The 467,641-nt window shown below is 48.2% G+C and overlaps 3 protein-coding genes across 7 annotated transcripts; 2 read left to right on the top strand and 1 right to left on the bottom strand.

The window, feature by feature from the left end:
• Positions 1 to 10,855: 10,855 nt before the first annotated feature.
• LOC119955252 (transmembrane protein 213-like) lies at positions 10,856 to 26,065 on the bottom strand. Its single transcript, XM_038781288.1, has 3 exons — positions 25,298 to 26,065; positions 25,113 to 25,190; positions 10,856 to 11,840 (listed from the first exon to the last, which is right to left on the bottom strand). Exons 1-3 carry the CDS (start codon positions 25,380 to 25,382, stop codon positions 11,656 to 11,658), a joined length of 348 nt encoding a protein of 115 aa, XP_038637216.1. The 5' UTR covers positions 25,383 to 26,065; the 3' UTR covers positions 10,856 to 11,655.
• A 10,894-nt stretch (positions 26,066 to 36,959) lies between these two features.
• Positions 36,960 to 259,658, top strand: LOC119955113 (V-type proton ATPase 116 kDa subunit a-like). 3 transcript variants are annotated; one of them, XM_038781000.1, is made up of 22 exons: positions 36,960 to 37,020; positions 125,822 to 126,016; positions 150,033 to 150,164; positions 151,661 to 151,739; positions 163,808 to 163,905; positions 185,498 to 185,623; positions 197,489 to 197,586; positions 204,197 to 204,323; positions 205,812 to 205,894; positions 212,131 to 212,224; positions 216,065 to 216,277; positions 219,799 to 219,949; positions 221,107 to 221,246; positions 223,364 to 223,521; positions 226,137 to 226,230; positions 227,075 to 227,193; positions 236,735 to 236,951; positions 238,734 to 238,841; positions 251,148 to 251,255; positions 252,301 to 252,418; positions 257,381 to 257,552; positions 258,650 to 259,658. In XM_038781000.1, exons 3-22 carry the CDS (start codon positions 150,048 to 150,050, stop codon positions 258,741 to 258,743), a joined length of 2,514 nt encoding a protein of 837 aa, XP_038636928.1. In that variant the 5' UTR covers positions 36,960 to 37,020; positions 125,822 to 126,016; positions 150,033 to 150,047; the 3' UTR covers positions 258,744 to 259,658. The 3 variants fall into 3 exon arrangements, with proteins under 3 accessions (XP_038636928.1, XP_038636929.1, XP_038636930.1); XM_038781001.1 differs by lacking the exon at positions 36,960 to 37,020 and having other exon boundaries at positions 125,727 to 126,016; XM_038781002.1 differs by lacking the exons at positions 36,960 to 37,020; positions 125,822 to 126,016 and adding an exon at positions 148,431 to 148,565.
• An 11,652-nt stretch (positions 259,659 to 271,310) lies between these two features.
• Positions 271,311 to 415,265, top strand: svopl (SVOP-like). 3 transcript variants are annotated; one of them, XM_038780875.1, is made up of 16 exons: positions 271,311 to 271,436; positions 292,142 to 292,283; positions 336,388 to 336,482; positions 339,850 to 339,948; positions 347,071 to 347,142; positions 351,014 to 351,138; positions 362,527 to 362,590; positions 364,354 to 364,479; positions 368,654 to 368,782; positions 371,329 to 371,402; positions 380,864 to 381,051; positions 390,197 to 390,308; positions 398,907 to 398,988; positions 405,141 to 405,230; positions 411,533 to 411,646; positions 413,265 to 415,265. In XM_038780875.1, the coding sequence occupies exons 2-16, from the start codon at positions 292,214 to 292,216 to the stop codon at positions 413,292 to 413,294; spliced, it is 1,470 nt and encodes a 489-aa protein (XP_038636803.1). In that variant the 5' UTR covers positions 271,311 to 271,436; positions 292,142 to 292,213; the 3' UTR covers positions 413,295 to 415,265. The 3 variants fall into 3 exon arrangements, with proteins under 3 accessions (XP_038636803.1, XP_038636804.1, XP_038636805.1); XM_038780876.1 differs by lacking the exons at positions 271,311 to 271,436; positions 292,142 to 292,283 and adding an exon at positions 314,595 to 314,843; XM_038780877.1 differs by lacking the exons at positions 271,311 to 271,436; positions 292,142 to 292,283 and adding an exon at positions 315,998 to 316,131.
• The last annotated feature ends 52,376 nt before the right edge of the window (positions 415,266 to 467,641 follow it).

Below are 467,641 nucleotides of genomic sequence, written 5' to 3'. Positions count from 1 at the left end.
ATTTGGTGAGATGCTATTCAAGGTTGTGGGAGGGAGCTTTCGGTATTTGGGTATGCAGGTGGCGCAGGAGTGGGAGCAGCTGCATAAGCTGAATTTGGGTCAGTTGGTCGATCAGATGGGGGTGAACATTCGGAGGTGGGATGAAATGAAAATCAAATGAAAATCGCTTATTGTCACGAGTAGGCTTCAATGAAGTTACTGTGAAAAGCCCCTAGTCGCCACATTCCGGCGCCTGTTTGGGGAGGCTGGTACAGGAATTGAACCGTGCTGCTGGCCTGCCTTGGTCTGTTTTAGAAGCCAGCGATTTAGCCCAGTGTGCTAAACCAGCCCCAGTATGCACTCCCGTTGTCATTGGCAGGGTGAGTTCAGACAGTTAAAATGACAGTCCTCCCGACGTTTTTGTTTGTTTTTTCAAGCCTTCTAAATTTTATCCCCAAGGTGTTCTTCAAAAAAGTGAATGCAGAGATATCGGGATTTGTTTGGGCGGGCAAGACTCTGAGGGTGAAAAAGGTGCTGCTGAAGCTGGGGAAGGGTGGTGGGGAGGAAGGAGGGGATAGTGCTGGCTCTTCCGAATTTCATTAATTACCACTGGGCGGCGAATATTGCGATGGTCAGGAAGTAGACACCGGGGGCTACAGGATAAGGTGGTGCCGAGAACAGGAGTAGGAGAGGGGAAGATTTCAGGGATCTATAAGGAACTGATGGAGTGGGAGGGAGCCCCAATAGGGGAGATGAACAGAAAGTGGGAAGAAGAGCTGGGTGGGGAGTTGGAGGCCGGGTTATGGGAGGAGGCCCTGAGGAAAGTTAACGCATCCTTGTTGTGTACCAGGCTCAGCCTGATACAGTTTAAGGTGGTCCACAGGGAGCACATAACTGGCCTGGATGAGTAGGTTCTTTGAGAGAGTGGAGGACAGGTGTGGGCGCTGTGTGTGGGGTCCTGCGAACCACCCAGTGGTGATGTGCCTATGGGCTATTTCATAGTTGGATGGTGTGAGACCTCCAACCAACAGGTGGCGGTACAGACACACCGTGCGGTCTCCAGACCATGGTCATGTGACCTGAGACCTGGCTATAAAGAGAGGAACATCCGGCCATCTTCAGAACAAGATTGAGATGGTAATAAGACGTAGATGTAATTGGTCATGTATATCTTTGAGAGGAGTAGCAAGACTCCATGATAGCGTGCTGTGTATCAGATTGCCACCCCACCGCACGAGACACAATAACAGGATCTTGGTTTGGACAGATCAAAGTGTTTGGTGAGTTCATCATAAAGTACAAGGGACCGAGCACAAGACGTCCTTGTAGACTTTAGCAGTTTAAATAGAAGTATAAACACTTACACAAACTCAGCAAGTGCCAATGAGAGTAGTTGAACCCTTTAAATAATGGTGGTGCATGATCTCTTCTGCCGCTGAATGTGAGTTTATCTGTGTAAGTTAAGAAAGCGCTTTATCTGGAACTAGTTTAAATCCTCCCCACATCATTAATCAACCTCCACTTGAGGACATTGGGCCCAGCTCTGATGAGATGCTACCTATTCATTTTGAATAGCTGCCTCTTGTCACAAAACTAGACCCCAGGAACCTGAATTCTCTTCCCTGCACCATTTCTTCAGCCACACATTTATGTTTTATTCTAGTATTCCTATATTCACTAGCTTATGGAACTGGAAGTAATCCAGAGATTTCCTACTCTGACATACTTTTTATCTTCCTCCCTATCTGTTGAAACTCCGGTTACCAGAACTTGATCTTTTCCTCCCTTTGTTATTTGATCCCACATTGACACATTGTAAATTGAAACAATTAATTTTATTAATAACAACTGTAATGAAATATGCAGCAAATAGAACTAGCTAACTGTTATCTAATTCCTAACCTCCCACTTTAACTTGTCCCTATCTTCTACAAACATACACACAAGATGTACTAACAAACACAGAGGGGTGTAAAATAAATGGCTAATAGTCTTTGTTTTTGATGGTTGTCCCTCCCTTCCTTCAATCTAGGCTTTCAATTCTAGGTTTCTGCTTTCAGCCTGTAATGGCTTTCACTGTAGATTAATTTGGCTCTCCGTAGTTTCAGAAACACCGCAGCTTTTCTGGAGAATACAGGAGCGAAAGGGGCAGCACGGTAGCATTGTGGTTAGCACAATTGCTTCACGGGTCCCAGGTTCGATTCCGGCTTGGGTCACTGTCTGTGCGGAGTCTGCACGTTCTCCCCATGTGCGCGTGGGTTTCCTTCGGGTGCTCCGGTTTCCTCCCACAGTCCAAAGATGTGCAGGTTAGGTGGATTGGCCATGATAAATTGCCCTTAGTGTTGGGTGGGATTACTGGGTAATGGGGATAGGGTGGAGGTGTGGGCTTGGGTAGGGTGCTCTTTCCAAGAGCCAGTGCAGACTCGATGGGCTGAATGGCCTCCTCCTGCACTGTAAATTTTATGATAATTCTATGATAATAGCTTCTTTCCTCTGGGCATCCAGGATCTGACTGTCCTTTCCCTGGCTCCCTGAAAATCATCCCATTCATATAGGACCCAATTACTTCCTGTTGCCAGGTGATTCATTGTCCTCAAGTCCTCCAATCGAACCAAGTCCCACCGATCTCTCGGGTGCCAAAATGCCTGCATTCTGCTGTTCAGAAGCTTAGCACAGTCTTTGGTAACTTTGAGTTCCCCATTTCCTCTGCCCCACTTCAAGATATATATCCAGTAAGCATCCACGGATAAAAATGATAAACACAAAGTAAAAGAAATGCGAAATAAGGGAATCAACATGAATGGCCCTTACAATGTGCTTTGCGCAAGGCTTCCAATACATTGGTGGGGTCCCATCATCAGTCATGCCTGTTTCTCGTATGGAATGAGGGTGTCTCCCACAATTGAAGGGGCTAGCTTCACTCATTCCAGTCATTGCCAATGTGTGCACTCTGCTTATCAAAGGCAGTGGAGTTTCTAAGAGATAATGGCAGGAGAGGGAGGACATTAGAGCAGCACGTGGATAGTAGAGTGGCTTCACAGCGCCAGGGTCCCAGGTTCAATTCTCTGCTGGATCACTGTCTGTGCCTAGTCTGCACGTTCTCTGTGTGTCCAGGTGCTCCGCTTTCCTCCCACAGTCCAAAGACGTGCAGGTCAGATGGATTGGCCATGATGAATTGCCCTTAGTGACCAAAAAGGTTAGGAGGGGTTATTGGGTTACGGGGATAGGGTAGATATGAGGGCTAGTGGGTTGGTGCAGACTCGATGGGCCGAATGGACTCCATCTGCACTCTATGTTCTACGTGGAGGAAATGTGAGGACATGTTCGTTCTTCTGCCTTTTCTTTTTTTATTGCCTTTTATTTGTTGTTTATGAGAGAACTTCTCTCCTTTGAGCTGTTTTGTTGGGATCTGTGGTGGGATATTTGGGGAACGTGGAGGGTAAGTGCACCTTTTTTTATTCTTATTCCATTAGTTGTTTGAGCTCTGGAGGTGTGCGAGCAGGGTGGGGAGTGGAATCAGTGGGGTGTGTAAGGTTTAGACGCCATGGGTGGGGGCTGCCAGGCTAGCTGGGTTGGCTAGCTAATAGGAGCGCAGTGGGGGGTGGTCAGGTGATTAGTGTAGCAGTGGGGGATGGGATTGTTGTTTTATTTAGGGGAGGGGGAAGAGCGGGGTCGCTGACACAGGTGTGATTGCTGCAGCGCAGCAAGAAAGGAAGTGGTGACATGGGCTAGGGACTGGCCCAAGAAGGGATATGGTTGATCGGGAGGGGAGGGGTGCTGCCTGACCAGGTTGGTCACATGGAGGGTTGAATGGGCCAGTCAAACAGCCACGTGTGTTCGCGCACTTGAGTTTGAAGGCGGACATGGCGGAAAGGGTGGATGGGGCAAGTCTTTCATTCAGGATTAGATATGAAGATACGGGGGGGGGGGGGGTGCTGATAAACAAGCGGGTGGCACTTGAGGTGGGGAAGTGTGTGGCAGATTTGGGAGGGAGTTTTGGTGATTGGGAAGCTGGAGGGTTTGCCCGTGGTCTTGGTGGATGTCTATGCCCCAAACTGAGACGATGTTGAGTTCATGAGGCAGGTGCTGGAGAAGATCCCGGACTTGGACTCGCACTGATTGATTATGGGGGGAGGGACTTTAACACAGTCATTGAACCAGGTTTGGACCGGTCAAGCTCGAGTTGGAGAGGATGTCGGCGGTGGCGACGGAGCTGAAGGGGTTCGTGGAACGCATGCATGGGGGGCGGATCCGTGGAGGTTTGGGAAGCCCAGGGTGAAGGAGTTCTCATACTTCTCCCATGTGTACAGGATGTATTTGCGGATCGATTATTTTGTGGTAAACAAGATGCTGCTGGTGGGGGTAGTCGACTCGGCGTATTCGGTGATTACAGTCTCAGACCACGGGCCGCACAGGTTTGACTGGTGGGGGAGGGGCAGGGGGGTGTGGGGCAGCACCCGCAGTGGAGGCTAGATGTGGGGTTGTTAGCAGATAAGGAGATGTGCGAGTGGAAGAGGACCACCATTCGAGGGTTTGTAGAGTTGAATGACATGGGTGAGGTTTCCAGCGCCATGCTATAGAAGGTGCTCAAGGCAGTGGTCAGGGGGAGTTCATTATCATAGAATTTACAGTGCAGAAGGTGGCCATTCGGCCCATCGAGTCGGCTCCTGGAAAGAGCACCCTACCCAAGGTCAACATCTCCACCCTATCCCCATAACCCAGTAACCCCACCCAACACTAAGGGCAATTTTGGACACTAAGGGCAATTTATCATGGCCAATCCACCTAACCTGCACATCTTTGGACAGTGGGAGGAAACCGGAGCACCGGGAGGAAACCCACGCACACACGGGGAGGATGTGCAGACTCCGCACAGACAGTGACCCAAGCCGGAATCGAACCTGGGACTCTGGAGCTGTGAAGCAATTGTGCTATCCACAATGCTACCGTTCTGCCCCATATCGGGCACAAAGGCAGAGCGAGCAGAGATGACAAGGCTGGGGGACGTGATCCTGCAGGTGGATAGGAGATACTCTGAGACCCCAGAGGCGGGATTGTTGAAGGAGATCAGAAGCTTCAGATGGAGTTCAGGTTGGCGTCCACTGGGAAGGCAGTGGGGAAGTTGCGGAGGGCCAGAGGGGCATTGTATGAGTGCGGGGAGAAGGCAGGTAGGATGCTGGCCCACCAATCAGGAAGCAGGAGGCGGCAAGGGAGATAGGAAGGGTGAAGGATGGGAGGGGAAGAGCAGTGCTGGACCAGGTGGGGGTGAATGGGGTTTATGAGGAGTGGCGATTCCTGGACAGGCTGGAGTTCCCCAAGGTGGAGGAGAACCTGGTGGAGTGGCTGGGGACCCCCATTGGACTGGTGGAGGGCATGGGGGGGATGCAGGCAGGGAAGGCCCCGGGCCCGGATGGGTTCCCTGTAGAATTTTATAAGACGTTTTCTGGGAATCTTAGGCCCTACTGGTACGAGAATATAATGAGGCGAGGGATAAGGGGGAACTCCCTCCTACATTATCGCAGGCTTCCATATCCCTAATATTAAAGGAGGATAAAGACCCGGTGCAATGTGGGTCCTATCACCAGATATTGGTGCTAAATGTGGACGCCAAATTGCTGGCAAAGATCTTGGCCTTGTGAATTGATGACTATGTGCCGGGTGGCGATAGGGGAATGTCAGAAGGGTTTTTAAAGGGGAGGCATGTGTCAGCGAAGGTCAGATTACTTAATGTGATAATGGTGCCCCCAGAGGGACAGGATGCGGAGGTGGCGGTTGTGATGGATGCAGAGGAGGCATTCTATCGGGTGGAGTGGAAGTATTTGAAGTGTTAGGACAGTTTGGGTTCGGGCAGGGGTTTGGGGACTAGGTCAGATTGTTGCATAGGGCGCCGGTGGCGAACGGACATACGGATCGGGTGATACTTCAGAATACACCGTGGGACAAGGGTGCCCACTCTCCCCGTTGCTTTTTGCCTTGGCAACAGAGCCACTGGCAATGGCACTTAGAGCATCAAAGAATTGATCAAAGAGCATCAAAGGGGATTGTGCGGGGGAGGGGGTTGCTATTGAGCACAGGGTCTCGCTATATGTGGACGACCTGTTGCTTTATATCTCGGACCCACTAGGTGGCATTGGGGGAATTATGAATATTCTAGAAGAGTTTGGCCGGTTTCCCGGAAATAAGCTAAACAGAGTGAAAGAGTGAAGTCTTCCTGATCGAGGCCAGGGGCAGGAGAGGAGGTTGGATGAGCTGCCATTTAAGGTGGTGAGGGTGAGCTTCAGGTATCTGGGCACCCAGGTGGCACGGGGATGGCAACAACTACACACATTGAATCTGGCGTGGTTGGTGGGACAGATGAGGGGTGGGTGCAGACAGTGAAAATGACAGTGCTCTTGAGGCTTTTGTTTTTCAGAAGCTCCCGATCTTCATCCCAAAATCATTCTTTCTGAAAGGTAATGCTTTGATGTCCTGAGTTTGAGTTGGCGGGGAAATTCCCGAGTTGCTGTTAGAACGGGGTGCGGCCGGGGCAGGCTGGTCTTGTCAAACGTAGTGAATTATTATTGGGCAGTGAATATTGTTATGGTAAGGAGGTGGGTAGTAGGGGAGGGGTCGGGACGGGAGCAGATGTAGGGAGCCTTTTGCAGTGGTACGTGTTTGGGGTACAGTGGTACGTTGTCGAAGGCGCCTCTGGCGTTCTCGTCAGCCAAGTACTCCACAGCCCGGTGATGGTAGCGGCCTGAGGGTGTAGGGACAGTGGCAGCAGCACAGGAGGTTGGAGGGTGTCTCAATGTGGACACTGATTTGCAGTAATCATAGATTTGCATCGGGGTGGGGGGAGGAGGTCGGATACGGGGTTTCGGGCCTGGCGATGGGGACCTGTCTGTGGGGGCAACTTTTTGAATTTCGAGAAATTGGAGGAGGATTATGAGCTGCCCAGTGGGACCAGGTTCTGATACTACAGGTGCGGGACTATGTGAGGTAGCAGTGACGTCCTTGCCTGATCTGCTGCCTCCGGGGCTATAGGATGAGGTTCTGGCAATATTTGGTGTGTCGGAAGATCTGGGAATCCAGGGGGTGAGAAAGGCTGACATTTTGGCCTTTGCCTCCCTGGTAGCCAAGAGATGGATTTTGCTGGAGTGGAATGACTCTGAGCCACTGTTATGGGCCAGGGTTTAGAGAACCCCAAAGTGTGTCATGGAGTTCACCTGACCCACAACTTTTAAGAGATTGTGGTATGGGGAGCACACGACCCACTCTACAGGTGTGGTAAAGCAGAAATAGAAATATATGAACTCAAGTTAACCTTTTTAAAACATACAGTGAACATCTTAGCAACCATTAATTCCAATACAACCCCCAAAGAATACACTAAGTAATCCTCAAGCTGTCCTTTTAACATCCATAAGACATAAAAAACGAAATGTTTAACAGAAGCACATCAGGTTAAAGTCACTACTGAGAGCAGTTTTTAGTTTTAAATCACCAAAGGATTGATTTACAGTCTTTAGAGTACAGAGAGAGAGATTAATACCCCTTCTGGCTGTGACTGCAGCTATCCAGCTCTGAAAAGGAACTAAAACACACCCTGCAGCAAACAGCCTAAAATGAAAGTAAAAAAGCTGACAGACAGCCTAGCTCCACCCACTCTCGGACATCACCAGTAGTAAACACCCATTTCTTAAAGGTACTCTCACATGACACCATCAAAGCCGGGGTGAGAGTGAGCGACCTGGTGGAGTTCCTAAGGTTGAAGAAAATTAGGTTCGCCTTAAGAGGGTCAGTTGATGGGTTTGCCCAGAGATGGAATCCGTTCATCAACTTTTTCAAGGAAAATTGAGGTGCCAGGACTGACAGCACCATGGACCAGATCCGCTGATACTGCCAACCCAGGGTGCAGCTGGTGGGAGGCTCCAAGAGGGGTGGGGGTGCTGGGCTGGGGGGAATGGAGCGCAAGGGGAAGCATGAGTGGAGGAGTAGGGGAGATGGGGGGTTTGTTGTGGTGGAAAGGGACGGTTCAGCTGATGCTGGCCAGGCCCATTAGTTGGTAAACCTGGAGGCAATCGCGTTGTCCCATGCATGACGGCCTCAATGTGCACACCATGCAGTCTCCATGCCTAGCCGGGCCTCATCCTAGCCAAATCTGCGCCCCTCTGCAGTGTAATGTTATGGAGGATGCAGCAGGTCACCGGGATGTGGGACACCCTCCCAGGGCTTTATTGGAGGGCCCCCCAGAGTGGTCCAGGTATCTGAAGCGTATCTTGAAGACACCGATGCCGCTCCCAATGACGGTGCATGGGCATTGTTCTAGCGGTTCTCCACATCGGTCTGTGGCCTCCAGATAGGCATTATCAGCCAATAGCAGTTTCCTCAGCCACTCTGGTCCTGACAGAACACCTCAAGCCTCCACCCACCCGGCCCTGGCAGATGCCTCCCCAGCCAGTGGCACAACTGGCAGTCTAGGGTTAACGGTAGGGTTATTGGCAATGTGGAGAAGCAGATCTTGGGGTCTATGTTCATAGATCTTTGAAAGTTGCCACTCAAGTGGATAGAGCTGTTCAGAAGGCCTATGGTGTGCTAGCGTTCGTTAGCAGAGGAATTGAATTTAAGAGCCGTAAGGTGATGATGCAGCTGTACAAAACCTTGGTACGGCCACATTTGGAGTACTGTGTGCAGTTCTGGTCACCACATTTTAGAAAGGATATGGAAGCTTTGGAAAAGGTGCAGAGGAGATTTACCAGGATGTTGCCTGGAATGGAGAGTAGGTCTTACGAGGAAAGGTTGAGGGTGCTAGGCCTTTTCTCATTAGAATGGAGAAGGATGAGGGAGACTTGATAGAGGTTTATAAGATGATCACGGGAATAGATAGAGTAGACAATCAGAGACTTTTTCCCCAGGTAGAACAAACCATTACAAGGGAACATAAATTTAAGGCGAATGGTGGAAGATATAGGGGGGATGTGTAGGTTTATTACCCAGAGAGTAGTGGGGGCATGGAATGCACTGCCTGTGGAAGTAGTTGAGTCGGAAACATTACTGACCTTCAAGCGGCTACTGGATAGGTACATGGATTACGGTAGAATGATGGGGTGTAGATTAATTTGTTCGTATTCTAGGACAAACGTTCGGGACAACATCGTGGGCTGAAGGGCCTGTTCTGTGCTGTATTTTCTATGTTCTACTGTTGCGCCTTTGAAAACCTTCCTTACCTCCTCTCAGTCCCTCGGCAGACACGGCACCCAATGTCCATTTTTAAATACCACAAGTGAACCTCACCATTGTCACGTCCGTCTGGTGGAGGCGGAGCATCACGGGAAGCCGGAGCTACCGAGTTTGGCCCATTAATCTGATGCCGACTGTTTTTACTGTACTATTTGCATGCCCACGGCGGCGCAGGGCATGGAACACATTCACGCTGCTAGCGAGGCACCGGAGCATGACATTCTGCTGAGCGCATGGGGCTCACCTCGATTTTCAGCAAATGCCGTATTCTCTGCCCGATCACGGTTCGTGATTCCGCAATCGGCCGGCTGAGAATCCAGCTCAATGTTTTTGATTCCAAGGTCCATATTATTAATGTAAATTGTTTACAGCAGTGGTTTCTGCACATGTAAAGTGGCATGGTAACACAGTGGTTAGCACCGCTGCCTCACAGCTCCAGGGTCCCAGGTTCGATTCCTGGCTTGGGTCACGATCTGTGCGGAGGCTGCACGTTTTCCCTGTGTCTGCGTGGGTTTCCTCCGGGTGCTCCGGTTTCCTCCCACAGTCCAAAGATGTGCAGGTTAGGTGGGTTGGTCATGCTAAAATTGCCCCTTCATGCCCAAAGGTTCGGTGAGGTTACTGGGCTACAGGGATAGGGTGGAGGCATGGGCTTGTATCGGGTGCTCTTTCAGGGGCCGGTGTAGACTCGATGGGCCAAATGGCTTCCTTCTGCACTGTAGATTCTATGATTCTAAAGTGATTAAGAAAAGTAACCTCATACTGTACTAGGAGTATGTAGTTCAAACTGGTTCATCACCTGACAGGACTGTTGAGCTTTTATTAATGATACAAATTTGATCAATGTTTGGCTGTTAAATAAAGCTTGTAAGACTTCCAGATGTTTGTGACAGAGCATGCAGTATAACTCAGCGTTCTGTGGCTACCAGTTACTGTAAGGCAGTGTTGTTCTTAATTGGTTATTTACAAAGAGCAAAGAAAAATACAGCACAGGAACAGGCCCTTTGGCCCTCAGCCTGTGCTGACCATGCTGCCCGTCTAACCTAAAACCTTCTGCACTTCCAGGGTCCGTATCCCTCTATTCCCACCCTATTCATGTATTTGTCAAGATGCCCCTTAAATGTCACTATCGTCCCTGCTTCCACCACATCCTCTGGTAGCGAGTTCCAGCCACCCACTACCCTCTGTGTAAAAAAAAAAAACCTCCCTCTCACATCTCTAAACTTTGCCCCTTGCACCTTGAACCTATGTGCCCTAGTATTTGACTCTTCCACCCTGGGAAAAAAACTTTGACTATTTGAGGTATAATAGCACCATTTGAATGCAAAAAACTTGTTCAACAGGTTCATGCATTTTATTACCAAGCTTAAATCATACAGATCCTGTGGCGTGTAAGGTAAGAAAATGTCACGGATGAGAAAAGTCCGTTTGTTCCCTTAAACCCATTCCTCTGTCTGGTAGACTTTATAGCGATTTGTATGATGGTCTTTGGGAACAAGGATAGATGAATGAAGCAGCTGTTGGAAGCATCAAAGTAACCCTAATATTGATTCCTCAAATGAGTGAAGCACCTTTGATGTAGGCCTATTGCATGCATCAATCAAATGATAATTATTAGAAATGATTTTCTTTTACTATTTCAGCAATAAATTTCAAGTCCAAAGTATTAGATATTTTTAATGAAAGATATTACATTTTATAGCAAAATTGGAGCTAACATTATTTAGTAAACCCTATGCCTCGAACATATTGGATCTTAGGTCAAACCTGATTGTCGCCTGGTTGAGTTGAAGTGAGCAATTATTGTAATAAGACCCTTACTCGTTTGAAGGGAGACCTGGGTGAAGGATCAGACCCAAACGTGTCACCAAAATTGGAAAGAGTGGAAGAAAAGACAAGGTAAGTCAAGAATTTAAAGACAAACTTCAGTTTTTAAAAACCCACAAGAGGAAGAAAAGATCACAGGGATGTAAGGAATCTGAGTAACAATCTTGATTTTAGCATAGTGGTGACGGTAGGAAGGAGAATGAGTATTAAGCACAGTGGACTGACAGGAAAAGTATGTTAAAATAGCTACGAAAAAGATTACAGAGAAAGGAATTTGGTATCAGGTGATCAGTTTCCCTTTGTATTCTGTTCTGGGGTATAAGACATATTTACATTGATAAGAAAATATTTAATTTTTGAAAATGCTTGACTGAGTTCTTCTCAGCCCAGTTCAATCGTCTAACAGCTGGTGTTAATTCCATTTCTGAAAGAGATTCTTGCTTCGGTTTCATCCCATTTGTTTGCTGCGGTGTGCCGATGGCAATATAAATCCACAGAAAAGCCAGCGTGCCAAAGAACGCAAACCAGATTTGAAACGTTGTCCGTGCATCCTGATTGGATGAGAGCTGGTCGCCACTCTCTTTCCCCCCTTTGGTCCTTTCCAATTTTGTGGTTGGCTTTGCTTCCCGTGTTTCAGGGTGCAGGGTATTTTTCTGACTCCTCAGGCCTCAGTTTTCCTACTTTATTGACGCAAATAAGGATGATGGTGAGGAACCAGAGACTCCAGCCCACAGCAGCAGCAATCCAGCCGTATTCATCCACCCCAAGCTGGCAACACGCCTTTGCTATGGCGCAAATATCCTGACCATTCCGGTAATCTGTAAAGGGATAAAAGCTCTTTTTAATTAAAAGAATTCCCTTTTAAAAATTAAAATTTGGGAAACTGATCCACGACGCAGTAACTTCTGGTTTCAATGGACCTATGTCACCATAGTCACAAATCTGCTCTCGAGATTATCTTTAAGATATTTTAATGTCCTCAATTTTTTTTTTAAGGAGGATATATGCGCTTCCATTTTGAATTGAGATTTACTTTTAACACCTTGGGAAACCTAGCAGCTGAAGGGAGGGGTGAAGGACCGAATAGAACAGGTAAGTTTCTTTACAGCACTACTTGCCAGCCTTGAAAAGTGGCAGTGCTTCACTCCGGCTGCATTGGTAAACCCAGAAGAGCCCAGCCCAGTCTCTTGTTCAACATCCGCAATCTGTCCAGTGTCGCTGTAATCTGTTAAATCCCCCTATGATATGCCCCCGGTTCCCCACAACCAGCAATCTGTCCAATCGCCCTGTAGTCGGTCAGCCCCACTCCCCAACTTTCGAAGAGAAATCCAGTTATTATTTCCCCATTTCCTGGCAATTATTGTTTCAGGTATTTCTCCACATCCCTTTTGAAGGCTACTCTTCAATCTGTTTCCACCTCCCTATCAGGTATCATATTCCAAAACCTAATCACTTGCTGTTTTCCTCATGGCTACATTTGGTTATTTTGCCAAACAAGTTAAAGTGCCTCTGAGCCCTTCCGGTGGTGACATGTAGGTGGAGGTCACACGTAGGGTGGCTCCCACTAGAGCTTTCGATTTTTGGCCCATTTCACAGTTTTGGGGGGAAATTTTAAATGAATTGTCTCCAGTAAAGTTGTGGTAATTATAGGATGTTGAAAACCCAACGGAAGAAACGAAAACCCATAAAAAGGATCGAGCGCTAGTCCTCTTGAGAGCTTGGGTTTTGTGCGGGGTTCTATGGGAGGAAAGATGGCATGGGCAAGCTCACCGGGTGGGGCTGCGCCCATTATGGTGGACCATGCTGGCCGAGGTGATGGCGGTGAAGTTTGAGGGACATGGGAAGAAGATGATGGGAACGCTCAAACAGTTAGTGGACAATAAGTTGGCCCCAATAAAGGAGGCTCTGGGAAGGATGTCGATGGCAGTGCAGGAGCAAGGAAAGGTGTTGAAGAGGGTGGAGGAGGCATTGTCGCGGCATAGCGACTAGTTCACCTCGATGGGAGAGGAACTGCGGGAGGTGGAGGAAAGTAACAAAGGGCTGAGAGCCAGAGAGGACCTGGAGAGCAGGTCATGGCGGCAGAATCTTCGGATTGTGGGACTGCCTCAGGGGCTGGAGGGCCGGAGACCAACCGAGTACTTTTCCGAGATGTTCACCAAATTGTTGGGAGAGGAGGAGAACACCTCCCTCTTTGAACTAGATAGGGCCCATCGATCGCTCCAGCCAAAGGCGAATGATCGACCAAGAGCTGTGGTAGTCTGTTTTCACTGCTATCAAATGATGAAGGTGGTCTTCAGGTAGGCGAAGCAGATTCGGCAGGTGAGATGAAAGGCAGTGGTATTCATATATACAAGGATGTCACGGTGTAGCTGGTAAAATGGTGGCCGACCTTTAACAGGGCGAGGGCAGGGCTTTATAACAGTAATTTGAGGTTCGGGGTCGTGGTCATTGCTAATAGGAGGGGGAGGGGTGTGAGAGGCCCTCAGTCCGAATGGTAACATGGAACGTGCAGGGGTTGGGTGGACTGAAGCAGACGAGAGTCTTCCCGCATTTGAAGAGCTTCAGAGCCAATGTGGTGATGTCGCAGGAGACCCATTGGAGGGTGAAGGACCAGGTTAGGCTTTGGAAGGGTTGGGTGAATCGGGTGTTCCACTCGGGATTTGATAATAAGGCCTGTGGCATCGGGTACTAGTGGATAAGAGAGTTAGGTTTCCGATGGAGAAGGTGGTGGCGTATCAGGGGACAGATAGCATTACAGTAGCGGGTGCTTTAGACGGGAGGTTGGTGGTGTTGGTGAGCGTATATGCCCTGAAATGGGATGATGTAGTGTTTATGAAGAGAATGGCGGCGGCCATACCAAGTCTGGACACGCATCAGTAAATTTTAGGTGGGGTTTAAATACAGTTTTGCATCCAAAGATGGATCGATGTAAGCCCTGCCCGTTGACCCCTTAGCGAGGGGGTTGACGTGTTGGCAGCATTTATGAAGGAGGTAGGCGGAGTGAACCTGTGATGGTTCTTCCATCCAGAGGGAAGAGAGTATTCCTTTCTTTCGCCAGTGCATAATGTATACTTGAGGATTGACTGCTTTATAATGGGAAAGTCGTTGTCGGGTGTGAGGAAAGCCAAATACTCAGCGATAGTCATTTCGGATCATGCTCTGCATTTGGTGGATGTGGTCCTGGGGAGGAGGCTGGCACAGAGACCGGGGTGGAGGTTGGATGTGGGGCTGCTTGCAGATCCAAGGCTTTGTGTGAGGATGGTAAAGGTGATTGATGATTATGTGGGTTTAATAAGAATGTGGAGGTCTCGCTGTCGGTGGTTTGGGAGATGCTGAAGGTGGTGGTAAGGAGCGAGATCATCTCATATGAGGTGCAGCTGGCGAGGCAGGCAAGAGAGGAGTGGCAGCGGCTGGGAGATGACGTCTGGAATGTTGAGGGGAAGTATGTAGATGATGCCGTTCCGGAGGTTTTGGTCAGTAGAAAGGAACTGTCGACGCAGTTTCACCTTTTGTCTACAAGAAAAGCGGGACGTCAGTTGAGGCGGGTGAAGGGTGTGGTGTTCAGGTACGGAGAGAATGCCAGTCGTTTGCTGGCGGGAGAGCTCTGCCAGCAGGCGATCTCATGAGAGATTGTTCAGGTCCGGGATGGGGTAAGGGGGCTGGTGGTGGCGTCGGAGCTGGTGAACAGGGCATTTGAAGAGTTTTAGAAGAGGTTGTATAGGTCGGAGCCTCCAGGGGATCAATTGGATATGAGGGAATTCTTGGAGGGGATGGAGTGTCGGGGCTGGAGTGTCCTAAAGTAGGAGAGGAGGAGAGGGTGGGGATTGAGGAGCCAGTGAGGATTGAGAAGTTTCAGACAGCGATAGGGAAGATGCAAATGGGTAAAACGCCGGGGCCGGATGGGTTCCCAGTGGAATTCTGTAAGATGTTTTTGGTGGAGATGTGTGAGGATGCGGTGGCTAAGGGGGCATTCCTGGAGACGATGGGACAGGCACCTATTTCACTGTTGTTAAAAAAGGATGAGGACCTGGTGGAGTGTGGGTAGTATTGGACAATATCCCTATTAAACTGGATGCCAAGATTCTTTCCATAGTGTTGGCACTTAGATTGAAGGAGTACCTTCCACAGGTGATTGGGAAAGATCAGACGGGGTTTGTAAAGGTTAGGCAGTTGTCCTCGAATGTGGGGTGCTTGTTAAACATGGTGCTCTCCCCATCAGAAGGGGTGGAGCTGGAGGTGGTGCTGGCGTTGGATGGGGAAAAGGCATTTGAGCGAATCGAGTGAAGTTATTTGTTTGCAGAGTTGGAGCGGTTTGGAATTGGACCTAAGTTTGTGGTGTGGGTCAAACTGCTATATAAGGAACTGAAGGCGATTGTTTGTACAAATGAGGTGAACTCGGGATATTTTCAGCCTCAGGGAACGGAGATAGGGGTGTCCAATGTCCCCCCCACCCCCTTTTGTGTGCCCTTGGCCATTGCACTGAGGTGCTTGGATAAGTGGAGGAGGATAGTGAGGGGCAGGAGAGGTGGAGCATAAGGTGGCCCTGTATGCTGACGACCTTCTGTTGTATATTTCTAACTCGAGTCACACGATGGGGGATACAATGGGGCTGCTCAGGAGATTTGGGATTTTTTTCGGGATAGAAATTGAATTTGGCGAAGAGCGAGTGCTTTTTCATTTCCTCTCGGGTGGGGGGGTGGGAGCTGGTTTGGGGGGATTGCCGTTTCGTGTGGCAACTACTCACTTCAGGTGCCTGGGGATGCAGGTGGCTCGGGATTGGGCCCGGCTCGGTAAATTGAATTTTACGAGCCCGGTGGATGGGGTCAAGGCAGATTTGTTGAGGTGGAACAAACTCCTTCTATCAATGGCAGGCTGGGTGCAGGCGGCAAAGATTTGCAGGGGTTATCATTTTTATTCCAGTGCTTACCGGTCTTTTTGCTGAAGGCATTTTTATGGGGATGGAACTGTTGATTTTATCATTTGTATGGGCCGGTAAGGTGGCGAGGATTTGGAAGATGGGGGGGGGGGTTTGGCTCTTCCGAATCTGATGTATTACTATTGGGCGATGAGCGTTGAGAAGGGGCGGGAGTGGGGTAGGGAGCTGGAAGTGGTGTTGGGGAGGATGGAGGTGGGCTCTTTGTGGGTTTCGGGCGCTGCTGTCATTTGCTCCAGGGAAACACTCGAGTAGTCCAGTGATGGCAAACACGCTGAAGATATGGAAGCAGTTCTAGCAGCATTTTAATTTGGGGGTGGGGTCAGCTCGAGAGCATCATGTGTTTGAGCTGGCGAGACGGGATGCTAAGTTCCAGAGATGGGAGGAGCGAGGCGTGAGGAAATGAAGGACTTATTTTTAGAAGGGCGGTTTGCGAGTTTGGAAGAGTTGACTGAGAAGTTTGAGATTCCAATGGCAGAGGCCATTCGGTATATGCAGGTGTTGTAAGGAAGGGTTTCCCCACGTTTCCGGTGACACATCCCTCCCCTTGTTGGACGGATTGTTGTCGGTGATGGGGTTGGCGGGGGGGGGGGGGGGGGGGGGGGGGGGTCACCTTTGTGATTTATGGGAAAATTTTGGAAGAGGATATGGCGCTGCTGAAGGAGGTTAAGGTCAAGTGGGAGGAGGATCTGGGTGCGGCATTGGAGAAGAGGTTGTGGTGTGAGGTGTTGCCTCGGAGGATGAATGCCTCAACTTTGTGTGCGAGGCTGGGGTTAGTATAATTAATGGTGGTGCACAGGGCACATGTGACGGGATCGAGGATGGGCTGGTTGTTTGATGGGGTTGGAGCACACTTACAAGCAGTGTGGGAGAGGCCCGGTCAAACATGTACATACTTCTGGTCCTGCCCAAAGTTGGAGAAATTTGGAGGGTCGTTTTTCAGCACCACACCAGTGATCTTGCACTTGGATTTGGAGCCCAGTCCCCTGGTGCCATATTTGGTCCCCTGGGTGTCGGACTTGCCAGAGCTGCAGATGGGAGTGAGGGCAGACATTTTAGCTTCGCCTTGCTGATTGCTCACAGTCAGGTCCTGTTGGGTTGGAGGTCAGCCTTTCCGCCCAGTGTCTCAGTGTGGCTGTATTGGGACAAGGTCAAGTTTACCTTGAGGGGGACGATGGAAGGGTTCCACAAGAGATTGGGGTCTGCTTTTTCTATACTTTAAAGAGTTGGTTACCTTCAGCTGCGAGGGGATGTTAAATGGCGGGGGTTTGGGATGGAGGGCCATTCTTTGAGTGTTTGGGGTGTTGGTTGGTAGAGTTGGAGGGTTCTGTTGTTCTTGTTGTTTTGCTTTTATGTATAAAAATGTTAAAAAACAAATAAAAATATTTTTTACGAAATATGGACTCCTTGGCAATTGACATTTCAGTCATGGAAACAATTTCTCTTTATTTACTCTAACTAAAACTTTAAGATTTTACAAATTTTTATCAAATTTCTTAGCCGTCTCTACTCTAAGGAGAACAACGCCAGCTTCTCGCATTTCTATACATAACTGATATCACTCTTTGGAATCATTTTACTGCCACAGTGGTTAGCACAGCTGCCTCACAGCAGCAAGGTCCGGGGTTCGATTCCAGCTTTGGGTGACTGAATGGAATTTGCACGTTCGCCCTGTTCTGCGTGGGTTTCCTCCGGGTGCTCCTGTTTCCTCCCACAGTCCAAAGATGTATAGGTTAGGTGGATAGGCCATGCTAAATTGCCCCTTAGTGTTCAAAGAAGGGCAGGTTGAGTGGATCGGCCATGATCAATTCACGGGGTTATGGGGATAAGGGAGGGGAGTGGGCCTAGGTATAGTTCTTTTTCGGAGGGTCGGTGCGGTCTCAATGGTCCAAATGGCCTCCTTTCGCACAGCAGGATTTCTATGAATTCTATGGTAAATGTCTTCTGTACACCCCAGAACGGAACATGATATTCCAACTTGGTGTCTGGCCAGGAAACTAATGTTTTACATAGGTTTAGCATTACTTCCAGCATCAATTTATAAAATCAAAGTTTCTGTAAGTTTTATTAACAGAGAAAGACAAAATGAAGGAAATTCTCATCAGGTTTGGCAGTATCTGCAGAGTGAGAAATAGGGTTGACATTTCAGATTGATAATCCTTTGTCAAAGATTTCTCCTTACTGTTAGTACAATTCTACAATTGTTTGCTTTTCATAGTTGTTTCATGTTGCTAAAGTTTAAACAAAGTGGCTGAAGGACTTGTTCTCGACTGAGATTTCGACACAAATCAGTTGCTCCTAAACATGGTTATCATATTGGCATTTCCCTTGGAATACAGCATGTTTGGCAGAATGAACAGAGGGTACACAGCAGGACAAGCTGTTCAAAGAAGGAGTGGTAAAAGGGCTCTCAGCAGGAGGTCATATCCACCCAGTATGTTCAGGAACAAATTCTTCTAACTGCGTCAGAGACATCTTCGCTTCACTAAGGATCTCCTCACTGAAATCTGCTATAGCCACAACAACAACCTCTGAGCAGGACATGGGCTGGTGTGCTGATGGCTGCTGTAAAGGTCACTGTGGCCATGAACTTTTCATTTTGGACTTGTTCCAGGTGGTAGCTGGAGGGATTTGCAACATCGCACATTGCTGTCTAGCCAGACACCTGACTGTTGGTGCAATTTAACAGCATTGTATCGCCTGCCGCGAATCCCTGCAAGCATCTGGAGGGTCTCCCAGGCCCCTGGGTGGTCAGGGACCGGGCAGGGTGGCATTCTGGCACCTTTGCGTTACCACCCTACCACTTCCAAGGTCCCAGAGTGGCACTGCCAAGCTGGAAGGAGCACTGCCAGGATGACAGTGTATGGGTGCCTGGGTTCCAGGGTGGCACTGTCATGGGTCAGGGCCTGAGGGGAGCGATGCCTATGAAAGGAGAGATGGGGAGGTAAGAGTGGGGGAAGGGGGAGGGGAAGGGCAGGTATGAAAAGGTCTCCAGAGGTTTTGGGGGGGAGCGAAAGAATGTATGAGATGGCCTGAAGATTGGGGGGCCTCAGCGACCCCATAACAGAGTGTCCTCACTTGGGGTGATGTGGGATAGTGTCCATGTGTGTAGGGGATGTTGTTTTTCAGATGCAGCAAAACAGCATGACTGAAAGGGACTCCTTCCCTCAGAATCCTGGCAGTAATCATGATGCCTTTATCCTGTGACAGTGTGCTGTACCATTTACTCTTAATGTGCCAAGCCAAAGACAAGTTAATGACTAGTTAAGGGCTGGCTAATAATGCATAGTATGGAAGATCCAGTGCCACAAAAATATGAGAGTCTATGTTAGCAGTGAAACAATGCTTCTGCTGGAACCACTTTAGATGACGTTTTCAGCAGTCAACAGTACCCTCAAGTGTTTGGTTTCATGGAGGCCTAATGTATACTGCACAACCACACGCCATCATGAAGGCACAGCAGGAAGATAAATGGAAGAGAAAACCTTGGCAGGGTCATTTTAGTGAGTGCCATTCATCAGTGGCCAATGGATTCCCCTCATTTACTGGGTGCAAATGGAAGGTCACTGGCACGCCACTTTCAAGAATGGAGCACAGAACTACTTTGCTTTAATAATTACATTCACAACTCCAACCCCCACCCCCTTTTCCGCAGGGGCTTCAGATGTCACATCTGTGGAATAGAATGTTGCTCATCTGTATGTGTGTGTGTGTGACTTCAGGGCTAAACTACATCAGGCACAATGCAAACAAGACACCCAAAGTTGTGGAGCCCACATGTCCAATAGGTGTCTCAATCAATGCTTCCCTTTCTGCACCCTTCAGCTATTTTTGTCGTTGATATTTAATTTCAGAACAAAGGCACAAGGACTAATGGATCCAGGGTTCAATGCTGCATTTCTCAGAGGGCGTGAGCCAATGACCACGGTGCGCCTGTCGCCACGGTGCAGATTGGCGATGAAAGCCAGGAGACCCCACTCCCCACGCAATCCTGCAGGACATTGCGATGTAAATCCTGCCCATTGTGGATCGGCTTCACAGCATCTCGGGCTTCCCAAGAGTGGAGGGTGCAATAGACTTCAGCCATGTGGTTATACAGGCTCCATGGTATGAGCCCCAAATGTTTCTTATCACAAGTGTGCCCATTCCCTCAACGTAAAACTGGCGTGTGACCATCACAAGCACATCCTGCATGTATCCCCATGGTACCCTGGGAGTTGCTGAGACTCTTCCATCCTGGGATTTGAGGGGCTGAGAATTCTGCATGGATTGTTGCTGGGAGATAAGGGCTAACCACTTAAACACTGGCTGTTGACTCAACTGCATTGCCCTCAAACTTGTGCTGAGGAGGGATCACAGCTCCACCCGCTCCCTCATAGAGCAGACCATCAGGCTTCTGAAGATGCGCTTCTGATGTCTGGACCGCTCCTGTGGCTCTCTGCACTACACCCCGGAGGGGTTTTCCACATGATTGCTGTGTGCTGTGCTGTGGCACTGCCTTCTTCTTTTGGTTCTGACTTCCAGACATCGTCAACAGTCTCCTGGAGACAGATGGGCTGGAGAGAGTGAGGCGCACGTGTTGGACTGGTGTTTAGATATGGTGCTGGAACCTTCAAACACCCCAGTTGAAGGCAGGCAGGCAAACTGCTTCCAGCCCGCCAGGTGACTCAGTGATATTTGCCTGTACATAATTAATTAGGCAGCAAGCATGGAATTGGCTGTGAGTTCACACCATTCCAGCCAGCAGGAACTGAACCACTAGAACTGCCTCTCCCTGCATTTAGACAAAAAAATGGAGAATTCTGCCCTTTCTCTTCCCTTTGTCACAATCACACCATCCGTTTTCCCATAATGAATAAACAAAATCCGACACAAACTGGAAATTCCAAACTCAGTTTAGAAATCAGAACGTGCCATAGTCAATACAAATATAAGCTAATCACCCTGTGCATTCCCTTTGCAACTACATTCCCAACATTTTTGTCTGACCAAGTGCTGCGTGGTGCTATCCCGTTGGAGGAAATTTTAGATGGCCTGGGAGGAAAGCCTTGGGCTGCTCTTGCCTGAGAAGGCTCAGTTTCAGCTTCCACCTGTTGCCCTCAGACTGCACCATCTTGTCATAGCACAGGTTGGCTGGCCAAGAGACAGCAGCAAGAGCACTGGCAGAGTGCTGCTGGTGAGAGCAGCAATGCTGAGGTTCAGCAATAAATTCATGATTCATAACCTAATGTTCAGATGGTGCTCGTATTCTGCTGGAGGACAGATTGCTGAACTGCTGTCCCCTTTCAACGCAGGTATCTGCAGTGGCAGCAGTGAAAACTTCCATTGCAGCAAAGTGACCTTGCATTAAACAAGTCTGGGCTGACACTCCAACATCTAGACATTGGGTGGCTTCTGCTTGTGCTACAATGAAAGTTGAGACGTTAGCCACCACTCTCATGCTGAAAAGGGCTCCAAGATCTGCACAAAACTGTGCAAAGTTGATGTCAAACTCCTCCACGCTCTTTGACATTGCAAGTAGACTTTCTTGTAGGCCTATCAGTGCACCAAGCATTTCCTTATGAGTCCCCATCAGCTTCTTCTGTAGCTTGTCCATCAAAGTGCTCATCAAAGTATTCTGCAGCAGAAAACGTATGCCTTGGTGTCCAGTGACCAGGCACCTACCCTTGGTCCCTGCCCTATAGCAGGCTACTCATACCCGTGTTCTCACTACATGCACATCCCATTTCTATGCTACGTAAAGTGCATGCTGCATAATGATCTGATCTTGTGGCAATGAGATCGTTGTTTGCTCTTCCTCCATTGCCTGGCCAGGTGGTGTATCTCGGATATCTGAATGTAGAAAGGCACAAGGGTAGGGTTATGCTGAAGGAAGGGGGAAAGCAAGAAGGGTGCATGCTTAAGACCGTCTACCATTTCTAAATCAGAAGAGATTATGGTATGAAGAGGAAGTGTGATGTGAGAAGGAGAATTAGAAATCATTATGCTGTTTTTTTTATTGTTTCAGCCTAGTCCCTGCCTTGGCCTCAGCAATGGCTGTTCAGGGCAGCATAGTAGTTAGCACAATTGCTTCACAGTTGCAGGGTCCCAGGTTCGATTCCCGGCTTGGGTCACTGTCTGTGCGGAGTCTGCACGTTCTCCCTGTGTGTGCGTGGGTTTCCTCCGGGTGCTCCGGTTTCCTCCCACAGTCCAAAGATGTGCAGATTAGGTGAATTGGCCATGCTAAATTGCCCTGAATGTTCAAAATTGCCCTTAGTTTTGGGTGGGGTTACTGGGTTATGGGGATAGGGTGGGGGTGTGGGCTTGGGTAGGGTGCTCTTTCCAAGAGCTGGTGCAGACTTGATGGGCCGAATGGCCTCCTTCTGCACTGTAAATTCTATGATTCTAAATGATGGCATGGATCTCCCCCATGGAGTAAGGAGCTACGCCAGTCTCGCATTCTAGATCACTTTGCCTTGCAAGAGAGAAGGAAATATGTTGGTGAATGTGGCTATCATAGCTTGCAGTATGTGCAGACAGCAAGGTATAGATGTGAGACTTGCAGCAGCGTTAAGTGTCTGAGGGAGAGGTGGAGCTATGAAGGTTAAGTATAAGTTGCATTGATGAGGGGTCTGAGGCTGGTGATACTGTTGGTGGGACATGGCATTTGAAGATGCATCCACTGATCTTGATCAATCACTAGCTCACTGAGCTTCTTGCAGCATTGCATCTAGATACTCAACTCTTATTTTTGACCACAATCATGTCTTATTGCCTCCGGATAGCTCCCCACTTCCTTCTGAGAGTTTGTGTGGAGGGCCTCCTGGCCCCCTGTGGACAGAGCACGACTCTTCACCTCTCTACTTCCTGCATCAAGGCCACCATCAAACATCAAAAAATCATGAGTCTGCTCTCCCCCTTATGTGCAATTCTTCAATGGGCGGCACGGTGGCACAGTGATGGGCACTGCTGCCTCACATCTCCAGGGTCCCGGGTTCAATTCTGGTCTTGGGTGACTGTGTGGTGTTTGCACTTCCTCCCTGTGTCTGGGTGGTTTTTTCTGGTTTCCTCCCACAGTCCAAAGATGTGCAGGTTAGGTGAATTGGCCATGCTAAATTGTCCCTTACTGTCCAACGGTTAGGTGGGGTTACGGGGATCGGGTGGAGCTGTGAGCTTAAGTAGGGTGCTCTTTCCGAGGGCTAGTGCAGACTCGATGGGCCGAATGGCCTCCTGCACGTAAATTCTATGATTTTATGATTTCCGAGCAAAATCAGTTGCAGAATGATTGCTCCAGTCACTTTGCATTGCAGAGATGCACTGTGGCTTTTAGGAGTGTAGGCTTATTCATGAGCGAGAAAGGGATAGAAGGATGTTTTGAGCAGGTTAAACTAACTTCCAAGTTGGTTAAGTCTGCATCAGGAGGTAATTTTGTAACCAGGTACAACAACTGACCTCGAGGTTAACAAAATCTGTAGTTAACCCTACCTCATTCCGATTAACCCCCCACCCCCACAACAACACACCACTCTTCCCACCAAATAGAAGCCAGCTGAGTTAGGAGCTGGTCATTCTAAACGTACTTAGCTACTATTTAAACCAATGGACCTGGGAGCAAAAGCAGGGGGCGTGTCTGTTCTCTTGCATGACGAAAACTCGCACTCGCGTGCCAATCGCAACCACAACTTATATTTAAATCGAGCCTTTTACTTCACAAAACGTCCTAAGGAACATTGTAAAATAAAATGTGACAGGACTGCAGTGTTTGGTGCCGTTCGTTCCTAGCTTGGTTACACCAGGAATGCAGCTAACCAAGAGAGACTCGCGTGTCTGCAATTCGTGCTATAACAATGTCTGTACAATTACTTCAGGATGAAACCTTGCTGCCAAAGATATTCGAACCAGTTAATACTACTGCCATGCCATCCATTCTACCAGATAAACACCTCTAGATACCAAGAGGCTCGTATTACCAGCAGATATAAAACATGCCAAGAACATAATGTTATAGGAGTGGCTGGAACATTATTTCACTCTTGGTGACAAATGTTAACATTTCCAATAATCAATTTAAAATTAGGATATTTAAAAGTTGCCATGCCCATTTTTAAAAAAGTCATATTTGTGACTTTGTAAAAAAAAGACCTGTATTGATTTAGCACCGTCCAATGCTGAATCAATACTTTGACAGGTACTTTGCTGTAACTGGCCTTTAAACAACATTCTATTACCCAGTGGAGTAATGTATGAAAGGTCAACCTAACATGAGATGTATGCTCTATTTTAAGATGCAGTTAATGGAACAGGAAAACGTCATGATGTTTCTTTACAATTTTGCTGTTGCATTGACCGTCTCATGTACACCCTGCAAGATCAGCCACCAGTTATACACCCTGTCTGATATCCCTTCCCACTGACCTCAGCTGAGTTGTTTCTGCCAGCTGCCCACCTCTGCCAAAGTAAAAATTGCTCCTATTGGATTCATAAACATTTTAAAAATTGTTTAATGGTTTCATAAGGACAGGAGTAAACCATTCAGCCCCTCAAGCCTATATTCTGCACCTCAACCAACATCACTCAAATACATTATCTGGCCATTATCACTTTGTGGGACTCTATTGTGGCAAATTATCAGTTGCATTTCCTATATTACAACAGCTAATACACATCAGAAGCAGTTAATTAGCCATTGAGGGATTTTATAACACCATGAAGTTATGAAAGGTCCCTGTATAAATCCAAGTCCTTATTTCTAACTTCCAAGTTACTATGCCACATATGCAACAGTGTACGTCCCGAAACAACTTTGAATTGACATAACTGTACTCCAAGACCAGCTTGTCAAGTAATATCTGTCAAGCTATATAGGATCAATAATTGAGATACAGTTATAGTCCTTGCCTTTACATAATCCTTTAGGATGTGCTAACACGCCGACTGATATTTCAGAGCATTAGTCATTTGGCATACTCCAGCATAGATTTTTAAATGCAAATTGGCCAATTTGCTTCACCAGGTGAGGTGCTGTGTGCAGGAGAAAGGGGTTGTAATTGCCTCGAAATTCGAAATCTGTTCATGGTGAACAAGTTTACAAATTTGTTCCTGTTAATGTGTGCAGGAATTGTTTTGGTCAACATTTTTTGTTCAAACTTGTGTTGCATTGTGGCCCAGTCCTACTCACATTGTTCACATTGATCCGCGCTGTGTTTCCTGGACTCTGTTAATGTGACGTTGCTGTCGAGTGACGTTGCCACTTGTTCTGAAAAGAAGAAAACAGTACTCTTTCAGTTTCTTCAAAATGTATTAGAAGCTGTTGACAAAACGACATTAGGAAGCCTTTCAGTTTAACAGCATCTAAGCACTTACCAACTGTAGCAGAAGCCCAGTCTACACCGACCAGAACCAAACAAACAGCGATAGGAATGCAGCAGCTCACAGATTTGAGATCCATGATTTAGCAGAGGCGACAAGTCAGCTACTGTCTTTCTCGAGTCAATCCTTTGCCTTGCTATATGCTCAACAATGCCTCCTTAAAAGCCTCAGTGGAAAAAAACTTAACGTTCAACCTGAAGTTTAACCACACCCCCATTCTGTCAAAGTAACCTTTCCCTATTTAGCACTAACTGGAAAAGTGCAATTGATTGCAGTCAAGCGAAACAGTAATGTCGTCAGAGATTTCACAATTGGGGAATGAGTTAAGGTGATTAACAGAGACCATTGAAAGAACTTTCTGGCTAGCTTTTTATTCTCCTTCCATGCTCTGCTTTATTTCTTTAGTACCACACATTGCCTCCACCTAGACCGCCATTATTTTAGTTATCAGTTTAAAAAGAAACTTGCATCTCAAAATGCCCAATGTCTGTTACAGCGAACAAAGTACTTTTTGCCAGTTGTCGCTATTGCAATGGAGAGAACGCTCAGCCAATATGCTCACAGCAGGTTCCTATAAACTGCAATACAGTAATAACTGGGCAAACCCTTTTTACTGATGTTGTCTGAGGGTTATGCATTGGTCTAGGACACTGGGGAGAACCCCTGTGCTATTCTCTGAATTGCAGTGGGATTTTTGTTCTTGTCCACTGAAGAGGGCAGGAACACGTCATCAGAGTACTAGAATCTTGAAAGTGCAGCACTCTTAAGTACCGCACTTTATTCCCAGACCTTTGGAATGTGATTTGTGCTCACAACTCTTCACTCTGCGGTGGACGTGCTACTACTTAAACCATGGCTGACACCAAAAGCAGGACATTTTTTCTACAATCAAAACAGATTGCTGGAAATACTCAGCAGACCTGGCAGCAACTGTGGAGAGAGAAGTGGAATTAACGGCCAGAATTTTCCAGCTGTTCCCGTCTTCCAGTCCCACTGACGGCGAACACAGGCCGCAGGTTTCCCAGCGTCGGAGGGTGCACACAGTGTTGACAGAGGCAGGACCAGCAGAGCCTGCTGCTGGCCAATGGCGGGCTGCCTCTGCTGCTGCAAAACAGACCGGGGGGGCCGGGGGGGGGGGGGGGGGGGGGGGGGGGGGGGGCAGAAAATCGCACAATATTTCAGATCTGTGTCCTTTCATCAGAACTCCGAGGAATCTTTAGACTTTGAGCAAGTGAAATTGAAGGGGATGGTTGTTGATGGGAAGCTGAACAAAAGGGAAGAATTGTGATGGGGTGGAAGGCAAGATCTAACAACAAAACATTTTACGGTGCAAGACAAAGGGAGTGATAATGGAACAAAAGAAGATGGTGTTTCCCGACACTGGTTTCGTATTTGGCGATCGGGCGGAGAATCCAGTTTTACGATGGAGTCAGGGGCGGTGCCTGTTTCGCACGGATTTTGCATGCTCCGCCCCCTCTGAAATGGCTTCATCGCCACGTGGCGCATGCCGCACATCTTGGGAAGGCCTCAGGACGTCACCTGAAGGCCCTCCCCCGTGCTCCGTCCCCGATGGGCCGAGTTCAGGACGGCGTGGTTGACGTGTGGTCCCAGCCGTGCGGAAACCCGATGTGGCTGCTGCTGACTGTCCAGCGCCGCCACGCGGTGGGGGGACTTCAGCGAGGGCTGGGGAGTAGTCAGGGGGTGTCCAAGGGGGCACTATCTGGCAGGTCAGGCCGCGCACGGCCAGTGCCATGTTGTACGATGCGACCACTCCAGGTTCCCGCCGTGCGCATGCGCGGCTACAGACCTGCCATTTTCTCCGGCTGCTTATTTTGTGGAGACCAGGTGTTTTAAGTGGCACGGCTGCGAGCCCTTCACTGGTCGCAGCATCGCTGACCTTTTCCACATAAAACGCCACGGTTCCACTTAGCCTCAGAATCTGAGAATATGGCCCGATATTCCTCAGAAGATCTGTACAGGGCAGGTTCCTGAAGAGGTGTGACCTGAAAGCAAAGAAAATTAAATAAGAGGATAACAAATGATAACAAACGAGTAAAGGAAACAAAATAGGGGAGAGGTTACGATCGGAAATTGTTGAACTCAATGTTAAGTCCAGTTGAAAGGTGAGGTGCTGATTCTCAAGATTGCACTGAGCTTCATTGCAGCTCTATAACAGGCAAAGGGCAGCAAGAGGAGAACAAAAATAATAACAGACTGGATGTTCAGGTTGCACTTGTGGATTGAACAGAGGTGTTCTGTAAAGCTGCCACCCATTCTGTGTTTGGTCCACCAATGTAGTGGATCCTACATTGTGAACAGCAAATACGGTCTATCTAACTGAAAGTAAATTAATGCTTCACCATGGTTGATAATGATTGATCTTCTGCTTCAACATAATTTTCCTGCACTGCCCCCATATCCTTTGAGATTTTTAATATGTAGAAATCTTTCAACCACAGTCTTGAACATGCTCAATGACTGAGGCTCCACAGTCCCCTGGGGTAGAGAATTCCAAATATTCACCAAGCCTTTGAAGAAGTTCCTCCTCATCTCAGCCCTAAATGGCCTTCCCCTCTGCCCTATTCTGAGATTGTGTCGCCTGGTTCTAGACCTTGCACAGCCAAGGGGAAAGTCCTTCTTGCATTTACCCTGCCGTGCCTGTAAGAATTTTGAATGCCTGAATGGGATCACATCTCATTCTTCTAAGCTCCAGAGAAAAAAGGCCCAGTCTAATTAACCTTTCCTCATAGGACAATCCCACTTTCCCAGGAATGAGTTTACTGAACATTTGTTACAGCCCCTCTATGGCAAGAATATCTTTCCTAACTACTCCAGGTGTGGTCTCATCAAGGCTCTATATAATTGCAGTAAGACTCGGCAATCCAATTCCCTTGTAATAAAATGAAAAAGCCAAGAGAGAGAATAAATAGGAGAATAGCGCAGATGAATGTGTGGCTTAAGAGCTGGTGCAGGAGGGAGCGTTTTAGATTTGTGGATCTCTGGGACCATTTCTGGGGAAGGTGAGACCTGTACAAGTGGGACAATCTACATCTGGACCAGAGCGAGACTGACATCCATGCCGGCAGGTTTGCTGGTGCTGTTGGGAGGAATTTAAACTAATTTGGCACGTGGAGGGGACACAGACTGTTAGCACAATAGGGGCAAAGCAGAGGGAATAGAGGATGGACATGTGAAATTGTGATATAGTAACCGACATGGAGACGTGGTTGAGAGAAGGGCAGGATTGCCAGCTCAACATCCCGGGATATAGAATCTTCAGGTGAGAGAGTAGAGGGGTAAAAGAGCGGCAAGGGAGCACAGTGGTTAGCATTGTTGCTTCACAGCTCCAGGGTCCCAGGTTCGATTCCCGGCTTGAGTCACTGTCTGTGCGGAGTCTGCGCATTCTCCCCGTGTCTGCGTGGGTGCTCCGGTTTCCTCCCACAGTCCAAAGATGTGTAGGTTAGGTGGATCGGCCATGCTAAATTGCCCTTAGTGTCCCAAAATAAGGGTAGGTGGGGTTATGGGGTGGCGGTGTGGGCTTAGCTGGGGTGCTCTTGCCGAGGGCCAGTGCTGACTCGATGGGCCGAATGGCCTCCTGCCACTGTAAATTCTATGAAGAGGAGGAGACAATGCATTATTAATTAAGGAGTCAGTTACTCAGGTAAGGAGCGATGATATCTTGGAGGGGGAATCAAATGAAGATTTGTGGGTAGAGCTTAGGAATAAAAAAGAGGCTGCCGCATTGCTACGTGTTTATTATAGACCCCCAGATAGTCTGCGGGAAATTGAGGAGCAAATATGTGCGCAAGTTTCAAAGGTGTGCCAAAATAATAATATGGTAATAATATTAGGTGATTTCAACTTTCCTAATATTAGTTGGGATATACATTATGTTAAGGCTTTGAAGGAGTGGAGTTATTAAAATGTATACAGGAGAACCTTCTAGGTCAATATGTAGAGTGTCCAACAAGGGATGGTGCAGTGCTGGACCTAATTCCGGGGAATGATGCTGGACAGGTGGTTGAGGTGTTGGTGAGGGAGCATTTTAGTGATAGCAATCACAACATGGTGCAATTTAAGCTCATTATGGACAAAGAAATAGACAAGTTACACAAAAAAAGTTTTGATTCTAAGGTAGACTGGGAAGAATTACTTGTGGGCAAATCTATAGAAGAGCAGTGGCATGTTGTCCATAGATTTCTAAAGGTGGCAGGGCAGGTTAATAGAGTGGTGAAAAAGCCATATGGCACACTTGCCTTTATCAATTGAGGCATAGATTACAAAAGCAGGGAGGTCATGAAGGAGTTGTATAGAACTTTGGTGAGACCACAGCTAGAGTAATGTGTGCAATACTGGTCACCACATTATAGGAAGGTTGTGGTTGCACTGGAGGGGGTGCAGAGGAGATTCACCAGGACTTTGCCTGGGATGGAACATTTAAATTATGAGGAGAGGTTGGATAGGATTGGCTTGTTTTCTTGGGAGCAGGGCCGACCTGATTGAGGTGTACAAGATTATGAGGGGCATGAACAGGGTGAATAGGGAGCATCTGTTCCCCTTAGTTGAAATGAAATGAAAATGAAAATCACTTATTGTCACGAGTAGGCTTCAATGAAGTTACTGTGAAAAGCCCCTAGTCGCCATATTCCGGCGCCTGTTCAGGGAGGCTGGTAAGGGAATCGAACCGTGCTGCTGGCCTGCTTGGTCTGCTTTAAAAGCCAGTGATTTAGCCCAGTGAGCTAAACCAGCTCCTGGTTGAAGGGTCAGTTACGATGGGAGTTCAAGGTGAGGGGCAAGAGGTTTCGGGGGGATGAGATTAAATTCTTTTTATGCAGAGCGTGGTGACGGTCTGGAATCCACTGCCTGGGAGGGTGGTAGAGGCGGGTTGCCTCACATCCTTTAAAAAGTACCTGGTTGAGAACTTGGTACATTCAAGGCTCTGGGCCAAGTGCTGGCAAATGGGATTAGGGAGGTAGGTCAGGTGTTTTTCATTTGTCATCTGTCATGGACCCAAAAGCCTCTTCACTATATTTTCTATGATTCTGTGAAATAGAGAGAGAGGTCCGGGTGGCGGTAGAATACTGGAGACAAGTAAAAGGGTCTTCTTTGTGGGGTGGAGAGACCATTCCTGTGGGCAGGGAAGCCAAAACAACTGATGAATAACACAAAATAAAAGATTGTGGCAAGAGATGACCTTTACTGAGATGACTTCAAGAAATGAGCAGAGAACAGCAGAAGCCACTGTATGTTGCTTTGTAGACCTGACCAAAGCTTCAAGCCGGTTAACCAAAATGGGTTGTTCTCCCTTCAAAAATTTGTTTCCTAGCATAACTACACCAGACCGTGAAATCTTTTACTGTGAAATGAAAGGAAGAATCATCTGAAATAAAATGCTATCTAACTCGGTCCAGGACTGAGTGGAATAAAACAGGGTTACGTTTCTGCATCATTGCATTTTGGCATCTTCTTCTCCTCCTTCCTCTTGTTCCGGGGATTAAGATTTTGGAGAATGGGTTTTACTGCACATCAGATCAGATTGAAGGCTGTTCAACCTGCCCAGATTGAGAGCAGAGACCAAAGTGAGTCTTGTTCTGAGACATGAACTCCTGTTTGCTGATGATGCAGTTTGTGTGGCACATTCAACTATCGGCCTGCAGTCAATCCTAGACACCTTCTCAATCACTGCAGATAAATTTGAGATCACAATCAGCCTAAAAAGACAGTGACAATGACTCAAGATAGTCAGTCCAAAGCAGCAGAACAACTAAACAACACCAAACTGAAAATTGCAGACAAATTCTGCTTGACAGTACCAGTAGATATGTTGGGCAGTCAAAATAACTGATGAACAACATGAAGTTGCTGTACACACCTTGTAAGTAAGTATGATGTTTGCCTGAACAAATTTGGACTTGTCGATTTCTATGCAAGTAAAATTTTAATGGCATGCTTACCATTAATTTTCACTAAACAACCTCTCTGGAGTCTTTATCCTTCAGATTTTAATTATAATTTTTTAAACATTTCTTTTGTCTCTCATTCCCTTCGCCCTTAATCCAATCTTTTAAAAAAATGTTTTGATTGCAAAAAAATAATTTTCTGTTATTACAAAATACATCTGCACTAACCAACAAATACATACAAGTTGATACATAAGTATTAACTTCATGAAATAAATTATTAACCCCACTAACCCCCCCACCTCACCACAAACTAATAAATAACCCCCACTATAATAATATAATCTTTATTGTCACAAGTAGGCTTACATTAACACTGCAATGAAGTTACTGTGGAAAGCCCCTAGTCTCCACATTCCGGTGCCTGTTCAGGTACACAGAGGGTGAATTCAGAATGTCCAATTCACCTAACAGCTCGTCTTTTGGGACTTGTGGGAGGAAACTGGAGCACCCGGAGGAAACCCATGCAGACATGGGGAGAACATACCGACTCTGCACAGACAGCGATCCATGCCGGGAATTGAACCTGGGATCCTGCAGCTGTAAAGCAACAGTGCTACCCATTGTGCTACCTTGCTGCCCTAACAGCTTATGGCGACCAACTCTCTGAAAAAGGAAGGAATTGGTTGCCAGCTCGAGTAGACCCTTCGAACGACCCTCTACTGGTGTACTTGACCTGCTCTACGTATAGGAGTTCACGCAAAGGCACTGGGTGGAGAATTAGAATTACACCCCAGCAGGCTCACCTCCAGGTTATCAATGAGGCAAAGGCGAGGACATCCACCGTTACCCCCCCCCCCCCCCATTCTGCAGCGCCAGCGAGTCTGAAACCCCAAAAATAGCCACCAGCGGGCAAAGCCCCATCTCGATATCAAGAATCCTGGAATGCCTAGAATAGTGCTAAAGAAGGAGATCTAGGAGCTTCCAGGTTTAGGACATGACCAGAACATATGATTCTCCCGAGCACAACTTTCGCCCCAATCCTCCACCCCGAGAAAAAACACTCACCTCGCCCTGGTCAGGCGTGCCCTGTGCACCACCTACAAGCTGAGCCCAGGAGGTTGAGTTGACTCTGTGAAGAGCTCCACTCCACACCCTTCCCTCCAAAGTTAGACCCAGCTCTCCCTCCCACTTCCTCCAACAGCGCCTGCTCTGCTGACAGGATCTGGCCATAAATTTCCAAAATCTTTCCTTCACTCACCACGGTGAGAGACAAAAGTCTATTCAGGAGGGCACCACGGTGAGAGATAAAACTCCGTTCAGGAGGGAAGGCAAAAAGGGCCAAGGGAAACGACGATATCTCCTTCCGCAGCAAATTGCACACTTGAAAATACCTAAATAAATTAGGCCTCGGAAGTTGGAATTTATCCATCAGCTCCTCAAAACCAACAAACCTACCCCCGCAAACAGATTCCCAAACCTCTCCAGCCACTCCCTGCCCCAGGACCTGAACATCGAGTCCAAAGCTGCCAGCACAAAAAGATAATCCTTACATATAGGGGCTGACAACGAAATTACGGCATTGCAATGAGCTTAAAATGTTGCCCAAAACTGTCTCCAAATCCTCTGCGAGGCGCCACTATTGGACTTGAAGTATATTTTGCAGGGGGAAAATGGAAGTGAGGTAGTTACCAAGGCCCTAGCTAGAACCACTACTAGAGCCATATACAATCCTTGAGCCATCCCAGTACCTTTTCAATATTAGCTGCCCAGTCATAAAATAGGCAATGAGGTAAGGCTAAGCCACTCGACTGTCTCTCGCTGAAAAAAACACGCCTGAAAACCCATCCAGTCTCAGAGCCTTGCCCAACAGCATTGAAGCAATACACTTCATAGCCACCTTGGGGTCTCTAACTTTTCTCCCTCCTCCATCTCCACCATGGGCTCCGATCTGTACAGACTATAATAAAAAGTTTCAAACGCTGCATTACCTTTGATGGGGCGGCAACAAACCTGCCACCAGTCCCTGTACAATCTCCCGGGAGACAGCCTATTGCCTCAGATGGTGCGCTAAAAGGTGGCTGGTCTCCTCGCTGTGCTTGTAAAGTCTCTCTCGAGCATCACAGCTGGTTTAGCGCCTTACCCATTGAGAGCAGATCAAATTGCACCTGCAAATCTTTCCTACTCGCCAACATTTCCAGTGTAGGGGCAAATGAGTATTGGCGGTCCCCTCGCCTCCCCTCCCTCCCAATCTTGTCCTTGTGTGACTTATAGGAAGTGATCTCTCCCCTGATGATCACATTAAGTACCTCCCACAATGTGGAAGGAGGGAGAGACTCACTTTTGTTAAACATAATGTACTCCCTCCCCAATAGTGGAGGATGTACATTCACAAAACCCTTTATCCGCCAACAACACCCTATCCAATCACTACAGCGGGCATTGAGAAGGACTTGGCTTCAATACCACATCCACAAAGTGTAGGGCATGATCTGGGATAACAATTGCCAGGTACCCCGCCTCTCCACCCCCAGGAAGGAGAGACTTACTCTACAAAAAAGTCAATCCGAGAGAAAACCTGATGGATAAAAGAGAAAAAAGAGAAGTCCTCATCGCTCAATTGCAAAAACCGCAGCGGCTCAGCACCTCGCCCCAGTCCCATTACTCCTGATGGAATCAGAGACTTCGGCCTAGATCGGTTTATTCAAGGGTCTAAAGAACAAGTCAATTTCCCCCCCCCCCTCCTAAAAATTAGAGTCCAAGTCAGGATTAGAGGCCAGTAGCTTATTAATAATAATCTTCATTATTGTCACATATAGGCTTACATTAACACTGCAATTAAGTCACTGTGAAAAGCCCCTAGTCACCACACTCTGGCACGCCTGTTCGAGTACATTGAGGGAGAATTCAGAATGTCTAATTCATCTAACGAGCACGTCTTTCGGGACTTGTGGGAGTAAACCGGATTCCTCAGAAGAAACTCACGCAGACACGGGGAGAACGTGTGGACTCCAAAGCCATATCTTCGCAATTTGGAGCGTACACATTAATGAGGACCATCGACGTGGCTGCCAAAGACCCACTGACCATTACTTGTCTCGTGCTTGGGTCCGCCATAATCTTAGCAGCCAAGAAAGAAACCCTTTTATTAATCAGAATCTCCCCCCCCCCGCCCCCGATGAGAGACGTTCTGTGGCCGCCCCCTTCTCTTGTACCTCCTGGAGCGCTAGCTTAGCCGCTAAACTGGTGACCCCCCCCCCCTCCTGAGGCTAATCTAGACCCCCCCCGATCATAGCATTTCTTTATCCCCTCACCTCCTTTCCACCCCCTCCTGCTCCCTGCTGCTCTTGCCCCCTCCTCTCAGAGTCTTAGTCATAACATTCAAAGTGAGGCGGTACAGTCCCGTGTAAACAGCTTCTTATTGTCCCAGTCTGTTGGGGCGTCTGGCTCAGCGAGGGTTTTGTTGCTGTCTTCCCAGCCCATGTTTGTGGACAGTTCTGAAATAGCATCCCTGCCCTGGAAAGTCTGCCAGAGCTTGGCTGGGTACAGCATTCAAATTTTACACTATTCTTAAAAACGGTTGCCTTGGCCCTGTTGAACTCTGTCCAGCGCTTGGCCAGGTCTGCCCCAATATCTTCGTGCACCCAGATTGGGTGTCCCTCTCAATTGCAGGTTTGTGTCTGCCTGGCCCTGTTCAAGATTCTTTCCCGGTCCTGGTATCCTTGTAGCTTTGCAATGGTGGCCCTCGGCTGTTCCCCGGCTTTGGGCTTTGGCCGGAGTGATGGGCTCTGTCTATTTCTGGGGGTTTTGGGAAGCTGTCTCGTCCCACCAGGTTACCCAGCATTTCGGCCATGTCCTCCATAGGGTTCCTCAGTCCCTTCTGGTAGGCCCACTATGTGGAGGTTCTGGCATCGTGACCAAATTTTCTAGTCCTCAACCTTTCCTTTTAGTGTCCCTTGTGCTGCCACCAACCTCGTCTTGTTGGTGTTAGTGGAGATCAGGGGGGGATTCACCCTCATCCATGCTTCCTCACAAAAGCATCATCTTCCTTCATCAAAATAACAGTCTTTCCAGTCAAAAGTCCTCGGAGGCCAGCAGGGTATACCACCCCAAACCGCCACTTTACTCCTGTACAATGTGGCCTTGGCCTGCTTTTTAGCCAGCTTCATTCCCACGTCCTGAATGATCCTGATGGCGTGGTCCTCCCATTTGTAGTCCCTATCTCAGGACGCGTCTCCTGGTAGCTGTGGAACCTGACGATGATTGCTCACCTAAACGGGACTTCTGACCGGTGGGCTCGATCCAACCCGGAAGGGGACGACGATCCACCCTCACCCACCATCTTCTCAAGCATCTTCCACACAGTCAGATTTGGGGCCTTTACTCTCTCCAGCCGCCCCACGATTCCAAGGTTCTACCTACTGGAGCGATTCTCCAGATCATCAACACTGGCACACAGTGTGATATTATCACCGGTCATCTCAGCCTCCAGCGAGACAATTTTGTCACTCTGGTTCGAAAGAGCTACCTCCACCCTTTAGCACTGCACCACACGCCTTTACCGTTTTATCCACTCTCGCCAGCTCCGAACGAATTTGAACCTCTATTGAATTGTGGATATCTCAGATAGCTTGTTGCTGAGATTCTGATGCTAAGATGTCTGTAAGCATCTCGATCATCAACGAGGTGATCACGGACAGAGCCTCCACCATTGTCTTCTCGACAGATGTGATGAACGGTATTAATAACTGCCGTAAACGGTACCTGACCTTTAATACCTTGCCCCTTTAAGAGGCTTGGAACCCTGGGGGACTCCGCCTCTGACTACGCCCCCAGGAAATGGTATATAAGGATAAGGCTCCACGTGGTGAGCACACTTCTCTTGGATGCTGTTCAGTTCTCTGTAGATTAAAGGTTATTGATTACCGACCTCGCTCTCGCGTCGTAATGAAGGTGCCTCAACAGATGAGCCTTGAGTGGCTTCCGAATCAGATGACGATTCTTTAGTCACTGGCTTCTTGGACCTAGAGCTCCTGGGCATTTTGTCTCGTGTAGAACCCTTATCCCATCAAAATATTCAAGCTTCACCCCTGACAGCCCTCAGAAAATGGACAAAAAGGGCCTAAAAACAAGGTCCCGGGACAGGAGCTGTCTCGAGTGTGGAGACTCCCTCGTGTCGCGACTGGAAGTCATCCAATCCAATCCAATCCCGGATTTAACTTCCTGTATCTGATTTGATAATGAATTCAATATTCTAACTGGCACTTCCAAGTTTAGACTGCACTGCTTATTAAGGATTTTTCAATCTGATCAGCTAAGGAGGCACTCAGTTGTTTGCCCTGCTCACACAAGTCTCACATGTGCGTCAGAGCTGTACTACCTTTTAATTGTATGACAGGAACATCTAGTATAAAATCCCATTGTCAGGGCAAGTGCAAGGGTAACAAAATCCAGCCCAACTGACGATAATGCATTTTCCCCGTAATTGCACTTTATTTATTGACTGACACTGATTTCTAATCTGTCAACTCCAGCTCTTTTATGTTGTCAAGAAACCAATTAATCTTAGTGCCCCCTGGATTTTAAATCCGCAGTCTGTGGAGATTGTTACATTTCAGGTACAGGATGTTCTAAAGCTTATTACATTGGCTCCTGCCTCATGACAAAGGTGGGACTGGCTGGGAGTGTTTTGATAAGTCATCAGACACTCGGTTCAAGGGTCAGTGAACAGCTCTTCTTGAGGCAGTCAGTTGGAGGCAGTCTGCCAGCCAACCAGTGGCACAAAGGCAAAAGACACAAAAACAGGTCCCAATTAAGGTAAAGAAAGAAGTGTAGGGAGCAGAGGGTTTGGGGGTTGGCGGGGAGGGGAGGGGGTGTGGGGAGGGGCTCTGGAGCAGTGGGTGTTCTGCTTTGCGATGGCACAGATCTGAAAGTGTAAGCTTGTAAGCTAGTATTTGAGTGTACTCTGAAATCCAGCAAGAAGGAAACTCGGAAGGCGAGATTGAAACCCCGCAAAGTGGGCCGTTGTTAAAGCCATCTTGGATGGGAGCAATGTTTGGAGAGAACTCCGAGGAGCGATCTTCAAAGTTGAAGTTGGGGGGCTAGTGCGACAAGATAGTTTAACTTGACGTCTGACAAGGATCTTGAGAAATCCATGGACTCGCTGATTCACCCGCCCTGCCATTACCTCATGGGGTTGAAGGTCATGCCACCATGTTATGCATCAGTGAGTTGGGTACTGTTGCCAAGTAACTGAAGCAGATTGTGATTCCCATGTTCAATTGGTAGTCTATATTTTGTTGATCTCAGCCAGGATGGAAGTTAATGAGCTACATTTGGTGCTCATGCCTTTCATCAAGGAGAACACAAGTATTCCCCCCCCCCACAAATATTTTTCCCCCACAATTATTTCCCCCCACAGATTTTATTCCGCCACCCAAGTATTTTTCCCAAATATAATCCCCCCCCACATTATTCCCCCGCGAAACTATCCCACCCACAAATATTTTTTCTCCAAATTTAATCCACCCACCCCCCCCCCCAAATAGATAAGCTTTCTATTCACAATGCCTACCTACTAACCCTTGCTGAAAAGAAAAACAAATGCACCCTTCAAAACCACAGGAAAACCCAAATGGCTTTTCAACCAATTCAGTACTTTTGAAGCATGGGGCGTAATTTTCCATTTAGGACTCTCGGGGTGGGTTTCTCCAGCCCGCAGCCCAGTTTTCCTGGGTGGTGCGCTCTCGTCGGTATCGGGACTCTGCGTTCCCGCCACCTTCCAATAGAACTTCCCATTGTGGCCGCCACCCCATGCCGCCGGGAGACCTTCGGGCGCGGGTGTGCGCTGCCGACACAACAGAGAACCCTGCCAGCGGAGACTCCGGCCCCAGGTCTGGTGGCAGGCAGGAAAGTCGGTGTCGTTCCTACAGGGCACGTGTAATCTTCTGCTTTTCAGCTCGTTGATCATGCATCAATGAGGGGCTTGGGAAATCACGGTGGGTCGGGCAGCGATTCACCCACCCTGGTCCTGGCGTCATGTTTAAACGGCACTCAGATGATATTCACTCACTTCAGGCTCGGTTTTGCGGTGAATAGGAAAATGGCAGCATCCAAGCAAAGCAAATCCTCTGCACCCGTAAGTCAACAAAACCTCCCAGGGGGATTCCCCTCCAGGGCATCCAGGGAACAGAAGAGGTCATCTTTCCGAGGGATGAGCGCAGGATATTCTCCCACCTGACCTCGCCAGCTACGTCCTCAGGTTGTGGGGAGGGGGATTATCGTCCATGGCACACAAGAGAAGGACAGCCCTGCAGTGCCGCAAACAGACCAATAATCTTCTCTGCTCTGCCAGGGTAGGTAGAACTTCTACTCACACTCCCATAAGGGCATCAGGCCGTCTGAAGTGTTGAGAGTCCACAAGGTTGTCACACATGACCAGCAGATGGGACATCAGTACTGAATGTCTGGCAACCACCTTTAAGCTTACCATCCTGTGCAAGTTCTGGCACAAAAGGCATTTCAAACCCTTACTGGAGGAGGCCCGGCAGATATAACAGACAGGCACGCTTCTTAACGATTCTTTCATCCATTGTGTTTACAGTCAACCATCAGCCTTTCTACAGAACAAAAGGGAGAGAGTGATGGACGACGGTTGAGGACCCGGGGTTCCGGACACCCCAGGTTTGAAGTTCAGGCTGCAGAGCTTGATTGAGGGGATCATTCCTGAATGGAAGGTGAGATTGATCTCCCCCAACAGGTCAGCGAGGGTGCTTCCAATATACACCAAGAACATGCGGACAACGGCTATGGGTGATCGTGCATGATTCTGCTTAGTCAATTGTGGCGCTAACAATTATACTCAAAGCCGAGAGACTAGTACAATAGAGGCTTTATTGCTGTACGATGTTGTCCCTCCATCTGCAACAGTAGACTAAGGGTCTGAGCAGCTCTCATACATTTATACATAAGCTCCCTGTGGGCGGAGCTAGCCGGCAGGGGCTGACCGGAGGAACCTTTATTACAGGTACAGGCATACATCCCCCTACTGCAGTACACATAACTACAGTGGTTATCTCACCACATTCACCCCCTGTAAAAAATGAGTCCGGCGGGGGTGACATGTAACTCTAATACAAAGGATGCTATTTACAAGAGGGTCCAACAAGGAAAATCAAGAGTCCATCCGGTTAGCAGGTTACAGGTTGAGCCGAATCGGTGGTCGGACGTTCCGCTGTGATCGGCGTAGCTGTGGTGGTGACGTCGGCACAGGCAGTGATGGCCCCGATGGTGCAGGTGCTGGCGGTGTTGGTGCTGGCTGCTGGCGGGATGACTCCGAGAGCAAGCCGAAATCTTCCGTGTCCTCCAGGGTGGGCAGGGGGATGAGGGATGGACCTGATGGGGACGAATAGGGGGGCGCTGGGGTTGGCGCAGGAAGGGGTGTGGGCATGGGATTGGCACCTGAGGGAGCCAGGTCCCGGAGCGAGACTGTGTCCTGGCGGCCGTCGGGGAACTCCACGTAGGCATACTGAGGGTTGGCGTGGAGAAGGCGTACTTTGTCCACCAGGGGTTCCGCCTTGTGGTGCCGTACATGCCTACGGAGAAGGACTGGGCCCGGAGTCGTGAGCCAAGTCGGGAGCGACACTCCGGATGTGGACTTCCTAGGGAAGGCAAAAACACGTTCATGGGGTGTACTGTTAGTTGCGGTGCACAGTAGCGACCGAATGGAATGGAGCGCGTCAGGGAGGACCTGCTGCCAGCGAGCGGCTGGGAGGTTCCTGGACCGTAGGGCCAGCTGGACGGCCCTCCATACCATCCCGTTCTCCCTCTCTACCTGCCCGTTTCCCCGGGGGTTGTAGCTGGTCGTCCTGCTGGAAGCGATACCCCTGCTGAGCAGGAACTGACGCAGCTCATCGCTCATGAATGAGGATCCCCTGTCACTGTGGATATAGTTGGGGAAACCGAACAGGGCGAAAATGGAATCCAGGGCCTTGATGACGGTGGCAGACGTCATATCTGGGCATGGGATGGCAAAGGGGAACCTAGAAAATTCATCGACCACACTAAGGATGTAGGTTTTGCAGTCGGTGGAGGGAAGGGGCCCTTTGAAGTCCACGCTGAGGCGTTCAAAGGGGCGGGATGCTTTCACGAGGCGCGCGCGATCTGGCCGGTAGAAGTCGGCTTGCACTCCGCACAGATCTGGCAGTCTCTGGTGACTGTCCGCACTTCCTCGACGGAGTAGGGCAGATTGCGGGCTTTGATCAGATGGTACAAGCGAGTGACCCCCCGATGGCAAAGGCTGTCGTGCAAGGCACGGAGCTGGTTCACTTGTGCACTGGCACATGTACCTCGGGAGAGGGCGTCTGGGGGCTCGTTGAGCTTGCCGGGGCGATACAAGATCTCGTAGTTAAAGGTGGAGAGCTCGATTCTCCACCGCAAGATTTTGTCATTCTTGATCTTGCCCCGCTGCGTGTTGTTGAACATGAAGGCTACCGACCGTTGGTCAGTGAGGAGAGTGAATCTCCTGCCGGCCAGGTAATGCCTCCAGTGCCGCACCGCTTCAACGATTGCCTGGGCTTCCTTTTCGACAGAGGAATGCCGAATTTCGGAGGCGTGGAGGGTGCGTGAAAAGAATGCCACGGGTCTGCCGGCCTGATTCAGCGTGGCGGCAAGGGCGACATCTGAAGCGTCGCTCTCTACTTGGAAAGGCAGAGTCTCGTCTACGGCGTGCATCCCCGCCCTGGCTATGTCAGATCGAATGCAGGCGAAGGCCTGTTGTGCCTCGGCCGAGAGGGGAAAATGTGTGGACTGGATAAGTGGCTGGGCCTTGTCTGCGTATTGCGGGACCCACTGGGCGTAATAAGAGAAAAACCTAAGGCAGCGTTTGAGGGCCTTGGGGCAGTGGGGAATTGGGAGCTCCATGAGGGGGCGCATGCGGTCGGGATCGGGCCCCAGTAGTCCGTTTTGGACTACGTAGCCAAGGATGGCTAAGCGGTCTGTGCGGAACACGCATTTCTCCTTGTTGTACGTGAGATTAAGGAGAGATGCGGTGTGGAGGAATTTATAAAGGTTGGCATCATGGTCCTGCTGGTCATGGCCGCAGATGGTGACATTGTCGAGGTACGGGAAGGTGGCCTGCAATCCGTACCGGTCAACCATTCGGTCCATTTCTCGCTGAAAGACCGAGACCCCACTCGTGACGCCGAAGGGAACCCTCAGAAATTGGTACAGACGACCGTCCGCCTCGAAGGCAGTGTAGGGACGGTCCGATTTACGGATAGGGAGCTGGTGGTAGGCGGATTTCAGGTCAATAGTAGAGAAGACCCGGTACTGTGCAATCTGATTGACCATATCAGAAATGCGGGGGAGGGGGTACGCGTCGAGCTGCGTGTACCGGTTGATGGTCTGGCTGTAGTCCACAACCATCCTGTGCTTCTCCCCGGTCTTAACCACTACCACCTGGGCTCTCCAAGGGCTGTTGCTGGCCTTGATGATACCCTCCCGAAGCAGCCGCTGGACTTCGGACCTGATGAAGGCCTTGTCCTGGGTGCTGTACCGTCTGCTCCTGGTGGCGACGGGCTTGCAATCCACAGTCAGATTAGCAAAGAGGGAGGGGGGCTCGACCTTGAGGGTCGCGAGGCCGCAAACGGTGAGGGAAGGTAGGGGTCCACCGAATTTGAGGGTGAGGTTCTGGAGATTGCACTGGAAATCCAGGCCTAGTAAGAGTGAAGTGCAGAGGTCAGGGAGAATGTACAGACGGAAACGGTCGAATTCCACACCCTGTACGGTGAGTTTAACCAGGCAGAAACCCCGGATCGGGACAGAGTGGGAACCGGAGGCAAGGGAGATCTGCCGGTCGGCGGGATGGACCTCAAGGGAATAGCGCCTTACCGTGTCCGGGTGGACAAAGCTCTCGGTGCTCCCGGAGTCGATGAGGCAGGAGGTCACATGGCCGTTGACCAGCACCGATGTGGAAGACGGTGCCAGGTTGCGAGGACGGGACTGGTCGAGCGTAACGGAGGCGAGCAGTGGTTGGTCGGCGGTTGAGTCAGATGAGTCCGACGAGGAGCGGTAGCGACCCGTGTCCCGTTATGGCGGCCCTTGGAGACGAGATGGCGGCATCCGCAGTACCTGTGGGTAAAATGGCGGCGTCCATGGAGCACACGTTGTGGGGTCGGGACAAAATGGCGGCGCCCATGGAACGCACATGGCTGTGGTGGATGAAGATGGCGGCGCCCATGGGGCGCACGTGGCGGGGGCGGCAAAAGGTGGCGGCGCCCACTGATCGCACGTGGGGTCGGGGGAAGCGGACGGCGGGGCCCATTGAGGGAGCGGCTGAGGCGTGGGGACCGGCGGCGCGATAGCGGCGACCGTCCGGGACTGATACACCGCTGCAAAGTGGCCTTTCTTGCCACAAGCTTTGCAGGTCGCTGTGCGGGCCGGGCAGCGTTGGCGAGGGTGCTTCTGTTGGCCGCAGAAGTAACAGTGGGGACCCCCAGGGGGTGCGGTGCGGAGGGCAGCGCAGGCATAGTGCGCGGGGGCGGCTGCTAGGGGGGCCGTTTGCGGGGTCCACGAGGGGTAGGACGGATGGGCCTGGGGAGCCGTTTGCGGGGTCCACGAGGGGTAGGACGGGTGGGCCGAGTGGCTAGCGGAGTAAGTTTGCGCACTACGGGAGGCGGCCGTCATGGAGAGCGCCAGTGCCTTTGCGACCGCGAGGTCGGGGGCGACCCCTTCCAGCAGTCGTTGCCGGATGGGGTCCGATGCAATGCCTGTAACGAAGGCATCGCACATGAGTAAATCAGAGTGTTCCGTGGCTGTGATGGCCCGGCAGTCGCAGTCTCGTACCAGAGGTATAAGGGCCCACCAGAAGTCCTCAATCGACTCACCCTGCTGCTGGACGCGAGTAGAAAGTTGATGCCTCGCAAACAGGGTGTTCGCCGATGGTGCATAGTTCTCCTTGAGCAGTTCCATAGCTGCGGTGTAGTCGGTCGCATCTCGAATGAGCGGAAAGACGCTGGAGCTAAGTCTGGAGTACAGGAGTTGCTTTTTCTGAGCCTCCGTCGGGGGAGGGTCTGCTGAAGAGATGTAGGCCTCGAAGACTGCGAGCCAGTGATCAAAGTCTTTTCTGGCGTGAGGCGAATGCGGATCCAGCTGCAGACGGTCAGGCTTGACTCTGATGTCCATGGTGACTGGGAAATCGTACAGCAATAAATTGTGGCGCTAACAATTATACTCAAAGCCGAGAGACTAGTACAATAGAGGCTTTATTGCTGTACGATGTTGTCCCTCCATCTGCAACAGTAGACTAAGGGTCTGAGCAGCTCTCATACATTTATACATAAGCTCCCTGTGGGCGGAGCTAGCCGGCAGGGGCTGACCAGAGGAACCTGTATTACAGGTACAGGCATACATCCCCCTACTGCAGTACACATAACTACAGTGGTTATCTCACCACATCAATCATCAGTTACCTCCTCTCTATTCCAGGTACCAGGAAAGGGGGAGGTTGTCCTCAAAAGAAGACTGAATCTCAGCTCCCAGAGCACCTCTGATGTAAAGAACCGTCACTGGGTTCACCTGCATCATCCACCAGCAGATACACACACTTCGATGGGACCTACCTGTAGACTCAGGTTCACAATATGGTGATTACCTCATGAGCATGGGTCCGCAGCAGGTGGAGGCAGTGACAGCTGAGATCACTGACACTTGGGGGATAGCTGGAGACCGGGCTCCTGCTGAGTCTGAGTCCAATGACGGGCCTCCAGAATCGGCCCTGAGTGATGCAAAGACAGACAGAGTGGTCAGAGGTGGTCAGCAGACTGGATTGAAGGATCTGCGACGTCAGGGAATACAGAACATACAGACCTACTGATGGAGAGCCAATATACCTGTCAGTTTACATCTTAGGCAAACATACTTTGCTCTCTGGAGATGTTCATCAAAATTAGCCATTATAAGAACTAAGAGCGTAAGAAGTAGGAGCTGTGGTCCATTCAAGTCCTATCCAATGAGATTATGGCTGATCTTATCCCTCAACCCAATTTTCCTGAACAACCCCCATATCCCTTGATATTTTTAACATGTAGAAATCTATTGATTTCTGTCTTGAACATGCTCTCTGGGTAGAGAATTCGAAAGATTAACCACCCTCTAAGTGAAGAAATTCATCCTCATCTCAGTCTTTAATGGCCTACCTCTTATAAATCTGCCTTAAATAAATGATTACCCTGCTCATGTTGCAATGGTGTGTGGATGGCACAAGTATTGCGACTAACGTGTTTCTCCAATGTATAGTTTGAATGGTATTTATGAAAGGGAATTCATGAAACAAGTAGTATCAAACATGAACGCCATAGATTTCCATGGCTCTCTGCAGGTAGCCCGTCTCCATGTTTGAGGCTGAAAGTCATTCCGTGCTTCGTTCTCTCTCTCCCCAAGCATGACACTGAACTCAGGAAGCAAGATCGATTAGGAAATTTACAAATGTCTGCAAGGTGGATACGAGTGTGGTGTCAGAGGGGTAGGTTCATCTTGTGGTGAAGCCTTCTCCTTGCCCTGAATGATCTTACTTTGCCCCTGGATAGTCACTTTGTGGTGCTTCATGTTATCCTTGTGTAAAGGCACAGAACTCAACTAAATCTGGAATTCACTGCGCAAGAGTGCACTCATTAACTTAGAGTATATAGAAAGGATTGGCCTTTGTGAGCAGGGCTATGTTGAGGACGGTCATGCTCTGAAAGCAATGCATTTGCCAATTTCCAAAGACCTCAGCAGAGTCTATGAAGGTGTTGTCATTGGCTGTTGTGTCAATTCTGACTGGACCAGACATCTATCTAATGCAAAGATCATCCACGGCAAAAACTTGTTGGGTTTCCGGCGATTGCATGGTCCTGAGTTTGTAATTAGTCAAACCATTGTCCTGCTGATGTACTGTCTGTGACCTTGCAGCTTTGCAAGTAGTCGAGTCACTGCACCCTGATTGAATGATGTCCAGTAACAAGGTGATGCCTCAGCATCATAGAGTGCTGAGAGCTGGCAATGGGATAAAGGGAGCTCTCTGGATGCCCAAGCTGTCCAAGCATTGAAGAATGGTATATGTGTCTTACTAAGCTGGTGTCCTATTGACATAAATGCATCCCTATATGATTTAGCTTTTCAGCCACTTGAAAGCTGCCACGTCCACTGTCTTGGTGAGACCATGGGTGATAGAACTTTACTATGTGGAGTTGCTTAAAGATGTGCCCGAACGAACTGCTAATCACATTCCACTGTGGCAACATGTTGCCATTGCCTCTGTCCCTTCCAATGATGACCCCAACATTAGGGCAGGAGATAACTAATCCTTGACCATTGTGAGATTTCTGACCTTTCATGAGATTTTCAAGCTGGAAATGAAGGTGTTGGTGCACCCCATGCAGCGAAGGATGAACAAAACTTTGATGATGAAAATTTCTCTTCAGCTTAATCCTCCTGGAATCTTGTGGCATTTCACTGGAATGCCCACCATTTGGTGCCCATACAATGGCAATCTCATGTGGTCCATCTGAATCCTTGCCCCCTTCAGAGCCAACCCGAGTTCCTCAGTCAGGCAGCACATCTCCCACTTAGCAGGGGAAGATAACGCAAACAACGCTAATGTAGGATACTCTCTGCAGTGAGTATTGACAAGCCCTGCCTGACCAGTCCAAATATCGGAAACACATCCTTCACATCCGAAACAAAAGATGGTGTAAGATTACTGAGATAGGGTAGGGAATTGGAACTAGGTAGAATGCTCTTTTATAGAGCCAGTACAAATGGAATGACCTTCTCTGATCTGTAAAGAGCCTGTAATCCTATGTAGTCTCTGGAGTGGGACCTGAACCCACAACTTTCTGCCCACAACCTTCTGCTTCATAAACCACATGACTGTTGCTGAGCTGTGGCGGACACCAAAAGCAAGATTCTCCTCACACCTTGGTGCAGCGAATTTATTATTATTAAGTAGATGAGTCATACAGATGGAAACACCAACAATTGGTGTCGGAAGAAAATTAAGAAGAACAAAAACCCAGAGGAATCTTTTAATTATGTCAAGACTGGTTTAGTTTATAGAATCTGCAGGATTTCGCGATCATCTGCTGCAATGGTCTTTCAGATTGGACATTAAACGAAGAAGAGCGGAGTAGTGATCCTAGTGTTCTAGGGGCTGGTTTAGCTCACAAGGCTAAATCGCTGGCTTTTAAAGCAGACCAAGCAGGCCAGCAGCACGGTTCGATTCCCGTACCAGCCTCCCCGGACAGGCGCCGGAATGTGGCGACTAGGGGCTTTTCACAGTAACTTCATTGAAGCCTACTCGTGACAATAAGCGATTTTCATTTTCATTTTTCATTTTCATTTTCATTTTCAATATGTATCCCTTAACATCGTAAAAAAACAATTATCTGATCATTATCACATTGCTGCATGTGGGAGTTTAATGTGTGACAATTAGTTGCCAGGCTATAAACTGCTTTTGGAAATTCCGTGATTGTGAAATGCACGATAGAAATGCAATTTTGCCCATCCCACCTACCTGATTGTGATCATGAGGTTCATGTTTAGAACCTATTTGCTAATAGTGAGCTCCAGTTCATAATAGTCATGGGACTTAGAAAAGCAAAACTGCAAAACCTGAACATTAGAAAGAACAGAAAGAGTGCCATGTACAGTATGTCCATCAGTATCTATAAAGAGAAAGGATAGATTAATGATCTATCACGGTAGCACGGTGATTAGTGATCTATCACGGCAGCACGGTAGCATTGTGGATAGCACAATGGCTTCACAGCTCCAGGGTCCCAGGTTCGATTCCGGCTTGGGTCACTGTCTGTGCGGAGTCTGCACATCCTCCCCGTGTGTACGTGGGTTTCCTCCGGGTGCTCCGGTTTCCTCCCACAGTCCAAAGATGTGCAGGTTAGGTGGATTGGCCATGATAAATTGCCCTTAGTGTCCAAAATTGCCCTTAGTGTTGGGTGGGGTTATTGGGATAGGGTGGAGGTGTTGAACTTGGGCAGGGTGCTCTTTCCAAGAGCCGGTGCAGACTCGATGGGCCGATTGGCCTCCTTCTGCACTGTAAATTCTATGATCTATGATCCAGGGGCATGCTTTGTCAGGAACCTAGCTGCTAAGATTAAACCTCATTTTATAAACGCAGAGATGGAAATGCTGTCCACAGCTGGAAATCCATTGTTATAAATATCGCATAACTCAAGCCACTATACGTCTAGTAAACTACTTTGAGGCACAGAGTGCTGTATAAACGCAATTTGTTCATCCCACTCCATGTACAAATGGGATGCCACGGATGAAAATACAATTTTCATATAGTAAAAGATTTTAGACTTCAGACAATGAATCACAAGCATTCATGGACTAATGCTTTTCTTTCGATTGTAGGCCATGTTTGTACTTCAGCACACCTCTGCAGTATTTTTGGAACTATTGGGATCAATTCTGAGAGACGAATATTCTAATTATAATCGAAGGCAGGTTTGTTGGGGGTGGACAGTAAACACTCCCTCCCCCTAAGGAATATCAGGCCCCTCAGGACGTATTTTAAGACTGTAAATTTGTCTCTCATCTGAAGTTGTCAGGAATGACATCTGAGTCGGCGGGCAGGAGCAGGAATTTGGGAAGGAAACCTAATCATGGAATTTGCAGTGCTGAAGGAGGCCATTTGGCCCATCGAGTCAGCACTGGCGCTTGGAAAGAGCACCCTACCTAAGCCCACACATCCACCCCATCCCTGTAACCCAGCAACCGCACCTAACCTTTTTGGACACAAAGGGCAATTTATCATGGCCAAACCACCTAACCTGCACATCTTTAGACTCTGGGAAGAAACCGGAGCACCCGGAGGAAACCCACGTACACACGGGGAGAACGTGCAGACTCCCACAGACAGTGACCCAAGCCGGAATCGAACCTGGGACCCTGGAGCTGCTAACCACTGTGCTACTGTGCCATTGGGGACTCAAGGCAAGGTCACTTGGATGATAAAGGCTAAAAGTGCTTGTAGTGCCAACATCAATCAGCTGAGGCAGAGGTGAGTTCGGGGAAAGGAGTCCCAAATATTCCTTGCGGGCCATGGAAGTGCACTCTGCTGTTTCTGGGTGCCTGAGGAACCTTTCCGAAAATTAACCGGTTTCACTTACTTTGGTATCCTTTTTCACATATTTCACTTTGGAACTATGTGGGCTTTCAGATCTGATGTTAAATTCAAGGCACTGGTGATGCCATGAAGTCACAACTATTTTAATTAGGCTCTGGCACTAAAACAGAGGAAGGTTGCTATGCATTGGTTTCCATGTGGCTGCCATTTTAATTTGAGCCTCCCTGCATGCAGTCTGTGTCAAAATGTGGGCTACACATTCTCACATCGTCTATCCAAATTAAGTTACTGATGCGAACTTGCAATGCAAAGAAATAATAGCTTCCTCCCTCAATGCTGGATGTTTGAAGGCAACACTTGATGTGACAGTGAGTCAAACGCAACACAATCTCCTGGTCAAGTTCCCAGTCTCTCTTAGTTTAGCTGTTCTCAGCAAGAAAGGCATTGGGACACAGCAGTTAGCCTTGCTGTGTATAGATAAAGAAGGTCCCCGTTGGATGTCCAATGACTTATCTTGAAGCATTGGGTGACAATGTGATCACATTCCCTTCCTACCCAATCGCCCATCCCCGTCTGGACTTGCATGAAGAATGACTACCAACTAACAACTAAACCGTATGTCTGCAAACGACAGTGCTTCAGAAACAACATGGAAAAAGAGTAGACATCTTCTGTTTTTCAGTTTCTTGCATTTAAGTGCAAGTAACTTTCTGTACAGCTGGTGAAAGAAACCACTTTATGGGTTGTCCTTATCTTTTGTAACAAAACTTTCCAAGTAACTGAACTCTTGGAAATTCCTCTGATATTTTATTTGACAGATTGTAAGGTAAGTACTTGAAAGATTTACTCCTATCAAGAACTTTTGCACATTCATTGTGACTATTACAATCAGGTAAATGTTTCTGCATACTGAGAAATTCCACAATTTCTCCCAGTCGGAGATATCCAGAATGGTGAAGGTATTTGAGAACTATTACTATAGTCAGGTAAAAGTTAATACACACTGAAAGAATTGTAGGAAATTCCGTAATTGCTCCAAGTTGGTAAAGGTATTTGACAACTATTATATACTGGGGGAGGTCTGGTTTCATAGCTGAGAGTACTGGATTGAGCGTTGACAGGTGTTGACATTCCAGTTGCCCCAGCAGAGATGTAATTTTTTTCTTTTTTTTGGCTTAGTGATCCAAAGAATGAGAAGATCCGCCATTGCAGGTTGTAGTATATTGAAATACTGGTAACCACGAAGTAGATTAGGAAATAAATGATTTATTAAGGCAAATATCTGTTTGCAGAGAGCAAGATAAAGGCTACCGTACTCCACAACTCTTAACTAACAGTTAAAACCCGTGCTCAGTCCCTGGATCCGTGCACTCCAGCCCAATTGACCATACTAGTCACCTGATCCTCCGCACCACTCCCCCTTTAAGTCCCTAATAAACACATTACAACAACAATGGAACTATTTACAATATTATATAACAAATGGATCTCAGCACAGTCCCTTCTGTCATTGGGCCAGGGACTTCCTGAACTTTTGAGAGTGTCATTATTCATTAGTGTGGTGTTCTCTGTGTTGCTAAATTCAGGATGGTTGGCATGGTGTTTAAAAAGACCACAAGATCGCTTGAACTTGAACAAAGCTATAAATGTATTAACAGTTCTAATTTGGATAAGACATAATATTTGGATCCTAAATAATACAGTTAATTATTAACATATAAACTACACTCATCTACAACTAATCTCTATACTGTTATAAACTATAATCTGCTCTTACTCACACTATCTTTACTTCTGTCTGTTTCCAGCTAACTCCTGCACTACTTCCCCTCCACCACACGGCTTAGCATCAATGCCTTGTATACTTGTAACTGTAGCTCCCTCAAGTGGCTATTCTAGACATTTCATTAACACTTGCAGTTCTTACATTTATGATAATACCACAACTAGCGGCTGCTCCCACAGCAGAGGTAACAATATCACTGACAGGCATTCTAGGGGCAGGCTGCCCCATTATTCTAGGAGTTTCTGCATCCCTTTTCCTTGGACATCTATCTCGAACGACACTGGATCTGTTCCGGCCACGACTGTTTCAGGGATCCAATTTGAACCAGCACCAAGATTCTTCCCATATACCAAGTCATCCACCTCAAATGTTCTCTCAGGTTTTGTCACGTCGTGATGTTTCTTCTGCGTTCTGTTTTACCTCCACCCTCGGCCAAATTCGGAAATCTCAGATCCAACCATGTGCTAATGCGTCTGTCCATTCACCTGTAATGCTGTGAGGTGCTGTTCTATAGGTGAGCAGGAAACGGGCCAGTTTGGTTTGTAGAGAGGCTGATGACTTTCTTCATGGCAGCTTGAATGTTTGGACAGCCCATTTGAAGTAGGGTGGTAAGGAATGGTTTGAATATGTTGAAGGCCATTGGCCCTCATGAATTGTTGGAACTCTTCATGAGGAAAAGCACACACGTTATCTGAGACTAGCACCTCGGCAACCCATGGATGGCGAATGTCTGTCGCAATTTTTGCTGATGAAGTTGTGAACTTCATTGTGTGTTTGTCTAACCACTTGGAGTGAGCATCTATGGTGATCAAGAACGTGGAGCCCATGAATAAGCCTGCAAAATCAACATGTCGCACCCATGGTCGACCTGGCCATTCCCAAGGGTGCATTAAGGTGGCACGTTTTGCTGCATTTGACACTGGTCACATTGTTTGACCAGATTCTCTATGTTGATATCCAATCCCAGGCCATAACTGCATTCGAGCATTTTCATCTTCGTCATCCTAAGATGGCCACAGTGTAGCTCCTGTAATAATAAGGGTGGCACAGTGGTTAGCATTGCTGCATCACAGTGCCTTAAGGGTTATGGTGTTCGGGCCAGAAAGTGAAGCTGAGTCCACAAAAGATCAGTCATGATTGCATTGAATGATGGAGCAGACTCGAGGGGCCAGATGGCCTACTCCTGCTCCTGGTTCTTATGTTTCTATGTGCCAGAGATCCGGGTTCAATTCCGGCCTTGTGTGGAGTTTGCATGTTCTCCCGTGTCTGCCTGGGTTTCTTTCGGGTGCTCCAGTTTCCTCCCACAGTCCTAAGGTGTGCAGAATAGGTGGATTGGCCCAAATGCTCCTTTGTGTCCAAAGATGTGCAGGTTAGCTGGGGTTATTGGGTTGCGGGGATAGGGAGGGGAAGCAGGCCTAGCTAGGGTGCTCCTTCCAGAGGGTTGGGGCAGAATTGGTGGGCTGAATGGCCTCCTTCTGCACTGTAGGAATTCTATGATTCTATAGCTGTCGAGCTGAAATGAGAACGACTGCCCTTGTTCCCCATAAAAAAACCACCTTCACAACTTAACTCGTCTTTCCTTATCTGAAAGGGTTGCAGCTGCTCAGACCTGATGCCAGCCATGGAGGACCATATTTGATCCAAGACACGGTAGCACAGTGGGTTCGATTCCCAGCTCGGATCATTGTGTGGAGTCTGCATGTTCTCCCCATGTCTGCGTGGGTTTCCTCCGGGTGCTCTGGTTTCCTCCCACAAGCCCTGAAAGACGTGCTTGGTAGGTTAATTGGACATTTTGAATTCTCCCGAACAGGCGCCATAGTGTGGCAACTGGGAGCTTTTCACAGTAACCTCATGGCAGTGTTTTTTTTTAAATAAACATTTTATTGAGGTATTTTTTAGTATTATAACAACAATACTAAACAATGTACATGAAACTATAAACATAGTGCACAAGCCGTCTCCCTCCCTCACAGGACCCACCTTTATTAACCCCCTACTCTAAGTTAAACTAACCCCCCCCCTTCTGCTGACGGTTAACTTTCCCTAAAGAATTCGACGAACGGTTGCCACCTCCGGGTGAACCCGAACATTGACCCTCTCAAGGCGAACTTGATTTTCTCCAAACAGAGAAAGCTAGCCATGTCAGTTAGCCAGGTCTCCAACTTCGGGGGCTTAGACTTCCTCCAAGCTAATAATATCCATCTCCGGGTTACCAGAGAAGCAAAGGCCAGAATGTCTGCTTCTTTCTCCTCAGGATTCCCGGGTCTTCCGACACCCCAAAAATCTCCACCTCTGGACTTAGCCACCCTTGTTTTTAACACCGTTAAAACCCCTGCCAAAATCCCCTAAGCTTCGGACATGCCCAGAACATGTGGAGATGGTTCGCTGGTCCTCCGGCACATTTTGTACACCTGTCTTCCACCCCAAAGAAGCTGCTGATCCGGGCCACTGTCATGTGAGCCCGGTGAACAACCTTAAATTGTATCAGGCTGAGTCTGGCACATGTTGCAGACGCGTTGACCGCATTCAACGCGTCCGCCCATAGACCATCCTCTATCTCTCCTCCCAGCTCCTCCTCCCACTTGCGCTTCATCTCCTTGGTCTGCATCTCCTCTGACCCCATAAGTTCCTTGGAAATATCCGAGACGCTCCCTTCTCCTACCCACCCTCTGGAAACTACCCTGTCCTGAATCCCCCTTAGTGGTAGGAATGGGAAGGTTGACACCTGTTTACGTAGGAAGTCCCACACCTGCAGATACCTGAATTTGTTTCCCCTCGCCAAGCCAAACTTCTCCTCCAGCGCCCTCATACTCAGAAAGCTCCCCTCTATAAACATATCCCCCATCCTCTCAATCTGTGCTCTCCGCCGTATTCGGAACCCCCCATCCATACTTCCTGAGGCAAACCGTTGATTATTACGGATTGGGGACCAGACCGATGCTCCCTCTGCTCCCACATGTCTCCTCCATTGCTCCCAGATTCTCAGGGCCGCCACCACCACGGGGCTGGTGGAGTATCGTGCCGGCGGGAATGGCAGAGGTGCAGTTACCAATACCCCCAGACTGGTGCCCTTGCATGAAGCCGCCTCCATACGCTCCCATGCCAACCCCTCTCCCACCACCCACTTCCTGATCATGGCTATATTCGCAGCCCGGCTAAAATTTGGCAGCGCCAGCCCGCCCTCTCCCCGACTCCACTCAATCATTACCGCCCAAACAAAGCCAGAGATCACTTTGATGATCCCTTTTAAAAAAGGACCGCGGAATAAAGATGGGGAGACATTGAAACACGAACAGGAATCTCGGGAGGACCGTCATCTTCACTGTCTGCACCCTCCCAGCTAATGACAACGGGAGTGAGTCCCATCTCCACAAATCGTCCTTCATTTGGCCAACTAGCCGGGCCAGATTTAATTTATGCAGCTGGTCCCATTCCCGCGCCACATGAATGCCTCGGTACCTAAAGCTTACCCCTACTAACCTAAACGGCAGCTCCCCCAATCGCCTCTTCTGTCCCCTCGCCTGGAGCGCAAACATCTCACTTTTCCCCATATTTAGCTCATACCCCAAAAACCGGCCAAATTCCCCGAGGATCCTCATGATTTCATCCATCCCCTCTAATGGGTCCGATATGGGTCCGATACATACAGAAGCAGGTCGTCTACATTGAGCAACACTCTGTGCTCCAACCCCACCTTGGACCAGCCCCTTCCAGCCCCTTGAGGCTCTCAGAGCAATTGCCAACGGCTCTATAGCTAGTGCAAAAAACAGTGGGGAGAGGGGGCATCCCTGTCTCATCCCCCAGTGCAGTTTAAAATAGTCTGATGTCCTATTCGTCCGTACACTTGCCACAGGAGCTTGATACAGCAACCTGATCCAGTCAATAAAGCCCCGCCCAAATCTGAACCGTCCCAGTACCTCCCACAGATAATCCCATTCTACCCGATCAAAAGCCTTTTCTGCATTCTGTAGCGATCACTACCTCCACCTCCCTACCTTCTGGGGGCATTATGATGACATTTAACAGCCTTCTTACATTGGCCACCAACTGCCTACCCTTAACAAACCCTGTCTGGTCCTCCCCAATAACATCCAGAACACAATCCTCAATCCTGGAGGACAACATTTTTCCAGCAGTTTGGCGTCCACATTCAACAGGGATATCGGCCTGTAGAACCCACACAGCTCTGGGTTCTTGTCCCACTTCAGAATCAGCGAGATCGTTGCCTGTGACATTGTCGGGACAGCACCCCTCTTTCCCTTGCCTCATCCGGTGACATTAACACCGGCCCCGTTATCCCAGAGAACCTTTTATAAAACTCCACTGGGTACCCGTCCGGTCCCGGGGCTTTACCCGCCTGCATGGCCTTCAGACCCTCCACTATCTCTTCCAACCCGATTGGGGCCCCCAGCCCTTCTACCAGCTCCCCGTCCACCTTTGGGAAATTCAGTCCCCCAAGAAGTGCCTCTAGGGGGTTCCGATCTATACAGCCTACTGTAGAAATCCCTAAATGCCTTATTCACCCCGGTTGAATCTCCAAACAGGTTCCCATCTCCGTCATTTACTTTCCCTTTCTCCCTGGCTGCCTCCCTCTTTCTCAGCTGATGTGCAAGCATTCTGCTGGCCTTCTCTCCATACTCATAAAATGCCCCCCTCGCCTTTCTCAGCTGCTCCACCGCCCTCCCTGTGGTTAACAAGCCGAACTCCGCCTGTAGCCTCTGCCGTTTCCTTAAAAGCCCTGCCTCTGGGGTCTCCGCATACCTCCTATCGATCTGTAGTATCTCCTTAACCAGTTGGTCCGTCTCTGCCCTGTCCACCTTCTCCCAATGGGCCTGTATCGAGATCAGCTCCCCTCTGACCACCGCCTTCAGGCTTCCCAGACCATCGCTGCTGAAATTTCCCCCGTGTCGTTGACCTGCAGGTAGTTCTGAATACATTTCCTCAGCCGCTCGCACACCCCTTCTTCAGCCAAAAGTCCCACATCTAACCTCCAGTGCGGGCGCTGGTTACTGTCTTTACTAACCTGCAGGTCAACCCAATGCGGAGCATGGTCTGAGATTGTGGTCGCTGAGTACCCCATGTCCACCACCCCTGCCAGTAAGGCCCTGCTCAAAATGAAGAAATTGATCCGGGAGTACACTTTATGCACGCGTGAGTAGAAGGAGAACTCCTTCACCCTCGGCTGCCCAAATCTCCATGGATCTCCCCCTCCCCCCGCTCCATGAACCATTTTAGTTCCTTTGCCGTTGCTGGCACCCTGCCCGTTTTCGAGCTTGACCGGTCCAACCATGACCAACCTGTGCGAGTCCAGGTCCGGTACCTTCCCCAGCACCCTCTTTATAAACTCCACATCATGCCAATTTGGCGCATACACATTTACTAATACCCCCTCCAGTTTCCCACTGACCATGATGTACCGACCTCCCACATCTGAAACTATTCTACCGCCTCAAATACCACCCGCTTATTGATCAGGATCACGACCCCGCTAGTCTCTGAATCCAGTCCCGAGTGAAAGACCTGATTGACCCAGCCTTTCCTCAATCTAATCTGGTCAGTTACTGTAAGGTGTGTCTTCTCCAACATTACCACGTCCGCCGTCAGTTCCCTAAGATGCACGAACGGCCCACTTGACCGGCCCATTTACCCCCCTCCCATTCGCCGATCAGCCATCCCCTTTTTTGGGCTGCCTCCAGCCCATGCTCCGCGCCTCCACCGGTCCGCCCCCAGGCAGCCTCCGCCCCCAACCTCCTCTCTGTCCCTTAGCCCAAGTCCCTCCCTTGTCAGCAGAACGTTTTCCCCCTCTCCCCCACCAGTAACAACACTCTGTAATCCAACCCCTTTGATAAACCGAATATATGCACACCTCACACTGCGCGTCCGTGAGCTAGCCCGCCCAGCTAGCTTGGTGGCCCCATCCCTAGCGCCAGATAGTCTCCCACCTATTGTTCCTCCCCACCTGCTCATACAAACGTACTCCGACATCAAACAATCCCCACACAATTGCCCGTCAGAAAAACACCAAAATCTAAACAAGCACACCTCCGTCCCCCAAGAGTGCAATTGAAAACCTTCACTCACTCAGCTCTGCCACTTGTCCCAAATGAATACAGAAGGCATTACAAACAGCTTCCACAAAAAGAAACCTTTTTTTGAAAGAACAGAGAAACAAAAAGAAAAAAAAACATGAACGCTGCAGCAAAGTTCAAAAGTTCTCAGTCCACCACCAGTCCTTTCCTTTTCGCGAAGTCCAGCGCATCCTCAGGTAACTTGAAATAAAAGTGCTGTTCCTCGTGCGTGATCCAGAGACAGTCGGTACAACAGTCCGAACTTCACCTTTTTCGTAAAAGGGATTGATCTAATCTGGTCGAAGCCTGCTCTTCTCCTGGCCACCTCCATTAAGGTCTTGGTAGACCTGCAGGATAGTATTGTCCCACTTACAGCTCCGTGTCTGCTTGGCCCACTGTAGAATGCGCTCCTTATCCAAGTACCTGTGGAATCTCACCATCATTTCCCTCGGGGGTTTCCTGGTGAGTGCTCTGTGAGCCTGTGGAAACTCACTACCATTGTCCTCGATGGGGTCTCCCATTCGCGGCTTTCTCCATCTCCAAGGGCCAGGAGAATCCCCCAGCAGCTTCTCAAACATATCTGTGATGTATGCCCCAGCATCCGCTCCTTCAGACCCCTCCGGGAGCCCAATGATTCTCAAGTACTGCCAGTGGGACCTATTCTCCAGGTCCTCCACCTTCTCCAGGAGCTTCTTCTGCTGGTCTCTCAGCATCCCCACCTCCAACTCCACCGCAGTTTGATGTTCCTCCTGCTCAGCCAGCACTTTCTCCACCCTCTGGATCGCCCGATCTTGGGCGTCCAATCTAAGCTCCAGCCACGCAATCGACTCTTTTATCGGGTCCAAGCAGCCCCATTTCTGCTTAGCAAAGCCTTCCTGAATAACTTGCATCAGCTGCTCCGTTGACCACTGGGTCGACAAATCAGAGATCCGGTCCTCCGCCATTTTGTCTCCCGCTGCAGCTTCAGCCCAAGCCTTCTCTGTCTTTCTGTTTCTGCCTTTACGAGCACTTGTAGTCCTTCTCTCCATGCACCGATGTGGGAATTTAGTAACAATTGCCTCTGTCCTCAGCTTTACAGTTCAACTCCGGTAGTAAATCGGGGGATAGAGTCCAAAAGTTCGACCCGAGCTGGAGCCACCAAATGTGCGACTTACTCCTTCATAGCCGCCACCGGAAGTCCTCATGGCAGTGTTAATGTATGCCTACTTGTGACAATAAAGATTATTATTACACGATAATAAGGGGCATTTGGGGGTCCACAATCTGACTTGTCACGCCGACATTGGTAATGTATCGAGAAAGTTTAAAACAAGAACGATTGCCTGTTGCACTGGCGGAGGTGGTATACATTTGGGTAGGGGTAGGTGTCTTAAAGCATCCGGACTGGAAATGTGTGTGTCCGGCCTATGTTGAAATTTATACTCTTCGGCTGCAAACAATAGAGCCCAATGTTGGACCCTAGCTGAAGCTATGTGGGGAATGGCCTTATCCTCCCTAAATAAGCCCAACGGAGGTTTGTGGTCGGTAACTGCTATGAAATGTCGTCCATAGACGTATTAATGGAACTTTTCCACTCAAAAATTATGGTTAGTCCCCCTTTCGATTTATGAGTAAGCTTGTTCAATATCGATCAGAGTCCTTGAGGCATAGGCCATAGGCCTTTCTCCACCATCTTTCATTCTGTGTGCTAAAACTGCTCCTATTCCTTCGGAGGCACTTTGCAGGTAAGAATGAAATGAAATGAAAATCGCTTATTGTCACGAGTAGGCTTCAAATGAAGTTACTGTGAAAAGCCCCTAGTCGCCACATTCCGGCGCCTGTTCGGGGAGGCTGTTACGGGAATCGAACCGTGCTGCTGGCCTGCTTTCAAAGCCAGCGATTTAGCCCAGTGAGCTAAACAGCCCCTTGATCTATTTGAGAATTCAAAACGAAGCACTGGGTGACTGAAAATAGTTTGACCTGTTGCGAAGGAATCTTTCGGACTCTCCAATATCACCTCTGGTGATTCTTTAACAGTGGTGGCAACATTGTAGAAAGATTAGGAATACATCTGCTGTAACAATTCACCATTCCTAAAAAGGATTTCAATTCTGATGTATTTTTGGAGGACACTGCTTCCTTAATCACTTTGGTCTTCTCCTCCATAGGGTGCAGCCCTTTGGTGTCCACACCAGTGTTCTTCAAAGTCGGGGGCGCGACCCGCGGGTGGGTCACGGGCGGGTGTCGGGAGGGTCGCGGAGCCACGTTTAAAAAAAAAATCCGGCAAATTGCACGTGCGCGCATGATGATCGGCACGCATGCGCATTCCACAAGCATGTAAAAAAAAGTTTGGCCACATTGCGCATGCGCTTCGATAATCGGGCACGCATTAAACGGTTGCAGCTTTTTGTTTCACAAGTTCTGTAGTGGTTTTTATTCATTTATTTTGTTCATTTGATTTTCATTTTTTTCATTTATTTTATTCATTTTATTTGTTTTACAAGTTCCGGGAGGGGGGGGGGGGGGTTTATTCATTTTTCTCATTTATTTTACTCATTTAAAAAACATTTTTTCCAAGTTCGGGGGAGGGGGGTTTACTTGATAAAATTTTACAGGAGAAAAATTCAGAACTTTGGACAGATGGAGACGCCATACGTTCCGACACCGGAAGGCTTCACCTTCATCCAACAGGTTCCATTGGAGGAGCGTGTACGAGGGCCAAAGGGACCCAAAACCATTTCCTCCATTTTTGGCAGCAGCAAACAAGGTAAGAGAAAATGGTGGGTCGCGCAGGTCGGCCGGCATGGGTCGCGAAGGTCGGCTGGCGTGGATCCCGAAGGTTGGCCGGTTGGTAAAAATGGGTCCCCGGAAAAAAAGTTTGAAGAACACTGATCTACACTAAAGTACATAATTACCTGAGCTTGGAATGTACTTTTTTCCCTTTTCAGCCTTACAACTTAAAACTTCTTTGAGATTTGCTAAGTGCTCCTCTTCATACACTCCTGCTATCAATACCTCATTTAGATAGATAACCACCTTGATAGTAAATTTTCCATTGTGCGCTGGAAAGTGCACACACTAATGAGACTTCAAAGGGTAGCCGAGTATACTGGTATGGCCTTTGTTGGTATTTAAAGTAACAAATTCTCTTGAAGCCTCGCTTAATTCCAACCGCCGGTACCATGGCTCAAGTCAAGTTTAGCATAAGTTAAACCTCCTGTTAAATTAGCGTATAAATCTTCAATTCTTGGTATGTATTGGCCCAATTTTGCCGTGTGATTCACAGTTAATTTGTAGTCTCCACATATCCTAATGGTTCCATCGGACTTAACCACTGGCACAATGGGAGCTGGCCATTCTAAAAACTGTACAGGCTTGATGATGTCTAATTCTCCTAGTCTCTTAAGGGTGATCTCAGGATCCATGTAAATCTTTGCTTTCAGGCCCTGTATCTTGCCTAACTCGTCTTGGTGAACCTCCCAGCATTTGTTTTAAGATGTCTTCGTTAATGTTGAAAGTTTCTTGCCAATCTCGGCCCATTAGACTTGACCCTTGGGCCCTACTACTATTAGAGGCAGTTGAGCTGACTGGTGCTGGTAGCTCATGGCCGTTTTGGTTGTTCCCACGATCCTTAAAGCTTCCCCAGTTTATGTGGACAGAATGGTGGCACAGTGGTTAGCACTGCTGCCTCACAGCACCAGGGACCCGGGTTCGATTCTAGCCTTGGGTCACTGTCTGTGTGGAGTTTGCACTTTCACCCCGTCTCTGCGTGGATTTCCTCCGGGGGCTCTGGTTTCCTCCCACAGTCCAAAGATGTGCAGGATAGGTGGATTGGCCGTGATTAATGCGCGGGGTGTGAGGAGAGGACGGGGGAGTGTTCTTTCGGAGGGTTGGTGCAGACTCAATGGGCACTGTCAGGATTCTATGTGGCTAACCCGGCCATTGAAGCTTCTTAACTTCAGGGGCTGGACCCCACCTTGTAAATAATGAGAGTTTACTTACCGACAGTGGAAGCGGAGACACTCGTGACCACCTCCATTCGAAGTGGGCTGACCGTTTGCCATTAACACAATTGTAATTAGGGCAATCTTGCCCATCTTAATGTTGTTTAAACTATGTACTTCAGATCCGTTTTCAGGGTTATTCTCAAACTGTGAACTGGAGTCGATGTTTTTTTGTTGGTCCCTTGTAGGTTCTGCCTAGCCTTACTCTTCCTCCTTCTCTGCCCCTTTCTATTGCAGGCAGAACATGTAGCTTTCTTGAATTTACATCTCTCCTGCGACTGATCACCCCCACACCGGTAGCATTCTTCGTGGTTCCTGGTCTGTGGATCAAATTCCCTGTATCTCTGCACTCCCATTTGCTCCGAGCCCCTCTGCTCGTTACTTCCTGCGCCTTCATCTCTGGCGCAGCGACTGCCAGCAGCTTCCTGCCAAACTTAGTGGGCCTCACCTGCTTGCATGCTCTGCAGTTCCATCTCCCTCTTTCGGTACTTTCCATAGCCGAGGTGACCTCTAATACTTTCTTTAATCTCTGCCTCTGCTGACAATTTATTTTCTGAGAACGTGTTGTTAACACTGCACACCAGCCTGTCTCTCAACATAGAATCATAGAATTTACAGTGCAGAAGGAGGCCACTCGGCCCATCGTGTCTGCACTGGCCCTTACAAAGAGCACCCTACTCAAGCCCAAGTATCTACCCTATCCTTAACCTTTTTGGACACTAAGGAAAATTTAGCATGGCCAATCCACCTAACCCGCACATCTTTGGACTGTGGGAGGAAACCAGAGCACCCGGAGGAAACCCACGCAGATACGCGAAGAATGTGCAGACTCCGCACAGACAGTGACCCAGCCAGGAATTGAACCTGGGACCCTGGAGCTGCGAAGCAACCGTGCTAACCACTATGCTACCGTGCTGCCCAAACAGACATGTTGTTGAGTGCAGTCCCGAACTCTCAATGCTCAGCCGTTTGTTTTAGGCGTGCAACGAACGCTATTGTCTTCCCTGCGGCTCATGTCATTAAGATTGTATCATTGCTTTATCATCGAAGGCTGAGACCTTTGGGTGATAATGTCCCTTGAGAAATGCCACAAGCTCCTCAAAAGGTTTGGAGTCAGGGGCAGCTGGAAAACTCAGATTCTTAATCATGTAGTAGGTCAGGGCCCTGAAGGCTGTTAATAGGATTACCCGCTGCTTCTCTTCCCTTCCCCACCCCAATTTCATTGGCCTGAAATAAATAGTGCAGACGTTTGACATAGAGCACCCACTGCTCCATGTAAGGATAAAATAGCTCGTTTCCAAAAAAAAAAGGCCGTTTTGACACTCAGACCGCTGAACGCATTTGCTTCAAAGGAAAGCCTTCTACACGAGTTTTGCTCTCCCGATTTCTGTAGCAGTAGGAAGGTATGGCGATTGTCACCAAATATAGTTATTGTGTAAGACTGGCAACCACCAAGGCGATTAATAAATAAACGGTTTATTAAGGCAAATAACATGTGGTAGTATGACTAGAGGTACTACGGAACCTGGGAGTGTGAGCTACCATTGGTGGAGAAGGCTCGCTGCTCATTGGTCCAAGTGTATGTATTTCATTGGTCGGGATGTAAGGTAGCTCCGCCCAATGAGGCGGGGTATAAGAACCCGTGTCTCCCAGCAGCCAACCTTCTTTTTGTACTCGAGCTGCTGGGGAAACATCTTGTTGATTAAAGCCTTCAATTCGGACTACTCCTTCGTTTCAGTAGTTATTGATCGCGCATCAATTTAATGAACAAGCTTTTAAAAGATGGAGCTCCGCATCCAGCCTGAGTGTCTACGACTCAGCCCCCACGTGGCTAACGTGGCAGCTACGTTCAAGAATTCGCTGGCTTGTTTTAATAGCTACCTCAGTATGGCGGAAAACGTACCGACGAGGGAGCAGAAGCTACACATCTTCCACTCGTGGGTCGACACGGCCATCTCCACACTCATCGAGGACACGTCTGACTACGACTCTGCCATGGACCTGCTTAAAGGACACTTCATCCGGCCGGTAAATCAAATTTACGCTCGGCACGTGCTGGCTACGAGGCAACAGATCCCTGGTGAGTCGTTAGACGATTTTTACCGTGCGCTCTTTGTACTGGGGAGGAACTGCTGCTACCCGCAAGTTTCGGCTAGCGAGCACACCGAACTCTTAATCTGTGACGCCTTTGTTGCGAGTATGCTGTCCCCACAAATCCGCCAGAGACTGTTAGAGAAGGAAACTTTGAGTTTGACGAAGGCACGGGCCCTCGCAAACTCTCTAGATGTTGCGAACAGAAACGCCCGTTCATACGCCCCCAACCACGCGGCGGCCCCCTGGGCAGCATGGAATTCATCTTCCCCTTCCCCTATGGACTCTGAATCGCCTCAGGCCTGTGCTGCGAGACGCCCTGGAAACCCCACTGGGCCCCGTTGCTACTTTTGTGGCCAGGCAAAACACCCCCGGCAGCATTGCCCAGCCCAATCGGCAACGTGCAAGGGCTGCGGTAAGAAGGGATATTTTCTGTCTGTTTGACAGGCCAAGACGGTTGCTGCGGTCCCGGGGCAGCGACTGCGGGACATCATCCCGTCTCTCTCCAGGGGCCCCGTGCGGCCCGCGAACTTCTCTGTCCCCATCCCCCAACGCCACGTGCGGCCTCCGGGCGCCGCCATCTTGTGTTTCCGATGCCACGTGCGGGGAATGGGCGCCGCCATTTTGTCCATCCCCGCCATGTGCAATCAGTGGGCGCCGCCATCTTGGATTGGCTCCGAGGACCCCGGCGCGGGTGACTACGCACCGCCCGATGACGACTCCGATCTTCTGCCACGACTCGCTTCAGTCACCTTGGACCAGTCTCAGTCCCACACCCTCTCTATGGCGACAACGAAGGTCTTGATCAACGGGCACAAAATGACCTGCCTGCTGGACTCCGGGAGCACGGAGAGTTTCGTACACCCTGCCACGGTAAGACGCTGCGCTCTTCCTGTCTATCCCGTAAAGCAAAAAATCTCCCTGGCCTCTGACTCCCATTCGGTTCAGGTCACGGGGTATTGTATAGCGGAACTCATGGTCCAGGGGAGGGAGTTTAAAAATTACAGACTCTACAACCTCCCGGACCTCTGCGCGGCCGCACTCCTGGGGTTAGACTTCCAGTGTAACCTCCAGAACCTAACATTTACATTCGGCGGCCCTATACCTCCCCTCACTGTCTGCAGCCTCGTGACCCTCAAGGTCGATCCCCCGTCCTTGTTTGCAAACCTCACCCCGGATTGCAAACCTGTCACCACCAGGAGCACACGATACAGTGTCCAGGACCGGGTCTTCATCAGGTCCGAGGTCCAACGGCTTATGAAGGAAGGGGTCATCGAGGCTTGTAACAGCCCCTGGCGAGCACAAGTTCTGGTGGTAAAGACCGGGGAGAATAGAATGGTCATAGACTATAGTCAGACCATCAACAGGTTTACGTAACTGGACGCGTACCCTCTTCCCCGTATATCAGACCTGGTCAACAGGATCGCACAGTACAGGGTCTTCTCCACGGTAGACCTGAAGTCGGTCTACCACCAGCTCCCCATCCGCGTGAGCGATCGCAAGTACTCTGCATTCGAGACAGACGGGTGGCTCTACCACTTTTTAAGGGTTCCCTTCGGTGTCACAAATGGGAACTCGGTCTTCCAAAGAGAGATGGACCGAATGGTCGACCGATATGGTTTACAGGCAACCTTCCCGTATCTCGATAATGTCCCCATCTGCGGCCACGATCAGCAGGACCACGACACCAATCTCCGCAAATTCCTCCAAACCGCAAAACCCCTGAATTTGACCTATAACAAAGAAAAATGCGTGTTCAGCACCGACTGCCTAGCCATCCTTGGCTACGTAGTGTGAAATGGAGGGATAGGCTCCGACCCGGAACGCATGTGCCCCCTGATGGAGCTCCCCCTCCCCCACTGCTCCAAGGCCCTGAAGCGCTGCCTCGGGTTTTTCTCTTATTACGCTCAGCGGATCCCCAACTATGCCAACAAAGCCCATCCTCTCATCCAAACAACCACTTTCCCCCTGTCGACGGAGGTCCGCCAGGCCTTCAGTTGCATCAAAGCGGATATCGCAAAGGCCACGATGCGTGCCATCGACGTGTCCCTCCCCTTCCAGGTCGGGAGCGACCCATCTGACGTAGCTCTGGCAACCACCCTCAACCAAGCGGGCAGACCCGTGGCCTTCTTCTCGCGCACACTCCATGCTTCCGAAATCCGCCACTCCTCGGTCGAGAAGGAAGCACAGGTCATAGTAGAAGCTGTGCGACATTGGAGGCATTACCAGCAGGAGGTTTACCCTCCTCACAGACCAATGGTCGGTGGCCTTCATGTTTGACAATGCACAGCGGGGCAAGATAAAAATGACAAGATCTTGCGGTGGAGGATCGAGTTATCCACCTACAACTACGACATATCGTCCCGGGAAGCTAAACAAGCCTCCTGATGCCGTGTCCTGATGTGCCAACGCACAAGTGGACCGCCTCCGAGCCCTTCACAAGGACCTCTGCCACCCGGGGATCACCTGCTTCTTCCATTTCGTGAAGACCCGTAACCTGCCCGACTCCATCGAAGAGGTCATGACAGTCACCAGGAACTGCCACATCTGCGCGGAGTGCAAGCCGCACTTCTACCGCCCCAAAACAGCGCATCAGATAAAGACTTCCCGTCCCTTTGAACGCCTCAGCATGGACTTCAAAGGTTCCGTCCCCTCTACCAACCGCAACACGTACTTCCTCAGCGTGATTGACGAGTACTCCCGCTTCCCGTTCGCCATCCCCTGCCCCGTCATGACCACAACCACCATCATTAAAGCCCTGCACCCCATTTTCTCCCTGTTCAGATTCCCCGCCTATTTACACAGCACTAGGGGGTCATCCTTCATGAGTGACGAACTGCGTCAATTCCTGCTCAGCAAGGGCATTGCCTCAAGCGAGACGGCCAGTTATAACCCCCGGGGTAATGGACAGGTCGATAGGGAGAATGGTACAGTCTGGAAAACCGTTCTACTGGCCCTACGGTCCAGAAATCTCCCAGTCTCGCGCTGGCAGGAGGTCCTCCCAGACGCCCTCCACTCCATCAGTCCCTACTCTGCACTTCTACAAATCAAACCCTCAGGGACCCCGCTACCGACCTGGCTGGCAGCCCACGGGCCCATCCTGCTCCGGAAACACGGAGCTACCTTACATCCCGGCCAATGAAATGCATACACTTGGGCCAATGAGCAGTGAGCCTTCTCCACCAATGGTAGCTCACACTCCCAGGTACCGTAGTATCTCGAGTCATACTACCACATTCACCCCTTGTTGAGAAAGGAACCGGGGTGGGGGGTGCTTGGGTGTCCAGCCATGACTTGTAGTCCGGCGCGGGTGGGACAATTTACTGGTAGTATGACTAGTGATATGGGACTATACCTCTCTCCAACGACGGCTGCCCACTGGCCCGTAACTATGTACAGCGTGTTGTGTTATCAATCCTTTAAGAGTTCACATCGACTCGATCAGACGATCGGGTGCCTTGGACGTCCTCTGCGACCGACAAAGCTTCTGCGGAGATGTTGATGGAAATGCGGGCGTCCATGACACCGAGAGCGATGATCCGGTCCTTGTGGAGGTTTCAACACCCCTAGACGACGCTGGTGAGGGCCAGGCCGGGGAAGGGGGCGTCTAGTCCTCCATGCGGCGCAGGTGAGGGGGTTGGCGGGCCAGGGAGGGGAGCGCCTGCAGGGAGCAGTTGAGGTCGGGGGGGGTCCCGCCATAGTCTGTGGGGAGGGGGGGGGGGGGGAGGGGGTGGGACGGGTGACGAGGGCGATGGCGGGGATCCGGCGGGCGCCAGGTCCCGTAGAGAGACCGTGTCTTGTCGGCCATCGGGGTACCACATACGCATATTGCGGGTAGCGTGGAGCAGCTGGACCCTCTCGACCAACGGGTCCGATTGTGCGCCCGCACGTGTTTCCGGAGCAGGATGGGCCCGTGGGCTGCCAGCCAGGTCGGTAGCGGGGTCCCTAAGGGTTTCATTTGTAGAAGTGCAGAGTAGGGACCGATGGAGTGGAGGGCGTCTGGGAGGACCTCCTGCCTGCGGAAACATTTTGTTGATTAAAGACTTCAATTCGGACTACTCCTTCGTTTCAGTAGTTATTGATCGCGCATCATAACAATTTACAGAGAGTGAGATAAAAGCTACTGTACGCCACATCTCCAAACTCCTAGAATTTATAGTGCAGAAGGAGGTCATTCAGCCCATTGTGCCTGCACCGGTCCTTGGAAAGTCCACCCTACCTAAGCCGATGCCTCCACCCTATTCCTATAACCCAGTGACCCAACCTAACCTTTTGGACGCTAAGGGACAATTTAGAATGACCAATCCACCTAACCGGCACATTTTGAACTGTGGGAGGAAACCGGAGCATCCAGACGAAACGCACGTAGACACGAGGAGAAAGTGAAAACTCCACACAGACAGTCACCCGAGGCCGGAATTGAACCCGGGACCCTGGAGCTTTAAGGCAGCAGTGCTAACCACTGTGCCACGATGCTGTCCCCAACTAACAGTAAACCATATGCTTATACCCCAGGATTCAGCCCTTTTGGACCTACAGGTCCCATGTCCCTCAGCTACCTCCCCTCCTCCTCCTTCTAAAGGGGCAGGCCACCATAGAGGTGAAGAATTCCAAGCTCTTTCCAGGAGCCGATGCAGACTCGATGGGCCGAATGGCCTCCTTCTGCACTGTAAATTCTATGAAATTGTCCCTCCCCAGCCTTAAAGGGGAGAATGGGGTCTAAAGGAGTAATGACAGTACCAAATAACATGAGGTTGGACTCCTGTAGTTCTGAGCTGTAGTGACAATATAGCTGTCAAAATCAATTTGAGGGACTACATAGAGAAGGTAATAAAAATAAGAAGAAATCTTAGGGCTTTGATTGAGACTATAACACAGGCACTATATTTTACTACATTGTTTGTTGATTCTTTCCAGTCATTTCCTCATTAAAAAGTTTGAGATAAAGATCAGTAATCAGATAGAGTTGATAGTTCCACATGTCGGTGTACAAATTGCTCAGTTGCTATCATCTGGGGAAAGTAAGTAATTAAAACATCAGTCTAATATGATCACCAAACAGATCGGGATAATCTGATCTCTCCCTCCCATAATATCAGCTCTAATGCCGCTGCATTATAGTAACCAACCGTTTCCCAAAAGAAGTCCTGGGATTAGCCACCTTTCCTGGTATCCCAGATACTGAGCAACATTGATAATAATACCGTGGCTAACACTTTTCCCTTGACATCATGAATTCATTGGTACAAGAGCCCCACTCCAGAGTGATGTGTTGGGTAAGCTGGGTCTGCGAGGACTGCGTTTACTGCAATAGTGAGAGAGACAGGCTTCCAACACTTGAAGAAATGCAACTCGATTTTATTGAACTCTTAACTATCATACATACTTTAACTGTGGGTTGACACTATGCTGAGTTGACTGGAGACCTGAGGCTAACCTGACCAGACTATTTTACTACCACATGGTGTATGTTCTAGTTGCTGCTCACGAGCTCTGACTGTCTCAGAGGCTGGATCCCAAGAGAGCGGGAAAAATAGTGCCCTCTGGCTTTATAGTGGCCGTGTCCTGTCTGGTGATTGGCTGCTGTGTTCTGTGTGTTCACTGTTCATCCTGTGTGTCAATCACTGCCTGTCTGTGCACCATCATATACCTGTGTGTATATTGTGACACAGAGGTGTCATCATTTGTTTGAGATGTTAAAAACTGAGGCCTCTTCTGCCCTTGTGGATGGACACCAAACACCCCGTGGCACTATTCAAAGAGGAGTAAGCGCTCTTGGCCGAATATTCCTCCCTCAACCAACACCACATAAAAAACAGATTGTCCAAACACTCCAAATGTGCACGAATGTAGTGCACAGGGATCAGGCTTGGGCTGCGCTTGGATCTCATTTTAACAATTCAGATGCGCGACCTGTTTTGAGGCACTGGAAATTTAGTATCCTCATCAGACAACCCCCTCATTCTAGGTATGAATTATTTGTTCATTTCATCCCCCATTTCCTTGTTATCTATTATTAACTCCCCATTCTCACTCTCAAGGACCAGCACTCACTTTACTTACCCGTTTCCTTTGAGGCACTTGTAGAAACTCTTGCTATTTATTTTACATTTCTCGCTCATACTCTAATTTACTTCTCCCGATTAAATTTTTAGTCATTCTCTGCCATTCTTTAGAGTCTGACCAATTATCTGGGGCTGGATTCTCTGATGGCGGGATGCTCCATTTCTCCGGCGGAGCACTCATCCCGACGGCGTGGGGCTGCCCACAATGGGAAATCCCATCGTCTGGCTGCTGGGACAGAGGATCCCACTGCTAGCTGGGCCGCGCTGCACACGGAAACGGGTGCAGCAGGGTGGAGAATCCCACCCCTGATCTTCCACTCATTGCACTGTTTTATGCTTTCTCCTTAAGTTTGATGCTTTCGCTAACTTCTCTAGTTAATCATGGATAGTGGGTCCTCCCTTTAGAGTTTTCCTTAATGGTACGAATATACTTATTCCGAATATTCTAAAATATTCTTGTAAATGTCTGTCTCTGCTTCTCTATTGATCTATCCCCCAGCCTAGTATCCCAATTCACTTCATGCCCACGTATTTAAGTTTAAATACGATCTTAGACCTGCTCCTCCCCCTCCATTGCAAGTTCTTCTCTAGCCCTAAGCAGGTGTTCCAAACCATGGCACCGGGCAGGCAACACAGCCATCTGGACTCTTTGCTGCGGAGAGCACTGTCAATCCCTCCCTCCCTGTCTTCTACTTCCACTACTTTCCATTTTGCTCCCCCCACTTGAATGGCTTTCTGTGCTATGGTGCCAAGGCCGGTCAAAAGACCATGGGCTGCATTCTCTGCCCCGCCACATTTTTGCCCTGACTCGCCGGGGGAGCCGTGACACCGGCCGGTCCAATGTGGGGCAGCCCCACGCCGTCGGGAAACCCCTGGATGCCGGCAAAATGGAGAATAACGCCCCGTATCATAAGGGGTGTGAGTGCCTCATGGTACAAAACATCCAGGTCACTTCACCTCTTCCTGAAGTGCCGCAGTGCCTGCAGCTCAGTGTCCAGCTCGGTGACTCTGAGACAAAGCTTCTTGACCTACAAACACTTACTGAAAAATGAAATGAAAATGAAATGAAAACCGCTTATTGTCACGAGTAGGCTTCAATGAAGTTACTGTGAAAAGCCCCTAGTCGCCACATTCTGGCGCCTGTTCGGGGAGGCTGTTACGGGAATTGAACCGTGCTGCTGGCCTGCTTGGTCTGCTTTCAAAGCCAGCGATTTAGCCCTGAGCTAAACAGCCCCTAAACTGCCGACATAGTTCGCAATGGATCACAAGGATATCAAGGAGCTCCCACATGCTACCACCTTGACACATCATCTGCCCTGCCATCCTTACGTTTTAATTAATTAAACAATTTTATTATTTGCTTATTTATGTTGCTTTTTAAAATATATTTTATTAACTTTACCACCAATTTGTATTATACTTTAAACCTTAGGAATAGAATAAACTTTGTTTTGAAATAAATTTGGAGTACCCAATTATTTTTTTTTCCCAATTAAGGGGCAATTCAGAGTGGCCAATCTATCTATCCTGCACATCTTTGGGTTGTGGGGGTGAAACCCACACAGACACAGGGAGAATGTGCAAACTCCACACGGATAGTGACCCAGAGCCAGTATTCAAACCTGGGTCCTCAGCGCCGTGAGGCAGCAGTGCTAACCACTGTGCCATGTGCCGCCCTTGGGAATAGAATAAACTTTAACCATTTACCAGATACTCACCAAACAGCCATCCCTGTAGTACAGTAAGAACCAGACATACACGGTGAGAAAGGTGGAAAAGCAAAAGAAAATGAACACCTTCTGCCCCTTCACTGAACTTCTCCACTCACCAAACTCCCAAGTATGCACTCAGTTCCTCAGCTGCACTCGTTTCCCCTAATCGGGTCCTTGACCCCAAATTTTCACAACTTGGGTAAGGACCTTGAACCATTTTGGAATGGAATCATGGGTTGACAGGCAAATGTGTAATAGAACAATGGGCGGTCTCGAAAGACAATATTTTTCAGGTGCAGTTGAGGTACATTCCTGTGAAGGGTAAAGATGAGCATTGCCAGTGCTCTTTGAAGATAAGAGACAGACAGTACGATGACCAAAAACTGAGTGAATAAGGCAGATAATCATGATAACATAAGTGAAAATCAAGGGGCGGGATTCTCCGTTTTAGTGGCAGAATGTTGACGCCGTCGTAAACGCCGGAGCGTTTTAGGACGGTGCCACCTAGCCGCTAGGAGTAGCGATCCCTCAACCCACAGGGGGCCAGCATGGTGCTGGAGCGCCTCCTACAGCTCCAGCTGCTGATACGGGCCCTAGCACTTAGACCGCTGGTTCGCGCATGCGCGCCACGGGATTCTCTGTGCTGGCCCCCACGCAACATGGTGGACCCCTACAGGGGCCCAGAGCGGAGGAACATAGACCCCCCCCCCCGGAATGAGCCTGCCCGCCGATCAGTAGCCCCCAATAGTGGGCCTGGCCACCGTGGAGGCCCCCCCTGGAGTCCCCCTCTCCCCCAACCAGGACGGCCCCCGCAGCCAGAATGCTGAGGTCCCGCCGGGTAGGACCACACGCGAACGACGCCGGCGGGACTCTGTGGGCACTTGGCCCGTCGAGTGTGGAGAATCGCCGGGGGGGGGGGGGGGGGGGGGGGGGGGGCGGGGGGTGGCTCCTGACCGACGCCGTGGTGACCGTGCCGCGCGATTAGAATAGAATAGAATAGAATAGAACAGTACAGCACAGAACAGGCCCCTCGGCCCTCGATGTTGTGCCGAACAATGATCACCCTACTCAAACCCACGTATCTACCCTATACCCGTAACCCAACAACCCCACCCTTAACCTTACTTTTATTAGGACACTACGGGCAATTTATCATGGCCAATCCACCTAACCTGCACATCTTTGGACTGTGGGAGGAAACCGGAGCACCCGGAGGAAACCCACGCACACACGGGGAGGACGTGCAGACTCCACACAGACAGTGACCCAGCCGGGAACCGAACCTGGGACCCTGGAGCTGTGAAGCATTTATGCTAACCACCATGCTACCGTGCTGCCCCTTTATTGCCACCAATTCTCCCCCCTGCCGATTTTCTGACCCGGCGTGGGGTCGGAGAATCCCGCCCAAGTTGACTATAGAAGTTTCAGAGGGAAGTGAAAAAGGAAATAAGAGAGCCAAAGAGAAATTATAAGGAGAGACTGGCATCTAACATAACAGGGGAATCCAAAATTCTTCCATTGGCATATAAATTGTAATAAGACGAAGGATGGGGTCTAGAAAAGACCATAAGACAAATCTATGCATGGAGTGAGAGGGCATGACTGAAGTTGAGTGGAAGTCTGGAAACGGTGTTTAAGATTGTGAGTTGCCGAGAGAGAATAGATGGGAGGAACTGTTGTTGGTGATGCAAGGGTTAAGCACGAGAAGGCACAGATTTGAAGTGATTTGCACAAGAATCAAAAGCAACTTGAGAACAGATTTTTCTGCAGCAAGTGGTTACTCTGGAATGCACAATCTGTGACTGTGGTGGAGACACATTCAATCTTTCAAAAGGCAATTGGACAAATACCACAGCAGAGAGAGTTTACACAGCTAGGGGGAAAAGGTGAGGAAGTGGGACTAGCGGAGTTCTTACAGAGAGCCGGTGTAGGCCCAGTGGGCCTTGTGTGCATGAACAATTCTGATTCATTAACTTGCGTATAGTGGATCATCCCTTTAAGCTGATGGCTTCCAAAAACTGCTGGATAAGTTTATCATGCTGCAAGTGAGGTGCAGGGCTGAAGCAACCCCACAACATAAAGTGCTTAACCCTTATTTGACCATTTTAATCAGCAGTTTAAATAGTCCTCATGTGGCTTCGATGCCGACTGAGAAACCTCATCCAATATGGAGAGTGACGCACTTTCAGCGGTGAATGGTGCCCCTTGCCTGCCATAGTGGACACTTACACTTCTGTTTGATGTCTTTAAGACGGTGTGCACGGTGCCATTAAATTTCCCATCCCATTATCTGATCACTTGTTTTAATGCTATTTGTGGGAATTTGCAAATTAACTGGTGAGTTTCCTTTATTACAACAGGGGCAAAGGTACTTCACTAATAATGGGTATCGTCAATGTTATGGCTTCTTTGGGGACCAAGGACTGTGTACTACACGATTCCCCCCCCCCTTACACAGTTGGGTATGAACTCCCCCGGTAATTGGGGGCTGGCTTTAACAAAGGGGGAACCACTCAGTGCAAAAACCCTGACCTGGGTTCAGGTCAGGGAGGGTGGTACTTTGGAGAAAGGAGTTATAGTTTTGTTATTTGCTTATATCGTAATAAACCTGTTGCCATTTCTACCCTACCGTCTCTCCCATAGGATTCTCCAGTCATTAAAATAAATTGGGAATTGTTTTAAAAAGTTGACAGTGTGCCCTCTTGTCCTACTTCCCTGGCATTATTGTTCCAGGTTTACTTTCTCCGTATCTTCCATTTTGAGTATTTTATATCATTCGAAGGGAACCTCCATAATATAAAGCCCAAGGTTCTCTTGTCATTTTTTTACATCTCAATGTCCCACCATCTGGGACTAGCCTCTATTTGTTCCCTTGACCCTGGGTGGGTCTGTTAAATCACGGCCAGTTCTCTACGCATTCCAGGTGTGGCTTGACAACAGAACTGGATTTGTATCCTTGGATATTGAACAATAAACTGCAGATTGTTCTCGAAGAATCTTCTACCCATTGATCAGAGTCATGCTTTGCTAGGCTGAACGTTGATTTATTTTCAGCAGAAAAGAACTGCCAGTAGCTCTTTATTCATGTGCTAAATTCTAGGAATGATGACTTCACATTGTGAAAACTCTGCACTATGCTGTAAAATAAATTAGCTCGATTTTCTTTGCTTAAAAATACAACTGGTCCACTTGTCTTACAACATAAGCTTTGGTACAATACAACCAGGAGAGTTTGCTGCATTGATGGAGGTGCCATCCTTTCAATGAGGGTCGATGCCAATATCCACTCTGATTGTTACAGATTCAATAGAACCATTTGATGAATACCACAAAGCCCTCGCAGTCTTCAGGATCATATTATTCCCTCAACCCAGTAAAGATAGATTCACTGGTCCTCCATCTCGTTCCCGTTAGAGGGATCTCAGTTTTTTAAAAAAAAAAGAATGGTTGCCGACCGAACAATTGTCACTGTATCGCAAAGCAAGTGATCATGTGTAAAGGACTTTGAGCCATGGAAATGTCACCCTCTTTCAGCTGGTACAGCACCCTGGGCAAGTACACGGTCAATTCCAGCCCCACTCATCCTGTTGTCCCAACACAACTAAACTGACCAATAATTCTGATAAAAATTCCCAAAGTCTTTGGCCGTTGGCTGGCCAATAATTACAGTCACCAGGTTTGTAAGTAGAAACACAATATAACATGAATAATGATGAAGAACGTAATAAATGCAACTGCATAACAACAAGTTAACCTATTATCCCTTTTACTGTCAGACCCTCTACCCACACCCAAAAGACAGAGAAGCACAGAGTGGGGGGAAAGGGGTGAAAATAATAAGATTGAACATCAAAAGATATGGGGCAGTATTCTTTATCCAGCGATGCAGAATTGTGATTGGGCGGAGGATTGCGCATCAGCTGAAAATCGATGCTTGCGCTGGGTGCCCAATGAAATGCCAGCTCCAGTGCCTCGACAGCGGCATTAATGTGTTCCACGCCAGCGTGGCATGCAAACTGAGTAAATGTCATTGGCATATCATTAACGGCACGACCCGGCATTCTCTGGGCTTCCCGTGATGGTGCGCCCCGCCATTAGAATTACCGAGAGCGAGGATTGCGTGTGGGATTTAAAATTGGGAACGGGTGCCATGGCTGCTGAGGGAGAGAGAGAAGGTAAGTCAGAATCCCAAAGGTGCAGCAGTAGGCTGACAGTCCAGCCGCTGGTTGGGGGAGGGCGTCTGACAGGGCCAGGGGGAGTAGTGGGGGGTGACCGGGGATGGGCCGTGGGATCAGGGTCCCCGTCGAGGCACGGATGACATCCACAGGTCACAGCCTCCTCCCCACCCTGGGAACAGAATATGCCGCCTCCCCTCCATGGCATCCAACAGTGTCCCGGCTCTGCATCAGCAAACCTCGCTGCCGCTCTTTGGGGTGACATCTTCTTGGCTGGAATAGGAGTGTGGGGGGGAGTGGAGTGCTTACATGCAGCTGCAAGTTGTCAGGCTCCTGAGCGCCAATCTTGATCCCAGTGAATCACACGCTAGCGTTCATTGGAATTACACTAGTTCCACGTGGCGCCGGTGCTAGCCCATTACGATGTCCTGAATGGCTCTGGAACTGGAGCTGCTTTCGGGGTCGCAGAACTCTCTCGATTCAGTCCTGGCATCAGCATTTAGTCTCTCAAACGGAGAATCCCAAGAATCCTTTCTTCAAATGGTGATTCTTTAGCACGCTTTCCACGCAACACATTTGCTGATTAAAATCACTGGATTACGGCCTTCCTTGCGGAGTTATTCATTCAGGTTGGAGAATTTAATACTCATTGGAAGCAGGCTTTCTGGAGAGATGGTTTATTTTGTATCAACTTGATGCCTTCAGCCTGAGCGCCACCTCCAGGCCTATATCTCTCTGTATAGATACTTTATTCCACATCAAACCTTGCTCTCAGCTCGTGGTCTCGAGAGAATGACACCCCTTCTGCTGGACAGAGAATCATCCGTCACAGTGGCCTTATGGAGAGGATTAGCCAGATCTTTTGGGAGAGAATTAATTAGAACCCTCCATCCAAGGCTGCAGAATCAAAATTAAAACTAAAAACTCAATCCTTGAAACTCTGAAACACTCCAGTGAAATCCGATCCAATCACCACCTGCTACCCAGCAGAGCGCAGCCTTTTAGGCCCAGTTATTGGCCACCAGCAAAATCAATCAAACCGAGTCATCACTGACACTGACCAATCACCAGTCTAAGTCAGCACAGCCTTCTGGATCCTGCTGGTTGAATTAAAGGTACAGGCTGCTTTGCCTTAAAGTCACAGATCCATTAAACTTCCATGGTTCAAAAATGTAACGGAAAAAATAAAAGAAAAGGGAAAATAAGGGAATAAACAGGAACTAACAAGAGCAGCCCTTACACAGCTGCACAGACATTGTTGAGGAAGGGATTTGGTTTGATTTGTGCTCTCTGTGACCTTGAAAGTGTTCATAAATCAGCTGAGTGAAGAGATTTTGATCATTTGTCTCCCCGTGATTGCTGGTTTCTGCAGTTACTGTAATGACTGTTTGTGCGCTGCTGTTTACAGAACCCAAACCTGCCCCTACATCATGTTAATCCACATTAACTTCAGTCCCAGTAAGAGAGGGCGGCCAGTCAGCCAGTTGGTAAAGGACAAAGGAAATTTGAACAAGCAAATATCGGAAAATTAATAAATCATAAATATTAAAGTAAAAACAAAGCACGGGAAAAATTCAGCAGGTCTGGCTGCACCTGCAGTGAGAGGATTGGACCATGACTTCTTCAAAACCGGAATTATTACTATCTTGTATTTTTCTGCAGTTACTAAATTAATATGTGGATTTGTATATATGGGGCGTGATTCAGTGGACTTAAAGTCTGCTGAATGACGTGTTTAGTGGGGCGTTTTCCGCTCTTCGATGGCACTTAGACATTTTATTCGGCCTTGGTCAGGACCTCCCCATCGAGGCCACTCTTTAAGTCATTTCCTTCTCACCATGCAGGTGGAACAACTGCGGATTAGGGGGTTATTTTTAAAAGGCAGCCCCCAATCTTTAATCCCCCCCCACCTCAGTATCCCGACTGTGGCTTCAGCACTCCCCCCCCCCCCCCCCCCCCCCATAACCCAACTTATCTCTTCTGGAGTCCACGGGCCTCTCCTTACACCATCTCTTGTGGGCAAGGACCCCCCTTGCCAGGCCCGATCCCTGGCACTGCCAACCTGGCACCGTGGTATTGCCCCTCCCAGGCTGGCAGTGCCCCCAGGCTAGCGGTGTCAGGGTGTGTGCCAGGGTTCCAGACTGCCTAGTGCCCAACCGCTTGTGGGGCCTCAACTCCCCAGCGAGACTCTGCCCCTCACCCCCTCAGGTGCCATCACGACTGGTTCACGGCTGAACCGGTATAAAATGGCGCTCGGTTGAGGCCTTGCTGGCGAGGCCGGTGAAGTCCAGACCCCAGGTGAATTGGGCGAGCGCATATTTAAATTAGCCTAATGAGCCATTTAAATATGCGCGCCTGGATTTCGCCCAGCAGCAGCGACTCCCACGAGATTCCATTGAACCTCACAAGATGTTTTGAGTGTCACAGTTTCCAATGGAGGCCTCGCGTGAGATTCAAAGGCCACGTCCTGACACCAAATGGGGCATGATGAGGCCGCTGAATCGCGCCCATGGTCTTAACATCAACACTTCAAAGTAATTTGTTTGTGATGCAAGCCAACCAGCTGCTATTGTGCGTAGCAAGATCCCACAAGCTGCACAGAGATGAAGGACTGATCAATCTGCTCGACATAGTATTAGCTGTGGAGAATTTGGACCGATTACTGGGAGAACCTGCTGCTTCTCCTCAGCTGTACCACTGCAACGGGGAAATCGAACCCTTGGTTCAACATGCCTCATCTGAACTCTCACAGAATACCAGTCAAGATGATAATGTTGCCCTGCCTCCTGACCCCTGTCCCTCTGTGTGTGCTTCACAGGTGGGATTGTGACATTGAGGTATTAAATCATCATGCCTGACACATTACAACCTTGATCAATCCACTGTCAATCACTCGCCATTGTCAGTTCCTAAGCCTGAAAGTGAAGGACAATCTTAAGACACCTTTATCAATGACTAACCACCTGCTTTAACACCGTTTCCAGTCACTCTGCCTTCACATCACTTGGGCATAAGTGCAAGGATTAATTCTTCATCTCCAAGATTGTGATTGCCTGCTGAACTTGCAGTCTGCCATTCTTCCCCTTCTTCCATCAAACCCCTCGCCCCCCACCTAGCCATTCCGCCAACCACGCGGCTTCTTCCCAATCATCAACAAACTCGCTGCTTCATAATTGCCATCAGTTCAATTCTTACTTAGCCGGACAACTGAAGGTTCGCCAAACTGATCTTGCATGGGCACCATTCCCAACGGTGATTTGAATTTTCATCATCACTTCTATCCTCAGTAGGTGAACCTTTGACCTCCACCACCACATTCTATCCAACATACCTGCTTTGGAAGGTGATAGGCCATATTGCAGCAAGGAAGAGCAGCATGCTGTACTTCTACTTAAAAGCAAGTTTATTTGTGCTATTTACAGTATGTACCTAGTGAGCTATCAGGAAGGTGCAGCATTCCGCTGGGTTACCCATTGCTCCTCCGTACAGTGCCTAGTGTACGACTACCTGATGTCAGTGTGACATTACCGTGTGTCTCATAGATTAGCACAGGATTTCCCAAATCTTTATTGCCACGGGACCTTTTTGACCTCTCGCGAGCACTGACGGAACCCACAAGAATTAAACCACACAAAAAAAGACTGTTATTGCGCAATAGGTACGAACACGCAAAACAACTTCTCAAAGTATTTTCTAATTCTTGTGCATACTTTATAATTAAAAAGTTCTCTTATTCGACAAATACTTTAATGGGAGGTGTGATGCTGATCTTGTGCTCAGGAATTCTTTACTATGGGGAGTGCTACTGGATAGCTGGTTTCTCATTTCACACGGCACCCATACGGACGACTCACCACTCACACACCTACGCACACATCTCTCACACTCCCGCCTATCTCTCAAACACACATACACACTAACATATCTCTGTTCCTCCGAGTCGGCCTCTCTCGACCCCTCGTCCCTTCAACAACTGCCCCCTGCCCGCCCCCGGCCCACCTCCCTACTCCGCTAGCCTGGCCTCTCCCACTCTGTGGATGCTACCTTGCTCCACCGTCTGGTCTCCTTCACTCTTGATGTGGCCTGTGAGTTTAAATTGACTTTGCTGGTATTTCCAAACCGAGGCCGGTTTCTCAGTGCATTGACTGCTGATAGGCTGGTTAGTGCGCCTTTCAAAGGCCAATGCAGTGTGAAAATTGCCTCCAATTGGACGAGCTGGAAAGACAGCATTTGTTTCAAATTTAAAACTGCTGGGCCAATTGCGGAACCCAGATTTTCTGCTGTGGCATCAAAGGTGGCAAAGCTTTTGCTCTGCGTGTGATATTGTACCATTGGCATTGTTTCTCCTGAAGGTTTGACGTGCCTCTCAGTGAAATATAGTCAGTGGTGGTGAAATGTGACTGAATGTTTGCAAACAACAGGGAAATTTGTGTTTTTGAATGTCGGTCTGTAAGGAGCTCAGGTGGGGAGCATTTGTTGAACAGTGGAGTAACCCGGAACTGCATGAGAGCTGAAGCCCAAAGCAAATTCTTAGACAACAGGCCCTGACTAGCGCGGACTCCTCTCTCAGCCTCCCTGTTGGCTTGTGGGTGAAGAAGGGTGACATGGCTGATGGCAAATTAGGGCCCATTGTCTGAAATAATTTCATCTTGTAACCCATGGTAGCACAGTGGTTAGCACTGTTGCCTCAACTCCAGGGACCCAGATTCAATTCCTGGCTTGGGTCACTGTCTGTGTGGAGTCTGCACGTTCTCCCCGTGTCTGCGTGGGTTTCCTCCGGGTGCTCCGGTTTCCTCCCAAAAGTCCCGAAAGATGTGTTTGTTAGGTGAATTGGACATTCTGAATTCTCCCTCAATGTACCCGAACAGGTGCCGGAGTGTGGCGTTTAGGGGATTTTCACAGTAACTTCATTACAGTGTTAATGTAAACCTACTTGTGACACTAATAAAGATTACTATTATTATAAAAGATGCCAGTAACATTTTGATGATGAACTCTGCTGTCATTGCATGAAGCATGATTATCTCTAAAAATCAAGTGCAATATTGAATCACACTGCACGTCTTGCAATGGAAGCCGAAGAGGTTTAGGCCTAACTTCTGCCAAGGGCGATGAGGAAAAACAGACAGTATCAGGTGTTCCACTGCCATCCAAGTGTGAACGCAGCAGGCATGCACGATAGGACAGTTTCTGAATGGCTTGTGGGATACCCGGCCACAACACCCATTATTTGGCTCTTGACCTGCATTTAGCCTTGCTGAGGTGACCTCGGTGGAGACGATGAAGAATATCTTGTGGAATGACCAAACAATGGTCATAAACTAGGAGGCCACCCACAATGGTCACATTGTTCATACCATTTACAGTTAAGACGATCAATAGGATTGTACTTGGACCACTCCTGGAGATTGAACTAGCACATTTTAATGCATTCAATATCCTTTTTTGGGCACGTCAAGCATGAGGAGCATCATGGCAGATATGGGCAGGAGGCTCATGATGGTGGTTTACCATCACCACAAAACAATGAGTCCCACAGGGAGATCAATTAGGGTATCCCCATGGGGGTTATTACAGAAGATAGTCTGATAATGGTGCTAGATGAATGCAAATTCTGTTATCACATAAAACTTCTCACATTGCATAGTTGATAGATTTAGTATTAGGGGGAAAAATTGGGTTTAGTAGCAACTGACTTTAGGTGCTCGAAAAGCCTTTAAGGCATGACTGTGTGGGTTTCCAAGTGCTCTGTTTCCACACACACGTTGGGTGGATTTGCAAGGCTAAATTGCCCTAGTGTCCAGGTATGTGCATGTTAGGTGGGGTCATAGGGATAGGGCGGGAGGCAGGGTGCTCTTTCAGGGGATCAGTGCAGCTCGAAAGGGCCGAATGGCCTCCTTCTACACTGTAGGGATTCTATTGTTCCAAACAGGCAGCAGGGTAGCATGGTGGTTAGCATAAATGCTTCACAGCTCCAGGGTCCCAGGTTCGATTCCCGGCTGGGTCACTGTCTTTGTGGAGTCTGCACGTCCTCCCCCTGTGTGCGTGGGTTTCCTCCGGGTGCTCCGGTTTCCTCCCACAGTCCAAAGATGTGCGGGTCAGGTGGATTGGCCATGCTAAATTGCCCGTAGTGTCCTAATAAAAGTAAGGTTAAGGAGGGGGGGTTGTTGGGTTACGGGTATAGGGTGGATACGTGGGTTTGAGTAGGGTGATCATAGCTCGGCACAACATTGAGGGCCGAAGGGCCTGTTCTGTGCTGTACTGTTCTATGTTCTAAAATGGCATCCAAATGCATGCACAATGCTAATGTGAAGTGCACTGGATACCATACAGGTAAAAGGGTGAGCACAAATACATACAAACGAGCATACAAATTAGGATCAGGGGTAGGCCACTCCACCCCTCGAGTCTGCTTCGCCATTAAACAAGATCATGGCTGATCCGATTGTCACCTCAACCCAGGGCCGGCTCAAGGTACCGGCAACTCGGGCAGTCGCCCGGGGCGCCATGTGATAGGGGGCGCCATCAGTACTGAGGTTGTAAGATTCTAAGGACGGTCTGCGCATTTGCAACATGTTGCCTCCGCTTGATGGCAGCTACGCATGCTCAGTAGCTGCCCACGCGCAGCCCGGAGTCACGTGGGATGCTCCTTCAGCCCCGGCCCCGCCCCCTGTGCGGCCGCCATGTTGATTGGCCTCAGCTGCCTGCCGGTCTGGTTCAGCCGCTGGCGGCTGCTCAGTGTCTGTGTGAGGCAGTAGCTGCACGGAGGGTCCTCGGCGGGAGGAGGGTCGCCGAGGGGAGCAGGAAAAGGCTATCCGCAGTGGGGAAAGGTGATGGATCGCAGCGCTGGAGGCCTTTAAAATTGGCACTTGTAAGGGCTGTTATGTAGGATCACTACAAGGGTGCCGAAGTTCAGCTTGCCCGGGGCGCCAGCAACCCTAGGGCCGCTGCTTCCTCAACCCACATTCCCACTGACCCCTGATAGCATTTCACCCCTGTACTTATCAATAAGCTATCTACCTCTGTCTTAAAAATATTCAGATTTTGCCTCAAGTCTACCTTTTAAGACTTTCAAAGACTCACGATCCTCTGAGAGAAGAAAATTCTATTAATCTGTCTCAAATGGACGATCCCTTATTTTTAAATAGTGACCGCTATTTTCCCACTGGAGAAAGCATCCTTTCAACATCCATCCTGTCAAGACCTCTCAGGATCTTGCAATCCTCTTACTCTTTTAAACTTCAGTGAATACAAGCCTGCCTTGTCCAGCCTTTCCTCATAAGACAACCTGCCCATTCTAGTATTCTCTGACCGGCTGCAGGGCGGGGCACAGACAGATCATGATGTCATCTGATTTGACACCTGCACTGTGATATTAGCGTGCCAACCCTCTTAACCTCAAAGAACTGAACATGTGATCAACAACATGCAGCCCCCCCCCCCCCACTCGCCCCCATGCAGCCCCCCCCCCCCACTCGCTCCCATCAAACCCACCCCACCAGCACTGCTTAAAATTCCCATCAACAACCTTCAGGCTACGGCAACACGGTGGCGCAGTGGTTAACACTGCTGCCTCACGGCGCCCAGGACCCGGGTTCGGTCTCGGCCCCTGGTCACTGTCCATTGAGGAGTTTGCACACTCCCTGTGTCTGCGTGGGTCTCCCCCCCCCCCCCCCCCCCCACCGATGTGCAGGGTAAGTGGATTGGCCACATTAAATTGCCCCTTAATTGGAAAAAAGAGAATTGGATTCTCTGAATTTATTTTTTAAAAAACAACCTTCAGGCTAAGTGGGGGATTATTTCTTCTGTTGCTGTAATTCCACACGTCAGTGGCTTAGAGGAAATGGTCTGGTTGGTACTGAAGTGATTTTTAGTGACCATTGAAGGTTTCTGCACAAACCAGTTGCTTCCAGACATCAGGGCGACCTGATCGAGCATCCACTTGGCACTGAGCAAGCTGGAGGAGGAGTGGAGAAAAAGTGTCTCAGCAGGAGACATCGAGTGCGATTCAACGAACTGAAGTTGAATTCCGCTGTTAGGTACGTTTAACGGGGTGACTATCCAGAGGGTGGTGAATCTGTGGAACTCTTTGCCGCAGAAGGCTGTGGACACCAAATCAGTGAGTGTCTTTAAGACAGAGGTTTTTGATCAATAAGAGGAATTAGGGGTTATGGAGAGACGGCAGGAGAATGGGGATGAGAAACTTACCAGCAATGATTGAATGGCGGAGCAGACTGGATGGGCCGAGTAGCCGTATGCTGCTCTTTTTCTTATGGTCTTATGGAAAATTGGCGGCTGCGGTACTGAGTAACATCCTGCTTTCTAACGGCACTGAGCAACATCCCGCTATCTAACGGCACTTAGTTACATCCCGCTATCTCACTGAGTAACATCCCGCTTTCTAACGGCACTGAGCAACATCCCGTTATCTCACTGATTAACATCCCGCTATCTAACGGCACTGAGTAACATCCCGCTATCTCACTGAGTAACATCCCGCTATCTGACTGGGTAACATCCCGCTATCTCACTGAGTAACATCCCGCTATCTCACTGAGTAACATCCCGCTATCTCACTGAGTAACATCCCGCTATCCCACTGAGTAACATGCCGCTATCTCACTGAGTACCATCCCGCTATCTCACTGAGTAACATCCCGCTATCTCACTGAGTAACATCCCGCTATCTCACTGAGTAACATCCCGCTATCTAACGGCACTGAGTAACATCCCGCTATCTAACGGCACTGAGTAACATCCCGCTATCTAACGGCACTGAGTAACATCCTGCTATCTCTGAGTAACATCCCGCTATCTCACTGAGTAACATCCCGCTATCTCACTGAGTAACATCCCGCTATCTCACTGAGTAACATCCCGCTATCTAACGGCACTGAGTAACATCCCGCTATCTCTGAGTAACATCCCGCTATCTCACTGAGTAACATCCCGCTATCTCACTGAGTAACATGCCGCTATCTCACTGAGTAACATCCCGCTATCTCACTGAGTAACATCCCGCTATCTCACTGAGTAACATCCCGCTATCTAACGGCACTGAGTAACATCCTGCTATCTAACAGCACTGAGTAACATCCCGCTATCTAACGGCACTGAGTAACATCCCGCTATCTCACTGAGTAACATCCCGCTATCTCTGAGTAACATCCCGCTATCTCACTGAGTAACATCCCGCTATCTCACTGAGTAACATCCCGCTATCTCACTGAGTAACATCCCGCTATCCCACTGAGTAACATGCCGCTATCTCACTGAGTAACATCCCGCTATCTCACTGAGTAACATCCCGCTATCTCACTGAGTAACATCCCGCTATCTAACGGCACTGAGTAACATCCCGCTATCTAACGGCACTGAGTAACATCCTGCTATCTAACAGCACTGAGTAACATCCCGCTATCTCACTGAGTAACATCCCGCTATCTCACTGAGTAACATCCCGCTATCTCACTGAGTAACATCCCGCTATCTCACTGAGTAACATCCCACTATCTCACTGAGTAACATCCCGCTATCCCACTGAGTAACATCCCGCTATCTCACTGAGTAACATCCCGCTATCTCACTGAGTAACATCCCGCTATCCCACTGAGGAACATGCCGCTATCTCACTGAGTAACATCCCGCTATCTCACTGAGTAACATCCGGCTATCTCACTGAGTAACATCCCGCTATCTCACTGAGTAACATCCCGCTATCTCACTGAGTAACATCCCGCTATCTCACTGAGTAACATCCCGCTATCTCACTGAGTAACATCCCGCTATCTCACTGAGTAACATGCCGCTATCTCACTGAGTAACATCCCGCTATCCCACTGAGTATCATCCCGCTATCTCACTGAGTAACATCCCGCTATCTCACTGAGTAACATCCCGCTATCCCACTGAGTAACATCCCGCTATCTCACTGAGTAACATCCCGCTATCGAACGGCGCTGAGTAACATCCCGCTATCTCTGAGTAACATCCCGCTATCTCACTGAGTAACATCCCGCTATCTCACTGAGTAACATGCCGCTATCTCACTGAGTAACATCCCGCTATCTCACTGAATAACATCCCGCTATCTCACTGAGTAAGATCCCGCTATCTAACGGCACTGAGTAACATCCTGCTATCTAACAGCACTGAGTAACATCCCGCTATCTAACGGCACTGAGTAACATCCCGCTATCTAACAGCACTGAGTAACATCCCGCTATCTCTGAGTAACATCCCGCTATCTCACTGAGTAACATCCCGCTATCTCACTGAGTAACATCCCGCTATCTCACTGAGTAACATGCCGCTATCTCATTGAGTAACATCCCGCTATCCCACTGAGTAACATGCCGCTATCTCACTGAGTAACATGCCGCTATCTCACTGAGTAACATCCCGCTATCTCACTGAGTAACATCCCGCTATCTAACGGCACTGAGTAACATCCCGCTATCTAACGGCACTGAGTAACATCCCGCTATCTAACGGCACTGAGTAACATCCTGCTATCTAACAGCACTGAGTAACATCCCGCTATCTCACTGAGTAACATCCCGCTATCTCACTGAGTAACATCCCGCTATCTCACTGAGTAACATCCCGCTATCCCACTGAGGAACATGCCGCTATCTCACTGAGTAACATCCCGCTATCTCACTGAGTAACATCCCGCTATCCCACTGAGGAACATGCCGCTATCTCACTGAGTAACATCCCGCTATCTCACGGAGTGACATCCCGCTATCTAACGGCACTGAGTAACATCCCGCTATCTAACGGCACTGAGTAACATCCCGCTATCTAACGGCACTGAGTAACATCCCGCTATCTCACTGAGTAACATCCCGCTATCTAACGGCACTGAGTAACATCCTGCTATCTAACAGCACTGAGTAACATCCCGCTATCTCACTGAGTAACATCCCGCTATCTCACTGAGTAACATCCCGCTATCTCACTGAGTAACATCCCGCTATCGAATGGCATTGAGTAACATCCCGCTATCGAACAGCACTGAGTAACATCCCGCTATCTCACTGAGTAACATCACGCTATCTCACTGAGTAACATCCCGCTATCCCACTGAGTAACATCCCGCTATCTCACTGAATAACATCCTGCTATCTCACTGAGTAACATCCCGCTATCTCACTGAGTAACATCCCGCTATCTCACTGAGTAACATCCTGCTATCTCACTGAGTAACATCCCGCTATCTCAGAGTAACATCCCGCTATCTAATGGCACTGAGTAACATCCCGCTATCTCACTGAGTAACATCCCGTTATCTCACTGAGTAACATCCCGCTATCTCACTGAGAAACATCCCGCTATCTCACTGAGTAACATCCCGCTATCTCACTGAGTAACATCCCGCTATCTCACTGAGTAACATCCCGCTATCTCACTGAGTAACATCCCGCTATCTCACTGAGTAACATCCCGCTATCTCACTGAGTAACATGCCGCTATCTCACTGAGAAACATCCCGCTATCTCACTGAGTAACATCCCGCTATCTCACTGAGTAACATCCCGCTATCTCACTGAGTAACATGCCGCTATCTCACTGAGTAACATCCCGCTATCTCACTGAGTAACATCCCGTTATCTCACTGAGTAACATCCCGCTATCTCACTGAGTAACATCCCGCTATCTCACTGAGTAACATCCCGCTATCTCACTGAGTAACATCCCGCTATCTCACTGAGTAACATCCCGCTATCTCACTGAGTAACATCCCACTATCTCACTGAGTAACATCCCGCTATCCCACTGAGTAACATGCCGCTATCTCACTGAGTAACATCCCGCTATCCCACTGAGTAACATCCCGTTATCCCACTGAGTAACATCCCGCTATCCCACTGAGTAACATCCCGCTATCTCACTGAGTAACATCCCACTATCTCACTGAGTAACATCCCGCTATCTCACTGAGTAACATCCCGCTATCCCACTGAGTAACATCCCGTTATCCCACTGAGTAACATCCCGCTATCTCACTGAGTAACATCCCGTTATCCCACTGAGTAACATCCCGCTATCTCACTGAGTAACATCCCACTATCTCACTGAGTAACATCCCGCTATCTCACTGAGTAACATCCCGCTATCTCACTGAGTAACATCCCGCTATCTCACTGAGTAACATCCCGCTATCTCACTGAGTAACATCCCGCTAACTCACTGAGTAACATCCCGCTATCTCACTGAGTAACATCCCGCTATCTCACTGAGTAACATCCCACTATCTCACTGAGTAACATCCCGCTATCTCACTGAGTAACATCCCGCTATCCCACTGAGTAACATCCCGCTATCTCACTGAGTAACATCCCGCTATCTCACTGAGTAACATCCCGCTATCTCACTGAGTAACGTACGCTTTCTAACGGCACTGAGTAACATCCCGCTATCTCACTGATTAACATCCCGCTATCTCACTGAGTAACATCCCGCTATCTCACTGAGTAACGTACGCTTTCTAACGGCACTGAGTAACATCCAGCTATCTCACTGAGTAACATCCCGCTATCTCACTGAGTAACGTACGCTTTCTAACGGCACTGAGTAACATCCCGCTATCTCACTGAGTAACATCCCGCTATCTAACAGCACTAACATCCCGCTATCTAACGGCACTGAGTAACATCCCGCTATCTAACGGAACTGAGTAACATCCCGCTATCTCACTGAGTAACATCCCGCTATCTAACGGCACTGAGTAACATCCCGCTATCTCACTGAGAAACATCCCGCTATCTAACGGCACTGAGTAACATCCCGCTATCCCACTGAGTAACATCCCGCTATCTCACGGAGTAACATCCCGCTATCTCACTGAGTAACATCCCGCTATCTCACTGAGTAACATCCCGCTATCTAACGGCACTGAGCAACATCCCACTATCTCACTGAGTAACATCCCGCAATCTCACTGAGTAACATCCCGCTATCTCACTGAGTAACATCCCGCAATCTCACTGAGTAACATCCCGCTATCTCACTGAGTAACATCCCGCTATCTAATGGCATTGAGTAACATCCCGCTATCTCACTGAATAACATCCCGCTATCTCACTGAGTAACATCCCGCTATCCCACTGAGTAACATCCCACTATCTCACTGAGTAACATCCCGCTATCTAACGGCACTGAGCAACATCCCGCTATCTCACTGAGAAACATCCCGCTATCTCACTGAGTAACATCCCGCTATCTAATGGCATTGAGTAACATCCCGCTATCTCACTGAATAACATCCCGCTATCTCACTGAGTAACATCCCGCTATCCCACTGAGTAACATCCCACTATCTCACTGAGTAACATCCCGCTATCTAACGGCACTGAGCAACATCCCGCTATCTCACTGAGTAACATCCCGCTATCGAATGGCACTGAGTAACATCCCGCTATCTCACTGAGTAACATCCCACTATCTCACAGAGTAACATCCCGCTATCTCTCTGAGTAACATCCCGCTATCTCACTGAGTAACATCCCGCTATCTAACGGCACTGAGTAACATCCCACTATCTCACTGAGTAACATCCCACTATCTCACTGAGTAACATCCCGCTATCTCACTGAGTAACATCCCGCTATCTCACTGAGTAACATCCTGCTATCTCACTGAGTAACATCCCGCTATCTCACTGAGTAACATCCCGCTATCCCACTGAGTAACATGCCGCTATCTCACTGAGTAACATCCCGCTATCTCACTGAGTAACATCCCGCTATCTCACTGAGTAACATCCCGCTATCTCACTGAGTAACATCCCGCTATCCCACTGAGTAACATGCCGCTATCTCACTGAGTAACATCCCGCTATCTCACTGAGTAACATCCCGCTATCTCACTGAGTAACATCCCGCTATCTAACGGCACTGAGTAACATCCCGCTATCTAACGGCACTGAGTAACATCCTGCTATCTAACAGCACTGAGTAACATCCCGCTATCTCACTGAGTAACATCCCGCTATCTCACTGAGTAACATCCCGCTATCTCACTGAGTAACATCCCGCTATCTCACTGAGTAACATCCCACTATCTCACTGAGTAACATCCCGCTATCCCACTGAGGAACATGCTGCTATCTCACTGAGTAACATCCCGCTATCTCACTGAGTAACATCCCGCTATCCCACTGAGGAACATGCCGCTATCTCACTGAGTAACATCCCGCTATCTCACTGAGTAACATCCCGCTATCTCACGGAGTGACATCCCGCTATCTCACTGAGTAACATCCCGCTATCTCACTGAGTAACATCCCGCTATCTCACTGAGTAACATCCCGCTATCTCACTGAGTAACATCCCGCTATCTCACTGAGTAACATCCCGCTATCTAACGGCACTGAGTAACATCCGGCTATCTCACTGAGTAACATCCCGCTATCTCACTGAGTAACATCCCGCTATCTCACTGAGTAACATCCCGCTATCTCACTGAGTAACATCCCGCTATCTCACTGAGTAACATCCCGCTATCTCACTGAGTAACATGCCGCTATCTCACTGAGTAACATCCCGCTATCCCACTGAGTATCATCCCGCTATCTCACTGAGTAACATCCCGCTATCTCACTGAGTAACATCCCGCTATCCCACTGAGTAACATCCCGCTATCTCACTGAGTAACATCCCGCTATCGAACGGCGCTGAGTAACATCCCGCTATCTCTGAGTAACATCCCGCTATCTCACTGAGTAACATCCCGCTATCTCACTGAGTAACATGCCGCTATCTCACTGAGTAACATCCCGCTATCTCACTGAATAACATCCCGCTATCTCACTGAGTAACATCCCGCTATCTAACGGCACTGAGTAACATCCTGCTATCTAACAGCACTGAGTAACATCCCGCTATCTAACGGCACTGAGTAACATCCCGCTATCTAACAGCACTGAGTAACATCCCGCTATCTCTGAGTAACATCCCGCTATCTCACTGAGTAACATCCCGCTATCTCACTGAGTAACATCCCGCTATCTCACTGAGTAACATGCCGCTATCTCATTGAGTAACATCCCGCTATCCCACTGAGTAACATGCCGCTATCTCACTGAGTAACATGCCGCTATCTCACTGAGTAACATCCCGCTATCTCACTGAGTAACATCCCGCTATCTCACTGAGTAACATCCCGCTATCTAACGGCACTGAGTAACATCCCGCTATCTAACGGCACTGAGTAACATCCCGCTATCTAACGGCACTGAGTAACATCCTGCTATCTAACAGCACTGAGTAACATCCCGCTATCTCACTGAGTAACATCCCGCTATCTCACTGAGTAACATCCCGCTATCTCACTGAGTAACATCCCGCTATCCCACTGAGGAACATGCCGCTATCTCACTGAGTAACATCCCGCTATCTCACTGAGTAACATCCCGCTATCCCACTGAGGAACATGCCGCTATCTCACTGAGTAACATCCCGCTATCTCACGGAGTGACATCCCGCTATCTAACGGCACTGAGTAACATCCCGCTATCTAACGGCACTGAGTAACATCCCGCTATCTAACGGCACTGAGTAACATCCCGCTATCTCACTGAGTAACATCCCGCTATCTAACGGCACTGAGTAACATCCCGCTATCTAACAGCACTGAGTAACATCCCGCTATCTCACTGAGTAACATCCCGCTATCTCACTGAGTAACATCCCGCTATCTCACTGAGTAACATCCCGCTATCGAATGGCATTGAGTAACATCCCGCTATCGAACAGCACTGAGTAACATCCCGCTATCTCACTGAGTAACATCACGCTATCTCACTGAGTAACATCCCGCTATCCCACTGAGTAACATCCCGCTATCTCACTGAGTAACATCCCGCTATCTCAGAGTAACATCCCGCTATCTAATGGCACTGAGTAACATCCCGCTATCTCACTGAGTAACATCCCGTTATCTCACTGAGTAACATCCCGCTATCTCACTGAGAAACATCCCGCTATCTCACTGAGTAACATCCCGCTATCTCACTGAGTAACATCCCGCTATCTCACTGAGTAACATCCCGCTATCTCACTGAGTAACATCCCGCTATCTCACTGAGTAACATGCCGCTATCTCACTGAGAAACATCCCGCTATCTCACTGAGTAACATCCCGCTATCTCACTGAGTAACATCCCGCTATCTCACTGAGTAACATGCCGCTATCTCACTGAGTAACATCCCGCTATCTCACTGAGTAACATCCCGTTATCTCACTGAGTAACATCCCGCTATCTCACTGAGTAACATCCCGCTATCTCACTGAGTAACATCCCGCTATCTCACTGAGTAACATCCCGCTATCTCACTGAGTAACATCCCGCTATCTCACTGAGTAACATCCCGCTATCCCACTGAGTAACATCCCGCTATCTCACTGAGTAACATCCCACTATCTCACTGAGTAACATCCCGCTATCCCACTGAGTATCATGCCGCTATCTCACTGAGTAACATCCCGCTATCCCACTGAGTAACATCCCGTTATCCCACTGAGTAACATCCCGCTATCCCACTGAGTAACATCCCGCTATCTCACTGAGTAACATCCCACTATCTCACTGAGTAACATCCCGCTATCTCACTGAGTAACATCCCGCTATCCCACTGAGTAACATCCCGTTATCCCACTGAGTAACATCCCGCTATCTCACTGAGTAACATCCCGTTATCCCACTGAGTAACATCCCGCTATCTCACTGAGTAACATCCCACTATCTCACTGAGTAACATCCCGCTATCTCACTGAGTAACATCCCGCTATCTCACTGAGTAACATCCCGCTATCTCACTGAGTAACATCCCGCTATCTCACTGAGTAACATCCCGCTATCTCACTAACATCCCGCTATCTCACTGAGTAACATCCCGCTATCTCACTGAGTAACATCCCACTATCTCACTGAGTAACATCCCGCTATCTCACTGAGTAACATCCCGCTATCCCACTGAGTAACATCCCGCTATCTCACTGAGTAACATCCCGCTATCTCACTGAGTAACATCCCGCTATCTCACTGAGTAACGTACGCTTTCTAACGGCACTGAGTAACATCCCGCTATCTCACTGATTAACATCCCGCTATCTCACTGAGTAACATCCCGCTATCTCACTGAGTAACGTACGCTTTCTAACGGCACTGAGTAACATCCAGCTATCTCACTGAGTAACATCCCGCTATCTCACTGAGTAACGTACGCTTTCTAACGGCACTGAGTAACATCCCGCTATCTCACTGAGTAACATCCCGCTATCTAACAGCACTAACATCCCGCTATCTAACGGCACTGAGTAACATCCCGCTATCTAACGGAACTGAGTAACATCCCGCTATCTCACTGAGTAACATCCCGCTATCTAACGGCACTGAGTAACATCCCGCTATCTCACTGAGAAACATCCCGCTATCTAACGGCACTGAGTAACATCCCGCTATCCCACTGAGTAACATCCCGCTATCTCACGGAGTAACATCCCGCTATCTCACTGAGTAACATCCCGCTATCTCACTGAGTAACATCCCGCTATCTAACGGCACTGAGCAACATCCCACTATCTCACTGAGTAACATCCCGCTATCTCACTGAGTAACATCCCGCTATCTAACGGCACTGAGCAACATCCCGCAATCTCACTGAGTAACATCCCGCTATCTCACTGAGTAACATCCCGCAATCTCACTGAGTAACATCCCGCTATCTCACTGAGTAACATCCCGCTATCTAATGGCATTGAGTAACATCCCGCTATCTCACTGAATAACATCCCGCTATCTCACTGAGTAACATCCCGCTATCCCACTGAGTAACATCCCACTATCTCACTGAGTAACATCCCGCTATCTAACGGCACTGAGCAACATCCCGCTATCTCACTGAGAAACATCCCGCTATCTCACTGAGTAACATCCCGCTATCTAATGGCATTGAGTAACATCCCGCTATCTCACTGAATAACATCCCGCTATCTCACTGAGTAACATCCCGCTATCCCACTGAGTAACATCCCACTATCTCACTGAGTAACATCCCGCTATCTAACGGCACTGAGCAACATCCCGCTATCTCACTGAGTAACATCCCGCTATCGAATGGCACTGAGTAACATCCCGCTATCTCACTGAGTAACATCCCACTATCTCACAGAGTAACATCCCGCTATCTCTCTGAGTAACATCCCGCTATCTCACTGAGTAACATCCCGCTATCTAACGGCACTGAGTAACATCCCACTATCTCACTGAGTAACATCCCACTATCTCACTGAGTAACATCCCGCTATCTGACGGCACTGAGTAACATCCCGCTATCTCACTGAGTAACATCCCGCTATCTCACTGAGTAACATCCCGCTATCTCACTGAGTAACATCCCGCTATCTCACTGAGTAACATCCCGCTATCTCACTGAGTAACATCCCGCTATCTCACTGAGTAACATCCCGCTATCTCACTGAGTAACATCCCGCTATCTCACTGAGTAACATCCCGCTATCTCACTGAGTAACATCCCGCTATCTCACTGAGTAACATCCCGCTATCTCACTAACATCCCGCTATCTCACTGAGTAACATCCCGCTATCTCACTGAGTAACATCCCGCTATCTCACTGAGTAACATCCCGCTATCTAACGGCACTGAGTAACATCCCTCTATCTAACGGCACTGAGTAACATCCCGCTATCGAATGGCACTGAGTAACATCCCGCTATCTCACTGAGCAACAACCCGCTATCTCACTGAGTAACATCCCGCTATCTCACTGAGTAACATCCCGCTATCTCACTGAGTAACATCCCGCTATCTCACTGAGTAACATCCCACTGAGTAACATCCCGCTATCTCACTGAGTAACATCCCGCTATCCCACTGAGTAACATCCCGCTATCTCACTGAGTAACATCCCGCTATCCCACTGAGTAACATCCCGCTATCTCACTGAGTAACATCCCGCTATCTCACTGAGTAACATCCCGCTATCTCATTGAGTAACATCCTGCTATCTCTGAGTAACATCCCGCTATCTCACTGAGTAACATCCCGCTATCCCACTGAGTAACATCCCGCTATCTCACTGAGTAACATCCCGCTATCCCACTGAGTAACATCCCGCTATCTCACTGAGTAACATCCCACTAGCTCACTGGGTAACATCCCGCTATCCCACTGAGTAACATCCCGCTATCCCACTGAGTAACATCCCGCTATCTCACTGAGTAACATCCCACTATCTCACTGAGTAACATCCCGCTATCCCACTGAGTAACATCCCGCTATCCCACTGAGTAACATCCCGCTATCTCACTGAGTAACATCCCGCTATCTCACTGAGTAACATCCCGCTATCTCACTGAGTAACATCCCGCTATCCCACTGAGTAACATCCCACTATCTCACTGAGTAACATCCCGCTATCTCACTGAGTAACATCCCACTATCTAACGGCACTGAGCAACATCCCGCTATCTCACTGAGAAACATCCCGCTATCGAATGGCACTGAGTAACATCCCGCTATCTCACTGAGTAACATCCCGCTATCTCACTGAGTAACATCCCGCTATCTCACTGAGTAACATCCCGCTATCTAACGGCACTGAGTAACATCCCGCTATCTAACGGCACTGAGTAACATCCCGCTATCTTATGGAGTAACATCCCGCTATCTAACGGCACTGAGTAACATCCCGCTATCCCACTGAGTAACATCCCGCTATCTCACTGAGTAACATCCCGCTATCCCACTGAGTAACATCCCGCTATCTCACGGAGTAACATCCCGCTATCTCTGAGTAACATCCCGCTATCCCACTGAGTAACATCCCGCTATCTCACTGAGTAACATCCCACTATCTCACTGAGTAACATCCCGCTATCTCACTGAGTAACATCCCGCTATCTCACTGAGTAACATCCCGCTATCCCACTGAGTAACATCCCGCTATCTCACGGAGTAACATCCCGCTATCTTACTGAGTAACATCCCGCTATCTCACTCAGTCACATCCCGCTATCTCACTGGGTAACATCCCGCTATCTAACGGCACTGAGTAACATCCCGCTATCTAATGGCAGTGAGTAACATCCCGCTATCTAACGGCAGTGAGTAACATCCCGCTATCTCACTAACATCCCGCTATCTCACTGAGTAACATCCCGCTATCTAACGGCACTGAGTAACATCCCGCTATCTCACTGAGTAACATCCCGCTATCTAACGGCAGTGAGTAACATCCCGCTATCTCACTAACATCCCGCTATCTCACTGAGTAACATCCCGCTATCTAACAGCACTGAGTAACATCCCGCTATCTCACTGAGTAACATCCCGCTATCTCACTGAGTAACATCCCGCTATCCCACTGAGTAACATCCCGCTATCTCACTGAGTAACATCCCGCTATCCCACTGAGTAACATCCCGCTATCCCACTGAGTAACATCCCGCTATCTCACTGAGTAACATCCCGCTATCTCACTGAGTAACATCCCGCTATCCCACTGAGTAACATCCCGCTATCCCACTGAGTAACATCCCGCTATCTCACTGAGTAACATCCCGCTATCTCACTGAGTAACATCCCGCTATCTCACTGAGTAACATCCCGCTATCCCACTGAGTAACATCCCACTATCTCACTGAGTAACATCCCGCTATCTCTGAGTAACATCCCGCTATCCCACTGAGTAACATCCCGCTATCTCACTGAGTAACATCCCGCTATCCCACTGAGTAACATCCCGCTATCTCACTGAGTAACATCCCGCTATCTCACTAACATCCCGCTATCTCACTGAGTAACATCCCGCTATCTCACTGAGTAACATCCCACTATCTCACTGAGTAACATCCCGCTATCTCACTGAGTAACATCCCGCTATCCCACTGAGTAACATCCCGCTATCTCACTGAGTAACATCCCGCTATCTCACTGAGTAACATCCCGCTATCTCACTGAGTAACGTACGCTTTCTAACGGCACTGAGTAACATCCCGCTATCTCACTGATTAACATCCCGCTATCTCACTGAGTAACATCCCGCTATCTCACTGAGTAACGTACGCTTTCTAACGGCACTGAGTAACATCCAGCTATCTCACTGAGTAACATCCCGCTATCTCACTGAGTAACGTACGCTTTCTAACGGCACTGAGTAACATCCCGCTATCTCACTGAGTAACATCCCGCTATCTAACAGCACTAACATCCCGCTATCTAACGGCACTGAGTAACATCCCGCTATCTAACGGAACTGAGTAACATCCCGCTATCTCACTGAGTAACATCCCGCTATCTAACGGCACTGAGTAACATCCCGCTATCTCACTGAGAAACATCCCGCTATCTAACGGCACTGAGTAACATCCCGCTATCCCACTGAGTAACATCCCGCTATCTCACGGAGTAACATCCCGCTATCTCACTGAGTAACATCCCGCTATCTCACTGAGTAACATCCCGCTATCTAACGGCACTGAGCAACATCCCACTATCTCACTGAGTAACATCCCGCAATCTCACTGAGTAACATCCCGCTATCTCACTGAGTAACATCCCGCAATCTCACTGAGTAACATCCCGCTATCTCACTGAGTAACATCCCGCTATCTAATGGCATTGAGTAACATCCCGCTATCTCACTGAATAACATCCCGCTATCTCACTGAGTAACATCCCGCTATCCCACTGAGTAACATCCCACTATCTCACTGAGTAACATCCCGCTATCTAACGGCACTGAGCAACATCCCGCTATCTCACTGAGAAACATCCCGCTATCTCACTGAGTAACATCCCGCTATCTAATGGCATTGAGTAACATCCCGCTATCTCACTGAATAACATCCCGCTATCTCACTGAGTAACATCCCGCTATCCCACTGAGTAACATCCCACTATCTCACTGAGTAACATCCCGCTATCTAACGGCACTGAGCAACATCCCGCTATCTCACTGAGTAACATCCCGCTATCGAATGGCACTGAGTAACATCCCGCTATCTCACTGAGTAACATCCCACTATCTCACAGAGTAACATCCCGCTATCTCTCTGAGTAACATCCCGCTATCTCACTGAGTAACATCCCGCTATCTAACGGCACTGAGTAACATCCCACTATCTCACTGAGTAACATCCCACTATCTCACTGAGTAACATCCCGCTATCTGACGGCACTGAGTAACATCCCGCTATCTCACTGAGTAACATCCCGCTATCTCACTGAGTAACATCCCGCTATCTCACTGAGTAACATCCCGCTATCTCACTGAGTAACATCCCGCTATCTCACTGAGTAACATCCCGCTATCTCACTGAGTAACATCCCGCTATCTCACTGAGTAACATCCCGCTATCTCACTGAGTAACATCCCGCTATCTCACTGAGTAACATCCCGCTATCTCACTGAGTAACATCCCGCTATCTCACTAACATCCCGCTATCTCACTGAGTAACATCCCGCTATCGAATGGCACTGAGTAACATCCCGCTATCTCACTGAGCAACAACCCGCTATCTCACTGAGTAACATCCCGCTATCTCACTGAGTAACATCCCGCTATCTCACTGAGTAACATCCCGCTATCTCACTGAGTAACATCCCACTGAGTAACATCCCGCTATCTCACTGAGTAACATCCCGCTATCCCACTGAGTAACATCCCGCTATCTCACTGAGTAACATCCCGCTATCCCACTGAGTAACATCCCGCTATCTCACTGAGTAACATCCCGCTATCTCACTGAGTAACATCCCGCTATCTCATTGAGTAACATCCTGCTATCTCTGAGTAACATCCCGCTATCTCACTGAGTAACATCCCGCTATCCCACTGAGTAACATCCCGCTATCTCACTGAGTAACATCCCACTAGCTCACTGGGTAACATCCCGCTATCCCACTGAGTAACATCCCGCTATCCCACTGAGTAACATCCCGCTATCTCACTGAGTAACATCCCACTATCTCACTGAGTAACATCCCGCTATCCCACTGAGTAACATCCCGCTATCCCACTGAGTAACATCCCGCTATCTCACTGAGTAACATCCCGCTATCTCACTGAGTAACATCCCGCTATCTCACTGAGTAACATCCCGCTATCCCACTGAGTAACATCCCACTATCTCACTGAGTAACATCCCGCTATCTCACTGAGTAACATCCCACTATCTAACGGCACTGAGCAACATCCCGCTATCTCACTGAGAAACATCCCGCTATCGAATGGCACTGAGTAACATCCCGCTATCTCACTGAGTAACATCCCGCTATCTCACTGAGTAACATCCCGCTATCTCACTGAGTAACATCCCGCTATCTCACTGAGTAACATCCCGCTATCTCACTGAGTAACATCCCGCTATCTAACGGCACTGAGTAACATCCCGCTATCTAACGGCACTGAGTAACATCCCGCTATCTTATGGAGTAACATCCCGCTATCTAACGGCACTGAGTAACATCCCGCTATCCCACTGAGTAACATCCCGCTATCTCACTGAGTAACATCCCGCTATCCCACTGAGTAACATCCCGCTATCTCACGGAGTAACATCCCGCTATCTCTGAGTAACATCCCGCTATCCCACTGAGTAACATCCCGCTATCTCACTGAGTAACATCCCGCTATCTCACTGAGTAACATCCCGCTATCTCACTGAGTAACATCCCGCTATCTCACTGAGTAACATCCCGCTATCCCACTGAGTAACATCCCGCTATCTCACGGAGTAACATCCCGCTATCTTACTGAGTAACATCCCGCTATCTCACTCAGTCACATCCCGCTATCTCACTGGGTAACATCCCGCTATCTAACGGCACTGAGTAACATCCCGCTATCTAATGGCAGTGAGTAACATCCCGCTATCTAACGGCAGTGAGTAACATCCCGCTATCTCACTAACATCCCGCTATCTCACTGAGTAACATCCCGCTATCTAACGGCACTGAGTAACATCCCGCTATCTCACTGAGTAACATCCCGCTATCTAACGGCAGTGAGTAACATCCCGCTATCTCACTAACATCCCGCTATCTCACTGAGTAACATCCCGCTATCTAACAGCACTGAGTAACATCCCGCTATCTCACTGAGTAACATCCCGCTATCTCACTGAGTAACATCCCGCTATCCCACTGAGTAACATCCCGCTATCTCACTGAGTAACATCCCGCTATCCCACTGAGTAACATCCCGCTATCCCACTGAGTAACATCCCGCTATCTCACTGAGTAACATCCCGCTATCTCACTGAGTAACATCCCGCTATCCCACTGAGTAACATCCCGCTATCCCACTGAGTAACATCCCGCTATCTCACTGAGTAACATCCCGCTATCTCACTGAGTAACATCCCGCTATCTCACTGAGTAACATCCCGCTATCCCACTGAGTAACATCCCACTATCTCACTGAGTAACATCCCGCTATCTCTGAGTAACATCCCGCTATCCCACTGAGTAACATCCCGCTATCTCACTGAGTAACATCCCGCTATCTCACTGAGTAACATCCCGCTATCTCACTGAGTAACATCCCGCTATCCCACTGAGTAACATCCCACTATCTCACTGAGTAACATCCCGCTATCTAACGGCACTGAGCAACATCCCGCTATCTCACTGAGAAACATCCCGCTATCGAATGGCACTGAGTAACATCCCGCTATCTCACTGAGTAACATCCCGCTATCTCACTGAGTAACATCCCGCTATCTCACTGAGTAACATCCCGCTATCTAACGGCACTGAGTAACATCCCGCTATCTAACGGCACTGAGTAACATCCCGCTATCTTATGGAGTAACATCCCGCTATCTAACGGCACTGAGTAACATCCCGCTATCCCACTGAGTAACATCCCGCTATCTCACTGAGTAACATCCCGCTATCCCACTGAGTAACATCCCGCTATCTCACGGAGTAACATCCCGCTATCTCACTGAGTAATATCCCGCTATCCCACTGAGTAACATCCCGCTATCTCACTGAGTAACATCCCGCTATCTCACTGAGTAACATCCCGCTATCTCACTGAGTAACATCCCGCTATCCCACTGAGTAACATCCCGCTATCTCACGGAGTAACATCCCGCTATCTTACTGAGTAACATCCCGCTATCTCACTCAGTCACATCCCGCTATCTCACTGAGTAACATCCCGCTATCTAATGGCAGTGAGTAACATCCCGCTATCTCACTGAGTAACATCCCGCTATCTAACGGCAGTGAGTAACATCCCGCTATCTCACTGAATAACGTCCCGCTATCTCACGGAGTAACATCCCGCTATCTCACGGAGTAACATCCCGCTATCTAACAGCACCGAGTAACATCCCGCTATCTCACTGAGTAACATCCCGCTATCTAACGGGACTGAGTAACATCCCGCTATCTAACGGGAATGAGTAACATCCCGCTATCTCACTAAGTAACATCCCGCTATCTCATGGAGTAACATCCCGCTATCTATCGGCATTGAGTAACATCCCGCTATCTAATGGCAGTGAGTAACATCCCGCTATCTCACTGAGTAACATCCCGCTATCTCACTGAGTAACATCCCGCTATCTAACGGGATTGAGTAACATCCCGCTATCTCACTGAGTAACATCCAGCTATCTAATGGCATTGAGTGACATCCCGCTATCTAGCAGCTTGCAAAAGCGCTTGTGTATTCTGACTGCTGCAGAAACCAGACAGCACTGTGAAAAAAACAAGTTAGCATACTAATGAGGCGATACCCAGTGATTGCCAGGTACAATGGAAACAAGTTAACTAAAATCGCTACAGTGAATAGAAGGTCAGACTTCTCGGCGCCAAGAGAAGTCCAAAACAATAAGCCCAAAGAACTGCCCAGTGATCAAGGGACTGCCCCGTTATTGGGGAAATTCAAATCAATCGATTCGGAAGAGACCCAATCGATTGCAAGTGTATAGAGGGTCCGCCCAGGTGGGCGTGAGACCCTGGGAGAGGTATAAGACAGAGACCCCGACCCCAGCTCTCTCTCTCTGCCGGCCCTCCCAACAAGAACACCTTTGTAGCAGCTCTCGAACTTGACCACGGAGAGGAGAGGCCTGGCCAACAGCAGCCGCCAACAAGTAATTGTCACACAACGCACGCTACGAGAGTAGACACTCCTGACCCCTTTAGTCCACACCAACTGGAAGCCTGCGGATCCAGGACAAAGCTAGAGGCCGTTGTTCCCTGATCCGGCAGTTCCCTTATTCCAGATAAGTATTGGCCTGTTAGTGGTAGGATTAGCCTAGTCTTGTAGTTTATATGCATAATTAGTAGATAACTGTGTTATAATAAACGTGTCTTGTTTGAACTTACTAACTGGTGTATGGAGTTATTGGTCTGAACTTGTACTTGAAACTTGTGGCGGTATCTTAACGATACCTGGCGACTCTAGAGCTAAGGAACGAAACAGAGCCAAATTGAGTGTAAAGCACACTCACTCCGAATGAGCAACATTTAGTGGCAGACTCCGCCGGGAATTGACTAGAAGTGGCCCCCCCACTCCGAGAACACCCAGAAATTTGAATCTGAAATCCAATTGGGAAATGGAAAAAAACCTCAAGTGTTCAAGTAGTTCAAATCAATCCTCATAATTCGGAAGTGTGTTTTTGCATGTGTAACTAACAGGGTTATAAGATAAAACCGAGAGATTTTCGTTTCGACAAACTGTCGGGAGGTTATAATTCGGAAAATAGCGAAAGCCGTACCCGTATTTTATAGCACTGCCTTATTATCCCTCGTTCCAAATTTAAACAGAGCATATGATAGAAGAAATGGCCATGCAGGCAATGGAACGCCTCATGAACCCAGAGCAGTTCGTGGTCGCAGCGGCCAACAGCAGCAGAGTAGGTCAGTGTCCCTTTGGGAGCTGGAACTCAGGAAGTACCTCAAAGGGAAAGGACGGCCCCTTTGGAGTGAGTTTTGTTTGAATGAGGAGGCAGGTCCCGGGAGTATAGGGCATACTTGATCGGAGAACCTGTCTGAAATTCATAAGAAAAGTTGAAGTAAAGCACGTAAGCCGATGGCAACTGTGTCCTGCTTGGCACAATTGCGAGGCACAGAGGAGGTCGTCAGGACGCTCCGAGCAGAGTTAGAGGAGAGGAATTGAGTAAAGTGGATGTCAGGGACATCGAGAGAGAGAATTCAGAATTAAGGGAAAGGTTGGCAGATAAGGATAGAGAGGTGGATGATGCCAAGAGGGCACACCAGTCTTGTCTAGCCCATCTGAGCAGCTCCCCTGTACAGTACGGAAAAGCCTATCAAGATGTGCAGCGTGCAGTCTTGATAAGAGAAAAATCAGAAAAACAGGTAGAGACACTGAAAAAGCAGTGTAGCGACCTAAAGGCAGCTTTAAGGGCACTCCATGCTACCACCACTGAGCAAAGGCAAAGCACAGTGGACCATGCAAGATGTAGGAAGCAAATTGCGGAGCTGCAATCTCTGCTTTCTGTGCAGAATGGCTTCCAAGAAACCTTTGGAATACAATTAGAGGAAGAGAATGCACCAGATTGGCAGGAGTTAAGTGAGACAGCGCAGAGATACGTTCAGGGAACATGTGCGCTAGCAACGCAGCAGAAAAGGAAAGCGTCCCAACCCCCCACAGATCAGATAGCACCAGCACCAATGAACCCAGTCACCACCCAACGAAAAGCAACCGCAGACGGCGCACCGAGATCACTTACACCACCCCCTTAACCGTGACTCAACTGAGGGACGCGTGTGAGAAAACACCCCGTTTCTCCCCACTTCTGACCCCCACCAATTCTTTGTAAAAGGTAAGCAACAGGCGACCTTGTACGGCCTTGATGCACGAGAGCAGGTTAAGCTCACAGTTTTGAGTTTAGACTTATCGGTAGTAGCAGCCCTCCCCGACCCACAGAACGTTGGAGGAGGTACCCTCGAAGAAATGCATACAGCTATTTTAGACGCGATAGGTACAACAGAGGCGACCCAGTCAAAGGCCTAAACAGATGTAGGCAGAAAAGGACTGAGCACCCCACAGCGTTCGCAGGAAAGCTGTGGATTCACTTCACTGCAGTTTTCGGTGAATTAGACTGCGCACATTTGACCCAAGATAACATGGTTAAATGGACCCACACCCTTATCTCCCATGCCACAGAGGCAGGACAGAGCAACTGTGCTAACTACAACCCCTCAGAGGAAACTCATAATGTGAAATGGGTTTTGAAAAGATTGTCCCGCGCTTGGGAGCAATCACTACAAGGCAAAACCGAATTTATAAAACCCGAGGAAGGACAGGCAGATGCAGACATGTATCCAGTTAAAACACATCAAAATCCCGCATGTGTAAATGAGGGAAGGAACAGCCCACAGCAGACCAAGTCACAGGAATGTTTTAACTGCGGACAGTTAGGACATTACGCTCGAGAATGTCAAGCCCCCCCCCGAAACAGCAACAGAATCAGCCCACCAATGCCCTCCCCGAAGCAGCAACGAAACCAACAGCCCTGACCCCCCACTCAGGGAACAATACCCAAGGGAACAATGCACCAGAGTGCCAGCTCCTCCTTATGTGCCTCAGGGGTCATGTTACAACTGTTGGCAGCCAGGACACTTCGCCCGAGATTGCAAGAGACCCCCACCACCAGCTAGACCCGCCCCAGATATGAAAGAGAACACCACCCACAGCAGCTACAAGGTCCCAGCTGCCCCATGCAAACTATGAGCGCTTACCCACCACTTCTCATGGCAGGGATACCTCAGCAATGCCAATTCATTTTTGTTTCTCTCCTTCCTCTCTTCTTCGGTCACACTGCACTGACTCCATATGCTAGTTACACCCCAAGCCAAATGTAATTTACGGTATCCTTCTTTCTGATGGAACCTGTACGATATTCGTTGCATGTTTGTTTGTATGTGTCTGTTAAATGTTCAGTGTTTAAATTTAAACAGCTTTTCACAGCCCCACGCCACCACTGATGGAACCTGCAAGAATGTTTGGTGATGTTTGTTTGTTTGTTAATGTTTGATTTTGGAGATTGGCCACACGACTTTTCAGCTGAAAAGCTTGTGACCACCTCACGTGCACGTTAGTTTGTCTGCAGATATCTCTGAGAACTTGACTCAGCTGCAATGTCTGGAGCCCAGCTTAAGGCTTCACCCTTCACCCCACTAGGAGCATCTTGGCTCCCCCTTTTTTAGGTGCCCCTCTATTCTGGGAATAGAGGCTGCAAATCCACGATGACCACATTCATGCCCGTTCGTTCCAGGTCGCTCAGGCAGTGGAGAAACGGCATTGAGGACCCGCCCTGTCTGAGGACCCCCTCCCTCTGGTCAGCTAAGCTCGGGTATAGCACAGCATGCCCTACCCGGGGATTCCATCCAAATCTTACCCGTCGCGGCCCATACGCAACTCATTTGGATATCTCACTTCTAAAGTTTGGTTTCATTTGTTTTGTTTGAGGTAGCCCTTCGGCTGCCACTCCTTATGCTATTTACATCCAGGTACATTGGGATGGTAAATCGCAAAACCTGCGAGACGGCTCATATTAGCACAGTTGTTAAGTGTATGTCTGGTCCTAAATTCGCTTTTGAAAAAAAAATTAGGGGAGTCACAGGGAGTAACTTGGCCATTCATTTAAGGGACAATTGGAATAAGAGGACAGATACACTAGCATTAAAGGTATTAAACGGATCATTGACAGATACTATGCCTGATCCCCTAGCTTTCGGACGTTCGAAGGAGGGATCAGAGCAGGATCAGAGCAAGATCAACAAGAAAGGAAACAGAAGGAAGAGAAGAGAGAAGAAAGATGACAGCCATTGTATTATTCTTCCTCGCTTTTGTACATCTGCGCGCGACCAGAAATCCCTTTACCCCCATTAACCCCGACCGTTAATGTTTCCCAGACACCAACTACTCAAAGCCCAGTAACGAACAGCAATGACCCGACCTGTTGCACAAAATGTATGAATTGGTACTCCCTATCATATGTTGTAGAATCACTTTTGGTAATAGCAATTCTCTGCATCGTAATACAGACACTTAGGTTAAGGAAATGGAGAAGGAGAGCCTCCCACTCTCGTGCGTCGACAATATACAGAGTACAATCCCCTATTTTCGGCTTCCACCAGTCCCCCAACCCCTTGATGTGTAATGAATGATTTAATTTTTGGAGTTGCTGTTGTAAATAAAGGATTTACTTCTGCGTTGTTGAAATGTAAATAAAGGAATGTGTTGGAATGATTATGTGTCTCTGAGCTCGACTGCCGAGCCAGAAATGGAATGTAAGGATGATAGTGTTTTAAGGGTAGGAAGTTAGAATGTTTAAATGTGTAAGGGAGTGTAGTTTACAAAGGATAGTTAGAGGTTCCCTAGTAATGCATGTCCCCTTTGACATAGCGCCAACCAGAGACTGTTAGATTTAAAAAAAAATTTGTGCCATAATTGAGGAAAGAGGCCATGGGACTCGCTGAGGTCAGGGAACATAAAGACACCGAACTTGGGTGATCCTTCATGATTTCTCATGAGGATCACAAGGAGGGAGTGTAGTCACCTGGGGTGGCAACTGCCCAACACAAAATGGAAGATTACAAAGAATGCAGGGAAAATGGACATGTTGCAAAAGCAAGCTGCTTGCAAAAGTGCTTGTGCAGAAACCAGACAGCACTGTGAACAAAACAAGTTAGCATACTAATGAGGCGATACCCGGTGATTCCCAGGTACAATGGAAACAAGTTAACTCAAATCGCTGCAGTGAAGAGAAGGTCAGACTTCTCGGCGCCAAGAGAACTCCAAACCAATAAGCCCCAAGAACCGCCCAGTGATTGAGGGACTGCCCTGTTATTGGGGAAAGTCAAATCAATCGATTGGGAAGATACCCAATCGATTGCGAGTGTATAGAGGGTCCGCCCAGGTGGGCATGAGACCCTGGGAGAGGTATAAGACAGAGACCCCGACCCCAGCTCTCTCTCTCTGCCGGCCCTCCCAACAAGAACACCTTTGTAGCAGCTCTCGAACATGACCACGGAGAGGAGAGGCCTAGCCAGCAGCCGCCATCAAGTAAGTGTCACACAACGCACGCTACGAGAGTAGACACTCATGATCCCTTTAATCCACACCAACTAGAAGCCTGCGGATCCAGGACAAAGCTAGAGGCCGTTGTTCCCTGATCCGGCAGTTCCCTTATCCAGATAAGTATTGGCCTGTTAGTGGTAGGATTAGCCTAGTCTTGTAGTTTTATATGCATAATTAGTAGATAACTGTATTATAATAAACGTGTCCTGTTTGAACTTACTAACTGGTGTATGGAGTTATTGGTCTGAACTTGAACTTGAAACTTGTGGCGGTATCTTAACGATACCTGGCGACTCTAGAGCTAAGGAACGAAACAGAGCCAAATTGAGTGTAAAGCACACTCACCTAGAACGAGCAACACTATCTCACTGAGTAACATCCCGCTATCTCACTGAGTAATATCCTGCTTCTAATGGCACTGAGTAACATCCCGCTATCTCACTGAGTAACATCCCGCTATCTCACTGAGTAACAACCCGCTATCTCACTGAGTAACATCCCGCTATCTCACTGAGTAACATCCCACTATCTCACCGAGTAACATCCCGCTATCTCACTGAGTAACATCCCGCTATCTCACTGAGTAACATCCCGCTATCTCACTGAGTAACATCCCACTATCTCACTGAGTAACATCCCGCTATCTCACTGAGTAACATCCCACTATCTCACCGAGTAACATCCCGCTATCTCACTGAGTAACAACCCGCTATCTAACGGCATTGAGTAACATCCCGCTATCTCACTGAGTAACATCCCGCTATCTCATTGAGTAACATCCCGCTATCTAACAGCATTGAGTAACATCCCGCTATCTCACTGAGCAACATCCCGCTATCTCACTGAGTAACATCCCGCTATCTCACTGAGCAACATCCCGCTATCTAACGGCACGGAGTAACATCCCGCTATCTAACGGCACTGAGTAACATCCCGCTATCTCACTGAGTAACATCCCGCTATCTCACTGAGTAACATCCCGCTATCTCACTGAGTAACATCCCGCTATCTCACTGAGTAACATCCCGCTATCTCACTGAGTAACATCCCGCTATCTCACTGAGTAACATCCCGCTATCTAACAGCACTGAGTAACATCCCGCTATCTCACTGAGTAACATCCCGCTATCTCACTGAGTAACATCCCGCTATCACACTGAGTAACATCCCGCTATCACACTGAGTAACATCCCGCTATCTCACTGAGTAACATCCCGCTATCTCACTGAGTAACATCCCGCTATCTCACTGAGTAACATCCCGCTATCACACTGAGTAACATCCCGCTATCACACTGAGTAACATCCCGCTATCTCACTGAGTAACATCGCACTATCTCACTGAGTAACATCCCGCTATCTCACTGAGTAACATCCCACTATCTCACTGAGTAACATCCCGCTATCTCACTGAGTAACATCCCGCTATCTAACGGCACTGAGTAACATCCCGCTATCACTGAGTAACATCCCGCTATCTCACTGAGTAACAACCCGCTATCTCACTGAGTAACATCCCGATATCCCACTGAGTAACATCCCACTATCTCACTGAGTAACATCCCGCTATCTCACTGAGTAACATCCCGCTATCTCACTGAGTAACATCCCGCTATCTCACTGAGTAACATGCCGCTATCTCACTGAGTAACATGCCGCTATCTCACTGAGTAACATGCCGCTATCTCACTGAGTAACATCCCGTTATCTCAGTGAGTAACATCCCGCAATCTCACTGAGTAACATCCCGCTATCTCACTGAGTAACATCCCGCTATCTCACGGAGTAACATCCCGCTATCTCACTGAGTAACATCCCGCTATCTCACTGAGCAACATCCCGCTATCTCACTGAGTAACATCCCGCTATCTAATGGCATTGAGTAACATGCCGCTATCTCACTGAGTAACATCCCGCTATCTCACTGAGTAACATCCCGCTATCTCACTGAGTAACATCCCACTATCTCACTGAGTAACATCCCGCTATCTAACTGACTAACATCCCGCTATCTCACTGAGTAACATCCCACTATCTCACTGAGTAACATCCCGCTATCTCACTGAGTAACATCCCGCTATCTCACTGAGTAACATCCCGCTATCTCACTGAGTAACATCCCGCTATCTCACTGAGTAACATCCCGCTATCCCACTGAGTAACATCCCGCTATCTAACAGCACTGAGTAACATCCCGCTATCTCACTGAGTAACATCCCGCTATCTCACTGAGTAACATCCCGCTATCTCACTGAGTAACATCCCGCTATCTCACTGAGTAACATCCCGCTATCTCACTGAGCAACATCCCGCTATCTCACTGAGTAACATCCCGCTATCTCACTGAGTAACATCCCGTTATCTCACTGAGTAACATCCCGCTATCTCACTGAGTAACATCCCGCAATCTCACTGAGTAACATCCCGCTATCTCACTGAGTAACAACCCGCTATCTCACTGAGTAACATCCCGCTATCCCACTGAGTAACATCCCGCTATCTCACTGAGTAACATCCCGCTATCTCACTGAGTAACATGCCGCTATCTCACTGAGTAACATGCCGCTATCTCACTGAGTAACATCCCGCTATCTCACTGAGTAACATGCCGCTATCTCACTGAGTAACATCCCGCTATCTCACTGAGTAACATCCCGTTATCTCAGTGAGTAACATCCCGCAATCTCACTGAGTAACATCCCGCTATCTCACTGAGTAACATCCCGCTATCTAATGGCATTGAGTAACATCCCGCTATCTAACTGACTAACATCCCGCTATCTCACTGAGTAACATCCCACTATCCCACTGAGCAACATCCCGCTATCTCACTGAGTAACATCCCGCCATCTAACTGACTAACATCCCGCTATCTCACTGAGTAACATCCCGCTATCACACTGAGTAACATCCCGCTATCTCACTGAGTAACATCCCGCTATCTCACTGAGTAACATCCCGCTATCTCACTGAGCAACATCCCGCTATCTCACTGAGTAACATCCCGCCATCTAACTGACTAACATCCCGCTATCTCACTGAGTAACATCCCGCTATCTCACTGAGTAACATCCCGCTATCTCACTGAGCAACATCCCGTTATCTAACAGGATTGAGTAAATGGGCTGCACGGTAGCACACGTGGTTAGCACGGTGGCTTCACAGCGCCAGGGTCCCAGGTTCGATTCCCCACTGGGGCACTGTCTGTGCGGAGTCTGCACATTCTCCCCGTGTCTGCGTGGGTTTCCTCCGGCTGCTCTGTTTTCCTCCCACAGTCCGACGATGTGCAGGTTAGATGGATTGGCCATGCTAAATTGCCTTTAGTGTCCAAAAAGGGTACGAGGGGTTATTGGGTTCGGGGATAGGGTGAATGTGAGGGCTTAAGTGGGTCGGTGGAGACTCGATGGGCCGAAAGGCCTCCTTCTGCACCGTATATTCTATCCCGCTATCTAACGGCACTCTGCCGTTTTTTGGCCTCGGTGTGAATCTCCCTACCGAGGCAGCACTTGGGACGTATTTTCTACTGGGGAGTTTGCTCCTCGTAGATCGGTTCACGATTTTGCAAGTCTGCCCCTGATCTTCCCTCCACCCCCCCCAACTCCTTTGACGCCCCACTCCCCCCTCCCCGGCAGATCCAACCTGGTACTGCTGGCCTGGCACCTCAGCAGTGCCACCTGGGTACCCTGGCAGTGCTGGGATGGCACTACCAAGGTGCCGGTATGGCAATGCCAGTGTGTCCAGATTTGGATCGCCGTCTGTGCTGAAAATTCATCAACAGGTGCCAGGGTAGCATTGCCACCAGGGGGTCAGGCCAGGGCAAGATCCAGATTGCGCAGGGCGGAGTGAGTTGGGTGACTCACGATCGGCCTAGCGTGGAACTCGATCTCGGGCTTACCCGTGATTCACCCATTGCGCCTGGATCCGTGCCTGGTGGAATGGGATTGCTGAATCAAGCCACATATCTGCGAAGGGAGCTTCGGCAGAAGAGCTGTTCGAGAATAGATTGCAGGAGTGCGGTGTTATCCCCGTAAGCCTCTTTGATCACCGGTATTTAGTGCCATGCTAACAGCAGTCTGAACTCCCATCGCAGCAGGCTGAGATTGCATTGAAGAAATCGGTGTATGTTTGTGCTTCAGTCGAAGTTGTGAAATCAGCCATCAGATGCTGTATCATAGCTGGCTCCAGTGTTGATGGTGGAAAGGATAGCTCCACACTGAGCCCAATGGTACTGGACTGGTGCATAACCTTGACGTATGGCGCAGGCTTTCTGGCAGGATTTCCCTTGCTCACTCATCAGTCCTCTTCTGTAGTATCTGCCTGACCTGCTGAATATTTTCAGCACTTTTTGTTTTAATTTCAGACTTCCAACATCCGCAGTATTTGACCTCTGTAACCAGGCCCATTGAAGTTATTATCTAAGCCCGCTACGATGGAATTAGTTTGTGATCTTGCCTTCTGTATCTGGCACCTGCACCATCCTTTGGCCCTGCCTGGTTGCAGCACACCTGTGGCCAGTTAACCACCATGTGCAGATGCTTCCTCTGTGTTATTTTGCGTGCGCACTGTCAGTAGCTGTACCTGCGAAATTGAGTGACAACGTGCTTTCACCTTCACCGCTTTTTCTTTTCTTCTTACATTTCCTGGGCAGGTACCTGTTCTTTGGCATCAGAAATTTTTGAAAAGGGCCAAGTGTGAAGGGAGAGGAGTGAGTAAGAAGTGGGCGCTAACACCCTCTGCAACCACTTAGTCGGAAGAGATCGTTGAATGCTTATTTTGGCTTCCACATAAAGGAGGCACGGCGGCGCAGTGGTTAGTACTGCTGCCTCACCGCGCCGAAGACCCGGGTTCGATCCCGGCCCCGGTTCACTGTCCGTGTGGAGTTTGCACATTCTCCTCGTCTCTGGGTGGCTCTCATCCCCACAACCCAAAGATGAGCAGGTTAGGTGGATTGGCCACACTAAATTGCCCCTTAATTGGGAAAATTAACAGAAAAATGTTTTGGGTTCCACCAGGAATGCTCCCTTCCTAACAGCACGATAGGTGTACTTACACCACATGGACTGCAGCAGTTCAAAAGGTCACCAGCTTCTCCAGGACAATTCGGGATGGGCAACAAATGCTGATACAGTCAGCGACACCATATCCCATGAAAGAATAAAAGAACTTGGTTCCTGATCTCCTTACTCCAAACATAGACAAAAGAGCTGAATTCCAGAGGTGAGGTGAGAGTGACTGCCCTTGACATCAAGGCAGTATTTGACCGAGTACAGCATCAGGGAGCCCGAGCTAAACTGGAATAAATGGGAATCAGTGAAAACAACCCTCCACTGGTTGCCGTCATTGCTGGCAAAAAATAATGTGTTGGAGTTGTTGGAGACCAATCTTCTCAGTTCCAGAAGATTACTGCAGGAGTTTCCCTAGTGTCTTAGACCCAACCACCTTCAACTGCTTAATTAATGGCCTTCCCTCCATAGTAAGGTCAGAGGGTAAGGTGCTTGCTAATGATTCTACAGTGTTCCATCCCGTTTGTAGCTCCTCCGATACTGAAGCAGCCCGTGTCTGCGTGCAACAAGACGTGGACAATATTCAGACTTGGGCTGAATAGAGGCAAGTAACATGTGATGGGATATTCTCCACTTGTTGGATGAGTGCAATTTCTGTTGCATTAATGAAGCTTGCTACTATCCTGCCTGGCATCCCATCTACTACCTTCACTACCTCTATGACCAGTACACAGTGATAGCAGTGCATACCGTATACAAGATGCACTGCAGAAACTTACCATGGTTCCTCCAACAGCACATTCCAAAACCACAACCTCTACCGCCGAGGACAAGGGCCAACAGAGGCGATGCAACACCTCCACCTACAGGTTCCCTCCAAGCCACACACACTATTCTGAACTTGGAAATACATCGCCGCTCCTTCACTGTTGCTGGGTCGTAATTCTGAATCTCCCTTTTCTACCAGCACAGTAGATGTACCTACATCAGAAAGTCTGCAGCAGCTCAAGCACATGGCACACAACCCACCTTCTCAAGGGCAATAAATCCTGGCCTTGCCAACAGATATGTGAGGGAGAAGTGTGATGTGAGGAGGAAGGTTAGATAGCAGATTTTAAAAAATTCATTCAGGGGTGTAAATGTGATGGCAAGGCGTGCATTTCTTTATTTATTTTCGCCATTTAGAAAGTTGCCACTCCTATCCTTTCTTAGGTCAAAGGTGGATGAATTCCTATTTACCCACTTTGAAATTAATTTACCACAATTCTGCCCATTCTCGTAATCTATTGAAATGAAATGAAATGAAAATCGCTTATTGTCACGAGTAGGCTTCAATGAAGTTACTGTGAAAAGCCCGTAGTCGCCACATTCCGGCACCTGTCCGGGGAGGCTGGTACGGGAATTGAACCGTGCTGCTGGCCTGCTTGGTCTGCTTTAAAAGCCAGCGATTTAGCCTGGTGAGCTAAACCAGCCTATTGGCATGTCCTTGTAATTTTATGCTTCCATCTACACCTGCTTACAGTGCTGCCGAGCCTAGCGTCATCAGCAAAGTTTGATATGTGGCTTTCTAAGCCATCATTTCAGTCACTAATATGGTGCGTAATTGAGGCCCTGACACCGACCCATGTGAAACATTACTAAACGCATCCTGCCAATTTTCTACAACACAAACAGTACTCCATTGCTCCATTGGCTATATAGGTCATTGAGATGTCTGGTGGTTGCGAAAAGTGCTACAGAAATGGAAGTCTTTATTTTTGTTAGATGACTTGCCGATTATCTCAGTCTCCTGCAACACAACTAATTTCCCAACCAGGTCAATAAATGACCTTCAGCCGCATGAACTGCAATTACGGCCCTGTCCCTTCGCTGGGTTTTTCAAGTCGAGCAATGGCCTTTCCAAAAAGGCTTGCGGCATTTTCTGGCCCCGACCCATCATGACAGGACTGTAAAATTCTGGCCTTTAATGTCTGGCTGGCATTTCCCGGCCCTGCCATGGCAGGACCCACCGCGGGGGACGCAGCAGGCTATCCAAAAGCCTGTTAACCTCCAGTGGGACTGGGTGGTCCCAGCGGCGGACAGAGCCAGATAATCCGAGCCATAGCCTCTTAACAGCGACTTTATCGAATGGCAATTAGAAGTCCATATAAATAAGGGGTGGGATTCTCCGTTTGGGAGAATGTGTGGCAGGATTCTCCATCTACCGAAGTTGATTTTGTAACCGGCGAGCAGGCGGAGAATTGCTTTTGACGCTGAAATCGGGTGGGGGGGGGGCAGCCTGTTTTAACGCAAATTTTGTATGCTCCGCCCCCTCTGAGACGGTATCATCGCGTTGCGCACCGCACGCCGTTGGGACAGCCTCAGGACGTCATCTGAAGGCCCTCCCCCGATGGGCCGAGTTCCCGACTGTGCGGTCTCAGCGGTCAGACCCAGCGTGACGGTTGTGGACTGTGTCCAGCGCCGCCGCAGTCGGGAACGAACGGTGCTGCTGGCCAGGGGGACTTCCATAAGGGCTGGGGGGATGGTGGGGGTGTCCAGGCGGGCACTAACTGGCAGATAGGGTCCACACACAGCCGGCGCCATGTTTTATGGTGTGAACGCTGCAGATCGTCGCTGTGCGCATGCGCGGCCATGGACCCGCCCATTCTCCACCCGTATATTTTGTGGAGGCCGGGGTTTTACTCGGCGCGGCTGCTAGCCCCTCACCGGTCACAGCATCGGTGAGGGGGCACCGCCAATATCTTCCACGTAAAATGGAAGCGGTCCTCCGTACGTAGCCTCAGAATTGGAGAATCCAGCCCTATGCTTTCCCGCTGGAGCTGAATCACTTACGGTTCGCGCTGGTGCTAGGAGCAGCGTCCACAAGTGATTCACTCTCCCCAGCCAAGCAATTTTACACATGGCAGGGAATACAAGGGATTCCGTCGCAAATCCCACCATCGGGCTGCCATTTTGAGCGATGTCCGGCGGCTGGCACTTTTCCCAATGTGCATCCCAATGTGCAAGCCTTTCCCCCCCCCCCCCCCGCAGTGACTAATGGGGTCATCCTCTCCCGCTCCCCTGCTCCCCTGGAATTTCTGGGTCACCCGCCCCTCCCACCAACCCCCATCAGCGACTCCCCAACGGACCCTCACCAGAGAACCCCCCATATCAGAGACCCTCATAACAGAGACCCCCCACAGAAAAGGGACCCCCATGACAGAGACCCCCTGTAACAAACTCCCCATAACAGAGACTCCCCATAACAGAGGCCCGCCAATAAACAGAGGCCCCTTCATAATAGAGACCCCCATAATAGAGACTCCTCATAATAGAAATGGAAAGCAGTTATCATGGGGGATTTTAATCTACCTGTCAATTGGTTTAACCAGGTCGGTCAAGGCAACCTTGAGGAGGAGTTTATAGAATGTATCCGCGATAGTTTCCTAGAACAGTATGTAATGGAACCTACGAGGGAACAAGCGGTCCTAGATCTTGCCCTGTGTAATGAGACAGGATTGATTCATGATCTCATAGTTAGGGATCCTCTTGGAAGGAGCGATCACAATATGGTGGAATTTAAAATACAGATGGAGGGTGAGAAGGTAAAATTAAATACTAGTGTTTTGTGTTTAAACAAAGAAGATTACAATGGGATGAGAGAAGAACTAGCTAAGGTAGACTGGGAGCTAAGACTTTATGGTGGAACAGTTGAGGAACAGTGGAGAACCTTCCAAGGGATTTTTCACAGTGCTCAGCAAAGGTTTATACCAACAAAAAGGAAGGACGGTAGAAAGAGGGAAAATCGACCATGGATATCTAAGGAAATAAGGGAGAGTATCAAAATGAAGGAAAAAGCATACAAAGTGGCAAAGATTGGTGGGAGACTAGAGGACTGGGAAATCTTTAGGGGGCAACAGAAAGCTACTAAAAAAGCTATAAAGAAGAGCAAGATAGAATATGAGCGTAAACTTGCTCAGAATATAAAAACAGACAGTAAAAGTTTTTACAAATATATAAAACAAAAAAGAGTGGCTAAGGTAAATATTGGTCCTTTAGAGGATGAGAAGGGAGTTTTAATAATGGGAGATGGGGAAATGGCTGAGGAACTGAACAGGTTTTTTGGGTCGGTCTTCACGGTGGAAGACACAAATAATATGCCAGTGACTGATAAAAATGAGGCTATGACAGGTGAGGACCTTGAGAGGATTGTTATCACTCAGGAGGTAGTGATGGGCAAGCTAATGGGGCTAAAGGTAGACAAGTCTCCTGGCCCTGATGGAATGCATCCCCGAGTGCTAAAAGAGATGGCTAGGGAAATTGCAGATGCACTAGTGATGATTTACCAAAATTCACTCGACTCTGGGTGGTTCCGGTGGATTGGAAATTAGCAAACGTGACACCACTGTTTAAAAAAGGAGGTAGGCAGAGAGCGGGAAATTATAGGCCAGTGCTTAACTTTGGTAGTAGGGAAGATGCTGGAATCTATCATCAAGGAAGAAATAGTGAGGCATCTGGATAGAAATTGTCCCATTGGACAGACGCAGCATGGGTTCATAAAGGGCAGGTCGTGCCTAACTAATTTTGTGGAATTTTTTGAGGACATTACCAATGCAGTAGATAACGGGGAACCAATGGATGTGGTATATCTGGATTTCCAGAAAGCCTTTGACAAGGTACCACACAAAAGGTTGCTGCATAAGGGTAAAGTTGTAGCATGGATAGAGGATTGGTTAATTAATAGAAAGCAAAGAGTGGGGATTAATGGGTGTTTCTCTGGTTGGCAATCAGTAGCTAGCGGTGTCCCTCAGGGATCCGTGTTGGGCCCACAATTGTTCACAATTTACATAGATGATTTGGAGTTGGGGACCAAGGGCAATGTGTCCTAGTTTGCAGATGACACTAAGATGAGTGGTAAAGCGAAAAGTGCAGAGGGTACTGGAAGTCTGCAGAGGGATTTGGATAGGTTAAGTGAATGGGCTAGGGAGGTTATCCATTTTGGTAGGAATAACAGCAAACGGGATTATTATTTAAACGATAAAATATTAAAGCATACTGCTGTGCAGAGAGACCTGGGTGTGCTAGTGCATGAGTCACAGAAAGTTGGTTTACAGGTGCAACAGGTGATTAAGAAGGCAAATGGAATTTTGTCCTTCATTGCTAGGGGGATGGAGTTTAAGACAAGGGAGGTTATGCTGCAATTGTATACGGTGTTAGTGAGGCCACACCTAGAGTATTGTGTTCAGTTTTGGTCTGCTTACTTGAGAAAGGACGTGCTGGCACTGGGGCGGGTGCAGAGGAGATTCACTAGGTTAATCCCAGAGCTGAAAGGGGTTGGATTACGAGGAGAGGTTGAGTAGACTGCGACTGTACTCGGTGGAATTTAGAAGGATGAGGGGGGATCTTATAGAAACATATAAAATTATGAAGGGAATAGATAGGATAGATGCGGGCAGGTTGTTTCCAATGGCGGGTGAAAGCAGAACTAGGGGGCATAGCCTCAAAATAAGGGGAAGTAGATTTAGAACTGAGTTTAGGAGGAACTTCTTCATCCAAATGGTTGTGAATCTATGGAATTCTTTGCCCAGTGAAGCAGTTGAGGCTCCTTCATTAAATGTTTTTAAGGTAAAGATAGATAGTTTTTTGAAGAATAAAGGGATTAAGGGTTATGGTGTTCGGGCCGGAAAGTGGAGCTGAGTCCACAAAAGATCAGCCATGATCTCATTGAATGGCGGAGCAGGCTCGAGGGGCCAGGTGGCCTACTCCTGCTCCTAGTTGTTATGTTCTTATAACAGAGGCCCACCAATAACGGAAGCCCCCCTCATAACAGAGACCCCCCATAACAGGGACTCCCCATAACAGAGACTCCCCATAACAGAGACTTCCCATAACAGAGACTCCCCATAACAGAGACTCCCCATAACAGAGACTCCCCATAACAGAGACTTCCCATAACACAGACCCCTATAACAGACACCCCCATAACAGAGACTCCCCATAACAGAGACTCCCCATAACAGAGACTCCCCATAACAGAGACTCCCCATAACAGAGACTCCCCATAACAGAGACTCCCCATAACAGAGACTTCCCGTAACAGAGACCCCCTGTAACAAAGACCCCCTGTAACAGAGACCCCCTGTAACAGAGACCCCCTGTAACAGAGACCCCCGTAACAGAGACTACCTGTAACAGACTCCCCATAACGGACACACCCCATAACAGAGACTCCCCATAACAGAGACCCCCCCCTAACAGGGACCCCTGTAACAGAGACCCCCGTAACAGAGACCCCCGTAACAGAGACCCCCGTAACAGAGACTACCTGTAACAGACTCCCCATAACAGACACCCCCCATAACAGAGACTCCCCATAACAGAGACCCCCCCTAACAGGGACCCCTGTAACAGAGACCCCCATAACAGAGACCCCCCCTAACAGGGACCCCCGTAACAGAGACCCCTGTAACAGAGACCCCCGTAACAGAGACCCCCGTAACAGAGACCCCCGTAACAGAGACCCCCGTAACAGAGACCCCCGTAACAGAGACCCCCATAACGGGGGTGGGGGGAGGGGGTGGGATCCTCACAGGGGAGGTAGTTTTGGATTTATGGAGAGAGTTAAATCTCCTAAAAGCGACATCAATCAGCATCTCAACATCATGCCACCTTCTCCAGGGCATCACCTGGGCTGGTTTGAAGGCGAGAGGGCAACTGTCGGGCAAGGCATTTAAATATTCAGATCAGCAACTAACCTTCTGTCTTCACCAAGAATCCAAGGCCGCCAAGGTGAATATGCAGTCAGGAAGAAGGCACCCCAATCTGAGGGGGGTGGGTTCACCCCAATGCTTGTGGGGGAGGGTTGAGACGGAGCCAGTGATGGGGATTGGGGTGGTGTCAGTGATTCACGTGAAGGGCGGGAGTGCCCCGATGGTTGCGTGGTGGTGGGTGATGATATCCGGGCAAGGGTGGAGGTATTTAATTTAACTTTGAGATTGGGCTGCCTTTGCCAATGGGTTTAGGCCCCGCCCCTCCAGCTGGCTGGGCGATCCTCGGCAGCACTTTAAAATTGCACAAAGTGCTGTTAAACCAGGTGAGAAAAAGCATCGCAAACCCGAGAGCTTCACACTGCTTTCCTCGCCTGATCCAACACTGCAATTGTGGGAAAATTGCACCTTCTAAAAAAGCGCGCTGTGAGTCATCCGCAAACATCCCCACTTCTGCCCTTATAATGACAGGGAGGTCATTGTGAAACAGCTGAAGATGATTGGGCCTCGGACACTACCCTGAGGAACTCTTACAATGATGTCCTGGAGCTGAGATGATTCACCTCCAACCACCACAACCACCTTCCTCCATGTCTCCAAACGGGACAATTTTCCCCCCGATTCCTATTGATTCCAGTTTTACGAGGGCTCCTTGATACCACGCTCGGTCAAATGCTGCCGTGATGTCAAGGGCAGCCACTCTTACCTCACCTCTGGTATTCAGCTCTTTTGCCCATGTTTGAACCAAAGCTGTAATGAGGTCAGGAGCTGAGTGACCCCAGAGGAATCCAAATTCAGCGTCCGTATATTTTTATACATCTCAATCCTGGCCACCCCCCTTAGTATCCTCTGCTCCAAGGAAAGCAACCCCAGTCTATCCAATCTCTCTTCATAGCTAAAGCTCTCCATCCTAGGCAACATCCTGGACCCCTGATGTGGATTCCAGAACTGCACACAATACTCTCGCCTTGCTGGATCAGAAAGAAAGACTTGCATTTGTCACAACCTTCGGTCCTCCCAAAACACTTTACAGCCAATGAGTCACTTTGGTAAAGTATAAAATGCAACAGTCAATTTGCACACAGCAAGGTCACATATACAGCAATGTAATAATACCTAGACAATGCTCCCCTTGCAATGTGGTTACATGTTGACCTGGGATCACTTCCATGCTCTCCTCTGAAATCCTTTTACGTTCACCCGAGGGGTCAGGCGGGGCCTCACTTTAATGTCCCATTTTATAAGAGGGCACCTCCGGAAATGCAGCATTTCCCCAAGTTCCTCGATGGAGTGTCAGTCTGGATTTTTGTGTCTTCATGTCTCCGTAGTGGGAATTGAACCCACAATGTTCTGACTCTGAGGTGAGAGGCAAAGATGATTCTGCATGGGAGCAAAAGTAACAGGATAGTTGTTATGGGGGACTTTAACTTTCCAAATATTGACTGGAAACGCTATAGATCGAGTACTTTAGATGGGTCCGTTTTTGTCAAATGTGTGCAGGAGGGTTTCCTGATACAGTATGTCGATAGGCCAACAAGAGGCGAGGCCGTATTGGATTTGGTACTGGGTAATGAACCAGGACAGGTGCTAGATTTGGAGGTAGGTGAGCACTTTGGTGATAGTGACCACAATTCAGTTACGTAGAACGTAGAACGATACAGCGCAGTACAGGCCCTTCGGCCCTCGATGTTGCACCGACATGGAATAAATCTAAAGGCCATCTAACCTACACTATGCCCTTATCATCCATATGCTTATCCAATAAATTTTTTAATGCCCTCAATGTTGGCGTGTTCACTACTGTTGCAGGTAGGGCATTCCACGGCCTCACCACTCTTTGCGTAAAAAACCCACCTCTGACCTCTGTCCTATATCTATTACCCCTCAATTTAAGGCTATGTCCCCTCGTGCTAGCCACCTCCATCCGCGGGAGAAGGCTCTCGCTGTCCACCCTATCTAACCCTCTGATCATTTTGTATGCCTCTATTAAGTCACCTCTTAACCTTCTTCTCTCTAACGAAAACAACCTCAAGTCCATCAGCCTTTCCTCATAAGATTTTCCCTCCATACCAGGCAACATCCTGGTAAATCTCCTCTGCACCCGTTCCAAAGCTTCCACGTCCTTCCTATAATGAGGCGACCAGAACTGTACGCAATACTCCAAATGCGGCCGTACTAGAGTTTTGTACAACTGCAACATGACCTCATGGCTCCGGAACTCAATCCCTCTACCAATAAAGGCCAACACACCATAGGCCTTCTTCACAACCCTATCAACCTGGGTGGCAACTTTCAGGGATCTATGTACATGGACACCCTCTGCTCATCCACACTACCAAGAATTTTACCATTAGCCAAATATTCCGCATTTCTGTTATTCTTTCCAAAGTGAATCACCTCACACTTCTCCACAATAAACTCCATTTGCCGCCTCTCAGCCCAGCTCTGCAGCTTATCTATGTCCCTCTGTAACCTGCAACATCCTTCCGCACTGTCTACAACTCCACCGACTTTAGTGTCGTCTGCAAATTTACTCACCCATCCTTCTTTTATAAAAATGACAAACAGCAACGGCCCCAGAACAGATCCTTGTGGTACGCCACTCGTAACTGAACTCCATTCTGAACATTTCCCATCAACTACCACTCTCTGTCTTCTTTCAACTAGCCAATTTCTGATCCACATCTCTAAATCACCCTCAATCCCCAGCCTCCGTATTTTCTGCAATAGCCGACCGTGGGGAACCTTATCAAACGCTTTACTGAAATCCATATACACCACATCAACTGCTCTACCCTCGTCTACCTGTTCAGTCACCTTCTCAAAGAACTCGATAAGGTTTGTGAGGCATGACCTACCCTTCACAAAACCATGCTGACTGTCCCTAATCATATTATTCCTATCTAGATGATTATAAATCGTATCTTTTATAATCCTCTCCAAGACTTTACCCACCACAGACGTTAGGCTCACCGGCCTATAGTTACCGGGGTTATCTCTACTCGTTTACGTTTACTTTAGCGATGGAGATAGGTATATACCGCAGGGCAAGAGTTATAGCTGGGGGAAAGGCAATTATGAGGCGATGAGGCAAGATTTAGAATGCATAGGATGGGCACAATTGAAATGTGGAGCTCGTTCAAGGAACAGCTACTGCGTGTCCTTGATAAGTATGTACCTGTCAGGCAGGGAGGAAGTGGTCGAGCGAGGGAACCGTGGTTTACTAAAGTAGTTGAGTCACTTGTCAAGAGGAAGAAGGAGGCTTAGGTAAAGATGAGACGTGAAGGTTCAGTTAGGGCGCTCGAGAGTTACAAGTTAGCTAGGAAGGACCTAAAGAGAGAGCTAAGAAGAGCCAGGAGGGGACATGAGAAGTCTTTGGCAGGTAGGATCAAGGATAACCTGAAAGCTTTCTATAGGTATGTCAGGAATAAAAGAATGACTAGGGCCAGTCAAGGACAGTAGTGGGAAGTTGTGCGTGGAGTCCGAGGAGATAGGAGAGGTGCTAAATGAATATTTTTCATCAGTATTCACACAGGAAAAAGACAATGTTGTTGAGGAGAATACTGAGATACAGGCTACTAGACTAGAAGGGCTTGAGGTTCATAAGGAGGAGGTGTTAGCAATGCTGGAAAGTGCGAAAATAGATAAGTGCCCTGGGCCGGATGGGATTTATCCTAAGATTCTCTGGGAAGCTAGGGAGGAGATTGCTGAGCCTTTGATCTTTATGGCGTCATTGTCTACAGGAATAGTGCCAGAAGACTGGAGGCTAGCAACTGTTGTCCCCTTGTTCAAGAAGGGGAGTAGAGACAACCCCGGTAACTATAGACTAGTGAGCCTCATTTCTGTTGTGGGCAAAGTCTTGGAAAGGTTTATCAGAGATAGGATTTATAATCATCTCGAAAGGAATAATTTGATTAGGGATAGTCAACATGGTTTTGTAAAGGGTAGGTCGTGCCTCACAAACCTTATTAATTTCTTTGAGAAGGTGACCAAACAGGTGGACAAGGGTAAAGCAGTTGATGTGGTGTATATGGATTTCAGTAAAGCATTTGATAAGGTTCCCCACGGTAGGCTATTGCATAAAATACGGAGGCATGGGATTCAGGATGATTTAGCAGTTTGGATCAGAAATTGGCTCGCTGTAAGAACAGAGGGTGGTGGTTGATGGGAAATGTTCAGCTTGGAGTTCAGTTACTAGTGGTGTATCACAAGGATCTGTTTTGGGGCCACTGCTGTTTGTCATTTTTATAAATGACCTGGAGGAGGACGTAGAAGGATGGGTGAGTAAATTTGTAGATGACACGAAAGTCGGTGGAGTTGTGGACAGTGCGGAAGGGTGTTGCAGGTTACAGAGGGACAGCGATAAGCTGCAGAACTAGGCTGAGAGGTGGCAAATGGAGTTTAATGCAGAAAAGTGTGAGGTGATTCATTTTGGAAGGAATAACAGGAAGACAGAGTAATTATGGACTAATGGTAAGATTCTTGGTAGTGTGGATGAGCAGAGAGATCCCTGTGTCCATGTATATAGATCCCTGAAAGTTGCCACCCAGGTTGATAGGATTGTTAAGAAGGCATATGTAGAGGGATTGAGTTTCGGAGCCATGAGGTCATGTTGCAGCTGTACAAAACTCTGGTGCGGCCGCATTTGGAGTATTGCGTACAGTTCTGGTCGCCGCATTATAGAAAGGATGTGGAAGCATTGGAAAGGGTGCAGAGGAGATTTACCAGGATGTTGCCTGGGATGGAGGGAAAATCATATGAGGAAAGGCTGAGGGACTTAAGGCTGTTTTCGTTAGAGAGAAGAAGGTTAAGAGGTGACTTAATTGAGGCATACAAGATGATCAGAGGATGATAGGGTGGACAATGAGTGCCTTTTTTCTCAGATGGTGATGGCTAGCATGAGGGGACATAGCTTTAAATTGAGGTGGGATAGGTATAGGACAGATGTCAGAGGTAGATTCTTTACTCAGAGAGTAGTAAGGGTGCGGAATGCCCTGCCTGCAACAGTAGTGGACTTGCCAACATTAAGGGCATTTAAATGGTCATTGGATAAACATATGGATGATAAGGGAATAGTGTAGATGGGCTTTAGAGTGGTTTCACAGGTCGGCGCAACATCGAGGGCCAAAGGGCCTGTACTGCGCTGTAATGTTCTATGTTCACATGCTAGTAACAACAGTGAAACTGAAGAACTGTAGCCATGGCCAGGTGAGAGCCTACTGCCCACAGCACTTATTCTCAGACATTGCTTGACAGCTGTAGCTAACCTCGTGAAAATTACTGTGCTTGTCAAGTACATCAGCTTGAGCTGCACCTCCCCCGTGCCAGTCTTCACTCTGGCCTGGTGCACCTCCCCCCTGCCAGCCTTCACTCTGGCATGGTTCACCTCCCCCCTGCCAGCCTTCACTCTGGCATGGTTCACCTCCCCCCTGCCAGCCTTCACTCTGGCATGGTTCACCTCCCCCCTGCCAGTCTTCACTATGACCCTTCACCACTTTTCATTTCCCAGGACAGAGGGATGGACACAGATCCAGCACAAAGGAGGCTTTACCCAGCTCCACACACACATGGGTGGGATTGCCCATACAACCCACCTCACGCAGGCGGCCCACCATTGGCCAGCGGCGGAATCTTCTTGTCCCGCTATTGTCAATAGGGTTGTCTGTAGAATGTACCCCTCACTGCTGGGAAACCTGCGGTGGGGTTGCGCCATTGACAAGACTGGAACCTCCCGTGGCGTGAACGGTTGGAAAGCTCCGGCCTGGGTCTATAGGTAGAGGATCAGCATTCTTGACACATTTGAGCACCAATGTCTCAGGAAACTCGTGCTCTGCTGATATCTACTTCCCAGTCGACCAAGGGTGGTTAGCACAATTGCTTCACAGCTCCAGGGTCTTGTCATGATATGCACTCATGCACATAATGAGATACAGACAGGCAGCGACAGAAACCCAGTACAATCAACACACAGGACAGAACACAACCAATCACCAGGCAGAACACTAGAAGGTGGTCTCCCACTATAAAACACATGAGGCATCAAGGCTGTGCCTCTTTCCACTGGTGACAACTGTAGTGACAGTCAGGGTGTATATATCAGTTGGCACCTTCTACACGTGGCTCAGAGCTAGTCTGGTCTAGTTAGTTATAGTAACTAAGCACGCTTAGATTAGTAGAGTGTCAAACCCACAGAGAACTGTGTGCACCACGTAACAAGTTCAATAAAGCGTATTGAACTAACATCAAAGTTTAGAGTCTACTTTCAAGTACAACTGCATCCAATTGCAGTCCGTGTTACCCCAGGGTGATTAACACAACAGGTCTCGGGTTCGATTGCCCGCTGGGTCACTGTCTGTGCGGAGTCTGCACGTTCTCCCGTGTCTGCGTGGGTTTCCTCCGGGTGCTCCGGTTTCCTTCCACAGTCCAAAGATGTGTGGGTTAGGCGGATTGACCATGCTAAATTGCCCTTAGTGTCCAAAAAGGTTGTGGCGTTACTGGGTTACGGGGATAGAGTGGAGGTATGGGCTTGGGTAGGGTGCTCTTTCCAAGGGCCGGTTCAGACTCGATGGGCCGAATGGCCTCCTTCTGCACTGTAAATTCTATGATTCTATGAAGTGTATTGTCAGTGGCCTGAAGTGCTTGTCACTGGAGGGCTACACAGCGTCCTCTGTTTCAAGAATCCATGTCCAGCTGACCCTGTAATTATTATTCCCTCCCTTTGACAGAATGGACAAGTTGTCCAACCAACCCTCCCTGACTAGTTGGAGAACCCAGTGGTTGGATACTGAGTTTCAGTTAGTTTAAGAGGCAGGGCAAAGCTCAATTGAGATTCACAATGGAGGCTCTTGAAAATGAAAAATGAAAATGAAAATCGCTTTATTGTCATAAGTAGGCTTCAATGAAGTTACTGTGAAAAGCCCCTAGTCACCACATTCCGGTGCCTGTCCGGGGAGGCTTGTACGGGAGGTTGGCCCGCTGATAAGCTGTTTTGACAGGGAAAATCAATTGATAATTCCACCTGAACAATTTTCTGATAGCAGAAGGAAACCATTCGGCCCATCATGTCTGCACTGGCCCTTACAAAGAGCACCCTACTCAAGCCCACGTCTCTACCCTATTCCCGTAACCCCCACTTAACCTCTTTTTTTTTTGGACACTAAGGGCAATTTAGCATGGCCAATCCACCTAACCCGCACATCTTTGGACTGTGGGAGGAAACCGGAGCACCCGGAGGAAACCCACGCACACACGGGGAGAACGTGCAGACTCCGCACAGACAGTGACCCAAGTCGGGAATCGAACTTGAGACCCTGGAGCTGTGAAGCAACTATGCTAACCACTATGCTGCCGTGCTGCCCAAATATTTATGCCCAAATTTAAACCCTCCAAGGTGTCCAGATAAGGGGTCAGACAGTTAGGGCATAGATGTGGAGAAATCTCGTCACTCAAAGGGTTGTGTCCGTTGAGGTGACGGGAATATTCAAGATGGAGATTGGTAATTTTTCGACTCTTTAAGGGATTGGAGGCATTTTGGGGAATTTGAGATTAAAGATCGGCCGTGATCTCAGTGAATGGCAGGGTAGGATCAAGGGACTGTGTGGCATATCCCTGCTCCAGTTTTTTAATGTCCATAGGGGCATGGGTCGGCCATTCATCCCTTCACACCTCTGTCAGCTGCGGCTCAATTGGTAGAACCCAAACCTCCATGCTAGAAAACTGGGGTTCAAATCCCACTCCGGGACACCAGCAATAAAATCCATGTGCAGTACTGAGGGAGTACTGTCCTGTTGAAGGCGCTGTCTCGCGGGTGAAATGATAAACCATAGAGCCCAAAAAATATCCCTCAGCATTATTCCAAAGAAGAACATGGGGGTTAGCTCCATTGTACAGGCCGGTTTAGTTCCGTTGGTTGGACAGCTGATGAACCATCAATCGAACGTGAGACGAGTAGCTGTACAAAAGTTAGGCTTTAATAAACTAGAAGTTAGCCCTGCGGTCGACTACAGTAAATGGACGACCGCCGGGCGTTCTGGGTATTTATACCTCGCTCTGGAGGCGGGGTTAACTCAGCCTCTCGACCAATCGGGGAGCCGTCACATGACTGGTCTCAACTAATCGGTCGAGAGGCACATGACCGACCAGGGCCAATCGTAAGCCAGTGTTCTGCACCAATGGCAGACAGCTATCCAATCATACCGCCACAACAGCTATTGTGTGACGCAGAGCGGGTCAGCAGCACAGGTTCAAATCCCATACTGACTGAGGTTATTCATGAAGGCCCCCCCCTTTCTCAGCCTTTCACCTCGTCTGACGTGTGGTGATCCTCAGGTTAAATCACACCAGTCAGCTCTCCCCCCCCCCTCAAAAGAGAAAACAGCCTCTGGTCATCTGGGACTATGGCGACTTTATTTTACTTTTATTGGCCCTCAATATTCTTTCCTCAACCAGCATCACTAAAATAGGTAATCCGGCCATTATCAGATTACTGTTTCTGGGACTATGCTGTATGTAAATTGCCAGCCACATTTCCTACATTACGATAGTGACACATTTCAAAGGTAATGACAAGCACTTTGCTAAGATCATGAAAAGCAGGACGTAAGTGCAGATCTTACTTGCTTCGAGGATCCTACTCCCCAGGGGTGGGTAACTGTGTATAGTTACAAGGTTCTTGCTGGCTGGGTAGGTGCGGTTGTTGATGTGAAAGCAAACTGAACCCGCTGTACAATGACTGTTCATCTATCTCACTCTCAACAGCATTGTGAATGATTCAGTACGAGCTAGCTCCAGCTCCCTCTCACTGCCCTTTGCCCACACATTCGACATTCCATATATGCTTGAGCTGCTCTCGAAAACATTCAGACCAACAATTCCACAACTACTTCACCTGCATTGCACAGCCGAACGTGGATTCAGGTTCCTCTCACGAACAGGAGAAGATAATTCAAAACTGTAAGTTCTCAATTTGTTCCTTTAATTTTCCATTAACTTATTTTTAAACTTTTCAGCTTGGGTGAAACGATACTTTATTTGTGCTTTTTAAAATAGTTTAGAATGCAACGGACAAGGCATAATTTCATAGTCGTGCATTAATTTCTATCTGGTTTCCAGGTTGTTGTGAGAGAGTATGTTTCAGTGAAGGGAAGTGCCCTGAACAGTCTTAAGTCACCAGGTTCCTTTTGGCCTGAAGTGTCTGAACTTTGTGTCCTCTGTCACACCAAGAGTGTGCCAGTGCAGTGTAAGTATGGAATTTGCAAACTGTATTTGCCGGACTGGGGATTTCAGCGTAAGTGCCAGTGATTCTACAAGTGATACAGTTTATGGTTACATTGGCGCCAGTATATCATTGTATTGAGTGCTGAGATGTACCGAACATTGTGTGAGTAACAATAATAGCCTTTTATTGTCACAAGTAGACTTACATTAACACTGCAATGAAGTTATTGTGAAAAGCCGCTCGTGGCCATCGGCACCTGTCCGGGTACACTGAATTCAGAATTCTCAGCTGGTACGGGAATTGAACCCACGCTGCTGGCCTTGTTCAGCGTCACACACCAGCTGTCTATCCCACTGAGCTAAACCAGCCTTCATTGCCAGCCCACCATACCACAATAACCCTGTGAGTTTGCCTTCAATACCAAGGACTTTCTCAATCGAGCCCAAACTCTACACCAACTTGGTACGTACAGTTGCTTTAGCATCATACCCACTCAAATTCATTATTGCCTTACATTCTGAAAAGCAGCAAGCATATAGTTAGCAGCCCTGTATGAAATATCAGGAAGGTGTGGAAAGTTGGCAGACAAATCCTAGAATGATACAGCATACAAGGTGGGCAAATTGAAATGCTTTGAGAGAACTATCCCATTAGTTCCACTCCCCTGCTGTTTCCTCACAGTGCTGCAACTTTCTCCCCTTCAGTGCGATCCAATTTGAATGCTGCTGTTGAATTTGTTACCAGTCTTTGTGGCCGCGTTGTTCAGATCGGCACAACCTGCTATGTAAGGGAGTTTTCACCTCCCTTCTGTTTTTTTAATTGCCATTTATCTTAAATTTATGTCCACCTGGTCACTGACTCTGGTAATGGGAAGGGTTTCACCTTATTTACACCATCAAAACCCTTCATTCCATTCTTGCAAACGTTCTTTGAACCCTTCCTGAGATCATGAAAGAATTTCAAAAGTGTGGAGCCTTTACTCCCACATTTGCTTAATGCACCACTTCTACAGAATTGTCAAGTGTGGAGCCTTGAAATGAAGTGTTTTATTATGCAGACTGCACTGTTGTGCAACAGTATCAAGTAACCCAGTCGCAAGGAGAAATGTAACTGTCAGCAACTCAAACTTGGCAGCAACTCTATGCAGAGCAAATCTTAAGAGGGTGGGGTAGATGTAAGGCAACAGAATTCTTCCAATTCACCCTTGGTGCTAATCACAAAATATTCCTTTCCCTGTATAAAATATCAGGAGGCCAGAGAAGGTAAATCCAAAAGAGGTTTAATTGGACAACAAAGTTAAAGGCCGCAATGCTCCAACTGATCGGCCTTCTCCAACAAGCGAGGGTGCTCCTTCCACGAGTCCCATGGGGAGATCAATTGGGTCCTGTGAGTGTCATTATATCCTTCTTCCCCAAAGTCTGAAGGTCCCCCCCTCTAGTCGGTTGCAGAGGGGGTCTCCTTCGCTGTTTTTCCCATGGCTGTGCCCCTTGCAGCCGTGGGGCTGGGTTGGGGTGTGTGTATTGTGTCGGGGATCACTTTTGTTTGGGCTGAACGCTGAGAGGGCCCTCTTGGAGGTCCGTCTGACTGCAATATATTGGAGGTCCGTGTCTGACTGCAATGTCCTCTGAGAGTACTGAGGATTCGGTGTCCATATCAGACGCCGAGTAATGCTGGTTTGGGCACAGGTTCCTTGATTCAAGGATGGCAAACAGCGGGGCGAGAGACTGATTCATATGGCGTGGTTCTCTCTGGGGCAGGCTCCCTGCCTTTGAGGTGGCCCACCTGTTTTCACACGATCCCGTCTTGGCATATAGGAGATTGACCCCATTCTCTCCGCTAAGGTCCATGAAATCCATGGTGCCAATCCCCGCAATCTGGAACGTGGACTGCATCCCCGGGTTTAAACCATCTGTCACACCTTCATGGTCGTGATACCTCTTCTGGAGGAACTGCTTATTTTCCAAATCCCACCAAGGTTGGGGAATGCCAAACTTAGGTGGGTCAGGAAACATTGGCTCATCAGAAACTCTGCCGGCGCTACAGCGGTTGTAGGATGTGGCGTAGTCCGGTAAGTAAATACGAACGGTGCCAGCTTGTATCAACTGACCCTGCAGTCTATTTTTTCATACCCTGTTTAAATGTCTAGACTGCCCATCCCGCCAGACGGTTGGAAGGTGGGTGATATGGGGCGGTTAGGGTGTGTTTCACCAGTTAGTGCACATAAATCCCTGAAATTCCTCACTGGTAAAGGGTACCAGTGTCAGTGGAATTTTGTGGGTGCTGAAGGACTGATGAAACATCTCCACATGGTTCGTGAAGTGGTGGAAGACATCTGTCCATCACGTCCATCCAATTTGAACGGGCGTCGATCAGGAGCAGAAACATTGGCCCCAACAAGGGCCTGGAGAAGTCGGCATGCAAACGTAGCCCTGGGCGTCCCAGCCACTCCCCAGGGTGGAGCGGAGCAGATGGAGGGAGCTTCTGGTGCTCCTGGCAAGCTGCACATTGCTGCTCCAGTCGCTCGATGTCACCCGGGAGCCCTGGCTCGGGTGCCCGCAATACAAGTCCAGCAAGATGATTTCCTGGCCTGGCTGTGGGAAAACCATGTGGGCTCCCCACAGCATGGTGCTGTCCTCCATGCTGAGCCTGCAGTTTTGTTGCGTAGGCCAGCAGTTCCCCTCGACTGTCCCCGACAGGCCACCATACAGGGCGCCATGGCGCAGTTTGGCCAACGTTAGGTCCTTTTGGGCACGCGTGCCGGTTTGTGCGGCCGTGTCGATGGGTAATGTGTCCATAATGTTTAATACTACCATGACTTCATCTTCTACTGGCGGGGACGGGGGGACAATCAACACCCCAGGCCCATTGTCATTCGCTTTCACATCTTCAAATATCACTAGAAGGTTCTGGTGGCGGTGAGTTGTGGTGGGACCTGGCTCCATGAAGGAGGCCAGGATCTCCTTTTTCAGGGGTTTCTCGGTGGCAACACAGCAGAAGCTTCGATGAAGTTAGAAAGCAGCTCATGGCAGCTGGAGCGAATTATACCCTGCTTTATCCTGCGGCCCAGGAGGGTGATATCCAACAACTCAGGTAAATCTTTCAATAATCTGGCTAGTGCCTTGGCCTTTGTAAAGTGCAATGGCTGTAGCTAATTTAAAACTCTGCTCCCTGGAATGTGTGGGGAATTCATCATCCTCTCCTTGAAGAAACTGCAGGGGCACGAGGGTGTCCAGAGGGGCAGCCTGGGTGGGATCCCAGATGAGCAGAGGCTCTCTGAGCATTTACAGAACACAGGCAGCATTCAGCGGAGTGAACAGCCAGGGGCCTGTAATAAGCACTAAAGGGGTAAGTTTAAAAGACAGACTGCAGTAAAGGCGGTTTGAGCCAGGCGGACACCTAGAATCCAAGTACTTGGCACCAAGTCACTCCCCACTATTGTCCCCGGCCCCGGCCCCAACAATTTTCGAGCATTTTGCAGTTTTTCTTAGCCTCCTGCTCCCCCTCCACAGCCATGGAGCCCAAGCCCCGTTTGTAAATATTTGCACTAATTTTCACAGCACCAGGAACCAGATTTCAATTCCTGCCTCGGGTGACCGTCTGTGCAGAGTCTGCACGTTCTCCCCATGTCTGCTTGGGTTTTCCTCCGGGTGCTCCAGTTTCCTCCCACAGTCCAAAGATGTGCAGGTTAGGTGGATTGGCCACACTAAATTGCCCCCATGTTTCCAAAAAGTTAGGTAGCGTTACGGGGTAGAGGTGTGGGCTTAAGTAAGGTGTTCTTTCCGAGGGCCGTCGCAGACTCGATGGGCCAAATGGCCTTCTTCTGCATTTGAAGGATTCTATGATTCTGTGATCTCAGTGAACATCAAGATTGAAATCAGAGCTGCCTGCAGCGCTGAGGACCTGGGTTCAAAGCCCGGCCCTGGGCCACTGTCCGTGTGGAGTTTGCACGTTCTCCCCGTGTCTGTGTGGGTTTCACCCCCACAACCCAAAGATGTGCAAGGTAGGCGGATTGGCCATGCTAAATTATCCCTTAATTGGAAAAAATAATTGGGTACTCTAAATTTAAATAAAATTTAAAAAAGATTGAAATCAGGCTTGTTCACGAACCATAATCCCATGAATCAGATTGAATGCATTTAACACACATCGAATATTTCCTAACAAGTTACAGAAAATGCTTAGTCATTTATATATTAGTAGAACAGTCATCAAGTTCAAATTGTAAAATCAAAATAAATATTTACACTTTTGGACACAGAGGGAGTGCACAACTCTCACAGAATGTTGTGAGCAATCAGCACACACTCCTCACTTCCCTTCCCTTGCTTTACGTGCGAATCACTTCAGTCATACCGATAGGAAAAAAAAAATTGACGAAATGTGGCAACTCTACAGGTGGGCAACGGTCAACATAATGTCTCAAATGTACGCACTCAAATGGGCCAAAGGTTGCCCACCACTGCTACTTTATCTCCAGGCTCCCAATACTTTCCTGGCTGACCTCCAACTTGCACCCTCTATAAACCTGAGCTCATCCAAAACCCTGTGTCCCAAATCCTAAATTGCAGCTACTCCTGTTCTTGCAGACTCACAGTGACTTTGAAATCCGGTAGTGACTTGGTTTAAAATTGTTGAAAAATCCTTCATTCTGACCACAATCCAAGGGCTCTGCATTCCTCTAATTCCAACTTCCTGCACACCCCTCCACCATTGATAACCTTCAGCTACATAAGCTCCAAACTCTGTAATTCTTTTGCTAAACCTCTCAAGTGTCCCGAGCTTTCTTTTCTCCATTAAGATAAAGAAGAAATAGTGTACTTCTGGCAGAGGTCACTGTCATAAGATACATCTATGTATATAATGGAGGGCAGACAGGCAGTGATTGACACACAGGATGACCAGTAAGCACACAGAACAGAGCAGCCAATCACCAGGCAGGACACAACCACTATAAAGCCAGAGGGCACCAGTTTTCCCGCTCTCTCGGGACCCAGCCTCTGAGACAGTCAGAGTTCGTGAGCATAGCCAGTGCAAACACCATGTGGCAGCTAGTAAGTCTGGTCAGGCTAGTATCAGGTCTCCAGTCAAGTCAGTACAGTGTCAACCCATAGTTGAACATGTATAATAGTTTAGATGTTGAATAAAATCGTGTTGCATCTAATCAAGTGTTAGAAGTCTGTCTCTCGCTACACTGCATCAAGTGCATTCCACATCGACCCAGCCTGCCCAACACATCATGGTACCAGTGAGTGACGCTGAAAATTGACGGTCCTCCCTTGAGTGAATCAGCGTTGACCAGCAAACAGCCATCCGGTGACATGGAAAACCCTCCTCCGCAGCTCCACATTGCCAGCAACCTCGGTGCAAATTGGAAGATCTTCAAACAAAAGTTCCAGCTCTATCTCAAAGCCACCGACCTCGAAGCCGCATCGGACACCAGGAAGATTGCACTATTCCTCTCCACAGCCGGGGACCACGCCATCCACATCTACAACTCCCTTATATTCGCTGAAGGCGAAGACAAGACGAAATTTAAAACAGTCCTGCTGAAGTTCGACGGCCACTGCGACATCAGGGTGAATGAGAGCTTTGAACGGTACGTTTTCCAGCAGAGGCTTCAGGGTAAGGATGAACCTTTTCAATCCTTTTTGACCCATCCTCGCGCAGTCATGTAACTATGACTCGACAACTGATTCCATGATCCGGGATCAGATCGTTTTCGGGTTCCACTCCGATTCCCTTCGCCAGCAGCTCCTGAAAGTCAAGCAGCTCACCCTCACCATTGCCATCCAAACGTGCATTCTCCACGAATATGCTAACAATCGGTACTCCCACATCAGGGCGGCAGAAACTGCAAAGCTAACCTCCCACAAGGTGGAACGGGTGCAGGCCATCTCACAAATGCAGGGCCTAAGTATCGACGAGAGTGGCCATATCGCGTGCTTTTCCCGGGCCCCTGCGCATGCGTGCCACGACCGAGGGGACGGCGAGACCGACGACCAGCCTGCCCAGGTGCGTACGTCGTTCGACAGCACTGCACATGCGCGATGGCGAATGGAACGCGCTGACGTTGGCGTCATGACGTGTCCGAATTGTGGCTCCACCCATTTAAAGTGGCAATGTCCGGCAAAATCGCGACGGTATCTACAGTGTGGCAAGCGTGGCCACTACGCAGCCATTTGCAGATCTGCTCCACTGCCCAACACACAGCGATCCCAGCCGCGGCGCAGAAGCATCCGTTCAATACAGCAGGCCATGCCAGACTCCGACCCCGACAGCCCAACAGATCCTGATGCTGAGTGCCTCAAATCCCCAGGACCAGGGCATCATATCAAAGGTGACAGAACCCACGGACTGGGTCAGCTCCATGGTCTGTGTCAAGAAGCCGTCAGGGGAGCTTCGAATCTGCATCGACCCCAAGGATCTAAACCGCAACATCATGAGGGAACATTACCCGATACCAAAACGATAAGAGTTGACCAGCGAGATGGCTCATGCCTAATTCTTTATGAAGCTGTACGCCTCCGAGGGGTTCTGGCAAATAGAGCTGGACGCATCCAGTCGCAAGCTGTGCACATTCAATACCCCGTTCGGTCGCTACTGCTACAACCGGAAGCCTTTTGGCATCATCTCTGCCTCAGAAGTATTTCACTGCCATGGAACAGATGATGGAGGGTATCGAGGGGGTGCGAGTGTATGTTGACGATGTCATCTTCTGGTCCACAGCTCCTCAAGAACAGATCGATCGCTTCAAGCAGGTATTCCATAGAATCCACGAGCATGGTCTCCAATTGAACAGGGCCAAATGCTCATTCGGTCAATCAGAAATCAAATTCATTGGTGACCACATCTCGCAGCAAGGCGTGCGGCCAGATGCTGATAAGCTTTCGGCGATCAACGCCATGAAGACCCCAGAGGACAAGAAGGCGGTCCTCCGCTTTCTCGGGATGGTCAACTTCCTCGGGAAGTTCATTCCCCACATGGCGTCCCACACCACAGCCCTCCGCCATCTCGTCAAAAAGTCGATGGAATTCCAGTGCCTGCCCGCTCATGAGAAAGAATGGTGTGAGCTGAGGGCAAAACACACCACAGCCCCGGTTTTGCCGTTCTTCGACCCTACCAAGGAGACCAAAACATCCACAGATGCGAGCCAGGACGGTATTGGGGCAGTGCCTCTCCAACAGGATGACTCCTCCTCCTCCTGGGCCCCAGTTGCATATGCCTCCAGAGCCATGACGCCCACTGAGCAATGGTACGCTCAGATTGAGAAGGAATGCCTGTGCCTCCTAATGGGAATCGACAAGTTTCACGACTACGTGTATGGCCTCCCAAAATTCACGGTTGAGACGGACCACAGGCCATTAGTCCACATAATCCAGAAGGATTTAAATGACATGACACCCCGGTTACAATGAATCTTTCTCAAGCTACGCCGCTACGATTTTGAACTGGTTTACACCCCGGGCAATTAACTCATTGTTGCAGATGCCCTTTCCAGGTCTATCTCCACACCGAGTGAACAAACTGACTTTGTATGTCAAATCGACGTGCAGGTGCAATTGTGTGCCTCCAACCTTCCGGCCTCTGATGAAAGGGTCATCCAAATTCGTGAGGAAACGGCCAAGGATCCTCTGCCACAGCGTGTGATTCAGCACCTCATGAATGGCTGGCAGAAGGGACAGTGTCCCCAGTTTTACAATGTCAAGGACAAGCTGACGGTGGTGGACGTCATCCTCATGAAGCTCGATAGGATCATGATTCCGCAGAGCATACGAGCTATGGTGCCCGGCCAACTCCATGAGGGTCACCTGGGGGTCGGGAAATGTCTTCGCAGAGATCGGGAGGCAGTCTATTGACCGGGCATCAGCCAGGACGTTGCCAACACGGTCCTCAACTGCCCTACATGTCAAAAATTTCAGCCAGCTCAACCCAAAGAAACTCTGCAGCAACATGGGATAGTGCCCTCCCCACGGTCCAAAGTCGGTGTCGACCTGTTCCACGCCAAGGGGCGTGACTCTGTCCTCCTGGTCGACTACTTTTCCAATTACCCCAAAGTGGTGAGACTGTCCGACCTCACGTCGTAGGCGGTGATTAAAGCATGCAAAGAAACATTTGCCAGGCATGGGATACCACTCACGGTGATGAGTGACAACGGTCCATGTTTTTACAGCCAGGAATGGGCTGATTTTGCCCGGCGATACAACTTTCGTCACGTCACCTCCAGCCCCCACTACTCGCAGTCAAATGGGAAGGCCGAAAAAGGGGTCTGTATCGTCAAGAGATTGCCATTCAAGGCTGCAGACTCAGGCTCCGACTTCAACCTGGTGCTGTTGGCATACAGAGCAACCCCGCTGTCCACTGGGTTGTCTCCAGCGCAGATGCTCATGAATCGCACTCTGCGAACCACGGTTCCAGCCATCCAAGTTCCAGACCTTGACGACCTCACGGTCATACAAAAGATGCAGCAGCCTCGGGCCCAACAGAAATCAGCATACAATGCTCATGCCACGGATCTCCCCGAGCTGGTCCCGACTGATTGTGTTCGGGTACAGTTGCCTGACGGCAGCTGGTCCACCACAGCTGTGGTGGTCAAGCAAGTGGCCCCGAGATCGTTCCGTGTCCGCATGGCTGATGGCTCCTTCCTATGATGCAACAGACGGGCGCTGCGCAGAGTTCCACGCCCGCCACCCAACCATGATGTCCCGCCTCACACAATGCTTCCTCCGGATGGGCCCTACCACGAGGCCACCGATCTACCAGCAATCCTGCCGACATCTGCGACCACGGCATTGGCAGCAGTCCCGCCTATCCAAGTGCAGGCAGATCCTGATTCAACCTTGAGGCGGTCAATCAGAATTCATCGCCCGCCACAGAGACTAAACTTATAGACTGAACGTTTGTACAATTTTGTTACCTCATCGTTTTGACCTCTGTAAATAGCGTATTTACCGTTTCATCGCCCCTATATCTGCACTAGCGACACCTTCCTATGTATATAAGTTCATTTTAGCACATTCTGTATATAGTCACGCACATATAGACATCCACACGCACATGCACCTTAATATTTATGATCGTAACACAAACAGTAAAAAAAAGGGAGATGTCATAATATATCTATGTATATATGTATTGGGGGGGGCCTCACGGTAGCATGGTGGTTAGCATCAATGCTTCACAGCTCCAGGGTCCCAGGTTCGATTCCCGGCTGGGTCACTGTCTGTGTGGAGTCTGCACGTCCTCCCCGTGTGTGCGTGGGTTTCCTCCGGGTGCTCCGGTTTCCTCCCACAGTCCAAAGATGTGCGGGTTAGGTGGATTGGCCATGCTAAATTGCCCGTAGTGTAAGGTTAATGGGGGGATTGTTGGGTTACGGGTATACGGGTTACGTGGGTTTAAGTAGGGTGATCATTGCTCGGCACAACATCGAGGGCCGAAGGGCCTGTTCTGTGCTGTACTGTTCTATGTTCTATATAATGGAGTGTAGACAGGCATTGATTGACACACAGGATGACCAGTAAGCACACAGAACAGAGCGGCCAATTACCAGACAGGACACGACCACTATAAAGCCAGAGGGCGCCAGTTTTCCCGCTCTCTCGGGACCCAGCCTCTGAGACAGTCAGAGCTCGTGAGCTAGCCAGTGCAAACACCATGCGGTAGCTAGTAACTCTGGTCAGGCTAGTATCAGGTCTCCAGTCAAGTCAGCATAGTGTCAACCGACAGTTGAACATGTATAATAGTTTAGATATTAAATAAAATTGTGTTGCATCTTATCAAGTGTTGGAAGTCTGTCTCTCGCTACACTGCATCAAGTGCAGTCCACATCGACCCAGCCTGCCCAACACATCAGTCACGTGGATGACACAGTGAAGAACCAGGCCGAATGTAGAAAGTTCAGAGGGGAAGTTAGTAAGAAATTAGCGAAGCAAAGTGAGAGTATGAATAGAGACTGGCAGCTACCATGAAAAGGAATCCCAACATCTTTCATAGATATATAAATAGTAAAAGGGTGATAAAAGGAGGATTAGGGATCAAAAAAGGGGATTTATGCATGGAGACAGGGGGCATGGCCGAGGTGTTAAATGAACATTTTGGATCTGACTTTACCAAGGAGGTAATTAATACACTAGAAGGACTTTAAATTGATAAGGATAAGATGTTGGAAGGGCTGTCTATACTTAAATTTGACAAGGCACCAGGATCAGACGAGATGCATCCAAGGATATTGAGGGAAGTGAGAGTGGACGTTGCCGATGCACTGGCCACAATATTCTAGTCTTCTTTCGACTCAGGTGGTTCCAGAAGACTGGAGAATTGCAAAAAGTTCACACCTGTTCAAACAAAAAAGATAATCTGGACAGCGACAGGCAGTCAGTTGAACTTTGGTGGTGGGAAATTAAGTCACATGAACAAATGCAAGTGTTTTTTTTATATATATTTTTTAAATTTAGAGTTCCCAATTCATTTTTTCCAATTAAGCAGCAATTTAGCGTGGCCAATCCACCTACCCTGCACATCTTTGGGTTGTGGGGGCGAAACCCACACAAACACGGGGAGAATGTGCAAACTCCACACGGACAGTGACCCAGAGCCAGGATCGAACCTGGGACCTTGGCGCCGTGAGGCAGCAGTGCTAGCCACTGTGCTACCACTGAACGAATGCAAGTTAATTAAGGAAAGCATTAACAGTTTTGTTAAGGGAAAATTCTGTTTAACTTGCTGAGTTTTCTGAAAAGGGAACATGAAATGAAATGAAATGAAAATCGCTTATTATTTGAAGTAGGCTTCAATGAAGTTACTGTGAAAAGCCCCTAGTCGCCACATTCCGGCGCCTGTTCGGGGAGGCTGGTACGGGAATTGAACCGTGCTGCTGGCCTGCCATGGTCTGCTTTAAAAGCCAGCGATTTAGCCCTGTGTGCTAACCAGCCCCTATCCATAGTGGAGATGAGGGAAATGCTGTTAACTTATTAAAGCGTACCTGGACGTCTGGAAGGCATTTGATACAGTGCCACACAACAGACCTGTGAGCAAAGTTATAGCTCACGGAATAAAAGGGAAAGTAGTAACATGGATACAAAATTGACTGAGTGGCAAAAACAAAATGCAATAGTTAATGGATGTTTTTCAGGGTGGAGGAATTCCCCAGAGATCAGTTTTGGGACCCTTGTTCTTCCTGATAAGTATTAATAACGCTGGTGGTTACGGAACTTCGAAGCATTGTCAACTGTGAGGAGGATAGTCTAAAACTTCAAAAGATACCAGACAAGTTGGGGGGGGGGGGGGATGGGCAGACACGTGCGAGATGAAGGTCTATGCAAAGTGGAAGGACAGGTTGAGAGCACAATCAATAACGCACACACTCTCCTCAGCTTTATTGATGGAGGCATGAAGGCTATGTTGAACTTTTTAAAGAACTAGTTTGGCCTCAGCTGGAGTACTCCGTCCAGTTCTGGGAACCGCACTTTACCAAAGATGTGAAGGCATTGGAGAGAGTGCAGAAAATAATCACTAGAATGGTTGCGAGCACGAGGAACTTCAGTTATGAAGTAAGATTGGCGAAGTTAGGATTCTTTTCCGTGGAGACGAGAAGGTTGAGAGGAGTTTTGATAGAGGAAATCACAATCATGAGGGGTCTAGACAGAGTCGCTTGGGACAAACTGTTCCCACTCATGAAGGGATCGAGAATGAGGGGGTACAGATTTAATGTAACTGGCAAAAGAACCAAACGTGTAAGAGTGAGGTATTTGTGATACACCCAGGGGACCAGGAAGAGGGAATCGGGAGACTCCCGTTGAAGAGAGCAGGAAAGAGTTTTAGATATTTAGGGGTGCAGGTGGCAAGGAACTGGGGGACTCTCCACAAGTTGAACTTCTCCAGGCTGGTGGAACAGATGGAGGAGGAATTTAAAAGGTGGGACATGGTGCCGCTGTCGCTGGCGGGCAGAGTGCAGTCCGTTAAAATGACGGTCCTCCCGAGGTTTTTGTTTTTATTTCAGTGCTTGCCCATCTTCCTCCCTAGGGCCTTCTTCAAAAAGGTGACGAGCAGCATCATGAGCTACGTGTGGGCGCACGGCACCCCAAGGGTGAGGAGGGTCTTCTTGGAGCGGAGTAGGGAGAGTGGAGGGCTGGCATTACCCAACCTTTCGGGGTATTACTGGGCGGCTAATGTATCGATGGTGCGCAAGTGGATGATGGAAGGGGAGGGGGCAGCTTGGAAACGAATGGAGAGGGCGTCCTGTGGCAACATAAGCCTGGGGGCCCTAGTAACGGCGCCATGGCCGCTCCCTCCCACGAGGTACACCACGAGCCCGGTGGTGGCGGCCACCCTCAAGATCTGGGGGCAGTGGAGGCGACACAGGGGGGAAGTGGGAGGTCTGATGGAGGCACCGTTAAGAGGGAACCATTGATTCATCCCGGGGAACATGGACGGGGGATTCCAGAGCTGGCACAGGGTGGGTATCAGGCAGCTGAAGGATCTGTTTGTAGATGGGAGGTTTGCGAGCCTGAGAGAGCTGGAGGAGAAATTCGGGCTCCCCCCGGGAAACATGTTTAGACATTTGCAGGTGAAGGCATTTGCTAGACGCCAGGTGGAAGGGTTTCCCTTGCTCCCCAGTAGGGGGGCGAGCGATAGGGTGCTCTCGGGGGTCTGGGTCGGAGGGGGGAAGATATCGGACATATACAAAGTAATGCAGGAGGCGGAGGAGGCATCAGTAGAGGAGCTGAAAGCCAAGTGGGAGGGGGAGCTGGGAGAGCAGATAGAGGATGGGACATGGGCGGATGCCCTGGAGAGGGTTAATTCTTCCTCCTCGTGTGCGAGGCTTAGCCTCATTCAATTTAAGGTGCTACATAGAGCCCATATGACGGGGACGAGGATGAGTCGGTTCTTTGGGGGTGAGGACAGATGTGTCAGGTGTTCGGGAAGTCCAGCGAACCATGTCCATATGTTTTGGGCATGTCCGGAACTGGAGGAGTTCTGGAAGGGGGTGGCAAGGACGGTGTCGAGGGTGGTGGGATCCAGGGTCAAACCAGGATGGGGACTAGCGATCTTTGGGGTTGGGGTGGAGCCGGGGGTACAGGAGGCGAGAGAGGCCGGAGTACTGGCCTTTGCGTCCCTAGTTGCGCGAAGAAGGATACTAATACAGTGGAAGGACGCGAGGCCTCCAAGCGTGGAAACTTGGATTAATGACATGGCAAGCTTTATCCAGTTGGAAAGGGTCAAATTCGCCCTGAGAGGGTCGGTACAAGGGTTCTTCAGGCGGTGGCAGCCTTTCCTCGATTTTTTGGCTCAAAGATAGGGTGCAGAGGTTGCAGCAGCAGCAACCCGGGGGGGGGGGGGGAGGGGGGGGAGGGGGGGTGGCACCAACGGGTGTGGTGGGCTATTTAAGGTTGTAATGCGGGCAAATTTGTTCGCAGTTCATGTTTGATGTTAATTGTTGCTTTGTTTGTTTTTTGGGGGGGGGGAGGGGGGGAGGGACAGCGCGCGCGGGGGGTCGGGCGGGGGGGGGGATATTTGTTAAGAGGGAATACTTTGTAACAGTCTATGGTTAGTTGGGGCAAATATTTTCATGTAAAAAATCTTTTCAATAAAAATTATTTTAAAAAAAAGAACCAAACGTGACATGGGGAGATACTTTCTCACACAGCGATTGGTTAAGGTCTGGAAGGCATTGCCTGTGAGTGTGGTGGAGGCAGGTTCAATCAAAGGATTCAAAAGGGAATTAGGCTGCTATCTGAAAAGGGAGAAGGCGCAGGGTTTCGGGGAGAAGGCAGAGGAAACGGCGCTAGGTGAATTGTTCATTGGGAGAGCCAATACAGATACAATGGGCTGAATGGCCTCCCTTTGTCTTGTAACAATCCTGTGATTTTGTACAATTTCTTAAAACCTACATGAACCAAATGTTTGGCCCTTCGTCTCAGTGGTTTGAGATCAAGGTTTGTTTGTAAAGCGCTCCGTGAAGTGACTTGGACTACAATAGAAGTTAAGTTGCAAACTGTTGTTGTTCGAATACAGAAATCATCAGGGTTTCTCCTTTTGGATGTATAGAAGAAATGTTGCATTTCATCAGGTTAGTACTCCCCGGTAAATTATTTTTAACCTTTGGCTTTGACGCTAAACTGCTCCACATTTGGTTAATGAAATATCGCTTGTTCAAGGATAACCTTTGTTCATTCAAAGTCTTAAGAGGAAAATTTAAAAATGGTTTAAAAGTTTAAAAACTAGTGTTGGTGCGTAGTGTCCCTGGTTTTGAAAACTTGCTTTCATCCTTCAACTGCAAGTCTTCATTCTTTTCTTTCTGTATGTTGAGGTCTTTCATTTTCTTTCTGTATTGTCTTAAAGCTATCGTCACTGTGGCCCAGATTTTCGTCCCCAGGTTGCATGCGCAGAGTCGGGAGATTTCCCAGCCTGCCTCTGTGCTCCAGTGCTGTATTTTTAAAAAACAATAAAATTCCTTGTTCTCACCCCCACCTATGGCCCGATAACCAATGCCAATCCTTAACGCCCACAGACCTTTAATGGCACTGCATACCGCCTCTGCTCATGCCACTCTATCCACCCACGGGGTCTTCTCATGCCCCCCTCCACCAACCTTTTGCCAACACATGCAAACCATTACCTTCACCCACCACCCTTTGTCACCTCTACTCCAACTCAATATCATTGGACACTTCCTGCACAGCCTTAACACTCCTTGGACAACTTTGACAGCTTAACACTTCTTCGGTCACTTGACAGTTCCATGCCAGCTTGTCAATTGTTTGACAGCTTGACAGTTCCAACAGGTTTGTCTGTAAAAACTGCATAATCATGTTTAATTAAAACAATTTCGAAGGGTGTCTTGCCTCCTGCAAAGAATGCCTTAACTCCCCCAGAGGGTATCTTACCATTCCAAAGGAATATCCTGGCAAGAATTCACCAAGAGGCCGTTGCCTGTGAGGATGACATGGTGTGGACTCGCTGAACCAGGTTCAGGAGTTTGCAGGCCCGAGCACCGAGCAGGGAAGCTCTGTCAGGTCCCATGATCTCAAATCGTAGTGTCACTTTAAATGACTTATTGGAAATTCTGAGTTGACATGAGCCACTGGCATCTATGGGATTGCCATTGTAGTCAAGGAGCTGGCAGGCCGGTGGAAGAATGCTTGGTCTGACGCGGATGGTGTCGAGATCGGATTTCGAGATGAGGTTCGCCGATGCGCCGGGATCCAGTTTGAACTGGATGCGAGCCTTGTTGACTGTGAGAACAACACACCACTCGTCATCAGGATCCACGCTGAGGATAGGGAGGTGCTTCACTATCTTTGAGAAGGGCAGCGCATGCTTTGTAACGATGCCCACCCGGTATGGGGATTTGAGGCACTCAGCATCAGGGTCTGTTGGGCTGTCGGGGTCGGAGTCTGGCACGGCCTGCTGTATTGAACGGACGCTTCTGCGCCATGGTTGGGATCGCTGGATGCTGGGCAGTGGAGCAGATCTGCAAATGGCTGCGTAGTGGCCAAGCGTGCCACACTGTAGACACCGTCGTGATTTTGCCAGACATTGCCGCTTTAAGTGGACGGAGCCACAATTCGGACACGTCATGATGCCAACGTCAGCGCGTTCCGTGCGCCAACGCGCATGTGCAATGCTGTCGATCAACGTACGCACCTGCACAGGCTGGTCGTTGGTCTCACGCGCATACGCAGGAGCTCTGGAAAAGCGCGCAAAATGGCCACTCTCGTCGATACTTAGGCCCTGTATTTGTGCGATGGCCTGCACCCGTTCCGCCTCGTGGGAGGCTAGCTTTGCCGTTTCTGCCGCCCTGATGTGGGAGTACCGATTGTTCGCATGTTCGTGGAGAACGCACGTTTCGATGGCGATGGTGAGGGTGAGCTCCTTGACTTTCAGGAGCTGCTGCCGAAGAAAATCGGAGTCGAGCCCGAAAATGATCTGATCCCGGATCATGGAATCAGCCGATGAGTCATAGTTACATGACTGCGCGAGGATGCGGAGATGGGTCAAAAAGGATTGAAAAGGTTCATCCTTACCCTGAAGCCTCTGCTGGAAAACGTACCGTTCAAAGCTCTCATTCACCTCAATGTCGCAGTGGCCGTCGAACTTCAGCAGGACTGTTTTAAATTTTGTCTTGTCTTGGCCTTCAGCGAATGTAAGGGAGTTGTAGATGTGGATGACGTGGTCCCCGGCTGTAGAGAGGAATAGTGCGATCTTCCTGGTGTCCGATGCGGCCTCGAGGTCGGTGGCTTTGAGATAGAGTTGGAACCTTTGATTGAAGATCTTCCAATTTTCACCGAGGTTGCTGGCAATGTGGAGCTGCGGAGGAGGGTTTTCTATGTAACCGGATGGCTGTTTGCTGGTCAACGCTGATTCACTCAAGGGAGGTCCGTCAATTTTCAGCGTCAGTACCTGGTACCATGATGTGCTGGGCAGGCTGGGTCGATGTGGACTGCGCTTGATGCAGTGTAGCGAGAGACAGACTTCCAATACTTGATGAGATGCAACACGATTTTATTTAATATCTAAACTATTATACACGTTCAACTGTGGGTTGACACTATGCTGACTTGACTGGAGACCTGATGCTAGCCTGACCAGACTTACTGACTACCACATGGTGTTTGCACTGGCTATGCTCACGAGCTCTGACTGTCTCAGAAGCTGGATCCCGAGAGAGCTGGAAAACTGGTGCCCTCTGGCTTTATAGTGGTCATGTCCTGTCTGGTGATTGGCTGCTCTGTTCTGTGTGCTTACTGGTCATCCTGTGTGTCAATCACTGCCTGTCTGCACTCCATTGTATACATAGATGTATATTATGACAGGACGATAGTGACATTTAAGGGGCATCTTGACAAATACATGAATAGGATGGGAATAGAGGGGTACGGACCCGGGAAGTGTAGAAGATTTTAGTTTAGTCAGGCAGCATGGTTGGCACGGGCTTGGAGGGCCGAAAGGCCTGTTCCTGTGCTGTACTTTTCTTTGTTCTTTGTTCTTAAAATCATTTGCAGAACAAAAATATTCTCATTAATGTTCATAATTTAATCCAGGATTTGTGTTGTGAAGTTTACAGATACAAATGAATACCCATGTGTACAGGGCAGAGGAATTAGACTCATGAGTCTTGGAGAAAAAGGTCTGCAAGCCCCTATAGGCTAAATGACCTATTTCTTTGACAAATTGGGGAACTAAGAGGAAATGAACAGACATTTGACAGTTAGAATTCTTCCAGCACAAAAAGAGGTCACGGTGGCCTAGAATGTGTCAGGCAGTGCCCATTTGTGAAATGATTTTCTCACCCGCTCGATTCTGACCTTGAGTCACTCTCTGTGTGGAGTCTGTCTACCCGTGTCTGCGTGGGTTTCCTCCGGGTGCTCCGGTTTCCTTCCATAGTCCAAAGTTGTGCAGGTTAGGCGGATTGGCCATGCTACATTGCCCTTCATGTCTAAAGGTTGGGTGCGTTTACAAGGGTTTGTGCAGACTCAATGGGCTGAATGGCCTTCTCCGGCACTGTTGGGATTCTATGATGCTATTCTGAAAGTGAGCAGATAACAGCATGACAGGAATCACTGGGCATTTTAGCGAAGGACTAGACCAACAATCTTACTCCTTAATTAATTAAATTTAGGCAGTGAGAAAGCAGCAGAAACATGATGAAGAAGGAAATAGGGTGAATTCATGTGGGTAAACTGGAGTCAAAACAAGTGCAGAATGAGAAATGAGAGGTAAGAACGATTTGATTAAGAGAGAAACAAAATGAGGAAAAGGGAAAAAACATAATTTAAAAAGAGTGACATTTTGAAAATCTCTGGTAACAATTTACTACCTGCTGGAATGAGACATCATGGTTGAAATATTCTCTTTCTGGGCCAGAAAGGTGAGTGGCACTGCAGGAACAGAGATCTTATCATTAAGAGGTGTGATGAATGTAGGACGTTGGGATATATTGTATTATATATATTTAGTACAGTCAGGGTTAAAAGCCTGGGTTAGTGTGTGTATGACTGCTGAAGTCATGTTTTTAAAAATCCTAGTTTGAAAGACAGCCCAGGTTTTTGGGAGCCAGAGGTGCAATTAAAGCATTGTAAAAGTTTGGGCTAATAGACTTTTATTTATATTAAAGGCAGCATGGTAGCATTGTGGATAGCACAATCGCTTTACATCTCCAGGGTCCCAGGTTCGATTCCGGCTTGGGTCACTGTCTGTGCGGAGTCTGCACATCCTCCCCGTGTGTGCGTGGGTTTCCTCCGGGTGCTCCGGTTTCCTCCCACAGTCCAAAGATGTGCGGGTTAGGTGGATTGGCCATGATAAATTGCCCTTAGTGTCCAAAATTGCCCTTAGTGTTGGGTGGGGTTACTGAGTTATGGGGATAGGGTGGAGGTGTTGACCTTGGGTAGGGGGTAGGGTGCTCTTTCCAAGAGCCGGTGCAGACTCAATGGGCCGAATGGCCTCCTTCTGCACTGTAAATTCTATGTCTATGTCTTAAGAAGGTTCCCTGTGGAGTAGTTAATTAGAGACTGTGTTCAGTTTTGTAAGATGATGTAATTAACGGGAGGAGTCAAGGGCTGAAGCAGTCAGGTGTTGAGGTTCAGAGTTAGTCTGTGGTTGGAAGGTGAAAGGAGAAGCAGTGTCTGAAGAAATACAGTCAGTGGTTCTGCATTATTCTGACAGGGTGTCCGGTCTCTATCTTTAAAGCAGTCTCAAAGGTTCTCTCTTTCCCAAAGTGGAGTATTCAAGAATCTCTGAACAGCAAAACATTCCTGAGTGCTAACTGTATTTAAAAGTGGATTGGGATCTGAGATTGTTTTATTGTTTGTGTGGGAATAAAGATAGCAGTTAAGGGTTATTGTGTCACTGTATTGATTAGCATTGTTCAATGGGTAATTGTAAACTATTTGCTTGTGTGATGTTGAATATATTGGAATACTGTGTTAGTAATAAAGTTTGCTTTAATATACCATATCCCTATTTTGCGTGCGAGGTATCCTTTCCTCGTAGTCTTACAAAATTAAAACAAAATATTGAGGTTTCTGTCCAGTATCCTAGCCACTGTTGGAGTCTGGTCCGGGGTTATAATAGAGAGCCATTGCATCATTAAGTACCAGCCCTAAATTTCTGCAGCAGTTTAATTCATTTTAACAGCACAAATGCAGTAATTTTGTGCTACTCACGGGCAGTCTGACAGTGTGTTTTCACCAGGCTGTATGGTTTGGGGTCGCAAGTAGTCCAGCAAATTGTAGTAATTTGCAACTTGCCCCTATCCCTTCACTGTCACAGATTGCGAAGATAGCCACACATTCATAATGGCGTGTGCATTACATCCACCGTTATTCTGATTCTTACCATTTCAACAAGCTGTAAGTGCACTTTATGAAGCATTACTGAAATTCCTCAGATCTGAGTTTTTTGTGAAACTTACTGCAATTCACCACTGCAGAGTTTTGACCTTTCGGATGGTGGTGCACAGGACACCCTCTTGGCAATTCCCAGAGATACAATCTGTTATGCTTGTAAATATATTTGATGTTTCCTGCGTTAAACACCAAACATTGCCAATGACATAGAGAGTGTTTGGAGTGTAACTACGAGTGACACAGCTTCAGGCTGTCTCTGTCTTCGGTCTGTCCTTGCAATCAGTCTAATCAACCTCGGCCCAAGTGTGGATAAAGCAAGCATAGTGTTTCACTTTGCAATTTTTCAGTAGAAACATGACTAAAGCCAACTTTCCTCTGGAAGCTTCCACAACTTAATAAGAGGGAATTCACTTGCTTCTAAACTGGTGCTCCCTCCTGACATTAAATCATAGAATTATAGAATTTACAGTGCCGAAGGAGGCCATTTGGCCCATCGCCTCCACACCAGCCCTTGGAAAGAGCACCCTACTTAAGACCCAGTAACCCCACCTGACCTTTTAAACATGAAGGGCCAATTTAGCATGGCCAATCCACCTGAAAAAGATTCAGTGGTAACATCCAAAAGGAAATTTGGTGGGTTGGGGAAGAGGGGCTAGCAGGGCAAAAGAAGGGTTGTGGTTGGAGACCACAGGTGGGTGGGTGGGTGGGGGGGGACAGAAGAGTGGTCGGTAAGGCAGAGGCAGCGTGGCAATGTTGGTGGCAGAGGCTGCAGCAGGGCAAGGCCCACTCTTTACTCGTGGGTCCATGAGGAGGAAAATCCCGTTCTTCCTGTCCGGGAAGGAAATCACCTTGAGCTGGATTCTCCCCGCTGGCGGGATTCTCCGTTGTGCCGGCTGCGCACCCACACCCGGGGATTTCCCGACGAGGTGGGACTGCCCACAAAGGGAAACCCTCTTGGCCAGCTGGAGGGATGCTGCACCAGAAAATTGGTGTGGCGGGACGGAGAATCCCCCCCTTTCTTGGCTGCAGTTCTGACGATCACCACTCAGCTCCTCAGGCCTCAGCTTAAAATTGTCATTCAGGCCCGAATGATACCATCAGAGTCTTATCCATTTATTCAATGATACCCCATCAGCTTCAGGTTGGTGATTTAGATTTACTATTGGTCAAATCGATCTGGGTTGGGAGTGGTCAGTCCCTTGCTCTATTTTAACTATCCCCTCATCTTGCATAGATGGGAGAAATCAAATCATAGAATCCCTATAGTGCAGACGGGGGCCATTCGGCCCATCCAGTCTACAGTGGCCCTATGAACAAGCACCCTACCAAGGCCCACTCCCTCACCCTATCCTGTAATCCCGTAACCCCACTTAATCCTTTGGACACTAAGGGGCAATTCGTAAAGTCCAATCCACCTAACCTGCACATCTTTGGACTGTGGGAGGAAACCGGAGCACCCGGAGGAAACCCACCCAGACACGGGGAGAACGTGCAGACTCTGCACAGTCACCCGAGGCTGGAATTGAACCCAGGATCCTGGCACTGAGGCAGCAGTGCTAACCACTGTGCCGCCCCAAAACCCTTCATCCCACTTTTAAGAAGACACAATGAACACTGGGAAGTACAGCAGACCAGGGGGACCTGGGGGTGAATGTCCATAGATACCTCTAGGCAGCAGGGCAGGTAGATAAGGTGGTTAAGAAGGCAGATGGGATACTTCTTTAGCCGAGGTACTGAATATAAGAGCAGAGAGGTTATAATGGAGCTGGGTCCATAACTCAAATCATTAATTTCCCCTGAACGATGCTGGAAGATCTGCCGAGTTTTTCCAGCTTCCTCTGTTCTCATATAAAATGCTCCACAGCTGGAGCACTGTTTGCAGTTCTATCGCCACACTATAATAAGGATAATGATTGCACTAGAGAGGGTGCAGAGGGGCTTCATCAGGATGTTGCCTGGGCTTGAGCGTTTCAGCTATGAAGAGAGGTTGGTTAGGTTGGAGTTCTTCTCCTTACAGCAGAGAAGGCCGAGGGTGAAACCAGTTCAAGGTGTATAAAATTATGAGGGCATAGATAGGAAGGAATCTTTCCCCTTAGCAGAGGTGTCAATAACCAGGAAATATAGATTTAAGGTAAGGGGCGGGAGATTTAGAGGGATTTGTGTAAAAACCTTTTGGCCCAGAGTGATGGGAATCAGGAACTCTCTGCCTGAAAGGGTGGGAGGGCAGGAAGCATTTAGATACGCACTTGAAACGCCAAAGCATACAAGGCTATGGATCAAGTGCTGGAAAATGGGATTAGAATAGACAGGGGATTGATGGCCAACAGACATGATGATCCAAAGAGCCTCTTTATGAGCTTTAAAACTCTGTGACTCTAACAGCAAGTTTTTCACAAGAATATCTGGATTCCATGCATGATGAGATTTCAAAGCTTTCCAAAGAGGGCAGCTCCTGCGATTGACTCTTGTGTTAACAAAGGAGGGCAGTTGAGTTGCTCAACAATGCTGATGAGATGGGCAGTGCAGAGTCACTCTACTTGGCAGCTGCTGAACACCTCAAAGTTTCAGATCCCACCTCTCCTCTCCTGGTGGCAGGACAGTTTAAAATATCTCAAAAATAAAATTGCAAACATTTAGATTTTTAAGGTGATCTGGAGACTGTTCCTTTCTTAAACAAAGAAAATCCTAGAGTTCTGCACCTGGAGAGCAGGGATCACACTCACCAACCACAGTTGAAGGCATTCCTGAGGGTGTGCTGGAAGAATGTGGATCATGTGACATCCTGTCCATGTGATGTCTGGTCACATGACTTTTACAACTGTGGCATTTACTTGGTAGAGGTTTGCTTGGTCATTTTGCTATTGATGATTCCTTGTGTTTTCATGGCAGTAGCTACTTTTTGAAAAGAACCAGGAGGCCTTTCAATGGTAGTTGAAGAGAGGTAATGAAATTAATGGTAATTCAATGAAATTATGTTGGCAAATAGCAGTAACAGTGGTAACACTCAGGTTCAACTATGTAGCAGAATTGTAATGTAATTGTGTACTGATGGTCTATATGTAACTAGTATTATGATGTGTAGTGGTCCAATATCAAATAGAAGCAATTCTACAACTCCCAAATAGTCACCCTGAAAATGGAGCGAGGAACCTCTTGAATTGCACTGTTTTTTAGGTTCCCCACTCAATGCACTTTTACCAGGTCCAATCTCTCTCAATCTCATTAGATTTTGTTTTGCTTCAAGATGATAACTCTAAATTGGAAACCTCAGTCAGGGCTGATCAATACTTGCCCTTCAAATATCAAATATCAGGGCAGCGCGGTATCACAAGTGGATAGCACTGTGGCTTCACAGCACCAGGGTCTCAGGTTCGATTCCCTGCTTGGTCACTGTCTGTGCGGAGTCTGCACGCTCTCCTGCGTGGGTTTGCGTGGGTTTCCTCTGGATGCTCAGGGTTCCTCCCACAAGTCTAAAGACATGCAGGTTAGGTGAATTGGCCATGATGAATTGCCCTATATGACCAAAAAGTTGAGGTGGGGTTATTGGGTTACGGGGATAGGGTAGAAGTGAGGGCTTAAGTGAGTCAGAGCAGACTTGATGGGCCGAATGGCCTCCTTCTGCACCGTATGTTCAGGGCTGGTTTAGCACACTGTGCTAAATAGCTGGCTTTTAAAGCAGATCAAGGCAGGCCAGCAGCATGGTTCAATTCCCGTACCAGCCTCCCCGAACAGATGCTGGAATGTGGCGACTAGGGGCTTTTCACAGTAACTTCATTTGAAACCTACTTGTGACAATAAGCGATTTTCATTTTCAATTTTCATTCATGTTCTATGTTCTAAAACTGGGTGGCACAGCCCACCCTGAACTCAACTAAATCAACGAAGGAGGCTTTTTGTCAAATGATAGAGCTATAGAGGAGACTATATATGTCCTCCTGGTACTGGGATTCTCTCCTGTTACCTCAATTACCACTCATCTTTTTGTATTCATCCTTTCCAAATATTTATTCCATTCACTTTGTAATTTACAATTAATTGTTACCTCAGCGACCATCTCGGGTACCTCGCTCACTAACCTTTTACTGGCCACCTCTCTCTTCGTGCCGTTCCCACTCACTACCTCAATGTTTTGTTCTTGTTCCTGGTTCCCCACAACCACCCCTGACAGCAGACCTCCCTCTCCCCTGAATCCATGTCCTCCAATTGTTTTTCCGCAAGTCCCACTTTCCAGTCTCCCACACCCTTTGAGCCTCCATTAACACCCCCCCCCCCCCCCCCCCCACCCAAGCCCTTATTTTCCAGTCTCACTCTTCCCCGCAAACTCCCATTCTCCAATAACCCAAGTGCAGGCATTATCAGTCTTAATTTATGAAGTTACTGACTTCACTTTTTAATTCTTCTCCCTCAGTGAAACGGTGAAAGGATGGCGTCGTTGTTTCGAAGTGAGGAGATGTGCCTGACGCAGCTCTTTCTGCAGGTCGAGGCTGCCTACTGCTGCATCTCGGAGCTGGGGGAACTTGGTTTTATGCAGTTTCGAGATGTAAGTAAAAGTCGACAGTGGTGGCGGGTTACTTTCTCAAACTGCTGCAGTCCAGGTGAGGAAGGCGCTCCCATGTGCTGTTAGAGAGGGAGTTCCAAGGGATGACGGAGGAACAGTTTTCTGTGTCCAAGTCAGGATGGGGATGTGGAGGTAAACCTGGAAGTAGTGGTGGTGTCCCCAAGCAGATGTCTTTCTAGCTGGTGAATGTCACGGGTTTGAAGGTATTGTCAACATTCCTGTTCTAACTTTATAACATGCCCCAGGGCACTATCCTGCCCACAAGAATATCAGCCCAAGCTCTGTTCAGGTACAATACGTCCCTCTTGGACTGGTCCCTCCTGTCACAGGGCCGGTCCCTTTGTTCCAAGAATCTGAAGGCTGTCGTCACCCTTTGATCTTCCATATTCTCCTATTTTTAGTCTCACTAGTGGGTGGCACTGGGATAACACAGAGACATTTTGAATTCTTGCTTTGTAACTTCCATCCTAGCTCCTTTCAACTTTAACTTAAGGACTTGAACCTGCTCACTCCATACGTCATTGATTCTCTCATGGGCCATATGTGCAGAATATTGTTCACCCTCTCTCACCTCCCTTGCCCTGGCAATGTGACAGCTCCCTTGACATTGGTGTTGTTTAGTTTGTTCCATGGGCTCCTCCAATACCTTGTTCAGTGTTTTTCTTTCTTTGTTTTTTTTTGCTTGTGCCTGGTTTGGTATCTCTGAAATATGAATGGCCTTTGGCAAATGAGCCTTGCTGAGCCCTCCCATGCTTTCACAGAGATGCTGTGGTTGTTTCTGCGCGATAGGCCCAAACCATCCTGCTTCATTTTTGGTGATGACATGAAGTGCAAGTCGTACGACAAGAATCTTTTCCGTTCAATGAATATGGGTTCCCTGGAGCATTTCTCGACCCTTGCAGGGATGAGTCAGGTTCTCGCCAACACCTCCCTCAATTTTTCATTATGACGCTGGAGAGTGGTTCCTTCTTGTGGGGTCAGTGTGTGTACGGCAGGCTATTTGTCCAGCCAATGTGGTACATAACGTGCTCTTTCCAGGTAGTTCCAACAAACTGGATTGCCATCCATTTTCTCTACACCCTTCTCCCCCCAACTCCTAAATTCCTCACATCCTTGCCTAGCTGTTCTGTTTCAAAGACGATTGTAGAGCCCCTATAAGTGTCCCAGATAAGATCAGTGTGGACCATTGATTGAACGTGGCATTTCCCAGTCTATCTGGCCAACTGAACCATTCAGAGAGCTTCCTATTTCATTTGTATGTATGTGAATGATGTCGTTGCATTTCCATGTTTAGTGAGGATTTCTTTTGACGCTGTGGGTCTCCAGAATCTATTGCCTGTCCCTCATTCTCTAATTAGAATAGAGCGAGCTTGAAACACTTGCTTCATGAGGACACCAGGGTGGTAAAGTTAAGAACATTCCATGTTTACGAGAAGTGCTCGTGAAGAGTGACGCTTTTGTGTGCCTTTTTTCCACAGCTGAATGTGAGTGTCAACTCATTCCAACGGAAATTTGTGAATGAAATTAGACGTTGTGAAGTGATGGAGAGAATTCTTCGTAAGTGTGCAAGTATACTTCTGTGAAAATGATCAATAAAGATTTTTTTTTGCGTGTTGAAATAGTTAACACAGTGGAGAGATGTTAACAAGGTGGAGAGGGGGTCCTGGAAAGATGTTCCTGAATCTGTACTGCTGAATGGTAGACAGCACCATGGAAAATAGCTACAAATCCAACCCACACATTTGTGAATATTTTCACACTGATTTAAATATTCTTTCTTGACATTTCAGCAGACAGTCATCACTAAAAGGCACCATAGATTTTAGCATTTGAGTTGACTTAATTTCACTTGAGTCAAAATTTTGAGTTTGTGGGCAGAACTTGCTGCTGCCTTGGGGGCAAGTTTGGAGGTTTTGGTGGGGGAGGGGGGTTGATGGATGCAGGTGGGCAGAGGTCATTTGTTTGAGCAGGATGGTGTGAGGTGGGTAACCCACTGCCTCCACCTGATTAAGTCTGGAGCAGGGTGGCCTTCCTGTCTGCATGCTAATTGAGGCACCATATTACCTTCACTCACCTGTCGCCTTGGACCCTCCGTGAGCCTAGACCTCTCCCTGGGTGCTTTACAGGTAGCATTTACCCCTCCCATTGTCGAAGCCTCTGACTGACCAGCAACCTTCAGCATGCAGGATTTCCAACCCCCCGGGGGCCTGAATCCTGGACAGGACCCAACACAGGCCAGTTAAATGCCTGACAGCCGCCTGATTTCTCCAGATCTTCCCCAACAGAGATGATGTGGGAGTCGCACTAATTCTCAAAAAGGTGTGACCCCAGTCACCCAGATTAAATTCTGCCCAAGGACCCAAACACTTCACCAACGACTGGAGTTTAAATTCGGGGGAAGTACGGTCCTTCCAATGAAATCTTAAATATTAAGACCTATTGTTGTAATTTGAAAAGGAACAGTGAGATCGCCCTGAACCTAATTTTATGTCTATATTTGAAAAGGGAGATAAAACCAGTCCATAAACTAAAGACCAGTTAGCTGTAAAAGTGGTAGTCGGAAAGATATTCTGCACTTGGATAGAATAGAACACAGTTAGATACTTAAAAAATATGGAAAAGTCAACATTGGTTTCAAAAGAGGAGCTCATGCTCGACAAGCCTGCTAGAACTTTTTGAGGAAATAACAAAGAATAGACAGGAGCAATGCAATAGATATAAAAGACTTGGGTTTTTGAAAGGCCTTCAATAAGGTTCTGTTCAGTAAAAGGAAGTAATAGTCCCAGATGGCCACAGGCTGCTTTCCCGTTTGTGGGGAAGAGCTGACTGGTGGCGATTCAACCTAAGGATCACCACACCTCGGGCGAGGGACAAGGTTGAGAAGGTGGTCGTTCATGAATAACCTCAGCCGGGACGGGAATTGAATCCGTGCTGTTGGCCTTGCTCCACATCACGAATCAGCTGTCCAGCCAACTGAGCTAACCGACCCCTGTTGGGCAGACTTATGACTAATGACAAAACATGCGGAGTCGGGATTAGTAACAGAATGGATGGCAAACTGGCTACAAAATTGAATACTGGAGTTCGAGCTAATTTCACAGGTGGTGTTCCACAGGGAGTGGTGTGAACACCTCTCTTTACCCCGCACATGAGCAATTTGGTCTCTGGAATCAGAATTACAATCACAAAATTTGCGAATGTCACCAAATTTGGAAGTAAGTTCAATAGAGGATAACTGACAAAATTACACCAATTTCGTAGTGGTGTGTAAATGATGAATTAATTTCAATGTGAGTAAATGTGGGGGTTGTATTTTGGTAGGAAATATAAGGAGACCTCCCTGCACAATTAGAGCTCGCAAAAGAGATCTAGGGTATGCACTTCATTAAAAGCAATACAAGTTAATAAGGCAGTACAAAATGCAAAAATAAAAGCACTGGAGGAATACAATTGACAAGCAGAGTGGTTATAAATAGTACAGCACTAGTTCACATATTACAGAAATGAATATAGGGAACATTTGCAAAAGTAGAAAAGATGATTTACAAGGAGGACACTAGAATACGGGATTATAACTAAGTAAAGATAGAAGCTGGGCTGTTTTTCACTAAAAGAGACAGGCGGATGAACTAATTGATATTTAAAAATTATGAAGGGATGTGATAGGGTAGATGTTACCAGTTGAGAGAAGTCCAGGGCTAATGGCCATAAATGTAAGACGCTCGCCTGTTAAGTCCGATAAAGAATTCATGAAAATCTTTTTTACACAGAACATGGCTTTCATGTGCTGCATAAACTCAGCACAGGCCAGTTGCGCCAAATGGCCTGTTTGATGCTGCCTATTCTATGTTTGAAACCAGAACCATCAGAAAGCCAATTGAGCTCACAGCTCTAGAATGACTGTTACATTGGTCAACTATCAGTGCATTTCACAAGTTCTCTTGAGAAGTACCATGTGATGTTTTGACATTTGATGTAAATATAAGATATCTCGTAACCCAAAATAAGCTGACCCAGAATGACTAGTTACAAGAAAACTATGGAAAATAGAAGCTCGGGCAGGTTGAAACAGGAGATGGGCAAAGTAAGAATCAAAAATGCTTTAATCTGCAGTTGAACGGAGGGGTGAGATTAAAATTGTAACAAAAGAAAATAGTCTTTTGCATTGAGAATCAGAGAATAGTTGGAGCACGGTAGGAAACGATTCAGCCTCCCGTGGCTGTACCAGTTCTCTGCAAGAACAAATGATAGTCCCAATCAATCCCTATCCTTCCCCTGTAGCCAAGCAATTAATTTTCTCCTTGCGTGATTATCCAGTTCTCCTGTAAAAGCCATAATTGAACCTACCTCCACCACATATTCGAGCAGTACGTTCAAATCCCAAATTGGCCGTGTAAGGGAAAAAAAACAGATTTTCCCCATGTCACGTTAGTTCTTTTGCTATTCATCTTACATCTTTTCTGCACCCTCTCTAAAGCCTTCATATCCTTCCTAAAGTGCAATGCCCAGAATTGTGTACACTATCTAGATTTTGAATTGCACCATCTATTTTAAATCACTTCTCCTCGTTCCTCCTACCAACATGTATCACGTTGGGTTCTCTGCATTAAAATTCATCCGCCACATGTCCATCCATTCCTCTAGCCGAGTCAACCACCATCTGAAATTGTGCTCTGTGCACTCAGGTCTCGGTCATTAATAGGTAACAGGAAAGGCAGTGGTCTTTGTACTGTACTGACCCCTTGAAGCCCCCACTATATACCTTCCTCTAGTCTGAAAGACAACCATTTTCACTGTTACTCGGTTACGTGTCCTTCAGCCAATCTTGTATTTATGCTGCAACTGTCCCTTTTGTTCCATGGACTTCACCTTTGCTGGCAAGCCTGTGATTTGGCACTTTATCAAATACCTTGTGGAAGTCCACGAACATTATCAACAGCATAACTTTCTCAAACTTCTCTTGTCACTTCAACAAAAAACTCAAGTGAAGTTAGTTAAACACGATTTACCTTTAACAAATCTGTGCTGGCTTTCCTCAGTTAATCCGCGTGCAACGATTATTTTTGCCCAGGTTACCACTTCTAAAAGCGAAGTTAAACTGAATGGCTGTAGTTGCTTATCCTTGCACTGTTTGATGAACAAGGGTTTAATATTTGCAATTCTCCAGCCCTCTCGCACTATCCCTGTACCTAAGGAAAATGATGGCCAGTGCCTCTGCAATCTCCAACCTACTTCCCTCAGTATCCTTCGATACATCCCATCTAGTCCTGGTGGCTTACCATCTCTAAGTACAGCCCTCTTTCTAATATCTCTCTTAATTTTATCCCATCCAACATCACAACTACCTCCCTTTCGCTGGACTTGAGCAGAATCATCATCCTTGACAAGCATGGATGCCAAGTATTCATTTAGTACCCCAGTCATCCCTGTGCCTCTATGGCAAGGATATTTAGGATGGCAGAGTTTCCCTTTCTGCCATCGAAGGAGCTGGTGGAGAACATATCCCTGACAATACTACCTCCCCCATGGCCAAATAATGCTCCAAAAAGCGTTAATTGACCAGTGGGACTTTTGCCCCTCTCTCAGGAGGGAGTCCTGCCTCTAGAGAGTGGCCGATCTGATTGTGTCCCTGCATTATAGAAGCTGCAGTGGACAGGACTGGAACTGCAATCAGTCCCCAGAGTCGAAGTCCTGGCCGGGATTCCAGCACCAGGTAAATTATGGGGTACTTGGGATGGGGAGAGTAATTGAGACCTGGGTGGGCGGACAGAGGGATGTTGGTGGAGAAACCGGGAGGGTGAGAGCAAGCGGAGGGACCTGGCACCAGACCTTCTGCCCAATGATAACAGGACACAGATGATGGAGGACCCACCCCACCCCACCCTATTCTTGTCAGCCTGAGGCTGGGTGGGACACAGCCTTGCCATAGTCAATAATTGACCAATTAAGGACCTCAATTGGGGGGAACGAGTGAATGGGTTGGTCTACGCTTTGCCTGTTGAAGAGTAAAATAGCAGAGAGGTCAGGGCAGGTGGAAAGGCTATCTGAGAACTTTTACAGACATCCCCTGCCTACAAACCTGCTGCCGGAGATGTGTAGAATTCTGCCCTATTTGTAGTTCACGTTTTGGCACTTAATCAGTCCCACCCCCCTCCTCTCTTACCTTTGAGCTGCTTATATGTTTCTGGATGACTTTTGGATTCCTTTTTTAATTCAAACCCAGTCTCTCCATTCTCTCTCCTCACCTCCCTTATTTTCTTTTTCACTTCTCCTTTACATGTTCTATGTTCAGTCCAGAAATCACTTGCACTATCAATCTGACTATTGTACGTACCCTTTTTCTGCTTCGTCAATCTCTCCCTCTTTTGTCATCAGAAAGCTGTGTCTTTGCTTGTCCTACATTTCCTCCTGTACCCAAACAACCTCGCCTTCAACAGTCGCCCATTGTTCCATGACAGCTTTTCCCGTCAATCTCTGATTCCATCACACCTCTGGGTCAGCTCTGTTCTCTCCCTACTGAAACTGACCCATATCCGAGCTGAGTATTTTTACTCTCTATTGCTCCTTGCCCTTTTCCGTTGGGTAACTTGAAACCTCAAGATTATGGTTTCCGGAATGTTCTTTTACGAAACCTTGATCCACCAGACCCAGTTTGTTGCCCAGGATACATTTTAGCAATGACTCCTTCCTCAATATGGTTGAAACATATTGAACTAGAAAATTATCCAGAACACACTTCACAAATACCTCTCCCCTTTCTGCCTTTTGCATTATTACTATCTCTATTTATATTAGAACAATTAAAATCCCCCGCTATCCCTCTCCTTGCTGATTTGTCTCTGAATATCATTCCGTGGAGTTGCTATTCTCCCAGTAGAAATAGTGTGCACAGTGCACAGTTTTCAGAAATCTATTTTTCTTCAGCTGCATAGAGATTTTCCTGTACCTGAGTGGGTTTTGCAGAGGCGGCCCGCCATTGGCTGCCAACTGGGGTCGCTGCCGGTGGGATCGGTCAGAACATCCCGCCCGGTATCTCTATTTTTCCAAACTCGTACCAAATAGATTCGGCCATTGATACGTGCTGGAATCCACTCTCCAGCACTGTAATATTTGTATACAGATCCTCGAACTCCCTCCCTAACAGCACTATGGGTGGACCTACACTACATGGACTGCAGCATTCCAAGAAGGTGACTCACCACCACCTTCACAAGGGCAACTGGGGAGGAGCAATAAATGTTGGCCCAGCCAGTGATGCCCTCATCCCAAAAAACTCTCCTTGATCAGGACTGCCAACCCTCCTCCTTGCTTTCCTGCCCTGTCTTTCCTGAACACCTTACATTTGTGGAACAAAAATAATCGCCTTCCACCCCCTTCCCCCACTCCGTGACGCTACCCCCAATGCGTAACGCCCCCCACCCCTACCGTGGGTCCTACGGGACCTTCAACTCTTCCCGTCTCTCTTCCTCTACCACCGGAAATACTCCAATCCTCCTAAATAAAAGTCGACATATCCACCCCTGCTATCGAGGGCTCCAATTTATAAAGATTCCTAGAAAATGCCTCAAATACCGCGTTCATTTTATCTGTGATGGAAACCAAACCCACTTAAATCCCTAACCTGAATAATTCCCCGGAGGGCCATCTGCCGCCTCAGCTGATGAGCTAACAGACAGCTGGCCTTCTCCCCATAATCATAGTCATAGATGTTGACAGTACGGATACAGGCCCTTTGGCCCAGCTCGTCCATGCCGCACAAAAGTCCTCCCTCAAAAACCACAACGGTCTCACCTTGGAACTGTGTCCGCAGCTTTTTCCTGCTTGCTAGAGGCTCCCAGGTAGGGTTGCACAAGTACCTGGGGTCCACCTCCCAAGATCACATCAAACAATCTCTGCTGTTCTGTCCTTTCCTCCCTCTCCATATGCACCTTGTATGATATAATCTCTCCTCTAATTACTGTCTTCAGGACATCCCAAGGCGAATCATTCTTATGAATTCCATATATTCACTAATGGCTTTGTGGCGCACACAAAACTCCAATTTTGCCAATAATCCTTCATCTAAACTCCAGAATGGGCACTAAATAGATCCCGACTCCAGAACCAAATCTACGAGATGAGGGACATGATCCGAGATGACAATGGCCGTGTATTCTGCCTTTCTTACCCAAAGGAGAAGAATCCTACCCACCTTATGTATTGGGGAAGAACAAGAATTCATTACCCTCCCGATATATAAACCACAACGATCTGCCTCCCCCCCCACTCCTATTTTATAAATGCTGCTAGCGTCTTCGCCACCCCGAGATTGGCAGCGATTTTAGCTTAGAATGGTCCATCTTCGGATCCAGCGCGCAATTTAAATGCCCCCCCCTCAAAAAAAATCAGTTGATGTGTATCCAAATCCAGAATGGAAGCTAACAGCTACTTAGTAAATGCTGTATCGTCCCAAGTCGGGTCACATAAATTAACTAATATCACCAACCTACCTGGCAAAGTCCTTGTGACCATCACATACCTACCATATGGGTCCGTCATTACCTTGCTTATCAAATAAACAAACCCGTTTGTTAAAAGTGCTGCCCCCTTGTGTCCCCCCCCCCCCCTCATGGGTGATTTTAATCTTCACATAGATTGGGCAAATCAAATTAGCCACAATGCCGTAGAGGAGGAATTCCTGGAGGGTATACGGGATGGTTTTCTTGAGCAATATGTGGAGGAACCAACTAGAGAGCAGGCCATCTTAGACTGGGTACTGTGTAATGAGAAGGGAATCATTGCCAATCTGGCTGTACGAGAATCCTTGGGGTTGAGCGACCATAACATGATAGAATTTTTTATCAAGATGGAGAGTGAAGTAGTTGATTCAGAGACTAGGGTGCTGAATCTTAATAAAGGGAACTATGAGGATATGAGGCGTGAGTTGGCCTTGATAGATTGGGGAGAGTTACTTCAAGGGATGACAGTGGATAGACGATGGCATTCATTCAAGCAACGCATGGAGGAACTACAGCAATTGTTCATTCCTGTCTGGCACAAAAGCAAAGGGGGTTAGAGGGCCAATCCATGGCTTACAAAGGAAATTAGAAATAGTATCCGATCCAAGGAAGAAGCATACAGATTGGCCAAGAAAAATAATACGTCTGAGGATTGGGAGCAGTTTAGAATTCATCAAAGAAGGATGAAGGGATTGATTAAGAAGGGGAAAGTACAGTACGAAAGGAAGATTGCAGGGAACATAAAGACTGGCGCTAAGAATTTCTACAGATATGTGAAGAGAAAGAGATTGGTAAAGAGAAATGTAGGCCCCTGCAGACAGAAACAGGGGAATGCAGAATAAGGAGCAAAGAAATGGCTGAGCAATCGAATACATACTTTGGTTCTGTCTTCACAATTAAGGACACAAATCAGATCCCAGAAATGTTGGAGAATGAAAGGTTTAGTGAGAGGGAAGAACTGAGGGAGATCAATATTAGTAGAGAAATGGTGCTGGGAAAACTGATGGGATTGAAGTTGGATAAATCCCCAGGACCTGAGAATCTGCATCCCAGAGTGCTTAAGGAGATGGCTCTGGAAATAGTGTGCACATTGGTGGTCATCTTCCGGGATTCTATAGACTCTGGAACTGTCCCTGCAGATTGGAGGGTAGCTCACGTCACTCCGATATTCAAAATGGGAGGTTGGGAGAAAGCAGGGAATTGTAGACCAGTAAGCCTAACATCGGTAGTGGGGAAAATGCTTTAATCAAGGACTTTATAGCGGAACATTTAGAAAGCAGTGGCGGGATCAGTCAGAGTCAGCATGGATTTATGAAGGGAAAATCATGCTTGACAAATCTGTTGGAATTCTTTGAAGAGGTAACCAGTACAGTCGACAAGGGGGAGCCAGTCGATGTGGTATATTTGGACTTTCAGAAGGCGTTTGACAAGTCCCGCATAAGAGATTATTGTGCAAAATTAAAGCGCATGGGATTGGGGGAAATGTATTGAGGTGGATGAAAACTGGTTGGCAGAGAGGAAACAAAGAGTAGGGATTAATGGGTCCTTTTCAAATTGGCAAGCAGTAACCAGTGGGGTACCACAGTGATCGGTGCTGGGACCCCAGCTATTCACAATATTTGGTTGAGGGAACAAAATGTAACATCTCAAAGTTTGCAGATGATCTCAAAGTTTGCAGATGATACCAAATTAGGTGGAAGGGTGAATTGTGATGAGGATGCAGGGATCCTACAGCAAGATCTGGACAGGTTGGGTGAGTGGGAAAATCAATGGCAGATGCAGTATGATTTGGATAAGTGTGAGGTTATTCATTTTGGAAGCAAAAACAGGAAGGCAGATTACTACCTGAATGGTTGTAAATTGGGAGAGGGGAGTGTCCTTGTGCACCATTCGCTGAATGTAAGCATGCAGCTGCAGCAGACGTAAAGAAGGCTAATGGTATGTTGGTCTTCATAGCGAGAGGCTTTGATTATAGAAGCAGGGATGTGTTGCTGCAATTGTACAGAGCATTGGTGAGGCCACACCTGGAGTATTGTGAGCAGTTTTGGTCTTCTTTGAGGAAGGATGTTCTTGCTCTCGAGGGAGTGCAGCGAAGGTTTACCAGACTGATTCCAGGGATGGTGGGAATGACTGTCATATGAGGAGAGGTTGACTAGGTTAGGATTGTTCTCGCTGGAGTCAGAAGAATGAGGGGGGATCTCATAGAGACTTATAAAATTCTAACAGGACTAGACAGGATAGATGCAGGGAAGACGTTACCAGTGATAGGTGTGACCAGAACCAGGGGTCACAGCCTGATGATTCAGGGTAAACCATTTCGGATAGAGATAAGGAGACACTTCTTCACACAGAGTGGTGAGCCTGTGGAATTCATTACCACGGGAAGTAGTTGATGCTAAAACTTTGAATATATTCAAGAGGCGGCTGGATGTTGCACTTGGGGAGAATGGGATCAAAGGCTATGGGGAGAAAGCAGGATTAGGCTATTGAGTTGGATAGTCAGCCATGATCGTGATGAATGGCGGAGCAGGCTCGAAGGGCTGAAGGCCTCTTCCTGCTCCTATCTTCTATGTATGTAACCTGGTCTGATCCCTCACTCACAGCTGAGTCTCCTGTAAAAACACCACATTAGTCTTCAGATTCTTAGGTGAGAGAAAACTCGCGACCTTTTTACTGGGCCCCCCAATCCCCCAGGTGACCATCTAAATGGGGGTCTTCTCTCCCCCCCCCCCTCCCCCCTGAAGTCAGCCATTTCCACCGTAAAGAATTATTAAGTGCGAAACCAGAGGATGTAGGCCCAAAGCCCACCCAAGATGTCTGTCAAACAATAAAACAAAGACAAACCCATGAACACTGTCAGAATATTGACCATATTCCAGAGAACAATACCCCTCCTAATTAACCCCATCTCCCAACCAAACAAAACACTAGGCTAATTGAACCACTTAAACCAATCCAGTGGGCCACAGCCCCTCTCCTACCTCGCTCCCGTTCACTAGCTATTTAATGCTCGTGAGATAGCTGCTTCCCAGGAAAAGAGAAGAAAGTGGCCCTCCTCATGCCGGCTACCGAAATCTAACAAGAATTCAGGACTCCTTCCAAAAGTATGTTTGCACCAGGAGCCATATATTTCCAATACTTCCTTTAACAATATCCCACAAATCAGTTATCCTCCTATCTCCCACCGTACAACTTGTACAAAACAACCCCATCCCAACCCCAGAGCAACGAAATAACATCAAATACATACACAATACAAAGTCCCCCAAAACCCCTTCCCATAAACAGCCACAACAAGTTCACAAACAGTGCGTTTAACTCGACTCCAGTCCATGCTCAGTAACAAAAGCTTCTGCCTCCTGAAGCATCAAAGTAATGGTCCTTTGACCCAAAGGTAACACGGAACCTCGCAGGGTACATCACTCCCAACCTCACTCCACTCTCGTATAATGCCGCTTTGGCCTTATTAAAGACTGCCAGCTCCACACCAGGATCCTGATATATTCTGACATGGCTTCCTTCCCGCCTCAGGGTCACGGTTTTCCTTAGCCCACTTTGGGACCGCTCTTTCTCCTAGCTATCACCACTCGTCGTGGCTCGTTCACTCGAGGTTTCTGCCGGAGTGTTCGATGGGCCCTTTCAAACTCTGGAGGGATGCCAGTACCCCCCCCCCCCCCCTCTCCCCAACAGGTGGCAAACATCTGCGAAAAGTATGAAGTACTTAACGTACCTAATGCACAACGTCCTCCTACATGCCGCCACCGAAGTTCAAAACTGTACGTAGTGTGCCGAGTGTGGATTAATCAAGGTTTTATAGAAATTTAACATTACCTTTTCTATCCCATTTTTGCTTTTCTTGAAATTGTTATTGTTTTGTGAACTTGCTACCTGGAGATAATTATGGAACAGTACTTCCAGGTCTCTTTCCTCCTCTAACCAATTTAGTTCCTTTTTAATATCTTAAAAAAACAGCAAAGAACCTCCTTCCTCCTACCAAAATGAGCCAACTCACATCTCTGTTTTGAGTTTAATTGGTCAAGGTAATTGTGTTCTGCATGCCTGTTTTAAGACCATAAGACAGAGGAGCAGAATTAGGCCATTCGGCCCATCGGGTCTGTTCCACCATTCAATCATGGCTGACATGTTTCACATCCCCATTCTCCTGCCTTCTCCCCATAACCCTTGATCCCCTTTATTATCAAGAACCTATCTACCTCTGTCTTAAAGACACTCAGTAACTTGGCCTCCACAGCCTTCTGCGGCAAAGAGTTCCACAGATTCACCACCCTCTGACTGAAGAAATTCCTCCTCATCTCTGTTCTAAAGGATTGTCCCTTCAGTCTGAGGCTGTGCCCTCAGGTTCTAGTTTCTCCTGCTAGTGGAAACATCCTCTCCATGTCCACTTTATCTAGACCTCTCAGTATTCTGTAAGCTTCAATAAGACCCCCTCTCATCCTTCTGAACTCCATTAAGTACAGACCCAGAGTCCTCCTGTATTTTGTTGAAGTCCTCAGCATTAGCTGTCCCCCCAATTTGGCACCATTTGCTTATGTTGACACCAATGTGCCAATTTTTTGAATGAAAATTATTTCTGTAAATGGTGTGCCGTTGGAGCCCTGCAGGAACCCAGTTCCCATTTTCTGTTGGACTGAGAAATTATCCTTGACTCCTACGCTCTGCCAGCTACATTGTAGCCATCTTTTAATCCATTCTGATAGCTGGATTCTGATTCCACCTTCTGCCCTGAGTCTCCTGTTTGACATATTATCGAGTCTTCTGATGTCCATGTACATTACATCCACTATATCACCCTTATCTACTCTTTCTGTTATTTTGTCCAAATATTCAGGATAGTTGGTTAAATAGGAATCTTCCTTTTAGGAATCCGTGTGAGCAATTTCTTTTCCAACTTGAGCTGCCGATATAGCCGCCCCACCTCCCCCACGAATTCCCGAGAGCAAGATGTTGACCAAACATCACAGGAAGATGCTTTGCTATAGTGGCTACATATCAACTTGTCTGACCACATTGAGATTCTGAAATTCCTGATTGATATTGTTTGGATTTACTGCAGAGGCTTTGATGGACCATTGGTCACCACTTGTTCTTTTTTTTATGGATTGGTAGGATTTCTGGAAACCGAAATGGAAAGGGATGAGATTGCTGTCCAAGATGATGGAGCGAATCCTCAGGCTCCTCTTCCAAAAGATATGATTGACCTGGAGGTAAGGAGGGAAATGGTGCCGAGTCCAGATTATCACTGCATGTTCGACCTAGAGGTAAAAGTGACCCCTGGGTTCAAATCGAGAATGACAAAAGCATTTTTAGCTGGCTGGAATTGTTATATGTAAAACAAGTGCAGGTTAACACAACTCAAATCCCAATGGCTGCACTGATGCATCTAACTGGAGAGTGGGGCATAATGACACTCTCACTCAGAATGGCCCTCGATGGCTGATACAAGATGTGGATAAGCGAACGGAAATGGGGCAGAGTCTTCTTGGGTGGTGGGACATGGCTAACATGCATCATGGGAGCATTGCTCTCTATCAGTCTGTGGCTTGAGTACAAATATACAAATACAAATTACAGCACAGGAACAGGCCCTTCAGCCCCCCCAGCCTGCGCCGATCCAGATCCTTTATCTAAACCTGTCGCCTATTTTCCAAGGTCTATTGCCCTCTGTTCCCGCCCGTTCATATATTTGTCCAGATGCATCTTAAATGATGCTATCGTGCCCACCTCTGCTGGCAAAGCGTTCCAGGCACCCACCACCCTTTGTGTAAAAAAACTTTCCACGCACATCTCCCTTAAACTTTTCCACTTTCACAGTACTTGCACTATGTGTCAGTGGAGCTCCATTCTTGAGCATCGATGTGCCGTCACCTTGCTACTGAACCTGACGTGATCTCTGCTTTGAATCTGTGCCACTAATGATACTGTGCTGCAATTCAAGTCTCGTGGCTCTGATCAATGTTCCAGAACCAATGTGATCCCTTGGTCTAGTTTTGATTGCTTAAGGAATTTTTAGCCACAAATGACGAGTTTTTAAGCTGGCCTTTAACCTCGGAGATTAAATGGCTGTGGATAGGGAATGTATCCATGTGTCCGCAACTGTGTGGGACAGACCAGATGAGCCGGTAGATTTTATTTTGCCTGCCGTTTTTCTACCTTCATCCTAGCAGGAGTGTAACCTTTAAAGGAGCATTGTTATTTGGAGTTTTACTTGCTCAGTTCAAGGAGAGTTACTCGAAAGACCCAGCTCGATGTACGAGTCTGGCGGGTGTCAAGAATGCCAATTTCAGCTGCACTTCCTGTGTCTGCCGCAGTGCAAAGTTCATTGCAAATAAATACACAAAAATCTCAGGATGTCACAACAAGGCCATCTGAAAAATAAGGTTGGTTAATATTTGGGGAAAGGCTTCTCTGTTACAATTAAATTGTAACCTGTGTAATCCTAACCTAACCCAATATTATTAACATGGGTTCGCAGTAAAGAGGCAGTTTCATAAGCTGATTCTTGATCTCGTGAACTAAAGCTTTCAGCTTTATGCATGCCATCAGGGAGATGCCTAACAGTTACCCTTTACTACAGTATACTGCACTAGACACTATATGGGTCACCCATCACGTTCCATCCATATCATTCAGACTGAAACTAATATTGATTTTGTTTACAATTACGACAGGTACATGGATGTGGCAAACATGTAGCAAGTAGTTGTTATGCAATACTTAACTTGCACGTGTTCTTAGATTGTTAAAAATATTGGGCGGGATTCACCGGTAGGTGGCGCTGAAATCACGTTCGGCGATCGGCCAGAGAATATCCGTTTATGACCAAATTGGGCTCTGCCCCCTCAAGTGGTATACTCGCGGAGAACACTGCGTGCCGTATCGATGGGTAAAGGCCCCCGATGCTCCGCTCCCGGTGGGCCGAGTTCCCGACGTTGTGGATCTCTCATGGTCTCGCCCGTTGGGAACTCGGCGTGGCGGCTGCAGACTCAGTCCAGCTCCGCTACAGTCGGGGGAGGGCCGATCCGTGGGCAGAGGGGACTTTATCAGGGGTTGGGGCACTGTTGTGGGGATGGTCCGCGGCTCGCGAGCCGGTCAAAGTGGGGGCACTATTTCGCAGGCCGGGTCCGCGCGTTGCCAGCGTCATGTTGACCGCTGCAGCTGCCACCATGCCCAGGACCCACCAATTCTCCGGGCCGTAACGGCAGCTAGAGCTGGGTTTTCTATCCTACTCGGCTGCTAGCCCCAAGCCAAACCAAGGATCGGTGGCCTTTAGCGCTGAAGTTTTGGGCGTAAAACGCCACCATTCCCACGCCGGCATGTGGACATAGCCTCACAATCGGAGAATCCAGCCCATTGTATCCCACAATGACTATTGAACCATCCATCCAAAGATCTCCGAACATCCTTCAATTATAGTTTTCTTAAATCATTGCCTTCACTTCTCCATTTTTAAATTTATTCCACACATCGATCCTGGTCCTCCTAAAAGTACCTTCTCTAGTTTGAACCTGTGATCTTTAGTTCTACTCTTTAGTTCAAAGTAATGGTCCAGGTTAACTTCCAAAGTCTTGAACATCCTACACTCCCAAAATTGGCAATCCCAAATTACTCCTCATCTCTGACTAAATGACCTAGCTCTTAGTTTGAAACTGTGTCTTCTGACTCTAGAACCTATCCACCCCAGCCAGGAGAAACATCTGTCCTGCATCAACCCTGTTGAGTCTTGTAAGACTTCTGTCTGTTTCAATGAGATCACCTCTCATTCGTCTAAACTCTGGAGAATCTAGGCCAGGTCTGCTCAATCTCTCGTCATAAGACAATCCCACCATCCTACAGGTCAGTCTGGTGAGCCTGCCCATCCTTCCTCGGATAAGGAGACCAAAACTGCACACGCTATTCCAGATGTGGCCTCATCAATGCCCTGTATAATGGCAGCAAGACATCCCTGTTCCTGGACTTCAATCCTCTCAGCATACCATTTGCTTTCTTTACCGCCTGCTGCACCTGCATGCTTACCTTCAGTGACTGTACGAGGACACCCAGATCTCTTTGCACATGCCCCTCTCCTAAATTATGGCCATTCAAGTCTGCTTCCTGTTTTTGCAACCAACTGGATAACCTCACATTTATCCAAATTATACTGTATCTGCCATTCATTTGCCCATTGACTCAATTTGTCCTAATCACACTGGGTCTATGCATCATCCTCACAGCTCTCTTTCCCCCCCCCCCCCCCCCCCCCCCCCCCCTCCTCCACACACACACTCAGCTTTGTGCCATCTGCAAATTTGGAGATATTACATTTCATCCCCTTATTGTGATAGGTTGAGATCCTAGCACCGAACCCTGCAGTACTCCACTAGCCGCTGCCTGCCATTTGGAAAAAGATCGGTTTATTCCTACGCTTTGTTTCTCATCTTCAACCTGTTTCCTATTAATTTCAATACACTACCCCAATCCCATGTGCTTTAACTTTACATGCTAACTGGGACTTTTTCAAAAGCCTTCTGAAAGTCTGGCGTAAAAACACAGGCGTTGCACTCCCGGGTTTCCGAGGAAAAAAAACATCCCGATTCACGTACCTGAAGGGGGCTGACAGGGACCCAGAGTAATTCACTCACCTTTGGCTGCAGATACATTATAGGAAGGATGTGGAAGCATTGGAAAGGGTACAGAGGAGATTTACCAGAATGTTGCCTGGTATGGAGGGAAGATCATATGAGGAAAGGCTGAAGGACTTGAGGCTGTTTACGTTAGAGAGAAGAAGGTTAAGAGGGGACTTAATTGAGGCATACAAGATGATCAGAGGATTAGATAGGGTGGACATCGAGAGCCTTTTTCCTCGGATGGTGATGTCCAGCACGAGGGGACATAGCTTTAAATTGAGGGGAGATAGATATAAGACAGATGTCAGAGGTAGGTTCTTTACTCAGAGAGTAGTAAGGGCGTGGAATGCCCTGCCTGCAACAGTAGTGGATTCGCCAACACTAAACGCATTCAAATGGTCATTGGATAGGCATATGGACGATAAGGGAATAGTGTAGAGAGACTTTAGAAGGGTTTCACAGGACGGTGCATCATCGTGGGCCGAAGGGCCTGTACTGCGCTGTTCTGTTCGATGATACAGACCCCCGCACTTCTGGATCCGAGTCCGTGCATGTGCACGGCGGCGGCCTCCAGCGACCGCGCCGAGCGCCATGGTGGACTCGGATCGCGGACCACCACCAACACATTAGGCCTTCCCAATCGGCTGAGCGCCTGAGGATCCTTCTGGCCTGATCGCTGCCCGGGGCGCCCATAAGGCCCCCCCCCTCCCCCCCCCCCCTCCCCCCCCCCCCCCCCGGTGCCGATTTCCTCCCCGCCCCCCCACCTAGGTGGCCACAGACTGAGTCCGCATCCACCACACATAGAACATAGAATGATACAGCACAGTACAGGCCCTTCAGCCCTCGATGTTGCACTGACATGGAAAAAAAACTAAAGGCCATCTAACCTACACTATGCCCTTATCATCCATATGCTTATCCAATAAACTTTTAAATGCCCTCAATGTTGGCGAGTTCACTACTGTTGCAGGTAGGGCATTCCACGGCCTCACCACTCTTTGCGTAAAAAACCCACCTCTGACTTCTGTCCTATATCTATTACCCCTCAATTTAAGGCTATGTCCCCTCGTGCTAGCCACCTCCATCTGCGGGAGAAGGCTCTCGCTGTCCACCCTATCTAACCCTCTGGTCATTTTGTATGCCTCTATTAAGTCACCTCTTAACCTTCTTCTCTAACGAAAACAACCTCAAGTCCATCAGCCTTTCCTCATAAGATTTTCCCTCCATACCAGGCAACATCCTGGTAAATCTCCTCTGCACCCGTTCCAAAGCTTCCACGTCCTTCCTATAATGAGGCGACCAGAACTGTACGCAATACTCCAAATGCGGCCGTACTAGAGTTTTGTACAACTGCAACATGACCTCATGGCTCCGGAACTCAATCCCTCTACCAATAAAGGCCAACACGCCATAGGCCTTCTTCACAACCCTATCAACCTGGGTGGCAACTTTCAGGGATCTATGTACATGATACACGAGGTTCCCATAAGTGGCTAGAACCATGCCGTCGGGAACTCGGCCTGATGGGAGTGGAGTATTGCTGGGCGGTCCTCTGGCAAAGCCCCCCCAGCCACGTGGTATAATTTGCGGACACGTGATTTTTAGGGGCCCGGAGAATGGCCAGAGCGGCGCCGGTCGGGAACTTCGATTTGGTTGGGAACCTCGATTCTTCGCATCCGCGCCAAACGCGATTTTGGCGCTGGGCTACGGAGAATCCAGCCCAATATATTTCATACCCACTGGATCCCTTTCATCAACCTGACTAGTTATATAGAATCGTGGAATTTACATTGCAGGAGGAGGCCATTCGGCCCATCAAGTCCACACCAGCTCTTGGAAACAGCACCCCACTTAAGCCCACACCTCCATCCTCAGCCCGCAACCCAGTGACCCAAAATAATCTTTTGGGCCACTAAGGGGCAATTTAGCATGGCCAATCCACCTAACCTGCACATCTTTGGGCTGCAGGAGGAAACCGGAGCACCCGGAGGAAACCCACGCAGACACGGGGGAGAAAGTGCAAACTCCACATAGGCAATTATCCGAGGCCGGAATTGAACCCGGGACCCTGGAGCTGTGAGGCAGCAGTGCTAACCACTGTGTTGCTGTGCCGCCTCACGTTGGCTTCTTCTACCTAGGATTTGTCCACTGATTTAGAGTTCCGGCATTAATTAACTGGGTCACTTGGAATGAAAGAATTCCAGTAGATTTGTCAAGCATGATTTCTCTGTCACAAATCCATGCTGACTCTATCCGATTCTGTCACTGATTTCCAAACGCTCTGCTTTAAAATCTTTGACAATGGATTCTAGAATATCCCCCATTACTGAAGTCGGGCTTATTGGCCTATAATTCCCTGTTTCCCCTCTTCCTCCCTTTTTAAATAGCTACCCACCAATCTGCAAGAACTGTTCCAGAGTCTATAGAATATTGGCAGATAACGATCAATGCATCCACTATTTCTAGAGCCACTTCCTTAAGTATTCTGGGATATAGATTACCAGGCCCAATACCATTTCTCAACTAATACTTACCTCCTTCATTTCTTCCCCCTCACTAAACCCTGTGTTCGCCAACATTTCTGGTATGTTATTTGTGACCTCTTTTGTGAAGACCGAACCAAAGTATGTGTATAATTGGTCTGCCATTTCCATTGACTCTTCCTTTGATCTAATGCAATCTTCAACTTATTTTGTTAGCCATGGTTGGTCACCTTTCCTGCTGGGTTTCTGTGCCCCCCAAGGAAGGTAAATCTGTCATAAACTAAATGTCGCCATAGCCCCAGATGACCATAGGCTTTTCCCCTTTGAGGGGGAGACCTGACCGGTGGTGAGGATCACCACACCTCAGGCGAGGGGCAAGGTTGATGAGGCCTTTAATTAAAAGGACGGGAATGTAACTCACGCTGATGGCGTCACTCTGCATCACGACCCAGCCAAACCGGTGTAAACAACGTAGTCGTTCCCTAAGTGCTAGTGCCCGTCTACTGTCATACCTTTCGGGTAGTTTTCCAATCTGTTTTAGACAACTTGCCCCTCCGTACGTTCGAAATTTCCTTTTGTTTTGATTTAAGACCCTAGTTTTGGATTGGACCACATCACTCCCAAACTTCATTTAAACTCTATCATATTATGGTGGCTCCTCCCTAATTGCTCATTAACAATTAGAGTATTAGAACATAGAACAGTACAGCACAGAACAGGCCCTTCGGCCCTCGATGTTGTGCCGAGCAATGATCACCCTACTCAAACCCACGTATCCACCCTATACCCGTAACCCAACAACCCCCCCTTAACCTTACTTTTTAGGACACTACGGGCAATTTAGCATGGCCAATCCACCTAACCCGCACATCTTTGGATTGTGGGAGGAAACCGGAGCACCCGGAGGAAACCCACGCACACACGGGGAGGACGTGCAGACTCCGCACAGACAGTGACCCAGCTGGGAATCGAACCTGGGACTGTTGCACGTTTTACTGTGGTTGTAAAACGCGTTTATTGGAGTGTATTAACACGTCTCCGTATTCGACGTGTGCTTAACACTACTAGGCTCTGTTCTATGTATTTATTCAGCTCTGGAGTCGCCAGGTGCCGTATAGACACCGTCACAAGTATTCCAAGGTCAAGTTCAAAGTAATAAAGACGATACACCGATTAGTAAGGTTCAAACGATCAATATTTATTATACAGTTATAATAAATACTCATGCACACACTAAGAGACTAAGCTATAACTAAACTTAAGTGATCAGAATACTTATCTAACAGGAACAGGCACGGTCAGAGAACGAGGCCTTCGTCCTGGTCTTGTACTGCAGCCTTCAGCAAGCGTTCTGGTACTGGGGGTCTAGTGGGCTTGGATCGCGTAGCGAGCGTTGAACTTACGGTTTCGGCGGCTGGTGCTCAACGGCTGGAGTCAGGATGCAAGATGTCAGTCAGAGCCGGAGCACGGGTTTAACAGACCGGGCTATGTGGGGAATTTACCTTTATACCCCTCTCTAATGTCCTTGCCCCCTTCTGGGCGGGCTCTACCTTTCGGTACCGATTGGAGCGTTTCCAAACGGTTACCTTCGAAATCCTCCAATGCGAGGGCCTTCCTCGGTGTTGGGGGGTGGTTTCGATATTCGTTACTTTGGTGCCATCCTGTCTGCGCAACCAATTAAGTGTTACATTGAGATGGAAATGTTGCCATTGTTTTTGCCTGGATCTGGGCTGCCTCATCAGAATGCTAAGCGCTTTGCCATTAACACCTTTGGCTTGGAGATCTTGCACCTGGCCAGAAACTGGTTTGCTGCTTGCAAAATGCTAATTAGTTGAGAGCAGACTGTCTGCTCTCACTACACAGGCTTTTCCTTCTGTCTTCCATTTTACTTTGGCTCAGTGTCCATTTTGCGTGGCCAGCATGGCTACATTCCCTCCTTGTGATCCTCACAATCATACTATTGTGAAGGATCACCTATGTACGTTGCCTTCCTTGTGTTCTGACCTCTTGCCAGTTCCTGTTCTACTCTATCTTAGACTATGGGAAGAAGAAAAAAAAATTTTTAACTAACATCTCTACTTGGACCTATGTCAAAGGGACATGCATTACTACAACTGGGAACCTCTACCTATCACTATTAACCTTAACCTTAACTTAACATTTCATCACTTTAAAACCTTAACCATTCACACCACAACATCACACTTCCCAACTCGGCAGTCGAGTATGGAACAATATAATACATGGCTGAACTTTTTATTTACAGAGTGTTGTAATCAGTGAGGGGTTGAGGGGTTTGGTGGAATCCGAAGATGGGGGATTGAACTCTATAGATGGGTGAGGTGCTGGAACGAGAGGCTCTCCTCTTCCATTTCCTCAACCTGAGGGTCTGTACTAGTATGATGAGGATCGCGATCACCAACAGTGATTCGATTATATAGGACATGGAGTACCACGTCATGAATTTAGTGCACCAGGTCTGAACCTCGCTGATCAGAGCTGAGCACTGGGGGTTTGCTGTAATTGAAACATTTACGGTGGGGGTTGTGGGGGAAACGTGTCTTGTTTCCACACATATACACATAACATTTAGAAACAATAGGTGGGCTTCCATCATTTTGCTGTTCTTCTTCTTTCTCTTCCTTCTTCCTCCGGTATTGACAATCCTGGCTTCGATCCCTGTCTCGTCCTTTGAAACCTTTGGGATCAAGCACAGTATCTGTCAATACACAGTTTAAGACCTTTACTTGTTAGTGCATCTGTCTTTCAAAACCCAATTGACCCTTTAAAATGACTGGCTAAGTCACACCCTGTGACTCCCCTCATTTTTTTTTTCAAAAAGCGAATTTAAAGATCAGCATACACCTAACAATCCTTCCTTCTGCGAGCCGTCTCGCAGGCTTTGCTAGTTTACCATCCGAATGTTCCTGGATGTAAATAGCATGTGGGATGGCGGCCTAAGGGCTGCCTAACGAAAAATGAAAACAAAATTTTGAAAGAAACGTCCGAATGAGTTGCGTATGGGCCGCTACGGGTACGAGTTGGATGGGATCCCCGGGTAGGGCGTGCTGTGCCATACCCGAGCTTGGCTGACCAAGGTTGGTTCTCAGACAGGGCGGGTCCTCAGTGCCGTTTGTCCACTGCCTGAGTAACCTGGAGTAAACGGGTACGAATGTGGTTACCGTGACTTGCAGCCTCTATTCACCGAATAGAGGGGCACCTAAAAACAAGGGAGCCACGATGCTCCGTTCTGAAAACAGGGAACAAGTCGTGAACCGTGTCGGTTCACCAGAGGATAAGTTCTCAGAAGTTTCGGCAGACAAACTATTTGGCGTGTAGCCTTACAACTTTGGAAAAGATCTCCAATCAAACCGAAGTTCTCAGAGGTATCTGCGGACAAACTAACGTGTATGTAAGGTGGTCACAATCTTTTCAGCTGAAAAGAAGATGTCCATCCTCCAGCTGAACAATTTTACAATCCTGAAAACAAACAAACATAAAACGAAGACAAACATACGTGCAGGTTCCAGCAGAAAGGATATCGTTTCCCTCAGACGATTCCTATTTTACATCATCTGGACACCTCACTTTTCCTCTGTCTCTGTGAACAGGGTCACAAAGGGGTTGCCGTGTCGGGATTCAGACACCGTGTCGTCCTGCTCTCCCGGATCCCACACCCTTGTGTGGATCAGGCATGAAACTTTGGAATTGTGTGACCGGGGGTCACTCTCATCGTTACGGACAAGTCTGTACGAATTGTCCCTGTGCCATAATGTAGTGTCGAGTGTGTTGTCGGGGTAGTCGGGGTCGGGTGGTGGTTCTGGATATTTGAGGTAGGTGACTTCCATGGGGTCACTGGAGTCGGGGTCGTAGTTGGTGCAGTGTGGGCTGTATGGCTGTGTGCTGTCGCTGTCTTCAGAGTCAGTGTCAGTCCTGCTGTCTCTGCTGTGGCAGCTTGTGGGCGTGTCGGGGCGTGGTCTGTTGTGTTCTGGGGGCGGAGTCGTGGGCGAGTCCGTTGATGAACTGGTCTGTGAGGGGGATGGTGGAAAAGTGTCTCTGGTGGGCGGGGTGAAGTGTTCTGCTGCATCCAGCAGTACATGATGAGCATGGTTAGACTGTGTTCCATACGCCTTAAGCTGGTTAATATGAAACCACGTGGTCTTCCCATTAGGATACTTTATCCTGTAAACGGAGGGGCTAATTTTGTCCGAAATTGAGTATGGGCCAGAATATTTTGGAGCCAAAAAACTGCTGGGGTTGTAAACAGATAACATTACCTGTTGCCCAACCTGGAATTCTGTGGTGTGTACGGTCTTATTGAAACAGGCAGTGCGTTGCTGTCGGCGTTTCCCTAGCTGGACTGCGGCTGCGATCTGTGCAGACCTCACAGTCTCAACTAGATCTTTAACTGCCTTTTCATGTGTGAGGGCCGTCACTTCGGGGCTTGTCATGTCCAGTCCTAAAAGGAATTCTGTACCTTTCATAGGGCGTCCGGTCATGAGTGTGTGTGGTGTGTATCCTGTAGATGTGGAGACAGTGTTCCTTATGAACATGAGTGCAAATGGGAGCACTGAATCCCATGTGGAATTGTTCTCTTGAACCATTTTCCTGAGGGTCGTTTTTAGGGTCCGATTCATGCGCTCCACAATCCCGCTGGACTGTGGATGATACGCAATATGGAAGTTTTGTTTTATGCCGAATATTGTCAGGACGTTCTTCATGACCCGTCCTGTAAAGTGAGATCCCTGGTCCGAATCGATACTTCGGGGTAAACCCCATCTCGTGAAGATGTGGTGGGTCAGGATCTTTGCAGCTGTCTTAGCTGTATTTGTACGTGAGGGAAATGCCTCTACCCATTTTGTAAAGGTATCTATCACCACCAGAACATACTTATAGCCATTCCGACAAGGGGGCAATGGACCTATAAAATCGATCTGGAGGTTTGTCCAAGGGCCGTTAACTGGGCGAGTATGCCGAAGTTGTGCTTTCTTAGAATACCGCTCCGGGTTATTCTGAGCACAAATCAGGCAATTCTCTATATAGTGTGTTACATCTGTCCTGAGATTAGGCCACCAACAGAGTTGCCTGAGGTGCCTCGTGGTTGAATCAATTCCTTGGTGTCCGTGGTTATCGTGAAATAACGCAATCATTGCATTTCTATCCTGCTGTGGGACCACATAAAGTTGATCCTTAATGATCACACCCTCATGTGTGGTCAGTGTGTGTTTAAAGTGCTCGTACGCAGGCACAAAGTTTCCCTTGAAAACCTCCCTGAGGTCTCCATCCTGTTTCTGTGCTGCTACAAGATCTTTAACCTCTGTTTGTGAGACTTGTACTGTGCTCACAGGGGCGCTAGCTGGTGCGCTAGCTGGGGGGGTCCATAAGTGTCCTCTCCTGGAACCTGCCTTAGCCAGTGCGTCGGCTTTTACATTCCCAGGGGGTGATGACCTATGGTGGCTGCAAACTTTTATTATTCCGAAGGTCCTGTCCTTCGCTTTGTCTAGAATATGCTGGAGTAGAGGGGCTGATGGAAGGGGTTTCCCGTCTGCGGAGACAAAACCTCGTGTCCTCCACAGGGGCAGAAAATCTGTCAAACTGTTGCAGACATATAAACTGTCCGAATATATGTCTGCTGGGCTGGGGAAAGAATCGGGGTGGTCCACTATATATGCTATGGCTGCTAGCTCTGCTGCCTGCGCGCCTAAGTGACCAGCTAATTTCAGTGCTATTTCCTCGAGAGCGCGCCCCTGCGCGTCCTCGACGTAGATGCCGCATCCTGTGATACGCTCACCATTTAAAACTGTGGAGGAACCGTCTACATAAATCCTCAAGGGTCCACACGTATCTGTGGGCTGGGGGCTTTGTTTCGGGTTCCCTATCTTCCTGGGGGGTGTTTTTGCTAAAAAGGGTCCTGTGTTATGCAGGGGAGCTACAATTTCACAGTCATGGGGCTGTCCGGGGTATTGGAGGTTGTCTGCTAAATATGTGTGTGTGCGTGTCCGTTTTACAGTAATGTCCCGTCCTTGTAAAAGTAGGGTCCACCTAGCTGCCCTAATCTGGCTAACTGAACCGTCCTTCAGTCGACCGTCTAGTAGTAGCTGTGTGGGTGTGTGTTCGGTTAGAATGGTGATGGGGTTTAGTCCGGTTATGTATGAAAAGTACTGTACTGCCCAGAAGACAGCAAGGAGGTGCCTCTCACAGGCTGAAAATCCTTGTTCAACCGGGTCTAACAGTCGGGAGGCATAAGCCACTGGTCTTAGCTGCTCGTGCCGTTCCTGAAGCAACACGGCCGAGAGGGTCAGATCGGTGCTCGCTACCTCGATTGCGAAAGGGGAAAGTGGGTCTGGGACTAGCAGCGCGGGTGTTGCACTAAGGGCTCGTTTTAACTCTTCCACAGCCTCTGTATGCTGCGGAAGCCATTCCCAGGGGTCTCCTTTCTTAAGGAGGTCTGAAAGTGGGGCGGCTTTTGTCGCGAATCCGTCTATGTGGTTCCGACAATAACCAACCAGTCCTAAAAACGACCGGAGGGCTGAAACATTCTGGGGAAGGGGCAATTTGACAATCGAATCAATTCTTTTGAATTCGATCTCGCGTTTGCCGTGCGTGATGACTGTTCCCAAATACATCACTTTACTTTCCAAAATCTGGGCCTTTCTGGGGTTAACTTTACAGCCAATTTCAGTTAAGAGTTCCAGGAGTTCGGCCAGAAGCGTAATGTGCTCTGCCTTTGTGTCTGTCTGCAGTAGTAGGTCGTCTACATACTGTACCAGACATTCGGGTCGGGAAAATTTTTCTAATCCACTTGCCAGCTGTCGGTGGAAAATGGAGGGTGAATTGTGGAATCCTTGTGGGAGGCATGTCCACGTGTACTGCTGAGTTTTAAAAGTGAATGCGAATTTGTATTGGCACGCTTTTGCCAATGGTATGGACCAGAATCTGTTACTGATATCCAATACCGTGAAGTACTTGGCGTTGAGACCCTGCTTGAGCATGGTCTCGGGACTAGTAGCTACCGTTGGGGCTACTGCGGGGGTTACTTTATTGAGTTCCCGATAATCGATGGTCAGACGCCATGATCCATCGGGCTTCCTCACTGGCCAAATAGGGGCATTGTTGGTGGAGGCTACCGTTCTAAGTACACCTTGGTCCAACAAGCTACCTATAACCTTTTCTATTTCCACCTCTGCCTCGAGGGGAAATCTATATTGCTTTTGCGGTCGGGGGTCCTGTCCGGTAACATGAACTTGTCCAGTCATTCTGCCACAGTCATGACGGTGACTTGCAAATGCTGTCCTGTGTTTGTTCAGTAATGCTTTAATTTGTCTGTCTGTGTGGAGTGTAGTCAGGTCGAATGAGTACTCTCCCACTGCGCTAATCCGATTAGCGTAGTCTCCTACTGTGAGGGTGGCTGGTGCTCTGTCTGATCTAGCCATGCGCCAGACACACTGGTTCACTGGGTCGAACGACAAGCTATGAGCGTTCATAAAATCTATCCCCAGGATGTGTTCTGCTGTCCGGGGTAGATTTACTAAAACTACGGGGTGTTTGGTTGTGATGTTCCCTAGCTGGATCGCTACGGGTGCTGTGATATGTCCCTGCTGCGAGTGTCCGGTGAACCCGCTAAGTGTAATGGTGGATGTGGTCGGCCACGTGTCTGCGTGTGCCGTGGTCGTAGAGTTAATGGTGGTGCGGGAGCCTCCTGTATCCCAGAGTAATTCTATGGGCTTCCCTTTTACTCTTGCTGTGACTACGGGCCTCCCTGATGGATCCCATAGTGTGTCACAGACCCAAGTGGGGGAGCCCGGACACCGTCAGTCCGTCTCGTCCACATTGGTGGGTCCTGACTGTACTGTAACATTATGGATCGGTTTTGACTTATTGCGGTTCAGAGTGCCTGTCTGCTGGCCTCTCTGAGATCGCTGGGGTGCATTGCATTCCTTAGCCCAATGCCCTAACTGTCCACAGTTGTAGCATTCCTGTCCTTTCTGCTGAGGGCTGCTCTTGCCTTCATTTACCCATGCGGGCTTCTGGTGCTCTCTGACTGCTTGAATATCTGCAGCAGCCTGAGCCTCTTCTGGGGATCTAACTTTGCCTTTTCCCTGAAGCGATTGCTCCCAAGCGCGGGACAACCTTTTCAGGACCCATTTCTCGTTATGGGCCTCTTCTGAGGGGTCATAACTGTTGCAAGCGCTCTGTCCTGCTTCTGTTGCGTGGGAGATTAATGTGCGCGTCCATTTAACCATGTTTTCACGGGTTAAATGCGCTCTATTTAACTCTCCAAAAACTGCGCTGAAATGAATCCACAGCCTTCCTGCGAATGCTGTGGGGTGTTCGGATCTTTTCTGTCGGCATTTGTTTAATCCTTCTACTGGGTCACCTCTATTGTACCCTATGGCATCTAAAATGGCGGTGTGCATCTCCTCTAGGCTGCCTCCTGCCACGTTCTGTGGGTCGGGGAGGGCTGCTACTACACTCTGGTCTAAGCTCAGAACTGTGAGCTTAACCTGCTCTCTCTCATCCAGGCCGTACATGGTAGCCTGCTGCTTTACTTTAGCGAAAAACTGGTGGGGGTCTGCGGTGGGGAGGAACGGAGTGATCTTTTCACACGCGTCCCTTAGCTGGGTTACTGTTAAAGGGGTGGTGTAGGTTATGTCTGGGGCGCCTTCTGATTCGGCTTTTCTCTGCGTGGTTACGGGATTCATGGGTGCGGTTATGGTCTGAGCTGTGGGGGGTTGGGGTGCCTGTCGTTTCTGCTGAGCTGCTGGCGCACATGTTCCCTGAACATAATGCTGCGCTGTCTCACTTAATTCCTGCCAATCTGGGGCATTTTCCCCATCTAACTGTGCTCCAAAGGTGCTTTGGAAGCCATTCTGCACCGAAAGCAGAGATTGCAGTTCCGCAATCTGTTTACTGCATTTCGCGTGGTGAACTGTGCTTTGTCTTTGTTCGGTCGTTGCAGCATGGAGTGCTCTCAAAGCTGCTTTGAGATCAGAACATTGCCTCTGCAATGCCTCCACCTGCTTTTCTGATTCCTGTCTTATCAGAACGGCACGTTGCACGTCCTGATAGGCTTTCTCATACTGGGTCTGGGAACTGCTCAGATGAGCTAGACAAGACTGGTGAGCTCTCTTGGCATCATCCAACTCTCTATCCTTCTCTGCCAACTTCCCTTTTAGATCCAGATTTTCCTTCTCGATGTCCCTGACATCGACCTTACTCATCCTATTCCTCTCTTCTAAATCTGTCCGGAGCGTCCTGATGACCTCCTCTGCGCCTCGCAACTGTGCCAAACAGGACACAATCGCCATCGGCTTGCGTGCTTTACTTAGGTTCTTTTTGTGTATTTGAGAGAGGTTCTCCCACCAAGTATGACCTATACTCCCGGGACCTGTCTCCTCATTTGCACAAAACTCTTTCCAAAGGGGCCATCCCTTTCCTTGTAAATATTTGCGGAGTTCCAGCTCCCACGTGGGACACTGGCCTACCCTGCTACTGCTGCTGGTCGCTGCGACCACAAACCTTTCTGGGTCCATCAGACGTTCCATTGCCTGCATGGCCATTTCCTCTGACTCTCTTTGTATAATTTGGAACAGGGGGTTGCTGGGTTGTGTTTCAAGAAACGGGTACGGCTTACGCTATGTTCCGTTCACAAAACTACCGAAAGTTTGTCGCAACAAAAAGCTTTCAGTTTTACCTTACAGCCCTGTTAGTACGCATGCACTAAACACACTTCCGAATTACGCTTATTATTTTGAACACCTTGAATACTTGTGATCTCTTTCTTTCTCTGCAATTTGGAGTTCTAATTCAAATTTCAGGGTCCTGGACACTGTGGTGTTTCCACTTACAACAGGGTCCCGGCGGAGTCGCCACTAAATGTTGCACGTTTTACTGTGGTTGTAAAACGCGTTTATTGGAGTGTATTAACACGTCTCCGTATTCGACGTGTGCTTAACACTACTAGGCTCTGTTCTATGTATTTATTCAGCTCTGGAGTCGCCAGGTGCCGTATAGACACCGTCACAAGTATTCCAAGGTCAAGTTCAAAGTAATAAAGACGATACACCGATTAGTAAGGTTCAAACGATCAATATTTATTATACAGTTATAATAAATACTCATGCACACACTAAGAGACTAAGCTATAACTAAACTTAAGTGATCAGAATACTTATCTAACAGGAACAGGCACGGTCAGAGAACGAGGCCTTCGTCCTGGTCTTGTACTGCAGCCTTCAGCAAGCGTTCTGGTACTGGGGGTCTAGTGGGCTTGGATCGCGTAGCGAGCGTTGAACTTACGGTTTCGGCGGCTGGTGCTCAACGGCTGGAGTCAGGATGCAAGATGTCAGTCAGAGCCGGAGCACGGGTTTAACAGACCGGGCTATGTGGGGAATTTACCTTTATACCCCTCTCTAATGTCCTTGCCCCCTTCTGGGCGGGCTCTACCTTTCGGTACCGATTGGAGCGTTTCCAAACGGTTACCTTCGAAATCCTCCAATGCGAGGGCCTTCCTCGGTGTTGGGGGGTGGTTTCGATATTCGTTACTTTGGTGCCATCCTGTCTGCGCAACCAATTAAGTGTTACATTGAGATGGAAATGTTGCCATTGTTTTTGCCTGGATCTGGGCTGCCTCATCAGAATGCTAAGCGCTTTGCCATTAACACCTTTGGCTTGGAGATCTTGCACCTGGCCAGAAACTGGTTTGCTGCTTGCAAAATGCTAATTAGTTGAGAGCAGACTGTCTGCTCTCACTACACAGGCTTTTCCTTCTGTCTTCCATTTTACTTTGGCTCAGTGTCCATTTTGCGTGGCCAGCATGGCTACAGGACCCTGGAGCTGTGAAGCATTTATGCTAACCACCATGCTACCGTGCTGCCCTATTGGTGAGCCATTTCTCACTGCACAATGCTGAATCTAAAATAGCCCATCCTCTGGTTGGTTCCTCACCATACTATTCAAGAAAACCATCATGCATACATTCCAGAAGTTCTTCTTCCACAGTATGTGTTAATTGGGTTTACCCAGTTTATATGTAGATTGAGGTCCCTCATAATTACCCCTTGTTACCTACATCTCTAAATGACTGATCTATACCATTCCCTATATTACCACAGTTTCCTGCCCTTTGATGTTTCTTAGCTTCATCTAAATGGATTCTACATCTTAATCTTTCGATCAAAGATCCTCTACCACTAATGTATTTATCTCATCTTTTTAATAGTGCAACCCCTCCTTTTCCTTTTTCCCTATCCTTCTCAATGTCAAAGACCCTTGATCATTCAGTTCCCTGCCTTGGTCACCCTGTAGCCACGTCTTTATAATGGCAATTCAACCATACTTGTTTAGTCCTATTTGTGCCATCAGTTCATCTACCTTGTTGCAAATGTTGTAAGTATTCTGGTAGAATGCCTCTAATTCTGTTGTCTTATTATTTTCACAATCTCTAGCCTTTGCTGGTACATTCTCTGTCCCTTCCTGTCACGCTGATTGCCATTTCCCTTACTGTTGCCTTGCTCCCTTACTTTGTTCTCTCTCTTTAAATTATCGTATCTGCTCTCACGTGATCTCTCGTCCCCACATTTAGATTAAAGCCCTCTCTAATGACCTAGTTACACAACTCATCAGAACACTGATCCCATCATGATTCAGGTGAAGACCACCTCAAAGGTACAGCTCCCATTTCCCCCAGTACTGGTGCCAGTGCCCATTTGAATTGGACCCATTACTCCCACATCAATCTTTGAGCCATGCATTTAACTGATTTAATTTACCGACTCCAGTTATCTCATTGCTCAAGTAATAATCCAGAGATGATTGAGATTCTGATTTTACATTTAGCCCCTAACTGCTCATAATCTCTAAGTAGAACCTCTTTCCTGGTCCTACCTATATTATTGGTACCTATGTGGACCACGGCACTAGAGCATCTCACCATCCAGCTGTAAGTTCCTCTAAAGCCCAGAGCAGATGTCCTTAACCCTGGCACCAGGGAGGCAACACGGTGATTTGGATTATCACTCTCAGCTGCAGAGAACTGTGCCAATCCCCCTGACTATACTGTCCCTATTACCATGACATTTCTATTAACTCACCCCACCTCCCCCAAACGCCCTGTTTGAATGGCTTCCTGTACTACAGAGCCACTGCTTTCACCCACACGGGCTGCAAAGAACATTGTTGGACAATTGCAAAGGATGAGGCTCCTCCACTTCTGTGTCCCTTGACCTGCCTCAATCACACTTTCCTATCTCTGACCATGGATCAAATCAGACCATCATGAACTAACTCAGACCATCATGGACTAACTCAGACCATCACGGACTAACTCAGACCATCACGGACTAACTCAGACCATCATGGACTAACTCAGACCATCATGGACTAACTCAGACCATCATGGACTAACTCAGACCATCATGGACTAACTCAGACCACCCTATCTTCAGGGGCTGTAAATGCCTCCTGGTACAAAGTGTCCAGGTAACTTTCCCTCTCCCTGAGGTGTTGCAGTGTCTGCTGCTCAGCCCCCAGCTTAATGACTCTGAAGCTGAAGTTGCTCCAGGCACATGCTGCAGATGTGTTTGCACTGGAGCACACAGCTATCCACAAGCTCTAACATTCTGCAGCCACCACTTATCATATACTCTGCCGTTGCTATAGCATTTAATTCATTAATGACTTTAGTGACACTCTTTGATTAATGTCCCTGGTCCTACCTGCTTGAGCCTATATTCTTCAATAAATTCTCGACTTAACCCAGTTAAAATTTCCTAGTCAAAATAAATAGGAAATATTCATCCCTGGTGCTGAGGCAACACTGCTAACCACTGTGTCTCCGTGCTTCAGATGAGAAATTAAGCCAAGGCCCTACCTGCCTTTAGTTGCGCACTAAAGATTCCACGGGACTGTTTTCAAATAAGTGCAAGAGGTTCTCCCTGCTTCCCTGACTGATATTCATCCTTCAATGAATATTCCTGACCCAGATAATCTGTTATGGTCACATTGCTCTTTGTGGCAACCTGGTTAATGGCTGCTGCGTTTCCGACAATACAACAGTGACGACACTTCAAAATGGTATTGACTGTAATGTGCTGCGGAATATCTTGAGGTCATGAAAGGTGCTGTTAAAAGGTATTGTTATTATCTGTCCTGTCAGTGTTCCTTCTGATCTACTCTCCTGATGTAATGCTGTAGGTCCATGCAAGGAAATGCCATTCAATAAAGGGAAGGATCTACATTCATACATCTTTCATGACCTCAACATCCCAAAGTGCATTACATCCACTATGCTGTTTTTTGTGATACACCTGCCTGTCCATTTTACTGAGAATGGAGTCATTTTGTGTCTATAATCTGTCCTGCTTTCTCCAAATTGTGGCTGGAACTCTCCGGTCGCCGGGATTCACTTTTCCCGCGGGCAGAGCTCCCACACCTGTGCGATTCCCGACGGCGTGGGGCGGTTACAATGGGAAATCCCATTGACAAGCGGCGGGATGACATAATTCTGCCGCCGGTGAACGCCGCGTGGCCGAGAAAGACGCGGCGGAGGAACCGGAGAATCCAGTCCTGTGTCTTTATCCAGGCTGCATTCTTTACTTCTGTGACTTTGTATCCTCTGGAATGTTGGGCGGTGCCAATGTTTATTAGTGAAATCTCTTGGGAACTGTGGTGATATGCATCACTGTAAATACACAAGGGGTTAATGTAAGTACACGTAGACTAGCTAGACACTAGAGGGAGCACCAGAGACATGACACACAGCCACTCAACCAATGGGTCTGTTAGATAGGACACGACCAATGGACATTCACGATACGCACAGAGGTGACACTATCACAGGGGGGTATTACACCTAGCCATATATAAAGGACACAACACACATGATCTTTCTCTTTCCAGTGGAGACACTTAGTGAGTACAGACACAGGGTTGATTCAACATCACACCCACCACGTGGATTGTAGCAGACTGGTTCGTCAGTCTGGGTAGCTATAGAAGGATTAACAGTAGAGGCGACTCCGAGTAGGAGAATTGTAAATAGTTTAATAAACGTGTTGAAGTTATCTCCACGTCTGAACTTTCCTTTGTCAGAGTGAACATCAAGGAAGCAGCTTATGCTACGCCAAGAGCATAACAAGACAGGAACCATACAGGGTTTCCCACATTTCCTGTTTTAAAAATTAGTACCTCCAGCATATTGGTGCTTTTCAGCAATTGTTCCTTTGTCATGGCTATATACCTGATCAAACTGTTCTCCATCTCCAACCCCTAAATGTTTCTTCTCTAGTTCCCGTACCGAGTCTTTCTTTCTTGGCTCAGATACAGCCCTTGTGAAATCTAATATAATCCTTCAGAAATGTGTCCATCTCTGTTAGTTCCCCAACATTCCACTGCTCTAAGAAAAGTGAATAATACAGCTTGGATAAAGACAGTTTGCAGAACTCAGGAGATTGTAATCATAAAGGGTGGAATTCTCCGCTCCCGGGAAAAATCGGGAGGGCCGTCGTGAACTTGGCTGAGTTTCACGACGGCCTCAGAGGCCGCTCCTCGCCCCCTATTCTCCCCTCCCGGCGGGGCTAGGAGCGGCGCTCCGTAACTCTCAGCCGCCGGGCGGCGCGTCGAGAGTGACGCGACGGCGGCGCCTATGTGACGTCAGCCGCGCATGTGCAGATTGGCCGGCTCCAACCCGCGCATGCGCGGCTGATGTCACGACGGCTGACAGCTCAAACCCGCGCATGTGCGGTGGCTGTCTTCTCTCAGCCACCCCGCAGGACGTGGTGGCTTGATCTTGCGGGGCGGTGGAGGGGAAATAGTGTGTCCAATTGAGACGCCGGCCCGATGATCGGTGGGCACCGATCGCGGGCCTGTTCCCTCCCGAGCACAGTCGTGGTGCCCATTCCCCACCAGGCCCCCTATAAGCCCCAAAACGAACATCTCAAGGCGATTTCACGACAGCAGCGACCAGGTGTGGTTGCCGCCGTCGTGAAACGGTCACGAACAGCAGGCCGCTCGGCCCATCCGGGTCGGAGAATCGGCGGTCGCCGTGAAAAACGGCGAGCGGCGATTCTTCTGAGCCAGGGGTGGGAAATTAGTCGGGGGCCCCTCCCGCGATTTTCCCACCTGGCGTGGGGAGCGGAGAATCGCGCCCAAAGTGACTCCTTTCTTAGTTAAATGGACAGCCAGATGTCTCACAAAAACAGTGGGGCAGAATTTACCGGCTGATCACACCGGTGGGAAATTCTGGCCCCACTCAGGCGCACAGGTTTCCCGGCAACGAGCGGTGCTGTCACCGGGAAATCACGTTTCCAACAGCGGAGTGGTCAGTAAATCCCACCCAGTTGTTTTCTGACGGAGCATTAAGGACAGCACCTTGGATGTAAAGCACTCTGCGATGTCCTAAGGTCATGAACCTTTACTTCCCTTGGTTATATCCATCTTTCTCCTTTTTAGTGAACACGTCACAGGAAACATACAGTAAGAGCTGGATTCTTGCATCTCTTCTCTCCTTTCTTATTACCTGAATGGGAAAACAGTAAAGGTACAGATAAAGAGCAAAGGAATCATTAAAATCAAAAGCTTCAACATGGGGTTAGAGCTGACACAGGCACAGAAGTGTCTGTTTGCATGCTTATACTGAGTGATTGAGTAACTAGGGTGAGAGTTCACTGAAAGATGCCCTGGTCATGCCTTGATCATCTTTTCTTTCATAGGTCGTTCTCGAAAAACTAGAGCACGATTTGAGGGAAGTGAATCAGAATCAGCAAACTCTGAAACAGAACTTTCTGGAACTCACTGAACTCAAACACCTGCTGAAAAAGACACAGGACTTCTTTGAGGTAACGTTAAGCGCAAACAAGGCGCTGAGATACAGAGTGCTGGAACAGCATCACGTATAGCACATGGAGGAATTCTTCATCCAATCTGGTCAACTAATCATACAGACAGGATAAAACATGCCTAAAACTCATGTTAAAGCATCCACCAGTTCACCAGCCAGGACATTTCCAAATTCCTAGTTTGTCGCACCGCAGGGCCTGAAAGCAGGTCTCCAGCTGGCAGGTGGATGGTGGGATGCTGGATGTAATTTTATCTGTAGCAGACTATGTTTTTCCCTTTTATGGGATGTAAGCACTATCGGCAATGTCAGTATTTGTTACCCTTCCCTAATACCCCTTGTGAAGGCGATGGTGAGCCATCTTCTTGGAACTGTTGCAGTCCATGTGGTGTAGGTACACACAATGCTGTGAGGGTGTTCCATGATTTTTGAACCAGCGACAGTGAAGGGACAGCGATGCAGTTCCAAGTCAGGATGGTGTTTGACTTGGAGGAGAACTTGCAGGTGATGGGTGTTCCCATGCATCTCCTGCCCCTGCCCATCTACTTGGTGGACATGTGGGTTTAGATGCTGTTGAAGGAGCCTTGGTGAATTCTGCAGTTCATCCTGTCTATGGTACACATGAGTGCCACTGTGTGCTGGTCAAGGGGGTGAATGCTTAAGGTGGTCAATGGAAAGCCATTCAATTGTTGCTTTGCCCTGGATGGTGTTGAGCATCTTGCACTGCACCCATTGAACAAAGTGGATAGCATTCCATCACACTCTTGACTTGTGCTTTGGATCGTCTGGAAATGAGTTACTTGCGTCAGAATTCTCAAACCCTTGACCTGTTCGCTCGCCACAGTGTGGCCTGTTGGCCTCGCCACAGTGTATGTCTGACTGGCCCAGTTAAGTTTGTGGTGTGTAATAACCTCCGGGGTGCGAATGAGATATTCAGCAATTGAAAATGACATTAAATATCAAGGAGTGATAGATTCTCTGTTGTCGGAGATGGTCATTGCCCGGCACTTAAGTGGCACAAATGTACTTGCCACTTATCACGGGCAGCAGGGTGGCACAGTGGCTAGCACTGCTGGCTCACAGCTCCAGGATCCCGGGTTCAATTTCAATCTCGGGTGACTGTGTGGAATTTGCACTTTCTCCACGTGTCTGGGTGGGTTTCCTCCGGGTGCTCCCGTTTCTTCCCACAGTCCAGGTTAGATGGATTGGTCATGATAAATTGCCTCTTAGTGTCAAAAAGGTTAGGTGGGGTTACTGGGTTATGGGAATAGAGTGGAAGTGTGGGCTTAAGTAGTGTGTCTTTCCAAGGGCGGGTGTAGACTCGATGGGCCGAATGGTCTCCTGCACTGTAGGGATTCTATGATTCATTATCAGCCCAAGCCTGAATCTAGCTGCATAGGGTCATGAAGAGCTTCAGTATCTGAGGAGTCGCAAATAATCCAGAACATTGTGCAATCATCAGTGTGATGAATGTCGGAATTTCAGACATTTATTGTATTGTAATAAATTTGGTACAGTAAGGGTTAAAAGCCTGGGTTAATGTGTGCATGGCCGCTGCAATAATCTTCTTTTAAAAGTCCTGGTTTAAAAGGCAGACACTTAGGCTACAAGGAGGAATTAAAGCATCGTAGGAGTTTGGGCTAATGGAATTTAGTTTGTATGAAGAAGGTTTCCTGGGGAGTAGATAATTAGAGCCAGTCGGCCCAACTCTCCGTTTGAGAGACTTGCGTGCTGACGCTGGGACTGAATCGCGAGTGTTCTACATGGACGAAAGCAGTGCCAGAGCCGGAGTGGTTCCGGTCCCGTTAATGGGCTAGCGCCACCTAGAACTCGTGAAGTTCCAATGCGTTCCCACCCTCATCCCAAAAGATTGTGGCACTGGTTGTGCTGGAACATGCCCACCCCATTGATGGGTCAGCTGGGGGCCAGAGGGTACCTGTGGGGAGGGGGGGGGGGGCCTGGGGCCTGGGGGGGGGAGTGGGGGGGGGGGGGGGAGTGGGGAGTGGGGGGGGGGGGGGAGGTGGCGTGGGGGGGAGGTGGCGTGGGGGGGAGGTGGTGGGGGGGGGGGGGGAGTGGGGGGGGAGGTGGCGTGGGGGGGTGGGGGGGGGAGGGGGGGGTGGCCTGGGGCCTGGTGGGGGGAGGGAGGGGGGGGGGGGCACCTGTGGTGCTAAGTTCCCAGTGGGCAGTAATGGCATGTGCAGCCGCATGGCTGCCTTGCAGGCTGTGGCAATGACGATCCGTGCCCAGCAACGCTGACCCCACGGCCCACCTCCAAGCAATCCCCCGCTACTCCTCCCCCCCCCCCCCCCTTCCACCCCCCGGGCTCTGACAGATGCCCCCCCAGCCAGCGGCACAACTATCAGCACACCATAGCGATGTTGGACCTTATCCTCAGCAGCCTCGACAACTGTGCCCCAATTTGAAGTTCCACAAGTGAATCTCGCCTTCGGTAATTCCTCCAGACGGAAGGCCTGGAAAATGCTGAGTCGGGGCCTTTAATGATATGGTAATTACCTTTACCGTACAATTTGCATGTCCGTGCTGGCGTGCGATGTAGAACGCATTCTCGCCGCTGTCAAGGGTCCGGAGCCTGGCATTCCATTTGACTCCCAGCACCAACATCAATTTCCGGCTGACGCCGAATTCTCCGCCCAATCGTGCTCCCCGATTCTAGCGTCAGCCGATGGAGAACCCCGCCCACTGTGTTTGGCCTCAGTAAGGTGACGTAAATAATGGGAGGAGCCAGTGGTTCAAACAGTCAAGTGCTGGGTCTCAGTTCAGTTAAGATTTGACTAAGGACAGAACAGCAGCTTTTCTCAAAGCAGTATACTTAATTAGATTTTGTCTGTGAACCTCGCATCAGTTTCTGAAAAGGCTGGCGGGTTAGCACGGTAGCACAAGTGGTTAGCACTTTGGCTTCACAGCGCCAGGGTCCCAGGTTCGATTCCCCGCTGGGTCACTGTCGGTGCGGAGTCTGCACATTCTCCCCATGTCTGCGTGGGTTTCCTCCGGGTGCTCTAGTTTCCTCCCACAGTCCAAAGACATGCTGGTTAGGTGGATTGGCCATGATAAATTGCCCTTGGTGACCGAAAAGGTTAGGAAGGGTTATTGGGTTAAGGGATAGGGTGGAAGTGAGGGCTTAAATGGGTCGGTGCATACTCGATGGGCCGAATGGCCTCCTTCTGCACTGTATGTTCTATGTTAAACAGTAGTTTGGCACGGGCAAGAATCTGCAGCTGGTTCCTGGAGGATCTCTCTCTCATAAAGTGGTTTATCCAAAACACCTCTTTACGGAAAATATTTCTGGCTTACTATTTAAAAGTGGATTTTGACCTGATATAGGATTTGCTTGAATGGCGAGAAAAGATAGCAGAGAGGAATTAATGAATACCTTTCATTGTTAAGTATTGTTTATAAGCTTCTTTTTGTTTAAGTTAGTAATATTGTGTTAGTAATGAAGTTTGTTTTAACATGCCATATTCCTATTTGTGCATGGAATCACTCCTAGAATGAAGTATCCTTTCCTCAGTCTTACAAATTAGACAAAATATTGGGGATTCTGTCTGGTATCCTAGCAAATGCTGGGATCTGGTCTGAGATCGTAATGTTTTTTCGAAAAAAATTTTTATTTATTTATTTTTTAAACTTAGTGTACTCAATTCATTTTTTCCAATTAAGGGGCAATTTAGAGTGGCCAATTCACCTAGCCTGCACGTCTTTGGGTTGTGGGGGCGAAACCCACGCAAACACGGGGAGAATTTGCAAACTCCACACGGACAGTGACCCAGAGCCGGGTTCGAACCTGAGACCTCAGCGCCGTGAGGCAACAGGGCTAACCCACTGAGCCACCGTGCTGCCAAAAAATATTTTTATTAGGGTATTTGCAATTTTTATAATAATAAAAATAACAGCGACATAAACATGGTACAATAAACATTTCCACCCCCATCACAATCTTCACACACCCCAACCATAAAACAACAGTCTGCCCCCCCCTTGGAATACTGCTTCTGCTGACATTTTAATTTTCCCCGAGAAAGTTGACAAATGGCTGCCACCTCCGGGTGAACCCTAACATTGACCCTCTTAAGGTGAACGTTATTTTATCGAGACCGAGAAACCCAGCCATGTCACTAACCCAGGTCTCTGCACTCGGGGGCTTTGAGTCCCTCCACATTAACAAGATCCGTCTTGGGCTGCCTCGGAGGCAAAGGCCAAAACGTCAGCCTCTTTCACCCCCTGGACTCCTGGCTCTTCCGAAGCTCGTGCACCGACCCCCCGCCACTACCCACTTCCTAACCATGGCTATATTAGCCACCCAGTAGTAATCCCAAAAGTCCGGAAATGCCAATCCACCCCCCGCCCCCCCTGACTGCACTCCAGCATCACATTTTCTTCATTTACCGCCCACACAAAGCCCAAAATAACCTTATTAACCCACTTGTAAAAGGTCCTCGGGATGAAGATGGGAAGGCACTGAAAGACAAACAGAAATCTGGGGAGGACCGTCATTTTCACAGTCTACCCTCCCCTCCAGTGATAGCGGGAGCATGTCTCATCTCTTAAAGTCCTCTTTCATTTGTTCTATGAGCCGGGATAGGTTTAACGTGTGCAGTGCCTCCCATTCCTGAGCCACCTGGATTCCCAGATATCGAAAGCTCCTTCCTACCATTCTAAACGGCAGCTCTCCCAGTATCTTCTTCTGCCCTCTCGCCTGTATCACGCACATCTCGCTTTTCCCCATGTTCAATTTATACCCGAAAAATTACCAAATTCCCCAAGGATCTGCATAACTTCCCCCATCCCCTCCAATGGGTCTGAAGTATACAAGAGCAGGTCATCCGCGTAAAGTGAGACATGGTGCTCCACGCACCCCCCCCCCTCCCTCTCTCTCTCACCCCTACAACCCCGAGCCAGCCCTTTCCAGTTCCTGGAGGCTCTTAACACCATGGCCAATGGCCAGAGCAAACAGTAACGGGAAGAGGGGGCACCCTTGTGTCGTCCCTCAGTGTAGTTTAAAATACCCTGACCTCAGCCGGTTCGTGGGCACACTCGCTACTGGTGCCTGAGAGAGCAACCACACCCAGTCAATGAAGCCCTCACCAAGCACAAACCTTTCCAGCACCTCCCACAGGTAATCCCACTCCACCCGATCAAAAGCCTTCTCCGCATCCATCGCGACCACCACTTCCATCTCCTCTCCTTCTGAGGGTATCATAATAACATTTAAAAGCCTTCCAACATTGGCCTTGAGTTGCCTGCCCTTTACAAATCCCGTCTAGTCTTCCCCTATCACCCTTGGGACAGAGTCCTCTATCCTTGTGGCCAATATCTTAGCCAGCAGTTTGCCGTCTACATTCAGTAGAGAAATCGGCCTGTATGACCCGCATTGCTCCGGATCCTTCTCCCATTTCAGGATCAATGAAATGGAGGTGTGTGACATTGTTGGGGGGAGGACTCCCTTCTCTCTTGCTTCATTAAATGTCCTCACCAGCAGTGGGCTCAATATCTCTGAAAACTTCTTATAGAATTCCACCGGGTAGCCATCCGTTCCCCAGGGTCTTGCCCGACTACGTCCCCTCCACCCCGTAGCATGAGTGGTATGTCTGTCCCACCCAGTCCTTCCTTGCCAGGGCCCTTCTCCCTCAGGTGCGTCTCTTGTAGGTAGACTATGTCTGCTTTTAGGCTTCTTAGGTGGGTGAAGACTCTGGATCTTTTCACTGGGCCGTTGAGTCTCTTTACATTCCAGGTAACAATCCTGGTGGGGGGTTTTTGACCCCCCCCCCCCCCCCTCTCCCGGTCCTGTGGGATCACCCATACTTCCCTGGTGGACTCCGGAGGGTTTCCCTTTGCTAGGGGGCTGTCCAAAATGGTGATGGTCACCGCTCTCACCATGGGATTGGGCCCCAGCACTCGGGGGGGAGGGGGGGGGGGGGTTCTCTTTGCCCAATGTGACCACCAGCTGTGTGTACGCCACATGGGTGCGCCCCTGCACTCCGGGGTCTCCCTCTGCCCTGATGCCCTCTCGAGTGGCTGTTTGCAACACCCCCTTGGTTCCTTGCCCTGCTCCCTGCCCGCCGAGGCCCATGTTTGTACTGCTTCGCTATCTCACCCTTCTCTTTGCTTCTCATTTGTTCTGTGTTCTCCCCCAGACTCCTCTTCCCACCCCCCCCCCAGCTCCTGTCCCTTTGTTCCCCCCGCCTTCTGCCCCCCTCCCCTCCTTGTGCCAGACCCTCTCCCTCCCCCTCCTTCCTTCCTGCCCTCCCGTGCTGGCCCTCCTCGCTAGCACGGTGGCCCTCCCAGTATTTGTCCAGTTCTGGCCCTGTTTAACCTTTCCCTTACTGGCCCTTGTTGCGCCCTCCTGTTTGCTTTCCTCACCCTCATTTCCCTCGCTCCATCCCCGCTCCTCCCCATTGCATTGAGGGAGGAGACAAGCTCTGAGACAAGACAGCATAGTCCCACGCTGACCATGACGTACCATCCCCCTGGGTCCGTAACTGTCCCGTAAACCTCCAACCCCTGGCATAAAGCACATGTGCACAGTTCATGAGTCCATTGTCCTTGTTTGAGGAATGTCCTCCGCTCTTTGTGCTGGTTTTCCCTTCCTTTTCCGTCCACATGTCTTTCATTGTGGTTGCCTGTGCTCCTCCCCCAGCTTGTTCGCTGTAACAAACTCATCAGCCGCTGCTGGGGTGTTAAAATACAGCTCTTTCCCCTCAAATGTTACCCAGAGTTTGGCCGGGAATAACATCCTAAATTTTACCAGGCTAAAATGTGCAGTGCTGATTTCGCCTTGTTGATTTCAGCCTCAATATCCTGATACACCCTTATGGTCTTCCCTTCCCACGTGCTCTGTTTCGTTTGTCAGGCCCACTTTAGGATTCTTTCCCGGTCTTGGAACTGGTACAGCTTCACAATAATTGCTCTGGGCTGGTCCCCGGCTTTGGGCTTGGGTCGGAGCGACTCTATTTCCGGTGGGTTTGGGAATACCTCCTTTCCCACCAGCTTGCCCATCATTTGGGTGATGTAGCCTGTTGGGTCTTTGCCCTCTACCTCCTCTGGCAGACCCACTATTTTAATGTTCTGCCATCTGGACCTATTTTCCTGGGCCTCCACTTTCACTCTTAGGCTCCCCTGGGCCGTTTCTAACCTTTTAACCTCGGCTTCTCGGGTTATCAGCCTGTCGCTCTGGTACGAGGCGGCCCTCTCCAACGCGAGATTCGTTTTTTTTTTCTGCGCCTTCAGTTCCCTTTCCAGGCCTTGGATGGTCTGCTGCATTTTGTGTGTCGTCTCCTTCATCATTGCTTGGAGCTCCAATCAGAGCGCCTCCTTTATTCTGGTCGCTGCATCCTGCTCATGTTCCGCTGCTTGGTCCACCATCGTTTTCCTTTTCAGGCTCACCTGTACCTCCGCCTCGTCTTGTGGGGCCGCCTGCCTGCGCGTCCGCCGCTCATGCGCCTTACCCTCGCTGCTGCTGCTTGGGTCTCGTTGTCCCTTCGCCTTGGTGGGGCCTCACGGAAAGGGGCCTCACGGTAGCATGGGGGGCCTCACGGTAGCATGGTGGTTAGCATCAATGCTTCACAGCTCCAGTGGTCCCAGGTTCGATTCCCAGCTGGGTCACTGTCTGTGTGGAGTCTGCACGTCCTCCCCGTGTGTGCGTGGGTTTCCTCCGGGTGCTCCGGTTTCCTCCCACAGTCCAAAGATGTGCGGGTTAGGTGGATTGGCCATGCTAAAATTGCCCGTAGTGTAAGGTTAATGGGGGGATTGTTGGGTTACGGGTATACGGGTTACGTGGGTTTAAGTAGGGTGATCATTGCTCGGCACAACATTGAGGGCCGAAGGGCCTGTTCTGTGCTGTACTGTTCTATGTTCTATGTTCTTGGTGTTTTTCTTTTCTCCAGCCATCTGTCTGTCTCTCTTTCTTTCCCCGCTGCTGTTCCTTCCCCTGGGTTTGCTCTCATTTCCCCCCGGTCCTCTGCTCTCGCTGGGTCTGCCTCGGCCTTCGAGTTTTACTTTTTATTTTAGTTCGGGGGGGTAGGGCAGCATGGTGGCGCAGTGGGTTAGCCCTGCAGCCTCACGGCGACGAGGTCCCAGGTTCGATCCCGGCTCTGGGTCACTGTCTGTGTGGAGTTTGCACATTCTCCCCGTGTCTGCGTGGGTTTCACCCCCACAACCCAAAAGATGCGCAGGTTAGGTGGATTGGCCACGCTAAAATTGCGCCGTAATTGGAAAATGAATTGGGTACTCTAATTTTTTTTTTTTTAAATTTAGTTCGGGGGGGGAGTTTGTAGTTGGTTACCTTCCTCCCTTCCTTCCTTTCTCTCTTTCCTTGTCTCTTTATTTATTTATTAACTTTTATTGTTCCACCCTTCTCTTTTTTCTTTTTCCCTTCTCACTGGGTCAGGAGGGTTTGGGAGAGATGTTTCCTGGTGCGGACCGGAGTCCCTCTTTGACTCACCGCTCACCACGTGGTCGCTGCTGGTCCGTTGCGGAGGGAGGGGGTGGTTGGTCTCTCTCCCGCTCATTGGCCCCGCTGGCTCTGCTCCCAAGCGCTTGTGTCTCTGGCTTTGCGGTCCGGGCTGCCGCTTCTTCTGCCACCCACGTTCTGCTGTGCGAGGGGGGGAGGGGGGGGGGGGGAGCGCCCGGTCGGGCAGGCTCACAGGCTTGCGCTCTTAGGCGCTAGTTCTGTTCGGGGTCGCGACTCTCCTCGGCCGCTTCTGAGCCTCCGGCTCCGGTTCCTCCCGCACCCTTTTAAAAAATATTCTCCGGCTCCTCTCGTGCACTTATTTCTCCCACGGGCCTCAGCTTACCGTCGGTCCGGTCCCTTGCGACTTTTTTTTCTTCCTGTTTGTACCTTCAGGGGAGCGCGGCGTGGGTTCTTTCCTTTTTTTACACAAATAAAAATACTCCCGGGACTAAAAAATAAAACAAAAAAAAAACCCTGAAAGTTTAGTCCTTTAGCGGGAGCTTCCCCGTGCACGTCTTGCCCCTACAGAGCTCCACCGGAAGTCCCCTGACTCAAACATAACGCTTTTCCTTAATTCTTGTTGGATCAAAATTCTGTCAAATAGCTATATTGAGGTACTTTACCATATCGATCGTGGTTCAAGAAGGCAGATCACCACCTTCTCCAAGGCCTCTGCGATGTGCAATAAATGCTGACCTTGCCAATGTCATCAGAATGGATATTGTTATGGGCCAGGGTTTAGAAAACTCAAAATTATATAATAGAGTTCACCTGACCAACAACTGTTTATTAATTTTGGTTACGAGGAGCACAAGGGCCTACCTTTCAGCTGTTATTTTTAACAGAGGCCTTTAACACTTTTAAACAAAACAAAGTTTGTTCTACGAATTCAGTTAACATTTTATAAACACACACAGTAAGCATTTTTTTATCAACCACAAATATAAGTTCCCCACACAGCTACAGTTCTCTCTCTCTCTCTCTCACCCTTAATAATGATAACAACATGGATTACGGTAGAATGATGGGGTGTAGATTAATTTGTTCTTAATCTAGGACAAAAGTTCGGCACAATATCGTGGGCCGAAGGGCCTGTTCTGTGTTGTATTTTTCTATGTTCTATCCAATAAAACCAGGAAAATCCTTTTAACAAAACAGTAGGTTTGAATTATTTCCAGAAAACAGTTATCATTTTTAAATTATCAAGTGATCTGTACACCTTTTAACATGCAAAGAGAGTGAGGAGAAGCCTTCTTCTCTGAATCCAGCTTCCAACAGTGTAAACCGAAAGTAAAAGCCAGAGTCACAGCTCAGCTCCACCTACACAATGACATCACTGAAGCCATGTGATAATACAAACATTTCTGAAAGGGACACTCGCATGACACTATTAAAAACATAAAATCCTCGCACAGATGGAATGACCTGAAACGGTGCACTGCACTTAATCCACTGGGATTCCTCCTTGTTGTCTATAAGATCCTTCCTGAAACCTACTACTTTAACCAAATTTTCATTGGCTTGGTGGAAATGTTTGCTCCTTTGAAGTTGCATGGGATGGTTTCCTACCTTTTAAATGCACTACATCAGTGCAAGCTGTTAACCAATGTTTCGGGGACAAATAGGAACATAGAACAGGAGGAGGCCATTCAGCCCCTCAAATCTTTTAAAGAAAATGAATGGCAGCTTTGACGAAGAGTCATCCAAACTCGACGTTAGCTCTGTTCTATCCACGGATGCTGTCAGACCTGAGATTTTCCAGCATTTTCTGCTTTGTGTTTTAAAAAAAAGGAATTGTTCCCACAGTTGCCACTGAGCGAATTGATAACACTTCTCCTTTAAGAGTGTCAAACTAGTTTGTGCTTAATACTGTTGTAACTTTTACAGTTGACCAGTTATAGGGGGCACAAGCCTATCATAGTTTCCCTGACTGAAGCAATGGGCAAAAATATTTGCAGTCCCACTATGCGGGCATAATAGAAAGAAATTTAGTGCTTGTGTGTGTTGCAGAATACCATCCATGTTACAGCTTGTGGTAGGAATATCAGATTGTGTTTGGTGCAGTAAAGGTTAAAGGCCTGGATTAGAATGTGCATGACTGCTGCAGTAGTGTTTTTAAAACTCTTGGTTTGTAAGACAGCTAGAGTGCAATTAAAGCATCATAAAATTTGGGCTAATGGAATTTTATATTGAGGTTTCCCTGTAGAGCAGTTAATTAGAGACATTGCGTGCCATTTAGTAAGGTGATATAGTTAATGGTAGGAGTCGAGGGTTGAAGCAGTCAGGTGTTGAGGTTTAGAGTTAGGCTGTGGTTGGAAGGTGAGCAGAGGAGGTTTTCTGAATAAATATCGCCAGAGATTGTGCATTATGCTGACAAGTGTCAGATCTTTTTCTTTAAAGCAGACTCAAAATATCTCGCTTTCACAAATTGAAGTATTCAAGACATCTCTGGACAGCAAGCATTCCTAAGTGCTAACTGTATTTAAAAGTGGATTGTGATTTGAGATGGTTTTATTGTTTGAGTGGAAATAAAGATAGCAGTTAAGGGTTTTAAAGATTATTTTATTACTGTATTTAAGGGGGTAATTGTGAGCTAATTTCTTGTGTGATGTTAAAGATATTTTAATACTGTGTTAGCAATAAAGTTTGCTTTAATATACCATATCCCTATTTTGAGTGAAATCACTCCTGGAGTGAGGTATCCTTTCCTTAAAATCTTACAAAATTTAAATAAACTATTGGGGTTTCTGACCAGTATTCTAGTCATTGTTGGGGTCTGGTCCGGGATTGTGATAAGTTACGTTGCCAAAAATATTTGCAATGGCTGAATAACAAGGGCAGCACGGTAGCATTGTGGATAGCACAATGGCTTCACAGCGCCAGGGTCCCAGGTTCGATTCCCTGCTGGGTCACTGTCTGTGCGGAGTCTGCACATCCTCCCCGTGTCTGCGTGGGTTTCCTCCGGGTGCTCCGGTTTCCTCCCACAGTCCAAAGATGTGCACGTTGGGTGGATTGGCCATGATAAATTGCCCTTAGTGTCCAAAATTGCCCTTAGTGTTGGGTGGGGTTATTGGGATAGGGTGGAGGTGTTAAACTTGGGTAGGGTGCTCTTTCCAAGAGCCGGTGCAGACTTGATGGGCCGAAATGCCTCCTTCTGCACTGTAAATTCTATGATCAACAAACCGACAGAAAGAAACAGTTTCCAGACACCCAGCTGAACTAACGCTCTCGCCACCATCCAGTTTCGTCCTGACATTAAACCGTGTCACAGAGAAAAGCACAAGCATTGGCATCCACCAATCTCCCCGTTTTAGTTATCCAACAGAAAAATTAGTCCTCATCTTGAGTATTGTTTCAATTGTTCTGCCACCGTATGTGAACAAGGTTTCCTCTTTACAGACTGAATCAAATTTAACCGATGATTTCTTCAGCGAAGACACAATGCACCTACTGGAACTGCAGACTGCGTCCGGAGTGATCGCACCTGGCAGGCTGGGGTAAGTGGAATGCAGCAGTGACCTGGCACAGCTTCAGGAAGGCACCTGCAATCTTGGTTTCTCTGCATACTTCAGCCGATTGCAAGGCCTTCTAGCCTTTGTGTCCAGGTAACAGCGGATTGGTTTTTTTACTTTAAATTACTACATTGAAAATCAGCATGGGCTTGGGTCACGGGGAAAGCCATCACAATGTTTAACTCTTCAGCCTAAATCAATGAGAAACCCTTGGAAGCCGGGTTTCCACTTGCTTGACACGAGTGCTCCTTATTTCAATGCACACAACTTGGTGACGAGAATCGAAGCATCTGGATCTCCAATTGTGTATCGGAGTACTGCTGGAGTTCACCTAGTGAACAACATGGAGTGTGCTGGGATCGTCACCAATTCAGAACGTTGACCATTGCATGTTCGGTATGTTACTTGTCAAAGCGCACCAGTGTGTTATTGGCCAGGCTTTCGAGAACCCCAAAGTGTACCATGGGGTTCACCTGACCCACAACTTTTAATAGATTGTGGTTATGGGGAACACATAAGGTAGTTACAGGTATAGTGCAACAGAGAGTTAAAGTAGTTTTAAATTAAAACAATGTTTATTTATGAAACCTGTTAACACTTTATAAACCCACAGTAAACATCTCAACAACTATCAACACCAATAAATCCCCCAAAGAATACAGTACTCTATAAGTAACTCTTAATCTTTTCTTGCAACATCCATAATACAAAAAATAACCCTTTTTACAGAAAGACATCAGGTTTAACTTTTCTACTGAGAGCAGTTACCACTTTGAAATCACCAAATGAACAGTCTTTAGCTTGCAGAGATTCATACACATCTTGCTGTGACTGCAGCTTCTCCAAATCTAAAACAAAACTAAACACGTCCTGTAGCAGACAGCCCAAAGCGAAGGTAAAATCAGACAGCCCAGCTCCACCCACACTCTGACATCACTGCAGTAATAAACACCCATTTCTTAAAGGTACACCCACTACAGCTATTTTATAAACACCCATTTCTTAAAGGTACACTCACATGACAAGTGTCACGCAGAAATTGGATGCTAACCACTTCTTTGTGTCCTGATTGGACAAATCTTGACCGCCAGTCAAACAGCCACATTTCCCACCTAATATTTTCATACCTAAAGAAAAGATTTTTAAAAAAATGAATCTTTTTTTTTCACACCCCGTTTAATCTTCCCCTGAGTTGCTTGCCATGATATGGCGAAGCCGATGTTGGACTGGGGTGAGTACAGTAAGAAGTCTTACAACACCAGGTTAAAGTCCAACAGGTTTGTTTCAAACAAGAGGTTTCGGAGCGCAGCTCCTTCCTCAGGTGAATGGAGAGGTATGTTCCAGAAACATTTATATAGACAAAGTCAGAGATGCCAGACAATGCTTGGAATGCGAGCATTTGCGGGTAATCAAATCATTACAGATCCAGAGATAGGGGGTGATCCCAGGTTAAAGAGGTGTGAATTGTCTCAAGCCAGGACAGTTGGTAGGATTTTGCAAGTCCAGGCCAGATGGTGGGGGATGAATGTAATGCGACATGAATCCAAGATCCCGGTTGAGGCCGCACTCATGCGTGCGGAACTTAGCTGTAAGTTTTTGCTTGGCAATTCTGCGTTGTCGCGTGTCCTGAAGACTGCCTTGGAGAACGCTTACCCGGAGATCAGAGGCTGAATGCCCTTGACTGCTGAAGTGTTCCCCGACTGGAAGGGAACATTCCTGCCTGGTGATTGTCGCATATTGTCCCGTTCATCCGTTGTTGCAGTGTCTGCATGGTCTTAAGCAGTATGGGTCAACTCAGTTTTGACTGGATCTGGTACTCATCACTAAGTTTTCCATAAATCAAAACAGCTAGTTTTCGATGGAACATCTCTTTGGAGTAAAGCATCAGCATTAGAATGGCAACACATGTGGATAAGGTGGTCAACAATGCATTCAGCATGCTGTCCTTCGTGGGTCGGGCCATTGAATATGAAAATCGGCAAGTCATGTTGCAGCTGTACAGCACCTTAGGTAGGCCTCATTTAGAATATTGGGGGCGAGCCCAAGTGTTTGCGCTGTCGTGAACGCCATTGCGTTGTGAAACGGGCACGGGGACGACCGATTCAGGCCCCCATAGGGGGCCAGCACGGTGCTGGAGCAGTTCACGTTGCTCGCAGCCTCCCTTCCCGGCGCCACATGGGCCGGAGAATCAGTGGCCCCGCTGATTCCAGCAGCCCGCGGCCGTCGCCGCGTCAGACGCACCGCTGCAAATGGCGCCGATTCTCCGTCAAGGCGCGGGGCTCGGAGAATCGCACATATTTGGACTGTGGGAGGAAACCGGAGCACCCGGAGGAAACCCACGCACACGCGGGGAGGATGTGCAGACTCCACACAGACAGTGACCCAAGCCGGAATCGAACCTGGGACCCTGGAGCTGTGAAGCAATTGTGCTATCCACAATGCTACCGTGCTGCCCCAAGTTGTATGGGGTTCAGGGTGTACTAGCTAGATGGATAAAGAACTGGCTGGGCAACAGGAGACGGAGTAGTGGTGGAAGGGAGTGTCTCAAAATGGAGAAAGGTGACTAGTGGTGTTCCACAGGGATCCATGCTCGGACCACTGTTGTTTGTGATATACATAAATGATCTAGACGAAGGTATAAGTGGTCTGATGAGCAAGTTTGCAGATGATACTAAGATTGGTGGAGTTGCAGATAGCGAGGCGGACTGTCAGAGAATACAGCAAAATATAGATAGATTGGAGAGTTGGGCACAGAAATGGCAGATGGAGTTCAATCCAGGCAAATGTGAGATGATGCATTTTGGAAGATCTAACTCAAGAGCAGACTATATGGTTAATGGAAGAGTCCTGGGGAAAATTGATGTACAGAGAGATCTGGGAGTTCGGGTCCATTGTACTCTGAAGGTGGCAACGCAGGTCGATAGAGTGGTCAAGAAGGCATACAGCATGCTTGCCTTCATCGGACGGGGTATTGAGTACAAGAGTCGGCAGGTCATGTTACAGTTGTATCGGACTTTGGTTAGGCCACATTTGGAATATTGCGTGCAGTTCTGGTCGCCACATTACCAGAAGGATGTGGATGCTTTAGAGAGGGTGCAGAGGAGGTTCACCAGGGTGTTGCCTGGTATGGAGGGTGCTAGCTATGAAGAAAGGTTGAGTAGATTAGGATTGTTTTCATTGGAAAGACGGAGGTTGAGGGGAGACCTGATTGAGGTATACAAAATTGAGAGGGATGGACAGGGTGGAAAGCAACCAGCTTTTTCCAAGAGTGGGGTGTCAATTACAAGGGGTCACGATTTCAACATGAGAGGGTAAAAGTTTAAGGGAGATGTGCGGGGAAAGTTTTTTACGCAGAGGGTGGTGGGTGCCTGGAATGCTTTGCCAGCGGAGGTGGTAGACGCGGGTACGATAGCATCATTTAAGATGCATCTGGACAGATATATGAACAGGTGGGGAACAGAGAGAAGTAGTCGTTGGAAAATAGGCAACAGGTTTAGATAAAGGATCTGGATCGGCACAGGCTGGGAGGGCCGAAGGGCCTGTCCCTGTGCTGTAATTTTCTTTGTTCTTTGTTGAATAAAAGAAGGCTTTTAGAAGTGGCAAAAATATTACACATAACATTGCCTGTCAGTGTCTGGAAAAGGAGAAGTAATTGAGGCGGTAACTGAGCATTTAAAATGACCTGAGACACAGTCAGAATCATTGGAACTGGCAAGAATTCAATTATATATGAAACAGCTTGAATATGGACATGGATTAAAGCAGCTTGAACATGAAGACGAATTAAAGAAGCTTGAATTCGAAATGAGGGGAAAAGAAAGAATGGCCCTAGCAGAACAAAAAGCCAGAGAAAGGGAGGTACAGATCAGGGAAAAAGAAAAGGAGAGATAGGAAAAAAAGAGAGACTTTGAACTTCATAAACTGGCCACGAAGAGTGAATGCCAGTTAAAATTGGTGGAGGTAAAGAGAAAAGTACAGTCTGAAGACAGTGATGAGGATAGTGAGAAAGAGCAAGAGCTTCTTAGTCAAAGGCTTGATGGGGATCTATTTAAATATGTCCAAGCATTGCCAAGGTTTGATGAAGGATGTAGAAGCCTTTTTCATTTTATTTTAGAAGGTGGCTAAACAAATGAAATGGCCACAGGACATGTGGATATTACTGATTCAAACAAAGCTGGTAGGTAGAGCTTGTGAAGTGTTTGCATCGCTACCAGAGGAGACATCTGGGATGTATGAGGATGTGAAAAAATCCATTTCTGTACATATGAACTAGTGTCTGAAGCCTGCAGATAAAGGTTTGGAAATTTATGGAAAGAACCTGATCAAACATACATAGAGTTTGAAAGGATCAAGCAGAATAATTTTGATAGGTGGATAAAAGTTTTGAAAATAGACCAAATGTATGAAGCTCTTAGAGAAATTATCATTTTGGAGGAGTTTATAAATTCAACTCCTGATGTAGTGAGAACTCGTGTGGAAGAGCAGAGAGTTAAAACTGCGAGATTAGCAACAGAAACGGCAGATGATGATTATAAATTAGTTCATAAATCAAAGTTTGTTTTCCAATATCAGTTTCAGCCTGTGAGCAATAGAAATTGGGGAAAAGAGAAATACATAGGCGGTAAAGATAAAGGGGGTCTAATGGGAAATAATAAGGATTATAATCAGATTAAAAAAGAAATCCAGGAGGGTGGATTTACTGTCATAAACTAGGCCATGTAAAGTCACAGTGTTGGGGGTTTAAGTAAAGCGCTGGGAAGGCTGATGTAACAAAACAGGATACGCCAGTGGGGTTTGTCAAAGTGGTAAAGGAAAGCCGAATTGAAGAGAAGGAGGTGCAAAAGAATATGAAACAAAGAGATGATTGATAAGAAGGTGCAAGATCTCTTTTTAAAGAATTTACTTGTGTCGGTAAAGTTTATCATTATCATAGACTTTACAGTGCAGAAGGAGGCCATTCGGCCCATCGAGTCTGCACCGGCTCTTGGAAAGAGCACCCTACCCAAGGTCAACACCTCCACCCCATCCCCATAATCCAAAAACCCCACTCAACACTAAGGGCAATTTTGGACACTAAGGGCAATTTATCATGGCCAATCCACCTACCCTGCACATCTTTGGACTGTGAGAGGAAACCGGAGCACCCGGAGGAAACCCACGCACACACGGGGAGGATGTGCAGACTCCGCACAGACAGTGGCCCAAGCCGGAATCGAACCTGGGACCCTGGAGCTGTGAAGCAATTGTGCTATCCACTATGCTACCGTGCTGCCCCTTAACTCGTGTGTACCAGGAGAAGTAGATAAAGAAGTCCAAAATTTTAAGAGATATGGGAGAAAGTCAATCTTTGGTAAGAGATGAGGAGTTATGTACTTTGGGAGGAATATTGCCAGAAAAGATGCTATTATGTGGAATCAGGGTGAGAGGAATAGCGTTCCGTTATATAAGGTGAGGTTGGAGAGTCCAGTGAAGAGTGCTGAATTGGCACGACATCATTTAAAACTTGCACTTGATGAAACAAAGTGGACAAGAAAGCAAAGGTTTATAGTTTTGCCAGTGGAGATAACGTTTTCGTATTTTTACCAGTGGCAGGTGAACCTTTAAAAGCAAGGTTTTGTGGACCTTATCAGATTGAAAGGAAATTAAGTGAGGTGAATTATTTGGTAAGAACAGCAGATAGAAGGAAAACTCACCAAGTGTGTCATGTGAATATGCTCAAAAGGTATTTTGAAAGGAAAGGAGAGCAAAAGGAGGAGCTTTTTGTGATTATGTCTCAGTGAAGAACCGAATCCAGATGACTCTGAATTTGACATTCCTCAAATTAAATTGGAAAACGAGGATGTTCTTGAGTTACCTGAACTCAATATCCTGTCCCATCTTATCCTATCCCATGGCTGGAGGACAATCGGCTTTTATCGACAAACTGGATTTACTTAAAGGTTACTGGCAGATACCGTCCGGTTTCAGTACCATCACTCTGGGTGAGCTCCATTGGCTGCAATCCATTTCAATTATGTCATTTTCAAACATGCCTTCAATTTCCTTTTGAACCTGTGCCAAGTTTAAAGGGTTAAGTCGATATGGATGTTGTTTAATTGGAGTTTAATTGTTTCTCCATTTACCTGAGGAAGGAACAGTGCTCCGAAAGCTAGTGATTTGAAACAAACCTGTTGGATTTTAACCTGATGTTGTAAGACTTCTTACTGTTCTTTATGTTTGTAATTGACAACAAATTCATGCTGTGTTTTATATATGTTAACAACATTCTTATAATAAACTATGTTTTGATAAAAGTGCCTAGGAAGTCTGATGAATCACACCTGAAGTGAAGGCTCTTGTTCTCATCCTAGCTAAATTCAACATAAAAGTTATAGGTCAGGTGAACTTCATAATGCCCTGTGGAGTTTCTAAGACCTGGCCTATAACTGATCTCTCCTCTCCCTCCCCCTCCCCTCCACTCCCCTCCACTCCCCTCCACACCTGTGACTGCCCTCCTGAGCCAGGAACAAAACTAACATGTTGTATTTGTCTACTGATAATTTGATGTTTTCCCCAAGACCCTTGTGGATCATTTTTTGGCGACTGATTATTTCAGGTTTATAGCTGGGGTGATACGGAGAGAGAGAATGGCTGCCTTCGAACGCTTGCTCTGGAGAGCTTGTCGAGGGAATGTCTACATGAAGCAGTCTGAGATGGAAGTTCCCTTGGAAGATCCAAGCACTGTAAGGTATTTTTAAATTAACTCAACAATGATTATCAAGCACAATTAATAATCCTAATTTCAAGATCAAATTGAAATAGCTTGAATGTTAAAATCTGATTTGAGAGAACACGGCAGAGATGTTAACTATTTGGTTGCAGATTTTTCAGAAATTTTGCTCTGTTTACTCGCTACTTCTGGGATCTTGCTGCTCATTTATTGTACAACCTGGACATGTGGAAAAAGTCCTTCGGCCACATGTTAAATCATGTACTTCTGCCAATCACCAACTGTCTCAGCACAGGCTCTTCTGAGGACCTTGTCCGCTCAGGACTATCGAGCGTGTGGCCATGATTGGCTCTGCAACGTTTTGTGGTGGTCCTGATCACTGAACACATCCAACATTTGCAGCACCAGGTTCGGGCCCTGGTTCAAGGTGCCACCCAATTTCAAGGGCAGAGTCTTTAACCTAAATACTGGGTTAAGGATTTGGGTGGAGTGTTGTTTTAAAATTGACATGACCAAGAGGAGATTCCTTGAATGGAAGTGGGCAAAGCACAGTGGAGGAAGAAGCCAGAGATACTGGTCAAAGTGCAGACAATCTCCAAAAGAGGAAAGGTGTTTATTTGCAACATCAACCAGTCTTTCCTCTTTCATATGCTGACTGACATGCAATGTTCTTTTTCAAGTATTTAACGTTAAGGATTTTTATCCTTCCATGTCTGCAAATCTGATGCAAATTAAACGTGCGATAAAATGAGCACAGTGCAGCTGTCTCCTTTATGCCTGCTTCACTGAGTTGGTAGCACATGTGGTGATACGCATAAGCAATCATGTATACAATGATGTAAACTACCTCCGACCAGCAGGTGGCAATCTAAATCTACCATGTGACTCTGCACCCTGAGGATATGGGAGATCGTCGAGTTGGTGGATAGTCATATTTGCAGTAGCTCTGGGATAATTTGTCAGTATTAGTAGTTTGTAATATATTTCTTATAGTTATCTTTACCATGCATTTGTTTTATAATAAAATACATTAACTAGTCAAGAACTAGACGTTCTACTGTGCATCACTCCTACCGGCGAAGCACCAGAACATAACAGCACACTCCTATCTTAGTTAGAAGGTTGTGCATTCAAGGCCAACTCCTGAAAGTAAATACCCAATCTAGGCTGACACTTCAGTGCCGTAATGAAGATGTGCTTCATTGCAGGAGGAACCTTTCTTCAAATTCTGAAGATCCCAGGGCTTTAATTAAAGAGTAGGAATCCTTGCCGTTCCCTTGAAAATGCCCTTTCCTTGACCAACCGCACCAAACAAATAAATAACTGATCATTCATCGTGATGCTGTTAAGTCCTTGGCTACCTTGAAAACCAAAGCAAACAATGTCTTCACTTTAAGTAATTGCATGTGAAGAACCCGGAGCTCCTCCTGAGAATTATGACGAGGTGTTGCATTAATTCTAATCCTTCCTGCTGTATATGACAGATTATTATGTTTTGCAGCTTGTGGAGGTACAGAAGAATGTCTTCATCATCTTCTTTCAAGGGGAACAGCTGAGACACAAAGTGAAGAAGATCTGTGAAGGGTGAGATGATTAGTGTGGTGGGTATAATGACATGCCAGCACTTTGCAGGTCTCTCTCTTTTTTTAACTTGAGAAACCAAAGGTAAAGTGCCAAGGCTCACCGATGGCCCTTTTTGAGTTTTTCCAAACGTTTTCTTTCCTTGAAACTGGGTCAACAGAATTGGAGCTGCTAGTAAATGAGATCACGCTGAAGCTGTACAATGGCTTGGTCACCTGGTCACTGAGCTCCCCTCTAGTCACTACAGTGCAGGAGAGAGCCAAGAGATGGACTGCCAGATACAGTGAAATGTACCTGTCCGTGAGCTCAGCTGGTTACCAAATCTAGACTGTTAACTCCATTCACCAAGAATTCTCAAGAAACTGAAGGCCGTCATGGCATTTGAACACGTGCTTTGAAAGTGTCTCATAGATCATAGAATTTACAGTGCAGAAGTAGGCCATTCAGCCCATCGAGTCTGCACCGGCTCTTGGAAAGAGCACCCTACCCAAGGTCAACACCTCCACCCTATCCCCATAACCCAGTAACCCCACCCAACACTAAGGGCAATTTTGGACACTAAAGGCAATTTATCATGGCCAATCCACCTAACCTGCACATCTTTAGACTGTGGGAGGAAACCGGAGCACCTGGAGGAAACCCATGCAGACACAGGGAGGAGGTGCAGACTCCGCACAGACAGTGACCCAATCCGGAATCGAACCTGGGACCCTGGAGCTGTGAAGAAATTGTGCTAACCACTATGCTACCGTGCTGCCCTGAATGTGGTACCGCTACCCGCTGGCACCAGCGCAGTGCCATGTTCATCAGCTCAAGTAAGGGTGGAAATCTGAGAATATGGGTCCCTGCTTGACCTCTCCCACCTTTCTTGTATTAAAAGGGTGATTGGGGCAGCACGGTGGTGAAGTGGTTAGCACTGCTACCTCATGGTGCTGAAGACCCGGGTTCGATCCCAGCTCTGGGTCACTGTCCTTGTGGAGTTTGCACATTCACCCCATCCCTGTGTGGGCCTCACCCTCACAACCCAAAGATGTGCAGGGGAGGTGGCTTGGGCACGATAAATTGGTCCCTTAATTGGAATTTTTAAAAAATAGTGAGTGGTTTCCTAAAGGTATTGCATAGCTCTGTGGTTACATCGATACAATGTTATTTGTCCGACAGAAAATAATGGAGTGCCAGCTAATATTATGTGACAGCCCTAAGCCGAACACTTCATAGTGCAGAAGGAGGCCATTCACCCATCGAGTCTGCACCGACCCACTTCCACCCTATCCCCCTACCCCAATAACCCCTCCTAACATTTTCGGACACGAAGGGTAATTTATCATGGCCAATCCACCTAACCTGCACGTCTTTGGACTGTGGGAGGAAACCGGAGCACCCGGAGGAAATCCACGCACACACGGGGAGAACGTGCAGACTTGAGCATCACCTTCCATTTCTAAAGGATTAAAGATAATGTATGACCTAAGATTTCCGCAGAAGTCATTCAATTGAGCGGCAATGAGAAAAACAAGGTTGTCACCCATTTCAGAACGCTGGAGTCAACTATAATATTATTTCTAAAGATGCCGATGAGCGGATTTTGTTGTGAAGGTTTCAGTTATCATTTGCCAAAGAGGTGGAAGCAGATGACCGGTTGCTACGGGTCAATTTGACTGCTTCTGAGATGTCCCCCCCCACCTCTTGTTGAGACAAAATTAGAAATGGCACCAGTTCCATTTTGCCTCTTTGCCTGCTTTGTGCTTCATCACACATGGTGAGAAAGGCCAACATTGTAGGTAGATAATCCTGGAGCTCCCCTCTCATACTCTAATTCTACAGTCTGACCTGAACCTGGGGTCAAGTTGTCTAGGCTCACAACGCTGAATTCTTTTAACTATTTATTGTACCAGAGATAACGTGCAAACATCACTGCACTGCTTTCTTTAACTTCAAGCAGTACTCACATTCACTCTTCCCTTTAATTCTCCTTAATTTCAAACCTTGCTCATCAAGGTTTGGGCAGCACGGTAGCATGGTGGTTAGCATAAATGCTTCACAGCTCCAGGGTCCCAGGTTCGGTTCCCGGCTGGGTCACTGTCTGTGCGGAGTCTGCACGTCCTCCCCGTGTGTGCGTGGGTTTCCTCCGGGTGCTCCGGTTTCCTCCCACAGTCCAAAGATGTGCGGGTTAGGTGGATTGGCCATGCTAAATTGCCCGTAGTGTCCTAAAAGTAAGGTTAAGGGGGTGTTGTTGGGTTACGGGTATAGGGTGGATACATGGGTTTAAGTAGGGTGCTCATTGCTCGGCACAACATCGAGGGCCGAAGGGCCTGTTCTGTGCTGTACTGTTCTATGTTCTATGTTCTATGTTCTAAGGCCATCACTCGGGAAGGCATGTTTGCATCTGAGTAGGTGATCAAGTCCAACCGTGGTTTCCTTGCAAGTCATCTAGATCTGTCCCTCGACACACAATTCTTGTGTTACAAAGATCACACCCATGACAATAATTGATTCAACCCTCCAAAGCACCTTAACCTTCTTTGATTCTGCAAATCTATGGAGTGCTCAATGTGACCATTTCCAGATCCTAAATCTGTTTCAGCTTCAGCTTGTTTTAAAAGTTCAGTTCAAAATCCCGTTGGGATATAAAACTGGGCTGATTTTTATTTTGTTGATTGGTCAGTTTAAAGAATTGCAGTGTGACTGCATGAACCTTCAGTGTTGAATTTTACTTCAAGTTAAATGCATTCTTGCTGCAGGACTGATTACAATGTTTATTTGTGAGAATGTTTGGTATTATTTTTAGGTGAGGGTACACATCTCCAATTGGAAAGAGATCAAGAGCAATTAATTGGGAACAAAGTCCCATAGGGAGTGCCTTTAGCTGCGTGTTTCCCGGGGCTTGCAGCACGGAGAGACACATGGCTATACAATGCGGTTCGTGTGGCATAAGGGGCCTTGGCGGGAACACGCAACCGAGACCGCACATAGCCTCGTTTTGTACACTGAGGACCTCCGCTCGCTGGAACTCCCCAGTGTACCAAGAGATACAAGGCCTCTGAAGCAACCCCTGATCAACAACACCCCACCCCCCCCCCCCAAAGCCTCCGGCCCGATCAAGTGCAAATATGCCATCTTGGCAGTGCCAATCTGGCAGTGCCAAGTCATTGCCCAGGTGGCACTGCCAGAGCACCATCCTGCCCAAAGGAAATGCAGCTGGGGACCTTCAATCCTCAGAGTGATCCTACAAGTGCCATTCATTCTGGTCCCAGTTTGTGCAGACCAGTGCTGAACAGCACTTGGCAGAGGACTCCGAGTTGAAGGGGATAAATCCCAAAGCTTCAGGCACCTCTGGAATCTGCATATTAAAGTGAGACTAGCTGTCTCGCTTTAATATGCAGATTTGTCAAAAAAGTGAACTCGCCCAAATGGGTGGAATTTATATTACAATGTCTCGCGAGCTAGCGTTAGATCTCGCGAAGCATTGTGAGCCGGGTAGATCCCAGGAGCGAGGTCACCTGGCTTTTATCAGCCATGCTGCATCGCAGCGAGTAGACCTTCAGGCGCCGTGTGGCAATTGGATTGCGCCCTTTATAACAAGAATGCTCTTCCTTTGCCATTCTAACTAGAACCAGCTCAGAGGTGTGGTCTTTCAGATCAGGCAAAAAAACAAGGTTCCCTTTGCACTTTTTAGATGAACTCCCCAGCAAATTAGCCAATATTTGTCTGTGGGTCCTGCACATGTGAAAAGTGGCAGCTATGCTTCCTACAACTGTGAATACACATCAAAAAGTACATTAATTGACTGTAAAGAGTTCTAGCCATGCAAGTTTGTTTATCTCCCTTGTTCCATAATGAATGCCCCTTTCTCACTGAGCTTTTATTCAGCCCAGCTCCCAATATTCCCTTTGCCTTGCTCCCAGGGTTTCTGCTTTTTAAGGATAGAATCGTAGAATTTACAGTGCAGAAGGAGGCCATGCGGCCCATCGAGTCTGCACCTACCCTTTTGGGACACGAAGGGGCAATTTAGTATGGCCAACCGTCTAACCTGAACATCTATGGACGGTGGGAGGAAACCGGAGCACCCGGAGGAAACCCACCCAGACACTGGGAGAAAATGAAAACTCCACACAGTCACCCAAGGCTGGAATTGAACCCGGGACCCTGGAGCTGTGAGGCAGCAGTGCTAACCGCTGTGCCACCGTGCCTCTCTTGCTCATTCCTTTTCAGTGTTTATTTTGCAATCTGAGGTTTATGATTTATTTTTAGCCCGACTGATTTTTTTTATATATATATATATATATATATATATATATCCTCCCAGCTATTTATTTACTGGTGCTTTCAGTGTTTGTGTTTGTTTTAATGGCACTCCCATTGTTTCTGCACTTAACCATGTTTGTGCTGGTTCCTCTGGAGTCCAGTAACATTTCTTTTAATATTGTTCCCGCTATGAATTTTCCTTTACTTCCACTCAGTGTTTGTGATTATGGGGGTGCAGGGGGAGCAAGATTTGCATTTATATAGTTACCTTCGTAACTTCCAGTCTGGTATCTGAAATGGTTTACCGTCAATTAGGTATTTTTGAAGCATTGTTGGAACACTGACAGCCAGCTTCTGCACAACCAAGATCCCGCAGACAGCAATCTATTACAGCCAGATCATCTGTTTTAGCGACTTTGATTGTAGGATGTTGGCCAGTACACAGGGAGTAACTGTCCTGCTCTTCAATGTTTATTTGTTTGTCAGTGCAGGCTTGATGGGCCGAAGGGCCTCTTCTGTACTGTGTGATTCCATGAAAGTTGTGCCATGGAATCTTTCATGGCCGGAATTTTCCGGCCGCTGTGCTCCCCTGTTCCCGCCGGCAGCGCATACCCCCTGCCCGTGGATTTCCCGGTAGTGTGGGGGGACTTCAATGGGAATCCCCATTGATAAGTGGCGGGAGTGGAGAATTCTGCCGCCAGTGTATGGCGCGCCATCGAGAAACACGCGGCTGGGGGACTGGAGAATAGAACATACAGTGCAGAAAGAGGCCTTTTGGCCCATCGAGTCTGCACCGACCCACTTCAGCCCTCACTTCCACCCTATCCCCGTAACCCAATAACCCTACCTAACCTTTTTTGGTCACTAAGGGTCACTAATGGCCAGTTCACCTAACCTGCACGTCTTTGGACTGTGGGAGGAAACCGGAGCACCCGGAGGAAACCCCCGCAGACACGGGGAGAACGTACAGACTCCGCACAGACAGTGACCCAGCAATGCAGCCCCTTAATCTATCTGAAGAGGATAAATGGGGTCACCCTGGAAAGATTGCTACACAATGAACCAACACCGAAATGTGAAACTGTTGCTGCAGTAAAATGTGATCTGCTGTTGAATTAGCTTGGTTGAAAAATATGTGATAAATATGTATGCAAACGCAGAGGCACTGCCCTGGTTATGCTACTGAACTAATTATTCAGCGGCTTCAATTAATAATCTGGACAGCGGGCACTCAAACCCCACCAGGACACCTTGACAGTCTAAAATCAATTAACAAAATTCTGGGCATAGAAAGCTGAGATAGTTTAAAGTGATCATGAAGCTGTTTGCTTGTTGTAAAATCTCCAACTGGTTCCATAATACACAATGGGGAAGGAAACCTGCCACCTTTACCTGTTCCAACCTATTTGTGGCTCCAGTCTACGCCAACATTGTTTATTCCAAACGAAGTGGCTGAGGGCGCCACTCAGTTGTATCAATGTACTTTGCCCAGTGGTTAGATCATAGAATTAGATCATAGAATTTACAGTGCAGAAGGAGGCCATTCGGCCCATCGAGTCTGCACCGGCTCTTGGAAAGAGCACCCTACCCAAGGTCAACACCTCCACCCTATCCCAATAACCCAGTAACCCTACCCAACACTAAGGGCAATTTTGGACACTAAGGGCAATTTAGCATGGCCAATCCACCTAACCTGCACATCTTTGGACTGTGGGAGGAAACCGGGGCACTCGGAGGAAACCCACGCACACACGGGGAGGATGTGCAGACTCCGCACAGACAATGACCCAAGCCGGAATCGAACCTGGGACCCTGGAGCTGTGAAGCGATTGTGCTATCCACAATGCTACCGTGCTGCCCCTAATTAGAGTTAGAGAAGGATCACTACCATCTTCTCCAGTGCAGCAAGGGATGGGCAATAAATGCTGGCCTCTCCAACAACACAATCGGAATTTTTTTTAAAATAAGGCAATTTTCTCTCTGTTTTGTCCCAGGTTCCGTGCCACCATGTACCCATGTCCTGAATCTGCCAGTGAGCGCCGGGAAATGGCTGCTGGTGTGAAGACACGCATTGAGGATCTGAATACTGTAAGTGAGCTACCAGGAATGCTGGACATATCGGGGATGGATAATTCACTCCTTAATGTTGTTTTGTGTAATGAGCAGAAATTACCACTTGTCTTGGCTGTTGCACTCAGTCAGAATCGGAGTTCAGAATTTGTTCTTTAGTGGACTGGTGGAGCGCTCTTAAAGCGGCCTGTAAATCGGCGCATTTTTGTTAACTGAGTGACCTGGTGTTCAGTCTCCTCTCTTACCAAGACTGCGAGCTGTGTGTCTTGCTAGGCCTTGTCGTACTGGGTTTGGAAGCTGCTAAGGTGTACTATGCAAGACTGGTGGGCGTGTTTAACATTGGCGATTTCCCCCTCTTTAGCGGCTAACTTCTCCCGGAGTTCCTCAATAATTTTCTCGCTTTCCCTCATTCGCCACTTCCTTCTCTACTAACTGACTGCGGAGCGTCTCGACGACCTCTTCGGTGCCTCGTAACTGTGCCAAGCAGCACACTATTGCCATTGGCTTTCTGAACGTCCTTGCGTTTTTCTTATAGACCTCATGTAAATTCTCCCACCGAGTTTGTCCTATCTTTCCTGGAACTGACTCAATATATGCACAAAAATTCGATCAAAGGGGCCATCCTTTCTCCTTTTAAATACTTTCTCAATATATCCTCCCATATGGGGCACTTCTCTGATTTGTCGATTACTGCGACCTCTGGTTGCTGCTGCAGATTCATCATTTTCTCTAACATCTGCGCTGCCATCTCTTCTCTACTTATAATTTGGAACAGGGGGAATAAGGAGTCGATCGAACAATGGATACGGCTTACGGCTATATTCCGGTTCACAATCCCTCTAGATTTGCATGCAAGTCTGACGAGTTTACCTTGCCGTTCCCTTAGTAACGCATGCGGTTAGTGCACACTTCTGAAATTCGGTTATTTGGTCGATATGAAACTTACTCTTGTGGTTCGTTCTCTTTTTCCAATTTAATTCAAAGCTGTGGGCTCCCTCTCGGAGTAACAAAGTCACTTCTAATCGAGATCCCATCAGAGTCGCCAATAAGTGTTGACTTCTTTATTCCTACGCGAACCACAAGCTGTTTCTTATATTGACCGAATGACCACATAACCAGTATCTTAGTCCAAAGACAGTCCATTAACAATCACACTTGTTTTATATGCAATGCTTCACGCGGCTACGCACTAAACTAAACCTAATAACTAAGATGACCTTTACTTAAATTCGGGGTGACCGACTCTGTGCGGGAGATAAGGCCTTTATCTGTGACCACGTGGGTCGGTTGGAAGTCTTCAGGTTTGTCTCGGCTGGGCTCGTCCTTCAGGTAGCGATCGCGGGTCCTTGAACATGGCTAGTTGATATGCTGCAATTGGTCACACACAGGCCGGTCCAAAAGATCAGATCCCAAGTGTGCAGGGCTTCTTGTCCTTCTTTTTAGCGCCCTTTTGGGTGGTCCTAACCAGCTCCAATGGATCGATAGGGTTTTGATCACTGTCATTGATCCTGGCCAATTAAGGGATGTATACCTTGGTGGCTGGGCAGGACCTAGCTGTCAGTGTTCCAGGCATGTAGGCCTGTCCAAATAAGGGGAAGTGGCGCCGGTTAGTCTGCTACTGCTGTAATGAAAAATGAAAATTGCTTATTGTCACGAGTAGCTTCAATGAAGTTACTGTGAAAAGCCCCTAGTCACCACATTCCGGCGCCTGTTCGGCAAGGCTGTTATGGGAATCGAACCGTGCTGCTGGCCTGCCTTGATCTGCTTTCAAAGCCAGCGATTTAGCCCAGTGTGCTAAACAGCCCACTTTAGTTCCTTGATTCAAACTCTATTGTCCTGGGGGAAAAGGTGATTGACTTTTAATGGGTGCAAGTTTTGGTCAGGTCTGGCTTCTTTACACAGTACAGAGAGGCTGTGTACTTGTCCAAGTTGACCACAATTCCCATGGTCCTTTGCAGGTGGCCATCTTAGATGGCTACCGGGATCTCTACTTTTCTTTGTACCCCCGGCGCGTATGAATATTCAGTGAGGGGGAACATATTTCAGGGAAGCCCTATAATATTGACATTTATTGCAATTTATTAAAATGTGGTTTCCGCTCCTTCTGGACATGAACCTCATTACGTCACAGACGAGGGCATCTATAATTGAGAAACAAGATCTCAATAACGGGAACTTTGATTCCTGAATCATGCCGGCCCATATCGCCATTTGTGCTGATAGCTAACGTGGGCTCAAAACTGCCTTTAATGTTTTGAGTCTCAAATCCAAAACAACTCTTCGGGACTGTGCCAGTGAACTTATTTCTGCCCCACTGAATTCATTTCTTCCTACAATGAATCTCGTTTTCCTCCCCTGATCCAGTCCCTTTTATGATTCTTCTGACGGCCCGTGTCCTTTCAACAATTTAGTTTTCTGACCCGAACCGCCCCCTCTTCACTACAGACATCCGATCCCTCTGCACCTCCAACCCCCTCCAGGGTGACTTATGGGCTCTCCGCTTCTTCCTTAGTGGGGGGTGCCCAAACAATCCCCAACAATTTCCATTCTCCTCCACATAGCCAAACTTGTTCTCCCGTTGAACAATTTCTCCTTGAACTTGTCTCACTTCTTCATTATGAAAGTTGTGGCTATGGGTGTGAAGAGATGCAATTGAGGTAGCTTTGAGTGTCAGCGGGCTTGTAATGAAGGTTGGTAGATTCTGTCCCCAGAAGTAGAGATAAGGAAGTGTCGGAGATGGTCCATGTGAAGGTGAGCGAAGGGTGGAATATCAATGCAAATTTGATTAATGATTCCCGTACCAGCCTCCCCGGACAGGCACCGGAATGTGGCGACTAGGGGCTTTTCACAGTAACTTCATTGAAGCCTACTCGTGACAATAAAGCGATTTTCATTTTCAATTTTCATTAATGTTCCCACTTCCAGGTGAGAGCCTGAAGTGGCACCGATACAGTTATCGCTGTACCAGTCTGTTGATGACTATATTGCTGTTGCTTCATGCTCTCGTTTGGGACTAGAAGAATTAGTCAATTTTGTTTCCAATTTCCACCCTTTTCCCACCTTCACATGGTCCATCCCTGACACTCCTCTTCCCTTGTTTGGCTTCCCTGTCTCTCTTTCTGGGGATGAACCGTCTAATAGTCATTAGAAACCCACAGCTACTTCATCTAAGATGGGATTTTGTGGAAAAGAACAAGGAACGATATAATTTTTTTTTAATGGAGAAGGATGACTGTCAATCGGTTGACAGCTGACCTGTCCGATATAATTTAGAATGGAAGATTGCCAGGCAAAACTGTAACAGAACAATAATCAACCTTTGAAGAGCTTTGTACGTCTCTTCAAAAGATACACATATTTAGAGTAGGGCAAGCCACTTCATTAGATTTGCTGCAAATCCTGTCAAAGTTGACGACCTTAATGAGTATTAATGTCAAGGGAAGAAGCAAAATGGACTTTATTGTGTCATTGGAAATCAGGCTGGCTCCAGGTTAGATTTGGTTGGCTTTTTTCACCAAAACACTTTTGATTTGGCTCGAACTTATCTTGCCTTGTGTCTTTCAACTTTAAAATGCTTACATGTCTTCTCAATGCAATTGGCCAGTGGTTAACTCTCGTTTCTCCTTCTCCTGTAAACTTTTAGTATTTACACCTATTGGGTTCTCTTAGAATAAATTAATTAAAATGGATGATGTAGACTTCTTATCCTCTATTTTGTAACATCACATTCTTTAGTCATAGGTTTTAAAATGAGATGATATAAAACGTGCAATCTCATTCATTTTTTTCCCTTCAAAATTAATTTGTTAACTTAAAACACGAAATGGGTTGATGAGAATTCACTTATTGATTCTTTAGGTACTTAACCAGACAGAAAGCCATCGCCATCGGGTACTGCAGGAAGCAGCGAAAAGCCTACAAAACTGGCAAGTGAAGGTTGTGAAAATGAAGGCGATCTATCATACTCTGAACCTGTGCAACATTGACGTGACCCAGCAGTGCCTGATTGCAGAGACCTGGTGTCCAGTAGCTGATATGGATCGGATCAAGATGGCACTCAACCAAGGGAAGGTGAGCAGCTGAACTGCGAATAAGGTAGCGAATTGAAGGCATGTTATGTCATGAAGGGGTTTAAAATTTTAAAATAATCTTTATTGTCACATGTAGGCTTACATTAACACTGCAATGAAGTTACTGTAAAAAGCCCTAGTCTGTTCGGGTACGCAGAGGGAGAATTCAGAATGTCCAAATTACCTAACAGCACGTCTTTCGGGACTTGTGGGAGGAAACCGGAGCACCGGGAGAACGTGCAGACTCCACACAGACAGTGACCCAAGCCAGGAATCGAACCTGGGACCCTGGTGCTGTGAAGCAACTGTGCTAACCACGTGCTACCGTGCTGCCCTGGAAACATGGGTTCCAAGCCATGTGACTGGAAATGGCATTATCCTCATTTGTCGTGCTAAGTAATTTTGCTTATGGGAGCTTCGCATGTCTGCTGTTTTTATTTTGCCCAGAAATTGTGCCGAGAAATTGCTGAGATTTGCTACTTTATAAACTATGACCCCAGTAGTCACAACTACCCTGCAGGGTAATCGATGAAGAATCATGGAATAATGGGCTATGTAGAATGGCCTCTCCCTGCTCCTATTTTCGATGTTATGGATTCAAGTTATAAAGAGGATTTACTGATTTTGTTGCAAAACTGTGTTGTTTTAAACAGCACTTATTTTTTTCACAAACCTTACAGTAACTTCAGTTAAGGGCAGATGTACAACTCAAAGTGAAGCTCCTGCAGTTGCTATCCAAGATGTGCCACAAATGGCAACTTTCTGTCTAGTTGCTGGTTTAAGTGCTTTGTCCAGAGGAATTTTCTTGTTTCTGGCCCCACTAGGAAGGAGCCATCGCCACACCTGGCCTGAGAAATGAGGTGGATGAAATAGTTCGTGCCTCAGTCGGGGAGCATTTAGGAAACAGTGATAATAGTAAAGGTTTAGGTTAGCTATGGAAAAGAACAAGGAGCAAATTAACGTTTTAAAACATGGAAGAGGATGAATTTCAGTGACTTGAGAACAGATTTGTCCCAGGTAATTTGGAATGAAAGATTGCCAGGCAAAGCTGTAACAGAACAATAAACAACCTTTCAAGAGGTAATGGTTTGGTTGTAGTTGAGATACATTCCCCTGAAGGGGAAAAATAGACTACCCTGGATGATGAAAGAGATGGAGAATAGACTGAAGCAGAAATATGGCAGTTAAGTGTAGACAAGTGTAGATTCATTTCCGAAAGCATGGATTAGATCACCAACTTAATTGTGTATTTTTCATACGGTACAGAGAGTTAGTGAAGTTAATACTGTTGATGTGGTGTACATGAACTTCCAAAAGGCGTTAGTGTCACGTAATAACTTTGCCAGCTCATGGAACAAACGGGACAGTTACAACTTCTATTGAGTGAAAAGAAACACTAATGGCGAATGGTTATTTTTCAAACCGAAGGAAGGTGTACAAGGGGGTTCCACAGGGGTTGGTACCAGGTCCACTGCATTCCTTGATTAGGAGGAAAGTGGTCGAGCTTCAGGACATAGGTTGGTGGAGCGGATATATGGCTGGTGAAGTGTGAGGTGATACATATTGCTGGGATGAAAAAGGAGAGGCAATGCTAAATAAGGATACACTTCTATAGGAGGTGCAGGAGCAGAGGGATGTGATACACAAATCATTGAAGCTGGAAGGTTGAGAAAGTCGTTGCAAAGGCATTCGAGACCTTGGACTTTCTCACCAGAGGCAAGGAAGTCACGACAAAACTCTGTTTGGCTTCAACTGGAATATTGTATCCAATGTTGGGCATCACATTTCAGGAAGGATGCAATGCCTGCAAAAAGGTGCAGAAAAGATTTACGAAGATAGTTCCTCAGTTATGCGGATAGGCTCAAAAAGCTGGGCTTGTTTTCCCGAGAGAAAGGTGACCTACCAGCGCCCAGCTCTTAGGCCCGATTTAAAATTGGCCATTATGAATTCAAGAATTGGGCAGTTTAAAAGGAGCCACAGTCACTCCAGCACAGACTCATGGGAATTTGAACTGGCCAATGTTCGAATACACTAAAGGTCAGACAGGCTGCCAAGATATGTCCGGACCTGCTCTATCAATTGTCCATCAAGAGATAATCGAACCGATTAATATGCACTAATCTATTGTTGCAAGCCCACGCCAGGTCAGACTCTCGGTCACCTAGAGTTCCTGCCGTCACCTTAATTGATAGAGCTGTACGTACGAACAACACCACTGGAGACAGGCACCGGCGGCAGACCCAAGTGACCTGTCAATCGGATCATTGGACAGTAAAACCCCCTCTCAATACCTCATTGGCAAAAGGCCACAGGAAGTGGGAAAAGGGGGACAAAAGTCCGGACCCCTCGACAGCGAGGACAAGGCGTGGGAGGTGACCTTGACCAGATCAGAGAAGGTCAGACCGCAGAAGGAAAGAAGGAAGAGACTGCCGGCGAGAGCCACCTTCGTGAAGCCATACCAGAGGGACGCATTAATCAAATCCATAGCCCTACCAAGCTGTCTTTGCGGGTAGTATACACTGATCCTGGGTACCTCTAGTATTTTGTGGCCAATTTAAGGGTTAATTGTGTTCAATTGAACTTGTTTGTGGATTGTTCCCCTCGTTAATAAAGACACCTCGGTCAAACTGGTCGAATGTAGCTGAGGTTTTACAGGTTCAACAGGTCTAAACTGAGAAAAAACTGCCCCATTGAGAACAACAGGGTTGATGACTGATTTAAGTGATTGGCAAAAGAACCAATGGAGGCCTGAAGAAAAGCTTTTTAATCTGTTAGTGTGGTGGAGATGGATCCAACTATGACGTTCTAAAAAGAATTTATTAAGCACCTGACTAGAAATAAATCGCAGGTCCATGAGGAGTGGGGAAGAAATGAGATGAACTAATTTGTTCTTGCCTGATGGCCACATGGCTGGCTCCTGATCAAACCATTCTGTGATTCTTTTATCAGTGGGGTAAGCCTCACCCAGCACTGAAAATTGTGACGTCTCGATCCCTCAGCTTTTCACTGTTGTCGAAGTTTTCTTTTAATTATTACCTTTTGCCCTTTATTTATTGGCTCTAATATCTCCAGCCAATCCAACATTTAATCCACCAGTTTATGGCCAAGGGAAATAGTGGGTGGCGTTGATTCAAACCCTCACAGCAAAACTGAGCACATCAGCTGCTGGCGATATGCTAGGGTGTTTAGCATCCTGGAATAATCGGAAATTGGGTGAACAATTGTGTGCTACGTTAATGGGCTTTGCCCCACCAATGCTGCTGCAAGAAAGCAGGTCCTATTTTTAATCTCTGATCTGTGCTGGGTTGACTGACATTAGCAGTGGGAGCCTGGAGCAGCGCAAGCACCCAGAGCACCTCTTCTGATGGTGGACCCGTGGCCATGGTCAACCCATGCTGGGAAGTGTGTGCATGCATGATCAGACCCAGGCGGTCTCGGTCACTGTATTCATGCTCTTGAGGAAATGCTAAATCTTGCCTGTAGTTGGCCGCTGAATGAAATGTACGTTTTCTTGTGCCTCAGGAGCGCAGTGGTTCCAGTGTCGACCCGATCATGACAGTGGTGCACACCCAAATGGCCCCACCCACCTTCAACAGGACCAACAAATTCACAGCTGGGTTCCAGAACATTGTAGATGCGTACGGGGTTGGAACATATCGAGAAATGAACCCAGGTGACTATATTTCAAATGTTTCTACCTATGCACAAAAATATTAACAGTGTGAAGGTTGAATAATACTGAGGAATTTCCTTTCTCTTTGTCATCCTGTCTCTCCCCCTCAGACTCTGTCTCTCTCTTTCTCTTGCTCTCTCACTCTCTCACGCTCTGTGTGTCTCTCTCTTTCATGCTTCATCTTTCCCTCTCTCTCACCCTCTGTCCCTCACCCTCTCACGCTCTGTCTCTCTCTCTCTCTCTCACGCTCTGTCCCTCTCCCTCTCTCTCTCACGCTCTGTCCCTCTCTCTCGCGCTCTGTCCCTCTCTCTCTCTCTCTCTTGCGCTCTGTCCCTCTCTCTCTCTCTCTCTCTCGCGCTCTGTCTCTCTCTCTCTCGTGCTCTGTCCCACTCTCTCTCTCTCTCGCGCTCTGTCCCTCTCTCGCGCTCTGTCCCTCTCTCTCTCGCGCTCTGTCCCTCTCTCTCTCTTGCGCTCTGTCCCTCTCTCTCTCTTGCGCTCTGTCCCTCTCTCTCTCTTGCGCTCTGTCCCTCTCGCTCTCTTGCGCTCTGTCCCCCTCTCTCTCGCACTGTGCCTCGCGCCGTTTCCCTCCCGACCCTCGCCCCCCCTGACCCTCGCCCCCCCCCCCCCCCGGCCCTCGCCCTCCCAAACCCCCCCCCCCCCCCCCCCCCCCTCCGGCCCTCGCCGACCCTCGGCCCCCCTCTGACCCTCGGCCCCCCCTCTGACACTCGGCCCCCCCTCGCCCCCTCGGCTCCCCTCTGACCCTCGGCCCCCCTCTGACCCTCGGCGCCCCCTCGGCTCCCCTCGCGCCCTCGCCCCCCGTCATGTTCTGTGGTTTGGCCGATGTGAATAATGCACTACAGAACATCCAGTTTAAATAATTTATTATGAAACAACTGCGTGGGGCAGCACCAGTAGTGCAGTGGTTAGTACTGCTGCCTCACGGCGCCGAGGTCCCAGGTTCAATTCCGGCACATTCTCCCCGTGTCAGCTTGGGTCTCACCCCCACAACCCAAAGATGTGCAGGGTAGGTGGATTGGCCACGCTAAAATCGCCCCTTCTCTCGTTCTGAACATTCTAAATGTTCTAACCTTTGCAGTATAATCCCATGTGCCACAGTTTGAGAGAAGTCAAACCATTCTTTATTTTATTTTTTCCAGCTCCCTATACTGTCATCACCTTTCCATTTCTATTTGCCGTAATGTTTGGCGACTGTGGGCATGGAGCAGTTCTTTTGGGCTTTGCGCTCATCATGATCATTAATGAGAAAGCATTTTCTGCCCAGAAAGGTGGCAATGAGGTGGGTGAAGATTTTGAAAAGATTGCCGTGTACTTTTAGCGAGAAGCATAAATGTCATTCGCCCTAGTTTCGGGTGAAAATCGGGCTGCTACTGGTGTGGTACCAAAAGCCTGAGGGTTGTACCTGACCCTATGTGCAGGTGATTCTGGATTTAAGGTGCATAATCCCAGATTATTTTAATTATGTGGTGAAATTCTCTGTAGATGAAAGAAAGAAAGGAAACTTGCACTTAGCACGTTTCACAGCCTCGGGATGTTTTAGAGCGTTTCACAGGCAATTAAATACGTTTGAAGTCACTGTCGTAATTAGGAAACACATCAACCAATTTGTGCACAGCAGGATCCCACAATTAAAAAAAAAAAAGCAGTGAGACAATGATCTTATTTTATGGTGTAGGCTGAGGGATAAATGTTGACCGGGACACCATACTGTCCTTCAAATAGTGGCATTGCAGAGTTTTGTTTTTTTTGATCCCTAGTCTTTGTTACATTAGCTGATCTCTACCATCTTAATGGTGAGTCGCTTCACGTGATCTCGGCTAGAAAGGGGAGCATTCTGCAGGAAGTGACGCTGGATCAGGTTCTGCTGCTGTTCACCTTATGGTAGCACAGGCTACTGTCTCGGCTTAAGAATTGTCATTTGAGTAAGGTACCAGTGGAAGCACATAGAACAGTCACCTAACCAAAAGGCACTGTGTCCGGAATAGAGAAGATAATTGTCAATTTTGATTAAGTGTCTGCACACACCCCCCCCCCCCCCCCCCCCCCCCCCCCCGCACTCTCTGTACAGTCACACCTCCGGCTGAGAGTAGGTAACTGAGCGTGGACTGTGTTCCATTACGTCCTTCTATCTGTTGCAAGGCCATGAGAGAAGGGTGAGGTTGATGCATCAAGACAGCAATAGTTGAATGTCCATCCCTAACCCCATTGTGTTGCATGATGGCGCCATTGTCCATTGCCACTATATGCTTCATGATGGAGGGGATGACTCCATTCTTTGGATAGTATTGGTGACGCGATCAACTACATTTAAAATGTGCTGAATTTACATAGACATCATAGAATTTATAGTGCAGAAGGAGGCCATTTGGCCCATCGAGTCTGCACCTGCTCTTTGAAAGAGCACCCTACCCAAGCCCACACCACCACCCTATTCCCATAACCCAGTAACCCCACCCAACGCTAAGGGCAATTTTGGACACTAAGGGCAATTTAGCATGGCCAATCTACCTAACCTGCACATCTTTGGACTGTGGGAGGAAACAGGAGCACCAGGAGGAAACCCACGCACACACAGGGCGAACATGCAGACTCCGCACAGACAGTGACCCAAGCAGAGAATCGAACCGGGGACCCTGGAGCTGTGAAGCAATTGTGCTAACCACTATGCTACCGTGCTGCCCTAGACATAGACATAGAATATACAGTACAGAAGGAGGCCATTCAGCCGGAGTCTGTACCGACCCACTTAAGCCCTCACTTCCATTCTATCCCCGTAACCCAATTTAACTTGTGAAATGACACTTGCACAGGGAAATGTGTGGATCATTTCAGTCCCTCGAGCCTGATCCATTTTGTTACAGAATGATGATATACCCAACATGGATCGATATCCCTTAATACTGTTATCTCATTAAAAAATCTATCAAACTCCATCTAAATTTCAATTGAGCAAGGAGACTTTTAAGGGAGAGTATTTCAGATTTCCGCAATCCTTTTTTGTGAATATTTCTCGGCACTTGATGTTTTGGCTCTAATTTTAAGATTCTGCACCCCACCCTCGGCCTCCAACACACCAGAGGTGGTAAATTCTCTACTGGACCGATTTGAATCCTATTTTAAACAACCCGATTTAAAACGTTCCTCAATCTTCTCCGATCAGGAGAATGCAATCCAAGTCTGTGTGAGACGGCACAATTTAACCCTTTAAACCCTGGTATCTTTATTTTGATGCTCCACGGGCTTTGTTCCCTTCCTTGGAGCTTCACAATTCTGGAATGATCCACAGCAACTGTGGCTAGATGGAGCAATGAAGTTGTTAGAAGGTTAGATCTGTGCCAGCATCCGTCTTATTGCACTGGGGACGTAGCCTAAAACTGCTTGTTGCCCCAAATTCAGATCTGGAACACCTTCTTCAGTGGACGCTACCTCATCCTGTTGATGGGCATATTTTCCATTTACACTGGATTCATCTACAATGATTGCTTTTCAAAATCCTTCAACATATTTGGATCCTCGTGGCATGTCCGGGCAATGTTTCACAATGGAAGTTGGAAGTAAGTCTTGCAACCAACCCTAGGTGATAAACCATCTGTTGGTCTATAATATTTGCCCCAAACGCTAACTGTGTGAGATCAGATGCACACAGCGGCACGTGATGTATGGGTCACTTTTCCAAGTAGCATAGGATTTTCTCAGTGTAATTTGAGTATAAGACTGGTGAAAATATTTTTTTGCCATTTCTTCAAGGTCCCTGTGGATCTCCCACGAAATATAGTTGGGAGAAATTTAATTCCTTTGTTCTTCATTAGCGATATTCAAATGCTGAGCTTAATCTCTGAAGAAATTTGTAGGGATGAAACTCTTTAAAAGTAGTTGGTGGTCAACCATGTCCTGCAAATTCCAAACTCTGAACAAAATACTGGACACTCTCAGCAGGTCTGACACCATCTGTGGACTCCGCTTTGACAAAGAGTCATCCGGATTCGAAACGTTAGCTCCCCTCCCCCTCCATCGATGCTGTCAGACCTGCTAAGATCGTCCAGTATTTTCTGTTTTTGTTTCAGATTCCAGCATCCGCAGTAATTTGCTTTTATCTTTCAGTATAACCATTGACCTTTACTATCCCAAGTTAAGAACAGAAAATGTTCAGAAGAGTTGACTCTCGTCCAACAATCTCCTAATTGATGTCACCAGTCTGGTCTCTCCATTGCTACATTGAGTGTAACCACTGGTGCAGGACTACTCCGTTCAGTGATCTGTTTGTATCTGACCATTTCTGGATTGGCACTGTGATTGCCTGTTTCTCTATTTAACAAGGCTTGAGAAGGGGACTCGGAACCATATAACCCTGTCAGTTCCAAAGCAGAGACTCTCTCTAGAGCACACATAATTTCTCCCCGTGTTATAGTCTTGATGGTACAGAACAATGGTCCACGGGCATTGAGAGCTCTCTGTACCCTCAGCCAAGTGACCAGCCTCCCGGATTAGCTTGGGCAATAAGCGTGAGATTTAAAATCAATCAAATCCCATCCATTTGCACAAAGTTAAAATTGGGAGGCTATTTGACTATAGAGGGCTATTGGAATGCACACTCAAACCTCTCCACATGTCCCCATTTTCCAGGTGGGGAGTAATTGTGCGCAGAATCCCTACCTACATTTATTTTCATTACCCCTGTCCCAGGATTGTAAAGGGCAACTGTGACCTAATAACTCAGCATAGACTCATCTATCAGAAGCGACCAATTCATTTGGGCAGCCCCTTGTTTTTAAAAATCCTAACCATGCCTCCACGGTCTGTGATTTATTTTCTCCCACGGCAAAAGGCCCCAGTTTCCTAATCTCGTTCTGATAAACCGGAGACCTTAAACTCGGGGCCCAGGTGCCTCATATCTAATGCCCTGCACCCATGTGTTTAAATTCCTCCCACCCCTATTACTTCCTCCTGCCCTTTCATCCAGTCGAATCCATTCCCCATGCCCTTTCCCCATTATACATTCCTCTCTCCCCATACACTTTATCTACCGTTTGTGACTGTGCCTTCGGAGCCTTGGCCCCGCACTCTGGGATACCCTTATTAAACCCTCTGTCTCTACCTCTCTATGGGTGAAATTTACCAGCTGTTCACACCAGCGGTATATTCTAGACCCACCGGTGCACAGGCTTCCTGGCGACGGGGAGTGCAGTCAACGGGAAATCATGTTGTCAAGGGCGGGACCAGAAAATCCAGTGCTGGTGGGTCGCCACCGCTGTCGACAAACATGTGGCGGGTTGCTCGGTAAATCCCGTCCAACATCTTACAGACCCTCCTTAGAATACAAGTGTTGGGAGGCGTCACGGTGGCGCAGTGGTTAGCACTGCTGACTCGCAGCACTGAGGACCCGGGTTCGATCCCGGCTCCGGGACACTGCCCATGTGGAGTTTGCACATTTTCCCCATGTCTGCTTGGGTCTCATCCCCACAACCCAAAGTCGTGCAGGCTAGGTAGATTGGCTAAACTAAATTGCCCCTTAATTGGAAAAAAAGAATTGTGTACTCTAAATTTATTTTTAAAAATGAACGCAAGTCGGAACTTGCCGTTGGCTCATTTCACAATATCTCCTTTGGCTCTATGCCCACTTTTCAGAGCATGCCCATGTGAGACATAGAACATAGAATATACAGTGCAGAAGGAGGCCATTTGGCCCATCGAGTCTGCACCGACCCACTTAAGCCCTCAGTTCCGCCCTATCCCTGTAACCCAATAACCCCTCCTAACCTTTTTGGTCACTAATGGGCAATTTGGCATGGCCAATCCACCTAACCTGCACGTCTTTGGACTGTGAGAGGAACCCAGAGCACCCGGAGGAAACCCACGCAGACACTGGGAGAACGTGCAGACTCCGCACAGACAGTGACACAGCGGGGAATCGAACCTGGGACCCTGGTGCTGTGAAGCCACAGTGCTATCCACTTGTGCTACCGTGCTGCTAAACATCTTGGTGTTGTTTTTACATAAAAGGTACTGTACAAATTATGGTATCAATCGGTGGCTCTCTGTTGGACTCTTTCCAAGATTTTGATATCCTCCTGCTATATTTGCCATTGTTTGTTTGTTTGTTTTTGTCTGTCACTGACAGAGAAAATGTGATAACTCCTCATATCCTTTTGTTCCACTCTGTTATGTGCAGCAAGCATGTTATTGAAAACAACCTGTTACTACAGTTAGATCCTGCTGTGCCAGGAGTATTCTCCGGGAATCCATATCCATTTGGCATTGATCCGGTGAGGAATATTACATTATCTACTCTGCACCTTCTAACATAGATCATGGGATGGGTCTGCTGCACCGCTCGGAGTGTTTTATCTTCTCTGTTTCTCTGTGAGCCAAATGAGCAAATCACCAGCACCAGGGCTTTGGCCAGAATTGATGTACATGGGCCTTTGCGACACATTTGACGGTCGGTTTGAACCAAAACGTTCGATACCCAAGATTGGGCTAATGATCAGCCCCTAACTGGATAAGAGACAGTATAGGACTTAATCAAATGGTAATCGTTAAAGATTGCACGCATCTGTTAAAATCACAGAGAATACTAATGCAGGAACGTTTGAGAGTTTGCGCGATAACATCACTGATCATTTGCACCTTCAGATTGTACAGGGGAGTCAGTGGTCTAGTGGTAATGTCACTGGATTTGTAATCCAGAGGCCCAGGCACACACATTCAAATCTCACCACGGCAGCTAGTTTAAGTTAAATTAATAAGTATGGAATATAAATCTAGTCTCGGTATGAGACAATGACAACTATCGCCATTTGGCATTAAAACCCATCTGCTTCACTATTGGATCGGATTTGTTTATTGTCACGTGTCCCGAGATACAGTGAAAAGTCCGTGAGGGAAAGAAACATGCTGTCCTTCTAGGCTTTGGCCTACACCTGATGCCAGACCCATATCAATGTGGTTAACTCTTAAATGGTCTCAGAAATAGCCGGATAAGTCATTAGGTTCAAAGGCAATTAGGGATGGGCCTGGTCAGTGATGCCGACATCCTACGAAAGAATGAGGGAAAAAAACTTGTCTTCACCCCAACAGCGCCTAATAAATATTGTTTGTTAATCCAAGATTTGGAACATAGCTTCAAACAAGCTAACCTTCCTCAACTCCTACAAGATGAAGATGTCGGTCATCCTTGGTATTACACAGATGATCTTTGGTGTCGTTCTCAGTATTTTCAATCACATGTAAGTACAAGAGTTTATTTCTCGGTGTGCTCGTGTAGACAGGTATTTATAGAACGTCGTTCATGAACTCCGGAGGTCCCAAAACAAAACTTGCGAACCAGTGTAAGTCATTTTGAGATGTAATCACTTGGAGGGAAACACGGCAGCGAATTAGCACATGGCGTGGCCCTGAAAACAGCAATGAGATAAAACTACATCTGTTTTGGTGATGTTGGTTGAAGTAAACATTTTTGGTAGAACATTGGGACAACTCCCCACCCCCCCAACCCTACATACGCTTTTTGATATAGTGTAATGTCACGTGCCTATCAGAAAGGCAGACAAATTCAAAGTTTAATGCTTGATCTTGAAAGTGCCACCCTCTAACAGAACAGCACCCGCTCAATGTCAGCTGGGATATTGTGCCCAGGTTTCTGGAGCTGGGCTTGAACTTTTGACCCCCTTGAGTGAGAGTGGGCTACCCACTGAGCTAATGGCACAGAGTGAAGCTGACTTTGCCAATGGACTCCTGCAGTAACTCTGCGGGGAGACATCCCGGAAATATGCTGCAACCGCCTTGATCTTTCTCTTTCAAAGTGGAGACACTTAGTGAGTACAGACACAGGGTTGATTCAACATCACACCCACCACGTGGATTGTAGCAGACTGGTTCATCAGTCTGTAGCTATAGAAGGATTAAGAGTAGAGGCGAATCAGAGTAGGAGAATTGTTAATAGTTTAATAAATGCGTTGAAGTTATCTCCACGTCTGATCCTTCCTTTGTCAGAGTGAACATCAAGGAAGCAGCTAATGCCAAGCCAAGAGCATAACAAGACAACGTCTGCACCAACCCTGTGAAAGATCACCCTACCTCGGCCCACTCCCCCACCCTATCTCCGTAACCCCACCTAACCTTTGGACACTAAGGGCGATTTTGTATGGCCAATCCACCTAACCTGCACATATTTGGACTGTGGGAGGAAACTGGAGATTCTACGCAGACACCTCCCCCAACTTTTAAGGCTGGGAGCCTGCAGAAAAGGAGGAGGGAAAGGGTGGCACAGTGGTGCCTTGCAGCGCCAGGGACAAATCTGACCTTGGCTGGCTGTCTGTGTGGAGTTTGCACGTTCTCCCCGTGTCTGCGTGGAATCTCCAGTTTCCTCCCACAGTCCAAATATGTGTAGGTTAGGTGGATTGGCCATACAAAATCGCCCTTAGTGTCCAAAGGTTAGGTGGGGTTACGGAGATAGGGTGGGGGAGTGGGCCGAGGTAGGGTGATCTTTCACAGGGTTGGTGCAGACGTTGTCTTGTTATGCTCTTGGCTTGGCATTAGCTGCTTCCTTGATGTTCACTCTGACAAAGGAAGGATCAGACGTGGAGATAACTTCAACGCATTTATTAAACTATTAACAATTCTCCTACTCTGATTCGCCTCTACTCTTAATCCTTCTATAGCTACAGACTGATGAACCAGTCTGCTACAATCCACGTGGTGGGTGTGATGTTGAATCAACCCTGTGTCTGTACTCACTAAGTGTCTCCACTTTGAAAGAGAAAGATCATGTGTGCTGTGTCCTTATATATGGGTTGGTGTAATGCCCCTCTGTGGTAGTGTCACCTCTGTGTGTATCGTGAATGTCCATTGGTCGTGTCCTATCTTACTGACCTATTGATTGATTGTCTGTGTGTCATGTCTCTGGTGCTCCCTCTAGTATCTAGCTAGTCTACGTATACTTACATTAACCCCTTGTGTATCTACAGTGATGCATATCACCACAGAAGTGATGTGCCGAATGGCCCCCTTCTGCACAATGATTCCACATGGAGGTGTCCCTCCATGTGGTAAAAGAGCTAAGGGGAGAACAAAAATAATTTCTGTGGCGAGGCAGACACTATCAGTGTTTCAGGCAGTGTGGGGTTGGTATGAATTTGGGTTGAACCAGTAGTGGCACTGGCAGAAATAGAGAGTGCAACTGAGATGCCCTCTCACTAACCCCACATACTCCAACAATCACCGTGTGCCACAATGTACCAGTGGGATCACAGACCGACGATATTCAGGCTTGGCATTCTGTGCGTGTAAATATCATGCAAACTTTGTGTCAAACTGACAATTGCTACATCACTTTTACGTTTATCTCACTTTAGCACTTGATTGTCTCAATTGTGATTCCTTAAATATCCTTGGGAAGATGGCTGTGGTTGTTGGAAGCCAATCAGTTCTGACCCAGGAATTCCTCAGGGTGGTGTCCTTGGCCCAACTATCTTCAGCTGCTTTATCAATGCCTTTCCCTCCATCATGAGGGTTGAAGTGCAGTATATGCTGACGACTAGTCAGTATTTGGTACCATTTGCAACTCCCCAAGACTGAAACAGTCTATCCCAGCGAGACCTGGGCAACATTCAGGCAAGTAACGTTTATGCCACACAAATTCCAGGCAATGACTATCTCCAACAAGAGAGAGTTTAACCATCTCTGCTTGTCATTCAATGGTCATCAGTGAATTCCCCATAATCCACATCTGGGGGGCTATCATTGACCAGAAACTGAACTGGACTAGTCATGTAATTAAGGATGAGTCAGAATTTGGGAATTCTGCAGAAAGTGACTTACCTCCCGATTTATCAAAGCCTGTCCACCATCTACAAGGCACAAGTCAGGGGGTGTGATGGAATACTCTTGCCTGGATGAGCGTGGGTCCAATGCCAAAGTTTGATACCATTCAAGACCAAGCACCTGCTTCATTGATATCCCATTTACTCACTCAAATATTCACTCCCTCCATCACTGACTCACAGTGGCGACAGTGTGTTACATATACAAGATGCACTACAGAAATTTGCCAAGTCTCCTTCAACAGCAACTTCCAAATTTGCGACTCCTACCCCACATAGAAGGACACAGCTGCAAAATGGGTGGATATGTCACCACCTGCAATGAAAGTCCCCCTCCAAGCCACCCACCATCCCGACTTGGAAATGCATAGCCATTCCTTCACTATCGCTCGGTCAAAATCCCGAAATTCCCTCTCTGACAGCACCGTGGGTGTACTTGCATCGCACATCGCATGTACTGCAGGGGTTGAAGAATGCAGCTCAACGCCACCTTCTCAAAGGTCTTTAGAAATGAACAATAAACGCTGGCCTTGCCAGCAATTCCATGAGCAAATGAAAATAACGTTTCACTTCCGAGTCAAAATGTCGTGGCCTTACTCCAGCGACTTCAGCACAAAATCCAGGCTGACTGTTACATTGCTGTACAGAGCAGTGTTGCGCCGTACTGTGCAGATGGGTTTTAATCTGAGGCCCTCCAGGGTGACTGTAAAACATCACGTGACACTACTTTGAAGAAGAGCCTCATGGTCCGGCCAATCCTTGCCGTCCAGCCACCAGCACTATTGCATTGCTGCGTGATCTTGCTGTGTGCAAATTGGTCGCCATATTTCCTTTCTAAAGCAGTAACTTTACTACAGGACTTCATTGAGGTGCTTTGGATCACCGTGAGGTCGAAAAAGGAAGGACATAAACTCCAGTCCTCCTTTTCCATTTGTGATTATAGATTGTGGGCGCAATCTAACGGCTGTGCCACAGCCGACTCCGGACGCAGTGCGGCCGGTAAATCTTGTGAGAGGCCTGGGATTCAATCACCTTTACTCGGAGACCCTGGCCGTGGGCCTTCTAACACTGCCCCATGTTTTGGCTGGCTTCTGGGCAGGGTAGCAGTTGCACTGCTGATGCCAGCCGGGCACCTTGGCACTGCCATCCTGGCAGTGCAACCTGAGTGCTGCCCTGGCACTTCCAGGGTGCCCAGGTGGCAGTGTCAGACTGGCGGGGGCACTGCCAGGTTGGCAGCACCCAGGTGGCATCTTGCCTGGCATGGATGGTGCCCACTGGTGCCCTGCCCTTATGAGGTGGGATGAGGGGTCTCGAGGACCCCCTAATCAGCATTGAGGGATCGAGAGATAGGGGTGACATTTAAAAATGGCGATTACTGAGACGCTCCGCTCACCAGTGAAGGAAATTAAGGTAATTTTGGGCTTCCTCACCGAAGCCCAAAAAAAGGAATCATAAAATTTGCAGTGTAGAAGGAGGCAATTCGGCCCATCGAGTCTGCACCGGTCCTTTAGAAAGAGCACCCCACTTAAGCCCACACCTCCACCCTATCCCTGTAACCCCACCTAACCTTTTTTGGACACTAAGGGGCAATTTAACATGGCCAATCCATCTAACCTGCACTTCTTTGGACAGAGTCCTGTTTAATAACGGGCTCGTTTTCGGTGCTGCCAGTGCTGGGAAACACCCCACTAAACGCACCCGAAACGGGACTCTATTTTCCCCCATTAAATCGTCCTACATTTTAGTTGTTGGACAAAGAAATCATCGGTTTTCTCAGCAGCTCGATGGTTGTTTTTTTAAATTGCTGTTTTCCCTTGCTAGCATCCTCCTGACTACACTCACAAGTCACAATCAGTCCGTAACCTGCTGATTATCTTTGGGAAGTGGTTTTAGACTGTTGCACAGATGCCAATGCCGCACTAAAAAGTGCTCCTGTGAACTCCGAATAAGTGCTGAATAAAAACATTCATCTTGCTTCCCTAACTCTGCAGCCCTGTAATTTCCTCAACAACTCCGTTAGAGCAGCAATAAACTCTCTCCATATTTAACAGCCGCATTCAATAATATTGCAGGCTGGTGAGTTCCATTTCATTCAGTTATCTTCCCTGCAGAACATCAAGAGGCCAGGAGGTGTCGCTGTGTTCTGAACAAATGAACAAATATGCGAGGTTTAGGATATCACTCGAGGACCTTGCAAAATACATTATGACAACTTTTATTTATATAGTTTCTCTAATCATCCCATGACGCTCTACAGGGGTATTACAGGGTCCCAGGTTCGATTCCCGGCTTGGGTCATTGTCAGTGCGGAGTCTGCACGTTCTCCCTGTGTTTGTGTGGGTTTCCTCCGGATGCTCCGGTTTCCTCCCACAGTCCAATGACCTTTTTTATTATCACAAGTATGACGTTACTGTGAAAAGCGCCTAGTCACCACATTCCGGCGCCTGTTTGGGGAGGCCGGTACGGGAATTGAACCCGCGCTGCTGGCCTTGTTCTGCATTACAAACCAGCTGTGTAGCCCACTGAGCTAAACCAGCTCTTGTCAAGGTGCCAAAATTAAAGTGGTTCAGATATCCTGGATGGTTGTGGGGCTGTGGGAGATTACAGAGATGGGAAGGGGCGAGGGATTTGAGAACCAGGGTGAGAATTTTAAAACCAAGGCATTGCTTAACTGGAAGCCAATGTAAGTCAACAAGCAGAGGGGTGATGGGCGAGTGACTTGGTGCGAGATAGCACATGGGCGGCAGAGTTTAGCAGGAAGTCAGGTTTACAGCGGCTAGAACGTGGGAGATCGGCTGGGGGAGGGGTGTTAGAATAGTACTGTATTGTCATCACCACAGCCAAGTTGGGCAAAGTCAGGCACTGTTACGCAGTGTATATATAGGTGGTCTTGGTGATAGTATGGCTAAGTGGCCGAAAGCTGATCACGGGGTCACATATGATGTGAAGGTTGCGAACCATCTGCTTCAGCCTCAGAAGGTTGCCTGAAGATGGATGGATTTGGAGTGGAATTCATGGTGAGATTGAAGAAAATAGCTTTGGTCTTTCCAATATTTAAGTGGAGGAAATTTCTGCTCATCCAGCACTGGATGTCAGATGAGCTGTCTGATGGTGTGGCGATGGTAAAGGGATCTTCAGTCCCTTTTTATTCCATTGTGGTATTTATAAGGATAGACTTTCAGACCACAAAAGAACAAACAAGAGTTTTGTTGGAAAGATGTTGACTGAACACCTGTAATGATAGACTCCCCCTTTACATTAGAGCTTCCTACAATGAATCACAATATAATGTTAATGATCAAAATGTGCAATATGAACACAATAAACACAACTGTCAGTAAATGGATGTTTTGAGGGTGTCAATTTTTGTGTGGTTGCCGGTGAACCTCATGTTTCTGCTTTACCATGTTGACTGCAACCTCTGGTGTGTTTGGTTCAGTTTGGACGTCGTCCGATCTGATGGGGCCTTTCCAGAATGTAGGGAATTTTGGAAAATCAAACCAGTGCATCATAGATACATAGAATTTACAGTGCAGAAGGAGGCCATTCGGCCCATCGAGTCTGCACCGGCTCTTGGAAAGAGCATCCTACCCAAGGTCAACACCTCTACCCTATCCCCATAACCCAGTAACCCCACCCAACACTAAGGGCAATTTTGGAAACTAAGGGCAATTTAGCATGGCCAATCCACCTAACCTGCACATCTTTGGACTGTGGGAGGAAACCGGAGTACCCGGAGGAAACCCACGCGCGCACACGGAGGATGTGCAGACTTCGCACAGACAGTGACCCAAGCCGGAATCGAACCTGGGACCCTGGAGCTGTGAAGCGATTGTGCTATCCACAATGCTACCGTGCTGCATCGACTATCTCATTCTTTTTCAGACCTGAGGATGATGTCCATCAGGTCCTGGGGGCTTGTCAGCTTTTAGTTCTAATGATTTTCCAAGTAACCTTTCCTTGGTGATCGTAATTGTTCAAAGTTTATCCCTGCCTTTCAGCTCTTGATTTGCAATTATATCTGGGGTGTTATTTATGTCTTCTACAGTGACGTCTGGCACAAAGCATCTGTTCAAGTATCAACCATTTCCTTATGTCCAATTATTAATTCGCGAGCCTCACTTGTTAGAGGACAAATGCACATTTTAGTTGCTTTTTTCTTTAAATGTGTAGAAACTCTTGCTGTTTTTATGTTTCTAGCTAGTTGCCTCTCAAACTCTTATTTCTCACTTTTTTAAGTCATTTTCTCCTCACCCCCAACTCCTAAGGTCAGGGCACCCCTGTGCCCGATCCCTGGCATGGGCAACCTGGCACCTTGACACCACCAGCCTGCCACCCTGATAGTGCCCCTGCCTGCCTGGCAGTGCCACCAGGCAGTTCGAGGGTGACACTGCCAAGGTGTCCAGGTAGAACTGTCTGGGTGCCAGTGGGAGTGCCAGGCCCGACCACTCGGGGGCCTCCAATGGCCTGGGAGATCCCCTCCCAGGTGCTGTTGTGTCTGGTCCACGGTTGTGTGGACTAGCACTAAACGGCGCCGTGGCAAGGTCTCCCAGGTCAGGCCATTAGTTCCCGGGCTGTGGGAGAATCCAGGGTAGACGTATTTAAATGAGGCGAATGTCTCACTTGTTAATCTGGATCTTGCCCAGCGAGTGAGAGATCCAGATCGCGAGGTATTCCGAGCTTTGCAAATCCCGCAGGAGGCCTCTCGCGAGATTTAACAGCATTGTCGTGTCACTGATCTAATCGTGCCCCTAATCTCCCAGTTCACTTTAGCCAACTAAAATGGGAGGCAGTGGCATAGTGGTATTGTCATTGGACCAGTAATACAGAGATCCTGGATATTGCTCTGGTGATCCAGTTTTGAATTGAAATTTTAATTCAATAAAAAATCTGAAAATAAAAGTCTAATGATAACCCTGAGTCGATTATTGTAAAAACCCATCTGGTTCACTAATGTCCTTTAGGGAAGGAAATGTGCTATCCTCAGCTGGTCTGGCCTGAATGTGATTTCAGAACCACAGCAATGTGGTTGACTCTTAAAATGCCTTCTGAAATGGCCGAGCAAGTCAGTCAGCTCAAGGGAAATATGGGTAACAAATGCTGGCCCGGCCAGCGACGCTAAACTCCCATGAATGATTTTCTTCATACCCTTGAAATTGCCTTTACTAAATTTTAAGTTACACCTACTCTTCCTCAAACTGAATGTGAAATTCAACCATGATCTTTATTATGTGCTCCTTAATTAATCCTGTCTCCTTGCATGTTACCGAGCCTATTATGACCTGCTCTCCAGTTGACTTGCGCACTTGTTGCTCTAAGAAACTGTCCTGAAAACATTCTATCTTTTAGGCTACCCTTGTCAATTGGATTTTCCAATCTATATGTTAATTAAAATCACCAATGATTATTGCAGTACCTTCCTAGTGCCAGAGGACTTGAGAATTGCAAATGTTACACCTTTGTTCACCTGGCAGCACGGTAGCATTGTGGATAGCACAATCGCTTCACAGCTCCAGGGTCCCAGATTCGATTCTGGCTTGGGTCACTGTCTGTGCGGAGTCTGCACATCCTCCCCGTTTGTGCGTGGGTTTCCTCCGGGTGCTCCGGTTTCCTCCCACAGTCCAAAGATGTGCAGGTTAGGTGGATTGGCCATGATAAATTGCTCTTAGAGTCCAAAATTGCCCTTAGTGTTGGGTGCGGTTACTGGGTTATGGGGTTATGGGGATAGGGTGGAGTTGTTGACCTTGGGTAGGGTGCTCTTTCCAAGAGCCAGTGCAGACTCGAGGGCTGAATGGCCTCCTTCTGAACTGTAAATTCTATGATTCTTCACAAGTCCCCACTATTTCTTCCTGCATACGCTGCCCTATGGTGTTGTTACTATCATAGCATCAAGAAACAAAGTCCCATCATTTAATATATTTCCTATTATCTCTGCCAAAACTGATTCTACATCTTGATTTTTAGATCCAAGATCATTACTCACTCTTGCCCTTATGTCATCCTTAATTAGCAGAGCCACCCCATCACCTTTTCCTAGCTTCTTGGTCTTCTGAAATATCATGTACCCTCATCAAGAAACCCTACGTTAATCTAACATGATTTACTCTCCACGCTGGGGTTCCTTAAATAACCAATTTTTGCCGAAGTAACTATTCACTTTGTGTCAAATTATAATTATTAGATGTTTCCACACTATTGAGGCTAAACTGACTGGCCTGTATTTATTGGGCTTATCTTTAAACTTTTTGTTTTGAACAAGGGTGTAACATTTGCAATTCTCCAGTCCTCTGGCACTTCTAAGGAAGATTGGAACATTATGGCCAGTGCCGTTGCAATTTCCACACTCATTCCCCTCGGTTTCCTTGGATGCATCTTATGCGACCCTGGTGCTCTACCACTTATATGGACAGCTTATTTAATACCCCCTCCTTGATGAGCCTGAGTAAGGTGAAAGATTAGAAAATCTCTCACTGAACAATATCTGTACAGAAGAGGTGTAGATATTGGCCAAGATAGCAACAGGACACAGGTTCCTCTTGGACCTATCTAAAAGATAGCACCTCTGTCGGTTCAGCACTTCATCACTACCCCATCTCCAACATCAGGTGGACTTCAAAGATCTCCAGGAAGTTTTTTGAGGAAGAGCGGGAGATTTCTCTCTGGTTACTGGCCAATGTCTATCCCAGAACCAATAATACTGAACAGATTATCTCGGCAGTATGCATTGTTGTTTGTCAGTTAATGCTATGCGTTAATTGACTGCCTCTTTTCCTACATTATAACTGTTAATGTATTTTGAAAATACCTCATTATCTGCATGCACTATGTCCTGAGGTGATGTAAGGCGCTATACAAATACAAATCTTTCTTTACACATCAATTATTAGTGAGGAAAAACATAATTCTTTTTAGAGCTTGATAATTCATTCCTTTTTCTGTTTTGCAGATACTTTAAGAACAAGGTCAACATCGTCCTTCAATTCATCCCCGAGATGATCTTCATTTTGAGTTTATTCGGTTACCTGGCCTTTATGGTTATTTTCAAGTGGTGTTTTTACAATGTTGAGATTTCTCAGATTGCTCCCAGTATTCTAATCCATTTCATCAACATGTTCCTATTTACTTACAACGATCCTTCCAATGTGTCCTTGTACGATCATCAGGCAAGTGTCTCTTGTTTTGCTTGTGATGCCTTGACTAAAATTTCATTACTAGCCTACAACAGAATGTGCTGCAAAGGTCGACTGATGTCAATGGATTTGTCAAGCTATTGCATTGACACTATGTTCCTTAGTTGAGGGATCCATTGCAGGTGGCAAGGTAGAAGGCTCAGAGGGCATTCTGGCCGGTAGTATTTCACCCAGAGGGTGTGAAGATCTAGAACTCACAGCCAGAAAGGTAGAGACAGAAATCCTCATAACATTTTTAAAAAACACTCTAATATGCGCCTGAAGTGAAATAACCCACAAGGTTATGGACCTAGAGCGGGAAAAAGAGCTAGAGTGTAGATAGCTACTTGCTGGCTGCTGTGGGTACGACGGACTGAATGGCCTCCTTCTTGCTGTAGACTTTCATGATTTGTTAAAACCCATACTGATGGTATCTGCAAGAGTATCCCAACTTGAAACACGGGTTCGTGGGAGTGTACGCTTTTGTTTTTGGAATCTGAAAGATTCCAGATTCCAGCATCCGCAGTAATTTGCTTTTATCTTTTGTTTTTGGAATAGTATGAGGAGTTGCATGAAAGCCGAGACATTGTGCACGAATTATTAAATTAGCGAAAAGACAAATACACATGGACATAACTACAGTATTCTAAGATAATTAGGCGTATAAATCAATAAATACACACCGTTTATGAAGAACGTACTTTTTCCAAAATATATCTATCATCCTTGAACTTCAGACCCCTTTCCACAAACAACCATCCAAATTAAATAAATCTATGTCAAATCCAGATTGCAGTTGCCACATAATACAGGGATTATGATCAAATCAAGGAAACACATTTTCCTGGTCCAGTGAAGCCTAGGATCTAAGACGTGGAAGCGTAGCCTAGCCTTCTGGCTGTGAGTTGTGGATTGGCGCCTCAGGCTGTTGGATGTAAAACTAGCCTCTCAGCCACGGAGAGTCCTGGCAATTATACTATTTTGCCCTTTGATTCTTCATTCTGTGTATTTGGCTGTCTGCCTCTCTCAAATTCCTTGACTCTAGAAATGAGCATGTATGTATCTCCACTGATCTCTGTCATCTAACTAAGCTGTTTCTACTAATACGATGATTTACACCTGATCCTGCCCAAATGCCTGCTAATCTCAGGGAAGGTTGGATCTTTACTTGCCTTTTGAATGCTGGCTACTGCTGTCTCTAGGCAGATTTCCATCTGTCGCTGCATGGATTGCATCCTTATTGTGCCTTGTGAAATTTGTTCTACTGCTGTTACTAGGCAGATCCATGGCTGATTCGATGATGATTTTGTGAGCCTGAATTTGTCGGTGATGCCAATGGCTACATTTGAAAAGACACTGTTTTGTTTTAGGATAGGCCAACAGCCTATCCTGCAATTCACCTGAGCTTTGAGAAAAAACTGCCAGAATTTGTTTCTGATCACAGTCCAGTGACTCTTGCAGCAAGTGTTTAGGTGAAGATTGGGTTCAATTGTGATATTCCCATGGCAGAATAGCCTGACGATACTTATCTTGGCTCACACGATGAAAAGGTATCTGTTCGATACCCGAGGGTCACTGTTGTCACGGGGACTGAATTCTAGTGAGGTGACAAGGAGAGGAGGCCAGCAAAGAAAGAGGTTGTAAACATGTCCCTTCCGGAAGTTGATTAGAGAGGCAAATATTATTCACCTTTACCAATTGCCAGTCCAGGACAGCTCAGCGGGCAGTGAATAGAAGTTCAGCATATCTTGCTAAATTCACTTTTTGTTTTTGCAGCAAGAGATTCAGAGTTTTCTGGTGATTGTTGCCATCATTGCTGTCCCCTGGATGCTTTTTCTCAAGCCCTTCGTTTTGCGATCGAATCACAGGAAAGCTCAACGTGCGGTAAGATACAGGTCGTTCAAGCTAAGGTTTGACTGCGTTGAATTGAGGGTCAAAAATTGGAATGGATGGGCAGCACGGCGCAGTGGGTTAGCCCTGTTGCCTCACAGCGCCGAGGTCCCAGGTTCGATCCCGGCTCTGGGTCACTGTCCGTGTGGGGTTTGCACATTCTCCCCGTGTCTGCGTGGGTTTCACCCCCACAACCCAAAGATGTGCAGGGTAGGTGGATTGGCCACGCTAAATTGCCCCTTAATTGGAAAAAAATTAATTGGATACACTAAATTTATTTTAAAAATGGAATGGGACAGACTATTCTAGATACCGTTCCAATTCTCATCTCACTTGACCTTTTCACAACTTGTCCAACTCCACTTATTCTTCTCCGCTGCCCTTTCCCAATATTTTTTTCAAGCACATACAGGGACGCCCTTTTAAAAATGCCCCAATCTCAGTGGAGCTGGCGTTGCCAGTTCTCTGATCGAGGTGCACAAAAACCGCGTGACAATAAAAACCACGCTTCCAGTTCTTTTTTTTTCTTTTTTAAAATAAATTTAGAGTGCCCAATTTTTTCCAATTAAGTGGCAATTTAGCCTGGCCAATCTACCTATCCTGCACATCTTTTGGGTTGTGGGGGTGAAACGCATGCAAACACGGGGAGAATGTGCAAATTCCACACAGACAGTGACCCAGGGCCGGGATTCAAACTCGGGTCCTCGGCACCGGAGGCAGCAATGCTAACCACTGTGCCACCGTGCTGCCCACGCTTCCAGTTCTGTGCGCCGAGTGCTATAACACCTGGAGCGAAAACTCAGCTGTGCAGCTGGAGAGCTGCACGCCGGCTTTCTCCCCTCAGCCAGCTTTCTGTGCACCGACTGCATGTTCAATGTTTCATCGTGGATTCCTTGCTCTTGTACTCGATGCCCCTGCTTAAAAAAAGCCCAGGGGAACATATGCCTGGTTAACTACTTTGCCAATCTACCCTGCCCCCTGCAACAATTTGTGCACGCATCCCCCTCAGGTCTCCCTATCCCTCCACTCTCTTTAGATTTTCACAGAAACTTCATTGCAGTGTTAACGTAAGCCTATTTGTGACACTAATAAAGATTATTATTAGATTATTGAACGATTTATGGCCAAAGTCTCTCTGGTTTTCACTCTTACTTCATCCAGTAACTTCAGTGCACCTCATCTGGTCCTGGTAGGTCAAAATGACTCTGGAGTACAGTTAACCTTGTTTTCAGCTGATCCAGTATCTCAATTACCTCCTCTTTTTAATGAATTATTGAATACTTTTAACATTTTAAACACTTGCGATAGGGAATACAAGCCACATTTATGCAAACTTTCTGCATAGCTTAAGCCTTTAAGCCACTGATTAACTTGTTTTTTTAGTTCTGCCAGGGATAGTTGCTTTTTTAAGGTTATTTCATGGGAGCGCTGTTGGCAAGGCCAACTTTATTTCTCATTGCGACCTAGCCTCGAGATGTTGGACCACCTTTGCGAACTGATTTAGTCCGTATGATATAGGTACAACCCACAGTGCTGTTGAGACTTTGACCCACAGAATACTACAGTGCAGAAGAGGCCCTTCAGCCCATCGAGTCTGTACCGACGCATGAAAGGCAACTGATCTGACGTGCCAAGTGCTCATCCAGGTACTTTTTAAAGGATGTGAGGCAACCTCCCCTCTGCCACCCTCCCAGGCAGTGGATTCCAGCCCATCACCACCTCTGGGTAAAAAACATCTCAGATCTCCCCAAAAGCTCCTGCCCCTGACCTTTAACTTGTGTCCCCTCGTGACTGACCCTTCAACTAGGGGCAGCACGGTGGCACAGTGGTTAGCATTGCTGCCTACAGCACTGAGGACCCGGGTTCGAATCCCGGCCCAGGGTCATGGTCCGTGTGGAGTTTGTACATTCTCCCCGTGTCTGCGTGGGTTTCACCCCCACAACCCAAAAGATGTGCAGGTTAGGTGGATTGGCCACGCAAAATTGCCCCTTAATTGCAAAAAAAAAATAATTGGGTACTCAAAAGGGCAGCACGGTAGCATTGTGGATAGCACAATTGCTTCACAGCTCCAGGGTCCCAGGTTTGATTCCCGGCTTGGGTCACTGTCTGTGTGGAGTTTGCAAGTTCTCCCCGTGTGTGCGTGGGTTTCCTCCGGGTGCTCCGGTTTCCTCCCACAGTCCAAAGATGTGCGGGTTAGGTGGATTGGCCATGCTAAATTGCCCTTAGTGTCCAAATTGCCCTCAGTGTTGGGTAGGGTTACTGGGTTATGGGGATAGGGTCGAGGTGTGGACCTTGGGTCGGGTGCTCTTTCCAAGAGCCGGTGCAGACCCGATGGGCCGAATGGCGGCCTCCAGGGGAACAGGTGCTCCCTATCCACCCTGTCCATGCCCATCTTGTGCACCTCGATCAGATCTCACCTCTTCTCTGCTTCAGCAAAAACAACCCAAGCCTATCTAACCTCTCTTCATAACTTGAATGTTGCATGCCAGGCAGCATTGTAACCCAGTGTCAGGGAAGCAATCAGGATATAGTTTCCAGTTTCAGGATGACGTTGTCAGTCCTGATGTTATGATGGAGGGAAGGTCGTTGATGAAGCAGCTGAAGATGGTTGGGCCTAGGACACTTCCCGGAGGAACTCTTGCAGTGATGTCCTGAGGCAGAGAAGATTGGTCTCCAACAACCACTGCCATCTTCCTACATGAGTGAACACTGTTTTTTTAAAACACTGTGACTGCCATCTATAACCTCGCTATTGCTTGAGAGTAGCCTGATGGTACAGTAATTGGTCAGGTTGTATTTGTTCTGTTTCAATGGACAACACATCTGGGTAATTTTCCACATTGTCAGGTGGATGCCAGTGTGGTAGCTGCATTGGAATAACTTGGCCAGGGGCTTTGCTGGTTCTGGACCCATAGCCTGAGCTGTATCCAGTCCTTTCAGCTGTTTCTTGGCTGGTCTAGCACAGGGCTAAATCGCTGGCTTTTAAAGCAGACCAAGGCAGGCCAGCAGCGCGGGTTCAATTCCCGTACCAGCCTCCCCGACCAGGCGCCAGAATGTGGCGACTAGGGGCTTTTCACAGTAACTTTACTTGAAGCCTACTTGTGACAATAAGCGATTTTCATTTCATTTTTCATTTTCATTTCATTTTACCTGCCATGAATGGAATTGTTTGCAGAATAACGAATGTGATACTGCGAACTTCAGGAAGAGGCTGAGATGGATCGTCTACTCGGCACTTCTGGCTGAAGATGGTTGCATCTTTTGTGCTGATGTGCTGGGCTCCTCCATCAATGAAGAGGGGGATGTTTGTGGAACCCCCTTCTCTGGTTGGTTGTTTAATTGCCCACCATGGTTCACTTTCCAAATGAGGCAGCGCTTCACAAGCACCTCCTTCAATCTGGTCTCATGTATTCGCTGATTCCAGTGTGGTCTACTCTACATTGGAGATACAAAACGCAGACTGGGTGACTACTTTACCCTTTGGCAAGCAGGACCCAGACCTTCCTGTCGTTTGCCATTTCAACTCACCGCCCTGCTCCCATATCCTTGGTCTGCTGCAATGTTCCAGTAAAGCCCAGGGCAAATAGCACCTCGTCTTCCTATTGTGCACATTACAGCCCTCTGGGCTTAACATTGAGTTCAGGTTCAGACTGTGAACTCTCTCCTCCACCTTCACCCCATTTTTATTTCTATCAATTTATTTTAATTTCTTCCATTGCTCTGTTTTCCCCTCACCATTGCTCTCCCTTCTCCCCCACTCCACGTGAGCCAGCTGTTCCTTTTTTAAAAAATAATTTTTATTAAGATTTTCACAAAATATAAACAACAAAACAATATTAACAAAACAACCATAGTAAAAACCAAAGAACCAAACCAAACCAACCCCCCCCCCCCTCCCCAGCAACTACAAAAACACAAAAAGGAAAGAGATAACACCCGCCACATCCAATAAACCCATGTACACATTTCTCCCTCCCACAGAACCAACCCCCCCCGGGTTGCTGCTGCTGCCGGCCTATTTCCCTACCGTTCCGCCAGGAAGTCCAGGAAAGGCTGCCACCGCCTGAAGAACCCTTGCACCAGCTCACCTTTGTTCTGCCATTCACACACTCTAATCCCTTTATGTGCCACTATCAGCTCCCTTCTTAGCCTTAATCACCCCTAGTTACATTCCTTTTGTCTTCCGTCCTCGGCATCTTTGTCAATCTCCATCTATTGATGACCCTCCTATTTAGCCTCACCGCTCCAGCTCCCCCACTACAGTGTAAAATTCCACTTCTCTCCAGCTTTGACAAAGAGCCAACTAGACTTGAAACGTTAGCTCCCTTTTCTCTCCACCTATGCTGTCAGACCTGCTCAGATTGTCCAGTATTTTGTTTTCATACCGTTCACTACGGGATATGATAGGATCGTAAAGCTTTGATCATTTTCTTTTCTCCTTTATTCTTTCATGGGATGTGGGCATTGCTGGAAATCTGTTGCCCATCCCTAATTGCCCTTGTGCTGGCCCTGTTAGGCCACTTCAGAAGGTAGTTAAGAGTCAACACAATTGCTGTGGGTCTGAAGTCACATGTCGGCCTGACCAGATTTCCTTCCCTCGAGGACATTAGAACATTAGTTTTCATGGTCATCATTACTGAGACTAGCTTTGTGGGCTGGTTTAGCTCATGGGCTAGACAGCTGGTGGGTCAGGCAGCTGGTTTGTGATGCAGAACAAGGCCAGCAGCGCGGGTTGAATTCCCGTACCAGCTGAGAATTCTGAATTCTCCCTCTGTGTACCCGGACAGGTGCCAGAATGTGGCGACTAGGGGCTTTTCACGATAACTTCACTGCAGTGTTAATGCAAGCCTACTTGTGACAATAAAGGTTATTTATTTATTTATATTCCGGATCGGTTACTTGAATTCAGATTACACAAGCTGCTGTGGGATTTGAACTCATGTCTCCAGAACATTAGCCTGGGTCTCTGGATTATTGGTCCGGCCCCATTCCCACTACGCTAACATCTCCCCCAAGCATTGATTGAGAGATTGCTTTGTTCTGTTTAGCCGGGTTGACGTCTTCTGGTGCTGCTCCTGGCATGATTGCCTACACTCCTCATTGGAGCAGGGTTGATGAATTATGGTGGTGTGAAGGAAACACTAGGCTTGTTACCATGGGGCAGCACAGTAGCATGGTGGTTAGCATAAATGCTTCACAGCTCCAGGGTCCCAGGTTCGATTCCCGGCTGGGTCACTGTCTGTGCGGAGTCTGCACGTCCTCCCCGTGTGTGCGTGGGTTTCCTCCGGGTGCTCCGGTTTCCTCCCACAGTCCAAAGATGTGCGGGTTAGGTGGATTGGCCATGCTAAATTGCCCGTAGTGTCCTAAAAAGTAAGGTTAAGGGGGCGGTTGTTGGGTTACGGGTATAGGGTGAATACGTGGGTTTGAGTAGGGTGATCATTGCTCGGCACAACATTGAGGGCCGAAGGGCCTGTTCTGTGCTGTACTGTTCTATGTTGCTGTTGTACACAATTCTACTCCTGCTGATTGGTTTTTCCAACAATCGGCAATGGTTTCATGGCCGTCATTAGACTTTTAAAATTCCCGATACTTTATTGAGTTTAAATTCCATCACCTGGATTCGAACCCGGGTCCCCAGACCATTATTCTGGATCTCTGGACTGCTAGTCCGGCGGCAATACCATTATGCCACCGCCTCTCCAGAAATTCTGTTCCCCAGAGAGCAGTGGAGGCTGGATCATTTACTATAATTAACGGCGATTTAGAAAGATTTATGATCTACAAGGGAGTTGAGGGTCATCGGGGGAAGGCAGGCACACAAGAACACAACAGATCAAACATGATTTTATTGAAAGGCTGAGCAGGCTTGAGGGGCTGAATGGCCTCCTGCTGATCCTATTTCTTATGTTTTTTTGAACACTGTCGCAGGAAAATTCATGGATAGAAGGTAGATTGGTGAGAGAGAGATCAAGTAGCTATTTTCCTTTTGACTGTTCCATCATTACCTGCCGCAGGGTGTTTATTAGGGTGTTGAACTTGATCAGCAATGATTATAATGAATGGCACAGCATGCTCGAAGGGCCGAATGGCCTCCTCCTGCTTCTATTTTCTATGTTTCTGGGTAACATGAAATGAAATGAAAATCGCTTATTGTCACGAGTAGGCTTCAATTAAGTTACTGTGAAAAGCCCCTAGTCGCCACATTCCGGCGCCTGCTCGGGGAGGCTGTTACGGGAATCGAACCGTGCTGCTGGCCTGCTTGGTCTGCTTTCAAAGCCAGCGATTTAGCCCTGTGCTAAACAGCCCCAACATGCCAACTTGCTCTAGGCCTACAAATGACAGGATCACCGCACTCCCGGGATTCTGGTTTCTTGTGCATGCCCCATCATTGGCAGTCACGCCTTCACCTGCCAAGGCCTCAAACTTTGGAATTCCCTCGCCAAAACTCCCTGACTCTTTCTTCTCCTTTTGTCCTTCGAGCATTTGGATACCTTGCTCTAATGTCTCATTCTCCGGTTTAGTGTCAATGTTTGATTGCCGGCGCTGTGAAGTGGCTTTACAATGTTTTACTATCTGGAAGCGACTGTATAAATGTTAATGGGATTGCGGCTCTTGAGCAATGCTGAAAAGTGTTAAAAAGTAAAACTTTGCTGCTGCTCTTTTCATCTCATTCTTAATGCCGAGTTATAAATGTAAATGAGTTTTTGGTTAACAATGGCTCACACATTACATTAAACCTTCGCTGCACTTCCTCCCTACCTCAGATAAGGACACCAAAACTGCACACACTACTCCAAGTGTGGCCTTGCCAATGCCCTATACAATTGCAGTTAAACATCTGTATTCCTGTACTCAATTCCTCTCACTCCGAAGGCCTTCATACCATTTGCCTTCTTTACCGCCTGCTGTACCTGCGCGCTTACTTTCAGTGACTGATGCACGAGGACACCAAAGTCTCGCTGAGTATCCACCTCTCTCAATTTACACCCATTCAAATAACAATCTGCCTTCCTAATTTTGCTACCGAAGCAGATAACCTCACATTTACCCTCATTAACGTATGGGTGGCAGAGTTTTGGATGAGCTCAAATTTACTAAGTTTGAAAGATGGGCAGGAAGGCAAACAGCAGCAAATTTGCATAGTCGAGTCTGGATGAAGGCTCCATCAACAGATTAGAACAAAGAACAATACAGCACAGGAGCAGGCCATTCGACCCGCCAAACCTGTACCAGTCATGATACCACCCTTGGCCAAAACGCTCAGCGCTTGCAGATTAACCGGGATGGATGAGACAATCCCTTCTGTTTACTCACTATTAATAAGTCATGTTAATTGTACTGTTGATACAAACCCCCCTTCAGGGGGGCACGGTAGCATAATGATTAGCACTGTTGCTTCACAGCTCCAGGTTCCCAGGTTTGATTCCCCGCTGGGTCACTGTCTGTGCGGAGACCGCACGTTCTCCCCGTGTCTGCGTGGGTTTCCTCCGGGTGCTCCGGTTTCCTCCCACAGTCCAAAGACGTTGCAGGTTAGGTGGATTGGCCATGATAAATTGCCCTTAGTGTCCAAATGGGTTGGGTTGGGTTACTGGAATAGGGTGGGGGTGTGGGCTTAGGTAGGTCCGGTGCAGACTCGATGGCCCGAATAGCCTTCTTCTACACTGTAAATTCTATGATTGAACTTTGTGACTGTAATAAACAATACCGTGGTTCCCTTGTGACTGTAAAGTACAGGTAAGTCACAATGTGAATACTTGGGCGCAATCCAATGGCCACGCTGCACCCTTAAAGCAGCTCACCGCGGTGCCGCTCTCAGGATCTACCCGGTTCACAACACCTCAAGATCCAATGCAATCTCGTGAGACATTGCAATGTAAATGGGCGGGATCACTTTTTGGCAAATCTGCATATTAGAGCGAGGCAGCTAGTCTCACTCGAATGTGCAGATTCCCGAGGTAACTGAGGCATTGGGGTCTATCTCCTTCACCGCCGAGATCTGGGGTGAGTGCTGCTTGGTACTGGTCCCCATACACGGGGACCAGTTGGAACTGCACTCGTGGAGGTCTCCCAGGGGATTGGAGGCCCCCAGCTACCGGCCCTTTGGGCAGGGTAGTGCCCTGGCATTGCTGGTGCCAGCTGGCACCCTGTTGAGGCCCTATGGGCAGCATTGTAGCACAATGGTTAGCACTGTTGCTTCACAGCGCCAGGGACCCAGGTTCGTTTCCCGGCTTGGGTCACTGTCTGTGTGGAGCCTGCACGTTCTCCCCGTACCTGCGTGGGTTTCCCCCGGATGCTCCGGTTTCCTCCCACAGGTCTCGAAAGATGTGCTTATTAGGTGAATTGGGACATTCTGAATTTTCCCTCTGTGGACCCGAACAGGTGCTGTAGGTAGTGACTAGGGGATTTTCACAGTAACTTCATTGCAGTGTTAATGTAAGCCTACTTCTGACAATAAAGATTATTATTATTACACAATGCAAGTCGTGTTGCATAGCCATGTGTTTCTCAGCGCTGCAAGCGCCAGAAAACACTCGGATAAACGTGCTCCTTATGGGACTTTGTTCCCATTTAGTTGAATCGAACCTTTGTCAGTGCAGAGATGTGTACATAGTTTCTGGAGCAGCACAATTGCAATGTACAGCACGATAAATATTTAGATTTGCAATAACACTAGGTAAGGATCATTAACCATTCCTGGCAGAAGTTTATATTCCCCCACTGGTGGGTTTGTGGATGGAGGGATGGGGAAGGACTGTAAAATCTTACAAGCCTAAATTTACACAATGGATGGGGCAGCACGGTGGCGCAGTGGTTGGCATAGTGCCTCAATGACTACCGTCCAGTGGCCCTGACATCAATCATAATGAGTACTTCAAGAGGTTGGTCATGAAGCACATCTACTCCCACGATGCATTGATCCACTGCAATTCACATACCGCCGCAAACGGTCCACAGCAGAAACCACCTCCCTTGCCCAACACTCATCCCTGGAGCATCTCGACAGCAAGGACTCCTACGTCAGACTCCTATTTATTGACTACAGCTCCGTCTTCAACACCATAATCCCAGCCAAGCTCATATCAAAGCTCCAAAACCTAGGACTTGGCTCCTCACTCTGCAACTGGATCCTCGATTTTCTGACCAACAGACCACAATCAGAAAGGATAAACGACATCACCTCCACGATAGTCCTCAACTCCGGGATCCCGCAAGGCTGCGTACTTAGCCCCCTACTCTACTCCCTGTACACACACGACTGCATGGCAAAACTTGGTTCCAACTCCATCTACAAGTTTGCTGACGATACGACCATAGTGAGTCAGCTCTCTAACAACAACGAGTCAGAATACAGGAGGGAGATGGAGAACCTAGTGGAGTGGTGTAACGACAACAAACTCTCCCTCAATGCCAGAAAAACTAAAGAGCTGGTCATTGACTTAAAGAAGCAAAATACTGTACACACCCCTGTCAGCATCAACGGGGCCGAGTTGGAGATGGTAAACAGCTTTAAATTCCTAAGGGTGCACATCACCAAAAATCTGTCCTGGTCCACCCACGTCGGTGCTACCACCAATAAAGCACAACAGCACCTATACTTTCTCAGGAAACTAAGGACATTTGGCATGTCCACACTGACACTTACCAACTTTTACAGGCGCACCATAGAAAGCATCCTATCTGGTATGGAACTGTTTGACCCAACACCACAAGAAACTTCACAGAGTCTTGAACACGGCACAGTCCCATCACACAGACCCACCTCCCATCTATTGATTCTATCTACACCTCCAGCTGCCTTGGGAAAGCAGGAGGCAGAATCAAAGATTCCTCCTGAAGTGTTGGCGAGTGTAGACGTGAGAGATGAACAGACACTTCAACACTGATGAAGGTTCAACTAAATTTTATTAACTACTTCTAACTAACTAACACACGATGACTGTGGGTCTAAATGATGCTAACTTAAACTAGAGTCTGTGCTGGGCTGAATAAGTTCCTGTTACACTGAGAGGCAGCACCCAGAATGAGTGGGAACTGTGGTGCCCTCTGCCTTTCTAGCCTGTGTATTCTAACTGGTGATTGGCTGCGGTGTTTGTACATGTTGATTGGTCCCTGTGTGTGTCCATCAGTGTGTGTCTGCACCATGATATACTGGTGTATATTATGACACCTCGTACCTGGCTTACTCACTCTTCCAACTTCTTCCGTGGGTCGGGAGATACAAAAGTCTGAGAACATGCATGAACAGATTAAAAAACAACTTCCCTGTTGTTACCAGACTCCTAAACAACCCTCTTATGGACTGACCTGATTATTACTACATTCCTGTATGCTTCACCCGATGCCGGTGTCTATGTATTTACATTGTGTCCCTTATGTTGTCCTATTATATATTTTCTTTTCATGTACTAAATGATCCGTTTGAGCTGCTCGCAGAAAAATACTTTTCACTGTACCTCCGTATACGTTACAATAAGCAAATCTATCCAACCCCGGTTCGATCCTGGCTCTGGGTCACTGTCCATGTGGAGTTTGCACATTCTCCCCATGTCTGCGTGGGTTTCACCCTCACAACCCAGAAAGATGTGCAGGATAGGTGGATTGGCCACACTAAATTTCCCCATAATTGGGGGGGGGAAAAAAGGAACTGAGTACTCAAAATTTACTTTAATTTTTTTTTTTAATTACCCAACGGGAAAGGCTTTTTCTGTTGCCTCCAAGATTTTTCACCAGATTTTCATCACATTTACATCTTTCTCGGTGAATTTTCCAGCAAATGAATTAATCTTGTACTGCTCTACTCTGTCCTTCTGGGACTTGAACATGCAGAAAGCCTGGAAAATGTTACAGCTGTAGTTGAAACATTCATATGCAAGGATATCCGCAAACAAATCTGGAGGTTGATGCAGTAAAATATCCCTGTTGTTTCCACACTCTTACTGTCCCATAAAATTAGATGACAACAGTTCTTTCCTCACCAGTATTGTACCCCAGTATTAAATTGTGATCGACCAGTCTCCACCAGTACTGTACCCCAATGTTAAACAGTTATAGACCTGTCCCCACCAGTACTGTACCCCAGTGTTATACAGTGACAGACCGGTCCCCACCAGTACTGTACCCCAGTGTTATACAGTGACAGACCTGTCCCCACCAGTACTGTACCCCAGTGTTATACAGTGACAGACCCTGTCCCCACCAGTACTGTACCCCAGTGTTATACAGTGACAGACCTGTCCCCACCAGTACTGTACCCCAGTGTTATACAGTGACAGACCTGTCCCCATCAGTACTGTACCCCGGTGTTATACAGTGACAGACCTGTCCCCACCAGTATTGTACCGCGGTGTTATAGTGACAGGCCTGTCCCCACCAGTACTGTACCCCAGTGTTATACGGTGACAGACCTGTCCCCACCAGTACTGTACCCCAGTGTTATACAGTGACAGACCTTTCCCCACCAGTACTGTACCCCAGTGTTATACAGTGACAGACCTGTCCCCACCAGTACTGTACCTCAGTGTTTTACAGTGGCAGACCTGTCCCCACCAGTACTGTACCACAGTGTTAAACTGTGATAGACCTGTCCCCACCAGTATTGTACCCCAGTATTATACAGTGACAGACCTGTCCCCACCAGTACTGTACCCCAGTGTTATACAGTGACAGACCTGTCCCCACCAGTACTGTACCCCAGTGTTATACAGTGACAGACCTGTCCCCACCAGTACTGTACCCCAGTGTTATACAGTGACAGACCCATCCCCACCAGTACTGTACCCCAGTGTTATACAGTGATAGACCAGTCTCCACCAGTACTGTACCCCAGTGTTATATAGTGACAGACCTGTTCTCACCAGTACTGTACCCCAGTGTTATACAGTGACAGACCTGTCCCCACCAGTATTGAACCCCAGTGTTATACAGTGACAGACCTGTCCCCACCAGTATTGTACCCCAGTGTTATACAGTGACAGACCTGTCCCCACCAGTATTGTACCCCAGTGTTATACAGTGACAGACCTGTCCCCATCGTACCATCGTTCCCGTACCAGCCTCCCCGGACAGGCGCCGGAATGTGGCGACTAGGGGCTTTTCACAGTAATTTCATTGAAGCCTACTCGTGACAATAAGCGATTTTCATTTTTTCATTTCGTACTGTATCCAAATGTTAACCTGTAATAGACCTGTCCCCACCAGTTCTGTACCCCAGTGTTATTATTATTTTACAAAATATAATGCCAACACCAAGCTGAAATCATTTTGACAATAACTTAAGATCCTCTTTTCTTTCCTCTTAAGTTGGAGTCTACACCAGAGAATATTTATACTTCACCTGATATTGAGGCTGATATCCTGCCACCCCAGCAAAGGAGCACTGGTGACCATGGTGATGGCCATAGCGAAGAGGTAAATGTAATATTTTTCAGTCCAAGGATGAAGACCAGCTTGTTATGCCAACCAAATAACTATATAAGGACAGGCACTGTCATGGGCACAGTTTTACTTTTAAATATATGCAATGAGGGAAGCTGAATTTGGTTGCCTTTCGAACAAACCCACAGAGTTGGGCAACTGTCTTTTAATCATTATTCCTGTACCTGAGAGCAAGGACATACACACACATACACAAACATCCTCATCTTAATTGAGGTATGAGCGTCTGAAGATTCCAAAAATGTAAAGGAGGCACTCGTCTGGTAAATGAAATTAAATGAAAATCGCTTATTGTCACGCGTAGGCTTCAAATGAAGTTACTGTGAAAAGCCCCTAGTTGCCACATTCCGGCACCTGTTCGGGGAGGCTGGTACGGGAATTGAACCGTGCTGCTGGCCTGCCTTGGTCTGCTTTCAAAGCCAGCGATTTAGCCCTGTGTGTTAAACCAGCCCCTGCAATAATTGCTTATTGTCACAAGTAGACTTCAATGAAGTTACTGTGAAAAGCCCCCAGTTGCCACATTCCGGCGCCTGTTCGGGGAGGCTGGTACGGGAATTGAACCCGCACTGCTGGCATTGTTCTGCATTGCAATCCAGCTATTTAGCCCACTGTGCTAAACTATGTGAAAAGGCAACATTATTACTTTGTGCCTTGCATTGTGGAGTCACTATGAATCTCCCACATTGAAACAAATTGCCAAACTCGCACCATTATTCCTCTTGTGGTTACTGCCTCGTTGGACTTGGCAAACGATGTAAATACTCTTACTGTCCACTTTTCCCGCTCCCTGCCTCCCCTCTGACGTGAGCTCACCCTGTGCAGACCAATAATTGAAGATCTGCTGGTATGTGTGACTGAATTACTTGCTGCCTTTGCCATCTGAGAACTGGGGGGGGGGGTTAGCCGTGAGGCATGGTGCGGGGGCAGGTAGGGTCCTGAGTTACGCACTTTGTGAAACTAAAAACAGGGTTTTACCATGGCTGCAGTCAACATTTCTCTCTCTCTTGTAATATTCCAGTTCAACTTTGGTGACGTCTTTGTGCACCAAGCAATCCACACCATCGAGTACTGTCTAGGCTGCATCTCGAACACGGCATCCTACCTCCGACTGTGGGCTTTGAGCTTGGCTCATGCAGGTAAGCAATCAGATAGGCTCCAGCCGAGGTGACAGATGACAGAGACGCTGTGGGCTACGGATGAAGTAAATGGATACATGAACTCGTCGTGTGAGTGACACATTCCAAGTATACAAAGCTCACATTGTTTCAGATGTCAGCTAAGCATTCTGTAAAATCAGGAACTGTTCTGCCCAACTGTTTAAAAACACTGCAGAGAAAATCTCCCTCAAACAGAATTCACTGACAGTTATCCTGTGAGGGTTGAGAGGGGAGGATGAAGAGAAATATTGTTCGAGAGAAGAAGGTTAAGAGGTGACTTAATTGAGGCATACAAGGTGATCAGAGGATTAGATAGGGTGGACAGTGAGAGCCTTTTTCCTCAGATGATGATGTTTAGCACGAGGGGACATAGCTTTAAATTGAGGGGAGATAGATACAGGACAGATGTCAGAGGTAGGTTCTTTGCTCAGAGAGTAGTAAGGGCGTGGAATGTCCTGCCTGCAACAGTAGTGGACTCGCCAACACTAAACGCATTCAAATGGTCATTGGATAGACATATGGACGATAAGGGAATAGTGTAGATGGGTCTTAGAGAGGTTTCACAGGTCGGCACAACATCGAGGGCCGAAGGGCCTGTACTGCGCTGTAATGTTCTATAAAGTGTTGGGAAAGAAAAGTTAAAAGAAAAAGGCATTTACTTCAATTTTAATTTGCAGATGTTTCACATTAACCGTGCCTGATCTTCACCTATCCTATTTAATGATTGTGACTACTTTCTCAATGCTGGTGTACAGTAATAAACACCGGTGTATGATATGGTGCTCTGGGGACCCTGGTTCGAAGCCCACCATGGCAAATGGTGACATTTGAATTCAATAAAGATCTGAAATTAAAAGTGTAAAAGGTGACCATGAAACCCACCTGGTTCACTAATGTCCTTTAGGGAAGGAAATCTGTCATCCTTACCTGATCTGGCCTACATGTGACTCCAGACCCACAGCAATGTGGTTGACTGCTAAAGGCCCTCAAGGATGGGCAATAAATGCTGACCCAGCCAGTGACACCCATGGACGAATAGAAACAAAATATTGTAACAAAAAAAATCTAAATTTGGCTTCATTAACACAAAGGGGCAAGAGCTTATTTAATTTTTCAGCAGCCTCGTAATGAGAGCAGGCAATAGGGAAAGAGGGCCCGAGAGACAAAACAGTGCTGGATTTCTCATTTATTCAACAATAAAATTCCCATAATTTACCTTTAAAATTTTCAAAAATGTTAGATTTATGCAACAGAATTATTCTTTGATTTTCAGGATATCGTGCCAAAATATTAAATTATTTGATCTTTAATAATTTCTTATTTTAATCATCTGATACGAAATGCTTCACAAGGGCAGCACGGTAGCATTGTGGATAGCACTGTGGCTTCGCAGCACCAGGGTCCCAGGTTCAATTCCCCGCTGGGTCACTGTCTGTGCGGAGTCTGCACGTTCTCCCCGTGTCTGCGTGGGTTTCCTCCGGGTGCTCCGGTTTCCTCCCACAGTCCAAAGATGTGCAGATCAGGTGGATTGGTCATGATAAATTGTCCTTCGTGACCAAAAAGGTTAGGAGGGGTTATCGGGTTATGGGCTAAGATGGAAATGAGAGCTTAAGTGGGCCGGTGCAGACTTGATGGGCCGAATGGCCTCCTTTTGCACTGTATGTTCTATGTTTGGATGACCAGACACACTACTTTGAGCAATCAGAAGTACACATTAATTTCTAGCTGGTCCTGGTAATGTTTGTTGTACACTAGGGACAGCACAGTGGTTAGCACTGTTGCCTCACAGAACCCTTTCAATTCCAACCTCAGGTGACTGTCTGCGTGGAGTTCTCACTTTCTCCCCGTGACTGTGTGGGTTTTCCTTGATGTGTTTTAAAATATTTACTTACATTATTCACTTATTTGCTTTTGAAAAATAAATTTAGAGTACCCAATTCATTTTTTCCAATTAAGGGGCAATTTAGCGTGGCCAATCCATCTGCCCTGCATATCTTTTTGGGTTGTGGGGGCGAATCCCACGCAAACACTTTTTTTTTCTTTTTTAAAAATTTAGATTAGCCAATTATTTTTTCCAATTAAGGGGCAATTTAGCGTGGCCAATCCACCTACTCTGCACATTTTTGGGTTGTGGGGGCGAAACCCACGCAGACACGGGGAGAATGTGCAAACTCCACACGGACAGTGACTCAGAGCCAGGATCGAACCTGGGACCTCAGCGCTGTGAGGCGGTTGTGCTAACCACTAGGCCACCGTGCTGCCCTTACCCACGCAAACACGGGAAGAATGTGCAAACTCCACACAGACAGTGACCCAGAGTCGGGATTGAACCTGGGACCTTGGAGCCGTGAGGCAGCAGGGCTAACCGCTGTGCCGCCGTGCTGCCCTATTTGCTTTTTAAAAATATATTTTATTAGCTTTACCACCAAATTTGTATACTATTTTAAAACTTAGGGAGAAACTAGAACGTATCCATTCACCAGGTACTCACCAAACAGCTAGCTTCTTTCCCTGCAGTAGACTAAAAACAATTCCTGCAGAGTGACAAAGATATAAAAATGTAACACCTTCACCGAATGCCCCAACTGACAAAACAACAAGTCTGCACACGTTTCCTTAACTCCACTGAGGAGATCTGCATTTACAACCAACTAAATTGGAGCTACAGTAACCAGATTCAACCAGTTAGCTAATTATTATCATCAGTTACAAGTGAAGAGTTTAGTCGGAGGATTCCACAGCATGGACTCAGACAGCTGAAAGTATGACTGCCAATGGCGCAGTGATTAAATATGGAATGTGGTCGAGCCTAGAATTGGAAGGACGCGGATATCTCGGAGGGTCGTACAGCTGGAGAACGTTAGAGATGCAGAGGGACGATGCCATGGAGGGATCTGCAAACAAGGATGTAGATGAGTGAACATAGGGCTGATGGATGAGTGGGACTTCACTGTCGTTGAGTCAGAATCCTGGAACTCCCCCTCTGAAAACACTGTGGGTGTTCCTAACCCACATGCAGCAGTTCAAGAAGGCAGCTCACCACCACCTTCTCAAGGTTAATTAGGGACAGGCAATAAATGTGGGCAGAGCCAGCAATGCCCAAACCCTGTAAATGAATATGAAAAGAAACTTGGCACCAATTAAGATACGGGCAGTATTTATTTTATTCCTACATGGGATATGAGCATCAATGACTGGGGAAACATTTATTCCCATCGTTAATTGCCTTTGATAAGCCACTGCCTTGGAAAGCTACAGTCTATGTGGTGTAGTGATGCCCACAATGCTGTTTAGGAGGGGAGTGCCATGTTTTTACCCCAGCGACTGTGAAGGACCGGTGATATAGGTCCAAGTCCAGTTTCATCCCTATTCTCACCATAACCCCAGAAAACCTTGTTAATTAAGAACCTATCTATTTCTGTCTTAAATACATTTGGCCTCCACAGCCTTCTGCGGCAATGAGTTCTACAGATTCACCACTCTCTGGCTGAAGAAATTCCTCCTCATCTCACTTTTAAAGCATTGTCTCTTCAGTCTGAGGCTGTGGCTTAGGGTTCTAGTTTTTCCCACTAATGAAAACATCCACTCTGTCTTAGCCTCTCAGTATTCTGTAAGTTTCCATAAGATCCCTCCCCCCCTCATCCTTCTAAACTCCAAAGAGCACAGACCAGAGTCCTCAACTGCTCCTCATTTGACAAGTCCTTCATTCCAGGGATCATTCTTGTAAACCTCCTCTGGACCCTTTGCAAGGCCAGCACATCCTTCCTTAAATACGGGGTCCAAAACTGCTCACAATACTCCAAATGGGGTCTGACCAGAGCCTTATACAGCCTCAGAAGTACATCCCTGCTCTTGTATTCAAGCCCTCTTGACATGATTACTAACATTGCATTTGCCTTCCTAACTGCCGACTGAACCTACACGTTAACCTTACGAGAATCGTGAACAAGGACTCCCAAGTCCCTTTGTACTTTGATTCCCTAAGCCTTTTCCTTTGCTTCTATTCTCCTACCAAAGTGCATAACCTCACACTTTTCCACATTGTATTACATCTGCCACTTCTTCACCCACTCTCGTAACCTGTCCAAGTCCTTCTGCAGCCCCCTTGCTTCCTCAATAGTACCTGTCCCTCTGCATATCTTTGTATCGTAAGAAGTCTTGCAACACCAGGTTAAAGTCCAACAGGTTTGTTTCAAACACTAGCTTTCGGAGCACTACTCCTGCCTCAGGTGAATGAAGAGGTATGTTCCAGAAACATATATATAGACAAAGTCAAAGATGCAAGACAATGCTTAGAATGCGAGCATTTGCAGTTAATTAAGTCTTTACAGATCCAGAGATAGGGGTAACCCCAGGTTAAAGAGGTGTGAATTGTCTCAAGCCAGGATAGTTGGTAGGATTTTGCAAGCCTAAGCCAGATGGTGGGGGATGAATGTAACGCGACATGAATCTAAGGTCCCGGTTAAGGCCGTACTCGTGTGTGTGGAACTTGGGCTGGAAGTAGACGGTCTTGATGAGTATATCGATGTGAATTTGAAAAGTCATGGTCTGATTTGTTGTCAGGGAGAGGGATGGTGTCTGTGACGAGGGAACAGTGTGCGTTGTGGGGACTGAAGAGAATGGCTTCAGTTTCCTCTGACTACCTTCCTTCCCACTGTAACATGGAGACTCGCAGAGCCAACACGCTGAACCTGATCTCCTTGTCCACACAGCAACCTTAAGCCAATGGCACAGCTCACATTTTAATAGGCTGTGGACTCCTCTCACCTGTACTGTCAGTGATTAGACGGCAGTCGGCAGTATTTAGGTACATAGGAATTGCTAGTCAGAGATGCTTTAAACCAAAATAATAAAATCTTAGTCGCCAGAATCTTAGAGCCTTGTTCAGAGATGCCCGAATCTCTTTACTAATTTCGATATGTGTGTTCCATTTATCTTTAGAGCTATCTGAAGTGCTGTGGACCATGGTACTGCACATTGGCTTGAGTAGTACTTCTTGGGGTGGCCTCATTGGAGTCTCCATTATATTTGCAGTTTTTGCCGTCTTAACAGTTGCCATTCTCTTGGTAATGGAAGGATTATCTGCTTTCCTACATGCTCTGCGTCTTCACTGGTAAGTAACTCTGCTGCAACGCAGGCCTTGATTCATGGAATCATAGAATGGTCCTTGTGCTGTCACCATTCAGCCCATCATGTCCATGCTGGCTCTCTACAAGTGTAACCCAGCTAGTCCCACTCCCTCACTCTTTCCTGTCGCACTGCAGTTAGTTTCTCTGATGGTGCTTATCAAATCTCCTTTCGACAGGCATGATTAAATCTGCCTCCACCGCACCCTCATGCAATGCATTCCAAATGCTAAACATTCACTGCATTTTATTTAAAAAAAAGTTTTCCTCTGTCACCTTTGATTCTTTTACCACTCAGCTTTAAATCGATATCCTCTGGTTCTTGCGGTTTTTCTATCTACACTGTCCGTACCCCTCAACTAAAATCTTCTCTTCTCTATCCACATGAACTCAAGTCTCCAGAACAATTCTTGTAAATCTTTGCTGTACCTTTCTCAACCTTTCCGATCCTTCCACAAGTGTAGTGCGGCACGGTGGCACAGTGGTTAGCACTGCTGCCTCACAGCTCCAGCGTCCTGGGTTCAATTCCGGTCTGGGGTGACTGTCTGTGTAAGAGTTTGCACTTTTCCCCCCCGTGTCTGCGTGGCTTTCCACCGGGTGCTCCAGTTTCCTCCCACAGGCCAAAGATGTGCAGGGTAGGTGGAATGGCCATGCTAAATTGCTCCTTAGTGTTCAAAAGGTGAGGTCGGGTTACGGGGATAGGGTAGAGGCGTGGGGTTGAGAAGGGTGCTCTTTGCAAGGGCCGGTACAGACTCAATGGGCCGAATGGCCTCCTTCTGCACTGTAAATTTAATGATTATATGAATGTTTGAGGCAAAACCAGTGTTTTATGCCAGTGTTTTATGGAGGTTCATTGCCTTTGCTTTTTGTACTCTGTGCCTCTACATCTTTTAAACCACTTTCTCAATTTACCCTGTCATGTTCAGTACTGTGCATGCTGTAGATATACCTCCAGGTCTCTCCGTTCCTGCATCCCCTTTAGCATTGCCTCCTTTGTTGTATATTGTCTCACTTTGTTCTTCCTTCCAAAATGTATCACTTTTAGCGGTATAGAATACCATTTGTTTTATTTTTGACCCCCCAGGGTGGAGTTCCAGAATAAATTCTATGCTGGAGCTGGCTACAAGTTTAACCCCTTCTCGTTCAAATCCATCCTGGATGGAAACCCAGATGAATAGAGCTGCGTTTCAACAGAAGATGAGCACAAGAGCATTTCAACCACCGATTGAAAGATTGCATTGTTAGAAAATGATCACCGCGGATCTTGATGATAAATTTATACAATAGATTCTTAATTTAGAGCCAACATTAAGGTCTTGAAATTTAGCTTGTGCAAGTTTGTGTATGTAATGTTCAGCTGGAATGATTTTGTGTGCTCCAGCCAGAGGCGTTGGCAAGTTTAGAATCAGTGGGGGAAATGGCTTGTAATAGCATAAATAGGAATGTTGTAACATGTTGAACATAGATTAATAATCATGTAATTTAAGATTGTCAATGAGGGGGGAGAAAGCCTAATTTAAAATGGTTTTGCATTTGCTTTACATTGCCAGTAAAATTTGGCGAATGATGTGCATTGTTATCGCTGGAGTTACGAGATGGGGGGGGCTTCCAGTACTGGTGACATCTTCGAATTAGTGCACGCACAAATGGCCTCTGTATTCAATGGTTGAACCACCACAACGTTAACCTTACCAATTTCATCAAATGCTGTACTATTTATCTATCATTACAAGTCTGCATGCTTTGCCATTGAGAAATACAACACTCAGAAATGTTCCCGTTCAGTTTTAACCTAAGATTCATGCGAGTGTGAATTGGTTAAACCCACATTTAGGGTCACAGTCAAGATATCTCTGTTATAAATGCAAGGGCAAGCTTTGTAATGTCACCATCTGCATAATGTTAATGTTTTCCATCACTGCTTGGGAACATGTGGATGAAAATCTCCTTTAAGCAGCCGCCTAATTCAATTCCCGTACCAGCTTACCTGAACAGGCGCCGGAATGTGGCGACGAGGGGCTTTTCACAGTAACTTCATACTTGTGACAATAAAAGATTATTATTAATTGGACAATAAAGTGAGGTGTAACAAAGATGTCTGCTGCTGATCTGGTGTACACTCCAAGAATACTTAAATTGACAAATGTTACCGGAAGTCAAAGCTCTTCTGATTCAAACAAATTTTGAATACGACAGACGCTGACAAATCCGTATCTTTCCAGATGAGATGTTGATGTCGGTTTGGAATAATCGTCCATTGTGGAATGAGAAGGGTGAAAATCCACTGATGAAAGCTCTCTAAAGATAACATAACGGACAGTCAAAAGACATGTTAGTCAACCCAATTTTGGGACTAAGAAGATGCAATCTCCATCAGGACCCTCAACCCCCTGCCCAAATGAGATGTGGCATCCCATACTTATAACTTTTATTAAACCAGCTTTCTCTTAACTCTGTGAGAAAAACCCAAGTGACCTGAATCAGTGCTTGAACATCTTCCATCAGATTTCACCCCCTGATACAACACTGGAAATACATCTAATGGAACGCCCTCTGTCACCGTCACCTCAGTGCACTCCCCCCCCCCTCCTCTTACTCCACCTAACTGTAGCCTTTTTATGGTTGGACCCGTCATCCTCCAATGTCCAGCCAAGGGGGATTGACCTTGCTTAGTTTCACTTTGAAGCTAACAATCTTGGCCAGATGCCATCTCTACATCACCCGGAGACCTCCAACAAACTTGACTTTGGACCTCTTCCATTCCCTTGTCTGTGTTTTGCTCTTCAACTTCTTCATCTCAAAAACAGTGCGTTCGTTTCTACCTAGGGAGTGATGTCTCCCAGCTCTGTCTCACCGCCCGCATGTGACCTCTCCGCTATATCAGTCAGCACATCTGACATTCAGCCATAGTTTCCTTCGGATCAGCATTCAAAGATGGAAGCCATTGGCTTTGGCCCTTGCCACAAACTCCTTTCTACCTTCCTGGCCGTTGTCTCTGGCTGAATCAGACTCGTTGCAACCTTGGATATGCAAATTTACTGAGCATGATACTTTTCCCATAGTCTTATGTGGGTTTATTTTCCTTCAAATATTTTTCCAATTCACTTTTGGATGGTATTTATTGAATTTTCTTCCATCACCCTTTCAGGCAATGCAATTGTGATCATAATAACTGGCTGTGATTTGGGAGAATGAAAATCCCATCTCACCTCTGGCACTTTTTTAAATCACGCTAAATCTGAGTCCTCTTGTTACGAACCCCTGCACTGTCAACAGTTTCCCCTTAATTACTGTCAAAACTGATCATGATTTTAAGCAATGGTTGCAATCTACCGGCTACGACGTGCCGGGCTCAAATGTGAATGGGTCGGTTAGATAGCGGGAGAGGCCAAAATTGGGAACCACGCGTATGCCGATCGGTTTCCAATTTAACTGGCCCGCTCCTGTTGACAAGATCCGGATCCCACCACGATGCGGCCAATAATTACCAATTAAGAGCAATCGCCATCCCATTAACGGGAAGGACTCCCTATGGAATGGTCTCCTGTGATCTAACTGGCTCCCCAGCGAGTGGACAGGTGGACATTTATTTAAAATCTGAAGTTAGTGGGACGGCTGCTGTGGGGATCAGAGGAGGGGACTAACCGTCTTCAAAATTGGGCAGTCAGTCCCTGGGCACTGGGCCTCGGTGGGGCGGTGAGGGGGCGCGTGCCTGTGGGTCTGCCATGCCACCTCCCAGATTGTATATAGCCACAACAGCGATCTCCAGCTGCTGCCTGTCCGTCTCACCGAACATCCCCAGGACAGAGCCCCGTCTATGGTAATATGGTGAAGGTCACTTTAACTCCCATTGACCATGGCGGTCTCTGGCTGAACAGCTGAAGGCTGTTGCTGACAGGGAATTACCAATTCTAATACTGTGAGCACCTCAATGGCTCCCATGGGCACATGAGCCATGGCACAGTCAGTGGTTACTGCCTAGCATCCCAATCTGGCTGAGAGACCTGGGCACTTGTCCTGAACTCGAGGTATCAACACCAGCAGAGAGACAGTCGCCAACATTAGAACACCCGAGAGCTGGGTCTCAGCACTGGGGACCTGCGATCAGAAGATGGGCCTGTAGACTAGGGAAGGAACCAGGCCCCGGTCCACCTCACATTTCTAGCGCGTATCTGGGGTACAGGGTCAGGGGCCCGGTGCCCAGGGTCACTGCTGCAGATGCGGGTGTGTGTACAGGATGTGTTGGATGGCAGGTGATGTAAGGGTGGGGGAACGCCATAACTTATTGTCAGCCTCGCACCCTCTCCAAATCCTCACAGATATTACATTACGGATATTTTGGAGCCCTCAGAGGCTGCCCTCAGGGTAGTGTTGCCAGGCAGCCAGACACTGGAGAAGGGGGCTGCAGCAGCGTTGATAGAGCCTTGAGGTGGCGGCCCATGTGCAGGGCCCTGAGGGCCCGGCTGCCAATCAGGCCAGGGAGGGACCTATATGGGGAGGCAGCGATAACCCAATGTCACAACGTCGTTGGACTTTCGAACAGATGATGGACGGCATATGCAACAGGAGGCGCCGCCTGAACAAGGAGAGGTGCAGCACCTGTGCCATGTCTTTGTGGCTTTGCGGAGGAGGAGTGGTGCCTGCTCCCAGTGGTTGTCAAGGTTACTGCAGCCCTGAACCTTGACGCCTCCAGTTCATTCCAGGGTTCGAGCAGGGACTTGTGTGGCATTTTCCAACCAATAGCCAACAAGTGCATCCGTGAAGTCACAGATGCCCTGTTCACCCGGGCAGCTGACTGGATAAACTTTGACATGGACCAAGCCCAATTAAGATGCCCAGGCAGCAGGATTCAGTGGGATGCCCCAGGTCCAGAGGATAATAGATGGCACACATGTCACCTTGCGCACCGGGCAGTGCAGGAACGCCTTTCATCAACAGGAAGGGGTTCCACTCCCTGAACATCCACCTAAAGATCATACACATGTGTGCCTGTTTCCCAGGGAGTGTGGACGACAGCTACATCCTGGGGCAGTCGGACATCCCCGGTATCTTCGAGGCACAACGCAGGGTGACACGTTGGTTCTTGGGGGATAAGGGGTTCCCGCTTAGGACCTAGCTAATGACGCCAGTATGGAGGCCAGAGACCAATGTGGAGACCCGATGTATAACAAGGCCCATGTGGCCACCAGACTATCGAGGGTGTATCGGGCTGCTCAAAAGGGGATTCCGTTGTGTCGACCGCTCTGGTGGTGCAACCCCCCCGCCCAGGGAGATGGTCATCTGCTTTGTCCTCCACAAACTTGCACAGCGATGGGGCGACGTGGCTGGAGGAGGACGAGGAGGGGCTGGACCAGTAGGGGTTGGAGGACAAGCCCGGGGAGGGCGCGCGGGACAAGCCGGAGGATGGAGGATAGGCAACAGCGGTGAGGGTCAACATAGGACGTTGCTTCATCCACCATCTCTCCTTTGAAATTATGCCTGGTATCCCCAAATCCACCTTATTAATATATAACTGAAAAACAACTCTGACTTCTGTCCCTTAGGCAATTTTGACACCCTCTATTTAATCCCATGGACTAACAAGTCTATTATGTGGTATTTTGTTCATGCATGTCCTGTGCTTAAAAACCAGGGCAAATCCAACCTGGCCAATTACTACCCCATCATCTACCCTCGATCATCACAAAGTGATGGAAAGGGTCAACAACAGTGTTATTAAACGGCATTTACTCAGCACAAACCTGCTTACGGATGCTCCACTTGAGTTCAGCCAGGCTCACTCACCTCCAGAACTCATTACAGCCTGTGTTCAAACATGGACAAAAGAGCTGAACTCCAGAGGGGAGTGAAGAGTGACTGCTCATGACATCAAGGCAGAATTTGACTGAGTATGGCACCAAGGAACCCGGGCAACATTTGGTTCAATGGGAATCGGGGGGGAGAAATCGGCAGTCTGGAGTCATACTTGACACAAAGGGAGATGGTTGTGGTGATTGGCGGTCAGTCATCTCAGCTCCAGGCCATCGCTGCAAATCCCGGAACTGCCTCCCTAACAGCACAGTAGGTGTACCTACACCTCGGGGGCTGCAGCGGTTCAAGAAGGCAGCTCACCACCACCTTCTGATGGACAATGAACGCTGGCCTAACCTGTGACGCCCACATCCTGAAAATTTAATTTTAAAAAACTTTTGAAAGTCCAAATGCTTAACGCCATGTAAAAGTGCGAAATCATGGTCTTGCAGGAGAGTATCTTAATTATTCTTGTTCCTGTACTCAGTTGTCTAATTTGTAAAATCCAAATCATTCCAGATCATAGAATTTACAGTGCAGAAGGAGGCCATTTGGCCCATCGAGTTGGCACCAGCCCTTGGACAGGGCACCCCACTTAAGCCCATGCCTCCACCCTATCCCAGGAACCCAAACTAAGCTTTTTGGACACTAAGGGCAATTTATCATGGCCAATTCACCTAAGCTGCACATCTTTGGACTGTGGGAGGAAATCAGAGCACCCGGAGGAAACCCAGGCACACACGGGGAGAACATGCAGACTCCGCACAGACAGTGACCCAAGCCAGGCTTCAAACCTCGGACCCTGGAGCTGTGAAGTAACTGTGCTAACCAGTGTGCTAACGTGCTGCCCACGCTTTTTTAATGAGGAATTGTTAGCATTTTTGTGGTTAGGTGGTTGCCATCTGCCTTGCCCGCTGGGGTGCACTGAGGCTGTACGAGCAGGTGCTGCTCAGGGAGGCCTTGCAGCAGCGGAGCCTGCCCTAGAGGAACAGGAGGCAGCCAGTGAGGATGCAGAGTCGGCCGCCCAAAGGCCGAGGAGGAGGTGGTGAAGGAGGCACTGCATTAGGTTTGTGTATACCGGCAGTGCCTGTCATTCAAGGACCAGCTGGACTAATGGGGTTTGCCGCCATTGCCGGAATGCCGCAGTTTCAGGGGGTGATCGATACCAAGCATGTCCCCTACGAGCACCGGGCATGAGGGGGTGATCTGCACAAACTGAAATGGGTACCACTCCATGAACATGCAGCTGGGGTGTGATCATGAGATGCACATCATGCACCCAGGCAGCGCGGATGACGCCTTTGTCCTGGCAGACCCGATGGCTCCCAACACTTTAGTGATGCACCACCAGGTGAGGGTTTGGCTCCTGGGTGACAGGAGCTATCTGCTGCGGTTATGGCTGATGAAACCCAGCCAGAGGCCACAGACTGATGTGGAGCCCCGCTACAACGACACCCATGCCACGACCAGGGCCATTATCGAGCAGTGTGTCGACATCCTGAAGATGAGGTTCAGGTGCCTGAACTGCTCTGGAGGGCCGTCCAGTACAGCGCTCAGAGAGTCTCAGCACTCGGAGAGTCTCCCACATTATGGTGGCTTACTGCATCCTCCATAACATTGCGCGGCAGAGGGGCGACATGCTGGAGGAGTGGCATGAACGGCAGGCCTCACCCGACAAAGAGGATACGAAGAGGGCCAGAATGGGCAGGGCATGGGGCCCTGGCAGTCACTGTAGGCAGTACAATGTGTGCATTCGGGCCAGCGTGCACGGGACACTAATCACCTCCAGGTTTGCCAAATACGGGGCTTGGCTGACGGCAGCACGAACATCCCATCCCACCCCTACCCCCAGCTGACCACCCCTCCCATGGCCACCATCCCTGCACCAACATCAACCTCTCCCGCAAACCTGAAACACCCCCTCCATGATTCCTACCTGCCTCACGTTCGGGTATGGGCCCCAGGTTGGCATTAACAGCTGGCATGGCCCATGGGATAGAGTATGATGACGGCCCACTCCATGATGAGCTCTGGTGCTCTGCATCGTTTGACAATGTCTGTCTCCTGCCCACGGTAGCACTTTCCACCATTTACCTGGGGGATCCCTGCAGTCGAGCTGGCCATTCCATCACACGGTCCCACCAAACCCCTGAGGTAGCGAAGGTGGGGGTGGAGCGGGGTGGAGACGGATTGGGGTGTGGCCAGGTACCAGGGCGATGAGCAGTGGCTCCAATGGGTGCACATCCCTGTCCTCCGCCCCCTTTACAGCCAACCTAGCCCATCCCTCACCCTCCTGACAGAGCACCGAGGCAGGTTGAAATGTTTGTAAACAAGTGTTTATTATGAACAGGTGAACCTGATCCTACATGTTTGTGTCCTAGCCCCTAACGCTATCCAATGTGTTGCACCTGTGTATAACTTTCTGGCCTTTCCGGTCCTAGTGTTACGTCTAGGAGGATCCCCGGGCAGTACATCAGGAATGGAGGCAGCTTGCTGAAGTTTCCGCCCTTTGACCTGGGTCCCCTTTGGCAGATGTCCTCCAGAGTGTCCAGGCTTGGACGGGCCCAAGCGTCTCAGGTGGCATGATGCCACCCTGTTCTGCCCGCTGCCCATTGGATGTGCCAGGGACTGAAGTGGGGGGAGTCTGAGATGTTGTGGTGTTCCAGCACCTCCCCTGGGGAGGTCACCGGCACAGGCCTCATCACCTCCTCCACCCTTGGAATGCCCTATGACCCCCAGAGGTTTTCCATGAGACGGGCATGCGGCAGTAGTGAGCTCCTGGGTATCCTAGTCACCTGGCATTGCCAGTCTTGGAGGCTGACTCTCGTCCCGACCAGGGTCTCAATGCTCTCGGCCATGGAGCACAGGGACTGGAGCACCTCCCTCTGTGACTAGAGCACCACAGCAATGTCCCGGTGTCCCTGGTATACAGCTGCCTGTACCTGGGCATCCCTGTCCTGTGCCTCAGCACAGAGTGCCCCAGGCCTTGGACATCCTGACCCATGACTGATACCTCTGCCTCAAAGGCCACCACCATGGAACCCTTCAACTGCACCTGCAGGCGTTGGATGGTTGCTGACAACCCCCCGATTCTGCATCTGCATCTCCAGCATCGATGGGACTGCCCTTTCCAGAAGCCCGTGACACTCCAGATGGCAGCTAGTCCCTGGGGTCAGGCCACCCTCCACCCATCTTCCACCATTACTGCTGCATGTGTGTGGTGTGCACCAGATAGTGCCTCAGAAGCTTCTTCACTAAAGTTCCCAAATGAGGCGAGTGTCTTTAGCATGGTGGAGGGTGTTGGGTACAGCTGTGACAGAAAGCCAGTGTCATTCCCAGACTGGTGCTCCGGGGTGTCGCAGCCTGGCGTTTGGGAGCTCGACGTGTCCCATGGTCGTGGCCAGCGGCGGGGGGGGGGGGGGGGGGGGGTCATCAGAAGGGCCCGCCTCACCGCCAGGTGATCCTGTAAGGCACAAGACATGATGCATGGTTGGATCGCAGGTTGCGCTGGTGGAGATGGGGCGGTGCAGTGGTGGGGCGGTGGTGTGGTGCTGGGGTGTGTTAGAGAGCACGGTAGCATGGTGGTTAGCATTAATGCTGCACAGCTCCAGGGTCCCAGGTTCGGTTCCCGGCCTGTACTGTTCTATGTAGAGGTGGTGTGTGGGTAACAGGGTGGTGGGCGAGTTGTGCCACAGGGACACCATCACTCAGCGAGGGCTCACTTGGTTCCCGGATGGCGACCTCTACCTCGGTGACTGTCCTCTCTCTGGGCCCATCGACTAGGTCCAATGCCCACCGCTCTGCGACGGTGAGGGATTGCAGGTTTTGCGGGCCCCCTACAATCTTCTCCCCCTCCCTGAAGTGCTCCACCTTCTCCTGGGGCAGGGGAGTGACAGAAAAACTAGTGTTAGGCAGTCAGATGCAGGCAGCACAGGGGGTGGGCAGCTAGTGGCCTTTGTGAACAGGGCACCCGGCCTGAGGGTGGCATATTCCTGAGAGTGGCATATTCCTGTGAAAAGACAGGAACCCGGGAAATGCCAGTGGAGGCAATCTGGTCCTCTGTCCCTAACAGTGCTGTGAATGCACTTACCTACACCACATGGACTGCATTGGTTTAAGAAGGTGATTCACCACCACCATCTCAAGGACAATTAGGGATGGGCATTGAATAATAGCCTTGATAATGATGCTCACAAAATAAAAAAAAACATTGCTGCCAGTCAAATAGCAAATGTAGTTCCATCGAACTGGGCAAAAGACAAAGAGATGCTGGCAGACGCAAGGACGATCGACTGAGTGAGTAGATTGAGAAAGTGAAGGAGGGAAAAGCACATGGTCAGTATGAGGGAAGGTGTAATTTGAACATAAAGGACTCAGTTTTGTGATGTAGATAAACCATAACATTCGTACAGCGCTGGAGGCGGCCATTTGGCCCATCGAGTCACCTAGGCCCACTCATCTGTCCTATCCCTGTAACCGCACCTAACCTGCAAATCTTTGAACACTAAGGAGCAATGTTATCATTGCCAATCCATTTAACCTGCACATCTTTGGACTGTGGGAGGGAACCGGAGCACCCGGAGGAAACCCAAGTAGACACAGGGAGAAAGTGCAAACTCCACACAGACAGTCACCCAAGACTGGAATCAAACCTGGTTCCCTGGCGCTGCGAGGCAGCAGTATTAACCTCTTGCGCCACCGTGCAAACATGCCAGCGTTTGCTTGTCATTTTTCCCTGCATGGCAAGCTGCTACAGCATCAATACTTGTTACGCAGGATAACATCCTTAAGTTGGCATTCATTGGTCACTTAAGGGCCTCAAGTTGAGGCTGGACAGGGAGGCATCCCTGGGCGTTATCACCACGGACCTAATCGGGAAGGTGGTGGGATCCCAGCATACACCTTCCCACCTGATTAACCCAGCACGGGGGAAGAGCACAGGATTCCTCCTGTTAACTCTGTAGCTTTTCCAGAGTTGTTACCTGACCTGTTGCACATTTCCAACAACTTTTCTGCAACAAACAAAGATCATGTAAAGAAAAGAATCTCCACCATTACCTTTCAAAGCTGATTTGCCTAACAAATTGTGGAGCTAATTGAAACGTCACACAGTTCTTGCTTTAACCACATTAGATTTTTGGTGTTACAATTGACATCCCTTCCCGGTCTTTCAGCGAACTTATTTACGGTTCATTCAACTCTCCTTTGGAACAGATACCGCCATTGCTGACAATTACTATTTGCCTGTTCCTCTTTCTTTCTCTCTGCTGAGGAATTCCCACTTCTCCAGCACAATAAGGATGGAGGGGCGGGAACCAGAAAACACTTGGGAGGAACGGGTGACCTTGCCTATTCCCAAGGACCTCCACATCTGGGATTTACCTCAACTCCCAGCAGAATTTGTTGTAAACGAACTGATGGAGATTAAATAGCTACAATTAGTCAACAACTCCATTGTCACGTGGCTTGGGTCACTGTCTTTGCGGAGTCTACATTTTCTCCCGGTGTTGTTCCTCATGTCTTAATAAAGCTCGTAGTCTCAAAGGTGGAGAAGATGCTTTATTGTGAATTCATTCTCTCTTCAGAGCTTAACTTGCGGCTACCTCAAATGCTGCCTGTCTGTGTCCTGCTACGAGTTCTGCCTTCCGTGAAGTGTGTCCTCACTTCCTGTCCCTCTGTATTTATAGCTCTCCCGTGCTCCCTCTAGTGCTTGCTCAGTTGTATTGCATCTACTCAGAGCTACAATCACCACACTCCCCATGTCTACGTGGGATTCCACCGGGTGCTCCGGATTCCTCCCACAAGTCCCAAAAGACGTGCTGTTAGGTAATTTGGACATTCTGAATTCTCCCTCCAAACAGGCTCCAGAACGTGGTGACTCGGGGCTTTTCACAGTAACTTCATTGCAGTGTTAATGTAAGCCTACTTGTGACAATAAAGATTATTAGTATTATTACGTAGCTTCAAATTCACAAGTCTCAGCTAGTCTTCGGATGTGGCCCAGGAAGTGACTCACCCACCTCACAAGCAGCTATGTGGAACTGGAACCAGCATACGATGAGCAGTGCTTTTGGATTGAAATGCTCCCCCAATATGGCCACCAGGGCGGTAATTGACCAGGTATCTGGGGGAGGAGGGGAGGGGGAGAGTGGGGGGAGGGGGGAGGGGGAGGGGGGGGGAGGGGGAGGGGGGGGAGGGGGAGAGGGGGGAGGGGGGAGGGGGAGGGGGGGGAGGGGGGGAGGGGGGGAGGGGGGAGGGGGGAGGGGGGGAGGGGGGAGGGGGGGGCAGGGGGGGAGGGGGGGAGGGGGGGAGGGGGAGGGGGGAGGGGGGGGAGGGGGGAGGGGGAGGGGGGGGAGGGGGGAGGGGGGAGGGGGAGGGGGGAGGGGGGGAGGGGGGCAGTGTCAGGCTCTTTATCACACTCGGTAGGGGCTCCGCAAACTGGTAGTAATATCACAGTTTGTCTCTCGTCGCCGGTAATCACACTTGTTCAGAAAAAAATAGTTCATGCGCTCCACATACTGCCCCCAATTGTCTACCTGGGTTAAAACGTTCCAGCTTTCATATGTGTGGCAGTTAGTAGTGGGGGCCTCCTGAAGCCTAAACGAGGTGGGCCAGGCGCATAGCAACTGTTGTCAACAGCAACTCCATTGAATCCTCATTAGTGGGCAGCACGGTAGTTAGCATAAATGCTTCATAGCTCCAGGGTCCCAGGTTCGATTCCCGGCTGGGTCACTGTCTGTGCGGAGTCTGTACGCCTCCCCGTGTGTGCGTGGGTTTCCTCCGGGTGCTCCGGTTTCCTCCCACAGTCCAAAGATGTGCGGGTTAGGTGGATTGGCTATGCTAAATTGCCCGTAGTGTCCTAATAAAGTAAGGTTAAGGGGTGGGTTGTTGGGTTACAGGTATAGGGTGGATACGTGGGTTTGAGTAGGGTGATCATGGCTCGGCACAACATCGAGGGCCGAAGGGCCTGTTCTGTGCTGTACTGTTCTATGTTCTATGACCAACATTGAACCTACCACAAGTAGACCACATCCACAATAGCTGAAATTACAAACCCGGTTTATTTCAATACAATTCCAATTCTCCTCCAACCTCCTAAGGGTCTCCTTCACTGCACCACTGGGGTTTTTATACAGCTGGGGCTCTCCTTGTAGATGGGAAGCCCATCCTCCTTAAAGGGGAAGTCCCACCCATGCTACCCCCCCCCCCCCAACACCCCTAAAAGGGGAGTTCATATTCCAGACAGGTCATGGGAAATCATAGTGTCCTAACCTCGGGACCTCCGTTGGTGTTACAAGATACACAATGGACCGAATGGCCTCCACTTCCATCCAGTAGTGGATTGAATTAATCAGTGTAATCAGTTGCATGAAGTACCTTTGAATTGTGTGGATGAGGGGGTTGGGAGGAGGCTTGAACAGATCATATAGTGAAGTAAGTCAAGTCCCCATAATCCCAGATGACCATAGGCCGCGTTCCCCTTTAACGGAGGGGGGGGAGCTGACTGGTGGTGATTTAACCTGAGGATCACGCAAGCAAGGTTGAGAAGGCGGGGCCATCACAAATAATCTCAGCTGTCACGGGGATTGAACCCATGCTGTTGACCTCACTCACCTTTACGGACCGACTGTCCAGACAACTGAGCTAAACCAGCCCAGATCCCATACTGTCATTGGAAAGCTTTAGCAGTACAAGTGAATTTTAATGCCTTTTAAGCATTGTGGACCACAATTGTAGGGACTGTGAACTCATTTAGGCGGCTTTGATTATTTAGCAGCCCGACCTCTAACCCTCCAGCCATTAAATTGGAAGAGCAATGAATTAAGTTTGAATCTCAACAAGTGATTCTTCACTGCTCCGTCAGTTATCATTTCAATGGAGTTAGTTTGTGGCATAGCCCCTTTAAGAAGCTGGAGGTGGTTGACTGGTATAACCTGTTTACCAGTTGCGTGCACCTGATGAAGGAAGAGCACATGAACCTGCCGAGGATTGTGTAACCAATGAGAATCCACCTGCCAGCAAGTCTTTTTCTTGTGTCTGAGGGTACTCTGCTGCGAGGTCTCTGCATTGAAATGATAACGGTAGGTTTGAGAAATGCATTTACAAGTTGAACCTGGCCTTGTTGTTAGGGGTTGTGGAAGGAGGGTGGGGACAACAACTTGTCAGCGGAGGAAGAATAGGGGGGAAATACAAATAAACAGGGAGTTTATCAAGGAAATGAGAACAGGCAAATGGCTCCAGTGGACGTTTTGCACAGAGGAAGGATATTTATAGTTTAAAAAATCTCCTCAAAACTGTACCATACACTTCCTCTTCTTAAAAACCGTAATGCAGGCGGAGATTGGCTGAGTTTGCACACATTTTCAGACACTGCCAGGTCGACCTGCGGGGGCTTTGAGAGATTGAAATGAAATGAAATGAAAATCGCTCATTGTCACAAGGAGACTTCAAATGGTAGGAGAGCAGACCAGGCACAATTTTTTTTTTTTATAAATTTAGATTACCCAATTATTTTTTCCAATTAAGGGGCAATTAACACCTACTCTGCACATTTTTGGGTTGTGGGGGCGAAATCCACGCAGACACAGGGAGAATGTGCAAACTCCACACGGACAGTGACCCAGAGCCGGGATCGAACCTGGGACCTCAGCGCCGTGAGGCGGTTGTGCTAACCACTAGGCCACCGTGCTGCCGACCATGCACAATTCTGATCCATGAAGCCTGGATCTGTCAGGCGAGGGATTGTGTGGGCTGTTTGTGAAACTCCTCTTTGTGACTTGTGAAATTCCTGTTATTTTGGATGTGCTCATCTTCAGTCCCTTGCCCTCTGCGTTAGATCTGTGTATTTCGGAAGAATTTGAGACTTAACTGAAGTACGTGTACTTCGCTGGACTGCGGGATTTGGAAATTCCCGTCTAAAGCCGACAGACCTTTGGCGGGTCCATCAGATTTTTTGTCCCACCTGCAACAATTCCTGCCACGGGCGGGCTTGGAAAATCCCGTCTAGAGTTAATGGGCGAGTTCACCACCCCCCGCCCCTCCTCCCTGCGCACGTAGCGATGTTTTTCTGTGGTGGAGGAGGAGGCTCGCATTGGCCAGCGGTGGGATTGTCCAGAACCACCGTTGTCAATGGGGTTTCCCGTTGTTCGGACACCCTGCCACCGGAGAATCCGTGGGGGTGGGGTTAGCCGTCGGTGGGACCAGAGGATTCCGCTAGTGAGAACCGCTGGAAGGATTATCCAATGTTTCAGATCAAGGACCTTTTCTTGATCTGAAACAAGTTGAGGACCCGGGTTCGATCCCGGCCCCGGGTCACTGTCCGTGTGGAGTTTGCACATTCTCCCCGTGTCCGCGTGGGTTTCACCCCCACCACCCAAAGATGTGCAGGGTAGGTGGAATGGCAACGCTAAGTTGCCCCTTAATTGGAAAAATTTTAAAATATTTTTAAAATTGTGTAAAATGAGATTGGGACTTGGACTTGTAAAAAAAAAAGTCAGAATCAAAATGGGACAAAGTTTATGGTCTGATGCTTTTGAACTCTATGTTGAGCCCAGAAGGCTGTCCAGTGCCTATTGAGAAGATTAGGTGCTGTTCCTCCAGTTTGCTTGCAGCTTCATTGGGACATTGCAAAGGGCCGAGGACCGAGATGTCAGTGTGAGAGCAAGGTGAAGAATTTAAATGACAAATCATGCTTGCAGACTGAGCGGAGGTGTTCTACAAAGCAGTCACCCAATCTGTGTTTGGGTCCCCCCTCAGTGTAGAGGGGACCACATTGTAAGTGTCAAATGCAGTAGATTAAATTGAAAGAATTGCAAAAAAATCATTGCTTTCCCTGGACTGTGTTTAGTACCTTGGGTTGTGAGGAGGTAGAGGGTCAGATGTAACATCTCTGGCGACTGCAAGGGAAGGTGCAGTGGGATCCATAGAGTTTCTACAGGGCAGAAGGAGGCCATTTGGCCCATTGAGTCTGCACATCAATGAGAGGAAAGCTAACTGAATCCTTACTAAACGTAAATCTAGCGATCAGAAATAATACATGGTCAATGTGCATTTCAAACAGGAATATCATATTTTCCCAATTTTTATAATTATTTTAATGGAGAGTAGACAGTTGTAATGCAGTAGATTTTAAAAAGGCCTTCAATAAGACTTTCCAAATGAATGTGGTCAGGGACCAGTGTTGGAACAGATTAGAAGTTGCCTTCAAAACAGGAAGCCAGGATTGGGAGTGAAGGATAGTTAGTCAGAGAGGTAGAAGGTGCTGAATGGTGTTCCTCCAGGATCAGGGCTGGGACCACTGTCGATTACAATTTACATAAATTATTTGGACTTTGGAATTAAAAACAGAATTTCCAAATTTTGAATGACACGGAACTGGGGAGTTGAGGGGAATAGATGATTTTAAGGAAGGATTAGATTAGGTTTAGATTTATTGTCACGTAGTACAGTCAAGAGTATTGTTCTGCATACAATCCAGGCAGACATAAATACACAGTGTAAATGCGTGGATATAGACGTCGGGTGAAGCATACGGAGTGTAGGAGTACTCAGCAGAGATGATGCCTGAATAGATCAGTTCAGTCCATAAGAGGGTCATTCAGGAGTTTGGTAACAGTGGGGAAGAATATGTTTGTGTGTGTGTTCTCAGACTTTTGTATCTTCTGCCTGATGGAATAGGTTGGAAGAGAGAATAACCCGGGTGGGAGGGGTCTTTGATTATGCTGCTCGCTTTCCCAAGGCAGCGGGAGGTGTAGACAGAGTCAATGGGTGGGATGCAGGTTTGCATGATGGACTGGGCTGTGTTCACGACTCTCTGTAGTTTCTTACGGTCTTGGACCGAGCAGTTGCTATACCAGGCTGTGATGCAACCAAATAGATGCTTTCTATTAAGCTTCTGTAAAAATTGGTATTAAAAATTACCGTTAAGTTCTTGAGGAAGTATAGGCACTGTTGTGCTCTCTTGGTCGTAACGTCAGCGTGTGTGGACCAGGACAGATTGTTGGTGATGTTTACACCTCAGAATTTGAAGCTGTCAACCATGGAAAACTGTCTGATGCTTGGGGGAGAAATACATCCGTTTTCAGTCTGAACCTGACGCTTTTTGCCACTTTTTTTGAACCAGTGCTTTTGAACAATCCTAATCAACATGTTGCTAAGGCGTCTTGGAATTGTTTTTTAATGGGAAATGAGCATCACTGGCCAGGTCCGTGTTCATTGCCAATCCCTAATTGCCACGTGGGGAGTTCAGCTATGGCGATGCTGTTGGATATCAAGGGGATCTGGTTCGACTTTGTTGATGGAGGTGATCATTGTTGATGGAGGTGATCATTGCCTGCCACTTGTGCGACCTGAATGGTATTTGCCATTTATTAGCCCAAATCTGACCATTGTCCATTCACCGATGCATGCAGACGTGGACTCATTCATTGCATTAGCGGTTGTGAATGGAACTGAGCACCAATACAATTATCAGCAAATTTCCTGAATTCTGACCTCCTGATGGAGGGAAGGTCACTGTTTCGAAACTGCTGAATCTCTTCCGTAAACAAAACGAGCGGGATTTTCCGGTCCCCCAGCCCCATGTTTCTCGGCGACGTGCCATTCGCTGGCAGCGGGATTCTATCTTCCTGCCGCTTGCCAATGGAATTTTCCATTGAAGCCAGCCCACGCCACCGGGTGGGGGGTGGGGTGGGCACTGCCAGCGGGAACAGGGAACCCCAACTATTGGGGAATTTCAGCTGCATATGTAGCTTGATGACATCCATTACCTCTCTCTCACACCTCCACCACTGCCTCTCGTTTGTCACATCGCTTGGTTTGATTTTCAGTATGGAGAAGCAGAAATTTCCTTCAACAAAAGACGACCATTGCCTTCGTCCCTGCTGAAATTTCTGTCCTTTCCGCTCTGAAACCCTCACCTCTACCTTTCTTATCTCCAGACTTGCATTCGCTCTTGGGTGGTCTCCCATGTGTTATGGGCCAGGGCTTGGAGAACCCCACACCTTTTACTAGGTTGTGATATGGGGAGCACATGGCCCACTCTACAGGTGTGGTATAGTAGAAATGGAAAAGTATTTTTTAAAGCAAAATAGTGTTTATTCTATGAACTCAAGTTAACCTTTTGAAAACAAACCGTGAACATCTTAGCACCCATTCATTCAACTACAATCCCCCAAAGAATACAACACTAAGTAATCCTTTTAGCTTTCCTTTTCACATCCATAAGACTTAAAACCCCTTTTACAGAAGCACATCAGGTTAAAGTCACTACTATTATTAGTTTTAAATCACCAGGATCGATTTACAGTCTTTAGATTACAGAGACAGACTCTAATAGACCTTTTGGCTGTGACGAGCAAACAGCCTAAAGCGAAAGTAAAAAGCTGGCAGACAGCCCAGTTCCACCCACACTGACATCACTGCAGTAATAAACACATTTCTTAAAGCTACTCTTACTAGAGTTATTTATATACACACCCATTTATAAACACCTTTAAAGGTACTCACACATCATACATGGCCTACATCCATAAACCTCTCCCAAAATTCTGTTGCACATGTCTTTACTCGCAGTAAATCCCGTTCTCCTATCTGTATTCCTTAAATTCTGGCCTTCTGTGCATCCTTTTAATTTTAAATGCACTAACCATCGGTGGTCGCGATTTGAGTTGTCGAGGCCCACCTAAAACTCTGGAATTCCGTCCCTACACCTCTCCATTCCTCTACCTCACTTTCTTCTTTTGAAACACCCCTTAAAACCTCTCGAGAGATGCCCTCCCCATGTCACCTTAGACAGCACCTCCCAAACCCATGGCCGCTGTCCTCTAGCAGGACAAGGGCATAGAATCCCTACAGTGCAGAATGAGGCCATTCGGCTCATTGAGTTTGCACTGGCCCTTGGAAAGAGCACCCTACTCCACCCTATTCCCGTAACCCAGTAACCCCCACCTAACCTTTTGGACACTAAGGGGCAATTTATCATGGCCAATCCACCTAACCTGCACGTCTTTGGACTATGGGAGGAAACCGGAGCACCCGGAGGAAACTCCATGATATGCAGACATGGGGAGAAAGTGCAAACTCCACACAGTCAGTCATCCGAAGCTGGAATTGAACCTGCGACCCTTGAGCTGTGAGGCAGCAGTGCTAGCCACTGTGCTATCGTGCCTGACTGTGCAGTGGATACATGGGAGCACCACAACCTGGAGGTACCGCTGCAAGTCATACACTAGCCTGAGTGGGAAATATATCGCTGTTCTTTCACTGTCATTAGGTTAAAATCCAGCAACTCCCTCCCTAACAGCACTGTGGGTGTACCTACACCACGTAGACTGCAGCGGTTCAACAAGGCAGCTCACCACCACCTTCTCGAGGGCAATTAGTGATGGGCAATAAATGCTGGTCCAGCCAGCGATGCCCGCATCCTGTAAAATGAATTTATTTTTAAAAAATTATCTTTGTCTGAGCATTTGGACTGCTGCCCGACTAAGTGTTTTGGTGTGTTTTGTTTTATAATCCTCACGTTGGGATGTTTTATTATGTAAAAGGCGCTATATAAATGTAGTTGTTGCCGCTGTCGACTGGCATCAGAAATGGTCACCGTGTCTGTCTCTCCATCAACGGCTCGTGCCCTTCAAAGTAATTAGATTTCGATGTGTAATTGAGATATTGAGCGGTGTAATTAACCACCGAATAAATGTGAGTCTTTCTTTCATATCTGATTGGAAAATGGCCATTCGCTATTAAGTGCGGTAAGACTTGGTGTACTTTGAATGAACTGTCAGCATGATGGGTTGGGAGAAAACCTGCCGCCATGATTCAGCAAGGTCTCTGCACTTTTATGTTGGTTTGTTCTTTTTAGGTGCCTTTGGGCGCAGACAGCAAAGGAGGTCTTACTGGCTACAGCATCATGGGCAAGACCACTTCCTCGCCCTCTTCCCCCTCCCCATTCTGCAACCATCTCCTCCTGCCCAACCCCCCCAGGCATGTGAGAGTAATTCAGCAAACCAAACACTTTGATAGCCACTAAAGTGCCTTTAATCTACAGGGTTATGGGCCAAGATCTGGAAGATGTGATTAATCTGGCTAACTCTATTGTTGTGGTTTTAAAACTGACTGTTTCTTTCTGAAAATCTTTCTGTGTTTCTCCCACCCTGGATCTAATTAATGTTAGCAGGCGAAGTCTGCCCCCTAGCCAGAAAAAGATCCACTTCTCGCTTGGAATGCTGAAAGTCTGGGAGGACAGGTTAAATGTTTATTAGGCAGCATTTTGAAGGTCAAAGGACGAAGTGATCAAAAGGATGGGGCAGGGGAGAGAGAATATCACATCAGTGTTATGACTACTTTTGGCAAGGGATGGGTGATGACTCGTATAGAATCATATCATATAATCCCTACAGTGTGGAACGAGGCCATTCATCCCATCGGGTCTCCGCTAACCTTCCGGAACAGCACTCTACCCTGGTCCATTCCCCCGACCTACGTCCATAACCTTCCCTGCACATCCTGAACACAAAGGGCCAATTTAGCATGGTCAATCCATCTAACCTGCACATCCCTGGATAGAAAAGGGAAATTTAGCATGGCCAATCCATCAAATCTGCACATCTTCGGACCTTGGGAGGAAACCGGAGAACCCGGAGGATACCATGCTCACACGGGGAGAAAATGCAACTCCACACAGACAGTCACCCATGGCCACAATTGAACCCAAGTCCCTGGCGCAGCGAAGCAGCAGCACTAACCATTGTACCATCATGCTGCCCAAGATGGTTTAATAGAAATGAAGTATTGCAAGGTAGGAAAGTGATGGAGCAAAAACAACATAAGCAATAGGTGCAAGAATACGCCATTCAGCCTTTCAAACCAGCTCCATCATTCAATACGATCATGGCTAATTTTCTACTTCTACATCATTTTCCTGCACTATCCCCCGTATCCCTTGATGTTTTTACGATCTATGAATCTATTGATCTCAGATCTCAATGGCTGGGTCCCCATAGCTCTGTGGGGTAGGGAATTCCAAAACTTCACCATTCTGAGTGAAGATATTCTTCCTGCTTTGACTGTTCCAGGGCAAGCGCCGCCCCACAATTTATTGTGCACAACCAAAGATGAGACAAAGGCGGCATGGTAGCACAGTGGTTAGCACTGTTGCTTCACAGCACCAAGGTCCCAGGTTAGCCCCTCGCTTTGGTTACTGTCTGTGCGGAGTCTGCACGCTCCGCCCGTGTCTGTGTAGGTTTCCTCCGTGCGCCGGTTTCCTCCCACAAGTCCTGAAAGACTTGCTGTTCGGTAATTTGGACATTCTGAATTCTCCCTCCGTGTACCCGAACAGGTGCCGGAATGTGGCGACCAGGAACTTTTCACAGTAACTTCATTGCAGTGTTAATGCAAGCCTACTTGTGACAATAAAGATTATTATTATAAACAAATGATGCAGTAGTTTCATTGCTGGACTATTAATTGAGTGATCAAGGGCACTGCTCTGGGAACCTGGGTTCGAATGTCACACGGCAGATGGTAAAATTTGCATTCAGCCTGATGATGACCGTGAAACCATTGTCAATTACTGTTAAAAATCCATCAGGTTCACTAATATCCTTTTAGGGAAGGAAATCTGCCATCCTTACCTGGTCTGGCCCACACGTGACTCCAGATCCACAGCAATGTGGTTGACTCTTCAATGACCTGTCAAGCCACTCAGTTCAAGGGCAATTAGGAGTGGACTTTAAAAGCTGACCCACCCAGCAACACCCACATCTCATGAATGAATTTTTAAAAATTGTTATGCTCTTCGAGTGAGGAGGGGTGAAATGGATCCCCATCTTTATTCGACCCCTTCAGTTGTTTGCAACAATGTTAATTTAAACGTGATCCCTTTCTTTGTGGATGCCTTTTCCCAGTCCAAATGTATTTTTACAAGGAGCCACTTTAATCAGGCTTTTTTGAGTTAAAGAAAGTGAGTTTGTTAGTTACCAAAATATGAGGATAAAAATAAAACCTACGCACTACACACAGATTAGAAATGAGAAGCGAATCCAAATATAAAAGTGGAAAAAGATATGCGAGTCAGTCTTTGGCTTGTCCGTGAAGAGTGGATGATGAAACATTGCAGCCGTTAAGGTGGGTGATTCCGGTTGTGCTGACTTTGGCAGTTGAGCAGTTGGCTTGCAGATTCTTGGTTCTGCAAGTTAACTGAAAGGAGTTGTCCTCTTTTTCTTTTCAGCTGTGGCCTTGCTGACTTACGACTTGCTCCTGGAAATTCAGAGAGACATTTTGTGTAACCGAAGTGTGTCTCAGACTAAGCCTAATTGTCAATAAATATACACTTGGATCAAGAGGTCACTGGATGATATTGTGGCACGGAAACAAAAAAAGCAAATTTTCTCCCTCCTAACACAGGAATACGGAGGCCAATTACAGTATTAATGCTACTCTTGGTTCAATCAACACATTTTGAACCTGGGGCCATGCTGGGTTTTTTTTATAGGTCATCACTGGATAAATTCACTGAACCACAGTAACATCCTCATCATAGAATCCCAACAGTGTGGAAAGAGAGCATTTGGCGCGTCGAATCTGCACTGACCCGTCGAAAGAGTACCCCGCCAGACCCAATTCTCCACCATGGCAGCCCGGTTAGCACTGTTGCTTCACAGCGGCAGGGTCCCGGGTTCGATTCCCGCTTGGGTCACTGTGCAGAGTCTGCCTGTTATCCCCATTTATATGTGGGTTTCTCCGAGTGCTCAGGTTTCTTCCCATAAGTCCCGAAAGATGTGCTTGTTAGGTGAATTGGAAATTCTGAATTCTCCCTCAGTGTACCCGACAGGCGCCGGAGTTTGGCGATTAGGGGATTTTCACAGTAACTTCACTGCAGTGTTAATATAAGCCTATTTGTGACAATAATAAAGATTATTATCTTCGTAACCCCAGCTAACCGTTGAACACTGAGGAGCATGGCCAATCCACCTAATCTACATGTCTTTGGGCTGAGGGAGGAGACGGGAGCAATCGGAGTAAACCCACACTCCACACAGCCATCAGCGGTTGGAACTGAACCCCGGTTCCTGGCATAGTGAGGCAGCAGTGGTCACACTTCAAAAGTACTTAAATGGCTATAAAGTAGGGGCAGCACGGTAGCATGGTGGTTAGCATAAATGCTTCACAGCTCCAGGGTCCCAGGTTCGATTCCCGGCTGGGTCACTGTCTGTGCGGAGTCTGCGCGTCCTCCCCGTGTGTGCGTGGGTTTCCTCCGGGTGCTCCGGTTTCCTCCCACAGTCCAAAGATGTGCGGGTTAGGTGGATTGGCCATGCTAAATTGCCCGTAGTGTCCTAGAAAGTAAGGTTGGGGGGTGTTGTTGGGGGTATAGGGTGGATACGTGGGTTTGAGTAGGGTGATTATGGCTCGGCACAACATCGAGGGCCGAAGGGCCTGTTCTGTGCTGTACTGTTCTATGTCCTATGTTACCTACAAGCGCAGGAATGCCTAGTGGATGTTCCTCAGCAGTGACCTTCACAGGACACACTAGAACGATAGAACTGGAACACCAAACTAGCGCATTAGACCAGGGTTGCAGTTGATTATTAACCCCTCTTGTTTATTCCCGGAAGGGGAAAGACACAAACGTGTATGTGACCCAGAAACTGCGTTCTTTCAACTTGCATCCTGCCCACAGTAAGCGATGGAGCTCTCGGGAATTGATTTCTGCTGAGATGGCAATCGGCCTCCTCCAGGAGATTACAGTTCAGTTTTTGCATTGCATCGCTTCCTATGAAGTGTCTCTATCTGAAATAGGCCTTGACACCTTTGTAGGTATGACATTCTTTCTCTCTGGACTAGTTGGTCCAGCGTAATTGACACAGAAATTTTAGTAAGTGCTTAGCTTACAGACTCGGCCAGTTTTTGCTTCTATGCCCTTTTTTAAAAACGCGTGTCTTATTTAAAAGTTCAATATGTCAGTAAGAGATTTGGGGCTATGATCCGTTACCATGGCACTCCTCATCTCAGTCCTAAATGAGCTGCCCCTCATTATAGAGTCCTAGAGTTTTACAGAACAGAAACAGACCTTTCAGCCCAATGTGACTGTGCCAGCCATTAAGCACCTATCTATTCTAATCCATTTTCCAGTACTTAGTCCAAAGCCTTGTACATTATGGTTTTTCAAGTGCTCATCTAAATACTTCTTAAATGTTGTGAGGGTTCCTGCCTCTATCACCCTTTTTAGTCAGTGAGTTCCAGATTCCCACCAACCTCTGGGTGAAAAGGTTTTTCCTCTGAATCTCCTGCTCTTTCACTTAAATCTTTACCCACTGGTCATTAACACCTCCTCGTAGGAGAAATGTTTTTGCCTATCCACCCTATGAATGTCCCTGATAATTTTGTACATCTCGATCATACCCCCACCCCAGCTTCCTTTCCTCTCGAAGGAAAACAACCCCAACCTAAGCTGAGACCATCTTCCCCTGAGAAGGGACTACCTATATTGTATATGAATCGTATCATAGAATTTACAGTACAGAAGGAGGCCATTCGGCCCATCTGAGTCTGCACTGGCTCTTGGAAAGGGCACCCTACCAAGGCCCACATCTCCACCCTATCCCAGTAACCCCACCCAACACTAAGGGTAGTTTTGGACACTAAGGGCAATTTATCATGGCCAATCTACCTAACCTGCACATCTTTGGACGGTGGGAGGAAACTGGAGCACCCGGAGGAAACCCACGCACACACGGGGAGGATGTGCAGACTCCACACAGACAGTGACCCAAGCTGGGAATCGAACCTGGGACCCTGGAGCTGTGAAACAATTGTGCTAACCACTATGCTATTGTGCTGCCCCTATGGGTCATCTGAAGACCTTTATCTTGTGAGTTTGAAATTGTGACATCAAAGATATTCTTCTGTATTACATAACAACGGAAACAGGAATTTGTACCTTTAATTGGAATAAAATATCCGAAGGAAATCCCATTTTTATTTAAAGACTGTGGGCTGGATTCTCCGATTTGGAGACTAATCGATTCGCCGGAGTGGGAACAGTGGCGTTTTATGCCCGAACAAACTGCGCCAATGCTGCACCGATCCTCCATCTGGTGTGGGGTCAGCAGGCATGTAGCGTAAAGCCCCCGGCTTTACCTGCGGATACGGCCGGAGAATTGCCAGGTCCGTGGCTGCGCATGCGCACGGCGGCAGCCTGCAGTGTTGACCCGACCTGCCAAAAACTGTCCCCCTTTGACCAGGCTCGCCACCCCCCCCGGACCACCCCTCACCAGTGTCCCCAGCCCATGGCAAAGCCGCCCCTACCTGTGGAACTGCTCCCATCTTACTGTGGCGACGCTGGACTCGGTCCACATGCTGGGTTCAACAAAAATAAAAAGGACACGTGTTCCACACTGTCGGGAACTCAGCCCATCGGGGGCGGAGCATCGGGGAGGGCCTCGAGTGACGTTCTGAGGCCGTCCCGACGACGGGAGGCGTACTCCGAGTACGCTATTTTTGAGGGGCGGAACATTGCCAAAGCGGCGCGCCCCCCTCCCCCACCCCGATTGTGCCGCATATGGTGATTCTCAAGCCGATCGTCGAGCACGATTTCTGCGTCGGCGTCGGGCAGCATGGTAGCATGGTGGTTAGCATAAATGCTTCACAGCTCCAGGGTCCCAGGTTCGATTCCCGGCTGGGTCACTGTCTGTGTGGAGTCTGCACGTCCTCCCCCTGTGTGCGTGGGTTTCCTCCGGGTGCTCCGGTTTCCTCCCACAGTCCAAAGATGTGTGGGTTAGGTGGATTGGCCATGATAAATTGCCCGTAGTGTCCTAAAAAGTAAGGTTAAGGGGGGAGTTGTTTGGTTACGGATATCGGGTGGATACGTGGGTTTGAGTAGGGTGATCATTGCTCGGCACAACATTGAGGGCCGGAGGGCCTGTTCTGTGCTGTACTGTTCTATTCTAATCCCGCCCTATGTCTCTGTTCTCCGAATGAAGGCCGATTTGGGAAACAGAGACTGGGCCTGAAAGTTTCAATTTTTGGGGGGGGTGAAGCTTCTTTAGGGCGGAACTTCCAGTTGCCAAATACCATTTGATGATGCTCCTTTTGAAGCACCTTGAGGCGTTTACCCATCTTAACGGTGTGAAATTAATTCCAGTTGTTGTTGGCTGCTGTACCGCAAGAGGAGGCCTCCAGTGGGATTTCTACTACCACGAGGGAGCTTGTGAGTGGAAAGAGGAGGTTGGCAATTTTGCAGCAGCAGAACAAACCAAGAGCATGAACATTGCGGAAGCTTTCAGACGTTTAGAATCGGTGTTTTACTGAAGGAAGCCAGAGTGCAGTGAGAAGAGGCTGCTACATCACCTTCCCCGGTTGCCCAAGGAGAGTTGAACGGCTAAGGTTAACCATTGATTTTGCCGTTGTCACTGCTCACCATGCCCTATTGCCATCTTCACTGTGTACAGATGGGCATGTTGATATGGTGGTTAAGTTATCAACCATGAGTTGAAATCCTGCTTTGAATTCAATTTTAAAAATCTGGTAATAAAAAGCTAATATCAGTGAATGTGACGACAAAGCTGTTCGGTTGCTGTAAGAACCCAACTGGTTCACTGAGGTCCTTTGGACAAGCAAACGTTCTCTGCTTCCCTAGTTTGATTTGTACGGGACTCCAGTCATACACTAATGTAGTTAACCCTTAACTGGCCTGTGAAGCAGTCGACCCAGTCACTCCGATCGGGCAAGAAGGAATGGGCATTGCCAGGTGCATTTATATCCCAAGATGATTCTTTTTTCAAAAAAAGTTTGGCCGCTCTGTGAACAAGGGCTCAAAGGATGAAAATGTACCAGACATTGTGATCTGTCTGGTTTTTAAGGGCAGTCTGGTAGCACAGTGGTTAATACAGTTGTTCACATCTCCAGGGTCCCAGGTTCGATTCCTGGATTGGGTCACTGTCTGTGCGGAGTCTGCACGTTCTCCCCGTGTGTGCGTGGGTTTCCTCCGGGTGCCCCGGTTTCCTCCCACAGTCCAAAGATGTGCAGGTTAGGTGGATTGGCCATGATAAATTGCCCTTAGTGTCCAAAAGGTTAGGTGGGGTTGCTGGGTTACGGGGATAATGTGGATAGGGCGGAGGTGTGGGCTTACGTGGGGTGCTCTTTTCAAGGGCCGGTGCAGACTCGATGGGCCGAATGGCCTTCTGCACTGTAATTCTGTGATTCTATGATTTACAGCTGCATAAATAGATGCATCAACGCTAGGGGCTGTGATATGAAGTGCTGCGGAGGGTAAATGCCTCAATGTCTTGCGCGAGGCTGGCGCTGATACAGCTGAAGGTGGTGTATCGGGCGCACCTCACAAAGGTGAGAATTAGATGACTTTTGAGGGGGTAGAGGATGTTTGTGAACGTTGTGGTGGGGGGAGGGATGGTGGCGTGCAAATCACGTTTATATGTTTTGGTCGTGTCCAAAGATGGAGGGGAATTGGAGGCAGGTGTTCAGGGTAATTTCGAAGGTGGTACATGTGAGGCTCGAGCCATTTTCGGGGTATCAGATCGGCTGGGGTTAGAAGTGGGTGCGGAGGCAGATGTTTTGGCCTTCGCCTCGCTGATCGCCCAAAGGCGAATCCTGTTGGGCTGGAGGTCAGTTTCTCCACCCTGTGCCCTGGCGTGGCAGGGGGATCTCTTGGAGTTTTTAACACTCGAGAAGGTGAAGTTTGAGTTGAGTGGAAGGATGGAAGGGTTCTAGAATTCATGGGCTTTGTTTATTACGCACTGTCAAGAATTGGATGACATCGAACATTTGGGGGGGGGGGTTGGGTTGGGGTGGTGGTGGGGGGGGGGGGGTTGAACTATGCATGTTGTTGGGGTGGTGTGGGGGCGGGGAACTGTGTATGTTGTTGGTGGCTATGTATGGGTGGTTGGTGGATTCCTGAATCCTTTTCATTGATGTTTGTATTTAAATGTTGGGGGTTGGTGGTTGGACGAATTGTTGGCCAGGGGATTGACATTGTATTTGTTACTGTTGATTGTTTGTTGGTGGGTGTATTTGGATGAAAATGTGAAAAAGGAGGAGAATAAAAATATTTATTTAAAAAAATGAATGCATGGATTGCAGTGAAGGAGAGTTTTCAAGGGCAACGAGAGATAAGCACTGGATACCTGTCTCACTAAACCCAAAAATCAAGTTTTTAAAAAGCTCCACTTAATGCAGAAAGCCTTGCAAAACCTCAAATTAAACAATCGACTGCAAGTTGCTATGCATTTTAAGTTGCATATCACAATCACCGTGGGTCAAAGGGAAGGTAGCCAAAAACCGTGCACGGTTTTGTACAAGTACAATTATCACTTCCTCCTGCAGTTTCTGTTCTTCTGAAGACCAATAAATCTTTTACTTCCTCAAAGCTGTTGCAATAACTGTAGGTTGTTTTACCACAAAGAATTATTTAAAAATAATCAGAGGACTATAGCTTAATGGGCGAAGTTTAAAACGTGGAAGTATGCAAGGTGTGGAAACGTTTGTCCTCCCTGGTCCCACAAGTATGCCACTGACTGCTGTGGTTGTAGCTATTAACATGACGTTGCTATAGAAACATCTTTGAGGAATGAACCATGCAGCTTTGTTTGGAGTACTTTATACAATCTGTAGTTACTATTTTTGCAGAAGTTTGACAATTATTCTCACATTTAAAATAAGTCCTGTGTAGGTTACAGTTCTCTCTCGTGACCTGGCCAACACCCATCCCTCAAACACATTAAAACAGAACATCTGGCCATTGTGACAATGATCTTTGTGGGATCTTGCTGTGCCATATTTCCTACATTGCAACAGTGACCACTGGAGGCTCTTTATCTGAAACCTCGCGGAATGCACCATGGTCAACGTTCTCAGGCAATTGAGAGTCGAGTCAACATTCTCAGGCAATTGAGAGTCGAGCCAGTCATCCTCTTTAAGAGTGCATCGGAGGCTGGTGTCGTGATCTGAAGTAGTTTGAGCTTATGCTGGAATACCTGGACCCTGAGGGTGACAACTGGGGAAGCTTCTCCGAGTGGAACTCTTGTCCACCTGCCTTCGCTATTGATAGATGTTGATCAATTCCCTGTGAATTGATTGCTGTCAAATTGTGTCACAACAGTATTACATTAAGTACAGCTCCTAATTATTCTCTCACCAAACGCTTAACACAAGTGAAACTTCTCACAATGTCCATGTGGCAAAACAGGCCCAGCAATACAAGTAGAAATCTTGCCAAGAGCCTGGCCTTCTGATTTGTTTGTACTCGTAGGATACGAGTGTTTTTTCCTAAGCTGGGATTTACATTTGATGGACTCAGTATTATTTGAGGAATAAACATTCTACTTCCTGGAAACTGGCCTGTTAGAATTTCACTGTGTATCGTTGAAGAAAACAGGTTCCTAACGACCAATCTTGTTTCGAGGTGACATCCTCCTTTAGGTATCATAGCAACATTGTAGCTGCTCTTTCCTGGAGTCTTAAGGGTGGAACTCTCTTGCCTCGCCCATGACAATTCCTGCCACGGGCTGATCTGGAAAATCTCTGGCTAATTTTATGCGGTGGCATTCCCCATTGGAGTTACACCATGTCGAAACTCTGGAATTCCTGGACTGTTGATGCATTCTTTCAGTTCACCTGACTGCTGAAAATCTTTTCATTCAAATCTGGTCAATTATGAACAAATCTAGTCAATTGTTAATCCTGGCGTGCAAAGGGCAGCTTTTGAATAAAAAAGGCTGGAACTCTCCGGCTTTTGGGATTCTCTTTTCCCGCTGGCAGTGCATCCCGGCCTGCGGGTTTCCCGGTGGGGTGGGGTAGATTCAATCTCGTTGCGAGCGGTGGGACGAGAGAATCTGCCGCCAAGAAACACTGGACTGGCGGTCCAGAGAATCCTGCCCAATGAGTTGCATCAAATAGTTGTTCCCTGCATTTTTCCCCACTTAACTATTATCACATCCCCCATGGAAACAATGGCGGAATTTTACGGACACGCCGCAGTGTGGTTGAAATTTCTTTTTTCTAAAATAAATTTGGAGTCCCCAATTAATTTTTTCCAATTGAGGGACAATTTAGCGTCACCAATCCACCTACCCTGCACGTCTTTAGGTTGTGGGGGCCAAGCCCACACAAACAGAGAGAATTTGCAAACTCCACACGGATAGTGATCCAGAGCCGGGATCGAACCTGGGATCTTGGCACTGAGGCAGCAGTGCTAACCACTCCGCCACCGTACTCCCCTGTGGGGGTTGTAAAATGTGGCGAACCATCCTAAACCCCATTGATTTCGGCGGGAATGGAAGGTCCCGTCACCGGGAGAGCCTGTAAGACTGCCACTCTCTCCAGCCAGGCTAGCTGTTTTTGGGTTCCACTTAACTTCCCCAATTTTGTTCTCCACCAAAACTGCCCCCATTGCCTCCGGCACTGACCATTAGCAACTGCTCATGTGACTCCTGCTCCCGTCACCCCTTTTTTGTGTACAGGCACTGCCCGCCAAATAAATCAGTCAACAGAGGTGTCCTTTTAACTGACCCATCAAAACAAATCTGGTCTCACACAAACTATCATTATTTTAATTATACATATTACAGGGGCTGTCATCTTTATATCTCTATGAATGAGAAAAAACCTTCCTGCAACGATAACACTTTGCACCTGACACTGCTGTACCTAATTTGGATGGAGGTCCCTGGGAATTGATTGATTTATTGTCACATGCACCGAAGTACAATGAAAAGTATTTTTCTGTGGCCGAGGGAACATGCACAGTAGACAAAAAGAGTAATGGACAAAGTACATCGACAGATAGTGATTGGTTACAGTGCAGAACAAGGGTCATACAAAGCAAATACATGAGCAAGAGCAGCATAATGCGTCGTGAATAATATTCGTATAGGGAACAGATCAGTCCGAGGGAGTCGTTGAGGAGTCTAGTAACTGGGGGAAGAAGCTGTTCCTATGTCTGGATGTGCGGGTCTTCAGACTTCTGTATCTTCTGCCTGATGGCAGGATCTGGAAGAAGACAAAGCCTGGGTGTGAGGGGTCTCTGATAATGCTGTCTGCCTTCCTGAGGCAGCGGGAGGTATAGACAGAATCAATGGGAGAGTTCACCACACTCTGCAGTTTCTTGCGATCTTGGGCAAAGCAGTTGCCATACCAGGCTGCGATGCAGCTGGATAGGATGCTCTCTATGGCACATCTGTAGAGGTTTTTGAGAGTCGATGCAGGCATGCATCGGGGGGTGGGGGGGGGGGGGGGGGGGGGGGTGGGGTGGGGGGTGGGGGTGGGGTGGGGGGTGGGGTGGGGGGGGTGGGGTGGTGGAGGGGTGGTGTCTTGCTGAAGTCGATGATCAGTTTCTTGGTCTTTCCGACATTTAGAGAGAGGTTGTTTTTGGTATACCATGCAACCAAATGATCTATCTCCCTTCTGTAGTCTGATTCATCGTTGCTTGAGATATGACCCACCACAGTCGTATCATCCGGAAACTTGTAGGTTGAATTGGAGTTAAATCTTGCCACACAAGTTGTGATTATACAGTAGAGGACTGAGGAGTGTGTCAGTGTTTACAGGGGGTCCCTACGAGTGTGTCAATATATTTCCGGGGGGGTCCCGAAGAGTGTTTTAAGATTTGAAAAGCACTGTAATAACCTTTCAGTTTATGGGTTATAGTAGCAGAGAGCAGCAAAACTATTGTGGTGAAATTGGTATCTCTGCCGCAACTTCCTTATCTTGCCATCTTCTCATGCCATACAAACCTCGACAATCAGTTACACATCCGCCTGTAATCTGAGGGGCTGGCCATTCGATCTTACCCAGGAACAAGACTTTTCCATTTTTTTTTTGCAGGAAAATGGGGTTGGAGTTGAAGATCCATCATGCCCTTTATTGAATGGTGGAACAGGCTGGAGGTGCCATGTGGTCTTCTCCTGCTCGTTATGGTCTTTATATCTATATCATTTTATTAGGAGCTGTTTAGCACAGGGCTAAATCGCTGGCTTTGAAAGCAGGCCAGCAGCACGGTTCGATTCCCGTAACAGGCGCCGGAATGTGGCGACTAGGGGCCTTTCATAGTAACTTAATTTGAAGCCTACTTGTGGCAATAAACGATTTTCATTCATTCATTCATGTTCTCTTCTTTCATCCCCATTCCATCACCCTTCTTCCAATGCCGTCATCTCCCATTCCTTACCTGCAATGTATTCCTGCAAGACAAAAAGCTTTTGCACTGAAATTAGTACAGTACCTTTAACCCATAACTCCCGCAGGGTGGCAAACTCCGATGGATTGCCACTCCTAATGGACAGGCTGGGATTCCAAACCCCTGTCTTGCCCAACCTTCCTCGCTCAGGCAGGGTGAGACGATTGGTGTGGAGTCACTGTGCCCCCCTGGCTGCACTGGCCATAAATGAGGTACACATAGAGACAATTTAAAGGGAGAAGTTAAGTATCAAAGATAAGTGGTTCCGAGAGGTGGGGGGTGGGGTCTGTCTGGGAGGGTGCATTAGACCGGATTGGGGGAATGTTCAGTCCAGGAGTGGGAGTCTGTCCAGGAAGGGGGTGGTTGGACCAGGAGGGATGGGGGTCAGACCAGGGCCCGGGAGGGGGGGGGGGGCAGGAAGACAGACTCTGAAGGGGGGGTGAACCAGAGAGAATGGGGATTCAGTCCTGGAAGGCTGGGGGAGGAGGTCAGTCTGGGAGTGTTAGGTTAGGTTTGGATCAGGTGTGATGTGGTTTGTGTGTGTGGGGGGTGTCCTGTACAAGGCTCGGTCTGGGTTAGTCTGGTGTTTGAAGTGATTTCTTTTTTTTCTCCTTTTTAATTCTTTCAGAGTAACTATCAGGGCAAAACTGCCAGAACCATCTGAAATTAATTATTTGAACCACTTCTGTCAGATTGTTCCCAGCACAATTGTCCCAAGGAAGTTAGCACTTCTGGCCAATTGCAGGGTGAACCCTTACGCGGAAACGTCCTGGAGCGATAGCCCAGTGAATCACTGGCGATCATTGCAGCATGGTGGTACAGTGGTTAGCACTGCTGCCCCACAACACCAAGGACCCAGGTTCAATTTCGGCCTCGGGTGACTGTATGTGTGGAGTTTGTACATTCTCCCATGTCTGTGTGGGTTTTCTCCGGGTGCTCCAGTTTACTCCCACAGTCCAAAGATGTGCAGGTTAGTTGGATTTACCATGCTAAATTGACCTTTAGTGTCCAAAAGGTTGGGTGGGGTGATAGGGAGTGGGCCTGGGATGTGCAGGTTAGGTTAGGGGAGGTATGGTCTGGAGATTGGGTGAGTGGATATCGGTAGAGTGCTCATTCGAAGGGTCGGTGCAGACTCGATGGGCCGAATGGCCTCCTTTGCACTATAGGGATTCTATGATTCCTCCCTAAATGCAGGAAGTTATGGATTATTTAAATTTCCATCGCAGGCAATTCCATCCTTGTTGCATCATACCTATCCCATTACTTTCATCCCTTTCCTGTAATCCCCACCCTCTCCCAAATCACTCCGGCCGTTTAACATGGGCTTCCTTTAACTTCTGCTGTTCTTTATCTTTAACTCCCTCTCCCACCCTCACTAAATCCTGCTGCCAGCGACCATTGGCCCCATGGACTCCAGTTGCCATCATGTCAGAGCAGCTGATCCTCAAAGCTGCAGCCGCTATCTAAAGCTCGCAGAAAAGTGAGGCTCCTTTTGTTTCTTGAGGGAGAAACGTTTAAGTGAGCCTTGCTCCTCACACTTTCTGATCTCTACATCCATCGGAAGAAGTTGGAGTACCTCCCGTCTGTGGAGGGGTGTCAGGGAGGCAAGGCAGTCGGAGAAAGGGGGAAATCAAATGGGTGGGCCACATCAGGCAGGCTCTGGCCTTTCCTGGTCACAGGGCAATGGCGATGGTTGGGGAACCATGTTTGAGGCATACTCCGCATTTCAGTTGCAGAGTGTTCAGTTGGCCAGGTGATGCGCGATCAATGAACACAGAAACGAAGGAGTAGTCCGAATCGAAGGCTTTAACCTACAAGAAATGTGCCCAGCAGCAGGAGTACAGAAATGACCTGGCTGCTGGGAAACACGGGTTCTTACACTCCGCCTCGTAGGCGGAGCTACCTTCCTCTCGACCAATGAGAAGGCAACACTTTGGGCCAATGGGCAGCGAGCCTTCTACACCAATAGCAGCTCACACTTCCAGGTACCGTAATACCCCTAGTCATACTAACACACCAGGAAAAGAGACAATAAAGTTACTTAAAACAAAATGAAAATAGAACAACGGGTCTGTTCCATTGTGTCTGAATTTAGGGTGGCACGGTAGCACAGTGGTTACTTCACAATGCCAGGGTCCCAGGTTCGATTCCCGGCTTGGGTCACTGTCTGTGCAGAGTCTACACATTCTTGGGGGTTTTCTCCGGGTGCTCCGGTTTCCTCCCACAAGTCCGGAAAGTCCTGTTGGGTAATTTGGACATTCTGAGCCCAAACAGGTGCTGGAATGTGGCGACTAGGGGGTTTTCACGGTAACTTAATTGCTGTGTTAATGTAAGCCTGCTTGTCACATAAAGATCATATTTTTTTTTTAAAAGTGCTTTCTGAATTAACATATGTACCTCAAACATGTCAGATATCCATGCATCCCAGGTGTACCCCAAGCTCTGTCCCTCAATTCAACCCAGTGACAAGTCAAATAAGTTCAGGTAGATAAAAATTGCAGATTATTAATATAAATGTTTGGAAAAAGTTCCAGAATGAAATAGTGTAAAATTATATTTGTTGTGTATACCAATCTCTTACTTCACTTGCTCTTTCAGATCTTCCTTTCACTGGGAATATTTAACATTACTGCTTGAACAGAACCTGTGATTCAGTCGTTAAGAGGCAAAATGACATCCCGGAAACCAACGGTCCATTACATTCACATGGAGGAATGCTGTACGCTCTCATTCCCAAAAGGTATGGGTTGTCCAGATACAGATTCTTTCAATGGGACAGCAGTTCGAGTTCTGAGAGATCATTCAGTCCTTGGAACCTTGTCCTCGCCCAGCGCTTCACTTGGCCAACCCGGCTCAAATTTTCCTCTTGCTTTCCTCTCTTCCTTTTTACCGCTCTGTCTCTCCCTATCTATCTTTTCTTTTTAAGAGCCACAGCCTTGCGTTGGTTTGCTCTATGGTGGCTCGTCCAAGCCATGGAGGAAGCAGATGGAGTAGAGTATGGGAGGTTAGTCACTTTGAATGAAAGAGTAGAGTATGCTTAAAAGGTGTGAACGTCGGAAATATTCATGTTCAGAGGGACTTGTGTGTGTGCTCCAAAAAGGATGAAGGTGCAATTGGGAAGTCAATTTAAAAAAAAATGTTCTTGGGATGTGGGCATCGCTGGTTGGGCCAACATTTGTTGCCTGAGTGGCATTTTGTGAACTGAGTGGCTTGCATGGGGGAGGGGAGGGGGGGGGCAGTTAAGGGTGAACCACATCGCTGTGTGGGTCTGGAGTCACATGTAGGCCAGACTGTGTAAGTACGGCAGATTTCCTTTCTGAAGGACATTACTGAACCAGTAATGGCTTTTTACGACTATTGGCAGTGGTTTCATGGTCATCGTTCGACTTCTCATTCAGGGACTGGTTTAGCACAGTGGGTCAAACAGCTGGCTTGTAATGCAGAACAAGGCCAGCAGCGCAGGTTCAATTCCCGTACCGGCGTCCCCGAATAAGTACTGGAATGTGGCGACTAGGGGCTTTTCACAGCAACTTCATTGAAGCCTACTTGTGACAATAAGCTATTATTATTAATTCCAGATTTTTATTGAATTCAAATTTCACCATCTGCCGTGGTGGGATTTGAACCCAGGACCCCAGAGCATTACCCTGGGTCTCTGGCTTACTAATTCAGTGACAACACCACGACGCCATTGCCTCCCCTGGCATGTGAACTTTATTGCAAGGTTGTTGGAGTTCATGAGTAAAGAAGCCTGGCTACAATTGTACAGGGCGCTGGTGAGACCACATGTGGAATAGTGGTGCAGTTTGATCTTATTTCAGAAAGGATAGATTTACATTGGAGTCCCCTTTGAAATATCATCAGGGCCGGAATTCGCTGGCTGTTGGGATTCTCTGTTCCCGCTGGCAGTGCACCCCCCAACTTTCGGGTTTCCTGGGGGCTTCAACGGGAAATCCCATCGACGAGCAGTGGGAATGGAGAATCCCGCCAAGTTGCTAAGAAATATGCGGCTGGGGGAACCGGAGAATCCAACTCCAGATCTTTTACATCCACCCAAACCAGCAGATAGGACCCTCGATTTAACATCTCCCCCAATTGAAGGTACTTCCGACAGTGCAACACTCCCTCGTTACTGTATCAAAGTGCCACCATTTGTCCTCTAGCCCTGGAGTGGGCCTTGAACCCAGAGATTCTGAGGCACAAGATACCTTTTCTCAAAGTGTCTTAGAACACTTTCACACCCATTTATGAAGTGTAAGGGCACAGGGGGAACGGGAGGCTGCATGATTGGGTCTAACTTCTCAACAAGCCCAACCTTGCTATCTTATTGTTGGAATTTACGTTTTGTGTAAAGCAAACTCCGCAATCAGCAGTGAGATAAATAATCAGATCAGAATTCTAAAGTAGGCCAGCACGGTGGCACAATGGTTAGCACTGCTGCCTCAGCGACAGGGACCCGGGTTTGATTCCGGCTTGGGTCACTGTCTGTGCGGAGTCTGCACGTTCTCCCCGTGTCTGCGTGGGTTTCCATCGGGTGCTCCGGTTTCCTCCCACAGTTCAAAGATGTGCAGGTGGATTGGCCATGTGAAATTTCCCCTGAGCGTCCAAAGATGTGCAGGTTAGGTGGGATTACCGAATTATGGGGATAGGGCAGGGGAGTGGGCCTAGGTAGCGTGCTCCTTTCAGGGTGTTGGTGCAGACTCAATGGGCCGAATGGCCTCCTTCTGCACTGTAGGGGCTCTGTGTTTGTTGGAGGTTTAATACCAGCCAAGCATCAGGAGAACGTTCCTGTCCTTCTTTGGAATTGTGCCTTTTAACCCTCTTCCACACGGGACATACCACCCCACAAGTAGCACGGTAGCATGGTGGTTAGCATAAATGCTTCACAGCTCCAGGGTCCCAGGTTCGGTTCCCGGCTGGGTCACTGTCTGTGTGGAGTCTGCACGTCCTCTCCGTGTGTGCGTGGGTTTCCTCCGGGTGCTCCGGTTTCCTCCCACAGTCCAAAGATGTGCGGGTTAGGTGGATTGGCCATGCTAAATTGCCCGTAGTGTCCTAAAAAGTAAGGTTAAGGGGGGGTTGTTGGGTTACGGGTATAGGGTGGATACGTGTGTTTAAGTAGGGTGATCATTGCTCGGCACAAAAACGAGGGCCGAAGGGCCTGTTCTGTGCTGTACTGTTCTATGTTTCTACAACCCGCAGGCCCATCCCAACCGGCCTGCCTCTTGTCACGATTTCAGCGTCTCGGCATCTGACCTCTCACCCTACCCAAACCACGCCCCAGGACCCGGAACCCCTGATGTCCGACCTACCCTATTAAACTCTATGTCGGACCCCTGATCCCTCAACCTGATCCCAGCTCCCTGTCCTCCAACGACCCCAGCAGATCCCATGCCCCCACCCCCGACCACCAAATCCCACCCACTTACCTTCTCTCTGGATTGTTAGTTTCACTGGGTCCTTTAAACCTACCTGCTTTCTGGAAGGCAATGCAGTAAAAAAAAAAAAAGAGGGTTAGGCCTCCCTCAATTCGCTGGTGTTGAACTGGGCTGGGTTCTGCAGGAACTTGTTTGCCGCAGGCTCTAGGCAATTCCAACCATTAGAGGCTTGAACAAACATTTCCAGGCCAGCGAGTGCATTTTTAACTCTTGCATTTCCAGCTGACCATCGCTTTCCTCTGCTGGGTGGAGGTTTCATGTTTGATTCCGAGGTGCAAGTGCTACCCGCCACGTCAAGGTTGGCAGAGACGTTACCCGAGGATTTCGGGGGGAATCCACCGCTTTTTCTTGACCGACCCAGACAATCCCATCCGCACTGAGGCTGTCCTCGGGAAAAGTCAGGATGCCATCCCTGGTAACAACACCCACCCCACATATGGCATTGACTCAACCCAGTGAGATTATCCATTATGCGGGCAAGAACCGAACCCGGCCCAACCCATAAAATTGACCACGTTATTGCATTCTTTAAGTGGCTCATTTTTCCTCATCTGCGGGCAGTATGATGGAGCAGTGGGTTAGCACTGCTGCCTCACAGTGCCGAGGTTCCAGGTCCGATCCCGGTCCTGGGTCACTGTCCGTGTGGAGTTTGCACATTCTCCCCGTTTTTGGGTAGGATTTGCTCCCACAACACAAAAGATGTGCAAGGTAGGTGGATTGGCCACGCTAAATTGCCCCTTAATTGGAAAGAATGAATTGGGTATTCTAAATTTATTTTTAAAAGAAATCTTTCTCGTCTGTCTGCAGCTGTACCGACCACCCGGTAAGTACCCTGTGACAGCACTTTACCTGAATGCCACAGTATAGAAATAAGATCAAGCTTTGAGACAGGAAGCAGGAGAAATATTTTGATCATGCCAGCTGAGGCCTAACTAATAATTTATAAACATTTTGCAAAACCTCCCCACTTTTATAAAGGCAAAATTCTGGGGACCCCGGAGATCTGAAATAAAAACAGACAGTGCTGGGAAACCTCAGCAGGTCCGGCAGCAGCTATGAAGGGAGAGACGGTCATGTTAATTTTGTATTGCCAAGTGCCAGTCTGTATCTTGTTCTTGCTTTCAGACAGTGCTGACCTTTTGATGCACGATCAATTGTACAAAGACGAAGGTTGGATACAACTGAGGCTTTATTGCAGTAAGATGTGTGGCCTCCCACAGCAGCTGGTGAAATGGCTGCTGAATAGAGGACATGCATATTTATACTCCTTCTACTGGGCGGAGCCAGCAGGCAGGGGCTACCGGCGAACCTGTAGTACAGGTCCTACCTTACATCACCTAATACAGGTGTACACAGTAAGAAGTCTTACAACACCAGGTTAAAGTCCAACAGGTTTGATTCAAACACGAGCTTTCGGAGAGCAGCTCCTTCCTCAGGTGAATACAGGTGTAACAGTGGTTTACCTCCCCTTTTAGTATGCTATTAACACCTACTCCAGGCCGAAGCTTTGTTTCTTTATTTACAGCCCTTACTGCTCTCTTTGCCTTATGTCTATGACATCTTTGGTATTTAATCCTCTCTGCTCTTCAACCTATCCCTGGCCTTCCCTTCTGTTCCACCCGACTCTCTCCCCTTTTTCAACAGCATAAGACCTCGCTTTAATTTTGAAGAAATTACATGTTGGATTGAGCGTTAGCTATGGCTCTCCCGCCCCAGATTCAGCAAGCTCGGCCAAGTAACTCCAGTACTGTGGGTGGGATTTTCCAGTTCTCCCTGCCAGCGGGATATTCTCGTCCCATGGAAGTCGATGGACTTTTTGCCCGCTCACCGCATCTGCTGAGGTGTGGCCGGAAATTCCCGGCCTGAGTTCCTTCCATTTTAATATTCTCTGCCCCGCTTTCTCTCTCTACACTGTCACGGCAGCACAGTGGTTAGCACTGTTGTTGCACAGCGCCAGGGACCTGGGTTCCATTCCTGGCTTGGGTCACTGTCTGTGTGGAGTCTGCACGTTCGCCCCATGTCTGCGTGGGTTTCCTCCCACAAGTCCCGAAAGACGTCCTGTTGGGTGAATTGAACATTCTGAATTCTCCCTCTGTGTACCTGAACAGGTGTGTGGCGACTAGGGGATTTTCACAATAAGAATGCAGTGTTAATATAAGCCTACTTGTGACAATAATAAAGATTATTAGTGTAAAGCTGACATTTGAAATGAAAATGAAATGAAAATTGCTTATTGTCACGAGTAGGCTTCAATGAAGTTACTGTGAAAAGCCCCTAGTCGCCACATTCCGGCGCCTGTTCGGGGAGGCTGTACTCAAACAAAAACAAAAGTGCTGGGCAATCGTAGCAGGTCTGACAGCGTCTGTGGAGAGAGAACGGAGCTAACGTTTCAAGTCTGGGTGACTCTTTGTCAAAGCTCCGTTTACATTGTTCTCCCGGAATGGACATCACGCCACCTTGTGGTAAATGCTGGGTGATGTTTTTGCCCTGGCTGGTTCTCCGTTTGCTGGCTTTGTGTTGGAGTTGGACACTGTCAGGAGATTCATTAAAACCTGTTTATCTGATGCAGGAATGTCAGGAGGATGTAGAACTCACTTTGCTATCTCCCTCTCCTTGCTGATTCTCACACAACCGTCAAATTACAGCATGGAGCAAACAAATATAATTACTGCTTTGAGCCGAGGGAAATTAGACATGCACTCGCCTCATTTGTATCCATTCTTGGTATATTGCTGTCGCAGGCAAGGCCAGTTGCCCGCCCCACATTGTCTTTGTGTGGAGGGGTGGTGGAGGTTTTGTGGCCCAGCTGTCATTCCCCTGACATAACACTTACACACCATTATGTCCTTAAATCTGAATGCTGCAGTTTTAAAAATACATTAATTGGGGGGATGTGGGCGTTGCCCCAACATTTATTGCCCATCCCTAATTGCCCAAAGGGCATTTTCATAGAATTATAGAATTCACAGTGCAGAAGGAGGCCATTCAGCCCATCAGGTTTGCACTGGCCCTTGGAAAGAGCCCACACTCCCACCCTACCCCCGTAACCCCACCTAACCTTTTTGGACACTAAGGGCAATTTAGCCTGGCCAATCTACCTGACCAGCATATCTTTGGACTGTGGGAGGAAACCGGAGCACCCAGAGGTAACCCACGCAGACACGGGGAGAACGTGCAGACTCCGCCGCGACAGTGACCCAAGCTGGGAATCAAACCTGGGACCCTGGAGCTGTGAAGCAACTGTGCGAACCATTGTGCTGCCATGCTGCCCCTTTTTAAGAGTCAACGACGTTGCTGTGTACCTGGAGTCCTATGTAGGCCAGACCAGGTAAGGGTGGTAAATATCCTAACCTAAAGAGCCATTAGTGAACCAGATGGGTTTTTGATGACAATCCACAATGGTTTGATCATTAGATTTTAAATTCCGCATTTTTATTGAATTCCAATTTCACCATCGACCGTGGTGGTGGGATTCAAAACAGGGTTCCTGAAGCATTGCCCTGGGTCTCTGGGTTACTAGCCCAGTATATTAAAAATGCTAATTGATTAAAAAATCTTTTCAATACATTTAAATCTCTTAGAAAAACAAACAGTTGTATTTATAGCCCCTCATCAGAGACAGCTAATCCCTTAACAACCACTCGGAGCTGTCAATCAAACTGTGAAGCAACCAAATAGTAATAATACTATAACGATAGATCTCTGGCTTATGTCAACAAACAGATATTGAAATGGCAAGCACTGATTTTTTTTTTCTCAAGAGATTCAGCAGGCTGTTTTCAAAATGTAAGGAGCAGGATATTTAAGTAACTTCATTCCAGTGTTAATGTAAGTCTACTTAATAATCATCTTTTATTATCACAAGTATGAAGTTACTGTGAAAAGCCCCTAGTCGCCACATTCCGGCACCTGTTCGGGTAAGCTGGTACAGAAATTGAACCCGCGCTGCTGGCTTTGTTCTGCATCACAATCCAGCTGTCTAGCCCACTGAGCTAAACCAGCTCTTGTGACAATAATAAAGATTATTATATATTGGTTAAGGCATAGAGTCTCCATGACTTTGCGAAAATCTAGGCCTAAAGGTTGAGTCAATTTAATTCTGTATTTTCTTCTTTTCCCCAATACTCAAATGAATCATCGAATGAGCACTATTCCCCAATACTCATTGGGGAATACAGCTCATTCGATGATTCATTTTTGCTCATTTTCAAAGGCAGCCAATCTTCATTTAAATAGCTATCTCCTCAAGGCATCTCAAAGTTCTTCACAGCTGATGAAGTGCAGTTACTGTAATGAGATAGGCAAATATGTTAGTCTCAAAATGGAAAATTGCAAACTTCAGAGAACATAAGTCACCGGTTCTTTTGGTTTTGTTTCTTAGTTTGCACAAATTGGTCACATCTGTTATCTTCTGAAGTAGAGTTGATGAGGGGGAGCCAGTGGATGAGGTTTATTTGGGCTTTTAGAAGGCTTTTGACAAGGTCCCACATAAGGGATTAGTGTGTAAAATTAAAATACATTGGATTAGAGGTAATGTACTGAGATGGACAGAAAACTGGTTGGTGAGTCGGAATAAATGGGCCTTTTTCCAAATGGCAGGCAGTGACTCGTCGGCTACTGCAAAGAATGGTGCTGGACTCTCAGCTATTCACAATGTATATTAATGATTTAGATGAGGGAACTAAATGTAATATCTCCAAATTTGCTGATGAGACAAAGTTGGGGGGAGGGTGAACTATGAGGAGGATGAAGAGAGGCTTCAGTTTGATTCGGGCAAGTTGGGCAAATGAATGGCGGATGTGGATAAATGAGAGGTTATCTGCTTTGGTAGCAAAAACAGGAGGGCAGATTATTACCTGAATACCTATAGATTGAGAGAGGGGAAGGTGCAACGAGACCGAGGTGCCCTTGTACACTCGTCGGTGAACGTAAGCATGAAGGTGGAGCAGGCGGTGAAGAAGCCAAATGGTATGTTGGTCTTCATAATGAGGGGATTCAAGTACAGGACCTCCTGTACTAGTTATACAGGGCCTTGGTGGGATCTCACCAGGAATGTAAGGACACAGTTTTGGTGTCCTTATCTGAGGAAGGATGTTCTCGCTACAGAGGGAGTGCAGCGAAGGTTTACCAGACTGATTCCTAGATTGGCAGAACTGATGTATGAGGAGAGATTGAGTCGGCGAGGATTATATTCACTGGAGTTTAGAAGAATGAAAATGGAACCTCGTAGATACCTATAAAATTCTAACCGGACTAGACCGTGTTCCCTGGGGAGGAGTCCAGAACCAGGGTCGCAGTCTGAGGATACGGGGTAAACCATTTATTTTATAAAAATAAATTTAAGAGCACCCAATTTTTTTTTCAACAAAGGGGCAATTTAGTGAGGCCAATCCACCTACCCTGCGCATCTTTGGATTTGTGGGGTGAGACCCACGCAGACACGAGAAGAATGTGCAAACTCCACACGGACAGTGACCCGGGACTGGGATCGAACCCGGGTCCTCGGTGCCTTGAGGCAGCAGTGCTAACCACTGCACCACCGTGCAGCCCTCGGGGTAAACCTTTCGGACTGAGATGAGGAAAAATTCCTTCACCCAGAGAGTAGTGAGCCTGTGGAATTTGCTACTACACTAAGCAGTTCTGGCCAAAACATATCTTTTCAACAAGGAAATATAAGTCTTGGGGCTAAAGGGATCAAAAGATATGGGGGGAAAGCGGAAACAGGTTATCATGGAATCTACAGTGCAGAAGGAGGCCATTTGGCCCATCGAGTCTGCACCAGCCCTTCTAAAGAGTGCCCTACTGAAGCCCACGTATCTACCTTATCCTCGTAACCAGTTAACCCCCACTTAACCTTTTTTAGTACACTACGGGCAATTTAGCATGGCCAATCCACCTAACCTGCACATCTTTGGACTGTGGGAGGAAACCGGAGCACCCGGAGGAAACCCACGCACACAGGGGGAGGACGTGCAGACTCCACACAGACAGTGACCCAAGCTGGGAATCGAACCTGGGACCCTGGAGCTGTGAAGCAACTGTGCTAACCACTGAGCTACCGCGCTGCCCATTGAGTTGGATGACCAGTCATGATGATCATGAATGGCGGAGCAGGCGCGAAGGGCCAATAGGCCTCTCCCTGTTCCTATTGTGTATGTTTCTATGACCACAACTGTAACCTTCTGAAATCCATGTCAGCAATCTAGTTTGGTGCATAATTTAAAAAAATCATTGTATTTTTGAACAATAAACTTGTGCCAAAGGTATGAAAGCTGTCCATTCCAATAGGAGTGGCAAGAGTTAGAGAACGTGTCAGCATGACCTGGCAGAAACACGAGGCAGGTGGCAGATCCAGCAGCAGGGAAAATGACACAGCCATGTTGAATAAGGCCCCATCCCCTCTCTCACATTCTGTGCCACATCCAACTCCCCACCCCCTCACACACATTCTGTGCCCCACCCCCTCTCTCACATTCTGTGCCCCACCCCCTCTCTCTCATTCTGTGCCCCACCCAACAACACCCCCACACACACTCTGTACCCCATCCAACTCCCCACCCCCTCTCTCACATTCTCTACCCCAGCCAACTCCTCGTCCTCACACGCACACTGTACCCCCATCAAACTCCCCACCCTCACACACCGTGTATCCCATCCAATTCCCCACCCCCACACATACGGTACTCCATCCAACACCCCACACCCACACACAATATACCCCACACACTCACAACGTACCACATTCAACTCCCCACCCTCACACACCGTGTATCCCATCCAACACCCCACGCACATGCACTGTAGCCCACCCAACACCCCACCCTCACATACAAACTATACCCGATTGAACTCATCACCCTCATACAGATAAACTGTATCTCATTCAAGCTCCTCATACTCTCACACACATTGTACCACATCCAAGTCCCCATGCACACCCACACGCTGTACCGCATCAAACCCCCCTCCCCATCACACCAATACACTGTACCCCATCCAACTCCATACGCATTCAAAAACACTGCATTCCATCCACCTCCCCACCCCCTCACACAGCATCACATCCCTTCACACCCACACACTACCCCATCCATGTCCCCACCCTCTCTCTCACACACTGTAGCCCATCCAGCATCACACCCCTTCACACGCGTTATCCCATCCACCGTCACAACTACACACTGTACCCCATCCACGTTCACACCCCTTCACACCCTGTACCCCATCCACCTTCATACCCCCTTCACACCCTGTACCCCATCCACCTTCATACCCCTTCACACCCTGAACCCCATCCACCTTCATACCCCCTTCACACCCTGTACCCCATCCACCGTCACAACTACACTGTACCCCATACACCTTCACACCCTTTACCCTATCCACCTTCACACCCACATACTGTATACAATCCACCTTCATTCCCTGTAACCCAACCAGCGTCACACCCACACACTGTACCCCATCCACCTTCACACCCCGTCGCGCCCTGTCCCCCCCGTCCCCCGTCGCGCCCTGTCCCCCCCGTCCCCCGTCGCGCCCTGTCCCCCCCGTCCCCCGTCGCGCCCTGTCCCCCCCCCGTTCCCCGTCGCGCCCTGTTCCCCCCGTCCCCCGTCGCGCCCTGTCCCCCCCGTCTCCGTCGCGCCCTGTCCCCCCCCGTTCCCCGTCGCGCCCTGTCCCCCCCCGTTCCCCGTCGCGCCCTGTCCCCCCCCCGTTCCCCGTCGCGCCCTGTCCCCCCCGTTCCCCGTCGCGCCCTGTCCCCCCCCGTTCCCCGTCGCGCCCTGTCCCCCCCCCCGTTCCCCGTCGCGCCCTGTCCCCCCCCCGTTCCCCGTCGCGCCCTGTCCCCCCCGTTCCCCGTCGCGCCCTGTCCCCCCCCGTTCCCCGTCGCGCCCTGTCCCCCCCCCGTTCCCCGTCGCGCCCTGTCCCCCCCCCGTTCCCCGTCGCGCCCTGTCCCCCCCCGTTCCCCGTCGCGCCCTGTCCCCCCCCGTTCCCCGTCGCGCCCTGTCCCCCCCCGTTCCCCGTCGCGCCCTGTCCCCCCCCGTTCCCCGTCGCGCCCTGTCCCCCCCCGTTCCCCGTCGCGCCCTGTTCCCCCCCCCCCCTCCGTCGCCCCCCACTACACTGATGACTGCGGGATTTTAGATATATTGGATTATAAGTGCGTGGTGAAATACGGGATAACAGCCTGGGTTGGAGTGTGTTTGGCTGCCGCAGTCATGTTTTAAAAGAGCCATAGAATCCTGGTTTGAAAGACAACAAAGCCTGTCGGACCCCGAGGAGCAATTAAGCATCGGAAAAGCTTGGGCTAATGCAGTTTTGTTTTGATTAAGGAGATTCCACGGGGAGTTAATTCACTTTCAGTTTGGTGTGATGTTTCGTTGCTGGGTGGAGCTAGAACCTTTTGAGAAAGCATCTTCAGTTCAGTTCTGATAATATAAAATATAGGGGTTCCTGTCCAGTACCCTCGTCACTGCTGGGGTCTGGTCTGGGATTATAACTGTACCCCACCTAACTTCCCACTCACACAGTACCCCATCTAACTCCCCATTCACACACACACACTGTACCCCATCTAACTCCGCACAAACACACACACTGTACTACATCGAACTTCCCAACCACGCACACACACCTACTGTACCACATCCAACTCCCCACCCACAAACACACCCACACACGCACTGAACCCCATCCAACTCCCCACACACACACACTGTACCATATCCAACTCCCCCCATAAACAAACTGATGAGACCATCAATTCACGCGACACGTGGTTAGAAGTGAACAGTGGTTTTAATCGTCTTACAACAGAGCCTGCCTGTGATGGGGTGAACTCGAGATGAACTGGCAGCAGGCTCATAGCACTGATCTTTATACTTATGGCTGGGGGAGGAGCCATGGGCAGAGCCATGGGCGGAGCCAAGGGTGGAGCCCAGTACAAACTTCTCATCTCCCCCTATGGGCAGGGCCACGTGATTACACACAATCCGATACAAGCTCAATACATGTGGTACAATACAGTGTGAATTACTGGGGTTTATAATTCACCACATTCACCCCCTGTGAAAAAAATCAAGTCCGGCGGGGGTGATGGGTCTACAAATTGAGTCTGTCCGGTGGCCAAGTTGTCCTTTGTGATCGACGGAGCACCGGAGTTTCAGCCTCTTCTGGTGGCTGGACGATCACGGTTGGTTGGGGTACGATGGCGGACTCCGGGGGTGATTCTGTCCGAGCTTCGTACCCGTCTGGTTCGACTGGTGATGGGGAGCGCTGGAAGCTTGTGGGTGCGGTTGCGCGGAACATGGGTCGCAAACCGATAGGTGTGGGGCCGTGGGGCGCGGCGGGTGGGGTGTAGTGTGAGGGGTACCTCGGCGGTGGTAGTGGTGGGTTTTGATCCTGCCGCCGCTAGGCCCCGGAGGGATACAGTGTCCTGATGGCCGTCAGGGTACTCTATGAAGGCGTATTGGGGATTTGAGTGGAGTAGGAGCACTCTCTCTACGAGTGGGTCAGTTTTGTGTGCCCTGACTTGCTTCCGGAGGAGTACCGGGCCCGGTGTCTTCAACCATACTGGGAGCGAGGCCCCCGTGGTAGTACCCCTGGAAAAAACAAAGAGCCGCTCGTGAGAGGTCTGGTTGGTGGCCGTACGTAGGAGGGACCTAATAGCATGGAGCGCGTCGGGGAGGACCTCCTGCCAATGGAAGGTCGGGAGCTTCCTGGACCGGAGGGTCAGTAGGACGGTCTTCCAGACCGTAGCATTCTCCTCTCCACCTGCCTGTTCCCCCTGGTGTTATAGCTGGTAGTCCTGCTCGAGGCGATGCCCTTGTCGAGCAGGTACTGACCCAGCTCGCCGATCATGAACGAGGAACCCCTGTCGCTGTGTACGTAGCTGGGGAAACCAAACAGGGTGAAGATGCTATGCAGGGCCCTAATGACTGTGTAGGAGGTCATATCGGGGCACGGAATAGCAAAAGGGAAGCGGGAGAACTCGTCGATGACATTCAGGAAGTACACATTCCGATTAGTCTAGGGGAGTGGCCCTTTGAAATTGATAGCAAGGCGTTCAAAGGGCCGAGAAGCCTTGACCAGGTGGGCCCTGTCTGGTCTATAGAAGTGCGGTTTGCACTCCGCACCAATCGGGCAATCCCTGGTGACCGCTTTTACCTCCTCAGTGGAGAAAGGCAGATTTCGGGCTTTGACGTAGTGGGCGAGCCGGGTGATCCCCGGGTGGCAGAGGTCATTGTGGATGGCTTACAAGCGGTCGTTTTGCGCGCTGGCGCACGTACCGCAGGACAGGGCATCTGGGGGCTCGTTGAGCTTCCCCGGTCGATACATGATATCGTATTTGTAGGTGGAGAGTTCGATCCTCCACCTCAGGATTTTATCATTTTTAATTTTGCCCCTTTGCGAGTTGTCAAACATGAAGGCAACCGATCTTTGGTCGGTGATGAGGGTGAACCTTCTACCTGCGAGGTAGTTCCTCCAGTGTCGTATAGCCTCCACAATGGCTTGTGCTTCGTTTTTGACCGAGGAGTGTCGAAGTTCCGAAGCGGAGAGGGTTCGGGAGAAAAAGGCGACTGGTCTCCCTGCCTGATTCAATGTGGCTGCGAGAGCAACCGCTAAGGCATCGCTCTCCACCTGGAAGGGGATGGATTCATCCACCGCCGGCATGGCCGCTTTGGTGATGTCCTCCTTGATCCGAGTGGAGGCCTGACAGGCCTCGTCCGATAGAGGGAAGTGTGGCCTTAAATAGTGGGCGGGCTTTATCCGTATATTGAGGGACCCACTGGGCATAATAAGAGAAGAATCCCAGGCACCTTTTGAGGGCCGCGACAGTGCGCCCTTGGAGGACAATGAGGGAGAGGGAGTTCTAAGCATACGGTCCAGATCGGGGCCCAGGACTCCGTTTTCCAAGACATAGCCGAGGATGTCTAGTCGTGCGGAAAATGCATTTCTCCATGTTGTAAGTGAGGTTGAGTTTCTGGGCCGTCTGGAGAAATCGATGGAGGTTGGCTTCATGGTCCTGCTGGTCATAGCCACAGATGGTGACGTTGTCCAAGTATGGAAATGTGGCCCGCAGCCCGTACTGGTCCACCATTCGGTCCATTGCTCTTTGGAACACCGAGACCCCATTCGTGACGCCAAAGGTAACCCGGAGGAAATGGAAGAGGCGGCCATCGGCCTCGAACGCCGTGTAGTGGTGGTCCTCCGGGCAGATTGGGAGCTGGTGGTATGCAGACTTCAGATCCACCGTGGAGAAAATACGATACTGGGCGATCTGATTCACCATGTCTGCAATCCTGGGCAGTGGGTACGCATCGAGGAGCGTGAACCGATTAATGGTCTGACTATAGTCCACTAGCATTCGGAATATTTCCCCGGTCTTGACGACCACCACCTGAGCTCTCCAGGGGCTGTTACTGGCCTCTATGACCCCCTCACGTAGGAGCCTCCGGACCTCGGTTCTGATAAACACCCTGTCCTGCAGGCTGTACCGCCTGCTGCGAGTGGCTACGGGTTTACAGTCCAGAGTGAGATTGGCAAAGGGTGGAGGGAGGGAGATTCTTAGCGTTGCTAGGCTGCAGATAGTGAGTGGGGGTAGGGGTCCGCCGAAGCTGAGGGTGAGACTTTTGAGGTTACACTGGAAATCGAGTCCCAGTAAGAGTGGGGTGCAGAGTTCGGGCAGGATGTATATCTGAAAATTCGAGTAGCTAGCGCCTTGAATCGTTAGGGTCGCGACGGTGCGCCCTTGGAGGTGAACAGAGTGGGAGCCCGAAGCGAGGGAGATAGTTTGCCGTGCAGGAAAAACCGGGAGCAAACAGTGTCTTACCTGATCTGGGTGTATGAAGCTCTCGGTGCTCCCGGAGTCGAAGAGGCACGGTGTACTGTACCCGTTGATTTTAACAGTCATCATCGAGTTGTGGAGGTGTTTCGGATGCGACTGGTCCAATGTGACCACGTTGAGTTGCGGGTAGTCGGCGGCTCGATTAGCTGTGCTGGAGTGGCCCCGTGATGAATGCCCGCTGAGGTCGCAGTCTTCGATTTGAGTTTCTGAGTTTGGAGAGGATGGAGTCCAAGATGGCCGCCCCCATGGATCGCACGTGGCGGGCGGCGAGGAAGATGGTGTCCAAGATGGCGATCCCCATGAGTCGCACGTGGCCGGCCGCGTGGTGGGGGTTGCCAAGATGGCGCCCCCCATGGGTCGCACGTGGTGGTTGGGGGCGGAGTCGGGGTACAGGCCGCAACGTTACGGGGCTTGCGGGCCTGCGAGTTTGGGGAGCGAGTGCTCTGGGCTGCGAGAGAGTTTGGGGCAGGGGTTTTCTTCGCCAGGCATACCCGGGCATAGTGTCCTTTGCGACCGCAGCTGCTGCAGGCCACGTTGCGGGCCGGGCAGTGTTGCCGCGGGTGCTGGGGCTGGCCACAAAAGTGGCAAGCTGGAGTAGCATAGTGGTTGGGTGGCTGCGCGGCGCAGGCCTGGGGCAGTCGCTGGTCGGGGGCTCATGACTGGGTCGTGGGGTCCGCAGGGAACGAGGTGAGGCTGCGGAACGAGACATCCATAGTAGTGGCGAGTTCTACAGTGTCTTCTAAGTTTTGGGCCCCCTTCTCAAGCAACCGCTGGCGCACGTAGTTGGACCTGAGGCCTGCAACAAATACATCTCGGACAGCGAGTTCCCTATGCTCTGCAGCATTTACAGCTTGGTAATTACAGTCCCGGGATAAGGCTTTTAAATCGCGCAGATTCTTCTAGCGATTCTGTAGGGCGCTGGCGGCAAGTCGTAAAAACGTGTGCGTAGACCTAATTGACGGGCCTCATGTACATTCTGTCGAGCAGGGCCAGGGCCTCTGTATATGAGTTGGTACAATTAAGTTGAGTAGAGATACGATGGCTCACCCTTGCGTGCAGTAGGCTGAGTTTCTGCTCCTCTAGTTTCTGTAGTGCTTGCTTCAGCCAGGTAGGCCTTGAAATATCTGAGCCAGTGTGAAAAGATTTCTTTCGTCTCTGCATCCTGTGGGTCGAGTTCCAGTCGATCAGGTTTGAGGGCTGATTCCATAGTCGTTTCTTACTGTTTCTTAAGACGATGAAATTGATGAGACCCTCAATTCACGCGACACGTGGTTAGAAGTGAACAGTGGTTTTAGTCGTCTTACAACAGAGCCTGCCTGTGACGGGGTGAACCCGAGATGAACTGGCAGCAGGCTCACAGCACTGATCTTTATACTTCTGGCTGGGGGAGGAGTCATGGGCGGAGCCCAGTACAAACTCATCTCCCCCTATGGGCAGGGCCACGCGATTACACATAATCTGGTACAGAGTACAGGCTCAATACATGTGGTACAATACAGTGTGAATTACTGAGGTTCACCCACACACTGTACCATATCCAACTCCCCACCCACTAACCCACACACTGTACCCCATCCAACTCCCCACCCACACACACTGTACCACATCCAACTCCCCACCCACTAACACACACACTGTACCACATCCAACTCCCCACCCACTAACCCACACACTGTACCCCATCCAACTCCCCACCCACACGCACTGTACCACATCCAACTCCCCACCCACTAACACACACACTGTACCACATCCAACTCCCCACCCACTAACCCACACACTGTACCCCATCCAACTCCCACCCACACACACTGTACCACATCCAACTCTCCACCCCCCCACACACACTGTACCCCATCCAACTCCCCACCCACACACTGTACCACATCCAACTCTCCACCCCCCACACACACACTGTACCCCATCCAACTCCCCACCCACACACACTGTACCACATCCAGCTCTCCACCCACACACACTGTACCCCATCCAACTCCCCACCCACACACACTGTACCACATCCAACTCTCCACCCCCACACACTGTACCCCATCCAACTCCCCACCCACACACACTGTACCACATCCAACTCTCCACCCACACACACTGTACCCCATCCAACTCTCCACCCACACACTGTACCCCATCCAACTCCCCACCCCCCCACACTGTACCATATCCAACTCCCCACCCACACACACTGTACCACATTCAACCCCCCACCCACTAACACACACACTGTACCACATCCAACTCCCCACCACCCACACACACTGTACCACATCCAACTCCCCACCCCCCATACTGTACCACATCCAACTCGCCACCCCCCACACAGTCACATCCAACTCCCCACCACCCACACACACTGTACCCCATCCAACTCCCCACCCCCCCCCACACAGTCACATCCAACTACCCACTCTCTCACACACACTGTACCCCATCAAACTCCCCCCCCCCCCCACACACATACACACGCACAGTCACATCCAACTCCCCACCCACTAACACACACACGCTGTACCCCATCTAACTCCCCACTCACACACTGTACCCCATCTAACTGCCCATTCACACACACTGTACCCCATCTAACTCCCCACTCTCACACACACTGTACCCCATCTAACTCCCCACTCTCACACACACTGTACCCCATCTAACTGCCCTCCCACACACATACATACACACAGTCACATCCAACTCCCCACTCACACGCGCACACACGCTGTACCCCATCTTAACTCCCCACTCCCACACGCTGTACCCCATCTTAACTCCCCACTCTCACACGCTGTACCCCATCTAACTCCCCACTCTCACATAGAATTACACACTTACCACGCCAAACTCCCCACCCACGCATACACTGTACAACATCCAACTCCCACACTCACGCACTGTACCCCACCCTCTCACACACACGACACACGACAAACACACACACACACTACCACTTTCAACTTCACATACACACTATATCCCATCTAATTTCCCACTCTCTCACACCTTGTACCTGATCCAGGTACCCACCCACTCACACACCAACTGTACCCCATCCTCGCACACAAACCGCACATTCATCTCCCCGTGTACACACACACACAGACGGTACCCCAACCAATTCCCCGCCCTCGCATGCATACAGTACTCCACCTAACTCCCAAACCCTCCCTCACACTGAGACTGTATCATGTCCAATTCTCCACCCTCACACGCAGACTGTCCTACATCCAACTCACGACCCTCGCACACAAATTGCACCCGTCCAACTCCCAAGCCTCTCGCATAAGCTGTACCCCATCCAATTCACCATCCTGGCACCCACACTGTGCCCCATCCAATTCACCATCCTCACACCCACACTGTACCACATCCAATTCACCATCCTCGCACCCACACTGTACCCCATCCAATTCACCATCCTCTCACCCACACTGTACCCCATCCAATTCACCATCCTCACACCCAAACTGTACCCCATCCAATTCACCATCCTCTCACCCAAACTGTACCCCATCCAATTCACCATCCTCACCCAAACTGTACCCCATCCAATTCCCCATCCTCACACCCAAACTGTACCCCATCCAATTCACCATCCTCACACCCACACTGTACCCCATCCAATTCACCATCCTCACACCCAAACTGTACCCCATCCAATTCACCATCCTCACCCAAACTGTACCCCATCCAATTCACCATCCTCGCACCCACACTGTACCCCATCCAATTCACCATGCTCACCCACACTGTACCCCATCCAACTCACCATCCTCACACCCACACTGTACCCCATCCAACTCTCCATCCTCTCACCCACACTGTACCCCATCCAATTCACCATCCTCGCACCCACACTGTCCCCCATCCAATTCACCATCCTGGCACCCACACTGTACCCCATCCAATTCACCATCCTCTCACCCAAACTGTACCCCATCCAATTCACCATCCTCACACCCACACTGTACCCCATCCAATTCACCATCCTCTCACCCAAACTGTACCCCATCCAATTCACCATCCTCTCACCCAAACTGTACCCCATCCAATTCACCATCCTCACACCCACACTGTACCCCATCCAATTCACCATCCTGGCACCCAAACTGTACCCCATCCAATTCACCATCCTCACACCCACACTGTACCCCATCCAACTCTCCATTCACTCACACCCACACTGTACCCCATCCAATTCACCATCCTCACACCCACACTGTACCCCATCCAATTCACCATCCTCACACACAAACTGCATCCCATCCAATTCACCATCCTCACACCCACACTGTACCCCATCCAATTCACCATCCTCTCACCCAAACTGTACCCCATCCAATTCACCATCCCCTCACCCAAACTGTACCCCATCCAATTCACCATCCTCTCACCCACACTGTACCCCATCCAACTCTCCATCCTCACACCCACACTGTACCCCATCCAATTCACCATCCCCTCACCCAAACTGTACCCCATCCAATTCACCATCCTCTCACCCACACTGTACCCCATCCAATTCACCATCCTCACCCAAACTGTACCCCATCCAACTCTCCATTCACTCACACCCACACTGTACCCCATCCAATTCACCATCCTCACACCCACACTGTACCCCATCCAATTCACCATCCTCACACCCACACTGTACCCCATCCAATTCACCATCCTCACCCAAACTGTACCCCATCCAATTCACCATCCTCACACCCAAACTGTACCCTGTCCAATTCACCATCCTCACCTACACTGTACCCCATCCAATTCACCATCCTCACACCCACACTGTACCCCATCCAATTCACCATCCTCACACCCACACTGTACCCCATCCAATTCACCATCCTCACACCCACACTGTACCCCATCCAATTCACCATCCTGGCACCCACACTGTACCACATCCAATTCACCATCCTCACACCCACACTGTACCCCATCCAATTCACCATCCTCACCCACACTGTACCCCATCCAATTCACCATCCTCACCCAAACTGTACCCCATCCAATTCACCATCCTCACACCCAAACTGTACCCCATCCAATTCACCATCCTCGCACCCAAACTGCATCCCATCCAATTCACCATCCTCACACCCACACTGTACCCCATCCAATTCACCATCCTCACACCCACACTGTACCCCATCCAATTCACCATCCTCACACCCACACTGTACCCCATCCAATTCACCATCCTCACACCCACACTGTACCCCATCCAATTCACCATCCTGGCACCCAAACTGCATCCCATCCAATTCACCATCCTCACACCCACACTGTACCCCATCCAATTCACCATCCTCACACCCACACTGTACCCCATCCAATTCACCATCCTGGCACCCACACTGTACCACATCCAATTCACCATCCTCGCACCCAAACTGTACCCCATCCAATTCACCATCCTCTCACCCACACTGTACCCCATCCAATTCACCATCCTCTCACCCGCACTGTACCCCATCCAATTCACCATCCTCTCACCCACACTGTACCCCATCCAATTCACCATCCTCACACCCACACTGTACCCCATCCAATTCACCATCCTCATACCCACACTGTACCCCATCCAATTCACCATCCTCACACCCACACTGTACCCCATCCAATTCACCATCCTCACACCCACACTGTACCCCATCCAATTCACCATCCTCACACCCACACTGTACCCCATCCAATTCACCATCCTCACACCCACACTGTACCCCATCCAATTCACCATCCTGGCACCCACACTGTACCACATCCAATTCACCATCCTCGCACCCAAACTGTACCCCATCCAATTCACTATCCTCTCACCCGCACTGTACCCCATCCAATTCACCATCCTCTCACCCACACTGTACCCCATCCAATTCACCATCCTCACACCCACACTGTACCCCATCCAATTCACCATCCTCACACCCACACTGTACCCCATCCAATTCACCATCCTCACACCCACACTGTACCCCATCCAATTCACCATCCTGGCACCCAAACTGCATCCCATCCAACTCCCTACCCTCAAACATGCACTGAACCTCATCGAGCTCTCCACCCTCACACGCGCACCGTACTCCATCCAACTCGCTGTACCACATCAAATGTCCCCCCCCCCCCTCTAATATGCACCATACTGTATCCAACTCCCTACCCTCAAACACGCACTGTTCCTCATCCAACTCCCCACTCACACACACTTACCTGCTGTGGTGAATGTAATATATGTTAATTCGCACTGTTGTTGTATGCACAGTACGCTGTCCTACCACTAGGGGGAGTAGCGCTGGGAGCACTTAGGAACCTGTACTGGGCTCCACCTTTGGTTCCGCCCACGACTCCTCCCCCTAGTGCAGCTGTATAAGTACCCGTGTCCAGAGTCAGCCTGGGTCACTACGAGTTCATCGACAGGTAACAGGCTGGCTCTGAAGTAAGTCGATTAAAGCCTAGATTCACATCGGAAACATGTGTCTGGTGAATTGATGGTTCCATCACCTGCCAGACACCCTATTCTCTATTTCTCTTCTTCACACATACACACTCTGTTCCCCATCCAACTCCGCACCCTCACACACATACTGTGCCCCAGCCAACGCCCACACTCTCAAATATGCTTTTACTTACAAAATACCCCGTCCTCTATCTCTCGTCATCACGCACACATGCACAGTATCCCATTCAACTCCCCACCCTTGCACACACTTTTCCCAATTCAACTCCCCAGCATCTCTCTCACAGACTGTACCACATCCAGCTTCCCACCCACTCAGGCACACTCTGACCCACCCAAATCCCCAGGCTCTCTCGGGCACTGTACCCCATCTAACACACACCCTAACTCTCTCCATTCTCTCACACACGTACTCTGTCCCCGTCCAACTCCATACCCTCTCACGCACATTGTACCGCATCCAACTCCTTAGCTTATTCACACACACACACACGCACGCCCACACACACACACGCGCGCGCCCACACACACACACACGCGCGCCCACACACACCCCGCACGCGCGCACGCGCACACACACACACACACACACACACCCCCGCCCCCACACACACACACACACACACACACACCCCCGCCCACCCACACACACACACACACACACACACACACACCCCGCCCCCACACACACACACACACCCCGCCCCCACACACACACACACCCCCCGCCCCCACACACACACACACACCCCCCGCCCCCACACACACACACACCCCCCGCCCCCACACACACACACCCCCACCCGTAATTCCTTACCTGGCACGAGGTATGTCAGACCCTGCAGTGACTGCTCCAACCAGCAGTGGGCATGGCACAGCAGTCTGAATTTGGAACGTGGAGCCTTTCATCTCTGTAATGAAATCCTGACCTGACTAACCCTGGCCTGAGATCCACTAGGGAAGCACAGACTGGCCACCCTCAGGTCTCTGGCCTCTTTGAGAACAAGTGAACATGACTGATGATTGGAACCTCCACTCCTCGTTCTCACCCACCCTCGATAGTCCATCGAACTCTGGCTCGGAGTGTCGGCTCAGTGTCATTGAGCCGGAGGCTGAGATGTACTGTGTTGCATCAGGGAGGGTGAGCCTTGGCTGAATGCTTCGTGCCAGGAGGCGGTCACACCCCATGCGTTAGGTCCTACTGATTGGGAGAGTGGTCAGGGACAGGAGGGTGTAATTTGCAGCTGAGGCAGGTAGGGGGAACCAGTGGGCATGAGCATCAACCTCTTCCATCGTCCTACAAGTCTTGAGGTTTTTGAACAGCAGCAAGCTTGCTGACCAGGGCAGTCGTCGCTGATGTTCTGTGAAGCAATCCAGCAATTCCATCAGGACTTCCCCCTTTCTGGCTGCCACAGGAGTAGAACTACCACAGACAGCCAATCAGCATTTCACTGCCCTGCTTACTCTCAACTGACTCTGAGAGGCACCCGGGGGATAATATGGAGATGTCGAAGCAGCGATATCAGGAGTTCAGCAACTGTAAGACTCGAGGTAATTGTAAACGTAAAGCACGGTTGCCAAGTGCAGATTCACCTGTTCCACAATGGTCTAAGGAATTTGAAGTCGAAGAGAGCGTGTATTAACCAGGCTGAGGGCGAGACTGGCATCGAGCTTTGTCGGAGACCCAGAGAGTCAGTCCAGGGATAGGCGACAAGATTGTTTATGAAGGAGATCGGGTGGCAACTGTGGGGGGGGGGGGGGGGGGGGAGGAACAGGCAAATCGACCACCTGTACACCACTAAAAATACGCTGAGAGGAAATTAAACTGGTTGTACTTTGTGGAACAGCTAACACACAACCCACCAGGTTTCAGAAGCCCCCGAGAGTGCGTTAGATCTGCTGCTGACGTTGCACCTCTTGTTTGTTTTGAAAGCAGTACAGGTGCGCTGGAAGTGAGGGATGTGTTTCCTTGCAACCCTCACGGGAGCACAAAGTCATATTTCAAGGTTAGGAACATTACAACCGTTTAAGTTTAATTGAGCTGTCTCTCTCTCCTCTCTCTCCCTCTCTCTCCCCCCCCTCTTCCATGAGCAAGAAGCACGGATTTCTTGAACAGCAACGCTGATTGAAGAATTAGCTTTAGCCAGATTTTGTGCCGGGCGCTTTACTGCGGCCAGAACGAGCCATCCGTGAACTCACCAGTTTGTGAAGAATAAAGCACCAATTCATACAATCAGGGCACAGGCGGGAGCACCTCTCAGCTTGCTTAATCACACGTGTCAGCTCAAACCGCACTTTGTTTTTCAGGTAGTTGTGCAATCTTTGCTCGGTTACCCTCTCAGCATTTTACCCGGAATCTGGGTCTCTCTCTCTCCGCCATCCTTCCCTGAGGGTTGGGCGTGCAGATGGTCCCCAACACGGGGCCTCTCGCTTGTTCATTTCCTTTTATCTTGTCGGAATGGGACAGCCTTTCTCCCTACACCTGCCGTGGGCAAGATTGCAAGCTGAGGAGGTGGGAAATCAGATCTGGCAGTCTCTCTCTAGTTGGTCTGACCTAATTTCCTAATAACTCTGGTAATCTGTCTGCGGCCTAGCAGACAGTGCCCGGTTTGTTTTCTAAAACATTGACGCAAACTCCATGGCAGAGAATTAACAGTGACATTGATTGCTGTGATTTTTTTTTTCCCCCTCATTACTCCCTGTGCCTGCCCACAAACAGTGGCACATTACGACCAGATCATTAATGTGAGACCTTTTTTTATTTTTGAAGGGTCTATTCTCAGGTGGTGGGTGCAGCTAGTAAGACCGGCACTTGTTGCCCATCTCTAATTGCCCCCAGGTAGGTGGCGATCTTGAACCGATGTAGTGTGGCGCTGGGGAGGAAGTGGCAAGAATTTGATCTGGCAAGTATTGTGTGCTTGACTTGGAAACGGTGGTGGTCTACACCCCCGCCCCCTCCCCACCCCTTCACCTTCGAGGTGATAGTGCAGTGCTGCACAAACCTTTTCCAGCTGGGTCCCCATTATAAGGCTTCAAAGTTTCCGTGACTTCTCTATTTAAAAAAAAAAAATTCCAATTAAGGGGTAATTTAGCACGGCCAGTCCACCTGCCCTGCATATCTTTTGGGTTGTGGGGGTGAGAGCCATGTAGACACTGGGAGAATGTGCAAACTCCACACGGAGAGTGACCACGAGACCGGGATTGAACCCGGATCCTCAGTATCGTGAGGCAGCAGTGCTAACCACTGTGCCGCCCGTGTGACATCTTTTTAAAGAAACTTTCCTTTCCCCTTTGGTTTTCTGGAGCAGGAATGAAGCCTCAAGCATCACCCATTGAGCCATGTGCACCATTACAAAAATACACCAGGATTGAAAGGGCCTCAGATGTTAATATTCAATCAGAGCTCTGTGGTAGCCAGTGAGGGGGGAGGGGGGAGGAAAGAGAGAGGAGGGAGAGAGAACGTGAGGGGTTGGGGGTGTTTGTGACTCCCAGTTTGGGAAGTCCTGTGGTAGGGGTTGTAGGTTCAGACGGTGCTGTCAAAGACATAGAACATAGAACGATACAGCGCAGTACAGGCCCTTCGGCCCTCGATGTTGCACCAACATGGAAAAAATCTAAAGGCCATCTAACCTACACTATGCCCTTATCATCCATATGCTTATCCAATAAATTTTTAAATGCCCTCAATGTTGGCGTGTTCACTACTGTTGCAGGTAGGGCATTCCACGGCCTCACCACTCTTTGCGTAAAAAACCCACCTCTGACCTCTGTCCTATATCTATTACCCCTCAATTTAAGGCTATGTCCCCTCGTGCTAGCCACCTCCATCCGCGGGAGAAGGCTCTCGCTGTCCACCCTATCTAACCCTCTGATCATTTTGTATGCCTCTATTAAGTCACCTCTTAACCTTCTCTCTAACGAAAAAAACCTCAAGTCCATCAGCCTTTCCTCATAAGATTTTCCCTCCATACCAGGCAACATCCTGGTAAATCTCCTCTGCACCCGTTCCAAAGCTTCCACGTCCTTCCTATAATGAGGCGACCAGAACTGTACGCAATACTCCAAATGCGGCCGTACTAGAGTTTTGTACAACTGCAACATGACCTCATGGCTCCGGAACTCAATCCCTCTAACAATAAAGGCCAACACACCATAGGCCTTCTTCACAACCCTATCAACCTGGGTGGCAACTTTCAGGGATCTGTGTACATGGACACCGAGATCCCTCTGCTCATCCACACTACCAAGAATTTTACCATTAGCCAAATATTCCGCATTTCTGTTATTCTTTCCAAAGTGAATCACCTCACACTTCTCCACATTAAACTCCATTTGCCACCTCTCAGCCCAGCTCTGCAGCTTATCTATGTCCCTCTGTGACCTGCAACATCCTTCCGCACTGTCTACAACTCCACCGACTTTAGTGTCGTCTGCAAATTTACTCACCCATCCTTCTGCGCCCTCCTCTAGGTCATTTATAAAAATGACAAACAGCAACGGCCCCAGAACAGATCCTTGTGGTACGCCACTCGTAAGACAATCTGGCAACTTGCTGCAGTGCATTTTGCTAATGGTACGCACTGCGGTCAGAATGTGCTGCTGGAGACGGGAGTGAATGTTTAACTTTATAATCATGGAAGAATGATAGAATACCGACAGTGCAGAAGGAGGCAATTCAGCCCGAGTCTGCACTGACCCTCTGAAAGAGCACCCTACCTAGTCCCCCCCCCCCTCTCCTATCTCCATAACCCCTCCTAACCTTTGGTCACGAAGGGGCAATTTAGCATGGCCAATCCACCTAACCTACACATCTTTGAACTGTGGGAGGAAACCGGAGCACCCGGAGGAAACACACGCACACACAGGTATAAAGTGCAAACTGCACACAGTCACCTAAAGCCGGATTCGAACCCGGATTCCTGGCGCTGTGAGACAGCAGTGTTAGCCACTGTGCCACCTTGCCGACCCACTGTTGTCTGTGCATTAAAGTTGCTTTCCCATGTCTATTATTTTTCACCCTGACTATCAGTATTTCTGACTTTCATTTGTTTATTTTCTCTCCCCCCCCCCTCTTTTTCTGAAGCTTTGCTCTCTCTAGGAGCAGAGCTACCTCCGTATAAAAGCCTCTCCCATGGGTAACATAATGAACTCAACCCGAGACAGTTTTTTGAAGTCAGTAACGTGCTGTAACTGTGCTTCCTTAAACACTGGCTCCTGCCCAGGCCGTCACCGATGTGTTCAGTTCAACAATGATCTCTGCTCCGGTTGACAAGGTGCTTGACATGTCCAGTTTGACCTGCCCTTTGAGGATTGTTTGATTCATTGTCTAGCAGCGAATGTAAATGCCATTGTTTTTTTTTTTGCACGTTGTTTCTCAAGATTGTGGCACTCCACATAAAAAGAAGGAGTTGCACCCAAAAGTGCTTCACAGCCAATGGAGTACTTTTGAGGAGCAGCCACTGAAGAGAATTGGATAAAAGCAAATTACTGCGGATGCCGGAATCTGAAACGAAAGGGAAAATGCTGGAAAATCTCAGCAAGTCTGGCAGAATTTGTAGGGAGAGAAGAGAGCTAACGTTTCGAGTCCGATGACAAAGAGTCATCGGACTCGTGACGTTAGCACTTTTCTCTCCCTACAGATGCTGCCAGACTTGCTGAGATTTTCCAGCATTTCCCCTTTCGTCGAAGAGAATTGGATTTGGGCAGAGAAATAAGGCTCTACAACACCAGTCGATTTGAGAATTAACCTCCTCAATCTCAGAACTCGCGTCCTACATGAACCTAAACAGATTTACGCTGGACGCCATTTTGGTTTACACCGAACGACTGCGAGCAGCATGCAGATCAGGGAGATTATAACTTCAGTCAGTGTGCATCACTGATTTAATGTCAGTGCTGCCATTTTAGAATACCCCATCTTAGCTCACACCATTTCTTAACCTCACAGAGCTGAACACCTGGCCACCAGTGCTCCCTAAAGCAATCATGACCTCCTTAAAGGTTAAATTGCTGGATTATTTCTACTGGCTGTTGGTAGAATTTTATGTACCTTTTGGAGACTAAGTTCGTATAGTCGATTAGGAGTTCTGTGGCCGAAAGCTGAATATTAAAATACTTTTTTGTGCCACACCAGGCATTCACAAACATTCAATCCCTCCACCACCGACGCACAGTACCAGCCGCGTGTACCATCTACAAGGTGCACTGCAGGAACTCACCAAGGTTCCTCAGACAGCACCTTCTAAACCCACGACCACAACCATGTAGCAGGACAAGAGCACCAGATACCTGGGAACCACCAGCTGAAGTTGCTGTGAAAATCTCCTAGTCGCCAAACTCCGGCACCTGTTCAGGTACACTGAGGGAGAATTCAGAATGTCCAATTCCGCCAATAAGCACGTCTTTCGGGACTTGTGGGAGGAAACTGGAGCATCCGGAGGAAACCCACGCAGGCACGGGAGAAAGTGCAAACTCCGCAGACTGTGATCTGAACCTGGGACCCTGGAGCTGTGAAGCAGCAATGCTTCCATGCTACCGTGCAGCCCATTTTCAGGAAATGGATTTTTAGGCTTAATTCTGTAACACGAGAAAAAACACAAATGTGTTTTCGGCTTGTGTGCGTGCGTGTCCCGTAGGCACGGTCAGGCTCTTGTGGTGCAAGTGAACGTCTCATGAGAACTTGGCTACAACAAGGGTTATACTTCCACAAGGGCCATTATAGAGCAAATCACCATCAGTGTCTTTTATTGATGCTAACATCACCTGGACCATTCTGGAGGAGCCCTGCAGAATTCAGCTGAGTGGATCTCAACCTGGTCATTGTCAGAGAACAGATCTTGGCTTCACCTACTTGATGAGTTTAATAAGGACACAAGAGTCCAAACTGAGTAAGAATAAGAACAAAGTTTTATTTACAAACAGGATATTTACACTCCTTAGTCGACACATACAGGGTACTTCTCGGGACGGCGTCTTGCTGGCCGACCTTGTATAACTGGGTAATTGAGATACCCCACCCCTAGTGGGGGAACCCTTACTCTGCAAGGAGCATGGGGAAGACCAGCATTTCCACCCCATGTGGGATGTTACAGTGAGAAACAGCTGTTTAGCACACTGGGCTAAATCGCTGGCTTTGAAAGCAAACCAAGGCAGGCCAGCAGCACGGTTCGAACAGCCTCCCCGAACAGGCGCTGGAATGTGGCGACTAGGGGCTTTTCACAGTAACTTCATTGAAGCCTACTCGTGACAAGCGATTTTCATTTTCATTTTCATTTCATAACTGGACACGAGGAAGTAGAAGAACAGGATAAAGGCAGGAAGGCTACAATGTAGACAACCCTTTCGTGTCCAGGGTCGAAATAATCAATTAATGCATGTGTGACAGTAGTAACCTCCAGGTCAATGTCCGACTCACCAACAATCCCAAACTTTGCCCCTCACTCAAAAAGAATGAAGGAGACGTTCAATGAAGGAGGATATTAGATATGCAGATACCCTCATCACCAATCTGTCCAGCTCTGTAGTAGCCATAGCCTCAGTAGATCCCATTTGTGGTCAGCAGGCATGCCGAACCTCCTCCAGTCTGCTGCTCTTCTTGCTCTGAAAGTGATCTCACTCATTGTGACAGCTCAAGCGAGATCATTAAACTCGATGCTGTACTGCACGGCAGGTCTTGGCGCCCTCTCTGGTTTAATCAATAGTATATCTTTTTTAAAGTTGACATGAGAAAGGATCCTTGAGAGAATAACATGTTAAACACAACCCCTTTGCACAAACAATGAATTAAGCCCAGTTTAACAATGAAGCGGCTTGAAAAAGCTGGGCTAATTCCTGTATTCTGAGATTAACATTGGGCGCGATTTAATGGAAAAATTCCAAAGCGCCATTTGGGTGCGATTGGCCGGTGGTTTATCAACGGCTGCGTTGGGGACGATGCCGAAAATGAGCTCCCACGACATTCTCGCCATTACTGGCTCCCTCACCGTCTGATCTTCCCGACTCGCGCCTCAACTTCTCGCCATTAACAAGCTGCTGCTTGTTACTAGCTTGTTACACTAGCTGCTTCCAATGCACTCCGACCGCTCGCTCTCAGTCAGCACACCAGCGTGGCAGCGCGCACACCTGCTGCTCACTTTGACAATGTTGACCTGGCCGGGCGTCTCGGCGCTGTGGGTGAGAGGCCGCCCACCCTGTTCCCCCAAGGGGGCAGGAGGACCAGCTGCAGGAGGACCAGCTGCGAGGCCAGCAGTGCTGCCTGGCAGGCAGTGGCAGCAGCTGTCAGTTTGGGCAGCATGACCAGGAGGACCACTGACCAATGCCGGAAGAAGACCGAGCTGCAAGGGTAAGTTACCACCCCACTCCTGGCATTAGTTGCGCCTGCCAGCCCTTGAATTCCCAATCTCCAATCCCCACAAATTAATGGCTGACCCCTCACACCCTCCCCACATCCGATCTTCATGCTTGTTCCTCTGCACCCTTGGAACCCATCAGCACAGCCCCTTCTGTCCAGGCAGGGTGCCCACACGTTACCTGCTATAACCCTCCCTGACCCCTCCCTGACCTATCAAGCATGTGTCTCACAATACCCTCTCTTCATTCTCATAAGGGCAGATAGCCTATAATAAGCATAAAAGGGTCAGGACAGGGGCCGGGATACGAGAGACCCAAGTCCTCACCCATGAGGACTGAGCCCTGGAAATCACAGGGTTGACTGAGGAGAGAGATCAGCAACAGCGAGGTTGGCCTGTGCCACAGAGGTGAGGATCCACTTTCCTTCACCCAGATGATCTGTCTCGTGAGTTGTTGATGTCAGACAAAATGATCCTTCTCTCTCACTGACCACATGTCCATTGTCTCGAATGATCTCCACCTGATCAGACCGGGCCATCTGGAGTCATTCGCCGCCCAGCCCCACCTCCGAACACCTCGGAGGAGAGCACCGAAGAGACCACCAACGAGATGTCACAGCTATCGCCCCCCACTTTCCGCCACACACACCAGGGTTGGCGACATTAGTGGACAGGCTACGGGGGCGCAATCTGGTGAGCAGCACACAGTTACTGATTCACATCAGGTGAAGGCAGGAACATCAAGGTTAGCAGTCGGAGGTCTGCTGGATCCCAGGACTCAGCTGGGTCCCAGTCAAACGCCGAGCCTCTGGACAAGGTTCTCCCAGAGCTGATGCAGGCGATGGGACACAGCTGTGACATTCAGGAAGAGGTGTCAGCGACATCCCAGTGACTGCAAAGCTGATTGGAGGAGTCCCAAAGAGCTTTGGGCACAGGAGGTGATGCCGGCAATGAATGGCACTGAGGCCAACACTGCTAGGGTGGCGACCGCAAAACCTGAAGCATGAGGTCTGCATCTTGAGTGGGCATGGCTCGGCCTGCGACGACCATGGCTGAGGGCCATGTTCCAGATGCAGGTGGACATTGCAGAGGCACTGCAGAGTATGGTCCAGTCACTGAGGAGCATTGCTGAGAGCATCAACACTGTGCTGCAGACAATGAGGAGCCTCCAAGACTGGCAGCGCCAGGTGACTCCGAGATCACTCCAGCTGCCCCTCTGCTCTATGGAGTCCCCCAGGGCACTACGGGCACCAGCAGGGAGGAGAAGTGCTGGAGGCCAACCTGGGGCATGCCATCAAGGAGGCGACTGCAGTCTCCAGTTTTTCTGAATCCCCCACTCCACAAGGGCAGCGGACAGAACAGGGTGGCATGGCGACACCCCTGGCACCGGTAGGTTGGCCAGTGCCCTCCGAATCCAGGCCCTCCAGGGGACGTCTGCCAAGGACCTCAAAGGCCACAGGGCGTGGAAATCAGCAGCCTGCCCCCACCAATGATGTGCATCTGGGGAAACACCTAGACACAGTGGGAGTGCATGAAGAATCAAGAAGAGTGAGGAACGTGAGTGGGCACTTGGCGGGGGGCGGGGTGGATTCACTATCTGGAGCTAGGGGGAATGAAAATATAAAACGTTCTCTATTAAAACATGTGACACCTGATACATGTGCTGGCCTGCCTGCACCCCTACCCCTTGTTGCATCCTCCCCGGGCACAGTGGCCCAAGGTCACAAGTCCACAATGCAGACCCTGTTCCGAGGCTGTCAGCAGACAGGAGTCAGACATTGGCATAAACTGTGGAGCACCAGCGTGTACTTCGCAGTGAGTTATCATCACTCTCCTGCCTTGTGTATTGACCCACTGACAGTGCCAACACAGGCCCATCACCCTGGAGTGATGTTACACAGACCCATGGAGGGTGGAACAGTGTGGTTGGGGAGGGGTGGTGTAATGGGGTTGCAAGGAATAGTGGCACGGGAGAATTAGGGGGATTGCGGGGGAGGGATATGGGGGGGTAAAGGGGATTGGGGGGTGGAGGGGGATTGGGGGGAAGGAGGGAAATGGGGGGGGGGGGTTAATGAGGGTGGTTGAGCTGACGGGCACCGCCTTATCCTATGCAGATTTGGAGATGGTGAGGGCCTCCATGGTCCTCCTGGCATGTCGGACCCTTGACCTCGCCTGTGCTCCATCCTCCGGCTCCTCCTCAGGCTTGTCCTCCAGCCCCAGCGGCCTGTCTTGTCCTACTCAGACGAGGCCGCATGTCACTCCTCCTCCACCTCCAGGATGTTTCCCCGCTGCTGTGCCAGGTTGTGGAGGGCACAGCAGACCACCACAAAGCGGGAGACCCTCTTGGGGGTGGACTGTAGGGCACCACCAGAGCGGTCCAGGCATTGGAACCTCATTTTCAGCAGTCCGATGGACCACTCAACAACAACACGGGTGGCCACTTGGGCCTCCATTATAAGGGGTTCCCGCCTCGGTCTCGGGCCTCTGCACTTTCGTCATCGGCCATGACCTCAGCGGTATTCCTCGTCCCCCATGAGCCAACTAGTCATACTGGGGTGGTCCTCAAAGGCACCGGAATCTCTGTGCCCCAGGATGTAGCTATCATGCAAGCTCCCAGGGTAGTAGGCACACACATGCATGATACAAAGGCGGTGGCCGCATACGATCTTGCATTCAAGGAGTGCAATCCCTTCCTGTTAATATAGGGCACTCCGTGATGCCCTGGTGCTTGCAGGGCGACATGCGTACCATCGATCACCCCGAGACCTGAGGCAGAACATCCTGCAGCCCGGGCATCATGGTGGGCCTGGTCCAGGTGATGAATCTGATGCCCAGGCACACAGGGCATCCGTGACCTCATGGATGTATGTCTGGGCTATAGCTCGTGAAATGCCACACAGATCCCCGCTCGATCCCTGGAATAATCTTTATTAGTGTCACAAATAGGCTTACGTTAATACTACAATGCGCCGACCATGCTGCCCGTCTAAACGAAAATCTTCTACACTTCCGGGGTCCGTATCCCTCTGTTCCCATCTTATTCATGTATTTGTCAAGATGCCCCTTAAACGCCGCTATCGTCCCTGCTTCCACCACCTCCTCCGGCAGCGAGTTCCAGGCACCCACTACCCTCTGTGTAAAAAAACAATTACCTCGTACATCAACACTAAACCTTGCCCCTCGCACCTTAAACCTATGCCCCCTAGTAATTGATCCCTCTACTCTGGGGGGGGGGGGGAAAGTCTCTGATGATCCACTCTGTCTATGCCCCTCATAACTTTGTAGACCTCTACCAGGTCGCCCCTCAACCTCCGACGTTCCAGTGAGAACAAACCAAGTTTATTCAACCGCTCCTCATAGCTAATGCCCTCCATACCATGCAACATCCTGGTAAATCTCTTCTGCACCCTCTCTTAAAGCCTCCACATCCTTCTGGTAGTGTGGCAACCAGAATTAAACACTATACTCCAAGTGTGGCCTAACTAAGGTTCTATACAGCTGTACACTGAGGCACTTGGACATCCCGGTGTCTTCAAGGCCCACCCAAGAATAACTGGTTGGCTCATGATACAAGGGGTACCCACTGAGGTCATGGCTGATGACATTGAAGTTAATGAAAATCCCCTAGTCGTCACTCTCCGGCGCCTGTTTGGGTACAGAGGGAGAATTCAGGATGTCCAATTTGCCTAACAAGCATGTATTTCGGGACTTGTAGGAGCAAACGGAGAATCCGGAGGAAATCCATGCAGACACGGGAGAACGTGCAGACTCCACACAGACCCGAGCCAAAGCAGTGGCATAAAACCTGAGGACTCTCACTGGAATGACGGAGGTTGAGGACGACCTAATAGAGGTCTACAAAATTATGAGGAGCGTAGACCGAGTGGATCGTCAGAGGCTTTTCCCCATGGTAGAGGCGTCAATTACTAGGGGTTCTGAAGTGTAGAGCTGAAGTCCTGAAACACCATATTCAGTCCTGACGGGTCCTCCACTCTGCTCCCCTTCCTGTCCACCATCCTACTTATTTCCCAGGCCACCTCCCTCCTCCCGAGTTGCTGTGCCAGCAATCTGCTGGCCTTCTCCCCATGCTCATACACCACTCCCCTCGCCTTCCTAAGTTGTTCCACGGCCCTACTCGTGGATAGCACCCCCAGTTCCGCCTGCAGTCTCCGTCTCTCCCTGAGTAGGTCCTCTCCCGTGGACCCTGCATGCTCCTCGTCTATCCGGTGGATCTCCTTAACCAATCTGTTCATTTCTGCTCTGTCCGTCCTATTCCTGTGAGCCCGAATTGAGATCAGCTCCCCCCTCACTACTGCCTTCAACGCCTCCCACAGGGTCGCTGCTGAAACCTACCCCCGTATCGTTCACCTGCAGGTAGTTTTGCATACACTTCCGCAGTCTCTCACATATACCCTCCTCCGAGAGCAATCCTACGTCTAACCTCCATTGCGGGCGTTGGTAATTCGCCCCCCGCCCTGCAGGTCCACCCAATGCGGGCCATGGTCCAAAATAGTGATCACCGAATATTCCGTATTCTTTACCTCCCTTACACTGTCCCTGCTCAAGATAAAGAAATCAATCCTAGTGTATACTCCGTGTACATGTGAATAAAACAAATATCCTCTTCCCGTTGGCCGTCTGGCTCTCCATGGGTCCACTGCCCCCATTTGCTCCATGATCCCTTTCAGCTCCCTTGCCATTGCTGGGAGTTTACCCGTTCTGGGACATGACCGGTCTAGACCCAGGTCGAGGACCGTATTGAAGTCCCCCCCCCCCCCCCCCCCCCCCCCCCCCCCCCCCCCCCCAACCCCCCGATCAACAACTTGCGTGAGTCTAGGTCCGGGATCTTCCCCAGCACTCTTTTAATAAAGTCAGCGTCGTCCCAGTTCGGAGCATATATGTTCACCAGCACCACTCTCCTCCCCTCCAGCTTGCCCCTTACCATAAGGAATCTGCCCCCGCTGTCTGCGATTACGCTCTCTTATTGATCATAATTGCTACCCCCCGGGCTTAGAATCCAAATCCGAGTGGAAGACCTGGCTGATCTAGCCCTTCCTTAGCCTAGTCTCGTCAGACACTTTCAGATGTGTCTCCTGCAGCATAATTACGCCCGCCTTTAGAGCCTGCAAGTGTGCGAATACACGTGCCCTTTTGACTGACCCGTTTAGTCCTCTGACATTCCAGGTGATCAGCCTGGTTGGAGGGCACACGGCCCCCCCCCCGTGCCGGTCAATCATAACCCTTCTTGGGCCCGCCCCCGGCCCATGTGCCGTGCCTCTCTTGGTTCGCCTCTTGGCAGGTTCCACCCCCGACCACCTCTCCAATACCTACTTCAGACCCCTCCCACGTCAGCAGAATAACTTTTCCGCCCCCCCCCCCCAGCAACATCTCCCAATAACCCCACCCCTGCCATCTATTGGCTGTATTCTCTCTCTTCTCCCCCCCCCCACCTGACTCCTTTGACTAGCCAATCTGCTAGCCCGTGACTCATCCCTCCGACGCCCACTTGTCTCACTCCCATTGTTTCCCCGACCTCATCCCTCCACTCATCAGCACACCATCCCCCGATCTGACCCACTGGAGCAGTCACACTAAAATGGGAAAGATCAAACGAGATGGGGACATCAAACAGCACGGTAGCCTTGTGGATTGCACAATTGCCTCACAGCTCCAGGGTCCCAGGTTCGATTCCAGCTTGGGTCACTGTCTGTGTGGAGTCTGCACATCCCCCCCCGTGTGTGCGTGGGTTTCCTCCGGGTGCTCCGGTTTCCCCCCCACAGTCCAAAGATGTGCAGGTTAGCTGGATTGGCCATGCTAAATTGCCCTTAGTGTCCAAAATTTCCCTTAGTGTTGGGTGGGGTTACTGGGTTATGGGGATAAGGTGGAGGTGTTGACCTTGGGTAGGGTGCTCTTTCCAAGAGCAGGTGCAGACTCGATGGGCCGAATGGTCTCCTTCTGCACTGTAAATTCTATGAAAGTGAAGCTGCTTCAGATGTAATACAGTTCCAGCTATGTAAACAGATAAGTGATAACACACATCCCTTTCTGAGCATTAATAAAGTAACAACGCCGTAACACAGGACCTATATAACACCCACCCCAAAAACAAACCTAAAAACCCACAACCAAAAACTTTAATCCCCATTGTTTACCGTCCACCTTCATGTTACAGTAAAGGCTCCAACAAACAAAAAGAGCACGAAAAAGGTAAAAAAAAAATAAGCGAGAGGGGGATATCCCCCCCCCCCCCCCCCCCCCCCCCCCCCCGGCACAACCCGTAGGCAAAAGCTGCCAAAAATACAACACAAGGCACCTTTTAAAGCAGTAAACAGTCGACCGTCAGTCCAGGCACAGTAGGCATCCCCCCCCAGACAATAACCCTCGGACTCCAGCTGGAGCCCGTGGGTCCTTTTTGCGGGACCAGCCCTGATACCTCGCGAAGTCCGTCACTTCTTCGGGATCAGAGAAGTAGTGGTGTTGGCCCTGATGCGTGACCCAAAGAAGAGCCGGGAAGAGCAGAGCAAACTTCACGTGCTTTTTAAACAAAACCTCCTTAACTTGTTTAAAGGCTGCTCGACGCCTGGCCACCTCCTGGCTTAGGTCCTGGTAAATGCGAAGAACACTGTTATTTCACGTGCTGCTCTTAGCGCTCTTTGCCCACTGCAGCGCCCGCTCCTTATCCGTGAACCTGTGGAACCTGAGCACCATCGGGCGGGGGAGACCCCCCCCCCCCCCAGACGCATCTGCCTTGCCTGTACCCTGTGTGCCCCCTCCAGCTCCGGCGGTTGCGGAAAGGCTTCAGCCCCCATCAGCTGCAGCAGCAGGTCAACCACAAACGCTGTGGCATCAGCTCCCTCAGCCCCCTCCGATGATCCTCAGATTTTCCAGCTCCTCTAATCTGTCCGGCAGCCTCCTCTGCCTCTCCTTCAACCCATCGACTTCTAGCGCAGCAATCGTCTGCGTGTCCGCCTACTCTTCCACCGCTTCCCCCAGCTCCTTAACTTTTTTTGTCCTGGGCATCCAATCTCTGGTTCAATTGGACCACTGCCTTCTGAAGTGGGTCCGTTATCCCGCTACAACTCTTCAAAACTGCTCTTAATCACCTGCAGCATGTTTTCCAGTGCTAGCTGGATCGCCGGGTCCGTAGGTCCGCCATCTTTGCTCCCGGGTCAGCTTCCACTGTACTTTACCTTTGTCCTTTTCTCTCCTGTTTTCACTGCTTCTTGCTCTCCAGCGGTTCCATGCAGCTCTGCCCGTCTTTCCAGCGCTCAGCAATCCCGAACAAACCGGGGAACCAGGTCCACAACTCCCGCCGGAGTGAGAGCGGGAGTTGTGGACTTACTCACTCATCGCTGCCACCGGATGTCCGATAATCTGCTTTTTAACAATGTCAGCTGAGGGATGTATCTTGGCCAGGATGCCAGGAGGAATCTGCTCTTTCCAGCACTACCAAGAAACTTTCCATGTCCACTTCAAGAGGGTGGATGGACCTCGCATCTCACCAGAAAGGCAGTGTCTCTGACAGCCGTGGACAGCACGGTAGCATAGTGGTTAGCACTGTGGCTTCACAGCGCCAGGGACCCAGGTTCGATTCCCCGCTGGGTCACTATCTGTGCAGAGTCTGCACGTTCTCCCCGTGTCTGCGTGGGTTTCCTCCGGGTGCTCCGGTTTCCTCCCACAGTCCAAAGATGTGCAGATTAGGTGGATTGGCCATGATAAATTGCCCTTAGTGACCAATAAAAAGGTTAGATGGGGTTAGTGGGTTACTGGGATAGGGTGGAAGTGAGGGCTTAAGTGAGTCGGTGCAGACTCGATGGGCCGAATAGCCTCTTTCTGCACTGTATGTTCTATGTTCTTTCAGTGACTTAGCACCTTTCAAACTGTAAATATTTCCTTCCACAGAAAATGGCATAATACCGTGCTAAAAATGTCTCTTTATTATACTCAAAAAATCTATCAATCTCTAGACACCCTGGTTTTTGATCAAAGCAAAGTGAATCGCCCATGATGCTGGTGCCTCGGGATAGATGTGCCCAAAGGTGCAGTACTTCAGCCTTACCACAATGTGGCAGCACACTCCCCTTTATGCGATCGAATTGATAGAGCAGGGGTGGGCAAACTTTTCCGTGCAAGGGCCACATTCAAAAATTCACAATTCACAAAGGGCCGCATAGTATATTAAGTAAAATAATTACTTCACCCGGTTATGATTCTGGGCGCCTCATATAGAACATACACAGCACAGAACAGGCCCTTCGGCCCTCGACGTTGTGCCGAGCAATGATCACCCTACTCAAGTCAATGTATCCACCCTATACCAGTAAGTAACCCAACAGCCCGCCTCCATTAACCTTAAAAAAAATTAAAAAAAAAAAAAAAAAAAAAAAAAATTTTTAAATTTTAAAAAAAAAATTTTTTTTTTTTTTTTTTTAATGACTTGGCGGGCCGCAGAAATACCTTTGGCGGGCCGCATGCGGCCCGCGGACCGTAGTTTGCCCACCCCTGTGATAGAGCATCTTGGAGATGCAATAAGCCTTTGACGGCTTTGCAAAATGGTCAATGGAGATTTGGCAGCCAGTTTTATGCTTTAAAAAAAAAAAATTGCACAAAATGTTTAGATCATATACTGCCAACACTATGGCACAGTGTGGTGGAGACCTGATATTTTGCATCAGACAAGGGTATTGGGCATCTTTTTGATGGGATTGACATTTGTTTTGTTTGTGTTAATGTGAAGTTATCAGCTCTTTAACAAGCTAATGCCTGTTAAATGTGTTGTGCTGGGATCCGCATGAGGAAGTATTCTGGGGGCACGTTAAATTGAGGATAATTAAACATTTTGTCATATAAAGGTAATAAAACTGTGGATTATATTCCCAGGAAAGTGGGAATATCAATAGTTTTTAAGAGACTATCCGCTGGGGAGTGGGAAAGATAGGACCGGTGGTGGGTGGTTGTGTGAAATCGAATTATGAAGTAAGGAGATTGTTGAGCCAGTGGATCCTTATTCCTAAAGATTTCCATGTGATATTTTTGATCAATGAACAGGGGACAATATTTTATATATTGAGTGTGTAACATATAGCGCAAAAATTGGAGTTAATAATCGGATCGACCGTGAACTAGCCGAATGGTCGACTTCTGTTTCTATATTCCCAATCATATAATGTAAAGTGTCTCACTACCAAACTGTTATGTGGAGATGCCGGCGTTGGACTGGGGTGAGCACAGTAAGAAGTCTTACAGCACCAGGCCAATGTCCAACAGGTTTGTTTCAAACACTAGCTGTGATCACTAGCAAATCCTGAAGGACGCACGACAACGCAGAATCACCGAACAGAAACTTCATAGAATCATAGAATGTACAGTGCAGAAGGAGGCCATTTGGCCCATCGAGTTTGCACTGGCCCTTAGAAAGAGCACCCCACTTAAGCACACACCTCCTCCGCCCCATCCCCTTAACCCAGTCACCCCAATTAACCTTTTTGGACACTAAGAGCAATTTAGCATGGCCAATCCATCCAACCCGCACATCTTTGGACTGTGTGAGGAAAGTGGAGCACCCGGAGGAAACCCACGCACACATGGGGAGAACGTGCAGACTTCACACAGACAGTGACCCAAGCCGGGAATCGAACCTGGGACCCTGGAGCTGAAGCAACTGTGTTAACCACTATGCTACTGTGCTGCCCCCAACTTATAGCCAAGTTCTGCACACATGAGTACAGCCTCAACTGGGACCTTGGATTCATTTCGCATTACATTCATCCAACACCATCTGGCCTGGGCTTGCGAAATCCTCCCAACTGTCCTGGCTTGAGACAATTCACACCTCTTTAACCTGGGGTTACCCCTCTCTCTGGATCTGTAAAGACTTAATCACCTGCAAATGCTCCCATTCTAAGCATTGTCTGGCATCTTTGACTTTGTCTATATATATGTTTCTGGAACCTACCTCTTCATTCACCTGAGGAAGGAGCAGTGCTCCGAAAGCTAGTGATTTGTAACAAACCTGTTGGACTTTAACCTGGTGTTGTCAGACTTCTTACTGAACCAAACTGTTGGCACAGTTCAACTTGATCCCGAGTAGGGCTTCAATCTTCAGCTTGATCCTTATTGGGTCATCAAGGCCTATAGGTACGTTTAAATCCTGGGGCAGTTTGACAGCCAGACAAAATTGAGAGATTTTTAAAAACCGTCTTCCTTGTTGCTTTAGCTGCAGAGGGAGGCGATGGTGTAGTGGTATCGTCAGTAGACTGGTAATCCAGAGACCCAGGGTAATACTCTGAGGTCCCGGGTTCGAATCCCACCGCGACAGATGGTGAAATTTGAATTAATTTTTAAAAATCTAACGATGACCATGGTTATAGACAGATTGTTGTAAAAACCCACCTGGTTCACTAATGTCCTTCAGGGAGGGAAATCTGCCGTCCTTACCCGGTCTGGCCTCTATGTGACTCCAGACCAAAACAGTGATGTGGTTGACTCTTAAGTGTCCTCCTCTGAAATGGCCTGGCGAGCCACTCAGTTCAAGGGCAATTAGGGATGGGCAACAAATGCTGGTCCAGTTAGCGACGCCCACATCCCAAGAACAAATTAACAATAAAGACGGGGTGGGAAGTAAATCTCAGATGAATTCCTCCCCCGTTTGCTCAGTCGATTTCCTTTGCCGCTCACACACAGGCATTTGAGAGATTGTGGGGGTTTAATTCCGAGTGGGTTGCAAGTGTGCAGGAGTTTAGAAGAGCTAAAGTTGACAGTTTGCATATGTGTGTGAGTTAATCAGACTCTGAGCCACGGACATCTGCATTTAACTGCAGAACGATGGGCTGTGTGAGAGAAAAGCCCTCTGGAGAGGACGTTGCCAATTTTAATATTTTCATAGCTCCGCAAAAAGCAATATTAATTGGGATTGATCTGCGATAAAACAGTCATGCAGTTATATAATTCTTTCTGTGGCCACCAGATGTCTCAAAGTGCTTTCCAGTTGATGAAGTACTTGTTGAAGTGTAGCCTCCATTGTAATGTCGAAAATAATGGAAGTCACCATAGGCCCCGAGGACCATAGGCTCCTTGCCCCATCCGAGAGAGAGCGATAGAGAGGGACATTTTTAATGGGGTTTTCTAGAAAGAGAGGTCATAGTCTTAGGATGGGAGGTAGCAAATTTAAAACTGAGTTGAGGAGAAACTACTTCTCCCAAAGGGTTGTGAGTCTGTGGAATTCGCTACTCCAGAGTGCGGTGGATACAGGGACAGTGAGTAAATTGAAGGAGGCGTTAGACAGGTTTTTAATTGGTCATGGATTGAAGGGTTATGGAGAACAGGCAGGAAGGTGGAGTTTAGGCCAGGATGCAATCAGCCATGATCGAGTGGTGGAGCAGACTCGATGGGCCAAATGGCCTAATTCTGCTCCTATATCCTATGAACTTATGAACTGGTAGTGATTTAACCTAAGGATCACCAGATCTCAGGCGAGCGGCAAGGTTGAGCATAACCTCATCCAGTACGAGAATCCCCTCTAATGTTTCTGCCCTTATCGTAAATCAATGCCCCCTGGTTATTGGCACTTAAGGGGAAAAGTTATTTTCTACTTACCCTATCTATGTCCCTCATAATTTTGTACACCTCAATCAGGTCCCCCCTCCCTCCTCCGCCTTCTCTGCTCTGCATCCACCTGATGTGCAAGAATCACTCCTATTGCTTTAATTTATTAGTTCTGTCGGTGAAATAAAATTGTAAACCCTGCAAATGTGGCTGACAGTCAACATTTATAAAATGTCCAGAAAATGCCATATTACACAGCTTTTGATGGTACGAATGCTGCTAGGCACATTTAAAAAAGAAAATTTAGAGTACCCAGTTTTTTTTTCCACTTAAGGGGGAATTTAGCGTGGCCAATCCACCTAGCCTGCACATCTTTGGGGTTGTGGGGGTGAGACCCACGCAGACACGGGGAGAATGTGCAAACTCCGCACGGACAGTGACCCAGGGTCGGGATCGAACCTGGGTCCTCAGTGCTGTGAGGCAGCAGTGCTAACCACTGCGCCACCATTTTGCCCATCAGGCACATTTAGCTGTTTATTTTTTTTTGTACAGTAAAATAACGAAGGTAGTTTGCTATATCCTGTAATCGTGCAATCCAGTCTGTTTGAATCCGGGTGTGTCGAATTAATCGGCTCAAAGTAAAGCCCAGTTTGAAGGCCAAGTTGGGGATATAGACGCTACAGCGTGAGGAAACCGATATTCTCAATGGGCTTAAAAACACCATCTTGTGTCAATATGAGGGATTTTAGTCGAGTGGATAGGGAGAAACAGTTTCAGCTGATATAGGGTGATTAACTGGCACACACAGATTCAGCATCATTGTCAAGAACCAGAGATTTTGTTTCTAAAATATTTTTATTAACGATATTCCAACTTTACAATACATTTTACAACCAAACTCACATTACCACAGCAGGTGCTTTGGGCCAGGGTTTAGGGAGCCCCAAAGTGTATCATGGAGTTCACCTGACCCTCAACTTTTAATAGATTGTGGTATGGGGGGCACACGGCCCACTCTACAGGTGTGGTACAGCAGAAATCGCAAAGTATTGTTTTAAGCAAAACGATGTTTATTCTATGAACTCAAGTTAATGTTTTTAAAAGGTTATACATACAGTGAACATCTTAGCAACCATCAAATCGAATTTCACCCCCAAAGAATACAACACTAAGTAATCCTTAAGCTGTCCTTTTAACATCCAGAAGACTTAAAAAAAAACAACTTTAAAACACAAAGATCAGGTTTAAATTCACTATTGAGAGCAGTTATTAGTTTTAAATCACCAAGGGATCGATTTACAGTTTTTAGATTACAGAGAGAGAGTCTCATACACCTTCTGGCTGTAACTACAGCTATCCAGCTCTGAAAATGAAACTAAAACACACCCTGCAGCATATAGCCTAAAACAAAAATAAAAAGCTGACAGACAGGCCAGCTCCACCCACCTGGTTTAGCACAGGGCTGAATAGCTGGCTTTTAAAGCAGGCCAAAGCAGGCCAGCAGCACTGTTCAATTCCCGTACCAGCCTCCCCCAACAGGCGCCGGAATCTGGCGACTAGGGGCTTTTCACCATAACTTCATTTGAAGCCTACTTGTGACAATAAGCAATTTTCATTTCATTTCATTCATTCACTCTGACATCACTGATTAACACCCATTTCTTAAAGGTACTCTCACATGACACCTTCCCCCAAGAGAAAAAATAAACCATCAACTTCAAGATGGTTTCATTTTTCAACTTTCACCACCCTTTAAGAAATGCACATAGTAAATATACATTTTCGTTTCAAAAAACAACACACGCAAACAGGTATAATAATATAGTCCATTTTTGTTCTTCCTCCAACTGGAATCCTTCTCGATTGACATCTCTTTGAACAAGAAGGTCTTTGCATGATCCATCCATTTCTCTACGTCTCAGCGTTTCTCTTTAAAGTCAGATACTTTAGTTCAATCTGATCACAGAATCCCTTGTAATTCTCCAACACAGGAGCATTGGTTATCACAGCTTTCAGGCAGTCAAATGCCTGTTGAAACACCGCTGTCCTCTGAATTTGTATCGTTTCTTCAGCAAGTCCATCAGTGGAGCAACCACACCACAAAATCGTTGCACAAATGTTCGATCAAATCCACTCATGCCAAGAAACCACATTATTTCCCTTCGTCTTGAGGGTATCGGAAACTACTCCAGGAAAGCGACTTGGGCTTTTCCAAATTCACTTTTGGCTCGGTTTATCACCAAACCCACCTCCTGAAGTAGATTGAATAGCTCCATCAGATGTTTCAAATGTTCTTTCCATGTCTGGCTGAAAATTACCAGATCGTCGATGTATACTGCACAATTGGATAATCCTGATACGACTTTGTTAGTTAACCGTTGAAATGTGGCTGGGGTGTTTTTCATGCCAAATGGCATAACTTTGAATTGGTATATACCATTTGGGGTCACAAAAGCTGAAATCTCCTTTGCCCTTTCGACGAAAGGTACCTGCCAGTAACCTTTAAATAAATCCAATTTGGAAATAAAAGCTGATTGTCCTACTTTCTCAATGCAATCCTCCAAATGTGGGATACAAGACAACAGAGGCCCCAGCACTGAAGGTCATGGAACACCATTAGTCACAGCCTTCCATTCAGATAAACACCCTTCTACTACTATCCTTTGCCATCTGTGACCGAGCCTGTTCTGTATCAATCTTACCACCTCACCTCTGATCCTGGTGTGACTTCACCTTTTGTACCAGTCTGCCATGAGGCACCTTGGTAAGGAACATCCACCGCCCTCCCCTCATCAATCATCTTTATCACCTCCTCAAAAACTCAATCAAGTTAGTGAGGCACGATCTCCCCTTCACAAAACAATGATGTCTATCGCTAATGAATCCATTTGTATCCAAATGGGTATAAATCCTGTCCCTTGGAATTCTCTCCAATAATTTACTGACATGAGGCTCACCGGCCTATAGTTTCCTGAATTATCCCTGCTACCTTTCTTAAACAGTGGTACCACATTAGCTATTCTCCAGTCCTCTGGGATCTCCACTGTAGCCAATGAGGATACAAAGATGTCAGTCAAGGCGCAGTGTGCCAACTCAAATATAGGAACCAATATCTATGCAACCATCTCTCAGCCGGGGTGAAGCTGTAATGACAGAATAATGTTCCATTTCAAATTCAGTCAGTGACTGCTTTTGTTTTTCAGCCCCCAAAAAATCGTATACCGTGGAAGAAGCCGTGGAAGCAATTGGATTTGGGCGATTCCATATTTTACTTCTCACCATCATGGGTAGCACCAGCGTGAGTATTGGTAGAATAGAGATTGTAACGACCTCTGGAGTGCCTACTGTTTTGTCATTGCTTTCAACAGGTGAATAATACATGGCACTAACAGGACGAGCAACTGAATTTAAAAAAATGTTGGATATACTCCGTAGGTCTGGCAGCATCTGTAGAGAGAAAAACAGAGTTACTGGGTGGAGCCTTAACCTTATTTTTTCCAAAGTGACGGGGGAGAATTCCACCAGCAATGACTTTGGGAAACCTCACTGAATTGTGAGCCTCTTTAACAAAATTTTCTTTCCCCACGTGCTTCACGCCTCGCTTGCGGCGGCTGGCTTCTGATACGCTCGCCCCAGGAAACCCGTATCTGTGAAATCAGTGGGGCCCTCCATTTAAACGCCTCCCCAGCACTTGTTCTAAGTCAAGTTGGGGGAATGGCTGCCAGGAAGACACCACCATGCTTCGCGGAGGGAGCCCTCCCCAAACTCTGGGATGGTGTGGAGCAGAGGCGTTGGCATTCTCTTGCCACGATCGCACAGACGTCCATGAGGCAAGGTCACCACCTCTGCCCGGGAGAAAATGACCGTGATAGTGAGTGCCAGCTTACCCTCCATAAGAGGGCGAGGCTACAGTGCTGGAGGAAGATGAATGAGCTTCTTTGTGATGGTGATGAGTGACCTCACCATAACGCCGTGCATTGGGGGGGGTCACATCTATGGCACCCCTCCGTTAAGAAATGAAATGAAATGAAAATCGCTTATTGTCACGAGTAGGCTTCAATGAAGTTACTGTGAAATGCCCCTAGTCGCCACATTCCGGCGCCTGTCCGGGGAGGCTGGTACGGGAATCGAACCGTGCTGCTGGCCTGCTTGGTCTGCTTTAAAAGCCAGCGATTTAGCCCAGTGAGCTAAACCAGCCCCTGGTTTGGCCCCTAGCCATTGGCTACAGTTGAGGAGGAATGTAGATGTATGTATGAGCCTTGGAGTTTAATGCTTGTAGGCTTGGCTTCCAAAGGGTTATAAATTGGGTGTCAATCAGTGGCACACTCATGCATTGCAATGCTGACTAAATTGGCACAACTGACTTGTCAAGGCAGGGTCAGGGAGCTGAGAGAAAACAATTCTCCTCATCTCGATTTTAGAACAGTGCCCCTGGATTCTGGACTCGCCCACACTAGGAAACATCCTTTTCACATCCACCTTGTCAAGACTGTTCAGCATCATACAAACCTCAATCAAATCATCCCTCACTCTTCTAAACTCAAGTGGAAACCAGCCCAGTCTGACCAAGCTCTCCTCATCCAATCCCAAGCATAAGAAAACTTGTTCATTCCAGCTCGAGTGCAATGTAATACCTGGTCCTTTTTAAAAGTGCTGAGTCATGTTGTCTTTATTCACCCTCCAACAGGCAAAATCTCAAAAATCACAGTAAACATGCGAGTGGAATTGGAAGGATTAATTGAGGAGGAATTTCCATTCTGTAGTGCCAAATCAAAGCCATCGGGTTTAACATTTTAACAAATCTCTTTGTTAAGTTCCCTTGATAAACCAGATCACAAGTATCTGAGAATGGTGAGGAGAGGGGGGGGTGGTTAAGTTTGGGCAGGAATGTCTACGCCTTTCCAGCCAGAGACTAATTGAGGCTATGATGTGGGCAATTAATGCCCTCTTAATCGTCCTGTCAGGCTATAATCTCTTCCCCCATTTTGATTCCTTTTAATGGTCCTGTCGCCTTTGGCATTCAGCCAGCAGAGGACAAGGGATTTGCCATTTTGGTCTGGGTCCCTTGACAATATTAGGTCTTTGGTGGGCGCAGTGTAGGCAGCTGGTACCGCTCCCAGTGGTGCTGGCAGCTAATGAAGAGCTACCGACCTCTGACTGGCTGGCAACTCTATTTCTTCCCCTGAGGTCCTAAACCCTGGGGAGGGCCTGCTCCTGGCCAGCTTAGTGCCTGACAGGTATTCGATACAGCAGGCCTTCCCCAGCGGAGGTAACGCAGGCCCTTGCTGGCTCCCCACCTTCCGGGTACGACCCCAGTTACCTGGATTGAGTTCTGCCCAGCGTGGCGCAGAAAGCAGCCATGGAAGTCGGGACAGGATTTCACATCACAGAAGCAGGCCTTTCTCTCCAGTAGTGTTCTGCCAGTGTTTAGGCATCAGACAAGCTCCTTTCATGAGTTCATCTTAAGCTATTCCTTTTCCCCTCGTGTGCCTGAGTACCCCATGTAGCAGCATCAACAGTGCGGCACCATCTCCGTGCCAACATAGGTTATGTGCTCAAATTCCTACATTGGGGCTTGAACCCTCAACCTGCTGACTCAGATTTGAGAGTGTGACCACAGAGCTAGCCGTCTCCTGTCCGTCAAGGGATGAAGAGGATAAGTACGTAAGTACACAGAGCCAAGATAATATTTTGGTCTTGAAACATGATAATTGAGGGGAATATTGCAGAGATAGTAAACACTGGCCATTCTATCCCAAAAATCAATATTCAATGGTGAGGTTCCGGAGGAGAACAGATCAGACGCTATATTGATTACCTCATAGCCTTTATCTTCTCCTGGGTGAGCTGCAACCAAGGCGAAAGAGGCCCATCGGCCTTCTCAATGGGAGGAGACCAGCCAGAGCCATCGGATGCAAGCATATCAACCCAATATTCAGCACTGGCAGTAGGGTCTCCACATACTGAAACTGTCTGGAGTGAGATCTGAACTTAACCCATCTGACAAAGGGGAAAGGACTGTCTCAGTGGCAGTAATCACGTCATTCCAATGTCCGTGCCCCACTGGATATCATCAAAGTGTGATTCCGGGTTCCACCCACCAGGGCTGTCTGGAAAAGAACTGGAATCTTTTCCACTGTGACTGCCATCATTTTTCGTGTGGCACAGTGGTTAGCACTGCTGCTTCACAGTGCCAGGGACCCGGGTTCAATTCCAGCCTTGGGCGACTGTCTGTATGGAATTTGCATGTTCTCCCCGTGTTGGCGTGAGTTTTCTCCGGGTGCTCCTGATTCCTCCCACAGTCCAAAGATGAGCAGGTTAGGTGGATTGGCCGCAGTAAATTGCCCCTTAGTGTCCAGTGATGCACAGGTTAGGTGGGGTTAGGAGGATAGGGCAGTGGAGTCGGCTTAGCTGGGGTGCTCTTTCAGAGTGTCGGGGCAGACTCAATGGGTCGAATGGCCTCCTTCTGCACTCCCGGGATTCTGTGGATCTCTGAGGTGGGAGTGCTTTCAGTAAATAAGCTGCTGTTCACTCCAATCAATTGTGTAGGAATGGAATTCTGAGTGGGTCAACGGAGGTTAACAGGTGAATTTGTTTAAGGATGTGTTGAAATCTTTGAATATGATTGAATCTTGATTTTAACCTTTCCCTGGTTGTTCCTTCAGGTGGCTGAAGCCATGGAGATCATGCTGCTGGCAGTCATTTCCCCAGTCATTCGTTGTGAATGGCGTCTTGAGGAATGGCAAGTGGCCATGGTTACCACAGTAAGTCTACTCCTGTGCACTTCCATTCCTATTTGGGGCATTATGTCTGTGTTGGAGCCTCTTCAGTTAGCTCTCTGTGAATCAAGAGCGGCATTGTACTACAGCAGGTTTACGACAATTGTTCAGAACCATATCCAATCCAAATCTCCGCTAGCACGCAGTGTGTCGACTTCTTGTTGTATTTGATGAGAAGGATCGCAGCTTCTCAATGTCTGCAGGCTTTTAAAACTGTACGCCTGGAATTGTTTGGCTCCACTTTTCCGATTCACTCTTCTATTTTGGTGTCTTGCACTGTGAACCCTTCTCTTTGGTTTTCCAATGAAGTAATTTCTCACTTGGAGTGTTATTGTTCATGATTTCTTTCACATTTAAGAAATATCCTTTATTTACATGTGTCTTTCACAACCTCAAGATATCCCAAATTTATTTTCGTTCAGCGATGTGGAATCTTATCAAACGCTTTTGGACGTCTGTGGAAGCTACGGGTGGGATCTTACGGCTGGTCTCGCAAACACAGGGAGAATGTGCAAACTCCACACGGATAGTGACCCAGAGGCGGGATCGAACCTGGGACCTCGGTTCACCATCTTCTTGAGGGCAATTAGGGATGGGCAATAAATGCTGGCCTAGCCAGCGACGCTCATGCCCTGTAAATTAATTTCTAACAATTGAAAGTGTATGGAAATGTTCTCTCTTGTTTTGTTTAAAACCCGAGGAATTTGATCCTGGGGATTGGCCACCTTTTGTGATTGTCATTGTTTTGAATAATGTTTTATTGACTGTGTTAACTTCAGTGAGTTCCAGTTCCTGATTCATTATTAGTTTTTTTGAATGTGGGCTAACTTATTCTCTTCCCTTATTGAAACATATAGGGCGAGATTCTCCGCTGCCGTGGGACAGGCCGTGACCCACGGCAGCCTTCAGGCCCACTTCCGGGCCGATTCTTCTCCCCCCCCCCCCCCTCCGGGCGGGGCTAGGAGCGCGGCCCCGTGTGTCACGGCGGCGCGCCCTTGACGACGGTCGTCAAGGCCGAACGTCAAGCGTCACGCCGGCTGACACGGGCGATGACGTCAGCCGCGCATGCGCAGGTTGGACAACGCCAACCCGCACATGCGCAGTTGCCGTCTTTTCCCTCAGCCGCCCTGCAAGACGTGGCGGCTTGATCTTGCGGGGCGGCAGAGGGAAAAGAGTGCGTCCATTACGGACGCATGGCCCGCGATCGGTGCCCACCGATCGTGGGTCTATGCCCCCCTTGGCACGGCCGTGGTACTGCCGTGCCAATCGGGCCCCCCGATGCCCCAAACGGGCATCTGGCGGCCGTTTCACGACGGCAGCGAGCAGGTGTGTTTGCTGCCGTGTTGAAACGGGCGTGAAGGCCTGGCCGCTCGGCCCATCGGCCTCGGAGAATCGCCGCTCGCCGTAAAAAACGGCGAGCGGCGATTTGTGGCGTCAGTCGGGTGTTGGGGGGACGGGGACGGAGAATAGCGGGAGGGCATGAAAAATGTCGGGAGGCCCTCTCGCTATTCTCCCACCTGGCGTGGGGGGCGGAGAATCGCGCCCATATGATGCGAAGGGGATTGGCAGGTTAGCTGTGTAGGGGATGTTTCCTCTTGTGGGAGAATCTAGAACTAGGGGTTTTAAAATAAGGGATTTCCTATTTAAAATGGAGTTGAGGAGAAATGCGAGATTTAACAGCCTTGTCCTGATACTATAAGACATGGGAGCAGAATTAGGCCACTCGGCACATCGAGTCTGCTCTGCCATTCAATCGTGGCTGATATTTTACTCATCCCCGTTCTCCTGCCTTCTCCCCATAACCCCTGATCCCCTTATTAATCAAGAACCTATTTATCTCTGTCTTAAAGACACAGTGATTTGACCTCCACAGCAATCTGAGGCAAAGAGTTCCCCAGATTCACCACCCTCTGGCTGAAGAAATTCCTCCTCATCTCTGTTTTAAAGGATCGTCCCTTCAGTCTGAGGCTGTGCCCTCGGGTTCTAGTTTTTTCTACTCATGGGAATATCCTCTCCACGTCCTTGCAGTATCCTGTAAGTTTCAATAAGATCCCCCCTCATCCTTCCAAACCCCAATGAGTATGGACCCAGAGTCCTCAACCACTCATCAACAGCGACACAATGACATCAATAAGTTCCTTCCCACCATCAGACTCACCATGGACTACTCTCCAAAATCGGTTGCATTCTTGGGCACACTCATCTCCATCAAGGACGGTCAACTCAGCACGTCGCTTTACCACAAGCCCACGGATAACCTCACGATGCTCCACTTCTCCAGCTTCCACCCTAAACACATTAAAGAAGCCATCACCTATGGACAAGCCCTCCGTATACACAGGATTTGCTCAGACGAGGAAGAGCGTGACAGACATCTACGGATGCTGAAATTTGCCCTTGCACGAACTGGATATGGCGCTTGACTCATCGATCGACAGTTCCAACGTGCCACAGCAAAAGACCGCACCGAACTCCTCAGAAGACAAACACGGGGCACGACCAACAGAGTATCCTTCGTTGTCCAGCACTCCCCCGGAGCGGAGAAACTACGACATCCTCTTCCCAGTCTTCAACATGTCATCGATGAAGATGAACATCTTGCCAAGGGCATCCCCAAACCCCCACTACTTGCCTTCAAACAACCACGCAACCTCAAACAAACCAGGAAACTACCCAGCCTTCAGAACAGCAACCACACCACCACACAACCCTGCCATGGCAATCTCTGCAAGACATGCCAGATCATCAACATGGGTACCACCATTACACGTGAGAACACCACTGACCAGGTACGCGGCACATACTCGTGCGACTTGGCCAACGTTGTCTACCTCATACGCTGCAGGAAAGGATGTCTCAAAACTTGGTACATTGGCGAGACCATGCAGACGCTGCGACAACGGATGAACGGGACATCACGCGGCAATCGCCAGGCAGGAATGTTCCCTTCCAGTTGGGGAACACTTCAGCAGTCAAGGGCATTCAGCCTCTGATCTCCGGGTAAGCTTTCTCCAAGGCGGCCTTCAGGATGCGCGACAACGCAAAATCACCAAGCAGAAACTTATAGCCAAGTTCCGCACAAATGAGTACAGCCTCAACCGGGACCTGGGATTTATGTTGCATTACATTCACCCCCCACCATCTGGCCTGGTCTTGCGAAATCCTACCAACTGTACTGGCTTGAGATAATTCACACCTCTTTAACCTGAGGTTACCCCTATCTCTGGATCTGAAAAGACTTAATTACCTGCAAATGCTCGCATTCAAAGTATTGTCTTGCATCTTTGACTTTGTCTATATATATGTTTCTGAAACATACCTCTTTATTCACCCGAGGAAGGAGCAGTTCTCCAAAAGCTAGTGATTTGAAACAAACCTGTTGGACTTTAACCTGGTGTTGTAAGACTTCTTACTGTGCTCACCCCAGTCCAACCCCAGTCCACATCATCACTCCTCGTATGATAAGCTCTTCATTCAGGGATCATTCTTGTGAACCTCCTCTGGGCCCGTTCCAAGGCCAGCACATCATTCCTTAGATACGGGGCCCAAAACTGCTTTTCCCAAAGAAATCCCCAAATTCCCGGAGAATCCCCATCACCACCGGCATTCCCCCCACCGGGTCCACCACATACAACAATAGGTCGTCTCATAGAGCGACACTCGGTGCCATAGCCAGGGGTTCAATTGCCAGCGCAAAAAGTAGGGGGGACAGGGGACACCCCTGCCTCGTCCCTCGGTATAGTCGAAAATACTCCGACCTCTTATTCGTGGCCACACTCGCCATCGGGGCCTCATACAACAGCCTCACCCAACTGACAAACCCCTCCCCAAACCCGAACCTTTCCAGCACCTCCCACAAGTATCCCCACTTGACCCTATCAAAGGCCTTCTCCGCGTCCAGTGCCACCACTATCTCCGCCTCCCCTTCTACCGCTGGCATCATTATAACATTCAAGAGCCTCCGTATATTAGTGTTCAGCTGCCTCCCCTTCACAAACCCCGTTTGATCCTCGTGGATAACCTGCGGCACACAATCTTCTATCCTCGTGGCTAAGATCTTAGCGTCCACATTCAGGAGTGAGATCGGCATGTATGACCCACACTTCAGGGGATCCTTGTCTCGCTTAAGGATCAAGGAGATCAGCGCCCAAGGCATCATCAGGGGCAAAGCTCCCCCTCCCCCTTGCCTCGTTGAAGGTCCTAACCAACAGGTCTGCATACGCCTTGTAAAATTCAACCGGAAACCCATCCGGCCCCGGTGCCTTCCCCGACTGCATGTTCCCTATCCCTTTAACCAGCTCCTCAAGCTCAACTGGCGCCCCCAGAACCTCCACCCGTCCCTCCTCCACCCTCGGGAATCTCAGTCGGTCCAAAAAGCGCCCCATCCCCCCCCTTTTCCGCCGGAGGTTCGGACCTATATAGTCTCTCATAAAAGTCCCTGAAGACCCCATTAATGTCTACCCCCTTCCGCACCACATTTCCTCCCCGGTCCTTAACTCCACCAATCTCCCTGGCCACATCGCGCTTACGGAGCTGGTGTGCCAGCATCCTACTCGCCTTCTCCCCATACTCGGACACCGCACCCTGAGCCTTTCTCCATTGAGCCTCCGCCTTTCGGTGGTCAACAAGTCGAACTCAGCCCGAAGGCTGCGCCGCTCCCTCAGCAATCCCTCCTCCGGGGCCTCCGCGTACCTCCTGTCCACCCTCCCCATCTCCCCCACCAATCTCTCCCTTTCTCTCTGCTCCCCTCTCTCCCTGTGGGCCTGAATGGAGATCAACTCCCCCGAACCACCGCCAGCAGCGCCTCCCAGACCGTCCCCACTCGGACCTCCCCATTATCGTTGGCCCCCAGGTACCTCTCTATGCATCCTCAAACCCGCCCCCTCACATCCTCGTCTGCCAGCAGCCCCACCTCCAAGTGCCACAACGGGCGCTGGTCTCTCTCCTCCCCCAGCTCGAGGTCCACCCAATGTGGGGCATGGTCAGAAATGGCTATCGGCGAGTACTCAGCTTCGACTACCCCCGTAATCGGCGCCCTACTCAAAACAAAGAAATCGATCCGGGAGTAGGCCTTATGCACATGGGAGTAGTATGAAAATTCCCTGGCCCTCGGCCTCGCGAACCTCCAAGGATCCACCCCTGCCATCTGGTCCATAAACCCCCTCAGCACCTTAGCCGCCGCAGGCTTCCTACCCGTCCTGGAACTGGATCGATCCAGTGGCGGATCGAGCACTGTGTTGAAATCCCCCCCCCCCCCCCCCCATTATCAGGCCCCCCACCTCCAAATCTGGAATCTGGCCCATCATGCGCCGCATGAATCCCGCATCTTCCCAATTTGGGGCGTATACATTGACCAGCACCACCCGCTCCCCTTGCAGCTTACCACTCACCATCACGTACATCCCGCCGCTGTCTGCCACCTCACTCGACGCCTCAAACGACACCCTCTTCCCCACCAGGATCGCCACCCCCCCCCCCCCCCCCCCCCCCCCCCCCCCCCGATTTTTTGCATCCAGCCCCGAATGAAATGCTTGGCCCATCCACCCCTTCCTCATCCTAACCTGATCCGCCACCTTCAGGTGTGTCTCCTGAAGCATGGCCACGTCCGCCTTCAGCCCCCTCAGGTGCGCGAACACGCGGGACCATTTGACCGGCCCATTCAGTCCCCTCACATTCCAGGTGATCAGCCGGATCGGAGGGCCACCTGCCCCACTCCCCCGTCGACTAGCCTTCACCCTTCCGTAATCCGCCACGTGCCCGCGCCCCCCGCTCAGCCCGTTCCCCACAGCGATAGACCCCCATCCCGACCCCCTCTGCATGCTCCAGCTCCTTCTTGGCCATTCCAGCAGCAACCCGGTATCCCCCCCCCCCAAGCTAGGGGCCCCCCTAGCTGCGTAACTCCGGCCATTGTACTTCCGTAAGTCAGCCGACTCCTGCTGACCCCGGCTGCTCCCGCCACCCCAATTACCCTCCCCAGTGTATTTATTGATTTTTGCAACAATAAATCATTTGAAGAACTTTGTTAACAATGTCATAATATGCAGACACATACATAATGTTATACAGACAAGCAGCTCATGGGCACAGAGAACAGGACATGACCAATAAACAGGCAGGACACTCGGGGGTGGGATCTGACTATAAAAGACAAGAGGCACTCACACTCCGCCTCTTTCCACTGATGAACATCTGGAGAGTCAGTCAGGGTGTATGTACAGTATCACACCTCGAGCACGTGGCTAAGAGCTAGTCTGGTTCAGTCAGACAGAGTAACCACACTTATGTTAGCAGAGAGTTGAACTGACAGAGAACTGTGCTAACTGTGCTATTAGTTCAATAAACCTGATTGAACTACCTTCCAAGGTCTGGAGTATCTTTCTGATTAAAGCTGCATCCAGTTGCAGCACATAATAGCATTGTGGATAGCACAATCGCTTCACAGCTCCAGGGTCCCAGGCTCGATTCCGGCTTGGGTCACTGTCTGTGCGGAGTCTGCACATCCTCCCCGTGTGTGCATGGGTTTCCTCCGGGTGCTCCGGTTTCCTCCCACAGTCCAAAGATGTGCAGGTTAGGTGGATTGGCCATGATAAATTGCCCTTAGTGTCCAAAATTGCCCTTAGTGTTGGGTGGGGTTACTGGGTTATGGGGATAGGGTGGAGGTGTTGACCTTGGGTAGGGTGCTCTTTCCAAGAGCCGGTGCAGACTCGATGGGCTGAATGGCCTCCTTCTGCACTGTAAATTCTATGATCTATGAACTCCTGTCCCCATGGCCTGATATTACAGCCACGGATGGAAGTAAACTTAGGCCGATATCAGCTGGTGTCATTCTCCGCAAATCGAGCAGAATTGTTCAAATCCCCCTGCGTGGAATATTTTTATTGGAATGGTTAATAATCAGATCCATTGAGATCCAGACCTATTCCTTTCATCACTGTTTATGAACTGTGCAGGTATTAGGGCTGAGTTGGGGTGGGTGGGCAGCGGTGCAGGGATGGGGGGTGAGGGGGAAAATAAAACTTTTTTTGACAAGTTGTATTAATTAGGATAACTTACTGAAAATAAGACCAAGCTTTGACCAATTTGTGCCTTTTAATGCAATTATTTCAGATGGTGTTTCTGGGTTTCATGTCCTGCAGTTGGATTTGGGGTTACCTTGCTGATCGATATGGACGTTGGAAAGTAAGATTAAAAATTATCTTTAACAAGTTGCACTTGTATATGTACAGCATCTTTAATGTAATGAAACCACCCGAGGTGCTTCACGGAGGCAAAATAAAACAAAATATGGTATTGAGCCACAGAAGGGGAACAAATGCAGAAGGGAAACTAAACCTTGGTTAAAGAGCTTTAAGACATGTTTTAAAGGAGGAAAGTGAGGTCGAGAGATGGATAGGTTCAGTGATGCACTGTCGATTACGACGAGAGTAGAGAGTAATTGAGGCTTTATTAAGCAGATATATGTTGCCTCCTGCAGCTGCTGCCGAAATGGCTGCAGCTCGGTAAGCACACACATTTATACTCCGCCTACTGGGCGGAGCCAGCAGGCAGGGATCTAACCCCGTACCTGTAGTTCGGGAGCCTTACCGTATTACCTCTCGTATACATATTATACAAACAGTGGTGACTACCGCATTCAGCAAAGGAATTCCAGAGCTTATGGCCTATTCAGCTAGAGGCTTGGCCCATGGTGATGTTGAAGAGGCTGGAATTGGAGGAGCTCCGATATCTCGGGAGGGTTCAAGGGCTGGAGGAGGCTACAGAGATAGGGAGGGGCCAACTCATGAAGGGATTCATAAACAAGGATGAAGAGTTTAATTCAAGGTATTGTTTACCCATAGCCAGTCAGGTCGGCAAGCAGGGGTAACAGGTGAATGGCATTTGTGCAAGGTAGGACATGGGCAACAGAGCTTTGGACTCAAGTTTGCAGAGAGCGGTCTGCAGGAGTCCAGCCACGGGGTACGTGAGAATAGTCATGTCTGGAGGTGGAGAAGTGAGAATTGCAGCGGAAAATGGGCTGAGCCAGGGACAGGGATGGGCAATATTATGCAAGTGGAAATAGGCGGTCGGAATGACGACCCTGAGATGTGCTTGGAAGCTCATCTCGGGAGTCAAGTAGCACAGTGGTTAGCACTGTTGCTTCACAGCGCCAGAGACCCAGGTTCGATTCCCGGCTTGGGTCACAGTCTGTGCGGAGTCTGCACACTCTTCCCCCGTGTCTGCGTGGGTTTCCTCTGGGTGCTCTGGTTTCCTCACACAAGTCCTGAAAGACGTGCTTGTTAGGTGAATTGGACATTCTGAATTCTCCCTCCGTGTACCCGAATAGGCTCCGGAATGTGGCGGCTAGGGGGTTTTCACAGTAACTTAATTGCAATGTTTTTTTAAAAATTTAGAATACCAAGTTAATTTTTTTCAAATAAGGGGCAATTTAATGTCTACCTACCCTGCACATCTTTAGGTTGTGGGGTGAAACCCGCGCAAACTCCACACGGACAGTGGCCCAGAGCCAGGATCGAACTTGGGACCTCAGTGCCATGAGGCAGCACTGCTAACCACTGCACTACCGTGCTGCTCACTTCATTGCAGTGTTAATGCAAGCCTATTTGTGACACTAATAAATATGATAAGTAGAACATAGAACATAGAACAGTACAGCACAGAACAGGCCCTTCGGCCCTCAATGTTGTGCCGAGCCATGATCACCCTACCCAAACCCACATATCCACCCTATACCTGTAACCCAACAACCCTCCCCTTAACCTTACATTTATTAGGACACTACGGGCAATTTAGCATGGCCAATCCACCTAACCCACACATCTTTGGACTGTGGGAGGAAACCGGAGCACCCGGAGGAAACCCACGCACACAGGGGGAGGACGTGCAGACTCCACACAGACAGTGACCCAGCCGGGAATCGAACCTGGGACCCTGGAGCTGTGAAGCATTTATGCTAACCACCATGCTACCCTGCTGCCCCGAAGTAGGACACTTGAGATGGAGAACTGTCTGGTACAACCTCAGGCTGTTGTCAGGGAGAGAGTAGTTAGGGGGCGGAATTTGTGGTGCCTCCCAATATCATTGGGTGGGATTGTCTGGCCTCGCCCAACACACGCAGAAAGTCAATAAACATCTGGCTGGGCCGCTAAATCTCCTGCGGCGGGTCCCACCATGACAGGGTCTGAAAAATCCGGCCACTGTCTTCAGAAGTCCGAAGGTTCAATTGGAGGACATTTCTGCTTATCCAGTACTGGACACCAGATGAGCAGTGTGGCGATTTAGAGACAGTGGGGGATGCGAGAGAGACTCTGCTCCAAACGGGTATCAGAATCGAACTTCGTGCAATGAGCAGCCTTTGATGTTGTATCTTTACAAATGCCTCGTACAATATTGGGGCCTGAATTTTATAATCGCCTTTTGTGTGCTGGATAACAAATCCCAGAAAGATTTTGTGGGCTGACTGGACTCGTTTCATTGGTTGAAGTACAACCATTGGGGAGATGAGAGTATCATTACTGCTAAGTTTCTCACAATTCTACTTCAGTCTGAAAACTGAAAGCAAAGCAGAACCGACTGTCTTCCTATAGCTCACTATCCTGATTATTGGCTTTCTGATTTTAAGAAGTAAATTATACGTTTGCCGTCATTGCGAGAGGGTTGAAGTTTCAGGCTAAGGAAGTTCTGCCACCATGGCACAGGGCTTTTTTGAGGCCGCACTTGTAGTACTGAGGACAGTTTTGGTCTCATTACCCTAAAAGGAATACACTTGCCTTGAAAGCGTGAAACAATGCTACACTATATTGATTCCCGGGATGAAAGGGCTGTCGCGTGAGGAGAAATTGAGTAGAATGGACCCATGTTCTCTGGACTTTTGAAGAATGAGAGTTGTTCTCATCAGAAGGTATAGAGGATTTGAAGGGACAGAAGCTGAGAAAATATTTATCCTGGCTTGTGAGTAGAACACACAAGGGCACAGTCTCAAGATAAGGGGTTGACCATTTTAGGCCTGAGATGAGGAAATAAGCCTTCACCTGGGGAGTTGCGACTCTTTGGAATTCTTTGCCCCAGAGAGCTGTGGAAGTTCAGTCACAGTGCACGTTCAAGACAGAGGTAGATTCTTGGGGATTGAGGGACATGGTGATGGTGTGGGAGGGTGGCGTTGAGGTAGAAAATCGACCATGACCTTGCTGAACGGACTCAAAGGCCAAAATCGTACCCCTGCTTCTGAGTTCTTACCTTTCATAGTTTGTTAAACAAATAGAAATCTGGACTCGATGGGGGTCAAATGGACACAGGTTGGTAGCCATCCCTTTAGCTGCACAGATGGGTGTCAATTATTCAATGGATTCTGAGGGAACTGCAGCTAACTGCGGTGTCGGATTCAAGAGAGATACTTCTCACAAAGAGGAATCAGAGTTGATATTTGTGCAATAAACAGTATCCTTCGATTTTGTACCTGTGCAAGTTGTCATACCGCATTGGGGTCTGAATTTTCTATTCCTCTCTGTGTGCTAGATAACAACTAGTTGCTGAACCTCAGCTGATCAAATCTTGGTCCTTGACAAAGGATCACAGAATCCCAGAATAATACAGTGCAAAAGAGGCCCTTTGGCCCATCGAGTCTGCACCGATGCATGGAAGACACCTGACCTGCCTACTTAATCCCATTTACTGGCACTTGGCCCATAGCCTTGAATGTTATGACGTGCCAAGTGCTCATTGAGGTACATTGTAAAGGATGTGAGGCAGCCCACCTATACTATCCTCCCAGGAAGTGCGTTCCAGACACCCTCTGGGTGAAAAAACTTTTCCTCAAATCCCCCCCTAAACCTCCTGCTCCTCACTTTGAACTTGTGTTACCCCTTAACTGATCCTTCAACTAAGGGTAACAGCTGCTTCCTATCCACCCTCTCTATGTCCCTCATAATCTTGTACACCTCGATCCAGAACCATTTAATTTTATTGAATTAGGTATGCAGCATCAGGTAAGATGAAGTTTTTTGGTATGTCGGTAGTGTTGGAACCGTGTTTCTGACTTTGCTTTCTGTTCCAGATTCTTCTCCTAGTCACCGTCTGGAGTTCCTATTACTCGGGCGTGACCTCCTTTGCACACACCTACGTCTGGTTTGTCTTCCTCCGTTGCATGGTCGGATGCGGCGTGGCTGGTCACTCACAAGGGTACGAAGCATTTTGTTGTCTGTCTTGTCCTTTCCCTGACCAGTTACCCTTTCCTATATCTGGTCACCGGCCTGCCTGGATGAAACGTGTTTCATTGTTTCCAATGGTTTATTCGTCGGACTGGCTAGGAATGGCTCTGAGGTCCAAAACAGTATCTTCGAGAGCAACTGTGCCTTTGGATTGGGCTACATGGAAGAAAAGGCCAAGATAAATCTAAAGGGTGGCACAGTGGTTAGCACTGCTGCTGCACAGCGCCAAGGACCCAGGTTGAATTCCGACCTTGGGTGAATGTGTGTGTGTGTGTGTGTGTGTGTGTGTGTGTGTGGAGTTTGCATAGTCCCCCCCCCATGTGTCTGCATGGGTTTCCTCCCATAGTCCAAAATATGCAGATTAGGTGGATTGGCCATGATAAATTGCCCCCACGTGTCCAGAGATGGGGAGCTGTGGTGGAATTATGAGGATCGGGCAGGAGAGTGGGCCCAGATAGGGGGCTCTTTCAGAGGGTCGGTGTGGACTCGGTGGGCTGAATGGCTGCTTTCTGCACTTTAGGGATTCTATGGATTCTATATGATTTGTTCCCCCTACCCTATGGCTGCTAGAATGTCCAAAGCTGTTACAGAATTCTACTATATGTCCAAAATGTCTTAGATCCCCATAAAATAAACAAAACCAAACTATATGTACCACGGCAAGTTGCATTTCAGCTCGGAATTTCAGTCTTACATGGGAATTTGACGGTTGAAAGCTCATGGTCCCATTCTAGAGAATGGAGTGCAGAAATCTAGGCTGGCACTGTAAAGGGAATGTGCCTTTCAGAAGAGCTGTCCTGTCTGCTGTCTTAGGCTGCACTGCACTGTCCCATGGCACAATTTGAAGAAGAGCAGGAGAGTCATCCCGGGCCAATGTGGCCAATATTTCTCCCTCAGCCACCATCACCAAAACAGATTATCTGGTCATTATCACATTGCCGTGTGGGATCTTGCTGTGTGGAAATTGGTCGCTGCGTTTCCAACATTTCAACTGCGGCTCCACTTCAGAAAATACTTTGTTGGTCGTGAAGCACTTTGAGAAATTGTGAAAAGTGTGATGTGCATCATTTAAATCATCTTTTTAAATCGCAGTCAGTGTTTCGAACAAAGTATAATTGCCTCACATTTGCAAGGGATTAGGTGGCTTCAAAAGGGACGTGGTCTTTAATGAGGTGGCATTTACTTTTACAAAACGCAAATTACTGCAGATGCTGGGATAAAAGAAAATGCTGCAAATGCTGGGCAGAGGGGAGAGAAACAGAATTGGGACAGGGGTCAGAGGTAGACAGGATATATAGCCCCACCCTCTAGCATGCCGATCCAGCCCAACCGAGCCATTCTTCCCTGGTGAATGAAGGTGGGAATTGGGGGGAGGGGGAATGTGTGTTTGTGTGTCTGTGTGTGCTGGGCTGGCAGGGCTACCTATCTGCATACAGCAGGTAGCCTACTGACACCTATTAAAGGAGACCTATTGGGGTTTCAGCTGGCCTCCAAGTCACTGAAATAAAAGTGTGAACTTCAATCACGTGCAGCTTCCTTCAGGCCGGAAGACTGTATCTGTCCAGGAGATGGGGGCAATTTAGGTCCTTTGAGGCAGACGCCCACAAACGGGTTGGGGGGGGCCTTGTGCTCCAGGTAGGCCGAGAGGCCTTCCATGTCTCTCTGGGTGCAGAAGAAGGCATAGCTGCTTTTATAGGGTGGATTCCCACCACCCTTCCTAAACCCCTCTCAACCACAAGGGGGCACCTGGCTGCAAGGTCATTTTTTAAATTTAAGTTGGCAAAGGCCAGAGTGAGGGTGCCTTCATTTTTCCAGTGCTGGAATTTCAAGGCCTCTGATTGGAGAATCTGTCTGAATGTCACAATTAATTGGATAGTGAGCTTGCTCCAGGCAAAAGGGGGAGGGGGGTGGTTGAGGGGAGTCCCAGGGAGTATCACAACGAGTGATTGTTTGCCTCCGGGTTCTGGTTCATAACCCAGAAACAGTCTTGACTTCTGTTTCCCAGTCAATGACCTTTCATCAGAATGGTGAATTTACGCTGCTAATTACTTCTTCTATTTGTTCTTCTATTTAATGAACCTTGATGAGACACCATTTGTTGACTGAACGGTGGACATTCAGGCCTAGACACCTGTTTGTATGTTCCTAGAATGTATTGAGGTGGAGGGTGAAAAGATCAGGGAACAGATTACTGCCTCTCAAAGAGAAGGAGTTTAAAACCCCTTGGGGACTCGTAGTCTACAAGTAAAGCCTCGAGCCATGCACCTGAGAATTCGGTTCCAAATCTTAGATGGATACACTTGAGAAATAAAGAACAAGACAGCCCAGGAACGGGTCCTTCGACCCTCCAAGCCTGTACCGGTCATGGTACCAACCTTTGCCAAAACTCTCAGCACTTGTGTGCCGTATCCGTCTATACCCATCCTATCCATATATTTGTCAAGATGCCTTTTGAACGGCGTTAATGTATCTGCTTCCACAACCTCCCTTGGCAGGTGTTCCAGGCACTCACCACCCTCTGCGTAAAAAATAAAACCTGCCTTGCACGTCTCCTCTAAACTTTGCCCCATGGACCTTAGACCTATGCCCTCTAGTGACTGACCCCTCCACCTTGGGAAAGAGTGCCTGCCCATCCATTCTATCCATGCCCCTCATAATCTTTTAGACCTCTATCAGGTAACCCGTCAACCTCCATCTTTCTAATGAAAGCAGCCGAGTATATTCAGCCTCTCTGCATAGCTAACACCCTCCAGACCAGGCAACGTCCTGGTATACCTCCTCTGCACCCTCTCCAAAGCCTCCACATCCTTCTGGTAGTGTGACGACCAGAATCGTGCGCAATATTCCAAGTGCGGCCTTACCAAGGTTCTATACAACTGTAGCATGACTTGCCAGTTTTTATACCCAATGCCCCGTCCAATGAAGGCAAGCATTCCGTATGCTTTCTTGACTACCTTGTCCATTTGTGTTGCCACCTTCGAAGATCTGTGGACATGCACGCCCAGATCTCTCTGACTGTCTACATTTCGAAGAGTTTTGCCATTTACGGTATATTTCCCTTCAATGTTTGACCAGACTAAAATGCATTACCTCACATTTGTCCGGTTTAAACTCCATTTTGGGAGAATTTATCGCAAGGCTGACCTGAGGGTTTTTAGAACATAGAACATAGAACGATACAGCGCAGTACAGGCCCTTCGGCCCTCGATGTTGCACCGACATGGAAAAAAAAACTAAAGCCCATCTAACCTACACTATGCCCTTATCATCCATATGCTTATCCAATAAACTTTTAAATGCCCTCAATGTTGGCGAGTTCACTACTGTTGCAGGTAGGGCATTCCACGGCCTCACCACTCTTTGCGTAAAAAACCCACCTCTGACCTCTGTCCTATATCTATTACCCCTCAATTTAAGGCTATGTCCCCTCGTGCTAGCCACCCCCATCCGCGGGAGAAGGCTCTCGCTGTCCACCCTATCTAACCCTCTGATCATTTTGTATGCCTCTATTAAGTCACCTCTTAACCTTCTTCTCTCTAACGAAAACAACCTCAAGTCCATCAGCCTTTCCTCATAAGATTTTCCCTCCATACCAGGCAACATCCTGGTAAATCTCCTCTGCACCCGTTCCAAAGCTTCCACGTCCTTCCTATAATGAGGCGACCAGAACTGTACGCAATACTCCAAATGCGGCCGTACTAGAGTTTTGTACAACTGCAACATGACCTCATGGCTCCGGAACTCAATCCCTCTACCAATAAAGGCCAACACACCATAGGCCTTCTTCACAACCCTATCAACCTGGGTGGCAACTTTCAGGGATCTATGTACATGGACACCGAGATCCCTCTGCTCATCCACACTACCAAGAATTTTACCATTAGCCAAATATTCCGCATTCCTGTTATTCTTTCCAAAGTGAATCACCTCACACTTCTCCACATTAAACTCCATTTGCCACCTCTCAGCCCAGCTCTGCAGCTTATCTATGTCCCTCTGTAACCTGCAACATCCTTCCGCACTGTCTACAACTCCACCGACTTTAGTGTCGTCTCCAAATTTACTTAATCACCCATCCTTCTGCGCCCTCCTCTAGGTCATTTATAAAAATGACAAACAGCAACGGCCCCAGAACAGATCCTTGTGGTACGCCACTCGTAACTGAACTCCATTCTGAACATTTCCCATCAACTACCACTCTCTGTCTTCTTTCAACTAGCCAATTTCTGATCCACATCTCTAAATCACCCTCAATCCCCAGCCTCCGTATTTTCTGCAATAGCCGACCGTGGGGAACCTTATCAAACGCTTTACTGAAATCCATATACACCACATCAACTGCTCTACCCTCGTCTACCTGTTCAGTCACCTTCTCAAAGAACTCGATAAGGTTTGTGAGGCATGACCTACCCTTCACAAAACCATGCTGACTATCCCTAATCATATTATTCCTATCTAGATGATTATAAATCGTATCTTTTATAATCCTCTCCAAGACCTTACCCACCACAGACGTTAGGCTCACCGGCCTATAGTTACCGGGGTTATCTCTACTCCCCTTCTTGAACAAAGGGACCACATTTGCTATCCTCCAGTCCTCTGGCACTATTCCTGTAGCCAATGAGGACCTAAAAATCAAAGCCAAAGGCTCAGCAATCTCTTCCCTGGCTTCCCAGAGAATCCTAGGATAAATCCCATCCGGCCCCGGGGACTTATCTATTTTCACCTTGTCCAGAATTGCCAACACTTCTTCCCTACGCACCTCAATGCCATCTATTCTAATAGCCTGGGTCTCAGCATTCTCCTCCACAATATTATCTTTTTCTTGAGTGAATACTGACGAAAAGTATTCATTTAGTATCTCGCTTATCTCCTCAGCCTCCACACACAACTTCCCACCACTGTCCTTGACTGGCCCTACTCTTACCCTAGTCATTCTTTTACTCCTGACATACCTATAGAAAGCTTTTGGGTTTTCCTTGATCCTACCTGCCAAAGACTTTTCATGTCCCCTCCTTGCTCGTCTCAACTCCCTCTTTAGATCCTTCCTCGCATCCTTGTAACTATCAAGCGCCCCAACTGAAACTTCATGCCTCATCTTCACATAGGCCTCCTTCTTCCTCTTAACAAGAGATTCCACTTCTTTGGTAAACCACGGTTCCCTCGCTCGACCCCTTCCTCCCTGCCTGACTGGTACGTACTTATCAAGAACATGCAATAGCTGTTCCTTGAACAAGCTCCACATATCCAGTGTGCCCAACCCTTGCAGCCTACTTCTCCAACCAACACATCCTAAGTCATGTCTAATGGCATCATAATTGCCCTTCCCCCAGCTATAACTCTTGCCCTGCGGGGTATACTTATCCCTTTCCATCACTAACGTAAAAGTCACCGAATTGTGGTCACTGTTTCCAAAGCGCTCACCTACCTCCAGATCTAACACCTGGCCTGGTTCATTACCCAAAACCAAATCCAATGTGGCCTCGCCTCTTGTTGGCTTGTCAACATATTGTGTCAGGAAACCCTCCTGCACACATTGTACAAAGAACGACCCATCTAATGTACTCGAACTATATCTTTTCCAGTCAATATTTGGAAAGTTAAAGTCTCCCATAACAACTACCCTGTTACTTTTGCTCTTTTCCAGAATCATCTTCGCCATCCTTTCCTCTACATCCCTAGAACTATTAGGTGGCCTATAGAAAACTCCCAACAGGGTGACCTCTCCTTTCCTGTTTCTAACCTCAGCCCATACTACCTCAGAAGAAGAGTCCCCATCTAGCATCCTTTCCACCACCGTAATACTGTCCTTGACTAGCAGCGCCACACCTCCCCCTCTTTTGCCCCCTTCTCTGAGCTTACTAAAACACCTAAACCCCGGAACCTGCAACAACCATTCCTGTCCCTGCTCTATCCATGTCTCTGAAATGGCCACAACGTCGAAGTCCCAGGTACCCACCCATGCTGCCAGTTCCCCTACCTTATTTCGTATACTCCTGGCATTGAAGTAGATACACTTCAAACCACCTACCTGAACACTGGCACCCTCCTGCGAAGTCAAATCTGTGCTCCTGACCTCTATACTCTCAATCTCCCGTACCCCAAAACTACAATCCAGGTTCCCATGCCCCTGCTGAATTAGTTTAAACCCCCCCAAAGAGCACTAACAAATCTCCCCCCCAGGATATTGGTGCCCCTCAGGTTCAGATGTAGACCGTCCTGTCTATAGAGGTCCCACCTTCCCCAGAAAGAGCCCCAGTTATCCAGAAATCTGAATCCCTCCCGCCTGCACCATCCCTGTAGCCACGTGTTTAATTGCTCTCTCTCCCTATTCCTCATCTCACTATCACGTGGCACGGGCAACAACCCAGAGATAACAACTCTGTTTGTTCTCGCTCTGAGCTTCCATCCTAGCTCCCTAAAGGCCTGCCTGACATCCTTGTCCCCTTTCCTACCTATGTCGTTAGTGCCAATGTGGACTACGACTTGGGGCTGCTCCCCCTCCCCCTTAAGGACCCGGAAAACACGATCCGAGACATCACTTACCCTTGCACCTGGGAGGCAACATACCAAACGTGAGTCTCTCTCGCTCCCACAGAATCTCCTATCTGTGCCCCTGACTATTGAGTCCCCAATTACTAATGTTCTACTCCTTTCCCCCCTTCCCTTCTGAGCAACAGGGACAGACTCCGTGCCAGAGGCCCGTACCCCATGGCTTACCCCTGGTAAGTCGTCCCCCCCACAAGTATCCAAAACGGTATACTTGTTACTCAGGGGAACGACCGCAGGGGGTCCCTGCACTGACTGCTTCTTCCCAGTCCCTCTTACAGTTACCCATCTATCTCCAGTCTTTGGTGTAACTACTTCCCTGAAGCTCCTATCTATGACCTCCTCTGCCTCCCGAATGATCCGAAGTTCATCCAGCTCAAGCTCCAGGTCCCTAACACGGTTTTTGAGGAGCTGGAGTTGGGTGCACTTCCCACAGATGAAATCAGCAGGGACACTGACGGCGTCCCTCACCTCAAACATTCTGCAGGAGGAGCATTGTACTGCCTTCCCTGACATCACCTCTAGATTTAAAAAAAAAAACAAGAAAAAGAAAAAGAAAGGAAGAGCTTACCTGATATTACCTCAAACCCTGCTCCCGCTGAAAGTTAAGCAAATTTAAAGGCACTCACTCACCTTCACGACAGGCCCCTGCTCCCGCTTCCCAACCACCGTGGGGTGGGGGGGTTGGTTAGAGGAGGAGGTAGGGTGGGAAACACTCACGAAGTGTTTCGGGTTTAACTGTCACTTGCCAACAGCCCTTCCCCCAAACCACCTTCAACTTAGGCTGACCGCACTGCACGTATGCAAATTCCCCCAGAACAGCTGATCAGTAGCTTTGCTCTTCTGCCCTCTGCTGGATGCTTGCTTTCACTCAAAAACCACCTTCAACTTAGGCTGACCGCACTGCACGTATGCAAATTCCCCCAGAACAGCTGATCAGTAGCTTTGCTCTTCTGCCCTCTGCTGGATGCTTGCTTTCACTCAAAAACCACCTTCAACTTAGGCTGACCGCACTGCACGTATGCAAATTCCCCCAGAACAGCTGATCAGTAGCTTTTGGTGGGGAGGGATGGGTGCTCTGGCTGGTTGCCCAGAGACCCCCCCCCCAGTGTCAGCAGCACCACCACAACAACAAACCCCCCTCCCTCCACTGACCAATTGTCCATTATTTTTTTCCAGCAGTTTGACACGTCTGCACTTTCAATTCAATTAATTCCATTGGCGCAGTAGAATAGCAGCAAAAGCTGGGTTTGGAGGCTGAAGGAAAGTTGAGTTCCCATTGATCTGTGTAGCTTCTGTAGGAAATGCTTCTCAACCGTTTCCCACAAGACACCAATGTTCCGACCTGACTACACCATTGGCTGTGGTTGTAGTTCTGACCTGGTTTTAAAAATATTGTGTACCGAAAGCATTTTGGTCCCAAATATACTGCCCCAAACTTAATCTGAGCTAGGTTATCAATGGATGATTGCAACTGGACCATTGCACATGGCCTACACTTGCGGAGGGAGAGACAGAAGGTTAGTGGTGGCATTCAGTTTAAAGACAGACCATGCTGTATTCCCCTCTCCATCTCCCTCCCACAATCCCTCAACACGCACTCTCTCTCTCTCTCTCTCTCTCCCTGGCTCTCTTTCCCCCTCCCCCTCTCTCTCACCCCCAACCCTCATCTGGCCCCACCCCCCATCTCACACCCACCCACCCCTCCTCATCAAGGGTATCACCAACAGACCACCGATTTGGAGGAACAATAAGAGAATCAGGGGCCCCCGTGTGCAAGTTGGTTGAGAGCATGGAGAAGGCAGAATATTCCTCTGGGGAAATGAATGAGGTTCAATGCAGTGACTCGAGGACTCCTTAGGCTAAGATTTAAAAAAAAAAAAATAGGGTTGCATTTGGAAATTAATGCTATTTTTGAGAAATGTTGAATGTGTGGCTGATTGTGCAACCTCAGTGGGATTTGATTAAACTTTGCACAGCAGATATGAATCGGAAGGAAACAATTTGATGGGGGGCAAGTTCCTCATGTACTTCAAATATTTACATGCTACTAGAAGGACATTTGTGTAAAGTGTATACTCCCTGTCTACAAATCTTATTTTTGTACCGTCAATTACTAAGTCAACGGTTCACATTCAATGTTGCTGTCAATTGTTATGATGTTGCAGATTATGGCCACTAGGTGGGCCCCATGTAGTAGGTTTCTGAAGTTCTTCTGCCTCCATCTTGCATCCATAAAAGCACAGTTCTCTTCACGTTTAAAATAGCTTACAATTTTCAGGGTTAAATTCCATTTGCCACTGTTCTGCCCATCTGATCATCCCATCTGCATCGCCCCGTAATATAAGGCTTTCCTCCTCACTATTTAGCATGCCACCAATTTTTGTGTCAGCTGCGAACCTACCGGTCAAATACCTCCCACATTCCCGACCGGGTCATTGATGTACACGACAAACAGCAAATGAGTCAGCACCGATCCCTGCAGTACACCATTCGAACCAGGCTTCCAGGCACAAAAAACAACCTTCGACCAACATGCAACGTGGGCAGCACGGTCGCATTTTGGATAGCACAACTGCTTCACAGCTCCAGGGTCCCAGGTTCGATCCGGCTTGGGTCACTGTCTGTGCGGAGTCTGCACATCCTCCCCGTGTGTGCGTGGGTTTCCTCCGGGTGCTCCGGTTTCCTCCCACAGTCCAAAGATGTGCAGGTTAGGTGGATTGGACATGATAAATTGCCCTTAGTGTCCAAAATTGCCCTTAGTGTTGTGTGGGGTTGCTGGGTTATGGGGATAGGGTGGAGGTGTTGACCTTGGGGAGGGTGCTCTTTCCAAGAGCCGGTGCAGACTCAATGGGCCGAATGGCCTCCTGCACTGTAAATTCTATGAAAAACACCCTTTGCCTCCTGCCATTAAGCCAATTTTAGATCCAACTTGTCAAATTGTCCTTGATCCCATGGGCTCTTATTTGTTTTTATTTTAGAGTCCCAATTATTTTTTTCCAATTAAGGGGCAATTTAGCATGGCCAATCTGCCTATCCTGCACATCTTTGGGTTGTGGGGGTGAAACCCACGCAGACACGGGGAGAATGTGCAAACTCCACACGGACAGTGATCCAGGGCTGGGATTCGAACCCAGGTCCTCAGCGCCATAGGCAGCAATGCTAGCCACTGTGCCACTGTGCTGCCCTCTGGGCTCTTATTCTTAATTAGTCTCCCTAATCTGTTCAGTTATATCACAGTCTTCCTCTGATTTCTACACGTCCATCGCCCATTTTCATACTGAACGCAGATGCAAAATATTAGTTTAATACCTGATGTCTTCCGGCTCCACACAGAGGTTCACTGCGGTATCTAATGGGCTCTACTCTTTCCCTGGTTACCCTCTTGCTCTTAATATGCTTAGAAAACACTTTGGGATTCTCCTTTATTTTGCCTGCGGGTGTTTTTTCTTGCCCCGTCTTCGCTCTCCTAATTTATTTTTCAAGCATCTCCCTCCACTTTCTATACTCCTCGAGGGCATCTACGGCTTTGAGACTCCTGTATCTGCCATAAGCTTCCCTTTTTTTTCCTTATCCAATCTTGTAGATCCCTTGACATCCAGGGATCTCTGGAATTTTTGGTCCAACTCTTTACTTTTACGGGAAAATGTTAGCTTTGCACTCTCCTTTTTGAATGACTCCCACTGCTCTGGTGTGGATTGACCGATAAGTAGCTGCTCCCAGTCCACTTTGGCCAGATCCTGTCTTATTGTATTAAAATTGGCCATCCCCTCTTCATCCTTCTCAATCCTCATCTGTTCAATTATATCAGCCCTGCTTTCCATACCTACATCGTCCTTATCCATACCTACATCGTCCTTATCCATAGTGAACACATACCGGTATTGTATTTTACAACTGACCGTTGGAAGAGCCAAAAGCAATTCATTACTTTTAAAATAATCAGACTTGTACCAAGATTTACACATTTTCCCAGGCCATGATGCCATGCGGAAGATGTGGTACATTGTTTGCACATCTTTCAATAAGGGTCTTTGTTCAGTTCATTATGCTTGGACATGGACATGTGCCCCGTTTCTAAGGAACGATGTGCAGGCCTTGGAATTGATCCAGAGGAGGTTCACAAGAATGATCCCTGGAATGAAAAGCTTGTCGTGTGAGGAATGGTTGAGGACTCTGGGTCTGTACTCGTCGGAGTTTAGAAGGATGAGGGGGGATCATATTGAAACTTACAGGACACTGCGAGGCCTGGATAGAGTGGATGTGGAGAGGATGTTTCCACTTGTAGGAAGAACTGGAAGCAGAGGACGCCATCTCAGGCTAAAGGGACGACCCTTTAAAACAGAGATGGGGAGGTATTTCTTTAGCCAGAGTAATTCTGTGGAACTCTTGCCGCAGAAGGCTGTGGAGGCCAAATCACCAAGTGTCTTTAAGACAGAGATGGATAGGTTCTTGATTAATAAGAGGATCAGGGGTTATGGGGAGAAGGCAGGAGAATGGATGACAAAAACGTCAGCCATGATTGAATGGCGGAGCAGACTCGACAGGCCAACTGGACTAATTATGCTTATGGTCTTATGGAGTCTCATTACTTGTTTTCTTTACAATGAGCCTTGGGTTGTAGAAGAGGATCTTGTTGGGCATTGGCTTGAGTTCTGTTGTTCCTTGTGGCCCCCGAAGTCATGCCTACTTCACTCCGTTCTGGTTCTTATTCCTCTTGTATCTTAAAGCTGTTGGGCTCCTTCTGCGCTGCATCGTTCTACGGCAACTATATCAAATGGTGACATCGATTTTATTTTCTTCCGCACAGATTTATTCTCATGACAGAGTTCATGCCTTCCATTTATCGAGGTCGTATTTTACCCCTGGGACAGGTGAGAAAGAGTATGCGCTCTGAAAAACTAACTGGTCAGATTTCAACCGTTGGCAGACTGATGCCTTGTGCCGGAGCGATGATCCAGTGTTAATCGTCTCAACATCGAATGATAGCCTTGATGGGCGCTCATGCTCTCTTCTCTCAGGAGATTCAAGGGAAAGCCAGTTTAAGAAAGAACAGTGTAATTTGTACTGTGGGGATTTAGCATAAATGTGTAACGGACAGCGAATCACACAGCGCCCGTTTTGCACGATTGTCAAAAGTTCAAATCACCCCTAATGCCCAGTTCTGTTCAAGATCACCTCTTGAGAGGATCAGTGACCTCTACATACAATTTATTGTGTGTGTGTGTGTAGAGATAGCAGGGCACCATTTTGATACGGACATTTTAATTGGATTGGGTGATGGTGTCTGAAGTAGCCAGCGTGGGACCTGATGGATTGTCATGCTGCCTCAGATTGTTAACCCTGTAGTCAGTGAGTTGCCAGTATGAGGTAGGTACCCCAGTAGGCAGCCCGCTGATCTGGATGTGGGAAATCAGACCTGGGCAGCAGCTTAAAGGGCAGGTGCATTTTGCATTCGGATCCAAAGGTCCACAAGACAACCAGAAAGAAATAAAAGACTTCTTTGAAAGCTCCATCTTCCTTTCTCTGATGATGGTTGAGGGTCCCTTTAATTATGCTTGGAAATGGCCACCTCCTCAGTCAGTAGCGCCCAGTGTCTGTCGGGCAGGAGTGGGGACTGGCAGATGTCAGGTGGCAGAGACAAAATTAACACCGGGATCTTAATCGTGCCACTTGACTCCCATGTGCCAATATCCAAGAGGCTTCCTCACATTTCTCATTGGGGCTCCGGTTGCAAGAATTCAGGCTCTCCCAAAAAAGTAAGCAGCACAGCCGTCAACATTGTGTTAAGTCGGTGTAACCATCCACCACTTAACCTTGCGTTTGCTCCTTTCTTAAGTACAAACAAGGCGCTAGCGAGATGCAAATCATCCCCATCGAACCATAGTACATTATAGTGTAGAAGAAGGCCCTGTGGACTCATCATCTGTGCCGGACCAATCCAAAGCTAGTGCGCTACCCTGGGAATCGACATAGGAGGATATTGCTGGCACTAGAAGGTGGTTGGAGCAAGTTGTTTGTTTAGGATTTGTGGTCTACTTTTGTCTTGCTTTATTGTAACAGAAGTAACAGTTGTTCCGTTTATTGTGACAGAAGTAACTTGCCATCTGCACCATTTCCGTGGAGTTATGAACCCACTTGTCTTCAACACACTTGTCTCAAAAGATGGCCTTTTCTCTGTTTCCGCTCCATTCCGGATCTGTCCTACTTTCCTTGTCTTTCTAATGTCCTTCCGCGCCTGGCTGCTGAACGTAATCCTTCTAAATCTTCAGCATTTTTTTACCATGAACAACTATCTGTCGATCTAACACATTGTGGTGTTATTTTGAAATGTTGGATTACTTATACAAGTTACATTTTACACTGTGTAATGTTGCACTACCTGTACACTTCACCTCTAGCCTTCTCTCTGTTTTATTCCATCAGAGACTGGAACTTCCTTTCGGTCCTGTTTTCCAAGTCGGACGAAGGAGATGTCATCAAAATGTTAACCCTCTTTTCTCTCTCTCTCTCTCCAGAATCTTCCAGACCTAATTTGTTACCTCACTTTCCAATGGAGGGAGGAAAACAGACCATTCATGATGATTTTATTTTCTATTTTCTTATTTATTTTTTTTCTTCTCTCTATCTCTTGTAGATCTTCTGGCTCCTGGGATCCATAATAGAAATCCTGCTGGCGTATCTAATTATCCCCACGCTGGGCTGGCGTTGGCTTGTGCGCATCTCCACCATTCCCAGTATCATCCTGTTGGTGCTATTTAAGGTGAGGCAAAGCAATCCGGAGCAACACAGGACGCTCCGGCCTCCCCAGCCGAGGGATTCTCAGCAGAGGGAGGCGGCGGGCTGTTCGCTGGCGGTAGGGATCTCTGCACCCGCCGCCGTTAACAGGAATTCCCGTTGAAGCCACCCCATGCCGCTGGGAAACCTGCGGGTGGGGTGTGTTGCCGGCGGGACCAGGGAATTCCGCTGCCAGCGAATGGGCCGGAGATTTCCGGCCCAGATCTTTGATCCAATACGTGTTAAATTGAACTGAAAGCAGTATAACTGCTGAAAGTTTTATAGAAAGAACACATCCTGTACAGGAGTAAAGATTGTTTATGAAGGGTAGGCTGTCATCCTCTTTCCTATCCCACCTCAATTCTATCCTTTTTTTCTTCCCTCTCTAATGAGTCCCACCCTCTGAACCCCGCTTGTATACTGAAGATCCCTTTTTCCCATTTGCGTTCCATTTGATATTGACTCTTTATTTTCCAATCTCTTCTGTTCAAAGTAAAACGGTGTCAGTCTTGGCTCAGTCATAGCCTCTGGGATAGAAGGTTATCATTCCAAGTCCCAATACAGGGACTAAAACACTTTCCCAGTGCAGTACTGAGGGAGTGCTACATTGTCAGAAGTGATGGCTTGTAGATAATGGGCCGAATCTTTCGCTGGTTGGGTGCTCGCACTCGACGGGCCCAGAAGTGGGCGCAAAACCTGTTCCCGGCCGCAGTGGGCCGCGGAGCGTCATTTCATGCTGACTGGCGGGCATCCAGCGGGGAAGGCGCTCTGTGAAAGTCGGAGTGCTGCCGGGGAGGGCGGGAAGAGGGTGGACATTGAGGAAAGAAAGTGTGCGGGCTGGTGCTTCCGACGTGCTCCCTCGGGGGCAGCCGCATCGGAGCTGTCTCGGAGCTGCAGACCTGTTTAAAAAAAAATCTATATATATCCGTGTTAAAACTACGCCACAAGTGTCTGGGCAGCAAAATTGTACATAAACCTCAGTCCTCCGACACATTTGTTAATTTTATTTGCGCTTTGACAGCTCTGGATCGAGCTAAAACGTAAAGGCCACCTTGCCAATCAACCCGCCAACCATGAAGGCAGTCGGGGCAACGTAAAATCCTGGACAATTGATGTTTAACTAACTAAAATTGGCTCCTTAATTGTCGTAGAATGAGCTTCCGACTTGTGCCTGCCGACCAGGATAACATGTGAGGGTGTCTTGTGCGGTTTTATGTGCTATCGGGTTGGGCACCCGCCTCAACTTTATACCTAAAATTCTATTTAATATTTTCAATCACGGCCCTGTCTGGCTGCTCAGTTTTTTTTTCAATTCACTCATCGAAGTTAGGCATTGCTGACTTAGCCAACATTAATTGCCTATCACTAATTGTACTCCAGAAGGTGGTGGCGGCTACCACCTTGAACCAGTGCGTTCCATCAGGTGCATCAGATGTAGGTGCATCCACAGTCCCATTAGAGAGGGAGCTCCAAGCATTGACCGAGTGACAGTGAAAGAACAGCGACATAGGGTCAGGATGGTGTAGGTCTTGGAGGAGAACCTGCAGGTGGCGGGATTCCCAAGGGTCTGCTGCCTTTGTCCTTCTAGGTGGTCGAGGTCACGGATTTGGAAGGTGCTGTTGACGGGGCCTTAGCGAGTTGCTACAGTCCATCCTGCAGATGACACCCCTTGCTGACACTGTGTGTCGGAGGGGGCGGAGGGAGTGAGTATTTAAGAAGGTGGATGAAGTATCAATCCGTTAGTGAGCAGGATATTACTGAACAAGTTCTGCTTGATAACACGTATGACAGCATCCGATTCTAGCATCTGACGATCAGGTGGCAAGACAACAGGAGAACGTTACTGGAACACACGAGGTGTGCAGCAGAACGTGGCTAGCAGGCGTAGAGCCCAGGCGTATGTCGAGTATCTCCTTAATCAATAGTAATCAATACTAGTTAATCATGGTTATTTGTATTTAGCCATAGTATCCAACTGTACTTATTCTTCACATCGTAGAAACCTTTGAAGTGCTTAGTTAGTTAATAAATAGTTTTGTTCTTAAACAAAGCCGTATGTTCTCTAATTGTTTCAACCACAAAGTCATCGCCATCCGTGAACATAGAGAACATTACACAGTTGAGTTGAATCACTTGCATTAGCTGTAACAGAAGGTTGGAGTCCTGAACTGGTGTGGAGATGGTCTGTGTTGAAATTTGATCAATATGTATGCAAGTAATATAGTTCCATTTTCGTGAAGCTTATGGGGATGCACAACAAGGTATAGCCAGGAGTATAGCTCTGGTCAGCTGACTGTCTATCACACAATGCCAAACCCAACACGCGCCACAGCAACAGTGAGTGCTGACTAGGTTGTTGACTGTAGAGTGTGTTATAACTGTGCCCAAATTCTGTCCTCAGCTAAGGTCTGGACCTTTGACAACAAGGATAACAACCAGAAATGTGACCACCAGACCAAAGTCCAGTAAAGTGCCCCTCATTGCCTTTGCTAACAGCTGACACAAGGGCCAGTGACCCAATGTGCGACCTCTGAGATCAGTGCTTGTAGCAACAAGGGGCTGGTTTAGCACAGTGGGCTAAACAGCTGGCTTGTAATGCAGAGCAATGCCAGCAGTGCAGGTTCAATTCCCGTACAGGCATCCCCGAACAGGCGCCGGAATGTGGCGACTTGGGGTTTTTCACAGTAACTTCATTGAAGCCTATTTGTGACAATAAGCGATTATGATTATTATTATTATTAACAGCGCGATTGTAAGAATAATCATTCTTTGATAATTCAAATCGCAGCTTGTCGCGTTTTGCTTCGGTCTCGGTTTAGACTTTGAAACATTCGCTTGAAGAATTCACTAGCACTCGGATGTGTCAGGAAAACTGAAAGACTTGAAAAAATCCTGCAAATAATTCACAACAGGGTTCAGGTTCCAAGACGAGTATTTTGATTGAATTGTTTGAAATTCTGCAGAAATCTCCAGTCGTTGCTGAAAAAGCAGGAATTTGCCAAAGAAATTAAAATGATACCCCAGTTCAAGGAACAAAGAAGAAGTGTTTGCAACCTGGGTGTGGAATTTCTTCCATGTTTCTGTTGGAAATGTTATAAGATAATCAGTTGTAACAGTAGAAGGGAGAGACATAAAGTGTGCTTTATATTTTAGGTGTGTTCAATTGCTTATTAACAAAAGCAGCTGTGAGCAAAACCACCCAGCACCGTACCAAACATTCAAGAATGTTCTAGAGCTCGGAGCTGCCCAACAGATGGCAAATGTGGTTACCTGCCTTTAAGTAGGGATAAGCCAGCAGTGTTCTAGTATTGCAATGGAGAATGGTTGACGCTAGTTGGCCGATCTGTATTAATTTGTGTTATATAGAGACCTGTCCTGATCTGTGGTTTCAATGCGGGCTATATCCATAACTGTTTCATGATCTGCCTGACTGACTCTGTTTTTTTTTTTGGCCAAGTATACCATTGCCTCCACAACCAGTGAGCAACGATCTCAAATCTTTAACTTCTGAAGGAACGGTTCTTGGCGAGCGTTCTAACTTGCTCTCTAGAAGAGGTTGAACGTAAGAACCAGGAGCAGGGTTAGACAATTCAATCCCTCGAACCTGCTCCGCCATTCAATATGATTGAACATCTCGGCCTCAATTCCACATTCCTGCCCGATCTCCGTAACCCTTCAACTCATTGCGAATTAAAAATCTGTCCACCTTCCCCTTAAATTTACTCAATATCCCGACATCTGTCGCACTCTGGGGTAGTGAATTCCACAGATTCGTGAACCTTTAAGAGAAGTAATTTCTCCTCATCTCTGTTTTAAATCTGCCACTCTTTATCCTGAAACTATGACTGTATATTTGTCAAGTGGTTTGTTCCCCTTTCCAAGTTGCTAACAATGTTGATCACCTCTTTGGTTGGTCAGGGGACACGTTTGACCCGCCCGAAATCCATCCCATCATCCACCTGTTCATCATGATAGTCACTCCCCTCTGTCTAATCATCATCGTGCCAGCCCATAGACATGTCAATTCATTCACCACCACTATTCATTCACCAGATGGATCTTTACAGCAATTGATAATTTCCTGATCGCCATCAGCGACTAGCTTTATATTCCAGATTTATGGATTGAGTTTAAATTCCACCAGCTGCTCTTTTTTTCAGTGTATTCCAGAATCCGCCCGCTACTATGTCTCTGAGGGAAATCCTCAGCTCGCGGCTAAGACCCTGAACTACATTGCAAAGTTGAATCGTTCCTGCCTCCCTCCGGGCTCTTTGGCAGAAATTGAAACGGTAAGACAAAAAAATCACCCTCCTGCTCATGCAAGTGAATTCCTAGTTGTTGGAGAAGATTACATTGATATATCACCAGAGCTGTATGTTAAATAAGACTTTCGGTGGGAGGATGGGTGTGGGGGGAGTGTTTTTTACGATGCATAAAGATTAGGTAAACCATTGGAAATAAGTAATTGTACAATAGGCTCACAGTAAGGCGGCACAGTTGTTAGCACTGCTGCCTCACAGCTCCAGGGACCCGGGTTTGAGTTCGATCTTCGGTGGCTATCTGTGTGGAGTTTGCACATTCTCCCCGTGCCTGTGTGGGTTTCCTCTGGGTGCTCCGGTTTATTCCCACAGTCCAAAGATGTGCAGGTTAGGTGGATTGGCCAGGCTAAATTGCCCCTTAGTGTCCAAAAGGTTAGGTGGGGTTACGGGGATAGGGTGGGGCTCGGGCCTAGGTATGGGAGCTCTTACAGAGGGTCTGTGCAGACTCGATGGGCCGAATGGCCTCCTTCTGCCCTGTAGGGATTCGATGATTTGATTCGATGATGAGCCAAGATGGGAGCGCTTGTGAGGTGACCAAAACTTCGGTTGAAAAGGTGAGGTTTCTGGTGGTTTTTATAAAGCGGTGAAGAAAGGGGCTGGTTTAGCACAGTGGGCTAAACAGCTGGCTTGTAATGCAAAACAAGGCCAGCAACGCTCCCTGAACAGGCGCCGGAATGTGACGACTAGGGGCTTTTCACAGTGACTTCATCGAAGCCTAAATGTGACAATAAGTGATTATTATTATATTATTATTATTAAGTCATAGCACAATAGAACATTACAATGCAGTGCAGGCCCCCGATGTTGCGCCGACCTGTGAAACCAATTTAAAGTCCATCTACACTATTCCATTATCATCCATATGTCTATCCACTACTGTTGCAGGCAGGGCATTCCATGCCCTTACTACTCTCTGAGTAAAGAACCTACCTCTGACATCTGTCCTATATCTACCTACCCTCAATTTAAAGCTATGTCCCCTCATGCTAGCCATCACCATCCAAGGAAAAAGGCTCTCCATGTCCACCCTATCTAATCCTCTGATCATGTATGCCTCTGTTAGGTCACCTCTTAGCCTTCTACTCTCGAACAAAAGCAGCCTCAATCCCTCAGCCTTTCCTCATAAGATCTTCCCTCCATACCAGGCAACATTCTGGTAAATCTCCTTTTCAATGCTTCCACATCCTTCCTATGATGCGGCGACCAGACTGCACGCAATACTCCAAATGCAGCCGCACCAGAATTTTGTACAGCTGCAACATGACCTCATGGCTCCGAAACTCAATCCCTCTACCAATAAAAGCTAACACACCATACGCCTTCTTAACAACCCTCTCAACCTGGGTGGCAACTACCAAGAATCTTACCATTAGCCCAGTACTCTGTATTCCTGTTAGTCCTTCCAAAATGAATCACCTCACACCTTTCTGCATTAAACTCCATTTGCCACTTCTCAGCCCAGCTCTGCAGCTTATCTATGTCCCTCTGTAACCTGCAACATCCTTCCGCACTGTCCACAACTCCACCAACTTTAGTGTCATCTGCAGATTTAATCACCCATCCTTCTACGCCCTCCTCCAGGTTATTTATAAAAATAACAAACAGATCCTTGTGGTACACCACTAGTAACACCAGGCTGAACATTTCCCATCAACCACCACCCTCTGTCTTCTTCCAGCTATCCAATTTCTGATCCAAACCGCTAAATCACCCTCAATCCCATGCCTCCGTATTTTCTGCAATAGTCTACCGTGGGGAACCTTATCAAACGCTTTACTGAAATCTATATACACCACATCAACTGCTTTACCCTCATCCACCTGTTTGATCACCTTCTCAAAGAACTCAATAAGATTTGTGAGGCATGACCTACCCTTCACAAAACCGTGTTAACTATCCCTAATCAAATTATTTCTTTCTAGATGATTATAAATCCTATCACTTATAATCCTTTCCAAGACTTTTCCCACAAGGCTCACTGGTCTATAGTTACCGGGGTTGGCTCTACTCCCCTTCTTGAACAAGGGGACAACATTTGCTATCCTCCAGTCTTTTGGCACTATCCCTGTAGACAATGATGACATAAAGATCAAAGCCAAAGGCTCTTAAATCTCCACCCTAGCTTCCCAGAGAATCTGAGGATAAATCCCATCCAGCCCAGGGGACTAATCTATTTTCACACTTTCCAGAATTGCTAACCCCTCCTCCTTATGACCCTCAATCCCGTCTAGTCCACTAGCCTGTACTAAGTTGTCCCCAGTACATCACGCAATAGATCATGCCATTGATTGGGCCTCTTGGAGCTGGAAATATATCCCTTCAGTGTGTCGGCTGCACAAACCGCCCAGTTATTGAGAATACAATGGGCTAGGTATCATATCCCAGTGCTGGAGAAAGCTGCACCAATTGGGTATGGACATAGGTCCTCATTGTGATAGGATAATCTCCGCTGAACTTTACTGAGAGAAACAATGGCTTTGACACATTTCTGAATTGGATTTCTTTTTTGTTTGTAGCCAAAAAAGGGACGGCTTTTCGACTTGATAGACACAGAGTTCAGACGCACAACACTACAGTCCTGGTTCATCTGGTAAATGCCGCCTACTTTCAGATGTTCAAACAAACCTGTAAATACTCCTGAGTGCAGCTCGTCTTCTGCTCCTCATCCATTCATGTGTCAAAGACTCCAGGAGCACTGAAGAGCATGTTGTACCCCTCCCCCATCCCACCCTACCCCTGCCTGGCCATTCTTCAGTTGGGAATCTAAATGGCCAGTTTTAGGACATTGAACTGTGAAAGGCATCATGGCTTAGCCCACTCCTGTCACCCTCTTGCCTTGCAGCTCGATTTTGGCAGCTGGGTCTGGTAGGCAGTAAGCAGGAGTAGCGAGTTGTTGCACGTCACATTTGAGGCGGGTGTAACCATGGGAGGAATTTAGTCCAGGAGATGAGGGTCGCACTGAGATCAGCAGGATTCCCGAGCGAGTGGGAAAGGGCTGGCCCAGCCTGATCGATTGGCAGCTGGCCACTTAATGAATGTGATGTGCGAGGGCTTCCCAATTATGTGGCAGGGATGGGCTGTTTGGCTGATCCCATTGATAAAAGTGCCTCCCCTCAGTGCTGCTCTGCTCACATGTCTAACATTATGATCTCCATTAAAAAGGGAAGTTATGTGTTATACTGTTTGTAGACAAAACAGTCCTACTCTTGTTCCAGGGCACTGTAAGATTCTGGAATGTAAACACATGTTGCTCTTGGATTATTTTTGGGAAATCATATATTTCTCATAACCCAGGCTCAAAATTCCGAAGTTGTCATGCTTTACTGAATTTAAGTTGACATCTAGTGACTCGCTGTTGCTCTAGATCTGAGTTCCATTCTGTGACCCTCAGACTTCCCCAACCCCTTCCCCTCTGACCTGTGATCCTCAGACTGTGCCATCAGCCCATGCTCCTGTGACCCTTAGACTGTCCCATCAGCCCCTGCTCCTCTGACCTGTGACCCTCGAACTGCAACTTTACGAAGTCCTTCCATCTTCCTGTGAGGGTGTGCACGATCAATTGCACAAAAACTCAGATTGGGTACAACTGTGGCTTTATTGCAGTCAGATGAGTGGCCTCCTACTGGAGCTGGCAAAATGGCAGATCAATGGAGGACACACATATTTATACAGCTCTTAGTGGGTGGAGCCAGCCGGCAGGGGCTACCGGTGAACCTGTAGTACAGGTCCCACCTTACATCCCCCAATGCAGGTGTACACAGTGGTTCACCACATTCACCCCCTGTTAAGAATGAGTCCGGCGGGGGTGGTGTGGAACTATATACAATGTTTTGAATTATGTACAGAGTCTTATAAAATGAGTGGGGAAGGAAAAAAAATGTCCATTTTGACGGTCCGGTGCCCGTCAGAGGTTCAGTCGATCCGGAGCTTTGACGGTTCGTTGGGAGCGACGTAACGGCGGCGGCAATGTCGGTGCTGGCGATGCTGGTGCCACCGACGTTGGTGCTGGCGATGCTGGTGCTGGCCAGTAGTCGGATGACCCCGGGAGCGTGCCAAAATCTTCTTTGCCCTCTTGCGTGGGCAGGGGAAGGAGGGATGGACCTGGTGCGGTTAATGTTGGGAGCGCTGGGGGAGGGGAGGGTGGCGCATGGGTGGGGAAGTGTGTTTGGCTGGAACCTGACTGTGCCAGGTCTCTGAGTGAGACAGTATCTTGGCGGCCGTCGGGGAACTCCACGTAGGCATACTGGGTATTGGCGTGGAGCAAGTGTACCCTGTCCACCAAGGGGTCCGCATTGTGGAGTCGGACATGCCTACGGAGCAGGACCGGTCCTGGAGCTGCAAGCCAAGTCGGGAGCGACACCTCGGATGTGGACTTCCTGGGGAAGGTAAAAACGCGTTGATGGGGTGTGTTATTTGTGGCGGTGTACATTAGTGACCGGATGGAGTGTAGTGCATCAGGGAGGACCTCCTGCCAGCGAGAGGCTGGGAGGTTCCTGGACCGTAGGGCCAGCTGGACGGCCCTCCAAACCGTCCCGTTCTCCCCCTCTACCTGCCCATTTCCCCGGGGGTTGTAGCTGGTCGTCCTACTGGAGGTGATACCCCTGCTGAGCAGGAACTGACGCAGCTCATCACTCATGAATGAGGATCTCCTGTCACTGTGGATGTAGGCGGGGAATCCGAACAGAGCGAAGATTGTGTTGAGGGCCTTGATGATGGTGGCAGACGTCATATCGGGGCATGGGATGGCGAAGGGGAATCTGGAGAATTCATCGACCACACTGAGGATATTTGTGTTGCGGTCAGTGGAGGGGTTGAACGCTGGGGTCAGTGGAGGGGTTGAACAGTTGAACGCTGAGGCGTTCAAAGGGGCGGGAAGCCTTCACCAGGCACGCACGGTCCGGCCGGTAGAAGTGCGGCTTGCACTCCGCACAGACCTGGCAGTCCCTGGTGGCTGTCCGTACTTCCTCGACGGAGTAGGGCAGGTTGCGAGCCTTGATGAGGTGGTACAGTCGTGTGACCCCCGGGTGACAAAGGCTGTCGTGCAGGGCCTACTTGTGCGCTGGCACATGTACCTCGGGAGAGGGCGTCTGGGGGCTCGTTGAGTTTGTCGGGGCGATACAAAATCTCGTAATTATAGGTGGAGAGCTCGATTCTCCACCGCAAGATTTTGTCATTTTTGATCTTGCCCTGCTGTGTGTTATTGAACATGAAGGCTACTGACCGTTGGTCAGTGAGGAGAGTGAATCTCCTGCTGGCCAGGTAATGCCTCCAATGCCGCACAGCTTCAACAATAGCTTGGGCGTCCTTTTTGACGGATGAGTGCCGAATTTCAGAGACATGAAGGGTGCAGGGAAAGAATGCCACGGGTCTGCCTGTCTGATGTAGAGTGGCGGCAAGGGCGACATCTTAAGCGTCGCTTTCTACTTGAAAGGGCAGTGTCTCGTCTACTGCGTGCATCCCGGCCTCATGTTGTGCCTCGGCCGCGAGGGGAAATTGAATGGACTGTATGAGTGGGCGGGCCTTGTCCGCATAGTTTGGGACCCACTGGGCGTAGTACGAAAAGAACCCCAGGCAGCGTTTGAGGGCTTTGGGGCAGTGGGGGAGGGGAAGCTCCATGAGGGGGCGCATGCGGTCGGGATCAGGCCCCAGTAGTCCGTTTTGGACTACATAGCTGAGGATGGCTAAGCGGGTTGTGCTGAACACACACTTCTCTTTATTATACGTAAGGTTGAGAAGAGTGACGGTGCGGAGGAATTTAGCGAGGTTGGCATCGTGGTCCTGCTGATCATGGCCGCAGATGATGACATTGTCTAAGTACGGAAACGTGGCCCGCAAACCATACCGGTCGACCATTCTGTCCATCTCCCTTTGGAAGACGAGACCCCGTTAGTGACGCCGAAGGGAGCCCTAAGAAAGTGGTAGAGCCGACCGTCCATCTCGAAGGCAGGCAGTGTATAGATGGTCTGATTTACGGATAGGGAGCTGGTGGTAGGCGGATTTCAGGTCAATTGTTGAGACGACCTGGTACTGTGCAATCTGATTGACCATATCAGATATGCGGGGGAGGGGGTACGCGTCGAGCTGCGAGTACCGATTGATGGTCTGGCTGTAGTCCACAACTATTCTCTGTTTCTCCCCCGTTTTTACTACTACCACTTGGGCACTCCAGGGGCTATTGCTGGCCTCGATGATACCCTCCCGAAGCAGCCGCTGGACCTCTGACCTGATGAAGGCCTTGTCCTGGGCGCTGTACCGTCTGCTCCTGGTGGCAATGGGTTTGCAATCCGAAGTTAGATTGGCAAAGAGGGAGGGGGTGTCAACTTTGAGGGTCGCGAGGCCGCAAACGGTGAGTGGAGGTAGGGGCCCGCCGAATTTGAGGGTGAGGCTCTGGAGATTGCGCTGGAAATCCAGGTCCAGCAATAGTGCAGCACAGAGGTTGGGGAGGACGTAGAGACGGAAACCGCTGAATTCTACACCTTGGACTGTGAGAGTGACCATACAGAATCCTCGGATCGGGACAGAGTGGGATCCGGAAGCCAGGGAGATCCGTTGATTGGCGGGGTGGACCGCGAGGAGGCAGTGCCTTACCGTATCCGGGTGTATGAAGCTTTTGGTGCTGCCGGAGTCCAGCAAGCAAGAGGTCAAGTGGCCGCTGATTTTCACCATTGTCGAAGCGGTGGCCATGTTGTGTGGACACGACAGGTCCAGCGTCATCGAGGCGAGCTGCGGGTGGTCGTCGGAGGTTTCGGATGGAGAGCGTCGGCGACCCAGATTGTGGGATGTAGTTCCAGCTTTCCAGCCCCGTGGGGAAGACAAAATGGCGGCGTCCGGAGGTCCTGTGGAGAACAAATGGTTCCCATGGGGAGCACATTGTGGGGGCGGGGCAAGATGGAGGCGCCCATGGGCTGCATGTGGACTGTGGGGGAGGAGATGACGGCGCCCACTGGCTGCACGTGGTCCGAGGAGGAGAAGATGACGGTGCCCACTGGCCGCACGTGGCCCTGGGAGGAGAAGATGACGGTGCCCACTGGCCGCACGTGGCCCTGGGAGGAGAAGATGACGGTGCCCACTGGCCGCACGTGGCCCGAGGAGGAGAAGATGACGGTGCCCACTGGCCGCATGTGGCCCTGGGAGGAGAAGATGGCGGCACCCATTGTGCGTTTGGAAGGGGGTGGGGCGAAAGCGGCAACTGCGCGGGCCTGGCACACTGCTGCGAAGTGGCCCTTTTTGCTGCAGGATTTGCAAGTGGCGGTGCGGGCCGGGCAGCGTTGGCGGGGGTGCCTCTGTTGACCACAGAAGTAGCAGCGGGGACCCCTGGGGTGTGCGGATTGGCGTGCGGCGCAGGCGTATTGGCTAGGCAGGGCCCCAGCTGGGGGGTCGTTTGCGGGGTCCAGGAGGAGTAGGACGGGTGGGCCGCGCGGCGAGGGGGGTAGGCCTGGACATTACGGGATGCGACCGTCATGGAGAACGCTAAAGTTTTTGTCCCCGCAGGATCGAGCATGGCCCCTTCAAACACTCGTTGTCGGATGGGGTCCGACTCAATCCCCATTACAAACGCATCGCGCATGAGGGGATTAGAATGTTCGGTGGCCGTAACAGCCTGACAGTCACAGTCCCGGACGAGTGGGATTAGGGCCCGCCAGAAGTCTTCGATGGCCTCAGCAGGGAGTTGAGAGCGAGTGGCGAGTATGTGCCTGGCGAAGATAGTGTTCGCTTTCTGCGCATAGTTTTCTTTTAGGAGTGGCATCGCTTCCGCGTAATTCGGGGGGTCCTGGATCAATGGGAACACGTTGGAGCTCAACCTGGAATACAAGACCTGTATCTTCTGAGCCTCCGTCGGCGTGGGGGTCGCAACGTTGATGTAAGCCTCAAAACAAGCTAGCCAGTGATTAAAGTCCTTTCTGACGTCGAGCGAGTGCGGGTCCAGCTGCAGGTGGTCCCCCATGATCCCGCAGATATGTCGTCCTGTCTCCCTGCTCAGCCAAAGTCTTCGGCGTCGCGCAGGTCCATGAATGATGGGCACTGATGCAGCGCCTCCTTCCCCCCCACCTCCTCAGCCTGTTGTGCAGCCGGCTCTGCATCCTCACTGGCTGCCTCCTGTTCCACTGGGGTAGGCTCCACTGCTGCAGGGTCTTCCCCAAACAGCTTCTGCTCGTACAGCCTCAGTGCATCCTCCATGGCTGTGTCGGGCAGGACGAAAGCCACCATTCCTGTCTGGATTGTGAAGTCCATTATTTGCAGGGGGTGAAAGGCGGACATGTTAGCATGGTGCGTACATTAGTGCCCAACCTGGTCCAAAGGGCTACACTGTGGTCTCAGCCTGCACTCCAGCCCCTTCCTGCGCATGCCCCCCTCTCCACACCCCCTCCTCTCCCATTCCATAACCCACCCCCGGCCGTTCCGCCTGACATTCTGCTCTCCACACCGCATCCCTGACCCCCAATCGGTGCCCAGCACCCGTCCCTGCTAGTAGGGGTACCGGTGGTTGACCCTACCCATGCCTGAGGTACGCTCAGTGACCCTGGTCGGGCATCCTCTTGTAGGGGCTGCTGTAGTACTGTTGGATGGGTGCATGATACCTCGCTGGCGGGTGGAGTCCGTTTGGGGGGGGTCTTGATCGGTGTGGTGGGGGGAGGTGGAGTGCTTGGGTGGTGGGATGGGGGTACTCATATGGCTGCTGCTACTCTGCACACCACAGGCCATGGTGGGCAGTCAGTGGGGTGCACAGCAAGATGGCTGCCTTGCAGACTTTAGTAGTGGCGGTCCATGCCTGGACACTCTAGTCCCGGGGGCCACCCCGACCCAACAGCCCATTCACCGGCCACGACTTTCGCGATTCCAGTGTCATGTTCTGCGATTCCAGTGTTGCTGGATGGAGAATTGACCCTGTGGTCTTTGAATTGTGCTGGCTATCACATTAATTGCAATAAGCGATGAGATAAAGAGGTTCCAGTGTTCCACAAATGCAACATATAAAACCGTCCAAAAGCAGGATTTTGGCACTAAATGCTCATGGGGCAATAGATGTCCCTTTATTTTTGGCTATGTGATGATATGTATAATTCAAGTTTGTACATAATGTTATGCACAGCCTCCGACCACTGGGTGGCATTATAAACTCATCACATCAACATGTGCTCTGGGCGTAGGGGGTTGATCGTGTTGGGAGGTAGACATATTTGCAGAAGTTCCACAAGAGTTCATAGAATTTACAGTGCAGAAGGAGGCTATTCGGCCCATCGAGTCTGCACTGGCTCTTGGAAAGAGCACCCTACCCAAGGTCAACACCTCCACCCTATCCCCATAACCCAGTAACCCCACCCAACACTAAGGGCAATTTTGAACACTAAGGGCAATTTATCATGGCCAATCCACCTAACCTGCACATCTTTGGACTGTGGGAGGAAATCGAAGCACCCGGAGGAAACCCACGCAGACACGGGGAGGATGTGCAGACTCCGCACAGACAGTGACCCAAGCCGGAATCGAACCTGGGACCCTGGAGCTGTGAAGCAATTATGCTATCCACAATGCTACCGTTCTGCCCAATGCTACTGTGCTGCCCAATGCTACCGTGCTGCCCACTGTTGTTTAGTGTTAGTCGTTTGTTAGTTAATTTATCCTTGTTATCTTACCACAGTTTGTTCTATAATAAATTATTTTAAAGTACATGTTCTGTAGCACCTCCTTCACTTCGGCCAGTCTACAGAACATGACAGGCGACGTTTGAGCAATAATGTCTAGATCTTGCTGAAACAGGGCATCTGGTGAAAGAATAGTTTCTAACATTTTTTGCCCACACGGTTGCCCGCTGTGTAATGTTAATAATGACACAATGAGGGCAGCTAGGCATCTGAGACCTTGGTGAGCAATGTATCAGTGTGTCTTCTGAAGCAATGCGGTTAACAGTTCCAGAAATAAACAGAGAAAGGATTGAATAGTAGAGGATGGATTAAATGTCACATCAGCCACAAAAAGAAAAATAAATGGAAGGCATGAAAGATTGGAATTAGAGAGAGAAAAGAGTGTGTCAGAATGGAATAGTAAGAATTGCTACTTAAATTTAATATTTTTAAATCTAACAACAAATCACAACCTGAATATTCACACTATTAATTGTGGAGGCGATGGCATAGTGGTAGCGTCCCTGGTCTAGAAAGCCAGAGTAATGCTCTGGGGACCCAGGTTCAAATCCCGCCACTGCAGATGGCGAAATTTGATTCAATAAAAAAAATCAATCTAGAATTAAAGGTTTATTGGTGACCATGAAACTATTTTAGATTGTTGTAAAAACATAGAACATAGAACATAGAACGATACAGCGCAGTACAGGCCCTTCGGCCCTCGATGTTGCACCGACATGGAAAAAATCTAAAGGCCATCTAACCTACACTATGCCCTTATCATCCATATGCTTATCCAATAAATTTTTAAATGCCCTCAATGTTGGCGAGTTCACTACTGTTGCAGGTAGGGCATTCCACGGCCTCACCACTCTTTGCGTAAAAAACCCACCTCTGACCTCTGTCCTATATCTATTACCCCTCAATTTAAGGCTATGTCCCCTCGTGCTAGCCACCTCCATCCGCGGGAGAAGGCTCTCGCTGTCCACCCTATCTAACCCTCTGATCATTTTGTATGCCTCTATTAAGTCACCTCTTAACCTTCTTCTCTCTAACGAAAACAACCTCAAGTCCATCAGCCTTTCCTCATAAGATTTTCCCTCCATACCAGGCAACATCCTGGTAAATCTCCTCTGCACCCGTTCCAAAGCTTCCACGTCCTTCCTATAATGAGGCGACCAGAACTGTACGCAATACTCCAAATGCGGCCGTACTAGAGTTTTGTACAACTGCAACATGACCTCATGGCTCCGGAACTCAATCCCTCTACCAATAAAGGCCAACACACCATAGGCCTTCTTCACAACCCTATCAACCTGGGTGGCAACTTTCAGGGATCTATGTACATGGACACCGAGATCCCTCTGCTCATCCACACTACCAAGAATTTTACCATTAGCCAAATATTCCGCATTTCTGTTATTCTTTCCAAAGTGAATCACCTCACACTTCTCCACATTAAACTCCATTTGCCACCTCTCAGCCCAGCTCTGCAGCTTATCTATGTCCCTCTGTAACCTGCAACATCCTTCCGCACTGTCTACAACTCCACCGACTTTAGTGTCGTCTGCAAATTTACTCACCCATCCTTCTGCGCCCTCCTCTAGGTCATTTATAAAAATGACAAACAGCAACGGCCCCAGAACAGATCCTTGTGGTACGCCACTCGTAACTGAACTCCATTCTGAACATTTCCCATCAACTACCACTCTCTGTCTTCTTTCAACTAGCCAATTTCTGATCCACATCTCTAAATCACCCTCAATCCCCAGCCTCCGTATTTTCTGCAATAGACGACCGTGGGGAACCTTATCAAACGCTTTACTGAAATCCATATACACCACATCAACTGCTCTACCCTCGTCAACCTGTTCAGTCACCTTCTCAAAGAACTCGATAAGGTTTGTGAGGCATGACCTACCCTTCACAAAACCATGCTGACTGTCCCTAATCATATTATTCCTATCTAGATGATTATAAATTGTATCTTTTATAATCCTCTCCAAGACTTTACCCACCACAGACGTTAGGCTCACCCATCTGGTTCACTCATGTCCTTTAGGGAAGGAAATCATCCATCCTTACCTGACCGTCATCAAATTCTGGACCAGTAAATGTTTCCTTGTCCTTGTATTTATGACCAGCTGTCAACAGGCCCCGACCGGCGTGGCGGGAATCCCGCCGCTGCCCGAAAAACGGCACCGGAGAATAGGGCAGCCGGCATCGGGGCGGGATTCACACCTCCCACGACCCGGTAGGGGGTCGGAGAATCCCAGCCCTGATTCCCCTTGGCCTAGCTCACTTCGGACGAGACGATTCACTGCTTTTTTGTGAAGATTTCCTGAAGTAATGAGCTGGTATTTATTTGGTGAAATAACCTGTGTTGAAACCGACTGAAAGCAGATAATTGACCTCCTTGTTTTTCTAGGTTGGGAACAGCATTTGCTTATTATGGGTTGGTTCTAACCAGCTCAGAGCTATTGGAAAACAACCCCGTCTGCGGCAGTAAAGGAGAGAGCAAGGCTGTCATCAATACATTGGAGACCTGCCACTGTAAGACGTTCGAATCTGCAGACTACCAGACCATGATCATCAGCACTTTGGGAGAATTCCTGTGTAAGAACAATGCCTCCGTTTAAAATTTTTATTATCGTTCATCCTTTCTGTTGCATGTAATTGTTGGATTTCACAGCCTTGAATCCATGTGACTCTAAGCTTTACATGTTCAAAGCGGAAGGATTTTCCTGTTCTGCCTCTGTCAAAGGTCTTGGGTGCAGAATATGGCATAATACTGATGCAGTGTTAGACAGGTAGGGCAAAAGAAAAGGTAGACCTCTCAAGGTCAAGAATGAAAGATGCAGATTAATGTTACTGTAAAATTTGTGTGGCAATAAACAAAGCACATCCCAATACAGATGCACAAGCTAGAACTCCAGTGCAATGACTTGACATGAATTGTAAGATTATTTAAGGTTACAGTTCTCCGAAGCAGTAAATAATACTGGCAAGGAGATCGCCCATTCTGAAGCAGCATTCTTGTTAATTACAGAGACCATTCAGTCTATAGGGGAATGTCAGGTCTCATTCACATTCACAATGAGGACAACAGTCTCTACTTTGCAGGTTCAGACTTTCTGTTATTGTTGCCTTGGGTCTTGGATGTGGTGATCATGGCTCCTGACTTACAGACAATGCTGGAGGCAAGGCTGTTGCTCAGCTCTACCTTTCACTGAACATTATACTAACCAAGTATAATGTTCACCACGAGGCTCTACATAAAACTATCTCTCCCGTGTTCTATTTTCATGTGATCTTGGGCGGGGTTCTCCGGTTCCCCAGCCAAATGTTTCTCAGCGGCACGCCATTCGCTGGTGGTGGGATTCTATACTCCCGTCACTTGCCAATGGGATTTCCCATTGAAGCCACACCACGCAGGGAAACGTGTGGGCAAGGGAGAATTCCGGCCCTTATGTCACTGATAATGCAGACGACATATTTACACATTAACACTTTAGACAAGAGTCATAGCGATGGATTAATTTAATTCATTTTTCCGTAACTTTCGTTCCCAGTTGTGGAATATGTGCAATGTTCACAGCTCTATTCATCAATCCATGTTGATTCTGCCCATCATATTCTGATTTACGAAGGGCCCTGTTATCACGACACTAATAATAGATTGTAGTGTTTTCCCCATGACTGATGTCAGGCTATCTGGTCTGTAGTTCCTCACTTTCTTTCTACCCCCTTTCTTGAACAGCAGGGTTATGTTTGCTACCTTCTAATCCACTGAATTCTTGAATATAAGGAATTCTAGGGGAACAAAACCAATTCATCCACTATCTCTGCCGTGACCTCTTTGAAATGAAATGAAAATCGCTTATTGTCACGAGTAGTTACTGTGAAAAGCCCCTAGTCGCCACATTCCGGCGCCTGTCCGGGGAGGCTGGTACGGGAATCGAACCGTGCTGCTGGTCTGCTTGGTCTGCTTTAAAAGCCAGCGATTTAGCCGAGTGAGCTAAACCAGCCCCTTTAAAACCTAGGGTGTCGCCAAGAGATCCAATGTTAACACATGAACTTCAGTAAGGCCTTTGATAAAGTTCCACATGGTAGACTGTTCTGAAAGGTTCGATCACATGGAATCCAGGGAGAGCTGGCAAATTGGATATGCAATTGGCTTGATGGTCGGAAGCAGCGGGTAATGGTGGAAGGATGCTTTTTGGACTGGAGGCCTGTGACTAGTGGTGTGCCTCTGGCGTCAGTGCTAGGCCCATTGCTGTTTATTATCCATATCAAAGAAATGGATCAGAAAGTACAAGGCATGACCAGTAAGTTTGCAGATGCCACTAAAATCGGTGGTATTGTAGACAATGAGGAAGATTAGCAAAAATTGCAGCAGGATCTTGATCAGCTGGGGAAGTAGACCGAGAAATGGCAAATTGAGTTCAATACAGATAAGTGTGAGGTGTTGCATTTTGGAAAGTCAAATCAAGGTAGTACTTTCATGGTAAACGGTAGGACCTTAGGGAGTATCGTGGAACAGAGAGACCTTGGGAGTTCAGGTGCATGGTGCTCTAAAGGTGGAGTCACAGGTAGATAGGGCAGTGAAGAAGGCTTTTGGCTTGCTGGCCTTCATCACTCAGGGCATTAGAACATAGAACAGTACAGCACAGAACAGGCCCTTCGACCCTCAATGTTGTGCCGAGCCATGATCACCCTACTCAAACCCACGTATCCACCCTATACCCATAGCCCAACAACCCCCCCCCCCTTAACCTTACTTTTATTAGGACACTACGGGCAATTTAGCATGGCCAATCCACCTAACCCGGACATCTGTGGGAGGAAACCGGAGCACCCGGAGGAAACCCACGCACACGGGAAGGACGTGCAGACTCCACACAGACAGTGACCCAGCCGGGAATCGAACCTGGGACCCTGGAGCTGTGAAGGATTTATGCTAACCACCATGCTACCCTGCTGCCCCTGCTGCATTGAGTCGAGAAGTATAGAGTGCAGAAGAGATTTACAAGGCTGTTGCCAGGATTCAAGGGACTGAGTTATAGGGAGAGATTGGACAGGCTAGGACTTTTTTCTTTGAAGTGTAGGAGACTGAAGGGCGATCTTATAGGAGATGTATAAGATCATGAGAGGCATGGATAGGGTGAAGCACTCAGTCTTTTTCCCAGGGTTGCGGAAGCGAGAACTAAAGGGCATAGGTTTAAGTTAAGAGGGGAACGAATTAATGGGAACTTGAGGAGCAACCTTTTTACACAGAGGGTGGTACATTTGTGGAATAAGATGCTGAAGGAAGTGGTTGAGGCAGGGACATTGACAACATTTGGACAGATACTTGGATAGGAAAGGATTAGAGGGTTATGGGCCAAATGGGCCAAAAAGATGGGTTTTTGGTTGGCATGGACCAGTTTGCGCCGAAGGGCATGTCTCCGTGTCTCAGATTCTATGAACCCCATTAATTTCTCCAGTGCTACTTCTTTACTAATAATTTCTTTTAAGCCTGTCAATCTCACCCGACCCACTGGACCGGACTCTCCTGCCTCCTTGCCGCTTGTTTCTCAGCAGCAGGAGGCGGCGCGCTGATGGCGGGATTTTCTGCTGCCTCCGCTGTCGATGGAAATTCCCATTGAGGCCACCCCAGCCCACCGGGAAGCACGTGGACGGGTGCGTACTGCCGGCGGAACCCAAGAATCTTGCCGCCAGTGAACAGCCGAAGAATTCTGGCCACTATTTCCGGAACGTTCTTGCGTATTCCACGGTGAAGACATATTCACCAGCTATTCGGCCCATCGAGTCTGCATTGGCTCTTGGAAAGAGCACCCTACCCAAGGTCAACACCTATCCCCATAACCCAGTAACCCCACCCGACACTAAGGGCAATTTTGGACACTACGGGCAATTTATCATGGCCAATCCACCTAACCTGCACATCTTTAGACTGTGGGAGGAAACCGGAGCACCCGGATGAAACCCACGCACACACGGGGAGGATGTGCAGACTCCGCACAGACAGTGACCCAAGCCGGAATCGAACCTGGGACCCTGGAGCTGTGAATATAATATTCCACATTATAACTTCTACTGTCTGCCTCCACTTAACCCATTTTTGATCTTTCCTAATCCCTTTCTTTTTCAATATCAACAGAAGTTTGTACAATATGTTTATATGTTCCTTCCTAGTCTGCTCTCATATTTTCTATTCTCTCCCTTTATCAAGTTCTTAGTCATCCTTGCTGAATTCTAATATTGTCAAACAGGTTATTTAAACTGGGCCAAACGATACTTCCAATTAAAATAACAGTCATGAAGCTAGGTATCATTAACAAAATGTAACAGCTATATTTATACTTTTGGAGGCTCCCTCTTAATTCTGTGTCACAAAGAATTTGTAAGGACTGGATGATGAAAGTAATGTGCCAGGAATCCAACTAAATTTACCGCAACAAGAAATAGAATGACTAGAATTATATACTTAGCTGAGGGTTGTGCTTGACAAAGAGTTAGTGTATGATGCACGATTTGGGTTAAATTGCAACAGTGATTGCATCTCAAGGGTGTCTCATTGGCTGTAAAGGGTTTGAATAAAATGCTATATAAATGCAAGCTCCTTCTTTCTAAATAAGATTTCCCGATCAGGGGGATATATCAAAAATGTCTTCCGGATGCTTTTAGATTCCTCCCCTCGGAGGAATCATATCAAGCAAAGGGGTCATTTACTGTGAAGAAGAAGGCTATTTGGCCCATCAAGTCTGCACTAATCCCCTGAAAGCGCACCCTACCTAGACCCACTTCCCCGCAAACCTTTGGACACTCAGGGGCAATTTAGCATGGCCAATCCACCTAACCTGCACATCTTTGGACTGTGGGAGGACACCAGAGCACCCGGAGGAAACCCATGCAGATATGGGAGAATGTGCGAGCTTCATACAGGCGGTCACCCAAGGCCAGAATTGAACCTGGGTCCCTGGCGCTGTGAGGCAGCAGTGGCACAGCTAGCCACTGTGCCGCCCTTTGGCTCCCTAACTGACCGTTCCAGCACGGTAGCATTGTGGTTAGCATAATTGCTTCACAGCTCCAGGGTCCCAGGTTCGATTCCGGCTTGGGTCACTGTCTGTGCGGAGTCTGCACATCCTCCCCGTGTGTGCGTGGGTTTCCTCCGGGTGCTCCGGTTTCCTCCCACAGTCCAAAGATGTGCAGGTTAGGTGGATTGGCCGTGATAAATTGCCTTTTGTGTCCAAAATTGCCCTTAGTGTTGGGTGGAGTTATGGGGATAGGGTGGAGGTGTTCACCTTGGGTAGGGTGCTCTTTCCAAGAGCCGGTGCAGACTCGATGGGCCAAATGGCCTCCTTCTGCACTGTAAATTCTATGATAATTCTATGATAAATACCACTTGCATTTAGCAAATTTAGGCATGAGTGTGTGGTGAGAATCAGATCGCTTGCAGGTTAAGTTTTCAACTGTTCCAGTAGCGTGCGTGTGTAAGCAAACTTAATGAAAAGGCTACTGTTAGATTCAGCCCCATTCTTGGCCAGTATTAGGAAAGAAAAAAAAGACTGACTTCTGATACATGAGACCCATCAGTAGGTATTGGCAGCATACAGCTCTGCTGTGTGTCACAAGCTATCATTGCCATTTAAAGATTGCAATGACATATTGCTGGTGATATAGTATTGAAAAAACAATGAGTAATTTCAACCCACAAAGCCTTTTTTTCTTCACCCCAACAAAGCACAGACTTATTAAGATTTCTGGGACGAACTCAATTTCTGTAATACAATGCATCCAAATAACTTCACACATTCGCCTGCCAATGCGAGAATTAATATTGCAGGAAAGGATGAGGTCATTCGCCCCATTTTGCTTGTGCTAGCTCCTTTAAGGAGCTATCCAATCCCTTTCCACCGTCTGTGCTCCTTCTAAATCTGTCAGAATATTTACCGTTCTTTCCCCTTTGATGAGCTCCTGAGGTGGGTTTTCAGTTTTAAGACCAGTGTTGTGAATGGACAGTCTGTCTTGGCAATTTTCATTTCCACCACGATTGCAAGTGTCCAGTCCGTAACGTCACTTTCTGGCAGGGGTGACGATCTGAAAATCCAGCCTCTTGTGGACTCTGCATTCACCCCTGTTCTGGGTGCAGGATGCCATGTGCGAACACCCCGATTGGGTGATATTCTTGAGTTTAGATCCTCTGCTTAAAAACTCGCCAGTGTAAAAATTGATTTACCCCATCAAAAAACTTTCTTAAATACCGAGTGCGTTTTCCACCCCGTAGTCGGATACTGAGAACGCTGATCAAACTAAAGGAAACAAAAGACCAGCTGACGTCCAACTGAGCCAAACAGTCCCAGAAAGCAACAAAGCCCATCCTAGATGCCTGACGACTCAGTTGACCAGCGATTGCAGGAAAGTCAGACATCCCATTCAGCTACTGAAACCTGTTCCATTCCTTCCAGAATGTACTTCCAACATTCCTACGCCAACTTCCCTTCTGGAACTTTTGTCATCAATGAGGAATAAAGTTTTTGCACTGTCAGGGGGCAGCACTGGCGGATGGGGGGCAGCAAAATGGCTTGGATTGAGTATTCTATTGGAAGGTTGTCTCTTTGGGAGGGAGGATATTGTGGGGGTGAGGGGATGTTCCATAATGGGGATGGGGGTGTTGCATGGGGGTAAGTATTCCATGGAGGGGGGGAGGTGTTCCATGGTGGGGCGTGTCGGGAGGAAGGTGGGTGTTCAATGGTGGGGCATTTTGAGGGGGTGGTGGGGTGTTATGTGGAGGGGGCTGTTGGAAGGAGGGGGTATTATGTGGAGGGGCGCGGGTGGGTGTTCCATGGTGGGGACTGTTGGGGGAGTGTTCGGGGGTGGGAGCAAGCGACACTTAAAATGGATGATCTGGTCCTTTATTCCAGAAAACAGCCTCTTCATCGACACTCCCATTACAGTGTGAGACATGATGTGGCGATGCCGGCGGTGGACTGGGGTGGGCACAGTAAGAAGTCTCATAACATCAGGTTAAAGTCCAACATTTAGTGAATGACTCCCCTGAGGAAGGAGCTGCGCTTTGAAAGCTAATGATTTGAAACAAACCTGTTGGACTTTAACCTGGTGTTGTAAGACTTCTTACTGTGAGACAAGCAATCAGGATAGCTAACTTATTTCCTGGTTGTTTGGAATTTTCTGTGTTAGGATTTTCAGGCACAGACGTATGCGATATCACAACATAATGCCACGCTCCTGGAATTGGCTGTCCAACATGACGGTATGAAGGACGACAGGTTCCTTTGGAGAAAATCTGGGCATGGCCTCAATTGAAAATCTCTGAGCAGTTATTGCCCGATTCTGGGAAATGACTACAATCAGTGCTTGAAGGCGTCAGCCTGGACACTGGTCGCACCCTGCCTCTGAGGCTGAAAGCAGGTCCCACCTTAGCAACATAATATCTAAGCCAACATTCAAGTGCCAGTACTGGGGGAGCACTCGCCATCAGAGACGTTAACCGGAAATTTCCAAGCCCCGTTGTCTCTTGGGAGAAGCATTATAATCTAAAGTGAACATGAAAGATCCCAGAACACTTTTTTTCAAAAGAGACCTCTCCTTGTGTCCTAATATTTATCCCTCAACCAATACCCAAGACAGGTGGTCCAGTACCTTATTGGCGTGAATCCTCCGCTTCCGCAGCCACATGGTCCTCAGTGGCGCGTCGTCGCCGACAGCGGGATTCTCCGTTCCCGCATCCGGCTAATGGGATTGCCCATTGTGGCGGGGAAACTCGTGGACGGGGGGGTGCACTTCCAGCGGAACAGAGAATCCCGCTGGCAGAGAATTCACCCCATTAAATCACCGTTTGTGTGAGCGTGCTGTGCCACCATTCCTTGCATTAGAAAAGTGACTACTTCAAAACTGCTTAATAAGTTGTAAAACCATTTTGGGTGTCATGACGTCTTGAAATAGGTAAATGCAGATCCTTGCTTAAGGACCCAAACCACTATAAACAGCTCTGAGAAAAATTCCTTTTTAGTAGTAATCTTCCAATGAAGGCCGTTTAAAACTGACCCAATCAGAAATTTTGGGTTCACTGAATAATGACTCTGAAGCGTTAGCTTACCTTAAGCAGCAAACTGCGTTGTAGCTTTTAAAAACGATCTCTCTGTTAAGCTGCGAGTCCGTCATGGCAGACATAACCATTTGCAATCAAGACACATTATGCTGGCGCTTCAACTTTTTTATCATTTTGTATAAATAAATTGGATGAGGGAACCAAAGGTATGGTTGCTAAATTTGTTGATGATACTAAAATAGGAAAGCAAGCTGTGAAATGAAGAGGACATGAGGCTACAAAGAGATATAGATGGGTTAAGTGAGTGGGCTAAGATCTGACAAATAGAGTACAATATGGGAAAATGTCATTGTCCATCTTGGCAAGAAAAATAAAGCATATTATCTATATAATGCGAAATTAAGTTCTGCGATGCAGAGGGATCTGGGCGTCCTAGTACATGAATCATAAAGGTTATATGCAGATACAGCAAGTAATTAGGAAAGTTAATAGAATGTTTTTGTGAGGGGAATTGAATACAAGCGTTACAGAGGTTATGCTTCAGTTGCACAGGGCATTGGTGAGGCCACTTCTGGAGTACTGTGTACAGTATTGGTCTCTTTATTTAAGGATGGATGTAAATATATTGGAAGCAGTTTCAAAAAGTATTACTAGATTAATAACTGGAATTGGCGAGTGTCTTGTGAGGGAAGGTTGCACAGACTAGGCTTGTACCCACTGGGGTTGGGAGAGTAAGGCAACTTGATTTAATTTTTTTTAAATTCATGTGATGTGGACATGTCAGCATTTATTGCTCATCCCTAATTGCCGTGGAGAAGGTGGTGCTGAACTGACATTTTTGACAGCAGTCTTATCAAAACCAAGGAGGGGAGGTGGAAACCATAGGTATCAATGCAAAACCGATATAGCATATAATGCCAACATAGCAACAAATAAGACAAAATGAGTCAGGGCCTCCCACTAATACAAGATTCGTTTGCATCAAGCAGGATACAGTCAATAAGAGTTGCATCATACCTATAGCTTTAGAACAGAACTAATAGAGGAATAAAAAACCTAGAGAACCCTAGAGGTATTGAGAATTGTGCTGACGCCCACAACATAATCAAACTCCCTTCCAGGCCCAGGATAGAGCAGACAACCACAGTATAGCTGCAAGACAATGAGGAGAGGACCGAGGTCCACAAGTCCAAGAAGATTAGGACGCCACGGTGGCACAGTTATTGGCACGGTTGCTTCACAGCTCCAGGGTCCCGGGTTCGATTCCGGCTTGGGTCACTGTCTGTGTGGAGTCTGCACGTTCTCCTCGTGTCTGTGGTTTCTTTCCACAGTCCAAAGATTGTACTCCTTCTGTACTGTAAATTCTATGATTCTAAGACAGGATCAGATGAGGTGATGTCTCCATCCTTGAATGGACTGCCACCAGTCACTGTTCACATGTTGAATGGCCATGTTGGTGAGGTGCCGGAGGACTGCCTCATGCAGACAATGGAGGCAAACAATAGTTTACACTCCACTAATCCCTGATTCGAAAAGCACAAAAGCAACATCTAATTTTAATTGTTCTTATCATGAGTTTAATGCACTTCCAGTCTCTTCAGTTGATTCTTTCCCCACGAGTCTGATGCACAATTTGAACTGAATTACTCCATCCTTATCTTATGATTGAACTGTCTTTTCTTTCAGTTGTTCCGTTTAGTCCTTTTGTCATCGAAACTTTGGGAAGACGCCGCAGTTTGGCTTTAACTATGGGGGCCTCTGGAATTTTTTTTCTCTTCCTCAACTTCTGCAGCAGCAGGTAAGATAACTATTGGCTCCTGGTTATGAAGAATCAACCCTTTGATAGGTACGGGTTTCCCCCCAGTATTCGTCAACAAGCTATACACGGAAATGTTCCTGCCCTTTATGGATCTACTATTCAACTTTCCTTCATCCCTTCAACCCACTTAGTTCCATTTCACCCTGCCTGCACTTCCATCTTTACATGCGCCATTGTCCAGCTATCCCTGTTATCTCAACCCTTCTCTTTCTCAGGTCTGTTCCTCATCCTGAATCCCTTCCTTCACCAGCCCATTGATTAACAATCTCCACGTTTACTGTAGCTTCCTTTTAGCCACAATCCTTTTCCTTCTCTCCGTTACCCTTAATGTTTACCTTCTCTCTCGCTATCCTTCAGTTACAACCCCTTCCTTCACTGTATCTGTTCCTTTTGGTACAACCTGTTCAGCAAACTCAATTTTAGCATCGCATTTAGGGAAACCTAATTTTTTTTGCTGCAGGCTTAATGGCCGAGTTGTCATTCTCGTCGTTTGATTTAAGTCTTAATTATTGTTGTTCCAACAAATCTCAAGAAAACCAATGGCTGCCACTGAGCAAGCTGGGGTGTAGCATTATAGAACATAGAACATTACAGCGCAGTACGGGCCCTTCAGCCCTTGATGTTGCGCCGACCCGTGAAACCATCTGAAGCCTATCTGACCTACACTATTCCATTTTCATCCATATGTCTATCCAGTGACCACTTAAATGCCCTTAAATTTGGCGAGTCTACTACTGTTGCAGGCAGGGCGTTCCACACCCCTACTACTCTCTGAATAAAGAAACTGCCTCTCACATCTGGTCCTATATCTACCACCCCTCAATTTAAAGCTATGTCCCCTCGTGTTGGTCATCACCATCCGAGGAAAAAGACTCATTAGGATTGGATTGCTAGCCACCCATCATTTGCACACCTTTTTGTTGCAGCAAAGAGAAAAGGTATGGAGGCACCCACACTCTGGATTCTTGTAAAACACGATGAGAGGTTTAGTAAGGTGTTGCTCATACAATCAAGATAGTGATCTGCCCAAAGCCCAGGCAAACACTTCACTCATGTTACTGCACATCACATGATGCAGAATCAGCAAGAATATATTCCCAGTTTAATAACACCCCTCCCTCCTTACTTACGAGTGCAATGACAACAAATAACATTTGAAATGAAATGAAAATCGCTTATTGTCACGAGTAGGCTTCAATGAAGTTACTGTCGCCACATTCCGGCGCCTGTCCGGGGAGGCTGGTACGGGAATCGAACCGTGCTGCTGGCCTGCTTGGTCTTCTTTAAAAGCCAGCGATTTAGCTGAGTGAGCTAAACCAGATCCCCAAAAATATTATTTCAATATAATATATATATATACAATTCAATATAGACATTGTCTGTGGTGGACGTCTATTCCCTTTTTGTAGAATTCGGCATTCGAACTTGGCTGCTGGGGCCTCAGAAGCATCCTCATTCCTTTCTGAAGTTGATACATCTTGAGTAGTTATTTCAGTATCTGTCACCCTAGGCATTGAAATGTCCTCAGAAACAGAATCTGAACTCATCAGTGTTTCTGGTCTCTGTTCCAAAGTATACCACTCTAGATCTTCTAAAGCCAGATTGAAAAGTTTCTGCAAACTCACTTTGTGCAGCAAGTAACTGATTCTCATGACGTCGCCGTCATCATCTGCCTGTACGATGTATGATATTGGATCCATCTTTGATAGGATCACAGCAGGTACCTATTTCCCAATGGTGGTGTCATTCCGAGAGAACACTCTCTCTCCCCGAATGCTCACCTATTTAGAGATTTTCTCCCTCCAATAAATTTGTGCTTGTTGTGTCGTTTGACAATCTCTAAAGTATCAGGTGGAATTAACAAAGCAAAGTTTCCTCATGAACAACAGCTTTGCCGCATGGCAGCACGTACAGTATTCCAATAATATGTTAGGAATTTGTTTACTCTTCTTGATAATGTCCCTTGGTCCTTCGATGATTTGATAGAATGTTTCAATGATTGCCAAAACGTTCAGCCAATCCATTCTTTGCTGGATAATATAAAGCTGACTTAATATGGTGTAGACCATTCCTTTTCAAGTAGTCCTCAAACTCCTTTGAAGCAAACTGCGTACCATTGTCACTGACAATCTGCACCAGTGTACTGAATCTTGCGAATATTTTGTCCGGTTCTCAATAGTCTGCTTAGTCATAAGTGACTTCATTACCACGACTTCTGGTCATTTTGAATGCGTGTCTACAATCACTAAGAACATGTGACACCAGTAGACCGGCATAATTGATGTGTATTCTCTGCCATGGTTTGTCGACTATTCCCATGGATGGAGTGGGACTGTTCCTTAGTTTTGCACAAGATTGACGTTGCCCTGCTTTCTGTTCAATTTGAGCATCTAATTCTGGCTTCCAAAAATAACTGCGTGCTAATTCCATAGACTTGAATTCCTACAGCGCAACAGGAGGGCATTCGGCCCTTCCAGTATGCACCAACCTGAAAGAGCACTCTACCTAGGCCCACTGTCTAGACCTATCCCTATAACTCCACCTCACCTGCTCATCTTTGGACACTAAGGGCAATTTATCATGGCCAATCCACCTAAACTGCATATCTTTGGGCTGTGGGAGGAAACTGGAGCACCCGGAGGAAACCCACGCAGACACGGTGAGAATGTGCAAACTCCACACAGTCACCCAAGGCTGAAATCAAACCCGAGTCCTTGGTGCTGTGAGGCAGCAGTGATAACCATTGTGCCACCATGCCACACCTAAGGATGAATCCCTTCATCCTTACCACAACAGAATGTCCATCATGCAGTTGGTCAAGGCGCAAACATGGAGGAATAATCACACGGATTCCGCACAATAGAACTCCATTCTGTACTGTCAACTTAAGTCTTCATGTGATATGGGGCTGGATGTACGTCTGACAGTGTTCCTTTCTGGACCAAGTCCATTACCTTCTCCATCGCTCGATCGGCTCTTGTATATCTTTGAATTTGAGATGAAGTCACAGGCACACTATCCACGAATGAGAATTACAAAATACTGATGAAATGTTCTTCAGGATCATGCTTGAGTCATACTGGCAGTGGTGATAAAGCATCAACATTTGTCTGCTCCTCTGACTTGCAATGCTGGATATCATGAGTGTGTGCCGACAACATCAATGACCATCTTTGCAATCTACTGGCTGCAAAAGAAGGTATACCTTTATATGGCCCAAAGATTGTAGGCAAGGATCGATGATCATCAAGAGTAAAATGAAGCCCATAAAGGCAACAGTGGAACATTCGTACAGAGAAAATAACACTCCAAGCCTTTTTCTAGCTGAGCATAATTGATTTTCTGTTCCATTAAGAGTGCATGAATCAAATGCTATCGGTCGTTCCTCTCCTGAAGGCATTATGTGCAAGACGTCTGCACCAGCCCTGCAGGGTGCCACATCACAAGCTAATTGCTGCTTCATTTTAGGATTATCATGAACCAACAGCTCTGACTTCAGTAAAGCTTCTTTACTTCATTGTATACATTCTCACATTCTTGTAATCACTACCCATTTGACACATTGCAACTTGTGTAAAGACTTCAATCGTGTTGCTAAAGTCGGCACAAATTTACCATAATAATCGATCAATTCTAAAAAATACCTTAATTGTGTCACATTTTGAGGATGTGGCACTTCTAAGATTGCTGACATTTTATTTGGTCCTTTGTGAAAACCATCTTTGTCGATGAAATGACCAAGCTAATTTAGGGATAACTTGAAAAAGTCACACTTTTACTTCTCAACTCTCAGGTTGTGGCTGTATAAATACTTCAGGGTAGCTTCCAAGTTCTCCAATTGTTCTTGTTCAGTGTTTGGTATGTCATCTAAATAACATGGCACTCCATTCAACCTACTTAGAATTTGATCCATGGATCTTTGAAAAAGTGCAGGCGCAGTTTTTCCAAAAGAAAGTCTTCTGTCATGAAGCAGACCTTTGTGTGTCACGATAGTGAGTGGTGGCTGTGATTTGGCAGCCACATTCATCTGCAGATATGCCTGTGAAAGATCAATTTTATTGAATTCCTGTCCTGCAGAAAGTCCAGTAAACAAGTCTTTAATCAACGGCAGTGGATAATAATCAATGCACAAAACCGAATTAATAGTTTTAATACAGGAATGATTGGTGTCGCCCAATCACTTGCAGAAACAGGTCCGATGACTCCTGCCCTTACCAATCTGTCAAGTTCTTCTTCAGTTTTAGGCCTGGTGCCATATGGTACTATAGAACAGTACAGCACAGAACAGGCCCTTCGGCCCTCGATGTTGTGCCGCGCAATGATCACCCTACTTAAACCCACGTAATCCGTATACCCGTAACCCAACAATCCCCCCATTAACCTTACACTACGGGCAATTTAGCATGGCCAATCCACCTAACCCGCACATCTTTGGACTGAGGAAACCGGAGCACCCGGAGGAAACCCACGCACACACAGGGAGGACGTGCAGACTCCACACAGACAGTGACCCAGCCGGGAATCGAACCTGGGACCCTGGAGCTGTGAAGCATTGATGCTAACCACCATGCTACCGTGAGGCCCCTACTGTTCTAGTTTTTGAGGCATTTGGGTGTGGCATCTGGCTTGATGTTTAGGTGCACTTCAACTCCAGTCATAGAGCCTAGTGAATCTTCAAACACCTTCTCGTACTTCTTCAGAAGTGCTGAAAGTTGCTCTTTGAATCCATCTACTAATTGACAGTTAAGCCTGATCTTAGCCAACCATGCTCTGCCAAATAGAGCAGGAAAGTTTCCACGGACAAAGTGAAGAGGCAATTTCGCTGTCTGCCCATTTGCTTTGACTATAACCTATTTCATCCTTTTAATGGTACAACCTCTTCAGTGTACATCCTTAAGATCACATCTGATGATTTTAAAGGCAGATCCTCAGCTTTTGATAAATTGTCTTGGATATTTTGGATGTTAGGGATACTGCTGTGTCCGTAACCTCTTACATTTTAATTTTATGACTTTCAGGGTTTGGATATGCCCAAAAACATTGCTGATCTCCCTGCAACTAACTCTAACTCTTGCAGTACCTTGCTTTTGCTGTCGGTTGAGTGATCATGAGCATCATCCACTAATTTGTAGACACAACTAGTTTACTGGTGTTGTTCTCCTTGCATAGTAGACTTTCTTGGCAGAGTAGATGTTTTCTCAGCCTAACATGCCTTGGCAATGTACCCTTCTTGCCACAGTTCTTGCATGTATGTGTTGTACTCCAGCATTCCCCCCAAGTGTCCAACCTTGTTCCTTTGCAACCTTGTTCCTTGATATCCATTTTGTGGATCTTCAGTCCAGCCCCAATCGCGAAGCTTCGCTTGTTGCAAGCTCCATAGATGTGGCGACTTCCACAGCAGCTTTTGGAGTTAAATCACTGACAGTAAACAACTTCCTCTGAATAGCTTCACTGCGTAATCCGCAAAACCAGCCTGTCTCGAAGAGTATCATCAAGTGCTGCACCAAATTCACACCTCTAGCTAAACGTCTTAAAGACGCTATACACCATAAACCATTCCTCACTATGGCGGTAGAATCAGAATCTTTCTGTAATAAATAACAGTTTAGGAGAGGAATGTCTCTCTCTAAGATTTTTATTAATTATTAATCCGGGCTTGTCACCTGGGTTTGTTGGGTAAACAAGATTCTGTATCAGCACAAACATTTAACGGCCAAGTGAGCTGAGAAATTTTATGACCTTTTAGATGCTTGGGTGTCTGATTAGTTGTTTAAAAATAGTTGAAACCTTTCTTCATGTGAATTCCATGCTTCATAATTCTCATTAAAACATGTCCATGGTGCTCGTTTTGCCTGCCATTTTTTTATCCCGGCTCCTAGGGTCTACACTTCCTCCCTTCTGACTATGTCGGAAAATATGACACAAACAATCCCTTGAACAAGCCACTAGGAAAGCTTTCCCCTTTTTGCCTGAGTTCCGACTTTTCTCCCGATTGGGACCCATACAGAGCTGGCAGACTTTGAAATCTCCGTTCCCCGCAGCCCATGTAGCTTCGCCGTGTGCATGGTCCCTGCAGCTCAGACCCCACTCTCTTCAACGCAAGCACTTTTTTCTTGATTGTCGGTCTTCTTGCTCACAATTGCTGCAGAAAACTTTTGCTGAACCTACATATCAGTTTTCGAGCTGCGCCCAATGTCTGTGTTTGCTTGAATAAAGTGCCGACAATCTTCCGTTACTCCAGATGACGTCTTCATTGTTTAGTCAACGCAAATCTCCTTTCCAGCAATTTTCTGCCTCAATCCTCATCGCCAGTTTGCTCCTCTGTTGCCGCAAAGAGAAAAGATATGGAGGTGCGCACGCTCTGGATTCTTGTCAAACACAAAAGTGAAAATCGTTTATTGTCACGAGTAGGTTTCAAATGAAGTTACTGTGAAAAGCCCCTAGTCGCCACATTCCAGCGCCTGAAAGGGGAGGCTGTTACGGGAATTGAACCGTGCTGCTGGCCTGCTTGGTCTGCTTTCAAAGCCAGCGATTTAGCCTTGTGCTAAACAGCCCCTGGTTTGGAGGTTTAGTAAGGGTGTCACTCAATACAATTAAGATGGCGCCCAAATGCTCCGCTGACGTCACCACATGTCACGAGATGCAGAACTATGAAGAATGTATTCCCCGATGCACAGCACAAACTCTGGTCAGTGACCTGTTACTGGGATGATGGTGATCCTTCAGAACGCTGAGAGGGGCAGAGTTCCTGCCTCTCACTCAAAGCCACAGCAAAGGCCCCAGCGTATCTGTAGCCCGAGACGTTTGCTGCAGAAGTGATACAGAGAAGTTGTCTCGTGATGCATGCTGCTGGCAAACCTCTCCTCACAGAGACGGGACGGTGCTGTGGGCTGAAGGGGAAAATGCAATCCAAACAACATTCTTTAGAATCACACTTATTTCCCCAGTTGAATGGTGTTCCTATAATTCATTCTTTTCATCAGCTTTACCTTCCCTGTTTAGAATGTCTCTTTCCGATAACAAATCACTTGCATTAAATATTATCAGCAGAAGGAAGAGTCCCTTCCACAAGTTGCATGTATTTTAGTGCCTCTCGATGCACTGTTAAAACTTCCAGGTGAATCAATATCCTGTTGGTGTCATTTGTGGCTCAGTGGGTGGTACTCTGAAGTTTTCTTAGTGAATCACCTCCCATCCAGGGGCTTTTCACAGTAACTTCATTTGAAGCCCACTTGTGACGATGAGCGATTTTTCATTTCATTTCATTTCATCCACTCCGGCCCTCAAGCCCTACACTTGGCCCTGTGTCGGTACCCTGCTGAGTTGGAACATTATGCATTCGTATGATTGAGCGCAGTTGGTCATTTAGTACAGTACTGAGGGAGAGCTGGAGTCAGGTAGAGCCTTCGGGGTCTAAAGAAAAGGCCCTTCGGCCCATCGCTTCTCCGCCAGTCAAAAACAGCCACCTAAGTATTATAATCCCATTTTCCAGCACTTGTCCCATATGCCTTGTCATCGGAAGTGCACATAGAACATAGAACAGTACAGCACAGAACAGGCCCTTCGGCCCTCGATGTTGTGCCGAGCAATGATCACCCTACTCAAACCCACGTATCCACCCTATACCCGTAACCCAACAACCCCCCCCCCCCCTTACTTTTTAGGACACTACGGGCAATTTAGCATGGCCAATCCACCTCACCCGCACATCTTTGGACTGTGGGAGGAAACCGGAGCACCCGGAGGAAACCCACGCACACACGGGGAGGACGTGCAGACTCCGCACAGACAGTGATCCAGCCGGGAATCGAACCTGGGACCCTGGAGCTGTGAAGCATTTATGCTAACCACCATCTAAATACTTCTTAAATGTTTCACAGCGCGGAGGACCCAGGTTCTATCCCGGCCCGCTGGGTGACTGTCCATGTGGAGTTTGCACATTCTCCCTGTGTCAGCTTGGGTCTCACCCCCACAACCCAAAGATGTGCAGGGTAGGTGGATTGGCCACGCTAAATTGCCCTTTAATTTGAGGGTCTCCATCTCCGCCACCCCTTCAGGCAGTGAGTTCCAGACTCCCACCAGGCTCTGGATGAAAATGTTTTTCCTCACACCCCCTCTGAACCTCCTGCCTCTCACCTTAAATCTATGCTCACTGGTCATTGATCCCTCCACCAAGTGGAAAGGTTTCTCCTTGTCTACTCTATTTATGTCCCTCAATTTTGTACATCTATCATGTCCGTCCCCCCCCCGTCCCCCCCTCAGTCTCCTTTGCTCCAAGATGGGACATTAAACAGAGGAACTCTCAGGTGGGTGTGAAAGATTCTGTGACAACCGTGTTTGAAGGTGAGCAGGACAGGGTATCTCTGGTGTCCTGACTTTGCATCCCTCAACAAGTCCAAGCTAAAAATGGATGATCTGGTCATTATCACATTGTCAATGGTGGGAGCTGGCTGTGGGCAAAATATCTGGAGCATTTCCGAATTACCAGAGCGACTGAACTGATTTTATTGACAGACAAATCCCTTTGGGACTGGTGAACAAACTGCGTATAAGTGAAAATGTTTCTTTCTTTCCTAGGGGTGTGTTGACTGCTTTACTCTTTATTCTCCGAGCTCTTGTGTCTGCTAATTTCACCATCATCTACATCTACACTGCAGAGGTAGGTAGACAATACTCATTGTAAATATAAATGGGGAATAGACCCTGCCAGTGATGGTCTCGGGTGGGATTCTCAAGGACCCCCAGCCGTGTGTTTCCAGCAGAACCAACTATGCCGGGAGCAGTGCCAGGGACCGGCCCGCTTGCAGCCCATGGTGGGGGGGGGGGGGGGATTCCATTTGTATATGTTGGGGGGGGGGGGAGAAAGATTCCATTTGTATATGTTGGGGGGGGGAGATTCCATTTGTATATGTTGGGGGGGGGGGGAGATTCCATTTGTATATGTTGGGGGGGGGGGAGTGGGAAGAGCAGTCGGTGAAGAAGGATATTGCAGGCAGGGTAGGGAGTGGGCACTGCGGGGGTGAATGCCGGCGACGATACCTCCGCAGTGGTGGAGCATGGGGAGCCCCATTGATTGTTGGTGGGGGGGAGCTGCCGATACCTCCATGGTAGGTGGGTAGGAGGAGCGGAGTTGATGTTCACTTCAGATCGGGGCACCCTTTAAAGATGGCGTCCTGATGTCTGTGGAGCCAGGGACCGGCTTTGTCAGTCCCGCCCCGCCCCGCCCCGCCAGAGTGATGGCAGCAGGACAGCTGCACGCCATTTTTCAGTTTGATCCGGACACTTCCACGAAATATGGAAACCATGAGTAAATGATGGGCTCGTACAAAAGCTGAGTAAGACCTCAGATAAAGTCCTGTGTACAATCAAAAGGATATAGAGGAGAACAATGTAGATTCATTAGGATGCTGCCTGATATCAAATGCAAAGAAACTCTTGTAAAATTCAACCAAAACATTTCTGAGTCATGGTTTGGCAGGGTGTTTCCTGTTGGCCTTTTGGGTGAAATCCAGGCCTGGATTATTTTGGGCCTTGGGGAGTTTCTATCTGGTCCAGCCCACACTTTGAAATTTTTCAGCAATGGGGAGCTGAACTCGCTGGTGAGACCGGCCCCTCTGGCAGCCATTTTGAAAGAGTGTCCCGATCTCTAAGTTAGGGTTCCCCACACCGTACGGATGGGCATTACCCCACATTCCCCCAAGTGCAGACACCTTCTTATGGGATCACTTGAGGGCCACTCCTTTTTAGGCCTCTTCACCCCCCCTTTCACCTCCTCCCCCTTTTCATGACCCTCACTCTTCACCGTCCTAACCTTTTTGAAGTTCCTTCATGCTCGCCCTTCACCCCCCCCCCCCCCTCCCACCCATCATGCTCCCTTCATGGACCCCCTCAGGCCCTGACCATTGGCAGTGCCAAGCAGCCAGGATGGCAGTGCCCAGGTACCTGTATGCCAAAGAGTAAATCAGGGTGCCACTGTACCCTGTCCCCGAGCAGCCAGTGGTCTCCAATGGGCTGGGAGGCCCACTACCCAAGTGCCATTACACCTGACCCATGCCTGGCCAAGGTCTCGCTGGCAAAGCCATTAGTTCCTTGAAGCCCAGAGGATCCAGCACATGTATATTTCAAAAAGTGAGGGTGAGATCCATATTGCGAAGTGTCACGAGGTTCTGGTTGAATCTCGTGAGAGATTTCTCTCGAGATTCAATGGCCTAGTTGCGACAAGTCGGGCGCGACGGGGCTGGTAAATCATGCCACGGACCTTTTATCATTAGAAGAACACAGATTACGATGCGACAAAGTCTCTCCGACCTTGCCGGTGAGTGGGATTCTCCAGTTCCGCTGCAGTGAATGGAGTTTTAGCTGTGCACCAAATCCTTTGGGCTGGATTCTCCAGCGGGGCGGAGAATCCAGTTTCACGCCATAATTGGACCTGGCGCCGATTCGGCGATTCTCCGGGCACCGAAAATCGACATCGCCGTGGAGTACGCCAGGGGGCCATTGTCAGAGATCCGTCCAGCATCCAAGAACAGATTGGCTAGATGAACGAAAGGGGCTGGAAGGACAGAGGAACAGGTTAGCTATAAATGAGGTTCGGAATATTTGCTCATTAAGAAGAGAGAAGTCAAATGGCCTATACTCATGTTGGAACCGCTGTGTATTCTATGTCCCATCACACTGGGGTAGTTGCTGAGCCTAATGTTTACCCAACCCATCTACACCTCTCTGTCACATTTCTATAATTTATGTAATCTTACCCCTGCATCCTAATTTGTCTTGGTGGCTGGACTTCAAGGAGTTCAAGGGAAAAGGAAGTCCGTGGAAAAATTCGAAACAGTGGGCGAGTTCTGCAGAGAATATAAAACTGTTCAATGGGGGAGGTGTGGTGGGAATGAACTCTGAAGATTGTCACTTCATATTCGAGGTTTTGATTTGGACTTTGCGAGATCTCTACTGGTGTAAGTTTCAAGAGGTTTCACCGCTGGGGCAATTGGACTTTAAGCATTGTCGCCGCATTTCAGACCCCAGCGTCTATTGAGAATGCAGAGCAAGAGGGACGACCTTCGTGAAATTATCCCTCATGATTCTGTCTTCCTTTGCACCTGAGGTACATTGGTACAGGTTATTACATCATGTTGCTTGGTCTGTGGAGCGAGTCCTGGCTTTTTAAACCAAAATAATTGTGTGTTGTGTTTTTGCCCTCGGCAAGAAGGTTTGCTCAAAGGGAGCTCAGGTCAGAGATAGGTCTATAAATGTGTAGTCCTAATTCTACGCCCAGTGTTCGCAACTCAGCTGGGAGAACGCTATCGGTGAATTTATGCTCACAGGTCAATATTGCACTGTTCAATACAACACGAGATGTAACTATGGATACTCCACGAAACTTGAGAGTTATACTGTGTCTGCTGTCATTTATTGTGCCATTCTGTTAGAAAGCAAGAAATGGTATATCTTAAGTACGCTTGATCTTCATCTGAGTGCCTGAAGTCTGCTTGCTCTAAGGAAGCATCTTTAGGTTTATTAATTAACTGAACCCAACCCCTGGGCAAACATTAATAAACAGTTGTGTGTTGAATTTAATTAAGTTCTTCTCGCTGACTCTCCCTTTTGCTTTGGGTCTAACACCGTGAGGTTGGCATGGGTACCAGTCCACCTTGTTCTTGGGTAAGAATTTAATATAGGTGGAGTTTTATAGGAAGCAAGAGGAAACCATATGACTCTACAAGATGACTGTGGTTCTGTCCCAGTTAGATTACAACCAACTCTTTGTTTCAAAGCCAAGCGGGAAAGGTCACTGCTCAACGCGGATACAGGGGCTGCGTAAAGACTGAGATAAATCGGAGCAAAAAGCGTTTCGATGGAAACAGAAAATGCTGGCAATACTCAGCAGGTCTGACAGCATTTAGCAAATGAGAAACAGAGTTTCCTGCCCACCCTCGGGGTGTTTTCCGAAGTAGGAGGTGGCTTGCTATTGGCCGTCGGCTGGATCTACTGGCCAACCTGTCCAGCCACCAGGGAGCCCAATGGGCGGGTCACCGGTAGAACTCACTGGCGGGAACTACTGGAAAATCCCGCTCCGTGTTTCAGGTTTCTGACCAGCAGTATTTGACAAATGGTCATCGGCCTGAAACAATGGGCGAGACTTTCCTCCTCCTCCTCCATGGCGGGTTCTGCAGGTGCGGTGGGAAGGCTCGCCGGCAACTGGCAGCGGGATCTGCCAGTCCCACTGTTGTCAACAGGATTTCCCTTTGAACGCAACCCTTGCCTCCACAAAACCCGCGGAGGTGGTCATCCCAGAAAGCCCCACCCATTAACTCTGTTTCTCCGTCCACAAACACTGCCGAGCCTGCTATTTCCAGCCGCCTTTGTTTTCGTTGCAGATTCCAATCTCTGTGGACTTTAGTGCGGGAAAATACAGTGCGATGGGTCACAGAACCCACAATTAAAATACCAACCGACCCAAGCTGGGGAATAGGGTCCTGATAGAAATTCAGTATAGAAACCCGAGAACGATTTCCTTTCCGCTGAAATGTATTAACAGCGGGGCAAGGCTTGGATTTATAGACCTACGACCGACCAGTTGGCACCTTTCCTTCCTCAGTCATTCATCGCGAGCCTCTCTCCCGTTGTTTAATTGTAGTTGCAGCATCACTGGTCTGTGAGGTGCTTGGCCTTCTCAACATTCTGGATTTGGAATTTCTAGAGTGGAACAGTTACAGTGTAGTAGCTCTTCATTCCATATTTTGTTTTGTTAATTGAATGTGAATTCCCGATTACCGTGATAGGTCTCAGGATCATTAGTGCAAGGCTTTGAATGGCTAGTAGCTAATGATTCACATGGCCACCGTGCTACCATACTCCAAACTATACCCAATCCCCTGGAATTAAGACGTGCTTGATGCAAATAGAAAGCAAAGCATTTTTGCGGCCTTATTCAGCAGTGAGATACATATAACTGGCAGGACAGTGAGGCACTATCTCACAGAAGGCTTCCTGGATATTGTTTAACAATGTAGGGAATTACCAGGAACATGCATAATTGGAACATTGATGGTCAGTTGCAAACAAGAATAGGCAATTCCTTTTCTACCACAACTAGATCGTGGCTGATTTGTCCTCAACGCCCTTTACTTGCTCTTGATACAGATATAGAATTTACAATGCCGAAAGAGGCCATTTGGCTCATCGAGTCTGCACCGGCTCTTGGAAAGAGCTCCCTACCCAAGCCCACACCCCCACCCTATCCCCATAACCCAGCAACCCCACCCAACACTAAAGGCAATTTTGGACTAAGGACAATTTAGCATGGCCAATCCACCTAACCTGCACATCTTTGGACTGGATATAACAGAAAATTAATCAATTCCAGTTTTGAAATTGGCAATCATGCTAGCTTCACTAACGTTTTGGGGAAAGGAATTTCCATTTCCATTACCCTCTGTGTGTAGGTGTTTCGCAACATACTGTCTGAATAGCTGAGCTCTCCTTTGAAGATAACGCTCACTTGCTGTGGGTTTCCCCACCAGAGGATACTGTTCCTACCCCATCTAGCCCTCCACTGAAATCAAACCTGCAGTCATTTGGATTCAGAAAATAGGGCGGGACTCTGCGTTGTCCGATGGCGAAACCGGGAAGGTCGATTGGGCAGAGAATGGCTCCCGATGCCGAAATTGGGGTGGGCGCCGGTTTGACCCCGGGTTGCGATGCTCCACCAAATCGGCATCATCGAGATGTGTGCCATGTGCAGTCGCAACCCCGTTTGAATATTAGCGGGCCCGCCCTCAATGCTCTGCCCCTGATGGGCCGAGTTGCTGACGGCCCGGGCCACGTGTGGTCTCGGGTCGTGAGCCTAGCATGGCGGCTGTGGAGAGAGACGGTGGGCGTGCAGTGTCCAGTGCGGCCGCTGAGAGCTGTGCCGCTGGCCGGAGGTGGCTTGTGCCAGGGCTGTGGTGAGTAGTGGGAGGTGGCCAGGAGGTGTTCTGTGGAGTTGGGGTGGACTGGTACTCAGTCCAGCACCACTGGCGCCATCTTTTCTGGCGTGATTGGTGCATGAGTGGGGGTTGTAGGCATATGTGCGGTTGCAGCTTGTCAGCCCTGCAGCGGGTGTTTCACGCGTGGCCAATGCTAGCCCCTCACCCGTAGCGGAACCGGCAAGGGCGTGGCGCCGATTTTTCTGTTGTGGACCACCACGCAATCTCTGTTGGCGTCAGCACTTAGACGCAAGAACGGAGAATCCAGCCCGAGGTGTTTCAGCATGCATACCATGCACCTTAAAACACTCTGAACTTAAACTAATTCATAATAATTAACTTTGAATGCGACACACATGCAATGATTGAATGTGGTGAGATGGCATCTGCTCTGTGGCTGGCCTTTTAGTCGTCGATTCATACTTTGCTTGATTTATTTTAGGGCCCAATTTAATAAAATAACAGAAATGAACTCGGGGATAAGGGGTACTCCTGGCAGGGGTAATGCCCAAAAATAACAAAGAGCAGTGGAAACTTAGCAACATCAATCAAAATGTGATAAGAGGAATTGATAAAGCAATCCAACCCCTGTGATGCCAATCGGGCACGTAACTTTGCTTGATACAATTGTCACTTGCCACTCCACGGCCTGCTTTATTAGCATTGCCAATAAAACCGGAGACTTTAAATCTTTACCGTACAGCAGTTTGGATGATGAGATTCTAGTGCCCTGTATGGTAACAGTTCTTTGGTTATGGTCTGCTCTTCTAACGCAGATTAAATGTGTAAAAAATATCTTTTTGTTTAAAACTGCATTGACTTGTCAATTGCTGCCGTTTTCTAGGTCTATCCCACCACCATCCGTTCTTTGGGGCTAGGCTCTTGTAGTTCAATGGCTCGAATCGGAGCAATGGTTGCACCCTTTGTAGCACAGGTGAGTTGAGTATTTTTCTGTCTCACAGAAAGGGCTGGTGCATATTTGTCAACCAGAATCTGAGGGTATAATGATTTCCTAAGTTCATATTTTCAGTTGGGATCGCAGTGGAATTTTACTTCATTTGTATTGTTGGTTGATTTCTAATTATTTCTAATTGTTGAAACTAAGCATGACTTAATGAGAAAAAGGATTTCACTCAGAATGCACTGTAGAACTGCATGGGAGTAGTTTTAATCAGGTTAAAGAGGAAGCTTCATTTCAGAAACCATTTGCCCCCCCCCCCCCATAAAAAGTTGTAAGAAAAATGTTCTTCCTTTTCAAAATGAACCACCAACGGTAGCATTGTGGATAGCACAATGGCTTCACAGCTCCAGGGTCCCAGGTTCGATTCCGGCTTGGGTCACTGTCTGTGCGGAGTCTGCACATCCTCCCCGTGTGTGCGTGGGTTTCCTCCGGGTGCTCCGGTTTCCTCCCACAGTCCAAAGATGTGCAGGTTAGGTGGATTGGCCATGGTGAATTGCCCTTTGTGTCCAAGATTGCCCTTAGTGTTGGGTGGGGTTACTGGGTTATTGGGATAGGGGGAGATGTTGACCTTGGGTAGGGTGCTCTTTCCAAGAGCCGGTGCAGACTCGATGGGCCGAATGGCCTCCTTCTGCACTGTAAATTCTATGATCTATGAACATCTTTGAGAAAGACAAACCAATTCTTAAGTCCTCTGTTAGAATGATCAATAAAGTTGCCTCTAAATCATAGAGTGCAGAAACAGGCCATTCAGCCCATCAGGTCTGCACCGACCCTCTGAAATAGGACGCAACCCACACAATCTCCCACCCTAACTCTACCTAAGCTGCACATCTTTGTACGCTAAGGGGAAATTTATCACGGCCAATCCACCTAACCTGCACATCTTTGGACTGAGAGGAAGCCAGAGCACCCGGAGGAAACGCACGGGGAGAACGTGCAAACTCCACAAAGGCAGTCACCCAAAGCTAGAATTAAACACGGGTCCTGGGAGCTGTGAAGCAGCAGTGCTAACCACTGTGCCACAGTGCTGCCCAATTATGGACGACCCTTCCAGACGGCATGATGTTTAATGAGTACTGTAGAAATCAAGAGGGACAGGCAATGAATGCTGACCTTGTTGGTGATGTCTATGTGTTGTTATTGGGGAGGGGGCGTGCTGCCTATTCAAACGGCTCTTAAATTTCCCCTCACTGCCTGTCGGTAAACAAAAAGAGTTTGTTACATTTTAATAAGTGGTAGTGTATTTTCCAACCCCTGTGTTACTGTTACTATCCCCATAACCAATAACCCCTCAAAAGGCTAGTTATTCACGCACTTCCAAAAAACATGAAAAAGGAGATCCTGTAATGGCACCCTCCTCTGCACAACACAGGAAAGAGAGGGCGGCCAGAGAGAAGGCGGTTTTGCAAGACCGAGACCATAAAGAAAATAATTATAGGTTGACGTGCAATCAAAGTTCCATGAGCAATTTCTTCAATAAAAATTGCTTTTCCGGTGGCGTTGAATTCACAATAGGAAAAAGGCAGGCAGCAAATAAATCAGTGTGTGGGCAATGCTACAGAAGCATCAGCAGAGGTCAGTGGGGTCAGCTGTCCAGCCTGGCTAGATGATCAGCCCACTGGTTTAGCACAGTGGGTTAAACAGCTGACTTGTAATGGAGGACAAGGCCAACAGCACGCGTTCAATTCCTGTACCGGCCTCCCTGAACAGGTGCCGGAATGTGGCAACTAGGGGCTTTTCACAGTAACTTCATTGAAGCCTACTTGTGACAATAAGTTATTATTATGATCTCCTCTATGGCCGGCTTGTCAGATGTTAAAGTAGTAGGCTGGTTTGCAGCTCAGGAAGGCAATATTAACCTGTTCAACAAGGCAGAGTCTTGGGCAATGTGACCTTATCTCTCCATGTGGCCTTGAACAAAGAATATTTATCCAGTGTTTAGAAATTGGCCTTGCATTCCAGGCTGATAACATCTCCGCCATTAAAAGGCGCTCTTTGTTGAGGATCTAGTGTTTGGGAAGCCATTACCTCCATAGACTCTCTGACTCCACTCACACGCCTGGTTTATCAAATTCAAATCATACATCATAGAATCACAGGGCGGAGAATTGCCGGCAGGGCGGCGTGAATCCCGCCCCCGCCTGCCGCCGAATTCCCCGGCACCGGAGATTCGGCGGGGGCGGGAATCGCGCCGCACCGGTCGGCGGCCGCTCGCAACAGCCCACCCGGCGATTCTCTGACCCGCGATGGGCCAAAGTCCCGCCCGTTCTGTGCCAGTCCCCCCGGCGTAAATTAGACGAGGTCCCTTACCGGTGGGACCTGGCGGCGCAGGTGGGCTCCGGGGTCCTGGGGTAGGGGGGCACGGGGCGATCTGGCCTCCGCGGGCAGGCCTGTGCTGTGGGTGCACTCTTTTCCTACGGGCCGGCTGTTTCAGCCTCCGTGATGGCCGACGCCTAGGTGAACCCCCCCCCCCCCCCCCTACTGACGCTCCCGCGCATGCGCAGACCTGCGCCAGCCGGCAGAGTCCCTTCGGCCCCAACTGGCGTGGCGGCAAAGGCCTTCCACGCCGGCCGGCGGGATGCAAACCACTCCGCCGCCGGCCTAGCCCCTGAAGGTGCGGAGGATTCCACACCTCTGGGGCGGGCCGCCACCGGAGTGGTTCACGCCACTCCGTCCCGCCGGGAACCCCCGCCCCGCCGGGTAAGGGAGAATCCCGCCCATAGAATTTACAGTACAGAAGGAGACCATTCGGCCCATCGAGTCTGCACCGGCTCTTGGAAAGAGCACCCTACCCAAGCTCCACACCTCCACCCTATCCCCATAACCCAGCAACCCCACCCAACATTAAGGGCAATTTTGGACACTGAAGGGAAATTTAGCCTGGCCAGTCCACCTAACCTGCACATCTTTGGACTGTGGGAGGAAACGAGAGCACCCGGAGGAAACCCACGCACACGGGGAGAACGTGCCGACTCCACACAGACAGTGACCCAAGTCGGGAAGTGAACCTGGGAGCCTGGAGCTGTGAATCAATTGTGCTAACCACTATGATGCTGTGCTGCTGTGTGGCTCCTTTTAAAGTTGGGCAGTGCTGTCCCCAAGTTGTCTGCTAGTATCCCCTCAGAAATAGCGAGGTGTGACGTTTCCGAAACTGCGAAATGGCTTCTTTTATTCTGGGGACTCGCAGACAATAAGTCACCGAGGGTCAGCCATCTTGATGGTCTTTATTCAGCCAAATGGTCCACAGTTCAAAATGAAGTAATAGCACGTTCAGTTCTGATCACACTGCGAATGAATAATAAAAGTGAAATTTTTAAATCTACCAGGCAATTAATATTCCTGTTTGAAATCCAAAAGCAGTTTAAAAGTATCCAGGCTGAGACAGATTTAAGTAAACCACTGAAAATAGTTGGACATGAAGTTCCAGGATCTATCTACTGAAGAAAGCTCTTCGGTTCATTTGATCTCACTATCCAAATTCTTTTCTGTGAAGAGCAGTGGGAAGATCTGAGTTCGCGGACGATGCTGTGGACATTTATGTTTTTCAAGTGATCCTTCTGAGCTTTGCACCAGACCCTAGTGAGTTAATGAAGTTAGCTCTGAGTAGGCATTGAGCCAATGTAACTTCTCCGAGTGCCACATCTTGCTTCACTCTTTTATATACCAGTTGTCACGATCGAATAATGTGTAAGGGGAAAATTCCATTGACATCGTCTACTTGATTCAAACCTGTGATCATTTTGCACACCTCCACCTCAATCGCCATTTCTTCAAGGTGAACAACCTCAGTTTCTCCAATCTGTAGCAAAGATCCCATATTCATTACCAACTACATTCTCAATATGTCCTGCTACGTTCAAGAATCTGTGCACATGTACTCCAAGGTCACTCTTTCCCTGAATACTTTTTGGAAATTACCCTCCCTATATCGTCTTCCAAAGTGTATCACCTCACACGTCTCTGTATTAAATTCTGTCTACAACTTGCCTTCCCATTCTGCCAGCTTATCTGTGACCTGTTCCAGTTCCACTCCAGGGCCAACATTGAACTAGGGGGCAAAGTTTAAAAATAAAGGTTTTCCATGAGGAGATGAGGCAAATTCTTTTTCCTGAGGGTCATTTAGTGTTTGGATTACTCTTGCCTAGCAAGCAGTGCATTATGGTGAGCGAATGGTGGCATAGTGGTTAGCACTGCTGCCTCACCGTGCCAGTGGACCCGGATTCCATTCCGGCCTTGGGTGACTGTGTGAAGTTTGTACATTCTTCCCGTTTCTGTGTGGGTTTGCTCTGGGTGCTCCGGTTTCCTCCTACAGTCCAAAGATGTCCGGGTTAGGTGGATTGGCCATAGTCAATGCGTGGGGTTACAGGGATAGGAGAGGGGAGGGTGTTTTTTTTTTTTGGAGGGTCAGTGCAGCCTCGGTGGGCCGAATGGCTTCCTTCTGCACTGCAGGGATTCTGTGGGAATATGTTCAAGGCTGAATTAGACAGATCAACAATGGGGTCAAGGGTTATGGGGTAGGCAGGGAAGTGGAATTAAATCCGCAGGCAGAGACGCCGTGATCTCATTGAGTGGTGGTGCAGGTTTGAGGGGCCAAATAGCTACTCCTGCTCATAATTTTTATGTTATTTGAATCATCCTCAACATTGGCCATACCTCCATAGAGACCTTTACAGCACAGAAAGAAGCCCTTTGGCCCACCCACGCTGGCCATCAAGCACCTATTTAGTCTAAATGCTTCTTAAATGTTGAGGCTTTCCACCTCTGCCACCCTTTCAGGCAGCGAGTTCCAGATTCCCACCACCCGCTGTGTGAAAACGTTTTCCCAAATATCCCCTCTAAATCTCTCTGAACGGGATATGCCGTCGCTGTAAAAGCCATTTGGGGGCTCCCGTTGGAGTCTCTGTGACCACCAGCTTTTCCACCCGCCGAAAAGGTGGGTGGGGGGGGGGAGGCGGGGAGGGGAGAATCTCAGCCTTGGTCAGCGTGACCCAAGTGACGTCGCAGCACCAGTTATGGCAATGCCACCTTCTGAAATTTCTCCTCATCCTTGATGTTAACATTATCCTAATTCATGCTTTGAGTTATGAAAATCTCCCAATATCACCACTCTAATTCTTGCACATCTTCGTGATTTCCCTGCAGATTTGTTCCCCATCTCTCTCTCTCTCTCTGAGGCCTATAAAATACTCCCAATCATGTGATCATCCACTTTTTGCTTCTCCGCTCTAACCGAATGAATTCTGTTTTTGCACCCTCCCGTCCGCCAACCATATTTTCCATCGCGGTCCCGCCGGGAGCGGGATTCTCCGTTCCTCAGCCGGCCAATGGGGTTTCCCATTGTGGCCATTCCGTGCTGGCGGGAAACTCACGGGCGTGGGTGCGCTTACGGCGAACAAGAGGGTCCCGCCGACGCAGAATTCCGTTGACTGTCTTCCCAAAACTATACTATCCTCCCTAATCCATACTGCCAGGCCACCTCCCTTTCTTCTTTCCTAGATTTTCTCAACACCTTGTACCCCTTAATATTAAGTGTCCAGTCGCCAGCAGTTTTAAGCCACATTTCAATTATTGTCGCTGCACCGTTTCCCACTGGACCACTTGTTCTTGTAGCTCATCAGTTTTATTCACTGCTTTGTGCAAGCATTCTAAACCCTGGCATTGTATCCCCCATAATCCTCGTTAGTTTGCTCCTATCTAATAAGATACTACTTACTTCTCTAGAGGTCCTTGTTTTTGACACGACCATCTGTGGTGAATGTAACTTAGTAATTCACACTGTATTTACCAATACCATTGTAAGCGCAGTAGCGTTATCCGACCACTAGGGGGAGTAGTTCTCGGAATGCTCAGGAGTTTGTACAGGGCTCCACCCTTGGCTCCGCCCATGACTCCTCCCCCTAGACTGCTGTATAAATAACCGTGTCCAGAGCCAGCCTGCAGTTCATCGAGAGTTCAACGGGTAACAGGCTGGCTCTGTAGTAAGTAGATTAAAACCACTGTTCATATCTTAAAGCACGTGTCTCGTGAATTGTTGGTTCCATCACCATCAAAGAAAGTTAGTGCCGGTAAGGATGTGAAAGAAAATTGGTGTTGGTAAAGTACCAGGGACTGGCTCTTTCAAAATGGTGTCGCCACCAGCAGATTAATGCGGGATTTCCGTAAGCCGTTTCTTTCGAAAGCCATCAGCCTTTATGTTGCTTTAATGCTAACGTTTAGCCATCATTGTCACCTGAGCACAGTGCATCCGCTCATTCATCTTCTTTTGCTCCATGTAGGTCCTGTTGGGCACGTGGCCTATAACAGCTCTGTGCTTGTTTAGTGCTGTGTGCCTCATTTGTTCTGTTTTGGCCTACACTCTTCCCATTGAGACCAAAGGACGCGCAATGCAGGTGAGGATGGAATCACACTCATTTTACTTCCACGCTGACGCTCAAAGTGACAATGTGTTTAAAAGGGCTACACCCGATGCTAGCACACTTCCCTTTGGATTAGAACACCATGGGATCCAAGCTAACACTCCAGTATTGTACAGAAGGAGTGTTGCGCTGCTGAGGTGCTGCCTTTCAAATAGGATATAAAGTGAGGAAGCCTACTTTCTCCGCTGAATGCGAACATTCCCATGACACTATTTGAAGAAAGGCAGAAATTTCCGGGCCAACATAATTCCTCAACAAACACGAAGTCACAAGGGAGTTTGGCAAGATTGGATGGTCTTTATTTTAATGCAAGGAATCTGACAAACAAGGCGGATGAATTTAGGGCACAACTTAATGAGAAGCGGTTGAGGACTCTGGGTCCTCACTGGAAAAAAAGGGCAGCACGGTAGCATGGTGGTTAGCATAAATGCTTCACAGCTCCAGGGTCCCAGGTTCGATTCCCGGCTGGGTCACTGTCTGTGCGGAGTCTGCACGTCCTCCCCCTGCGTGCGTGGGTTTCCTCCGGGTGCTCCGGTTTCCTCCCACAGTCCAAAGATGTGCGGGTTAGGTGGATTGGCCATGCTAAATTGCCCGTAGTGTCCTAAATAAGTAAGGTTAAGGGGGGGTTGTTGAGTTACGGGTATAGGGTGGATACGTGGGTTTGAGTAGGGTGATCATTGCACGGCACAACATCGAGGGCCGAAGGGCCTGTTCTGTGCTGTACTGTTCTATGTTATCATCAAAACAGAGAAATTGGTTATTTATCATTTGTTGTTTTTGAGGCTTTCCTGTGTGCAAATTGCATGTCATTAAAGAGGGACTTCACTCCAAAAGTATTTAAATGTCAGCGAAATGCTTATTGACATCCCTTGCCCTTCTCCGAACTAGTGCCCTGGCACCTTTTTCATCCACCAGAGGGAGCAGATGGGGCCTCGGTTTAGATTTAGATTTATTGTCACGTGCACCAAGGAACAGTGAAAAGTATTGTTCTGCTTGCAGTCCAGACAGATTGTTCGATACATGAAACCATAGGATAAATACACAATGTAAATACATACAATATAAATTCGGGTGAAGCATATGGAGTATGGTATGGCTGAGTAGAGAAGATGCGTGGAGATCAGTTCAGTCCAGAAGAGGGTCATTCAGGAGACTGGTAACAGCTGGGAAGAAGCTGCTTTTGAATCTGTTAGTACGTGTTCTCAGACTTTTGTATCTTCTGCCTGATGTAAGAGGTTGGAAGAGAGAATAACCCGGAGGGGAAGGGTCTTTTATTATGCTGACCGCTTTGCCAAGGCAGGGTCTGAGTCAATAGGAGGCAGTTTTGCGTGATGGACTGGGCTGTGTTCACGACTCTCTGTAGTTTCTGACGGACTTAGGATCTCATTCAAAAGATGGCATTGCAGCATTCCCCCAGTGCTGGATGAGCCAAGATTGCAGAAGAATAATGAAGAAAGTCACCTAAGATGAGTCCTCCAAACATCTACACAGCAATGTCCAATTGTAACATTCCGGGAAATGGTTTGCAACCCAATATTTTATTCCTTTAAATTGTTGCCAGCTTCAACAGCCATTTTGATTTATTTTGCAGGAGATCAATCCGTCCTCCTCCAGTATTTAAACTGCGGAGTCCATATTCGACAGAGCAAACAGGATCTCTTCTCCATACCTTTGGAACACATTCACCAATGAGATTCTGAATCGTGTGTTGGACTGTACATGACGTGTCATTCTCTTCCCATTCTACTTTGGATCACTTCTTACTTACCACTAACTTATCTGCAAGTTTATCTTATTGCCTCACATCCTTCAGACATCCATCACAAGTTGCCTTTGGCAGAGGAAGAAGGTTGAGAAAGGCTGAACATTGGGGGAATTTTTTCTGCTGTCTGCACTCAGGAATAAACTTAGTGGCCTAAAATAGCGCATAAAGCAATAAGCTAATTAAAAGTTGCCACAGTGGTCGAGAGGGAAAAACACTCCTCAAGTGCAACAGTACATTCCTGTCCCGTTGGGTGGGTTGGGACAAGCATCATTTAAAACACCGAGCACCACGGATGTCTCTCCTGTCAGCACTGTTCCATCTTCTGTCCCCTGAACTTGAGTAAATGTCAGGTTTTTGAGGGAATGTCATCTTCTGTTGCCTCTGCCCCCTCACCTTGAAGAAAATCAATCTGTCTCATCGTTCGAACCACCTCTCTCCGCCTATATTTTGTTTATGTTACTGTTTGAGTTATCCATTATCTTGAAGTTTTGTCAAAATTATGAGGCCGGTCTCCCAGGCACATGTTTCTCAGAGGTGTGACGTTCATCGGCGGCGGGATTCTGCACTCCTGCCGCTTGTCAATGGCATTTCCCATCGAAGCCGCCCATCGCAGCCGGAAAACATGCAGGAGGGGAGGTGCGCAGCCGGTGGGAAAAGTGAATCACAATGGCTGGAGATTTCCATCCATGATAACCATCCAGGTTAGCAACACAGCCAATCCTCTTGTAGTCAGCTCATCATGTCCGGCATGCCCTTCTATATCTGCCCGTGAATATTTACCTCACGACCGTTGAAATCCCTTCCTCCATTTTATTGATAGCGCCATGCTCCGTTACGATTGCCCTTCCTGTTCCTCATAAGCCCAGGATGCTTTGTCCCACTCACTCTGCTTTCTGAGTCCTTATTATATTGATATCGAGATATTATTGCACTAATTCTTTCAACAGACCTCAAGGCTGTGGAACCCCCTTACTTCCCTGAGCCGTTTCTCCCTCTCGTGAGCTATGAACTCTTAAAACTCGAACATGGAGTCACAACTAGCTCTGTTGTTTTCAAACTAAATATTGTCCACTGCGTGGAGGCCTCAGTTCTTTACTAGGACCACTCCTTGCTGAGTTTTAAAAAGAAGCTCTGCACACCAGTGTTGGCCCTAGTTACTGAAGCGTGGCATCTCCACTTTACTGGATAGACATGGCTCAGGCTAACTGAGGCTTATACAATGATTTTGCATTGAGCATGTATAACAAAGGTATCATCAAGTTGACTCACTGGTTTGCATTCCCCTTGAAGATTGGTGCTCGACAAAGGACTGATCAGAAAATCAGAGATATTAACACCTTGACTGTTCAATCAAAAAGGTGACGACAACCAGTCAAATGAATTAACAGAAAAATCTGAACCGAGGGGCGATGGTACATCCAGTGGGAGCACCCAGCTGGAAAATCAGCCCCTGACATAGGAAATTAAGAATTAATAGACAAAAGAAGACCGAGATCTATTTAACTTGCCTTCTAGCTCCTGGTAGCCGCATGACGCAATGATACGATAAACGTTGACTAACCAGGCTGTCGACCTCCATGAATTAGTCAACAACAGACCTGGACATGACATGAGGAAAATCCCAATCATAAGTCGTGTTGCTCCTAGGCGTACTGTACTCGCCACATGGTGAGGGATGTATACAGTTGCTTCTGAGTAACTGCAAGTTAAAAAAAAAGCTGCATCCTTTTTACCTTTGAGGAATGTTTTTTTTAATCATGTTGAAGGCTATTTGGACAGACTTTTTTATGATTGCATTACAATAAACTTTTTATATTTGCATGAGAATATTGTTGAAAATTCCCGTTTACTGATGTGAAACTGAGATGCTGGGGAATATTTTTCAGCGATGCTGAGTTTTTATTTGCTGATCGTCAGCTGAATTTATTAGATTGTTGCTGAGGTTGGATTGGGTTTTTCTTTCGTTTTAAACCTATCATCCCTTTTCTGTCCATATATTTCCCACCAGTCATGAATCCCCACAAAGCTTTTAATTTTAAGTCGTAGGATCACCCAATACATTAAGGAGGTCATTCAGCCCATGGGACCTGTGTTCGTTTAAAAAGAAAGTATTTTTATTGAGATTTTACATTTTAGAGAACAACATGAGCGAAGAAGCAAAAGGGGCTTAACCAACGTGAGTATGGAATGGAACAGGAGAACGACACCATAACTGGCCCCATACAATTATTAGGCAGATCTAGATACTCCTATCGTCCCACCAGACAGCGAGGGAGAAAGAGGATCCGTGATCAACACGGGAAATCAGGATAAACTTCCCATGCCATGATCGGGCGAACAATCTCCTTCAACTCCAGCAGTGCCAATGGCACCAAATAATCCATCACAGCCTCCTCCTTCCAGCCATCAGACCCACCTGAACCCATGTAGGAGCCGAGAGCGGATTCGTCAAGCACACCCTTAGAAAAAAACAAAAGAAAAATAACACGGAAACCCCAGATTTAAGGGGAGTTACATGCACACCACATAATGCAGCTAAACTCCCCAAAACAGGCCCAGGGCAGAACCTAGATCGTTCCATACAATTGTGAAGAGAGGACTGGCAACAACAACAACACACATGTTTGGACTAGGGTCAAGCCTTCAGGGCCTCTCAAGGTAGAAAAGTAAAGCAGAGCGCAAAAAACTTCCTAGAATTATCCCGGCAGATGACGACACTCGCCAGCGAAGAGGAGAACTGGCCACTCAATCAACAAGAAGGTGACCCAGGGGTCTACGATCTGTGATACTACGATTTAAAATTAAAAGCTTTTTGGGGATTCAGGACAGGTGGGAAATTTATGGACAGAAAAGGGACAATAGGTTTAAAATGACAGAAAATCCCAATCCTACCTCAGCAACAATCTAATAAATGCAGCAGGATATCCAGCAAGACACAGAACTCGGCCTGCCCCCAAGTCCCCCATGTACCAGGTAGGCAAAGCTATGCTAGATTTTTTGAAAGGATTATCCAATTCATCCCATTCCCCCACTTCCATTCCCCCACTTCTTTCCCCATAGTCCAACATAATTTTCTTTTCAGGTCTTTATCCAGCTTTCTTTTGAAAGTTATTATTGCATCTGCAGTCACTAAAATCTCAGGCAGTGCCATCGATCATATGTTGCTGCATGAAAATACAATTCTCCTCATTCCCCCCGCTCTGGTTCTTTTGCCAGTTATCTTAAATCTTAAATCCGATGGAATCAATTCTCCTTATTTACTCTATTAAAACCGTTCCTGATTTTGAACACAGTACAGGCCCTGCGGCCCACGATGTTGTGCTGACCATTTATCCTAATCTAAGATCAACCTAACCTACACCCCTTCAATTTACTGCTGTCCATGAGCCTGTCCAAGAGCTTAAATGTCCCTAATAATTCTGACTCCACCACCTCTGCTAGCAGTGAATTCCACTCTGTGTAAAGAACCTACCCCTGACATCTCCCCTATACCTTCCTCCAATCACCTTAAAATTATGTCCCCTCATGACAGCCATGTCCGCCCTGGGGAAGAGTCTCTGGCTATCCACTCTATCCATGCCTCTCATCACCTTGTACACCTCTATGAAGTCACCCTTCTTCGCTCCAGTGAGAACAGCCCGAGCTCCCTCAACATAGAACGTAGAACAGTACAGCACAGAACAGGCCCTTCGGCCCTCGATGTTGTGCCGAGCAATGATCACTCTATTCAAACCCATGTATCCACCCTATACCCGTAACCCAACAAACCCCCCCCCCCCACCTTACTATTAGGACACTACGGGCAATTTAGCATGGCCAATCCACCTAACCCGCACATCTTTGGACTGTGGGAGGAAAACGGAGCACCCGGAGGAAACCCACGCACACACGGGGAGGACGTGCAGACTCCACACAGACAGTGACCCAGCCGGGAATCGAACCTGGGACCCTGGAGCTGTGAAGCATTTATGCTAACCACCATGCTACCGTGCTGCCCCTTTCTTCATAGGACATACCCTCCAATCCAGGCAGCATCCTGGTAAATTGCCTCTGCACCCTCTCCAAAGCATCCACATCCTTCCCATAATGAGGCGACCAGAACTGGACACAATATTCCAAGTGTGGTCTAACCAGTGTTTTATAAAGCTGGAGCAAAACCTCGCGGCTCTTAAACTCAATCCCCCTGTTAATGTAAGCCAACACACCATATGCCTTCTTAACAACCCTATCAACCTAGGTGGCAACTTTGAGGGATCTATGTGCATGGACCCTCTGTTCCTCCACACTTCCAAGAATCCTGCCTTTAACCCGGTATTCAGCATTCAAATTTGACCTTCCAAAATTAATTACTTCTCATTTATCTAGGTTGAACTCCATCTGCCACTTCTCAGCCCAGCTCTGCATCCTGTCAATGTCCTGTTGTAACCTGCAACAGCCCTCAACACTATCTACAACTCCCCCAACCTTCGTGTCATCGGCAAACTTACCAACCCACCCTTCCACTTCCTCATCCAACTCATTTATAAAAACAACAAAGAGCACAGGTCCCAGTACAGGGGCGGGATTCTCCGAACCCCATGGGGTCAGAGAATCCCCGGGGGGGGGGGGGGGGGGGCGCGAATCCCGCACCGGTTTTCGGGCGGAGTTCACGCCATGCCGGTTGGGGGCCGTTGGCAGTGGCCCTCCCGGCAATTCTCTGGGCCCCGATGGGCTGAGGGGCCGTCGGTTTCTAGCCAGTCCCACCGGCATGGATTAGAAATGGTCCCACGTGGCGGAACCTGGCAGGTAAGTCGGCTGGGGCGTTCCTCGGGTGGGCCGGATTGCGATCGAGGCCCACTGATGTGCGGGCGGGCCTGTGCCATGGGGCACTTCTTCCTTCTGCGCCGGCTCCTGTAGGACTCCAGCATGGCCAGCGCGGAGAAGATACCCCCCCCCCTATGCATGCACTAGAATACGCTGGCGGTTCCGCATATGCGCGGGATCAGGCCAGTCCTTTGGCGCAGCGCGGACTTGCGCAGTCCCTTCGGCGCCAGCTGGAGCGGTGCCAACCCCTCTGGCCTAGCCCCCTGAAGTGCTGCAGATTCTGCTACTTCCCGCCAGCCCGACGGTGGAGTGGTTCGTGCTGTTTTTGACGTGGGGTTGGGCCATCGCGCCAATTGCGGAGAATCCCGTTGCAGATCCCTGCGGGACACCACTGCGGAATACTTTCCATCCACTACCACTCGCTGTCTTCTTTCGGCCAGCCAATTCTGTTTCCAGGCAGCCAAATTTCCCTGTATCCATGCCCCCTAAGTTTCTGAATGAGCCTACCATGGGGAACCTTATCAAATGCCTTACTGAAATCCATATACACCACATCCACTGCCCGACCTTCATCAATGTGTCTCGTCACATCCTCAAAGAATTCAATGAGGTTTGTGAGACATGACCTGACCCTTACAAAGCCATACTGGCTATCTTTAATCATATCTCTCAGAATCCTTTACAATATTTTTAAGTCAACACAGACATGAGACTGATGGGTCTGTAATTCCCAGGGATTTCCCTATTCCATTTCTTGAATAGGGGAACAACATTCGCCTCCCTCCAATCATTCGGTACTACTACAGTGGAGAGTGAGGAAGCAAAGATCATCACCAACGGCGCAGCAATCTCCTCCCTCGCTTCCCGTAGTAACCTTGGGTATATCCCGTCAGGCCCAGGGGACTTGTCTATCCTGATGCTTTTCCTGATCCAGCACATCCTCCTCCTTAATATCAACCTGTTCGAATCTATTAACCTGGTTCACGCTGTTCTCCTGAGCAACAATGTCCCTCTCTCTAGTGAATACTGAAGCAAAATATTCATTTCAGGCCTTCCCTATCTCCTCAGACTCTAGGCACAAGTTCCCTCCACTATCCCTGATCGTGCCTACTCTTACTCTGATCCTCTTATTTCTCACATAAGTGTAGAACGCCTTGGGGTTTTCCCTAATCCTTCCTGCCAGGGCTTTTTCATGCCCCCGTCTAGCTCTCCTCAGTCCATTTATGAGTTCCTTCCTGGCTACCTTGTAACCCTCTAGAGCCGTGCCATATCCTGGAAGACAACCTTATGTAAGCTTCCTTCTTCCTCTTGACTAGAAGCTCCACTTCTCTTGTCATCCAAGGCTCCTTCACCTTACCATTCCTTCCTTGTCTCAGTGGGACAAAACTATCCAGCATGCAGCAAGTGCTCCTTAAACAACCTCCACATTACCGTTGTGCATTTCCCCAAGAACAATTGTTCCCAGTTGATGCTCCTCAGCTCCGGTCTAATGGCAGTATAATTTCCCCTCCTCCATTTAAATGCCTTCCCATACTATCTGTTCCTATCCCTCTCTTTGACTATGGTAAAGGTCAAGGAGTTGTGGTCACTATCACCGAAATGCTCTCCCACCCAGTTTAGGTGCAATCCGTCCTTCATGTACAGGTCTCACCTTCCCCTAAAGGTATCCCAATGATCCACATATCTGAAGCCTTCCATCCTACACCAGCCCTGTAGCCAACTGTTCAGCTACATTCATTCTCTGTTCCTTGCCTCACTTGCACGTGGCACCGGTGGCAATCCTGAGATTACTACTCTGCTTGTCCAGCTCTTTAGCTTCCAACGTAACTCCCTAAAATCACTTTTTAGATCTTCATCCCTTTTTTTTAAGCTATGTTGTTGGTGCCTATGTGCACCACAACTTCTGGTTTCTCTCCCTCTCCCTTAAGAATCCTGTAGACTCAATCCAAGACATCCCAGGTCCTGGCACCCGGGAAGCAACATGCCTTCTGGGAGTCTAATTCACGACCACAGAATCTCCCATCCATTCCCCTAACCGTTGAATCTCCCATCACTATCACTTTTCTATTCTCCCACAGAGACAGGCAAAGTGCCAGAGACCTGGCCGCTAGGGCCTTCCCCCGGTAGGTAACATATTGCATATTAGGAGATTTCCAACGCTCTCTGTGACCTTCTCTGAAAGATAGTTTATGCCAGGCATTGCCCGCGGGTGGGTCACGGGCGGATGTCTGGAGGGTCACGAGCCGTCCGTTGCGACACTCCCGATCGTGCAAATCTGCGCGCAGCAGCCGACTGTTAATAACACCGGCTGCAAGCGGCCTTCAAATGGCTGCGAACATGTAAAAACAAATGCGGTCGCACTGCGCATGCATGCCAGATCATCGGTGCACATGTGCAAAACTATGCGCATGCGCGCCGATGATCGGGCACGCATGCACAGCGCGGCTGCTTTTTTAAAAAATGGTCGCAGCTTTTTTTACAAGATCGGGGGGGTATTCATTTTATTCATTTATTTTATTGATGTAATTTTTATTTTTTTCATTTATTTAATTTTTTTTTACAAGTTCGGGGAGTTTTATTTGATAAAATTTTACAAGACAAAAATGCAGCACTTTGGACAGATGGAGACTCCATACTTACCGACATCGGAAGGCTTCACCTTCATCTAACAGGTTCTATTGGAGGAGCGTGTTCCTCCATTTTTGTCAGCGTCAAACAAGGTAAGAGAAAATGGTGGGTCGCGCAGGTCCGCTGGCGTAGGCTGCGAAGGTCGGCTGGCGTGGGTCGCAAAGCTAAGCCGGCGTGGGTCCCGAAGGTTGGCAGGTTGGTAAAAATGGGTCCCCGGAAAAAAAGTTTGAAAAACACTGGTTTATGCTACACCGACAGATCATTATGTTCAGGCTAAACCTGATAATTGACCAGGATAATTACACAGAGCTCGATTCAACCAAAATATTTCTAAGTGTTATTTTGGGCGGTTTTGGTGAGCTAATTCGAGTGGGCTGCAATGGCAAGATCGCAGCCTGTATTCACTACATTTAGTTCCACAAATGAGCCCCAAAGTGAATCACACTATTCCTGGCTCCCTCGCCACCTGGTTTGCCCGACTTGCGCCTCAGCTACTCGTCAAGAAACAAGGATGGCAGCATGGCAGACCTGCTCCCCGCTTCGAGGATTGTGGCCTGGCTCGTCTTCTCGATGCAATGGATGAGGGCGGGGCACGCTATTTCCACAGGGGTGTCGGAGAACCAACAGCAGGGTCAGCAATGCCGATTGGGAGGAAATGGCAGCTGCAGTGAGTGTGGGCAGAATAACCAAAAGGACCGCCTTCAAATGTCGGAAGAAGACGAACGACCTCCAACGAGCTGCAAGGGTAAGCTATCACCTCGATCCTGGCATCAGTCCTGCCTGCCACCCCTCAATTTGCAGAAACACCCGCCTCCCCACAATCTTGCTGACACCTCGCACTCTCCCAACACCCCATCTTCATACTTGTTCCGCAGAACCCCCTTCACCCACCAGCACAACCCTTTGATGTCTAGGAGTGGTGCCCACACTTGCCACCTGCTATAGAACTGCCTGATCCATCAAGTCTGCAGCTCACAACACCCTCTCATAGTCCCCGCAGGAGAAGATAGGCCAAAATAAGATGGAAAGGGTGAAGACGGGGGGGGGGGGGGAATCCCAGAGATCCGAGTCCTCATCTCCCTATGAGGAACGGGTCCTGGAGATTGGGGAGTTGCCCGAGGAGAGACCAGTGATCAACAGCAAGGTTGGCCTGCGCCAGACAGGTGAGGATCCATTGTCCCTTCTGTGGTGATATACATCACTGTAGATACACAAGGGGTTAATGTAAGTACATGTAGACGAGCTAGACACTAGAGGGAGCACCAGAGACATGACACACAGACACGCAACCAATAGTTTAGTAAGATAGGACATGACCAATGGGCATTCAAGACACACACACAGGTGACACTACCACAGGAGGGCATTACACCAACCCATATAAAAAGATACAGCACACATGATCTTTTTCTTTCCAGTGGAGACACTTAGTGAGTACACAGGGTTGATTGAAACACATCACACCCACCACGTGGATTGTAGCAGACTGGTTAGATAGTCTGAGTAGCTATAGCAGGATTAACAGGAGAGTCAAATCCAAGTAGGAGAGTTCAATAAATGTATTAAAGCTATCTCCAAGTCTGAACCTTCCTTTGTCAGAGTGTACATCAAGGAAGCAGCTTATGCGACGTCTAAAGCATAACAAAACACACGAGATAGTCGTGACCCTTGAAATAGAATAAATCCATGCCCACTTTGCTCCACGGACTGGTAACAATTTCCATCTCATTCATACCTTCTTTGTTCTGTGCTGCCTGCTGCATTTGGAAAATTGTGCTTGCTTGAACATATCAGTCAATAGTTCAGTTTATTCATGGCCAGTATCGCCACCAGCAGCGCATCCCTCCCTGATGAACTCAATGCACTCTATGCTCGGTTCGAGCAGGAAACCAATGATCCACTGTCGAGTGCCCCAGCAGACCATAACTCACCCATACCCACCATCACAGTTTCCGAAGTCAGATCGGCCTTCCTAAAAGTGAACCCTGGGAAGGCGATGGGTCCGGACGGGATCCCTGGTCATGCACTCAGAGCCTGCGTGGACCAGCTGGCAGAGGTGTCCGCGGACATCTTTAACCTGCTCCTACACTCAAGGTCCCCACCTACTTCAAGAACACCACCATCATACCGTTGTCAAAGAAAAACCAGGCAACGTGCCTCAATGACTACATCTGATGACCCTGACTTCAGTCGTAATGAAGTGCTTCAAGAGGTTGGTCATGAAGTGCATCACCGCCATACTCCCACAACGCTTTGATCCACTGCAATTCGCATACCGCTGCAACTGGTCCACAGCAGACGCCATCTGCCTGGATCTACACTCATCTCTAGAGCATCTCGACAACAACGATTCCTACATCAGGCTCCTATTTATTGGCTACAGCTCTGCCTTCAACACCATAATCCCAGCCAAGCTCATATCAAAGCTCCAAAACCTAGGACTTGGCTCCTCACTCTGCAACTGGATCCTCGATTTTCTGTCCAACAGACCACAATCAGTAAGAATAAAAAATAACATCTCCTCCACAATAGTCCTCAACACCGGGGGCCCCGTAAGGCTGTGTACTTAGCCCCCTACTATACTCCCTGTACACACACGACTGCATGGCAAAATTTGGTTCCAATTCCATCTACAAGTTTGCTGACGATACGACCATAGTGGGCCGGATCTCGAATAACGACAAGTCAGAATACAGGAGGGAGATACAGAACCTAGTGGAGTGGTGTATCTATCCCTCAATGCCAGCAAAACTAATGAGCTGGTCATTGACTTTAGGAAGCAAAGAACTGTACACACACCTGTCAGCATCAACGGGGCCGAGTTGGAGATGGTAAACAGCTTAAAATTCCGAGGGGTACAAGTCTCCAAAAATCTGACCCGGTCCATCCCCGTCGACGCTACCACCAAGAAAGCACAACAGCGTCTATACATCCTCAGGAAACTAAGGAGATTCGGCATGTCCACATTAACTCTTACCAAATGCACTATAGAAAGCATCCTATCTGGCTGCATCACAGCCTGGTATGGCAGCTGCTTGGCCCAAGACCGCAAGGAACTTCAGAGAGTCGTGAACACAGCCCAGTCCATCACACGAACCAGCCTCCCATCCACTGACTCCATCTACACCTCCCGCTGCCTGGGGTAAGCGGGCAGCATAATCAAAGACCCCTCCCGCTTGGCTTACTCACCCTTCCAACTTCTTTCATCGGGTAGGAGATACAAAAGTCTGAGAACACGCATGAACAGACTCAAAAACAGCTTCTTCCCCCTTTTACCAGACTCCTAAATGACCCTCTTATGGACTGACCTCATTAACACTACACCCCTGTATGCCTCACCCAATGCCGGTGTTATGTAGTTACATTGTATATCTTGTGTTGCCCTATTATGTATTTTCTTTTCTTTTCTTTTCATGTACCTAATGATATGTTGAGCTGCTCGCAGAAAAATACTTTTCACTGTACCTCGGTACACGTGACAATAAACAAATCCAATCCAATACAATGTGGCTCTTCTACCACACTTTTATCTGCTTGATGACCCTGATGAATCTGCTGCAGAATTCCTAACGTAAACTGGCAGGCATCACAATCCTATCTCCCTTGAGCAGGAAACCATCCATTGTAGAAAGATCATCTCTTATATCTCGAAAGGCAGTTCGTCATCCAGCAGGCCATCCTTCTTTTAGTATTGTTTTACCTTCTGGAGCGTCAAATCCTTTTCAGTTTTAGTTTTGATTGTCCATCGTTTCCGGTCAGACACTGGTAGTATCTCGGTAAGGAAACAGGTTTGAGATTCCATTATCTGGACGTTCTCTTGTTCTGATGTTTCAGCATCAGTGGTAGCTTTGGAGAAGTCATTCACAATATCAAAATCTTCCCTTGACTCTTCATCTCGGTCAGCTGAAGTACTGGTTGAGTGAATAATTTCAACTAGCTGCAATCTTTCACAAGCATCCACTCCAATTAATGATGATTTCTCATTAATCATCTACCATCTCGAAGTCGATGGGTATCTCGATGTTCCCATTCTTAACAACAAAACAGCAGGACCCTCTTGTGACTATTGTGTTACCATTGTAATCTAAGAGCCATCAAGTGGATTGCTTTCTTTGTGATTTCTTATAAGTTTGCCTTAAAGATCATTCTGTGACGATATTTGCGTGTGCTCCTGTGTCAATTTTAAATGGTATGTGTTGCCGTTTATTTCTAATGAGACAGTTCACTCCTTAATTATCTTCGAGAGCTCTTGTGCTGGTGTCTCATCACGATCCAGTAAATGGATCCTAGTAACTGCTTCTATCATGAAAGTATCCTAAAGTGAATATGGTGAGCAATCCTCGCTATCCTCTACGATGTTGGATTTTTTTCTCTTCAATCTTAACACTTTGGATCCGCCTGAAATCACTGTAGGACTTTTAAAATTTGGTTACTGGAACAGTTGCTGATAAACGACACTGTGCTGCAAAGTGGTTCAGTTTCCAACAATTGGAACATTGTTTGACTTTTGCCAGACAATTGTTTTTACTGTTGGCGTGGCCACAGCGTGTGCACGTCATCACGTTCATGAATTTCACTTTCAAAATGGCCACCGGCCATTGTAAGCAGTGTTCTTTGCTGTGATACAGCATTAATGGCGTCAGCCACTTTTCCTGATTTAACGCTCTTTTGCCACGAACTCTGCATATTCACTCGATGCCTGTTCACTGGCTTTGCACATATTAATTGCATCTTCAAGCGGTAAAACCAGTTGTCTCAGAATTTACTCGTGCAAACGTTCATCATTTATCCCGAACACAACTTGATTGCGCAGCATAAAATCAGAGGCTGAATAAAAATTACAGGGCTGTGCTTGCAACTTTAAAGCTGTTATGAAAAAATCTACTGACTCCCCTCTTAACTGCAGCCGTTTTCTGAACATGTCATGCTCATAGGTCTCATTCAGCTGCTTCTTACAGTGTGTATCAAACAGGGCTTCTTGACGCAGACCATGGAGCTGACCCAGTCTGTTGGTTCCGTGACCTTTGAGATGATACCCTGGTCTTGGAGCTCTCGTAGCTGCGATTTCAGACGATCCTTGAGAGGGGCCGGCCCCCAGCGCGGTGCATGGATGACTGGGATGGCATTCGGTTTGAGCAATATCTTGTAACTATATGGGAGCGTGCCCATTCAATCAAACACGTTGACGGGCAGCACGGTAGCATGGTGGTTAGCATAAATGCTCACAGCTCCAGGGTCCTAGGTTCGATTCCCGGCTGGGTCACTGTCTGTGCGGAGTCTGCACGTCCTCCCCGTGTGTGCGTGGGTTTCCTCCGGGTGCTCCGGTTTCCTCCCACAGTCCAAAGATGTGCAGGTTAGGTGGATTGGCCATGCTAAATTGCCCGTAGTGTCCTAAAAAGTAGGTTAAAGGGTGGGGGCGTTGTTGGGTTACGGGTATAGGGTGGATATGTGGGTTTGAGTAGGGTGATCATGGCTCGGCACAACATCGAGGACCGAAGGGCCTGTTCTGTGCTGTACTGTTCTATGTTCTATGTACATTGTGGTATTGCGTGAGAATGTCGTCTATCTCAGCCTGGAGATTTACATTGGGCGAGGCAGTCGCCGGTGTCGAGGACATGGCATGGACGCGCTGCACCAGATTTAGGAGTTTGCATGCGCGAGCAGGGATGCCTTGTCAGGCCGGACGATCTCGAATCGTAATGTCGCTTTGATTGCCTTGTGAGATACACCTAGCTGACATGATCCACTGGCAGCTATGGCATTGCCATTGTAGTCAAGGAGCTGGAAGGCTGGTGGAAAAATGCTAGGTTGGTCTCGGATGCTGTCGAGGTCCGACTGTGATATGAGGTTTGCAGATGCGCCAGTGTCCAATTTAAATCGGATGCGAGACTGGTTAACCGTGATGACAGCACACCACTCGTCATCAGGATCCACAGTGAGGATTGAAAGGCGGTTTGCAGGTACGGTGGAGGCCAGCTTGCACGTGATGATTATGCCCACCCGGTATGGAGACTCGAGGCAGTCACCATCGGGGTCCGTTGGGCTGTCGGGATCCGAATGCTGCATACCTTGTTGTATGCAGCGGACACGTCTGCGCTGCAGCTGAGATCGCTGGCTGTTAGTCGGTGGAGCGGACCTGCATAAGGCCGCATAATGCCCAGGCTTTCCACACTTTAGACATTGCCTTCCTTTGGCTGGACATTGCCGCTTTAAATGGGCGGAGCCACAATTTGGGCACGTCATGACGCTGACGTCAGCACATTCCGTGTGCCATTGCGCATGCCCAGTCGGGGTCTTCGACCTTGTCGTCCACCCGGTCGTGGCACGCATGCGTAAGGACCCGGGAAAAGCACGCGAAACGGCCACTCTCCTCGATGCTCAGGCCTTGCATTTTTGCTATGGCCTGTGTCATAATATACACCAGTATATCATGGTGCAGACACACACAGGGACCAATCAACATGTACAAACACCGCAGCCAATCATCAGCTAGAACACACACAGTATAAAGTCAGAGGGCACCACGGTTCCCACTCATTCTGGGTGCTGCCTCTGAGTGTAACATGAACTCATCCAGCCCAGCACAGACTCACAACACGTGCTGAGAGAATCAACTGGTTCGGACAAGGCTCAGGTCTCTAGTTTAAGTTAGCATCATTTAGACCCACAGTCATTGTGTGTTAGTTAGTTAGAAGTAGTTAATAAAATTGAGTTGAACCTTCATCAGTGTTGGAAGTGTCTGTTCATCTCTCAAGTCTACACTAGCCAACACTTCAGCCTGCACCCTTTCTGCCTCGTGGGAGACTAGTTTTGCATTTTCTGCCACCCTGATGCGGGAGTAACGATTCCTGGCATGCTCATGGACAACGCACATTTCAGTGGCAACAGTTTGATTTTGAGGAGCTGCTCCCGCAGGGAGTCTGACTGGACCCCGAAAATGATCTGATCCCGGATCATGGAATCAGCCGTTGAGTCATAATTACATGACTGCACTAGGATGAGGAGATGTGTCAAGAAGGACTGAAAAGGTTCATCCCGACTCTGAAGCCCCTGTTGGAAGATATACCGTTCAAAGCTCTCATTCACCTCAATCTCGCAGTGGTTGTCGAATTTCAGCAGAACCGTCTTGAACTTCGCCTTGTCTTCGCCATCGGCAAACGTGAGCGAGTTATAGATGTGGATGGCGTGGTCCCCCGCAGTTGACCGGAACAGCGCGATCTTTCAGGCATCCGATGCTGCCTCGAGGTCGGAGGCCTCGATATACAGGAGGAACTTCTGTTTGAAGACTTTCCAAGTTGGCTCTGAGGTTGCCGGAGATCCGGAGTTGCGGAGGAGGTTGGATCTTTTCCATGCTGCTGGATGGCTGCGTGCTGGTCGTTGCAGATTCAATTGAGGTAGGTTCGTTCAAGTTAATAGCTCTCTGGTACCATGATGTGTTATCTGTCTAATATCGACTGCAACTGGATGCAGTAAAACGAGAAACAGGCTTCCGACACAGGAGATGGTCCAACTCTGTTTTATTGAACCTGTTGATTGCTGTACATAATCTGCTGTGGGTTGACACTCTATTAACCTAACTGATAACCTCCTACCGGCTCTCTATCACATGCTGATGATGTTCATTGGCCTGTGCACTGTGACTGTCTCCCTAACCGTGTCTTGTGAGAGAGGGAAAGCCTTAATGCCCTGTGGGCTTTATAGTGGTGGTGTCCTGTCTGGTGATTGGTTGTTCTTTGTCGTGTGTGTTCATTGGTTATCCTGTGTGTCAATCACTGCCTGTCTGCATCTCATGATATACAAGAGTGGATAGTATGACAATACCAAGGCTCAATCTCCCACCCCATCCCTGTAACCCCACCTAACCTATACATCATTGGATTGTGGGAGGAAACCGGAGCACCCGGAGGAAACTCAGGCAGGTGCAAACCCCACATAGTCACCCAAGGTCGGAATTGAACCCGTATTCCTGGCACTATGAGGCAGCAATGCTTGCCCCAGTGCCCTCACCCCAACCCAGATGAAATGCATATACATTTTGCCGCCTGTAGTGCAGAAAATAGTTTGTAACTTTCATATAATTTTCATTCAACATTGCCCTTTGTTTAATATCCCATTCACAACTACATCGTATCTGCTGATTTTGTTTGTCTAATTTTGTTAATTAGTCTATGGTCTGTGTATGAATTATTCAATATAAATTACATTGCAAATCCACCTTTGATCTTTGAACGTGTTTCTTAAATAAAAATATAATTATTATTAATATTATTATGAACGGGTTCAACTCGGAGGTCACTGATTGTGTCCCTCAGGGATCGGTCTTCGGAAGTCTACCCTTCAAAGTCTTTATTAATGAGCTGTTCAGCAGCATTTTGGAATATGGTATGTAAGTTTTCAAAGTTTGTGCAAGGGTTTAAGTTGATAGAGGAGTCCATTCACATCTGAAAGGATTCAGACACCCTCAGGGAACAGGCCACGCATTGACAAATGACATTTAATCTAGTTAAATGTACTGTTATGCATGCTCTTTGGGCCAACAGAGGATACACATATCATTTACAAGGAAAAATATTGGGAAAGGCCACTATTTGCACAGATCATTGAAAGGTTATGACTGATGTAGAGAAGCTGCAGTTAAAGCTAACAGGGCAGGGATTGTATTAATAGAACCACATGGTATTAATCAAAGGATGCAATTTTGACACTATACAGATCACTGGTCAGTCTGCACCAGGACCATTATGCCCAGTTCTGGTCTCCCTATAAGGTCGATGATGTAGTGACCTTGGAAAGGTCCAAATGAAAGCCTTAACTTACAAAATTATACTACTCAGATAGGCTTAAGTACCTGCGTCTATTTACCACAGAACAGTTCAGCAACCTGACCATCAATAAAATAATTAAATAGCTGGATACCATCCCCTATTGGTAGATTTTTCCAGGTCAGCAGATGGGGAGGGCTAGTTCAAACAATGTAAGACTAGGTGTAGATTGGCTATTCAATGGTTCTTCTTTCCCCAGAATGAACTGTGAGCCTCTGGAATAAGTTGTTGGCTGGGTGGTATGTGCTGATCCTCTGTAAACCTTCAAGAGGAAACCAGACCAATTACTGACAGGGGCAGAGACTATATTGTTTATGTAAGTGTTCTTATAGACCACACTTATTCTATCTGATCTCTTGCACTGTTTATAACCGTTCAGGGGCTTCAGAAAGGATTCCTTGTCCTTGTTGATTTTCTTTCTTTCTCTCTTTCCCTCTCTCTCCCTCTCTCCCTTTCCTTCTCTCTCTCTTTCTTTTCCTTTCTTACTTTCTCACTTTTACTTTCTCTCTCCTTTCCAGTGCGACACAAGAGAAACGTCCAGACTTTGGGCCACCCTCATTCGCCACTATGTACTTGGCCTGATCTTGCCCAGCCCTTTAACCAGTCAGTGATGGTATTTCAGCTGACTTAAGCAAGGGAAAAATAAGACCAGGCTCACCATCAACAAAACGTATTTGCAGGAATTACAGTGGATGTCATTAACTATTTTGAAACTGATTCATTGTAGAAGAGAAAGTGTGTTTGTCAAACCTCATTATGTAAGCTTGGCTACGAGCCCAAACATGCATTAAGCTTGTTCAAGCAGCTTCATTCCAGAGAAAACGTTGTTTGATTGACAACTCAGGCTCTGTGATCACTGCTGTCAATTTCACAATATTCGTTTACACAACCTGAAGTGGTTTCAGTTGTTTATCATGTTTTGTTATTGATACATGAAAGGGTTTGGATGATTAACACTCTTATTACCTTGTAAGGAAATGGTTTTTTTCAATATAGGAAAAATTATGAATTAATTACTTTTTAAAAACTTTTTTCACACATCTACAGTCACTACAAGGTTCATTGGTTCTATCCCGTGTATAGTGAGTGAATGGGCATGGAAGTGATATAGCTTGGCAAAGGGGACATGGGAGACCAAAGGGAGTGGGTGAAAAGGCAGAGCTTGCAACAGGGGTTATGGGCCATGGAGGGTGCATGGAAGGGCAGAACTCAGCATTGGGGGAATGTGGATACCTTTTGAACTTTTGACTGGAACCAACCCACACTCTTTAATGTCATCCCAACTTGGTGAAAATCCAGGCCATTGTGTCTGTGCGGGTCTGAAGTAAAAGGTCCAATGGCAGTTGGTGGAATTTTCCCCCCAAAATGGCAAAGCGTCAGGTTCTGACTGCACAGGGCTAAATCGCTGGCTTTGAAAACAGACCAAGGCAGGCCAGCAGCACGGTTCAATGCCCATACCAGCCTCCCCGAACTGGCGGCGGAATGTGGCAACTAGGAGCTTTTCACAGTAACTTCATTTGAAGCCTACTTGTGACAACAAGTGATTTTCATTTCATTTTCGTTTTCAAAACCAACGTGTTTCTCACCAGAAACAGAGCCAGGTTTTCACTCCAGCCTTGGGATTCTCCGTCGGAGGGATTCTTCACTTGGCTGGCAACGCACCAATGCCCGCGGGTTTCCCGATGGCGTGGGCTGACCACAATGGGGAAACTCCATTGGCCGGTTATGAGAACGCAGAACCCTGCTGCGGGTGGGGGGTGGGGGGGGGGGGGGGGATGGGGATGGGGCTGGCAGGACGGAGAACTGGGCTTCAGACCTTCTGACACTTCGTCAAAAAAAAGCAGGTGGGGCGTGTTTTGTGGCATCACTGTGGCAGGGTGGGGCATCATAGAGCCTGCAAGCTCTACAGATATCTCAATGAGAAAGTAAAGCCCCCCCCCCCCAACCATCCCGTCACTATCATCGACATCGGGGCATCAGTGCCCCCCCCCCCCCTCCCCCCCTCCCCACCATCACCGGCCCCTCATAATGGACCCCCTGCCCATAGGGTCCTCTGGAGGCCCCACCTCCTGGCAGTGCCAACCTGGCAGTCACCACCCGGGGCCTATTCTCATTTTTGAGCCCCGACATGGTCATCATGTCTGCCTTCCATTTCTGGAAACCAATAGAGATTCCCGCCAGCGTGACATTACTGGCAGGGAGAAACAAGCTGACAATCCCGGAAGCAACGGCATTAAGCCATTTCAGCAATTTAAATTGATTTAAATTTATGGGAATAAATTTCACGCCTTTGCTGGACGCGAACCTGATTATATCAATGGAGAGGGCCCAGGAACATAGTGTTCTAGTTCTCACTGGCGCAAACCCCGATTTTGGCCTTTCACGAGAGTTGGCGGCCATTACGGGAATCGGGCCTGTGACAAACAGGCCCAAAAAATCGCGGCCAGTCTATTCCAAGGAAGAACAAGACAATTCTCCCTGGTGTCTTGGCTATTAATCGTAAATCAGTTAGGATTTTAGAATTGTATTCAGGCGGTGGACATTAATGGGAAATTCAGAGCAGCACGGTGGCGCAGAGAGTTAGCCCTGCTGCCTCACGGCGCCGAGGTCCCAGGTTCGATCCCGGCTCTGGGTCACTGTCCGGGTGGAGTTTGCACATTCTCCCCGTGTTTGCGTGGGTTTCGCCCCCACAACCCAAAGATGTGCAGGATAGGTGGATTGGCCACACTAAATTGCCCCTTAATTGAAAAAAAAATGAATTGGTTACTCTAAATTTATAAAAAAATAAATTTTTAAAAATTAACGGGAAATTCACCTGTGTTACTCTGAACAGGATTGGAGGTTGATTGGAGGTGCACATTATGTGTCTCTGTCGATAAAAGCTTGTAAGTGGTGAAAGACCATGCTCCAGTTATTCCATTCACTTCCTGGCTATCTGCATTGTGACATTATGATAAATGTACAGAATTGTTGATGTTATCTCCAAATCAACCACTAGAGGGAACTTGATGCAGAACTATACAAGGCAGTGATGCTAAGCCTTGTGGGTGAGAGGCTGAGGAAAAACTAGAAGACAGACTGTAGGAAAGATAGTGTGAGTGAAAGCAGATCATAGTTATTGTATTGGTGTAGAGATTAGTAATAGTTGAGTGTAGATTGTATGTTTATTATCAACTATTTATTATATAGGAATAAGTGTTGAATTAAGTAGAGTAAATAAATATTTAGCTTTGCTCAATATAAAAGCTATTTGTTGTGGTCTTTGTAAACACTATGCCAACCATCCTAGGATTTGAACGCTGGCCAACATTTATCTCAAAAACAATTTCAATAAAAAACAAATTTTGGCTTGTTATAATTATCTTTATTAGTGTCACAAGTAGGTTTACATTAACTACAATGAAGTTACTGTGAAAAGCCCCTAAGAACAAAGAAAATTACAGCACAGGAACAGGCCCTTCGGCCCTCCCAGCCTGCGCCGATCCAGTGGGGTTAAATGGACTGATTTAGCTCAGTGGGCTAGACAGCTGGTCTGTGATACAGAACAATGCCAGCAGCACGGGTTCAATTGCCGTACCAGCTGAGAATTCTGAATTCTCCCTGTGTGTACCTGAACAGGTGCCAGAATTTGGCGACTAGGGGCTTTTCACAGTCACTTCATTGCAGTGTTACTGTCAGCCTACTTGTGACAATAAAGATTAGTATTTAAAAAAATTTGTTTTTTAGTTGCCACATTCCGGAGCCTATTCGGGTATACTGAGGGAGAATTCAGAATGTCTAATTCACCTAACAAGCACGTCTTTCGCGACTTGTGGGAGGAAACCAGAGCACCCGGAGGAAACCCATGCAGACACGGGGAGAATGTGCAGACTCCGCACAGACAGTGACCCAAACCGGAAATTGAACCTGAGACCCTGGAGCTGTGAAGCAACAGTGCTAACCACTGTGCCACCGTGCTCCCCACTACCAAGTTCCCACATAGATATATTTGGACAGATTCCGTCCATACGGTCCTCATAGCAAAACTAGAATTGTTTTTTTTTAACACTTTGGAGCTTACTTGCCAACCAAAACAATGCCTCCTCACTCCAAAAAGGACCCTCAGCCTTACTGGGTCACCTTGAGTTGGCTCCTTGATAGTAAATGTAGACAGAGGGCAGCATGATAATGCAGTGGTTAGCACTGCTGCCTCACGGCGCTGAGATCACAGGTTCGATCCCTGCTCTGGGTCACTGTCCATGTGGAGTTTGCACATTCTCCCCGTGTTTGCGTGGGTTTCACCCCCACAACCCAAAGATGTGCAGGGTAGGTGGATTGGCCACGCTAAATTGCCCCTTAATTGGAAAAAATTAATTGGGTACTTTAATTTTTTTTTTAAATAAATTAAAAGCAGACAATAAGTTCCTGGCAATGTGTCTTTCTCCAATGATTTTTTGCTAACTGCACAATGGCTGCTTATACCATTACGAGTACCATAATTGTCATTAGAATGATTATTTACAATGTAAGGAGAGCCCTGAACGCTTCAATGACCCATACTGACTTTCAGACTGGGGCTCTTGTCTTGAATGAAATTCTTTGTGTAAATGGCAGTAGTTAATAGGACATTTCCAAGACTAACCAGTGAAAAAATAGACCAGGGATTGCTTTTTTTATTCCCTCGCTAACTCATTCAACAAGTAGAATTACTTTTTTTAATGGTTCAGTTCCAAGAAGAGTTGAAATTCATTCACTTATCTTTTCTAGATCGTTGCAATCTAACGTCTCATTTTAAAATTTGTTTTGTTTACGTCACCTGTCAGTGACAAGGAACACCCTTTATCACAATGTCCCATTGAATATCAAAATGTCAGGGTGTGACAATCAGGAATAAATAATTACATTTATAAAGGGCAATTCTGCATTCCAAACAATATCAGTAGTTTGTGAGCAGCGTTTGGAGGGAGATCGAATGGCTAGAGGGCCCTTATTACGCGTTGAGCTCTGTTTGCTGTCCTTGTACTGGGTATTGGAAGATGTGGCTGCTACTTGTGGTAAGGAGACAATCTCTATTCATCTGTAAAGTTAAATCTTTGATAACTCCAAGAAATGGGAAGATGCCAGCTTTACCTCGGTGGTAGCACTCTCGTCTCTGCATCCAAGGGTCGTGGGTTCAAACCCCAATCCAACCATGTGAATGCATACCTAGCACTGCAGTGCTGAGGGAGTGCTGTTGTGAAGCCAAAGAGTTTGGTGATGTTCGAAAGGATTTATGCAATGCGGGACAAGCCTAAAGGACTAGCTGGTCCTACATTGCTTCTCATTTTCTTCATTTCTTTCTCTCCGAGTGTAATGCAAGAGACAGAGAGGGAAGTCCAGCTTTTGGGCCACCCTCATCCGCCAAAATCCGACTGTTCCGAAATCTACCTTGCCCTACATTTTGATAGAATCCTACAGGTCAGAAGGAGGCCATTCAGCCCATCGAGTCTGCACCGACCCTCCCAAAGAGCACTCTACCTAGGCCCACTCCCCTGCCCTATCCCCATTTCCCCACCTAACCTGTGCATCCCTGGGCACTAAGGAAAAATTTAGAATTGCCAGTCCACCTAACCTGCAGATCTTTGAACTGTGGGAGGAAACCGTAGCACCCGGAGGAAACCCATGCAGGCACAGGGATAATGTGCAAACTCCACACAGACAGCCACCCAAGGCTGTATTCGAACCCGGGTCCCTGGCGATGTGAGGCAGCAGTGCTAACCACTGTGCCCCCGTGCCACCCTTTTAATCAGTCACTGATGCTTTCAGATGGGTTGTTGAACAAAGTCCCTGTCTGACCTCTAGGTGGACACATTTGGAAGAAGAGCAGGGGCAATCTCCCTGATATCCTGATTAACTTTTAAACAACACACGTTTATTTATCGCATTTCTATTTGCGGGAGTCTGCTGTGAGCAAATTGGTTGGTGTGTTTATTTTAGATTACAAAAACGTCAATGCTTTAAAGGGTACCCCACTGGCTGTAAAACCTTGGGACATGCTGGGGTCATGGAAGGTGCTATAGAAATGCAAGTTAATGATGAAAAGGACAACAAGCCAGTTTGCAAAAAAAGAGAAGGTTTGTCATCTCGGAGAATTCACACAGCACCGCTGACTTTGTGTAGTCCCGACCTAGTCTGCGTAATTTGGACCTCTGCAGCCGCTGCATTCCTCAACTTTAACGGTACGATGCAACATCTCATGTTCTGCTCTTAAAGCATGCTACCCAGGCATTGCAACTTTGCAAAAGAGGCAGGGAAAGTGTTCGTATTTGAACAGATCTGAGCAACAGCTAAGGCACTTGCCCGAACCAGCGTGTCAAATGCTCCAGGAGATCCTGGAATCTTTAAGACTTTAAAGATTAGCTTCCAATTGCGAGCAATCTACGGGCAAAAACAATTGCGCATTTTCTTTGCACGTTTGTGTTCATTTGTTATGAAAATACAAGAGATGAGAAAGCTTGCAGGTTGCATTTAAGGATGGGGCAATGGAGGTGTGCATGAAAGAGAAAGGAATAGGTGGTCAGATTGATAGGATGGAGCAAATGAAGGGGAGGCTCAAATGTAACATAAGCACCAGTATAGACTGTAGGGCTGAATGGCCTTTTCTCTGTGTGGAATAATTCTATGGGAAAAAGTTTGACAGAATGGGCTGGCTGGAGGCAGGAGGTCATACAGAAGCACCAGGAACATGTTCGGCCAGAGTTGGCAACCTTAGCAGATGTACCTTGACAAGGGGGAGTTTTCACAACATTAAATTGTACCACTTTTGCACTCACCTTGCCATTTAATGCCCCAGATGTGAGACCTGTGATGAAGGTGAACTGAAATACTATTGTGATCAATGGTTGAGATAGGCAGTGTGCTCGGGGGGTAGTGTTCCTACAGATAATGTTGGTGCCTTCCAACCGTGATGCAACATACAGTCTACATGGTGATCGGTTTAAATGGATTCATTGGGATTGCTTACGGAAGAACATAAGAAATAGGTATGGAAAAATACACATGGCCCATCGAGCCTGTTCCCCTATTCAATACGATCACAGCTGATCTCAGGCTTCAACTCCAGTTTCCCGCCTGCTCCCCATATCCCTTAATTCCCTGAGAGCCCAAAAATCTGCCTGTCCCAGCCTGAAATGTATTCAACAACGGAGCATCCACAACACTCCGGGGTAGAGAATTCCAAAGATTCACAGCCTTTTGAGCGAAGAAATAACAATTAATAATATTTTCCTTATGAAGTACATTAACTGAGACGATGTAACTTTGAGCGAAGAAATTTCTCCTTATCTCAGTCCCAAGTGATCCGACCCTAATTTTGAGATTGCGCCCCTCTGGTGGGATCTTCTGGTCGCACCGAAGGTGGCCCCCGCGGCGGGATGGGAGAAGCCACACAAACGCTGTAGATTTAGGTGGGACAGGAAGATCCCACACCAGCCAATAGTGAGCCGCACCAAAAGACTTGCTGCGGAGGTGGGGTGCGGTAGAGGGGAGGGGGTGGGGGCAGGTAAACCCCACCAATCTCTGTGACCCATTAGATATTTGCCGACCTCAATGAGATCACCTCTCATTCTTCTGAGCTCCACACAAGGTAAACCCGATTTGCTCAGCCTCTCATCACAGGCCCAACATCTCAGCCCAGGCACCAGTTTAAGTTAGGGTTAGGGTTAGGCACCAACCCAAATGCAACTATATTCTTTCTTGAATGCGAGGACCAAAACAGCACCCAGTATTGCAGATGTGGTCTCACCAAAACCCCTGTACACCTGTAGCCAGACATCTTTATTCTTGGACTCCAATCCCCCTGCAATAAAGGCCAACATATATCGCTTGCCTTCCTAACTGCTTGCTGGAACTGCATGCCAACTTTCTGCCTTCATTGTGCGGGCACACCCAAGTCTCTTCGAACGACAAGTTTACAAGTTTGTCACTTTATAAAAAAAATATTCTGCATTATTATAATGATGACCAAAGTGAATAACCACACTTCCCTACGTGATACTCAATCTGCCACCTTGCTGCCCACTCAGCTAACCTCCCCACGGCTTACCTTTCCACCTTGTTGAATCACTGCAGCCAGTGAGACTTTGGTTTATAGCCTCAGTTAATGTACTTCATAAGGAAAATGTTATTAATTATTTGGAATGCCATGGGTCAATAGATTAATATTGATAAAGCTCAGCTTAATTGAATTCCCCTATACTGGTGCCTCTACAGTAATATTGGGTCTACACGGGGGTTAATAGTGTGTCGCAGGTATGATGGGCGCGATTCTCCCAAAACGGGAGAAATCGTAAGGCTGGCGTCAAACCCAGGCGGGTTTGACGCCAGCGCGCCCCTTCCCGACCGGGAACCGATTCTGGTCCCCGGTCGGAGCTAGCAGCCCGACGCCGCAAGCTCCGGCATCACGGGCTTAACGAAATTCGTTAAGCCCGCTTGCCGGAGTTAGCGCCGGCTGACGCGTCATATGACGTCAGCCGCGCATGCGCGGATTGGAAGACTCCAACCCGCGCATGCGCGGATGACGTCATCGCGTATTTGCGCGAAACCCGCGCATGCGCGGGCCGGGATGCCCCTCAGCCGCCCCGCAAATGGATACTGCGGGGCGGCGGAAGGACAAATAGTGCGCGGGCATCGGGCCCGCTGCCCGCGATCGGTGCCCACCGATCGCGGGCCCATGGCACCCTTGGCACGGCCATGGTACTGCCGTGCCAATCGGTGCCATGGTTATAAAAAGTGAGTTGTTCCCACCGTTTTTACGAACGGCCAGACCAGGTCTGTTTGCCGTTCGTAAAAAAAGCGTAAAGGGCTGGGACTTCGGCCCATCGAACAGCTGTGAATCGCTGCCGGCCGTAAAAAAACGGCGGCAGCGATTCGTGTCGGGAGTTGGGGGGGGGGGGGGGGGGGGGAGAATAGCGGGAGGGCGGGAAAAATGTCGGGAAGGCCCTCCCGCTATTCTCCGACCCGTCGTGGGGGTCGGAGAATTTCGCCCGATATATTGCCAAGGGTCTGGGATACTTGGAGCTTTTAATAAGTTACTGTGCTGGCCAAGATTAGGGTAATCACGATAAAACACCTTGAACACTATTGTTCTTGCACCAATTTCCCTCAACAGTAGGTTTTCCATCACTTTGGAAGCTGAACTTAGCTGAGAATTAAATGGCACTTTGTAAATCGATGAATAATGTTTTTTAGATTTCACCCTAAAAACGATTTCCAGGCTACAACAAAACAATTTGTATAAGCACCCTTGATGTTGTAAGACAATTCAAGGTGCTTCGCAGAAGAGTAATCGGACAAACATTGACACCAAGCCAAAGTAGGAAACTTTAGACAAGGTGATGAAATGCTTGGCGAAAGAGGTGTTTTCTTTTTGTAAGGAGGAGTGAGAGAGTTTGGGATTTTAGAGATAGAATTATAGAGCTTGGGGCCTAGATAGAGCTTGGGGCCTAGATAGCTGAAGGCAATGGTGGGAGTGAAACAGATGGGGAGGGATCTGGCTGGGTTGTTGGACATGCAGCAGGCTGCAGGGATAGGAATGAGTGAGGCCATGGAGGGATTTGAACATGAGGGCGAGAATTTTAAAATCAAGGCCTTGCTGCCAATGGATGACCAGGATTTGATGTGAGTTAGGATATCCGCAGTTCTGGATGAACTGAAGTTCCTGAAGTGTGGAAGACGGAAGGCTGGCCAGGAGATCTATTGGAATAGTCGAGTGGCGAGGTAACAAAAAAAAAATCAAATGAGATTTTTAGCAGCAGTTGGGCCGAGGCAGAGGTAGAGGCAGGCTATGAAAATTAGTAATTGGATTGCATGAACATTTTGGCTTGGCTCATTAATCGACACTCACACCTCATTCAAGAGTGTGGGTTTGAGTCCCTCTCAATGGTTTGACAGCACACTCAGCATCACCTCAGGGTAGTACTGAGGGAATGCTGCATTGTTGGAGAGATGTTTCTCCTCCAGAGGAGGCATTAGACCGTGGTCCTCCCGATCCCAGTGTTTCGGGTGGTTGTTATAGCTCCAAGGAAAGAAGAATAGGGAGTTGACTGGTCCCTGAATCAATATCACGAAAATAGGATAAATCAGTTATCCGCCTCATTGTTGTGTGTGGGATCTTACTTTATGCAAAATGTCTACTGCATTTGCTAGATTCCCGTACCAGCCTCCCCCACCAGGTGCCGGAATGTGGCAACTAGGGGCTTTTCACAGTAACTTCATTTGAAGCCTGCTTGTGACAATAAGTGATTTTCATTTCATTTTCATTTCATATAACAACAAAGGATGCTCCACTTCAAAAACGTATCCCTTGTATGAAAAGGCATGTCCAATATTTCTGAGAGATGTTGTGAGACGTGACATAAATGGGAGTTTTAGCACCAAATTCATCGCCATCATTTACTTAGTATCACGCACAGTGTACTTCGCACACTCACTGCATTTATATTTTATATATTTCTCAAGTCTCCTGCCACCTCTGGCCAGAAACTCTCATACAAGCAGTCACTCCAACTCTGGGTACCATACTTTGGCATGGATGTCATAGATGTGCGGTTGCACAAGAGGTTTTTTATTAATTTTAGCAATTAAGGGGCAATTTAGTGTGGCCAATCCAACTACCCTGCACAGCACGGTAGCATGGTGGTTAGCATAAATGCTTCACAGCTCCAGGGTCTCAGGTTCGATTCCCGGCTGGGTCACTGTCTGTGCGGAGTCTGCACGTCCTCCCCGTGTGTGCGTGGGTTTCCTCCGGGTGCTCCGGATTCATCCCACAGTCCAAAGATGTGCGGGTTAGGTGGATTGGCCATGCTAAATTGCCCGTAGTGTCCTAAAAAAAAGTAAGGTTCGGGGGGGGGGGGGGGGGGGGGGGTTGTTGGGTTACGGGTATAGGGTGGATACGTGGGTTTGAGTAGGGTGATCATTGCTCGGCACAACATCGAGGGCCGAAGGGCCTGTTCTGTGCTGTACTGTTCTATGTTCTATGTTCTATCTTTTGGGTTGTGATGTGAAACCCACGAAAACATGGGGAGAATGTGCAAACTCCACACGGACAGTGACCCGGGCCTGGGATCGAACCCGGGTCCTTGGCATTGCGAGGCAGCAGTGATAACCACTGCGCCCTCGTGCCGCCCGGGGCTGCATAGATTTACTTGAACCTCCGAAGATTGAAGACACCAGAGGCTGGGTGTCACAACCCCCAAGAGGACCATAGGGAAACTTTTGATTGATCTCCCAGTAGGACCTGTGGAGTACGAGCTTCCCAGGTAGTGGGCGGAGCCAACAAAAAAGCAGGCCCAAAACAGGGCCTGGTGTGGTTAATCCTCCTAGCTAGGATTGTATTGGGAGAGATATGCTGTGTTATGCAGATCTCTGTAAATAGTGTAAATAAATCTATGTTTGTTTACTGCCAGAAGATCCCAGGAATAAAGGACTTGTATAGGGAGCTGTTGAGGACACTAGGTCCTGAATGGAGTTTAGAAGAATGAGAGCGATCTCGTTGAAACTTACAGGATACTGAGAGGCCTGGATAGAGTGAATGTGGAGAGGATGTTGATGTGTTGGGTAAACTGGGTCTGTAAGCACTGCATTTACCACAGCAGTGAGAGAGACAGGCTACCAACACTTGTAGAAGTACAAATCTATTTTATTTAACTAAGCTGTTAAACATACTTGCACTGTGGGTCGACACTATGTTAGGTTGACTGAAGACCTATGCCTAACCTGACCAGACTATATTGCTCGCACGTGGTAGATGTCCGTGCTACTGACTGCGGGCTCTGGCTGTCTCAGAGGCTGCATCCCGAATGAGCGGGAAAACTAGTGCCCTCTGGCTTTATAGTGGCCGTGTCCTGTCTGGCGATTGGCTGCTGTGTTCTGTGTGTTGATTGGTCTTTCAGTGTGTCAGTCAGTGTGTGCCTATGCACCATCATATACCTCTGTGTACATTATGCTTTGAGAAAAGAAGGTTAACGGTAAATTTGATCAGCATATTGAAAATTATGAAACGTTTCAATAGAGTAAAGAAACATTTTCACCATCAGCTGGAGGGTCAGGAACAAGAGGATGCACCTGAAATGTTTGTGGAAGCAGCTTCAACGGTCAGTTTCCAAAGAGAAAGTGGGGGATGAGGGGAAAATCAGGGAAATGCAACAATTGAACACCTTTTTCAAAAAAGCAAGCAATGTGGTCCAAACTTAGAACATAGAACAGTACAGCACAGAACAGGCCCCTCGGCCCTCGATGTTGTGCCGAGCAATGATCACCCTACTCAAACCCACGTATCCACCCTATACCCGTAACCCAACAACCCCCCCCTTAACCTTACTTTATTAGGACACTACGGGCAATTTAGCATGGCCAATCCACCTAACCCGCACATCTTTGGACTGTGGGAGGAAACCGGAGCACCCGGAGGAAACCCACGCACACACGGGGAGGACGTGCAGACTCCACACAGACAGTGACCCAGCCGGGAATCGAACCTGGGACCCTGGAGCTGTGAAGCATTTATGCTAACCACCATGCTACCGTGCTGCCCCTTCTGTTCCATATGATTTTATGATGTTCTTGTTCGCATCTGCAGTAATCCTCACACCAGGCAATAGCTTCCACAGTGGCTACATGGTGCTCTCTGAGCACCTATGCTGTATTTTGGCAGGGGGCAGTCTTTAATAATGCGACTCCTTGATTGGGGAGGCACCACAGCTGCAGTCCGGGTTCACTGCGAGGCCCCACTGCTGTCGCTTTGCTGCACAAAGGCCTTGGCCAGTGAAGAAACAGTTGAGGAGTGCCCAATGTTGGCATGGCAGGTTGAAGGCGAGTGAGCGGACTGTGGGATCTGTGATGAGGAAGTGGTATTTAATGGTGGTGTGTTGCTTCCATTCCTGCGGCCATAGGGCCTCTGCTGTTATTCTTTGGCATGGTGGCCTCAGCCAGATAACCAGGTGTGATGGAAGGTGAGCAGCAGGTGGATTGTGAAGGCCCTTGTGTAGTGGATTATGATTAGTTGATGAACCTCAGTGACTCGAAGAATTCTACTTCTACTCATTAACACAGAGTGGTCCACACACACAGCTGATACATTTTCTAAAATGTAAACACTACAATAAAGAAGGGAACACACAGAACTATTCCAGAATGCAAATAAAAATCAAAGAATTGGTCACATTTAGTTCTTCGACAAAAAGCCACCATAATCCTGAAACCCTATTTCATGCGTGAACTTCTGTGATAGCCAACTAATGTCTACAGGATTTCAAATCCTTCCCATCAAAGTCTCAGCTCAGGTTTGAGTCAAGGGTCATAACTTTGACCCCCATTTCAGGACCTGAACTCACAATCTGCCCAGACACCCCAGTGCAAACCTGAAGGAGTGCAGCGCTGTCAAAGTTACAGTGCTTCAAATGAAATACTCTGATGGTTCAGGTGGGTCAAAGGGCAGGCAACCTTTCAAGGTGCTGCACTTTGGAAGGAGTAATATGACAAGGGAATTCTCAATGAATGGCAGTGTGGTAGTCACCACTGTTGTATTGTATGTACCGCATATGAGGTGTATTACGGTAAGGCCCCTGTAGTACAGGTACGGGGGGAGATCCCTGCCTGCTGGCTCTGCCCAGTAGGCGGTGTATAAATGTGTGGGCTCTCCGAGCTGCAGCCATTTCGGCAGCAGCTGTGGGAGGCTACACATCTCTACGTAATAAAGCCTCGATTACTCTCTACTCTCGTCTCGTCGTAATTGATTGTGCATCAATTTATTACGCAGAGAATTAAAAACGGTGGATCTCCGCACCAAGCCTGATCACCTGCAGCTGCACCCTCAAGCAGACAACGCCAAGTCGGCCTTCGCACATTGGCTAGCTTACTTTGAGGCATACATCAGATCTGCTACTGAACCACCCTCAGAGGCACAGAAGCTCCAGATCCTTTACACGCGGCTGAGCTCCGACATCTCTCCCCTCATCCAGGACGCGCCTACCTACACTAATGTCTACAGGATTGCGTCATGGCGCTACTGAAGGACAACACACTCAGCAGACCAACAAAATCTACGCCAGGCACCTTCTGTCCACGCATCAACTCCCCAGTGAGTCGTGGAAGAATTCTGGTGTGCCCTGTACGCCCTGGCAAGGGACTGCGATTGCCAGGCCGTTTCGGCCATAGAACATTCTTAACTTCTAATTAGAGACGCGTTGGTTACAGGCATAGGTCGGCCTACGTTCGCCAACGACTCTTAGAAGGGGCTACTTTGACCTCATGGTGACCAAGAAACTAGCGATCTCCCTCACAGTCGCCTCACACAATGTAAAGCGTATGTTCCCAACCGCACGGCACACCCCTCCTGGACATTATGGATCCCGCCAGCGGCCACCCCATCGTGGACCCCACCGGCGACCGCCCCCAGCTAACCCCATGCCTGCGCCGCGCAGCAGCCAACCAACCCCGGGGGACCCACATGCTACTTCTGCGGACAGTCAAAAACACCCCTGGCAGCGCTGCCCAGCGCGGAGCGCACTCTGCAAGGCCTGCGGGAAGAAAGGCCATTTCGCTGCGATGTGCCAGGCCCGCTCAATCGGCGCTATTGTCCCTGCACCCCCCATGTGTGACCCGTGGGCGCCACCATCTTCTCCGCCTCAGGACCCTGCTCGTCGGGCACTTCATCGGGCCGCGCATCACCTGCAACCGCCCCCGACCAGCCCCGGCACCACCCTCCCTCCCCCCCGGTGCACCCCACCACAACCCCCGCTCCAGGCCGATCCATCCTCCCCTTGGTCCCACCCGGGGATAAAGATGACGTCGACACGCTCCTGGAGTCAACGACGACTGAACCGATCCCTGAATCACACCGAGACTGCGGCGCTCTCAACGACGGATCAAGGTGCCTGATCGTCTGAATTTATGAACAGTTCCTGAAATGTTAAACACCTACATGTAAATAGCATTCCACTACCCCCGCTGGACTCATTTTTAACAGGGGGTGAATGTGGTAGTCACCACTGTTGTATTATATGTACCGCATTTGAGGTATTATGGTAAGGCCCCTGACGTTAATTGATAGTGCATCAGGCAGGACACTAGGAAGCTCAGAGGAACAAAGGGATATTGGACTATGTGTCCACAGATCCCTGAAGGCAGAAGCCAAGTTAATAGGGTAGTTAAGGAGGTATAAAAGACACTTGCCTTTAGCCGTCATGGCATTGATTATAAGAGCAGGGAGGTTATGTTGGAGCTGTGCAAGCCTTTGGTTAGGCCACAGCTGGAGTACTGTGTTCAGTTCTGGTCACTGCACTATAGGAAGGTTGTGATTGCACGAGAGATTCACTGGGATGTTGCCCCGGGTGGAGTTTTTTTAGCTGTGAAGAGAGACTGGATGAACTTGGGTTGTTTTCTTTGGAGAAGAGAAGGCTGGAAGGTGAATAAGATTATGAGCCATCGACAGGATGGATAGAACGTTGCTGTTCCCCTTAGTTGAAGGATCAATAGAAAAGGGGCATAATTTTATGGTGAAAGGCAGAAGGTTTAGAGGAATTTTAAGGAAAAATATTTTCACCCAGAGGGTGATGGGAATCTGGAACCCACTGTCCGGGAGGGTAGTTAAGGCAGGAAACCTCACAATCTTTAAAAAGTACTTGGATAAGCACTTTGAAATATCATAACATTCAAGGCTATGGGTCAAGTGCTGGGATATGGGATTAGTGTAGATTCGGATAGTTTTTATGTCCGTGCAGGCTTTATGGTCCAAAGGCCCTCTTCTGTATTGTATGATCCAACCTCCTGACCAACATTCCTCCCTTGACCAATGGCAACAAAAAGCAGCTTAACGGGGCATCTCTCTCTGTCTCTGCTAATCCAACCTCTCTGTATTCCATGAAGACTTATTCCAAGTAATGGAGGATGAAGTAGGTCAATGCCAGCAGCGTGAAACGGACTAACGTCAACTGCTTGAAAATTCAGCTGCTGATTTGCTCCGAGTCTGTTTGGTATGGCTGAGATAGACCTATATTCAATCCTTAGTGTTTTAAAAGAAAGTAAGAAGTCTTACAACACCAGGTTAAAGTCCAACAGGTTTTTTTTCAAACACTAGCTTTTGGAACACTGCTCCTTCCTCAGGTGAAGGAGCAGTGCTCCGAAAGCTGGTGTTTGAAACAAACCTGTTGGCCTTTAACCTGGTGTTGTAAGACTTCTTACTGTGCTCAGCCCAGTCCAACGCCGGCATCTCCACATCTTAAAAGAAAGTGTTTAATTACATCGTTTTGGGCCTGATTCCAAACCGGTTTTCCTCCATTTTATCTCCTGCCCCCTCGAGAATCCTTCTCCCTCGGTGCGTGATTCTATGGTTGTATTGTCATGGTATGTATTTAAGTGGGTGCGTCATAATTTGTACACACCATCAAACAGGATATGATATCATCTGTTAACTGGCACAGCACTTGGAACGTGTTATTTGACCAAGCAAGGTGTACTAGTAAGAACTTGCCAGCAATGTACTGTAATCTTGGAATAAATAGCCCACAATATAAGTTACAAGTCCTACTTGGGTGACTGGTGAGTTTATATTTGAATGGTGGAAGGAAACACAGCGACCGGGATTCTCCGAAATCCCGGCCAAGTATTGACCCCGGCGGCAAAACCGCCGCGAGTGACGCCGGCGTCAACAGGCCTCCAGGCCCAGTCATTCCCCCCTTTCTTGGGGGCTAGCTGATCCGCGCATGCGTGCCCCGGCCTGCGCGGGTCCGTGCATGCATGCCATGGCCATCTCCACGCCGGCCCGTGGCAACATGGCGGAGCCCCATAGGGGCCCGGCACGGAGGAATTAGCGCACCACTGATCGGTTGCCCCCATCGCGGGCCTGGCCACCGTGGAGGCTCTCCCCTCCCGGAGTCAGCTCCCCCTGCCTCCCCTACCAGGACAGCCCCCGCAGCCAGAACGCCGAGGTCCCGCCAGGTAGGACCAAAAGCAGACGACGCCGACGGGTTTCGGCGGAACTCGGCTGGCACTTTGTCCGTCGATCGCGTGGAATCGCCACGGGGGCCGCTTTCAACGGCGTCGCGGGACCGCGCAGGCGCGATTGCTGCTGATTCTCCGGTCGCCGGAAAATAGGCAGCCCGCCGTCGGAGCGGTCGGAGCGATTTGCACGTCCCCCCCCCCGCGATTCTCCGACCCAGCGCGGGCTCGGAGAATCACGCCCATCAGATCTCACCAAAGTAACCATTCATCAGGTAAGAGTCTCAGACATTGACTTCTCAATTTCGTGGGAAACGTCCCAGCATAAGATATCCTTTCCCCTTGCAGGCTAACAACTCTGTGAAAACAGCTTACTCAGCAGTGATCAGGAAGGAGAGATCTGGCTGTGTTTCCCTTCCCCTGCTGCCCAGAAGCACTAAGAACAAAGCTGGGATAGCTACTGTTATCCCCCCACACAACCTCCAGCTGAGTTCAGCCCTGAACAGGAGTCAGACCTGATACATTCCAGCCAATAAGCATTCAAAATCACTTTTTCAAACTTGTATTATTACATAAACTTCAGCATTGCAACAAGCCATTCAGTCCAACTATGCCATCTCCTTACTCCACATTTACTTAGACTTAGAATCCCTACTGTGCAGCAGGAGGCCATTCAGCCCTTCAAGTCTGCACCGACCCTCTGAGAGAGCACCCTAAAAAGGGCAGCCCCCCGTCCTACCCCCGTAACCCCACCTAGTCTGCACGTCTTTGGGCAGCACGGTAGCATTGTGGATAGCACAATCACTTCACAGCTCCAGGGTCCCAGGTTCGATTCCCGGCTTGGGTCACTGTCTGCGCAGAGTCTGCACGTCCTCCCCGTGTGTTCGTGGGTTTCCTCCGGGTGCTCCGGTTTCCTCCCACAGTCCAAAGATGTGCGGGTTAGGTGGATTGGCCATGATAAATTGCCCTTAGTGTCCAAAATTTCCCTGAGTGTTGGGTGGGGTTACTGGGTTATGGGGATAGGGTGGAGTTGTTAACCTTGGGTAGGGGGCTCTTTCCAGGAGCCGGTGCAGACTCGATGGGCTGAATGGCCTCCTTCTGCACTGTAAATTCTATATGAAGGTCAAACGGGGGAAATAAGTACATTGGTCAGAACTGTTTTTTTCCTTCTGGCATCGCCATAGCAACTCAGACTCCTTGGGTTGGCTCAGTTGGCTGGATGGCCTGGCATGGATCAGTTGCTGCTGACAGGAGTGGGCTTGATCCCTATTCCAGTTGGAGTAGATTTGGGATCTGCCTCATTGCCCTACCTGAGGAGCTGTTGGTCAGACCTGTCTTCGACAGATAATTTCAGATCTTATTACCCCCTTTTTTCATTCACAAGTATCACAATTTCTCCACATCCACCATATCGAACTCCATTATTTTAAAGGTTTTTTTCCCTTTGTCAGCTTTAACAAAGGGTCATCTGGACTCAACGTTAGCTCTTTTCTCTCCCTACAGATGCTGCCAGACCTGCTGAGATTTTCCAGCATTTTCTCTTTGGTTTCAGATTCCAGCATCCTCAGTAATTCGCTTTTACCTATTTTAAAGGCTTTATCAGGTCTTCTGTTAATCTTCTCTTTTTCCCAGTAAGAAGTCTTACAACACCAGGTTAAAGTCCAACAGGTTTGTTTCAAACACGAGCTTTCAGAGCGCTGCTCCTTCCTCAGGTGAATGGAGAGGTCTCCTTTTTCCCAGTAGCCAGTCTTGCTATTTACAACGTCTTGATCCTCAAAAACCTTCTTTTCATTTTCTTATGCGGCAGATCCCTGCGATCCAAAAGTCCACGCTGTGCTAAATGATGACTGGAGGAAGGACGACTCTTCTAATATTTTACCTGGGATGAACTCGTCCTTTCGCAGTGACAATGAGATGAGCGTGAGCTGGGTCCGTTTCACTGGAACATCAGGAACAAGGCTAATAGATCGATGTGTGCCGCTGTTGCACTGTGGCACCAGGAGGCCTGTGTGGGTTAATGGATCCCACCCTACTCTGGAGACCCGGGTTGTGTATCAAAGCGCATGCGTTCCAGATCTACACTCAGGAGATTGTTGTAAAGACACACTGCCCCTCAAAATCACTTTCTGTCAGGATTCTGGGACAAAAGAAATCTTTTACGTGTATAAGCTGCCGCCCACTCCAATCAGTGCGGCCTACTGTACAGGTAAGCACAGGACAGCGCTCTGTCCTAGTATAACCTCCATTCCCTGAGCCACTCCAATCAGTGCGGCCTACTGTACAGGTAAGCACAGGACAGTGCCCTGTCCCAGTATAGCCTCCACTCCCTGAGCCACTCCAATCAGTGCGGCCTACTGTACAGGTAAGCACAGGACAGCGCCCTGTCCTAGAATAGCCTCCATTCCATGAGCCACTCCAATCAGTGCGGCCTACTGTACAGGTAAGCACAGGAAAGCGCCGACACGCTCACAGACTTTCCGAATCTATCCCATTACACACCCATGCTACACTCACTGACCTTGCACTATGTTAACCCCCATTTCCTGACCAATGTTACAATCACCCTGTCTCACTGTACCTTCCATTCCTTGACAAGTGCTACACCCACTTAACATGTTGAAGTATAACCCCCACTCCCTGACCCGTGGTACCCTCACTGACCCTGTCCCAGTATAGCCCCCAGTCCCTGACTCATGCTACCCTCACTGACCCTGTCCCAGTATAACCCCCACTCCCTGACCCATGCTACCCTCACTGACCCTGTCCCAGTATAACCCCCACTCCCTGACCCGTGGTACCCTCACTGACCCTGTCCCAGTATAACCCCAGTCCCTGACCCGTGTTATACTCACTGACCCTGTCCCAGTATAACCCCCACTCCCTGCCCCATGCTATCCTCACTGACCCTGTCCCAGTATAACCTCCATTCCCTGACCCATGCTACCCTCACTGACCCTGTCCCAGTATAACCCCCAGTCCCTGACCCATGCTACCCTCACTGACCCTGTCCCAGTATAACCTCCATTCCCTGACCCATGCTACCCTCACTGACCCTGTCCCAGTATAACCCCCAGTCCCTGACCCATGCTACCCTCACTGACCCTGTCCCAGTATAACCTCCATTCCCTGACCCATGCTACCCTCACTGACCCTGTCCCAGTATAACCTCCATTCCCTGACCCATGCTACCCTCACTGACCCTGTCCCAGTATAACCTCCAGTCCCTGACCCATGCTATCCTCACTGACCCTGTCCCAGTATAACCCCAGTCCCTGACCCATGCTACCCTCACTGACCCTGTCCCAGTATAACCCCAGTCCCTGACCCATGCTACCCTCACTGACCCTGTCCCAGTATAACGTCCACTCCCTGACCCGTGGTACCCTCACTGACCCTGTCCCAGTATAACCCCCACTCCCTGACCCATGCTACCCTCACTGACCCTGTCCCAGTATAACGTCCACTCCCTGACCCGTGGTACCCTCACTGACCCTGTCCCAGTATAACCCCCATTCCCTGGCCTGTGTGATGCACTATCAATTACCACAAAGACGAGAGTAGTGGAATAATAGAGGCTTTATTGAGCAAAGATGTTGTGCCTCCTGTAGCTGGAACCAGAATGGCTGCAGCACCGGCGAGCACACACATTTATACGCCGCCTACTGGGCGGAGCCAGCAGGCAGAGATTTACCCATGTACCTCTACTATACAACCTTACCGTACTACATATAATACTACTTAGTGGTGACTACCACACCGTGCTATACTCAGACCCTGTCCCAGTGTTCCCCCATTCCCTGACCTGCGCTACACTCAGACCCTGTCCCAGTATAACCTCCATTCCCTGACCAGTACTACACTCAGACCCTGTCCCAGTATAGCCTCCATTCCCTGACCTGCGCTACACTCAGACCCTGTCCCAGTATAACCTCCATTCCCTGACCAGTACTACACTCAGACTCTGTCTCAGTATAGCCTCCATTCCCTGACCAGTACTACACTCGGACCCTGTCCCAGTATAACCTCCATTCCCTGACCAGTACTACACTCAGACCCTGTCCCAGTATAGCCTCCATTCCCTGATCTGCGCTACACTCAGACCCTGTCCCAGTATAGCCTCCATTCCCTGACCAGTACTACACTCAGACCCTGTCCCAGTATAGCCTCCATTCCCTGACCAGTACTACACTCAGACCCTGTCCCAGTATAGCCTCCATTACTTGACCAGTACTACACTCAGACCCTGTCCCAGTATTGCCTCCATTACTTGACCAGTACTACACTCAGACCCTGTCCCAGTATAGCCTCCATTCCCTGACCAGTACTACACACAGACCCTGTCCCAGTATAGCCTCCATTCCCTGACCAGTACTACACTCAGACCCTGTCCCAGTATTGCCTCCATTACTTGACCAGTACTACACTCAGACCCTGTCCCAGTATAGCCTCCATTCCTTGACCAGTACTACACTCAGACCCTGTCCCAGTATAGCCTCCATTCCTTGACCAGTACTACACTCAGACCCTGTCCCAGTATAACCTCCATTCCCTGACCAGTACTACACAGACTCTGTCCCAGTATAGCCTCCACTCCTTGACCAGTACTACACTCAGACCCTGTCCCAGTATAGCCTCCATTCCCTGACCAATACTACACAGACTCTGTCCCAGTATAGCCTCCATTCCCTGACCAGTACTACACTCAGACCCTGTCTCAGTATAGCCTCCATTCCCTGACCAGTACTACACTCAGACCCTGTCCCAGTATAACCTCCATTCCCTGACCAGTACTACACAGACCCTGTCCCAGTATAGCCTCCATTCCTTGACCAGTACTACACTCAGACCCTGTCTCAGTATAGCCTCCATTCCCTGACCAGTACTACACTCAGACCCTGTCCCAGTATAACCTCCATTCCCTGACCAGTACTACACAGACTCTGTCCCAGTATAGCCTCCATTCCCTGACCAGTACTACACTCAGACCCTGTCCCAGTATAGCCTCCATTCCTTGACCAGCACTACACTCAGACCCTGTCCCAGTATAACCTCCATTCCTTGACCAGTACTACACTCAGACCCTGTCCCAGTATAACCTCCATTCCTTGACCAGCACTACACTCAGACCCTGTCCCAGTATAGCCTCCATTCTCTAACCCGTGCTGCATTCACTGACCCTATTCCATACATGCCAAATTGCAATGGTCTCTTTCTGTTGTCACATTAAAAACGATTAGTTATTTCTGAAGTCAATTTTTGGTCAGGGTTTTAACAGGAACACTTTCCGATCTCCACATAAATTTTGTGCAAGAGGAACAATCTAAGAGCGCAGTCATAATCAGGCCGAAGCAGCACTTCCTCCTGATGTGTAGAGTGTTCAAGGACAGCGATGATGCCCTGATTTAACATTGTTTCTTTCTGTCTCCAGAGGTCCCGGTGGATCAATGCAGCGACGGGACCCATAACTGTGATCCAGAGTTGGCTACCTGTGTGACCACATCATATAACACGCAGAACGGGACTGGATATTACTGTGCCTGCATTGCGGGATATGCAGGGAGCGGACTGAGAGGAGACTGCACAGGTGAACACGTAAAAACTGAGAATAGGAAAGGAACCATTTGAGTGTCATTAATTCATCCCATTATCATAAATTAACCCCACCTCACCAGATCTTTCAGCCTCTTTTCACCCGAGAACCACACTCTGTTGTCTCTTAACCCTATTGGTGGTCAATTCGTACAACTCCATTATCTACTGAAACACTTTCATTTCCCTAACTGTTCAACAGTATCAAATCACTACCTTCCCACGTATTTGAACACTTTTACACACCAAATCATAGAATCCCCACAGCGCAGAAAGAGGCCATTCTGCCAGGTCTGCACCGACCCTTTGAGTGAGCACTCTTCCCGTTTTCAAGTGTCCAACCCGCCCTATCCCTGAAATCCCATAACCTGACCTGCACATCCCTGGACATGAAGGGGCAATTTAGCATGGCCATTCCACCCAACCTGCACATCATTGGACTGTGGGAGGAAACTGGAGCACCCGGAGGAAACCCACGCAGACATGGGGAGAACGTACTGACTCTACATGGTCACCTGAGGCCGGAATTTAACCCGTGTCCCATGGTGCTGTGAGGCAGAAGTGCTAACCACTGTGCCACCCTGCCGCTCTAATTCCCTTTGTGAGCATTTTAATTTTCACCTTATACAATTGTGTAAATTTGCCACCCAGTTAACAGTTCTCCGAATCCTTATTTATATTGACTTTAGTGCCTCAGGAAAGATGAACAATTGGCTGTTAACGTGGAATTAACTCTTATACTGTTCTGACAAGTCGGATCGATCCTGGGGAGTCAGTGAGATGCTGTGCTGGAGTCAGACAAACGGGGGTGACAATTGAATTTAATTTGATCGATGTCTGGCTTTCCTTTTCAGATGTGGACGAATGTTTACAGAACAATAGCAGCTGCTCCCAGCGCTGTGTGAACACGGTGGGCAGTTACCAGTGTCACTGCCACCCAGGATACACCTTGAGACCCGGAAGCAGAACGACCTGCACAGGTTTGACCTTTCACGTTTCATTACTGTTACAGCCACCTGTTTTTCTTTTATATGAATATGAATGGCTATTAAAATACCTCTGGTCATTGATCTCTGAGCTGTCTGCTTTTAATTCTGCTTAGCTCCAAATACTGTGGGCAGAATTCGCCCAAAACGTTACTAAGGCCAGGATTCTCTGGGGTTGCCCGCCAGCGGAGAGAATCCCGATGACCCGGTGAAGCGGACATGGGCCAACAATGGATTTCACGCCAGCATGAAACCCGTTGCAAGTCTCCCAGTCCACCTTGCCAGCCCCGACGAGCTCCCTGACAGCCCCTATGCGAGGCTTGCCCAGAACCGGCGGAAGCATGCAAGTAGTTCATTGGGGCTGCTTTGCTTTTGGTATGACGCCCGATTCACCAGCCCCCTAGCAACCACCTCCACCCAGTCAAGAGTCCTGTTGCCGTGCATTGATGCAAGTCCTCAGAAATGGGGACCTGCCGGCTTGCAGTTTGTGAGGTGGAAAAGGGGTGAGTGCCCTCCCAACAAATGCCTCCAGGGTGCTGAGGGGAGTCTTTCATAGGAGTCGGGGTGGGGGGAGGGGGGGGGGGCTTGTGCTGGGCTGGAGAGGCTCAGGTCGGTGGTCACTTGTTTTTCTAATTTTCAGCCTTTAAACAGTCTGTCATTATATCAAAAAGATGTTCTATGATAGTAATGCAAAAGTGTTCCCATCTGTATTCCTAAATCCTTTAAAGTTTCTGTCAGTATGTCAAGTTCAAAAATCTGTGAGATGGGGGTAAAAGTATTTCTGTTAATGTGGTAGAAACCTTTGAGTTGTTTTTACAATCAATTTCTTTGCCCTTTAACTTGTTCTGGTCTGTCTGTATGTCTAGAAGCCTAAAAGCTTTGGACTGCATCGTTTACATTCAAGTTTACAGACTATTGCCTTTTACAAGCTTTCTGATTGACAGGTCTAGGCATTTTCAAAGGGAGGATTAAGATTGTTTATTCAAATAGCTCTGCAGGGATCCATTAACTCAGAGGAGTAGCTGTTTTTCTTACCATAGTTTTTTTTAAAGAGGCTATCACTTGTTCTCAGCTCTTGAGAAGAAAGAGACAGCCTCTTAGCTTGTAAAAGGCAATAGTCTGTGAAATTAATTGTGTCATTTTGGGCGGGAAACCCGATGAGAATCCTGTCTGCTGTTCCGGCGTGATACCCATCATAATCCACCCAAAGGTTCAGTCAGTTCTTTGCAGCTTGGAGAGATTCTCACTAAATTCACTTCTGGAATGGGGGAGGGGGGGGGGGGGGGGCAAAAGACTTTGACAAGACCGGCTCCTTGGAGATCGGGGTTTCCTTTTTAAAGGTGCCCCAAATTCCAGACAACGCTACAGCCACTCCACCCCCCCTAACTCATCGGCAGACAGTCCCCCCTCACTCGCAGGCATCAGCCTTCCCCTCCACCACTGGTACCAGTGCCCCCCCCCCCCAACCCCCCCGCATCCTCCTAAATGACCAACACCCTGCTATAAAGTCACCAAAGGTCCCACAACTTTCAGACCACCCTCTTCAGGCCCCCCTTCGTTCCTCTTCAGCCCCCCCCCCCCACACCCCACCAATGTCAGACCCCCGGTATCTCCCCTATCATAGCCAGGCCTTCTCTCAAGCCCTACCCCTTGATAGTGCCCCCCTGGCACCCAGGTAGTACCAGTGCTCAATCTTTGTTAAGCTGCTGTATCGCCTAATCCATGGTTACCGTGATCCTCAAAATCCTCGACCTGTGATCTGCCCTACATATCATCTAACCCATGATCACTCACAGACACATGTTCTCAATCCCTGTCCCCTCCCCGCCCTGGCACTCCCCACAGTCCTTGCTTTATCCTAATTTCCCTGTTTCCAAGCTTTCTAACCCCCTTTCTGCCTTGTCCTGAATATTGGCGGCAATAGATCTGAATGTTTCACAAATCTTGGTCTTGGAGTTTTTGGGGAGAACTTGTCTCTTTACTGTGACTGTGTAGATATTTATGTGTATTTGGGGATCAATTAACTCCTTGTTTCTCTTTCTTCTGCTATTTAGGGTTGGTTTAGCTCACTCGGCTAAATCGCTGGCTTTTAAAGCAGACCAGCAGCACGGTTCGATTCCCGTACCAGCCTCCCCGGACAGGAGCCGGAATGTGGCGACTAGGGGCTTTTCACAGTTAATTCATTGAAGCCTACTCGTGACAATAAGCGATTTTCATTTCATTTCATTTCATTTCATTTCAAGGGGCTGGTTTAGCTCACAAGGCTAAATCGCGGGCTTTTAAAGCAGACCAAGCAGGCCAGCAGCACGGTTCGATTCCCGTACCAGCCTCCCCGGACAGGCGCCGGAATGTGGCGACTAGGGGCTTTTCACAGTAACTTCATTGAAGCCTACTCGTGACAATAAGCGATTTTCATTTCATTTCATTTTCATTTCATTTCATTTCAGATATTAATGAATGTGAAAGCAGCCCGTGCAAGCCTCAGGACCAATGTGTGAACACTATGGGAAGCTACTTCTGTGTGTGCTTGTTTGGTAATTGCACAGGTTAGTGACATTCTGAGAGGAATGGGGGAAGATATGGGACTGCTGTTAGATGGTGTGGTGGCTCAAGACATACGCTGGAGGCTTCCAGTAGTTAACAAAAGAGTTTAATCATGAAAGGAAAAGGCAGTCAACTAACAGGCACTGAACACTATACAACAAATCTTATAATTTGGGCTCCCTCATCCACATTGCCGGGGTCCTGCTCCCAGGGCCCTGTGCAAAGTCCCTATTGGCCACAGTTTGCACGCGTCCATGCGATTGGCCCCGAGCCAGTCACGTGGTCTGTGGAGCCTGCCCCCTTAAAGGGGCCATGCTGCTACAATACTCCCCCCTCCGCCCTCAACTCCCTTTTTACAACTACCCCAAAAACTATCCACACAAGCTACAAGTGTTAACAGAGACAACAGGGGAAAGAGAGTCCGTCAAAAAGCAAATCGGTTCGGAGACCTCTGGGTCCTCCCAGACCTCCATAGCCCTGCCACAGACCTGCCACTTTTGGACGGTTGAGTGTTCAACAAATTGGTGCCACCTCAGGAGATACCACCTCAGTGACAGGCAAACTGGCCTCATTCGCCTGGACAGGTGCAATTGGTTGAGCAGAATTAGGAGTCCCTGGCTCTCATTGGCTGAACAGAGTTACAGGAGCGTTCCAGACGCTGGCCAGACTTGTCGACTCCAAGTTGGAGCTCGTCACCTCTCGACGACTCAGATGGTCAATGTACTTTCTGGAAGTCATCCTGTTAACACTGACCACATAAGACAGCGCCCCTGACTGACCCTAACCAAGGTGACCTGGAACGAGATCATGGCCCAAAACAGGGTCTCTCGCCCTGAATGACCTATCACCTCTCTGGTCAGACGCTGAGGCCTGACATGCCTCCATCTTCCCCGTAAAATTTGGAAACACAAGATCCAATTGGGTTTTCAACGGACGGCCCATGAGCAGCTCAGCTGGACTGAGCGGGTTGAGTCGTACAATAGTACAAAATTAGCCAATTACTGGTGAAGTGGTCTATCAGATTGCTTTTTCATGGCATTCTTAAAAGTTTGAATGGTCCTCTTGGCCAGACGGTTTGACGCTGGCTGATAGGGGGCTGTCCTCATGTGTCGTATGACATTGATGGTTGTCATGTGAGAGTACCTTTAAGAAATGGAGCAGCTCATATTACTGAAGTGATGTCAGAGGGTGTGGGTAGCTGAGTTGAGTTGAGTTTTGAGGAAAAGAGCTTGGGGTGTGTCTGTGTTTTCAGTGAGCTGGATCTGCTGTGATCTCTGCCATGAAAGACTATCTCTGAATCATTTGGGTGATTTAAACTCATAATAGTAATGTCTTTAACCTGATGTGTTTCTGTTTAAAGGTGTTAAGTCTTTTGGAGGTTTGAAGGAACATTTTGAGGGATTATTTAGTGTTGTATTATTTTCAGGGCTTTCTTTGAAGTAAGGGGTGGTAAATGATCCAATGTTTATTTAAAAAGTTTAAATTGAATTCATGGAATAAACAGTGTTTTGTGTTTAAAAACCCACGTGTCCATAATTGTAATACTATGCCTGGAGACCAAGCCGTGTGCTTTAAAAGCAACAATACATTAAAGGGTTGGTTGAACTCCATGACATATTTTGGGGTTCTGAAAATGCCGCTCCCATAACATGGTGAAATGGGATCCAGCGTCTGGTATTGAAATGAGCCTTCAGACTCATTTGTGTGTGTGCTTCACCCCCACACTCCAAAGATGCGCAGGGTAGGTGGATTGGCCACGCTAAATTGCCCCTTAATTGGAAAAAAAATTATGAAAAAAAAGTGATAGCGAGGTTCACCACTCTCTGGGTGAAAGATTTCTCCTTACCTTTGTCCTAAATGGTCTACCCGATATCCTCTGACTATGACCCCTGGTTCTGGTATCCCCTGCCACCAGGAAGTTCCTTCCTGCATCTAGCAGCACGGTAGCACAAGTGGCTAGCACTGTAGCTTCACAGCGCCAGGGTCGATTCCCCGCTGGGTCACTGTCTGTGTGCAGTCTGCACGTTCTCCCCGTGTCTGCGTGGGTTTCCTCCGGGTGCTCCTGTTTCCTCCCACAGTCCAGAGATATGCAGGTTAGGTGGATTGGCCACGCTAAATTGCCCTTAGTGTCCAAAAAAGGTTAGGAGGGGTTATTGGGTTACGGGGATAGGGTGGAAGTGAGGGCTTAAGTGTGTTGGTGCAGACTCGATGGGCCGAATGGCCTTCTTCTGCACTGTATGTTCTATATTCTACCCTGTCTAGTCCTGTCAGAAATTTATAGGTTTCTATGAAATTCAGATCTCTCCCCCCCCCCGCCCCCCCTCATTCTTCTAAACTCCAGCAAATATAATCCTAACCGATCAATACATCAGTCCCGTCATCCCAGGAATCAGCCTAGTAAACCTTCGCTGCACTCCCTCTATAGCAAGAACATCCTTCCTCAGATAAGAAGACAAGAACTATGCACAATATTCCAGGTGTGGCCTCACCAAGACCCTGTATAATTGCAGCAAGCTGCTCCTGTACTCGAATCCTCTCGCTATGAAGGCCAACATACTATTTGCCTCCGTCACCACCTGCTCAACCTGCGTACTTACCTCAATCAACTGGTCTACAAGGACATCCAGGTCTCATTGCACATTCCCCTCTCTCAATGTAGAGCCATTCAGATAATAATCTGCCTTCGTGTTTTTGCCAGCAAAGTGGATCGTAGTAATGCTCTTCTTTGCTTGATTAAGATCTTTGCAATCCAGGCCGATTTTTAACCTTCCATTTTCACTTCTCTCTCACTATGATGGAACTTACCCAGGCTCGGTGTGTCTGGCGATCACCTTTCTTTCTTCCATCTCTTGGAGCTCTCTTTCAAGCTTCACTTTTAGTTCTCTTGGTACTTTATATGGGGGGGGAGGGGGGATCACTGGTTTCATCGCAGTGCAAATGTTGACGTGACACTCAAAATCTTCAAAGCATTCAACAGCCTTATCAAAACACTCTGGATACATTTGTACCAGATCTTCCTTGCTTCTGATCAGAAGGCACTTTACAATGAATGGACTACCTTCGACTCACAGTGTTGCCTCCTTCACCGCATCGCTACTTGGATAAGCTACGGCTCTTCGCAACTGCTTAATCCCAGTTTAGCGGGCCAACTGTTTCAGTCACCATGTTTCATTAACATCTTTTCCTTTCCGTGTCCCTCTGATTTGGGTTGTTTCTAGCTGTCGAATCGCAGTTCCTTCAAATGCCACTATCCTGCTCGCACCTTTCTCTGGGGGCCTATTTTCTTTCAAATGTTCAGGAAACATCTTCTGCACAGTCTAAGTGGGATGTCGTTACTCTGGCACCAAGCTTCAGTTCCAGATTTACGTTTATTTCTCATCAGTTTCCTGATCTGAATGGTTTCCTGAATTTATTTTCTCTGGGAAATGCCTCATCCAAACACCATGACGTGGTATGGATGGTCCCTATGCCTATTGTGTCCTCAAACCCAGCGACATCTTCAGGGCATGACATGGATGTTTTGGTTCTCCTTATTTCTCATTCGCCCAGTTGCTCTGTCTCTGATAACTCATATACTGTCTTCTTTCTTAATTCTGCATATCTTTTCCCACTAATTTGACTTCCAGTAAGCTCTGAACTTTGATCCATAGGTGGGACATATCCTTATATATCCTTATATCCTTACATATCATATGGGCAGCACGGTAGCATGGTGGTTAGCATAAATGCTTCACAGCTCCAGGGTCCCAGGTTCGGTTCCCGGCTGGGTCACTGTCTGTGCGGAGTCGGCACGTCCTCCCCGTGTGTGCGTGGATTTCCTCCGGGTGCTCCGGTTTCCTCCCACAGTCCAAAGATGTGCGGATTAGGTGGATTGGCCATGCTAAATTGCCCGTAGTGTAAGGTTAATGGGGGGATTGTTGGGTTACGGGTATACGGGTTACGTGGGTTTAAGTAGGGTGATCATTGCTCGGCACAACATCGAGGGCCGAAGGGCCTGTTTTGTGCTGTACTGTTCTATGTTCTATGTTAAAGGGGGTGTTGTTGGGTTACGGGTATAAGGTAGATACGTGGGTTTGAGTGGGGTGATCATTGCTCGGCACAACATCGAGGGCCGAAGGGCCTGTTCTGTGCTGTACTGTTCTATGTTCTGTCTGTGAGCACATGATCGCCCATAACTCGTCCATGTCTTTCTCACAGTCTGGTCTGGATTCTTTAGTTGTTTCTGCTGCATCAGCCCTGCTGTGTTTCTCTTGACGCAACTGAAGGCTAGCCACCTGGGTGGTCAGAGCCTTCATGTGTCTACCTGGTGGCTTCATATGCTCCGGCAGTGTCTACAGCTGCTATATTATGAGCTGGTCCTTTCCAATCACTTATGTTTGCTCTTCAGAATGTGCAGGAGAAGGCCATTCAGCCTTTTTCTGCCAATCAGTTAGATAATGGCCTATCAGTTCCTCTTCACCTTATTCATTGTTCCATATTCCTTGATTTCCTTACATGACAAAATCTACGTCTCTGTCATAAGAACATAACAAATAGGAGCAGGAATAGACCATCCAGCCCATTGAGCTTCCTCCGTTATTAAATATAATCATGGCTGATCTCGGGCTACAACTCCACTTTCCCACCCTTTCCCATATCCCTTGATTCCCTGATCGACCAAAAGTCTGTCTCCCCCTCCCCGAACCTTAAATGTATTCAACGAAGGAACACCCACAACCGTCTGGGATACAGGATCCCAAAGATTCACAACCCTTTGAGTGAAACAATTTCACCTCATCTCAGTTTTAAATGATTGACCCCCTAATCCTGAGACTGTCTCCCTGTGTTTTGGATTCTCTGACCAATGGAAACAACCTCTCTATGTCCACCCCATTAAGCCCCATCAGGATTTTGTAGATGTCAATGTGATCACCTCTCATTCTTCTAAACTCCAGAGAATATAAACCCAATTTATTCAGCTTTCATAGAATTTTCATACAATTTACATAGAATGTACAGTGCAGAAGGAGGCCATTCAGCCCATCAAGTCTGCACCGGCTCTTGGAAAGAGCAGCCTACCCAACCGCACACCTCCACCCTATCCCCATAACCCAGTAAGCCCAACACTAAGGGCAATTTTGGACACTAAGGGAAATTTAGCATGGGCAATCCACCTAACCTGCACATCTTTGGACTGTGGGAAGAAACCAGAGCACCCGGAGGAAATCCATGCACACATGGGGAGAACGTGCAGACTCCACACAGACAGTGGCCCAAGCCGGTAATCAAACCTGGGACCCTGGAGCTGTGAAGCAATTGTGCTAACCACAGTGCTACTGTGCTGCCCTGTCACGATAAGACAACCCCTTCAACCCTGTCAAGTCAAGGTGACGGCAATCTGGCCTCATGCTATAACTCTTCAATTCCATTCCCATTCTCTACCTGTATATAGTGATGCATTAAATTCTGTCTGTTTCCATAGTTAGTCACCTCTGGAGCAGGTCGGTAGTCTGTCGCCAGATGCTTATAGTTTAAGGGGAGCCACTCCACATTAAGCTGACCAGGATTCTCCCCAGCTCTTACAGTCAACCAGTGGCGTGTTTGGAAGGTTTTGCAGGGTGACACTCAACCTGTTTGTCCACGTTATGGACGCAGCTTCCCTGGCCATCAAGTCCTGGGGTGGGACTCGAACCCAGAACGTCTGGCTCAGAGGCAGGAATGCTAACCCGTTGACAAACGTTACAATAGTCTTCTTCATTCTTCTATTTTCATCAGACATGTGTAGAGAGGGACGGCAAAACTGCCACAGTTTGGCAACCTGTATCAACATTCCCGGCTCCTTCCAATGCATCTGCAGGACAGGATATACTGGCGATGGGCAAACATGCACAGGTGAGGAGGCAACAGTATTTTCTCTAAATTGTTGCCTGTGAATACTCTCACAGCTGAGAGTATTCACAAGCTGAGGCCTCACTAACTGCCTCACAAGGTCTCCTAACTATCCATTTATTGCATTTGTGGTAATCCTGGAAGAATTCATAAGGGATTGATGTTTGTTTACGGAATCATTCATGCATGTTGACAGAAATCCTTGAGGGGTTTTATGATTGGATGAAGTCTCACTGGGAGATAAGGATACAAAGCAATCAGAGTGAATCTGAATTTATATTAGTGCCTTCCATGTTTACGGAACATATCGCTAAACAATGCACAGCCAGCAAATTATTTTAGAAATCAGTGTGATTTTGTCGGCAAATATGGTAGCCAACTTGTGCACAGCAAGATCCCATGTATATCAATGGGGTGAGCCCTTATTATTTTGATGGTGCTTGTTGGGAGATCAACATATTGGGATTTTTGTTTTAGTGTCAGATCTCGTTTAAAAGACATCATTGTTGACAGTACAGCACTATCCTGGTGTGAGGATTGAACTCATGAAATTGTGACTCACCCTTGGCCTTAATCGGATCACCATTTATATCACCATAAAATAACTAATGGGTGGGTAGGGAAGGACAGGCTGGATTGGCTAATTGTCAACTGTTATCCTGACCATTACTATGTGGTTGCAAATTGTGGGGTTACATTATTCCAGTGATATCAGAAGTATTATTTTTGTATGCAGTGAATGTTGTGTTAAAAGACAGTAATTCCACCATATCTACATTTCTTCAGATGTGGATGAATGTTTACAGAACAATGGCGGCTGCTCCCAGCGCTGTGTGAACACGGTGGGCAGTTATCAGTGTCACTGCCACCCAGGATACACCTTGACACCCGGAAGCAGAACGACCTGCACAGGTTTGACCTCTTTTTTAATAGCTTTGCAGTCACCACCACCAGCATCCCCCCACCACCGCCAGCATCAATTCCCAGGCCTCTCAAGTCTGCCAGTCGTCTCTACTGATGAGGATGCCAAGGGCTGAAAAAGTGTTGAGAGTCACTCCATCTCATTCGTAGACCCTGACCTCGGAGGGGGCAGTAGCAGCTGAGATGTGTCATCTACGCATTCAGCTCTCTATCAGGCATCGCTCTGTCCTCACTGCAAGTCAGCATCATTCACCTGTGGCGTCCGGGCAATCTTATTAGCGCCCTGCCCATGAATGTAGCCACCATCAGGATGACCTCCTGCAGGCACCTCTGCAGTGAGCAGATGTCAGACCCCATGGTGGGAAAGCTAGTCACAAACTAGCCATCGCCAAATCGAGAGTCAATAAAATGTCCCTAATCCTGTGCCCATGAGGGCCCTGTGATGGTATGTGAACTATCATCTATGTATATAATACAATAACCAAACCGTATGTAAACAATAGTGCCTGTATGTATAGATTAGTATTCTGGCAACCGACCACAGGTGGCATGGTGACAGGAGTAGGTCACTGGAAGACAGGCCACATGGGATGCATTCTAGCATCCGACCACAGGTGGCGTGGCGACAGGAATAGGTCACTGGAAGACAGGCCACTTAGTAGGCAGGTATATTGTCCTCAACCGCACAGAGACACAAAGAAGCTGGACAGCAAGCACATCCAGCAGCTCCTGAATCAACAGTAATTAATGATAGTTAATCGTAGTTGTTTATGCTTATCTGTCGCATCCCACTGTAAATTTAGTAGACATCATAAAAACCCTTTAGTGTTTTAGTTAATTAATAAACAGCTTTGTTCATTTACAAAGCCGTACATTCTCTGATCACTTCAACTGCAAAGACCTCGCCATCTGTGCATACAGAGAATATTACAGGCTCTGGTCATCATCCAAGGTCCTTCCTCCTCCTCCTCCTCCTCCACATGTTGCCTCTCGTCACCCTCCTCGAAATCTTCCTCATCTGAGGAGATGTGGCATTCATCCATCTCCTCCTGCTTGCCTCGCTAAAGTGCCAGATTGTGCAGAGTGCAGTAAATCACACTCTGGAGGCTGAATTAGAGGGCACCTTCCGACTGGTCCAGGCACCAGAACCACATCTTGAGCAGTCCAATCGCCTATTCGACCAGCGTACACGTTGACGTATGAGCCACGTTGTCACGAATCGCCGCCAAGTATTTGTGGCCGCTACGCTGGTGTCATCAGCCACCTCCTGAATAGATATCTCTTGCCCCCGAGGAGACATCCCTCCAGCCGCTGCTCTCCCTCAGAAATTATTAGGATCTGCGAACGAGCATGGCAACATGTAACTATCATGGAAGCTCCCTGGGAAATGGGCCACACAGTTGCAAGATGCGGTTCGTGTGGTCACAGATGATCGGAACATTAGGGAGTAGTTTCCCTGCAGTTCACAAATGGCACTCCATGCTGCTATGGAGAGCGCAGAGTGACATGGGTGCAGTCGATGTCACTCTGCACCTGGGGCATGCTTACTCTGTGGGCAAAGCCCTGACATTGCCACTCACCCGGTCCAAGTTCATGTACATGTGGGTCCTTTGTGGGTTCATGTGAGTACATGAACCTTCTTAAATTCTTTAAACTCTTATTTATAGGAAAATAAATCTTTTACCCTTAAGACTCTCCATTGTGGCTGTATTTCATCACATGGATTACTTCACAAATAGATGTATATCCCACAGCAGTGACTCATTTCCTTTCTTTACTTTCCTTTCCTTCCTTCCTTCCTTCCTCCCTTTCCTTTCCTTCCTTCCTTCCTCCCTCCCCTTCCCTTCCCTTCCCTCCTTCCTCCCTCCCCTTCCCTTCCCTTCCCTCCTTCGCCCCTTCCTTCCCCTTCTTTCCTTTGCCCCTTCCCTCCCTCATAGCGACAGAAAATAAAAATATTTAAATTTTTATTCCATTTACACCAGGTGCAATCTCTACTTTTCTTACTGGTGTCTGGTTTTCCCTTGCAGATGTGGACGAATGTTTACAGAACAATGGCGGCTGCTCCCAGCGCTGTATGAACACGGTGGGCAGTTACCAGTGTCGTTGTCACCCAGGATACACCTTGAGACCCGGAAGCAGAACAACCTGCACAGGTTTGACCTTTCACGTTTCATTGCTGCTACAGACCGGTTGAAAGTAACATTTTTAATTTTTATTTTATAATCTTATTTTTTTCCAATGAAGGGGCAATTTAGCGTGGCCAATCCACCTACCCTGCACATCTTAGGGTTGTGGGGGTGAAACCCACGCAGATATGGGGAGAATGTGCAAACTCCACACGGACAGTGACCCAGAGCCGGGATACATCCCGGGTCTTCGGCACCGTGATCCAGCAGTGCTAACCACAGCGGCACCGCGTCATTGGATGTAAAGTTGCTGACTTCTGCCAAATTCCAATCCAGACAGGAGATAATCTTCTGACTGGAAGCAGGGACAGGGCTTAAGTTCTGATGTAATTCAGTGGTGACCTTATTTTTGTTGAGTTGTTCTCTGGATGTGGGCTACACTACCAAAGGCATATTCTTATTGCCCATCCTTAGTTGCTCCAAGAAGGTGGTCACCCTTCACTGTACTCTGCTGCCATCGTTGCAATTGCGATTGTTCCACCATTAGCATGTTGGCTGGGCAATTCAGGCTATTATACTTTAACAATGAAAGTGTAGGGCAGCACGGTGGCCTAGTGGTTAGCACAACCGCCTCACGGCGCTGAGGTCCCAGGTTCGATCCCGGCTCTGGGTCACTGTCCGTGTGGAGTTTGCACGTTCTCCCCGTGTCTGTGTGGGTTTCGCCCCCACAACCCAAAAATGTGCAGAGTAGGTGGATTGGCCACGCTAAATTGCCCCTTAATTGGGAAAAAAAAAAATTAAAAAAAACCAATGAAAGTGTGATGATACTTCACAACTGAGGATGGCATTCCCATGATCTTGCTGCTCCTGCCACAGGGCCTCAAGTGTTGTCAAAGTCACCTCAAAGAATTGCTGAAGTGTATCCTGTATATGGTATATAATACAGCTGGAGGGCACCAGTGATGGCAGAGTTGAATATGCAGTCTTGTGGCAGGGATATGGATCGTGAACTGTCCTGTGCTGGATGATTGAGCTCGTTGTAACTGCAACTATCCAGTTGCGATTATTCCACTGTTGCCCCAACTGGAACTTTGTCGATGGTGACACGACAAGACTTTGCTAGGACAGGAAATTAGTCATTGAATCCCCACAGTACAGGAGGAGGCCATTCAGCCCATCATGTCTGCACCAACCTTCTGATAGAACACTCTACCTAGGCGTACTCCCACCAACCCCCCCATTATCCCGCAAATTGATCATGACTAAATCCACCTAACTTGCACATCTTTGTACACTAAGCGGCAATTTAGCATAGCTGATCCAGCTAATCTGCACATCATTGGACTGTGGGAGGAAACGAGAGCACCCGGAGGAAACACACGTAGACACGGGAGAGTGTGCAAACTCCACACAGTCACCCAAGGCCAGAATCAAACCCGAGTCCCTGGTGCAGTGAGGCAATAACGCTAACCATTGTGACACTGTGCGGCCCTTTAACATGGTCTTCCTCATGCTGCCAAAAAATGAGGATATAACTGATTCGGCATCGATGGTGATGGCCATTTAAGATCATTGAAAGGGTGGTTCTGTTATGGGCAGCCATGGACATCCTCTCAAGTTGGGACGGTGACGATACACCATAAAATAATTAACAAAGATTCCAACTGCTGTTCATATAGTGGAGGGAAAATCAATGAGTATAAAAATTGGCAAGTCATGTTGCAGCTGTATAGAACCTTAGTGAGGCCACACTTGGAGTATAGTGTTCAGTTCTGGTCGCCACACTACCAGAAGGTTGTGGAGGCTTTAGAGAGGCTGCAAAAGAGATTTACCAGGATGTTGCCTGGTATGGAGGGCATTAGCTATGAGGAAAGGTTGAATAAACTCGGTTTGTTCTCACTGGAACAAAGGAGGTTGAGGGGCGACCTGATAGAGGTCTACAAAATTATGAGGGGCATAGACAGAGTGGATCATCAGAGGCTTTTCCCCAGGGTAGAGGGGTCAATTACTAGGGGGCATAGGTTTAAGGTGTGAAGGGCAAGATTTAGAGGAGATGTACGAGGCAAGTTTTTTGCACAGAGGGTAGTGGGTGCCTGGAACTTGCTGCCGGATGAGGTGGTGGAAGCAGGGACGATAGTGACCTTTAAGGGGCGTCTTGACAAATACATGAATAGGATGGGAATAGAGGGATACGGACCCCGGAAGTGTAGAAGATTTTAGTTTAGATGGGCAGCATGGTCGGCGCAGGCTTGGAGGGCCGAAGGGCCTTTTCCTGTGCTGTACTTTTCTTTGTTCTTTATTTGATGAATCAGCAGAGGGTGGTTGGACAGAGAACACTTCCCTGAAAGAATCCTCGAGTGACATTGTGGGAATTCAATGTTTCACCACACCATCGCTCCATGTGTAACCTCTGCTTCCAACCATCTGGAAGCACTTCAAGCCACTTCAAAATGAAGGGTGCCTATTACATAGATTATCATAGAATTTACAGTGTAGAAGGAGGCCATTCGGCCCATCGAGTCTGCACCGGCTCTTGGAAAGAGCACCCTACCCAAGGTCAGCACCTCCACCCTATCCCCATAACCCAGTAACCCCACCCAACACTAAGGGCAATTTTGGACACTAAGGGCAATTTTAGCATGGTCAATCCACCTAACCTGCACATCTTTGGACTGTGGGAGGAAACCGGAGCACCCGGAGGAAACCCACGCATACACAGGGAGGATGTGCAGACTCCGCACAGAGAGTGACCCAAGCCGGAATCGAACTTGGGACCCTGGAGCTGTGTAGCAATTGTGCTATCCACAATGCTACCGTGCTGCCCACATACCTGTGGCAATAGAACAGAGTCAAAGACCGAGACACCGGTTTTCAGCCTGTTTCTTGGTGAGAACATGTGAAAATACTTCAGCGGGTGAAGAAAAGCAGGAACTTAGAGAAAACAAAATATCTCTTTTTTTTCC

Source organism: Scyliorhinus canicula, chromosome 20, assembly GCF_902713615.1.
Source record: "Scyliorhinus canicula chromosome 20, sScyCan1.1, whole genome shotgun sequence".
Classification (NCBI taxonomy): domain Eukaryota; kingdom Metazoa; phylum Chordata; class Chondrichthyes; order Carcharhiniformes; family Scyliorhinidae; genus Scyliorhinus; species Scyliorhinus canicula.
Note: the sequence above shows the minus strand (reverse complement) of the source record. Positions and strands in the feature narration are given on the sequence as shown.

Bases quoted from the DNA above. Each gene is read 5' to 3' on its own strand.
- LOC119955252 (XM_038781288.1), bottom strand. From the start codon at position 25,382: ATGGATCTCAAATCTGTGAGCTGCTGCATTCCTATCGCTGTTTGTTTG. The intron at 25,191-25,297 runs GTAAGTGCTTAG...TCTTCTTTTCAG, and splicing joins CTGGGCTTCTGCTACAGTTG to AACAAGTGGCAACGTCACTC. The intron at 11,841-25,112 runs GTGAGTAGGACT...ATCCCTTTACAG, and splicing joins CGCGGATCAATGTGAACAAT to ATTACCGGAATGGTCAGGAT.
- LOC119955113 (XM_038781000.1), top strand. From the start codon at position 150,048: ATGGCGTCGTTGTTTCGAAGTGAGGAGATGTGCCTGACGCAGCTCTTT. The intron at 204,324-205,811 runs GTAAGGTATTTT...TATGTTTTGCAG, and splicing joins CCTTGGAAGATCCAAGCACT to CTTGTGGAGGTACAGAAGAA. The intron at 238,842-251,147 runs GTAAGATACAGG...TTTCCTCTTAAG, and splicing joins ACAGGAAAGCTCAACGTGCG to TTGGAGTCTACACCAGAGAA.
- svopl (XM_038780875.1), top strand. From the start codon at position 292,214: ATGACATCCCGGAAACCAACGGTCCATTACATTCACATGGAGGAATGC. The intron at 351,139-362,526 runs GTACGAAGCATT...TCTTCCGCACAG, and splicing joins GTGGCTGGTCACTCACAAGG to ATTTATTCTCATGACAGAGT. The intron at 411,647-413,264 runs GTGAGGATGGAA...TTTATTTTGCAG, and splicing joins CCAAAGGACGCGCAATGCAG to GAGATCAATCCGTCCTCCTC.